This window comes from Festucalex cinctus, chromosome 13 (genome assembly GCF_051991245.1).
Source record: "Festucalex cinctus isolate MCC-2025b chromosome 13, RoL_Fcin_1.0, whole genome shotgun sequence".
Classification (NCBI taxonomy): domain Eukaryota; kingdom Metazoa; phylum Chordata; class Actinopteri; order Syngnathiformes; family Syngnathidae; genus Festucalex; species Festucalex cinctus.
Genome location: NC_135423.1, coordinates 2,210,954 through 2,777,500, shown reverse-complemented (window position 1 = coordinate 2,777,500; position 566,547 = coordinate 2,210,954). Strand labels below are relative to the sequence as shown.

General features: G+C 40.7%; 8 protein-coding genes and 3 long non-coding RNA genes across 34 annotated transcripts in view; 5 read left to right on the top strand and 6 right to left on the bottom strand.

Annotated features, from left to right (window-relative positions):
* Nucleotides 1–90,258, bottom strand: part of cntn5 (contactin 5) — a 211,790-nt gene extending 121,532 nt beyond the window's left edge. For 2 of the 5 annotated variants that reach the window (XM_077494311.1, XM_077494315.1), the window contains exons 1-4: nt 90,118–90,258; nt 55,249–55,437; nt 46,806–46,958; nt 15,512–15,897 (exon numbers count right to left, since the gene is read on the bottom strand). The gene's annotated coding sequence lies outside the window, so the exon portion shown is untranslated. Of the gene's footprint in view, nt 1–2,613; nt 2,927–15,511; nt 15,898–46,805; nt 46,959–47,606; nt 47,656–49,974; nt 50,043–51,017; nt 51,036–55,248; nt 55,438–90,117 lie in introns of those variants that run through there. The other 3 variants (XM_077494313.1, XM_077494314.1, XM_077494312.1) reach the window with 3 other exon arrangements.
* LOC144000465 (F-box only protein 40) lies at nt 51,154–55,608 on the top strand. The gene is made up of 2 exons (XM_077494329.1): nt 51,154–53,094; nt 55,303–55,608. The coding sequence occupies exons 1-2, from the start codon at nt 51,334–51,336 to the stop codon at nt 55,468–55,470; spliced, it is 1,929 nt and encodes a 642-aa protein (XP_077350455.1). The 5' UTR covers nt 51,154–51,333; the 3' UTR covers nt 55,471–55,608.
* Nucleotides 56,597–90,202, bottom strand: ttc36 (tetratricopeptide repeat domain 36). The gene is made up of 4 exons (XM_077494339.1): nt 90,118–90,202; nt 58,413–58,709; nt 57,556–57,744; nt 56,597–56,990 (listed from the first exon to the last, which is right to left on the bottom strand). Exons 2-4 carry the CDS (start codon nt 58,516–58,518, stop codon nt 56,701–56,703), a joined length of 585 nt encoding a protein of 194 aa, XP_077350465.1. The 5' UTR covers nt 58,519–58,709; nt 90,118–90,202; the 3' UTR covers nt 56,597–56,700.
* Nucleotides 90,259–134,250: 43,992 nt separating the features above from the next.
* On the top strand, nt 134,251–355,518 carry nectin1b (nectin cell adhesion molecule 1b). 6 transcript variants are annotated; one of them, XM_077494335.1, is made up of 12 exons: nt 134,251–134,929; nt 139,893–139,928; nt 224,609–224,980; nt 229,345–229,644; nt 231,053–231,170; nt 234,888–235,039; nt 308,733–308,880; nt 313,290–313,360; nt 328,174–328,265; nt 330,154–330,255; nt 338,287–338,399; nt 350,965–351,152. In XM_077494335.1, the coding sequence occupies exons 1-12, from the start codon at nt 134,875–134,877 to the stop codon at nt 350,993–350,995; spliced, it is 1,590 nt and encodes a 529-aa protein (XP_077350461.1). In that variant the 5' UTR covers nt 134,251–134,874; the 3' UTR covers nt 350,996–351,152. The 6 variants fall into 6 exon arrangements, with proteins under 6 accessions (XP_077350461.1, XP_077350460.1, XP_077350457.1 ...); XM_077494334.1 differs by having other exon boundaries at nt 338,287–338,473; nt 350,965–351,102; XM_077494331.1 differs by lacking the exon at nt 338,287–338,399 and having other exon boundaries at nt 350,965–355,518.
* Nucleotides 275,833–277,181, bottom strand: LOC144033338 (uncharacterized). The gene is made up of 3 exons (XR_013287940.1): nt 276,880–277,181; nt 276,235–276,465; nt 275,833–275,957 (listed from the first exon to the last, which is right to left on the bottom strand). It is a non-coding gene; the product is annotated as an uncharacterized LOC144033338 (long non-coding RNA).
* A 3,495-nt stretch (nt 355,519–359,013) lies between the features above and the next one.
* LOC144033781 (uncharacterized) lies at nt 359,014–365,787 on the top strand. The gene is made up of 3 exons (XR_013288069.1): nt 359,014–359,158; nt 360,034–360,135; nt 365,632–365,787. It is a non-coding gene; the product is annotated as an uncharacterized LOC144033781 (long non-coding RNA).
* A 60,298-nt stretch (nt 365,788–426,085) lies between these two features.
* Nucleotides 426,086–435,082, top strand: LOC144033782 (uncharacterized). Its single transcript, XR_013288070.1, has 2 exons — nt 426,086–426,214; nt 434,729–435,082. It is a non-coding gene; the product is annotated as an uncharacterized LOC144033782 (long non-coding RNA).
* A 33,720-nt stretch (nt 435,083–468,802) lies between these two features.
* ddx6 (DEAD (Asp-Glu-Ala-Asp) box helicase 6) lies at nt 468,803–478,180 on the bottom strand. 2 transcript variants are annotated; one of them, XM_077494255.1, is made up of 14 exons: nt 478,010–478,180; nt 476,498–477,094; nt 476,339–476,402; nt 475,796–475,900; nt 475,553–475,682; nt 474,427–474,573; nt 474,248–474,342; nt 474,045–474,167; nt 473,559–473,687; nt 473,362–473,478; nt 473,152–473,215; nt 472,743–472,844; nt 472,484–472,663; nt 468,803–471,416 (listed from the first exon to the last, which is right to left on the bottom strand). In XM_077494255.1, the coding sequence occupies exons 2-13, from the start codon at nt 476,689–476,691 to the stop codon at nt 472,488–472,490; spliced, it is 1,446 nt and encodes a 481-aa protein (XP_077350381.1). In that variant the 5' UTR covers nt 476,692–477,094; nt 478,010–478,180; the 3' UTR covers nt 468,803–471,416; nt 472,484–472,487. The 2 variants fall into 2 exon arrangements, with proteins under 2 accessions (XP_077350381.1, XP_077350382.1); XM_077494256.1 differs by lacking the exon at nt 478,010–478,180 and adding an exon at nt 477,184–477,313.
* Nucleotides 478,181–479,541: 1,361 nt separating this feature from the next.
* On the bottom strand, nt 479,542–509,078 carry bcl9l (bcl9 like). Of its 2 annotated transcripts, XM_077494254.1 has the most exons (10): nt 508,995–509,078; nt 501,494–501,633; nt 489,741–489,831; nt 487,959–488,370; nt 486,121–486,243; nt 485,189–485,441; nt 485,013–485,097; nt 482,444–484,802; nt 482,074–482,328; nt 479,542–481,891 (listed from the first exon to the last, which is right to left on the bottom strand). In XM_077494254.1, the coding sequence occupies exons 4-10, from the start codon at nt 488,263–488,265 to the stop codon at nt 480,738–480,740; spliced, it is 4,536 nt and encodes a 1,511-aa protein (XP_077350380.1). In that variant the 5' UTR covers nt 488,266–488,370; nt 489,741–489,831; nt 501,494–501,633; nt 508,995–509,078; the 3' UTR covers nt 479,542–480,737. The 2 variants fall into 2 exon arrangements, with proteins under 2 accessions (XP_077350380.1, XP_077350379.1); XM_077494253.1 differs by lacking the exons at nt 501,494–501,633; nt 508,995–509,078 and adding an exon at nt 499,860–500,293.
* On the top strand, nt 499,419–512,097 carry LOC144000437 (V-set and immunoglobulin domain-containing protein 10-like 2). Of its 8 annotated transcripts, XM_077494257.1 has the most exons (5): nt 499,419–500,214; nt 501,522–501,669; nt 506,313–506,362; nt 509,521–509,616; nt 511,709–512,097. In XM_077494257.1, the coding sequence occupies exons 2-5, from the start codon at nt 501,638–501,640 to the stop codon at nt 512,077–512,079; spliced, it is 549 nt and encodes a 182-aa protein (XP_077350383.1). In that variant the 5' UTR covers nt 499,419–500,214; nt 501,522–501,637; the 3' UTR covers nt 512,080–512,097. The 8 variants fall into 8 exon arrangements, with proteins under 8 accessions (XP_077350383.1, XP_077350388.1, XP_077350384.1 ...); XM_077494262.1 differs by lacking the exon at nt 509,521–509,616; XM_077494258.1 differs by lacking the exon at nt 499,419–500,214 and having other exon boundaries at nt 501,497–501,669.
* Nucleotides 512,098–512,537: 440 nt separating this feature from the next.
* Nucleotides 512,538–554,438, bottom strand: cdon (cell adhesion associated, oncogene regulated). Of its 6 annotated transcripts, XM_077541703.1 has the most exons (23): nt 554,344–554,438; nt 551,933–552,059; nt 545,272–545,396; nt 541,720–541,918; nt 541,389–541,546; nt 527,671–527,810; nt 526,169–526,447; nt 525,407–525,553; nt 525,172–525,315; nt 524,758–525,054; nt 524,374–524,646; nt 521,663–521,919; nt 521,370–521,544; nt 520,213–520,332; nt 519,424–519,627; nt 518,513–518,694; nt 518,053–518,158; nt 516,605–516,727; nt 516,292–516,477; nt 515,208–515,482; nt 514,907–514,986; nt 513,364–513,656; nt 512,538–513,070 (listed from the first exon to the last, which is right to left on the bottom strand). In XM_077541703.1, exons 6-23 carry the CDS (start codon nt 527,741–527,743, stop codon nt 512,925–512,927), a joined length of 3,360 nt encoding a protein of 1,119 aa, XP_077397829.1. In that variant the 5' UTR covers nt 527,744–527,810; nt 541,389–541,546; nt 541,720–541,918; nt 545,272–545,396; nt 551,933–552,059; nt 554,344–554,438; the 3' UTR covers nt 512,538–512,924. The 6 variants fall into 6 exon arrangements, with proteins under 6 accessions (XP_077397829.1, XP_077397828.1, XP_077397825.1 ...); XM_077541702.1 differs by having other exon boundaries at nt 541,389–541,918; XM_077541699.1 differs by lacking the exons at nt 541,389–541,546; nt 541,720–541,918.
* Between the last annotated feature and the right edge of the window lie 12,109 nt (nt 554,439–566,547).

Genomic DNA, 566,547 nt, shown 5'->3' with positions numbered 1-566,547 from the left:
AATAAATAAATCCATTCCACAGCTAAACTTCTCACGACTCTTATTTAGAAATAAAAACATCTGCATGATTTTTATGAACAGTATGGCCAACTATTTTATTGTAATGAAATACGTTTTCCAATTAGCGCTTGGTGTAAAGTGAGTTTGAGAAGCAGCACTTGCCTCTGAAGTCCAGTGTGACGACTTATCACAGTGTTGCCATCATCTAAGCCGACAACAAGCTTCGGGGACGTGTCGGGTTGTTGGGTCGGGAGACTTTTATGTCGCTTTCCACTCCGATTTGTCATTGACAAGCAGACACCCTTGGGTGCTATTGTCTTGGCGAGACAGTTTCCCCCCCCCCGACCCTTCTGTCAGATCTCTCGCCCTCTTTTGCTGCAATACGTTTTCATTCGCGCGGCCCACGGGTTAGCTTTCATTGCTGCGTTGTCATATTCAATTAGCCAGAGGACTCGTGTCAATATTTGTCTCATTGAAAGGATAAGCAGGCGGGCGGGGGGGCGTCACTAGCCAACACTGAAATGGCGCACCTGCCACATGTGCAGCAGGGGGCGCCAGAGAAGATGTAAGTCAAGAGTGTCCAAATTATCTGACTGGGATACTTTCTTGCAATTAATTAATTAAATGTGCTAAAAACCAATTCCATCAAGCAATTCTAATATATTGTTTTTTATCTTGAGTACATAATTTTTTAAACTATCCTTTTCTTCACCAGGGATGTAACAATATCCAAACGTTACGACACGATATCACGATACAAAGGTCACGATACGATAATTATTAGGGGTGTTTAAAAAAATCGATTCGGCGATATATCGCGATACTACATCGCGCGATTCTCGAATCGATTCAATAATCGGCAGAATCGATTTTTTGTTTTTTGTTTTTTTTTTTTTTAGGATTCACACCTTGAGCATGGAAGAATGTTATATGAACGGCACATTAAGCCTTAATATTTTTATTTTAATGCTGTTCAAATGTGAAACAGATTGCAAACTGTTTGTGTACAGTGGCTCACGGTTATAAGCCTCAAGTTTTAGATAAATATATTCATACAAATCTTACAGTGTACATGTACAAATTTACTGATAGTATTTTCTAAATTTGAATGGAAAAAAATCGCAACAATCGACTTATAAATTCGTATCGGGATTAATCGGTATCGAATCGTGACCATTCGTATCGGGATTAATCGGTATCGAATCGAATCGTGACCTGTGAATCGTGATACGAATCGAATCGTCAGGTACTAGGCAATTCACACCCCTAATAATTATCACGATAAAGGTAAAAAAATTGTTAAAAAAAAACAAAAAAAATAATAAATATTGTGCTTTTGTACATTATAGCAATGCATAATGGCCAAAAGAAGGGCCAAAACATGAGTTGTGAAAATTAAACGGCACTAAAAAAAAAACTAAAAAATAAATAAATAAAAAACTAACCACCAGAGGGTGCTAGAACTAGGGGTGGGAAACTCTGGGTACACCATAAAATAATAATAAATAAGAATAATAATTCATATAATAATAACAATAATACAAAGAAATATAATGTAAATATATATCTCCATTGTGGGATTAATAAAGTTTGTCTGATCTTAATGTGATAGTCCCATTTTGCTCTTTAGGTTGTCATTTCCAATTTTCCAGTCGTTCCTCGTCTCAACACATCAGCTCCAGGTGTGCCTCGTCGTCTCATGTGCTTGTATTCAGTTCCCTGTTTTCTATCAGTCAAACCACACACAAAAATAAACATGGTGTTGAGTTAATGAGCCCTTCCGCTTTGCGTCTCATTCCACCTAATGTTTTGGGGCAGCTCTCCAGGCTTCTTGGTTTAAAACCGTTCACGAGTCTTGAATCTTTTATTCCAAATTTTGGCGGGGGCCAGCCTTGCACTTGTTAAACGTCTCTGAACAGAGCTGCATTATACATGAAGAAAAGCCACACAGCGGCAGCGGAAGATTTCCTGGTAGCGCACACACATACACGCTTTATTTTATTTTATTTTTTTAAGTTGCTGGCCTTGGTCGACTTTTTTTTTTTTTTTTTTTTTAGAGCTAGCACCTCTTGACTGAATGATGGCTGGCATGGGCCAACATCTCAAATTGTATGAAAAACGTCAAGATGAAAGGTAGCCTACGCGTTTTTTTTTTGTAATATGTGCATGATGATATGACTCTTAAAAAATAATTCTGCACCTAACAAGGAAGCAACAGCACAAACAAGCCTACACTGCAAAGTCAAGCCTCAAGAAGCCATGAAATTGAATCCCTGGATGGACTTCAAGTATACACCTGCAAAACAAAAACAAAACAAACCTGGCACTCCTGTATGCATTAATTGCATGTAAGTATTTGGAGGTGTGGAAAATAATGAGCTGTGTGTCGAGCTTTTCGACGCAATCCACATTTCCATCCTTCATTCCATAATGAGTAAGTTCATTTCAACTCCAGACAGGTGCGGCAGTTTTTAAAAAAAAAAAAAAAACACAAGAATTAATCATATTAAAACGATGACTCGACCCGTAATTTATCACGTGCTTGATTTGGTTGAAAATCAAGCTGTTTAACAGCACCATAAACCCGACAAGTCGAGCGCGTTTTCTACTCACCGGGAAAGCAGCGGTACGGTCCGCCTCCCCTCGCCGGGCTCCTCGGCACCTTGAGCGGACCTCCTCCGCCGCGGCTCCCGCTGCCCTCGCTTGTCCACCCTCCGGACGAGAGAATCTCCAAAGAAGTCCGAGAAGTTGCTCAGCGGGCGCCAACATCCATTCCCGAAGGAGAAGAAGTAGACGAGCTGTCATCCACTTTGTGTGTCCCGTTGGTTGCCGTTTGACTTGCAAGTCCGCTCGGTCGTCAGCTTCCGCCGCCGCAGCCTGCCGGAGTCCCTCTGCAGGGCTGCATCCCCGCGCAGCTGACTGACTAACCGACTGACTGAGCGAGGGAGGGAGGGAGGGAAGGTGGGCGGGAGGTTGGAAGGAAGGAAGGAACGGTGGTCCAACGCCTCAGCGAGTGAGGATGAGGAGTGGCGTCACTCGCACCTCTGGCCACTCCTTTGTCGGCACCAACATTCAGGAGGAATAAACATGACAAGACAACCATGCATGCTTTGATGCAATTAACTGAAATGCATCTCCTCATTATGTTCGATGACGCTGTAGGACTAACAGGTTTCCAAATAGGAACACGATCTAATTAGATCCAGTATGAGAGAGCAGTAAGTATTATTTAGATCACTTTAGAAGCAATGCTGTTGTTTGCACGGATGCATCATGACACAGCGGTTAAGAACTCAGTAGTGGCAAGTAACAATATATATATTTTTTTTATGTAGGCCTACTAAGGTGGAGTTGTAATTTGAAACTCAGTTTCGAGAACACTTAAAAATCGTTTCCAAGTTGCTGAGAAGCCAAACACTGCTGAAACACCCACTTTGAAATCCTGACTGTTTTAAAACAAGCGCTCACACATTCTTGCAGCTGAATATTTTAACTTAATTTTGCATCAACTGTTAACCCCCCCAAAAAAAGGGGCCCTACTTGGAAGACAAATTCTCCTCTGAAACCCTATTTTGAAACCCAGACTGTTTTAAAACCAGTGCTCACACATTCTTACAGCTGAATATTTTAACTTAATTTGGCCTCAGCTGTTAAAAAAAATAGGGACCCTACTTGGAAGCCAAACTCTCATCTGAAACCATTCTTTGAAACCCGGACTGTTTTGAAAACCGTGCTCACACTTTCTGATAGCTGAATATTTTAACTTAATTTTGCCTCAGCTGTTAACAAAAAAAAAAAAGGGGCCCTACTTGGAAGACAAACTCTCGTCTTAAACCCTACTTTGAAACCCGGACTGTTTTAAAACAAGCGCTCAAACATTCTTACAGCTGAATATTTTAACTTAATTTTGCATCAGCTGTTAACAAAAAAAAAAAGGGGCCCTACTTGGAAGACAAATTCTCCTCTGAAACCCTATTTTGAAACCCAGACTGTTTTAAAACAAGCGCTCACACATTCTTGCAGCTGAATATTTTAACTTAATTTTGCATCAGCTGTTAACCAAAAAAAAAGGGGCCCTACTTGGAAGACAAATTCTCCTCTGAAACCCTATTTTGAAACCCAGACTGTTTTAAAACCAGTGCTCACACATTCTTGCAGCTGAATATTTTAACTTAATTTTGCATCAGCTGTTAACCCAAAAAAAAAGGGGCCCTACTTGGAAGCCAAACTCTCATCTAAAACCCTATTTTGAAACCCAGACTGTTTTAAAACCAGTGCTCACACATTCTTACAGCTGAATATTTTAACTTAATTTGGCCTCAGCTGTTAAAAAAAATAGGGACCCTACTTGGAAGCCAAACTCATCTAAAACCCTACTTTGAAACCCTGACTGTTTTAAAACCAGTGCTCACACATCCTGACAGCTGAATATTTTCACTTAATTTTGCATCAGCTGTTAACAAAAAAAAAAAAAGGGGCCCTACTTGGAAGACAAATTCTCCTCTGAAACCCTATTTTGAAACCCAGACTGTTTTAAAACCAGTGCTCACACATTCTTACAGCTGAATATTTTAACTTAATTTGGCCTCAGCTGTTAAAAAAAATAGGGACCCTACTTGGAAGCCAAACTCTCATCTAAAACCCTACTTTGGAACCCTGACTGTTTTAAAACCAGTGCTCACACATTCTGACAGCTGAATATTTTAACTTAATTTTGCATCAGCTGTTAACAAAAATAGGGACCCTACTTGGAAGCCAAACTCTCATCTAAAACCCTACTTTGAAACCCTGACTGTTTTGAAAACCGTGCTCACACATTCTGACAGCTGAATATTTTAACTTAATTTGGCCTCAGCTGTTAAAAAAAAAATAAGGACCCGACTTGGAAGCCAAACTCTCCTCTGAAACCATGAAATATTTAATCAAAATAAAATATTTGTTATATATTAAAGAAGAGTATAACACTTTTCATAATAATACTAACACCTTATTTAAAATTGAATGGCCATATTACATAATTGTCTGTTATTTATCTACAGGATATTTATTTCAAAATGACTTTTTTTTTATTTATTATTATTTCTTGAAACTTGACACTTTTGGGCTTCCATAATACCCCACCTCTTAGACAGGGATATGATCTAGCTCACCTTATGACCCCGGTGGGGTGAAACGGTACAAAAACTGGATGGATGGATGGACGGATGGATGGATGGATGGATGGACGGATGTACAAGTAGCCAATTATACCTCTCTGACGGTGTCAATCAATCAATATTGATCATTGTTGTCTTTGTAAAGAACATTTGATGTTAACTTGTGCAATTTGCCAAATGCACAATAAATCTATTATGTTATGCAAAATACAGACTGTGTGCATAACATTTTTTTAGTATTTTTTTTTATTAAGGTCAAATGTGTCACATTATTCCATTCCAAATGAAACATCGCTGCTGCACACATGCTCCGACCTTCAAATTATTCTCTGCAGGCATAAACGCATCATGTTTGTTTGCTACAAGACTCTTAAAAGAAACAGAGGGGGAAAAAATCACTAGCATTTGCTAAAAGACATGTTGGAATTAATGTCTTTACTGGACACGTTGCCAGAACTCATCATGATGAATTTGCCAACGACAATGAAATGTTTTCTTTTTATTAGTCATTAAACATGCTCCCGCTTCAAATTACCTTTCACATGTTAGGTGGTAAATCTCAAGTATTAGCTTTCAGCAGGATTACTTCAAAACTAGCTGAGCAATTTCAACAGGGATGAGCAAAGGATGAGGGGCAAAAAAATAAATAAAAAAATCTTTTGGCGTGGGCGGTATTAATCAGACTCTTCGGAATTATTACATGGATGACAGGTGGGAGCTTTGAGTTTCTAATTTTCCTATTAGCGTCAAACATATTTGGATACCAGGATGTATAATGATATAATTAGAGGAGAAGGTTAACAAATATGCGTACAAACGACAAAGAACATATACATGACATTTATATGGAGGAAATGTGAACATGTCTGACAAGTATACTGTGAATGCTCACATACAATTCCAGTGAGTAAACTGCTAAAACACAAATTTGGCCCTAAGTACTTCCTGGTCCGTAGTTGCAAAAATAATCATCCACTGTACCTAAGTGGAAGAACTGAGACTTGTGTGAGGGGGGGGGGGGGGGAAATAAAAAATAAAAAAAGACAAAATTCATTAACTGAATGTCAAAATTCCCACGTGAACCCAAATGCAACAGTCAGGCACTGCCTTCCTCAAGAGACGTAATATAATTAAATATTTGTGAAACTTTTTAACGAGATCTTGAATCCATTCAGGCTTATAATAGTCTCGCAAAAAAAAAAAAAAAAAAAGATATGACTCTCTTTTCAAGGTATTTGTTAGTTCATTTTCTTTTCAGCGTGACCTTAATATTCTTTCGGAGACTCTGCAAGCTGGAGTGTCAAACTCATTTTCATCACAGGCTCCCGTTGTAGTTATGCTTTTCCCCTCAGAGGGACGTTAAGACTGTGAGACAATAATATATTTTTTTTTTATGTTTTAAGTGTCCCTAAGACGTATTTATAGTATTTTTTTTTTTTTATGCTAGAGCATACAGAAGGCTTTCATGCAGCCTCTCAACTGCAAAGAACGGTTGTGGAAATGGTAGTTATTACAAATACGGCCAGCAGGTGGCAGCAGAGCAAAGGAGATCAACCAGGGCCATGTAGAAAAAAAAAGCTCAATTACTTACAATTTTCATTAGATTTGTGAAAACTGATGAAACTTAGCTCTCTTCTAATGCTAATTGCTGCAAAACGGAAACAGATAGAAACATACTTTTTTTTCCTGATGAAAGAAAAGACTTTAATCTTTCTTGTGATTGATTCCATGCTTTTATAGCAATAGAACACAATAATTTGTGGGCCTTGCAAAATCAGTCAAAATCTAGTCAAACAGCCGGGAGCGAACGGGATTGCGAAATGTGAAAATGGTGGCGAGTGAATGAGTTAATATCTGAATAAATGTCAATCATTTGATATTATCAGAGGCGTGGAACTAACTTTTGACTTGACCAGAAACAACGGGAAGACATCACGGATCCAGAGGCATGGAACAAGGCAAGCAGAGGAGCAGGTGGCCACATAATAATTCGGAACCAACACGCTTCTCTGTCAGACTTATATCATAAGAGAATGGATCTGATTGGTTGTGGCTAGACATGTGGGTAACAGGACTGACATGGAATTATCTGATTGGCTGTTGACCAGATAAAAGAGATTAAAGATTTCCTGACATCACATAGCTTCTGACTTCACATAACTTCTTACCAGTTGAAAGTAGTTGCTGTTACATGCTGATTGCGTCAGACCTCAAACAAAGCACTGTCATGACCCAAACATAACCCTTGCCCCAAACAAAACACAGTCATGACTGCTGAACTGCGATTCGTTGCGGTTTGAGCGTTGACCTCAAGTTTTGATCAAATTGCAACGAGTATGACAAATGTTCAGTAACATAACCAAATGGCCCTACGGCATTTTGCAAATTCCGGACTGTTTATATGCCAACAATGTTCCAGTGCATACTAAAGACATACGTCAATCTTAAATAATAATAATAATAATAATAATAATAATAACACATACGGCACAGCAGCAGCAAGTGTCCCTTACATAATCCTTCCACACGGACACTTTCACACTTCCAGCCAACACAAATATCTTGACATCTGCGACGGGCGACACATACACAGAAAATTCGATGGGGAATGAAAACTTCAACATTTAAGACGTGTGAAGCTTCTTCACCGGTGTCAGTGCCAATCCAAGACGGGTAGTGGCGGGGGGGGATACCACACTGCAAATACTCAAATCTAACCAAGCCGAGATATTTCATGTCAAGGCAAAAATATGCTTATTTGTCTGCCAACTGCCAAGATTGTTATTCTGACTTCTAGCACGTTTTTCCTTGTTAAGAAAGCTTAACAAGGAACAACTTGTTAATTGAGGTAGTGCAAAGTTATTTTTGAAATAAAAACGACCACTATTATTATCATCATTATCAGTTATTATTATGCTGGTTGTTACTTTGTAAAAAAAAAAAAATATATATATATATATATATATATATATATATATATATATATTGCCAATTCAAGTTTTCCTGTTCCATTAGAATACTGAATCCATAAAAATCTTATTTAGTGTAGGACCCTGTTTTAGAATTGTCTGGAATACGGTGCAGATGCACTCTATCGTGTTTAACTAATTTGCTCCAAATAACGTGTAAATACGTTTTTTTTTTATGGTTTAAGTGTCCCAAAGACGTATTTATACGTTTTTGTTTTGGGTTTTTTGGCTAGAGCATACAGAAGGCTTTGATGCAGCCTCTCAACTGCAAAGAACGGTTGCAGAAATGGTAGTTATTACACAAACGGCCAGCAGGTGGCAGCAGAGCAAAGGAGATCAACCAGGGCCATGTCGAAAAAAAAAAAGCAAAATGACTTACAATTTTGAACAGATTTGTGAAAACTGATGAAACTTAGCTCTCTCCTAATGCTAATTGCTGCAGAACGGAAACAGATAGAAAACATACTTTTTTTTCCTGATGAAAGAAGAGACTCTAATCTTTTTTTTTTTTGATAGGTTCCATGCTTTTGTATCAATAGAACACAATATTATGTGGGCCTTACAAAATCAGTCAAATTCTAGTCAAACAGCCGGGAGCGAATGGGACTGCTTCTGTGAAAATGGCGGCGAGTGAAAGAGTCAAGCAAAATGTATTGCGCGAGCGTGCGTTTCCATGCGTGCTATATTTGTAGAGCGTGTCTGTCTGTCTGTCAGCGTTTCAGCGTGGGCTAAGAATTAACATTTACACTGGTGCAGATGGCGCGTTGCATTAACATGCTTAACGAATGCCAGCAATTCATATTTATTGCTCAGCAGATGCTGACTATATAGGCGGTGGTAAATTATAATTTGTTTGGTCGACGGATGCTTTTCATTATTGGGAGCGTCAACATCTGCTGGCTTCGACTTACGCAGCTGCATCGAGTCACTTTGAGGGATATTCCTAATTGGAGCATTCGGGAAATAACAATAGCGCAAAAAAGTTGGATGATAAAAAGAGTCTCAATTAAAGACAAACAAAGGCTCAAATGTGTAAATGTCCAGTCGGGATAGTTTAAAATTCACATTATGGGGGTTTATCAGCAGCATAAAAGTACTGTGGCTACTGTTTTATTCATCCGTGACCGTTGCTGTTTACTTGAGCAAATTTTTGGAAACCACCAGCAATGAAATACTGAACATTGTACTGTGCGCTTTAGAAAAGGGGCGGCCATCTGCCTCATTATTAACAAGCATTTGCATAAACACAATGTCAACAAAACAATGCAAACATACGTCAGCAAAACACCACCAATGTACTGTACATTAATACACATACTACAGTATATTGTTTTCTCATAGGCCGCAAAAGCTGCATCAATAATTCAACTTAATGAAAAAAACATCAGCAAGTTGACATAATAATGTACAGTAAATATGTCTGGAAAACACTTGTCAGCCATAAGTATGAAACAAATGAAAAACAAACATTATGCATATGACATTTCGAGGTTAAGAACATATGTTGTATTAGGGATAGGTGTCGAAATCAGTGCGTTCATTTAAAGTCCCTTTAATGCCACTCATTTTTTAACACGCAAATAATGACTTTATATTCAAGATGAGATAGCTCTTTATATGAAAATAATCTGTCGCCAACGTCAACAAACGCAATAACGCCATCTGGTGGCAGAAAAATGACTTCAACACAAGTCAATATCACATTCCCTTTTTACAGTGCAGGACATCTTTTTAAATTATTATGAAATTACTAGGACTGTGCCAAAAAAAATCGATTCATAAAAGAATCGAGATTCTCATTTATGAATCGAATCGATATTAATATCCAAAAATTTATTTTATTTAAATTAGACATGAAGAAGAAGGGGAAAAGGCAGTTGTAGCCCACATGCTGTTTTTGTGAAAAAAAGTCACTTACAAAACAAAATTAATAAATGTTTAAACAAAAAAACAAAAAAAGACACTTTAATGTCTCTATTTGTCATTTTTTTCTTGCAAAGCAGACTGGAGTAGATCACGACAATGTTTTGCATATCTGTAAATTGAAACAAAAATCATTTGTCACTCAAATAATTTTGAATCGAAAATCGATTCTGAATCGAATCGTAGACCCAAAAATCGTAATGGAATCGAATCGTGAGACAGTCAAAGATTCCCAGCCCTAGAAATTACGTTATCAATGACTAAAAGATGCAGCCACATTTCTATTTAACGTTTTTGTTCACTTTTATGTTAACAAGCGTATGAAAACTTGTGCCGTGACACTTCCCAAAAGTAAAATATGTACCTTGACTCAAGAACAGTTGTGAAAAAAATTTCTCTAGCATACCATCAGCTCTGATTTAAAAACAAAACGCAAACTATCTACCGCATCCTTTTGCGCTCTCGGGCTCTTCGCTTAACCGACTTGTTGGAAAGTTGGTCATCTGCCTCAGCGACCGCACAGAGCTGTCTGGCTGAGAAATTGCGCGCGGCATCCCCGCCGAAAGACGCAGCAGCGCATTTATCAAGCGCTCGTGCCGGCAGAAGGCTCGTGTCACCAATCATCGACCTTCCCCATCACAATCATCCGGCGCAGACTGTCGGTGCGCTGCTGTCACAAATAATACAGTCCGACTTCATTCAGCTGGAATGGCAAATCGCAATGATAATTGCCGAGGCGTAATCGTATCCCGCGGCAATGAGCGTCACCGGAGAAGCGCCATTAGCCGCACGGCGTGACCAATTGGCTGGTCAACCACAGGATGTTTCAGTCGCGGGGTTTCATGGCCGATGGCAGAAGCCCAGACAATGACATCATTAGTTTGGTATACTGCGTGTATATTTTGCAGTATTTTCATTTGCTGGTGTGCTGTGACATTTTACTAATGTTAAAAATGTGCTTTTGTTCAATATCGGTTTGGAAACACTGTCATAGCGCATCCGGATTGCTGGAAAATGCAAAGAAGAATGAGTAGCAATGGAGGTGGAAATGCTAGAAGCTAAGCTAAGCTAAGTGTTAGCTTGTATTGTGGCAATACGTTACAATCACAGAGTGCGGATTGGCTTAATTTGGGGTTGTAAGCACTTGGCGAATTTACCATTGCGAATATTCAACATGTTTAACTCATTTGCTCCCAATAACGTGTAAATACGTTTTTTTCAATGTTTTAAGTGCCCCAAAGACGTATTTATATGTTTTTGTTTTTTTTATGCTAGAGCATACAGAAGGCTTTGATGCAGCCTCTCAACTGTGAAGAACGGTTGCAGAAATGGTAGTTATTACACAAACGGCCAGCAGGTGGCAGCAGAGCAAAGGAGATCAACCAGGGCCATCTGATGAAACTTCGCTCTCTTCTAATGCTAATTGCTGCAAAACAGAAACAGATAGAAACATACTTTTTTTTTCCTGATGAAAGAAGAGACTTTAATCTTTCTTTTGATAGGTCCATGTTTTTAGAGCAATAGAACACAATATACTGTGGGCCTTGCAAAATCAGTCAAAATCCAGTAAAACGGCCGGGAGCGAACGGGATTGCGAAATGTGAAAACGGCTGCGAGTGAATGAGTTAATATTCACAATCCTTGACTGTTTTCTAGACAAATAAAGCACAAACACCACCGAGCTAACGCAATGAGAAAATCACTCTGTGGAGAGACATCTCCGAATTGCAAGCCAGCAAAAATGTTGAAATTTGGCCTGACTGTTTGTCTGTTTTGATTTGGAAAATATTTCTCGATGTCAGAGAGTCCCCCAATTGTTCCGAAGGTCGATGTATTTTTAGTTGCTAAAGGGGAAAATAAAACGCAAAGACGGTTTTGTGGAAACTGTCATTCACACTCCTTCCGGGAGGATTCCTCATCTCCCATGAGGCGTCCCATTTGTCCTGGAGTAATTCATTACTCGTTCACCCGGTAGTGACAACAACTCAATTCCATCTGGCTCCACCGGCTCCCGGGGGCCTGCCAACCTCGGAATAATAAGAACGGCCAGCAGGAAACATATTTGCTCACCTATTACCCCGGTAACAATGCCATGATTGATTTCTGTTTGGATTATCCTCGTGTCAGCGGGCCGCCAAGAGCCTCCTTAATGGAAGATGCGGCCCTCTTTCTACCTTGTGTCGACGTTCCGAATCACCGGAGATAACCAACGGAGGCATAAAGCGGAGACCGCAACGTCGTCAAAGCCTGCGGCGACGATCACGCCGAGCCAAGACTGTCACGCCGGGTTTGCCGGGTGGTTCTGCCAACGCGTGAAAGCCAGCGTGGGTCGACAAAAGAGGAGCTCAGTCGTCGAGGTTACCAAGACAACGGAATTGTCAGCGTGGTCCCAGAAAAAGCCAAGCGACGACATCGAAATTGGCTGAGATCTGTTGGTTTGTTTTCGTCATCAGTTTGCAAGAGTAGTAATAAGGATCTTTTGGAAGACTGGCATGGGTAGAGAACCCGAGTCCTGGAGAGCCACAATCCTGCCTGTTTTGAAGATGTCCTCCTCCTTCAACACACCTGATTCAATGATCGAGGTCGTTATCAGGCTTTTCCAGAGCTTGCTTGACGTGCTGATCATTTGAATCAGCTGTTTTGGAGCACGGAGACATCTAAAACATGCCGGACTGTGGTTGTCGACCAAGCCCTGTTCTAGGTAGTTTAGGTGACAGGTTGCTCACAACGTTCTACCTGTTAAAAACATACATTTTAATAGTTTGTCAACTTTAAGGTGCCCAACACGGGTGGAAGGACTTTGTGGACTGCGTCTCCTCTGCTACGCCACTATGACTCTTTACTCGGTCATGAGACAACTAGAACTTAAAACTTTGAGAAGTTTGCTTTTTTTGCTGCCAGTCTCCTTTTGTCTTTAAAATCTACAAACCAGGGTTTTTTTGTACTTTATGTAAGGTTAAAGTCGAAGTATGTTCTTTTATGCTCTCGGCCAGTCAGAGTGCTGTAACAATTGTCCTTCAACTTTTACAAAGTCAAGCCTTTGAACCTGATCGTTTTTCAAGAGTACAAAAAAGAATCTATTCCTGTTGAGCTTTGCTTTCACACCAGAAGAAAACCTTCAATCCAACTTCAATTTACCAACACTGTTGACTTTGCGACTAATTATAGTGACCACATACAAATCTCCCCCCTGTGGCAAATTGTGGGTTTGTTAATGCTATCCAGGATAGTCAAGTATCGATACAATTTTAATCGCAATAAGTAGGGACAAAGAGTAGCAGGGTCCAAATTGTGGGTCTGTGTTCGGTAACGTCAAAGTATAGTGAGAAGACGTGTCCAGATTCTAATACTCCCTTCGGTAGTAAGCTGGCTCCTCGACTTAAAAACAAATAAACAAAAAAAAAATTTTGTCATCAGGGCTCCATGACATGACAGTGACCTCCATATTAAGCACTTAGGTCATAGCGTGTACTTCAACCTGTCCTGTTGTTTACCCTTTGAGGACATTTGTGAAAGCTTAAAGTGCCCCTGCGGGTATAAAACGACGTTTCCGACCAAATGCTCCAAGTTACACAGCAGCACAAACTCAAAGACACGCTGATATTAAAGACTTTTTTTTTTTTTTTTTTTTTCTCCAATGGGTCGGGCGCGCCACTGCTGGCTGCACCCACCCAGGGTGCTGCTTCAGAGGCCAGCTGCCGCGGATCCGCCTGACAGCTGGGCAAATGTTGGCGTCCTTTCCCTGCGGGGGGGCAATAGACGGGCGGCGCGTAGCCCGGAGCCACACTTTGAAAGCACCCTTGATCACGCATGTACGCCACTCCAGATAAATACATGTAAGACATGACTTTCCCCGCGGTACCCGTCACTTTGCGTTAACATTTAACATCTCAGCTTTCATCCTGATCGAGTTCCAGCGAATTAAAGCCGCTGATCAACTAATTGGAAAATGAAACATTTCACATGTAAACAAAGCATATTTTGGAGGCAATCGCGGATTTAAATTCCTGATCAGATTGCCGAAGTCTATCACCGGCGATTACGCGGTATTTGTAGTCGAGGGGCTATTTCACTCTCAATCATCTTCTCTCCATCTTCTCTCTTTTTTTCCCCCCACATTTTGGAAGTGCTCCAGCTCTGCTAAAATTGATTAACAGTGGCTTTAATTCCACAGGAACGCTGACATGCTGCTCGGAGAAAAGCGCGTCCGGAAAACGTGCTCCTTAACGCTCTCATCATCGCCGCGGCCGTTCGACGCAAGTTAATGAATAAGTCATCGGGAGGCGATCGTGATTGATGTGTCGGAAATAAACAAGTGCGTGGAATCAGCGTGCTCGCCGGATGGCTAGTTTGAGGCTACTTAGTATTCGGTTTGCACTTTAAATCCATCTTCCAGATCGTTTCGAATTGAACAGATGCCCTATAGATTACCTTATTTAAAAAAAAAAATAAAAAAAAATACTGATTTTGTTAGCACTTCTAAATAGTTTGCTGGATCTTTAGGTTAAGCTACACTGTAGAAAACTTGGAAATTTCTAACCTCTGCTTGCTGAAATGTTAATAACCGAGTTCCAGTTTGGTGCATACCTGAAGCTTTTCTGTTTACGGTCGAGTGTCGTTCCTATGGCAGTGAGGGGAGACAGGTTTGTATGCAAGTAAGATTGTGCTATAGTTGTTAGCAAAGAAGTTGGTAGCAAAGTTAATCTATAGACTGAACGTCCATTAAGCAGAAGTACCTAAAAATGGGCCCATATCGTCGCACAGAAAGACAATATTATTCATGATGTAAAATATTATTTTAGACTAGTGACATACATCTTCTGTTTCCAATTGAGGTCATCAGAAGATTTTTCTTTGGTTTGGCTCCAAGCTCCGAGTGGGAAATGTCCCACTTTCCCGGCCATCTTGACTACAGCAACAACATCCGAGCATTAGCTAGCTACTTGCTTGCCAAACTAAAATAAATAAATAAAATAAACGTCAATAGCTTGAAGTTAGTTAAAGTGCTACCAGGGTTCAGTGATAGATTTTTTTTTTTTGGCATAAAGCTGAGAAGTAGTCCAAGAGTTTTGCATTCATTTGCGATTGTCTGTGTTTGTGAGCTATACAGTTCGAAGGGATCAACATTTATTCTTACAAAGTCAAAGGTCTTGGCCAAGCTGGTGTCTATGTCTCCATGTGGAAGGACTGCACAAACAAAACTGTTTTTCCTCTTGTATGCTGACAGCCACAGTGTAGAGGCAGAATACTGCCTGCCTCACCTCACACTTTATCTGCGGTTTTAAGCGATCAGCAAAAACAAACGTCTAATACATATTGTTAGCTCAACCAAATAGACTTGCCTATTGTTTTCGTTTGCAAGCTAGCTTGAGCTAAGTAATGTATACAGTAGCATTTTCCACAATTTCAGCTGCTAAAGCTCTCAAATTTACGAAATACAGGCAAAAAAAGTATTTCTCTTACCTGTAAAAGGTAATTCCACACAGTCTGTTTTCAATTGCTTGATGATTCGTGCCACCCCAAGCAAAACATGCTGCATCGCTTCTGAAGTCTTGACAAATGACTGCCGTAAGATGGCAGACACCTTGATGTATGATCCGGCTCGTTGATGAGGCATCTGGTGGATAGATCCGTCCACCTGCCTCCACCATTTCCCTCCAAACTGAAGCCACACCCCCTCTTGACTCTACTTCCTGGTTCAGAAAACAGGAACAGGAACAGGAAGCTCTCCGCTGCTATTCCAAACGATGACGTCAATAAATCTGCTAAATCAGGTTGAAATTTTCATCGGGTCTTTGGGCTGTAAATCCAACGAGTACTTTAAAAGAATAATGAGCTGATGTGTTGGTCTGGAGGAAAAAAAAAAAAAAAGGCGGGTGAAAAAAAGTATTTTGGTCTGTGAAACAAGACAAAACGGCTGTTGGCAATTAGCATAAATAAGACAGCAGGTTGACTTGCTGACTAAAGGCCACCCGTGAGGCTCTCTTGAAAAGACACCTCTCGTGCTAATCTGCATTTTTAGACTTAAAAGGGACTTGTTATGGAAATTGGACTTTTTAATGGTTTGAATACAAAGTTGGCTCTCTGGAGTGCCTGCCCCCACCCGCCAGGTGTGAAAAAAACAAATCAAGCAATGTTTTTTTTTGTGATCTATACGCGTCGACGTGGTGGAATTCATTATTATCGCAAAACATTATGATGTCATTCCAAACTCATCTTACAACATAAGCCTTTATAATAAATGGCACAAAGTCAAAGTGGTTCATTACCAGCATGAAGTACAAAGCTAGTCAAAATCAGTATGTATCACTTTAACTTGCTTCTTGTGGCATCTTGGGACGTTTAGAAAGAGTACAAAATGTAAATATGGATGCGATAGGTTCAAATGAAACATGAACTTGTAAATAACAGACCAAACAAGAACAGATGTTGGTTGATTGTACTTCTTGATCCTTGGGGTGTTTAATTAAATGTCACAGAAGTTCCACTAAGGCACCTTGAACTGTTTTGAATTGTGAAGAAGAAATAAAAAACATCTTCTTTAAAAACCATCTCAAATATGCAAACTCGTGATGGGGCCCATCTTGAGCAGTAATATAGCCGCGAAAGGTAATAAGCTCTTCTAAGAGAGGAGGATTCACGCAGAGCCAAGCTGTTCAAATGGCTCCAAGTTGCATTTGTGCCCTCGGAGACATACTTGCGGATTAATAAGTATGGCTTTTAAACTCATATTCAGGCTTTTTAATGGGTGAAAAAGCAGTCGTTATAGGTGATTATGGTGTGTGAAAGCAGGCAGGCCACCATAAAAAAAAAGACCACTGCCGCTTGGTCGGTCCGTTGGAGGCGTAATCTCAGCAGTCGTGTGGGGCGACCTGAAGGTGAAAGTCTTGAGAGCGAACATTAATCATTGCTGAGGAAAGTGGCCCAAAACGGTGTTTACATGGCCGCCGAGGGCTGGATTGGAACAAATGTGGCGGCCTAATTTTCCACACTTAAGCGGCGAGCTTCAGGGGTCGTGTCTATGGCGTCATGTGATTGACGGAAAAAAACTCCGATACAATTACATTTTTCACATTTGTCTGTAATGGGTATTTACCAGAGGCAGCACGGTGATTGACTGATTGATTGATTGAAATTTGTGCTTAAACTTTTTCATTTCAAAGTTCAACCCCATCTCCTGATATTTTTACAGAGCAGATGGATTGGATGCACTCACTGACGATAAGCAACAGGGCCAGAACTCACATCTGTCACATACAGAAAATCAAAACAGTAACTCTTTATATTTATATGAACGATGTTGCAGTTTTTAAGTTGAACAGTAGCGGCCACAATAAAATTACAATTTATCTGAATGGCCTGGTCATGTAAGGTGACTTCACTTTTTTCCCCCAATGTCATATTGAAATAATACTTTATACTTCGATTTAGAGTAAGGGCTTCGTAAACTATGGGGTCCTGCTCGAGGTCAGCCAAACTGTCATGACTAGGGTCATGCAAGGGTTATGCTTACTGTCATGACTAGGGTCATGCAAGGGTTATGCTTACTGTCATGACTAGGGTCATACAAGGGTTATGCTTACTGTCATAACTAGGGTCATGCAAGGGTTATGCTTACTGTCATGACTAGGCTCATGCAAGGGTTATTCTTACTGTTGTGACTAGGGTCATACAAGGGTTATGCTGACTGTCAAGACTAGGGTCATGCAAGGGTTATGCTTACTGTCAAGACTAGGGTCATGCAAGGGTTATGCTTACTGTCATGACTAGGCTCATGCAAGGGTTATGCTTACTGTCATGACTAGGGTCTTGCAAGGGTTATGCTTACTGTCGTGACTAGGGTCATACAAGGGTTATGCTTCCTGTCATGACTAGGGTCATGCAAGGGTTATGCTTCCTGTCATGACTAGGGTCATGCAAGGGTTATGCTTACTGTCATGACGAGGCTCATGCAAGGGTTATGCTTACTGTCATGACTAGGGTCATGCAAGGGTTATGCTTACTGTCATGACTAGGGTCATGCAAGGGTTATGCTTACTGTCATGGCTAGGGTCATGTAAGGGTTACGTTTACTGTCATGACTAGGGTCATGCAAGACGCACTGCATGACGTGAGATCAAGTGTCTGTTTTGAACTGATGTAACCAGCATCTAGTTTCAACTGGTTAGATGCTCTGTGATGTCAGAAGCTATGTGATGTCATCCTGACCCTCACCCAAAAAAAGTCTGGTCTTGTAAAGATGACATTGAAAAAAAAAATGTAACTTGATTGCAACATTATGCTTTTTTTTTTTTTTTTTTTTTTTAAATAGAAAATTGGCAGTGCGCAAGGTCGTTCTGATTAATTAGCCCTGGGTATATGAGTGGGTCCTTGGAAAAAAAAAAAATCACGCAAGTTTGAGAACAGTAATCTAAAACATTTGCGACTTTCCTCCCGATCTCGCCCTTCTGCGCTTATTTTGTTGGTCTTCCCCACCCCGCCCGCACCAGATCTCAACCCCGTTAGCTTTTGACAGCGCTCCAAAGGAATTATTCACCGTGACCCCGCCGGCGCTCTGACAAGGTCACGGGCTTACCGTCTCCCCTTTCTCGCCGCGTCTGTTCTCGACACGTAATTGATCTGGTTAAGAAGCGCGGGAGGGAAGGTCACGGGTGGCCGCGGACACATGCTCTCCATCAGCGTGACACAGGTGGCCCCCCGCCATCTTTGGCGCCTTCAGCCGCCTGTGATGAGCTCTAATTAGTTTGCAAGTCCAGATCAAACGGTGATCATTTCCTAACACGATTATTGCCACCGAAATTATTAGCGTAATATTCTTAAAAGACAGAAATTCTAAAATGCTAATATGTACATTGAGTCGGCTCTGAGGCTCGTTCCTGTTTTAGTTTTTTTTTTTTTTTTCATCCATCTGCAATAAAAGCTTTGAAATGCCCACAGCGTCTTTGTGGCACCATGAAGCTGTCAGACAACATCTGGTCACACAGTTGCGCACCGAGAAAAATCTGCGAGTCCATTTTAATAGGTGCGTGCTTTCTGCGCGAGAAGGAGATGGATTCCGAAAAGAATGCGATGTTCAATTTGCGCGGGCCCGGGGCCGCCTTCTCAAACGGCTCGGCTTCATTAATCAGTCCAGGATTGTTGTTGAAGGACGTTCAGCTGACTGGATGGGGCGGGCGAAAAGCGACGGGGGAAAGAAAAAAAAAAAAAAAAATCAGAGCGAAGATCTCCGAATGAATTTCACCGGTCTGGGAATCAATCAGGCGACGCGGCAGCTGCCGCAGTCACGTATAGCCCAAATTGCAAATGAGACGATTGACTTGGCCGTCGAGGGCTTTTGTGGACGAGATGTGTTTGGTTTTGCCTGTTTGCAGAGGATGTTAATGAAAAGAAAGAGTTTAAACATGCGGCATGTAGATTTGATTCCTACAAAGTTTTGTGGCACTTTGCTCATTAGGGGACGAGAAACAGAGCTTGTGTTGATAGAACAACGAATGAGTGTGGACAACATTACTGATAGATTTAAATTGTAATAAATAAATAAATAAATAAATAAAATTACTTTCATTGCAAAATTCAATATAATTAATAATTCCAAAATAACTGCACAATTTATGAAACAGTAGGGCTGTTCGATACCACTATGAGTATTCACTGTTTCAGATACTTTCAGATAAGTACAGATGCCTCGAGTCGAGTACTTTTGATATATAACATTTCATTTAACAGGAATGCACAAAAAAAAAAGAAGAAGAAAATAATGGTTGAGCGATATATCAAAATGCTGCAGTATTGCACCACCTACTGCCAAGGAGGACTTACTTTTTTTTTTTTTTTGCATTAGGTATTGGTAGCTGGTATCCGCAGCCTCCCCGAGTACCTGATACCTTACAAAGTTGTCCGTATCTGCTATTATCCAAATTTACCACCATTTCCTAAAATATTTATCATCATGTTCGCTAAATCTTTTTAATATACTGCACCTTCTTTTATTAGTAAGTTCTAATTTTAAACTTAAACTTAAATAACTTTTATTTTGTATTTCGTGGTAGCTGTCACTCACTTCCTATAGAAAGGGTTCAACCCTATCACAGCTTGTATTCCCCGACAATCTGATCCTCGGGTTTGTTTTCCTCTCGCCGTGTTGACCTTCTCTCCACTCGTGTCCTCTTCGACAGCAACGCCGTCAGATTGCTTTCTCTCTCTCTCTCCGAGCCTCCGGCGGGAGGTCCGCACGGCCCTCGAAAAACGCCATCGCCGACACACTCTCGCAACTTTATCTCCGAGCAAATATTGGGACTCCGACGTTGTCGGGGAGAGTAACTAAAGAGCGACGGCGGCGGCTCTTTCGGAGTCGATCCAGGCTCCGATCGAGCGTGACAAATTCCGCACCCTCCGACGGCAGGGTTCGATGGCAGAGCTGTCGTCGCGGCTTCACGTTCTACGTTTCGTCTTCGCTCGCCGGCTGTCAAGTCAGTCAATCGAGCTCACATCCTTGTCACGCAGTGCAAGCGGGTCAACTCCAATCCCGTATTTTCACTCGACCGCTTGATGGCAGGCGGAGGCGGAACAAGTGCTCGACAATCCGTACACACGAAAAACACGCCAGACGAACGGTGTGCGCACAGTTAAACTGCACTTTAGATTTGTGCTGGTCATGAAAATAGGGATTTATTTATTTTTTTGATATGTGGGACCACAGTTCTAAAGTCTTTACAGTTCACACATAAAGAGATACTGATGCAATATAAATTCATTAGGGCTCTGTTATCTACAGACTCAAGTCAATCTGTTCAAAGCAAACATGGTGAAGCAGCATGTAGTTGTTATGCTGCATGCACATGGGAATAAGATGTCAATAGAATCAAATCAGCCTCTCGTGTAAATGTTTTGCCATGTAAAAAACATTTTTTACATACCTATGATTCAGCATTTTTTCTTTCCAAATATTCCAAAACATTTTCTTGCACTGTAAGTTCTTTTAGGGCAATATCGTGATATCGCGATATTAAAACTGCCACAATATTGTCATCGTCATGTTCAATATTTTAAAGGAACACATCTGTTAAAAAAAGTCAGGTTAATTTCCATTTGTGCAGTTCTAGCACCCCCTAATGGCTAGTTTATTAGTGCAATTTTCATGAGGGATGTTTTGGCCTTCTATGTTTAAAAATCTGTACTAATTGTCAGATGAAGGGGAACCGAATTTGCTTGTGAAGCGATCAATGTGTGCTTGCATTAGCAAGTAAGTGCCTCAATATTGTTATTAAAGATTGTAGGTGGTTTATATGCATTGTTGTTATGTACAAAAGCACAATATTTTTAGTAGAGCTCTCTTTTTTTACAATATTGTAATCTTTTATTAAATATCGCCAATGCCCACACAATATCGTGATAATTATTGTATCGTGACCTTCATACCGCGATATCGTATCGTGATGTTTGGAAATCGTTACATCCCTAGTACTTAATATAAATATACTCAACAACAAAAAAAACACAAAGGCACCTCATAGACTACACAATATCACCATTTCTCTCAAATATTGTTCACGAGCCTAAATCTTTGATAGTGAGCGCTTCTCCTTTGCCGAGATAATCCATCCCACCTCACAGGTGTGCCATATCAAGATGCTGATAAGACACAATGATTCGTGCACAGGTGTGCCTTAGACTGTATAATAAAACCAAACTGCACCTTCCAGAGTGGCCGTTTATTGTGGTTAGTCTAAGGCACACCTGTGCGCTAATCATGGTGTCTAATCAGCGTCTTGATATGGCACATCTGTGAGGTGAGATGGATTACCTCGGCAAAGGAGAAGTGTTCACTATCACCGATTTAGACTGGTTTGTGAACAATATTTGAGAGAAATTGTGATATTCTGTATTTGGAAGAAGTTTTAGATCTTTCTCATTAAAAAACGGGAGCACAAATAAAAGTGGTGCGTTTATATTTTGTTGAGTATATATAAACGTATTACTACTTTTAAATGTGTTTTTTAATCATGTGAAGTGCATTTAGTTATCTCGCGTATGAAATGTGCTCTAAAAATAAAAGCGCTTTGCCTTAAAGCATGCGTTGTTGAAAAACAAGCAAACAGGCCAAGCGGAGCATGTCAAGGCTCCTTTCTGCGTCGGAAAGATAAACAGGAAAACAGCAATTTATTTCTCATTCACTTTGTCAATAGTTTGGCCACCGGTTTGCGCTTTGAATGTGTTTTTTATATTTCAAGGTCGGGTGGTCACTGTTCAGCATCTAGCACAGTGTGGGAGTGGTTAAGCAAATCTGCTTCACTGCAAGAGATTCACGGCTCAAAATTCGGGCCTTCCTGAGTGAACTTTGCATATTCTTACTCGGGCTTGTCTTATTATTTTTGGTGTCGTTATTGTTGTTTTCACTCTGGATTCCTTTAACATTCCAAAAATATGCACTTTTTTTTTCTTTTCTTTTTTTTTAAGTTTCAGAGCCACGGGTTAATGTGAATAATAAAATAAAATAAAATAAAATAAAATAAAACATCCTGACTGGAAATTATTTTATACCCTTCTCCTGCCTGAACGAATGTAATTGGTTCATTCTGAAGTATGGGTGGGTGATATGGCCTAAAAATTATATCACGATATTTCAAAGAAATTTGCGGTGACAATATTTTTGACGATATTGGTAATAATTACAGAACAACAGATTTGTGATTGACACTTTGGAATAAGAGCACTTTTATTGCAGCAACAATATTTAAGCTACCTTTTTTTTTTTTTACCCCACAATTGAAATGTAAACAAAGTGCAAATATAGCAACTGTAATGGAAATAAAATGAAATAAAAAACGGGCCAGGTAGTCTTTACCACTAATTGTAACATAACTGCTTAAAGGAGGGTTGTCAAACATACGGCCCGTGGGCCGGATCAGGCCCGCAAAGGGATTTAGGTCGCGGGATGATTTGAAAGAAAAAAATAAATAAAAAAATAAAATTGTAATGTCATACTAATTAATCAGCCGGCCACAATCAAAATATATAAAATTTGTAATTTCACAAGCAGTCCTCAGATGAGCAATGCAACTTGCATGCGCACCGATTATGAACACAGCCACATCCTCATCTATAAGAGGGTGTGCAACTACATTATCTCACTTGTTTACTTCCCCACGTGATGTTTCCCCACCCAATTGAATTGTAGAGGTCAGAGGTCACAATCACGGTGGAAAAAAAAAAAAAGTTTTGAAATGATTTATCTTGGTCTCGTTTTGTTCTATCGCGCTAAGCCGCATGAATATTGTACAGCGGTAATGTAAGCGGGAACGATGCGTGCAAGGGATTAATGCTCGCAATTCATTGGCTCGTGGGAGCCTCCAGTGATAAATCATTCATGGAGTTGGAGCGATGCATTTAGGAGGTAGTACGCACCTCGCCCCGGAGGAAGACTCTAGTCGAGTTTGCTTTTGCCGCGAGGGGCCGCGAGAATCCGTGGGAGGGGCGGCAAACAGCTTTAGCCGTCGGGGAATAGCGCCGCATTAGTTTCCGGGTTGTCCCGCCATCATCGTGGAAACGAGAAGACGCGCTCGGGATTGGGAGGCTTAAAACGAAAGGGGGGGATATTGATTTATGGGCTGCTGCAGCCTTGCGCCCCTCATTCATCATGCTGCCCACGGGGCACGCGCACGCACGTGCACGGATCGCGTCAGTCCCACCAGCGCGACTTCCTCGTCCTCTCGGCTGACCGCTTATTCTCATGTCGGCGTAACTCCTCTTCCCCGTTTTGACTGTCGCACTCGAACGTGAAATATGGTCACGTTGTTGTTCGACACATTTTTTTTTTTTTTTTTTAAACCGCCACGCTATTCGTGCCATTGGTTGTCAGCTAATTAGTGTTTGTTATTTTGAAAGTTATTCATGATAAGCGCCGGCTTGCACAGTCGAGATAAAACGGAACAACTCAACATAATTCATGAGGAAGAAAAGCCAACAGCAGCACACGAGCACAGGCGCACTATACTTGCTAGAATTTGTCCGCTACCACCTTGCACAATAGAAATTAAGCAAAAAAAAAATGACAAGGAAATACATAGACACCAATTACTATTTTTATAATTACCATGGCTTTTGGCATTTAGGTAGGCAAGTGAATTTTTCAGCTAATAATGGCAGATAAGTACCACAAAAAAAACCCACACACACAAACGGGTGGTAGGTTAGCCTAGCTTGGCAAGCCACACCCACTTTCTTGAACGAAAGAAGTGTTGGTCTTGGCACTCGGCCGTTGAAAGCGATTTCAATCCAGCGATCAAACGTGACATATTCGTCGTGAGCAAATTCGGCACCGGAAGTATATCATCACACGAATCATCATGGGTTTTTTTTCCGTTTCATTTCAGCCTGAAATGGACGGTCAGTAAGGCACTTTTTGCTAACTCCCGATGGACAACTCCCCTCACGCTGAACTTACAGTAGTAATATTCATACTCGTAGCATTACTGTTACATGGTATACCGGTACTTAAAAAAGAAGAGTAGCTACCGCCATACCTCAATGGCCAAAATAATATATTGATACCACAAGTTTTCATTATTGTTATTTTAGAACAAGACAACAAACGTCCACTAGCTTAATGCTAAATGTGCTAACGAAAACCAGAATCAATGTTACGGTAATTAAAAACCCAACAACACATGGAACAGTGTGTCACTGATTGCTAGGGATGTTCAATACCACTTTTTTTTCCAGACCAATACCGACACCGATACTCAGACCCTCAGTACTCACCGATACAGATACCAACTGCCGATACCAGTAGTACATTTTGACAAATAAAAAAAAATCACTAAAAGATATTTTTAAACAAATACATTTCCTTTAATTTTGACAAAAAAAAAAAAACAGCACAGTCACTCTTCAATAGTCTTAACGCTCAAAATAAAACACAAAAATGCTCTTTTTGTTTAAGATTCCCAATTTTGAAGTATTTCCAAACCGGTGAAGTTTTGGTGAAAAACTGCTGCACGCTAGCGCCACTTACAGGCAAGGAGGACTCACTTAACGTCTTCCCTCTCTGCCATCGGTCGCTTGTACTCGTCTGTGTCTCGAGTACTCGAGTACTTGAAAAATAGGCTGGTATCGGCCCGATACCGATACCTGGTATCGGTACTCGCCCATCCCCAGCCAAAATAATATATTGATACCACAAGTTTTCATTATTGTTATTTTAATGACCACCCTGAATGTGAGAATTTAACAACAAACGTCCACTAGCTTAATGCTAAATGCGCTAACGAAAACCAGAATCAATGTTACGGTAATTATAAACCCAACAACACACGAAAGAGCGTGTCACTGATGTTTTATGTTTTTGCCATGGTAGCATTTCAGTATAGTGACCGAGGTAGCCTACTTATTAATAAGGAATAGTTATCAATGTCAAGATTTTAGTATTGTGACAACACTTACGTAGCGTGATGCTAAGTAGCACGGTCCCTCGCCCTTGAATGACTAATTGAGCAGCTTGCATCACGATATATCTTGCAAGTCCCTTCAAAATTTAATGATCGCCTTCAGGATGTTTTACATTTTTCTCTTTGGAGCAATATTAGCACGTGATGAATATTTATATCAGGCTTTGCTCTTCAATTTAATCAAATACACGATCACAAATACATGAGATGTATGTGACGGACTTCTCATTAATGGAAAGAGATCTTGGAATCGCAGGGATTCTCCTCCTTCTTCCTCGCTCACCCTACGTGACCGCCGCCTCTCATCCGGCGTGAATATTACCCGTCTCGTTCTCCGTCTCGCCGCCTCTTCCTTCAAGGCCCCTCGCAAAGTCAACCCCAATTTATTTGTGCCGGATGGACGGCGGCGGTAACAGGCTCATTGGCATGCAGCCGCTCGCGCCGCATTTGGTCGGCGCGTCTTGACTGGGGCGTCGCGGCGGACCCCCGGTCAGCCCGACTGAATTAAAAACAGCGGTGGCGGCGGGGATGAAGGCCCCGTGGTTAATAATTCAAAAATGAACACGCCGACGTTCGCCACTTCAATCTTCGCATCACCTGCGGAGTGCCAAATGGTGTGTTCCCAAATTCCAAATGATGTGCTATTATCCCACTCCTCCATTACGTTGAAATATCGCATAATGTGTCGTATTATAAAACGCAGGTGCTCTCGCAAATTAATTTTGTCAGCGCGCTGAATGAGCGGTTAGCACGTCTGCCTCGCGGTCGTGAGGCTCGGGTTTGATTTCAGCTTATCCTGTTTTGAGTTTTCATGTTCCCCCATGTACTTTTTCTTTACATATGTTGTTAACTCATTTGCTCCCAATAACGTGTAAATACAAGGGGGGCGCGTTTGACCTTGGGGAACATACTTTTTTAGTTTTTTTACTGTCCTAGAATAAAGTGCAATTGCACCTCCACCACATTAGGGGGCAGTGGCGCTCTCATTATTGGCAGAGTGTGCGCAGGGAGCATTCGCTTGGTGGTGTAGGTTTTTTTTTTTTTTTTTTGCACTGAACATGCGCGCTTTGCACACAGCAAAAAATAAAAAATAAAAAAAAATAAAAAATCAGCACAAATGATTTTATATTTTGTTTTGCAGGCTAAAGTTTTTTTTTTAATATTGTGCTCCTGAGTTAATGTTGGTGATCATTTTGAATGCATTATTATGTATTGATTTTATGTCATTTTATTTTTCCGTATCATATGGTTTGACATGGTCAGTCAAAAAAATGTTTATAGTTTAATTAAGGATTTAATTTTATTTTTGAATTTCAGATGCACTTTAAATCTTTTCTGTTACAGTTAATAAAGCTATTATTTGTTGTAAGTTGGTCCATATTTCTTTCTTTTTTTTTATTTTTTTATTCTCTTATATGTTAATACGGATGCAGTGTTTTATAGACAAATGATACTATTTCTAGTCGCGTGGGGGTGGGGTGGGGGGGGTTCATGAGATGTTTTCTTCTTACTTTGGGGGGCATGACAGAAAATAATTGAGAAGCACTGGCCTAGTATCAATTCAGTGGGATTCCGATTCCATTTGACATGGTAAGAATTTGATATTTTCTCAATATGTGGGACAATTTAAAATGCCAACCTAAACGATGCCTTTAAAATTGAACTGCTTGGTTTGGTTCAATCAAAAGGGCTTTTCCAATGCAAAATCGGCTTCCTTATATAAAGTCTGTGTTGCTATGTCATGTGACGTTCCGTCGGACCATCCGGCTGTTGTGCGCTTCGCTCCTCGGCCGCCCACGCAACACCTGGATGAGACAGATTGACGGCTTTTGTCGGGGCAGCGGGGCAGATCGCGTGCCGGCCCGGGCAGTCAGCGGGGGCGCATCCCCCTGGCATTTAGCCGCATGATTGATCGCTCCCCCAACTTCCATCTTTAGTCCGAGAGCATTAGCACAGATGTTAACAGCTATTTCCAAATAGTTCCGACTCGTAAAACGCTTTTTTTTTTTTTTTCTCGCCGCTCGTATTTGCACGGCGCGCCGTAAACATTTGCACTCCGCCAGACGTGTGATTGTTTCCGAGGAGTGGCAAATTTATCCTCCCCGCTGCCAACCAAGCCCGGGCCCCATTTTCTTGTTCAGTGGAGGGGAAGCGGGCGGTTCGGCTCTGTTTGCCGTAAAAAGAGATCTAACGCAAACACAATTAGAAGAGCGGCCCGTGGTTCTGTTGTGCATAAAATTGATCGGCAATCGCAGAGGCGGCTTTAGCCAAGCGCGCGCTGTAAAACTGAGGGCATACAATCGTTTGGGGGTTGGAGGAGAGAAAGCGAGAGTTCCGCCGACTTCATCCTTTGGAGCTGCGGGTTATTATGCGGGATATCTGCACAACCCCCCGGGGGTATTAGACTTACAGAGCCAGTCGAGTCCGAGCATCCCACCGACGACGGATTTCTTGGCGCATTGCTGCATATCTAACCATTGTTAGATCTCATGTCCCCTGTTTTTTTTTTTTTTTTTTTTAGAACAACTCATGCACCGCCGCTTCCACACGGCACACTGGATCAGGAACCCCCCCGCAGTCGAAGGCTTTGATGCAGGGCAGCGGTTGGAAGTGGCCCACTGATACGTCTATTGATTGTTCTCAACCGCAAATACTTCCTTTCTGCACTTGTGCGTTAGCTTTCCCTTCGCTTGGCGGGTGACAAATCGCAAAGAATCACTTTTAACAGTCCAATCAAAAGTTGAGAATTCTTTTTTTGTTCCTGGATGAAAGCCGCTAGATTGAATTTGTTTGGTTTTTTTTGTGGGTTTTTCCTTTTGATAACCGTTTACTTGCTTGACATCGAGTATGTGCTGGGATTTGGATCCCAAAGCGCAGACACAAATAAGATTTGAACTATTTATTCACATCGAGAGGCGTGGAACAAACTTGACTAGACGAGAAACAAAGAGAGTTGCACAGAGAGACAGTGGTAATAATCCGACAAAGACACACACTTCTCAGAAGGCTTTTTTATAGCCAAGGAATCGATCTGATTGGTTGTGGCTAGACATGTGGGTAACAGGACTGACATGGAATTATCTGATTGGCTGTTGTCCAGGTAAAGGGATATATTCATATTTTTACGAATGCATTACATTAGAGTAAGAAGTTTCTACTATTTGCTAGGGATGTAACGATATCCAAATATCGCGATACGATATTATCGCGATATGGAGCTCACGATACGATAATTATCACGATATTGTTGGGAGGTTGGCGATAGTTAAAAAAGGTCACAGCATTGTAAAAAAACATGATGTCATACTGAAAAAAGCACAATATTGTGCTTTTGTCCACAACATCGTTGTTATCATTATTATTATGTTTTATTAATATTATGTTATTATTACGTTATGTGGTTAATGCACGCACACATTGTGTTCCTCCACATATTGACTTGCTTCAAATGCATATTACGTTCCCCTTCATCTTACAATTAGTGTAGATTTTAAACATAGAAGGGCCAAAACATCCCTCATAAAAATGAAATTGCACTAAAAAACTAGCCACCAGAGGGCGCTAGAACTGCACAAATGGAAATCAGCCTGAAGTTTTGAACAGATGTGTTGCATTTAAATATCGTGAGCATGACTACGACGATATCGTGGCAGTTTTAATATCACGATATTGCGCTTATCGTGACATCCCTACTATTTGCAGCATTGGTAATTTTGACTAAAATGGCTACTGCGTGAATTCCTCAACTGAATCTAAAATTGTTGTGAATCGTGAATCGGGTCCTTGTGAATCGAATCAATTCTAGAAATCTGAATCGATACCCAGCCCGATGTCGAACTGCTGCTTGTTGCGAAATGAGTTGAGGTCCTTGCCACCATCTTGTGCTTTTGTATCTCAAAATTTGGCTCTAAAGTTTCAAGAATTTAAGAATGCGACTTACATTTTTTTCATCATCTCTAAATTTGCGCAGGAAAAGTGGATTGGTTTTGGGTCGTAGTCGAAGCTGGTCGCATCGAACAATTGAAGAAAACTTTGAGTGACTGCAGTTTTTCTTGTCTCCCCAAAGTTTGACACTTTTTACAGAGTGCTGCATGGCTGATTCTCAGGAAGTTCGCGTTTCACACTCAGCACTCAACATTCCGGAGACACGCTGCCCCCTATCGATTCACGGAATCCAGAACGAGGCGCTGCATCGCATTCACGTTGCCAATAAATTGGGCCTCGGAGGCTCGGCGCATTCCACTGATGTCGGGAGTTTGGAGCCGCGGCCGCCAACGCGTGGGTGTCGCTCTCGTTCCGAGGTGAACACGTTCTGTACCCTCCTTGGATGGAAGGGAGCTCGGATCCTTGCAAAGTAAAGAACGCACGTCGACTGCGTTGTAGGCAATTTCTGGTGTCAAGAAAGCCAGAGGACGCGACGCACCTGACATTCCCGGCGCGCTAATCAGCCGCGAGGATGATTAATACCTCCTCGTACCGACTGTTGTCCCCATGGTAACGCGCTCCCACGGGCGCATGCACGCGTTTGTCTGAACGCTCTCTCACTCGTCCATCAGCAAGCATCCACTTCAACAAAAGACGCTTCGAGAAATATTTGCAACAAATCTTTCCATTCCGTCCTTTGAAGAGACCACTAAATGTTTGCGCGGACGAAAGCAATTAGCAAATACTATTATGCCAGACATTTTTTTAATTTATTCATTGATATGCACAACGATAAACAAAAATAATTTAGTGACAGAAGGAAAACAGTGCAGGAGTTGCAAAGAAGCCAGAGTGATGAAATAAAATTCGCTCCTTAAAAACAAACACTTTTGAACAGCTTATTTTTATTGGTTTTTACAGCTAACGAAAACATTAATCACTGACAACTACCTGATTATCAAATAATGGATTATTTAGATGTAGGGCCCGACCGATTAATCGGCCGCCGATTATAATCGGCCGATTATTGGCCGTCAAACACCGGCCAAAACAATCGGCCAATTGGCCGATTATTTTTCCCCCATAAAACGTTTGTAGGGATACGGGTGTGTCGGAGTAGGGGAAATTTTTTCCCTCTGCTCCGACTCACCTGCTCCCAATTTTAATGCACCACACGCACACACTTGTATATACACTGGGTGGGGCCACATTCACGGTGTAAGGGTAGAGCTCGCCAGTCGAGCTGGCGGACTCAGTAACAGGGTTAGGTGTCACTAGTACTCTGGCGTGACGACCGGGGCCTCTCCCCACCGGGCTCGGTGTTCTGGTGTTCCGCCTTCTCCCCTGGTGCTTCCTCCTCTGCTTCCCCCCTCCCGCCGCTGTGCAAATCTCGCGCGGCTGGAGGTGGGGTGGGCACATCTTCCCTCTCTGCGCTGCTGCCCGGTGCCGGTTTCCGGGGGGGGGGGTTCTCGCGGGGGGCCGGGTTCGCGGGGGGGGGGGGGGTGGCGGCCGTCGGGGGGGGGCGGCTTGATTGGGGGTGGGTGGGGGGTTGGGTGCTGGGGGTCGGGGTGTGTTCGGGGGTTTGGGGGTCGGGGGTGGTGGGGCCTGGGTCGTGGTGGATGGCGGGATTGGGTGGGGTGCGGGGGGGTCGTGGGGGGATGGGGGCTGGGGACCGGTGGGGCGCTGTGGGGGCCCGCTGGGCCTCGTTCTGCGGCCTTGGGCTCGGGGGTGTGGGCCGGGGCTGGGGCGGGGGTGTTCCGGGTGTCTGGGTCGGTGTCCGCTCGGGTGGCTTGGGGGTGGCCTTGGTGCTGCCGCGGCCTGGGGATTTCGGGGGGGGGGGGGGTTGGGGGGTGCTCGCTTTGCTGGACCGCGGTTGACGGCTTCTTTCTTCGGTGGTGGTCCTTATGCATGCCAGATCCGTCGCACCAGCATCTACTGAAACTCAACAGAAGTACCCTCTCCCTCCCACAGCCCCTTGAATCAGTTGGTGCTGGTGTCTGTGGTTCTCACTTTTCTTTATCTATCCTTCCCTCCTTCCTCTCTTTAGTTTTTCCTCTGGTCACTTGAGATCTTAATTTATTAGAGGTATGAGGTTTCTGGGGTTGGCATAAGACTCTGGTTTTGTAACCACGCAGGAGGGGTCTTGTTGGTGCTGGACTTCACTTTGATGGATTGGATGTACTGGCTTCTATTGATCTCACTCTGCCTTATCGATCCTTCCCTCCTTCCTCTCTTTAGTTTTTCCTCTGGGCTCTTGAGATCTCGCTAAATTTGCTGGAATTTAGAGGCTTCCGGGGTTGGCGTAAGACTTTGATTTTGTAATCATGGGGAAGGCAGGAAGTGTTTGGTCGGTGCTGGATGTCACTTTGATTTACCTTTCTTTTCTCTTTATTTCTTTTTTTTCTGACCTTTTCTCTGGTCTCCTGACCATTTAAATCTCACGACTCTGGCGAGATTCTGAAGTACCTGGTTAAGGCGAAGGGTAATGGGATATTTATAAGGTTTTAGGTGAATGAATGAGTATAAATTTATACGTATTTGCACGCACGCACACGCACGCACGCAAACGCACGCACGCACGCACGCACACATACACACAAAAAAAAAAAAAAAAAAAAAAAAAAAAAAAAAAGAGCAATGATGACAAGACGTTGAATCGGTAAGACTACCGAATGAACAATTCTGAGCTCTTCAAAAAAAAAAAAAAAAAAAAAAAAAGAGCAATGATGACAAGACGTTGAATCGGTAAGACTACCGAATGAACAATTCTGAGCTCTTCAAAAAAAAAAAACAAAAAAAAAGAGCAATGATGACAAGACGTTGAATCGGTAAGACTACCGAATGAACAATTCTGAGCTCTTCAAAAAAAAAGAAAGAAAAAAAAAAAAAAAAAAACGTTTATAGAAGAAAACCGAAGTTTCTGACGCTCTGAAAGTACCCTGAAGGCACCATTTTGCTTGCTACGGATTAGCAACTAGCAAGTGTGTAGCGTATGTTTTAATAATAATAATAATAATACCAGTAAATAATAATAAATAATATAATTATAAAAAATAAATAAATAATATATTTAAATAATAATTATTATATATTTATCCATTTTATATATTTTTAAATAATCGGCAAATTAATCAGTAATCTGTATTTTCCTCTGCCAATAATCGGTATCGGCATCGGCCTAAAAAAAAAAAATGCATATCGGTTATATAGTCATGTTGATTTTACAACGTAGAAGAAGAACGTTGGCTATTGTTATTTTTAACTTTAGTCTTTTGCGTTAAAAATAAATTTTTTATAGTGTGTAAAAAAAAAAAAAAGTGTGTAAAAGGGTGGATGTGTAAAACACAGTTTGTGAATCCGCCATACAAGCCACGCGGCTTTTCTCGCTGACATTTCACGGTCGTTAAAAATGATCCGCACGTCGTTTTGACCAAACACTGAAAGGCAGTTTGACAGTTTGCTGAAAACTAGTACAACTTTTCACAGCGCTTTTCTTTCATGAAGCGTATGTTGTTGTTTTGTGCTATGATTAAAAATATGCTGACACGCCGGCTGCTTGTGGCTCACACGGTTTGCTGAAAGGAACCTTGGGCATCACACACTGTTCCGGCGCAAAGAAAATCCGCCTCATGTTTGTGTGTTTACGCCAGCGATTCCAAACTTCATGAATCAGACTTTATTATTGAGTATGATTATACGACAGCTCGCAATTCATGTGTTGATGTCAATAAAAAGAAATAATGCAGAGCCCTGTAAGAATAAATTCCTTCCCGAGGATGTCCTAAAAGGCCACAAGGCTTTTTTTTCCCCGGTGTCAGCTTTAATGTGCTTTTTTTTTTTTTTTTATGATGTTATATAATAATATTATGACGTCGTACGGTATAACGCAACGCAGACGTGACATTCTGTAACCGAGTCGATAACTAATCTCCGTCCGTGTTTGCTCGGGGTCACGCCTCTCTGGAGTGTGACACGGGTGCACAAAAAAATTAAATACAGTACATTAACCCCCAAATATGAAAAACAATTCAATTATGATCCTCATTTCAAAACAAATGGTTAACTATGGAAGAGAATTAGGGCCAGTGAAGAGAGAGAGAAAAAATAAAGGTTGGCAGGATTCTCACTTTATTGTCAGAATTCTGACTTTAACCTCAGAATTCTCACTTTAATCTCAGAATTATGACTTTGGGACATACAGCTATGAATTGTGGGGGGGAAGTCAGAAAGTCAACATTCTGAAAATAAAGTCAGAATTCTGAGGTTAAAGTCCAAATTCTCACTTAAAGTCAGAATTCTGAGAATCAAGTCAGAATTCTGAGATTAAAGTCGGAATTCTCTCTTTAAATTCAGAATTCTCACTATATAAATAAAGATGACTTGACTTGACTTAAAGTCAGAATTGTGAGAATAAACTCAGATATCTCCCTTTTAAGTCACAATTCTGAGTATAAAGTCAGAATTCTGTGATTGTCCGAATTCTAAGAATAAAGTCAGAATTTTCACTTTAGTGTCAGAATTCTGAGAAAAAACTCAGAATTCTCACTTTTAAGTTACTATTCTGAGAATAAAGTCAGAATTCTGAGAGTAAAGTCACAATCCTATTTTTTTCCTCTTCTCTAGCCCTTATCCTCTTCTGTAGTTAACAGATGATGATTTTCCAAAAATGCAACAAAACATGTATATATAGGCCTAATAGCGATTTTCAAGCAATAACAAGAGCCGGCGGCCATTTTTTAGCCACGCAGCAGGACAAAAACATACACGTGGCAAAGCCTCTCTGAGATTTACCACTTTAGCATACTTCCTTGATACCAATTACTTTCTTATTTGTCAGGGCTTTGCATCTTACAGAATGATTAAAAAACAGACACAAATAGGTCAATTTTGGGGATGAAATGCAAATAGGAGAATTTCTGAATATATGCAGTTCAATCGGATCACAGAGGATGCGTTCAAATGCAAACCGTAATACACATGCTAATGGATTCATCAGGTGGATGTGCGCGTCCTATCGGGAGTTGTTTAAGCCCAGATGAGTTTCAAGAGCACGGAGAAGAGCACACGCTCGCCCCCAGCATGCATAATGACCCCGCAGCCGCCGCCGCCGCCGCCGCCATCAATAACCATAATGGTCACCAGGACATTCATGTTACAGTCGCAGGCATGAATGATGAGGCCGCTAAGTCGGAGGGCAGCCTTTGGAGACAGTGATTTATTGATTGATTTATTTATTTATTTTATTTTAAATGTTATGTTGAATGCACATTTGGAGGAGGAAAACATTTGCAGTCACTTTCATTGACACCATTTTAAGATTTTAAAATGCTTTAACACCAAACGTATCAAATGTGATACTTTGAGATGATTTTTTTATTTTTTTTTCCTTTAAAATGAAAATACAGACACTGCGCATTTTCTCTCAGGGGTGTACTCACGTTTGTTACCAAGGGGTTAGCTATTAACTTATTCAAACCCCAAAATGTGTAAATATGTTTTTTAATATTTTGTTCTTCCCTACGTATTTATACGTTTTGTTTTGGGGTTTTTTGGGGTTTTTTTTGGGGGTTTTTTTAATGCTAGAGCACATAGAAGACTTTGATGCAGGTGAACTGAAGTGGTGGCTTAAAGCAATGGTAGTTATTACAAAAAAAAGGCCAGCAGGTGGCAGCAGAGTATAAGAGATCAGCCAGGGCCATGTTGCAACAAGCTGTTTTCAACAGGTTTGTGAATAATGATGAAACTATATTCTAATGCTAATTGCTGCAAAACGGAAACAGATGGAAATACAGTATACTTTTTGTTCCTGGTGAAAGAAGAAAAACTTTAATCTTTCTTTTGGTAGGTTCCATTTCTTTTCTTTTTTTATAGCAATATAACACAATATTCTGTGGGCCTTGCAAAATCAGTCAAAATCCAGTTGCTTCAGTGAATATAGGGAGTGAATGAGTTAATGGCTGTATTTTGAGTTATTTTCAGGGTACAATAAATGTACACTATTAGGTGTACTTTTCATTGTGTCAAATTGTCATTTCGTCAGTGCTTCCCATGAAAATTTGTAATGAAATATCTGCAGAAATGTGAGAAGTTTATCATACTTTTGTGACATACCGTAGCGATGAAATACATGCAGTGCATGGATAATCCACAAGGGGGCGGTAATTCTTTCACCACAGCTTTCCAGTAATACTGCAAGATGGCATGATGAAGGAATGAGACTTTTTTTTTTTTTCCCCACCAGGAATAATTCAGCTAAAAATATCATCGAAATCGAAAGTCAGATATGAAAATGACTTAACGTGAGCATTTTGTGCAAGACCTCAGTTCAGCAAGCCTCGACTTGAAAATGGTGAGAGTTTAACCCAGGATTTATTCTATGAACATGTTCATTACGCACTATGGTTTAAAAAAAACAAAAAAAAAACGTGCAAATTGAAACACAGAGCAGCACTCGTGCGCTCACAGCGTGAGAGGGTGCGTTTGTTTCAAGTGCCGTGCGTCACGTCGACACCACCAGCTGAGTGATGCCGCCGTCACTTTGTTAATTTCTCTCTCATTGCGCTGAAGTCTTCATTTCGATTTTTTTTTTTCTCCCCCCGCTCTAAAGCGAGCGGAGAGAGGCGCCCGTCGCCTTGCTGTGATCTGAGCGCGCTGACTTTGATATATATTTTTAGAGAGTTTAGTCGTCCGCGGTGCCTTAAAGGGCCGTCATGTTGATGGAGTGTCCCTGGACTCCAGGTGCTCGACTACACACGCTCGCCAGCACGCGCGCACACGCATGCTCCTAAGGGGGTGACAACTATGCTTTTAAAGTCTTAATTGCACATGTGAATTTCACGCAAGTGCTAAATTTAGACCCTGTCGCTGGTATGCACAGATGTTTAATTTACTTAAAAACGGCAAGCATCGTACTTGTAGGCATCATGGAATGGTCTCAGAGAAGGTGGGTGTGTTTGGTGGGTGTGTTTAGAGGCGGTGCGGGGGTGGGGCCGCACCTTATGATGTCATAAAGTGAGCACTCACTCGTTTTCTCAGGGTGGGAGGGGCTGGTGCTTGGAAGGCGGAATGGCCTAGAATTTCTCATATGGAGGGGCAAACAAACAACCACTGCCATCATGTGTTTGGTGAGGAATTAGCATTTTAACACGGCTAAAAGCTAAAAAAATGTTGATAATTCATGTGGCTGTCCCTTTAAGTGTAATTAGAGATTGTATGTTGTTTATATGCATTGCTGTTTTGTACAAAAGCACAATATTGTGATTTTTATTTTATTTTTGTTTTTTTAGTATGAGCTCATTTTTTTTCTACTATAGCGTGACCTTTGTTAATATCTCCATACTCCCCACAATTTTGTGTTATTGTATCGCAAAATTTGGATATCGTTACTGGATATCTTTTCATCAGCAGCTGAACAATAACTTTAAGTATGATGATTAGGGGTGTGAATTGCCTCGTACCTGACGATTCGATTCGTATCACGATTCACAGGTCACGATTCGATTCGATACCGATTAATCCCGATACGAATTTATAAGTCGATTGTTGCGATTTTTTTCCATTCAAATTTAGAAAATACTAATCAGTAAGCTTGTAGAGTGTAAGATTTATATGAAAATGTATTATTTATTTATCTGAAATTTCAGTCTTATAGAGGTTGTAATCTGTTTCATGTTTAAACAGCATTAAAATAAAATATTAAGGCTTAATGTTCCGTTCATATAACATTCTTCCATGCTTAAGGTGTGAATCCTTAAAAAAAAAAAAAAAAAAAAAAAAAAAAAAAAAAAAAAAATCGATTTTGCCTATTATTGAATCGATTCGAGAATCGCGCGATGTAGTATCGCGATATATCGCCGAATCGATTTTTTTTTTAACACCCACTAAAGTATTTGCCATTTCCTTATGAACACGGCCCAAATCTCTTTTCTGCTTTTTAACTCATTAATATTACAAAGGAAGAAAAGGCACAAAACCACTTAAAAGTCACAAAAATCTATTCACATTGCTAACGCCTCTCAACCCTGTCAAACCAAAACGTACTACCGGTCGATACAGTATCGCATACAACCACTGTTCAGCACTGCTTAGACCCTTAAATGGACTTTTTTTTTTTTTTACGCACTTTTTGAGCCATACAGGCCTCTATACCCTGCACAAATTAAAAAAATAAATAAAAAATAAAAATTGGCTTTTCTGTTGCAACATTTCAGCGCAGGTTGCTTCCATTTGCTTGAGAAATGATGTTTACCGATCATTACAATCCAAGCCTTCATCAGCGCATTCAGAATTCACTGAAATGAAGTGCTTGGTCAGTGACATTTGCGTGACATTAAAACAGAACAAAGGCCACGGCAAGCGAAACGCACTCCGCTGCGGGTTAAGTCTGGCAGGAGCTTGTCATGGCCTCCCAGTTCTCGGCTCGTTCGCTTGCTTGCTTGTTTTGGCCGGCTGAGGTCGCGACAAGCGGGTCACGATAAAATGGCAACGCAAATGACCGTGACCTCGCAAATGTGAAGGGGACAGATGGTCAGGGCTAAATCCACTTTGAAGATACCAAATGATGCTTCTTCTTTTTTTTTTGTTCCCAATGGGATGGAAAAACATATCCATTCTCAGTTGATTCAGGTATATTATGTGGGAACCTTGGACTCGTCAACTGGCCATGACACATCCCAAATAGGGCTGAGAGAAAAAAAGCAATGTGACTTCAAATAAGTCGACTTAAATTTTCTGCCTCAAAGCTCCTTCTGTTACTGCACCATGTAGTGTTATTTGTCTGCTTAAAAACAATTACTGACTTTATGGGGTTTTATTAAAGCTTCCCCAAAACACAGGAAATGAAGTTCTGAACATCCTAAAAAAGCATGTGGGCTGTAATTATTCCCAAATATAACCTGCCACTCGGATTTAGGCTTTCATCACTTAGCCATTAGAGCATAGTCGTGCACTAATCGTGCCCAGAAGTAGACAAGAACAGGAGTTATTGACCTCATGTAGCTAGCTAACAGCTAGCGCTAACCTTGTCTACTCGTGGAATAATGTTGAAGCATCGTCTGATACTTTTAAGACACTATTACATGTGTAATATAGATAAGATATACAGTAAAGATGTGTGAACTAAATGGTACTGTCATTAGTGTTTGTTTACCTCAAGTGGTTATCGCTAGCATGCTAATGCTAATCGCGATTGCTAACCGTTTAGCACAGGCTAATTTTGTTGGTGTTTAATAATGCATATGTAGAGAAGATAAAACAGATAAATAGATAGATAGATAGATAGATAGATAGATAGAGATTTTTTTTTAGGATAATCAATTTAAAAAGATTCGACAGTGACAGCACTAATCCCAAATAATCTTAAAGAATTCTTTCCCAAAGTCAATTATTTGACAATACCAGCTGAATATACTATAAGAACAATTTTTAACTCAACACATTCAATCACATTCCTCGTTTAGAGCCACCTGGAAGAAAATTTCCCCCAATCGTTCAGCTAAAATAAATACAGTAAGTCAAACAACTTCCAAGGTGACAAGGAAATGCGACGGTTTAACTGGAGGCTGTTTGTTGTCCTCTCCTCACACTTCTTCAGAGGAGGCGAGATAATCTGATGGTGGCGCGACATCAAAAAAAGCCTCTGAACAAAAAAGAAAAACAGACAAGGCTTTAGATCAGGCTTCTCGCTTCCGATGCGAGATGAGGTGTCTCTTTCCGCCGGGCTCTTTCTTTAGCCTCAATTGGCCTCAAATGCTGCACAGGTAAACGAGTCAGGATGAGGACACTACTACGCTCAATGCAGACAGTGGATTTTAAATTGTTTTACAAAAACTTTTTTTTTTTAATCAAGAAAAATAATTTCAGAATGTTTTCTATCATGAATGTTACATGGGAAAAAATGCTGAGGGGAAATAGAAGTAAAGAACGCAAGATCATGATGTTGCACAAGTCTACACACCCTCTCATAACTGCGTATGTGGCTGTGTTTAGAATTAACCAGTTGCATTCATGCTCAAAGGAGGTCAGCACACACCTGCTGCAATTTAAAGAGCCTCTCATTAACTCCAAATAAATATCAGGATAAATATTTATTTGCATGAGGTTTAGGGAACAAAACTTTTGTTGAATTAGGTCTGACTGCTGTTTTTACCATTTTAAATGAGGCCAATCATCTTATTACTACAGTCTGACTACAGCTAATCAGAGGAATTCTGATTTGATTAGGGTAATATCTGGAGAGAAAAAAACTTGACGTGCTAGAAAAAAGTGGCAGCCATTTTGGAATCAGCATGCCCATTTTAGTTTTATTCATTAGAATTTTTTTTTTTTAATTGTTCCACAATGTAATCAGTATCAATTATAGCCTACATGGATTTTTTTTTTTCTATTCAGAGGCCAGCAGGGACCGACTGCATATATCTAACCTATGACAAAAAAATAAAAATAAAAGAAGCTGCATTTGAGGTTTGTCAAGCCCCTAAAAAAGCAAATGAAACACAGCGTTTCACAGCGTTGCAACATCTGCAGGGAGAGGCCACCGAAGATACTTGATCAGTGTGATGGATGCTGGTGAGCCCCGCCGCGCAACCCCCCCGACATGCACACCTGCTTGCCTGCGCCCCACTTATTGAATCCATGAATCAATTTAATGAGCACAGGGCGGGCGGGTCGGGTCGGGCCCTTCAATAAACACCCCGGTGAGCTCGCCGCGCCGGTGTTTCGTTCGACTGCAGCGCCGCCGAGGCAAGTCGGCGCTTGACTAGTTTGGTCTTGCAGCTAGACGACGCGCTGCTGTGCCGCAAAGGAGTTCAATAGGGGGAGCCGAGTCGAGTGTGCTTGAGAAAGAGAAGCAGACGCCTCGTATTGGTAATCGATACTGCGGCGGCCAAGTGATGCCTGCTGCCGCGGTACGTCCCCATTTAGAGCAGTACACTTTCAAGGCCTGACTCGGGCCATTTCCAAGATTTCCCACTGGAATTCGCTCCACAATCCACCCGCTCTCTGATCTGCCGTCACCATGTTCCTGCCTGCCGCCGTCGTCCACTTCCCGGTGTCATGCTGACATGAAAAAGGCGCGACAAATGAGAAAGAATGAGAAAAAATGTTCATTCAAACTATAGATAACTCTGGTCACCAAAAAACACGAATTGTGAAAAGAGTTGATGAATTGTCGGAGCTCGAGAGACTTCTACAACAGTAACTTACATTACTAATTACCCAAAACTGGAGTTGTACATGTTTACTTGCTGACATTGCCAAGGCTAACTCTTGTTTATACACCTGCATTGATAACATGTATTGCTGTTCCCGTTTGAATCTAAATATTGTCTGGCTCTAATTCCGTTTGGACATTTGTTGTAATAGTCAAGGCTACATGATAAGGCTGTATTGTGGCTACAATGAATCTGCTGTCAATACGCAAAATGGGGGTTGGTGGTCTGGTTCCTGGAGTGCGGCTGGCGTGGGCCGGCCGCTCTGCTGGGTAGCGCTCAGGAGTCATCAAAAACTACAAGTGCTGGCAACGGTGGTGTGCTGAGCTGACCAGAATCGAGGCAAAAATTGCTTGAAAGCAATGGGCAGACTGCAAGCCAATCTACTCTTCTGGTAGCCACTTGTGTGAAAGCTGATCCGAGGTCAGCGAAGACGCTACTGGTGAAAGAGAAGAATCGCGCTTGCCTTGGTTGCTCGCCTGGCGGTGTGGGCCTGCCGGTAGCGTCTGGGGACAGATTTACCAGTTCCAAATGACTGGGACAAGCCACAATCTACACTCACACACTCAAGATGAACTGAGCGAGCAGTGTCTGGGATAGTATGGGATGGATAACGATAAAAATCAGTAACTATTCTAAACAATGTATATGACTGATGCGTTATAGTAATGGGTCGATGTGGACGGGTCTCGACTAAGCCTCAGCTGCTACCCTTCTTTCGGATGTCAATGTTGCAAATGATGTGATGTGACTGATGTAATCTGTAATGTGTCCGAAAGGAAAAAATTAATAAACTAAACTAAACACTCGCCGTCATGCTGCATTGGCTTGATGTTCTTGCGGCGGCCCAAATACGCTAGCTTCAACAATTCGCAAGAAAGAAAAGAAAGGAAGAAAAAAAAAAAGAAAGAACTCTGACAATGAGTGATGTTCAAAAGAAATAAGTTAAAACGCACTTCACAGCAATTGTTGTCGCTTTTTTGAGGTGAAGCCTGGAATGGATTACAGGCATTTCCATTCATTTCAATGAGAAAAGATGATTTGAGATACAAATCTGTTGAGTTATATCATGCATTACAACTGTATGTTAACTCATTCACTCCCAAAAACGTATTTATACGTTTTTTTAGGTTTTTGTTTGCTAGAGTTTTTGTATGAAGGCTTTGATGCAGTTTCTAACCTGAAGTGGTCGCTTAACGCGATGGTAGTTATTACAAAAAAAAAAAAAAAAACGGCCAGCAGGTGGCAGCAAAAAGTATAAGAGATCAACCAGGTCCATTTTGCAGCAAGCTCTTTTTTTCCCAGTATTTTCAACAGGTTTGTGAATAATGATGAAACTTAGTTAATTCTAATACTAAATGCTACAAAACATAAAAACAGATAAAAAATACACCGTACTTTTTTTTTTTTTTTCTTCTTCTTCTCCTTGATGAAAGAAGAGACACATTTTTCTTTTGGTAGGTTCCATGTTTTTTATAGCAATAGAACATAAAAATGGCTGGGAGTGAATGAGTTAAGTGATGTATCTTGACAGTGAGCTATTTGTTTGCTGTGGGAGGAGCTAACTTTAGTTGTTAAGTTACAGGTGCGTGATTTTCCTCTGCGAAGTGACGCGCACTCGACTTCAGTCCAGTCGCAAAGTTTTTGTACTTCACTACTTCCCACCCCTCCCTCACTTCCATGATGTGATCCTAAACGCACTTCAATCCAAGCGGGCTTCCGTCACCGCATGAGGTCATCGCACAAAGGACGAACGCTCCCCATTTAGACGTCCGTCTCGCAGCATCCTCCAACCCGAGACATTTTTCTTCATCCGCCGGCGACGCGCGTTGCCTAATGGAGCATGAGAGTGACGATCCCCCCTCGCAGGCTCCCCCTCTCCGTTCGCCATGTTGCGTCACGGGGAGCCGCAGGCTAGAGAGAGGCCATGCTGCGCGAGTCGGGCCTGATTCACGGGTAAACATGGCTGGCGGTAATTGGAGAGCGCCGCAGCGGGGACCGTCGTACCTTTCACATGCACGAGTCGTTTGCGAGCGCCGATGGTAAACGAAATGCCGTCGTTGTCTTCAGTGACAGCTTTTTTTTTTTTGCAGGAAGTGTTGATGTTGGCTGGGACTTCTCGTGGTCTTATCAGCTAACCGTTCCTTATCATTCGGCAAACGCGCCGATTATTTGAACTGAGAGGAAATTATGGCTGCGTGATGTATTTTTCCCGTCTTTTGTCCCGTGGAGTACTCATTAAAAAAAAATAAAAAAAAAATAAAAAATAAAAATAAAAAAAACATGCAGCACAGACAAGCAGTGATGCCAGGTGGGAAATATAGGATTATTGTACCATAGACTCAAAATTATCGTACACCCGTCATAACCTAACCTAAATTACCACCGCATTATAAGGCGCACCTTCAATGAACGCCATATTTTAAAACTTTTTCCATATATAAGGTGCTATATGAGAGGCTGGGGTTACGTTATGCATCCATTAGATGGTGCTGCGCTAAACGTAATGTCAACAAAACAGTCAGATAAGTCAGTCAAATTTTACTAATAGATTACAAACCAGCTTTCTGACAACTCCATTCACTCCCAAAATCAATAAACAGCTGTTTTATTATTTTCTCTGAGGTAAAGTATTAGTATTAGCTAGCGATCCAAGATGGCGGGATATTCTCCGATAGCGTCTTGACAGCGAGACCTGTTGCGGCTCAATATTGATCCATATATAAGGCGCGCTGGATTATAAGGCGCATGGTCAGCTTTTGAAAAAAAAAATGGAAGGCTTTTAGGTGCGCCTTATAGTCATGAAAATACGGTACTGTATCTTTAAAAAAACGATTCCACGTAGATGTAAAGACTTTGACTGAACAAGCCCTTACTATATTTGAGCCAACTACTTAAATGAATAAGACGCTTTTGAGGCGAGGATATCATTTGATTTGATTTGTCATGATGTTCTGCTACATTCTATTTTTTTTTTTTTTTTTTTTTTTTTTTTTTTTTGTACTTGCGTACGCACCCCCATTGCTCCGACTGGTTGCGTGTGAGTAACTTTTACTCATATAAAAGTTCTTTGGAGTGGAACAAGAGCGAAGATATAAATTGTGTCATTGCACTTTATCATTGGACTGGCTCACAACAAGCTGTTTTACTGCTTTCATGAATTTTATAAGAGCTGTCATTTATTACGCCGGCGGTATATCGGGCGTGAAATGGCGCCGCCGCCGCCGCCAACTTCCATGGCGGCTCCTTCTTATTAGCTCTGCAAATGAGTGAAGGGAAATATCTAATTTACAACTTTCAGCTCCATTCTTTGGGTGTACTCGCTATTAATGATGCAAAGTGACACAAGCGCACTTCCTGCCCCGAGGGGGAACCCACACGGGCCTCATTACAAGCTACTTTTAATTAGTCTTTGTAATTAAAAAGGGAGTAAAAAGGAGGATGCCGAGGAAGGATGCGAGCGGAATTGATACGCCAATAAGCATTTTCATGTTCGGTGGTCAACGGTCTCGGGTTGAATTGCGTGAGTGACGCCATCTTGATGAATTGGCGGGAGGTTGTTTAACTCTTTGACTGCTGCTAAAATCCTAATAAATGCCGCCATTAACGTTAGTTGACGTTTACTAAGGTTTTTGTTTTTTTCCTCCTTTCTCAATGGGCAGTCTTGTTCAGCACTGCCTGCTCAATGGGTTGTGGAATCAAAACACCCACTAACTATGGCCAGCAGATGGCAGCATTGTCGCGCTTTTCAATGGGCTCACGGTATATGAAATTACAATGAAACACGACTGATATGATGAAATTGAACGTTTTCGAGGATGACGTGAACGATCAAAGCCTTTGTCACAGAGCGTCAATAAACTAAAAAAAAAAAAAGTGTCTAAGTCACTGTTGTGCAAAAAATTTATCTTTTCAATGTCACTCAAATGACCTATTTTCGAATGGTGATTACTAAATAAGAGAATAAGGTAGAAACATACTTTTTTTTTTATGTTTATGTTGTCGTAGCGCACAATATTTTGTTTGCCTTGAAAGATGAGTGAAAATGCGTGAAATCGGCTGGCACTGTTGGGGTTGTTTTTTGGATAATGTTTGGCAGTCAAAGAGTTAATAAGGAAGCAACTTGTGACCTATTTGGGCCGACCATATGTTACGTTACGAGATGGCATCCAGAAGGCGCCCGCATCATATTCTCTCTCCCAAAAAAAAAACATTTCCTATTAAATGTACCCGACAGCGCTGGAGTGATTCATGGTGTCAGGTTAAATAGACCGTAATCACCCAATCATTTTCCGTTTTAATTAGTTGGATGAACCTTTTGCACTCCTTCCAGATTGAGATAGAGAGGAACCTTTCAAGTCAAATGCCCCCCGGAGCAACAATCTTTTCATGCCTCCAAAAAAAACCCTAAATTCTACCTGGAATCAACCCTAGCCAATCAAAAGCTACATGGCTCACCTGTTGGAGAGGCAACAGCCAATCAAAACGGTTGCACTGTCACATGAGCCTTCACAAAAGATAACACACCGTTACAGTGTTTATATTAGGGGTATCAGGCGATTAAAATGTTTAATCGTACTTAATCGCATAACTTCAATGGTTAACTCATGATTACAGTGTTTCCTATAGGGTTAGATTCCAAAAAAATACCCGCAATAAATGAAATCCGCTTTATGCTTTACATTTATTATACATTTTTTAAGGGTTAGAAATGAAATATTTTTTTCTAGGTTTTCATACATAAAAATGGAAAAATGTTAAACTAATAGAAATATGGCTGCATCTTGTAGTCATTGATACAGTGATTTCATAATAATTCATAAAATTGAGTTAAGATGTGATGTTGATTTGTGTTGAGGTCATTTTTCTGCCACTAGATGGCATAATTGCATTTGTAAGACGGTGGTGACGACTCAGTGCATTTTCTTTTCATAGTAAGAGCTAACTGATCTTTAATATAAAGCAGCATGCGGAATTATGCACATTTTAAAAACTGTAAAATACAACTTGACCCATCTCCTCAAATATATGGATTATTATTCAAATTCATCCATCCATAACTTAAAATTAGCACACTAATGTGGGGGGAAAAAAATTAATAATTCTCTGCCGGTATGAACCGTGTGATACTCACTTCTTTTTTTTTCTTTTTTTTACCCCGGCATCTCCCTTTTTTTCCTCGCCTCTGCTGTCCCATCACTTTGGCCTCTTTATTAACACATTTGCCGGGTTTAATAAAAATGGAAATTCCCAAACGGGGCCAATCTTTAAAAAGGAAAGGAAGGCAATAAGAGGAGAGCATCGCCTGGAATTGGAGGCGATTTATAGGAGCCGCTGCAGACCGTAAAGGATGCGCTTGCTTCCCAAACTTCCCACTAGCCACGCTTTTATTAGTCCTGCCGTGACGCTGACACCTTATGACTGGCTTTGAATTTTAATAACGAGGGATTCTTTTTTTCCTCCCCCCTCGTGCGTTTCACTGCCACCTAACTAAGCCGCGCGGTCATATTTCAGAACATTAAATAACATGACACAGAGCCGCAGTGAATGCTTAACCTGTGGCCTCCAAAACGGTCTTGTTGGAATGATTCCCCCTTTGGAGCCGTCGTGTTCCGAGAGAGATGAGCGTGGAAATTAATTGCATTACAAGAGAACGGATGTTAAGAGCTGCAGGACGGATGTTCGACACAGAATCCTTATTTGATTACTTTTGAAATGGCGCGTGTTATTACGAGTGTCTGTTACATTACGTTGTTTTAAATGGTCCACGTGCCTGAATTGGATAAGACTGCTTGGATGGAAAATAAGCAGGCAACTACAATTAATTCATTTACTGTCTGTAGCCAACTATTAGGACTGAACAATTATTCAAATTAAAATCGACATTGCAATGCAGTAGAAAGGGATTTTCTCAAAGCAAAAGCTGCAATTTTGCGCATTCATTTTGTTCAGTTAGGCTTTATTTTGTTTTAGATTAAAGTAGTGTCTAGATTTGGTTGTTTTTGTTTTAATGTTATTGGATAAACTTGTTAAATTTTAACATTTTTTTTTTTAGTTTAGTCAAGGACAGGGAAATTCAGCATCAGCTTTTGTTCAAAGAGTACATAAATATACCATATTTACATTCATTTTAAATGCTTTACAGAAAAATCTAACTTTAAACAAACATCACAAACTTACCAGTGTATGCTAGCTTAACTCATCATCCTTGGAGCATAAATAGTTGAGTTTTCCACACAAATGTGGGCTAGTGCAGTCCTAATCGAGCTCGGTTAAGAGATGAAACATCTTCAAAGATAACCACAACTGTCCAGATGTGATCCATCCATTGCCCTGTAAATGAAATCACCTGGATGAATGAGAATGCCATGCTAGCTTAATGCTCACACAAAACACTTGAGACGGGCTAACAAAATTAGCAAGATGATGTAGTTACATATCAATTTGAAAACAAAAGAATTGTAAATAGTAGTAATAACAATATTTTTTGTCTATTTTTTTGTAGCAGAGCAAACATGTCCTAAATGCTGTTTATCACCCAAGTGGGAATGTTTGACTTCGCTGATTCTTTCAAATTTATTTCTCAAACTAAACTGTGTGCTGCCATCTAGTGGTCCATAGTAGAACTACACCTCATACAGTGCTTATTATGCTGCATTCGAGGATGGTCGGAAGTTCGACAAGAGTTGAGTTGTTTTTTCCCAGTTCTGACCTGAAAAATGGCGGATAGTGGTAAAATGTTTTTTTTATTTTGGTTCTTGAAACTAATTTTTGACCCCCAGCAAATTAATCTTCTAGTAATTTTGCTTCATTTATTGTCTAATTTCATAATCATTCCATACAGTTCAGTAGTTCACCGTATAATTTCATGCAGGGAGACGGCGCCGTACTGCCACGTACATTGCATTAAGTGAAATTATGTCGAATATTTATAAATGAAGAAAGCTATCTAATTTTATACTCGAGTAAATTGTGTTTTACCTTTCACGGTCTGTGTTTCCGAACGGGTCGCCATTGTAGAGTGACGTCACTTGTAGTCCGTCGGTGAAGTCGCCCCCCCCCCCCCCCGCCCCTTTGAAAGGTTGGAACTGGGAAGTTTCAACTCGAATAGTTCCGACTTCCGACCATCCTCAAATGCAGCAACACTTCCTGGTTTGAACTCGGAAAAGTCCGACTTCCGGAAGATGGTCGGAAGTCGGATATATCCGAGTTGTTTTTTTCCCAGTTCCGAGCTGAAAGCGTTCGAGGCGAACGTAAACAACCAAAATGGCGGATAGTGATAAATTGTTTTTATTTTGGTCTCTCCCTGCATGAAATTATACGGTCAACTACTCAACTGCGTGGAATGCGTATGATATAAGATTAAAACTATAAATGAAGCAAAACTGCAAAAAGGTACGTTTTCGAGAGGTCAAAATGAGTTTTGAGGACCAAAATAAAAGACAGTATATCACTAGCCACCATTTTTGTTGTTTACGTTTGTCGAATGCTTTCAGGTCGGAACTGGGAAAAACCAACTCGGATATATCCGACTTCCGACCATCCTCGAATGCAACATCAGTACAAAATAACTAACAACAACAAATTAACAAAATAGCAGGACTGCAAATATGGAACCTGTGACATATTCATATGGAAAAACCATTTTCACCCAAGTGGAATCTGATCTGCTCGACATGCTTTTAAATACGTCTTTATCCGACTTTAATGCCGCGCGGCAAATTCAGAAACGACTTGCACGGTTTCCACTCCCGCCTTTCAATCTTTGAACTGCATAATTCAAGAGACGGCGGACCCCCGCGGAAGCGCGCCGCAGTTCTACGAGCACGAAAGCCTGCCCATAAAATCAAATATATGCTGATTGCGGCGCCTATACGGAGGAGAGCCTGGAACGCTGCATCTGATAAGCGTCGCCATTGTGGATGTGTCGGGCCGGCAGGAGACTCGTAAGATGCACGTTGAAGATTGCGGCTCTCGGGGTTGTGCAACGGAACACATGACAGTTGCAGTCAATGCAAATCAGTGCCATTAAGCTAAAGCTTGCAGGGCCGGATCAATGAATCTTGCATGCATGTACACGCATGTGACATGAGATGGACGTTTACAATGGTGTCTTGAGATACAAGCGCCCGGACGTATTTTTTATTTATTTTTTTAGATACGAGTCAACATGATTGTTTACTTTGACTTGAGGTGCAGTATGGTGGCAGTGATCGGTTCAAGTCAGTTCACAACAAGCGAAGTGAACAATTCATCAAATATATACAGCACATATAATGTGAAATTATATCAACTGTAAGACATTTTTTCACAATATTGACTATACAAACGTAAAAAACACAAAGTCTAAAAAACAAAATACTGTATCCCTAGAAACAAATAAATAATGTATCGGTAATTTTGTAGTTGAAAATGTGATTACTGCACTGTACTTTTTTTTTTTTAATAGAATAAGACTGCCACCCAGTGGAAGAAAGTGGTCAAAGCATCTATTTTGTGAATATTCCTTGTTGAAAGCTGAAAATGCAACAGAAACAATTGGACTGATTTAATACCTGAAACGTGGATTTTATGTTTTTATTTTTTTTATTACGCTGCATTGTATTTTATATAATTGTTTATTCTTTAAATTTTTTTAAGCCTGGCAAAAGTGCACATGTTGGAGACATTATTATTATTATTATTATTATTATTATTATGATTATATTTAACATAAATTTACATGACTATGGTTCATCACACATGGTGTATAATTGTTTATATGTTTAATTTAAATATTTACATGTAGAAAATAAGAACAACAAAGGAACAACAAAGGGAGAATTTGTAGTCAATTTTTCATATTCTATAAACTTTCCCAAAAATTCATCATGAGTATAATAACTTAAATAAATTAAATCATTAAATTCATTAAGAATTATCTTTGTAAATAATGTGTTAATTGGTTTATTGTAATAAATAAAATGAAAATATGTATTGCCATTTTTAATTTTACTGTTTTATTTGAAATTAAAAATAAACATGAAATTTTATTGTAATATTTTTAAATGAATTATTTTATATGAATTATTATTATTTTTAAATGAATTATTTTCCAGAACATAATTATTTTCTTTTAACCTCATCCACAAATGACCTGACCTCAATCTCTGGTGTACTTTATAACTGTTTTGAAACGGTGACAAAGGCATGTGTAATTTCTCAAAATTAATTTCAATCAATCAATCAATCAATCAACAAAATTTCACAGCGGTGACTGTTTTCAGAGCGAGCCTGTAGCAGTTAGTTGAAGTGTTTAGTGTTGCGCTTATCGCACACAAATGCGAGGCGGCGGCGGCTGTAACTTGACCTTGGCCCCCCTGAAAAGCTGCGACAATGGCGCCCCGTACGGACCCTCCTATCGTGATCCAGTCGGGTCTATTTATAAAGAGCAGACACAGTGCAAGAGGTCAGTCAGCGCGAGGTGACATCAACTCAAGAACAAAAGGTGAGAAATAGTTTTGCTGTTACTGTGCTGACTGTTAATCTTTTTTGATGTCTGGTAGAAAATATTCGACATAGTCTTTTGATGCACTATTCATTTTTAAGAATGACGTGATTAATATGTGGGTCATTCCAGAATTGGAGGACAATTGAGGCTTTTATATTACAAAGTATGTTTTCAAGTCAAGCAGGAAATAAAAATCCCGCAATTGGAATTGTCCAGCTCAACCGTCAACAACATTTTATGCGACATTATTTGTCATGCGCTGTTTGACTCTTAACAGCTACTCAAGTGCTTAAAAACATATACAAAAAATATATTGCTGAATGTCCAATTCAATAATGTAAAATTTTATTTAATTAAATACTAATTTAATTTTGAACTTTTGTAACAGCGTTGCAAATAATGCTAATGTTTTTCTAGCTACGTGAGCTAATCAACAAACTATATAATCCATGCATCTTTTTTCGGTCCCGCTTTTGCTGATCAGGGTCACGTGGTAGCTGTAATTTTTTATTTTATTTTTTTTAAAGAGAAGAAAATACTTTAGTACAACTATTTATTTCTATATTATTAATAATGGTGTTGTGTTGGTTTGCGTAACACACTTTATTACAGCAAGCTTGATCGTGTCGTTTCTGCTGACTCATGTAGCTCATGTCTTCCCTCTAAATGACTAAAACGGATACTTGTGGAAAAAACAACAGTATTTAAAAGTACTTGTTCTACTCTTGACCAAACTAAGTAAAACCGGAAAAGTACAGATTCACCAAACAACTTCTGTACTAGTATGTATTAATGCTAGCTAGCGTTAGCTTAGCTCAAAAGAACATAGGTTTGTTAACATTGTTGCTAACAAGTGGCTCATAAATGGAAAAATGCTAAATTAGCTAATGATGACAACATACCTTATCTAAATATGTTTTTCCCAGATTGAAGATAATTTGACTCTGAATCCCAGCAATTGGTGATTTTTAGTCTGGCACAAGCCACAACGATTCACCATGAAGCCTTGGTGCTCCAAAGACGTAACATCAAGCCTGTTTTGACAAAGTAAGGAGTAGAAGAAACAGTTTCACCAGAAAAAAAAAAGTTACAAGAAAAACAAACCCTCAATCAAGAAGAAAAACCTGAAAAACTGACTTCAGTCATGCAAAGTACTTCTGTTTATTTACTTCCCACTACTGAAGTTGAGCCAATCGAATCGCTTTGATATTCAACAGGATGCCCTCGATCCGCCACGAGCACTGCGAGCAGTGTTACGCCGTCCACTGCCAGGCACCACCGTGGCTCTCCATCGGCTGCGTGGTGGTCCGATGCCCCAACGGCTGCGGCGCCTCCCTACACGCCTGCAAGGAGGACGACCACCGCCTCCTGTGCCCCAACGAGACGGTTCCTTGCCTCAACGCCGGATACGGCTGCCCGCTCAGCATGCCGCGGCACCGGCGAGCCCGTCACCTGGAGGCATGCCCCGCCAGCGTGGTCAGCTGCTCTCACGAGTGGAACCGCTGGCCCGTTCCCGACAATGACCTGACGTTCTACAGAAATGTGTCCCAAGAAAGCGAACGGCACCTTGATGTCGCCTTGGCGCTGAGGGATCAAGAACTGCTGTTTAAGTCGATCAAGATGAGAAGCGTTTTCCCTGAGTTGACGCTGATGGATCCTGAAGATTTAGTTGGGGTCACAAGGGAGGATTTATGTTTAGCCTCTGGTGGATGTACACAGAATGGCTACATAGAGAAGATGGAAGAGGAAGCAAGTGACGTGGCAAGCGATAAGTTGGACAAGGAAAGTCTTCAGAACTACAGCTCCTGGGAGAGAATATTCAAGAAGGAGATGAACGGTTGCGAGCAGAGTCAGCAGACGAGCAAAAATGTTGCGAAAAAGGCAGAGGGGGGAAATCAAATCGAGCCGGCGAGAGAAAGTTCCTCATGTGAGAACGGAGTCTCTGGCCTGGCCCCTTGGCAGGACGGCGTCTTGGAGAAGTTGGGCAAGGAGGCCAACATCAGTGAGTACAACATGTACCTGGTGCACAACGGAGCCATGCTCATCAACTTCGGACAGCTCGCCGCCTGCACCCCGAGGGAGAAGGACTTTGTTTACGGTAGCTTGGAACCCATCGAAGTGAAGTCCGTTCGGTCCTTCAACATTCCCAGCAGCTATCGAGCCAAGCGCTGCCACCTGAAGGACCCCAGTCGCAAGATCAAGGTCGCGCACCAGAGCGTGGACACGGCGGATCTGGGAGTCTCGGTGGAAGAGCTCCCCAAGTGCGACGAGGTGAGCGCCACGCTGCTGTGCTGTCTGGAGAAAGAATTCAAAGGGCATCTCATTTCTGAGAGCACCGGTATGGACGGCCTGTACGTCAACGTCGGGACGCAGACGTACGACTTTGATTCCGCGCCGTTTCCATCCGAGGCGTCGCTCGCCGACGTCATTGCCGGGAAACCGCAATGTCTTCACGTCCGCACGGAATCCGAGTCGGTCACCAGGCGACACAACAAGACCAGCTCGGCCTTCAGCTACACGTGCGGCCTCTTCTTCCGCCGCAACGAATACCCCTCGCACTTCAGGAATGTGCACTCTGACGTCCAGGCCGGCCTCGGCGGCTGGTTCCTGCAACGTTGCCCCCTGGCATACCTCGGCTGCACTTTCACCCAGACTAGGTTTCACCCGGACGGTCAAACGGCTGAGGTCAAATACCACCACGGCGTCGACAAGCTGGTCATGCGGCCTGACATCCCGTGGGAGCTGCTTGAGGATATCAAAACCTCACATCACCCGGACCATTTGAGCCAACTGCCCCTGGAGATCCTCCAGCATGTCGCCGTATACTTGGACACATTCACCTTGTCGCAGTTGTCACAGGTGTCGCGTCTGATGAGGGAGGTGTGCGCAACCTTGTTGCAGGCGCGAGGGATGGTCTCCCTCAAGTGGGAGAAGAAGACATACTCCCACGGGGGGAGCTCCTGGAAGAGCCGAAAGAAAGTAAGTATCCAAGTATGAAAAGAATATACACTGGTCATTTTGTTCTGGGTCTCTTTGTGATTTTTCTTTGATGTATACAGTCTTGGTCTTGTTTCGGTCTTGACCTCCAAAATTCTGGTCTTGTCTCTGTCTCAACCTCCAAAGGTTTTGGTCTTGTCTCGACCTTCAAAAGTCTTGGTCTTGTCTCAGTTTCAAACTCCAAAAGACTTGGTCTTTTTTCGATCCCTTACTCCAAAAGACTTGGCCTTGATTCGGTCTTGACCTCCAAAGGTCTTGGTCTTGTCTCAGTCGAAACCTTCAAAAGATTTGGTCCTAACTTGACCTCCAAAACTCCTGGTCTTGTCTCACTCTCGACCTTCAAAAGTCTTGGTCTTGTCTCACTCTTGATCTTCAAAAGTCTTGGTCTTCTCAGTCTCAACCTCCAAAAGTTTTGGTCTTGTCTCAACCTTCAAAAGTCTTGGTCTTGTCAGGACCTTCAAAAGTCTTGGTCTTGTCTCACTCCTGACCTTCAAAAGTCTTGGTCTTGTCTCAGTTTCAAACTCCAAAAGACTTGGTCTTTTTTCGATCCCTTACTCCAAAAGGCCTTGATTCGGTCTTGACCTCCAAACGTCTTGGTCTTGTCTCAAGTTGAAACCTTCAAAAGATTTGGTCCTAACTTGACCTCCAAAAGCCCTGGTCTTGTCTCACTCTCGACCTTCAAAAGTCTTGGTCTTCTCAGTCTCAACCTCCAAACGTTTTGGTCTTGTCTCAACCTTCAAAAGTCTTGGTCTTGTCAGGACCTTCAAAAGTCTTGGTCTTGCCTCACTCTCGACCTTCAAAAGTGTTTGTCTTGTCTCAGTTTCAAACTCCAAAAGAATTGTTCTTTTTTCGATCCCAAACTCCAAAAGACTTGGCCTTGATTCGGTCTTGACCTCCAAAGGTCTTGGTCTTGTCTCAGTCGAAACCTTCAAAAGATTTGGTCCTAACTTGACCTCCAAAAGTCCTGGTCTTGTCTCACTCTCGATCTTCCAAACTCTTGGTCTTGTCTCAGTCTCAACCACCTTTTGGTCTTATCTCGACCTTCAAACGCCTCGGTCTTGTCTCACTTCTCGACCTTCAAAGGTCTTGGTCTTGGCACCATTTCAAACTCCAAAAGACGGTCTTTGATTCGGTCTCAACCTCCAAATGCTTGGCCTTGTCTCACTCTCGACCTTCAAAAGTCTTGGTCTTGTCTCAGTTTCAAACTCCAAAAGACTAGGTCTTTTTTTTCGGTCTCAACCTCCATGTCTTGGTCTCGACACTTATAGTCTCGATAATATCTCGGTCTCGTTTGGTGTGATCTTGACTACAACACTTGGCCTCATTAATAAAGTCACCTGGAGCCTATCGCAGGTGATTTGTGGCTGGTCGCCAGCCAATCAGAGGACACATACAGACAAACCACCATTATCAATGAAAAATGCAACGCTGGATGGAAATCACAAGAAGCTTTGCGCATCACCGTGGTTACCCGGTTTGGGATTTTGGATGCAGTTGAAGGAACCTACACCAGGTGTCAGCCAATCATCATCTGTTTGGATTTCATTTTGGACAAAATATATTGCATACAGTGCAGCTCTCCGCTATCTAACTCTTTCCTCGTTAGCTGTCAGTGGAAAATGTCAACCATATTAAACAGCTGCCGCATTGTAAACACCAGCCAGACTCTCTGCAACAATACAAACTATGCCGGGAACATTTCATCACGTCACTATTATAAACCTTTGGAGGTCATGTTTAAGATATGCGCAGACGTCGCGTGACAAAAGTATTGGGACAATATCCTCAGGCAAAACAATTAGCTTTTATGTCAAATTACATTTTTTTTTGTGTGTGTGTGAAAAGCGTTGGTACGTTTTGAAGTTATTGCACTGTTGAGATTGAACCAGCGCCTCTTTATGAGATTTAAAGGGTTAAAAGGCGGTGTATTTATGTATGGACGGGGGGATCACAAGACAAGCAGCATGCATTCGGTGATGTGATGCGAATGGCGTGACAGCAGGTGATCATTGACGGAAACAGTTCGTTGATCAACACGACCTGGCCGACAGCTGAGCATGTTCTCCCGAATCAAGGTCGTAAATTGTTGTGCGTTTTCCAACGGACGCAAAAAATAACACGCGGTGTGTCAAATACCCGCTTATAAGTGTTGAAGGAGATTTATGCCCCGCCATGTGTTTTGGCCCACAGGTTTGGGAGTTCAGCTCTCTGTTTTGCCCCGTGGGGCGATGGCGCTTCAGCGACGTGCCCTCCATGGCCGACCACCTGCGAACGTGCCCCTTCTACCAGAGGGAGCGGCGCACACAGCCTGTGGCGTTGAGTGGCCTGCGGGAAGTCGGCAGAGAAGAAAGACGTTAAATGCAACCGACTGCAATTTCACGCATAGCCATGATTTATTATTCTGTAATTTACCATTTTTGTTTTGTCTGTAGATGCATCTGATATTAATACCTGTGCTCTGATATGCCCTAAAATGTCACAAGATGTCTCCAAAGTACTGTTTAGCTAGCTAAGTTTAGCCTGTTAATAGTATTCATGGATTGTGGATGTATATGAGCACTTGTGGAGTGTTTTTGGGGAAACTATTTTATAGGGGTTATGTAAGATGAGTATTAAAATATTAAAATGTTGGACAATGGGTTGATTGTTTGTATATTTTTATACGCGGTTTAAACTACAGTATTGCAGTTAGAGTAGAATCATCATCTTTCCCTATTGAAATGAATGGCAAAATGTATTTTAACAGTTTTACACCCCACCTGAACATACATTATATTCTATTTTTATTTATTTCAAAATTTTCAATCTATAAAAACACACCTAGGGCATTGTTATTGTCGTTTACGACGCCACCACTAGATGGCACCATGACACTAATGTATTTTTTAAAATGCCACTGGTACTATTGAGCACATTACATAAAAAAAATAAATTAAAAGAAAAATCCAGCAACCATCATTAATTCCCCTCTGATCCACGTAAAAATTGAATGAATAAATAAAAGCAAATAAAAAAAATGTATTGGAGCATATTGGATTGTGTACCTAATGAAATGTCCAGTTTAGACTCCCACACAATAACGTCCGTAATGGTTGATTACACTGCCATCTACTGGTGATCAGCGTAAGTGCATTTTCAGTTGATGCTAACAGATGACAACGTTGCACCACAATTAAACAAAATATTGTATATTTTGAAATACAATATGATTATTTTTTTTGTTTGGTCATAATTTAATTCAATTAATTGTCCTCAAGTATAAAAAATTGCAGGCAATTTAGTGAGAAATTGTTCATTTCACACTGCACAAAAACTAAATGCAGCTTAACTTACCTTTTTGCTAAGACATTTCAAACGGTGAGTTTAGTGCTTCAAAGTGGCTGTTGAACTTTGTTGTGGGCGGAAAAAAACAGTGTGGGGTCATATTATGCAAATTAGCCAGATTGTGATGTCACAACACATGTTCAAGAATCGGGAGCTCACGAAAATTTGCCTGGCTTTTTAATTTCACACTTGAGACAAAAATATTTGCGTACAAAAAATGTCAAAAGTGTATTCCTCAAATATGTCTCTTGACATGCGACAAGTTTAGTTCCTTGACTGCGTTTCCAGCGGCGGCTCGCACATGTCGGGGTTGCGCAGCTTGCCGACGACCTGCCGCAGCATCTTGTTGCAAAGCGCCGCGTACGGGTTCAGCGTCACCGCCTGCTGGCGGGCGAACTCGCTGCCGAGCGCCGCCGCCTTCTGGAAGTCGTGGCGCGCCCCGTCGTCCTGGCCCGCCAGCCTGCGCAGGAGGCCCCGCTGCACCAGCGCCCGGCAGGCCGTCCGGCCCTGGCCCCCGCTCAGGGAGACGGCTCGGTCCAGGTCCTCCAGAGCACCTGAGGACAGACGAGATCATATTGGGGGTGAAGAAAGTGACATTGTGATGGTACAGTCCACTTGCATTAGGGGGCAAGTATATCCGGCAGGTGAGGTTTTTGAGGGTTATCGTTGTTCGTGTTCGTGCAGACACAAATTCAGTTTTAACTATTTATTCACATAACTTGACTAAACGAAAAACGACGAGAATGCATCGGGAATCACGAGACGCCAAGCCCCCTTGGGCTGTGGAGAAGCACAGAGGAACAGAGAGCAATAATCCGGCAACCATACACATTTCTCAGACAGCTTATATAGACAGTGAGTCGATCTCATTGGTTGAGGCTAGACATGTGGATACCAGTACTGACATGGAATTATCTGATTGGCTGTTGACCCAGTAACACGATTAAAGATTCTTGACATCACATAGCCTAAAACTAGATGATGTTTACATCAGTACAAAACAGACACTTGACCTCACACTCAACAGGTCATGAACTCAACTCAAACTTAACCCGGGCGTGACCCCAAGACATAAGACAAGACCCAAACATGACCAGAGTCATGACAGTTCGTTCCTACCTGGCGCGTTGCCTTGGAGTCGCAGGGCCTGTGCCCGGTTGTTGTAGGCCGACGCCCGCCGGGGCAGAATGCGTATGGCCCGGCCGAACAGCTCAAGGGCCGCCTCCAAATCTCCCGCGTCGGCTGCAGAAACGCCGCGACTCTCCAAGTCCTTCACTTGTCTCAGCGAGTCCGCGTCAAAGGGGCTGTCTGGCAGGGGCGGGAGAAACCCGTTTGGTCAGGCGGCACTTTTTGACATGGACTCAGAAAAATTTGGGCAGGTTTAAAATAAATAATGAAAGAGGAAATCAAGTTTAAAAAGCCATTTTGCTCCTTGCTGTCGACTAAAAATGACATCACAATGCCGAAAGGTAACGACCAATCGCGTGGGGTGGAGCGGTAAGGTGGGGCGAAACCATTTAAAGATTGAAAAATAAATAAAAGAATCTTAAAATCCATCCATCCATTTTCTTAACCGTTTACTCCTCACTAGGGTGGCGGGGGTTGCTGGAGCCTATCCCAGCTGGCTTCGGGCAGTAGGCGGGGCACACACTGAACTGGTTGACAGCCAACCGCAGAGAACTTTAAAATGAATATTAAAATATATAAAGGAGCCAGTGAAGGGAGGCCACAATTGGATGAAAACAGCAGGGGCCCCAAAAGCGAACCCTGTGGAACACCATACGAAAGTGGGCCAGAGCAGGACACAGTTAATTAATGACGAACTTATTGCACGGAAGTTAAATTAAAAAATAAGTCACTAAATGTTTAAAAATGAAGAATGCAAGTGAAAAAAATGCAGTACATATTGTATCCAATTTTCATGTGCATTTGGCCCCCAGTAGGAAAAACTTGTTCACCCCCAGATCAAGACTCACCGTCGTCTGTTAATTCCCGCTCCTGGTCCAGGCCGGGGACGTCTCCGAACGGCGTGTTGGGGCTGAAAATGGCCTGCAGGACCGCTCGGTCGTGCTCGGTTGCCATTGTTAGCAAAAATTAAAATAAAATAAAAAAGGCAACAAATAAACCGACAAAGAGAAGTGATTGTAAGTTTACAGCAGGAGCCGCTGAAAAAGTGCAGCCAGCCAATGGGGTGAGGGGGTGGGAGCGGAGGTGGACTTTGAGCACATCTGTGCGTGGTTTGCTGGAATGACACTGCAATTTGGTAAGGGAGTCTTTAAGGAGAGGTGGGGGGGAAAAAAAGATAATACTGTATAAGTACTGAAACATCCAAAATTGATATTGGACGCAAATGGATAGAAATATACCACACCATGTATCTACTCTATACTGGTAACATAAAGTGACAGGTCGAGTCAATAAATGCTCTTGCACTGAATGGAAAATTACCTTTTGTGGCAATTTATTTATTTATTTGGGGGTTTGCAGTTTTTTCCCGCCAACTCTGTCATTATTGTAATTTTGGTTTAACTAAAACATGTTTAATGCATAAAAAGCAAAGAAAAAAAACAAAAACTGATTGATTAATTTAATGCTACTAGTGTATTTATTATTTTATTATTTTTTAAATAAATAAATATTGGATGAAATAATTATTTTTTTAATATGTTTAGTGAGAAAAATGGATGAAACAAGTAAAATGTGTTTAAACAAAACAAAAAAAACAATATATATAAATAAAAGTGAAATTGTTTGAACACATTTTACTTGTTTCATCCATTTTCTCACTAAACATATTAAAAAAAAAAAGAATTATTTCATCCAATATTCATTTATTTATTTTTAATCATTCTTTCACCCTCTATTTAATTTTCATTTGATGGCCTTTTGAAGCTGTTATTTTTCATTTTCATTTTCATTTTTTTTTTTTGTATAGCTCTTACTTTGTTTAAATTCATATTTAGTCAAGAACACAATTTCCTCAATTTTATTGTATTCCTGTTTTCCCCACACATGCTGATATTTAAGTATTATTATTTTAGACTTGACTCCCCCCGGCACTACTTAAGATGTGGTTATTTTAAAGTTACTGTAGTATTTATAGTTTATTTTATTTTAAATATCTATTTCAAATATTATTTTTTAAACACTCAAACATTGAACTATTGAATAATAATGTTAAATTGTATAGAGTTATTGAATCAATTAAAGAGGACTATAAACCTGAACACTGGAGGATTTATTATATATAAAAATATAGTAAAAATTTATTTGATTTTTAAACAAATATGGAATAGTTGGTAGTTTGGATAAATATTAAAAGTCTTCCTCTGTTTTAATTCTTCTTTGTAAATCACAGTGTCCCATAGCTGGTGAGCAATTTTACAGAACAGACCCATGACCTACTCATGTTGTCCTTGGGGATAACTTGTACCTGCTGGCACCAAATATATACATATATATATATATATATATATATATATATACACATATATATATATATATTTTTAGACAATGCCCAATAATCATCAGAGAAAAAAAAAGCATCCATGTTTGCAAGTGTATCCTCCGTGTCTGACTGTTCCCACTGTAAACCGTCAATTCAAAATACGAACCGGTTTGAAATGAGGTTTTCAAATCTTGCATTTTTTCCATCAGTAATGTCTGCCGTAGTCCTATAAATAGCGCGTTGAGGACACGCCATTTGAGTGGGATTCAAATAAGACAGTCTGCAGATGATTCATAAGAGAGTGTGTCGGGCGGGCAGCGCACGCAGCTGTGTCATCACACTCGTATTTGTCGGCCGCGTTCCAGTTCGGAGGCCCGGGGACGAGCGTCCCGCTGAGCTTCCAAGGACTGGCTGACACGCCACATGGAATTCAGGCTACTTTTTTTTTTTTCTTCTTTACTCGGCAGAGAGTAGATGGTTAAAAAAAAAAAAAAAAAAAAAAAAAAAAAAAAAAAAAAAAAAAAAAAAAAAAAAAAAAAAAAAAGTGTCACTTCATAAGCAGCTTAGTCCATTTTGGCGGCGGCTCCCTTTGAAGTCTGGGGATCGTTACCTCCCCCAAGGCTGAAGAAAGCGCTCGGCCTACACAACAGATTATGGTTTCATTTTAAGAGGAGCACATGTACGCAACCGGTGGTTCCCGAACAACAATTTATTGAGCCAAGGCACACATTTTACATGAGTTAAATATCACGGGACACCAGCAAATAAAAATGTCACCAAAAAAAAAACAAAAAAACAAAAAAAAAACGTATGCAATTATTTTTTAAAATAATATATTACATTTTTTAATCATATTAATCACATCTTAGAATTTTGATTAACCACGATTAATCAGCTAATTAAAAAGGTTGTTTTTTTTATCAACATCAGTTCGCATTTTTAATTTAACGAGCATCTGTTATGTGTTAATTTTTTTTTTTTTTAAATATTTAATGTTGCATGGATGTCTTCTAAATTTTTGATCCACTGCACACGCTCATCCTCCTCTTTCTCTAATCAGGTAATTACTGGCATAAATTAAAGGGGAAAAAAAAAATCAGAATTTCAGAATTTTTTTTTTTAATGCGTGTAGTTATGTTTATTTCTCAACAGAACCGTTAACGTAACCATCCAAGGTTATCCAAGGATCATCTACGGTCAAATTAATAGTATCCTTAATCTACGTTCATACATGATTAATGCAGTATTTGTTTTGTGATTAATTAATTAGTTAACACTTTAACTTTGACAACACTGATAAAAAAAATATTGCATCTTGTATTTTGGAGCCAAATGACTATACTTTTCTAGGGCATTGGCGCCATCTTGTGGCATGTTAGGACATTAAAAAACAAACGCGTTGAGAGCCGAACCAGCGATAGGTGGTAAAAAAATAAATAAAAAATGGAAATAGATGTACATGTTCACATTTTCACCCCCCAAGTCAAGTGTTGTCATGACAGGATGCACTCGAGAAACGGCTCTTCTGCTTTTGTGTGTTCAAGCAGGTCTTTGAAAGTCCTCCATTAGAAAGGGAAATGAGCTGACGGCGGAAATCCAAGGAGACACTTTCACCTGCTTTCACCTCAAAATGGCGACTCGCGGCTCGGGAGCTTATTTAACAGTTGATGTCACGCGCCTGGGACGGCAGAAACTCATTTGGAAAATGGAAAGGTATCGTGGCGGAAAGAAGAAAAAATATAAAAAAAAATGGAGGCCTCGCGTTCGGTTCGGATGGGCACCTTCTTCTCTCTGCGCAGTGACGCGTGGACGCCAACGGGTGGCGCTCTCACACCGAGCCTTTCCAACAATGTCTTCCGGATGGGACGTTCATGTACACGCGCACGCGCGCGAGCACACGCATGCACACACGCTTGAATAAAACATGGCTCTTCTGTATGCCTTCAGCAATACAACAACATCAAGACGCGTCTGGATGAAGGGAGCCATTTTGTCTTCGTCTGGATTTGCACTGCACGCCTATATTCCATTTTTTTTTTCCGGCTGTATTCTTCAATGTACTGTACATTTCAAGTGACACGGATCTCATACGGTTGTGCTGACAATGATGGAATACATGAAATAACCTGAAATAAGAACACCAAATTGCTATTATATAACCGCTGCACCATACGTCAAGTTGTGACAACGAGGAAGTAAACAATACAAATAAATATGGAAAATGACAAAGTAGTTTAGTTGGTCTACTCTAGGTCGATTATCCAAAAGTTTTTTTTTTTTCCCTACTTTTTATGACCTGGAAGCAAAATATTATTCAAATAATAATTCGTTTTACAAACAGGAACTAGAAATTAGAGGAATGCAAAATTTCCATCAATGTATTTTTTTATAAGGAAAAATACTGTATTAGAATAAACAGGAATTTCTTTAAAATTATCTGTTCTGTATTGCAGTATTGGTGGCTGCTCAAGAGCTGAGTGGTTTAAAAAAAAAAAAAAAAAAAAAAAGTGGTATCGAACATCCCGACTTTTTTAAGTGCCAATAATAAGCAAGTTATGATATTGCTATTGACTTTATGCTACAATTTTTTTTTTTAAGGCTGTAGGCCTATCTGTCATTTCGAGTGTTGAGTGCGCTTTCGTTTTTGATGCTGCATCACGAAAGACTGCAATCGTGATCGCCGAGAGCCTTCCATTTGAAAAAACACGTTTCATGTGAAAATCTAGCAAAAACAATCAGAAAATTAGGCAAATTTTGGAGTAAACAAATGCCAAACAGGTGATGTCAGGCAAAGACAAGTTATTATTATTATTATTATTGACATCGCTTGTGTTTTAGTTGCGTTTACATTCCAAAACATCAAACCTCTTCATTTTTTGGCAATACTCCACGACGAACATGAATAAGTCATGCTAACAATACCGTTAGCTGCCTTGATACGCCGCCGTGCACACGCGCGAGTGAGGTGGGGGCGGTGAAGCGAGCCGACATTCAGTGCTAACAGCATCAACATTACAGACTGCGAGGGTAAATTCTGCATGACTCTTTTGCAGCTGTTGGCATTGATTTGGTTCAGGTGTCGCCAAAATGATGCCCTCTGGCACCAGGTAGTCACCAAAGACCACATAAGTAGCCTGTTGGACCGGTTCTAAAAATAGCTCAGAAGCGATAACATGCTGCATATTGTTATTTATCCGTTTCCTACCTTGTTGTTGCTCATCATTTACATGACCAATGACTTTGCATTCATTCCATTCCGTGGTTAAGTTTTGTATTTATGCTAACATGGTGACTATTGTGACGCCAAAACAAACAACAAAAATAGTCCCTAACCGTTTCAACCAACAAGGTTACTGTCTTAATAGAAGGATGCTCATTTAATGCTACTTGACTGGTGCATCTCTTGCAGGATTCTGCCCTCCCCCACGGACCCTCACATATTGTTTGTGAAGCTCCAGAGTCGGCAAAAGGCGAAGGCGCTGCTGACCTCAGTGCTGCTCGAATTCATCACCGAGAGCCACGCGGCGACCCAACAAACACGCAGCAGCAGCAGCAGCAGCAGCAGCAGCTTAGAAAATGGCGCCAGTGTAAGGGAGGGAAAGAGGAAAGAGTTTCATGATGTCCAAATATATTCGGAGGCACCTGAAGGCATCGCGCCAGGAAGCCAATGATGCTGCATCCCTTTGCTGTGTGCTATTTTCTGCATTCGTTCGACCTTTGAAATCATTTTAATTTGAACAATTTATACATATACAACCTAACAGTGTTTTTCATATATATATATCAATATTTACTTCAGAGACTGGTGATGTTCCATAAGGCTCAAGGTCCACCTATTTTAGCATTATACTCTTTATTAGGGGTGATAAAAAAATCGATTCGGCAATATATCGCGATACTACAGCACGCAATTCTCGTATCGATTCAATAGGCAGCCGAAACGATTTTTTAACATCCATTTTTGATGGAAAAATATTCATCAAAACGTCTAACTTTCACACCTTAAGCATGGAAGAATGTTATATTAATGCAACATAAAGCTTTAATATTTTATTTCAATGCTGTTCAAACATGAAAAATGTTACAACGTGTTTGCTAAATACAGTGACTCACAGTTATAAGACTGAAGTTTCAGATCAATAAATAATAAATTTTCATACAAATCTTACAGTTTACTAAATGGTATTTTCTAAATTTGAGTCAAAAAAATCGCAACAATCGACTTGTAAATTCATATCGGGATTAATCGGTATCGAATCGTGACCTATGAATCGTGATACGGATCGAATCGTCAGGTACTAGGCAATTCACACCCCTTCTCTTTATAAATGTTGCCATTACAGTAGAACAGTGGTGGCGTACCACAAAGCTCACTACTCAGTCCGCAGATTTTTTCGTAATTTTATAGCCTACATGGCAAATTGTGTGGTGCAGAAAGCTACTGTAGAAAACAAAGACTGGATATCCTCAGGTTACGGTTACGTCGCCACAACGCATCGCAATTCAAGGTTACGTTTCTGTAACGATGTAAGAACGCATGGTCGCCAAATTGTCACATAACACCAGAAGGAAAACCGAGTGACCATTTTTGCTGGTTTTCATTTCGGATTTGACTACATTAGCATAGGTTAGCGATAGACTAGAGCGGGTTCTGACTTACATACAAATTTGAGCTATGTCACCGCCATAGTGAGGGAATTCCATTGAGAACCGATGACCCCATATACCGCGGATTACAAAGCAAATATGAAAACAATAAACATGTTCTCAGTTTGATTAAATCAGGAACATTAAGATTTATTTTATGCGTTTTCAAGAAATTTGTTGATTTGAGGGTTTGTATCTATAGTGGAACCAATGTTATGTTCGTGATGCATGGGGACACTAATGATTGGCGCATTGCTTCTTAACTTCCTGTAAAGTATCGCAAGCCAGCCTGAAAAGTTGTTAACTGTTGGAAGAAGCTATTTTACACCTCTTTGGTACATGCGGCCAATGAGGTAACATACTTACAATCATTTGCACTCTTTCTGTTCGTATTTACGATTCCTTTTGGAAGTAGTGTACTATCGTTAGCTCGCTAGCACACCGGCGCTAGTCTGTTAGCATGCTACCGTAGCATGCTACCGTTAGCAGGCATATGCAGTGGATGCTAACATATCTACATGGCAAATGGAAGCCATTTTTGATTTGTTTATATCTTTATGTTCTGTGAGAATTATGTTGTATTATGTTATGTGTTCTTTAATATTGTGTTTTCTCTATTTTTGTTCAGTTCTCGCAGCAATCTTAACAGCAATTCCAAAAAAAAAAAAAAAGAACATCTTGGTCTCCTAATTTCGACTGGCGGGGCGTGACAGTGTCTGTTGACGATAGTATGACCGCAACAATTAGTTGATTATCAGAGAAGATTCGAGTGCTGTTTTGTTTTCCGACACTGAACAGTACCGAGGGCCGGAAAGGAACAGGTGCAGCTTTCATCATTTGACCTCAAGTTATATACCCTTGGAAATTGATAGCTTTGGGTGCTCGCCGGCTGGAACAAAATCCGATTTGTTCGTGTAGATTCTCGGCCATCCGGGGGTCACGGTCAATCGGCAAAAGTCAAACAGAAGCAACTGCAAAGTCAGTGCTGGTAGAGTTTTCACTGGTTCAATCTGTGCTTCGTTGTTTCTTGCCATACAAGTGTAAAAAGTAAGTACAATTAAAAATACGTAATTAAATTCATGAACATATTAACTGCTGTTAAAATATTAAAGGTGATGTCAAAATTGTCTTTGCTTTATGTTTAGTTTGCTCGAGTACTAATTCGAACTCAAGAGGAGTGATTACAGTTCACCTGTAATCACTACCGGGACTTTAATGCACTGGGCAACAAAGCACATAAGGCAGGGGTGTCCAAACTGCGGCCCGGGGGCCATTTGCGGCCCGTCGTCCATTTTTTAGTGGCCCGCGACATATGCTAAAAATGGCATTTGACTCAATTCAAATAAAATAAAAACAAAAATGTTTGGGGATGGTCAAAATAAGAAGGGAGGATGTCGAAAAACACAGGTGCTATTAAAGGTTATTTTAGTTAACTCAAACTAACGAAAAACTAAAATTCAAAAAACAATTTCGTTAACGAAATAAAACTAAAACAAAGATTAACTGAAACCACATTTTATGTTTACAAAACTTAACTAAAATAAAACTATAATTATAGCAAAAATGTCCTTCGTTTTAGTCTTTGGTAATTAATTTAATGCATGATCCTTGGGGATGATTTTAAAATGTGACTTTTAGTAGATTTACTTTGATATCAACTGGAATAATGATGTCGCGCCCATGGTGTTTTTTAAATGTTGCGCACGAGTAAAACACATTTTTTTTAAAAACTAAAAGTAATACTGAAACTAACTGAACTAAAACTAAGCATTTATTAAAGAACTAAAATTAATAAAAAACAAAAACAAAAAACAGAACCACCCTGAAAAATAATTAAAACTAACTAAATTTAAAAAAACTAAACTAAATAGATAACTAAAATATATAGAACTAAATATGCAAAAGCACAAATAAATTATTTGTACAATTTTTAGGACTAAACACAATTTCCCTTCATAACGTGGCCCTTGCGTCCTTCGGATTTTCTGTATGTGGCCCTCAAATGAAAAAGTTTGGACACCCCTGACATAAGGTGTTAAGTGTCGTTTTGGGATAAGCGTCAGCAATATATAAAAAAAAAAAAAAAAAAAAAAAAGTCACTAACATGAGGCATTGAATTCCAAAACGACACAAATGTTTAGAATGACATCTTGATTATCGTCCTTCACAAGTCATAGTGTAGTTCCTCTCGTCCGGTCGGAGAGGATTTTGGAGCGCCAACCATCTGTCTCGCTCTTGGCTCGTCTCGGTGCAAAAAAAAAAAAAAAAAAAAAAAGACAATTTGCAGTGTACACACACGCACACGCCGACACAGAAATCATTGAAGCATGGCCTTCACTTTCTGCAAACACTTTCTCATCTTCAGCGCTTTTGTCTTTGCGTGACAAGAAGATCTTTTTTTTTTTTTGTCACGGAAACAAATCATGTTATTATAATCGTGTTGAACAAAAAGTCCATTTCTTGTCGTTTTGGTTTTGAATGATCATGAGTAAGGCAAGAATCAATCACCTGACCTAAATTGTGCAAAACAATTCGCTTCTTTTAGTGCTTTGTAATACGGGAATGTCACTCTTCTTTCGGTGTGAAAAGGTAATGATGCAAAAAAAAAAAAAAAATGGGGACGACGACGGTGACCAGTCAGTTCGGACTTGAGCGCTACGAACAGTCTGAATGAGAGCAGACAATTTCCCAAATTGCCAGCATCAGATGTGGTATGAGATGTGACCCACTAATCTGCCAGTTTTAGAATGAAGTGAGTTTCAGTTTAAAAACCCGACATCAGTGGTGTCCAAACTACGGCCCGGGGGCCATTTGCGGCCCGCCGTCCATTTTTCGGTGGCCCGCGACATGTGCTAAAAATGGCATTTGACTCAGTTCAAATCAAATAAAAACAAAAATGTTTGGAGATGGTCAAAGTAAGAAGGGAGGGTATCGAAAAACAGGGCCCATTAAATGTTATTTTAGTGAACTAAAACTATGGAAAAAACTAAAATTCCAAAAGCAATATTGTTACTGAAATAAAATAAAAACAAAAATGCTTTTTAAAAAAACGAAAACTAACCGAAAATACATTTTATGTTTACAAAACTAACTAAAACTAGCGATAATTATAGCAAACGTCCTTCGTTTTAATCTTTGGTAATTAATTTAATGCATGAGCCTTTGGGGATGATTTTAAATGTGATTTTTAGTAGATTTATTTTGATATAAACCGGAATAATGTCGTTTGAAAGTATGTCCCACAGAAGTGACGTCATCTAGCAGCAGCCAATAGAAAAGCACCAAAAGATGACGTCGCTCCCATGCTGTTTTTTACACAAATAATACACATTTAAAAAAAAAAAAAAAAAAAAAAAAAACTAATACTGAAACTAACAAACTAAACTAAAACTAAGCATTTTTTTAAAAAGAATATACTAATAAAAACTAACTAAAATGAAAAATTCCAAAACTATAAAAACCCTACTGCCATATTACAAATAAATTGCTTTATATACTGTAGCATCTTTCTAAATATGCAAAAGCACATTTTTTTGTAAAATTATTTGTACAATTTTTGGGACTAAACACAATTTCTCCTCATAACAATATGTGGCCCTTGTGTCTTTCTGATTTTATGTATGTGGCCCTCAAATGAAAAAAATTGGACACCACTGCCGAACATGGTGTAAATGTAGTTCTACAAATGAATGAGGTGAAATCAAAATTATATTGAAGAATTAACTTTATATTTTTATGAATTTGTTTTAATCACACAATTTTCCGTAATTTGCGTGGATACTGCAGGTAAGACTGCATTCGTAACGTGACTTGACAAAATGACTTGGAACTTGCTTGCTTGGCACTTGAAGCTCAAACTTAAGACTTAAGTTGGGACTTGGACATGTGACTGCAGTATTTTTTGCAGCACCTGGTCCATAATCGTCTCCCTGCTATTATCCCACAATATATCAACGACACGTCACTTTGCGGGGCCAATCGTAGAACCGTGTAAACATTTTGAGAAATGAGGTATCGAATCTTCATCCAATTATTATTGCACAAATATGTGAAAGTGATACTCGCAATAACGTATGAGATGCCGCGCTCGTTGGCCCGGCGGCGCAGGCAGGTGAGCGGGCGAATAAATGGATGTCAGTTTAATAAATGTATCAGACTGCCAAATCAATTATAATTGATCCCCATTTATGAAACTTGGCAGGGACATTCATTAAGCCTCTGAGGGTTTGCCAAGATTGATTAAACGGCCCAAGCGGCTGCGTTGGCTTGTGCCCGTGTCAAAACAACCACAACGACGACCACGACGACACTTTGCAAAGCGCCTGCTGGAGCGCGGCAGGTAGTGTTTTACGCATGCCGTCACCGTTGACGTGCTTTAACTCTTTGACTGCCAAAAACGGTTAATAACGATAAGTAAAATCGCGATGTATGCTGCCATAAACGTTAAATGACGTCAACTACGTTTCTTTCTTTTTTTTTTCTTTTTTTTTTAATCAATGGGAAGTTCAACATCTTAAGTGGAGCGCTGCCTGGTTAATGGATTGTGGAATCAAAAACACTAACACTAACTTTTTTTTTGTTTTAAATAATATATGGCAGTAAAATAGAATTCATGTACAAGGGCTGGTTAGAGGATGAGAGTTCATAATTCTTAAATTCTTAAATCTTTAGTTACCGTATTTGGAAATTGCAACATCAACTGTTAGCGTGAACATTCTAAATTATGAAAATAATAAAACTGTACTTTATTTTATGAACAACTCACTGAAAGTTCAATATTAACCCATAAAAGCATTTTTAAAGGGATACTTTCCTTATTTAGCCATTTTTGGCAGTCAAACATTAATATTTTGCCTATAATAAATTTGATATTTTCATTATTTCTCACGTACAATTAGTACCTTTAAAAACACATTTTGCAACTTGCTGTCAACTGAAATTGACATCACAAGGGCTCAGGTAACCAATCACAGCTCAGCTTGTGAATGTCACATGACCAAACCTAGAAAACTGGTGAGCTGTGATTGGTTACCTGAGCCTTTGTGATGTCATTTTCAGTCGACAGCAAGTTGCAAAATGTGTTTTCAAAGGTACTAATTGTACGTGAAAAATAATGAAAGTATCAAATTAATTATAGACAAATATTAACTTTTTATTGCTATAATGGGCTAAATAAGTGAAGTATCCCTTTAAGTATGTGAAGTAATTTGTTAGCGTTTGTTTCGCAAAAGTCAGTCATGAGGTTCCGCAGGGGTCCGCGTTTGACCCATTACTGTTCCGTCATAACATGCTTCCCTTCTGCAGTTTTACAAAAAGGAACTCATACCGTTACGCGGATGACTCACGCCATCTAAACTTCCGCAGTGTCTTGGATGACCGGCATTTTCTTCCTATTGAATTCCGATAAAACTGAAATTATAGTCCTCGGCTCCCGAGACCGTCGAGGCGAGGTCTTTAATGACGTGGCTGCTCGAGATGGTTTTTGGGCTCGCCTCCAGCAGCACCGGAGGGAAAACCTTGGCGTCACCTTTGATCAAATTTATCGTTCCACTCCCACCTAAGAAGTTTCAAGGACGGCATTTTTTCACTTCACAGTTCACGCTGATGGTGAAAAGTAGTTTGCGCTTTGGTGACCCCTAGGCTGAATGATTGTAATTCTATTAGCGGCAAGACTCTCCAGCTGCTCCGAAATGCTGCTGCTCAAATAGTGATGAGAGGAAATTCACGGGTCGCCTTCTTAACCTCATTCCGTGTCTTTCAAAAAAAAAAAAAAAAGTGACTCAGGGGGGGAAAAAAGCCAATGTTGACAGGCACCTTTGCAGCGTAACGTACCTAACTGGATTAATATAACTGCCCAGGTGGTCCAAAAAAGCTGCTGCTCAAGTACTGCTTGGAACTAGGAAAAGATAATTTCTCCTGTTTTAAACTCCCTGGCAAATTTTTAAAGGGATACTTTACTTATTTAGCCATTTTTGGCAGTCAAACATGAATATTTTGCCTATAATAAATTTGATAGTTTCATTATTTTTCATGTACAATTAGTACCTTTAAAAACACATTTTGCAACTTGCTGTCGACTGAAAATGACATCACCAGCTTGTGAATGTCACATGACCAAACCTAGAAAACAGGTTGAGCTGTGATTGGTTACCAGAGTCCTTGTGATGTCATTTTCAGTGGACAGCAAGTTGCAAAATGTGTTTTTAACTCATTCACTCGCCGCCATTTTCACAGAAGCAATCCCGTTCGCTCCCGGCTGTTTTACTGAATTTTGACCGATTTTGCGAGGCGCACAGAATATTTTGTTCAATTGCTATAAAGAAAGATTAAAGTCTCTTCTTTCATCAGGAAAAAAAAGTATGTTTCTATCTGTTTCCGTTTTTCAGCAATTAGCATTAGAAGAGAGCTAAGTTTCATCAGTTTTCACAAATCTATTCAAAATTGTAAGTAATTTAGCTTTTTTTCTAGATGGCCCTGGATGATCTCCTTTGCTCTGCTGTCACCTGCTGGCCGTTTGTGTCATAACTACCATTTCTGCAACCGTTCTTTGCAGTTGAGAGGCTGCATCAAAGCCTTCTGTATGCTCTAGCATATAAAAAAAACAAAACAAAAAAACGTGTAAATACGTCTTTGGGACACAAAACATAAAAAAAAAACGTTTATTCACGTTATTTGGAGCAAATTAGTTAAAGGTACTAATTGTACGTAAAAAGTAATGAAAATATCAAATTAATTATAGGTTAAATATGAACTTTTTATTGCAATAATGGGCTAAATAAGTGAAGTATCCCTTTAATTTATAAATTCTTCCTCTCAAGTACAAAGTGCTGTTTGGTCACGTCACAATTATGCTGCCTTTCTAAACACGAGAGCGGAGTTCACTGAACTTTCATGGCATCGCCGCTCATTACACGGTCGTTGCAAGTTGGAAGCATTGCTAGTTTGATAGCAATGCTAAATCCCTGATAGCATTCAAATGTAATTTGCTTGACTTCAATTAAAGAAATATAACAGCGAAAACTACTGTAATGGCCTTTTTGGTGGCATTCGATTTGCGTTGGATCGCAATTCGGCCCCCCCTAACGCGCACGCATCTTCCTCGCTGCGGTTCAATTGTGATCATCAGATTAGTTTCGGACAGCCAGCACAATGGCGCTCCATTGCCAGGGGCCACCGTGGGAATCGTTCATCAACATCTTGACGCCATCACAAGTCAGATGTCTCATTTACATTTGGCCGAACGCCGGCAAACTAATTAAAGATCTAAATCTGTTTGGATGTAGAATTCCAATCAATTCGTTTGAGACATTTCACAAGAGTCATCACTTGCAAAGTTTACTACTTGTGTATTTTTTTTTTTTTTTTTTTTTCAAAGGGCTTTTCACTTCATTACTATACTGCCCGGAGCGAAAACAAAACCTACGGCAGCAGAAAAGTACACCTGTTTCATTTCCAGCTATTTATTGATCATAAACTAAATGTTCTTTGGCATAAAACGTTTTGTCTTAAAATGTTATTGTTTCTCTGTGTGGTGCAGGAGGGAGATGAAGTGTTGCAAATGTATCTTTATTGGATAAACCAAAGAGCATGTTGCCTTCCGAGAACTGTCAAATTGAAGCCCACTCGAGTGTTAGCACATTATAAAGCCATCAGTTTCAATAAACGACTTTGAAAAATAATAAATATAAAAGGATGCAAAATTACATACCAATCAGGTGTAAAACGTTGTTGTGGATTTAACAAATGAGAGTTTTGTTTAAGAACTTAATCTCAATTTAGTGTTGCCCATCTATTTGGTCTGTATGGGTGAAATTTGCTAGTATCATTTCTAGGCTCATTTATGGATAATGCCTGAAAACTTCCTAAATGCACATTACAATGGTACTTAAAAACAAAATTACAGACTTCCTATGCCTTGATTGAGACTTTTTTTTTTTTTGTGTGAGTCTAACCATGAAAAATGTTTCTACCAAATTAAATGTTACTAAGTTTAATTTGGCTTCATGAACTATTACTCAATTATTAACTCAACTAACTTACTTGAGCTTTGTTTCATGTGTAAGTTATCAAACAAAAAGTTTAAAAGTCGAATTTGGTAGCAATGGAAAAAGATTTCTCGGAGAAGTTCATTTTTGAGGACACATTAACTCATTCACTCCCAGCCATTTTCACTGTAGTATTTTCCTGGTTTTTGGACTGATTTTGCAAGGCCTGCAGAATATTATGTTCTATTGGTATAAAAATAGGGAACCTACCAAAAGAGAGATTAGTCTCTTATTTTATCAGGAAAAAAAGTATATTCCTATCTGTTTCCACTGTGCAGCAATTAGCAACAGAACATAGCTAAGTTTCATCATTATTCACAAATCTGCTTAGAACTCGTTCGTTTTAACATGGCCTGGTTGATCTCTTATACTCTGCTGCCACTCAACCATTTTCTGCAGTAGAGAGACTGCATCAAAGCCTTCTCTATGCTCTGGCATAAAACAAACAAACAAAAAATATTATATATACGTCTTTGGGACACTTAAAACATTTAAAATATGACGTATTTATACGTTTTTGGGAGCTAATGAGTTAATAAAAACCACCAAAATTGTAAGACTTCCAGTGTCCTTTGGGCTTGGGTTTTTGAGACTTTTTTTTTTTTTTGTGGCCTACTCGAGACTAACATGCCTTTAAAAAAAAGAAAAAGCCATGTTAGTAAGCCATTATCAAAGAAATTGGGAAAATAATATTACACATTTTCTCCCAGGCAGATTTGCACTCTGAGATAATTTAATGTCAAACTCACTTCTGAGAGTTATTGACTTGGTGTTGTGGATTCCCCACATGAGATTTTCAGCTCCGTTTTCCCCACTTCCAACATAACTTTTGACAGTTATTAGACTGGATGGTGTCTTAGTTGTGCCTTGTCACAGTGTTGTGCCAAAGCAAGTGCTGAGCTGTTTGATGAATGTGTACTTGAACAGTTGGAGCAGAAAATTGAAGCTTGTACTACCTGGATGCAGTTTGAGAGAAAAAAAATAAAATAACATCGCACAAATGTCAGTCTTGATGGTTTGTCTTGAGGAATGAAGCTACTCTCAGTTTTCTGCTTGGGGTTTTATCCCAGAAACCGGCTCAAACAAGCTTAGCCAATTAAGGTAACGGGGCTCGCTTCTTTCTCTGAGTAGACAGATGGATAAATTGTAACATTTTGTTGGCCAGTTAAACAAAATATTAACAGTATGCTACTAAGAATAGGCTTTGTTAATGCTAGGTCATGATAATATATATAAAATAATGGTAAACCAGCTAAGCTAACGGAGCTAATTCAGTGCTATTATAATAATGTAGCACCTGTAAGATAATAGTAGGGCCTATGGTGTAGTTAGCATTTTAAATAAAATCGTATGCTACTAATGTTACGCAACTAATGTAAGGCCTAGCTACTATCTGTAGCTTAAGCTAATAAGGCTATCTTGGTACCCCCATTTAGTCATATAGTACCTGAAAAATAATTGTTCTCTTGTTCAACAAAACGGTAATGTTATGCTACGGACGCTATGCCCAGTTTCTGTCCACGCTGCTAGCAGGTTTAGCCAGCCATGCTAACAAGATTAGCTAGATGGGCCTATGTAATCCTATATTAAAAATGTATCATTGTTGGCTAGTTAAGCAAAATACTATGCTATTAACATTTGGCTTAGCTACAGTCAGTGTTGGTAAGTTTATCCAACTATGCTAACAACTCTTTAATAAGATATTAGGCCTAGTTACTATCTGTAGCTTAAGCTAATAAGGCTATCTTGGTACTCCTATTTAGTCATATATCACCTTTAAAATAATTGTTCTCTCATTCAACAAAATGCTAATGTTATGCTACAGATGCTATACCCAGTTTCTATCCATGCTGCTAGCAGGTTTAGACAGCCATGCTAACAAGACTAGCTAGATGGGCCGATGTAATCCTATATTCAAAATGTTTCATTGCTGGCTAATTAAGCAAAATATTATGCTATTAACATTTGGCTTAGCTCCAGTCAGTGTTGGTAAGTTTAGCCAACTACGCTAACAACTCTTTAATACGATATTTCCTGCAAAATGGTGGTTTGTTATTAGCTCGTTAATCAAAATGTCAACTTCAAGCTACTAACATGAGCGAACGCCAAAGTACTTGAGGCTGTATTTGTGATTTGTGCTGTACTATCATTACTCAAAACTTGACTGGAATGTTCTCATTATCAATTTGTAACTTTAATCTACCGTTTGATGAGATAATGGCACCATTCAGTGAGACAGACCTGGAAAAGAAGAAAAAAAAAAGAGAGAGAAAGAAATATGGCACCTAGAGCGATACTTTTTTGTTTAATGTCACTTTTTACTGTCGAGTTTTGCAGAATGTGACCAAAGAATAAAAAGGTAAGAAAAGTGATGAAGCACACGGGCACCACATTACCGGTGATAAATGACGCTCATATCGCAGATAACGCGTGGCGTCTTTTCAGACTTTTTCAGACAAATAACTTGATTAAATATCTTTTTTGCATACTTAAGATGGAGCGCTGACTGCCACCATTCTGGGGAGAAAAAAAAAATGTTCCCAGCCTTTTGAGGTATGGGGAAACGAGCAGAAGAAATGCGAGCATAACAAGCATTCCTTGTTTGCGGCATTCGTCTCTTCGAGCCTTCATTGTTGTTGCCCTGAGCGTATTAATAGATGATACTGGAAGAGATCAACGAGATAGGGAGGGAAATCCAACATGAGCAATGTAAGCAATGTCTTCTTTTTTTTTTAACCCAGATACCTCATCTATAGAATGGAATCATATATTATAACACTGTCCATTTAATTTTGAAAAAAACAAACCATCAATTACACGTTTTTTTTTTTTTTTTTGTATACTGTACTGTTACTGAGTAAAAATCAAATCCAAAAAGGTCAATAATAATAGTTTCAATGTCCATCCATCCATTTTCTAAGCCGCTTATTCCTCACAAGGGTCGCGGGGAGGTGCTGGAGCCTATCCCAGCTGGCTTCGGGCAGTAGGCTGAACTAGTTGCCAGCCAGTTGCAGGGCACACAGCGACGAACAACCACTTGCACTCACAAGCACACCTAGAGACAATCCTAGGCCAATTAACCTATGAAGCATGTCTTTGGAATGTGGGAGGAGACCGGAGTACCCGGAGAAGACCCACGCAGGCACGGGGAGAACATTGCAAACTCCACCCAGGAAGTCCTCAGGACTGGGAGGCGGACGTGCTAACCAGTCAGCCACCGTGCCGCCCTAGTTTCAATGTAAATATATCAAAAACTATGATCCCACAACACTTTAATTTCAAGACACCGATCCATCAATAATCATAGGTGAAATTTTCCATGAATAGCTGATGGTAGGTGCCACAGGGAAAACAAAACAAAACAAAAAAAACACACAAATTGGTGAATTTGTGAACCGTGAACCACAAATATGCGGGTGATTTCTGTAAATATTAACAGTAGTAGCTTCCTGAATATGGACGGGATAAAGAGGCAAAAATATCCTGTCAGGATTTTTGAGGCAGTGGGTGCTTTGAAGTGTAAACAAATCCCCCCCCCCCCTTCCCGCTCTGTGATGCTCAGCTCACCTCCTCGCACTCGCCAATTTCTGCATGAATAAAGGCGCCGACGCTGCCTCTCGTCCTGCTCGCTCTCTCCCATGGGCTGCAATCTGTTACAGAATCTCCGACATTAGCCCGCAGTCTCTGCATGAATCGAGTTCAACCAAAAAATCCTTAACTTTGTTTTCTCCATTCCGAGGCACCCCGCGAAGGCTTTCACTAAAAGGTAAAAAAAAAAAAAAAGATGGCGAGCGAGGTCTGGCCCGTTTCGAGACTGCGCTTCAAAAACTCAAAGCTAACGAAGAGTAAATATCTCAAAGCAATGCAAAATATGTTTGTTCTTGCTTTTGTATTGTTCTTTTGTGGTTGTTTTTAGTGTTTGAACAATTCAGTTCCCACCTTAAATATCTTAATTCCGTCAGAAGTGTTACTACAGGCTGTATTAGGTTATATTAAAATAAAAAAATAAAATAAAATAAACATAATTGTAAAGGTAGGGCAGCACGGTGGCTGACTGGTGAGCACGTCCGCTTCCCAGTACTGAGGACGCAGTTAATTGGGTGCTCCGCTAGGTGTGCTTGGTTGTTCGTGGTTGTTCGTCTCTGTGTGCCCTGCGATTGGCTGGAAACCAGTCCAGGGTGTGTCCCGCCGACTGCCCGAAGCCAGCTGGGATAGGGTCCAGCACCCCCGCGACCCTTGTGAGGAAGACGCCGTTAAGAAAATGGATGGATTGTAAAGGTTTAGGTAGTATAAGCACACCGGTTTTAATACATTGATGGGAGGTTTTCAGACAGACTGTACTGCAGAATTTTATTTTATTTTTTTTCCCCAAATCGGATTGAGCTGGCGTCTTCACTGACCCTGACGACAACCTGAACAGAAGCAGCCCAAGTACGGTGATGATCTGGTGCCATGTCACAGACGATGGTCAGTCATTCAACAACTTCAGGTCTGATTATGTCTGCTAGGTCCGTAGTCGTCTACCCCCTTCAGCATTCACCAGGTTGAAGGTGGGGCCTGGTTACAGAACCTCTCGGGTAAGTTCCCCAGGGGATCAGTCACGGGCAGCGTGACCAAACCACGCCAAACCAGCAGGGGCGAGGTTGAAGGAGAATAGCCTTTGAGAGCGTGAAGTCAGCATCGCTGAACCGGATACGGTCAAGACAGCAGCGGCAAAGGACGCGCCCGAGGCAATTGTTGTCCATAGGCTTCTAATTTCTTAACTCATTCACTCGCCGCCATTTTCACATTTCGCAATCCCGTTCGCTCCCGGCTGTTTTACTGGATTTTGACTGATTTTGCAAGGCCCACAGAATATTGTGTTCTATTGCTATAAAAGCATGCAATCTATCAAAAGAAAGATTAAAGTCTCCTCTTTCATAAGGAAAAAAAGTATGTTTCTATCTGTTTCCGTTTTGCAGCAATTAGCATTAGAAGAGAGCTAAGTTTCCTCATTTCCTCCAACCTATTCAAAATTTTAAGTAATTTAGCTTTTTTTTCTACATGGCCCTGGTTGATCTCCTTTGCTCTGCTGCCACCTGCTGGCGGTTGTGTAATAACTACCATTTCTGCAACCGTTCTTTGCAGTTGAGAGGCTGCATCAAAGCCTTCTGTATGCTCTAGCATAAAAAAAAACCCAAAAACGTATAAATACGTCTTTGGGACACTTAGGACATTAAAAAAAAATGTATCTATACGTTATTGGGAGCAAATGAGTTAAGGCCAGCATTTCTAACCGCATGGTGCGGATCACATCTATTTGAGGTTCTTAATTTTTCGGTTTTGCAGCGTATGTTCACTTTTTTTCTTAAAAAAAAAACCTGCAAAGGGAAATGCTCACGTTCTATTGCGCTTCTTAAATGTATTAGCATATTCCTACTTCCATGACGTTGTTATTTGGTTTCTAAGATCAGTTTTTTTTTCCAGTGTGGAAGTCATCGAAATGGTATTCATGCTCACAGTAGTACAAGGAAGCGGCAGTAATGGCTGTCAGAGGCTGGCACGCCTCACTGAGCTGAAGACAACATTTTCCGAGCGACCGACTGCAGGGGATGTTTGTCGTTACGTAAGCCGCACATGACATGGTCACACGTGAGCTCCCTGATGGAACATTTAAAGACACTTGGTTTAGAGATTCAATAAAAGCTTCCGCGCGCTTCTGGGGAGTGTTTAGACGCCATTGTCATCCATTTTTCCTGGACGGCTTCGACCTTGAGAGCTCCTCTCGGGATGTTAAAAGCCCGACTGTTTACTTCCTGCCCGCATGGGCTCTCTCAGGCGCGTGCGGGTGCGATTCAGCAGATCCCAGATAGCATCGAGTTTGACGATAAACGACGGCGACCCTCTCACATATGACTGAGCTTTCCACTGCCCTCCATTTACGTTAATGAAGTGCGGGGAGGCTAATTATATATTAAAAGGAACGTATTACGGCTAAGTGCCTTTTTAAATTGTTTGCACAAGGGATCCTCAGTTTGCAATGGCATGAAAGTCACTCGAACGAGTTTGTGCAGTGGTGTAAGACTACATGGACTTGTGGCACTAGAGGCAGTTACTGCTGTAATTACTGTTTTTTATTTCATTGTTTATGCTGTATGCCTAAAAGTGTTTTTTTCATGAAGATAAATACTGTAGCTCGAGACTAGTGGTGACCTAAAGAACAAGATCACGGATACAAGCTCGGGAGGGACTCAGAGTCGAGCCGGTGCTCCTCTGCGTTGAGAGTAGCCAGCTGAGGCGGCTCGGGCATCTGGTTCGGATGCCGCCTGGACCCTGGGGAGGTGTTCCGGGCATGTCCCACCGGCGGGAGGCCCCGGGGACGACCCGGGACACGCTGGAGAGACTATGTCTCTTGGCTGGCCTGGGAACGCTTTGGGATCCCGCCGGCGGAGCTGGTTGAAGCGGCTGGGGAGAGGGAGGTCTGGGTTTCCCTCCTAAAGCTGCTGCCCCCGCGACCCGACCTCAGATAAGCGGTATAGATGATGGATGGATAAATACTGTAGCTCAAGACTAGTGGTGTTCCACAAGGCTTTATACTAAGTCCACGTATTTTAGCATTGGACTATACAAAAAATGTCACAATTACGTTATGTTACAGTTGAAAAATGATTGCTGTCCTTGGGATATTTTGAGGGGTGGCGCGGTGGTTGAATAGTTAGCAAGTCCGCCTCCCAGTGCTGAGGACGTGAGATCGAGTCCGGGCTTCGGCCTTCCTGGGTAGAATTTGCATGTTTTCCCCGTGCCTGCATGGCTTTTTGTCCGGGTACTCCGGCCTCCTCCCAGATTCCAAAGATATGCTTGGCAGGTTAATTCAACTCTCTAAATTGTCCCGAGGTGTGATTGAGAGTGTGGATGCTTGTTCGTCTCTGTGTGCCCTGCGATTGGCTGGCAACCAGGTCAGGGTGTACCCCGCCTACTGCCCAAAACCGGCTGGGATAGGCTCCAGCACGCACCCCCGCGACCCTTGTGAGGAACAAGTGGTTCAGAAAATATGGATGGATGGAAAAAATTGGCCTAGGAATGTCACAGAATATTTAGTAAGATAACTGGGAACTGTTTTGAATTTTCCACAAAATTGTCCTACTTGCGTAGGCCTCGTTCAGACTTTTCGTGACGCATCCAAGAGACGCGCCCTTTCAAGTTGATCCACAAATGTCTCACTTGAGTTCATTTTCTTCAACTGCGCAACTGAAAGCTCATCAAAAGCGTTTTCGCGGGCGACTGTCACCTATCACGAAGACGAATTTAGGAACGGAGGCAATCGATGGCATCGCAGCTCAGGACTGCAGACGATGAACTCCTCTGGGGACACTTTGTAGAACCACTTTCTTCCGTGGCGGGCTTTTAGGCAAGGGGGATGATTTTTCAAGAAAAGTGTCATTTTGTTTCTTTTTGATGTCTTTTTTTTTTTTTTTTTTTCCGGGGAGTCAGAGATGGCCCTTTCGGGTCTTTCGGCTAATAAGATGAAAAAGAATTTCAAGGCACATGGAGCACAAGCGTCCTCTTTGCCGAGATTAAAGCAGCATTTTGAGGTCCAACGCGCACACTTAGATGTTTTTTTTTTTTCCCGTGCTATTTTGTCATCTGTTTGATTCTCGCGGCTGTCGGCTCCCATTGTCACCGTTGTGCTGGCGCGGCGAATCTCGGCGTCGTTAAGACATGACCGAGAGCCCGAGACAGAGAGGGAGAGAGAGAATCTCCTCGGCTTTAATCTCGAAATTAAAGAGGAGTGCCGTTGCATTACCTCTCGCTTTGTGCTAATTGAGTTTCCCCAACGCGTGAGATGGTGTCACTGATTGCTACTTTCATGTTGCTGAGGTGTCGCTCTCATTTCCGATGATTAAAACACACAGCCGCTGAAGCTTCTCTGAAATGTAAGCACCTTTTCTTTTTATGTCTTGGACCGATCAATGACTTCCGCTTTATCTTTGTCATCCAGAGGTGGGAGTAAGTCACATCTTTGCTAGTCATAAGTAAGCCCCTCTCAAGTCTTAACCTTCAAGTTTCGAGCAAGCCCCAAGTTACTGCGGCACAAATCAAGCAAGAGGAGTCCACACTAAATTTCAAGTAAGTTGAGTAAAGACTTTACTTGAGGCGAGTCATAAGTCAAGTCGTACAATCTTGCTCAGTCACAACAAATCGCTCTTTAGCCACTTCACACTATATAGCTGTACGTGCCTAGTTAGCTGGATACATCAATGGATAAAAGCTATCAAGGCTAATTAATCTGTACAGCACAGAACAGACACCATCAACACGTCTGATTCTTTTTTAATTTAAATCTATCAAATTGTTACAGATAATTGCATAGTTTATCTGCTATAAACGTAAGCTATTCAACATCATCTTTAATGTAATGGTTTACTTAGCTTGTGAACAAAAAACACGAATGCTTTGCTACCAAAGTGAGGGTTTGTTACTATCCATGGTGCTAACAAGGCTAGCTAAGCAATTAGCGCATCGTTGCCTACTGCCTATTTCCCATTTAATGTTTGTTGTAACTTTCCGTTATTCGTTATTGGTGTAGCGAACCCTGCCACAGATAGCAAAACCACGCGAATTATTGGGCCATCAAGTAAAAGGGTTTGAAATTGTGTATTGATGCCAAAAGACGGCACCAACAAGATCCACCTAGAATGATTGTGCATAATCATTGAACCATCTTACATAAATGACATTTAATCGTTGAATCATTCGACACAAGTAAACCACCTTTACATGAGGCTTGGTTGTATTAGCTTGCATACTAACCTAAATAACATGCTAGCGCAAGGAGAAGTGACATCACACATGGGAAGACATATGGAGTACTTTACACAAACAAAATTAATCTCATTAAACTCACCTTTTGGCAAAAACTTTCAGGTTCACTTTTAATGGCTGACAAGGTACATTCAAGGACTTTTCGGTTAATGCTAACAAGGCTAGCTTATGTGTTCTTAGTTGCCTTTGCTTTTGTCCGAATTAAATATTGTCATATAGTCTTTATTTGCCTTTTCCCCAGCCGGTTTGGTCATTTCACGCAAAAATCAACAGGCACATCTTGGCCTGCTCCAAGCTAATTAACGTAATTAGCCTATATGCTGTTCTTTACAACAAAAATGCTAACATTGTGCTACCACTGGCTAGTTACCATCTGTGGTGCTCACAAGGCAAGCGACATGCTCCTTTCTATCAAACCTTTGCTTTTTGTTTAAGCTATTAATGATTTTGCTGTTGATTTATAAAGGCTTCCATGATCTAACGTTTTTCATCTGCTACTCGATTGCTCATAACCTACAACCAGGCTTGTAAAACCTTTGGGTGTAACGGCAACAGCTACAAAAAAAGAAAAAGAAAGCTCAAATAAATTGCCTGGTGCTCAGCAGGCCAAACGACGTTGCCTCTTTGCCGGCGTAATTTGTTTACTGAACTTGCTCGGTCATCTTTTTGGGGGGCGGTGGGGGGGTCCCACCTCTGCTAAGCTTGAAAGCCAGCAGCACAGTTTTTTTTTTTTTTTTCCTCTCCACACTCACACATTAGTTGTTACACTTCATTTGGTAAATGGATTTCTTTCGCCGGCAAAACGCACCGTGAGGATTTGTTTGTCTCCATTTCTGTGTGAGCATTCTGGAACGTAAACAAGCTGTTGCTATGCAAGGGGTTTTGAAAACGTTTTTGGGTACGGGGACCCCTTAGAGGAGAGATTTCTACCCCCTCCCATGTCAATTATAATATTTATTTTTCAAACATTTCAATGCACAGGAGTAGATTGACTTGTGTGTTTATTTTGTTTTATTTAGCGTGTAACAATTTACATAAAACGTAAACAGGTATTTATATAATGCAATTGCTGTACGTACTGTAGTATTTGTGTGATTAATTTGTACTTTTGGCTGTGGACTTGTGGAATGAAGCTCTTCCTCTCAGTTCAGAATAGTAGCTAGGCACTGAAATGCCGATAGATGGCGCCACACGCAATATTTTAAATATTTGACATGGCTTTGGCCTGAGCACAGAAACGATCGCCCGCAACCAAAGCAAGCAAACAAAGTGAATAGGTGAATTCACATAACATTATTGTATTGGTTAATGGCCTAACAGCAGCATACCGTTAATTTATTATAGATATTACATGATGATTCACTCCAAGCAGAAATTTTTTATTTTTTTTTAAATGATTTTTGAGAGATTGAAACTGACTAAGCGGACGACCACATAGCTTTACCTGGGTACCCCGCCTACTGCCCATAGCCAGCTGAGATAGGCTCCAGCACCCCCCGTGACCCTTATGAGGAATAAGCGATCAAAAAAAAAAAAAAATGGATGGGATGGATGTGTGATGAGAGCATGACCAGAAAATCTCGTTTTAAAGACGGTCAAATTGACTCAACTCTGTCGGCTTGGCTTAATAAGTGCGATAAGTATATTATTAAAAAGAAGAGAGAGTTCACTTTGTCACTATTTTCACTCAGTGGTTCTCGTTGACCCAGAACAGGGAGATGAGGTGTCTCGTTTTAATCTATCATGTCATGGGGGGTAAAATAATAATGAAAACTGATTAAAACTGATTTTTTTTTTTTTTTAATAGGCCTATCTCTTTATTTGTAACACTTTTGTGTACTGGGTCAAATTGACTTGGGCACATTATTGCTGTTCCTAAGAAACCAACGGGAGGATTTTTTAGGCCATTTTATAAGGGAAAAGTTTCAAGTACAAGTGAAAAAAAATCTGCCTTCAGGGTATGTTAACCATAACTACCTTATTAGAAAATAAACATACATCGAAATTCTGCTACAAGAAAGCACCACCAGGAAATCTTTTTTTTATTTTTTATTATTATTATTATTTCTGCTTGGCTTAATAAGTGTGATCAATTTCTTTTGTTGTGATTTAATGTCAGTGGGTCACTTTGACCCAGAACAAGACGAGCTGTCTCGTTTGAACCGATCACGTTCTTTTAAAAAAAAAAAAAAGAAAGAAAGAAAGAAAAAAAATCACAAGTACATTTGAATAATGGATGACATCAGAATCTATTGTATTTTTATTTTACACGTCGAGATATTTAATGATCCTTCTGTCAGCGGAAGCGAGCCTTTTGGCTAGAATTGGATGCATTTACATTTTATTGTTGAAATGTTCATTAGTGTGCATTGTGTCTCTCTAAAACAAATAAAAGAAAAAGAAAATGAAAGTGGTAAAAAAAAAAAAGAAAAAAAAAAGTGGATTATTCTCATTGAAGCGTGATCTGTGAACGGTAATGGAGTTAATAACATCTTCTTTTCGTTTCATTTATGACACTTTTATTGTAACGGTTCAAATCGACCCGGGGACATTATTGCACTTCCTGAGAAACAAACCCAACGGGAGGTTTAATAAAGTCATTTTACAAGCCAAAAGTTTCAAATAACCAAAAATGTGCCTTTCAGGGTTGAGAGGGGTTATTACTGGGCAAAAGTGCAGCATATAGCTTCTTTTCCTTTTTTTTTTTTTTTTTTTTTGACGCAGTTTTATGTCCAGCTACGTGTGATGCATTTCATTGGACAACCTCGTATATATAATCAGTGAAGACAGCATGAAATTATAACATAATTAGCTCTCTACAATGTCTTCTAATGTGTCAAGATGGCTTCATTTCTCACCCGCCTATTTTTTTACGTGCTCGGCCAAGAAGTCTTTCCAAAGTTTTCCACTTTTACAAAGTCAGCCCAGGAAGCAAAAAAAAAAAAAAAAAAGAAAAGGAAAAAGTTCATGACATCGAGGTAAAAAAAAAAAGTTCACGTGGTAATCATGCAAATCAGGCGATAGCTGCCTGACGTTATTTTTTGAAATCCTGTCAACAAGATTAATTTGTACAGGGATTAATTGTGTAAAAAGTGCGACCCGGTCGGTCTCATTACCATTTAAATTCCTCGCGATGCTGGATTGACTTCGGGGACATGATATTTATTATGATGGGGTTGTTTGGCTACGAGATTGTGTCAAGTCAAAGACGCATGTTGTCACGGTGTATGTCACATTTCATCCAGGAGAGGGGTGGAAAATTATTTTATAAAAAAAAATGCAGCATAAACAACTTATCAGACATTTTAACGCCAGGAATATTTCTTCCTAACATCACTGCATAGTGGATGGGTACGTTTCACACTCAGATTAGCGTCATTTGTAGTTCAATGGCTAATTCAGCCACTTGATTTAACCTGTTTAGCAAAAATATGCGATTATTACCAATTATCTGCATAACACATGACAATGATGACATAATCTGAGTTATCACATGAATCTTTATGTAGTTTTTTTTTTTCTGTCAGGGAGGCAATAGTAGGTGGGGCAAACCCTGGACTGGTTGCCAACCAATCGCAGGGCACACGGAGACGAACAACCATCCACACTCACAAGCACACCTAGCGACAATTCGGAGCTCCCAATTAACCTGCCATGCATGTCTTTGGAATGTGGGAGGAGACCGGAGTACCCGGAGAAGACCCACGCGGGCACGGGGAGAACATGCAAACTCCACCCAGGAGTCGAACCCGAGTCCTCAGTACTCAGTAAAAAAAAAAAAAAAAAAAAAAAAAAAAAAAATGTATATATTTTTTTAAAAGGCAAACAAGGTATGGCAAGGTATTGCTTCCACGTCACAGTCCACGGAGTTAACTCATTTTTTTCCCAAAGACGTTCTATTTTCAATGTTTTAAGTGTCCCAAAGACTGATTTATACATTTTTTGTTTTCTATGCTACATCATCCAGAAGGCTGTGATGCAGCCTCTCAACTGCAAAGAATGGTTGACAAAAAAAAAAAAGTTATTATACAAACGTCCAGCAGGTGGCAGCAGAGCAAAGGCGATCAAGCAGGGAGGGCTATGTTGGAAAAAAAAACTCAATTACTCACAATTCTAAATAGATTTGTGAATAATGACGAAACTTAGCTATATTGTTGTGCTAATTGCTGCAAAACGGAAACAGATAGAAACATACTTTTTTATTCTTGATGAAAAAGAGAGACTTAAATCTTTCTTTTGGTAGCTTTTTATTTAAATTTTTTTGTTTTGTTTTTATAGCAATAGAACTGTGAAAATCCAGTGAAACAGCCAGGAGTGAATGGAAATGCTTCCATGAAAATGTCTGGGAGTGAATGAGTTAAGTGACTCGGGTCGTAAATATTGTACGTGTTCAAGATTGTCATCCCTGAGGCCCTTTTTGGACCGTATTATTGAGACAAATTCACTTCTGTCTTTCGGCTTTTACCCGGGCCCACTCTGGCTTCATTCTCGTTTTCGCAATTGAAGCCGAGAATATTTTCCAACTCGACTTCCAGGCATGCCACCTGGTGCGTCTCTTGAAAGAGATGCCAATAAACATCTCGCTGTCTTCTTTTTTTTTTTTCTTTTTTTTTGTGCTCTCTGAAGACAAAAACGCCCTTAATTGCCGAGCAGACGCTTTGTTTTCCTAATTCCTTGATAGCGTTGTGATGCGGACAAGAATGAGCAACGGTGCCGCGGTTGGCGTGTAATTGTTGTCGCTCTTCTTCATTTCCATAATGACAAAGAACAACCTGGTTAACCGGCAAGCGGCCACGAAACAAAACAGGACGAACAAACAATTGGCACGCCATTCCTCCTCGCTGGGTGTAATTGCGCGCCGATCCGCCTGTTTTGTTATGTTTTAATTAACAAGTAGATGACGAGCTCAGAACGTGATCTGTTGTGAAAGGTATTTGGATTTACAAATAGATTTTTCTTCTTAACTCATTCACTGCCATTGACGGAAAAAGACGTCAAATGATGCATTTTTTTCTGGTCTGGCAATGAATGTGTTAATAAATAACTAAAAAAAATAATAATAATCAAAGTGGCCCTTGCAGCTTTCTATTTTTCTGTATGTGGCCCTCAGAGGAAAAAGTTTGAACACCCCTGCCGTACATTATATCAACAATTTATAATTGCTTCGTTGATTTTTACCATGTTTAACTCATTCACTGCCATTGACGGAAAAAGACGTCAAATGATGCATTTTTTTTTTTCTGGTCTGGCAATGAATGTGTTAAAAAATACAAATGATCAATGAATAATGAATGACTGTAATGGAAAAAACAAAAAAAACACACAAAAAAACCGCACATGCTAGTAGCACTCCCGCATGCTCTAATTGCTTGATACAAATGATCCACTCTAGATTTAAAGCGTTATTGACAGTTCTGGCAATTTTAAAATACGTTTTTAACTTACAGTTATGTGTTCACTATATCTACTGAAGCAAATGAAGTTACGGATTAGCAGGAGTACCTAATTTTGAGGCCAGTGGAAGTTATTGACTCAACAGCGAAAATTATAATAAGTTATTTTCAGTGTATAGTTCTATGAAAACAATTTTATAATTGTACTATATATGGCTAATCTAATTATAAGATACAGTAATATACTTGTGAAGTAGAAGGGACAGGAAAAGACAAAAAGAGGATAAAAAAAATATTTTCACAATATTTTATTACTTTTGTTTGACAATGTTATGATACTATATGTGTTTACTGTGATATAATTTAAAAACATGACTAATGATACTTGTATTTCAAAAGATTTTATAATGTCTATTTGTAGTAGAATAAAAAATAGATAAATATAAAAAATAAATGTATGTACTATACCGCTATGGGGAAAAAAAAAATGAATTGGCCACTGCAAAATTATCAGATTTTGTAGGAGAGAGCATAACTCCCAAATGCCATATTCAAATATTGTCATTTAGAGCATAAATTATTTGCACAAAATAAAAACATTATTATTATTATTATTATTGTTATTATTATTATTATTATTATTAATATTAATATTAATAAAAAGTTTTTTATTTTATTCTTTTTTTTATTTACTGCACAGTTAATGTTCAAATTGCCCACATTGCTGCAGTGGCTTAGAATAATATTTTAAATACATTTAGTAAAATCATTTTTAGGCAGTATATGGCGTAAAAAAAAAAAAAAATAAAAAAAAAAAGTAGAATCACTGGTCTTTAAAATATCTTTTCATGGAACACCACTGAAGAAATTAAGATTTTGAAAGATGTAATTTAAATGCAAGCTTGTTTTGTAGGACAACTTACATTTACTGGACCCTTCAAAAAAATAATCAGACATGAATAGAATAGAATAGAATAGAATAGAATAGAATGACCTTTATTATCATTGTTTACAACGGTAAACATTGTGTAACAACGAAATTGGACATGGCACTCCAGTGTGCACATATAAAAATAATAAAAAAATAATTAAAAGATAAAAAAAGATAAAAAGAATTTTGAATATTTATGGACAAAAATTTACACGAGAGAATATTTGCATATGAAAGCAGAATATTTACACTGGGAATTTTCTTTATATAAATATTATAAATAAATAAATAAATACCTTAAACCTCTTGCAACAAAAGTGAGCGTCACCCCTAAGTGAAACTGTTTTTTTTTTTGTTTTTTTTTCCCAGAAATGACTCAGAGTCGGATAAACCCAAATCCTTGAGAAAACTACGAGACGGAATTTCAAACCACTAGTCCACCATGCCGCTTTCAAAAAAAAAAAAAAAAAAAAAAAAAAAGTAATTGTCGTTTAAAAAGAACATGACACACTTGCATAGTTTAAACGCTTTCTCGCTGATGTGTGATGTTTGACAAGTTTTATGTCTTTTTTTTTTTTTTTTTTTTTTTTTTCATCCACTCTCACAAGCGCTTTTGCGGCTTTCTGCTGACGTGCCGTATTGCCTAGGTGAGCGATAACACGCACGCACACGCTTACACGAGGATCATTTGAGTTGAAAAAGCCGGCGGCACCTTAATTGGGAAGCGGAATATTTTATTCTGGGGCTACTTTTAACGTAATGTGATTTATATGATGTTCTGCTTTTTTTTTTTTTTTTTTTTTTTTTTTTCTGCTGCGGGAAATCATCTCCTGTATTGTGTTTTGCTTCATGGAAATGAAAATTAGCTTTACTGGCTGTTTAGAAGTCCCCAAGCATGCTGATGCTCCCGTTTCTTTCACAGTCGCACATTTTTATTTATTTATTTTTTTATTCACAGGTGTCAGCGCGCCAAGATGGATGGCTGCTGATCTGACAAAAAAAATTAATAAAAAAAATGTAAAAATGTCTGACAGTTACGGGTCGACCGTCGACGTGTTGTTTCTCTACTCACAATTTGGGCTTCAAAGTCGCCGAGATTGATTTACATCGACTTGAACAAAGAGCGCGTTTAAAGTGACGGCGCCGCACCCGGCATGCAGTTCCCTTTTATACGTATTTACGCTCTCGCTGGCAGCTTAAATCACGCAAAAAAAAAAAAAAAAGTGCAGCGTCTGTAGCAAGAAGTGCTTTCTCGCCACTCTGCCTCCATTTGACTTCTTTTGTAGCTGCCAAAGGCGGCGCGCGGCCATTAGAAAGACTCGCTGAAACTATTTTTGTCACCTCAAATCAAAGGTAGCAGAGATGGGGCGGGAAAGAAAAAAAAAAAAAGTAGTCGCACTCTCGGAACTGGAGAGATAATATTGTGGGTTATTACCCATAGATTACTATATAGAAGAACACTAGATGGCTCAAAGCGGAGTTGGCACAGTTCTGGTCGGCCATTTTAAGACATTTACCCACAAATGTGCAGAACTCTTTGAATCCCTGGCGGATTCACAAACAGATTGGTTTATTACAAACATTATTATTAACGTGGCTAGGATTCAGGTTGATTTATTTATTTTTTTACGTGGCATAGTTGTTGTTTGTGTCGTCTTTTGTATCATATTGAAATGAAAATCAGTTGAGAATTTGGGAATTGAGCCATCTTACGGTTATTCCTATGAGAGATCGACGCAGTCCTGTACCAAAATGGCCGCCCTGTGATGACGTTGCTTCTCTATATGTGCGTTTCTCGCAAATCCGGTGTTTGCATTTGCCTTTTGCGCAAAACTGAGGGTAATGGAAACGCACCTTGTGACACAAACATGGTCTCCCAGGCGGGGAAGCGAACCCACGCCACCTGCACCGAAGGCAAGTGACGGAACCGCTCCACCTAAAGCATGTGGCCCTCAATTTAACACCTGCTTCGTCGCATTCCAGCCAAAATATACATAAATACCTGCATTAGATCATTAAACATAGCAAAATCTTGTATTCAAAAAAATAAATAGTAATACATTATTTTTATCACAGAACATCCAAATTAATACCAAATTGATTAAATAGTATTGATATTTAAATCCATGTGACTTCCAAAAAAGCAAAAAAATATGAAGAAGAAAATGTTTAAACCTTTACATGTATTTATCCAAGTTGAATATGTTTTTCTTGTAACACATTACAAACATTTGTTGGGTTATTTGTGGAGGCTGGAAAGCACAAATTGCATTTCCATTCATTTCAATATAGTAATCAGTCTCCTCTGTACTCGTTTTGATCATTTGGCTCCGCCTTCCCCATTCATTATAACGGGAAGCTTTGCATTTGCATGACACTGTTTTTCTTTTTAAAGACAAAAAAGGGTTTATTTACCTTTACTAGTTTCGGCGTCCACTGCCGCCTTCCTCAAAAGCTGTTTTTAACCTTGACACCAGGTCTTATTTCAAGGTTTTGGTACTCGCGACAGCGGCCGATATGCAGTGTTGGCCTCCGTCGTCTTGTGGCCATCCGGAACTAGAAATTAGAAGAATAGAAAATTGCCATTCACTTCATGAAATGTTCAGGAAAAATCAGGTCTCTTTAAAATTATTTTCTGTATCAAGTCAAGTCGTATTTATTCATCAAAAGTACAAGTGGTATCAGTAAGTGTTGATTTAGAAAAAAAAAGTGGTCTTGAACAGCCCCAATTTTATACATTCTGACCAAAGAATGTCAAAGACTCTTTTTTTTTTTTTTAAATAAGACACATCGAAACTGTTTGAACTAGCTGAATAAATGCATCATATGTCTCCTTTAAGTGTTGAACATGGTGCTGTTAAGAATAACATGAAATGGGCCTTCAGGGCAGCTGGTCCGCATCGTCATCGTAAAGTCCAAGGCAGCCATTAAAAAAAAGGAGCGGCGCCATCCAAAAATGGGTGTTGATGTTAACTTTTGAAACTGCAACAAAATGTTGTTTTTTGGTTCATTTAAAAAAAAAAAAAAAACTTTGTGTTGGCTGTAATGCGTTGGAAAAGTCGGCCCGGGGTGGTTTGAATTGGCCAAATGCTTCCTCGCTGAAGAGGCTATTAAACAAATGTGCGGCTGTGAAACAATGGGCTGGCATTATCAAGTTTGAACGCTGGCGAGGGGGGATTGGGGGGAGGGGGGCGGGGGGGGGAGTAGAATTGTGTAAAAAAAACACTTGTCCTGCTCGCACAGGTGGCGGGAAAGCCATTATGGCTATTTGTGTTTCATTTTATGACAGGAAAGTAAAAACACAAAGAAAAGCGCTCCAATTAATATTCACAAAGAAATGAGATGTGGGCGCCCCCTAGTGGTACTGACTGTGTGGCATGTGGTGAAATTCTCATAAATTAACGTATGATCAGATGAGATATGGCACCCTGTTGTGATCAATTTCCCTGTAGTGTCTTTTATTACAATTATTTGTAGTGTTGTTCCGATACTGAGTTTGGCCCCCGATACGATACCCAGCTTTGCAGTATCGGCCGATACCGATACCATACCGATACTTAAGGTTGTTTTTTTTTCCTCAACATGAAAAAGCTGTCCTGCTATTGGTTCAGAGCATTCAAGGGCCAATAGGATATCTTAGATGGGCATGCAGTGAACATGTCACATATCAGTGAATGTCGTGCACCAGCAAGACACAAAATGCTGCATCCAAAATCCGATATTAATGTTGGAATTAATGGTATCGCCATGTTACTTGTGAGTATGCACCGATACGATACCACTTTTTAACGTTTTTTTTAACGTTTCTAAACGTTTTTTTTTTTTTTTTTGTTTTTTAACATATGGTTGCTTCACAAGTTGACACAAATAATGACGTGGCATCTAGTGCTGACACTATCGAATATTTTTAGAATCGATAATTCAATCGATAATCGGATTCATTTGAATTTTGCAATAAAGTGTATTACAAAGGCATTTTTCTCCCCCTGATTACTGTTTTTTAAATTTAACTAGTGATTGGTGTTTATTTTTTACTTCGTATTCGTATTGTATTTAAAAAAAAAAAAAAAAAAAAAAAAAAGGGGGATTGATATTACCGGTTCAGTAATTGTTTTCCAAAGTAAAAAAAAATATTTTTTTTTTTAAATGTTTGCAAATGTGTTATTTTTGATTAAACACGGAAGATAGTCCGTCTTTTTTCATGAAGGACCACAGAAGTCAGTGAACAATCACTGTTGATATGCTGAAATCAGATGATTTGGACCATTTTAAGTAAAAAAAAATGACTATAAACGATTGGTAGATAAAACTCGAGCTGTCGTCCACCAACTAACCTTACACTAACGCATCAGTAAAGTCATAATTGCAGTAAATATTTGCATGAAAAACACTTTGAGGCCATGAATCTAAAACAATTTAAAAAAGATCGACATGAGTTCCAATCCTTATGCCGGATTGCAAAATATTCCTGTGCACGCTGTTCCGTCACCTCAGATGCCAATTCCGTCATAATACGATATAATGTGACAGTCAAAAGTGAGCATCACCTGGCCCGTGTAAGCGATAAAACATCACATTGACTCGACACGGTGAACGAGCAACAATTGCTTCAATCATGCAGCGAGTCGCACTGGCCTGTGTCGTAATCGGCGCTCTTCGCGCAATCGACCGCATCGGCGGCTCGGGTCTCGCGGCGCACTCGATCGGGAGGGTCCTGCGCGTACCGCGGAATTACAAACACGGCGACCCGATGACGGGCCTACGGCGCGGATTGTAAATCACCGCCGGAGCGACGCCACCATATTGGAAGTGGAGATGGCTTTTGAAGTGATGAATGGCTGAAAGCTCGAAACACGTACACGAAACAGATCTGATATTTGTAACTACCATTGCTTTAAGCCACCTTTTCATATCAGAATCTGCATCAAAAAATTCTGTATGCTCTTTCATAAAAAAAAACCAAAAAAACAAAAAAAAAAACATATAAATACTTTTTTGGGAACGAAGGACAAAGTATAAAAAAAAAACACTGCTTTAAGCCACCTCTTCATATCAGAAGCTGCATCAAAGCCTTCTGTATGCTCTTTCATCAAAAAAAATAAATAAAAAATAAATAAAAAAAAGTATAAATATGTTTTTGGGAATGAAGGATTAAAAAACGTATTTACACGTTTTTGGGTTTGAATGAGTTAAGTGTTACACAAACATTGGCATCAGTACGGATGATATGAAAATATTTTCATAATTTATAAATTCAAAAGATTCAGAATTGTCTTAAAGTGCAATAAGTCACGTCTTTCATAAATGTAAGAAAATACTTTTAAATTCATGTGATCATTAAATGTCAAGAAAACAGTAAGATACAAACAAAATTGGGCTTTTACAATTCTATTTTCTTCTGAATTTGTGAGAAAAACAGATTTAAATAATCAATTTATGGTTTTATGAATCGATATTAGGCCCGAAAAAGAATATCAATTTAATATCAAATATTCAAATTGTTTTTGTTTTTTTGGGGTTTTTTTTAAACCCAGCCTGAGCAGTTTGTAATCTGTGGGCCTAGAATAGAGCCTTGTGGAACTCAGGTCAGTCTGTCTAGTACTTATCCTACTAATGCAGGAGTACAAGTATACATTCCAATGGGGAAAACAAACAAAAAAAAACGTAAGTACAGCGTTGACGTTTAATGGAGCCGCATGTTATTATGCTAACTCGTTCGTCGCCCGCTGTTCCGACTGCGAAATCTCTGATGTCAGTACAATTTTAAAGTGACGTTTGTATGATTTGTTCAGATGATTGGAACGCGTCTTTTGTACCCTTGAAATACCTCCAACTGCTTTTGTCACCTGCTACTTACCAAAACACAGAACAATTCACGTCGCAAACATTAAATCGCGCGGCGCCTTCAAAATAGCGAATCGTCACGACTTTTCAAACGTTTTCATGCACCAGAATGTTACGAATCGCCGCATTCTTGACAAATTCCCCATGTCGATCATGTCGACCGTGTTTGCTGCAAAGGAAGGCGTTTTCCTCTGCGCTTTTGAGAAAAAAAAATAAAAATATATATATATAGTCTGGCGAGCATAAAGTACATTTCCGCTTCGTCTCAGGGGATTATTACGACGCAACACCCCGACTGTGACAATTGTTGCGATAGCGGTGACAGAACAGAATGAGGAAGATATTTGAAAGCAATTCCAGACTTTTTTTACTTTCCGGAATTGCGGTGCGGTTTGGAAAACGTTACTTGAGGTCATCTCAGTCTGTACAAGGAAATATTTTTCATAACTTTTGCTGTTTTTAGTATTGGTGTGTGGGATGTCATCTGTTACTGAGCAGGGTTAAAAAAAAAAAAAAAATCCTACAAGCGTATCATTTTTAGGAAATATAAAAAAAAAAAAAAAAAAGAAAACTATGATCTTGCTAATTTGGCTAATGTCACACCCTTTTTAAGTTTTTACAGTAGGTTTATACCTACATTTTGTCTTAATTCAGTTAAAAAAAATTTAAAAAATAAATAATACTATCATGTCTTCATAACTTTTTGATGACCTTCTTTTGGTAGTCATTGAATTTGGACATTTTGGTCTAAAATAGAAATAATAATAGTAATACATTGTTAAAACAAAAAAAAAAAAGTACATTACATTCATGTACTAGAAAAGCTTACTGGATTCACCTGTTGCTAGGCAGATTTGGTGACATCCTCCCGTCCTAACGTTTAGGGATGGAGCCCTGTAGATGCCACAAGATGGCGGCAAAGCAATATTTTTATATTTGACATGGCTTTGGCCTGAGTACATAAATAGCAAATAGGTGAGCCAATAATTGTACTCACAAATAGGGGTGTGCCAAAAAAATCGATTCATAAAAGAATCGAGATTCTCGTTTATTAATCAAATCGATATTTAATATTCAAAAATCAATTTTATTTAAATTAGAAATGAAGAAGAAGGGGAAAAGGCAGTTGTAGCCCACATGCTGTTTTTGTGGAAAAAGGCACTTACAATACAAAATTAATAAATGTTTAAAAAAAAAAAAAAAACGAAAATCGTTTGAATTGAGAATCGATTCTGAATCGAATCGTACACCCAAAAATCGTAATCGAATCGTGAGACAGTCAAAGATTCCCAGCCTTACTCACAAAGTCACACTGAACTTCAACTGTCATCTGTTGCTAGGCAGATTATAAACTTACCCTATGTTTCTGATATCAGGAATTTAGATCAGGTTTATGTGGCTCATCATCTGTCGTGAGGCAGATCGAGCGACTCCATTTTTCATGATTTGCTTTTTCCTCAGCGTGCTCTTCGTGATATCTTTATGTTGTCGTCGAAAAACACACACAAATGCAAATATTTATTTACTCGCTTATGTTTTATTCACCACTACGTGATGTAGATCTCTCCTATTGGACAGGAACGGGCCCGCGTTTTGTTTCCCCCCCCCCTTCATCCGCTTAAAATTAATGCATACTCCCGTGATTAATGCCAGCCAAGGACTCGGAATAATCTGAATTACATTGCAGCCATCAGATTACAAAACAGCGTTTTTTTCCTCCCACGTTGTTGTCTGATTTATACGGGACAACAAAGCTCCCCCGCACATGCGCCAGCGCGTTTATCTTACAACGGCGCTCTCGTCAAACAACGCCATTATCCGGGATCAGCGCGCGCACTCCGTAGTAAGATAAGAAGTGCGACGTTATACATGTAAAGCGACGGAGGGCTGACTCCTCAGGTTTGAAAGTGCGGTGGGTGAGCCTCTGCACTTTTTGTTTTTGTTTTTTGTTTTTTTCTGGCCATCCTGCAGCACACGAGGGGCGGATTCTCTCCCAGCTCCAAATTCTAATCATGTAAATGAGACGGTATTTTTAGATTGCATGAAGATGTCAACTTTTTTTTTTTTTTTTGTGCTGAAACTTGACTCGTCTCGGTGGAAGGTCAATCTCTTTTGTTTCCCTGGAGGTAGTACGGCCAACACGGAGCAATCAGTGGGCGGGGCATTAATATGAGACTCAAAGCGCATCAATGGCATGCATGTGGATTTTCAAAGGTCTCCCAATCTTGCCTCTCGTTTCCTCTCGCATCAATCAACGCCGTTTCGGAGCGCTCGGGCTGCCTCGTTGGATTTAACTACCCTTTGTGCATTTTTTTTTTTTTTTTTTTTTTGGGCCACATGATGCAGATATGGTCGAACTTCTACACCTCTTTTGTATTTTACATTAAGACAGTGCTTCTCAAATAGTGGGGCGGGCCCTCCCAGGGGGGCGCGGGGCTCCATCAAGGGGGGCAAGTTTGACCTCGGGGAACATGCTTTTTTATTTTGATTTTTTTTTTACTGTCCTAGAATAAAGTGCAATTGCACCTCCACTACATTAGGGGGCAGTGGCGCTCTCATTATTGGCAGAGTGTGCGCAGGGAGCATTCGCTCGGTGGTGTAGGGATTTTGTTTGCACTGAGCATGAGCGCTTTGCACACAGCAAAAAAAATGAAAAATAAAAAAAAATAAAAATAAAAATCAGCACAAATTATTTTATATATTTTTGTTTTGCAGGTTAGTGTTTTTTTTTATATTGTGCTCCTGAGTTAATGTTGGTGATCAGTTTGAATCCATTATTATTTATTGATTTTATGTAATTTTATTTTTCTGTGTCCATATCATATTCTTCTTACTTGGGGGGGGCATGGCAGAAAATAATTGAGAAGCACTGCATTAAGATTAACTAATATCAGTTATCACACACCCCCACCCCTCCACCCCACCCCCCGTCCCCCCCAAACTATCTAAAGCAGGGGTGTCAAACATACGGGCCGGATCCGGGCCACGAGATGATATTGTAAAGTTAAAAAAAAAAACACTAAAAAAATAAAAAATGCAAAAAATGACTAATTAATCAGCCAGCCACAATCAAAACATATAAATTAGGGCTGGGTTCAAAATATTGATATCCCAATATCGTATTGATATGCCTTTTCATATCCCAATATCGATACATAAAACCATGTGTCGATATATCGATGCCATGTATGTTGTAGTGACAGAAAAACAAATCAGTCACACTTTGGTTTGGTTTTACAGTACAGTACATATTTTATTTTATTTTTTAAAACATTTTTTTAATTGAATTGTTATGAAATTACTCTATCAATGATTAAAAAAATAAAACCATATTTAAATTAGGGGGGGAAATTGTAAATTTTTTTGGTAAATCTATAAATAAATTGAGATATAAAATTTGCGATTAATGTGCGATTAATCGTCAGTTAATTATTGAAGTCATGCGATTAATTCCGATTAAAAATTTTAATCGACTGACACCTCTATTTACTACAAATAATATGATGCAGAATGATTCAAAACGCCTTCACTAGATGGCAGGTGTTCAACTAAAATAAGCTACTGACTTTTTTTTTTGTGATGTTTTTGTCTGGTCTACTGTGAGAGTCGGCCAATAAAATTTTCTCGTAAAATACGTGTTGTCAGAATAAAAGGTTGAGTCCAACAAAACTCAATGCAGCTCTGTTTACCTTTTGGCTTTGAAATTGAAAAAAAATTCAGATCGAATAGTCTGGCTGTGGCTTGAAAGTGGCACTGGAACTTAAGCCAGCACGAGCTGCCAAGTCGCCAATGTCACAATTTGGCAGTTGTAAGCGGCCCGCTCACGGATGCATTTTCATAAATAGCAGCTCACAAAAAGATTGACTTGCTTGTTTCATTTCACACTTGACGGGCGGGCAAACCTCTCCGGAGACAAATTGTACGAGTATGCGCGCGTCTCAGATGTCAATTTGACACAAGATGTCCCCCTTTTAAAGAGTTACTTTTTTTTTGACGTTGCGCACAGAATTACGCACTTCCCTATTAAATTAAAAGCATGGAACCACGGTGGATACGCTCGACAGCAGACTTCATCTACAGTCTGTTTGAGGTGGCCGTTTATGCAGCAAAGTTGCTGAAATGACTTCCTGCTCGCTCATTTCCTCGGGACAAAATGGAGTGAAAATACCCAATATAAATTTTTTTTTTTTTTTTTCCCCCCACATGGACATTTAGCAGGTTGAACTAATGCGTACGCTCCTCATGTGGGTGCTTTCCTATGGAGGACCAAAACTGCCAAAATTATTATTATTTTTTTAAATGACTAAATAAATACGTAAATAAATAAACGACTAAAAGTGGAAATAAAAACAGATTCAAAAATTAAATACACATGTAAACATATGTTTTTATTTCCATTTATATTTTTGTTTATATAATTTTCAAATTATATTTTTTTTATATCCATTTTTATCTTCACTTTTAGTTATTTATTGATTGATTTATTTAGCCATTTATTTATTTTGAATTTTGGTCATTTTTTTTCCTCTCCCGGGTCGAGCCCATGTTCCGAATACTGTAAATTCCAACGTATTGGCAAATTTGTGGGCATGTGATTGTGTCATTTCACTCAGCACGGTGCTGGTTATATTGTAACGTTTTGTACAAACGCCACCAGCAAACGTTGGGAGGTGTCACCCGTTTATTTCTTTCATCAACGCGCCACTTTTTGGCAGTGGCCAACGAACGCCAAAGCACAGAGTACAACCGCTCTCGTTGCGAGCAGGAAAAAGCACCACAACGCTACTCAACCGCACGTCTCCTCCCGTCAGTCCTGAATATTTCCCCTTTCATTTTATACCTACACAGTTGTATTAAATAATATTAAAATTAACAATAAAAACACCCCCAAATTTTTCAGCTCGTGCCCTTACGGGCGCTCGCATTTTTCTCAGGTCCAGCATGCCCACTTGAAAAGGTCACCGCTCGCCACTGGCATACAGTATTCATACTACTCGTTCTATACTAGGAATGTAACGATATCCAAACATCACGATACGATGTAATCACGATATGAAGGTCACGATACGATAATTATCACGATATTGCTGGGGCGTTGGCGATATGTAAAAAAAAGATCGCAATATTGTAAATAAGAGAGCTCCTACTTAAAAAAAAACACAAAAAAAACACAATATTGTGCTATGCATACAATCTCTCATAAACAATATTGCGGCACTTACTTGCGAATAATGCAAGCACACATTGATCGCTTCACAAGCAAATTAGGTTCCCCATCATCTGACAAACAGACATAAACAGAGAAGGCCAAAACATCCCTAATGAAAATTAAATTGCACTAATAAACTAGCCAATAGAGGGTGCTAAAATTGCACAAATGGAAATCAACCTGACTTTTTTTTTAACAAATGTGTTCCTTTTAAATATTGTGACCATGACGACGACGATATTGTGGCAGTTTTAATATCACAATATCACGATATTGCCCTTATCGTGACATCCCTATTCTATACTGCTGATTATTCTTGCCGTCTTTTTTTTTTATGTCCACCTTCTTTGCAGCTGGGGGGAAAAAAAAAAAAAAAAAGAGGCCTTTCTCCTTTCATGGTTTTTTTGTTTTTTTTTATGCTGATGTGAACTTTTAGTTGCCTTCCTCTTTTACTTTCATCGCTGCCCATAAGAAATTAATACTGCCTTATATTGCCTCTTGCCAAAAATGACTAAATGGGGACAGCTTCAACTCACACTTTTGGCGATATTATTGGGAATGTTCAGGACGTAAAGAGGCGAGTGCAATATCGACATTTTCATCAACAAACATCGAATGCGAGGTTTGTCACGGGGGGGGCTGTCAGTCACCCCCCCCCAAGGTCAAACCCGCCGACAGCCTGTCCTCGGAATCCGAGAAAGCCGACGGATGAGGGCGAGGAGATGGAATAAGAAAAAAGTGATTACAGTGGAATCTGGCATTCTCTGGATGAATGCACTTTGGCACTCACCGGCTGATTGTGATTGACACTCTATGACCAGTCGCAGCCTGCCGGAGCATCTGTGCTGTCAGGGTGGCGGTCGGCGTTTGGCGGAGAGAGCCGCCAGACCGGCTTCGGCGGGATTACTTTCTTCTGGAATAACTTTTCCGAGAGAAGATTACAGTAGACAAAGTGAAGTCGGCGTTTCCCTGGGTTCTTTTCACAAGCCTGTCGCACCTTTTGGGGCTCTGTCAGCTGTGTTTGGAACAATCTACATCTCCACCATTGAGAACGTGATAGATTTTTTTTTTTTTTTTATGATTGATGATATGGCTGCTTGTTGCTCTCAAGCTATAGCGCGGTCTGGTGAAGCGTAATAGCCGCATTGAAAATCTCGCCTGTAGGTGTCCGCGAAAGGAAAATGAATCATTCCTTGGATCATCTGACTGACGAACATTTAGAGGTGTTTAACTACATTAACTCATTCACTCGCCGCCATTTTCACATTTCGCAATCCCGTTCGCTCCCGGCTGTTTTACTGGATTTTGACTGATTTTGCAAGGCCCACAGAATATTGTGTTCTATTGCTATAAAAGCATGATTAAAGTCTCTTCTTTCATCAGGACAAAAAAGTATGTTTCTATCTGTTTCCGTTTTGCAGCAATTAGCATTAGAATAGAGCTAAGTTTCATCAGTTTTCACGAATCTAATGAAAATTGTAAAGTAATTGAGCTTTTTTTCTACATGGCCCTGGTTGATCTCCTTTGCTCTGCTGCCACCTGCTGGTCGTTTGTGTAATAACTAACATTTCTGCAACCGATTTTTGTAGTTGAGAGGCTGCATCAAAGCCTTCTGTATGCTCTAGCATAAAAAAAAACCCATATAAATACATCTTTGGGACACTTACAACATTAAAAAAAAAACGTATTTACACGTTATTGGGAGCAAATGAGTAAAGGACAGTTAACCGTTTAAACAGGATTGCAAGAACGTTATGAATGGAAGTTTCCCCCCCCAACCTTTTATTTTATTCACTGTTGTCACAGTGAGAAACTGCACCAGAGACATGGACGCTCATGGGTGTAATTTTGATTTTCTTTGCACTCCATTTAAGGTGCCACGGTAATAACAGTCATCACAAGCCAGTGGCTACAAATTGGTCGGCGCTCTCGACAACAACAACAAACATCAACTAGCAGTTCAGGTCATTTTGTTCCTATAAACCACTTCAGCTTTGATTTAGAACATTTGGAAAAAAGCGCTTAAGGCAAGGACATACAGTATTTTAGAGTTACACAACAATATGAAGGGGTAAAAAATGTTCCTGTAACACTTGCTAGCTCTATATTTAATTTTATACTCCTACAGGCTGAGAGGAATGGTGACAGTAGCTAGCCTTGTTAGCTTAAACTAGCCAGTGCCATGGTTACTAAGAGAGCTTGATTTTCGGCGAGCGTTTTCGTTAAAAGGCGGGAAATTTGCCACGTGTCACAAAAAAAGTCCCGAGTAGGACACTACATTACCACGACTCATTGAAACCATTTGGAGCCGCTAGCTACAAAAAAAAAATTGAGTTTGTTGTTGTCAACGTGACGACTAGAAGGGTCTATATGAAGAACGCAGAATACGGTAGCATTAGCATTATGCTAACAAGCTAACCAAAAGACGTGGCAGGGCAAGTTTCTTGAAACCGCATCTCTTTTTGACAGACATGTAGCTTGAGGTCTGCTAAGGCTACTGAGATTCTGTCACAGCAAATCAATGTTAAGTATCTATCATACATGTTTTCAATGCTGTAATCAGACTTTTTGATATTCTGACACCGTTAGTAAAATGTCAAAAACACAGCCCGAATTTAGCAACAATTTAGTAGCTAATAAATGTTAGCTATTGTAAATTGCTAACGTTTAGTTTGAACGTAGCTATCACACGTAGGCTAGCCTATACAACAAAGACTGCGTTTCTTGGCAATGTGACGATGATTATGACTTATTAACAGTATTTTTCAGCACCCTCCCAAAAAAAAATTTGAGCTCAATAGGCACAAAATTGGTACTAGGCGTTCTGATCTTCTTGCCGTATCAAGCTATCACGTTAACAAATCGTGATGTTAGAAAATAGTGAGACCTCATTAAAGCAATCCACCTTGTTTTAGCTTGATTGGTCTGCGGCGGCGCCAGACGGGCGCCCGCGGCCATCAGGCATCACCATTGATTAGTCATGTGACACGGCGGCGTGACGTTTTTCATGTTTCGCGAGCTTGGCTGTCCTGTTGCTCGGCATATAATCGCGCGTGTCGGATGAGATGATTGTCAACCCACGCGCTTACAACTCCAACGAAGCCAAGCAGGACGCATATGATTCGGCAATCAGACGACTCCCACTCACTTCCTGGAAATGCTCTTTCCAGTAAGTGCTACAATTTACTATTATTTATTTATTTATTTGTTTATTTATTATTTTCATTCAAATTCTGAGATCATAATTTTTGAGAAAACAAATTGCAATCTGAATTTTTTTTTTTTAAAGGAAAAAATCATTTTATGAAATGAAAAATATTTTATTTAATGTTTCTTTTTCATTTTGTTTTTTTTCTAAAAATGTTTTTATTCAAGATAAGACATTTTATTGTTTTTAATTTGTTTTTGCAAAAAGAGTTTTTTTTGAGAATTTAACAAAAATAATTTTCATTCAATTGTAAAAAATCTTATCTAATTAGATGAACGAATTTTTTTTTTTTTTTTTAGAAAACTGAAACTTTATGAAATAAAATCACATTTATAAAGAGATATTTTGTGAGGATTTTTTCCCCCTTTTTCTTGTGACGCTCTGACAAATACACCATGTGCTTTGCTTCAAATGTTCTATTTAGAACGTCTTTTGTAGGTTTATAATATCAAATTATAGTAAAATTTAACATTTTTGGAAGAAAAAATGTTGATCTGATCTCTGAATCCAGTTCCATCCCCACACCTTAAAAAAGAAAAATAAACAAAAAATCTTTAGAAGTAAACAAAAGAGGATTCAATTTAATTGAGAAATATCATAACCTCATTTGTTATATAAAAAAAAAAAAAAAGTACTGAAAAAAAATATTGCAATGCACCTTGTAAAATCACAGCAAATTCACCATCATCATCATGCATATTTTAACTCCTCCCACCAGCCAATCAAATTCTTTTCAAAGCAGCTTGTTCCAAGTGGAGCCAGTTGGTGTTTTTGAGCCGGGCAAGCGGTGAGAAAATAGGCCGTCCGAGGGAAAAAAAAATAATAATAATAAAAAATACCAGTTGGCAATAACAGGGCTTTTATCTCATTAGCATTAAAACGCTAAAGCTTGCCCTACCATTAACACGATGCGATGTGAAATAGAATGTAGTATTCACCCACTTCACTCCTTCCTGGCCCATTCTATGGGCTAATAAGGTAAATATAAAAAGCTCGCCAAGTGTTTTAGCGCCGCTGTCAACCTGCACACAGGGAAAAGGCACTATAAAAGACGGATGGCTGATAATCGTCCGACGGTTTGCATGAATTATCATTTCACGGAACCGCATAAAGAGTCATTTTTGCCGTTCGCTTCGCCTTCTCCGTCAAATTTTGTTAGCACAGGGCTGGATGATTTATGATTATTTCTGCAGATGATGAAACTACTTCTGTGTGGTGTGTATGTATATATATATATATATATATATATATATACATACATACACACATATATATATATATATATATATATTAGGGGTGACAGGCGATTAAAATTTGTAATCGTAATTAAGTGCATGACTTCAGTAGTTAACTGACGATTAATCGCAAATTTTACATCTGTTCTCAATGGACAATGAAATGCACAATAATTTTTTTTATACTTTTAACATAAAGTGGAAATATGTTAAACTAATTGAAATATGGCTGCATCTTTTAGTCATTGATACAGTATTTTCATAATTCATAACATGGAGTTAAAATTAAAAAGATGTACTGTAAAGAAACGGGTGTGATATTGATTTGTGTTGAGGTCATTTTTCTGCCACTAGATGGTATACTTGCATTTGTAAGACGGTGACAGCTCAGTGCATTTTTCTTTTCATCTTAAGAGCCATCTAATCTTGAGCATGAAGTAACGTGAAATTCTGCGTATTGTTAAAATCGTATGACACAATATTACTGCTAAATTTTAACATGGACGTGTCTGCTGCGTCGAATTGTAACTCCCACGGTACATCCTTTACAATTAAAGGCAGGTCATTAATCGCGCGTTAAAAAGATTAGTGGCGTTAAAGGAACTTTAAATTATATATATATACACACATATGAAATAAATTAGTTTTCTTCTGCTGTAGAAGAAACCTGCATATTATATCCCCCTGCCAAGGTTTTTTCATTTTATTTTAATTTTTTTAATAGAGGGGCCAGTCATAGTATGGTCGCAAGCCGCCATCCCTGTTATAAATGTTTCTGTGCTTGCTTTTTTTTTTTTTTTTTTTTTTTTTTAAAACACCCACTTCAGTAACCAAATGTGGTTCCTTGCCCTGTAAAGGTCTACAGGCGCCCGAGGCCTCGTATTTTCGAAGGTGTTGGGAAGGCGTCTCGCCAACCCACTCGCAACTTCATCTCCAACGTGTCTTCACGAACAACACGACGCCGAATGCCGCCATCTTGCCCCAGTATTCCAAAAAAAAAAGACACATGAATGGTGAGTAAATAAACATGAGTCACGCAGCCACATTAAAAGACACAAACGTGGACGCGGTGGTGCCGTGCGCAAACAATAGGGCGGGGCGTGGGCTGCTTTTTTTTTTTTTTCTCCCGTTCCTCCTGACCTAAGTCGGCCTGACGTGTTCACCTCGTATCCTCGCTACCTATTTGCGGATGACTCTAACGTATGGTGACATGGCCGGGAGGGGTGCAGCGCTTCCTCTGCAGTGCTGGCAATACGCGAGCTGGCTAATGTCTTTTGGCTGTTATTTATCTCGGGCGGAAAAAACACAAACGGCGTCGGGGGAGGAGAAGAGGTCCGAGCGCGTTCTACAAAGCTGCTCGTATGCGCTTTTATTAAGGTTATGGAGGCTTTCATGCGGGGAGAAAAGCTTGCATCCGTTTGCAGACATTCGACATACTACGCCGGTCTGGTGTCTAAAATTGTACGGAACCAGGATTGTTTACATTTTAGGCAATGATCAACAATGATAAACACAGCTTGGTTTGGCGGAACTACAAAGAAAAGTTTGATGGACACTTTTGCATAATCATTTAGAAGTTAGCGATTCATTCTCCACCCCCAGACAAAGACCAACTTGGGATCAAAATAAAACCGGATCATTCAAAGAAAGCTGTGTCCAGAGGGTGTCTTCACTATTCCCCATTTTTTTTTTCTGACATCACCACCTGAAGGAATTCACTTCACTAGTAATTGAAAACACTTGTATCCAGAATCATCTTTCCCCCTTGGAATGAATGGAAATGCCAATAATCCGTTCCCGGCCTCCCCTGAAAAAGCCAATAAAATGTTTGTAACTTGATTTTAGTAAGAAAAGTAACACTCTATATTGTTTTTTTATTTAATAAACAAGAAATTTACAAATAAAGTCATGACATTAAATATAATTTAAGGAAATTGAACCGTTTTGCTACTTTTTTTCGCACTAAAAGTAATTTGATCAGCATTGTCTCTGGGTTATCCACTTATTTTATTGCGCAGAATGCTAAAAACGGTTCGATTTCCCCAGTTTTCAAAGCAGTTATTAGGGCCAGGACATTATCAGAATATTTACAAACTTGTTTTTTTTTTGTATTCATTTTCAACCAATTACTGTACACTACTATGATGAATGTCGCCCATTATTCTGCAGCAAATTTTTATGATTGTTGTATAAATGTCTACTATACAGTCTTACTGTGCCAATAGATATTTATTAAAGAAAACATTTTTCAAGGTGTTTTTTTTTGTTTGTTTTTGTTTGTTTTTTATGTATTAGAAATGATTTTACAGAGTCCTACGCTATGGCTTGCGGACCCCAGTTTGAGAAACCCAACGCTAAACAACTGTGTTCGTTGTCCATATTTAGTGCATTTCCTGTTTTTGTTTTGGTTTTTTTAACGGTCATATGATGGAGCAAAGGTGAGAAAGCAATCAACTCTATTTGAATTGATCGTTTTCCGGGTGAACGTAATAATAGGCTACATTTAGCAACGGAGTCCATCAGGTATAATCACCTTTGGCTGTATCGCAAGCTGGAATCGCCCGACGAGGCACAAAGACGCCTTTCAAAGGTTGCGCTGATAACGAGCGAGGCCGTCTGGATGCGTTGCAAGAAAAAAAAAGACCATCAGAAGTGGCTTTCATCGCTTAAAGAGCAACACGGTGACATCAGAGGTGCGTTGGTGAATGGAACGACAATTTCCGTCCAGTGGAATTTCATCTTTGACAAAAAAAAGGAAAAATGTATGAATTAATGTTAAGGCCACGTTGAAAAGAAACAGTCAGAAAATTACGAGTTACCAGAAACAAAATGTCTTCATTGCAGCAGGTTTTTTTTTTTTTTTTTTTTCTGGGAATAAATTTGACCGGTAATACTCTTCATGGGTCAAATAAAAAATGTTCACTTTTTTGTTGTTGTTGTTTTTGAATAATGACAGCAAAATCCACCTGTTTTTATCCATCTCAGGAGGCGGCCATTTTGTCTTGTCCTACCACGTGTTGACTGAATATGACAGCACACGGCCTGAAGGGTTCAGTTTGTGAATGTCACATGACCAAACCTGTGAAACAGGTGAGCCGTGATTGGTCGTTTCCTGAACCCACCTGGCACTGTCATGCCATTTTCAGTCCACAGCAAGTGGCAGTCAAGACAAAATGGCCGCCCTTTATGATGGACAAAAACAGGCAGATTTTTTTTTCCTGCTTTCGTCATATTCCACAAACGCGATATTAATCAGAACAGCATCAATGGAAGTTGTATGTCAAGGCAACGCCGTAATTGAAGAAAAGAAAAAAGAAAAAAGCGATGCAGACGCATCAATCGCGAATTTGGCAGACGCTTATCAAAGAAAGCAGTAGGCTGATGTTTCCCATTAGCGGCGGTGGGTGGAAGTAATCAGCAAATACGCACGTCTGGCGTGGGCACAATCGGCAAAGAGAAGCCCAGATTCTGTTTGCGGCGCCGTTTCTATTTATAAAGCGCGAGCCGCTCGCCTGTCCTCATGAATAAACCTTACTGGGATGAATGCTTCCCACCGGGAATACAATATGGGAGGGGGTGGGATTTTGGTGTCGCGATTTAATGTCCGCACTTCCATCACATGGAGATGCGACACATCAACAGTCTCTCAAAGCAGGATATGAGCACGCATGAACACGTCAGATATGAACACACGCACACACACACGTGATATGGACGCGTCTCTTAGCATTAGCGCACCGCTAGCATCTGATTGCACGATTTCAGAATTGCTTTTCGGTTCGGAATCCAATTTGGAGAAAATTAAGGCTCGTCAAAATCACAACATGGGAATGAGTTTTAGGGTTTTAAATTAGGGATGTAACGATAAGTGTGATATCGTGAAATTAAAACTGACACAATATCGTCGTCGTCATGTTCACAATATTTAAATGCAACACATCTGTTAAAAAAAAAAGTCAGGTTGATTTGGGCAGTTCTAGCACCCTCTCGTGGCTAGGTTTTTTTTTTAAGTGCAATTTAATTTCATGAGGGATGTTTTGGCCCTTCTATATTTTAAAATCTACACTAATTGTCAGATGAAGGGGAATGTAATATGCCTGTGAAGCAAGTGAATATGTGGAGGAACTTCATGTGTGCGTGCATTAACAACATAACATATCCTAATAATAATAATAATAATAATAATAATAACAACAACATAACATTGATGTTATGTACAAAAGCACAATATTTTTATTTTTTTACAATATTGTGACCTTTTTTAAATATCGCCAACCTCCCTACAATATCGTGATAATTATCGTATCGTGAGCTTCATATCGTGATAGCATCGTATCGTTACATCCTTATTTTAAATGAGGTATTCAAGGTTCTCAAGAAGGCATCATGGTTTTAGGGGGTCACGTTAAGATTTAAGTGAGGTTTATAGGGCGGCAAACAAGCATTATGGTTTTAATGTGAGGTTTTAATCCAGGGTTATAGATTTCAAAATAGGGTTTTTAAGACAGGGTTAATTTCAATTCGGTTTTCAAGGTATACAGATTCAATACAAGTGAACGTTTCAAAAAGAAGTTTCTAAGCCTGTATTAGCGTGTCAAATCATGCTTTCAACTAAGGCAGTAAAATTTTTGAGTTTTAAATAAGGGATTTCAAGGCTGGTCTAGGGTTGTAAGACTGTTTGCAAAAGGAAGCTTTTTACCTGCATTAGGGTGTCGGACAACGATTATAATTTCAATGTACGGATTCAATTAGGGTTTAAAAACTGGGTTAAGGTTTCAAATTAAGGTGTTGAGAGATTTGAAAACAAATAGAAGAATCTTAAAGTGGATTCTAAATTTCACGGGCAGCCAGTGAAGAGAGGCCAGAATAGGGGTTATATGTTCCCTCTTACGGGCACCAGTAAGGAGACGAGCAGCAGCCTTTTGGACAAGCTGGAGACGCTGCAGGGAGAACTGGCTGGTTTGAAACTTGAACCTACTTTGAAACCAGAATAAGCGGTTAAGAAAATGGTTGGATGGATCCTGGTTGAGACCTTCACCCTTCTTTGAAAGTGTTGGTTTGAAGCCTTACTTTGTACCACGAGGCCTTTCTTGAAACCCTAATTTGAAATATAAGCCCATTGTTTGAAACCCTTTCCTTGGTTTGAACCGTTACTCTAAAACGTTCCCCCATTTGTGAAACTTGAATGTAAAACCTGTACCTTGAATTCAAACATCAATTTGAAACCCCGAACACCCCACCTTCAAACCTGGCCTCTGTAAACGTGCATATAACAACACACCCATTTCTGCTCCAGAAAATAAAGCAGACAGTCGCCACACGGCATTTCCAGCATGTCATCCCCTCTTCACATTTCATCTTTCCGAGCCAAAAGGAAAACATCAGGCCCAATTTACTTGCTAATCTGCGATGCCATCAAAGCTGAAGATTTTTGTAAACAACTGTCTGTGATTTTTCCGAGCCGGCGCGCTGACGCGACCCCGAGGTGATGCCGGCGGGATTGACAAGACGCTCCCGCCGGGTCGTGGGGCGGGGAGGGGGGTGTTGCGTATTTGGAATAAATCACGGCGACGGGTCTTCGCCTGTCGCCGCCGCGCCGCCGGATACTAATATATCTCCCGCGTAGCTCGCCGGCCCCGCCGCCACAAAGACGCCTTGAGGGGAAATGAATTGTGTGTGTGTGTGTGTGTGTGTGTGTGTGTGTAATTTGGGGGAAAAAAATAACGACACGTAAACATTAGCAGGTAGCTACATTACGTGCGTTTGCCGTATATTGATGGAGAATTTGCTTTTTTTTTTTTTTTGTGCGCTTTCTGGTGTGCCCTCACAGGCCGAAATGAAAGAGAAGATGCCCAAATAAAGGGTCTTGTCTCAATTCCCCACTTCAAACCCTAACACTGACGAAACCTTAATGCCTTAAACCTTATCCTGCCTTCAAACTCTAATGCGAATCGCTAACCTTGGCACGAAAGCATTGTTTTTGTTATTTATTCTTAATTATTTATTGATTATATATTCATTTTGACAATTAATATGCATTGTATTTTTTTTAATGTTTCTACTCAGTTTTTAGTCAGACTTTTATTCCATATTTTTGTCATGTTTTTAATTATAATTTTTCGCTGCATATCATTTAATTCATTTTATAATATTGTAATTCATTTACACTTATTATTGCTTTATATTTCAATTTTATTCTTGGTTATTTGTACATCATATTTGTTTATCATATATTCAATCATTCGATCATTTGTATGTAGTTTTATTTATTTTTAGTCAACGATTTCATTCTTTATTTCATGTTTTCTAAGCTGTGTTTTTATTTATAATTATACAATATTGTACAATTGCTATAGTGTGTATATTATATATTTTAATTTTAATGGTTTTTAATTATATACTTTATTGCATTACATTATATATTTATTTATCTCTGGTTATTTGTTTTAAATATGCATCCCTTTCTTAATATTTATTCATAACTGTATAGTTTTAAATGTATTTGTTGTTCAGAATAATTTAATTGTTTTTTTTTTTAAGTATAAAAACACATTCTCTGGTAGTTATTTTCATTATTTATTTTTATAATATGTTTTTTTTTTTGTTTTTTGGTTAGTTTTAAAACACGAGTGACCAAGATGTATGTACAGTACAAATGTTGCAGCTCATGTGTGGGTGCTGCACTTTCAAGTATTCATTCCCCCTCGGCATCCCCCCCTCCCCTCCCTCCTCCACCCGTGCATGTCACATGACCGCTCCAAAATATCTCGGCCTTGTTCATATTTTATGCCTCTTGCCTAATTTAAAGGAGGGAATTAGAGCAGAAAATCGGGGGTGGGGAGGGGGCGCGCTTAATGGACACACACACACACACACATACACTTGACACTGGGCGCCATCTTGTTCTTCACACAAACAAAACCCTGCGAATGAAATGGAACCGACTCGCGGTTTTGGGGGACTTGAACTTGAAACCCGAGTTGAAAAAACATTTCAAATCGTAAGAAGGCAAATAGGAATGAAAATATGTCATAACGCTGCATTTATTTGCTTTGCATCATCAGAGGTGAAATCTTCATCTTCATCGCCATGACAACAAGGATGCTTCACATAACATTTGACACCACAAGAACACTCAGTTTCCCCCCTTTCTTATTTGTGTACTTCACATTGTAGAGTTTATTATTTTATTTAAATCAGCTTTTGCAAGCCAGGTCGGTATTGCAAATGAGAATCTGTTCTCAAAAGACTCGAAAGCTTAAAAACCCGAACTCCACTTGAAAAATAGCAGACTCAAAATGGGTCTTTTGTCTCCCCTGTAGCAAAAGAGCTTTTCAACTATGAGCGAATCGAAATTGGTCAGTCCGAGGTCGTCTTAACTGCATGCGGAGCGCGCAGCGTCGCCTGTCGCATCAGCAGGACGTCAGCCCCGCCCCGCCTTGACGTCTCTTATGTAACGCCGGCTCGGGAGAGGCGAGATGCTTTTGTCTCTGTGATTCAGCCCACCAAAAAGCACCCACTAACCCTGGGCTAGCTGAAAGCGGGATTTGAAGCTGACTTGAAAACCTTAATTCCTAGTTTTGAAATCCTAACCATTGTAATTCCGCCGCCAAGTCCCGAGTTGCCGCCGTGTCGCTCATATAAAATGTAGGCGAGCCGGTTCCGTACGCATGACCGACGACGAGCTGCACTCGTGTTGCGCGCGCCGCCTAATAAACCCAAAGCATCAAGCAAGGTCTGCTTGTGATGTGTTGGGTTCATGAATAAACAACAGCCTAAAAAAAAAAAAAAATGTACAAATGTAACCGAGATTACATAACGCAAATACGCTTGTTCTTTGTCTGCCAGGCACTTTTTCGTGCAAGAAGATTTCGCTTGCTTCAAGCTTTTTTGGACTACAAAATCTTATTAAGTTATTATATCTTGGTGTTGGTTATGAATAAGTTGAGTGTGCACAGTCGAATGCATCCGTGGGAGTTTTGAGGATAGCTACTTCTTTTGAGGAATCTTGATACAGTAGGGATGGGCGAGGACCGATACCCGGGTATCAATAATGTTCCTCGCGATCGGCTGCCCTCTTGGGACCGTTTTACAATCAATAGAAAATTGTATTCATTTCAAGAAATTGGAAGGAAAATGCTTGATTTGGATACATAGATCTTATTTTTAAACAATTGTCTGTCCTTTTCATTGTAAGTACAACTTGGTATTTGTATCAGTAACTACTCGAGTTTATGTACTCGTACGGACATCAGTCCTAAAAAAAAAAGGTATCGAATATCCTTACTATTTATAATTCAAGTTTTCGTCCTGTACAGTGGACCCCAACATAATCGCACTTCGGTACCGGCTAATGTTTTGGAGGGGTGACATGGGGGTTTGGAGCTAGCCTCCATTTTTTTTTTTTTTTTTAGTTAAAGTACTCGTACTGACATCAGTCCAAAAAATTTTAAAAAATTAAAAAAAATTGTAGAAAAACTGTTTGCCATTATTTTATTCAATATTTTTGGGGTGTTTAAACAAAAATAAAGTCAGTACTGTTTTTATATGTGTACAAAGTCAAATTTTCACATTTCATCACGTAATTCATTTGTATATATAAAGGAATTATGTGATGAAATGTGTGCATTGTGGAATGTTTAGGTAAATGATGTTGATTATGTTGTTTCTGATTTTTTGTAAATAATGTTTTATTTGTAGTTTCTGTGACGGACCCCAGGAAGAATTGTTTTCATCATGGTGAAAACTAATGTGGATTCCATTTTAAACTAAACAATAAACTCCCATAATCACAGGTCCACAGTTCATGTTCTGCCTATTTCTTGATTATTTTTGTTTCTCTTTTTTTTTTTTTTTTTAAGGTTTTTTTCCCTTAGGAAAACAATAATGTTCCCAGGCTGCGTTTAGTAATGATAAATAAAAAATAAAAAAAAATCCCGATAAACATTGCACATTGCAAATATTTTAAATAAACCATTTTCAACAAGTTTCATCATGAAATACTATATTTGTAGTTATTTAACATTTAAATGGGTCAATTGGACCCGGCTATGTTTATTGTTCCAAAACAATTCAGATAAACATTCGTAACTAATTGAATTGAAAATATCTCATAGTAGACCATTTTACTTGATGAAAAGTTTGGTAGCACAAAACGAGTAATTGGTAGTTGATTCAACTTTAAAATGGGTCAATTTGACCCGGCTATCTTTATTGTTCCAAAACATCCCAAGAAACATTGCTACAGCTGATAATTACCAGTAATTGTTTTCATTGCAAATATGTCGAAATGAACCATTTCATGGTGTAAAGTGACATCATGAAAAACTAATATTTTCATTTTAACCCACATTAACAGGCGCGTCAATAATTCTGTTTGTTTTTTAATCTGCTTTATATTGGGTACATTGTAATTCCACTTTCAACCACTAGGTGGTGGCACGTATATTTAGTTTGAAATTGTCTATATCAGAAAGAAGAAGAATGAAACCGGATGCAATCATTTCAGTGCTTTTTAGTTTTTGTGTGAAAATGATCCAACGCTTATCCGCTGTAATCCTGCTTTTTAAGCCTACAGAACGTGACGGCTCACTCCGATTTTGCTGTGTAAACTTTCCGCAAAGGGGACAAGATCTTCCACAAATCAAGGCAAATCTGTGCGCTTCGACCCGTGTATTCATTTCAAAGTCAAATGTGGCACAGCTGTCGCCCTCCGCCCGCCCGCCCGAGTCCCCCTTAAAGGAGAGCGACAGGCAGCGCGGCGCTTTGCATCGGCTTCATTCTGAAGACAGGAAAGATGTCAGGCCGTGGGCGACGTGCGGCGTGTACTTTATAATTAACCTCTCATCCTGCGCGCCTGGCGCCTCGCAAATATTCACCTCGTTTCAACGCAGCCACAATGCTTCTTTTAATGTTTTGTTTTTTTTAAAGCGATGCCAGCTGGACATCATTCAAAGCCAATGAAAAGACCTCCACCAAGGTCGAAACATCCTCATTTGGATGCTGAATCTGTTAATGCTATCCTCACGGACTCGCTGACTAATGAATGGGCTAGACCAGGAGTGTCAAACTCTTTTTCATCAAAGTTGTGACTGTCAAAATCATAAAAACGTACGACTCACAGTTGATGTTCTGTTTTTTTGTTTGTTTTTTGCTCTTCCCGTTGTTTTTTCTTGTTTCCCTGGCTTAAGGGGGCGTGGTGAGCTCAACCTGGGAGCGATTGGTAATCAATTCCTATTCGGAAGTGCTTTGTGCACACCTAAAGTAGTTCCTGTTTGTATCCTGCCTGGTTCCACAATCGCTTTGTATAACTCTCTGTAGGGTTGGCTCTCTGCTTTTGTAGCTGTTCCCATGAGTCTTCCCGGTGACACTCTTTGCTCCCTCGTCACATCACCGTAAGCAAAGTTTTTTTATTTTATTTTTTTGGGGGGTTTTTTACCTAGCAGTTTGGAAGCACTTTTTGTTCCCCAGTTTTGGGCTGTTTTTGTTAAGTTGTATTTGCTCCATTAGTTTTTGTACCATGAGTTATTGAATTAACCCAAAAAGTTGGACCAGATAAAAAAATAAATAACCCACAAACACCGCCCCCCCCCGCCCCCCCCCACACACACACACACAAAATAAAAAATAATAAAATACAATAACGTTGCTTTGTGGGTTATCAATTTTAATTTGACACGACCTTTCGGGTGAAATAGCTCAAAAGGTTGGCTCGATCATATTTGGAGCAACTCAATTGGGTTATTCAATTAACAAGGGGTGCGCAAACTCTGTCCTCGAGGGCCGGAGTCCTGCATGTTTTAGAGGTTGACCTCCTCCAACACAGTTGATTCATATGATCAGCTCATCAGCGAGTTTGCCCACCCCTGAATGAACCCAAAAGGTTGGGTCAAATGAATGACCCACAAAAAAAAAAAAAAAAAAGATCATTTTGTGGGTTATTAATTTATTTTTACTCATCTTTTTGGGTTTAATAACTCAAAAAAGTTGGATCGGTTCATTTTTGACAATATTCATTTGGGTTATTTAACTCATTCACTCGCCGCCATTTTCACATTTCGCAATCCCATTCGCTCCCGGCTGTTTTACTGGATTTTGACTGATTTTGCAAGGCCCACAGAATATTGTGTTCAATTGGTCTAAAAGCATGGAACCTATCAAAAGAAAGATTAAAGTCTCTTCTTTCATTAGGAAAAAAAAGTAAGTTTCTATCTGTTTCCGTTTTGCAGCAATTAGCATTAGAAGAGAGCTAAGTTTCATCAGTTTTCACAAATCTATTTAAAATTGTGAGTAATTGAGCTTTTTTTCTAGATGGCCCTGGTTCATCTCCTTTGTTCTGCTGCCACCTGCTGGCCGTTTGTGTAATAACTACCATTTCTGCAACCGTTCTTTGCAGCTGAGAGGCTGCATCAAAGCCTTCTGTATGCTCTAGCATTAAAAAACCAAAAACAAAAAAACGTATAAATACGTCTTTGGGACACAACGTTAAAAAAACATGTTATTGGGAGCAAATGAGTTAATCAACCCAAAAATTTGGGTCAAATTAATAACCCACAAAGCAAACCCAACAACCTGGGTTAATTTGCGGGTTAACACATATATTTTTCTTGGTTGTTTTGTCAGTTATTCACTTCAATTCAACTTAAAAAGTTGGGTCAGGCCATTCCTGACCCAATTTGGGTTATTCTTGACCGAACTGTTTTTAGAGTATGAAAAAAATTGTGCGAAATTGAAGGAAACAAATCAAAGAGCATGATGGGAAAACATCTGCAAGACAATTTGTCATCTTGTATGTCGTGATCCTTCAAAATTCACAGTCTTTGTAAAATATCCGTCTGAGAATAGGTTGTGACTAAAAGCTATAAATTGTCTTTGAAATGTGAGCAGGTGTGAAATTTTAAGTCTTCCGACGTACAGGTAGCTAACTGACTCATGAATGGCCCGACTGCTTAACTTCTGAACTACGTACCGGGAAATAAATAGCTGACCGTCTTACTGCCTAATAAATACTACTAGAGTGACAAACTCAAAGACTGAAGGACTGGTGTGCAGAAAAGGAAATATAACAAAAAGCAATAATTAGCCTAATTGCTAGCAAATGCAAAAGTCAGCCGCTATTACTGAACGGTTGAAATGTCGCCTTCATGGCTCACTAAAATGTTCTTTAGCAAGCCTCGCAGTCACCCAGTAGCCATCACAATTTATTTAGTCTGTTGCTTCATAGGATATTAGGGAATAAAAAAAAAAATGCCAGCAGAGGGAGAGAGAAGTCTCTCTTGGGGGGGGACGAGCTGGCGACGGTTACGATTATCATCCATCTGTTCAATTAACTGTCAGCTTTTTCACAAAATGAATGAAAAGGCCGCAAAAAAAAAAAAAAAAATGGAGCTCCTCGATAACGGCGGCGCCACAAATTGAAACAGTGGCCTCATGCATTTCTGAGTGCGAGGCGTGAAAACGGACACAGACGACCACGCTAAGCGCGGGCAAAAAAGAAGAATTAAACTCATTTCCGAAAACATGCATAATATCGATATCTGGCCTTCCTGACAAGCGATAAGGATAATGAGCTTTTCTTCCTCCTTCAGCTGGATCCAAGGAAATCGCATTGTGTGTTACAGATGTAAGCCTCATTATCTGACCTCAACTTTCTTCAATTCAATTCCCACACTCGATGCTCGCTGAGCGCGGCAGCCTGATTAAAGAAGTTTTTTGTTTGTGGGGGTTTTTTTTTTTCTTCTTTCTTTCTTTTTCTTCCAGGAGGCTGAAGTCATTTTATCAACTCTCACGGCCAAAAAAAAACAGATAGTGAGGCGTGAACTCCCGACAGCTGCCGCTCACCTTCCTCTTCTTGGATAAACTGAGCCACAACATTAGGTGCCGTACCAGCTCAGTGGTCTAGTGGTAGAGTGTCCACCCTGAGACTGGGAGGTCGTGGGGTCACACCAAAGACTATAAAAATGGGACCCAATTGCCTCCCTGCTCGACACTCGCCATTAAGGGTTGGAATTTGGGGGTTAGCTCACCAAGTGATTCCCTCAGGGGTCAAATGTGGAGAACAAATTTCACCCCACTTCAGTGGATGTGACACTCAGTGGTAGTTTAAAAAACTTAAAAGTTTTTTTTAACCATACCACCAAGGTAAACTGACAGAAACTGACCTTTCACCAAGTCACACAAAAAAAAAAAAACAAGAAAAAAAAAAAAAAACTAGACTTCAATGATACGTTTTATACGACGGCCACAATAGAGGGTGGGTCAATATTCCAAGAAAAACAATCACTATTCTGTCCTCAATGTGTGTGTCCAAATTGACAGATAGCGAACACAGTCAAGGTGGAAAATGACGAGGCTGGAGTAAAGTTTTCGTTTTTACTGTTGTCTTCAATCTTTCTACTTTATCTTCTGTAAAACTGTAATAATATAAACATCCATCCATTTTCTTGACCGCTTGACAAGGGTCGCGGGTAATATAAACACACAATACAATATTACGTCACTCAAATATACATGCACAAACAATAGTGCATAAACTGCAATATAACTGGTGTTAGCAATGCAAATAAACAATCAAATGCCCTTATAAATAAAAGCAACATTAAAGGAAAAAAAAGAAACTCACAAGCGATGCTTTTCTGTGGCACAAGCAACATCGGAAGTCGTGAGAAATGTAGCCAGTACGCAAGCTAGCGAGTGATTTGCACACGGCCCACTATTAACTCAAGATGTCACGTGATCACCTACCGGAACACGGCTGAAATCAACAGAAAAACAGTTACACGAAAACGCCTATAGAGGGCGACAAAGCAACACAAACTAGGCAGGCCCAACAGGTCATGACAATCACAAATTTGCCGCTTTATGAAGTCGCAAATATCACGTCGTCACTTGCTCGAACGCTTGTGTGATGATGATGTCATTGGGGGCGTGGCCAGCCGGCTGAACTTTTGTGTCTTGTTTTGCAGCTCTTTCCCGGTGGACCGTAATCGCTGCAATCGTCCCTTGAGCGTCCTTCTCTCAACTTGGAAATAATAATAATTAAAAAACAGACAAAAAAACAAAAAACAAACAAAAATGAAGTCGCAAATTTACCTAAAGTATGCTTGCTTCTGATTGGTTAGTGTTAGTCAGCTGATAGCTCTAGCTGCCGCGTTTGACGAGTAAAGTTTAAATTAAGATTGAATCCGTCTCTATCCTGCCTTTTCATTTTATAAACAATGTCTTATTAACCACCAACGAATCCTCATATTAGAATATAACTACGCTATGTGTATTTGTCGTCGGTTTCTGAGTTGTTGTTTTTTTCCTCTCTTCTTTTTATAAAGTGGCAAATTTTCTCTTGGAATATTACCCCTCTGGAAAAAAAAAAAAAACAACAACATTTATACATGGCCTTCATACAAGTGTTGCGCATATGGTATTTTTTTGCTCTATTAAAATCTTTGTGAAATACCATGGACATAGTTTTTTTTTTTTTTTGACAAATCAATAACATTTTCTATCAAGAGGAGAAGGTTTTCTATGCTTTGAAGGCGAAAGGAACTTTCTTGCACAGAAAAAGGTACAACACTAACCTTGCTCTCGCAAGATGAATTCTGGCGGTATTTGTGAGTTGACAAACTCCGGAGAATACATCTTGTACCGCTCCCGCTGATAACTGCCGTTCTGAACCACTGGTGGTTCGGACCAATCACAGAGCGACATTGTGTTTGGGGGCGGGATATGCAACTGTGACCGAACCAGGAAGCCAACGCCAACGCCGGAGCTAACAAACAAACCTAACATGGACGAATGGACGCTACAATTAATTCTGTTCTCGCAGGACTTACTCACTGTTTCCTTATTGAATGTTGAACAGCGAGAGACGTTTCGTGCATTTCTAGCTGGTAAGATGTTCGTGCTTTCCCCCCTCTTCGACAAGAACGATGAACAGACACAAACGCATTTTCACCCGTGGCCGTGATTGGTTAAAACAAACGTGTAGAATGTCGCATCATCCAATCAGCTCGAATTATAGTACAGAATGTCCCGCCTTTTCCCGACCAAATTACTGTGGAGAGGTACCAGATGGATATGTAATAGGTTAGTACAACACTAGTCACCTTTAAAAACATTTTTAGTAAATTATTAATCATTCCAAATGTTTACAACCTAAATCACAATCTAGCAGCCTGCCTGGAGTTGAAAGAACGCCTCACTGGTGTCAGTTGTGAATTATGACATGCATTCTAATTATGCCAGAGGTTTTCAATTCGACTTATTAAGTGGGTTGTTGTCAGCAATGGTGCCCCCTCCTGCCCCGGCAGTTTAAAGGGGACATATTATGGAAAATTGACTTTTTAATTGCTGGTATGCAAATAGTTATTCTCGGGCGCCTGACTACCCATTGAGTGTGAAATTGCATAACTAGGTCCATTTTTATTTTATTTTATTTTATTTTTATTTTTTTTGTGGGCTGCCTATGTCCGTAAAGTGTAATTCAGCTGCTCGGTGATTAAGTTACGTCTGCATGAGTGAAACTGCAACGGATGATTATATTGTCTTTATGTGGCTCGGGTGCACCCCACAGTAGTGGGGGGGGGGGACTGAAAAACTGACTAATTTTAACAGAGCTCGTGTAAAGTGACTGTAATTGAAGTCATTGGGCTATTTTGTCCAAATCAAGTCACGGACATGCAAAGACATTTGGAGAACTGTCTTAATTGGTACATTTCAAGAGGCCAGATTACTTTACTGTATGTAAAAGTGAATTTAAATTACTTGTATACATATTTTTGTGTCTGAAGTGTCGATCGAGTAAAAAAAAAGCAGAAAACCAACTGATTTTTATCAAGGGCGCTCTAATTCTTGATCCTTGGGCTATTTTTATTGAAGCAGATGCAGACGTTTTATTAAGACACCTGGGAACTCCTCTTAAGGAGATCTACTATGCATTTTAAAACAATTCACAGGTGTCTTACTAACAAGCCTGTGACAAGCGAGGGCCAGGCTAGGGAGTTGTGACAAGGCCGCTATTTGCGGATCCCGTCCTAGCACGAAGGAAGTTAACAAAAGTGGACGTTGGCCCGGAGAGACGAATCCCAGTTTAGCTTAGCGCTAGCTAGCTAGCTGCTATGACAAAACGCTGATTGATTTACAACTTTACTAAAACCAGAAAAAACACCTTGGGTTCTGTCATTGGTCAGTGTATGACAAGGGATCCTGTAGGTTAAAGTAAGTTATTTTAAACTAAAAAGGAAAATCTTTCCGTAGGTTGGCGTGTCTGTATTAGCATGTTAAACGCATAAAGGTAAAGCGCTAGCTATAATGGTGCGCTCCATTTACCATTATGATCTAATTGGATCTTAATTATTTTTTTTTTTTGGACTATGATGTGTTTTTTGGCAAAAATAAACTTAGAAACCATTTCAGGTTGATTCGGGATTTGCTGTTTAAACAGTAAATGAATAGCTAAATAGGCTAAATAGGAGATTAGCATAGCTGGACTAACCTGTAATGTTCATCTTTCTGCCAATCGCAGTTAAATGATGTACCAATCCCAATTTATCACAAATCCAGTAAAAGTATGAAAAACTTGTGGTCTATGATATTTGGAACTAAATGTGATTTAGCACTCTGCTTTCAACTTTAGAGATGCAGTTCATGTATTTAAAAACCGTGGTCTTGGGTGTTATTACTTTTAAACCACATATCGATCATAGTATTTGCAAAAATAATTTATGGCTGTCCGGGTTCTCTCTACCGATCAATCGTTTTTCATTTCAAGTCAGGAAAAGAATCATTTAACTGTTACTTCCCGTACTCAACTATGATGATGTTGTTTACCAAAACGCCACTGACTATCCTCAAACCGCTCAATATTTTTTAAGTGACTACTTATGCAGATTTGTCTTGAACTCGCCGCTGCGTCATGTACGAGGCTTTCAATTAGCTTCATCCTAAATGCGGCTGTCAGTTTATTTACTTGTGCAATTTCACCCAATTCTAAAACGTTTTAGCCCTTCAAGTGCCAATGCGCAATCTCAAAGGCTCCCATATTGTGAACTCATCCGCCAGGCCCTCAACACATCACGTTGTCCCTAAGTGGCCGTTGAACTTTTAGACAACAATCAGTGACGCTAGGAGACAAAAATCCATCCCCGTTGTTGGGCATAAATTCACACGCTGAAGAAAACGGGATGTAATCAATTTGGCCACCGGTGCCTTATCTCCACTTGCAGATCCTCCCCACCACCAGCTCCACTCCCTTTTTTTTATTTACTTCCTCCCGCTATCTTTGAATTCTCAAACGCTGCTTCCTCTGGTGAAAATAACTTCTTCTTTTTTTTGGGCAACTTGATGAGACAGCTTGTTACCAGCAAGGTGAGTGGTGATAACCTGACTTTCATTGGATGGATCAGTTGAGGTCTGGACTGTCACAGGTTTTTTTTTTTTTTCCCCCCTTCCTCCCTCCCGCCCAATTGAGTGCGTGTATTTATTCATCTCGGTTGGGATTTATTTGCTGTTAGGCGACTTATATTCCTCCAGCGCGCTTGATCTTCTTGAATCAGATTGCACCTTATCGGACGGAGCAGACTGCACGGAAGCCCGTCGTGAGATAGCGCACTGCCGGCTGAGCTCTCAATCCGCGTGTCGCACATTAGCGGCGCCATTACCACGGCGCCGCTTGACGTCCACGCGTGTCGCGTTGGCTAAAGATCTAATTGAAAACCCCGTTTGTATCGCGGAGATTAAAAAAAATAAATAAATAAAAAAGTTGGTGTGTACCGGAGATGGAGACGAGTCTTTGCGACTTGGATGACGACCAACTCGAGTCACTGAGATTTGACAACCAAATGTCAAGTTGATTTTTTTTTTTTTAAGCCCGTAATCGAAAGAGTCCCAAAGGTCGTCATGGTTCTTAACAAACGGTGACATCACCTGGTCTAGTAACTTGGCAATAGCCAGATGGATCCATCTGGTACCTCTCCACAGTAATTTCGTTGTGAAAAGACGGGACATTCTGAACAATAATTTGAGCTAATTGGATGATGCGACATTCTACACGTTTGTTTCCAAGGGTGTCAAACTCCTGTTAGCTCAGGGGCCGCATAGAAGAAAATATATTACCAAGTGGGCCGCATCGGTAAAATAACGGTATATAATTTAAAAACGATTGCCGTCAATTCTACGCAGATTTTCACTATTTGTGTGCCTGCCCTAAATTACGGAGCTCAACTGTAATCACATTGTTCCAAAAAAATAATACAAATGCAAATGGAACGGAGACCTGGACGTGTTAAATTGACCTGTTTTTCATATATTATTATTCCCAGAATGCATTGCGTGGTGCAGTTAATGACGTTATAAGGACGCTAATCCTTGTCATATCTATTTCTATTACCAGTAATTGAATTTGTGTCATATTTAACACGTTTGTCAGTCTATGATTAAAAAATAATAATAATTAATTAAAATAAAAAAACGTAACTTTAAGTTGTGCGTAAAATTATGACATCCCGGATGATTCCCCCGCACAGGGACTGATTGTGAAGTTACAAATTTTATATATTTTGATTGTGGCCGACTGATTAATCAGTCCGACATTACAATTTTTTATTCTATTTTTTTTTTTTACTCAAAATAATAATTTCACGGGCCGGATTAAACCCCTTTTGCGGGCCTGATCCGGCCCGCGGGCCTTATGTTTGACACCACTATTTTAACCAATCACGGCCAAGAGTGAAAATTTCGTCTTCGTTCTTGTCGAAGAGGAGGAAAAGCACGAACATCTTACCAGCTCGAAATGCACGAAGCGCCTCTCGCTGTTCAACACTCAACAAGGAAATGGTGAGTAATTCTACGAGAACAGAATTAATTGTCGCGTCCATTCGTCCATGTTAGGTTTGTTTTTGTTTGCCCCGGCGTCGGCGCTGGCTTCCTGGTTCCACAGTTGCATACCCCGCCCCCAAACACAATGTCGCTCTGTGATTGGTCCGAACCACCAGCGGCGGTTATCTGCGGGAGCGGTACAAGATGAATTCTTTGGAGTTTGTCAAAACACAAAATCACAAATACCGTCACTGGTCTAGATCCCTGTCTAGAAAAGGCACAAACCTGAAAAAGAAAAACATTTAGGGGGTGAAGAAACCTTGAAAAGACATCAGGGAGGTTAAATGTAAGTTCTGTTCACAATCACACAGCTTAATCCAAAGAGACACAATCAGGATGCACAGGGGTAGCATGATAATACATTTTCAGAAGGACATCTACTTTCTTCCTGCATGTATTTACTGTACTGTGGAGTTGTATTTCTATCGAGATGGCCTTGGGGTGGATCGTAGAACACAGACCCCGCAATACTTTTGTCTCTTTGCGTTGCAGAGTTCTAGGTCAGGCATGTCTTAAGAGCAGGCACCACCGAGTATATGAAATGATGTCAGGAAATGCAGTGATAAGAGGGCAAGGCAATGAAATTGTTTTAATGTGGATCCCTGCTCTGAGGGTCGACAAACAGGCCAAGCAAACGAGAACATAGACACACAAATAAAACGCTACTGAGAATAGCGGCAAAGAGGATGTTAGGAATTGATTCTTCATGCAGCGATGTCAGTTTTGTGAATACAGTATGTCAAAATGTTTCATTGTCCCCATGCTAAGCTAAACTACAGCGTAGAAATTAGCTTAGCTAGCACGCTAACCAAAAACGCGTCATTAGAGACTATTCGACGTTGAACTGTAAACATCAGTTTGGATTGGATTGCAGTAGGAGAACTTCTGCTGTAGTAGGAGGTAAATCTAAAAATCTAACTTCAAATAATAACAAATTTAAAGAAATGTAATTGTAAAATGGGAAATTGCATTAAGGGAGCTTAAATGAACTTTTACAGATTCATGTCAGGCAGGGAAAAAAAAAAAAATCAACATGTTTCACGGTGTACTTTTTTTTTATCAGGGATGACAAATGAGTTCATGTAGCGAGACGTATTTTTCAGACGATTCGACCCCAACGTGAAATAAGGTGGAAGCTTCTGTCGCCCACAGCTAGAATCGTTCAGACAGAATCATTTCGCCTTTGGACGGTTCTGCTGATGAGCCCAGTGTCACTGCCCACCCATTTGCTGATAGCCCACCGGTCACTCGGCAGCGCTCTCATTTTCCCTCGGCAGGCCTTTGAAGCCCGAGACCGAAATTAAAGATCTGCAGATATCAGCCACCCATTGCCGCCCGTCTCGCTCCACCTTGCTCAAATGTGCTGCTTTCCTTTTTTTTTTTTTTTTTTTTCTTTTTTTGATGAATGAATATTCAATAGTGTTTTTAATATATGAAAATGTTGGGGACACCAATAAATCTCTCGAAATGTGGACTATAGCTTTGTAAAGTTTTGTACGTATGCTACAGTACTTCTAATTTAAGCTTAGCATGCTAAGATTCTTCTTTGTGGTCATGTGACATGTGTGGCAACTTGTTGATTGGGGCACAATCACTGTTACAATAAACAAAAACAACAAGATAATGTGCTGGAAAACGTACTGTCTGTCTAACTTAAGCTAGCTGGTAAGCTAGGTTTATCTTTTTTTTTTTTTCTTCCCCACCCCTTCATTTACATAATTTGTTGTCACTTGTTGCTTGGCAGAATTCTTTAGGGACAATAACTGCAGACCTTGACAATTATGTAATAAAAGAGACAAAGTCGACATGATAGTGAAACTTTGTATGGCAATTTTACGCTAGCTCGTCAACCACGATTTATCATTCAGGTGGTTTCTCGTAACTTGTTGCTGGGCAGAATTCATGTGGTATAGTGACGCCAGCCTGCATCAATAGTAGGCTAAAAATTTTGAGCCATAGTGAAACTTTGTACTTGTTAGTCTAATTTAAACAACGTAGCAGGCTAGGATTTTAGTTTTCTAGTCATGTGACACATTTGTGTCACTTGTTGCTAGGCAGGATTTATGGGGGCAATGTCACTGCTTCCCCAACGCAATGTAAAAACACAGACGAGAAATGGTCAACAAAATTCATCGAATTGAATATGTCTCGTTGTTCTGTATACATGATATGTTTTTGGGGCCACGTGTTACTACAAGCAGAATTGCGTAAGGTACAAACACGGCTGCTACAAAAATGCATATGCTCATTATTTACATGACAACAATCAAATTACCTTCCAACAGTAATGCGTTAAGCAACATTTTTCTAACTTGCATTCTAATATTCTTATACAGGAAAGAAAAATATAAACTTCCAGAAGGATATTATTTAAGTGCAAAAAAAAAGGGGGGGGAAAAAACAAAACAAACTGAGCAAAGGAAGAACAAGGCCAGCAGTAGAAGACAACTTATTTATCTAATTACCCTGAGATAGTGAGTACACAGAACAATTTATCCAACCGAAATTGAAGAGAATCTGGGAAACTAATTACAAAAACACAGCTGGGTCGAACACAAGGGCAGGTAAGGACCACGAGTGTCCGATACAAAAGGACAAGGGGATGGGTAATTAAACAGCACAAAAAGCAAGCAGCAAAAACGCAAGCAATCGAGCTACAATAAATTCATTCCACCCCAAATGCTTAAAAGAATTACATCAATAGATTTGCCATTGGATTCTTTTTAATCAAATCTCAAGGGTTTAAACATTTAACTCGAGCTGTAATCCAACCACAGCGATTTCATTCTGCGATGACACGACTCCAACGTTTGAACAGAACGTCACATCAAAGAAATGATTGACGCTCTTGAGAGCGGCAACTCACAGCCCCGCGTCCTTGAGCGAGGCGCTAATAGCTAATCCGGATTCAGGCTGTGACGGCCAACCTCAGCTAATTAATCCACTTTGATACACGCTTCGATACGGACCGAATGAGCGAGGCGGCGTGTCGGAGGGAGGAGACCGGCTCTCGGCTCTTAATCTGTGGCGCAACCCATTTGGAAAAATTTGCATGAGGGTGGCGGATGGACTCACTCAGCAGTTTCTTCAAAATGTGATGCGGAATAAATATGAAGTTAAAATGTGGTGGTAGATAAGTTGTTTGGACTGATGGATCTCATTTCAATTTAAAGTCAGCCACTTGTTTGTGTCTATTTTTTGTCAGCAAGCAGTTTTGGATTCATGAGGTGTACGTAATATTTAGGAATATATAACCTCGATAATCTTCTTTCTGGTCTTGTGATCACTTGTTGCTAGGCAGAATTAACCCTTAGGCATTATTGTGACCCGTTTTCGGATTTTTGATGGTTCTGACCAAGTCATTTCAAAATAAGATACTGCCCAAGCACAGTTACTGCTGCTCCCAAGACTATGACGGCGTATTAGGACCATGTATTTATATTAGGGATGTGCAAAAAAAAAAAAAAAAAAAAAAATCGATTGATAAAAGAATCTAAAAAGAATCAAAAAATCTTTTATCGAAAAATTTTCAAATTTGCGACTTTATAAAGTGGAAAATTTGTTAATTTTTTTTCTCTGAATATTGCCCCCACCCTCTTGTTTATACATATACAAGACCTCCCAAAAAACCCTGATTTATTTATTTTTTTTTTTTATCTCAGTATTTATTTATTGATTTATTTTTTGCTGCAACTTTCCTGCAATTTCTGTTTTGCAAATGACTCACGTTTTGGCGTGCCACAACCAGAGGCAAACACAAACAATATGATAAAAGCTACAATTATCGACTGGATCAACATGCGCGACAAAATGATCAATTTGTTTTTGTTAGCTGTTGCTGCCAAATTCAGACAACTTTGTTTTGAAACGACATCCATGTCATTATCGTGTTGTCTTTTTCATAAACAGAACTTTTTTTTTTTAGTCCAAGAAATCTTTTTGATGAAAGAAACCTTAATGGACTACCCAGTATTTTGTGTGCGCGCGTGCGGTTTTAAAGCGAGAACGTGGTTGTGCATTTGGCGTTAATGTCGGCGCTATATTCAGATAGCACTCGAATGTCACAAGTACATTAAAGCCGCCGCCTGCGGTGCTTTTACTGACATCTTCATGGGAAAACCTATTGATCGGATTTGGATGCTTAACTTGACAACTCGCAATCAAGAAGAGCGGCAATGAAGTGACTTGCTAAAAGCATTTCGGGGATGCTTTCAGATATTATGCCTATGAAACTATACATGATAACAACTTTAAGTCCGTGTAAAAGGACACTTTGAGAGTTTAAATTTTGCAGGCTTTAATGGGCAGACATCACCACAGATAGCGACGCTGCTAAAGTGTCCTTATGAGTCATGTTGTGAGACACGCATGCTGGGGATAAATAAATCACCGGACGTAAATGGAAGGCTTACAGTGCGGAGTGTCTCCATGCAAATATTGTTATTGATGTGCTACTTTCGGGTAATCGAAATAAAATGACTCGCCTCGGGCGGGTGTCTTAAATAGCTCCAGCATCCTTCCTGCTGCATCTCAACACCACTTGGAGCTTTTGTTTTCAAGATTTGCATTACTTTACTACGATATGATTTGTTATCATTTGCGATTTCTCTATCAACTGTTGTTTGATAAACATGGAATACAACTAGACTAAGTGCAATTTCTGGAGAAATTGCGTGGGAATGCTGAAGGCACATTGAGAGATAAATTATGAAATTGTACTTATTATTTAGTGGACAATGCGCTTTACCAACTGTGCCACCGAGCAGTATCAGACACCTGGTAATGATGATAAGTTATATGTATGGAAGTGGGCGTGGAAAGTGATACTTAGAAAATGTTCAATGACTGTCCCATTGAAAATGAATGGGGAAAAGTTGATATTAAATGTTAAATTGTGCAAATACTGTCAGACAATATATTTTTGAAGCTAGTTGAAATTTGAATAATGTAAATTGGAAGTATTATGTGGGAGTTGTTACGCGGCAAAAAAAAAAAAAAAAAAGTGTGGAGAATAAAAATCACAATAACATATGTGGGAATGCTGAAACATTACCACAAAAAAAACAAAACAAATCCAAGTCCTAAAAAAAAAACACATCTAAGCTAGCTAGCCATTATTTTTTTGTGGTATCCTGCTTATGCTTATATGTGACTGTTTGTTCCTAGGCGGAACGAGGCAAAACTACAGATACAGTTTTAGCTACCTATAAGATATCATTGCTCAGACGGCAAATATGAGACATGTTTCATCATAACACTTCAAGATTTGGATAACACTGTAGATCGCTAACAGGCTTGCATTATTCTTCCTGATAATGTGACATGTTTTTGTGGCCACTTTTTGCTAGGCAAAATTCTTGGGGGCGCATGCAGCCCCGAATCATCTATTAACTCATTTGCTCCCAAAGACGTATTTATACTTTTTTTTTATTTTTATTTTTTTATGCTAGAGCATACAGAAGAGCTTTGATGCAGCCTCTGAACTGAAGAGAACGGTTGAATCTAAGGTAGTTATTACAAAAACGGCCAGCAGGTGGCAGCAGAGTATAAGAGACCAACCTGGGCCATGTTGCAAAAAACTCGTTTTCCCCACTGTTTTAAACAGATTTGTGAATAATGGTTAAACTATATTCCAATGCTAATTGCTGCAAAACGGAAACATAAAAATATACTTCTTATTTTTTCCTAATGAAAGGAGAGATGCTCAACCTTCTTTTGGTAGGTTCCATGTTTTTATAACAAATAGAACACAATATTCTGTGGGCCTTGCAAAATCAGTCAAAATGCAGTAAAACAGCTGGGAGTGAATGAGTTAAACATCAGCGTTATACAGTCCAGTTGATTCATTCAATCTTAGCGAGCTAAAACGCTCTGATTCTTGTTTGTAGTCATGTGACACGTTTGAGGCAACTTGTTACTAGGCAGAATACTTGTTGCGCAATCACTACTGCCCCCCACATAAATGTACTTTATTTTAAATCCAACAGACAAAGAATGATTTGTTTTAAAACTTCTGAACATAGCTAGCAAGCAGGCTAAGATTCACTCATTGCTAATTTTGCATTGGGACATCGGAAACGGGACAGTAGGAGCTTAAAATTTGTATTAACATGAGATTTAGAACGCAAACTGACAAATTATTCGTATCGGGATCAAGATACATACCCCAAGTTGGTTTCATCTTAAAATCATTGTGATGTTGAGAGGCTTTGCCTTTAAAACGCGAAGCCTTGTCCAATTTTACGCCATGAGGTGTGAAAGTAACACCTTCAAATTGATGAATTTTTCAAAAGGAGGACGGTCGGTCGGTCGGTTGGTGGGCTCGCGCGGCGGGATGGGTGCTGTTGTGCCTGCCTGAGGCCTTTGGCGGCTCAAAGTGTTGAGAACAAGTCCACTGATAGACGGTTAACAACCATGTAGCATAGCAAGTGCCATTATCGTCCTGGCAAGCAGAGATTTTATCCCACCGCCTATCACCACTCAATGTCATCTCTAAACTTGCGCACACTTGAGTGTGGACTGAAAAAAATGGCATCGTAAGTGCTGTGGGAGGCTTTCAGTTTTCAAATAGGAGGAGGGCTGACGTTGACGTTCAGTCAGTCAGCGGAGACAAGTTTCAATGTTCTTTTAAAAACAGAATCCAATAGAGTTCCTTCATAATGTTTGGAAACAAGTGGCACATTTGGATGACTAAAGAGTGATTGACCAGCACTGACCTGAATTGAAAAATGTGACATAAAAAAAAAAAAAATTGTTGTGTATGGGATTGTGCCGTCAGATGCTATAAACTCCCCAAAAACTAATTCAGCAGAACGTGTGACTGTGGAGGATAAATCAAGTGGGGGTATCGTAAATGGTTGTCGAGAAAAGGTCTTAAGACTGCTCATTGCCGGAGTAGCTACTTGTAAATGGACAGTTTATGAACCAAACTACCATCATCGGGTTTGTGGGCAGCTATAAGCTATAAGCTTAGACTCACAGGAGGTGAAGTTAATAGCAACTGTGCGCTAATTTTCACCAGGGCTAACTAATGAGCAAATACTTAGCCTATACAGCAATTGCTAGTAGAGGTTAACCCAAACAGTTAAGTTAATCATGATGAGCTGCTATTTATAACACACATTTTTGACAGCTACTGTACATTTTTGGGAAGTTAATTTTTAATAATGAATTGTTAAAAAATCAGACTCTTTGTTTGGTGATGAAAGCTAACACCCCTTTGGCTAACACTCACAAGCTAATGCTCATTTGCTAGTCGCAGTTAACCCAAAGATTTACATTCATAACTGAGTGATTCATATTAGGAGATTAACAGAATGTAATTATGACAGGTTTTTGTGTGGTTTTGAAAGGCCATAGGATATTCTTTGGGAAAAACTTAAAGCTAACACTCACTTTCCCAAAGCTAAATCCCACCCCGGCTAACTTGTGAGCTAATGCTCATTTGTTAGTGGCAGTTAAGAGTTAAGTGGATATTCTGCTGCAAGTCAGCTGGTTTATTTATTATTATTTTTTTTATATTTTATTATTATAATTTTTTTTTTAAAGAAGAGCGATTTTGGCGTCTTCATTTTGGGGACATTTGATCTCCCTCAATCACATACGGCGGCGCCGCGGATCGCGTCCAACACGTGTCATTGTCTTGTGACACACGTCGCAGCTCATAAATTAGGCAAAGAATACAAAAAAGTGGGCGCCAGGATTGCTCGGTCTAGCCATGATTTTGTTGCAGCTTGGCTTGGAGACACGTGCGGAAACCCCCAACAGATCCCATCTATGAAAGCAACGTCCGTCTGCCTGTCTGTCAGTCTATCTATCTATCTATCTATCTATCTATCTATCTATCTATCTATCTATCTATCTATCTATCTATCTATCTATCTATCTATCTATCTATCTATCTATCTATCTATCTATCTATCTATCTATCACTATACCCACCCTTTGAAGATGCCCTAACAGACTTCTAGAGAGCGGTTTGAATTATTAAGTTCTACTGTGCTAAACTATTGAGCGTGACCCCGCATAGAATACATTGCGCCATAAAACGTACACAAGTCGATGTCAAGTCATCCCTTTAATGTGGATGTTATTTATCTCTCTTAGGCCTGTTCAAAGGCGCTCATGAAATATGGAGGCGATATTGGGCATATGCTGCAATTGAAGCGTGGCTGGAGTATGTATTGACTCAAAAACCTGAATTACGGTAAAGATCAACACCAAAACCTCTGCGCCAAAACCAAATACAGACTGCATATGGGCTGTGGTAGGAAGTCGACCGTGTTTGACATCTTGATTAAGATATTGAAGTCTTGTAAAACATTTAAAAGTGCTCCATCCTTAGCCAACGTTAGCAAAGCTATGCTAGCACATTGTTTTGATGATTTTGACCAGTTCTTTAAGTACAACTACAAAACAAGAGAGTGTGAGCACGTTCACCACCTCTACGTATTAGTGACATACATTTTTCCATACAAGACAAACTAAACACACTCAATACTGGGGGAAAAAAAAAAAAAAAAAAAAAGACTTGGGGCGCTCCCAGAGCAGATTTCATGCTGCCGACCTGGCCGGCGCTGCTCCCCCTCGTCAGCGCTTTGCCAAAGTTGCGCCGCAATTTATGAGCGAGCGAGCGAGCAGCAGCAGTGGCGAATTTGTGACATCTTTCACGAGGCCATCAGCGAGACAGATGTCAGCTTTTAAGGGCTGGACCCGGCTGGCCAAAGGGCTTTGAAATTCCTGGACTGAAGATAACCGAGCCTGCAGGCGCGTGGCTAATGATTTGGGGACCCATTTTTTTGGCTCATCTTGATGGACTCATAAATGTGCATCTTTATTTATTTATATTTATTTTCAATGTACAATTTGGATTTCATTTCGACCGAAATGTAAGTGTCATGATATCATGACTTAATACATTTGTTTGATAAATATCATTGATGTACACACGTTAGTTCGACCAAGCTAACGCTATGCTATGATACGAACATGATTAGCATGTAGCACAACAGCAATGACAACAATGGAAATGACCGTAGACGTAGATTTTTGTAACGTCACCACAGAAAGGGAAGAAATGAGATAATAAACATAGAAATTGAAAGTAACTAAACGCACTGCATTCTTTTCGACAATGGCGCAAACGCCCACTTCTACCTGCGCTAGCCAAACGCGAGAAAATTCCATCATGCTGGCCATGAAAAAAGAGCCCCAAAAAGTAAAAAATTGGCCTGAAAATAAATACGCAAGTATGAAAAACAAAACAACATTTAAGTATTCCTTCTTACTTCCCACCGTCGACTTTTGCGGCAGATGATATTTCATGTCCGTCTTTATTTATTTCAACTCGCGCTGTCTGGCGTGCTGGTCGGGAGTTTCCACTACAAAAGTAAACTAAACATTCGCTTGGCAGGATCTCAGCGTGACTTTGAAGTCAGTGTGCAAAATTTCAAGAGCCGTCGCTTTCTTTCGTCAGCTTCGCGGCTTTACGTTAAGACACCGGGCAATGTTTACACACTGTCAACCTTCCATTTGAAAGCGAACACGAGGTAATTAGCTGAACATCTTTGTAAGCGTTAAAGACAATTTAGACATTGATTAACTGAACGTTTTTTGTTGTTGTTTTTTTTTTTTTTACAACAAGACAATTTATATGGTGTCCCACAAAATTGGAGTACAGTGAACCGCCATTATTCAGGGGGAATGAAATCCCTCAGTAAATGATGGCCACCTCGAAAAGTTTGTCAATAAATTCCACAAGATGGCAGTCTATTAGATAAGGCTATGTCCTGATTAAACGAAGCTCCAGTCTTTCCCTCACTTCAGCATAGTTCCTTGACACCAAGATTCTACGAGATGTTGCCACAATGATAACTGAAGTATTTAATTCATAATGCACATTTTTCTAACTACTGTTTTCAATCAAACTAGCGTATAGATTTGTTTTGTTGAAAGCAACCCGAACTGGGTGAACTCGCTAACCCAGTACACATTCAAATGTTGTTAAAGCTGCACTTTATAACAATGTACCCAAAATATCTTTACAGTAGCCTTTTTATTTTACCTTTTATGACTGAAACATTTTTTTATTTTTTTTTTAAATTAGATTGACACCTTAGCTGTTCATAATGGGAACTCCTGCAAGCCTCTGGCCGATAGTTTGGAATCAAACAGCTCGAAGTTTGAAATGAACCCGAGATTGCATTCATCTATCCTACCCTGACTCAAATGTGCAGTTTGTGATCAAAATCAATCTTTTAAAGAAAACCCGAGTCATGATGTCTGCATTCATTTACGAAATCAAATCTCACTGTGTGATTTATCGCCTCCTCCGTATATTTTAGAAAAAAAATAAATGGTGAAACCGTGCAGGAATAGTTTTCACGCTTTCCTGGCGTGCCGTGTTGTGTTCCAGCAACAATTGGCGTGTACGTCGAGCTCACCCACCTGCTTCTCACTTCATTGTTGTTTTTACGGTGTTTTTGTTTTGTTTTTTTGTTTTCCTGGACATTCACAATATGTCCCTCCATATAGCGGCGTACTAGAATGCTTCCCCGGCGGGTGATGCGAAGACAGTCATGCGACATTCCCGACAACAAAGCCTGGCATCTGTAATGAGCTACCAAACCAATTTGGCCGTTTTATTTTGGTCATTTAAAGTGGCGGCGTCACAACACAGCCATTTGTGCTGTTGTGTAATGTTTCCCAGCGGTGTGGCAAAAAAAAAAAAAGTGGGGATATACAAGTGATATTAGTGGATGATTTAAGCGCTTATGCACGTACATAACTGCAGGCTACACTTATAAAGCATCCAATCAGGGTTGCGCTGATTTAGCGCACCTGGCGACTTAGGGGAATATTTGCATGGTATACGGGGACTATTTTCAGACATGCACATGTGATTTCTGGTTTGATTGTGTGAGTTCACTTCATCTTGACCTTCAAAGTTTTGATGCACTTACTGTACACACTTGCCAGCGCTGGAACTTTTTGCTGTTTTCTAAACAAGGAGCTGAATGATAAAATTCCAAACACGTAAGAGGAAAACAAAAGTTTTTTTGGGCGGTGCTGGGACAAATTAATTGCATTTGAATTAATTTCAGGAGAAGCTATTCAATTGGTATACAAATAAATTGAGTCAACGGAACTGATTAACCTATAACTACATGTGATTTTAATTTTCTCTTCTTTGTTTCACACACGTTTTTCCAATCAAATTTCAATAAATGAAAAAAATAAATAATATATATATATATATATATATATATATATATATATATATATATATATATATATATATATGAACTACCGCTAATTTTTGTTTTGTTTCCAAAACAAATGTTTTCTATTTTAAGTTAAATATTTTATATTTAAATATTTTTAAAGAACTTATTTTATATGTTATCGCTTGATTTCATGCAACAATTTGTTTAACTTAAATTTAATAAATAAATGTGATCAATGTCACTTATTTACTTTAATAAAATTGTAGGCGAGCCAATATTATCATATTCAACATAAAATAAATAAATAAATAAATAAATAAATAAATAAATAAATAACTTACCTATCATCTCCTGATTTTCTTTTTAATTTGAATAACTAAATAAATAAAATGCAATTTTGAATAGAATAAATTAAAGGAAAAAAAAAATCTAATTCAAATAAAACTGCCTAAAAGACACCAATTTCACATGCAAAAATTTCAGAAATTGAATATTGATTCAAATTTAAAGTTTAATTAAATTGCTTAAATAAATAAATACATAAATAAATAAATAAATAAATAAATATATATAAAAATAACTTACCTATCATCTCCCGATTTTCTTTTTAATTTGAATAACTAAATAAATAAAATGCAATTTTGAATAGAATAAATTAAAGGAAAAAAAAAATCTAATTCAAATAAAACTGCCTAAAAGACACCAATTTCACATGCAAAAATTTCAGAAATTGAATATTGATTCAAATTTAAAGTTTAATTAAATTGCTTAAATAAATAAATAAATAAATAAATAAACAAATACTACTGGCATAATCCATATGACTGGCTCGCGTGCATTTCGGCGGGCCGGGTCCCATCCATCCACCGTCCCGGCTCCTCCTCCTCTCTGCTCTGACGTCACAGCTCCCGAGCTTCCCCCTTGGATCTTTGCGCGGGAGGAGGGAGGGGAGGAGGGGACGCTCGTCGCTCGCTCGCTCGCCCAGCTCAGGCAGGCAGTCAGTCAGTCGGAGTTTGTGGAAGCAGCGTGAGCACACGGCCGCTTCTTGCGTGGAGCTCCGCGGCGTCAAAGCGGGATTCGAGAAGCTGAAAAGCTCCCATTTGCGGATCTTTCCCCGCCGTTCTCCCTCCTTCCACCTTGGGGAACTTGAGGCACGAACCAGCGAAGCAAAGGGTGACCGCGGGACGCGCAAGTGTTGGCAAACTTCCCCCACCGCCGCTCCTCGGCCGGCCATCGACCCGATCCGAGAGACTTGGATGGAACCGCAGCGGCGCGCTTGAGGGGCTCAACTCGCAACAACGCGTGGAAGTCAAGCGAGGGGGGGGGGAGGGGGGGGACCATCCCGGCCAGCTGATGTTTAGGCGCCACATGATCCTCTAGTTTTGTCGTTTGGTTGGCTTTTGGAGGTAGCAGTCCAATTCAGTCCAAGGGGACCCCCCACTTCTCGTTCGCTCCCCCCACTCTCTTTCTCTGTTTTTTTTTTGTTTTTTTTTGGCCCCTCAAGTGGGATCTGCGCAAGTTGCATGCTCGCTCTTTGTGCGCGCTTCTAACACAGAAGACCCCCGGGAGAGTTGAGGTGCCATGGCGCAGCTGTGTGCGGGGATTTGCGTGCTCCTTATGGCGCTGCACGTTCAAGGTAAGCCCCCTTGTTTATTTATTAAAAAAAAATTAAAAAAAAAATCTCTCGATTTGTCTTTTGCTGCCACGCACTTTGTATTCATCGCACGCATAAATACATTTGCAATTCTGATTGACGTGTTTGCTGCAGAGTACTTATTTAGCGTTGGGGAAAAAAAAAAAAGGGGGGGGGGTGCAGTTACACAGGTGGTCGGCAGATGGCGTTGTGAGCGAGGCACTGCAAAGTTTGGCTAATTTCGGTTTGAGTCAGGAGGGGGTGGGGGTGTTGGAATAAAAGCATCCTCTGCTCTCCAGTTGTAATGGGATGAATATCCTTAATGTAATGACCCCCCCTTCCTTTCCCTTCATCCTCCTTTATTCCGCTTTGTGGATTCGACCCTGTTGGACTGGGAGTGTTGCGTCTCGGAATATATTGCAGCCACTATATGCATGTGTGTGTTCACATCAAAAGCCTGTCAAAAATTCTTTCAACTCAGGAACCGTCAGTGGTGGTCAAGCAAATGCCCACAAAGAATAACCCACGTTTATTTTGCGACTTGTGTTCTCGCGGAAAAATACAAAAAAAATGTGCCATATTTCCCATTTGTGTCCCGTTCCAAGGTGAAAAACGAGAAAGATGTCGACCTTGTTGGCTTGGTTTGTTTTAACAAGCGACGGCGTACTTTGATCACAAAAGAGCTCCGTGTGATTTACAGCGAGATGATCCCTTTGCTTGTGGAGAAGATCAGGATTAGTGCCGTTCTCTTGTGTGTGGTGTTTGAAGCTGTTCAATCAAGGGTGTGTGTGTGGAAAACGTCTCCAAAATTGTACTCGAGGCGTCACGGGGAAAGTGGAAAAGAAAGAAACCGGGAGCCAAATGAGATCCTCCTAAGGGTGCTTTGAAAACGCAACACCATTCCGATTTTTTCCCCCCCCACAGTTCGGATCGGCGTCGCATCCGAATGAGGAGGTGCGAGCGTATGTGTGGGTAAAAAAAACAATAAAATAAAAAAAATAAATAATCGGATTTCAACCGGTCCAGCTGCCGTTGTGAATCGGTTGAGGCGAAAAAAAGAAAAAAAGTGATTCAGTTTGAGCTGGTTTGTTGAGTAAAGAAGCGGAATCACATGACGTCAACAGTGGGATGTGGAAACAGGAGTTCAGAACATTCGCAGAATAACTCGGCTATCTCGTTAAAGGCGCAGTCTGCCGGTTTCACTCACTTTTTAAAATACAGGATTTAAACAAACTACTTCTCAATTTACAGATCTGGGCTTTTCATAACGTGTGGGGGTGATTTTGTCCTAAACCACCCCCAAGCCTGTATTTTGCCATTTTGTGTTTGTTTTGTAAACAGCGGGACGTTTCTGTGGAAAGACAGTGTTTACACCCCTCCAGCCAATCGCGGAGCGGGGGAGGGGTGACGTGTCGCAAACGTGTCGGCTGCGTGACGTCACTCCCGCGGCAATTTGAAAGCGCGCACTGATTATTTATTTTTTTCACTCACTCATTCACACACACACGTAAGCTTCTGTGAGTTAAACTAAACTAAAAGGAAATATTCCAAAACTATAATAACCCTACTGCCATATTACAAATAAATTGGTTTATACACTGCAGCATTTTTCTAAATATGCAAAAGCACAAATCAATTATTTGCACAATTTTTAGGACTAAACACAATTTCTCTTCATAACATTACGTGGCCCTTGCGTCCTTCTGATTTTCCGTATGTGGCCCTCAAATGAAAAAGTTTGGACACCCCTGATGTGGAACTATACGATTGATTGATTCTCTGTATAAGCTTGTCTGAAAGATATTCGTGTTGCTGGATTATTGTTCACTGTTCCTGTGTACAGCTCTCTTCGTTTCTGCCTCTCAATGTGAATAAATAGATCAAATCTTTATTTTACATTATGTGGCCCTTGCGTCCTTCTGATTTTCTGTATGTGGCCCTCAAATGAAAAAGTCTGGACACCCCTGCTTTAATGTAATGTTAGTTTACTTCGAGTCCAGCCATTTTTTTTTTGAACAGGGAGTGAGTGTCTTTTAATGGAAAGAAGCTGCTGCTTGAATTCTTCTCTGTCAGACACGCAGCAACAAGAATTTGCTCTCCGTGGCCCCCGGGGGGTTAAAGGGCGTCGCCGTAAATGCCCGCCCTCTTTTTAAAGTCCTAATTGATATACAGCCTGTTCCCGTCTCCGTCCTCATTGTGGAAGCACAAACAAGTGGGAGTGTCTCAATCAAAAACGCTGGTAGCGGGGACGGCTCCGTGCTGCTAAGAGGGAACGCTGCCCAATAAACCCACGCGCCAGATTCCAAAACGGCGAACCCTCGCCAAAGAGATGATCGGGTAATACGAGCTCCCGCTGTCTTTTGGCCGCCCACCATTCCAGACTTTCGCTTTTAATTTGAATCCTCCGCCAGGTGGTGGTCGGCGGAGGTACGGCTCCGATGTCTCTGTTATTTAGCGGCAAAGCGGCGAGTTTATTAACTCATTCACTCCCAACCATTTTCACAGAAGTGTTTTCCTGGATTTTGACTGATTTTTCAAGGCCCGTGAAATATTATGTTCTATTGCTATAAAAAAAAACGGAACATACCAAAAGAGAGATTAGAGTCTCTTCTTTTATCAGGGAAAAAAAAAAAAAGTATATTCCTATCTGTTTCCGCTGTGCAGCAATTAGCAATAGAACATTGCTAAGTTTCATCGTTTTTCACAATTCTGCTTAGAACTGTGGGGAAATCAGCTTGTTTTAACATGGCCTGGTTAATCTCTTATGCTCTGCTGCCACTCAACCATTTTATGCAGTAGAGAGACTGCATCAAAGCCTTCTCTATGCTCTGGCATGAAAAAAAAACAAAAAAAAAACGTATAAATACATCTTTGGTACACATTTAAAATATGACGTATTTATACGTTTTTGGGAGTGAATGAGTTAACGAAGACGTAAGGGCGAGTATAAATCACATCCCGCGAGTCACCGTTTTTTTTTTAGCCGCCGGCATCTACGCGTCGCCAGACCTTGAAAGTCGACGCACGCCGTCGATTTGCTTCTAACGGCGTCCGAGGTCAGCGCGGGTCGGAGGTCATCGGGGGGGGGCCACTTGAAGGTCTCTTGCGTTGGATGTTTGATGGTGACTCAGGCAGGAGAAGTGCTGGTAAATGCACAGATGTCTTTCATTAGCGTGCTGACGTTGCACTTTTTTCTTTTTCTTTTTTTTTTTTACCTCAGCCAAGGCCATTTGTTGGTTTGTCAGTGATCCAAATTACATACACACAATGTTGAGCATTCAGCAATAACTCATTTGGTTCAATTTCGCAACGTTTTACATAATTCCCCGCAGGGTCATTCATAAGCATTGTTGGGCCTTGGTGGAGGTATTGCCCCTGTTTAGTGATCAGGATCAACTGCTAATGTTTACTCACCTCCGTGGTCGGTCTCAGGTTATTACGTCATTATGGTTCTATACTATAAGTCAGGAGTGTCCAAACTTTTTCCTCTGAGGGCCACATACAGAAAAATAGAAAGCTGCAAGGGCCACTTTGATTTTTTTTTTTTTTAAGTTATTTATTAAAACACACACAAAAAAAAACCCACATTCATTGCCAGACCAGCAAAAAATTTGACGTCTTTTTCCGTCAATGGCAGTGAATGAGTTAAACATGGTAAAAAATCAATGAAGCAATTATAAATTGTTGATATAATGTGCCATTAATCTAATGTGATGTTTTCACAAATTGGACCTTGACACTAAGCAACAAGTGGATGAAATTATTTTTATTACTGAAACTGAATTATTAGCTGCAAATCTGTCTTTGCATAGCTAGAATTGTTTAATCCACCTTCTTTTTTTATTTTTTTTATTTTTTTTTAAACAGCATTAAAAAATTATTTTTAGTATTTGCCGCGGGCCGTCAAAAATTGTATGGCGGGACGCAAATGGCCCCCGGGTCGTAGTTTGGACACCCCTGCTATAAATGCTGTACAAATAAAGTTTAAATGATTTGATTGAATGTGTTTGGAAAACCAAATTTCAACCAAGAAAGAAAATGTATCAATTGAAATATTGTGTCATGTTATTGTGTCACCTGGGTGGAGGTCTGCCCTGGTTTTCTTTTTTTTTTTAGGAATCAAGATAACACAATCACCTTTAAGTCAGGGGGGTCCAAACTTTTTCATTTGAGGGCCACATACAGAAAATCAGAAGGACGCAAGGGCCACGTAATGTTAAGAAGAGAAATTGTGTTTAGTTCCAAAAAGTGTGCAAATAATTTATTTGTGCTTTTTGTGAATGTAGTGGAATTACGCAATATTTTCTTTCTTAATTTTTTTTTTTCCCCAGAGAGTAATTCATTCATATTTTGGTACATGTAAACTAGGGGTGTTAAAAAAAAATCGATTCGGCGATATATCGCGATACTACATCGCGCGATTCTCGAATCGATTCAATAATCAGCAGAATCGATTTTTTTTTGATTTTTTTTTTTTTTTTTTTTAGGATTCACACCTTGAGCATGGAAGAATGTTAAATGAACGGAACATTAAGCCTTAATATTTTATTTTAATGCTGTTCAAACATGAAACAGATTACAACCTCTATAAGACTGAAATTTCAGATAAATAAATAATACATTTTCATATAAATCTTACACTCTACAAGCTTACTGATTAGTATTTTCTAAATATGAATGAAAAAAAATCGCAACAATCGACTTATAAATTCGTATCGGGATTAATCGGTATCGAATCGAATCGTGACCTGTGAATCGTGATACGAATCGAATCGTCAGGTACTAGGCAATTCACACCCCTAATGTAAACCCCAAGCAGCTGCCAACCACCTCGTGGTCTTAGTTTAGCAATGATGATTTAAAAAAAACAACAAAAAAACAAAAAACAACTGTCTGCATAATTTCACACTTGAATTTAATATCTGAGCAATTATGAGATTTTTCTGAATTTTTCTCAATTTCCCAGGGAATGATGCATCCCAATTGTCGAGCCGCGGTCGAGGTAAGCTCCGGTTTGTTTGTTTGTTTGTTTTTTCTGCTCAAAATTAACCAACAAATAACAAACCTTCACTATTGCTCTGATGGGAATTCTTCAATTTGGTGGAATTTTCCGCCATTTCCCAGTGAATGGTGCATGAGAACTGTCAGGCCTTTGTCGGTGGTATAACTCTGCACTTTAGGGTTATGCGATCCGGGGCTCTTTTTTTCCCCACCACTTTACTTAACATTTAAAAAAAATAACTTTTCCTTTCTGTCTTTAGTCGTGGCATTTTCCATGTTTGCTCTTTGGTTATTGTAATGGTGATGATGACCCAAAACCTGTTTAATGAATTGATATGGGACATGTGAAAGTCTGGTCACACAGGATTGGCTCCTGCTTGAAAATGAATGAATGAATGAATGAATGAATGAATGAATGAAAAATTGTGCGATTTTTGCATTTTCAGTTCTCAGTGACTAAAGCTGGACTCTTAAGGACGAAGAGTCCATTGGGTATCTATTGGGGTATGCAGATACGGGACATTCGGTACTAGGGGTGTGAATTGCCTCGTACCTGACGATTCGATCCGTATCATGATTCATAGGTCACGATTCGATTCAATACCGATTAATCCCGATATGAATTTACAAGTCGATTGTTGCGATTTTTTTTTCCCATTTTTTTTTTTACTTAATTTAGAAAATACCTTTCAGTAAACTTCTACATGTACCCTGTAAGATTTGTATGAAATTGTATTATTTATTGATCTGAAACTTCAGTTTTATAACTGTGAGCCACTGCATTTAATAAACAGGAATTGAAATAAAATATTCAGGCTTCCATTAATATAACATTCTTCCAAGCTTAAAGTGTGAAAGTTAGACATTTTGTTGAATATTTTCCCATCAAAAATGGATGTTAAAAAATCGATTCGGCTGCCTATTGAATCGATTCGAGAATTGCGTGCTGTAGTATCGCGATATATTGCCGAATCGACTTTTTTCAACACCCCTATTCGGTATGGTGTACCGATTTTCCGCACTGAATATATTTCGTGACGGTAGCTCGGTGTTACGGCTGTTTTGTAAACAAGCACAGTGTAGCTCAGCCTCTGGTTATAGCTTGGGGCGGGGTCTCCATCAAGGGGGGCGCGTTTGACCTCGGGGAACATGCTTTTTTATTTTTTTCATTTTCATTTATTTATTTATTTTTTTACTGTATTAGAATAAAGTGCAATTGCACCTCCACTACATTAGGGGGCAGTGGCGCTGTCATTATTTGGCAGAGTGTGGCCAAATTTAGGCGGAGGCGCCCACTTTCAAATTTCACGCGCCGTTAGAAAATTCATGAGGTGTGTCAAGGGGGGCGCGTTTGACCTCGGGGAACATGCTTTTTTATTTTTATTTATTTATTTTTTTACTATCGTAGAATAAAGTGCAATTGTACCTCCACTGCATTAGGGGGCAGTGTCACTCTCATTATTGGCAGAGTGTGAGCAAATTTAGGCGACTTTCAAATTTCACGCGCCGTTAGAGCGTGTTTACAATTTAACACAGAACCAGATAAGGACGTTTTGGCCTTGGCGGAGGTTTGCGCTCCCCTCGTCATTTTGCTCATTTGTGCCAATTTGTACCCCACGCCGACGACGGCGCCGATCCGTGGGTGCGGTCGCACGGGGATTGTAAAGGCTTGATAGTGTTGAGTGCGAATGCTAATTGCTGTGATTCCGGCCTCCTCCGGGGGGCGTCGCCCCTCGAGATGGATGGGCAGGAACGTTCCTGGGAGACCCGCTTGAAGGCGAGCTGACAGCAGATTAAGCGCCGCCGCTCGCTCTCGCTCTCTCTCGCCGCCGCCGCCGCTTGCTCGCAGCAGCTAATGGAAGCGCTCGCTTTCCTCGCTCGCTACGACTCCTCTTTGAGCGTTCCGTTGCTCGTTGCGGCGGCGCCGCTGTCAAAATCTCTCCCGGAACGCCGCGTGAAATGGAAAGTTTAGATTCCGTTTTGTCTGCCGCGAGTTGCCCCGCAGTAATTTCCAGGCTCTCAAAACCACTTTTATTCAGTCGAAATATTTGAATTGCTTTCTTTGTGTTTCCGCGCCGCAGTTTTGAGGGGCGAAATTATGTACGGGGAGCGAGCGAAGTGGAGCAACAGCACCTTGTGCTCAAGCCACACATTCTACTCCATAAACAAACATTGAAGATCAGCTTCCGGCACTAGTGGACGTTTAACAACTAGTGTTTGTTGCACTTGTGTGTGTTGGACTCGACTTAGGTAACGGTAAGTCCTCCTCGCCACTGGTTGGCGCTATACTGCGGCAGTTTGTCACATTAGAAAATCATCACGTTTGTCAGAGAGGTTTTGTTCACAATGCTTTGTTATTGTTTTAGATGCAATTTTATACATCAAAGTAGTTTTGACCAGGGCTGTGCCCAAAAATCAATTGATAAAAGAATCGAGATTGTCATTTATTAATCGAATCGAATCCATATTTAATATCCAAAAATCGATTTTATTTAAATTAGAAATGAAGAAGAAGGGGAAAAGGCAGTTGTAGCCCACATGCTGTTTTTGTGGAAAAAGGCACTTACAATACAAAATTAATAAATGTTTAAAAAAAAAAAAAAAAAAAAAAGACACTTTAATGTCTCTATTTGTTATTTTGTCTTGCAAAGCAGACTGGAGTAGATCATGACAATGTTGTACATATCTGTAAATTGAAGTACAATTCATTTGTCAATCAAATAATTTCAAATCGAATATCGCTTGAATCGAGAATCGAAAATCGATTCTGGATCGAATCGTAGTCCCCAAAAAATTGTAACACACACACAAACAATCTCTCTTGTATTCCAAGCTACAAACTATTGATATTGCACTTTCTTAAAAAGAAGAGCCTGGTCACAGTTTTTAAGTTTTGTTTCTATACAAGAGAAGAATTTTGTTGTCTGTTTTGAACCAAATGCAAATCAAGACTTCCAAAGTAGTTGAACGGTGGTCAAGTATCGGTTCTCATGACGTCTGAGCTTTTCGGTTCTCTTGATGTTGCTCTTCCCTGAAAAGAAGACAAGCTATTTGTGTAAAGTTTTTTTTTTTTTCCGTCTTTACATACTGTGAAATGGAAAGTTGATATTCTGTTTCGTCTTCCACGAGTTGCCCGGCGGTAATTTGCACTCTTTCAAAATTCCTTTTTTTTTTCCTTTTTGCTAGAGCGTATTTGAATTGCTTTCTTTGTGTTTCTTTGTGACTCCAAAGCAGCGCCGCTTTGGAGTTTTGCTTGTAAGGTCGCGTTTGGACGGGCCTGAATAAAACATGACATTAAAGCGCTGAACCTGAATGGCGGCGAGAGCGCGATCGGATCCCTCGGCGCGCAAATAGGAATAGAGAGAGAATGAATGATGAATTAAGTTCAACCCCCGGCCGGCCGAGGCCTGGAATCTGTTTCGGGGCGAGAATCCAGTCATGATGAGGAATAAATGAATGGTTGAAATTCCCAGCTGAGCGGTTTCCTCGCGAATTTCTTCTCTTTCGAAGCTCAACTTATTCCAGCGAGTTCAGGCCAATATCATCACCTGGAGTATTTGTAGTCAAAACCCAAGGTTCCGTTTAATGAAGGCTATTTTTATGCTATAACAGTAGCGCCTCCTGGAAAGTTGGAATAAATTAGACCCTGGCACTTGTTTAACTGATCAATAGAAAACTTGGGTGGACATATTTGTCATTAACTCATTTACTCCCAATAACGTGAAAATAAGTTTTTTTTTTAAATGTTCTAAGTGTCCCAAAGACGTATTTATACGTTTTTTTTATTTATTTATTTATTTTTTTTATGCTAGAGCATACAGAAGACTTTGATGCAGCCTCTCAACTGCAAAGAATGGTTGCAGAAATGGTAGTTATTACACAAACGGCCAGCAGGTGGCAGCAGAACAAAGGAGATCAACCAGGGCCATGTAGGAAAAAAAAGCTAAATTACTTACAATTTTAAATAGATTTGTGAAAACTGATGAAACTTAGCTCTCTTCTACTGCTAATTGCTGCAAAACGGAAACAGAGAGAAACATACTTTTTTTTCCTGATGGAAGAAGAGACTTTAATCTTTCTTTTGATAGGTTCCATGTTTTTATAGCAATAGAACACAATATTCTGTGGGCCTTGCAAAATCAGTCAAAATCCAGTAAAACAGCCGGGAGCGAACGGGATTGCGAAATGTGAAAATGGATGGGAGTATAAATACGTATAAATACGTCTTTGGGACACTTAAAACATTAAAAAACAAAAAAACAAAAACGTATTTACACGTTATTGGGAGCAAATGAGTTAATGGCACCTGTTTTTCGACTCCCTCCCTTCTTTCTTTGACCATCTCCAAACATTTTTTGTTTTGTTTATTTTATTTGAACTGAGTCAAAAAAAATGGACGGCGGGCCGCAAATGGCCCCCGGGCCGCAGTTTGGACACCACTGTACTAGAGATTTGGGGTCCAAGTCTAAGTTGGTATCCTAGACAGATGATTGTCAATAATAGGCATGCTTTTTTTTTTCTTTTTTTTTTTTGTGCCACCTAAAGTCGACAGATGATAGCGTCACAGTTTGACACTATTTTCTGATTTGCCATGAAATTAGGAAGTGAAAAAGACAGCATGTAATGTAACGTCTCAAGCGTAAGATCGCAGGTTGGTCTTGTCTTGCTTCTTGGTCGTGACCATGTCAGATCTGGATGAGATGGCGGAGAAAAAACCCCCAAAAAAACCAAACCTTGGCTATCTGCAATGTTCTGCTCGAAATCCTTGACATTCCAACTCTGTTTCAACTGGAATGGCGGAATCAGCAAAGCGAGGCAAAAGAGGAAATCAATGAAGGGGATCAAATCTCGCCGCGAGCTTTTCTGATTCGGCGTTAATCTGTCTTCAACATTTCTCCTCCTATTTAGCAGACAGATTCTTGTCGAGGGATTAAACGGGTAAAATCCCGCTCGACTCGACTCCGTCCGTCCCGCGTCTGTCTGGGGCATTTTTTTTTTTTTTTTTTTTTTGATAGGCTTATAATACCTCCTAAATTGATCTTAATCTTCGAAGTAATGTTTGAAGAATTCTGACAGCTGACAGTGTTTTTTTTATTTTTTTTATGACACTAATTGGCTTGCAAATAGCTGTTGGGATCGCTCCGAGCCTCTTCGCCTGTTACCATAGTGACAACCTTTTCCCTGCGTTACAGTACGTCGACGACAAAAGCAAATATTTATTTCTAGGGGTGTTTAAAAAAAAAAAATCGATTCGGCGATATATCGCGATACTACACATTGCGCGATTCAATAATCAGCAGAATCGATTTTTTTATTTTTTATTTTTTTTATTTTTTTTATTTTTATTTTTTTAGGATTCACACCTTGAGCATGGAAGAATGTTATATGAACGGCACATTAAGCCTTAATATTTTATTTTAATGCTGTTTAAACATGAAACAGATTACAACCTCTATAAGACTGAAATTTCAGATAAATAAATAATACATTTTCATATAAATCTTACACTCTACAAGCTTACTGATTAGTATTTTCTAAATTTGAATGAAAAAAAAAAAAATCGCAACAATCGACTTATAAATTCGTATCGGGATTAATCGGTATCGAATCGAATCGTGACCTGTGAATCGTGATACGAATCGAATCGTCAGGTACTTGGCAATTCACACCCCTATTTATTTCTTTTACGTGATCTTTATTCAATAGGCGAGAACGCTTGGAAGGGAACGCGGCCTTCGTTAGCAACGTTTTCGAGCGCTCGTATGAGAAAAAAATAAATAAAATAATTTAAATATACTTTGTATGAAACGGGGGCATTAAGTCGCTCGCTCATGAGGGGATTGAAGGCGGATAATTCCCAACTCTTCGAAGGCGATGCTTTTAAAATACACTCTGACAAGTCACAGCTGAGCCTCCATTAGGCCTCCAAAAAGATGGAGGGACAAAAAAAAAAAAAAAAAAAAAAGTGAACCAATAGTGAGTGCTGTCGAGCCGTTTAGCAATGCTGACAAAAACAGGAGGTAGAAACTTACCCAAAAGTTTGTTTTTAATCGGGGGTGTCCAAACTTTTTCATTTGAGGGCCACATACAGAAAATCAGACGGACGCAAGGGCCACATCATGTTATGAAGAGAAATTGTGTTTAGTCCTAAAAATTTTGCAAATAATTTATTTGTGCTTTTGCATATTTAGAAAAATGCTACAGTATATAAAGCAATTTATTTGTAAAATGGCAGTAGGGTTATTATAGTTTCGGAATTTTTTTATTTTAGTTAGTTTTTATTAGTTCTCATGGCGGTTCTGTTTTTATTAGTTTTATTTCTTTAATAAATGCTTATTTTTAGTTTTAGTTAGTTTCAGTATTAGTATTAGTTTTTTTTAAATGTGCATTACTTGTGCGCAATATTTAAAAAAACAAGACGTCATCTTTTGGTGCTTTTCTATTGGCTGCTGCTCGATGACGTCACTTCTGTGTGACATCCTTTCCAACGTCATTATTCGGGTTGATATCAAAATAAATCTACTAAAAATCACACCAAAGGCTAAAACGAAGGACATTTTTTGCTATAATTATAGTTTTAGTTAGTTTTGTAAACATAAAATGTAATTTCAGTTAGTTTTCGTTTTTTAAAAAGCATTTTCGTTTTTATTTTTTCGTTAACGAAATTGTTTTTTTGAATTTTAGTGTGTTATTTTGCTAGTTTTAGTGAACTAAAATAACCTTTAATAGCACCCGTGTTTTTCGACACGCTCCCTTCTTACTTTGACCATCTCCAAATATTTTTGTTTTTATTTTATTTGAACTGAGTCAAATGCCATTTTTAGCATATGTCGCGGGCCACTAAAAAATGGACGGCGGGCCGCAAATGGCCCCCGGGCCGTAGTTTGGACACCCTGTTTTTAATGGTCAACAGGAATCAGACGTAAGCTAAGCAATCGGCTAATCGCGTTAGCAAAACTGAATGAATTCAAGCATTTGCATCAGCGAGGTTATTATGTTGCATCGAAACATCATCACTTCATCCAAACTCATTTGCTGCCTAATTGGGCTGCTGCAGGATTCGAAAGTCAACAGGAAGTATTGCGCAATTGAACAATATGTCGGTTGGGGCTGTCTAATTCAAATACATGCTAAATGTTGTCTTTTATGTTTTTTAGCAGAATAAAAGGGTATCTGGATTTTTTTTTTTTACTATATTTTTTGGAATAAAAATTTGTCGCAATGTGCATGTTAATCCCGCAAATTTTAAGATTTTTGTTTTTTAATTAACATTTTAAAAAATTATAATGTCTGACTGAAAAATTAATAACTTAAATTTTGCTAGTTATTCTTAGTTGGAAAATGAACAAAATTGATCATCTGATCCAAGTTTTCAGACTTTAAAGTGATTAAATATTTTTAAAAATCACGTTTGCTGATTTTGTAGGAAAAAAAAAAAGTCTATGGCAAAAGTCTCATCGTTTATTAGATTATGTAAAAAAATAAATAAAATGAATGTCTGAAAAGTAGGGATGGGCGAGGAAGTACTAATATCACGTATTTAGCCCAAAAAAAATTTGCCTATGTTTTTTTTTTTTTAATGAAAATTTTATGAGGTATAAAAAAAATGAATACATATGTTGCTTATTTTAGGTCTTTCAAAAAAAGTGATTGCTATTAACCTTAGCTGGAAAGTTGTGAAAACTCACTTTGCTGAATTTTCAAAATAAAACTGAGTTACATTTATTTGAAAAGTAAATAAAAGTCATTTTTTTGGGGGGGGGGGGGGAATTTGGCGATGCATGCATTTCGACATCCGACGCAGACCACCTGAAATGCAATTTCCAGATTTCCAATTGTTTGCCTCCATTTTTTTTCTTCCTCGCGTCCCTGGAATCCGATTCGAAACAATTTATTCGTGCTCGAATGGAGACGTTATTGCGTCAACACCGTCTTATTTTTCCAGCGTGCTGTCGCGGTGTCCAAATCGTGACTCAAACCGTCCGTCCCCGCCTTCCTCCGTGGGGGGGGGGGGGGTCTGGGGGGCGTCATTCCTTCGCGAAGCTCACGTTCCAGAAAAGTAAAGCTGTGATGAAATTTCCATCCTCTCCTCACGCGCGTGCGGGTCTTTCGTCAGATTCCGCTGCCAGACTTTTACATCTTTTTCCGAGCCCCCCCCCCCCGACCCCCCCTGCCAAAACGTCTCCGATCCTCACTCGCGATACAAAAGGAGCTTTTGCTGCATGAGATGTTTCCTTTTTTTTTTTTTTAATGAGCGATGATGTCGGCTCATTTAATATGCGCCGATGATAATCTCGCCGGGAGATGACGACGCTTCAAAAGTAACAACGTGCTCGTAAACGGGTGTGGGTTTTGCGGTTTTGGCAAGCGGCGGTGAAAGGGTTTTTTTTTTGCATCGAAAACACGGGTTTGTTGTTTCCCATTAGGGATTCGTAGCAGAGGTGAGGGTGACTCGAGTCACGTGACTTGACTTGAGTCTCTCGTCGCCAATTTTAGGACCTGGAACTTGTTGAGTGAAACTTATCGAGTACAGAAGAATAGAATAAAAAATGTGTCTTGGTTTTGAGTGGGTGTTCATGAGACTCAACATGATTTGACACGTCGGCATTTGTTTTTGTGTTTTTGAGGGAATGCGAGCAAACATGGCAACACAGCAAGCGTCGAGTGCTAAGAGGCCACTTCATGAAATATGATTATGGAAGATGATTACGTTTGAATTCAAGGTTTGAAAAACATCAGAAGCGGAAGAAAGAATCGACTCGACCAATTAATCGGCCGGCTGTTTTTATCGGCCAATATTATGAGTTCTTTTAAAATTGGCAAAAATTGTTTGTTTTTCCAAATTTTTAAAGATTTTAAAGATTTTATTTCCACATGAGGACATTACAACATAAGACAGATGACATTCTACCCCCCCCCCCCCAAAAAAAAAGAAAACAGCAAAAAAAAAATCAGCTGATTTTCATAAATTTTTCTCAGTTGTAAAGTTAAAGGCACAGTGTGTAGAAATTTTCAATTTTTCAATGTTTTCATTTTTTAAAAATTTAATTGATATGATATCGCCCACAATATATCGTCATCGTCATGTCACAATATTAAAAGCAGCACATCTGTTAAAAAAAAAAAGTCAGGTTGATTTTAATTTGTGAAGTTCTAGCACCCTCTGGTGACTTGTTTGTTTGTTTGTTTGTTTGTTTGTTTTAGTGCAATTTAATTTTCACAAGGCATGTTTTGGCCCTTATACGTTTAAAATCCACGCTAATGGTCAGATGAGGGGTAAAGTAATATGCTTGTGAACCGATATATATAATATTTAGACTTTTTTTTTTTTAACAATATTGCGTTTTTTTTTTTTTTGTTTGATTTTTTTTTTTTTTTTTTTTTTACAATATCGTGACTTTTTATATCGCCAAACCTCCCCACAATATCGTGATAATTATCACATCGTGGCCGTATCGTATCGTGATGTTTGGATGTCGATACATCTCAACCACTGCCGCTGCATCGTTTTTTTCGTTTCATCGTATTTGGCCACATCGTCTGCCGCCACTTGGTCCGCAGCATATGCCGCCTAATCAAAACAAAAAAAACAACATGACGGATATCGGGGTCAACGTGGCGCAATTTACAGGTTCGCTCTCAACTGTGACCCCGCCCCCAACCGCTGTGCTGCCAACACCAGCTCACTAAAGATCAACAATGCGGCGGCCCGCAATTTGGCATTGATCCTTGCGTGTTGCCGTCCGCGTCGGAGCCGAACGGGACTAATGCACCCTTGCTATCGATTTGGCCGGTTTCAAGTAGAGATAGACCGATAAGGTTTTTTCGGGCCCGATACCGATACCAATTATTAGTAGTGAAGGATGCCGATAACCGATATTTGGAGCCGATATTCAATTTAAATTTAAAATATTTTAAAGGTTTTTTTTATTTTTTTTTTAAATCTTAGTCAATAGACAAGTTCTGGGATCTCCCAGGCGCAGTAGCATGTTTTCAAAAGTTAAATAAAGACAAACAATTATTTTCTACACAAAATAAGTCTTCCAAAATTTCAAAATATCCAAATTATAAAATTTTTACTTATCTTAGTTTTAATTTCAATTAAAAACAGAAGGTGCAGAGAGTTCCCAGGGTCGACAAAAATGAAAAAACAAACTTTTTAAAATTTTTTTTACATTTAAATTAGTTCCCTGAAGTTAACACTTAAAAAAAAAATGGCTCTATTATCGGCCATGTGATTCTTCAAAATGGCCGATGCCGATATTTCTCAAAATGCTGAATATCGGCGCCGATAATCGGCCCAGCCGATAATCGGTCTATCCCTAGTTTCAAGCCTCGCGGCGTTCGGCCGCCACGTTTGCATCAACGTCAGGCGTCAAACGGCCCTCGCCCACTTGCCTCGCCGCCACAGCGGCGGCGTGTAATTCCTCGTCGGTGGGCTTGAAAATAAATGCGAGCCGGCCGGCCGGCTGGCTTTTTTAAACGAGTGACTCGCGAGAGGGCAAAGCTGGCGCCGGGCTCCCCGGATGCAATTAAACGTGTGAAACAAACACACAAGAATACGAAAGCACAGCGTCGGCTGTGCTTTTTCGCCGTGTAGAGGACGAGACGAGCGCGCCTCTGGAGTTTCTTGCTTTTTCGCCAGGCCACTGCAACATCCCAAATGTATTATTTATGTGACAGACTGGGGAGGACTCCGACTTGCCTTATTTACTTTTTTTTTTTTTTTGTGGCTATCTTACTGACACAAAGATGAATTAATCTGGCGTTAATGTCTTTTACTTTTTATGTAGTGCAAGAAAACGTGTTGACTGGTAATAAGGAGCTCACGTCCTGTAGTATCCACAACAGTTAAAGCCGCAGGTTGACTTTCTTCTCGGGGTTAAGCTCATTAAAGCGTCTCAACGTTTTTGTTTTTTTTCTTTTCTGTTTGTACCTTTCTAAGTCGGCCTGGCTCAGGTTTACCTTAACTGCTAGCTAGCATAGTGGAAGAGACGCATTATGAAGGCACGTCCAGCAATGTGCCCCCAAAACCAACTCAGTTGACAGCAGAATGGAGAAGCCTGACGGGTTGTCAAATAGCACCCTGATTTTATTCGATGAAAATGAAAAAGATAAGGAAATTAAAATGAAAGGGAATATTTTATCTGTTTCAACATAGATGCTAACTTTTCGTCATTTAGCTCATTCGCTCCCAGCCATTTTCATAGAAGCAATGGATTTATTTATTTTTACTGGCCCACAGAATATTGTGTACTATTGGTATAAAAACACGAAACCTACCAAAAGAAATATTAGAGTATCTTCTTTCATCTTTTTCTGTTTTGCAGCAATTAGCATTAGAATATAGCTAAGTTTCATCATTAAGTAATTTAGCTTTTTTTCCCAACATGGCCCTGGTTGATCTCTTATACTCTGCTTCCACCTGCTGGCTGTTTGTGTAATAACTACCATTTCTGCAACCTTTCTTTTCAGTTGAGAGGCTGCATCAAAGCCTTCTGTATGCTCTAGCCTTAAAAAACAAACAAACAAACGTATAAATACGTCTTTGGGACACCTCAAACATTTAAAATAGAACGTATTTATACGTTTTTGGGAGCCAATGATTTAATCATCACTGCTATATGAACAACACTTATGTTTTTTTTTTTGTTTTTTTTTGGGGGGGGGGGCTTTGGGGTGTCTGCATTCAGTTTCACCACAAAAACATAAACATAAAAAATTGAAGAAAAATAGACATGAGTGTTTTCAAGCGGCAATTTGCAAATATAAAATCAAACACCAACCAACTAATACTGCCCCCCCCCCCCCAAACTGTAGCCTTTGCGATTGGAAAATTACATTGTTCGGATGAGTAAACTGAGGCAATATCGTTTTGTTTGGTATGCCGTGATTTTTTTTCAAGTAAATTATGAGCCTTTTCCAAAGCAAAATTGAATCTCCACCAAAAAAATATTGTCCTCTTTGCATCTTTAGTCATGCCTCTAAATAAATTCCTGCTGTCCTCGCCTCCGCTTCCCTACTCCGCCCCCCCGCCTGTGCACCTCTTCCAGCTGAATAACTTTGCCAGGGTTTTCCACATGGGAGCGCGCGCACACATCTTGCCTTTATATAAAAAAAAAAATAATAAAAAAAAAAATAATAATAAAAAAACAAAAAACAAAACACTCAACCACATCACGCAGGGGGGAGCCATTTTGTATTCCGCCGCGATTGTCAGCTGAGCGGAGAAGATGCCAAATGTCACGTCGATGGGCGGCGACCCCTGCGGGTCAAACGCGTGCTACGGCGTTTTACGTGACGCTAAATGATGTCGCTACAAGTGGCTGGGAAGAACTTTGGGAGTAGCTAGCCGAGTGGCGCTAACTGTTTCGTGAGCGTCATGGAGTGTCTTCAGTGTCGTCATTAAAAAAAAAAAAATTCATAACCTGCTGGATTTGCCTACTTTTTCTACATATTCTAGCCAGCTGTTCGGAAAAAAATTGCTTTGTGACTGGCATTCGCCTTCAGGATTTTGTGGTAGAAGGAACTGATTGTTTGATTAAAAGTAGCAAGTTGTCCAGGTCCTGAAGGCGCGAAGCAACCCCAGACTTTTGGATCTTGCCGGGAGACTGTAAATGTGTTAATTGGGCTGGATCTTACAGCCTCTGGCCAGCCTGGTCTCGCATCATCTATGTAGCTCCATGGGTTTTCTTTCATCATCTCGCCGGCAAGTGTGTGCAAAATGACGCGCTGGAAATGGCAGCAAATGGGTGACGGGCCTTCAGGATTTCGTGGTAGACAGAAGCACCCATTATTTGATCAAACGTAGCAAGTCGTCCAGGTTGTGAAGGTTGCAGACATTCATCATCTCGCCGGCAAGTGTGTGCAAAATGACGGGCTGGAAATGGCCAGCAAATGGGTGACGGGCCTTCAGGATTTTGTGGTTGACAGAAGAACTCATTCTTTGATTAAATGTAGTAAGTCGTCCAGGTTGTGAAGGTTGCAGACATTCATCATCTCGCCGGCAAGTGTGTGCAAAATGACGCGCTGGAAATGGCAGCAAATGGGTGACGGGCCTTCAGGATTTCGTGGTAGACAGAAGCACCCATTATTTGATCAAACGTAGCAAGTCGTCCAGGTTGTGAAGGTTGCAGACATTCATCATCTCGCCGGCAAGTGTGTGCAAAATGACGGGCTGGAAATGGCCAGCAAATGGGTGACGGGCCTTCAGGATTTTGTGGTTGACAGAAGAACTCATTCTTTGATTAAATGTAGTAAGTCGTCCAGGTTGTGAAGGTTGCAGACATTCATCATCTCGCCGGCAAGTGTGTGCAAAATGACGCGCTGGAAATGGCAGCAAATGGGTGACGGGCCTTCAGGATTTCGTGGTAGACAGAAGCACCCATTATTTGATCAAACGTAGCAAGTCGTCCAGGTTGTGAAGGTTGCAGACATTCATCATCTCGCCGGCAAGTGTGTGCAAAATGACGGGCTGGAAATGGCCAGCAAATGGGTGACGGGCCTTCAGGATTTTGTGGTTGACAGAAGAACTCATTCTTTGATTAAATGTAGTAAGTCGTCCAGGTTGTGAAGGTTGCAGACATTCATCATCTCGCCGGCAAGTGTGTGCAAAATGACGCGCTGGAAATGGCAGCAAATGGGTGACGGGCCTTCAGGATTTCGTGGTAGACAGAAGCACCCATTATTTGATCAAACGTAGCAAGTCGTCCAGGTTGTGAAGGTTGCAGACATTCATCATCTCGCCGGCAAGTGTGTGCAAAATGACGGGCTGGAAATGGCCAGCAAATGGGTGACGGGCCTTCAGGATTTTGTGGTTGACAGAAGAACTCATTCTTTGATTAAATGTAGTAAGTCGTCCAGGTTGTGAAGGTTGCAGACATTCATCATCTCGCCGGCAAGTGTGTGCAAAATGACGCGCTGGAAATGGCAGCAAATGGGTGACGGGCCTTCAGGATTTCGTGGTAGACAGAAGCACCCATTATTTGATCAAACGTAGCAAGTCGTCCAGGTTGTGAAGGTTGCAGACATTCCATCATCTCGCCGGCAAGTGTGTGCAAAATGACGGGCTGGAAATGGCCAGCAAATGGGTGACGGGCCTTCAGGATTTTGTGGTTGACAGAAGAACTCATTCTTTGATTAAATGTAGTAAGTCGTCCAGGTTGTGAAGGTTGCAGACATTCATCATCTCGCCGGCAAGTGTGTGCAAAATGACGCGCTGGAAATGGCAGCAAATGGGTGACGGGCCTTCAGGATTTCGTGGTAGACAGAAGCACCCATTATTTGATCAAACGTAGCAAGTCGTCCAGGTTGTGAAGGTTGCAGACATTCATCATCTCGCCGGCAAGTGTGTGCAAAATGACGGGCTGGAAATGGCCAGCAAATGGGTGACGGGCCTTCAGGATTTTGTGGTTGACAGAAGAACTCATTCTTTGATTAAATGTAGTAAGTCGTCCAGGTTGTGAAGGTTGCAGACATTCATCATCTCGCCGGCAAGTGTGTGCAAAATGACGCGCTGGAAATGGCAGCAAATGGGTGACGGGCCTTCAGGATTTCGTGGTAGACAGAAGCACCCATTATTTGATCAAACGTAGCAAGTCGTCCAGGTTGTGAAGGTTGCAGACATTCATCATCTCGCCGGCAAGTGTGTGCAAAATGACGGGCTGGAAATGGCCAGCAAATGGGTGACGGGCCTTCAGGATTTTGTGGTTGACAGAAGAACTCATTCTTTGATTAAATGTAGTAAGTCGTCCAGGTTGTGAAGGTTGCAGACATTCATCATCTCGCCGGCAAGTGTGTGCAAAATGACGCGCTGGAAATGGCAGCAAATGGGTGACGGGCCTTCAGGATTTCGTGGTAGACAGAAGCACCCATTATTTGATCAAACGTAGCAAGTCGTCCAGGTTGTGAAGGTTGCAGACATTCATCATCTCGCCGGCAAGTGTGTGCAAAATGACGGGCTGGAAATGGCCAGCAAATGGGTGACGGGCCTTCAGGATTTTGTGGTTGACAGAAGAACTCATTCTTTGATTAAATGTAGTAAGTCGTCCAGGTTGTGAAGGTTGCAGACATTCATCATCTCGCCGGCAAGTGTGTGCAAAATGACGCGCTGGAAATGGCAGCAAATGGGTGACGGGCCTTCAGGATTTCGTGGTAGACAGAAGCACCCATTATTTGATCAAACGTAGCAAGTCGTCCAGGTTGTGAAGGTTGCAGACATTCCATCATCTCGCCGGCAAGTGTGTGCAAAATGACGGGCTGGAAATGGCCAGCAAATGGGTGACGGGCCTTCAGGATTTTGTGGTTGACAGAAGAACTCATTCTTTGATTAAATGTAGTAAGTCGTCCAGGTTGTGAAGGTTGCAGACATTCATCATCTCGCCGGCAAGTGTGTGCAAAATGACGGGCTGGAAATGGCCAGCAAATGAGTGACGGGCCTTCAGGATTTCGTGGTAGACAGAAGCACCCATTATTTGATCAAACGTAGCAAGTCGTCCAGGTTGTGAAGGTTGCAGACATTCATCATCTCGCCGGCAAGTGTGCGCAAAATGACGGGCTGAATCTGGCCAGGGAGTGTGCGCTCGAAAGCTGACTCACATTTACGCCTAAAGACAATTTAGATTTTGAGTCTTCAGTGAACCTGACCTCACATTTTTGGATGGGGGGGGGGACAGGGGAAGAACATGAAATTTGAACCGTGAATTGTGAATGTGAGGCGGACTTGGTAACCACTAGCACACCATGCGGCTCAAATAACTCTTTGTTTCCAAGTAATTAAAAAGTAAATTTTCCTTCAGGGCTTTTGCGTCCATGCAAAAAAAAAAAAGAAAAAAAAAAAAAGGTTGCATGTAAAAAGGCAAGTCAGGAGATGAAGATCCTCATGTCGACCCTGCGGGGGATTGGACCTGCTGTTCCCGAATGTGGCCGACATCCAAGCATGATTCCAGTTCGCCTCGCTCTCGCGTTCTTGGCGGCGTCTCCACTTGGACACGTCGGGGACGCTTGTACCAATAAGAGCTCATTAATTTTTTCCAGCTGTATCGGTATCTTTTTTTTTTTTTTCTCTCCCCGTCGCCAAACCACTCAACGCTATCTTTCCACATTCTCTTTTTTTTTTTTTTTTTTTTTTTTGTATAATTGTGACTTAATGACACTGAAAAGTGAGAATTAATTTAATTAGCGGCGCAGTCGTTTGCTGGAATTAATACATTTTTTTTCTTCTTCCAATGAGTCTAATGAGTGATTCAAAGGCACAGTGAGACGTTTTTAAGAGGGTCCAAAATGGAAATGTATCAAAAAGTCCTTTTGTTCGTCAAGGTTATTATACTTAGCAAAAACTAATGTAACTAAAATAAAAAAAAATAAATGTTTTCAGGAACGAAATAAATTATTTAAAAATAAATAATTATTACATAGATGAGGTTTTGTGATTCATCAGCTGTGCCAACTACATCATGACCAATGGTGATGACTAAAGGAGTACTGTAAATCACTTCACCCTGGATTGGTCGCCAGTCCGCCGCGGGCACATCGAGAGCTATTCACACATCTGAGTGGGACTCCATACCACACGAGTGTCACAAAAGTCAGCCATGTGAAGCGGCACACTGCAAATAGTGATGACAAGTGTCTATCCCTGGATTGGTCGCAAGTCAGTTACGGGACGCAAAAAGACAAATGACCATTCCCACTCGCCTGTACAGTAACGGAACGAGAATTGAATCCCACGCAAGCAGCGCTAAAGTCAGTCGTGTGAACCACTACGTTAAATATGGCAGTCCACTATACCCGGGATTGGTCGCAAGTCAACAGCAAGGATAGGACAAAGGAGACTAGTAAAATGAAAGGGATTGATCCCAAGTCAGATGTGTGAACCGCTAGACTGTCAATGATGATAAAAACGCCATTCTGTCCTTTCATCCATCCCTACAACACCCTTGATTGGTCACCAGCCAATTTTCTGGAGCAACAATTCACTCACATTCACACCTACAGTACAATAGATTATGTGATAGTAGCCTGGAATACAACTCTGAACCACTACATTAGAAAAGCCAATGACAAACGATCCGGTGGGCGACAGGCGGAATCACACCCTGGATTGGTCGCCAGTTAATCACAGGGCTTACGGATTCACACCTGCTTTTACTTAGTGGGAACTAAATCCATGTTAGTGGCAAAAAAACAGTCAGCTATGTGAACCACTAGGCACGAGCCAAACCACACCCTAGATTGGTCGCCACTCACTCGCTGAGCATTCCCACCAGCAGCCGCTGAATGAAAGTCGGCTGAGCGAACCGCTACGCTGGCAAGTGACCCACATTTTTTTTTTTTTTTTTTTTTTTTGCCAGAGACCAGCAAAGAAATCCAGTTGTGTTGCGTCCAATCTATTTATCTGGATGCGGGAATTTACTTCAAGGGTTAATTCTATCGATTGGACGGCGGGATTTGCCACTCTAATCCCGCTTGAAGTTCCGCTGTCCTCACTCTGATGTTTTCTTGATTTGGTTTTCATCTCCAAAGAAAGAAATCTTGCCTGGTAGATTGGCAGATGATTTTGTTTCACTTCAAGTAATAAATTCCTAATCTAATTTAACCACTTTTTTTTTTTTTTTTCCGATCCCAGTTTTTGCAGTCAGGCTACTTGTTTATTTTAATGGGGGGGTTGGGGGGGTAGTTATGGCTCAGCAGCACGACCGCGAGCGGTACGACTCGGGCGCGAGCCGCTCCGGCCCCGCCTCCCGATCCTGACCCACTTTTCTTCTCGCCGCTCATCGCTGGCTGTTTAATTGCCGCGCGGCACACTCGGGCCATCTGCTCCGACTGAGGCCCGGTCGCCATGGAGATGCCGGGAGGCTTTTCGGATTTGCCTCAGAGTGACCGACAGAGAAATGGAGGTCAGGGGATAGGCCGAGGGGGGGCGGGACTGCCGGACACTCACGGGGTGGCGTCGGGACAGCGCACCTGGAAGGTGAATTATGTACAGTGGATAACGTCGGAAGCTAGCATAACTGTTTACATCGTTACTCAGAGGTTAAAAAAATATGGACTCAAATGCACCTCTAAGCCAATGAAGTAATGCTTCAAAAGTGTTACAAAAACTGTCTAAAAAAACAATATACAAATACTACACAGTCTATTTGGTCCCACTGTAAACAGAGTAAAATTTACACTTGGAAGAGTAAAATATCCAGAGCAAATTTTTGTGTGCGAGAGAATGTTTTTGGTCTCCTTTTGGATAGTTAGGAGTGGCATAGCTCAGGTGGTAGAGCGGCCGTCAGTTTGTTCCTCAACCCAAGTTTAATGTTTTTTTTGTTTTTTGTTTTTGTTTAAATAAACTAATAAAATGTACTCTCAAAATAAAATGTACTCACAAAATTTCCATCTAAAATTTAATTAGAATTTCTGAGTGGAAAAACCCCCAAAACTTTACTAGGTTGTTGTCATGGGATAGGCCAATTGTCTCGCACACAGTAAAAATAAAATAAAATTAATAAAATTTATCCTGCATACTTTACTTAAATAATTTTTAAACATGCCACATAAAATACATAAATATCAGAAAAAAAACATGCAAATGAGCTAAAATATATGAAACTAAACAAATGGGTGGAAAATGAAAAAAAAAATTAATAATGTTAACAAATATGGTAGTTAGTTAACCTGGCAATGGAATCTCTCCACGGTAATTTCTTCTGGAAAAGGCGGGACATTCTGTACAATATAGTTTGAGCTGATTGGACGATGCGCCATTCTACACGTTTGTTTTAACCAATCACAGCCATTGGTGAAAATTTCGTCTTCGTTCTTGCCGAAGGGGGGGAAAAGCGCGAACATCTTAGCAGCTAGAAATACACGAAGCGCCTCTCGCTGTTCAACATTCAACAAGGAAACGGTGAGTAAATCTGCGAGAACAGAATTAATTGTAGCGTCCATTCGGCCATGTTGGGTTTGTTTGTTAGCTGAGAGATGAACTAGCTTAGTGCTAGCTTGGATGAGGCTAGTAGCAGTGTAGATGGATTTAAAACGGGAATGAAAGTAAATTATTTTAAAGTGTTATGCGAGCGTACGGAAGTAGTTTTCGGAATATTTGTCCGGCTAACGCTTCGCTGTTGGCCTGCTATGGCTAATGCCCACATTAGCAACAAACAAAAGGGATTTGGCAAACTTGGAGGTGAGAACCTGAGAGATGAACTAGCTTAGTGCTAGCTTGGATGAGGCTAGTAGCAGTGTAGATGGATTTAAAACGGGAATGAAAGTTAATAATTTTAAAGTAAAAAAGATGAATTAAACTTTTTGTGTGTTGACTTGCCTGTGTAGGCTCCACTCTGATACGTTTGAATGAGATAATTGAATATGACTTTGTAAAAAAATACGATCACTATCTAGATAAAGTGCACTCAATTTACCATTTTGCTCAAAATGGATTTTTCATTTATTGGACTATTACGTGTTTTTCGACAAAAGTACATTAAGAAACACATTTGAGTTGAGTCGGTCATTCGTTGGCTAATGTCAGTTTGAATCGCGGATGCGGTTCTTTGGTGTGAGAATTGAAAAAAAAATAGATGAAAATGAAAACATATTGGATGAAATAAAACAAAAAAAACCCCATCACATCAATTCAAAATCTTGCGTCATGTCTCCCCCCGCATGCCTTCGTCGTGCTACTGCTGCCCCGTAATTTCCTCAAACAAGCAAAGCGTGTCCGTTTTATTCCATCGTGGGCTTTTTTATTTTTTTTATTTTTAAGTTAATGGCTCTAACAGACACTTTGGCACTGAGCGGCGCCGCGTGCCGAGGCCGAGGTTTCGCAGGAAACTCTTAATGTTTACTTGTCTCGCTAAAGGTCAGTATTGGTAGCTGTCATTTTCTGAGGCGCCATTCATAGGTCAATCGCTCATTAGAAATCCGCCGGCGTTTGTCGGGCCGCGTCACAAAGATGCCACTGTTTCCAAGCGTGCAACTCAGGATAGGCCGAGTTACACCATTGAATATGTATGAAAAGATGCCCGCTTCGTTGACTTTTTGGATTAATAATGAAAATAAACAGAAACGAAATATCAAACAGAAACGAAATATCAAACAGTTAAAAATGAATGTAAAATATAGAACAAAAAATACACTACTAGATTAAAAAACTGTAAATATTAGTAAAAACCATAAATGATGTGAAATAATACAATTAGACAAAACACAAGAATATTATTAAAATATTTCAAGGAAGTATTTGTGATTCTGAAAATTGACCCTTTTTTGCAAAAAAAATTCAATAAAAACTTTCATGAAAAATATGGACAAATATTACGACAAATAGAATATTTTACCAAGTAAAACAAACTGTCCTAATCAAAAAATAAATAATAAAAAATTGCACTCAAGTCCGAGTGAATGTCATTTGTTTGGAAGTTACTGATCAGATTTTTGGACAACTCTGAAACACTTAACAAAAAATTTAATAAAAATAAATCAATTAAAAAAACCAAAAAAAAACCCTATATATATATATATATATATATTAATATATATATATATATATATATATATATATATATATTAATATATATATGTATATATATATATATATATATATATATATATATATTACACAAAATTATAAATATAAGAAAATTAATTAAAAGCAATTAAAAATGACAAATGTGTTAGAATAAAAGATAAAAAAAATATTGGAAAAATTAAAAGTCACTGTGTAGTATATATATTTTTTAAAAATACACATCTACTCTATCTATCTGTCTGTCTGTCTGTTGGTCTCTCTGTCCATGCATCCATCCATTGAGTGAAGGTCACAAAACACGTCTGTCTGTCCTCCTACAGCAGCTTAGCCCGCGCGCTAGATTACGTGCTAGCTTTATGGAATAATTAAATTGTGCGATATTCTAAAAGTTTGCCGCGGCCGGCCACGCTAAACCCCTCGAGCTGGCCTCAAATCTCCATTTATTTATTTTTTTTGCCTCCGTTTGTCCTTCCTTACCTTCACGTGAGCATCAAATGATGTGAACATGAAAAAGCAGAAAAGCATTCGGAGCATCGCGGCGGCCGCTTGCCAAAGCGCTGATTGCGGTTTGAACGGCGGCCATGTTCATTAGCGCTTCCTCGCGCTTTTTGATATGTTTAGACAAAAGGACGTCCGCCTCGTCTCGCTCCTTCACTGGACGGCTGCTTTTTTTTAAAATATTTTTTTTTTATTGGCCCGCTATTGTGGTAAACGAGACCCCTTGGATCAGGTTGTGGCCTTGGTCCTGTTTTGCATCATTACAGTTTTTGGCGTGTCTCCTTTACGGCGTCCAATTTGATTATTGCCTGACTGGGAAACCTCAGTCCACCATAATAGAAATTGTAGAACAATATAATGGGAAATATCAATAGGAAAAAAATTATATATAAACTCGTGTCAGACATCTTTGCGGTGTGTCTTCATTACTTCAGTTTACGTTTCACATACTACTAGCCTCCGAGACGCGATATGTGGTAAAAACAATAAATCCAATTTGAAAACGGCAATACTAACCATGTGAAATGTTGTTGTTTCCCCCCCACCCCACTTTATCAGTAAAGCCCGCGGCCGGCTCACGGCAAAGAAGTGGAAAGCGTTGTCTGGATCCGAAGCTTACGCTCGGCTCTGTGATGAATGCTAACAGCCACCCTGTCATACATATCCGCAGCTAATAGCGGCTTCGGTATTCATCAGCCGGCTCATCTCCCCTAAGACTCCGTGCGGAGAATATACGCATTCCCGCCGTGTTCCCTGTGAACCCCGCCAGCGGCAAAAAAAAAAAAAAAAAAAAAAAAAAAAAAATCAGCCCATCTGCAATCACAACAAGCAGACGATATCAAAAGAGAAACACAACAATCGCAGCAGGGGGGGAGTCGGGAGGGCGGGGGCTGCTTAAAACGCGGTGCTGTTATTTTCCAACTAGATGCCACTTGTGCCAATGAAGTCGGCGGGCCGACTGGCGGATTGAGAGTTTGGGTCAAGGAAACGCTCCTTGTCGGTTGTGTGATATTTGAGTAAAAGGCCACCGCAGTGGCCCTCCACTATTCATGGTGGACATGGATTGGGCAATGTACAAATAGTGAATATATATCTGCATTTAAATTGACGACTAATATAAATGCATAGAGGGCGGCACAGTGGGATGAGTGGTTAGCACGTCCGCCTCCCAGTACTGAGGACTCGGGTTCGAGTCCAGGCTTCGGCATTCCTGGGTGGAGTTTGCATGTTCTCCCCGTGCCTGTGTGGGTCTTCTCCGGGTACTCCGGTCTCCTCCCACATTCCAAAGACATGCATGGCAGGTTAATTGGGTGCTCCGAATTGTCCCTAGGTGTGCGTCTCTGTGTGCCCTGCGATTGGCTGGCAACCAGTTCGGGGGTGTACCCCGCCTGCTGCCAGTAGCAAGCCGGGATAGGCTCCAGCACCCCCCATGACCCTTGTAAGGAATGAACAGTCAAGAAAATGGATGGATGGATGGATGATAAATACATAGAAAATTTGTTTTCCCTCAATTTTGGGCCTTTTTATTTAAACTCCAACTAAAAGTCGTTTACTGCCATTGACGGTTATAAACGTCAAACATCCATTTTTTTTCATGGGCAGTGAATAAGTAAAGAGGTTCCACAAAAAGGGGGTTGACTACATCAAAAGGGGGGGAAAAAAATCAAAAAGTGGAAAATATTTTTTTAATTAGTGAAAAAAAATCCACAAGTAGGTGAATCAAATTTATGAAATATGCACATCTATCATACAACAAAGGCACAAGTAAAATAGAAACACTAAAATAGGAAATTTGATAATTTATTGGGAGTTTGGCTGTCATGTCCCATCTTCGGACGTAATATGCGGCAGAGCGCAAGAGACAAAAACTGTCGCATAACCACGTTTAGCATAAAAGTACGTTTTATTTTTAATGAAAGGTTTTATTTGCCCGTCCATATTACTTTTACGTGAATTAATATAAAAAAATATCACATCATTGGTTACATTTGACTTTGAGTTTTCATTCAAGATGAGACAAAAACCGTCGCACAACTACGTTAGAGTAAAAGTGATTTTCATTTTTAATATGTGTTCTTCATTTGTTTCTATGCTAGCCCATTAAAATCATAATATAATACTACGACTAATAATAATGGTGTCACTTTTGAGGCGCCGTCGATTTAAGATGTAGCAAAAAGTGTGACTTAAAACCTGCTTGGCGACTAAATGCGAGCCTTTTGAGAGACTTTCTCCGCAATGCAGCCGAACGTTTTAACCCCCCCCGACGGGAGTTGCCGTGTTTATATTGTGCATTAAAAGCATTTCAGGATCTCGCCGACATGAATGGTCTCTTTTGTACTCTCATGTGCCGACTCATTTGTTTGCCTTGCGCGGATGCGAGAGTTTATGAATAGCTAGCGGATTATAGGCATTACCGTAACTTCACCGTAATCCCACCTAATTGTCAGTTACTTTGCCTCGGCCTCCCCGGCGGTCTGAAACCGGTTCCCGCAGCGCCGCGGTCTTAACAAAAATGGTTCATAGGTAATTGAATTTCCGTCTGTGGCGAGGAAACAACAGGATGCCTCGGCGAATGTGTTTGTGCTAATATGCTAACATGCTAACAAGATGACTTCATGTAGGAGTACATCCAGAAGGGATTATTCAAATGCACTCGTTTAATATTCCGAGTGAGCGATGTCAGATTATTCCCCCGCCGTGACTTCGACCTTAGATTTACGATTCATATTTATGGGGGGTTGTCAGGAGCTGGCGGCCTTCGATGAATCAACAAGGCTTCAGCCAGGGAGAGCTGCTTGATGTGTTGTAAATCAGAATCCAAAGCAGAAGGGGGGGGGGGCGAAAAAAAAAAAATCCCACCTTGGTGCGCAAGAAAGAGCCAATTAGGAGTGAGGAACCTTCCCACACGTACCCCCTAGGGGTGCGCTGGATTAAAATTCTAATGTCGCATGTCATGTACAGATTTTCATCGTTTTAATCTACTCAAGGCGTCAAATCAATGTAGCAACATGCTCGAGTAGCGGTTAGCAAGTACTTGACACCTTTATGACCAACATTAAAATATCCTTTTAAAAAATGATTCAATAAACAAACAGCTCTAAAACATTCAATAGCACAACTGAACTGTACTTATTTCAGTAATTCTTTTGTGTACCACTTAACTCATTCACTGCCAGTCATTATAGAAAATTTTTACATTTCCAATACTCACGTGATATTACATTCAATATTTATATATAAACCGAATCTACCAAATAACAGAATAGACTCCCTACTTTTTGTCCCGTCCCGTTCTTTTATAATTGACAGTAGAAAAATGTAGGTTTGCCAAAATACAGCCATTTCTCCCATGGACTCTGAAACTGTGTTTATTTCGTATAAAATGGGACAATGATGTCATCTACCGGTGGTTGGGCATCAGTAAAGTTGTTTCCAAGTTTGATATTTACAGTGGAGCATGCTCAGATTCGCCCCCATTTAACACCGCTCTAAAAAATACAATTGACAAGTATACTTGTCAAAGGCAGTGAATGAGTTAAGAGAGCCCATGTGCCTCCAACACGATTTTGTAGATAGGGTGCGCCAAATCTGTCTGGTTGTTCAAGTGGCAAGTTGTAAAATCCTTGGAGAAATTAACTCATTCACTCCCAGCCATTTTCATGTTCTCTTGCTTTAAAAACATGGAACCTACCAAAAGAAAAATGTATCTCTTCTTTCATCAGGGAAAAAAAAAAAAGAAAAAAAAGTACAGTATATTTTTTTATATGTTTTTATGTTTTGTAGCAACATTTAATCATTATTCACAAACCTGTTGAAAATACTGGGAAAAAGAGCTTGTTGCAACATGGACCTGGTTGATCTCTTATACTTTTTGCTGCCACCTGCTGGCCGTTTTTTTTTTTTTTTTTTTTGTAATAACTACCATCGCTTTAAGCGACCACTTCAGGTCAGAAACTGCATCGAAGCCTTCATACAAAAACTCTAGAAAACAAAAACCTAAAAAAAACGTTTTTGGGAGTGAATGAGTTAAAAGTGAGTCATTTTCCCTTACGCACCAAATTGTGATCTGGTGCTCTCTCGTGGTGCGCTGGATTACAACTGTCATGTCCAGAGGTGGCAAATCCAGGTCCAGGTGCTAGCTAGCAAGGTGCCAAGCTAGCTCCCTGCATGCTCGGTTACCTGCTAGGGAGCTAGCTAGCTAGCTAGCACAAGGGGCTAAAGCCAAACTGTGGCAGGGTTTTTACTTTCTCAAATCAACTCAACTCAACTCAACTCAACTCAACTTTATTAAAATTATGTAAAAATCTTCCAGATTGGATTTTTTTTTTTTTTTTTTTTGGTGGTGGAAAAAGGGGTGGTGTAAAACACTTGGGAATGTCTGTTGTTCGACATAAAAACAACACAGCTATAAAGGGGGTTTAGTTCACTGTATTTATTGGTCGGTTGGGTTATGCTTCCATAGTATGCGGTGCGCCAAGGGTGCGTGGCATAAAAAAATAAAAATAAAATGTTTGGAAAAAAGTGTCCTACATTGTGTAATTTATGTAAAACTGTGCTAAATGGAGTTTGTTTTGATCTCTTTTTGGTGGGTGGGTTATCTGTCGGGGTGTACCAATTCTGTCGGGGTGTTAAAGAGGGCGTGCGACTTAAAACATTTTCAGCGACAAAATCAGCGGAATGAATGGGGCTTGTTTCGATTCATTTTTGGTCAATTGGATTCTGTTGCTGTGGGACGAGGTGCGCCAACTCTGTTCGGGCGTTGAAGGGGGTGTGCGGGTGTAAAACATTTAGTACTGTTCCTTGATCTTAATTTCAATACAGGAAGTTCTGAATGTGGTTTGCTGCAATGTATTTTTGGTGGATTGGATTATTTTTCCCGTTTGATTGAGAGTGTGCGAACCCTGTCGGCGTGTTCAAAGGGGTGCGCCGGTTGAAATGTTCAGTTAAAGCTGCTTTCACTTTCTCCCATGTGATGGGAGGGAGGCACGCATGGCAACAGAGCGTGCGCATGGCTTTCTTTCAGGTCGACTTACACACACCATCACTAAGTTGTGTTGGGATGTGGAGCTATTTTTAGCCGGGCGCGCACACGCACGCACATACATGCACACGGGGACGGGCTGCCTCCCTTGCGATGTGTCAGGGGCAGCATCATGTTAAAGATTCAGTCAGATGGCCCTTAACACCGGGGGGCGCACGGATGAGTTTGTTGTACCCGGCGCTGGAGGGGGGTTGAGTTGTGTCAGTGGTGGTGGGGGGGGGGTGGTGGTTGGGGGGGGGGGGGGGGCGCTGGGTCACGTGCTGACCTCATTGTGTGCACGAGTAGGCTTCTGGCTCGGCGGCATCACGGCTGACGTCAAAACGGGAGCGCGAGTAACTTATCTGGGAGGCGGCTTACTGCGAAAAAACCAACTGACTTCCCTGACACAAATTAAAGCGAAGACAGAAACATTTTTCTTGATCCCTTCTCTAAAATTGGGAGAGATTTAGTATTTTTATCCCCGGAAAAAGGGGGCTGACATGCTTTATAAACGCTCGGCGTCTCCACCCCAGCAACCTCTTACTACTCTTGTGCTACATCGGCTTCCAATTGTGTCGCTGTGTAAAAGTCAGATTGATGCTTTTTAAAGAGGTTCATGTTCAATAGCTTCACCGCCTCACTTGATCGACATGCCGACATACACACAGATGACGGCAGTTCTGCCAATTTATGGGGGGTGGGGTCTTAAAAAAAAAGAAGACATTCAATAGAAACATATTTGCAGTACATCAAACATGTGACAAAGCAACACGTTTGAGAAAATCTATAGACCCTTTCATGGGCTACGTCACGATGACGTCACGGGGCAAAAACAACTGTTGGAGGCAACGAAGTGTGGCTAGAAGTAAACAACGCTGGTTGTCTGTAGAAAATGTCGTCTTGTTGTGTTTTTGGTTGCCAGAACCGCGGACAAACAAAAACGTAAAATTCTATCGCATCCCAGCCTCTGCCAGTCAGAATAATCGCAGACAGCTGTGGTTAAACGCGATGAGGCAAAAGGACTGGACTGTCTGAGACTATAATCAACGATGCTCGTGTTTGCAGCGCACGCTTCATATCAGGTAAGATTTAACGATCAGCTTCAGCCTGGACAACGATATGGGCTAGAATTAGTTGTGATTGAAATGACTTAAGTTAGTCATTATTTGTGGGATTCTTTTTACCTGTAAGTCCGTGTTGACATGCTAACATGTGCGAATGCTAACCGCTAGCTAACCAAACGTTAGCTGTATGTTTCAGTGTTGTGGAGGCGAAAGCCCCCACAATGGTTCCGATAACTTGTTGTCAAATTTTTGTAGGAGAGGTCCATGCCTCGTACATCCTCGTCTTCTGTCCCCGTCGTTGACTTGGCAGCACTTGCGACCGCACAACACAAAAGTCCTCGCTCAAGTTGTTCTATTCGAAATTTTGAACATGCCCATTCAAGACGTCGTTAGTTGTAGACGTGTAATGATTTATAGGCCTTCAGTTTATCTTTAGTATAAACGCTCAGTTTTTCTATAAGGTAGATTTAAATGTCCGGCCATTGCACGGTGGGTAGTCCCGTTAAATCGTCTATCCAGTGCGTGAGTGCGTATTGGTCAGTAAATATCGTCCCATCAGTCAGAGTTAACTTTTTAAAGTAACATTTACGGTCGTGGTGGAGTCAGTTTACTCACATATGAACTCAAATGGCCGTTTTCTGCGTCCTTTCCGACGTGAACTTTGTATGAAAATATGCTGACCGGTGTTAGAACCACACGCCACTGAGGTGTTTTTGCTTCCAGTTAAGCCCCGCCCTTTAAATTGCATCACATTGTTTACAAACTTTGAAGCGGTCTATATATACAGAACTGTCCAATCACCAATCACACACCTGAAGAAAGTATTTATCGGGATTGAAGGCTATGAAATGTCTAGTCCCGTAGTTTTTTTTTTTTTTTTTACACTTATGATAGATGTGAATATGAGCCTCATAAAAGTCCCCCCCCCGTCCACACCCCCCTTCCCCAACGTCGCAGCTGTCTGACTTCCTTCTGTGCTGCATGAACTCCTGCTGGCTGGAAGCAGATGCCGACACAGGAAAACAAAGCTTGTGTGTGTGTGTGTGTGTGTTTGTGTGTGTGTGTTATTGGTTATTGGTTATTGTTGTTGGTGGTGATGGGAAGTGAGGGGGTTAATAACGCTAATCACGAGGGTCGGTGACGCTGTCTGCAGGTGTGTCCAAGTACACTGAACCTTCTTTTGGTCTCCTTTGTTTGGTCGTTTCAATGTGTGCCGGAGTCGGTTGGATCCCAAAGCGCAGACACAAATAAGGTTTTTTACTATTTATTCACGTAACTTGACGAAACAAAAAACAACGAGAATGCATCGAGCATCATGAGACGCCAAGCCCCCTTGGGTTGCGGAGAAGCACGGAGAACAGCGAGTAATAATCCGGCAAAACACAATTCTCAGACCCTTATATAGACAGTCAATCAATCTCATGGCTAGACATGTGAGTACTAGCACTGACATGGAAATCTCTGATTGGCTGTTAACCCAGTAATTACAGATCGGGATGTCCCTGACATCAACAAACATCATATAGTATAAAAGATTCTTCAGTCATGCGATTAAACATTCCTGACATAACATAGTTCTTACAGAGAGTTCCAAACATCATATAACATCACACAGCCTAAAACTAGTTGAAACCAGATGAACAGGTCATGAACTCAAACCGAACCGTTTGAAAAATGGAAGAAAGAGTTCCCTTTTTAAATACCTCAAACTGAGGTAACCTTCCTGTGTCTGTCAAATTTCATGTTTTGAACAAAGACGAGTATATTGAAAATTTCACTTGAAGTACTGCACCATTGCAAACCAAAATGGCAGACATTTGTTTATTATCAGGCAAGGGATCTTTAGACTTTTTTTTTTTTTGTGGGTCAAATCACAAATTTTTTTGTTCCGTTTTTGTTTTAGAGGGGCTGTATTTTTAACAACAGTAAATGCCACTTTTTAGGCACTGTACCACTTCAAACCAAAATGGCAGATTTCGTTTGTGTTTTCAGGCACAAATTGTTGAAACATTTTTGTGGGTCTCTTCACGATGAACATGCCTACACAATAAACGTGTTCTTATCGTGTTCCAGGGCTGAAAATATGGGGACAAAATATCATTTTACACTTTTAGCGGGATGAATAAGCTTGTAAATTTGGTGATTTTTGGTGTCGTAAAGCTTTGTTACTTTGTTTTCTAGTGTGGGTTTTAAATAAAAAAAAAAAAAACGACTCCCAAAGACTTGGCAGCACTTAGATGTAACGATTGACTATTTTGGTACCGTGAACATTCAAAACGCAGCTCTGAGCCAAATTGTATTTGAAAAGTCATTGAGCTGCCCGGCGTCACGGAACAAAATAAGTTTCGGTTGCTCCAACCAAAACTCAGGCGTGCCAGCACCCGCGTAAACACTCGCATGTTTGGACAACAACATGAAGTGTGTGGGTTGAAGGAGTGGCTGACAGCTGACTGATAAAGTGGTTAAATCAATCCCTTTTTTTTTTCCCCTCTCCATTGGGATTAACCCACAAAAAAAAAAAAAAAAAGGAAAACGCCCTCACCGCTCCCATCAATTATGCGACTGGCATGCATGGCTTGCGATGGATTGTCTGCGGGTCAGCGTGAAACGTCGATATCGTTTACGACTGTTGCCTCTCGGCTGCTTATTGACGTTCATTCCGCAGTCGCGTCCAGCAGGTATTAAAGCCTTTATGGCGCGTCTATTAGCAACGAAGCATCTCACAGCGGCGCGGTGCGCCGTAGCGTTTTAACGGGGTCTCCACGGATCATTAAAAAAGTGTTACGTTTGATTTTTCCAAACTTCAGGCTTTAATTAGCTTTAAAAATGTCACTTAATCTATAAATTGACATCGCAGCGGCGACGGTTTTTAATGGGGAAACAAAAGCCGCGTGTTAGCGTACCGCTACGTCTTGACGACAGCGTGAAGTGTTTGCTGCCTTTTCGCAGTGGAGAACATCCAAACAATGACTCTCGTGAATCTCCACCACTTGCTTGCCTTGTAAAAGGAACGGCAAGGTTGTCGCCTGACCTCGTCTTGTCACAAAATACACCAGGTGGAATTGAAAACCCGTGTTGTTGTTTTTTTTTTTTTTTCACTTCTTGATCATAGAAATGAAAATGTAAGGAGCACACTCGAATATTGTTGAAGGTTATTTTTCGCCTTGCAGCCGAAATGCAAGACATCAGACATCGACCCCTGATACGCGACTTTTTCCTTTCAGTTCCTTTGCGATCATCATGTGAGGTGCAGCATCTGGTAGCAACGCACAGACGATTGATGATGTAACCGTGAGCACAAATATTGTGATGCAATTACAGCTCTCAAATGGAATGTTATGAATTATTGAATAAACACTTAAATGCACGCCATAGCTTTATGAGTTAACATAAATTCAAAGAAAAGAAACACTCGAACTTTCAGAGTCCAACAGTAAACGTACTTATATCGCAGCAATTGAGTAGCTACTTCTCCGCTTCGTAACATCAGAGTTGAAACAAACTATATTAGCCATGCTAGTTTGCTAGCTAGCTATGAGTAAACGTGTTTATTTCTCAAAAAGTATCTCCTCTGTTTTGTAACAGAGTGGAAACCAACTGTTAGCCATGACAGTTAGCTAGCTAGCTACTGTATATGACTCGGCAGTCCACTATGTCGCATTTATTTCACCAATTGAAGACACGCTAACTCTGGTAGCTGTTTGCATGCGTGTTTTTTTTTCTCAGAAAGTATCTACTTCTCTGTTTTGTAACAGAGTGGAAACCAACTGTTAGCCATGACAGTTAGCTAGCTAGCTAGCTACTGTATATGACTCGGCAGTCCACTCTGTCGTATTTATTTCACCAATTGTAGACACGCTAACTGGTAGCTGTTTGCCAGCGTGCACACCGTTATAGTAATATTAAACCGACACTATAATATATACTCTTAAAACTGTTAAACCAGTCCATGCTTAGTCATAACACATCTCACCGTGCTTAAATTGGGCTGACAAAATTTGACAAAGAAGCAGGGCACGTCTGGGAAGTAAACAAAAGTGTTAGCACTTGCCCAAGGCCTATTAAATATAATTGACATTCATTTGCGCTTTTATACTTAATTTTATATTACTTTTGAGAGTCTGCATTTTTTTTTTTACATATACTCATACTTCATTCTGTTTTCCTGTACTTCTACTTGTACTTTTGCCACTTCCACATGAGCACCCGGAAACACATATGTGGTGGTGGTGGGGGGGGGGGGGGTGTACGGGTGAGAAAGTACAAGTGGAAGTGTTCTCATCACAACAGCTGCGCTGGAATTGTTGTCATTTAGCACCAGGTTCCTTTTGCGCCAAGATCTCTGTTGACTTAGCAAATCCCCATCAGGCAGGTAGTGACCTTTGTCCTCTATTGCACACTTGCTTATTTTTTGAAGTTAACAAATAAATATAAAAATTGGGTTCAAATTCAAGACAAAGTAGATTAAAAAAAAAAAATTGTTAGCCAATTATAATTCAAACTCGTTTTCTTTTCAAATTTGGATTTTGGGGCTTGTTGGAAAAATGAGAATCTTCTTTGAGATCATAAAGTCATGCGAATGCGTTGCTGCCAAATGCAGTCAAGATCAGATCGGCATCAAAACTAGCATAAAATTTATTTTTGAAAATTCAACCTGAAGGGATTGTTTTTTGGGAGGTTTTTAACTTTATATTTGGAATATCGTTACTGGGGAAAATCCCAACTCGTTACCAAAACAGGATGTCGTGTTGGCCACATAATGTTATCAAGAGAAATTGTGTTTCGTCCTAAAAATTGTACAAATAATTTATTTGCGCTTTTGATATTTAGAAAAATGCTACAGTATATAAACCAATTTATTTATAATATGCCAGTAGGGTTATTATAGTTTTGGAATTTGTCATTATAGTTTTTATTTTTATTTTTTTATTTAGTTAGTTTTAATTAGTTTTCAGGGTGGTTCTGTTAGTTGTTTTTTTTTTAATTAGTTTTAGTTCTTTAATAAGTGCTTAGTTTTAGTTTAGTTTCAGTTTCAGTCTCAGTATTAGTTTTAGTTCTTTTTTTTTTTTTTTTTTAATGTGTATTATTTACCATGGGCGCGCGACATTATTCCTGTTTATATCAAAATAAATTACTAAAAATCACAATTAAAATCATCCCCAAAGGCTCATACATTAAATTAATTACCAAAGACTAAATGAAGGACGTTTGCTATAATTATAGTTAGTTTTATTTTAGTTAGTTTTGTAAACATAAAATGTAGTTTCAGTTAGTTTCCTTTTTTTAAAAAAAGCATCTTTGTTTTTATTTTGTTTCGTTAACAAAATTGCTTTTTTAATTTTAGTTTTTTCATGAGTTTTAGTGAACTAAAATAACCTTTAATAGCATACGTGTTTTTCGACACCCTCCCTTCTTACTTTGACCATCTCCAAACATTTTTTCTATTTCATTTGAACTGAGTCAAATGCAATTTTTAGCACGTCGCGGGCCACTAAAAACTGGACGGCGGGCCGCAAACGGCCCCCGGGCCGTAGTTTGGACTTTCGAAAACCCAAACCTCAAACGGTGAGGCAAATGTGCGAACCGCTCCTCCAATTTGCTGCCTGAGACAAATATTCCGAGGTCATCAAAAATCGAGAGTGGGATCTTGGGCGGGACGCGTCCGTCGATAGCTCCATCTCGGCCCCTGACGCCATTTCCATCGCGGTATCCGTCAGTGGACGTCAGGCTGAGGCCTTCCTCTTCCTCCTGACAAAGAGCGCGACGGTTGTACGACATCATCTATCATCCCGCCGCCTTTGTTCAGCATCCTGTCTGATGCGGGGGGGCTCGCAGCCAGCGCCGGCTTGGCATTCAGCATGACAGGCGGCCGCAGATGCAAAATGACAGTGACACCAAGAGGGGGGGGGGGGGGGGGTGGCCCTCGCCACGCACATCCTGACTGTTTTCCACGGAGGCGGCCGGGGGGGGGGTCTTGACGGCACTTACGGGCCCGCCATCAGATTACGCGGGCGCTCTCTTGACACCTCGACGGTCGGCGGTTTGATGCGGCAGATGTACTTTGAAACGTGCACGGAAGCCCTCCTCGTGTTCCCTGTGATTGAAAGCGCTTCAAAAGCTTCAATTTGTTGGGAACAAGCCGCCGCCTCGTGCTTCTTAGCGCCATATATCGAGGGGAGAATATTAACGAGGACGCTTTTATTTCAAAGCCGGTTGGTACAGTACGGCGGGAGTGGCTGGCTTGGGATCAGGATTATAATCGTTTTTATTTTCTTTTGACTCTTGTTTCATTTGTTATTTTTAATTAGTTTTTAGAGCAGGTTTGTCCCTTTTTATTATTATTGTGTTTTTTTTCAAAAAGGCTTTTAGTTTAGTTTTAGTATTAGTTTTATTTTTTTTCATTTGAGTGTTTGTCAAGTATGGTGGGGGGAAAAAAAAAATCCATGAAGTATTGCGTAGGGGTCCACCGATCACAATTTTCTGGACGATCACCGATCTTTTATTTTATTTTGACTCTTTGTTTTATTTATTTATTTTTTATTGATTTTTAGATCAAATTTGTCTGCTTTTATTAGCTAGTTTTTTTTTCAAAAATAATTTAGTTAGTAGTTGGTAGCTTAGTTTTTATCAGATGCGTTTTTAATATATATTTTGTTTATTTATTGCGTATTTGTAGAGTGGGGAGAAAAAAAAGGTACTTAATTGTTGTGTAATAAAAATAAACTTAAATTCTTTATTTATTTTATTAATTTATTTTTTATTTTTATTATTATTATTATTTTTTTTCTTTATTATTATTATTATTATTTTTTAAGAGACTTACATTCTAAATTAGCACAATAACTACATTTAAAATACCCCAAAAGCTCATGAGCGATATAAATTGACAAAGACGAAAACGCACAACATTTTTTTTTTTTTTACATTTTTTATATTTTATTATATTTTATAAACATAAAATGTAGTTAGTTAGTTACCGGTAGTATTTTCATTTTTATTTCATTTCAAATCCGATCTAAGGATATTTGATTCCATGTGTGTTTTTTTTCCCCTCCCTCTTTAACCTCCCACGACACATATACAGTACTAATTGTACCATGTGTGAGCAGAAAAAAAAAAAGTGTCACTCTCACACCAGATAATGTAAATCATGCCTTTCTAAAATTGGACAGGTAATTGGAAATGTAATGTAACATGCACGCAAGCCAGAAACTGGCTTGCGTGCATGTTACTGATACATTACATTTCCAATCCATGACTATGTTTTTTTTTGTTTTCCCCCTACTAACTATTGCCTCCAGTGCCGTCATGATATCCGTGCTTCAATTTACCTTGCATCCATTTTCCCTCTTGTCTGTTATCCTTTTGTCGGAAATGCTACGCAGTATGCAAAGGCGCTGTTAGGAAATTCTGCAGGTTAGCTCATTTGCAAACTTGTCATTCGGGCTTCCCGTCTGTCGGCGTGTCAAAAAGCTTTGTTTGGGATTTGCGTGAAGGTTGCTAGCTTGTTATCTCACAGGATCGTGCATTTTTCCCAAATAACAGCACATTTCTCAACATGAATTTCCCCGTCGTCAGTCATTCCTGTCGAGATAAACCCAGGAAAGACTTTTGTAGAAAAATCTATAGATAACAAATATATATATACGGTACCATGTGGACGGCTGACATCTGGCTGAGGAGAAACTGAGTCATTATTGACATTTTCTCCTTTGGGGTGAAAGTTTACAGCGTTGTGTGTTTTCTTTTTGGGTCGCGCGGCCGCGTGTCTTATTATTTTTAGCCATCACCCGGGGAGACGTTCGGGTCACCCGATGCTTGGCGTGTAAAAGCATCCCTCTGCTTTTTTTTTTTTTTTTTTTTTTTCTCTCCATTCTTTGCAGCACACAGCTGAAATTCCATCCATACATTTATGGCGCATTATAGTCATACTCTATAATGCAGCGCGTTATGCAAGTGAAGTGAGTCAAGCGAGCAAAACTAGAATGGCAGTCCGGGGGGGGGAAGATGACTCCTGCCAAGGCGAAGCAATAATGCCGGCTACATGCTGTTAATAATGCTATTACGATTACTTATGGATGTCCAATTACATAGCCTGAAGTTGATGAGGATGTAAGTCAGACCACTGCAGTTGTGTATGCTAGTCATATATAATGGGAAGGTTTGCATCACACAGAGTATTTGATATTTCCTTGGGGGATTTAAACGATCAATTGATTATAACACAGAGGTGTCCAAACTACGGCCCGGGGGCCATTTGCGGCCCGCCGTCCATTTTTTTTTTAGTGGCCCGGGACATATGCTAAAAATGGAATTTGACTCAGTTCAAATAAAATAAAAACAAAAATGTTTAGAGATGGTCAAAGTAAGACGGGATGCTATTGAAAAACACATGTGATATGAAAGGTTATTTTAGTTAACTAAAACTAGCAAAATAACAAACGAAAATTCAAAAAACAAATTCGTTCACGAAAAAATAAAAACGAAAATGCTTTTTAAAAAACGAAAACTAACTGAAATTACATTTGATGTTTACAAAACTAACTAAAACTATAATTATTGCAAGAATGTCCTTTGTTTTAATCTTTGGTGTGATTTTTAGTAGATTTATTTTGATATCAACCGGAATAAAGACGTTGGTGACACGAAGCGAGGAGGTAGGACTCAGACGCAGAGTGTAAGTTGGCCAACAAGGCTGCAGCTTTAATCCAATGAAACAAAAAACACCTCTCAAGGAGGGAAAAAAGGCAGAACAAAAAGAGCTCCAAACTGGAGATAAAACAAGGGCACTCAAAAACAGGGACAACTAAAGGCGCTCCGCTAGGGAGGAAAACAAGGGGCAAACTAAGGGCGCAAGACAAAGCAAGGCTAGACATCGAACGAGGACTGTGGAACAAGGACTGTGAGGACGCTTCCATGCACTGAGATGTGACACTTCGGCAACGGAGGGGAGAATGCAGGTGGCTTTTATGTCCGGGTTGATTGGGAACAGGTGGTGGTGATCATGGGCGTGGACCGGTAATCAGTGAGCTGCAGGAAGGGTAAGTGACCTGGGGTGAGAGGAGAGTTAATACTTTCAAAATAAAACGGGAACCTGACTTTGAAAACAAAAGCATGAACCGCCACTCTGGTGACGGCGTGACAGTACCCCCCCCTCAACGGCCGGCTCTCGACGGCCCAGGAATGTCAGGGTGCTCTTCATAGAAATCGTCGATGAGGGAGGGGTCCACGATGAACCGGGCGGGCACCCACTGCCTCTCTTCTGGCCCGTAACCCTCCCAATCCACCAGGTATTGGTGTCCCCGGCCCCGCTTTCTGACGTCCAACAACTTTCTCACTTTATAGACCGGGCCCCCCTCCACCATCTCCGGAGGGGGCGGCGCGGGCTCGGGCGGGACCAGGGAACTGTCCTGGACTGGCTTGACCTGGCTCACGTGGAAGGTGGGGTGGGTGCGGAGGGATCGAGGCAGGCGAAGGCGCACGGCGGCAGGGCCTATAGTCTTTGCAACTGGGAATGGCCCCACGAATCTCGGGGCCAACTTTGGACAGGGAACTTTGAGATGAAGATTTTTTGTTGAAAGCCATACCTTCTGCCCTGGCTGGTACTGTGGCGCGACCCTCCTCCTCCGGTCAGCAGCTCTTTTCACCCTGTCGCCTTGACGTTGAAGTGCCAGTCGAGCTGCTGACCAGATTCGGCGACATCGGCGGATCATGGCGAGGACCGAGGGGACTGAGGCTTCCTCCTCCAGGTCCGCGAAGTACGGTGGATCGTATCCGTGAACACACTTGAACGGCGTGATTCCTGTGGCAGAGGTGGGTAAGGAGTTATGCGCCAGTTCAACCCAGACCAAGTTCTTGCTCCAGGAGGACGGATTTTGGGAGATCAAGCATCGTAGTCCGGTCTCCAGCTGTTGGTTGAGCCTCTCGGCCTGTCCATTGGCCTCTGGGTGGTAGCCTGAGGTCAAGTTCGCCTTTGCCCCTATGGCTCTGCAGAACTCCCTCCAAAAACGAGAAACAAACTGGGGACCGCGGTCCGACACTATGTGCCGCGGGAATCCATGGATCCTGAACACTTGGTCGATCATGACTTCGGCGGTTCTTTTGGCTGAGGGAAGCTTGGGTAATGGGATAAAGCGGGCCATCTTTGAAAAGCGGTCGACAACTGTGAGTATTGCGGTTTTACCATGTGAAGTGGGAAGTCCAGTCACAAAGTCCATAGAAATCTCTGCCCAGGGTCTTGAGGGGATCGGCAGTGGTTGGAGGAGACCCATCCGGGGTTGGTTTGATGTTTTATTTCGGGCACAGACTGGGCAGGCCTTGACATATTCATGTACCGAGGTCTCCATTGAAGGCCACCAAAATCTCCGGGCGACGACGTACAGGGTCCTGCGAGTACCTGGGTGGCAAGAAAGACGAGAGGTGTGTGCCCAATTGATCACCTGTGCTCGTAGACCCTCCGGGACGTAGAGCCGTCGTGGTGGACACTCCTTAGGAACGATCGTGTCTTGGAGGGCCTCCTTAACATCCTCTTCAACCTGCCAGGACATGGCTCCGATAATGCAGTCTCTAGGCAGGATGGGTTCAGGTTCGGTTGCTGTGGTTTCCGGGTCATGAATTCGGGACAGTGCATCTGCTTTGACGTTCTTGCTTCCGGGTCTGTAAGTTAGAGAAAACGAAAATCTGTTAAAAAACAATGACCACCTGGCCTGTCGTGGGTTCAGTCTTTTGGCGTGACGTAGGTATTCCAGGTTGCGGTGGTCTGTCCAGATGATGAAGGGGTGTTCTGCGCCCTCCAGCCAGTGCCTCCACTCTTCTAGGGCTACCTTGACCGCCAGGAGTTCCCGGTCTCCCACGCTGTAATTGCGCTCAGCCTTGGAGAGCTTTCGGGACAAAAATGCACAGGGGTGCACCTTCCCATCTTCCTGGCTCCTTTGGGATAGGACGGCCCCGATACCCAGATTGGAGGCATCCACCTCGACCACGAACTGGCGGGTAGGATCAGGAACTCTGAGTATCGGGGCCTCTGTGAATCGTTTCTTGAGTTCATTGAATGCAGTGTTGGCTTCCGGGGTCCAGTTGAAGCGTTGCTGTGGGGAGGTCAAGGCATGGAGTGGAGCTGCGATGGTGCTGAAGTTGCGGATGAAACGTCTGTAAAAGTTGGCGAATCCCAGGAATTGTTGCACCTTCTTCCTGGATTCAGGTGTGGGCCAGTCCCTGACTGCGCTGACCTTCTCCGACTCCATCTCAACCTTGCCCGGGGAGACAATGAATCCCAGAAATGAGATGGTGTCGGTGTGGAAAACGCTCTTCTCAGCCTTTACATAGAGTTGGTGGTCAAGCAGGCGTTTCAAAACTTGAGTGACATGATGCTGGTGGGTTTTTAAGTCCGGTGAGTAGATCAATATGTCGTCCAAATAAACATATACAAACTGGTCGATGAAGTCCTTGAGCACGTCGTTAATCATGGCCTGAAAAACTGCTGGCGCATTCGTGAGTCCAAAGGGCATGACTAAGTATTCATAGTGACCTCTGGGAGTATTGAAGCCGGTCTTCCACTCATCCCCTGCACGAATACGGACGAGATGATAGGCGTTTCGAAGATCTAGTTTGGTGAACACCTTGGCTTGCTGGAGCTGGTCAAATACTGAGGACATCAGAGGCAGAGGATAACGGTTCTTGACTGTGATTTCATTTAAGGGGCTGTAGTCAATACAAGGGCGTAACGAACCATCCTTCTTGCCCACAAAGAAAAAACCGGCTCCAGCTGGCGATGACGAGGGCCGAATAAGTCCGGCTTTCAAGGAAGTGTCTATGTACTCGTTTAGGGCCTTGCGTTCGGGACCCGAAACAGAGTACAATCTCCCCTTGGGGATGGTAGATCCAGGAATCAACTCGATCGCACAGTCATAGGATCGATGTGGGGGAAGCGACATGGCCTTGGTCTTGCTGAACACCTCCCTGAGAGGATGATAGCAGGTGGGAACGGTGTTCAGGTCCGGGTAATCCTGGTCATTCACGAGAGACACCTGTCGGATGGCAGCGGGAGGTGCCTCTGCCGCTGGCCGCTCCACCCCATGGTGTTCACAATCATCTCCCCAGTCCAGGACTCGCCCCGATCGCCAGTCGATGCGGGGGTTGTGCAACTGCAACCAGGGATGACCCAGGACCAGTGTGTGTGATGGGGAACGGAAGACATGGAAGCGAAGAAGTTCTCGGTGCTGTCCAATATGGATCTCAAGAGGCTCTGTGACATGTGTGATGAGGAATAAGTCTTTCCCATTGAGCGCCCTGGCCCTCATATGGGTGGAAAGTGGCTCCGTGCCTGCCTGCAATTTTTCCACCAGACCCCAATCCATGAGGCTCTCGTCCGCTCCGGAGTCAATGAGAGCTAGTAGGTCTGTGGAAATGGCATTGCAGGAAATCTTGACTTGCGTGAGTTTTCGGTCCTTGACCGGTTTATGAGTCTCGGACCTCACCGGAGGGCCTCGCTTGGTGGGACAAGCTACCACCAAATGTCCTCTTTCTCCACAATAGTAGCACCGCCCCTCTTGGCGACGTCGCTGGCGTTCATGGTGAGTCAGTCGGGCGCGGTCGAGCTGCATCGGCTCCTCGCCAATCTCGCTGGGCCTCCCCGCGGTGGACGACTGGAGAGGTGCCTCTTGTGGTGACTCCTTTGCTGCGGGGTGCCGAAAGAATTCGGAGCCGGACCCCCGATGGTGTCCGCTGGCCTGCATGAGATCTCGCCGTCGGTGATCGGTGCGGATGGCCAGCGAGATCAATGAGTCCAAGTCGCGAGGTAAGTCCACGGGCAGTAGGAGTTCTCGCATAGCGGCGGAGAGCCCCTTCAAAAAATGATCAAAGAGGGCTGTCTCATTCCAGCCACTCTTGGCCGCTAGAGTTCGGAATCGGATCGCATAGTCATTAACCGATTCTCGGCCTTGTCTGAGATTACTTAGCTCTCGAGTCTTTTCCCGATCCATGTTAGTGGGATCGAAAACAAGACGAAGTGCCCTGCTAAACCCGGCTGCAGTTGAGCAAGTCGGGGAGTGCCGTGCCCATTCTGCGGTGGCCCAGTCTCTGGCTCGTCCCGTCAGGTGGGAAATCATGAAGGCCACACGGGAACGGTCGGTGGGAAAAGCCTGTGGCGAGAGTTCAAAGTGTAAGTCGCATTCGGTCAGGAATGCCTGACATTGTCCTTGGTCTCCCGAGTATCGCTCCGGGGGAGCCAGTCTCAACCCAGCCCCGGTCAAGGCTGGAGTTGGGATCGGTGGTTCTGCGGTCTCTGGTTTCGTGACGGTCGGCTTGGAGAGTTGTAGGTAGCTCACCAGCTCCTGCACTTGTCCAGCAAGTTCCCCCATCCGGGTGTCCATGGCTTGCTGGACCTTCTCCTGGTGCGACATGCGAGTCTCTTGGGTCTGCAGCCAGATCTCCAACTTCTCCGCTGGGTCCATGCTGGCCGAAGTGTACTGACACGAAGCGAGGAGGTAGGACTCAGACGCAGAGTGTAAGTTGGCCAACAAGGCTGCAGCTTTAATCCAATGAAACAAAAAACACCTCTCAAGGAGGGAAAAAAGGCAGAACAAAAAGAGCTCCAAACTGGAGATAAAACAAGGGCACTCAAAAACAGGGACAACTAAAGGCGCTCCGCTAGGGAGGAAAACAAGGGGCAAACTAAGGGCGCAAGACAAAGCAAGGCTAGACATCGAACGAGGACTGTGGAACAAGGACTGTGAGGACGCTTCCATGCACTGAGATGTGACACTTCGGCAACGGAGGGGAGAATGCAGGTGGCTTTTATGTCCGGGTTGATTGGGAACAGGTGGTGGTGATCATGGGCGTGGACCGGTAATCAGTGAGCTGCAGGAAGGGTAAGTGACCTGGGGTGAGAGGAGAGTTAATACTTTCAAAATAAAACGGGAACCTGACTTTGAAAACAAAAGCATGAACCGCCACTCTGGTGACGGCGTGACAGTTGGAAAGGATGTCACACAGAAGTGACGTCATCTAGCAGCAGCCAATAGAAAAGCACCAGAAGATGACGTCACTCCCACAAGTGTTTTTTTTAAATATTGCGCACAAGTAATACAGTTTAAAAAAAAAAAAAAAAATACTGAACTAAATAAAACTAAAACTAAGCATTTATTAAAGAACTAAAACTAATAAAAACGAACTAAAATTAAAAATTCCGAAACTATTAATAACCCTACTGCCGTATTACAAATAAATTGGTTTATGTACTGTAGCATTTTTCTAAATATGCAAAAGCACAAATCAATTATTTGTACAATTTTTAGGACTAAAAAAATCCATTGCTTATTAAAGCACCATAACATACAGGGTGTTCCAAAATGTTTGACCCAATTTTGTAGGCCAAAGGTGGGGGGCGGGGTTGGGGGGGCAAAACCTCATCGGGGATCACAGAGGCCGTTTCAGATTACACGTCCGCGGTACATAGGTGAAAATAATTGGATGCGTCACCGCCCGTCCTCCGCCAAACCTCCATGTAATCAAGCCAGGGGATACCCGACCCGCCTCCCTCTTATCCCCCTGTGATGTCGCACCCCCAAACCCCCCCCCCCACCACCCCATACTGTGTGAGTGTAAAAGAGGTAGCGGCCCCAGTTTGGTGCAATTAGTGGAGGGAGGCCAATCACTAATTGATGACACAAGTGGTTGTTTTGCACGGGTGGAAAGGGGGTGGGGGTGTTGGGGGGGGGGGGGGGGGGTGTCTGAGGCGCAGCACTGTACCAATAAACCGCAGCAGTGGACTTAGGGGAAATTATGAGTGCAGCATGGCTTGGGAGGGGCACGGGGGCGGCTATGTGGTAAGTGGGACTGTGGAGTGCAACAAAAATTGAGGCACAAAACAAAGGGTGGGGGGGTAGTCAACATTGATGGGGAAATAATTATGAATGGGAATTTCAGTCGTGATTCAGAGCTCGTTTGTGTGAAGGGCTGATAAAGAGTTGCTTCTTAACAGTGTCAGCTTGGTAAATATGTCGTTATTGTACTCGAGTCGATTTTTCATGTGTATTCTCTTAATTTAGCGTTCTGATGACTTTTTCTGCCCATTTTTTAAAAAGCATATCGGAGCGTTCGACACCCAATTGGTCAAAATAGTTTTCATTACGTTTTCCAACCTCCACTACTACGTCCAAAAAGACGTCAAATGACAAATCTAAACTAAAGTTAACGCGGCTGAGATCTTGATTGAGATCACAGTCTAAAAACGGGGAAAGCAGTGATTGTTTAGGAATTTTTGGCAGTCAAACATTAATATTTTGCCTATAATAAATGTGATATTTTCATTTTTTTTTCACGTAAAATTAAAACCTTTAAAAACACATTTTGCAACTTATTGTCAACTGAACATGACATCACAAGGGCTCAGGTAACCAATCACAGCTCAGGTTTGGTCATGTGACATCCACAAGCTGAGCTGTGATTGGTTAACCTGAGCCCTTGTGATGTCATTTTCAGTCGACAGCAAGTTGTAAAATGTGTTTTTAAAGGTACTAATTTTATGTGAAAATTAATGAAAGTATCAAATTAATTACAGACAAAATATTAACTTTTTATTGCTATAATGTGCTAAATAAGTGAAGTATCCCTTTAATAAAATTATCCTTCGAAAGATGTATTTTTTCATTTGCTATCATTAGCAAATCTAGCGTTGTTTTATTTTTTTTAACTCAGTTCACAACATTAGCAAAAGCATCAAACTGTTTTGATAGCATCCTGTAGCCAACGCTAGCTAGCTCTTAAATGTGACATTAAGCATGATTTTTTTTTTTTCCCCCCCTCCAGTACGTGCTCAATGTTAGTCATTAAAAGAGTGGAATAATTTTAAGTTCTCAATATGTGCCTTAAGTGAAAGTTAATTTTGACTTTTGTAACCAAGTTCTGTCAGAATGTCATTTTTATGTTGACACATTTAAACAGTATTTTTCCTTTCACCAGTCTCTTCTTTTTTCACTCATTTTCTTTACATTAATATGTTCTTTGTGCCCCAACGAGTCTAAACATGGTGTTCTGATTAATCTTGTGTTTGTGGAATATGAATTAAGCATCAAAATCCACCAGTTTTGAATCCATCTCGGGGCGGCCATTTTGTCTTCTACTGCCGCTTCCTGTCGACTGAAAATGACATCACAGTTCCTAAGCACAACTTGTAACAGCTCATCTCACTGGCTCACCTGTTTTCTGGGTTTGGTCATGTGATGTTAGCAAGCTTAGGCACTGTGATGTCATTTTTTTAGTCGACAGCAAGTGGTAACACGAGACAAAATGGCCGCCCTCTGGGATGGACACAAACAGGCGGATTTTGCTGTTTAATTCATATTCCACAATATTAACCAGAATACCATGTTTTGATGGTGGGGGTGCAAATAATATATTAATAATAAAGAAAATGTTTATATTGACTTCCGTTTTAAATATTAGCACTTTTGCCACCAAAACACAAGAGGGTTAGTGAACCTTTTTTTTTTGTTGCAAGATGAAGTCGAGAACGTAGCTAACGAATAGTTGGTGATGAATACTTGGAAATATGCAAAAAGGAGCGGGAAAAAAAAAGAAAAAAAAGTCGCTTTGGATCCGCTTCATGGAAATGCGACGCCGGAATTAAAAGTCGATTCCAGAAGTGGCAGCTTGCCAGAGGGTGTAAAAAAAAAAAAAAAAAAAAAAAAATGAGCGCAAATAGACTTTGTGTTGTTAATGTGCTGCAACAAAAGGCGGCATGTGCGGGAAGTCCTAATGGGAACTTCTCGTCTAGGCTGGTGTCGCGTTCGAGAAAAGAACGAAAAACAAGAAATCCAATTAACAATCCAATTTATTTTATTTTGAAGCGTGTGGAATGTTGGGGAATAATCAACACTGCAAACTGTTGCACACGTTGACGCTTTTTTTGAAAATAGGGTAGAAGAAGCGTCAAATCTCACAACAACAAAAATAAATCAGTCATGTTTATTGTGCACTTCTACTACTAAAAAAAAAAAAAAATGTAAAGGAATGTTGGAATTGGAGCAGTCTGTGGTCGGCTTTGCGTTGTGGTTGTTTGCGTGTCTCCGTTGTTGTTGTGTTGTGTTGTGGTGAGTGTTGGCACGCCGCAGGACATCGAGCGTAACTCTGCTGCCTCAGCAAGTTATCAGGCCGGCAGTCGGCTTAGTCGCTGTTAGCAATTAAAGCGACAGAGACGCATTACTTGACAAAAAAAAAATCGTGCGAGAGCTTTCTTCAGAGCCGTGACGGCGCAGCTTTTTTTCGACGCAAAATAAGATTTGAACAATCCAACCCCGTGATTGGTCAAAACAAACGTGTAGAACAGTGGTGTCCAAACTACGGCCCGGGGGCCATTTGCGGCCCGCCGTCCATTTTTCAGTGGCCCGCGCCATATACTAAAAATGGCATTTGACTCAGTTCAAATCAAATAAACAAAACAAAAATGTTTGGAGATGGTCAAAGTAAGACGGGAGGGTGTCGAAAAACACAGGCGTTATTAAAGGTTATTTTAGTTCACTAAAACTAATGAAAAATTAAAATTAAAAAAGCAATTTTGTTAACGAAACAAAATAAAAACAAAGATGCTTTGTTAAGAAAACAAAACTAACTGAAACTACATTTTATGTTTACAAAACTAACTAAAATAAAACTAACTATAATTATACATATATATATATATATATATATATATATATATATATATATATATATATATATATAGCAAAAAAAATGTCCTTTGTTTTAGTCTTTGGTAATTAATTTAACTCCTCAAACGATAATTCATTTTCCTTAATGTGAAACATACTACGAATGCCTTCTGGTAGTTAGTTTTCAAAAGGGATGTCACGATAAGGGCAATATCGTGATATGGTGATATTAAAACTGCCACAATATCGTCGTCGTCATGTTCACAATATTTAAAAGGAAGACATTTGTTAAAAAAAAAAAAAGTCAGGTTGATTTCCATTTGTGCAGTTCTAGCGCCCTCTAGTGGCTATTTTATTAGTGCAATTTAATTTTTATTAGGGATGTTTTGGCCTTCTATGTTTCAAATCTATGCTAATTGTCAGATGAAGGGGAACCGAATTTGCTTGTGAAGCGATCAATGTATAAAAGTATATTGTTATTAGAGATTGTAGGCGGTTTATATGTATTGCTATGTACAAAAACACAATATTTTTACTATGAGATCTCTTTTTTTACAATATTGTAATATTTTTTTTAAATATCGCCAATGCCCCCACAATATTGTGATAAATATCGCATCGTGATGTTTGGGTATCGTTACACCCCTAGTTGTGAAAAAATGTCTCTGCGCTTTTTGCGTATAATTTTGGCTTTCGCGATGTGGTTCCGACAGAGGCAACGATGAAGGCCGGTCGGAGAAGCCACATTCGGTTGCCGCGGCGCGCGTGTCTCTCCCATGGCGGCCTTGTCGCGGTCAAAGCCAAACGTGTGCAAATTACACGCCGGGCAGGCCAAAAAGTCGAAGCTGCGGCGTGGGCGGCGGAGGCGGCGGCGGCCACGCCCGTAAACTCAACGCCGGCATGTACAGTCTGTCAGACGGCTCAGCTGCGGGCAGCCAAACCGGTCCGCAGACAAGAGTCGGAAAACACGAGGGCGAAAGCCGTTAAAAGTGGCTTTTGATTGGCGCGTTTGCCAAAGATGGAGTGTTTGTTTAGCGCGTGCGTCCATTTGGGACTTGTTTGCACTCGGGAGCGTACAAGAGTGTCTCATTCAGACTCTGGGAAGTGATTAGCCAGGTCGAGTTTGCACAAGGAATTGTGCATTCGCAGAGAGGCTGAGGCTGTATTTTTATTTTTTATTATGCATCTGCTTTAAAACAAGGATTCTCCTGGGACCTCTTACAGGGAAGAACATTTTTTAAGGACCAACTCAAAATCCGATTGCTAATTAAACACAACCACCATGTGTACCCTTAAATGTCATGGGAATTAAAGAGTTGCCTATTTTGGGGAAAATAATCTTAGTTATGATCTTTTTTTTTTTTTTTTTGTGGTAGTCAAGAACTAAGACGTAATTTGTCTGTATAAAATTATTCACCTTCCGAAAGTAAAGTTGTATTTTCGCACTGTAAATTCTAATATTAAAGCCACATTTTAATGAGAAAATAAATGTATGCCTTCTTCTAGAAAAGGTAGCTTTATTCTAAGGGGAAAAAAATAGTTTGTGCAATACAGCTTTAGTTCAACAAAACGAAAGATTTATGTGATATGTAACGTGGTTGATCTCTTATACTCTGCCGCCACTTGATGGCCGTTTTTGTAATAACTACCATTGCTTGAAGCATTCTCTTCAGTTCAGAGGCTGCATCAAAGCCGCCTATATGCTCTAGGATTAAAACAATAACAAAATAAAAATAAAATCACAAAAACATATATATACGTCTTTGGGAGCATGGTAATATTTAAAATAGAACGTATTTATACGTTTTTGGGAGCAAATGAGTTAATGACGTTATAAGGACGCTGGTCCTTGTCATAGCTATTTCTGTCATCAGTAAGTGAATTTGTGTCGTATTTAACACGTTTATGTCGGTCTATGATTAAAATAATAATAATAATAATTAAACAAACTGTAACTTTAAGTTGTGAGTAAAATAATGACATCCACGACGATTCGTCGATAATTAGTCTGACTTTCACCATTTTGTTTTATTTTTTTTTTTACTTTACAAAATCATCTCGCTAGCTGGATTAAACCCCTTTGCGGGCCTGATCCGGCCTGGGGCCATATGTTTGACACCCCTGGAGTTAGGGAGGACGTATTGATTTAATGTAGTTAGTTGTTTTTTTGTGTGTGTGTTTTATTTTATTGGCTGACAAGTCCCCATATATGAATTAATTAATTGCAAATTATTTTGTGGACCCCTAGTGGTCTGGGGACATCGGTTTGAGAACTATTTCTTTAAAATATCACATCCACTTTTTTTTTTATTTTATTTTTTATCTCTATTTGTTAAAGTCTCTGTATGTCAGTGCTCATCCAGACGTATCGGCGTCCTTTTGCCCCAGCGGCTTGACGCAGCGCGCTCCCGTCGCGGCTTTCTGGGTCGACGCGTTTTCCCTTTGAGCAGGTATGAAACATGACATTTTATTTCGGTCGTCGCAAGCGGAACATCTCCAGCAGACGGCTCTTATTATTAGTGTCACCACATCACAGCGTCGTCGTGGTTATTTTGGTTATATACAAGTGCGAGACGTTGGTTTTAAAGACTAATTGTGCTTGTCAGTTTCACTGCGATTTGGGAACCTGATGATACGATATGCGATACAAGGCTCACGAGAACGATTATGTCATGATATGAAGATACCACGATTATCGATATATTGCTCAGGTAATAAATCCACAATAATCTACGCTAAAACTAATCATAAAAAAAAAAGAAAAAAAAATAATAATAATAATAATAATATCAATAAAAAATCATAAAACACAAATAATAATAAAAAAATAAAATAATGCATATAATAATAATAATAATAATAATAATAATAATAATAATAAATAGAAATATAATATAAATACATAATATATAAATACCTATATATGAAAAATATAAATAAAACAATTATAATATAATAATAATAATAATAGTAATAATAACAATAATAATAATAACAATAAAAAATATTAAATAAAAATTAAATAATAATAAAATAATAATAAAATACATATCAATAAATAATAATTGACAAATAAATAATACTACAAATAAAAAAATAATGCATATTATCATAATAAAATAATATCAATAAATATAAATCTAACATAAATACATAATATAATATATACATATCTATATATGAAAAATATAAAAAAATAAAAAATAAATAAATAATAAAATAATTATAATAATCATCATCATCATCATCATAATAATAACAATAATAACAATCATAATAATAAAAACTAAGATCATGAGTCTTCTTCACCTGAAGACTTGCGTCCATTTCCCCGCCACTCTCATGAGGCGCGCCCCCTAGCGGCCCGCCAAGTAATTGCTGAATAAGTCATGAACAATGGAGCCGTTATTGTGGCTAACTACAAATATTGCGATACTTGCGTAGGCGTATCGATAATCTATCGGGAGACAAAGTATCACGATTTATCGCGATATTGATAATATCGTCGAGAACGTCGGCTGGTGACTTTGTTTCATTCGTTAGTTTTTAAATAAATAAATAATTTCCATGGCATTTATGAGCACACACAACGTTAATGTTGAATTGATGTGAGGCTCATGATGGGGGCCTGTAAGGTTCCCCTGTACTCTTGTGCGACCTACATTTAAAAAAGAAAAAAAGGGTTCAGCCTTGTGAGGCTGACAAATGACAATCCAGCAACACACCTGCTTTTGTATCCCCGCCCATCTCCGCCTTCACTCCTCTCCCCTCGTATCCCAGATGTGGTGAACAGATGTGCCGCGGAGAGGAAGTGTTGCCGTGTAATGTGGTTGTATAAAACAAATAAGAGGGTGCCCATATGCATTGTAAACGCCATACACACATGCTGCCGTATAATTGTGTCCGAGAAAGTGCATGGACAAGCAACACGGCAGCGTGTACATTTTTTTTTTCTTTTATACTCCCCAGAGTCATAAAACAATAATTCACAGACATGCTAGCTTCAGCTGAGGTCAATAAAGAAAATGCACACACACGCGCACACAGCCTGCAGATGATATCACAAAATGGTGGTTCTCAAAGCGGGATCCTCGAAACCCCAGAGATTCGTGAGCCTAAATGATTACATTGTATCATTTTACAAAAAATAAAAAAAATAAATAAAAAGTCTAATGTCTCTCTACCTTAATTGTGTCAAATAGACCCTTCCAGCTCCCGCGCCGCCTCCTGGAGGGCAAACATCCCGTAACAAAGGAATGTAGAGCGCTTGATTTTCGGCGAGCGTTTTCGTTAAAAGGTGGGAAATGTGTCAAAGTGTCACATAAAATGTCCCGAGTAGGACACTACATTACTGCGACTCATTGAAACCAGCTTTTTGGAGCTGCTAGCTACAAAAAAAAAGTGGAGGTAGCATGTCAACATAAATCTTCTGAAATATACATTGCAGTATACTTGTTGACTGACATATCGGACCAAAAATGGCACATCATAAATGTCTGTTTTCATTGTTATATGTAGATACAGTATCTTGTCAAATTTGTGAAATTGGCTAGGCCAGCTAGTTAGCCAACTAGCTAACAAGACAACATACTGTATTACATATTCTGAAATATGCAGTCGAGTGATAAATTTGTGTCTGTGCATTTGTCTGATCAAAAATTCCATGTGCTTAATGTTTGATATACATTTTCACTGTTATATGTAGAACCAATGTCTTTTCATCTGTGTGGCATTAGCTAGTCAGCTAGCTAGCGAAGTAGCTAACAAAGACAACAATTGATTTTATTTCCCATTTAGTTGGTTAAGGAAATTTACTAACACTGGATACTGACATCGCTATACGTACATAAAACACATGACACATGATTGCAAGCGTACAAAAAAAAAAAAAACCCCACAAGAAACATTAAAAAAAACAAACAACTGTCATAGGATGGAAATACAGGAAATACGAGAACCCAACATGGCCTGAGACCAGCACGGCTAAACTGTGTATTATGCGTGTGTGTGTTTGCTGTTGTTCCGCTTGAGATCTTTTAATCATGAATTATTGTAGCAGATTAGCACGGTGCTAGTTGCTTCTATCAACCAGCTTGAAAGCCGATGGCATCACAATCCATTGATGTTTTGTTCATAATTTTTTTATTTACTTTTTTTTTTTCATGGCCTTCTTAGCTTGTACCTGGCACGGACGACCTCCACATTGTTACATTTTGTCCGCAAAAGAACCCCGGCTCACATGAAAGCCGAATAAACAGCCTGGAGTAAAGATAACATGGCACTGGGGACGTGGTGGTTATATAGGTCCCCCCCCCCCAGCCACAGCAGCTTTGGAAGACTGGGAACCACTCTGTATTCTCACATACTGCAAATCAGATTTTTAGGGTTACAGTTAGCTGCAGTTTATACTTGTAGCCTTGGACTGGTTGGCACTTCCTGTTCTGTCAAGTGTCTTGAAAGGATAGAGCAGCCGTGTCCAAATTACGGCCCGGGGGCCATTTGCGGCCCGCCGTCCATTTTATCAGTGGCCCGCGAAATATGCTAAAAAAATGCCATTTGACTTAAGTTTAAATACAATAAACAAAGTAAAATTTAAAAAACAATATTGTTCCCGAAATAAAATAAAAACGAAAATGCTTAAAAAAAACAAAAAAAAAACGAAAACTAACTAGAAAACGTGCTTCGTTTTAGTCTTTGGTAATTAATTGAATGATGAGCCTTTGGGGATGATTTTAAGTTTTTATTGAACTTTTGAAGACACGCTACTGACCCTGGGAGATCTCTCAACTTTTTTTTAAAACAAACTTCTTTTTTTTTTTTTTTTTTAAACAAACTTCTAAAACAAAGATGTCTGTCAACTAAGATTTGGATTTTATTTTTTACTCGAGTTAGATATAAGTTGTTAAATAAACCTATTTAAAAAAATAATAAAAATAAATAAATAATAAGAGCTGGTGTTTGTATTTTTCCAAATTTTGATGCTGATATTTTCCCTTACAGAAAATGAATATCAGCTCCAAATATTTGGTTATCGGCATCCTTGACTACTCATAATCGGTATCGGCCCCGAAAAACCATATCGGTCTATCTCGAGAAAATGGCCCTGAAATGAAAATGAGTTTGACAACATCCTAATGAAGTGCAAACAAAAACGGATGTTTTCCTAATATTGTCACCGGCGTGTTGTAGCAAACAACTTGTGCGTATTAAAAATTCACATTTGCCGATAAATGCCTCACAAACAATTATAGATATATACAGTACAGTACATGGGAATATTATTGCAGAGTATGCAATGCATTATTCTTGCACAGTTGCTGTTTGGCTGTCCTTTTAATTAGCTTAACGAATGCAGTCAGCTGTGTATTGCCAGCACACGCCATAAATAAGGAATTTTTTATTTTATTTTTTTTTCATATTCTCGTCTTCCTCCAGGAGATTTTCTGCTGCTTTGCTTCCATAATGCACTTCCACTGACGCTCCGATGAAAATTTCATGCGCCGCGCGCTCGCTTTCAACCGACTCGGGCCCGCCCACTCTCGCCTCGCCAGATGTTTCATCCCGCCTCGTTGCTGATCCGTTGCGTCGGCCGTCGGCAGGGGGCGACACCCCCGAGAATTATAAAAAAAATAAATAATAATAATAATAATAATAATGCTCCAATTGGCTGACCTTTGAAGTCTCTTTTGGGGAAAAATGTCAGCGCTTCTCTGAAACGCACTCGCCTCCACTCCATGTGATTTTTAATTAAAGCAGATTAAAGGTGGCATTGACTTAATTACTCACTTTATTCCCGAGTACGTGCGCTGTCAAGGGCCTTTGCTCGCTTTCCTTCGGCATGTTCTGCAAATGAAACATAATTATTAGTTTTACTTCTTTTTTTGGGGGGGTGGGAGAAATACGCAAACCCAAATAGATGCAGTTTCTGAACTTCTTTAATTTGTGTGGAATTTTTCAATGTATTTTTTACTTTGCTGGTTTAGTGGTCTCATTAAAGTGCACTCTGGTCATTCCTGTAATAGGCACCGTGACCATATTCATTGTCAGGTGCACTTTCCACTTACAACTAATGAACACATCCCTCGTTTTTTTACGGCGATGGAAGAGAAAAAAAAGAAAAGAAAAAGTAATTACCTCAGTTCATAGTCATGCGGATGTGAAATAGTTGAGCCCATTTGAACTCTTGGCACATGTAATGAATTCGCCGTCTCTGTCGCGCCGATTATCGTTTCTGTAGACTCGGATAACAGTTAAGGCTTAAACTGCGGAACTCCTTTTGAACCGTCGCTAATCAAAACAGCAGCACCTGCCAAGTCGGGATGTCACGATAAGGGCGATATCGTGATATCGCGATATTAAAACTGCCACAATATCGTCGTCGTCGTGTTCACAATATTTAAAAGGAACACATTTGTTAAAAAAAAAGTCAGATTAATTTCCATTTGTGCAGTTCTAGCACCCTCTGGTGGCTAGTTTATTAGTGCAATTTAATTTTCATTAGGGATGTTTTGGCCTTCTATGTTTAAAATCTATGCTAATTGTCAGATGAAGGGAACCTAATTTGCTTGTGAAGCGATCAATGTGTGCTTGCATTAGCAAGTAAGCGCCTCAATATTGTTATTAGAAATTGTAGGTGGTTTATATGCATTGCTGTTATGGACAAAAGCACAATCTTGTGCTTTTTTTTTTTTTTTTAAGTATGAGCTCTCTTTTTTTTTACAATATTGTGATCTTTTTTAAATATCGCCAATGCCCCCCACAATATCGTGACAATTATCGTGTCGTGACCTTCATATCGTGATATTATCGTATCATGATGTTTGGATATCGTTACATCCCGACTACTACCAAGGCAAGTAAACAATCTCGTTTCCTGTCTGTAACAGTTCGGATGGGATGGCATTAATTAATCATCTCAACTCCTGAGTCTATTTTGAAGTCTGTTGCTAACCAAAACGGCAGTACCTTCAGAGGCAGCAAAACAGTCTCTCACTTGAAGTAAAATATGACATTTTACCTCATGTTTTTCTCGTCACTTGGCAGGTGCGTATTATTCAGTTGAAAAAATAAAAAGCCTCCCCGCTAATAAACACAGCTGCATTTCTTTCCATTACATTTAGTGACATTTACTTTTCATCATTCTACAAAGATGCCAAAAATAATATATTTGCATCTCCTGTCTGCGATTTTAATAAAATGATACAAACGTTACAGCACTAAGTGAAGCAAGTGAAGTGTTGTCCACATTAAGCCCCCCTCGCCATTCTCCTCCACAGCAACAACGTGGGCGCCTGCGTGTTTGGCGGCGGCGCTCAACGCGTAAAAGTAAACAAAAAGAAATAAAATGAAGGAGAGCGAACAGGAGACGTGTCGTCTAATAAAATCAATCTCCGAGGAGGCAAAGTGCTCTTCTTTGCTGCTCTCTTCCCACTCGATTGTCACGTTTTGTTGTGTCTCGGCCTAAATAAATAGAAAAGTGGACTCCACTGAACTCTTAAAAGGAGTACCTCAGCGCGCCGGTGTATAGCCTATTAGCTAACTATTTATAAAATTGCCCTTTAGTTTTGTCTATCGTAACATTTTAGTTGAGTATAAACTAAACTCTACTGTAGCGCAAACTCAAAACTCAAAGCGCACACAAATAAGATTTGATCTATTTATTCACATTGAGAAACTAAGAGAGCTGTACACAGGAACAGTGAACAATAATCCAGCAACGCGAATATCTTTCAGACAGCTTATGTAGAGAATCAATCAATCTCATCATAGATCGTGGCAAGACGTATCGTATGACATGAAATTCTCCGATTGGCTGTTGACCCATACATCACGCAGTACCAAAGATTCCTGTCACCGCACACATCATCTAGGCATCGTATAGTTCCACACATCACATAACACAAAATGAGTAAAAAATCTGATGATTGTAAATATGCGGTAAATATAATGCAACCAGGCAACCAGCAGCCACTCTTGCTGAACCGCCATTTTGTTTCCCGAATGTTTATCCGCTGGATGGATTTTGAGTGGAGCCTGCAAGTTGTTCGTATTCATTGAAACAGAGCGGAACCTTTTTTTTTTCTTTTTTTTTCATTCTCTGCGCTTAGATCTCAGCGGCCGCTTCAGTGAATCACAAAGTTTGGATTAATGAGGTGTTGCATGGTCGCGCCAAGGACGTCTCTTTTTTTTTTTTCTTCTTCTTCTTCTTCTTTCTTTCTTTTTTTGCATCTTCACAGACGAACTGCCGTGACTGTTTGAGGAAGAGGAATGATCATTAATTTAGTTAGGTAGCTGGCTAGCTAGCTAACAGGTTTGTTAGCCAGTCAGATTTTTTTTTTGATAGGTTGGAGAGATAATTTATTGATCACAAAGTTAGTTTGGTATATAGTTTATTGATCCCCATGAAGTTAGATTTTACTCGTCTAATACTTAACTAAATACATAACTTGTTGGGTAGTTAACTCTTTTACTGCCAAACGTGATCCAAAAAGACAACCACCAAGAATGCTAGACGATTTCAAGCATTTATACTCATCTTTCAAGGCAAACAGAATATTGTGTGCTATGACTACGTAAACATGGTTGATTCCAGATAAAGGATTGGATTCTATTTTCTTATTAGAAAAAAAAAGTATGATTCTACCTTATTCCGTTCTTTAGTAACCACAATTTGAAAAAGTAGCAAGTTATAATAGAAAAAAAAATGACCAAAAAAAAGAAATTTGAAAGTAACTTTGACACAAATATTTTTGGTTTATGACGCTCTGTGAATTAGTTTTAATGTAACAAACGTATTTCCTAAAACCCGCCATGTTTTCATGTAATTTAATTGACGGGAGCCCATTGAAAAGAGATACAATGCTGCCATCCGCTGACCATGGTGGTTAAAAAAAAAAAAAAAAAAGTTTTCAACTCATTCATGAAACCAGAGCTGCACTAGACATTGCGGTGCCCCATTGGAGGAAAAAAAAATAACAACACAAAAACAGTTGACGACAATTAACGTTATTGGCAGACCTCATTGGGATTTCCGATAACGTGAATTACCGTTCTTGGCAGTAAAAGAGTTAATTAGTTAGCTAGTTAGTTTGCTCGGCGTGTTACATAGTTAGTTTTGTAGTACAGTAAGTTACCCATGTAGAAAGTTTACTGATCCTCTCGTCTAGTGAGTGAGTGAATGAATAAATTAGTTACAGTAGATATATAAATACAATTAGCGACTTAGTTGGATAGTTAGCCTACCTCAATATTTTAGTGATCCTGTGGGTTGGTAGTCAGTCTGTTGGGAGGAATGGTAACTAGCTAGTTTCATGTAAAATTGACCGTTCAGTTAGTTATCACCGTATGGATACCTAACATTATTTATTAAATAATGTTTTTTTTTCTTATAGAAAATGGACAAGGTAATAAGTGAAGGACTTTTTTTTTTAATTTTTTTTTTTAGCGCTAGCAAAGAGCAACACATCTGATTAATTATTTTAAAATGCCAACGTGGCTAAAATAGAAATGTCAACTTGGCGTGTGTCAAGTCGTCGTAATGCGGGTTGAAAGCCAAAAAAAAAAGACGTCGACTCGATATATTTCACAATTTATGCAGCGCGGATGCGAACATTCCAGATTGTTTGCATCAAACAGCTGATTCAAACCGCTGTAAATAATCGGCGCTCACTTGACGTGTTGGCGTGTTCACTTGTTTTGATCTCGTGATGATCACACTCAATTCGACAATGTTTATTTCGGCCAAGCGTTTCATTTTTTTTATTGTTTGTCAAGCTTTTGTGTTCTGGGCTCTCGTGTGGCTCTCTCAGTGAGACTTTGTACTTTTATTGCTTTCGCTTACGGGACTTTTTTTTTAGTTTTTTATTTTTATTTTTTTTTTACCCCCAATGAAAAACTCCGTGCAAATGCTCACTCATCAGGTCCTTTTGATCTGATGATTTTGTTGCTGTTGTTTTTCTTTAACTGCTCTGCGGCATCTGAGCTGTTTTGTCTCCATGCCGGAATTTCCACATTTGGATCTTGCTGGATCTCATGGGAAATACTGTGTTGATATTTAAACAAGTACATTAAAGACACATATGTTTGTATTCAAGCCTTTCTTTTATATTCATTTTAATATCACATACCGGTGTATCACAGTCTTTATTAACTCATTCACTCGCCGCGATTTTCACAGAAGCAATCCCGTTCGCTCCCGGCTGTTTTACTGAATTTTGACTGATTTTGCAAGGCCCACAGAATATTGTGTTCTGTTGCTATAAAAACATGGAACCTTTCAAAAGAAAGATTAAAGTCTCTTCTTTCATCAGGAAAAAAAAGTATGTTTCTATCTGTTTCCGTTTTGCAGCAATTAGCATTAGAAGAGAGCTAGGTTTCATCAATTTTTACAAATCGATTGTGAGTAATTGAGCTTTTTTTTCCTACATGGCCCTGGTTGATCTCCTTTGCTCTGCTGCCACCTGCTGGCCGTTTGTGTAATAACTACCATTTCTGCAACCGTTCTTTGCAGTTGAGAGGCTGCATCAAAGCCTTCTGTATGCTCAAAAAAAACATATAAATACGTCTTTGGGACACTTAGAACATTAAAAAAAAGTATTTATACGTTATTGGGAGTAAATGAGTTAAGCAGAGAGCTAGTTTAGAGCTTGGGTTAATAATTGAGGTAGGTTACATAGACAATTATTGATCATAAAGTTTCTGTTGGTTGATTAGTTGATGTCTCTATTGATAAGTTGGTTGGTAACCCCACGAGCGGAGGTGGACACACTACACATGTCGGGCGCTAGGGCGCCACCCTTCCAGTTGTCACGTTTATATCTGTTGTCAGAAAATTTGATACATTTCCGCGCAGAAATCTTTACCATTGACTCATGTTAAAAGTTTGACATGCGCAATAACTCTCCTTTCATGCAGTAGGTGGGGCCAAGATGGGGCGCAAACGCTACATTACAGCATCCGAACTCGCGTATATCACATCCGACTGTTATCGCGCCATCTCTACGTCTACGCTCCGTCTCTATGCACGCATTATAATTTCAACGTCACGCGATAATTAAGTTTGAAAGATAACTGGATTATGTTGTCAATTGTGTTTACACGATTCAATACTTCACTGATTTATATACTAAATAACCCCGGAGAAAACTCCAGCAGCTGCCGCTGATTTTGAGAGCGCTTATTTACCAAACTAGCTGATTGCAAAATAACCACTCGCTTGCATACGACGTTTGCCACCCCCGACAATGTGTCATTTGTCTTCACCGGGCGTCGATTTCAGCACGCTGTCTTGCTTATTATAATCACAAGACAGAAGAACACTGGAATGTAAATGAGGCTGAGCTTGTATGGGAACGCACACATTCTCACCTGCGAGAGTCATGTAGCGGCTACATGTTAGCTTAGGACCCGCCATGTGTTGAGTCGGCTCACTGCATCATTCTTAACTCATTCACTCGCCGCCATTTTCACAGAAGTGTTCTGAGCAAAGCATGCAATCTATCAAAAGAAAGATTAAAGTCTCTTCTTTCATCAGGAAAAAAAAAGTATCTTTCTATCTGTTTCCGTTTTGCAGCAATTAGCATTAGAAGAGAGCTAAGTTTCATCACTTTTCACAAATCTATTTAAAATTGTAATTGAGCTTTTTTCCTACATGGCCCTGGTTGATCTCCTTTGCTCTGCTGCCACCTGCTGGCCGTTTGTGTAATAACTAGCATTTCTGCAACCGTTCTTTGCAGTTGAGAGGCTCCATCAAAGCCTTCGATATGCTCTAGCATTAAAAAAAACAACAACAAAAAACGTATAAATACGTCTTTGGGACACTTAGAACATAAAAAAAACGTATTTATACGTTATTGGGAGTAAATGAGTTAAAAGTACTTACAATTTTTGAAAAATCTTTCATGTTTTCAAATTTTCCTTCAAGAAATGTTGTGAATGTGTTAATGCCATTAATATGCGTTGTTGGATTACGTTAAATTTCACATTCACTTCGGACGAAACAGATGTCAATGTCTCCAGTTCCGATTTCAGTTTTCACCACAAAAAGAGACATGAATGTGAGCTAGAGTAACTTCCTCGAAAGTTTGTCTATGACTCAGCCAGGCATGAACATTTATCATGGATTCAGTTCCAGGAAGTGAGTTTGCAACTGAATATTCCAGCTCCAAATCACAGTGGAAAAAAAAAAAAAAAAGCACTGCAGGATGCTGTGAGATTCCCTAAGTGGCGGCGTTGAGTCTTTCAAGCTGGAGGTGCAGATGGCACACGCAAGCGACAAGAATGCTAATTCAAAGACGTTGTTGTCGTCCCTTTGCACGCCACACAAAGCTTTGTTCACATGTGAGGCAGCTTTCCCCGGCCGTTTGACGGCTTCGGCTCCTGCGATCACAAGGCTTGGAAGTTTTCCGAGAAGTAAATCGTGTCTGGGCAGGATTGCCACACACTTTTTTATTTATATTTTTTTTTTATGCGCCTGTCTCTACACTGGCAGTGTGGATCTTTCAAGTGCGCGTCCAAGTGTGTCGCCATGATAGGAAGGTCGGCAATGTGTCCGCTATCACTGGCTTGTTTGCCAACCTTGGAGCAGCCATTGTTGTCAAGTTTTAAGTCGGCCTGACCCGTTAGGACATGTTATCCCTGCAGGCTTGTACAATGATACCAGTGTGATGTTTAGAATAAACACGAAGTCGAAAGTGAAAGTTTAGATCCTGTAAAAAAAATACATAAATAAAATAACATTGACATGATTGTGCAAAACATAATGGAACATATTGTAATTTGCATGCCAGGCCAGTAGTTGGCGATGTCACTTTGTATGAAACACTTTTCCACATCATTTTTATGGTTTGAAATTAAATTGTTTTTGTTTGAAATCAAGACAAAGATAAGTGAAGTTTAATATTTCGGTTATTGTTGAAATTTTGGAACAATTTATATACTGTAGGAAAAGTTTAAAACAAAGATGTCTGTTTCCTAAGATAAAAAAAAAATATATATTTTTGCAAATCTAAAAAGTTGTTCAAAAATGTTTTGAAAACAAACAAAAACAAACGAAAATTATTATCGACTCCGAATATCTGTTATTGGTCCCCTCGACTACTACTAATAATCGTTATCAGCCATGAAAAAAATCTTTTTGTCTAGCTAGTATCAGTACTTGCCCATCCATGCTCTTTTTTTTTTAATTTATTTTTTAAATATTATGTATCAAATGTACTATCGGGTCATCAGGACATTTCATTGGTATTGGTTTTGACTCAGAGCGGCACCGTGGCTGACTAGTTAGCATGTCCGCCTCCCAGTTCTGAGGACTTGGGTTCGAGTCCAGGCTCCGGCCTTCCTGGGTGGAGTTTGCATGTTCTCCCCGTGCCTGCGTGGGTACTCCAGTCTCCGCCCACATTCCAAAGACATGCATGGCAGGTCTGAATTGTCCCTAGGTGTGCTTGTGCGTGTGGATGGATGTTCGTCTCTGTGTGCCCTGCGATTGGCTGGCAACCGGTTCAGGGTGTACCCCGCCTACTGCCCATAGCCAGATGGGATAGGCTCCAGCAAGCAAGTGAGCAAGGGGTTCAGAAAATGGATGGTTTCGACTTGTACTACGACTGCACGATATTGGAAAAACATGCGATATAGTTGTCGAATGTTAGCGGTCTGAAAAAAAGTGTTGTTTTTCAATGTACTTTTGTTTTAAATAAAATTGTGTATCTTTTTAATACTATTCGGTACAATAGGTAATTATTTACATAAGTAGGTAGGTAGATAAAAGATGTTTTTTGTTAGAAAGATTCACTTGGATGTAAAAAATAAATAAATAAAAAAGGAATTTTAATCGTTTTACAGATAAAGACATCTTGTGTTGTACTGTCAAGGTTTGAATAATGCTTGTGCACTGTTTGATGAAGCAGTTATAAATGTGCATTAACTTGTGGATAAAAATAAGACTAAGATATCACCTCATAGTGTAAAAACAGCAATTTTCCTTCAGGGATCCGCTAAGTAACATTTTAAATAACAGAATTAACATATTGTTTCCCTGCTTCAGGTCCCGCTGCTATTACAGAACAAATTGCTTTGTTTGTTTGCAATGCAGTCGCATTTGTTTTAATGCCACAAAGTCAAAGAGTCACTTAGAGTTTGTTCAGATGTGCTTTATCATATTTTTTTGTTTTGTTTTTTTGAAGGTGGATATCGAAGGTGACTCTTTTGGAGGAAATCGCTTAGCACGCCACGGCCGCTTTCCGCGTGGCCGCGCTCACGTTGTGGCAGGGTGGGCGCGGCCGCCGTCATGTGATCGCAGCCCCTAACTAGGTCAGCCTCGTTTTAGTGCAGCCAAGCGAGCGGGAGAGGAGCTCGTAGCTAGATTAATATTTAACAGCTATTCATGTGTGTGCGCGTGAGTGTTTTTTGTTTTTTTGTTTTGTTTTTCTGAACGGCAATGAGGAGGACATGTGTGTGCGCGCGCGTACGTAATAAAGTGCACATGCGAAATAATGGCGAGCTAAATGACGGCGTTCGGGGAGCTTGGAAGACAATCGCTCCGGGAGCTGGCGTCTTTTGATCGTCGCGCGGACAAAAGATATGCAATTAAATGCAAATGAGTTGGTTAGTCGGCATTCGTCAGCGCTGATGAGATGATCCATAAATAAAAAACAGTGAAGGGCCTGCTGATTTTTTGTAAGTGCGACGTTTGGAAACAGTTTGTCCCATTGGATGTGACGGGAAATGGTCACGCAGCATGTTTGTCTCGCGGTTCTCAGATTCAGGGTCCGATTCTTGGTTCGTCTTTATTTTTGAACAAGGTTATCTTCTGTTAACGGGGCATCAAAATTGTACGAGTAGGTCGGCACAAATGATTTACATCTCCTAAACTAAACTGTGCTGCTGAGCACTTTTGGTGGTAATTTGTGGCATTTAAATCTGGAATTTTAGCACCAGCTAGCTTCACTTTGTCTTTTGAGAAACGGTAACAAATAAACACACTAAATAAACATTATCAAGTGGGCCGCATCGGGAAAATAACGGTATATAACTTAAAAACAATTGCCGTCATTTATACGCAGATTTTCATGGACCAGCTCAACTGTAATCGTATTGTCCCGAAAAATAACACAAATTCAAATGGTACGCGGCAACACTTTGCCGGTATACGTTCCGGACGTGTTAAATCGACCTGTTTTGAATCTATATTGTTCCCAGAATGCATTGCGTGGCGCAGTTAATGATGTTATAAGGACGTTAGTCCTTGTCATATCTATTTGTGTTACCAGTAATTGAATTTGTGTCATATTTAGCACGTTTATGTCGGTGTATGATTACAAAAAATAAAATAAATATTTAAACAACCCGTAGTTTAAGTTGTGTGTAAAATAATGACGACATCCAGGATGACGATTCCCTGTACAAGTTGCATTGCTCATTTGAGGACTGATTGTGAAATTACAAGTTTATATGTTTTGATTGTGGCCGGCTGATTAATTAGTCCAATATTACAATTTATTTTTTATTTTTTATTTTTTTACTTTACAAAAACATGTCACGGCCGGTTTAACTCATTAACGGGCCTGATCCGGCCCGCGGGCCGTATGTTTGACATCCCAGCACTAGACCATTAAATCATTACACAAGACCGTAAAAGCTATCAAGAATAATAATAAAAATAAATAATTTAAAAAACGCAGACGGTTAGCATCGAATAGCAAGGCATACATAAATAAATCAAGAAAGAAAGAAAGAAAGAAACAAACAAATAAATCAAGAAAGAAAGAAAGAAAAAAATATATTTTTCAAAAGCTTCACAGTATGTCCGGACCACAACAACTTCCGGTCTTCATCCAGCCTCCTCCGCCGTTATGTCTATATCTATTAAGTATGAAGGATATGCAGTGTCACCGTATAGCTTGTGAGCGTAAGCGGCGGCCATGAATGAGCTAAAAAAAAAACAAAAAACGCGTCTTTAAGAGCCTCCTCCGCTAATTCTCCTCTTTCCAGAACAGCAGTTTAGCTCGAAGGCCATTTCTGATTTGACATTCTGTTATGAAATTGCCTTAAGTGGGTTCGCGTTTGAATGGCGGCGTCGCTAGCCACGCACTTCGCACCTCTTTTCCTCTCCGCCGACGGCGGCGGCGGCGGTGGCGGCGGCGAAGGTCGAGGCGCTCGAGGACACGCGGCAAGACTCCCGAGAGGTGCTAGCTTGCGATGCTACCGGTTGAAGTCATATCGCCAGGAAATGGACACAAGCGTGTTTTCAGACTGTAACACGATTGACCTGCGCTATTAGCGGTACGTGGAAAGAGCCTGACCCTTCTGGTGTCAATAGCGAACCGGTGAGTGGGCCAACGTTGGTCAGTTGAACATTTTTTTTCGCAAATGGATGCTATTTATTGGTCACTCCCCATGCGAGTCTGTTCTTACCAATACTGTCATTGACCATTCTGGTGTTACATCACTTTCTCTCTCTATGTAAATGGCTCTTCCTGTGACACCATCTTGTGTCGTCTTGAAGTATTATCGAATAATTGTCACGGAATAGTTCCGCAAGAGAGTAATGTAAAAGTAAAACAAATCACAACGGAGGCTTGCCTGTAAATGCAGTGGAACCTCCAAGCTCTCCTCTTTTTTTCCATTCGTTGCTTTAACAAGCAGGTGCGTTTGTGTAAATTAATCTCATTGTTCATTTTCACACAATGATGTCCAGCTGAGCCTAAATGGACGCTTTTCAAGTGCCTCAAATGTATCACAAACCTTGTAATGTTTTGTATTTTGTTAACGGAGAGGGCGCTTGATTTAAAAAAAAAAAAAAAAAAAAAAAAAAAAAGATGATGGGAAATATGCCTGAATGGGATTCGTAACACAATGTTAGCTAGTAGTGATCCTCTGCTCCTCCGCGTCGAGAGGAAGCCAGCGGAGGTGGCTCGGGCATCTGGTTCGGATGCCTCCTGGACGCCTCCATGGAGAGGTGTTCCGGGCATGTCCTAACGGGCGGGAGGCCCCGGGGACACGCTGGAGAGACTATGTCTCTCGGCTGGCCGAGCTGGTTGAAGTGGCTGGGGAGCTGGTTGAAGTGGCTGGGGAGATGGAGGTCTTGGTTTCCCTCCTAAAAGCTACTGCCCCCACGACCCGACCTCGGATAAGCGGGGATGGATGGTTAGCTAGAAAGTTACATTTTTCATAGCTGTGAATGTCAGTTGTTGACGGACCTCCCGTATTCTTTTCGACCAGTTCCGACCGGTTTGTCCGAGGAAAACAGCCGGCCCGGCCCGGACGCGCCCACGCGGCGTCTTTCTCCTCGGTGACTAGGGCGAGCGTTATTTGCAGCGCTCGGCCCGGTCGCCGACCTCCCGCCCGGCTTGCGGCCCGCTCGTTGTTTGACAGGATTGACAAGCTCCCTGGCCGAGCTGATTAAAAAGCTTTGGGGTCAAAGAAAGCGGGACGGATATCGAACAACACCTTGGCCGTACACAACCGAGGAGGTCCCCCACTTGCTCGTGCGCGATCGATGCCGGCCTTTTTCTGTTTTCTGGCAGCACAAACAACCCCCGCGTGCGTATCAAAGTTCACGTTATGGTCTTCAGTGACGACTCAAAAAGTGAATACTCGTCTGGAAAAAGTGGTGTCAAACATCCCTAGCTTTACCCTGAATTATTATTTTAAAAAAAAAAAAGTTTTTTTTTTCCTCACCCCAGGACATTCAGAGTCAGATATTCTTTCATCCTTTTTTTTATTTTTTATTATTATTTTTTTTTGAGAGAGCTCAGAATTGTTCATTCGACGTCTTACCATCATTTCTCTTTTCTTTTTTTTTTTCACTACGTGTATGTGGGCGTGAGTGTGCGTGCGTGCAAATACGTGTAAATTTATACTCATTAATTCACCTAAAACCTAATAAAAATCCCATAAGAAGAAGATTGTTTAAAAAAAAAAAAAAAACATCCTTGGATCAGTTCTTTACAAAACACCAGGCAAAAAAACACTTTTGAGAGAGAACATGAACCAAAAAGAGGTAAATGAGCATCATTTTTATTTTTTACTCTATTCTTTGTTTTTTACATTATGCACAACTCATTTATTGCGCAATAATCTAATTGTAACATGTATTTGTTACATCTTTTGATGCATTTTTATGCGTTATAAAACATTGATGTCTGAATTTTGGGAGGCTTGGAACGGATTAGGGAATTTACATGGAAAATGCGTCTCTACTTACAAATTCTTTTTCCAGAACCAATTAATTTCGAAAGTAGAGGTCCCACTGTACTGGTAAAAAAATAACGTTTCCGTCCCCGTCTGCCCGCTGAGGGATTTTAGATCATGAAAGAGATGCTGGAGCTGACTTGAAACCTCCTCGATTAAGTTCCGCCAGCGAGTGAGGGTCCGACGCGGGCCACTTGTGCTGTCCGGGAGTCATAATCCACAAACGGACATTTCAATTTACTGGGGATGATGGGGAATTAAGATAAGCGCTCCAGTGGAGAGTTTTGTCCTCGCGCTCTCCGTTCAGAATTTTTTTTGGCGACTTGATAGAAGAAGAAAATGTAAGGTGGACATTTGTATCTGGTTGTTATATGACAAATGCAAGATTGTGATTATTATTATTATTATTTTTTGCACTGCCTTTTACATCCAGGTGTGTAGGTGGCGCACTTCTGCCCAGCACCATCACCAAAACCCAACAAAGAAAAACAAAAAAACGTGTAAACAACTCCTGACATGCAATAATTCTAATAATCATATTAATCCAAACAGCTGCGTCAAATTGATGTGACGATTAGGGGTGTGAAATTGCCTAGTACCTGACGATTCGATTCATATCACGATTCATAGGTCACGGTTCGATTCGATACCGATTAATCCCGATACGAATTCATGTCGATTGTTGCGATTTGTATTTATTTATTTTTTCTCAAATTTAGAAAATACTAGTGATTTTACGATATCCAAACATCACGATACAATATTATGACGATATGAAGTTTGCACTGCGTTCACGGTTCGGTCATTGTTTTCCAAAGTAAAAAACGATGTTTGTAAATGTCCTATTTTGATGAAACGCAGAAGATAATCGGTCTTATGTCACGAAGGACTACAGAAATCAGTGAACAATTATTGTTGATATGCTGAAATCAGAGGATTTGGACCATTTTACATAAAAAAAAAAATGTCTCAAACGATTATTCGATTATTAAAATAGTTGTCAACTTGATAATCGATTCCGTGTCGATTAATCAATAAATTTTGACAGCTCTAATCGATTACAATTGATGATAAAATTCTTTTTTTGGGGGCGGATGCCCAAGCGAGTTCCGCCATTTGTACACCACCGATTTGTAGTCTTTGTGTGTGCTTAATTTTCCCGACCGATGGAAGGACATTCGATTTGGAAGAGGAACAACATCCCGTCCTACACGGCGAGGCCACGCCTTCCCAGCACGCGTTTGAGCCGCAAACCTCGTCTCTCCGCGAGACGACGCGTCGAACCTCTCGTGCGCTGGGAGAATCCTAATTAGGCTGTTGCGAAGAAACGCAAGCGCTGCTTGAGCACGGTTTGCTTCTCCCGGCGTGTTGAGTGACAGCGATTTCAACGCGGCCTAATTGAGTTGCTGGATCTCGCCGGCTTCCCCTCGTGATCAATAGCACGACACTATCAAGGATGTGTCAGCCGTGCTTTCGCCTTTGTTTCATCAAAGCGCCCGGCGAGTCGCAGCCCATTCACGTCCTTTCGCCGTCTCGTCGCGGGCCCGGCGAGGGCCTTTTAACCGGCCGACGCCGTCTTGCCCAGGTAATTCGGGCTCACCTTTTATTGGCGCTGATGGCGCACAAAAGTGGGGGGGGGGGGCGTAAAACGTTTACCATTTGGCCACGCTGGAAAATGCGCAATTACCGCCGCTCAGTGCGCGCTTACCTGGGAGATGCTCAATTGAACCCCGCTGTCACTTTTTCTGCACTTTGCGTTTGTTCAATTTGGAGGGAAAATAGTGTGCGCCCGTGCGGATGTGTTGGAATGACACGATGCGGAATAGCGCGATCACCGCCGGAGTGACGTGACAATCCGGGATAGAGAAAAAAAAAAATGTATGGGGAGATGTTTGCGAATGTAAAAAATATTTTCATATTTTAAATAGTAATATGTAATTTACTCCATGACGCTCATAAATTAAAACACTTGATTTGCCAGACAGACAGATTTATTAGTTTAAAGTCTTTTTATTTTTATTTTTTTATTTTTTTATTTTTATTTTTATGAATCCCACTAGAGTTCTAGGCATTGTAATCCCAGCTGCAATATGATTGGCTGATGCATGCAGTACTGACTGATGCGGCATCCAATCATATTACAGTGGGGTGTGTCCTGTCTAGAACACAAGTGGGATTCTAAACACCTCATATCAATCCCATTTAAGGTCTAGGCAGTATAAGCTCAGTTGTAATATGATTGGCTGCTGCATAGAGTACTGATTGGCTGTAGCAGCCAATCATATTACAGTCCTGTCTAGAACGCTGGTGGGATTATTATCCACGTCTCAGCTCCACCTCAGATCATCAGTACGGCACTAATATTCCACTCTAAAAACAGTTGGGTCAAAAATAACTCAATTTGGGTCAAAAAGGGACTGATCCTCTACTTGGGTCAATTTGACCCAACTTTGAATTATTCAAAATAGTCAATTTTTTGGGTTGTTTTATATTAAAATGACCTGATTTTTTTCTTTTTTCTTTTTTTTTTTCTTTTGTGCAAGACAACCCAGAAAGTTGAATAGAAGTAGAGGATCAGTCCATTTTTATTTTTTTTTATTTTTATTTTTTTACCCAAATTGTTATTTTTTATTTTATTTTTTTTTTTAAATCAACTGTAATTTTCTTTTTCTTTTCGGTTCTTACATGTTGTAATTGCATGATGAAATGTTTGATTGTCACAATGCTGTCCGAAAGGAAAAATGAACAAATAAATCAAATCAAATCAAATCAAATTTAGAGTGTAGTCATAGCGATAACAGGAGGTGGAGAAGTTTGCAAATTAAAAAATAAAAATCAGAAAATAGAATAGTAGAAGTTGTATTGTAAACGAGTTTCCACTTTTGTTTTTGTTCCATATTTTGTCTTTTGTTTCGAAATTTTAAAATGGGTCAACTTGACCCGCAACGGAACATGTGGATTTGGTTTTCAAATTCAAAAATGATATCTCATGGGAAAAAAAAACATCAGAAGTAGTTGTTGTATCCCAATATTGTTTTTCAATTTCAAATGGGTCACTTTGACCCGCCACATGACAGGAGGGTTAATTCCCATTTTTGAGCTGTCCTGCTTGCAATTATGTTTGCCTTCTCTGGCGCTAAGCGAATCCCACCCCTCAATTTTTTTTATTTTTTTTTTTTGACAGCAAGAGTTAGAGGAGAAAAAGCCATGAGTTCATTTCCTGCCTTTCCTCCGTGCCCGCAGCCCACCCACCGCGGCGCCGCGCGCACCCGAGAGTCGCGGAACGATTAAGGACGGCCGTGATTGAGCTCAGCCGCCGCCATCGCGATTCCTTCAGCCTTGTTGTTTTTCCGGCAGCTGCGCATCTCTCGGAATGCGCCGCGCGACTCGGCGGGCCCAGGTTGCCGCGCGTCGCTCCTCGTCGTCAGACATCTAACAAGCGGCGGAGACGCGGGTAACTCGAAGCCGACGACGCCTTTTCAGCCTGCGCTCGCTTGCTGTGGCTTTGTGGTTCCGCCCGCTTTCTCCTTGAAAGCTTTTTTTTTTGTTTTTTTTTTTTTAAGCAAACTTTTTGGGTCCAGGGAAGACATTCTTCCAAGTGCCCCCAGTTCCAAATAAATGTCACGGAGTTAAAGAGTTTTCAGTTCCTTTTAAATGTACTTTGCACACGTCGATCTGCTGCGTTTACATGCCATGTAGGCTGCACGGCTCTCCCTGCACTGAATTTAAAGGGAGTTATAGGGGAGCCGCTTCGTTTGATTGGGAGTCAGCTGCATTCCCTCCCACAACAACAACCTGGTCTCGAGCTCAGCACAGTTAAGACTTGCGCTAGGCACGAAAAAAAGGGCCGAAGTTAGAATCTCATGAGAATGGTCTCCTTTTTTTTTTTTTTTTTTTTTTTTTTTTTTTTTTTTTTTTTTGTAAATATAAATACCACAGGAAATAAATATGCGACCATTTTTTTGTCTTAAGTCTTATTTTCTTATTTTAATAATAGATTTTTTTAATTAACTAATTTATTTTTTAGAAAAACGGAGAGAGTGCTGGCCGTTTGTGTAATAACTACCATTTCTGCAACCGTTCTTTGCAGTTGAGAGGCTGCATCAAAGCCTTCTGTATGCTCTAGCATAAAAAACAAAAAACGTATAAATACGTCTTTGGGACACATAAAATTAAAAAAAAAACGTATTTACACGTTATTGGGAGCAACTGAGTTAAGAAAGTTGTCTTGTGGGCCGGATTAAACCCCTTTGCGGGCCTAATCTGGGTTATAGTGAGTTTTGAGTGAAGAACGGAGGCTAGGTTCGCCTACAAAATCAGCAAAAAGGAACATTTGCTAATCGGCAGGGCTTCAATGTAATAATTTTAGCAAACTCTTAAGCGACCATCGGGGTCCCGGGACCCCACTTCAAGAAGTTTTGTACGCTTTACAGGTGGGAGGTTCCAGGCCCGTCCAGTCGCCGTCCTCACTCCATCTTCTCGCTAACCTCATCTCACAAACCGCAGTGAGTTTGCAATGCTAACAAAAACCACCGGCTCAGCGCTAGCACACGGCGGCGGCGGGAACACACGAAGGGTTTTCAACATAGCGGCTGGGCTGCCAAAATCGACCGTTTTCATGTGTGTTTTTGATCGTAAATCCCGGGCCTTGTCGCCAGCTCTGCGAGGCCGCGGGCTGAAACGTTTCCTAAACCACGACCGCAGCCTGCCTCGGCCGGGGCCAGCGCGGCTCCATGTTCCACATACATACGAGCATCGGAATGCTGGCCGCGTCGCCTCGCCGCGTTCGCGCCGCACCGCGCCGCATGTGCTCTCCAGCTGGGAGTCCTTCTCGCCACTCGTCGTCCTTCCCCGATGTACTTTTACTCAAGCGCAGTAAATCAAACGCCCGCGTCGGGATAACGTCACGTTGTCACTCCGCAGCTTACTAATCAAACCGTCCAGTTTTGGGTGGAAGTCTTAAGATCAGTGAGGATCGGCCAAATAATTTGTGAAAGATGAAAATCTCGTATCATTGTTGGAAAAGTGCACACCCACAGAAGGAGACGCCTGTAAAACAGACTAAACCCATTAACCCCCCCTCCACCATATGAGGTTTGGGCCAAGTGAAAGAACCCCCCCTAAAAAAAATATACGTATAAAAAATAAATGCAATGGGCCAACACATTCATGTATGTTCAGTTTGGTATTTGCTGATTTTTTTTATTTATTTTTATTTTTTTAAAAGAACAAATCCCACATTTGTTGCAGAAAATCCCATGTATTTACTTTTTGTTTTTCACCCAATCACCCACGTAAGTCACGTTTACCCAATCCTCTGCTTTTATTTGTGTTTTGTTGAGGGAAAAAAAAATAATCATAGCATCTATAATGAGCGGCAATTATTTGCAGATTTTCACCGACCAAAAGAAAGATTAGTCTCTTCTTTCATCAGGAAAAAAAAAAAAAAGTATATTTGTGTCTGTTTATGACTGCAGTTCAGAAGCTGCATCAAAGCCTTCTGTAGGCACTAAAAAAAATAAAAAATAAAAAACAAAAAAAACATAAAAACGTATAAGTATGTCTTTAGGACACGGGTAAGATTTCAAATAGAACGTATTTACATGTTTAAAAAAAAAAACATATATACGTCTTTAGGACACTGGTAATATTTCAAATAGAACGTATTTACATGTTTGTTTGTTTTTTTGAAAAAACAAAAAACGTATAAATACGTCTTTAGGACACTGGTAATATTTATTTTCAGATTAATTACAGTAATGTGAAGCGTATTGCGTTGCAGTACAATGTATGTTATGTATTAATTTATTTTTATAAAACATCAATTTAATGCCTAGCTACTTGTAAATGTCTAAACAATTGAAAAAAAAAGTTTATTATTAAGCGCCCTTGATATAACAACCCCTTGACTTGTGACTTTTTTTTTTTTGCAAAAATAATTATTCACAGCATTTTACAGTTGATATTTTGGCCCATTGCCAGCAAACAATAATACATCATGAACTGATTTTGTCTGCTACTCATGTACTAGATTAAGGCGCGCCGATTGCGAAGTACGCTCATCCTCGTGTGCAAAAACAAAAAACAAAAAAACAAAAAAAACGATTTCAATAATGAGAAAAACATGTTCCGCGCTAAGCTAAGTCTAACGGCATCTTAAGTGGATCAGCTAAGGCTAAACGCGGGACGCTAATCCGTACCTAAACGACGTGACCCCGCGGGGGGGCCGTAGTCATAATCGTGTCGATTTGCCTTTAATTCCCGCCGACACGTGCGCAGATGCGACGCGCGCGGGTCGCGGCGTCGCCGATCCAGACGAGATGCGCCGCCAGCTAATTGATGGCAGACGGCAGATCCAGCTGGAGGAAGAGGAGGAGTTATCGGAGCTGAGGAAGAGCGTGTCCTGCGTAGGTCCCAACCGCACGTTAGGCATGCGCTTTGATGACTGCTCTTTCTTTTCTTTTTTTGGTTGTTTGTTTCATCTCACGCGTCTTTAAAAATGCATGATACACACAATTCTGTGGGTGACCGTAAAAACTCTCTCCTCTTATCAAATATTGATTGTAGGCTAGGCGCAGTAGGCGGGCTTTTTTGTTTCACTTTAACGCATTTACTCCCAATAATGTATAAATACGTTTTTTTTATTATATATATATATATATATATATATATATTCTAAGTGTCACAAAGACGTATTTATACGTTTTTTGTTTTGTTTTGTTTTTTATGCTAGAGCATACAGAAGGCAGAAGGTTATTACACAAACGGCCAGCAGGTGGGAGCAGAGCAAAGGAGATCAACCAGGGCCATCGAGAAAAAAAGCTCAATTACTTCAATTTTGAATAGATTTGTGAAAACTGATGAAACTTAGCACTCTTCTAATGCTAATTGCTGCAAACGGAAACAGATAGAAACATACTTTTTTTTTTCCTGATGAAAGAAGAGACTTTAATCTTTCTTTTGATAGATTGCATGCTTTTATAGCAATAGAACACAATATTCTGTGGGCCTTGCAAAATCAGTCAAAATCCAGTAAAACAGCCGGGAGTGAACGGGATTGCGAAATGTGAAAATGGCGGCGAGTGAATGAGTTAATAAAGTCTTCAGCATGTGTACATATTTACCTTTCGCTTTACTTGTATCTTGGAGACATCAACCTGGTCTTTGTCGAGGAAAAACAGAAGAAATATGAGGGGGAAAAAAAAACCTCCCTCCGGTATCACTGGCGCAGGTCGGATGCCAAAAAAAAACAAAAAAACTGGCTGGCTGGCTGAGTATTTGTAAAGGTCACCTCGCAGCGGGTGTATATGGATTTTATATGCTTGCGTACGTAAAAGCCTCCTTTGCATCCTTTCTTCGGCCAATAAACAGTCAAATAGGAAATGTTTCAATTCATTTTTAAGGCGCTTGAATAGGTCAAATAGAAGGATTGGATTATGGAATAATTTGGCAGGATTATGTTTTATTGATTGTATGTCATTACATTATATTTTCCATCCATCCATTTTCTTGACCGCTTATTCCTCACAAGGGTCGTAGGGGGGGTGCTGGAGCCTATGTCAGCCGGCTTTTGGCAGTAGGCGGGGTAAACCCTTGAACTGGTTGCCAGCCAATCGCAGGGCACACAGAGACGAACAACCACGCACAAGCACACCTAGGGACAATTCTGAGCGCCCAATTAACCTGCCATGCACGTCTTTGGAATGTGGGAGGAGTACCCGGAGAAGACCTCACGCAGGCACGGGGAGAACGTGCAATAATGCTGTATAAATGCTGCAAAACGATTCAACAACAGTATGCTCTCTTCCTGCCATTCTACCTGCCGCTACGCTAACAATAACAATAATGCGTTAGCCACCTTTCCCAGCTGCTTCTTGGTCACTTTTGTGTCCAACAGAAAAGAGTTGGAGAGCCTACAGTAACTTGTTCACCAGGTGGACCCTCTTACACATCCCCCCCCCCCCCACACACACACACCCCTCCCCCCATTCCCACTTTCCAAGTCCACTCGTGTTTGCAGACTGTCGCTGGGCTCAGTATCGGGTATCAGTGGGTGATGTCATCCCACCATTTGGTCGGCCCGCGTCATCACTGTTTATTTTGTGTCGTCGCACCGAAACCGGTTGTGGTCTTGTTTAGTTAAGCTGCAGGGGAGGAGAGCGACAGATAGGGGGCGGCGGTTGTTGGGTGGGGGGTGGTCCTTGTTTACGCTCACTCAGCCAGCCAAAAGCCGCTTTTTGTTTGTCATTGCTGTGGTCAAAGATGAGCAAAATCCCAGATTACAGTACGTGCGCTGTAGTCCGTGAACATGAAAGCATCAATTACAATTTGTGTAGAAATTGCGTCTGATTTATGCCATATAATTAAGTGAAATGAAGGAAATGGGAGCGTAGGGGACAATGTTAAAATACCAAAGTGCTAAAATCAGTGCCATTCTTGTGTTTGTGTACTGTATCTAATGAGAAATGCAAAACAGCAGGTATGCTAACAAATGGCAAAATGATATGCTGAGTTTAAAGCAAAAGATCTGAATGAGATGAACAATTAGAAACTGAAGTGGTAAATTAGTTTAGAAATGTGGAAGGCGTATGACCTGGAAATAGCCAGATGTATTTTGCATATCCATCATTTTACATATCCTCTCCACAGCAATTTGGTCGGGAAAAGGCGGGACATTCTGTACAATAATTCCAGCTGATTGGATGATGTCACATTCTACACGTTTGTTTCAACCAATCACGGTCACGAGTGACGAGGAAACTGTGAGTAATTCTGCGAGAACAGAATTAATTGCAGCGTCCATTCGTCCATGTTAGGTTTGTTTGTTAACTCCGGCGTCGGCGCTTGCCTCCTGGTTTGGTCACAGTTGCATGTCCCGCCCCCAAACACAATGTCGCTCTGTGATTGGTCCGAACCATCAGCGGGAGCGGTACAAGATGTATTCTCTGGAGTTTGTCAACTCACAAATTCATCTTGCAAGATCAAGGTTAGAAGGAGTAGGTTGATGTGTAAAATATTTCCTAATTTGGGAATTTTATTAAAAAAAAAGAAAATAAATGAATTATTGGAATATTGAAAATTATTCACAAAAATTGGATAAACTAAATAAAAAACAATTCATATTACTCAGAAATTCATCTTGCGAGAGCAAGGTTAGAAGGAGTAGGTTGATGTGTAAAATATCTCAGAATTTGGGAATTGTATTAAAAAAAAGTTAACTATTGGAATATTGAAAATTATTCACAAAAATTGGATAAACTAAAAAAAACCAAAAACAATTCATTATAACTCACAAATTCATCTTGAGAGAGCAAGGTTAGAAGGAGTAGGTTGATGTGTAAAATATCTCAGAATTTGGGAATTTTATTTAAAAAAAAAAAAAAAAAGTGAATTATTTGAATATTGAAAATTATTCACAAAAATTGGATAAACTAAAAAAACAAAACAATTCATTATGGGAAAAATCTCTCTTCATTTGGAAATCCATCGATCCCAATCAATTGTGAATTGTGTAAAATCGCTTATTACTTTGGGGATGCTGACATGGAAAATGGGGACTCATAAAAACATTTGGGTGCAGAATAACACGCCCAGCACATTTACAGTGTAAAAAAAAAAAAAAAAAAAAAGACGAAATGGAGTTGGTGTGTTTTCCAGCGTTGCGTCGCAGGGGTGGATGATTATCCCGCTGAACTACGATGAAAAGCCGCCTCACTGATGCATCCTCTTGACATTTGGAATGCCTTAAATCTGCTCTGGGCGTTTTTGTTTGTGTGTGTACGCGTTGAGAAAAGTGTGGTTGTCATGGTAACGAGCGGTACAGTAAGTGAGAATCGCCCAAGCGGGCCGACGTTACACTCAAATAAATGGGCTACCAATAGGATGGCAACCACATCCTTCCTTGTGTGTTATTTTTTTCAATAATAACCATAACTTTACTGCAACTATTACCTAAAAGCAAACAATGAAACGTCAATAGCAAGTTATGCTGTTACACATAAACTGTTTGTAATAAGAAATTTCTTGCCAGAAAAAAGAATAACAGTTATTTTTGCCTTGATTTAAGATATTTCATTTTGATTACATTTTTCAGTTTTTCCGGCAACCTGCGAGTCAAAGTGATCATCGCACCTCGCAATTACGCCGTCACTCAAAACAAACAAACCGTTTTGCTGCGGATGGAAGTCAATCCGGGACGTTGGCCCGAGGCCGTAAATACTGTCGATAATCATTAACATTTACAGCGCTGCGGCAGATGCTACATTGTTCTCGGTGGGCCGCGCACTGGAAATGGGAAGCAGATAGCCGGTCGGTTTCAAAACAAGTCCCGGTCTGAAAGCGGTCGGAGCTGTCATCGTGCTTGTGTTGCCACGCATCGAATTATCTTAATGCGGCAAGTGGCTGAAGAGGTGATGCTGAAGTTGCTTTGCAAAATGTGGAAGACTTGGAAAAAAAAAAAAAAAAAAGATCCTAAATGAACCGAATAGTTGATGATGGGCTCATGCGGAGTTGAACATTTTTGAAGTGAGAATGGTTTGAACTGGTAAAAAAAAGAAAACATGTGGAAATGATGTAAAATATCTCTTCATTTGGGAATTTTATTGTGAAAAATGTAGAGATTTGGTGAAATATCCTGAATCATCATCCGTTCATCAGTTGCTTGTGAACTCACTTTTTCTACACAGTCGTGTTTTGCTTTCTTTTGTTTACACAAGGCTTTTGTTTTTCATTCTAATTTTCCTGACACTATGAAGTTTCTGCCATAACAAAATAATGTTGTCATTAATTAACTCATTTTCTCCCAATAACGTGTAAATATGTTTTTTTATGTTTCAAGTGTCCCAAAGACGTATTTATACGTTTTATTGGGTTTTTTTTTATGCTAGAGCATACAGAAGGCTATGATGCAGCCTCTCAACAGCAAAAAACAGTTGCAGAAATGGTAGTTATTACACAAACGGCCAGTAAGTGGCAGCAGAGCAAAGAGAGCAGGAGATCAACCAGGGCCATGTAGTAAAAAAAAAAAGCTAAATTACTTACAATTTTGAATAGATTTGTGAAAACTGATGAAACTTAGCACTCTTCTAATGCTAATTGCTGCAAAACAGAAACAGATAGAAACATACTTTTTTTCCTGATGAAAGAAGAGAGTTTAATCTTTCTTTTGATAGGTTCCATGCTTTTATAGCAATTGAACACAATATTCTTTGGGCCTTGCAAAATCAGTCAAAATTGAGTAAAACAGACGGGAGCCAACGGGACTGCTTCTGTGAAAAGGGCGGCGAGTGAATGAGTTCATAATAGTTTAAATGCCTTGCCCTCAAAGCACATTTTGCTGAGGCTCTAATTTATGCTTCACAACCTCGTTGGGCTGTGAATTACTTTTTTTGCCACAAATAGCAGAATGTTGCACAAAAAAAAAAAAAAAAATGCTGCCGTCCCTCGACAAGTGTCACAGTTACGGAGAAATACTGACAAAGCAGCGGCAGCACACTAATTGGCAGTGGCGATAAACAAGCAGGACGGGAGGATTCAGAATAAATCTGCGGGAAAGCAAATTGTCAGTTGGAAAGTTGTTGGGAAAAAAAAACACCAAAAGATAAGTCTGATTTGTGACATTGTATGTCAAATGGTTGAATTGGTATTTTGTCTTAATGAGAAACATGCGCTGCACTTGATGAACCACAGAATATTTATCTTGTGTTAAATTATTACATTGCATGGCCTAAATGTATCTCTATAGGATATACTATATATCTGTATCTGTAGGTTGATATGGATGATGTCATATACTGTAGATTATATTGGTTTTATACAGAGAGCACTTAACCGGTACGCTAGAAAAATAGGTGATGTTAAATCAACATTTTTATGCTTGTTCCATTTCTTGTAGTCTGAGCATATAACATCAACATTTGATGATACTGAACACGAAACCTGTAAAGTTAGAAACCAGTTTCACCGATCGCCACAGTATTGGGTGGATTATAACAAGTCACCCCAAAAAAAAAAGTGTCAGGGACCCATGCCTGCAATTCATCTACCATTTTGGTTTGAAACCATTTCAGGAGAATGTCAAGGCTCATACTTTAACTCTTTGACCGCCAAAAACGTTTAATAACGTTTAATAAAATCACAAATGTATGCCGCCATAAACGTTAAGTGACGTCAACTACTTTTTTGTTGTTGTTGTTGTTGTGTTTTTTTTTTGTTTTTTGTTTTTTTGAACATATCAGTGGTCAGTGCAACGTCCAAGTGCAGCGCAGCCGGCTCAATGAGTTGTGAAATCAAAAACACCCACTAACTATGGCCAGCAGATGGCAGCGGTAGCTGCTCGGGCCCTAACTAGAGCTGCGAATTACAATGAAACATGACGCAATCTGATGAAATAGAACGTTTTCAACATAACGTAACATTAAACCTAATTTGACGGAGCGTCACTAAACAAAAAATATTAGTATCAAAGTCACTGTTGTGGAGAAAATGTATCGTTTCTTTTCAATTTTCGCTCAGTGTCACTCAAATGACCTAGTTTCAAATGGTGATTACTAAAGAAGTATATGTAGCAAAAGAACAGAATATTCTGTTTGCTTTGAAAAATGAGTTAAAATGCTCGAAATCCGCTGGCAATGGGGGTTGTTTTTTAATAATGTGTGGCAGTAAAAGAGTTAACTAACCTTTTTGTAGGATATTGAACGTGAGCTTCATTTTCAGAGTTCACCATAATAGCTGTTGCTTTTACATTTTCTTCCCTTGACAAATTTTTCACCTGGCCCAGAACATTTCTCCCGCCTCACTCAATGGCCGCATGTGCGGCCGCGAGCCAATGAGGACAGCCTGGGCACGGTCGTCGTGGGAACAGCGACCGCATTAAACGCTCATTATCCCGAGTGGGTCGCATCGCGTTTGATCCCTCCGTGTCCCACTAACCAAAACGTTTACGCTAAAGTTCACCAGCTGCGCCCATCTGGAGGTGTTGTCATCGCCGCTTTTAACGCGGCGTAAAAGTCTGCGTCACCCTTCAAAAAACGGCGACGTCTCGCTAGCGTTCCGGGTACGCCATTTGTCCGCCAACGCTCCCTGGCGTGGCTTTAAATAGACGACATTAATGAGCGTCTCCTCTGAAATATGCATCGGGTCCTACTTCGTCTTGGCCTCGCTCGCGTCGCGGCCCGTGAATTATGCCTCGGCTCTGGCACAAATCAGTTTCTTCTGGGATGAGCGCAGCGGCAAACGAGCCAATAATTGTCTTTTGAAAAAGCTGGCTGGGCGCAGGCCAGCTGGGCGGTGCGTATCTGCCAGGGAGCGCTTGTTTTATGGAGAAAAAAAAAAAAGAGAGGTTTTAAGGGGGACGAGTGCCCTGGTTTTCAATGTATAGTGTTGTGTAAGAATAGCAGGCTACTGAGAAAAAAATTGGCACGGCAGTGTCCAAATACAGGAGCAGTGAGTGCTAGCTTGATAGCACCCTCAGACCAACTTTTACTGAACAGCTAAGTTAAATTTGCTACTTCTGTGACCGGTGTGGTGCATTTGAGTACATCCTTTCGTGCCGTTTGGCATGAGCGAGCACCAAGTAAAGCTGTAGACTGTAAATTAGCTTCTCATTAGCTTAAAATGCCACTTAGAACAACTTTTGATAATTAAATGAGTTTATCTGGATTTCAGTAATCGGTGTGGTTCATTTAAGTTCATCTTTTTATGCTGTTCGTCAAGAAATAGTACTGAATAAAGATGTACACCGCAAGACCGCTTCACACTAACTTGATATGGCACTCCAACAAATATTTTGTGAACAAAGGAGTTTAATTTAGTCATCTGTGAGTGGTGTGGTGTGTTTGAGTCCATCTGTTTGATGGTAAATAATGGTAAAGATTAAAACAAGATGTGACACTGACATTTTAAGAATGTTCGGAATTGTTGTTTATAGTATATTAATAGTCCATTACAAAAAAAAGGTGCCATAAGTGTGCATGCAGTGAAGACTATTACTTCTTCTAATAACCCTCTAGTCGGCCTTGACACTAATTACTGCTGTCCTATTAACCAAGGCTTTGCTGCCATCTTAGGGGGGTGACAGAAAGAGCACAAAACACACAATTGGGTAAATTGTTTTGCAAATAGCTTATGGGTAGGTTGATTTTACAAAAGACAGTTAAGAATGTTACCACGTGACTTAAAACATTGCCTGTATAGTTCAAGCAGTTTTTATGATGGCGACAGTTTGGTTTGTGGTCGCACTTGAAGGTACCGCCGCAGTTATTGTTCTGCTGACACGAGGCCAGCGAACAGAACGACTCGATTGGCCGAACGTTCTCTCCGTGCAGCAGAGATGAAAAAGCAAACATCCCCACGGCCACATGATAGAAACGAGTCGAATCCGTTCCCCCATGTTTGTCGTAAAATTGACGACTCTTATCAGAACGTGGGAAGGCGGTTTTGGCAGAAGGCTTGAGTTTTGCCAGACAACACAAAGCCCATGCTTGCTGGATCCGTCTGGTCCTGAATGCTTGGTCGCGAGGCCGAGGGAGCGTCGCTATCAGTGGCGGGCCAGACATCTGTGCAGTTGTTTCAATGACGCCCCTCGTCTACCCCCCCCCCCCCCCTCCCCCCCCTTTTCGATCCAAGTGGGCTCACCTGAAAGTGTTCTCGCCTCTCCTAAACTCTCCTCTCTTTGTCCTCTTTACCTCTGCTCTGTCGCCTAGCCTAAAACTAACAAACGTGCCAATAAATCTCCCTCAATCGCGGCCCTTCTCTCCGGACTCATCCCAAAGTCTACCTTTCCATGTAACGCTGTAATTACAGCTCCAGCGTGTCAGGCAAGGACTCTTCCAGTTTTCATAGTCCCCGTGGGCGCCCCTGGCCCTCCGACAGCAGGGATTTGAGCTTTGTGGCTGCGTAATTACGCGTAGCCCTCTGGTTTCCATTTGCGCGAGCGCCTGTTTATTTGCTTCAGTCTGTTAAAAAAAAAAGGGAGGAAGGGCGGCAAAGATGACGGGAGGGGCTGCAGCAATTCACACCAGAAAATCTTCTTCCAGTATCTGTGGGTCTGGCAGAGTTTGTGTTTTGAAAGAACACGACCCAAAACGCGTCCCCTTTAGCACAGAGTTTCTCGAAAATAGAAGCAATGTCGTCGTAGCGCAGCTGGAGTTTTCACACAGAACCCAGTGAAGCGAGTGAGTGCCCTCGGGTTAAATTTTACACACTCTTCTCAGACTTTCCACTGTTCCCTTTTACTTTGCCATCTCTCTACCCCAGTAGCCGTAAAGTTCGCAGTTTGACTTCAATCCCAACATGGCTGCAGAAGCGGTTGTTCCTTCTTGAACTTGTTGGTCCCAGCTAAACCCTTTCACACAGTCTTTCTTCCCTTCTCTGAAACCACTCCGGATTTGGAACTTCAACACCCTGTTCCATGACTGTAACCCTTCGTACAGAACGTAATTAGCATATCAGAGATGCAATTTATCAGTCTTTCATACAAAACCCAGTGAAGGAAGTGAATGTCAGGTGATAAATTTCACACCTGTTGTGCTATTGTCTTTCACATATCTGCCTGCCAGCTTGCCACTTATTTGTATTCAACATATTAAGGTGAGAGAAGATAGTCCGACTTGTTAAAATTTAACAACCTGGTTCCGGCTTTGCCTCACCCTGCCTCCTTCCTTGGAAGTCCAAGAATTTGCAGTTTGAACTTCTGTGTCTTAATCTATCACCCAGAATCTGCCAAAGTTAATAGCAGGCAACTGGAGGCTTCTTGGTTGTTGAAGGCCTTTCACCTTAAATCTGTTTGTCCTGACTCTTCAGAGACTCAATGAATAGGCCAGTTTGAAGTTTACAAAGTGTACCGATAGAATCAGCAATATATCAGGATACATCTCTGGCATCAACACAAAGGTTGGATGGGGAAAAAAAAAAAGCCCCGAATCAAAGAGTAAGTAGTAGTATTTTTTTTTTTTAATGTTTCTTTGTTTAACTAGGTAAGGAAATGGAGAACAGTTTCCCCTTTACAATGGCAACCTGGAGGCAATTTAGATTCAGTGGACGAACCAAAGCAACGACCCTTCTGACACTGAACAACCGGCTCTAACAACTGAGCCACAGCTGCCCCATGCCAATCGTTCGAGTACAAAATGTGAAGTTGTACCTGCTTACACAGCAAGGACAAAACTATGAACAACACATCTTGCATGTCCCGGTCAAGTCTTTCGCAGATCGTGTAATGTAGAGTTGTTATCAATTAAGCATCATTAATCAACGCTCAAGTAGGCAGCTGGATGGCTCAGTCAGTAGCACCGCTCACTTCAGACACGGGGAGGGACTAAGGTTCAAATCTCGGTCAGGGCGAACGGTAGCATCCAGTCGGGTCCCTTGGCAAAAAACTGTGCACTTTTCGTAGTTGCGTCTGGTGTGGGCATCTGGTGTGAAAACTGTGCCAAACATATGCGAGTTGCTTGCTGTGGTGACCCCTGACTGACAAGGACTAAGCCGAAAGTCAAAACCAATCAATGCTCAAATAATGGCGAATGATTTAACATCAAGGCTTTGTGATTTCGCAATTTTAGGGGTGCAGTACCCACCTTAGAACTCGAAAATTAGTCCTAAAAAAGCTTTTGGAATTAACGGTGAAACATCTTTAAGAACCAAGAAGTATCCGGTTGTCTCCATTCAACTTTTGCGGATTACCATGAACTGGATGACTGGGAATCTACACAGACATACAGTACTTTCACAAAGAACAGAAAAAAAGAAAAGAAAAAAGTCAGTAGGCCTTGTGAAAGGAGCTAGAGCTCCAACTTAAACCGGCGCTGTCACGCGGTAAATTGCGTTTGCCGTCTCATGAAATATCTTACGGCCCGGCAGCGTTGGCCGGCTAATGCGAGCGGTGATAAAGCGGAGCAGAGGTGCGCAAGGACACAGGTGTTCCTCAAGGTACACATGACAAGGTTGCTAGTCCTCGCTGTCAAAGCGCGTTAGCGAATCAATCTGTCATCTGGTGGGCGGCGCGGGTCCAAATCTCCGCAGAAGTGGCGCGGGGGAAATGAAAGATGATGTTGCGCTCGCTAACTTCTAAAGGTTGTCACTTAAGTCACTTCGGCGGCGGCGGCGCTTGAGCGAAAGCCATAACAATGCATGGAATTGGTCTTTTTTCATACCGCTCCGCCTGTGAATGGAGTGCATTCGTCGTAACAGTTTCGGAGATAGAATGCGCTCCTGCTTATTTACTACAGCTTAGACGGCTTTGACAGCGAAGTTTGCTGCAAGTTGATGTTTGTGAGTGCGTCACACATCAGCAGGTATTACTGCAGAACAACATCAATATCTCACTGTGGAAATGTTATGCCTCAACCCCCAAGCGATCATCTATCTATCTATCTATCTATCTATCTATCTAACTATCCATCCATCCATCCATCCATCCAATCCATCCAACTATCCATCCATCCATCCATCCATCCAACCATCCAACCATCCGTGCATCCATCCATCCTCTTATCCGTCTATCTATCTATCCATCTATCTATCCATCCATCCAGAGATTGTTTATTTGGGTTTTACGCCAGTATTTGGGTTTCAAGTTGGGTTAATATTTCAAATTATGGTTTTAAGCCTCCTTGAAACCATAACCCGGGCTTCAAATTTGAAAGACTAACCCCATAATCTACAATCTTTACCCTTGTGTGGGTTTAGCCCAGACCTGAAGGCCTAATTTAATTTGCTTTCAAAGTAGGGTCTCAAGTGCTGGATCGGTTTTCAAGATAGAGTTAAGGTTTCCAATTAGGATTTAAAGCCTGGTTCAGGGGTTCAAGCGTGAGTTAAGGTTTCTGTGTAATGTTTCAAACCTGGGTTAGGGTTTCAGACGAGGGTATTACAAACTTTATTAGTGTTACAAACTTGGGTTAGGATTTTAAATTTAGGGTTTGTGGCCTGTCTGCCTGCTTTCCAATTTTTTTTCAATCCTGAGATAGGGTTTTAAATTAGTGCTTGATGTGAATTTCAAATTCGAGTTTCAAAGCTGTGATAGGGTTTGAAAAGACGGTTTGAAGCCTGGGTTAGGATTCCCATTTTGGTTGCATGTGTGCACCATTTGCTAAGTACCAACAACATATTTAGTCTCAGCTTTTACGGCATGATTCACCAGTGGCTTTATGAGTCGTTAAGTCAGGACTTTCCCCTCGGAGCCAGTCCTGGCCCGCACCTTGTGGCAGATTACAGCTGCTTGTAAATTTGAGGCCTCGCTGGAGGAGTCGTTTGGGGGGGGGGGGGGGGGGGGGGTTAGGAAATGGGACATCATCAAACTTCACCTGCAAGTGAACGTAAATCAAAGGTATGTGGTAACAAAGATGCGGTAAAGACAAAGCGGGATGAAGCAACGACTTGGTTGGCAGTTTGCTTCCGACATTCCGTAAAATAAACAAAGAATGTTGTTAATTCTTTTAATTGGCCAGAGGGAGCCGTTTTAGTTCTGCGTTTCCTCAGATAGTGACCATTCCTTTGCAGTTTGTATGGGTAGTAAGTGTAAATAACTGAAGGGTTTCAAATTAGGGTCTCAAGCCTGTGCTTGGCTATTAAGCAAGGGTTTTGAGTCTGGGTTTTAAGGATTTAAAAGTAGGGTGTGAAGTTATGGTTTCAAATTAGGGGTGATAACAATGCTTAGAGTTTAAGAACAACAACAAAAAAATCGTTTCAAGAGGTCTGGCTTATGTTTTCCAATTAGAGTAGGTTAGGGTTTGAAAGGAAGCATTGGTTTCAAACAAAGGTTCGGGTTTTAATGCGAGACAGTGATAGGGTTCAAAACAAAAGGTTATGGTTTAAAGTTGGGATTATGGTTTCAAATTAGGGTGTTAAGACGGGGTTAAGGTGTTCAAATTAAAATGTCAAGATTGGGATAGGGGTTCAAACAAGGGTTGGAGTATTAATAATTCAGGATTAGGAATACAAAAGGGGTTTCAAGACAAGGTTAGGTTTTCAAGAATTATTGGGTTTTTGGTTTCAAGCTTTTTAATAGGGTTGTAAATGAGGGTTCGGATTTAAAGTCAGGATTTTGGTTTGCAATTAGAGTACCAAACTGGGGTTATAAGGTTTCAAGTTGTGATTATGATGACATTTGAAGATGATAGTATCAAGCCTCTGCTTTTGAGGTTCAATGTTATGGTTTCAATTCTGTGTTTGTGTTTTCTTTCAACTTAAGCCTGGCTCATGGTTAGGGTTTCAAGCCAGGGTTTGGTTTCAAATTAGTTAGAGGTGACAATTTTAAGTGTGTGCTCCACGAATTTGTGCATCCATCTTTTTATAAGCATGAAAGTCCTTTTGAAGGATTTTTAACCTCCAGTTTAACAACAATTCCAATATATTGTTTATTATCCCAAAACTGCATACAAATAAAGGACAGACCTCATTGATGCCTCACATCCGTGTTCGGGTAAATAAAGACTGAATTGACTTCTTATGTTTGGGCTAAAGAAATGTTTTTCATTATTATTATTTATGAGCAAGCTCCCTTGAACGGCGTAGACGGTCCAAACGCGGCTTCGCTCGCGCTCGATATTTCTATACGCGCACGTTCCCATTGTGTTTATTAAGAGCTTCCACATCGTTAATGGCGGCCGCGGGCACTTGGTGGGAGAGTAAAAGGTAATTAAAACCGCAATAGCCTTGGAGCTACACTAGGAGGAGGCGGTCGGGGTGCAAGGGGAGGCGGCGGGGAGAGTGTCGCGCCGATGAGGCGGCTCCGGCGTCGGCCTCTCTTGCTCGTTCATTAGCCATGCATTGCTTCTCGCCGGGAACCTCCTTTCTCATCAGGAGCGGCACCCCCGACGGACCCCGACCACCTCCCCCCCCACTCGGCTTTTAGTGCATGGGCCTACATTTTAAGCGGATGTACTGCTGTGTCTGCACGTCTCTAACCGGGAGGCTTGAGAACAGGCTCCCAGGGTCACACTTTTGCCAGAGTAAGGCGCTCATTTGCTTGGATGGCAGAACGTTTCTCAAACCTGTTTGGAAAAATGCTCCCAAAGATCTTCTCATCATCCAAAGGCCAAACATGACTACTAACGTGCAGTCCCAAATGCCATCGGTCTTAACGCATTTGCTCCCAATAACGTATAAAGACATTTTTTTTTTTTTTTTTTAATGCTAGAGCATACAGAAGGCTTTGACGCAGCCTCTCAACTGCAAAGAACGGTTGCAGAAATGGTAGTTATTACACAAACGGCCAGCAGGTGGCAGCAGAGCAAAGGAGATCAACCAGGGCCATGTAGAAAAAAAGCTCAATTACTTACTAAACTGAAAGTGAAAACTGATGAAACTTAGCTCTCTTCTAATGCTAATTGCTGCAAAACGGAAACAGATAGAAACACTTTTTTTTCCTGATGAAAGAAGAGACTTTAATCTTTCTTTTGATAGGTTCCATGCTTTTATAGCAATAGAACACAATATTCTGTGGGCCTTGCAAAATCAGTCAAAATCCAGTAAAACAGCCGGGAGCGAACGGGACTGCTTCTGTGAAAATGGCTGGGAGTGAATGAGTTAAAAAGTTGACTGTTTTCAAAAAAAAAAAAAATCATAATGGGCCAGGAGTGGGGTCATGCATTTGTCATCATCAAACCATGGAAGCACTATTTTGAAATCCATTCATCAATTTTCTTCTTGGGAAAAACCAAAGAGCAGTTTCTCGCCGTCACATAAGTGTCAAAAGAAATTGAGCACAGTTCCTGATGAATGTCCCCCCCGTCTGTTCTCCGACAGGTGCCGGCGGCCAGATGGTCCAGATGGACTCGAGCAAGTCGGGCTTCGTGGGCTCCCAGGTGGAGCTGCGCTGCATTTTCATCAATAGCAACCCTCCGGTGAAGATCTCGCAGGTGACCTGGCAGAAGCTGCTCAACGGTACCAAGCAGAACGTGGCCATCGCCAACCCGGCCCTGGGCGTCTCCGTCCTGCCGCCCTTCAAGGAGCGCGTCAGCTTCAAGCAGGCGGCCGTACGCCACCGCACGCCCTCGCTGGAGGACACCACCATCGTCTTCTCCAACCTGCAGCTGTATGACGAGGCGGCGTACATCTGCGAGTACACCACCTTCCCGGCGGGCAACCGCGAGAACATGGTCAACCTCACCGTCTTCGGTAAGAACTTCCCACTCAGATTTACGGCACGGTAGACAAGCTGGGATTATGCGAAAAAGATCAAATCGGATGTAATTTTGTCAGCATTTGTTGTGCAGACCTCGGAAATTCAAAACATTCCTGATCCGTTTTTCCGGTTCTGTTTCACGAGTCCTGATAAAGTTTGAGGTTCTCAGCTTTTAATGCAGTTTCAGACAGCCGTCATAAGCGGGCGTCATCACTCAAGCACTTATTTCTGGTGTTAAATTTGCTAGCCGCGTCAATCTCGGGTTAGCTTAGCATTTAGCATGGCTTCTCTATTTTTTTTCTTACCATCCCTTCGTAAAAATACTTGTAAGAAATGTAGCTTAGTTGCCACCACAGAGGCGACGACGACGCATTTAAGCAACTCTGCAGCGTGTATAGGCGCAGTAGTAGCCAGTCAAAGCTCATTGCTAGCTAGCTAGCTAAGTAGCACAAAGCTTTCCTCGCCCTCCGAATAATCGCAGTAGGTGACGTCGGCTTTAGCAAAGCTTTTTAGGACCATCCCTGGAGTTCTTCTACTCCTTCTTTTATTTCTTCTACTTCTTCCACTATTTCTAATTTTGCCTCACAAACTGCAATGCGAAACCACTTATTGTATTCGAAGCCTTGAAATGAGGAAAAAATGGCGGGAAAATAGACATGAAAGTGAAAATTAGCAGAAGAGTCTGTCAGCTCAAAGACAGTCCTTGAAAATCGGTACATTCATAAACTACATTGAATTGTATTACTTTGAAAATCAAAAATTGTATTTTAAAAGTACATATTTCTTGAAACGAGTAACGCTGACTCAGTTTTGTGAAGTAACATCAGAGCAGAAACGAGCTGAAGTTAGCCATGCTAGTGACAGTTAGCTGCCTTAAGTCAAACATGCTAACTCTCATAGCTGTATTTTCTAAGATTGTGTAAAGTAAATAAATCTAATGTGTGTTTTTTTGGAAGTGGGATGAAGTTGGAGTAGTCACGAATTAGGTTTTGAAATCACTGTGCTTTCAAATTCTCTTTTCAAGAAGAGAACAACTTGAATTCACCATTCTAACACTGTTTACTGATAGCCTCAACATTGACAGCGAGTTTCTTCTATAAACTTTTTTTTTATTTGTCTGGAAATGATGAGCTGCTGAAAGATTCTTTTAATAGCGGCAAAGACGGGTCAAAGGTTTTTCTGTCGAATTAGTCTTCTTTTTGCTTGAATGTTTTTTTTTTTGTCAGCGTCAGATAAAGTGCGGTCAAAGGTACATCTTCCAATTTAGTCAAGCGTTTAAAGAATGGTCGCTGCGTTTTGGGCTCGGCGCTCATGTGTGGCCAAAACTGCCTTTGAAGGCCTCCGGCAAGCCGCACTTTTTCTCTCCGCTCTGAAGCCTTTTGTATAAAAAGAGACTTTTCACAGTTTGTGTTAGCGCAACCCTCGGTGTCAGCCGCCACGCTTCCTGCCGGTGACTCCGCCACGGGTCGAGTGCGATTATTGGGGTGACGCACCCCTCGGAACGCCTCACAACCACAGCATTTTTTATTCATTTTCAACAGAAAATGACTGGAATCTACAGCACATAGCTTTGTTACATTTATGCCATAGCCTTTCCCATACTTTTAAATCCATGCATCCTTATAACGTTCAATTGACGCACGCCTATCCTGGATCTAATCTAATGTAACCTCTAATCTAATCTACCGTAATTGCTGGACTATAAGGCGCATATGATTATAAGCCGCACCCAGTACATTTCTAAAGGAAAATGCATTTTGTACATACATAAGCCGCATCTGACTATTAGCCGCATGTGCCCACATTGAAACATGAGATATTTGCAAAGAAAGAAAGTATACAGAAAGAGTTTTCAATGGTTTAATAAATATACCTTAGCTTTTCTTTCCAAACAGTGCTTGTGACGCGGCAGTAACACAGCAGCAATACGGTAGTACCGGTAACTAACAGGGCTGGTTAAAAATAACATACCGGTAAAAGTCACCGAGACTGAGACTTGTTGTATTTTCCATGATGAGGGACTGTTCATGCTTATTTTGTTCATGCACAAAACGCCAAGTTACGTTAAACTTGCGTCTTCCTCGAAACATATATTCCACCTGTCTCACTCTTACCTTTTCGGCTCGAACGCCCCTGATTGCCGCAGTGTTGAAAGCGTGTGAAAAAAGTCGCGGCTTATAGTCCGGCAATTACGGTAATCTCAAATATCTAACGCCTAGCTAGCTAGGTGTTAGCTATCTCTTTTCATCCAAAATACAAATTTTCTTCTAAGTATGAAAATTTATTTGTGGAGACTTTTTTTTTATTTTTTATTGTTTTTAAGAACTAGTTTAGATTTTCGTGGAGTTATTTTATTTTTTTTTCCAGCGATAAAAATAAATGTTGTTCCGATACCGATACCTTCTGTATGCTCTAGCATAAAAAAAAAAAAAGTGTCTTTGGGACACTTAAAACATAAAAAAAAACTTATTTACACGTTATTGGGAGCAAATGAGTTAATTAGTCTGACATTACAATTTTTTTATTTGTATTTTTTTTTTACTTTACAAAATCATCTTGTGGGGCGGATTAAACCCATTTGTGGGCCCGATCCGGCCCGCGGGCCGTATGTTTGGCACCCCTGTGTTAAACCGTTATTTTTGTTTGCTAAAACTAACTGATGGCGTTGGAATCTTGAAGACCACTTCAGGCTATGTCTTGAATAATGTAGTCATGTTTGATTAGAAATCTCATCAGACCCAATCTGTAAAGATTGACGTGTTTTCCTTTTGAAAAGAAGAAGAAGAAGAAGAAAAAAGCACTCAGCTTAAGTGTCCCCTGTTCCCAAACAACTTCTTGTTTCAAATCCAAGAGCCCCTCTGCGCGCTCCTTTTGAGCGCGCCGAACTCTTGCGGATCTGCAAGCGTGTTCCCTCTTTGCATTTACTGAAGATCAAGCCTGCCTTTTGATGCGCCGAGAGGAGATTGCTAATTGGCACCTCACAAAGGATCCGAATCAGATGAGTGCGCACGTCGGGCCGGCCGGACGGACGCCTTCTCCATCTGCGAGACTTGCTTTTTTTTTTTTTAAGCTTTGAGGAGGAAGCACAAGTTTGCCTGATTAGTGCTTGCTTTGCTTACTTAGCAGTTAGCACGCCCCCCGCGGGAGGTAAACGCACTTCATATACAAAGTTTTGCTGTTTAATGAGCTTAAATTACCAGAGGTGGGGGGACTCGAGTCACATGACTTGATTAGGGCTGAACAAGTATATTTAATACAGCTGGTGTTTTTTAGTTTTATACACATTTAATGTAGAAAATGTATGTGAAGATGACCTAAAGGGATGCTTAACTTATTTAGCCATTTTTGGCAGTCAAACATGAATATTTTCATTATTTTTCATGTACAAAAACACATTTTTGCAACTTGCTGTCGACTGAAAATTACATCACAAAGTGCTCAGGTAACCAATCGCAGCTCAGCTTGTGAATGTCACATGACCAAACCTATAAAACAAGTGAGCTGTGATTGGTTAGCCGAGCCCTTGTGATGTCATTTTCAGTCGACAGCAAGTTGCAAAATGTGTTTTTAAAGGTAATAATTGTACGTGAAAAATGATGAAAATATCAAATCAATTATAATCAAAATATTAACTTTTTATTGCTATAATGGGCTAAATAAGTGAAGTATCCCTTTAAATCACAATATTGAGGGTAAAAAATTTATTTAAATTATTTTTCAAAATTGTTCAGCCCTAGTCAGAATTACAGGACTGTCTCAGAAAATTAGAATATTCAGCCAAATATCTTATCTCAAAATATTAGAATATTTCCTCAGACCAATTCAAAAAAATGCCTTAATCAGCAATATTAAAACAATAAAAGGCTTGCAATATTTCAGTTGATTTGTAATGATTCCAGAATGTATGGCATTTTTGCTTATTTAATTGCATTACAGAAAATAATGGACTTCACCACAATATTCTAATTTTCTGAGACAGTCCTGTATGTCACCAATTTTAGGCTTTGGGACTTTCTTGAATAAAACTCCACACATAACTTTAAACTTGATATTCATGAGACTCGACATGACCTAGACTTGAACTACTCGACATGACAAGTCTTGCCTGTTGATGTGAAAATGTGCATTTGCAATTTTGTCATTCCACCTGTATGTGAAGTGTATGAAGCAAGGAGCGCCAAAGATTTTTTACATTTGGGTTCAACGATTACACTTTTGATGAACTCGGGAAAACAAAATGGTGACATAGAAGGTTACGTTAAATTCACAGTTGAGCTCACTGACAGCTGGTCAAACGTTAAATGAGCTGCATGTTGGTTTGAAGTATTAATGTGCCACCCCCCCTCCACTTTTACAGCTCGCCCCCTGACCCGCATGACCTTGACCACGCCCACCATCGTGGCCCGCTCGCAGCGCCGCAAGATGACGGTGGCCACGTGCGTGTCGGCCAACGGCAAGCCGCCCAGCGTCATCAGGTGGGACACCAGGCTGAAGGGCGAGGCCACCTTCCAGGAGACCCGCAACCAGAACGGGACGGTGACGGTGCGCAGCAACTACGTCATCGTGCCCGGCCGGGAGACGCACAAGCAGAAGCTGACGTGCATCGTCTCGTACCGCAACGAGAGGTTCACCGACAGCGTGGTGCTCAATGTGCAGTGTAAGCGTCCGCTTTTTTTTAATTTTTTTTATTTTACGTGAGAGCTATATTGGGGCAAGGACCATGTAGGTTTGAAATAGGACCCGGCTGATGCTGATTCTAATATTTGGCAGGAGAAAATTCCAATAACGATTAATTGACCAAATTAAAAAACAAAAAAAAACAAAAAACAAAAAAAAAAGACTTCTTTGGAATATACAGTTACAGCTGCATTTTGAACTAATTCAATAAATGCTTTACGTAATGTGTGAAAACGCTTTACAGCTGTTCAAGATTGGCGCAAGAAAAAAAAAAAAAGAACAATTATTTTTGTTTGGTGATTTAATTAGAACATTTGGAAGGTTAATATAGGTAAGACATTTTTGGGAGATCTTGTAGAGATATTTGGGTATAAAAATTGAGATTTTCTTGGAATTTGGGGGGACAAAATATTTGGGGATTCTGATCATAATTTTGAATAGATTTTGTTTGATATTTTGGTGGGGTCAGCAATTTTGTTTATCTTGGGATTTTGGGGGGCTAAATTGTTGGGAGGTTGGGGGGGGGGTATTTTTGAAGACTACATTTCTTGTTTGATGTTTAGGGCATACGATTTTGTTGTGATTTTAGGGGAGATTTTTGCTGGGATTTTTTAGGATCACGAATAAATTGAGATTTTGGGGGAGTTTTGAGGGTGAAAGACATTTAGGTTTTGTTGTTTTTGGGATAAAATGTTTGGATTTTTTGTGAGTATATATATATATATATATATATATATATATATATATATTTTATTTTTTTTTTTTTTTTTTTTTTTTGAATATTTTGTTGAGATTTTGAGAACTACATTTTTAAGATTTTGCTTGGGTTTGGGGCAATACAATTTTCTTGAGATTTTGTAGGGATTTTTGGGGAGTAAAAAATATAAAGTTTTAGCTGTGATTTTGGGGAGAATAATTTTTTTCTTTAGATTTTGTTTGGATTTTTTAGGTGAAAGATATGGAGATTTTGTTGGGGTTTTAAGGCGATTAGATGTTTAGATTAGATCAAACAAAGCTCTGTGCACGGCAAAATAATGTTGCGTAAAGTTAAATAGCATTCATTTTACAACGTTGACGTTTGATACAACAACAAAAACCTTGACATTCCAATTTGTTTTATGCTCCAAGTAAACAAAGCCAAATGCATTTGATATATCACAGGCATGTAGCTACACGTGATGAATGAGGCGTTGTTGACAAAAAAAAAAAAGTGTCTGTGATGAGCATAGATGTCGTATGAACTTCGGTATGAAGCCAAGCGGCGAGGACAGAACGCAACACGTCTGTTTTGAGTACAAGAAAATTCCTGACATTTTTTTTTCTATCTGGAGGTTCGGTAGAAACGCGTTTGTGTGACCCAACCGCCCCCTCGTGTGCTCGCTCCGCAGACGAACCCGAGGTGAAGATTGAGGGCTTCGATGCCAACTGGTACCTGAACCGCCAGAACGTGCAGCTGACCTGCCGGGCGGATGCCAACCCGCCGGTTACAATCTACCAGTGGAAACTGTGAGTGTCGCCCACGCTTCCATAAAGCATGTGTGGCTGTGGGAAAACTTTTTTTTTTTTTTTTTAACTCAAATGTTTGGGTTTTTCCATCCCAAATTATTTTGTTTGTGATTGGTAAAGTTGTATTCAAAAGCTTTTATGTTTTTTTGCCCACATTTTTACATCAAATTATTTTATTATTTGTTTGTACCCAACTTGTTTTTAACCACATTTGTTTTGTTTTTTTTACATAATCTTTTTTTTGACCCACATTTATTTTCTGAGAAACCCAAATTATTGTTTTTTTTGTTTTTTGTTTTTTTTAACAATTTATTTATTTATTTATTTTTTTTTGCACAACCTTTTTCCCATTATATTATTTTTATTTATTTTTTATTTTTATACAAATTGTTGTTTTGGACTTCTTTAGTTAATTTTTAACTCAAATTATTTTGTTGTTGTTGTTGCCCTATTTAACCCAACATCTATTTGCTACATTTTTTTTTTGTCTTTTGGAACTAGTCTCTTTTGTTTATTTCTTTTTAACACAACTGGTGTTCAACCCAACTCATTGCTGTATTTTTGTTTTTTACCTAGTTTTCTTTACCTGATTATTTTTTCCTCAAAACGTTTTTTTCCCTCACTTAAACAGCTTTTTTTTTTTTTTTTACTCCAACATTTTGTTGTCTTTACCCATATTTATTTATTTGACCCATTCTCTTTTTTTCTTTTTTCTTTTTCTCCAAATGTTCGTGCTTCATGCAGAGCAATGCACAGCTCTACTGATTTATGGGCCTTTATTTTATTTATTTTTTATATTGTTTTGCAAAAACTCCCATATGGAGCAGACCTGGCAGGCTGGTGTATGACAAATTTGCCCCCCCCCTAGGTTTGGTCATGTGACATTCACAAGCTGAGCCGTGATTGGTTACCTGAGCCCTTGTGATGTCATTTTCAGTCAACAGCGAGTTGCAAAATGTGTTTTTAAAGGTACTAATTGTACTTGAAAAATCATGAAAATATCAAATGTATTATAGGCAAAATAGTAATGTTTGACTGCCAAAAATGGCTAAATAAGTGAAGTATCCCTTTAATACTTTTCCGAGGAATCGGATCGGGACTCGGTATCGGCAGATCCTCAAAATTAGGTGACTCAGACTCGGACTTGGGTGCAAAAAAAATGTGATCGGGACATCCCTAGTACTTATCGATGGTAGAACAGCCATGGTAGAAGTAGTAAATGATGCATTTATATGTATTCTCCGACTACTGGAAAGTCTGTTCCATCCATGGACACTATTGGGGCCCTTTTGTCAACGCCAGCCTTGAGCCCAAGTACACAGAGATAAATGTGGCAATTTATGCGGTAATTTGCTCAGCGGAGGCGAGGTGAGCGAATAAGTCACGCCGGCAGAGTGGACGTAGATTAATAGATCATTGTAGCCACGCCACAAGCCTCCCTTCAGTTAGCGGCTAATGAGGTGCATATATATGTATACATAGCTTTCAGCAAGAGAAGCTGGTATAAAGAACTGAAAGGACGATGCAAGCGGGGAGATAAAGGCGGCACAGAGGAGAGATGTGATCTAGCAAGACGAGGAGGGCGCAGCGCTGACAGATCGGAGGGGACGGCCATTGCAGTGCTGAAAGCGAGGCGCCAAATTTGTTGTGAAGGCTCCCCTGGGCTCGGGCGGTGGAGGTCAGCGCAAGGCTGTGACGGAAGCGCCCGGAACAGGCTGGTCGAGGGCCTGCGTCACTCTCAAACGCACGCACACACACACTAGCGCATAACGTAGTGGAAGCAAAGGTGCCACTGCATTCCAGTGACATTCATGTCATTGGTAGGACATCCGCACTACATCGTATTTCTGTTTTTCTTTTTGTAAGTTGGTTGCTGTTAATATTGAAAAACGTCGAAACAACACACTCGCCATTGTCCGGTGCTTCTCAAATAGTGCAATTGCACCTCCACTACATTAGGGGGCGCTCTCATTATTGGCAGAGTGTGCGCAGGGAGCATTCACTCGGTGGTGTAGGGGTTTTGTTTGCACACAACCAGCACAAATTATTTTATATTTTTGTTTTGTGGGTTAAAGTTTTTTTTCTGTTTTTTTTTTTTTTTTTAATATTGTGCCCCTGAGTTAATGTTGGTGATCAGTTTGAATGCATTATTATTTATTGATTTTATTTAATTTTATTTTTCCGTATCGTATGTTTTGACATGGTCAGTCAAAAAATGTTTATTGCTTAAGGATTTAATTTTATTTTCGAATTTCAGATGCACTTTAAATCTTTTCTGTTACAGTTAATAAAGCTATTCTTTGTTGGGGGGCGCGAGATTTTTTCTTCTTACTGGGGGGGCATGACAGAAAATAATTTGAGAAGCACTGCCATAGTGCCAACACTAACGTCCATTCACGGGCAATGAGGCCAACACAGGAAATGGGCGACTCGTCGTTGGAAGTCGATACCTTCACTTCGCAAAACACCCCCGTTTAAAAAAAGGAGAGGCTACCCGATGCATGACCTGATCAAACGCAAGCGACCTCTCACTGAGACGTTATCATTCGATCAGCTGGTCGCCCGGGTTGGGGGTGGGGGTAAAGCCCCCCAAACACAAATACTGAACCACACATCCCCCGCCCTCTGCAGCGTGCATACCTGTTAAACATCCCCCTCAGGCTGCAGCTTACCTGTTGGGACCCTGTTCCCTGGTAAATTAGTGTGATGGATTACGGTTGCGATGCAACTCTAATGTTACATACAAGTACATGCTTATTCCCCCTTATTTTCTGTCCTGCAAATGCTTTTTTTTTTTTCAAAACTTCCCAAAGGGCAGCTTTTCCGTGTAGTTGTAATAGAATTCTAGCCATGCAATAACACGGTCGAAACGTAACTGTGGAGTCTCCTCAGACACCATTTATTTTCCTTATTAAAAAAAAAAAAAAAAAAAAGTCATTAAATGTTATTAAAAATGTATATATTGTTTCTTTTGTCCTGCGATTGGCTGGCAACCAGTTCAGAGTGTCCCCCGCCTACTGCCCAGAGCCAGCTGAGATAGGCTCCAGCACCTACCGCGACCCTTGTGAGGAATAAGCGGTCAAGAAAATGGATGGATGGATGTTTCTTTTGTCATTTTAATCATTATGTTTTCTTGTTTACATTTTCATTTCAATATTTTTTTAGTCTTTTTCTTCTATTTAAATTTTGATTTATCTTTATTTTTTTTACCTATTTTTCTTTAACTCATTTTCTATTTATTTTTGTTTTATTTTGTATCCATGTATTAATGTATATTAATGTAATATTTTCAATTATGTACTATGTATTTATTTACATTTCATTTTATCATGTTTATTATTGTCATTATTATTATTTTATTATTATAATTAGTAGTAGTAGTAGTAGTAGTAATAAGTAACATTGGGTAAATAAAAATACCGTATAATACATATAAATACATGTGTAAATAAAATAATTATAGAATACTAATAGCAAAAAACATTGCATTTGTGTTAAAATAAGTAAAAAAAAATTTAAATGACTTCAGTGCAAAAATAATTAAGATTTTTCTTTTTTATTTATATGTTATATACAGTATTTCCCCTTCAAGTTGCAGTTTCCCTGTTGCGACCTGCTCGGGTTCCCTCGTAATTTATAGTGATGGATGACGGTTGTGATACATGCGCTGTCCAATCGCATTATTTTCCTAACACTGTCCCCCCCCCCATCTTCCAGCTTGAATGGCTCGCTGCCGAGCAATGTGGAGATCAAGAACAACAGCCTGTTCTTCAAGGGCCCCGTCACCTATGACCTGGCCGGCACGTACGTGTGCGACGCCACCAACGGCATCGGCACGCGCACCGGCATCGTGGACGTCAACATCACCGGTAGGCGCACGTCCCTCGGCTCGAGCTCGTTTTTTTTTTTCCCGCTCTCTCTGGCATGGCTTCCTAACCGACAACAGCAAACAGCTACTAACCAAGCTACGAGCCGTCTACAATGCTACGTTGTTTTGGGAAACGGCAAACTAGCTCTTGAGTGAATGAGTAGTTAAGTGGTTGCTTACAAATCGTTGGGAAAGTTGCAAAGATGGACTAAGTGACTAGCAGCTACCAAAAACAGGCAATCGCTAAGTACTAGCTTAGCGCTGCATAAGGTTATGAAGTTGCTAAAATGCTAGCTGGTAGCTCCTAATGAGCGAGTGACGTTGCACTTTGGTGGTGTTCAACAGACGTGTGTTGAATGACAAGTCGCTAAGTGTTAGCTTACCACTGGCTAAGTGATTGCCAAAATGCAAGCTGGTAGCTTTTGTGTGTGAGTGGAGAACGGGCAGTTGCTAAGTGCCTAGCTTAGCACTGGCTAAGGGACTGAAGCTGTTCAAATGCTAATTGGTAGAGTTTTAGCTAAAAACAGGAGGTACCAGATTTTATTGGACAGCATCAAAATTCAAATGTGTAGCGCCCTAGCCGCTGAGAGCGTGATCAAGGCTAATAGCTAACAGCAGTCAAATCATCGCTGTGAGTTTTTTGTCGTTGTTGTTTTTTAGCTTTTCATTGGTTAGCGACAAAATGCTCTCGTAACACTCGCAGCTAGCTTCTCGCTGACTTTCTAGCTCGATCTTGAATGTCGCTAATGATACGTAGTTGCTAACAGCTAGCGTAGCAGAGCGTCGTGATGACTAATGCCGGAAGTGTAGGAATGAAGGCAAGTGATGCACTACCTGGATCAACATCAGGGAAATGGGGAGCGGGTTTATTGATGCGATGGATGATTCAGCCCCCTTGCGGTAGGCGGTGAAACATCAGACTTTAATGTATGGATTTCCTTCTAGGCGCGGGTGGTTGTGTTGCAACTCGCCAGCCTTGTTGTTGACTCACTTCCCGTCTCTGGGAACAGCTGCCAACCAGCGTCTTTTTTTTTTTTTTGTTGCTATTCTTTCCTGATAGGGGGGGTTGGTGGTGTATTGTGTGATCACTCAGGTGTGAGAGGCGGCCGTTAGTCACCAGACAGGAAAGTGAGGAAGCAATCGGCTTGTACCAAGAGCCCCTGAACGCGACACAATGCCTGGCAAAAGACAAAGAGGGAAAGGCACTGAAGTCGTTTTCTATATTTATTGTAAATGAGCAGGCTTTGTTCTGTTGCCGGCGTCTGTGTCTTTGTGTTGAGTGACTCCAGAGAGCCGATACTTCATTTAAGCACGTTCAGCTGCTGGATGTTTGCATACGCCATTTGAGTACGGGCCGATTTTCCGCATTGTTTTGCAGCTCACACAAAGTGTCCTAAGTGTGAGTAGATGAAGAGCAATCGAACCACAGCCTATCTAGGTAGCCAACTCGTGAGATCAGAATTTACTTGTGGCTTTACCGGTGGCTGGTGAAATGACAAATTGTTTTGTTTCTATTGTAGCTATGCAGCAACTTGAATTGGGTTAAAATTTGAGTGGGTCCACACCCTTCTAGAGACATTCCGAATGTTTGGTCAACTAAATATTTAAGAGTTATTTGTGCGCAAATTTAAATTTCTCGGCAAATCGAGCCCTTGGCCTGAAATCAGTGCACACGTCTACCTGGTTGAAACGTACTGTCTTAACTCTTTCACTGCCAAAAACGTTGAATCACGATTAATAAAATCATGACGTATTCCGCCATAAACGTTAAATGTCGTCAACTACGTTTTTTTTGTTTTGTTTTTGTTTTTTTAATCAATGGGCAGTGCAACATCTAAGTGCAGCGCTGCCTGGTCAATGGGTTGTTGAATCGAAAACAGTCACTAACTATGGCCACCAGATGGCAGCATTGTATCTCGTCAATGGGCTGCCAAATTACAATGAAACATGACGAAATCTGACAAAATAGAATGTTTTCAAGGATGACGGGAATGAAAACATTTTGATAACGTGTGGCAGTAAATGAGTTGATATTGTTTATGTGAGTTTATATATGTTTATATAACTATTGATAAACAAAAGTTGAGTTTTGGCCACATTCCCGGAGGTTGACAATTGTGCTTTTCACACGTTAAGCAGTAAAAGCTCGCGGTCTAACTCAGCGCAGCAGCAGCTGGGAGTTGCGACACGGCGGCCTGTCAAACTACAGGGCAACAGATGAGTGTCAAACAAGGGGCTGGTTACTGTTTGATGTGGTGAGGAATGCGGCGGCGTGTCGGAACCTGCCCACGCGCCTCTCGCTCACAGGTGCTACGTGACAAAGAGATGAAACTGTTTCCTGGTCCAATGCGGGTCTGGACTTGTTTTTGTAATGTACAATGCCATTTCCTTGTTGAGTCTCTGGAGCGTTTTTGTAGCAGTATCTGAAAGACACATTCAGGGTGTCTTCTAAGTCAGGGGGGGTCTTAAATTCTTTTGGGTCCAAGGACCGCCATAGTCTACTACGTGTGTTGTTTGTACATGTTAACATGACCTGTCGACAAAATGTTTAACTCATTCACTCCCAGCCATTTTCACAGAAGCAGTCCCGTTCACTCCCGGCTGTTTTACTGGATTTTGACCGATTTTGCAAGGCCCACAGAATATTGTGTTCAGTTGCTATAAAAGCATGGAACCTACCAAAAGAAAGATTAAAGTCTCTTCTTTCATCAGGAAAAAAAAAAGTACGTTTCTATCTGTTTCCGATTTGCAGCAATTAACATTAGAAGAGAGCTAAGTTTCATCAGTTTTCACAAATGTATTTAAAATTGTAAGTAATTGAGCTTTTTTTTCTACATGGCCCTGGTTGATCTCAATTGCTCTGCTGCCACCTGCTGGCCGTTTGTGTAATAACTACCATTTCTGAAACCGTTCTTTGCAGTTGAGAGGCTGCATCAAAGCCTTCTGTATGCTCTAGCATAATAAAAAAAAACAAAAAAAACTATAAATACGTCTTTGGGACACATTAAAAAAAACGTATTTATACGTTATTGGGAGTAAATGAGTTAACATTGCTTAGCTAGCATCCACATTTTTAACGTCAGCTTCCAGTGAATATTTGTCTCTCGTCTCCTTGAACAAGATTGATCTGACTGTTAGCTAACAGCGTGTAACTGCTAAATGGTCATGAATCCAGACCAATGTAATTTTTGTGGTTTCGAAAATGCTAACAACAAACTGTTCGCTGTGGTCTAGTAGCTTTTAATATTTTTGCATTGGTTTCCGGTCAATTCTCGTTTCTTGCCTCACAGACAAGTTTGTTTACCTGCTCATGCATTTGATTTCCAAATGCTGCTTTAAAGGGCAGAAATGTAATCATTTCATATTTAGTCAATAACTTGTTCACGGCTTGGCCTTTTCCCGCCGGCTCCCAAACTGTATCCGAGGCGCTGACAAAAAAATATAAGACGTCCGGCGTCTATCAAGATTGGGGCGCTATCCGAAAGCGCCGCCGCTGCGCGCGACGTGCATTATGCATGAGCGTGGACTGACACAGCAATATACGCCTGCCAGGAAAAACATCCCTGCTTCCAGTTTTCTCCGAGATAAAACGTCCGAGACAAGCTGTTGTGTATCCGAGGAAATCTGTTTTCTCCGCGCCGGGAAGCAACACTGATGGAGCACTTAAGAGAGGCAAATTTTAATCAAGCTCCTCGCTCTTCGCGCCGCCATTTGTCAGCGCTCGGCAGATAGCGGCGGCCAAGGAGCGCCTTGTTTCAATTAGTTTTGGGGGGGAAAGTCGTCGAACCGTGGCGGGTCACGTGGGCACGGAGCGCTTCTTGCAAGGACGCGCGTCGCTCGTTGCAATCTAATGAAGCGCCCTCGTCTTTTAATCACTCTTTCCTTAAGATAAACGGAAGAAAAACAGGCCTGGTTTTAACCAAAACAAATAGCTTATTCCCCTTTCGCTCCCAACTCTACAGAGGTGAAGCTGACAAGTGGTCCAGTCCGATTAATCAGCTAGTTCGCGAAGGGCGTCTGATGTTAAGAACATGCATGGGGCTTAGCCTGTCTAAGCAGCAAATTAGCCGAGTAAAATTGCAATTTGGGTTGGATTTTCAGCAATCAAACCACCATTTGTGTGCATGAAAATCTGTTGATTTGCTAACTTTGGTTTATGTAGCCAATTCAGATGCAAAGTGTTGCCCTTAAAGTAACACTAAGGAACTTTCAGTTTATGTTAATTATGGCGGCACCGTATGGACAAAAGCGGTAATGTTGTGCCTGAAGGAAGACCACATTTCCCATGAGGACAAGCGCATTGCGTTGTTTTTGAAGTCACACCGGCGGCACGGTGCCTGACTGGTGGTTAGTACTGAGGATGCAAGATGGAGTCCAGGCTCCGGCCTTCCTGGGTGGAGTTTGCGTGTTCTCTGCGTGGGTCTTCTCCGGGTACTCCGGTCTCCTCCCACATTCTCTTAACTCTTAAACCTGCCATTTTTAACATGACTCTGACATCCAATCTTGGCAGCCAATTAGCTGGACTAAAATTTAAATTCTTTCCACAACTGGCTGTTGATGTCACCCACCTTAAACCAAACAAATTCTCAAATCTGAAATCCAGTGCGTTGTCACTGATGAACTATTGATAAGCTAATCGATCTAAGCACTGAAATAGTTGAGCTCAAATTAATTTATGCCCATCTGGCTGTTGAGATGTGAGACGTGTGAATGTTTGATCAACTAATTCCTCGACAATCAAAGGGATAAAGAGCTGCTGATTCGCTCCCTAATCCACACAGCAAATTGGAAAGGTCAAAATGAATTTGTACGCGCCCACCACAGTTGGCTGGTAAATTCTACTGTGTGCGTCATCTTGGCAACAGTGTGGCATGTTTGTGGCTAACTTCCATCCATCTATCCGTCTTTTTTTTTTTTTCTTCTGCTTATCCTGGTCAGAGTTATAGACGGGCTGAAGTCTGTCATACCTGTCAATCACAGGCCTGACACATGCTATATCCCAAGTACTAGGAAATAGAAAATTTCAAGAAAATGCAATATAATGACACTCAAAAGTCAGAGTTTGTGCTACAGGATGCTGAGTTTGGTATTTATAGTATTTACAGTTTGTAGTTTTCAAAAACTTTGGACAACGATGACTTTTTAGTCTTCCGTGAAACATAAAGACGTTTTGGTCTTCAGTTAACCTAAAATACGCATTTTTAATTACTTAACTCTTTGACTGCCAAACGTTATCCAAAAAAAAAAAAAACGACCCCAAGAGTACCAGCTGATTTTAAGCATTTTCACTCATCTTTCAAGGCAAACAAAATATTGTGCACTACGACTGCATAAACATATAAAAAAGTATGTTTCTACCTTATTCCGTTCTTTAGTAATCGCCATTTGAAAATGGGTAATTTGAGTGACATAAGCGAAAATACAAAAACAAAATGGAGAAAATGATCTTTTTGCACAACAGTGACTTTGATACTAATACTGTATTTTTTGTTTAGTGACACTCTGTGAATTAGATTTAAAGTGACAAAGACTTTGATCATTCGCGTCATTGTTGAAAATGTTCGATTTCATCAGATTCGTCATGTTTCATTGTAATTTCATACACCGTGAGCCCATTGAAACGATATGCAATGCAGCCCTCTGCTGGCCATAGTTAGTGGGTGTTTTTGATTCCACAACCCATTGGCCAGGTAGCGCGCCACTTAGACGTTGCACTACCTATTGATTTAAAAAAATAAATAAATAATAATTATTTTTTTTTTTACTTTAAAAAAACGTCAATTACTGTTTATGGCAGCACTCATTAGGATTTTAGCATACGTAATTAAACGTTTTTGGCGGTCAAAGAGTTAATAAACCCAAAGACCATTCGTTTCTGTTCATGTCAAAGATAATTCACTCTTCAGTTGGTTTAGCGGATATTTTTGTAAACATCAAAGACCCTTCCGTAAACCTTCATTAATACCAAAGATAAGTGTCTTCAATTACCCTAATGCACGTTTATATAAACATCAAAGACAATGAAGTCTTCAACAAAACCTAAAGCACCTTTTGTGTAAACATCAAGGGCGGTTAACGAGTCTTCAATGAACGTAATGCTCGTGTTATTTCTAAGCGGCAAAGACATTTCCGAGTCCTCAACCTAATGTTTGTTTTGGGAAACATCAACAGACAATTTAGAGTCTCAATGAACATTACGTACACTTTGTGTACACTTCAAAAGAAAATGCGGAGACTTCAAACTAACCTAATGAACATGTTCCCGTAATGGTGGAAAACGCCGTGAAATCAACTTGATCCCGTATTGTTGGAAGGCCACGTTGCAAAACCACTCGAGCACCGCGTCGCCCGTGGTCATTTAAGAAAAAGGAAATCAGCCCCTTCATTACGCTAATCACCTTCCCAAACAAGCGACGCTCTGTTTTTTTTTTGTGCGGCGGACAAATTGATGCCGCAGTCTTCATTTTGTTGGCCGCACAATAAGTGGTGATGAATGGCGTCTCTGTTCGCAAAGGCCTCACAATTATGCCATAATCGCCCACTCGGCTGCCTTTGTTGTCTTTTGTTTTCACCGTACTGACAAATGTGGGAACGTTTCCTTCCCCTCTCTATGAGTCAGTCGACCTGCGGAAGTGATCATTTACAAAATAAAAAAAAATAAAAAACGAAAAGAACGGAAGAAAGAAAAGCCACACCCACACAAAAACATTTTATTGCAAACTCGGTTATAGCTTTAACAATTGATTAAGTAGATTTAACCGACCGTTAACTTTAACGTCACTCTTATCTTGTTGTTCAAAACTCTGTTTTGAACTTTAACCGGCTGTTAACTTTCTGTTAAAGTTAAACACACCTAATGACCGCCACTAACTTTATATCGGCGCTAACCAGTGACGTAAACGACACGGTTAACTTTGACGGCGCCGTTAACAAACGGCGTGACAATCCATGTTTTGAACAACTCATATTTAGCGGCCGGTGAGTTAATAGCGGGTTAAGAATTTAACCGGCGGTTAGGGGTTAGTTAACTCATTTGCTCCCAATAACGAATAAATCCGTTTTTTTTTTTTTATGTTTTAAGTGTCCCAAAGACGTAAGACATTTTTTTTTGTTTTTTTGTTTTTTTGTTTTTTTTTTAATGCTAGAGAAGGCTTTGATGCAGCCTCTCAACTACAAAGGACGGTTGCAGAAATGGTAGTTATTACACAAACGGCCAGCAGGTGGCAGCAGAGCAAAGTAGATCAACCAGGGCCATGTTGAAAAAAGCTCAATTACTCACAATTTTAAATAGAATTGTGAAAACCGATGAAACTTAGCTCTCTTCTAATGCTAATTGCTGCAAAACGGAAACATATAGAAACATACTTTTTTTTTCTTGATGAAAGAAGAGACTTTAATCTTTCTTTTGATAGGTTCCATGATTTTCTAGCAATAGAACACAATATTCTGTGGGCGTTGCAAAATCAGTCAAAATCCAGTCAAACAGCCGGGAACGGGATTGCTTCTGTGAAAATGGCGGCGAGCGAATGAGTTAAACAGTGGTTAAAATAACCGAGAATTGAACAACCGGGCCCAGGTGAGAAACTTGTCGCCCATGAAAGCTCGCCATAACAACTATAACGATCAAATGCATTGGCAATTATATAATATGATGGGGCGATTATTAGTATTAGATATGGTGCAGTGTAAATGATGGCCACAAGAGGGCAGCAAAACACTACATGAAGCTCCACGACTAAGTCCTACCAAGTTCTTGGTACCAAGATGCCACTCGAATGGTGCCAAGGCAGTACAACAAGGCAGGGTTGTGAACTGAACCGTAAAACCTAAAACGAACTCTCCTAGCTATTATACATTGATGTGGTTTCACCTTTTTTAACTGACCAAATGAGGGCAACCATAACTGTGATGTGGTCCAAGATGAAAACAAGTTTTATATCCCTGTTTTATCGGGGATCAACGATGGAAGAGAAGAGATGATATCAGATAAGTTCAGGTTCAGCCAGTGGGCAAACCTTCCGGAGATTTTCTTTTTTTTTCTTTTTTCTTTTTTTTTATCTGAATCTTCTTCTTCTTTTTTTTTATCTGAGTGGAGGTGCACAAAGCTTTTTGTTCAACCATATCCGTCTAGAACAGGAGGCAGCAGGAAAAAAAGAAACTTAGATGGTCTCAGGCACATGATGAAAGTGGATTTTGGAAAGGACTGAAAGCCAAAAGAAACTTTTCTTCCTTAAGCAAATAAATGTATGCTTATTTATTTTTTTGAGTGCGTGAATAATCCCACGCTTCTGTATAAAGGTTCCCATGTTGGCAAGAAAGTAATGGAAGAAACATGTTGACAAAAATACAAACTATACATGTATTTAGATGAAATGTAGACCCTTCTAAAACTTTTCCAAGAAAGTTTTTCTTAGTGTACCAGCACAGATATCGGGTCTCAAGTAGGGTTGTTCCGATTTATGCTGCCGATTCCGACACGATCATCCAAGATCGAGATCGTCCGATAGCAATTTAGATCACTGGGATTAGCTGCACATTTTTCAATTTTAGATCAAATGATTATTTTAATAATTAATATTACAATTTTTCCCATTTTTTAAATATGTCTTAATCGTAACATCGGGACATTTTCAATTCTTAACAACATTTAAGGTTACACAAAGTAAGTCATGGTTAATTGGCGTTAGGACTAGAGACCGATATGGTTTTTTCAGGCCCAATACGATCACGATTTTTAGTAGTCAAGGAGGCTGATAACCAATATTTATTTATTTATTTATTTTTTTAATCATAATCTTAGACAATATACTTCATTATAAATTTCAATTGCAACTGCTATTGGCAGGTTAGCTTGAGGTACCAGATGGATACCATCTGGTACCTCTCCACAGTAATTTGGTCGGGAAAAGGCGGGGCTTTCTGTACAATAATTCGAGCTGATTGGACGATGCAACATTCTACACGTTTGTTTTAACCAATCACGGCCACGGGTGAAATTTCGTGTTCGTTCTTGCTGAAGGGAGGAAAAGCACGAACATGTGAGCAGCTAGAAATGCACGAAGCGCCTCTCGCTGTTCAACATTCAACAAGAAAACGGTGAGTAAGTCCTGCGAGAACAGAATTAATTGTAGCGTCCATTTGTACATGTTAGGTTTGTTTGCTTCCTGGTTTTATCACAGTTGCATATCCCGCCCCCAAACACAATGTCGCTCTGGTGGTTCGTATCGGCGGTTCTCTGCGTGAGCGGTACAAGATGTATTCTCCGGAGTTTGTCAACTCACAATTACCGCTAGAATTCATCTTGCGAGAGCAAGCTTAAGGGCAAGCAGCATCTCTTATAAAGTTAACTGAAAATTTCAATGAATAGTTTAAAGTTTAAATGGTTTTAGCTTTACCTTTTATCGGCCGTCAGATTTTGAAAAAAGGCCGATACCGATATTCGCCAAAATGCCCAATATCCGTGCTAATAATTATTGGTCTATCCCTAGTTAAGACTGGAGGAGATCCTTAGAACGAAAGTTATTTCCTGTCAGGCGTCCCTGGATTCCCAAAAAAATCATGAGAATTCGTTCAAACCATTATTATATGCAATAATAAATAATCTTTCCTTGGCGAGGAGCAGGGCTTCACCGTCTAAGCAACAAATACACCCGCGCGACCTTGCCCATGAATAATGCAAGGCGGCGTGCTCCGGTTGTCGAGAGCGACGATTGAGATAGACACCGACATGACAAACAAATTTCACACGGCGAAGCGAGCGCAAATGAATGGTCGCGCTTACGTGTTGATACACGCCGGCTCGTCGCTACTTCAATTCCGTAGAGAAGCTACAGAAGGCGGCGGCTGTTTGTCGTCTGATAAAAAAGAAGGAAAAAAAACAAAAACAACGGCCGCCGTCACCAGATGCGCTTTCTCGGCTTCCTGGCGCGTGTGGAGCGGCGACACTGCGCCGTCTTCACAGGAGGTAGAAAAATAGTTCTTGCGGAATAGCAGATTTACCTTGATGTGACGTAAACACAGGAATGCTTCCCCATTCGCATCACGCGGGAGGGAAACACTTTAAAGAGACAAACATGTATATCTGGTAAATTGAAGAATCGCACTTGTTTACAATAGCAGACATTACGTTTAATGGCAATGCTAAATGCTCAAGTCCTTGATGGTAACGTATGTTGGTTCATTAACTCTTTGATTGCCAAAAACGTTTAATAACGTTTAGTAAGATCACGATGTATGACGCCATAAACGTTAAGTGACGTCAACTACTTTTTTTTTTTTTTTCTTTTTTTCTTTTTAATATATCAGTGGTCAGTGCAACATCCAAGTGCAGTGCAGCCGGGTCAGTGAGTTGTGAAATCAAAAACACTGACTAGCTATGGCCAGCAGATGGCAGCATTGTAATCTCTTGTCAATGGGCTGCCGGTGTACGGAACTACTCAAGTCAACTCGAGTTATTAAACCTCGCGGCGGTAGCTGCTCGGGCCCTAACTAGAGCTGCAAATTACATTATTTATTTTTCATTGGCTTTGCCATTCACAAACCCATATAATAGGGTCGTTGAGGACACCATATAGTCGATAGCTCTGAAATTGCACATGATTTAAAAAAAAAAAAGCCTTAGTATGCCATCGATTCACTGAAGGCTCAAAATTGTTTTGGTTTTTTTTACGCTAATTTTGACGACTCCGACATTGATATTCTCAAAGGCATGCATAACGTGACGAATCACTTGGCAGAGCAAAATCACAAACATTCAAAATAACTCAAATCAATGTGTCTCATCATACAAATATTTCTTGCAGTCATTATGTATCACTGCTTTCCTATTAGCCCGAGCTTGTGTCAACTTAAGGGCGATTAGGAAAGAGCACAAAGACCTGAACAAAGAGCCTCTGACTTGAACAGCTGGACCAGAGACACATTAAACGGTGGCAGATGTACGCTGACTGGTTCGTTTCAGTTACTGAACACTTGTGTAGCCAACCGGTGTGTAGACTTTACCATCAGTGTATTTGTAATCATTTGTCCTTATTTGGTTCTATGGTGTGTCAAAATATTACCTCACATGAAATGTGAGGTGCAAAAAAAAAAAGGTTGCCAACCGCTGTCGTATGTGAATACACGACGCAAGCTAGCGCGGCGTGTCTGCAGCGCGCTGCCGGGCACTTTGACTCGTCCCGCCCGACCTTGTCGGTCACCGAAACGCTCTTGAAGCGACGCGGTCGGCCGCGGGCCGACGGCGGGAGCGACGCGTCCTCGCTGCAGGAGGTCTTGGCCTCTTGCCAAGATCAGCCCTCATTATCCAAATGAGGCATTAGCATCAGCCGCGCTACGAGACCGCGCGTTACGTGTGCTGTTTAGTTGAGATAGCGCTTAAGCTAATGATCATTAAAACCCCGGAAATTGATGTTTTCATCCAAGCCGTTCATTTTTTTATTTTTTTTTTTTTTTTTTTTTTTTTTGGCGCAAGTCCTTGAAGAACCCGTCACGGCAATCACATTTCAAGTTTTCGGCTAACCGAATGCAGTTTTTCGTTAACAGCAAAGACAACGTCCAAACCATGATTTCTTCAATGGACTCTAAACATAACATTTTTGAAAATAATCAAGGGAATGTAGAGTTGGAACTTTTCATTTTAGAGGATTTATTGAAGACAATGTACAGTTTCGTAATTTAAATTTACAGTCATCAGTGAACCTAAAATTTTTTTCACAAACATCAAAGACAATTTTGATTCTTCAATTAACCATGTACAGTTTCACTAACAGGCTGCTTAAAAAATAACATACCGGTAAAAGTCAATTACGGTAATACGGTATTCTAATAAATACGGTATTTTGGTTAATAATCCTTTGTTAAGCAGCGAACTCCAGCAGTTCTTCTCAATATCAGAATGCGGCCATTTTGTCACTTGCTGTCGAGTGACAATGACATCACAGCTGCTCAGATCTCAGGTCACAACCAATCACAGCTCAGCTTCAGAAAACAGGTGAGCTGTGATTGGTCTTTAACTCGTTCACTTGCCGCCATTTTCACATTTCACAGTCCCGTTCGCTCCCGTCTGTTTTACTGGATTTTGACTGATTTTGCAAGGCTCACAGAATATTGTGTTCTATTCCTATCAAAGGAAAGATTAAAGTCTCTTCTTTCATCAGGAAAAAAAAAACCTGTTTTTTTTATCCGTTACCGTTACTGTTTTGCAGCAATTAGCATTAGAAGAGAGCTAAGTTTCAGCAATTTTCACAAATCTATTTAAAATTGTAAGTCATTTAGCTTTTTTTCTACATGGCCCTGGTTGATCTCCTTTGCTCTGCTGCCACCTGCTGGCCGTTTGTGTAATAACTACCATTTCTGCAACCGTTCTTTGCAGTTGAGAGGCTGCATCAAAGCCTTCTGTATCATCTAGCATAAAAAACAAAAAAAACAAAAACGTATTTACACGTTATTGGGAGCAACTGAGTTAAATACAATTTACAGTGGAATGAATGTCAAATACTTTTTTCCTGAAACATCAAAAAAAATTGGTCTTTCAGTGTTTTCGTCGCACTTTTAGTATCGCATAAACCTCACTTTTTCTTTTGTAAACTTTGCAAACATATTTTAGTTTTCAGTCAATCTTTTATACTCATTAATAAACACACAATTTTGAGACAAGTTGAAGTATTCAGAGACAAAGACAAATTAGAATAATCAGAAACCCTAACGTATGATTTCATAAATAGAGCAGAATTTCCAGTCATACTTTTTCGGAAAGATCAAAGACAATTTTGGATAATTAATGGTCCTAATGCATATTTTTGTAAATATTTCACAGCTGTGAGTATCAAATAAATTTCACTTGCATTTTTTTTTTGCTGGATTTTATGTGAATTGGACAAACTGGTAGCAGGAGCTGATGTTTTTTTTGTTTTGTTTTTTGTTTTGTTTTTAAATAATGTAAACGTATTGACGGAGGCGCCACGAGATGGAGAAGGGGCTCGGGGGCATGCTCCTCCATCTTGTTGTTGTGAAGGAATAAAATGTCACCGGGGGAAGGCACGTGACAGGCGAGCGTGATTTATCATCAGCATTTGTTTCTGCGAGCTCCGCTTGTTTGGCCTCTCCAGAGGATACGAGCGCAGGACGGGGCAGAGATGCGTCTGCCCCCCCGCGTCCCTCGTCCTCAATCCCGATGTCACGCCTCGCCGAGAGCGCCGTCATGTAGGTCGGACGCTGATGGGTCTGGAAATGAAATAAATAAATAAATAAATAAATAATAATCAAGTGGTGATTTTGTGGGTAAATGAATAAATAAAAGCAGCAAGAGAGGAAGTGGGATGGTTAAAAAAAAACAAAAAAAAAAACACGGTTGCTGTCCAAGGGCCGCCTGCTCGAAAAGAGCACGAGCCTGCAGACTTACGCAGCAGCGTAATGCGCGCTGACCCAATAACTCGTCGTTACGTCACGTCCACTCTGCACTGCAGCCTCTCGCAGGCAAAAAGTGCATTAAGGAGGCCAGACCAGTCGTTGCTGCTCGAAGGCGCATTATGGAACCATTCATCAAAATGGCTGCCGTCACAAATACAAAAATACATGCTATTTGTTCTTAAACAAAACGCATTTTTTAAAATAAATAAAATTAAAAAAAAAGTGAAAATATTACATAAATTAAAGTAGAATAAAATAATATTAATAAGAATATAACAAATAAATAATAATAATTTTGATTTTGGATGCAGCATCTTGTGTTTTGCTCGTGCACGACATTCACTGATGTTTGACATGTTCACTGCTTGCCGATCTAAGATATCCTATTGGCCCTTGAATGCTCTGAACCAATGGCAGGACAGCTTTTTCATGTTGAGGAAAAATAAACCTTAGGTATCGGTATGGTATCGGCCGATATTGCAAAGCTGGGTATCGGAATCGGTATCGGAACAAAATTAGAAAAAATAATAATAATAATAATATATTTTTAAAATATCAACAAATAATAAAATAAAGCGTAAATGATTTCCGGTATGTGATATTAATAATAGAATATCAAAAAAATGTTATGAAATTGAAGATAAATAATTGCATCAAATTGGTGACAAGCATATTGAATTTGTGGCTTTATATTTGAAACTAACGCGTGTCATATTTGAGTGCATGGCTTGAGGGCCGGCGGTCGGCACATGCTGCCACTGCTGTTCCTGTGATATTAAAACAAAAAAAAGAAAAAAGAAGAAGAAGAAGCGTCCTCCGAGTCTTCATAACATCCAGCGCCAATGATGTCATCGGTGTTTTGATGCGTGCGTTTCAGTGTTATCTTGTCCCGTACAGGCCCCTGAGGCTCTGCCAGGGGAAATATTTGACATGCTTTTGGCTTTTAAAAAGAAAGTTGTCCCCCACACTCCCACCCCTTTAAAAGAAAGTTGTTACCACTCCCAACCCCACGTTATGACTCATATTTGCGTCTTTCAAACCACTTTGGGGGCTTTTGTGTGGATGGCAGGGGACCTCACAGCCGGCCCACGCTTCCACGGGACCCAAACTCAATTTGGAACTCCATTTTTGCAAATAATATTGATTATTGACTTGAGCGCCAACTCCAGAGTGTTCTGTGTGTTCTGCATTTGAGTACCGTGCATGCATCAGTGGCGACTCGAAATGAGTTGCGAACCGGTTGTTGAAAAAAAAAAAAAAAAACCCCCGTCAAATCAGAATTTGAGTCAGCTAATGCCTTACTGGTGACTAACTAACGACATCCTAGCTATGGGAATATTTGGCCGGCTAACGTTGCGCTAGCACGGGAATATTTGGCAAATGCTGTGTTAAAAGTGTGTTAAAAAATAATAAACAATACATTGTCAAACAAGTACTTGTGTAAAGTACTTTGGTTTGCTTGCGTCTCGGGCCACTCACAGAAGGAAGTTGAGTTTAATCAGTGCATGAACATTTCAAATCAGGTTATCAATCTCTGGACAATCCGGTAAAACAACCTCTGGAGCTAACGATGCTAATAATTCCTGTTCAGGAACTTGCTATAATTCGTCTACATTTAACGGCTTCGTTCATGTCAGGACGTCGGGACAGAAACCTGTTGTCCCGTCAGGAGTTTGGCAACATTTCCGCGGAAGGTGTCTTAAGGGTGGCATCACCTGATACTTTATGGGAACCGGGCGCTCTTTCATGTCCTCCATCTTGTCCGGGCTAATTAGGCGCCGGTGACGAGACCGACGACGCACCCGTGAATAGAAGGCCGAGGATTAACGGGAAAGCCTTTTTTTTTTTTTTTCCCCATATTTATCCCGCTTTTGAGTGTGTGGGAGGATGTGTTGCTGGGGAGGGTGACCTCTGATTCATGTGTGTAATGAGGGCCCGCGTCTCCGTAATCCCATTAGGTAGTCGGCTTAAAACCTGACTTGATATTGGAGACTCCGTCTTCGCAAAAAAAAGAGAGGTCTTTGAATTTGGTGCCATTGGGATTAAGAAAAGAACAATGGAAGCTGCGATTCGTCTGATGTTTGATCAGTAGTATGGACGCTAGGCTACATGTTAGCATAATGTTAGCTTTTTAGCTAACAACAGCAAACAGTTTTTTTGTTTTTTTTGGGGAAAAATAAAATTAAGTAAAATCAATAACTAATAATGCATTCAAACTGATCACCAACATTAACTCAGGAGCACAATATTAAAAAAAAAAAAAACAACAACTTTAACCTGCAAAACAAAAATATAAAATAGTTTGTGCTGATTTTTTTTTTCTGTGTGCAAAGCGCGCATGCTCAGTGCAAACAAAACCCCTACACCACCGAGCGGATGCTCCCTGCACACACTCTGCCAACAATGAGAGCGCCACTGCCCCCTAATGTAGTGGAGGTGCAATTGCACTTTATTCTAGGACAGTAAAAAAAAAAAAAATCCAAATTAAAAAGCATGTTCCCCGAGGTCAAACGCGCCCCCCTTGATGGAGCCTCGCGCCCCCATGGTGGAGTCAGCCCCATTATTTGAGAAGCACTGCCCTACGGCAACAATTAACTTTGTTTGCTAAGTTAAGGAATCGGCATGCAGGAGGTCTTGTCCAACCCTTCATTGATGTATACAACGATTCAAAGGCCCGTCCGAAGTCGACTTTTTGTCTATCCCACCCAGCATAAAAAGCCTCGAACGAGCCACTCCAGATTTTCGTCTGCGCGTTCCACTAAAGTAAACAAGACTCCAGCAGGAATGCAACAAGCAAATGCGGCTGTTTAGAAAAAGAGTTTAAAAAAGAAAAGAAAGGCGACCTGCAGCCGCTCGCCTTTCCACTTGCGTGTCTGCACACGCAGCAATGAGACATCGCCATTCCTGCCAGAACACGGGCGAGGAGCAGACGAGGGGGGGGCGGCTTTTCAAAGTGAAGCACAGGGTGTGGTAAATGTGACAAAGTGAGGATGAGAAGCAGAAGAAAGGAAGGAAGGAAATTACAAGGGCGACGTGCAGACGGCGAGGAGGAAGGACAAATAAAAAAAGATGACATAAGCAGCTTGTTAGACGATCATCGTCATTTGTTTTCTTACGATGTTCTGGATTTAAAAACACAACGCGGTCCATCAAAGCTGACTAGAAATGTACGCAGTAGATCATTTATATTGTTGTTTGATGCCTGCAGGCGCACACGATGTGAATTCATATTAATTAAATGTCTTTCAGTGTTTACGTTTTGACACAAATTGCTACAGGGATGTAAATAATTTTTTGGTTCATATAATGGGTTAAAAAAAAATAAAAAAATAAAAAATAAATTCTAATAAAATATAATTAAAGAATTATTTACAATTCTAAATGAGAAAATATCGATATTTGAATTATACAGGCAAAGAGGAGCATTTTTTTTTTTTTAAATTGATTTTTATTTTTGATTGTTTTGTACTCTTACTTTTGATAGATATCTCATTTCTTTGTGGAATGTATCAGCAGCTGATATCGGCATTCGGCAGCCTCCACAAGTTCCCGATACCTTAAAATTAGTCTGGTATCAGCCCAATATATAATAGCCCATCCCTGCTATTTATTGTTTTGTGCGTGAAACATTGATATAACTTCCTCACAATATTTTAAGGTAAAATTTTAAAAACAGAATTAAATTAAGGTCAATGTTATATATATATATATATATATATATATATATATATATATACATATATATATATATATTTTAGGGGTGTTAAAAAATTGATTCAGCAATACATTGCGATATTACATCGCGCAATTCTCGAGTGAATTCAATAGGCAGCCGAATCGATTTTTAAACATCAATTTTTGATGGAAAAATATTCGACAAAACGTCTTACTTAGGGTAAGGGTTTGCACCTTAATCATGGAAAATAGTTTCAGATAAACAAACTATACATTTTCATACAAATCTTAGTGTACCTGTACAAGTTTACTGATTAGTATTTTCTAAATTTGAGTAAAAAAAAAAAAAATCGCAATAATCGACATAAATTCGTATCGGGATTAATTGGTATTGAATCGAATCGTGACCTATGAATTGTGATATGAATCGAATCGTCAGGTACTAGGCAATTCACACACCTAATATATATATATATATATATATATATATATATATATATATATATATATATATATATATATATATATATATATATATATATATATATATATATATATATATAGTTAATCTTTCTTCCATTTTCTGAATGTGGTCCTCAGTGGAAAAAGTTTGACCATCGGTGGTGTACCGCCCAAAAATTCCGCAGCGCTCGACACCGTCTCCGTGTCTTAATTTGTCGTTATTGAAAGACTATTAATACCGCGCATTGGAGGCGACGTAGCGGGTGCGGAATTGTCTGTGACAGCGCGCGGGAGGGTGCCGGCGTTCCACCGACGCGTTCGTCGCCAGCGGCAACACCTGCCAACAGACTGATAAAACAGCCCTGATCCTGTTCCCAGCAACACAAGGCAGCCTCTATTAGCGGCACGCCGGCAAAATATTCCGATAGCGCCTTAACCTTGACTTGCAAGCACTAAAACGTACCATTGAGATTAATAGGTGCCAAGATGCGCCGTGAGAGGCAATAATTCAATCCAGGGGCGCGATAGATTTATACAAGCAATGAATAACATGAAATACTGCAGCTTTTTTTTTCTGTATCCTTTTTTTTTTTTTTTTTATGCTCCAACTGCGCCATCCCCCGTAGAAGTGCATTCATCATCGCGCTTTCGCATCTGACGCGATCAGGTGGAAGATTTATAACCGCGGACGTTTTAGTGACAAAATGGAGTGCCGAGATGGGCAGAAGTTTTGGGACATCTGGTCGCAAGTGATTTTGGAAGAAAATAGTCAAGTTGTTGGAAAAGCGTGTTTTGCTGTGATTGCTTTCAGTGAACGTTGACAAAATGGAGATTTTGCAACCTGATACGTGATGGCAAATGTATTTTATTCATGCGTCTCAATCCTTAAAATATGTGACTGATTGATCAGTGGACAAAGTTATGGCGTGTTTTTAAATCACGGAGAGAGAAAATGGTGGGAATTCAATTGAGGCCCGCCTAGATGGGCTGTTGCGGGAAATGAAAGAAAAACTTGCACGGATGCACAAGTGAATGTGGAGTCAACTGATGATCTGTCATGTGTCTTGAAAAACATGACAGATGAAAAATAGTAGGGCCCGACCGATATGCACTTTTTGAGGCCGATGCTGATTTTTGGCAGAAAAAAAATACCGATCACCGATTAATCTGCCAATTATTTATTACAAATATATATAATGCAAATACTGACAGCTAAGGATGTTTGAAAGTGCTATATAAATCAAGATAACTTGACTCTTTTTGGCCTCTTGGGGGCAGTGTGGTGCCATGAATCTATGGCGTACACACTTAACTCATTTGCTCCCATTTCGATTTGCTTGAATCGAGAAGGGAATTTGTTGCAACATCTGCACTTGTGCGACGCAATTAACAAAAAATATTACAACACATGATCGCCAACCGGAAATGAAGAATGACATCACAAACTAGACGGGTTGCTGTGGAAAATGAAATGGAAGGACGAAAACAGGGAGTGAAACGATATTGATCAAAGTTGCATAATCTCGCATTTACACCTCAACAAGTGATCTGTATTTATTTATGCGTTTTTAATTGTTCAAGTATGTTTTGGATGGTGCATTGGAGACATGGACGGAAAATTGAAACGATGCATTCAGACCCGCCAGGACGGGTGGCTGCGGGAAACCAAAATGGAAAAGTGTTGGCTGAATTGGTGGCGCATATGCATAAAAGGATTTTTAAAGTGAAAATGGAATTGCTGCTTTTAAGTGACAAAGAAAGCAGACTCGACTACATTTTATTCGTTAAACTTTGGGACAATCACTGCATGTTCAGGTTCAATCTGAAGACATCAGGGGAGCTGTTAGGATTGACAATCATTCAGGCCTGCTTAGACGGGCTGATGTGGTAAACGAAATTGGAAGTTTGTGTGCTAAATTCCAACACTTGCGAGACAAAGAGATACACGACATCAACAGGAATGAATAAGTTGTTGCATTCATCGACTTGGAAGTGCTGTTAGTCGGGTGTGGTATTCGGATGATGTCATCGTTTTGCAGGCTGCGACTTGAGAGGACTGTTTGTCTTTTTTTTTTCTTTTTTTTTTTGTCCCACACAAATTTTCCCTTGTTTGACTTGTCAAAACGAAAGCTTACAGAAGCGGGAATGTTTGCCGCGTTAACGTGACACGATTCTTACGTCTACCTTGGTGCAATTTTGGAAGTTGCTCTTGAATTGTGTGTGACGTCTGCTTCGTCTGGCTGCTTTCATTGTTGCCTCCAAGCTGATGCGATGAGCTGTGATTGAACGCCGCCATGTTTGTTGCCTTGTTCAAAAACCGCGTGGAATTCCGAACAATTCCAGGGTCATGCATGATTTATTTATTTATTTATTTTCTCAACTCACCGTGCACTTTTCTTTTTTTTTGTATGGAGCCTCAGACATGACGGGGGGGAGATTTAACTCTTTGACCGCCAAAAACGTTTAATATCAATCAGTAAAATCACGACGTATGCCGCCATAAACGTTAAATGACGTCAACTAAGTTTTTTATTTTATTTATTTTTTTCTCAGTGCAACGTCTAAGTGCAATGCTGCCTGGTCAATGGGTTGTGGAATCAAAAACACCCACTAACTATGGCCAGCAGATGGAAGCATTGTATTTCTTTTCGTGAATGATCAAATTTTTTTGATAACGTGTGGTAGTAAAAGAGTTAATTATGGTTTAAAAAAAAATTTAAATTGTTCTTATGGTACAATTTATGGGCTATTTCCTCTAACTCAGGATTTTGCTCAGATTTTTTTCTTAAATTACACAACGGCACGTTTATAGTCAACATCGCGTTAGATAATTTAATCTAGACAACCACAGCTAATTAGGAAGAATTGATGATTGACAACAAATTGGTAACAAAACACAGTGAACAGTTTCGCCAGTTAACTCATTCCAACCCAAAAACGTGTAAATACGTTTTTTAATACTTTGTGCTTCGCTCCCAAAAACGTATTTACACGTTTTTTTGGGTTGGAATGAGTTAATAGCCAACAAACTCTACAATTTTCTGACTCCGCCTCACTAAACAAACAAGCGGATACTACAGTGTAGAATGTGAGGATGGAGACCCCAAGTGGAAAGAAAAAATACCTGCCCCTCTTATGAAGATAATTTGGTATGGTGCTAATGAACCTTGAAAGAAGTATAAGTAAATAATAAAATAAATGAATCATAACAAATATTTAGATTAGTTTTGTCTATTGTGGGGGTTTTCTATTATATTATGGCCTTTTTTTTTCCAATGTCATGTTTGGGGCTCTGTACTTTTGTTTGTCCAGTCTGAATTTGCATGCCGCCTCATTTGGGTTGGGAGGTTCAGGGGTCCGCCTCAGGTTTGTTTTTGTTTTTTTAGGGGGGGGTCCTCCCTTTCCCCTTTGCTTTCCCGTCCTCGTCTCTCCCGTCCTTCCATCAGCACACTTGCACCTCCTCCCACCAGAGCACTGACACACTCCCTTCCATCTGTCTTTTCCTACCCAGAATTCCCTAACAACCCATCCGGGCGCGATGAGATCCCGCCGGAGCAGCACAGTGCAGGCGTGGCCATCGGGGTGGCGGTAGGGGGCGTGGCCCTGTTGGGGGCCGCCGCCATACTGCTCTTCGTGTTCCTGCGCCGCCGCCAGCGCACCTTCAAGGGCGACTACAGCACCAAGAAGCACGTGTTCGGCAACGGCTACAGCAAGGCGGGCGGCGGCGGCGGTCTGCCGGTGCACCCCCCCATGCCCAAGAACCTGCAGTACCCGGACGACTCGGACGACGAGAAGAAACCGGCGCAGACGGCGGGCGAGCGCGACTTTGACGGGGAAGCCGAGGACCTGAAGAGGCCCTACTTCACGGTGGACGAGGGCGAGAGCCGCGACTACGACGAGCGGACTCTGGCCTTCCAGTACGACGCCGAGCCCGAGATAGCCGACGACATGATCTCCCAAACCGACGGCTCGGTCATCTCCAAGAAGGAGTGGTACGTGTAGCCAGCGCCAGCCCTGCCGGGAAGCCAAACAAGCCCTGCGGTGGCGCAACCCCCCGCTGACCCCTTAACCTCCATCACCAACCCACACTGGTCAAACTGCACCCCCTCCCTCGGAACCCCACCACAGTCCCTTCCTCACTAACACCCACCCCCCCCCCCCCCCCCACCTCGCTGGAACCCCGAGATCAATTCTATTTCACGCTGTTTTTGCCTGGAGTGCCATCGGGACAGAAACTTTGACCCGGTGTCGAGAGGCGATTGGTTCATTAGTGTCTTTGATCTCTTGGATTATCATACTGTAAATGTCTTAACCACTTGCTGGTGGAACGGTTTTTCCTTGGGTGTCATGCGGTGGCACACGACAACCCCATAAAAACTTTGGCTACTTTTTGGTTGTTGAAGACTTTCACCTTTCATCAAAAAGGCTTCTTTAGTCCGAAAGTTTTAGGTGAGAACTCCCAAAGAATTGTTGAATTGTTGTTGTTATATTGGGACTGAGCACGTCCGCCTCTCAGTTCTGAGGACTCGGGTTCGAGTCCAGGCTCCGGCCATTCCTGGGTGGAGTTTGCATGTTCTCCCCGTGCCTGCGTGGGTCTTCTGCGGGTACTACGGTTCTCCTCCCGCATTCCAAAGACTTGCATGGCAGGTTAATTGGGCGCTCCCAATTGTCCCTCGGTGTGCTTGTGAGTGTGGATGGTTGTTCGTCTCTGTGTACCCTGCGATTGGCTGGAAACCAGTTCAGGGTGTACCCCGCCTACTGCCCAGAGCCAGCTGAGATAGGCTCCAGCACCCCCCGCGACCCTTGTGAAGAATAAGCGGTCAAGAAAACGGATGGATGGATATTGGGACTGCGCTAAAAATTTTAGAATTGAAGAAGCCTCTTGGATGATACGTGAAACATATTTAAACCGCCAAGAAAAGTCTAGTTGCCGCCATTCAAATTTTCTCCGGATGACTTGAGAATCGATGCAGATTTAATGGATCTTCATGTTGTAAATGTCTTAACGTGTAGACCACTCGCTGGTGGTGGGGTTTTTTTTCGCCGGGCAGGAAGTCCGACACTGGATACATCGTTGATTTTGTTTTTCCATCACCAGTCAGTCCACATTGGTCAAACTGACAATCCCTTCCTCACTAACCCGACTCCCCTCGCCGGACAGCAATCATCGCGAGTCGAAGAGCAGTGATGTTTAACGCCGTTTTAGTCTGGACACGGACTTTGGACACTTTTGGGATCGGCGTGAGCTGATTGGTTCATCGCTGTCTTCGATCTCTCGGATCGTCATGTTGTAAATGTCTTATCGTGTTGACCACTCGCTGGTTGGAGAGGTTCTTCGGGCACATTTGTAGAAAAGAAGTCTGACACTGGATTCATCGTGGGTTTTTTTTTTAAAATCTTTTTTTTTTTTGTATGTCTAACGTGGTTTTGTAATATCGCGATCAAAACAACAGCAGCTATCGTTTTTGTTTGTTGGAGGGCTCTAAAGGGGGCGGAACGGACGCCTCATATCAACCCACCCCCTCGTCCGACGTGTCCTGACATTTTACAAGCGCGCTCAAAGGGTGGCGAGAAATGTCATCGACGACGCTCGAGCGCTCACTCGCTATTGAGGTCGCGCGCTAAAGCGTCCGTTTATCGTGCAAGGACGGCGGCGCGACCTCCGACCTATCAAAGGGAATCGCGACATGACGGGTCGCCTGCTGCTTTCACGTTTGTTTTGAAACCAGAATGAATGCTCGTTCGTCTTTTTCATATTAAAAACAAAAAACAAAACAAAAAATCACTGTTAATAAGTGCTTGGAAAAATACGCCTTATGTTACAGTGGGGCAATTGATGATTTGATACCTTGCTGGAATTGTAAGATTTCTCATTTAAAAAAAAAAAAAATCTTGAATTTGTGTGGTTTATTGATTATATAATACACATAATCCATCTGTCCAACCCACGTTTAGATCACTTGACCTCATTCAGGTCCAGATTGAGCTATCCCAGTGAGCCTTAGGCAAGAGGTGGGGCACACCCTGGACTGTTGGCCAATCAATCCCAGGGCACCAACAATCAATCTATCTAATACTAATACTGAAACTAACAAACTAAAACTAAGCATTTTTTTTAAAGAACTAAACTAATAAAAACGAACAGAACCACCCTGAAAACTAATAAAAACGAACTCAAATGAAAAATTGCAAAACTATAATAACCCTACTGCCATATTACAAATCAATTGGTTTATATACTGTAACATTTTTCTAAATATGCAAAAGCACAAATAAATTATTTACACATTTTTTTGGACTAAACACAATTTGTCTTCATAACATTATGTGGCCCTTGCGTCCTTCGGATTATTTTTTTATTTTATTGTATTTTTTATTTCCTTATTGACTGAGGTTCCAATGCCCTTAGCAAGTTCTTTACGTATACTTTTGGGGTCTGACTTTTTAATTTGTCGTGGTCATCCTCACGCCACCAGGCGAGATCTTTTATATCGATCTCCAGATGGAAGAGATGTCTTTGGAATTCTCGCACCAAGCGCTTTGCTGATGGTTTTGTAAATCCATCTCGGCCACGTGCAGGTCGACAAGCTTATCCCTGACATCTTTTTGACGGCTCTTTTCGTCTTGAAATGGATTCTGAAGAGGGGCTGTCGTTCTCCAAGCGACCAGTTGCGACTCAACCGCTGATCTGACTTGAGTTAAAGCAGATCCAAATACTTATTTTCGCCATCTTTTAAATACATTTTTGACCTGTCTGCTGTCTGTTTGCCATCAAATTTGAAACTTTTATAACGTTCTTACAAATTCAGCAGGGGGACCAAGTCGTTATTTGCTCCGCTGCGTGTGCGCGTGCGTGCGTGCGTGTTTTTTTCTCATTTGCAGTCGAAAGTTGATGGGCGCACAAGCGACACTAATGCATTTTAATAAGACATCTATATAAATATAATAAATAAAAAATAGTCAAGGGGGGAAAACGCATCTAGGTGGTGAATGTTTTACAGTATTTTATTTTTTTCCAGATGAGCATGTCAAAAGTTTGTAAAATGTAACAAAGCAGAGGGTGTCGAGACGTTTCTCTTTGGTGTCATTCTTTTTCTTTTTTTTTTCTTTTTTCTTTTTTTTGACATATTCGAGTTAAATGCCCGCCAAGTTTTTTGTTTTGTTTTTTTTTGTTTTGTTTTTTTCTTTTGACGTCCGTTTTTGCTTTGTTCGCATAAAGAAAAGAATATGTTGTGTTTTCATGTTCGTGTCTTATCTGCCGGTGCATTTCAGTGCCTATCAGACCCGTGAAGTTCACGTCATGAAATGTGTGTGTGTTTTTTTTTTAAACGTGCTAAAACAAACAAACAAACAAAAAAAAGTCTTAACCCCGCTGTGTAAGCACAACAACCCCGTCAAAGAGATTACAAACCATTAAAACGCTGAGCGAGCACAAAGTCAACTTCCCGCCATGGACGCTGGTTGACGTCTTTTTCGTTGATGTATTTTTATTTTTTTTTTATATATTTTTTTTACATTGTCCAACCGTTTTGTAATAATAATGACTGTAACTTCATTCCATCCTACCTTTCTTTTTTGTATTCATTGCACTGTAAATAGTGTACATAAGATTGAGAGTGTAGCTCCACTATGTGCGCGTGCGCGTGTGTAATAGGGTGTAAACTAAATGGGACTGCAGCCCGAGAGAATCCACATCAAGCCCCGCCCCCCAATGCTCGTGTCTCTCAGTTTACCACTACTAGGGGGCGCCAGTCAGCAGTCCACACGTTCGCTTTTAAATGTCCACGTTACGTTCCGGGATCTCGATGGCAGTGGGAGGAAAAAAAAAAAAAGAAAAAAAGAGAGAGAGAAATTGTTTGTGTGCAGCCATGTGAATGTAAATTTCTGAGGGTGTTACAAATATGGAAAAAAAAAAAGTCACTTGTTGAAAATTGTGATGACCCAGTGAAGTAACTTGTATTTGTTTTAAGCATTAAATGAGTTCAATATTCAAACCGATGTGTGTTGTTTATTTTTTATTTTTTTCCTAAACAATCAGGTTCTTTTTAGGAAAGTGTGACATCAAGAGTTACTTTTTAGGATACATAATTTTTCTTGTTAGGAAAATGAAACTATCTTTTTTTTTTTTTTTTTTTTTTTTTTGCAATGGAGATTTTCCTAATGTAAAACGTGTCTTGGCTCAAGAGATGTCGGGAAACTTTTGCATTCGTGTCGCGATCGGGTACTACTAAGTGGGCGAAGCCAAACAGGCTGCCGTGCATGAAAAGAACGATCACTTCCAGAATGGGAAAGAAGTCAAAAAGCAAAAGCTTGTCTTTTTTTTCCCCTTGTCATAAACGTCAAGAAGAAAGAAGACGTCCTCCATCGTCGTTTTATTGCGCAGCCCGGGTGAATTTAAGCGCCGCTTTGTGCTCGTGTCGCCACGTTATGATGTCACGCTATTTGCCGATCTGACATGCGCATCAAAGAACACGTCCCGATCCATAAAGAGGACCACCCAGCCAGTGTAACAGGTTACAGCGTTCTGTTAATTTAACCAGAAACACTCATCATAATTGTGATAAAATAGTAATGTTTTTCTTTTTGTTTTATTACCGGTGTATGAGAGAACACGAGCTAGTGTACGCGCTTGTGGATGACGGTTGCGTGATGACGTCACTTTACGTGCGGGAGGCTGACGTCACTCGCGCTCCGGATGTGGCCGAGGTAAGACGCACACGCCGCTCTCTCCTGCTAGTCGCTACGATTAATGTAATAAAAAACTTCGTGTTATATTAATTGGGTAGCCTTATGTTATTGGGTTAGTTGCTAAGGATGTTTTACGGGCTTACTAGCTGGTGTTGTGTTCGCTATGCGACACTTTTGAGCCGTTATCCGTCGACGAATGAAGCTAATGTTGTTAACAGATTGGCGCCATTTTACAGAGATTCACTTTTGACTTTTAGGAGAGCTTGCGAGGACGTCGAAGCGTCCACCAGGCTCATTGTTGTTTCATGTACACAGGCCGGTGTGGAAAATAAATGCTCAGTGAGACCAACCCGACTTCCACTTGTCCAAAACACAACACAACGGAGAGTAAAGTAAACCCACACGGGTTACACCAGCAAGCGTGATGCGAAGCCCCTCCCCCATAAAAATACGTCAATGTCCACCTGCAGTCTTTATGCGGTTGACGGACGCCAACCATTGAAGCAATGCCGAAAGCCCATCCAACATTTTTCACTGCTATAAAGTGTCTGCAGGGCTCTCTACGCAACCTCTCTTTCCCAGCATGCAACTTTGCATCTCTCTCTCTCTGTCTCTCTCTCGCTCACGCGCACACGTGATGTAAATTGACTCTGACTGGCCTTGCGATGCAAACGCGGTTGCCAGAGTCCGCACTTGAAAACACGAAATCTCTCGCACATTCCCTAAAAGTGAAAAATCGACATTCCCACACAGGGTCAGGAAATCTGCGACCACATGAAAACGTGCCTGCGGACCGTTTGAGCCAATCAGAAGCCTCGATTGCGGTGAGTAGTGAGAAAGATGCATTGTGGGGTGGGGGTTGGGGGGTTGGGGAAGAAGAAAATCTTTTTTTGGGAACGTGCAAATCGTTAGTCATCTTTTTTTGGAAAGTGCAACATTTGTGTCATGAGATTTTCATTTTCTTGACCGCTTACTCCCCACAAGGGTCGCGGGGGCTGCTGGAGCCTATCCCAGCCGGCTTCGGGCAGTAGGCGGGGTTACACCCTGAACTGGTCGCCAACCAATCACAGGGCTCCGTATCTTCTCAAATTATGAACAAAATCTTTTAGTTTAAATAACTGTTGTCGATTAATTGGCAATAATTTATTAAATTCTTTGTATACGATTATCAACGTATTATATTTAACTAGATCTTACCTTACGGTCTGAAAATAGCATTCGTGCGGTTCCCCGTTGTGTTTATTTTTTTCAAATGTATTGACGATGAGGACCACGATATATAAATAAAGATGATTTCCTGTCGACTATATGAAACTGTTTATGTGTAAGAGTTCAATAGAGAACAGTTGAGGACATTCAAAGAATGAAATGTCAAATGTGCTAATCATGTCAACACATTCTGCAGTCACATTTCAAGCATGGGTGCAAATTGAGAGTTATAAATATAGATATTAATATCAGCAGTGTGGGAGGATAGATGACATGAGGTTTGAATTTCTGTAAAGTGGAAAAGATCTCACTCGACTTAAACTTTTGCAAACAAGTGTCATCGTGCATCGTGTTTAAAATACTTTCAATTGTGCTTTAAATACGTTTGATAAGTTGACCAGTTTAGACGAATGTGATGGATTTATGACGCTCTTTACAATACGTATATGGAAATAAAATGAAGAAGAAGAATTTCCAGCTTGTGCCTTCGAGGGGATTTCCCGAACGGTCCACAGGGCGCGTGCGCTGTTATTTTCATTACACGCTGCCACCGCTCCGATTACATATTGATTTGCGATTTAATTTGTGTAAAAATAAAAGGGATTACTCCGTGATTAACAGTCATACGCGCCGACGTGAACGTTTGCCGCGATAGAAGCCGAGATAGCGACGATCGTCGGCGCGCTTCACGCGCTCGTTTTTAATGCGATTAAGATGATAGAAAAACGGCAGCAACGCGGTTTATTTCAATATTGGTCATTAAATAAACATATATGGATGCATGCGCGGCACGGTGGGGGAGTGGTTAGCACGTCCGCCTCCTAGTTCTGAGGACTCGGGTTCAGGTTCCGGCCATTCCTGGGTGGAGTTTGCATGTTCTCCCCATGCCTGCGTGGGTCTTCTCCGGGTACTCCTCCCACATTCCAAAGACGTGCTTGGCAGGTTAATTGGGCGCTCCGAATTGTCCCGAGGTGTGCTTGTGAGTGTGGATGGTTGTTTGTCTCTGTGTGCCCTGTGATTGGCTGGCAACCAGTTCAACCTACTGCCCAAAGCCGGCTGAGATGGGCTCCAGCTCCCCCCGCGACACTTGTGAGGAATAAGCGGTCAAGAAAATGGATGGATGGATGATGTATGCTGTTTTTCTGTGTGCCTCTTTTATGTGTTTTTTTTTGTCATCTGATGCACTGTACAATATTTACACAAGAACATTTCTTGTTAGTGAGTTGAACAAAATTTTTACTATTTTAATTTAGTGTTTTTATTATAATGCATTGAATTGATCCTTCATGTTTTCTTTAATTCATAATTTTCTTTTTAATAAACTTTATTTATTAACCCGTTAATGGTCACTCCAAGAAAAAGACATTTAAATACATTTTTCTTGCCATATTTTCTGAGTTATTGGGCCACTAATAACAAAAATAAATGAAAACTATATTTACACGCCCCCTAGTTTTTCTACTACATTTATTAACCCTTTAATGGTCACTCCAAGAAAAAGACATTTATGTAAAAAAAATAAATAAATGCCATATTTTCTGAGTTATTGGGCCACTAATAACAAAAATAAATGAAAATTATATTTACACACCCCTGAATATTTATGAATGAAGAAAGCTATCTAGTTTTATATTTGAGTAAATTGTGTTTTGCCATTCGGAGTGACGTCACATTATAGTCTTACTTTTTTTTGTCTGACTTCACAAGTGGAATTTCCGAGTTCACACTTCCTGGTTTGAACTCGGAAAAGTCCCACTTCCGACCATCCTCGAATGCAGCATACGTCCAGGTGTCACGACTCGTTGATAGAACTCACTGGAATCAGCCGTGCTGGAACGGAAAACGCAGTTTCCTATCTGAGGGTGTGTCAACTCGTCGTTCAGGGTTAATTAATCTCACAGTTTGTTGAACCTGCTTTATGAAATACACCCCAGTATTCACACATACTTGCAAATCTTTGTTGATGATGTCGAAATTGTGGTGAGATTAAAAAAAAACTCAAAAAGTAAGAGAGTGTGTTGAATAAATCTTTTCTTTTAGGCCAAAAAATAAAATAAATCCTTGAGTAAATAGAAGCAAATCTGACTTTCTAAAGATCAAAGTATTCAGTTTTGATATGAAAAGGGAAAATCATGTTTATTGTTGTGGCCCTGTGAGCCGTTTCTGACATTTTGACCCTCTCACGAGGCCTAATTTTCTCGCTATCGTCGATAATGAGCACGTTTGCGTTGCTACGAAACTGCACGGCCTTAAGAAGCGCGACTTCAATGTGGCCAAACCTCCTCGGCGTTTTGGAATCAGCCGACGCGGCCGCCTTTTTGCTCCTTTTTGAGCACGGCAATCATTTGTCAAGCACTTAGGATGTGATTTTATGTTGTTGTTGTTTTTTTTTCCCCTTCTTTTTCCTTGCCTTAGTTCGACAATCACAACTGCGACCGTATTAGCATAATTTAATGCTGGGGGGGGCAAGAGCGATGTTTATTTATGCTTCCTTGAGGAAGATGCCAGGCAAAGGCAGTCGTTTTCTTTGCCGGCGACCTTTAACGTCTTCGCTGATTACGTTTCCCAGCAACTTGTTGCTCTTTATTTATAAGCCGCTGAACATTCTGCCAGGCTCGCTCGGCTACTTAGCTTAGCATTTAGCCTCCCTCTGTGCTCAATCAAAGCACTCCTGACTCAATTGGAATTTTTTATTTTTTTTTCCTCTCGAAGTGTTCCATGTTTTCCTGATCGAATGCTAACTTGAGGCGAGGGAGCAGGTAGCGACTGGCGCGCTTTCGTGTCGAAAGTGAAATGTGATCCACAAGCTTTATTGTTGTTATTGTCGGAAGTTTTGTTTGAAGTGGAAGCGTGTGCCGGCTGACAGCCTCCAGACATGAATGTACCTGCAAGAACAAAGACGCGCTTCATCATTTTTTTATTTTTTTTTATCAAGTCCTTCGAGATTTCAGACCAAATGGAGGTGTGGGGAAATATTGCTGTTTTTTTTGTCACAGCTGTGGAATATTAACAACAATATTATATAATAATAATGATAATAATGATAATATACAGCTGCCATCTGATAAACAATCAATTCGGAGGTGGAGGGAGAAATTTTCTGGTTGACATAAGGTTATTAGATTCCATGAAACATAACGAGTAGCATAACTAAAAATGAAACTGAAAAAAAACATTTTCATTCATGAAATAAATTAAATACGAAAATGCTGTACGTCCGTAAAGAAGAAGGTAGGGCTTCTCGATTATCAAGAAAATATTAATCGTGATTATTTTGGTAGTAATTGAAATCACAATTAGGTTGGTCATATATCTTGTGGTACAAAACAAAAAATATCAAGACAAATAAAATTAATTGAAACTATAATTATCTAAGTTCCTTTTGGGTGAAACAAACATTAAATTAGTTATTTTAAAATTTAAAAAAAAGTGCAAATGTCTAAATTTAAACAACTCAAAATTATTATTATTATTATTATTATTATTTTTACAATTAAAATAATTGAAATTGTAATTGAATTTCGATTAATTGCACAGCCCAAAAAGAAGGTAGGTCAAACAGTCATTTGAGAATTGTAGAAATAAGAGAAATAATTATTTTTATTACAGTTTCTGGGGAAAATACAATAAATGAAGCATTAAAAAAAATAAAAAAGTCGACTTAATACTAACTGAATTAAAAAAAAAAAACTGTCAAAACAAAAATAAAAACTAACAAAAAAATGAAAAATCTGAAGCTATTATAACCCTGGTTGACATGAATGTGTCATATTGCCTGGCAAAAGATAAACAGACTTACTACCTCAGACTAGTCTAAAATATACATCAATGTGGCGGCCATGTTAGCACGGGCGAGCAACCTTCCCATCAAATGTAATAGAAAGCACGAACGTTAGCATCGCCATAAACACATACCTTAAAGGAGCGTGTCAGCTGTCATGTCTACCTCGTCATATCTATGAATGTTTTTTTATTAGTCTTTTGAATAATGTTGGCATAATATACAGTTGTCTTTTTTTTTAAGTCATAATCTGTGATATTTAATCATAACGGAGATGGAAAACGGAAGCGCTAACAATGTTAGCTACAGCTACGTTATGTTAGCCTAACATGAACGCGGTCGTTTGCATTACATCGTTCATCTGTTAAAATTGAAGATTCCACTGTACACATTTTGGTCTCATCTTGATGGGGAAAAAAACACAACATAATACATACGAATGGACATGTAACAACATTATACTGTACATTGATATACGTCCCATTTGTTAGCGTGACGGACACGCTTGCTCTCAAAGCCATCCAATCAATACATATATGAAAATGATGAGAAGCGACGCGTAGGTGTCGTATATTTGCAATTATGCCGCTACCTGGCGAGCGGGCGGGTCACCAGCTGCGGCGTAACCGCAGGGGCTCCGCGCCAGCGACGGCCGCGGGCCACGAACAAAGTGCGCGCGAGCGAGCGCGGCAAATGAGCTCACCGTGTGCTCCGTTCCTCGTCGGCGATGAGATCAGCAGCGTTCATCAACGCGTTGACATCTCGCGACCCGGCTCCGCTCACGTCCGCCGCGCCGTTTGCAATCAGCGCATAATGACAATCATGAACGCGGCCTTGCTTGGTGCGGGGGAAAACGCGGGCTGTTCGGCGTCAATGTCAAGCATGTTGATTTCTCGGAGGAAGACGCGCTTGACTCGTTTGAGTCACGAATGAAAGAAGGTAACCTGGACTTTGTAAATAAGTGGCACAGTAAATGGAGCACATTTCTGTACAGTATCTTTAAATGGTGTGGCCTCTGAAGAGTTTTTTTTCTCTCTCTCTCTCTCTCCAAGTGCATTTTTATTCTCAATTTTCCATTTTATTTCTGTGACGATGATACTTCCTCCTAGGAGTGTGACCATATATCGACATCGCGATAAATTGTGATACTTTGTCTCCTGATTAGAATATCGATATGTCTACGCAAGTATCGTGATATTAGTAGTTAATATACAGCCACTATAACGACTCCATTGCTCATGACTTATTAAGCAATTGCTTGGTGGGCCACTAGGGGGAAGTGCCTCATAAGAGTGGCGGGGAATGGACACAAGTCTTCAGGCGAAGAAGACTCATCAGCTTAGTTTTTTATTATTTTTTATTATTATAATTATATATATTTATTTTTATTTATTATTATTTTATAAATATGTATTTATATTTTTATTATATGAATTTTTTCATGTATTTTCATAATTTATTGATATGTATTTGTTTTATTTTATTTTATTATTATTATTATTATTATTTTATGATTAGTTTTATCATAGATAATTGTGGATTTATTACCTGAGCACGTTCTTCGTCGTTTTTGTCTTGTGACGGACAACCAGATTTTCTCATTTGACTTTTGTGATGATTATTTGATATTTTCTTGTTTTATGTCACTGTTTCCTTATTTTTATGTTTTATTTTGGTGATTATCGTTCAACTTTTCTTCATTAACTTGGATGGTGGAGTTTTTTTTTTTTTTTTTTTTCTTTTTTAACATGTTTTTTATTGTTTTACTTTTGTGACGGACAGTTGCGACATTGTTTTATTTTTCCAGCGGTTTCACAGTTTTGACACGTTCTCATTTTTTATTTTTTATTTTTTAGTTTCACTTTTGTCCCAATGGACAGTTTACGACATTTTCTCATTTTACTTCTGCGATGATGGATGGTTCTGTTCTACAACTGGTTGGCTTTTGGACTGTACCACCTGGCACCATCATCCGATACACCTGCACAATCTCGACGCCTCCTACCCTCTGTAGTTGAGTAAATGTGTTTGCTGCTTGATGTGGAAATTGTCATCGTAGCTCACGATTGGCCGCATCTCCTAATTAAACTGCTTTTTCATCATCTCTTACAGTTCGGTGTCGGTGCGAAGGTCTGTCCGCCTTAGCCTCATTCTGTCATCTCGTTTCAAGTCACAATGAACGCGCGCTCCTTTTTCTTGTCCGTCCCGACGCACGCCGAAACTCATCGGCGGCGAGGGAATTGAAGCGGAGGCTCTTGTTTTGTTCGGGTGCCTCCTTCGGCGAGCGGCCATCAATCAGGTGATCCATTGTGCTCAGCGGGGAAACCTTTTTTTTTTTCTTTCTTTCTCTGTTCAATGCTATTGAAGGTACGGCGGGGTACATTATAATCTGAAAGCCCCGCGAGCGCGGCGGCGAAAAGGCGCAGAGGCCGCGAGCTTTGTCGCCGTTTTGTGTGTCAAGGCGAGGCCGCTAATGACGTTTGCGCTCGCCCGGTCTCCCGATGCGCTCGTTCCATCCTAACTGAATAGAAAAACTCACAGGATTTTAGTGTGTGTGTGGTTTTTTTTTATGCTAGCAATGGAACACAGACTGATTTTTCTGATTTAATCAGATCTGAGCTGCAGGAAGAATTTAATCCCATGCTGTTTTTTTCCCCCCAAAAAAACAATCAACTAAGGCCCAGTAGTATAAAACCACTTCAAGGCCCAGTCTGCCGGTTTCACTCAGGAAAATGCACTTTTTAAATACAGGATTTAAACAAACAAACTACTTCTCAATTTACAGATCTGGGCTTCTCTTAATTTCTGGGAGTGATTTTTTTTCATGAAAATGCGAATTTTTAAACATGAACTGTTAAGACTTGTCGAGTCATATTCGGTAGTTGTTAGGTTTACACACCAATGACAACACAAGGATGAGAAGACAAGACTTATCTGTTTTCACTCGCAGCGAGGAGAGCAGAGTTGCCAGGTACAAGCTGGCAAAGATGCTCTGGCAAATCTCTTGCTTCCTCTCTTTTTTTATTGGGGATCATTTCCTGTCCGGTTACAAAAAATAGCGTTGCACCACTAAAGGGGTGGGGGAAAGTGCGACAGTGCAACGCTGCATTATTTTGGATGTAAGTGCGTCGCAATTAAGCATGTGATTATCCATTACCAATGAATGTTCTCGGTTTTGCTTCTGTCCAGATGGTGTGACTCATTTTAAACACAGCCACACTGTCTGGTACAGTTCATCTTGAAGAAAGCAGTTCAGGTAAAGTTCATATGATTGTGAAGCATTTTAGCAAATATATGATGACTTAGATACACTTTAAACGTAACAGTAGTTGAAATCTCATGAGCACCAAGTCAAAATATTTCATTTTAGCCAAGCAGGTCCCCGAGTCCTAAAATTGCCTTGAGTCAAGTCATGTGACCCCCACATGACCTCTGCTCTACCTGCCCTGCGAAAGGGTCTTGCTCAACGTCACCCGGAATAGCCAGAGGATAAGTGCAGTATAAAACGGACGGAAGGACTATTTACAAGAACCGCTAACCACATCAGGCTCGCAAAGCGCTCTGTTTTTGATGGCGACGGTAATGAAGCGCCGGGGCGGTTCGAGCCGACTGATCGGCCGGCGTGCCGACGGAGCGGAACCGGCAGGGAAAACACCCGAGCGGCGAGTTGATGCTGATCGATGAGCTTGTTGTTTTCGTTTGGCTGAAAGCGTAAATGAGGAAGGAGTCGTTTGTACGTCTTCATTTGCTCGCCTCGCGTCCGTCGGCGCTCAGCCGTCGGCTGGGAAAGACAAACAAAACTTGCGGATGGAAGGGAAAACTAAAGCGACGCGTCAACTTTGTTGGTGTTGACGTTTCAGTAGAATAAATAATATTTTAGGGCGAGCGGAGCTGCACAAAAGAATCTCGCTGACTGCGGGTGTCAAAGCTTGTTTCTCAACAGCGGGCGCGGTTAATGGGGCATGTGCTGACGCTGACTTTGTTTGGAGAAGCTCGACTGCGACCAGGAAAGTCGCGTGGCGGCCATAGCAGCGGCAGCGCGGCTATTTGTCAAGGATGGAAACGCACTACTCTTTCGGAGGAATAATATATGCCTTTCAAATAGTAGCACTAAGCCAAACCCTAACCATAGTTTTGTTGCCGCTATTTTTAACTTTGCAGTAATGGATTTGTTTTTTTATGTTTTATGCAATTTTAAACATATCTATAACTTTGTGATCACCAAACATCCATCCATCCATTTTCTGAACCGCTTGCTCCTCACAAGGGTCAAAGGGGTGCTGGAGCCTATCCCAGCTGGCTTCGGATAGTAGGCGGAGTACATCCTGAACCGGTTGCCAGCGAATCGCAGGGTAGATCATCAACAATTTATTCATAATTTATATTTTTACATTTTTTAATTTGGATAATTTTAATTAAAATGTGTTATTTCAATGTGCGTTTTAAATACCTGTGTTTATATATATTTTTAATTGATGTATTTTTATGACCTAATTAGATGTTTTGTTTTTTAAATCATTTTGTTTACTAAAATGTTTGTTTCAATGTTCATTATTGAAATCCAACTAATTGAAATAATTTGTTGTAGCACATTTTATATAAATATTTAAATGTTAATTACATTTCATATAATTTGTCTAATATTTTTATTTGAGGAAAAAAAAATATTTCTATATTTTTAACATAATCAAAAATAATTTTTATGGCTGTTTTTAAAAACTATGATTTATTTGAATATTCCTTTTTTTCATTAAACTGTTAATATCTTGTTTGTTTACCAAAATGTGATTTTTAATCTATATATTTGTATTGATTTGAAACATTTAAAGATTTCTGTAAAAAAAACAACTTATATATATACATCCTTGTATATTTTACCATTTATTAACATTGATATTTTCCAATGTAATTCCAAACTATCTAACTATCAACATCTGACTATGGAGCAAGTTTACTGGCAGTTGAGTCAACGTTTCAATTAGTGTTGATTTAGTGCATGTGAGCATTACCCAGTACCCCGTGTGTGGTAATGGCGACCACCTGTGTGGCTCCAGCTCTGGAGAACAGCTCAGCATTTTTCTGCTGACTCGGCGTATTTTTTCCAAAGCCATTCCCAGCCCCCATTGCTTTCTCCCTCCGCCCGGGGCAGGCCTTCCACGAGCGCCCCTCCGGTGGATCCGTTGTGTCAGCTGCGTGATGCCGGAGTGGGTGATGACACGCTTCCTGCAGATGTCTAATGACTGCTGACGGGAGAAGCAGCGGAAAATGGAAGCTGTGTTATTAATTTACTTTCATTCAGATGCTATCGCAAATGAGGAGCGGCTTCTTTTCGGAACCGCAATAAAATATCATCGGATGACGTTAGATGGGAGGAATAGCTGAACAGGCTTCGCCGGCGTGACCGTCATCTGACCCGCTGATGCAAACTAATTCATTACAAGTTGGATCGGCGGTCCTCAAAATGGGGGTCTCCGTATCCTCCCGGGTTGGTACAACAGCTGCTATAAAACACGACAAAAAGACAATTGAAATTTGTCATTGGCTTTCTGCTAGCGTGTTTATTACCATGCAAGCTTTGACTCTAAAGCTTGGAAGGAATCCAGATGTGCTCTTCTGGATGGTTGTAGTTTGCAGTGGTGGATCAAACGGAGATCTGGTTCTTATATTGTGAAGTAAGTGAACCAAAATATAAGAGACAGCTCTCAGTATAATGAAATACAGTTGTACTGTACTGTTTTTTTTGTTTTTTTCTTTGACTATGACAGAACTTACACCCCCAAACCCTGTTTGACTGTCAACCCGAACTCTAAATTGGGCATTATGCCAGGATGCACATCCACCATATTGGAAGACAAGGCTGATTAACTCATTTGCTCCCCCCAAAAAACGTATAAATACGTTTTATTTTAAATTTAAGTGTCCCAAAGACATATTTATGTTTTTTATGTTGGTTTTTTTTATTTAATTTTATTTTATTTTATGATAGAACATCCAGAAGGCTTTGATGCAGCCTCTCAACTGCCAAGAACGGTTGAAGAAATGGTAGTTACAGTCACAACTCAATACAGTTCAAAAGCAAGTAAACAGACTTATCAGCACTTTATTGATCATCATTCTGTCACGGCTGGCCGTGTTGTTGCGCTCGGGGTTACAATAGAGATGACGCTGTGTGTGACGTGGCCCGTACTCGAACCCGATTGGCTACCGCGAGGCGAAACGCGAAAAAAGTTCAATTTTTTGAACTTCGACGAATGTGCGGATTTTCGTCACGAATGTGCGGATTCTCGCTGCTGCGCACCGCCTCCCAACGAGCGAAACGCGTCCTCCGCGCCGCCCCACGCACTTTCGCTCCGTTGCGCGCGAACTCCATTGACTACAATGCAAACGCGCCGCCGAATCGCCTTCCCTCGCTTTTTGGTGAGAACGCAGCATTAGCTTCTCAGTAGCTCAGTAGAACTGAAAGTCTGCTTGTCGAGGTAGCTTTTTGAAAACAAAGGCCTTTGATATGAGTATTCTGGGACCGCTATCAGGCATTTGAGTCGGACTCTGTGATGTTTGACAAGGATGACTGAAGACTGCGAGTAAGTCTCACATTGCTTAATTAAAAAGCAGTCACTCCAACCTTCACTTTTCGTCTCACATATTTTTCAAAATCACGATACTTGGTACACGAGTAGCTCCTCGTGTTAATTAAGATGAGTTGCTTTTGGCTCGACTGACAAATAAACTAATTAGCGCGCCTCCCCGCAGAAAGACGACGTTCAAGCGGGCTGAAATTGAAACGTCGTCCAAGCGACTCCAAAGACGACGGCCCGTTCCCAATCATTCCCATTCATTCCCATTCATTGCCATTCATCGCCATTCATTGCCTTTGCCCCGTGCTTTACTTTGATTAAGGGTGCCGCGTCTCCTTCGGAGAGTGTGGAGATAAAGAGTCGACTTCTCCCCGATGGCCTCGAGGGACTCGAAAAGGGAAAGAAATGATTAGGCTCACGTGCCACTCAATTACGTGATCCCTGAAAGCAATCTCTTCTCAGGATGCAATTATCCAGGACGGATGGCGCTCGGGCTGGCCCCGCTGGTGGAACTTTAAATCTAAGCCCGCTTAATAGATCACATGTGTCTCCATGTTGCTACCTTCCACTTCCAGTGCCCACAAAAAAAGTTGGAACCTACTTTTCCGTTGCCTTTCGTGACCGGTGCCTTATTTTTGTAGGTTTCTACTACCTGTTTTTGTTCCCTTTTCCGTTAGCTTGATAGGACTAAGAGTGAAAATGCAAGTGTGCCCTTCGCTAATGGACTCATAGAAAATACTTTGATTTTGATATTCTGCAGTGCCTTTGAGACCACATTTGTGTTGTTACTGGTTTTATTTTGATAAGTTTCTACTTCCTGTTTGTTTTCACATTCCCAATGGCTTGATAGGACTCTCAACTGTAGCCCTTACTTTTTGTGTCCAAAGGACTTAAATGCGGATGTTCTGTGACTGGTGCATTCGCATACTTGCTTTATTTTGGTAGGTTTCTACTTCCTGTTTTGTTCCCTTTTCTAGTAGTTTTATTGTACTCTGGCAGACATTGGCCAGCTTTTGTTCCAGGCCTCCTGCGACGTGTTGCCTATTTGATTGCTGGTTTTATTTTGGTAGGTTTCTACTTCCTGTTTTGGTATCTCTTACAGTACTCTGGCAGGTATTGTTCAGCTTTTTGTGAACAAAGGCCCTTGATTTGAAATGTCCTTTGACGATGTTATGCATTTGAGTATTGTTTTATTTGGTAGGATTCTACTTCCCGTTTGTTTTTGCATTCCCATTGACTTGATTGACGCTCAGCTGCTGCGCTTATTGGCCAACTTTTTCCTCACCAAAGTACTTTAATGCGGATGTTCTCTGACTGGTGTCATGATCTGGTATAGGTCGCTTGCACATCGTAATGCATCATGGGAGTTTTTCCTTCGGGCGCCATATTGGGTGTCCACCGGTTCACAAGGTACACTCGCGAGTTACACGGTAGAGCTTATCAACCTGATGTAATTTTCGCAGTATTTTCACGATTTACCGGAAGATCAAAAACAACGATACAGGCAGAAGGTGTCTCTGTGTGGCGGGATTGATCCTAATTACGTCCTGACCAATGGTGATTTTTTTTTTTTGACGGAGAAAGCTTGCTGGCCAAATGTGACTTCTCTGGACATTTTTCACTACCTCGTGTTGACAACATGCTCCATAACACGCCAACAAATCCCTGGAGGCTTACAATTATTTTGTAAGCGGGTGGATACAGAGTGTTAACTTTAACATCGCATCAGAAGAAACTGTTGCTGTTGCACGTAAGTAAACCACATGGTGTTGGTAATTCTGCACACAAAAATGTTGATTTGTTCTCAGGCTTCCTGTTATCATTGTGTTTACATGCACAGCTAGGTTTACCTGATGTGGTTTTTCTAACAATTTTATAACAGGCAAATATGGCAGAGCGTATAAGAATAAAAAGTAACTATGCACAGCCTCCCCGTGGCTTAATTAAATTTAATGCTACCCTTTCACTAGTTACATGTTACTTAATCAACTTATTCTAAATGGTTAAGGTTAACCACTCTCAGAGGACGTATTTTTAGTTTCAGTTTCCAGTACAATAAAACGTGTTCATGGTAACTACTGAGCATACTGACAGCTTTTCTTATGATCTCACGGTTAAGGAGGCTGTCACAACACCCAATTTCTGTCTGGTGCCAGATGGCAACAATTCCCATCACTTGTCACGACAACACCAATATTATTACCAGGTATGTATGGCTTTACTTTTTGTAGTTTCTTATTTAATTCTATGTTTCATATTTTCATTACAATGTTTGTAATATTTTCAGATTCAGGCACAGATGAGTTTAACTGGACGGACTTCTGCGACTTTGTGGTGTGGACAAAGTGTGATTGAGGGAGTCCACCCAGATCGCTCGTTTTGGCCAGTTGGAAAAGCCAGAGTTTTTTTTCCCCAAATCCCCTCCTTACCTGAACTGCTCGGGAGAGCATTTACTAGATCAGCAGTGGACTTCCAGTGTTCCTGCTCAGCCGCTGTCACCTACCACTTGCTCATGTACTTCAAAGATGCGGAATAAAGTAGTTTTTTGTGCTGCAGCAGATTGTAAAATCAAATGATATCACTTGAAGTGTGCCAATCTAGACTGCCAAAAGGACAGTGGTTTTGTGACAAGTGTGAAACAAGGATTGTTGGGAAAACTGAAACACAGTACTGGTACTTGTCTTACATTAAACAAATTTAAAAGAGAGCAACTTTTTCCTCTGTACATAGCATAATGAAAGTCATTGCGTGCCCCCTCAACATTACATCATACCGTCATCTCAGGATGGTAGGCACCTGTGCTAAAATAAATACATTAATTAACAGTTGAATTTTATCCCTGAAATTACTACATCTAATCATTATTCACTTCATTTTTTGTGCTTTTAGAAATAATAGAGATTTATGCCATTACTTTAAGAAGGACCATATTGCACATTGAGTCAAATCCTGTCATTTGTATTATGTATAGCTTTGTAAACAAACCCAACAATAGAATTTGTATAAACGCTGCCTTTATTAGCGCCAAACAAACAGTCGCATGTTGTCCTCCTCCAATGCTTTGATGCTCGCCTTCGTTACCATCATGTCATTGGCAATCAAGTCGGTGTGGCATGAGATCCCTAAAGAAAAAAATAAAGAAAAAAAAAATCACAAAAAAATACGGTACCAGTAATAGGTTTAACATAGTAAAGTAGTATAGTTTTTTTGTCAGTGTAAAAGAAATGTACACATTTTGTTGCATTTTTTAATGTATGAACATTGCTACAGGCAAATACTTATTTCTATAAACACTTCCAAATGTCTCTAAAATATAAGGTGCGTGTACACACACAAACAAAAACACATACATTCACTCATGCATACAATATATCATGTAATGAATTCTGAGTGGCATACCAGAGTCAATGATGTCAGCAGTACTTGAGGGTACAGGTTACTGGAGCCATCTGGCTGCATAACTGCAACAATCTCTGCCACTTCGAGTCGTCTTTTCTTTGCTTGTCTCTCCTGTGCACGTTCATATCTTGGCACCGACTGGGCTGAGACATAGATGTTGTAACTTGGGACCCAACTTTAATGTTGGAGCCCAGTCGGGATGATTGGACAGAAAAACGGGCGCAGGGCGACCTGTTAAAATAAACAAATATATAAACAAATAAAATATGGAAAGACTGGTTATTTTACCGCAGTAGGGTGGCCGTGAATAAGTTCTTTAGCATGATGTGTAGGCTACCGGGGCTCTGTTTTCTTGCATCAGCCCCTTCTGTCTCTTTTTTTTTCCAAGTTTACATTTTGCCACCAAAAAACATGTTATCGGCATTAAAAGCCCAAGACTAATCAATCCAATTTCAGCAGTAAACACTTTGCACTAGCACTACTTGGGTGAAAATGTTCGATGTTAGCTTTCGGCTAACGTCCGCTAGCCAGCTTGTACTACCGAACTTGCTTGCTCATGAATCCAAAACATAAGCAACTTGCCCATATATGGGCGGTCGAAACGTTATTAATCCTCATGCATTAAATAAAGGTAAACAAGCTTACCGCTCACAAAGTGATCGCTGCACACACGAGCCCAAAGTAACGACTTCCCTCCGGAGTCCGCACTCCTCTGTCTCCAGGCCCTGGTTCCTAATTATTTTCGGAATTCGGAAAAAAGACCGACCATTTTCCCCCTTGGCTTTGTTCGAACAGCCAACGATACAGCAACAATGTACCATTTTAAACGCAGAAAACAAACGTGATAGATACGTGTTAGACCGAATCGCTACGTAAATGGAGGCCACCCAGCATGGCGACTACGAGAAATCCGAGGCGGAAGTGACGACATGTGCAAGCGACCTATTGGTGGCTTTATTTCGGTAGGTTTCTACTTCCTGTTTCTGTTTTGTTCCCCTTTCCACTAACATTATTGTACTCTGGCAGGTATTGGCCAATAATTTGCTATGTTAGCTTCTTGTGCTAGATGTGGACTTCCTGGCTACCAAATACCTTCATGAATATATCCGTCTTGTTTATTTTGGATTTTATCTCATTAACCTGTTTTATGAATTCCGGTTATGTTTTGTCTTTTTATTTATCCTTACTTTATGTTCTGCTTTTATTTTGATTTTCATTTGCTCCATCCAGCCGTTATTCGAACCGTGTATGTTGTTTTTAAATCGTGACAGTATTTCTTTGCCTCACTATGGATTCGTCATGAATGCTGCTCGTCAAACTTGTCTCGCTATGTGGACTTACTGAACGTTTTACGACGGCGACCGTTTGGAATTATTTCACTGACGACTGATCGCAATGGAAAGTTTTGTTGTGAAAGTCGACCAAATCGGACTTCAAGAGTTCCCTTTGACTGGCGGGACTCAAACAAAAAGCCAACGGCCTTCATTTCCATCCGTTCAGCTCTTCTTGAGATGAAAACTTTGTTGTACATTTTCTCTGTCTCACTCTTTGATTCCAAACTAGCCCCAAAATGAGTCTGTTGTTTTTAGTCTTCGCTGGCCACGCTCCCGGCTCTTTATGGGAAGCTTTAACAGCGCCTCTCCGGATCGGGTTTCTGACGTTTTTTTCCCCCTCCTCCTCTAAATCTCGCCGGGCCCGACCGCCTGGCAAAGTGCTCACAATTCCGAGGCCAGAGGAGGGGCCTGATGTGACCACAGTTTGGAATTTCTTTTTTTTTTTTGCTCTTTGTCATACAAAGCGAGAAAAATGAAAGCAGATGTCGGGAGCAGGAGTTTGTTCGGAGGGGGAGCTTGGGGATCATCATCATCGTTGACAGGCCTTGTCTCCGTGGCAACCGTTCTGACGCTTTTAAAAGTGCACACACACACACACATATACAGGCGCGCAACAAACGAACAACGTGAGGATTTGATTATACAAATGTTTCTCACGAGGCACAAAGTGAAAAAAGTGCTGTTAGCTTGCGCTGGCCAAGCCCTCGTGTAATTACGCAGTGGGAAAAGATGTCTTTTATATTCATGAGCTGAACAACTGGCTGCAATTTAAAAAATGGATTACAAGGGGCATATTTCTCATTTTCAGTCCCCACATCGTTTTTAACAGCACATTAAGTCCGTCTTTTTTTGTCACGAGTGTGGTGGGAGGCAGCGTGCGCACTTGGTTGTTAGTTCACTCGGTGTGAATTCTCTGTGGGGAGGGGGGAGAGTTGGGTGGGTGGAGAGGGGGCGTTCTTTCCTCTCTTGGCTCATTTGCTTTGGTCTGCCGTCCTCCCTGGACCGCTAATTAAATGAAATCCAGTAAAAAAAATTCAATAAAAATCCAGTCGACCCCCATCCATCGCGAGGCTTACATTATTTTCCGATTCCTCTGTGTTAACGTTACATAAATCCTATTTATCCAAACTAACAAACTTCATCTCATAATCATGCCCAAAGATTTACATTTAAAAATGAACCTCCAACTGTCACATTCTGTAGGCGTAAAAAGCAGGATTACAGGAGATAATGTGAAATAACTGAACAAAAACTAGGCTGTTACAAAATATAGTACTTAAGGATTATTCTTCATTTAAATTAGCACAGTCTCAGGCTAAATAGGTATGCCACCATCTAGTGGTTAATAGAGGTATTACAATGCACTGAATCTATGAGATATGGTGAGTTCTACTTCTGGCCCTCTTTTGCCTCCGTCTGTCTGTGCAAGCTCACTGTTCCACTTATACATAGTGCTCTGAAAGTGCCTTAAAACTCGGGTTCTGGGTTGAGCAACTAGCCAATGTAGTTTGATCGAGCCTCATAAAGTCCAGTTTTTCTTGAAAATCGTGTATGACATCGTCCTGCCATGGAACTCAATCCGTGGTGCACATTTTAAGCTTATAAATCAACTTGAGACAAACTTATTATATTTATGACAATATGGTTTGGTGGTCTGCTGTCAGATTTTCCTTTTGTAAAATTGGTGCCTTGGCCCAGTATAGTTGTGAATCGCTGCAATCGAGGAGTACAGTCTATTTTATGGAAATGTTCAAATTCGTCAAGCTTCTGAATAGAATTGAATGGAAAGATATTCCACCGTGAAGCTGACAAAGGCACCGGCGCTCCACAAGACGGCCTCCTCGCAAACCTTTTTATTGAAATGTATTTCCCCCCCCCCTCCCTCTCTGCGTATAAATAACTGAGCGCGAGGGGCATCTGCACTATAGAGGATCACCTTGGGTCGAGGTTGTTTTTCTGCTTTGCAGCAAAAAATGTTGTTTAAAGCATTTGAAAAACCGTCATTTTCGTCATCTATCTTGAGAGTTGACATCTTCTTTTGCAGACAAGCCCTGTCCAGCGTTCAGCTACTTTGATTTTACGTTGCAAAAAAAAACAAAAAAAAAGTTTTCGCAAGCCACACTTAAAAAAGAAAAACCAGACCCCCGAAAAGGGTCACACAAACCACACACACCAAAAAAAAAAAAAACCTCAGCAAGCATTTTGCAACAAAAATAATGCTAATGTTTTTTTTTTCTTCACTCATTCACTCGCCGCCATTTTCACATTTCGCAATCCCGTTCGCTCCCGGCTGTTTTACTGGATTTTAACTGATTTTGCAAGGCCCACAGAATATTGTGTTCAATTGCTATAAAAGCATGGAACCTATCAAAAGAAAGATTAAAGTCTCTTCTTTCATCAGGAAAAAAAAGTATGTTTCTGTTTCCGTTTTGCAGCAATTAGCATTAGAAGAGAGCTAAGTTAATTAGTTTTCACAAATCTATTTAAAATTGTAAGTAATTGAGCTTTTTTTCTAGATGGCCCTGGTTGATCTCCTTTGCTCTGCTGCCACCTGCTGGCCGTTTGTGTAATAACTACCATTTCTGCAACCGTTCTTTGCAGTTGAGAGGCTGCATCAAGGCCTTCTGTAAGCTCTAGCATAAAAAACAAAAAAACGTATAAATACGTCTTTGGGACACTTAGAACATTGAAAAAACGTATTTATACGTTATTGGGAATAAATGAGTTAATGATAAAAAGTAACTCTGTTAATATTGTACTTTATAAAAACATAGAGAAAAGTCACTGTTTTGCTTGGCATATTTCTTTTCGCAAAAACAAGTTTTGGTGAAACCAAACATTGCTGAGGAATGTGGTAAAAAATCTAGAAACAAAAAAACTTTATTTTCCGGTGAAAGAAGACTCTTTGTTTTTTTTGTTTTTTTTTTGGTCATCGGGGAAGTTTTCAAAGTCCACTCTTTTTCAGTCAAGGTGAATAAAAAAAAAAAAAAGTCAGTCGCGGCGTAAATCCACCGCACGCTTTTCGTTTTGGAATACCTGCTTGAGCCGACCTCTCCTGAGGTCCAATCGGAGTGAAGAATAAATGAGCTGTGCGGGTCATTTAGCGATAGCCCGCGAGCTGCCCCCGACTCCACCGGAGATAAAGAAGAAGCGACAGAAATGAAGACACGAAAACAAGACCATTTTTCATTCTGACGCTACTAAATTAAACTCAGCATAGCGCTTCTTTCTTCCTCCTCTTCCCCTTGTGTCCTGCCCACCCCTAAACTTTAATTAAAAACACACTTGCATACCCGGTGCACACGCAGGTGAGATTTTAATGATCTTTGTTCGAGGTAGTTAGGACATTTTTTAAAGGGTAATTGGATCAAAACAGTTAGCATGAGTCCTCGGGGTGTAATGACATGTATTTGGGCATGAAGTTTTTTTTTTTAATAGGGCCCGACTGATTAATCAGCCAGACGATTATATGCGCTGATATTCGGCCTATTGAAAATAATAATGAATCGCCTGAAGTTTTCGGATTAAATACTGATATAATCTTTTTTTCGTGAAACAGTAAGTGCTGTTCAGTCGACAATGGGCAGGAAGTAAAGGACGTACATTGCTGACGGAACATTATTTGTGCGAATTACATCCTTCCTCATCCTCTTATATACTAATTAAGACAAAATGTCTGTCAATATATAGTATGTGTGTTGATAAGGTTTATAGTCATGGTAATGCAAGGCTGACATGCACGACTTTTGGCCACCATCTTCTCGTGCCATTTTGGGGCACGAACTGGGAGGTTCCCGCACTGTTCACGCATTGTTCACGACGAGTTCACGAACGCGTGACCATTCGCGTCCATATTGACACGAACTGGCACGACGAGTTCGCGCATAGTTTGCGCATAGTTTACGCACTTCCCGCATTTGCACGGCGAGTTGGCGCAATTCGGACGGTGTCGTGCCGACTTGGGCACGCCATATAAAAAGGGGGCATCCCCAACTCCTATTCGTGGCACTTCGTGCCCAGTCGCGAAATTTTGTTGTGACAAAAATTTTGAACATTTCAAAATTTTTGCCCCGACATGGCACGCAGTCACGACGGGTTTACGCACACTTCACGCCCCTTTACGACTAGTTGGCGCACTGGCACGACATATTTTATATTGCGCGAATATGTGAGTAATTTAGCTAATTAATCGTGATTAATCTTAATTAAAAAGTGTGATTAATCAGATGAAAAATTGTAATCGTTTGACAGCACTAGTTTGAAATCTCCACTTCATGAAGAAAATGTGGCGTAAAAGATTGTTTTGCCGCTAGCTTCACTCATAATGTTGCAAATGTACCGTGCACTGAATCGAGAATTACGCATCTCCAGAAAAAAATGGCTGCTTAACAAGTGTTTCTTTCTGTTCCGTCCCTCCGTGACCTGCAAAAGTACAAGCACTCCAAGCACTGTCATTACTTTTCAACGCAATTTGTGATCAATATTTTATTATATTTACGTGAACGGTATTGTCGAAGTTTCTTTAAGTACGGGTTATTTGTCAGCGCGGCGCGATTGTCCGCCCCATTGCGACGACGCGCAGACACAAGCCGAAATCAAACGTCCTATTTCACACTTCAGACAAGTTAATGAAATAGGAGCTGTCAGGGTCGCGAATAAAGGCTCGCACCTGCCGCGCCACCGGCTGTGAAATTTTGATTGGTTTAAAATTGCCGCAAATTGCTAGTTGTGATGTTTCGAGGTGCGCCTCTGCCTCGTCGTCGCACTTAGCGGGTCAATTTGATATATGGGATGACTGTTGTAGGCTATCTAGTACAGTGGTTACGCTGCAAAAACTTAAAAAAAAAAAAAACTGGCCTTGTTGGCCTGTCTGCGTGACAAACATGATTACCGATTGGTCTCACTTTTGGTAGCCGGGATCTTTGACTATAGAAACCTGTCTTCATTGGCTGGTACTAGGGATGCACGATAATATCGGTGGCCGATAATTATCGGCAATTATCGGCCCATTTGACGTCAAACAGATAAACCAGATAATAGAAAAATCCGATAATTATCGGTAATTATCAACCAATTTGATGTCAAACAGATAAACCAGAAAATAGAGAAATCCGCCGATAATTATCGGCAATTATCGACCAATTTGACGTCATACAGATAAAACAGATCACAAAGACATTTGCCGGTTATTATCGGCAATTATCAACCAATTTGACATCAAACAGATAAACCAGATAATAGAGAAATCCGCCGATAATTATCGGCAATTATCAACCAATTTGACGTCATCCAGATAAAACAGATCATAAAGACATTTGCCGATAATTATCGTCAATTATCAACCAATTTGACGTCATACAGATCAACCAGATCCTAAAGACATTTGCCGATAATTTCCGGCAATTATCGACCAATTTGATTTCAGTTGTATTCAATTTAATTTGCAACCAGTTATCGGCTTACTTATCGGTTATCGACATCGGCACACTCTAAATAATTGCTCTATCGGTATCGGTTGAAAATAGCATTATCGTGCATCCCTAGCTGTTACCTCACTCATAGGGCTCTCATGTAAATCTGTGTGGAGGTGGGTAAGACCGGGTATTGGTAATTTAGCAGATGTGCGCAAGCAAAAGAAAAAAAAAAAAAAGTGTCAAAATATATTTGTGGTCTCCAGCCTTCCCATAATGAACAGTTAGTCATGTGGAAAAGCTCCATGATGTGAGGCCTACATGCAAGGCAAAGGGTGGCCAGTTAGTCATCTGCGTTCTCATAGATGCACTACACGTGCTGCTATTGATTAAAACATGGTCCGCCATCGCTCATGATAAGCGAAGGATGGCTCCTGACGGCTAATCATGCAGGAATCACAGAAGCACTTTGGAGACACGTCGCGAAAAACCATCCTCCAAAGTGTTCCCATGTGGCCAGTCGGCACAGTCCCTCGCTGCCAAGCCGCTCTTTTGTTCGCTTGCACTGGAGCTTGCGATCGAGTCATTTCAAGGGGGTTTGCGAGCATCCAGTGCAGATCCCGAACCAGATGCTCCGTTGATCAGTTTAGGATGCTCGTTTTTTTTTTTTTTTACAAAATTAGGGAAATCAGTGTAACGGAAAAATCCATGAAATCCGTGAAATGAAAACGCACGCTGGCAATTATCAAAAATGTCAATTAGAGTACCCCCCCCCCCCCCCCACCTCCATTGCAGCTTCCAGATTCGCTGTACTGCTTTAAAAGAAAAAAAATATCCAATTAGAGCTCATTTTTTTGTTGATTGATGCTGTGCAATTGTATTTTCAGCCACTAGGTGGAGATGTGTGTAAATATGAGCAGGAAGAGAAAACGGGAAGCATTTCAAGCTCAGCCTCATTTTTGCCGCGGCAATTTGAAAGAAATTATTGAACGTCTCAATTAGGGGTGTTAAAAAAAATCGATTCGGCGATATAACGCGATACTACATCGCGCGATTCTCGAATCGATTCAATAATCGGCTGAATCGATTTTTTTTTTTGATTTTTTTTTTTTTTTTTTTTTTTTTTTTAAGGATTCACACCTTGAGCATGGAAGAATGTTATATGAACGGAACATTCAGCCTCAATATTTTATTTCAATGCTGTTCAAACATGAAACAAATTACAACTTCTATAAGACTGAAATTTCAGATAAATAAATAATACATTTTCATATAAATCTTACACTCTACAAGCTTACTGATTAGTATTTCCTAAATTTGAATGGAAAAAAATCGCAACAATCGACTTATAAATTCGTATCGGGATTAATCGGTATCGAATCGAATCGTGACCTGTGAATCGTGATACGAATCGAATCGTCAGGTACTAGGCAATTCACACCCCTAGTCTCAATCCTCTCACATCCTGCGTTTTACGACTACATCAAGGTTGATTTTGAAACGTACAATTTTAGACATGATTATCGATGTTTAAATGTAAGAAGTTACGTTTGTTTGTTAGTGATGTTTGTTCGTCTCTGTGTGCCCTTGCGATTGGCGTTCTTTGCAGTTGAGAGACTGCATCAAAGCCTTCTGTATGCTCTAGCATAAAACAAAAACGTCTAAATACGTCTTTGGGACACTTAAAACATTTAAAAAAACTTATTTACACGCTATTGGGAGCAAATGAGTTAAATCTATCATTACAGTCATCACAACAGTAACAGTCTGCGCTGAAGCAGATCAGGAGGGCTGAAAGTGAACTATTATTTCTTTGTAATGCGACTTTATTTAGTTGGACGAGTCGAGCGTAAGATTTTCAGTGGGAGACGCAATTGGACCAAAGGTCGGGTTCATTACCGGGACTTCAGAATAAGCGACCATTGTGTGCGCGTGAGTCATCTCCCCAGCTGCTCTCGTCTTTCAAATATGCAACCGAGCAAACAGTGTTATCGTTTTGCCTGCCAAAACCGAGACCATTTTGGAACGGGGCAAACTTCCAGAACACTAGCTTCACTTTTTTTTTCTTTTTTTTTTTTTTCAAAACCAATGGCTACCTCCAGTAAACGTGACGAGCGGATGAGGGGGAAACGATATTAAGATGTCGACTACTTGAGGGTTATCCGCTATGTCCGACAATAAAAGCTTGAAGATTGTAGGCCTTAACCTTATTGACGTAGCGATTGGCAGCCGCGCCGATACTGTCGTAAACACGGTGGAAATGCAATTGGAAGCGAGCAATCATCTCTGTCTTGCATCTTATTTTTGGTGGACAAGTGGAGGTACAGTCAAGGTTAGCGTGAGTTTCTTTTGGCTTCTTTGTCCCGAGTGTGTGTGTTATTCCAAGGCTGGCAAAGAATAATGAAGGATATTTTTACAGGGTCATAATAGTATGTATTTTTTTTTGTTGTTTTTTTAATTTCTTGTCCCTAATTTTTCTTCCTGTAGTTCTCTCACCACAACCGAGTGATTTATCAAAGTAATAAACTGAGCCAAGGGAAGACAAATCCCGTTTTGCTTTTGTCCCTCCAGCACCGAGGGAGATTCTAATGCAGTGGTGTCCAAACTACAGCCCGGGGGCCATTTGCGGCCCGCCGTCCATTTTTCAGTGGCCCGCGACATATGCTAAAAATGGCATTTGACTCAGTTCAAATAAAATAAATTGGAGATGGTGAAAGTAAGAAAGGAGGGTATCGAAAAACAGGTGCCATTAAGGGTTATTTTTGTTAACTAAAACTAATGAAAAAACTAAAATAAAAAAAACCCCAAACAATATTGTTACCGAATTAAAATCAAAACGAAAATGTTTTTCAAAAAACGAAAACTAACTGAAACTACATTTTATGTTTACAAAACTAACTATAATTAGAGCAAACATGTCCTTCATTTTAGTCTTTTGGTAATTAATTTACTGCATGAGCCTTTGGGGATGATTTTAAATGGGATTTTTAGTAGATTTATTTTTTATATAAACCGGAATAATGTCCTTTGGAAGTATGTCACACAGAAGTGATGTCATCTAGCAGCAGCCAATAGAAAAGCACCAAAAGATGACGTCGCTCCCATGGCGTTTTTTAGATATTGCGCTAATAAGTACTACACATTTAAAACAAACAAACAAATACTAATACTGAAACTAACAAACTAAACTAAAACTAAGCATTTTTTTGAAGAACTAAACTAATAAAAACTAACTAAAATTCCAAAACTAAAATAACCCTACTGCCATATTACAAATAAATTACTTTATATACTGTAGAATTTTTTATAAATGTGCAAAAACACAAATAAATTACTTGTACAATTTTTAGGACGAAACACAATTTCTCTTCATAACATTATGTGGCCCTTGCGTCCTTCGGATTTTCTGTACGTGGCCCTCAAACGAAAAAGTTTGTTTGTTCTAATGGCTTGTGCGGACTGTATAAGTTTTTGCTCTTTATCACGCAACAAAAAGGATATTCATGACGTATGCAGCAGCTTCTCTCGCCGCCGTATTGCAAAGACGCACTTTTAATGCCATTTGCAATCCATTCAAAATGCACTCGGCTTTGAAGGGAAGCTCGACAGTAACATATACGAAGAAGAACATTATGAAAAAATTTATGCTGCCGGGGTGCTTCACTATTGAACTCGCTGGCTGAGGTCTCGCTCGCTGTTCATGCATCTGTAGACCGGTCGTCATTGGTGCCTTGGTGAAGCAGCATGTGGCTCAATGTCCAAACAGAAATGAAATTATACCAAAAAAAAAATGAAAAAAATTAGGTTTGTCGTCATGAGTCGTGTCCATGTTTAGTGGACAGGATCCACGTTTGGCACATGTGCTGCATTGAACAATTTCTCCTCTACCTTGCAAAGCATAAAACTACAAAGCCAACTCGGTGTTTTTGCAGTAATGCTGCACTGCTCTTATTTTATATTCCAGAAGACTTGCACAACTTTATATTTCTTGGGAAGGTTTTACAACCCCTCCCACCAGACACTACCCCCCCCCAACCACCAACCCACCCCCTCCCCATGTGCTCTCTCCCCTCACAGTTTTCCCACCGCAGATCGTTTTCCGCGCGACCGCAGCCGAGTCTTGAGATTCTCCGGCGGTATTTAGCGCTGGAAGTCAGCGGCTCGATGCAGCGCCTTTGAACGTCCACGAGTAAGGTGGCGGGGGGGTTGGGGGTGGGGTAGACATGCTCAGCTGGGCGGCAGGCCGGCTGGTATGCATGCAGAATCACAATAGTCACCCCTGTTATGTGGTCTTGGGCAGATCTGTGTCGCTACCTCCTTTCAAGTTAGAACGCAATTCGGATGCACATCACGGGGCAGGTCTGGTTTGTGTTAGGTCACCCCCCCCCCCCCCCCCCAAAACAACCCCCCCTACCCCTCTCGGGGAAGAAGATACGCATCATATACACGCATTCCGACACAATACTGCATATTTCTGCTATAAAAACAAGCTCAATATTGTCAATTTCAAATGCAGTAATAGGAAATATGCCTCATGTTACCTTTTTTTTTTTGTGGCCTCTTAATGTCATTGGCTGCTAACTGTTGGGTTAAAAATAACCTCGCGGTCTTGGACTTTCACTTTTATGGAGCTTTTCCGTCTGTTAAGGCACTCAAAGAACTTCACACTGACTTTGCATTCATCTACTGATGGCACAGCATCAGGAGCAACCGCGGTTCAGTATCTTGCTCAAGGACACTTCAACATGGTGACAATTAAGGGCCGGGGATTGAACGCACAACCTCACGGTTGGGAAATGGTCACTGAGCTATGGATTAAAAAGCCTGATCTTGTTCCGATAGTATACATCAGGGGTGTCCAAACTTTTTCATTTGAGGGCCACATACAGAAAATCCGAAGGACGCAAGGGCCACATAATGTTATGAAGAGAAATTGTGTTTAGTCCTAAAAATTGTGCAAATAATTTAGTTGTGCTTTTGCATATTTAGAAAAATGCTACAGTATATAAAGCAATTTATTTGTAATATGGCAGTAGGGTTATTATAGTTTTGCAATTTTTCATTTTAGATAGTTTTTATTAGTTTAGTTCTTTAAAAAATGCTTAGTTTTAGTTTAGTTTGTTAGTTTCAGTATTATTATTATTATTATTATTTTTTTTTATAAAGTGTGTTACTTGTGCGCAATATTAAAAAAAAAAAAAAAAAACATACTATGGGAGTAACGTCATCTTTTGGTGCTTTTCTATTGGCTGCTGCTAGATGACATCACTTCTGTGTGACATACTTTCAAACATCGTTATTCCGGTAGATATCAAAATAAATCTACTAAAAATCACGTTTAAAATCATCCCCAAAGGCTCATGCAGTAAATTAATTACCAAAGACTAAAATGAAGGACGTTTGATATAATTAGTTAGATTTAGTTAGTTTTGTAAACATAAAATGTAGTTTCAGTTAGTTTTAATTTTTTTTAAAGCATTTTTGTTTTTATTTTATTTCTGTAACAATATTGTTTTTTGAATTTTAGTTTTAGTTTTTCATTAGTTTTAGTTAACTAACATAACCTTTAATAGCACCTGTGTTTTTTACGACACCTTCTCTTCTTACTTTGACCATCTCCAAACATTTTTGTTTTGTTTATTTTATTTGAACTGAGTCAAATGCCATTTTTAGCATATGTCGCGGGCCACTAAAAAATGGACGGCGGGCCGCAAATGGCCCCCGGGCCGTAGTTTGGACACCACTGGTATACATCTTTGTTCTTGTAAAGATTTAACAAATCCTTGAAAAGAAAAGACTCAAATTACAACTGCTCTAGCTAAAAATATAAATTGGCTGTTGTAGTCGGAAAAAAAATGATGACTTTTTAATTCCTTCAGCATTTATTTAGACTTACACATGGTAGTTATGTTAAATGATGTAGGAATTATGAGGTCCCCTTCGGACCCCAAAAGTTTGAGAAATCCTGACATAAAATGCACACATTGCAAAAATTGGTGAGTTTTCAGGAATGTGGAGACCCCCCCAAAAAAGTAAGTCACTCATCGGGGTGACTGTAATAGCTTTCACAATTGTACTTTGTGGCTTCATGTTTTTCACAAGTCCAAAAGAGCCAGAAATCTGCAGCTGTCTGAAGACACACACACACACACACACACACACAAAAGAAATGCTCCTTCATCCTCTCCATTTTCTGCTAAGATGAATGTGCGCATATGCGTGCGTTTTTATCAGCGTGACATGAGCGGCGTCGCAATGGCGCCGGAGAGCGAGCGGAGCGCTGCCATTGCAAACACCACAGCCACATTTTACGAGCACAAGCGTCTCTTGGAGCTGCTCTCGCACCCTAACTTGTACATTTCGGGGTAAATCAGCCACAAAAATAAAGTATGAATTTGTAGCCTCGACACTGTACCTTTCGTGGAGCTTTTTGGCCCTGGCGGAGGTATCAGCAACTGACTGAACTTGTTGGAGTTCAAACGTGAGGGTAAAGGTGCCTATCAGGAAGCCACGCCCATGAAACAAAGATTGGCAAATCAGAGCGTAGCGCAGAGCAGAGTACATTGTTTGTGCTAGTAAGATTAGCCAGCTAAGCTAACAAGGCTAGCTCGTTGTTACGGGTCCCAAAGCCTTGGAATCTCGGATAACAGAGATTTTTGGTTTCGGTGTCTCGAAGGAGTGAAGACACGAGTCAGCTAGTTTCTTCCCAAATTTCCTCTTTATTACAACAAATAAATCTCAAATGCGATGCAAATTTAATAGAACAAAATGTCAGCTAAATACTTGCTATAAATTTTCTCTATATATGTTGCTCCTGTGTGTTTGTTTTGTAGCAACATGTCACAACATATTCCTTTGCCTCGCCAAAACTCAACAAAACTGCATCGTTTTACTTAAAGGCGAGCATGCTTTGTTCGCTCCGTTGTTTGAGGAGGCAATCTATCATGTTTTAGCTAACTCAATAAACACAAAATGTCATACCCGTATGTAGTCTATTTAAACTTAATTGACGTTTTTTGCTTCACTGGAGTCATTTAATCAAAGTGTATATATGTTCTGGATCGTTTCCCCCCCCCCAAAAAGACATATGCTACTGCTAGCAGCTGTTACCGACAATGACACTTTCTGCCTAGCTAAACACTTGTCGTAAATTGTCTCACCGTTGTTCAGTTGTGTTTGTTTCGTTGCGCTATGTCATGATCTATTTTTTTGTGCGTTATTACATGAACGCAGCCATTTGAATCGGATGTTCTTGTACTTTTTGTTGCTTTAATGGATTCCGCCACACTTGTGCGCTCAGCTGTCACATTAGCGATGAGTCTGTTAAAAAATAAAATAACATTATAAACAACGTACTCTTTCATCATGTCATATTAATCTGCTGAAATGTTTGTGTTCTCGCTGCTGATTCATTTTTTGTTTTCGCTAAATTTGGAGAGAATTACTGTTTTTTTTTGTGTGTTTTGTTTTGTTTTGTTTTTAGCTCGCCGGCATCTCATAAATCACAGTCGAGTGTGTATTAGCCCTGCGTCAAGGAATTTTACCTTCCAGTCAAGCAGCACACGGCCTGTTCAAATTGCCTTACAGTTGCTTAGTGTTTGTTTTTTTTTTGTTTTTTTTTTAACACGTCTCAGAGTTTGGATGAAAGTGGTCATAAATGCTACATTTTGGTGCCCCTCGTGATGTCGTGTCATTATTGTATTCATCTTCATGGATGTGTCAAGTGCATGTGAAAAGCTGCTTGAGCCAATCAGAAGAGAAAAAATAAATAAATAAATAATAAAAATACTCCTATAATACATTTACATCTTAATTTTGAAATAAAATGTCCTAAATTTAATTACATTAAAGAAAATATTAAATTAAATTATTTTAGATTCCCATAAAAGATTAATTCTCGCAGTATTTGTGAGTTGACAAATTCCGGAGAATACATCTTGTGCCGCTCCCGCTGATAACCGTCGTTGCCCGAACTAACTGCTGGTTTGGACCAATCACAGAGCGACATTGTGTTTGGGGGCGGGATATGCAACTGTGACGAAAACCAGGAAGCTAGCACAGACGCTGTAGCTAACAAACAAACCTAACATGGACGAATGGACGCTACAATTATTTATTTTGTCGCAGAATATTGTTGAATATTGAACAGCAAGAAGCGCTTCGTGCATTTCTAGCTGGTAGGATGGTTGTACTTTCCCCCCCCTCGACAAGAACAAACATGAAATTTTCACCCGTGGCCGTGATTGGCTAAATAATCGTGTAGAATGTCGCATCGTCCAATCAGCTCGAATCATTGTACAGAATGTCCCGCCTTTTCCCAACCAAATTACTGTGGAGAGGTACCAGATGGATATTACAGATGGATATGTACGGTAATATCCATCTGGCTATTTCCAGGTTCCATAACATGAAAAACTAAAAGATAAACAAAAGTGTTCAACAGTGAAAAATTACATGAAAAAATTATAAGCAGTAACACTTGAGCCTTGACGTAGGAAATGAAAATAAAATTTAAAAAAGATTTAAGGTTTCTAAGCACAATAAAACCTCACAGCAACTGTTTGGAAAATCCCAAAACTTAAATGGTTATAATGTGTGATATGAAACCTTTAATTTAAAATGAAAGTGACGATGTTTGACGAGAGCAAGCGGGGACCTGTCAGGATTGGCTTTGGCGTTTGTTTCCTTTCAGGTAATGGGACGATGAAGTCCAGACGGTTATCTCTCGGGATCGGGAGACCGCCTTTGTTTGTTTTTGTCTTGTTTTTGTCTTCATTCCCATAAAACGAAAAAGAAAGAAAGCCAAGCCTCAGGACATGTTTTGTTTTACTGTCGGTGTTTTCCATTAAAGAATTGGACATCAGCTCTTGGGCGGCATTAATACTGCACAAGGTACAACAAAATATTGATTGCCGAGTGAAGATGTGTTTTTACAAAGCTAGCAAGCTTAGCCTGGATTTCATTTTAATGCAAGTAGCAAGACACTTAAATACACGCATAGGTCCAGGCGTACCTAATCAAGTGGCCATTGTTTGTTGAACACAATTGTTGTCTTTGACTTTAATGACCAAAGTTGTCTTACAGTATTTAACAATAGTCTCGACTGCTAACCACCATGTTAAAAAGTAATATCCAAATATCACAATATATTTTATTGTTTTATTCTGTGGCATACATAATATTGTCATATTGACAGCACATTTAATGTAAATGAATTTGTTTCCTCAGTTCTAACAAAAAGAGTTTATTGGTGTCATTTTTTTCCCCGCAGTCCAAAATCCAATTACGATAACGCTCTGTGCACTCTAATTACAATTCCTATTAATTTAATTTTGAATGATTGATGTCGAGGTGTTAAAAAATGTGAATAAGGCGCGTCCATGAAGGAGACGGTGCCAAATTGTAAATGACCGATGTTGATATTTTCTCCATTCCTAATTAAGCGTGAGGCAGGATAACGATGCTGATTGGTGGTGTCGTTATTTTGAAAAAGAGCGTCGTCACCTTCATGTCGGGACCGTTCACATTTTGACTGACGCAAACGAGGAGCCGAGTGTTCTCAGTGAGGGCAGGTGCACATTTAAGACTGGATTTTAATTTTTGACGGAAACATCTATGAAATCTATTTGGAGAGAAAGCTACAACGTCACAGAAGAAATATAAAATTTGCACCCTTGTCCAGATCCGCACCAAAATTCACACCTTAATCTAGATCCCAACTAAATCTGGATCATAATTTGGATCTGGATCCAAAAATCACATTTTGGTAACGATCTTCACCAAAATTCAGACCTTAATCTAGATCCCAACTAAATCTGGATAATAATCTGGATCTGGATCCAAAATTCACATTTTAGTAAAGATCCTCACAGGATACAATTTGCACCCTTGTCCAGATCTGCACCAAAATTCACACCTTAATCTAGATCCCAACTAAATCTGGATCATAATTTGGATCTGGATCCAAAAATCACATTTTGGTAACGATCTTCACCAAAATTCAGACCTTAATCTAGATCCCAACTAAATCTGGATAATAATCTGGATCTGGATCCAAAATTCACATTTTAGTAACGATCCTCACTGGATCTGGATCCAAAATTCACATTTTAGCAACGATCCTCACCAAAATTCAGACATTAATCTTGATCCCAACTAAACCTGGATCATAATCTGGATCGGGATCCAAAATTCACATTTTGGTGACGATCCTCACCAAAATTCAGACCTTAATCTAGATCCCAACTAAATCTGGATCATAATCTGGATCGGGATCCAAAATTCACATTTTGGCAACGATCGTCACCAAATTTCAAACTTTGATCCAGATCCTCAACAAAATCTGGATCTTGGTCCAGAACCTCACCTGAATTTATACCTTCATACACATCCTCACCAAAATTCACACCTTCATCTAGAATAGAAACCCCACTAAATTTATATCTTTATCCAGATTCTCCACACAATATGACTTGACTTGACTTGATCCAGATCTCCACCAAAATATGCATCTTTATCCAGATCCTCACCAAAATCTGTATCTTTATATAGGTCCTCAACAAAATCTGAATCTTTATCAGTTCCTCACAAAAATTTCCAGTACACCTTAATTCAGAACATACTCCAAATCTACACCTTTATCTAGATCTACACCAAGATATGCATCTTGAACCAGATATCCCCACACTGTTTTCTAGATCCTCACCAAAATGCAGATCATTATGCACACCAAATTGTGCAATTGTTATTTTAGTCTCACCAATATGTGCACCAGCTTCCAAATCATCATCAACATAATCGCCTCTTTCTCCTCACCAAAATTCCCACCTTGATTCAGATCCTCATTTAAACGCTAACGGGTTCTTCCCATTAATTTTCATCACCGCGCTACCCTGCTAACTATCTGAACGTGTGTTGTACTATTTCCAGTTTTATTGCGTCGAAGTGAGTGCAGTAGAACAGGTCGTTAAAAACAACACAGCGCGCGGTGGCTTTTGCACGTTTGATTGTCGCGAGCTGCTAATTGTGTTGCGATTTTGTCACCGATGCGTCATTAAGCCTCGATGGGTGAGCAGCGTTGTTTATTAGCGACAAATGGGAACACTTTTGAATTGGGTTAATCAGCAGGTGAAGTCAAAATTGCACTCTCGTGCCAAACAGTAAAAAAAAACAACAACAAAAAAAAATGCTGAAGGTTGCAGGAATAATGAAGAAGTGGATTCATCGCTTGACAGTAATAACATCAAGTATCTGCATTATGTTACAGTTATTGAAATTGAATATATAATAGGACTTTATTGTCACTGCAGGAACAACGTGACGGCACGCTGGAAGGGTCTATTGACACGTTGACTTGAATGCGTTCTATCCTCGCAACGTTTCGTACGGCCGCCGTCCGGAAAACGCACCGCGCCCGTTCCGCAGCCAGTGTGAATCGGGCTTTCGAGCAATCAGAGAGGTTCGGCTTTTTCCACAGAAATGCAAGCCTCAGCGAAAGGAGTCATACACGCCTGATGCGTCAAACGCCAGCATTACCGAACTGTACTTCCGACACTGAATACAAATGTCCCAAGCTTGTGTGAATACCCTCCAGCGTGTGATGACACGGCGGCTTAGCGAGGGAAAAGATGGAGTTGGGGGTCTTCCATAAAACTCCCCCCCCCATCTCCTCTTTAAGCCCCTCCGCCCTCGCCTACAATTGAAAAGTGTCTGTGCGGAACACGAGTGAGCTGGGCTGTCGGCTTTTAACCGGCCAGAGAAAATTAGCTGTGACCTGAGCGTGGAGACTTTCTGCTGACACATTCGGACGGAATATGTGTGTGTGTATGCGTGCGTGCGCGTGTGAGGAAGAGCAAAGGGATGCCTGCATTAACATTCTGAACATGGAGGCCGGGACATGAAAGGGAAAGCAAGGGAGGGAGAGATGGAGCTCATTTGATGGAGCCACGGAAGGCGGTTTGTAGATTAGTGATGATGCGTGCACTTGTTCGCTGGCTACTGTAACGGGAGCCTCGTGTATTAGAGCAACGGGCAGACAACATAACATTGACACACTTTTTATCGCGCAGGTTCAATTTGGGGGCTACGCAGGGGTGCTTGGTAAGGATGAATTGGCCCTTTTGCTCCAGGGCTCCCCCTATTGATACGGAGTGTAATGATAAAAACAAAAACTTTGATGGCGTAATACTGGAACATTTTTTTTTTTTTTTTTTTAAGCGAGTTAAACATTCGCACAATTGTAGCTTGGAGGGCTCCATTTTTTTATTTTATTTTTTTTGTGCCATGAGTGTAATGATTATTAATTCATCAAATTTTAATGCATTATTTCAAACGTGTATAAAAAGTGAAAGCAAAAAGTACTTAAAAAAAATAAAAATGAAACAAAACAAAAACACACGGCATATACACATGTTCAGAAAATGATGTACCATTAAAAAAAAAAATAGGAGAGGAGAAGTAGCAATAAAAAAAAAAAAGCTAAAATCCTTATGTTTGGTAAGGGATGATGCAAGAGACTAGTTGCATACTAAATTTGGTTAACCAATAATAATTCTCATAACATAACCTTATTTTTATAAAATACAGTAAACTCTCCATCTTGGGCGTTACATTGCAAACAACTCCCACAATACGTGAAATCAGAAACTCTATGCATGGTTTTATATTACTTATGTTAAACACACTTTGAAATAGTACGGAGATGTTAAAAAAAACCAACAACATTTTGAGAGATAGTAAGAAGAGCAACGCTAGAAGATAACAGTAAACATATATCAGTAATCATGCACAAACGTACATTCTAAAACGAATCTACACTCAATGTTGCTGTAGGCATAAAAAGCAGGATGGAAGAGGATTTCACGTTCGCTAATCTGTTCAGTAAAAATGCGACTGATCTTGAAAGTGGAATTACACCCAAAAATAAAGAACACAATTGAACTGGTCCAACTGGGGTTAGGTTATATATGAATAGGTTATTGTAAACATTATGACTTGTACTCAAAAATAGGCTTTAAAAAATATTATTGTGGAATTTAGGGGTACACATCGTGGTTATGTTTTTGTTTTGTTTTGTTTTCGAGACTTGCAGAATATAACAAAGGTTGTGGTTTGTCACCGTATGCCAGGAGTAACGTCAGCCTACTTGAACGCTTCATAGTCGGAATATACAACTTGTCCTTGACAATGCAGTTGTTCATCTCATCTCCACTTCCCCGCTGACACGTGCGTTATCGCCGGCCACGCCGACTGTTTATTTCCATCGCAATTATTCTCGCAGGCTGATTAGTCGCGCGGATTTTCTCGACGTACTGTTGAGCCGCCAATTGTTAAGTGCGCGGGGGGCTGTGAAGAGAGCTCAGCGGGTGTTTATTCAGCCGTGCGGCGGCAGGGACGGCGGAGAGAACAACAACAACACCGACATAAGAGGTGCTCACGCCACCATGTCGTTAGGTGGTCCTCATTAGGGCTCGGCAGGTCCATCGCTTTGGTGGTGTACCTCAATAGATTCGAGTATCCATACTTTACTTGAGTGTTTAGTTTTCAGGTAACTTTACTTGAACTATTCAAAGACAGATACACTACTCACTTGAAGTTACGAATTTCTTAATCTCAATTTTTAATTCTTAATTTTCTTAATCTTTCTCAAAACTTATGAATGCACAATCCGTGTATCATTCGTTCATATATATGTTTTAAAATATATATGTTTTGGACTCTGCATGAGTATGTAGTTTGAGTATATTTGCCACCTCTGCCACGTGCAAGCAATTTGGGCCTAATCAAGTGCTGCCCTCTGCGGGCTAGTGTAGAACAGCAATCACCTCCTCTGTCCATTTTGGGCCAAGGTGGTAGTGTGAGTGATGCTCTCCAGAGGATGCTGTGAAGGCAGGAAAAAAAAAAAAAAAAAGTAGAAGAAGAAGGTGACATCAGCAGCCTCCAGTTCCCAAAGGAGAAAGCTCTGGAAACTTTAACGAGGTTACTTCCTAACTCCAATAGTGGGTGGGAGGGGGTCCTCGCAGTTGGCAGTGTGAAATACAGATTTATGAACTCCATTAAGCTGCATTTCTGTCTTTTTATTGGCCAACCCTGCAGCATGTACCCTCATGTGTGGGTTTGTGCGTGTGTGCGCATTGACAGTGGTGGTGAGGGGAAGGGATATTTTGTAGATTAATTGCAAACAGCTTGCTCTTTTACTCACACATAAGGTCCACGCAAACCGCAAACGAGGTGATAAAGGCCACTAAATACCTGAACTGGCACTGCTGACATGCGAGAAGAGCGTTGGGGTGTTTTTTCGGGTTCGAGCGAAAGCGGGTGGCCGTGGTTGTCCGTTTTTCGATGCCAGACCCCTCAAGGGGGTCAACACTAGAGGAATTGGTAAATAAAATAAATAGTTCCGATTGGCTCCAGTGATGTAGCAAGTGGTCAAATGTATGTGCGGTAATAACACCCACTTGTAAAAACATACAGAAATGGCAATAGACGTTTTTTGCCTCAATTCACCGGATATTGGCCCGTCCCATCTGTTGTGTGCACCCTGGCCACCTGGGGGCACTATAACACAGACGTACATTGACATGGCCACAGCTCCTGATGTCGTGGTTTAAGGGCACCAATCGAGCAACCAATTGTATGTCAGCATTGAGAACAACCCCCCCCCCCCCACCCCCCCCCCCCCCCCGCCCTTCATATTCCAGGTGGCCTTCTCACCCTTTGACTCCCCACCTGCTCTGTTTGGTATGTGTGACTAACTCGTTCAGTGGGGAGCATGCTAACATAACAGCCCACCCCCCAGAAAAATGGCTTCAATTTCTGTTTGCGTGTAGTTATTCAAAATAAATGTCCGTTGGCGGTGAGGGCAGGAGGTGTGTACTAATTCATTTCAGCGAGCCCCAAACGGTGACTACCTCCTGCTGGGACAGCGCAAAAAAAAAAAAAAACGCCAGCATGTGGCTGAATAGGAAAGAACGCTAACGGGTCTGTTTGTGCAGGCTAATAACCACTTGGGCTGTGAGTCTAAAGTCGAAACGCAATTACTTGAAAATTATGTCTGGTAAAGCCTTTATACATTTGACATTTTATTTCATCCTAAAAGATTTATTCATCTGCAATTTTCTTCTGGAGAAATCATGCTTCTTTGTTCAGGCAGCTAACTCAGTGGTTGACATTTGTGTGGGTGGCAGAGTTCGATTTCATTCTGTGCTGACTAAAATCTCACAATTGAACTCCTCATTTTTTTGTCCTGTTCTTATAATACGGCAACACCCGTTTAGGTAGCTAACTTTGCAGTTGATTTTTGTGGAGACAAGTGCTATCGTGGCCAGTTCAGGCTTGTCCTATGACAGATTTACTTAAAGGAGAAGACAACCTCCAATTTATTCATTTTTTTTTTTTTTTTACATTAATATTGCTGCATTCGAGGATGGTCGGAAGTCGGAAATATACGAGTTGAAACTTCCCAGTTCCGACCTCAAAGCGTTCGAGGTGAAAATAAACAACCAAAATGGCGGCTAGTGATAAATTGATTTTTAAAGAAGGCAACCTCCAATTATTATTATTTTTTTTAATGTTAATATTGCTGCATTCAAGGATGGTCGGAAATATCCGAATTGAAACTTCCCAGTTCCGACCTCAAAGCGTTCGAGGTGGAAGTAAACAACCAAAATGGCGGCTAGTGATAAATTGATTTTTAAAGAAGGCAACCTCCTATTATTATTATTGTTATTATTATTATTTTTACGTTAATATTGCTCCATTCGAGGATGGTCGGAAGTCGGAAATATCCGAATTGATAAATATGGTATTCTGGTTAATATTGCATTAGCGGAATATGAGTTAAGCAGACAAATCCAGCCTTTTTTTTTTGTCCATCTCAGGGGACGGCCATTTTGCCAATTTGCTGTCGACTGAAGATGACATCACAGTTCCTCAGATCTCAGGTAACAACCAATCACATCGCAGCTTCAGAAAACAAGTGAGCTGTGATTGGTTGTTGCCTGAGATCTGAGCAACTGTGATGTCATCTTCAGTCGACAGCAAGTGGCAAAATGGCCGCCCCAAGAATGATATGAACGGCTGAATTTTGCTTCATAAACTCATATTCCATAAATGTAATATTAATCAGAATGTCACGTTTAGACTAGTGAGGTCACATGTAAACACATTATTGTCAAGAAATGTTTAAGGGTGACTTCCACTTTAAATTTGACATCTATTTATATGCAAACGATTGAAAAGTCATTTCAATAGATGGACATCCTGTTTAAGTTCTTAACTGTCACGGACCACTTGATCTTAGCCTTTAGCCATCTCGTGTCACCCCTCATTCAAAAATCAATACGACCCTTGCCTTCAATCCATATAATAAACTCTGAATGTCGGCCATGTTCGGTTGACATCCAAGCCCTGCCCTGATTGGATCAGAGTGCCTTGCAGTCCAGTGGTTAAGAGTCAATGATGACGGTTCGCGGGGCTCAAACACAGGTCGCCAGCAGGAGGCTTCACCTTGAGGGGTTTGCGTGGGCAGCGTGATGCTCCGTGACATATCCATCATGGCGCTCGGGGGGGGTTCAGGGGCCGGCGGAGCTGACAGGAAGCGATCGGGCGCTCGGGAATCCACGGATGTTTGCGTGCCGTGCACAGCAACAATTGCTCATACAGCAAGCGCGGCCGCGGATAACAGCAGACGAGTCCGTGTGCAGCAGGATGAAGATTGTTGCCACCTTCCAGGGAGCTGCAAAAAAAAAAAAATCACAATAATAATAACCAGTGTGGAAATTATGTGAATGCTCAACAGCTTGACAGCGGACTGAATTTCTGAGCAGTTCATTAAAAGTCAAAACGTGAGACTGAAAAGCATTTAAATTCGGGATGTTCAATACCACTTTTTTTCAGACCGATACCGATACTCAGACCCTCAGTACTCACTGATACTGATACAACTGCCGATACCAGTAGTACATTTTGACAAATAAAAAAAATCACTAAAAGATATTTTTAAACAAATAAATTTCCTTTAGTTTTGACAAAAAAAAAACACAGCACACTTAATCTTCAATAGTCTTAACGCTAAAAAAAAACAAAAACACAAAATTGCTCTTTTAGTTTAAGATTCACAATTTTGAAGTATTTCCAAAACCGGTGAAGTTTTGGTGAAAAACTGCTGCAAGCTAGCGCCACTTACAGGCAAGGAGGACTCACTTAATGTCTTCCCCCCTCTGCCATCGGTCGCTTGTACTCGTCTGCGTCACGAGTACTCGAGTACTTGAAAAAAGTCTGGTATCGGCCCGATACCGATACCTGGTATCGGTACTCGCCCATCCCTAATTTAAATGATTGTGGTACCTGTTTTTAAATATTCCATCATTTTGGAGTTGTCATGGAAAATGTGGAGCAATTTAATTTTGAATGGTTTGAATTGGTTGAGTGAAAATAACAATTAAAAAAAAAAAACGTTTTTAGGTGCAGAATAACATATGTGTGGATGCTCTTCCTCTTGCACACCATAATAGAGGATGAGGAGGACGGTGGCAAACAAGCCAAGGTCAGATATGCCAGAGTGGAGGAGTGATGCGCACGCTTGGCTGCGTTACACTTATTGTAAATCAATTGTAATGTCTCAGCGGCGGCTGCCAGACGTATTTCAACATCGGCGAGATTGAGTTTGAACACGCGTCACGAAAAAGAGTTCAACAGGCCCATTTTTTGTACAAAAAGTATTCTTTTGTTTGGATGACATTTCAAAATGCACTCACAGGTCACTTCGTTAGGTACAAACTAATTCACTGCGGGAGCTTGAAGTGTTTTTGTTATTGTAGTTGCGGTTTTGCAGTGGTGCGGAACTGTGCTGGATCATCGTTATCAATGCGCTTATGTAGATAAATTGGGCTTTCAGTACAATGGAGTACAGTAATGTTAACATTTATTTACAGGAGGGCTACTTGAATGGAATGGATTCTATACAAAGGCTGTATGGTGGCAGACTGGTTAGCACACTAAAGACATCATGGGGGGGGGAGAAAAAACAACAACTTGTTGAAGTTTAATATTTCCGGTGCTTTGTCTCCGCCCTTCGCCGGTCCCTTCAACCGCGAGGTTAAACGTCACCTTTTTGGCCACGCCTACGTGATGTTCAATCTCCAAAAACATGGCGGCTAAAAAGAAAAGGAATGACGCGTCATTTATGATGGCTAATGTGACGTCAGGTGAGTCAGCTAATGCCACTGATCTGAATATATGAATGGATACTCGATAGGCCAAGACTTTTGAAGCCGCCAGGCCGCCATATTGCTCCTCCCAAGAAATGTTTCTCGGCATACGGTCCGATACATTTACAGTGTTGAAATTGGAGAACATTTGTAACAGTACTTAGTAGAAACAGCATGATTTATGATGATTAAATTTGCTAAACATAAACAAGAGGACTTCAAACATTTTAAATCTTGCCTTAAATACATGTATACATTAGATGCTTAATGATGTTTACAGGAGGAAGCTTATGACCGATCGATAAAAGAACGTATACGTATTCAGTAGTCTGCTCGCAAGGTGGGAGGAGTAAGATGGCCGCCCTGTGGCTTCAATGGCTTCCATGGGCGTGTACGGGCTATCGGTTATCCAGTAATATATACAGATCAGTGGCTAATACGCTTAGCCAACTTCCACTAACCGCCAAGCTAGCAACGTAAACCTCCATTTGAAGCTAAACGTCCGTTAGCATAAATGCTAATCGCTACGATGTAAAATCGCAATGGAATACGCTTGCACTGTTGGCGACTTGAAAATTTTAAGGTTAAGCTTAAACTGTGGCTTTAAAATGTCACTAAACATCCTTTGTTGGCTTACAGAAAGAAGTTTAATCCATAAAACCGGATACTGTAGTCAGAATGCTCATCAATTCTCCTCTTGGTCTTAATCATCTTGACGTGGATTTGGAGACCTTTTGTGTGTGTGTGTGCGGTGTGTGTCTGTCGCAATGGAAAAGATGAGTTATACTAATCTTACGAGTATCATTCTATCAAAGTAAACTGAGGTTTATCACTTGATCCACTTTGTATTTTTGACATCTTGCTGTGCAGTGACTCTTATCTGCACACACAAACACTGCGCAGCACAGTGCTCATTTTCCCTCTGTGTGTTTTACAGTCACACACACACACAAGGCGAGGATAATGACTACTTTTAGTGTTTGCCGCCACTTGCTCAGCGGTCGACTCGGTCTGCCCGCGCACCCCCGGTTTCTGTTGGTGAGGCGGTGTTTGCTTGATGTGGGGGGAAAAAAACAAAAAAAACAACCTCCTCTTCATTTATTGAGCGCTGCACAGGGTAAATTTTCAAACGATGAGTCACAGTTGGTCTTTCATGGCGCAAAAACACAGCAGAGGTGGCGAGGCTGCGCGGCGTCAATTGATTGGACGCCCCTGGCCGCCTCACAGTGTAGTCAGGTCAGTCACATCTCAAGGCACGAGTAATATTTGACAAATACTGCCATTTTGAACATTAAATTACAGAAAATTAAAAATGCTCAAAATACCAACCAAGGTCGAGTCAGTGTTTTGTTTTGTTTTGTTGGGTTTTTTTTGTGTTTTTTTTTTTGGTCTCATATGCCACGGTTGGTGAGTGCGGAGTGAATGTGGTGGAAGGACCCAATGGCGGAGACACATGACACGGAGGAATGTGAGGATTTTATTTTCAACAATCAAGAAACAAGGAGGACGGAACGTGAGAGGACTGTTGCCAAGACTGTGACGAGGTGTGGGCGGTGGACTTGGCTGGACGTGGACAGGCTTGGCATGACGTGAGGCGAGACTTGGCTTGACGTAGGGAGACTTGGCTTGTCGTGGGGAGACTTGGTTTGACGTGGCGAGACTTGGCCTGACGTGGGGAGACTTGGCTTGATGTGAGGCGAGACTTGGCTTGTCGTGGGGAGACTTTGCTTGTCATGGGTAGACTTGGCTTGACGTGAGGCGAGACTTGGCTTGACGTGGGGAGACTTGGCTTGACGTGGGGAGACTTGGCTTGACGTAAGGCGAGACTTGGCTTGGCGTGGCGGGACTTGGCTTGACATTTGATGTGAGGCGAGTCTTGACTTGACGTGGCGAGACTTGGCTTGACGTGAGGCGAGACTTAGCTTGACGTGGGGAGACTTGGCTTGACGTTTGACGTGAGGCGAGACTTGGCTTGACGCTTGAGGCGAGACTTGGCTTGACGCTTGAGGCGAGACTTGGCTTGACGTGGCGAGACTTGGCTTGACGTGGCGAGACTTGGCTTGACGCTTGACGTGAGGCGAGACTTGGCTTGACGCTTGAGGCGAGACTTGGCTTGACGCTTGAGGCGAGACTTGGCTTGACGTGGGGAGACTTGGCTTGACGTGGAGAGACTTGGCTTGGCTTGACGTGAGGCGAGACTTGGCTTGACGTGGGGAGACTTGGCTTGATGCTTGACGTGAGGCGAGACTTGGCTTGACGCTTGAGGCGAGACTTGGCTTGACGTGGCGAGACTTGGCTTGACGTGGGGAGACTTGGCTTGACGCCTGACGTGAGGCGAGACTTGGCTTGACGTGGCAAGACTTGGCTTGCCGTGGGGAGACTTGGCTTGACATGTGGAGACACACTTGACTGGGAAGACGTGGAGCGAGACACACTCGTCTGGGGAGACGTGGAGCGAGACACTTGGCCAGACGTGGAGAAACTTGACCAAACGGCGTGGGGAAACTTGACCGTGGCAACGAGAACAGAACTGTCGACACGACAGGACAGGACAAGACAAGACAGAACCAAATGGGACACAACAGACCAGAACAGACCTCCACATGGAGGCAACACAGACATGTCTCTGCGTGAAACACGTTGTCCTTGAAAGCATGTTGACTGCAGCGGATAAACAACCGCTTGACTCGGTCCAGTCACGCCGGCTCACGTTCGCCTCATTGAGCGTGAAGCCAAGGTGTGTGCTGTTTGCCGCCTCTGTTGTTCAGGAGGCAAAAAAACAACAACAAAACAAAAAAAAAACGAGCTCTTCATCAAGCGCCTGCAGCCACATCTGGGGACCTTCCGTGTGAGGATTTGCGATGTCGGATGCAGCTCATGTACAGAAAATGAGGGATTCAATTTTTGATGGCACCTGTGAAGCACACAGTCGCTCCCCCTCCCTTTATGGCGCCGCGAGGTCTAAATCCTCCATGCCGGTTGCCGGCGGGCTCCGCAACAGGGAAATGGCATTCTGATCCAGTCTGCGCAAGTGTGCGTCGGTTACACAACCGACTATTGTGTCTGGCATTTGCATTAGGGCCCGTGAAATCCAGCCGACTGGCTCGCGCATTGCACAGCGCTGTGAGAAAACAGTAGCGGGCTGCGGCTTAGCTGTTGCCATGCTACAGCGGAACGGCTTCGATCACGTGATTCAAAGCTGATCATATTTTTTGGGGGAGATTGCGTCACAAAAAAAAACAAGTGTGAGGCGATGAGGAAGCCTGTTGGATTTTACAGGAATTTAATTTATTAATTGCTTATCAATTTTTGCCTATTTTAAAAGAGCTAATATTGGCCGATTAAACCCTGCTGGCCGATTAATGGTTGATCTGGGTTGGGATTTTGTTTCTCTTTTGCAAAATATGTCAGTTATAATAATAAAAAAAAATAAAAAAAAATGATGCCATGAATCTAAGATAAAATACTTTCCTTGGTGAGAGTTCAAGTATATTGTTGCTTGAATTAATACTGTCTGACTGTCCCAGACTACATACTACATCCACCTTGCAAAAATGCAAAATGGTTCGTTCCATCCGACTCATCTGTAGCCACAGCTGCCGGGAAATATTTTATTTTATTTTTTAAAGAACTAAATTGAACTGAATTCTAGTTCAGCCCAAATTTTTGAAGCACATTATTAGGGCTGAAAAAACAAAACATGGTTTGAATTATACTTATGAAATTTGGTGTGAGAGAGGAGCAACTAACACTAGACTAAGTGCAATTTCAGGAGAAATTGCGTGGGAATGCTAAAAGCTGAATGCTAAGGTTTGAATGCCTGTAGAATGCTTATGAAGTATGTTGGGAGATAAATTAGGAAATTATAACGTTTTGGTTACTGGAGAATGCGCTTTACCACCGAGCAGTATCAGACAACTAGTAATGATGATAAGTTATATGTATGAAAGTGGGCGTGGAAAGTGATACTTCTAAAAAGTTCAATGTCTGTACCATTGAAAATGAAGTGAATTTTTGAAGCGAGTTGAAATTTGAACAATGTAAATTGGAAGTATTATGTGGGAGTTGTTACGCGGCAAAAAAAAGTGAGGAGAATAAAAATCACAATAACGTGGGAATGCTTGAGCTTTTTCGCCTCATCGCCAGATTATCAATAACACATTACTTAATGATTGGTTCACAGCGATTGCGTTAGCTAAGGCTCCATCACCCGTCTCTGCAGATCCACCCCAAACCATTGAATCCTGTAATCGGCACAAAAACTTGTGAGCAGAGAACCACGGCCAGGCAGCGGGGGGGTCGCTTCAATCAGGTCGGTTGAGGAGATCAGAATGGACTCAAAATGGTGTAAATTGCGCGTCGAGTAACACCTGGCCGGCTCCGAGGCGGCCATTGTTGCGTCCAAGGACTCGTTATCGCGCTATCATGTGCTCGTACAAGAGATAGTCGGCTGAGGGTCCGTCATTACGGGCAGTGAATCAAGGTAGCCGCGAACGAGGCCTTGTCTTGTCACGACGGCCACGTAATAATGGAGTCATCATCGCAAGGGTGGCTCTCCCTTTTCAGAGCGGGGGGAGACGGGCGAGAATTTGCTGCCCTCAGCCGTCGATTGGTCCCCGGTGAGCGCTCTCGCGCCGACGGCTTCGACACGGCGGTCGAAGGCCATCAGCGCGCTTGCGGGGAGCGTCGAGAATCCTCGGCGATACCAAAGAAAACAGATGGCCGTGAACGTTTCCGTCACAGCTGTAAATTGTCATTTTGTCGACGACGTATTACAGTTCTTGTGAACGCGTCACGCAGGGGTTTTCCATCCAGATGTTTTGCCTGATTTTTATTCTTTTCTGTCAAGTATTTACATATTCTTTAAACATTGTCTTATTCTTACAGTAGATGTTATACTGACATAGAGGATAACAACCTTGTTTGAGTATTAAATAAAATACAGTATAACAAAAGTTTAACTTGGCTCTCCCTAAAGCAGTACTTTTCAAATAGTGGGGCGGACCCCCCCAGGGGGGCGTGAGGCACCATCAAGGGGGGCGCGTTTGACCTCGGGGAACATGCTTTTTTTATTTTTATTTTATTTTATTTTATTTTATTTTTTTTACTGTCCTAGAATAAAGTGCAATTGCACCTCCTCTACATTAGGGGGCAGTGGCGCTCTCATTATTGGCAGAGTGTGCGGTGTAAGGGTTTTGTTTGCACTGAGCATGTGCAGCAAAAAATAAATAAAAAATCAGCACAAATAATTGAGAAGCACTGCCCTAAAGTGAAAAGCACTTTTTTTTTTTTTTTTTTTTTTTTTTTTTTTAAACAACCATTAACCATTTGTTGTAACTCTAAGTGTTATGTTCTTCTTTTTCTATTGCTGACTTATGAAGTCACAGTAATTTTCACAGTGAGCAATTTTCAGCAGTAAAAAGTGAATATTTTGTCTATAATTTATGTGGCAACTTGATTATTTTTCATGGACAATTAATACCTTTCAAAAGTAATTTTTCTACTTGCTGTCGACTGATGATGACATCACCCGTGCTGAGGAAATAGGCAACGGCCAATCATGGCTCACCTGTTTTCTGGGTTTGGTCAGCAAACTCAGCCATGATTGGTCGCACAGGTGACGTCATCATCAGTCGATCATCAGCAAGTAGATGACTTTTTAGAGGTATTAATTGTACATGAAAAATAATGAGGTTACCACGTAAATTATAGACAAAATATGAACTTTTTACTGCTGAAAATGGCTCAGTGAGTCAAGTATCCCTTTAAAGCAGGGGTGTCAAACATACGGCCCGTAGGCCGGATCAGGCCCGCAAATGGGTTTAATCTGGCCCACGAGATGATTTTTGAAAAAAAAAAAAAAAATACATTTTGTATTTTTCTCCTGTGTTTGGTTACAAAAGTAAGAATATCCTGTTTTAAAATCCGCAAAATCGTCTTACGCTTTTGCAGGAGGAAATAAAATCCTCATCTTTTTGTTCATTTTCCTCTTTGACGGTTTTCGGAGCGCCTTCCAACTGTTTCTGATACAGCATCACAATTCCAGTTCAATAACAGTCCACATTTCAGATGTTTTCGAGCCAGCGGCAGCCTACCAGATTTTGATATGCAGGAGAAACCCTGCCTTGTTTTTCCACTCGTACCCATTTTGAGGTTCACTTTTTAATTTCTGGATCCCCTTCCTGGTTCAACCTTCTCATTTATCCTCGCCAGAGAGTTCCAGTAGCTGCGTGCTTGGGCAATGGCCAGGAACCAAACGGCGCTACTTACATAATGGGCCGCGACGTGTACCACAAGACTCCCCCTTGTGTGAATTTGAGTGTGAATGGTTGTTTGTCTATATGATATGTGTCCTGCGATTAACTGGCAACCATTCCAGGGTGTACCCTGCCTCTCACTAACAGTGCCTGGGATGTGCTCCAGCTCATCTGTGACCCCAATGAGGGCGAACGTGTTCCATTCTGCGTATTCTTTGACAATCCCAACATGCTTTTCTGGTTTAAATTAAAAAAAAAAAAAAGATTCATTACAGTATCTTGTGTGTGTACGCAATTGTTTAGGTCCACTGTAATTTTTGCACAGTGCTCTTTTTTTTTTTATTATTATTATTTAAACATATCACTATGTTTAACTCATTCACTCGCAGCCATTTTCATTGAAACTGGATTTTGTCTGATTTTGCAAGGCCCACAAAATATATTGTGTTATATTGCTATAAAAACATGGAGCATACCAAAGGAACGATTAGTCTCTTCTTTCAACAGGGGGAAAAAAAAAAAGTATATTTATATCTGTTTCCGTTTTGCAGCAATTGGCATTAGAATATAGCTAAGTTTCATCATTATTCACAAATTTGTTTAAAACTGGGGGAAACCAGCTTGTTGCAACATGGCCCTGGTTGATCTCTTATACTCTGCTGCCACCTACTGGCCGTTTTTGTAGTATTGCTTCAACCGTTTTCTTCAGTTCAGAGGCTGCATCAAAACATTCTGTATGCTCTAGCATAAAAAAAACGTATAAATACGTCTTTGGGACACTGGTAATATATAAACGAATGTATATGTTTTTGCGATCAAATGAGATAACATGGCTTTCCTATTTTGAAAGTTTCACGATGTCAAACATTTGATTTCCTCCTCGAAGAAAAGGCCCCGCCTTCGATCGGACCGAGAAGGCAACAGGATGAGCAGCTTGTTTCACATTTGTAGCTTTTCTGAGTCCAAAAAGCTGTCTGTTGTGAAATATCGGACTTTAGCTTTCATGTTTCTGTCAATAAGGTTGTTTTTCCTCACACCCCCACATAACCTTTTTCAACTGCATGTGTTTTTTTTTATGGCTACATAGTCGATTTGTAGATAAACACCGCTACTGGGTATCGTTTGCTCAAATCTTTTTTTTTTGTTTTTGTTTGTTGTTGGACTGTTTTCATGTGTCCAGTTCATGACGCCATCTTTCTCTGCCATGCTCGCAATCCGCCATGGCTCAGCAAGAGTTTGTCCGCCTTGGCCGCATGCTGACACTGTTTTTTTTTTTTGCCTGTGCAGAGAAGCCGATGGCGCGGGGCCCCCCGGGCGGGGTTATCGGGATCCTCGGAGGCATCGTGGCCATCGGCCTCATCATCGGCGTGGCCGTCACCGTGGTCATGGTCCACCGGCGCCAGCAGAAGACCCGCACGGAGACAGATAATGACCTGTGAGTAGCGAGAGCCTTTTTTGCCAAAAGAGTGTTGTCGGGCGGGGGAGGTAGGCGGGAGATTAGATGTGAACTCATGTCGTCCCTCCAGAGAGGCCGGGGCTTTGAAAGGCACAAAAACACCATTCGCTCCGAGTTAATAGTGCAAAGAGGCCGCCGCCTCCCTCCCATTCATCCCGAGAAGCGTGCTGTTAGTCAGACTGACGGCAGACAAAATGGAGGAAGGCTTCTTAAGTGGTTTTTTAATATTATTTGGGGATTTTGTGGGATGGAAACGAGCGGGGTATTCGGAGCTTATTGGGGCTGTCGTGGGAAATTATCCAATTTCATTTAATTGCTTTGAAAATGATCATTTATTTGCTACAAATAATGTATCTTTGTTTATCCATTTATGTCAGAGAGGTTTAGTGACAGATGAACAATAAAATGCTCTTCCACAATTAACTCATTCACTCCCAGCCATTTTCACAAAAGCAATCCCGTTCGCTCCCGGCTGTTTTACTGGATTTTGACTGATTTTGCAAGGCCCACAGAATATTGTGTTCTATTGCTATAAAAGCATGGAACCTATCAAAAGAAAGATTGAAGTCTCTTATTTCATCAGGAAAAAAAGTATGTTTCTATCTGTTTCCGTTTTGCAGCAATTAGCATTAGAATATAGCTAAGTTTCATCAGTTTTCACAAATCTATTTAAAATTGTAATTGAGCTTTTTTTCTCGATGGCCCTGGTTGATCTCCTTTGCTCTGCTGCCACCTGCTGGCCGTTTGTGTAATAACTACCATTTCTGCAGCCGTTCTTTGCAGTTGAGAAGCTGCATCAAAGCCTTCTGTGTGCTTTAGCATAAAAAAACAAACAAAAAAAACCGTATAAATACGTCTTTGGGACACTTAGAACATTAAAAAAAAACATATTTACACGTTATTGGGAGCAAATGAGTTAAGAGAGTATCCGTCACTTACCCAGAGGTAAACATAAAGAGGAATTTGTGGGATATATATCGGTGTTAACCAGTAACATAAATGGCACGGTTAACTTTGACGGTGCCGTTAACAAAAGGGCGTGACTAACCATGTTTTGAACAACGCATATTTAACGGCCGGTTAGTTCACGTCGGGTTGAGAATTTAACCGGCGGTTCGGGTTTAAACGAGAGGGGTGTGCTCAAATAATGAAAGAATTACGATCATGCTAGTGATCAAAATAAACATGACTGTCATTTTGACCATAATTGTGAAGCCCTTTGTGCTATTAATTAATAATTATAAAAAGTTCAAACACACACAAAAACAAACCGAGGGCATACAACAATACACACAGGCAGATATGTTTCTGCTACGTGGGAAGAATGAACATTTAAAATAGAAAAATATGGCACTGCATTACATCCTCTACTTTTGTTTTTCTTGTTTTGGCACAAATGTGGTGCAGTCAAACCTCGGTTTTCGAACGCTTCTGTTCTCCACCAAATCGGTTTTCGACCAGAAAATTTGAGAATTTTATATCTCAGAACTCGTCCAAAAAAATCGGCTCTCGACCAAACTGGAAAAAAAACTAGCGTACCTGAACGCGACTCACTCGGGAGCCGGGCTAACTCGAATGAAGTTCGTTCGGAGCAGACCTGGTTCATTGTTATTTGCGCAAATGTTTTTTTTTTGTTTTTTTTGTTTTTTTTGTTTTTTTTCGTGTATTAGCCCCTAATCATGGGTTCAAAGAAACCAAGTGCATTTTGTTTTGTTTTTTTCCATCATTTTAGATAGGATGTCTTCTATTAAAATAAAACGGTGTCTATTTCTACCCTTTTCTATTTATGGTAAACAGTATACAGTGCAGTTTATGGTGTAAAATAGTAAAAAAAAAAAAAAAAACTTGGAACGGATTAAAATTATTTACATTAATTATAATGGGAAAAATTGCTTTGGATTTCGAACAATTCGCTTTTGGAACAGCCTTCTGGAACGGATTATGTTCGAAAACCGAGGTTTGACCGTACTTACACCGGAGCCACGCAACTCCCAATTTTGACTCGCTTGCATACTTGGAATAATCCATAAACGATCACTTCAAAAATGTGTGATATAGCAGGAGAGTTAAATGAATACGAGCGCGTTTATTTGATCAAAGTGGCCGTAAAAGTCTTAAATGCGACTTCGTTAAAGATGCCGCCTTGACAAAGATCCATCTAATGTTGTGGAAAATTGTTGTCCTATGCAAACGGCTCTTTAAAAAGGGCAAACGAGTGGATCAATTTGCTATTTATTGTTAGTGTTCCGGTGTAAGACTTTTAAGACGGCCAGCTTGCTTTTTAAACTTTATCAGCTAATCTGCCTATTTTTTTTTTTTTTAAACAAAGTGAGGTTCATAAACTCCTCGACGTGGCCGGCCAGCTGCTGCACAGCCGAGCTAACGGGGATGCAGCTCAGACCAAACAAGCCGCCGAGCTGAAATCATTCCAAATGTGTTTGTGGAAGAGGAGGAGAGGGGAAAAAAAGAGAAAAGAGAAAGCCATCTGTTTGTTGCGAGGAGAATCGCAAAAAAAAAAAAGCCAGGCAGTCCCAAACGCATCCCGCTAATTGCCCCTGTCGCGGACACCTGGTCTTGGCAGATAGCTCCTTGCTCGGTTGCCGAGGTTACCGCCACGCTCTCGAAAAAAAACAAAAAAAAAACAAGATGCGACGCGCAGGGGTCGGCCTCTCTGGGAATTTGAACAAAAAATGAGCGCAGAAAAAAAGAGAATAGCTATTCGGCTAGCGGGTGATAATTTCAAGATGAACCTAAAATGGAGTATAACCTTTGCCAGTGAACTTCGTTTGACTTTCTCTAAACTTTGGAATGCCTCACTGTTCGACATGTCTGTACTTTTTTGCACAACTTGCTGTTCTCGAACATGATGCAGAACAGCAAAATTCACAACGGACGTTTGAGCCATGAATCGTTTTGGGATGTAACGATATCCAAACATCGCGATACGATATTGTAACGATATGAAGGTCACGATACGATAATTATCACGATTTTTTTGTGTTTTTTTTTTTTTTGGGGGGGGGGGGGGGGGCGATATTTAACTCATTGACTGCCATTGACGGAAAAAGACGTCAAATAATGCATTTTTGCTGGGCTGGCAGTGAATGTGTTAAACACAATGTGCCATTATATTTTGTGATTATATTGCAGCATCCTTTTCTCCTTTTTTCTTTTTTTAAGGCAAATTTTGCTTAAAAATCCGTCAATTTTGGTTACATCTCATCTTAACTCATTGACTGCCATTGACGGAAAAAGACGTCAAATAATGCATTTTTGCAGGGCTGGCAGTGAATGTGTTAAATATTGTAAAAAAGAAAGCTCATACTAAAAAAAATAAAAATAAATTAGCATAGATTTTAAACATAGAAGGCCAAAACATCCCTAATGAAAATTAAATTGCACGAATAAACTAGCCACTAGAGGGTGCTAGAACTGCACAAATGGAAATCAACCTGACTTTTTTTTTTTTTCACAGACATGTAGCAGTTCAATATCGTGAACATGACGACGACGATATTGTGGCAGTTTTAATATCACGATAGATTGCCCTTATCGTGACATCCCTAACTAGGGGTGTGCCAAAAAATTGATTCGAGAATCGAGATGCTCATTTATTAATCAAATCGATATTTAATATCCAAAAATCAATTTTATTTCAATTGGAAATGAAGAAGAAGGGGAAAAGGCAGTTGTTTGTTTTGGCTGTCAACTTACTGTGCAACATAGCCATTATCAATCATAATTGTTTGAATTTTTGCACAAATTCGTCGGCTGTTAGTTAATATTTACGTAAAACTATCTAAACACCTCATGGCCCGAGGGGCGAATGACGAGTACGCTACATAGACACATTCTCTACATCCATTTTATATCTATGGTCAAATACTCTTAGCCAATGGGATGCCAGGAAGATGTCATTAATAGCAAATGGCAGAGCAGCTGTAAGTATGTTGCGTTCAGGAAACTTTGGGAGCTGCGAGTACCAGCCCGTACTGTAGTTCTACCCTTCGTAACTAGAGGCAATATTTTCCCGTTGAGGAGTTTCGTAACTTGAAACGTTCGTATGAAGGGACATTCGTAAGTAGAGGTACCACTGTATCAGCATGTGGCAGTAAACGGTTGTATTCCATTTGACGAATAATAACGTCGGCGGCAGCGAAGGAATGTGGTGTTATATGATGAGACGTTTCTTGAAAATGAAATATGGCTCAACAAAATGTGATTGTAAAGCAACTGCAGTAGCCTCTTAACACCCAACCGCCACCACCACGACTACTTTCTGCCTCCCACTCCCCACCCTCTGCTAATCTGTCTTTCTCTCTCTCACTGTGACGTGGAAGTAACCGCTGCCTGTCTGTCTGTCTCCCTCCCGCTCTCGCCTCCCTCAGCATCGCCGTTGCGGCCGTAACTGACAGTTGCGTGACACAGGCTGCGGAGAAGCCAGAGTCCGCCACAAGGAAAGTAGAGGCGCCTGACCCCAGTCTGTCCCCCGCCGAGCCCTGCCCCCCCGGATCCTCTATTCTCTTGCCCGCCTCCAACGGTGGCCTGCAAGTGACGTACTTGAGCACTCCGCTGTGAGGAGAGGAAAAAAAATAAATAAATGGGCCGTCTAAGTCTTAAAAAAAAAAAAAAGAACGATTGATGTCAAACTTTGTTCAAATAAATCCGTCTCATTTGATAAACTTCGATAAATCAGACTCCATTAAAAGCCTTAAGAGGGACTATCAAGCTCCAAGTTTATCTGATTGGGCGAACTTCGGGCTGACTACTTGGCAAACATATCAAATCAAATTGCTAATCAGAGGAAAATCATCCGTCATCTGATAGAGGATTTGGCTGCCGCTATCTTCCCGTGAGCCCAATCCTCTCCGATAAAAGTCGCTTGTTAAGAGTAGCGCAACCTCCTCTCCTTTTGTCTGCCGTTCTTAACTCTTTCACTGCCAAAACGTTAAACCGGAAAGACGGCCTCGAGAGTGCCAGACGATTTTGAGCATTTTCACTCATCTTTCGACGCAAACAGAATATTGTATGCTATGACTACATCAACATGGTGGATGCCATATGAAAAGATTGGATTCCATTTTCTCATTCGAAAAAAAAGTACGATTGTACCTGATTTCGTTCTTTAGTAATCACCATTTGAAAATAGCAAATTTCAGTGACACCAAGCTATAATGGTAAAAAATGTTAAAACGAGCTTTTTGTGCAAAGGTACATTTTCTGCAGAACAGCGACTTTTACACTGATATTTTTTGCTTAGTGACGCTCTGTGAGCTCTGCTTTGATCATTAATGTCATCCTGGAAACGCTTTATTTCCTAAGATCCGCCATGTTTTCATTTGATTTGATACACGGGACCCCAATTGAAAAGAGATACAATGCTGCCATCTGCTGTCCATAGTTAGTGGGTGTTTCTTTTTTTTTTTTTTTTTTTTACATGTTCAGCTCATTCATAAAACCAGAGCTGCCCAATACGTTGCGCTGCCCATTGGAAAAAAAATTTTGTTGACGTTAATTAACCTTGATGGCAGTATTCGTTGGGATTTCTGTTAACGTTAATTGACGTTAATGGCAGGAAAAGAGTTAACCCCCCCCCCCCCCCCCCCCCCCCGCCCCCAAAAACACCCCCCCCCCTCGCCGATCCGCCCCTCCACAACCAGTGGCCGTGCATGATTGTCGTCGCCCATGCATGACGAGCGTCGTGTCCGTGTGGTGTGTAAAACTGTGCATGCGCTGTCGTCAAATTGTGACTTAGAGCTTTAAGTGTCCACTTTGTTCGCTTGTCTGAAGATGAAATCATGTTTAATCGAGTGAATGTTGGAGGTTTTATTTATTAAGTGCTTTTGGTTTCTGGGCCTTCGGTGGGGGACTTGACCCGATTTCGTCCACGGATTCATAGCACCGGTATCACGTCGCGACTTAATAGAACAGCCGCAACTGTGTCAAGTGCATTATTACCTGGAGCGGTTCGGAATCAATATTTATCGAATAACGTGACAAAAAAAATGTTGAAAATTAAGAAGAGTAAATGATGCTCGCCAGAGATGTTGATCGTCAAATGTATTAAAGGAGGAGTTTGCAGTGTTCAACTTGCTCACTCACTTCACTAACGAGTAAAATTGATTGGACAATTTATCGAACGTAACATACGCAAACAAGAGGAACGCGACTAAAAAATGACAATTGACTGTTGAGAATAAATTCATACAAATTCATGGAACAAATATTAGAATTTAGGTTTTCAGGGCCAATACTGATGCCGATTATTAGTAGTCAATAAGGCCGATAACCGTCATTTGAAGCCGTTATTCCTTGTCGGTAATAAAATTTAAAAAATAAAATAAAATATTGATGTCATTTTTTTTTAAATACAAATGCCAATCTTGACGTTGTTGTAATGTCTTAAAGCAGGGGTGTCAAACATAAGGCCCGCAGGCCAGATCGGACCCGCAAAGGGATTTAATCCGGCCTGCGAGATAATTGTGTAAAGTTAAAAAATATATATATATATATTGTAATGTCGGACTAATTAATCAGTCGGCCACAATCAAAATATATAAAATTTGTAACTTCACAAGCAGTCCTTGTACGGCGGACTCGTCCTGGATGTCATTATTTTACACACAACTTAAAGTTACGGTTTGTTTATTATTATTATTATTATTATTATTATTAATTATAGACTGACAAACGTGTTAGATACGACACAAATTCAATTACTGGTAACACAAATAGATATGACAAGGATTAGCGTCATCATAATGTCATTAACCGTCTGTAAATTGAAGCAGAAATCACTTGTCAATCAAATCATTTTGAATAGAAAATCGATTCTGAATCGAATCGTAGACCCAAAAATCGTAATCGAATCGTAGACCCAAAAATCGTAATCGAATCGAATCGTGAGACAGTCAAAGATTCTCATTCCTAGTTGGGATACAGATGGGATACTTTTTCCACAGTCGATACCAACATGGCCGATTGTGTTTGTCCCATTCCAAGCGGCACACGGCGGGACCCGCCGTCGGTCAAGGCTAATAAATCACGCCGCCGTTTAAGCGGGCCCGAGCGTCTAATGATTATCAAAACAGACGGGCGTTTGTCAAAAGCGATAGTCTGGCAAGAATGTGTTCATCGCTCTTGCTCACCCCCGGCGTGATTTATGACCCCCCGCCTGAAAATGCGTCTGCAATTGTAAGCGCGGCGGCGGCGGCGGCGGCGCACCCCCTTTTGCGAAATGAATTTGCTCACTGGCGTCGCTGACATTGACACAGTTGCGGACGTTGGGCGGGATAAATCACTGTGACACCGACGTCTCCGCTAACGCGGGCGCTGGGGAAAACCTGTTGGCGCTGGGCGTCGTCGACGGGATTTCCACAGCTGGGGCTGAAAGGACACTTGACTTGAGCGGGAAAGAGGATTTTGGGGAAAATAAATGTCAATGTTGAGTCATGCAAAAGTGTTTTTTTTTTTTAAGGAGATGTTCACACCTGGTGTCGACATGCGCGTAAAAAAAATACGGTCTGATCGTGTTATCCGCCGCACTCGTTGATTGAGATGTTCTCACTAGAGTTTAGTAGACCGTCAATAATTGATGCCACCCCAAAAAATGTTCATAGTTGCCCATATTTATAGTCCATCCATCCATTTTCTTGACCGCTTATTCCTCACAAGGGTCGCGGGGGCTGCTGGTGCCTATCTCAGCTGGCTCTGGGCAGTAGGCGGGGGACACCCTGGACTGGTTGCCAACCAATCGCAGCATATTTATAGTTCATTACATAAATATACACCAAGCTATTATCCCAATATACTTTATATGGATTTCAAACCCATTTTACAACACTACCCTTAAAAAGAAATGGCTTACAGCAGGGGTGTCCAAACTTTTCCATTTGAGGGCCACATACAGAAAATGAGAAGGACGCAAGGGCCACATAATGTTATGAAGAGAAATTGGGTTTAGTCCTAAAAATTGTACAAATAATTTATTTGTGCTTTTGCATATTTATAAAAATGCTACAGTGTATAAACCAATTTATTCGTAATATGGCAGTAGGGTTATTATAGTTTGGGAATTTTTCATTTTAGTTCGTTTTTATTAGTTTTCAGGGTGGTTTTGTTTTTATTAGTTTGGTTCTTTAGAAAATGCTTAATTTTAGTTTAGTTTGTTAGTTTCAGTATTAGTGTTAGTTTTTGTTTTTGTTTTTTTTAAATGTGTATTATTTGTGCGCAATATTGACTGCTGCTAGATGACGTCACTTCTGTGTGACATACTTTCAAACGTCATTATTCCAGTTTATATCAAAATAAATCTACTAAAAATCACATTTAAAATCAGCCCCAAAGGCTCATGCATTCAATTAATTACCAAAGACTAAAACAAAGGAAATGTTTGCTATAATTATAGTTAGTTTTAGTAAACATAAAATGTAGTTTCATTTAGTTTTCTTTTTTTTTTTTTTTTTTTAAAGCACCTTCATTTTTATTTTATTTCGTGAACGAAATTGTTTTTTGAATTTTAGTTTTTCATTAGTTTGAGTTAACTAAAATAACCTTTAATAGCACCTGTGTTTTCGACCCCTTCCCTTCTTACTTTGACCATCTCCAAACATTTTTGTTTTCATTTTATTTTGTTTGAATTGAGTCAAATGCCATTTTTTAGCATATGTCGCGGGCCACTGGAAAATTGACGGCGGGCCGCAAATGGCCCCCGGGCCGTAGTTTGGATTATGGTATTTGGTGCCTCCTGTATATAGACCAGATTTCCTTTCTTTTTTTTCTTCTACTTTTTTAGTGTTTTGAAGGAAATGTACACTAGATTATCCCCCCCCAAAAAAGTGATGAAAATCTGTTCATCAACACTCCAAATATTGACAGTTGCCGCTAATTGCAACGTCACCTCGCATACAATCCTGCTGAGTTCTCGTGAGAACAGGTTGCATGATTGTTAAATCTGTCGCGAGGTTGCGTCGCCATGGTTTCCCCGTCGTCATCGCCGTCGTCGCTTTATTGAACACAGCTGGAGTATGATTCCCCGTGACGGCGACGTGCGTCGCCGCAGGTGCGAGCTCGCGCGCGCTCGCACGCTAACACCAGGTGTGAACGACATCAGTTCTTGTATGAAACCTTCTCAAGGCTGACTTGCGTTCTTTTCGAAGCTTACCAAAGTGTCACTGTTGTTGTTGTTAATTGGTGGTGCTCGAATGTGAATTGCTGTCCATGCGGTGTTATCATCTTGTCGTAGCAGTGTTATGTGTCATCTATCAATGCCTGAGGTCTGGATGTAAAATTGCCAAAGTGTTTCTGTCTGCGCCACGACCAGAATTATTTTTTGATAAACTTGTCCAAGAACAAAAAGGCATTTGTTGCATTCTTGTGTTTTTTGTTTTGTTTTTTTTCTCGTAGCCGTTTGCGAGACAAAGCGAGAAAGTAATTGCCTCCCGAAGATCACATCGCTTTCATCGGCCGACCGCAATTAAAAGTATCATTAGCATTTAAATTGCCAAATAAGATTGTGATCAGCAGGAATCAATGAGAGCAAGCGAGGGTCCGTTCGGCCGACTTGTTCCGGACTAGTCAAACAGCGGCACAGGTTTCACCCTCATTAGCTCAAAATTGCTCCTGCGGGGTCATAAACGATGGTCGAGACGGGGGCCTCCTCTTTGCGAGCGCATCGTAGGTCCCGGCCCGTAAATCTCCCGCCCAGATTACTCCTCTCAGTTCGGGGATTAGCAATGTTTCCCCCCCTCCTCGCTATCCTCCTTCAATCGCCCCTTAAGCTGCCCTGAGCTTCGGTGTCCAGCCGAGCGTGTTTGGGGCGAGAGATCGTCAAGGTGGACGCCTGAGCGCAAACCTGGACGGAGAGCTCTCGCGCTTTAAACACCCCCCCCCCCCCCCCCCCCCCCCCCGCCCCCACCGAGATCCGCATCCTACTGGCCACGGGCGTGTGGCACTTGTCAGCTCGCATTAGCGTCAAGTCCCCCCCTAAAAAATGGCTGCCACCCTCATTACAGCATCATGGCACAGCTGAGCAAGTTCGGGAATGACGACGGACTGCGACGACGTGACACGCTTGCACGCGAGTCCAGTTAGCTTGATTAGCTTTGTCGAAAGATGACATAATTGCTGAAGATTTGACATCTGAAAGTATTCATTTTGTTGTTTTAATATTGCTCTGAAATTGTAGATTTAGGGCGGAGGTACTCAAAATGGGGTCCCTGGAACACCGGAGGTCTGAAACATCATTTGGAATCATTTATGACTGTAATATTATTGAAAACAGTACATAACAACAGTAGATATGGGGGCTGGTTTAGCAAACATAATAAACTAATAAATCATCTTAGCCTCAGCTTTCGGCTAATTTAAAGCTCTGGTGGGATTACAACCTTTGATCACATAAATCTGACATCCCAGCGTGAAGATGTTTGTTTTTCTTTTAGAACACAAGAAAGATGCATTATTTTTTTTTCAACAGCATAGTCATATTTTATTTTTTATTTTTTTAGGGAATAAAATCATCTTTTCACAAATTAAAGGTGTAATATTACAAGAATAAAGCTGTATTTTTTTTTCTAATTCACCGTTTTTAAAATAGGACTTTCTTTCCTTGTTAAATGTTGGTTTTAATGTCAATATTGTGACTTTATTTTCACACACAAAAAATGAAGATGACAACTCTTCGTCCTAAAACAAAACATATGTGGTCCTGTAATATTTTTTCCTTGAGAAAATATGACTCACATTGACTTACTTTAACTGCCATTACGTTTCCTCAAAACATTTTTAATTCCTGTGACATTTAGGGGTACACATAGCAATATTTAAATGGAAAAAGGCAACCCAAAAAATGTACTTCCAAAATTATGTTATGTGCCCCAACCAGTCTAAATTGCAGCATTCCAATTAATTTTGCATTTGTGAAACCACAGGGAGCGGCCATTTTGCCACTTGCTGTCGACTGAAAATGACATCACAGTTAACGACCATTCACGTTTAAACTGTTTTCTGAAGCTGCGCTGTGATTGGTCGTTACCTGAGCAACTCTGATGCCATTTTCGGTCTGCAGCAAGTGGCAAAATGGCCGCCCCCTGAGATGGATAACAAACAACATATTATTGTAAAGAAAATGTATGGGTTGACTTCCATTTTTTTTTTAAATTGTTGTTAGTATTATGAGGGGGTCCATGGAAAATTTCTCCACCGTGTACCCAGTTACTTTTGCATTTGAGCAGATCTTATTATGGCAACCCAATTATTTTATGGTACCTAAACAAGACTGAGACTCATAAATTTCTAGTTTGACTGCACTTGTAAGGCACAAACGTTAGCCAGTATTGCACAGAGATCATCCAGAATTGCAACACTGGATCCCTAAAAAGGAAGACGTATCCGCCTTCCTAGGAAAATATTGCCACAACTGTGTCACAAGGAGGTGGCGAAGCAGTGTTTTGAGCTGGAATAATGGGCAGGAAGTGAGATGGTCGGCCCCCGAAGATGTCAAGGTGCCCCCTGCAAAATACGCGGCGCTTCTAACGGACCGTTTCCTACCTTGGCATCAAAAGACGAACCCGCCCAGCCTTCCACAGGTGACATCTCACCATTGGAGCTGTAACTATGGGGACACTGGGAGAAAAGGCGGACGGTGGGGCCGCCTGATGACCTCAAGCCTGTTGTGAGAAGCTTGAACGCAATTATGTGCACATTCGCACAGTGACACAGCATCATGCAATCAGATGAAAGAGACGACAGCGGCAGTACGCGACAGGGCAGAAAGTTGTTGTCACATGTCCCAAGGTGGCAAGTACACTGTGTTCTTAAGTACACACTTTTTTTTTTTTTTTTACAACTGTAAAAAGAAAGTCTCAGGTAAAAGTAGAAGTACTGATTCAACTTCTTTACCGAAAGAAAACTTAAGTAGGCCTACAGACTAAAATTCCTCACATCGTCTGTCATGACTGATGCGAATCCTGGTCAGTGATTAAACTGTATGTAGTCGATGCGGGATTGACTGTTAATGATCAAGAGTTATGGATCCCGGAAACTCAGACGCAAATAATAGTTTTGACAATTATTTATTGCTAAGTTTCAACTAGGGCTGTGCGATATGGCCAAAAAATAAAATCTCGATTTTTTGCAGTCATTCAGGACGATTACGATTTGAATCGATTTTAACCTAATAAATCCAACAAATGTTTACTTAAAGGTTTCATTTATTCAAAAAATAATTCCTGTGCAAAATGTTCAGACTGATTCTAGATCACTTTCAACATAATCTTAACTCATTCACTGCCAGTCATTATAGAAAATTTTTACATTTCCAATACTCACGTGATATTACATTCAATAATTATATATAAACCGAATCTACCAAATAACAGAATAGACTCCCTACTTTTTGTCCCGTCCCGTTCTTTTATAATTGACAGCAGAAAAATGTAGGTTTGCCAAAATACAGCCATTTTTCCCATGGACTCTGAAACTGTGTTTATTTCCTATAAAATGGGGCAATGATGTCATCTACCGGTGGTTGGGCATCAGTAAAGTTGTTTCCAAGTTTGATATTTACAGTGGAGCATGCTCAGATTCGCCCCCATTTAGCACCGCTCTAAAAAATACAATTGACAAGTATACTTGTCAAAGGCAGTGAATGTTATTAACATTCATAGTTTGTGCTTAAATACCACAATTAAGTAGTTGGTAGCTATTGTAAACATGTCTTGTCAACCACCCATTCAACATTCTGCCACTTGTGAAAAATTACAACACATAAAAACATTTGGATGTAACAGAACATAAGAACAGCAGCTTTTAATCATCCAGAAGACAAAATTCGATTTCACGATTTAGCAAATCTTCAACAATTCGATTTTTTAAGATGACGATGTATCGAATTAATTTGATTTATTGCCCAGCCCTAGTTTCAACTGAAGGTGATGTAACCGTCACCACAACATTGACATTGCTAAGAGAAGCGAGGTGCTTGCACCAGTGTCAGGGTTACCGGTTTGACATCTAATTAAACACGACACAAAAAGGAGAGAAGACACTCAGTTCAGGGCTCGCGAGGAGAGAGGGGAGGAACTGATTGACACAATTCACTCCTGCACTCTCTGAACATTCCTCTCCTCACCCTTTCTATTTATTTGGTTTTCCACGCCGCCCCTAGTTACATGTGTGTTCCAACCCTAAACAGTAAACAATTTTACTGTCAACTATAGTCTATAGAATTCCCGTTTTTAAACTTGTCATAAAAACAATGTTCACACTTTTATTTTGTCAAAACAATGTGTAGCCATAGTTGCTCAATTTGTACTTGCTACCCGTTACTTCTTTACACACTTCTGTACATCTTTGATTGTACCTCCAAGGGTGGAAAGTTGTCGATTTTGTCCGCCCGTTTGTTCCCTGCCGGTGTCATTTTTCCAAAAACAGTGACGTGGAAAAAATGCCAACTTGTACAGGCAGCATGAAAGGGTCTATTGACTCCTACTGTCCCCCAACTTCCCAGGATGGGACGTCCTTTAGGCAGCTGCAAGGCAAACGTTCCCCCGAGTGACGCCGACAGCTGCCGCTTTGAAGCCTTTTTGGTGGCGCGGAGGCGTACAAATTGAAACTGATGACTTTTTAATCCGACAACATCGCTTATTATACTCTCCCGTGAGTTTGTTCCCCACTCTTTGCGCAGGTTCGCCGAAACGAGCCCGTGTCGTCACCGCACGTGTGCCGAACGACGTTAAGGTCGTTAGCAGGCGGCAGCTGTTCAACTGCGAGAGAGCAAAAAAAAAAAGAAAATGTCTCGCTCAGGCTGCTTGTTTTTGAATATTTGGCATACGTATTAACCTCTACCTGAACCTCATCATAATCCTTTCGGATATTAATAATGCTGCTTTGATATATTTGATTGCCGAGATAGAAAACAGCAAAAATGGCTCAGTCAGACATGACGATGAGAATATTACAGGGGATAATGTTAAGAGCAACTAAACCCCCACATTTTTAGAGCAAGAATACAATACAACTGTACTCTCAATAATACTGCTTTGTGGAATAAGAATTAAACAGAATAATTTACCGATGTAAAGGGGTCGCCATTTGAGGCTGAATCGTCATCAATTTGAAGCCAACAGATGTTGATAGCGATGGATTGAAATCATTCGATCCTGTGTGCACCCGAGACTGGTCGCTTGCCTATCACAGGCACACAGACAACAAGCCGTCATACTCACAAATACAAACAATTTATAGTGTGACAGTGGACTTAACCAAATCCAAAACATTTTTTAGAATGTGGGAGGAAGCTGGAGTACATGTGGAAAATCCACACAAGCATGCGAAGTGTTGCAGCCGCCTTCATTCTCAATTCACTGAAAATGATAACAAAAACCTTACACTGGAAATCCACCACGCAGTATGGTTAGCCAAACTCAAGACCTCAAGCCTGCGAAGCAGAAGCGCTAACCACTTACCCACCAGGCTGCCCTTACAGTCTAATGAGATCCTGATGAGATTCTGATCCAGTTTCAAGTACGAAGTTAGGAGGATTCGCGGAGTTTTGGCAGTGTTCTTTCACCCCCCCTTGTTCGAACATACTCGCAAATATGTTCAAACGTACATGTAGGCTAAATGCTACAAAGTTAGCATATCTTCCTATAATGCCACGGGGTATTATTAGCGCACGCGCAAGCGAAAACAAAACCCCATTTTTTAAGCATGTGGGCCATTAGCAGACAAAAAAAAGTGTTTATTCGTAACTTTTACAATTATGTTTGCTGTGCATGATTAAGGTTCGTCATTTTTTCACTCGCGCATGCGCAAATAATACCCCGTGGCATTATGGGAAGGTATGCTAACTTCGTAGCATGTAGCCTACAAGTACGTTTGAACATATTTGAGAGTATGTTCAAACTATATTTGTGAGTATGTTCGAACGTATTTGTGAGTATGTTTGAACATACTTGGCAAGCCAAAAATGTTTCCTCCACATTGGCAGCTCTACGCTGCCGTACATTGGAAAATATTTTCAGTCTTTCAACCTTAAATTTACAAGTTTTAATCAAAATGATCACCATTTCCAGGTTTCAAAAATGGGAAACAAATCAATGCCTAGGGAGAACAATGCCAAAACGCGTTTTTGTTTTTTTTTAAACTCGGCTCGTGACCGTTTTGAACCTCTGAAAATTTGTGGGTGAAACACTGTAAAGTCATACTTTTAAAAATGTGTCTTTTTTTTTTTTTTTAATCATTTATTTTTATTTTAAAGCTTTTTCAGAGATTTTTCAGTCATTCAAAAAATATTTTTGGAAATTCAAAACAATTTTTTGAAGATTCAAACCAAATTTTCAGTCAAGTTGTATGTCATTTTCATACAAAAATAGTTTCGGAGATTCAAACCCTTATTACGAGATTTCGAGTATTATGGATTAAGTCAGTACTTGAAAGAATAATTTCCAAAAATGGCTAAAAAAAAAAAAAAAAAAAAAAAAGTTAACTCATCAATTCACCTTTTGTCACTTCCTGTTGTGTTTGTGGCCTACACACACAGGTCCATCTCACCCCGATGCCTCTTTCCTCTGCATTCTCTCAATTTTGACATCTGATGATGGTGGTCGAAGGTTCAATGGGAAGGAAAGAGGACGCCTGGGGGGGGGGGTATGTGTGCATGTGCGTGCGCCCCGCCATGAAACATGATGGCTCCCCCCGAGCCTCCGCCGCCGATGAAATGTCATCATGAGAGGGCCCCGCAGGTTTGAAGAAGAGCTCTCGCTGCAAAAAAACGCGCGTGGACCCTTTGCAATTCCCCCCAACATCGAGAGGTGGATGTTAAAAAGTGTCAAATGTTGGCTGATGTTATTGAAAAGAAGCGGCATGTAGGTCAGCGCAGGAGGCGTTCGGCAGCTCCTCTCGCTCACTCGCTGCGGTTTGATGTCACGCTGCGTTGACGGTGGCTGGAAATGAGATTTTTTTTCTCTCTCTCTTTTTTTTTTTTTTTTTTTTTTTTTCCAAGGCAGCTGTCAAAGCTTTTGTGTTTGTGTCTGCATCAAGTCAGCGAGATTACAATGTCGTCTAATGAGCCTGCCGACTCACCTCTGCGAGCTCCTGCAGCTCCTCGTTCGTCACCAGAGAAAATGGATGCCTCACTTTTTTTTTTTTTTTTTTAACTCATTCACTGCCAGCCCAGTAAAAATGGATCTTTGACGTAGGGCTGCTCGATTATGGGAAAAAATAATCATGATTATTTTGGCAAAAGTTGAAATCACGATTATTCAAACGGTTATTTATGTTTTGGCGCAAAACAAGAAATATTGGGACCGAATTTAAAAAAAATAGAAACACTATAATTAAGTTTTGGACCAAACATAATTTATAATAATATATACTTTATTTGGAGGCACGGTAGTCGAGTGGTTAGCACGTCCGCTTCCCAGTTCTGAGGTCTCCGGTTCGAGTCCAGGCTCGGACCTTCCTGGGTGGAGTTTGCATGTTCTCCCCGTGCCCGCGTGGGTCTTCTCCGGGTACTCCGGTCTCCTCCCACATTCCAAAGACATGCATGGCCGGTTAATTGGTCGCTCCGAATTGTCCCTAGGTGTGCGTGTGAGTGTGGATGGTTGTTCGTCTCTGTGTGCCCTGCGATTGGTTGGCAACCAGTCCAGGGTGTCCCCCGCCTACTGCCCAGAGCCAGCTGAGATAGGCGCCAGCAGCCCCGCGACCCTTGTGAGGAATAAGCGGTCAAGAAAATGGATGGATGGATATACTTTATTTATGTTGGCAAAAACGTGAAAGTTGGAGTGCAGCACATGCACTGTGCAGTAGGGCAATATTTTTTTATTTTTTGGTACAAAACAAGAAAATTTTTAAACATAAAAAACAAATAAAAAAACTATTAAGACAAATAATTTTCTTTTTGAAAAAGTATATTTCTGTAAGTTCCTTTTGGATGAAAAAAAAAATAAAATTAGTTATTTTAAAATATTAAAAAGGTGCAAATGTACAAATTTAAACAACACTAATCTTTTTAGTTTATGATGATGCTGATTTTGTAATTGTGGAGTGTAATAATTGAAATTATAATTGAATTTCGATTAATTGCGCAGCCCTACTTTGACGTGTATAGCTGTCAATGGCATTGAATGAATTAAGAGTGCTGCAAGAGCACGGGGGGGTCTTTTTGCCACCTCTTCGAGGGGCTGACGATGGTGCCGCATGAACCTGGTAAAGGCGCGGCAACCTCTCTGAGTGGTGTAGCTGACCAATTCCTCACATTGTCTGTCATGACTGATGCGAATCCTGGTCAGTGATTGTACTGTATGTAGTCGATGCGGGATTGACTGTTGTGTTCAAGAATTATGGATCCTGAAAACGCAGACACAAATAATAGTTTTGACAATTATTTATTGCTTAGTTTCAACTGAAGGTGATGCAACCATCACCACGACATTGATATGACTAAAGAGAACCAAGGTGGTGGGACAGAAATTGGTGCAAACTTTTCCGAATAAACAGCCAAATGAAGAGCACGAGGAATTCCAGTTGCTGATCTTGTTTGCCATAATTGACACGTTGACCTTGTTTACTTTTACTGGTGAGCTGAACTGAAGAGAACCCGTTGGTGAAAATGTAGCTTTAGACGAGGGAACTGACAAAACTGACAATCAAAGCCTCATCTTTCTTTTTTTTTTTTTTGAAAGTGCCGCCATGATGTGGCGGGGAGCTTTTTTTGTCGGAGCGGAAATAATGTGCGTGAAAGAAAGAGTTAAGTGGTGCGCTCATGCACAAATTTTCTGCGCATTAAAACGCCGGCTTGGCCTTGCCGGAAAAGGTCACGTTATTCAATAAGGCCGTGAACCAGCACGAATGAGAGGCAGCGAACGGCGCAGATAAGGCGTGTCCTCTTCATTATCCGCGATGGCTCCCGATGTTGTGTCAGGATGTGAAATGCGACTCCAGCTTGTTTGGCGTGAATGTTTTTGCAGTGCGACAACCTCGCAGGCTTGCGAGGGTGCGCGCACGTAGCGAGCGTTGGCAGTTGCGAGCTCACGTCACAAGTCAAAATGGCGGGCTTCACTCGGTGAAATGACGCTCTACGCTCATTGAAAAGCAGTGGACTTTGGATTGTTGTGATTTGATTTGTGGGGTTTATTTGGATTACAAAATGTGATGAAATGTCGTTTGACTACGATAATAATCTGCCTGGTTTGAATGCTAGTCACAGGCGAAAGCAATGCAATACGTCATTTGGTTTTTCACCGTGTTCACGAAGCGTTTGCATTGTGTTGTTCTGTGGAAATATCTGTTACGTTCTGAATTTGGATTCCAAAAGATTTTAACTCTTTATTCGAATAATATCGAGAAGCGTAGAACAAACTTGACTAGACGAGAAACAATGAGATTGCATCGGGAATCACAAGATGCCAAGCCCCCTTGGGCTGCGGAGATGCACAGAGGAACAGTGGTAATAATCCGACAGACAGCTTATATAGACCGTGATTCGATCTGATTGGTTGTGGCTAGACATGTGGGTAACAGGACTGACATGGAATTATCTGATTGGCTGTTGACCAGATAAAGAGATGAAAGACTTGACATTACATAGCTCCTAGTTGAAACTAGATGCCGGTTACATCAGTTCAAAAACAGACACTTGACAAGCAATGGCATCCTCTAATTCCGACGACGACATTCACTGTAATGGTCAGTCGTGTTTTCAACATTTTTATTCGCATGTCAGTCGGTTAAAATGCAACTCTACGTGAAACCTGTCTGTGGTGCAAAAAAAAAGGTTGCGGACTGCTGCTTTCGAGGAACTTGGCGCCATCACTGGGGTTAAAGTTTCCCATTCAGCTCTCGGAGGTTGATGATGACATGTCAAGCAAGCATGACGGGACGGTCGGCAATAAGTCTGGACCGAGCCGGAGCACCTGACTCACACGTGCGCTTCTCCCTGCCCCTCATATACCTCCCTCTAACCCCTAACCCCCCCCCCCCATCCCATCCCCCTCACCTCAGTGTCCAATTACAGCCCACTCTCGTTAGCACAGTGTCTGTCTGCAGCCTTTGAAAAGGGCAGGGCGCATGGCCGCCGCCGTCACGCAGCCGCCAAGTCCAGATCTATCAAAAGCCCAGGAAAAAGTGCCAAAAAAAGGCAAGTGCAGGCAGGCCTTCTCATTACAGAGTGCTGTCGGAGGTGAGGGGGGGACGTGACGGGCGGCCGGCGCTGACGCTGCCCGAGTGTCACGTTGTCTTTTCACGCTCTCTGTCTCCCCCTCAACAGGACCGACCTCCCGCCGGCCCACAAGCCCGCCCCGCCGCCGCCCAAGAAGAAGAACAGCGACATGAAGGGACATTTGACATCCGACGACATCCAGGTACGGCCGCCCCTTTTTTGCTCTTTTGATTTCGAAAAACGTTTCACATGAACGATTTCCATCCATCTCTTTTCGATGGTCCTCATTAAGCTCAAAGCTTCACAGGGATCATTTTTCCACGAAGACTACGGACGCCTGCGATTGGCTGGCAACCAGTCCAGGGTGTCTCCCGCCTACTGCCCAAAGCCAGCTGAGATAGGCTCCAGCACCCCCCGCAACCCCTGTGAGGAATAAGCGGTCAAGAAAATGGATGTGCCCAGTTGGTTGTTACCAGTCGAACGTGTAGCCTGCCTCTCACCCCAAAGCCAGTCGGGATAGGCTCCAGCACACCCTAAATGAGAACGCACGCTATAGAAAATGGATGGAAGTATGCAAATAAAGCGGCGCCATCCGGCGTGTTGAATTTCTCGCTCTGGAAGCCCAACGCTTGTTTTAGCATCTGCGCCTCGCGATTTCCACAGTTTGCATCATGCCCCTGTGCCACACGCGCGCCGTTAACTTGATGCAAATGCCAAGTTCAGCCGAGCGGCGAAAGTTGAAACCGCTGTCAAGCAAACAATTCCTTGTCCAACCTCAGATTCTCCCCACAAAAAAACAACAACAAAAAAACACATGAGAGTGAGAGAAGTCAAACCCTTGAGCACAGTGTAACGCTGCTACGCTCAATTCTCTTTGGAAGCACTTTGGGGCCAAACAAACAAAAAAAAAAAAAAAATTGGAGCTCCTGCATTATATTTCCAAACGTAATCCGGACTACATTTGCTTTTATGATAACATTTCAGTGCACACTCATGTAGTGCAGTTTTTGTTTCTCAATTATTACTATTACCTCATGATTTAATTTAGATAGACTGATAAAAAAAAAACAAAGGAGACTTTAAAAATGAATCATTATTTTATGATTCACGCTAGTAAGCTTAAAGTCAATATTCTTCTGTTATATGTTTTATCTAATTAAGAAATCCATTTTTGAGGTTTATTACTTCATGAGTTGACTTATTTAATTCATCCATCCATCCATTTTCTGCACCGCTTGCTCCTCACAAGGGTCGCAATTAAATAAGCAAAAATGCCATACATTCAAGATTCATTACAAATCAACTGAAATATTGCAAGCTTTTTATTATTTTAATATAGCTGATTATGGCTTACAGCATCAGAAAACGCAAATACCCTATCTCAAAATATTAGAATATTTCTTCAGACCAAGTTTAAAAAAAAAAAAAGAAGCCATAATCAGCAATATTAAAACAACAAAAGGCTTGCAATATTTCAGTTGATTTGTAATGAATCCAGAATGTATGGCATTTTTGCTTATTTAACTCTTTGACTGCCAAAAACGTTTAATCCCGATTAATAAAATCACAATGTATGTCGCCATAAACGTTAAATGACGTCAACTACGTTTTTTATTTTTTTATTTTTATTTTTTAAATCAATGGGCAGTGCAAACATCTAAGTGCAGCACTGCCTGGTCAATGGGTTGTGGAGTCAAAAACACTCACTAACCATGGCCACCAGATGGCAGCATTGTATCTCTTCAATGGGCTGCCCGTGTATCAAATTACAATGAAAGATGACGAAATCTGATGAAATAGAACGTTTTCAAGGATGACGTGAATGATAACGTTTTGATAACGTGTGGCAGTAAAAGAGTTGATTGCATTACAGAAAATGATGGACTTTATCACAATATTCTCATTTTCTGAGACAGTCCTGTATGTACAAAATGCTTTTTCCTTAACAAATGTATTTGGTGCGACTTATAATCAGGTGCGCCCTATAGTTGGGAAATTACGGTACTTCCTGTAACGCCCACCGATGTGGAAAAGGAGTCGCATTCCCATAGTGCTATCCTACAACGATCACGCTTTCTGTCCTTCTGCAGGTGGTCCATCTGGACAAAGACGAGGAGATGCAGAAGCTTCCTCTGCAGCCGCCTTATTACGACATGGCGCCCTCCGAGTCGACCCCCTTCACCGATAAGCCGGTGAGTACTTCTCCACCGAGGGCGCGTCCTCGCCCCCGCCGCCTTCGGCCAGTCGTAATTGCCGCCGGGAATGGCGAACGGGCCGCAGAATTGATTTACATCCAAGACCCCCCCCCCCCGGGGGGGCGATGACCTCCGCTCCCTGTGGTGAAAGGCGAACGGAGGCTTTACGACCAGTCGGGCCGGCGGATCCACTCGCAGCTTTAAGCACTTCAACTCTTCGTTTGCATCGGCACCTCCTGTCAGGGAGCCGGCAGATTTTTATGAGATTTTCATAAATCAAGGCCTTTAAAAAAATGCCAGCTTGCTCTTCAATCTGCCATTCAAAGTTTCTGATACAAGGCCACATCAGCGCAATTCTACAATTGCAGTTTAAAAGTGACACCCGACAAGTGCAAAGATGGTCAAATCGAAATAGTTTACATCATGTCAGAAGTTTTGGACCCGGAGATGACCCAAAATTAAGTAGTGTTGGCCGCTTCCATGTTTTGCAATTTTAATGCACCCCATTCACCACATTTGACAAATCAATCAGGAGTCAGCAATATCAAAATATTTTAATAATTTCTCATATTTCCAATATAGTGTAAAAATAAATGTAGGTTTTAGCATCATAGTAGACTCATTAAAAATTTGTTAAGAAAGTAGATGTGTTAATGACAATGGTTGTTTATCATGTGGCGAGCATTTTAAATACTTCTGAATGATAAATTCAGAAGTATAATATTGTGATTTTGAAGCATAATTAAGGCATTCATTTAGGAAAATCTATCAACATTTTTTAAGACTGGAAGTTTTTTTTTCTTTCCATTTTAGAAAATGTGTACAATATTGGATCTTTGGAAGTCGTAAGTAAATTGGCCAAGCTATAGTTATTAAAGATACTTGACTCACTGAACAGTTTTCAGGACTGAAATGTTCATATTTTGTCCAGAATGAATTTGATAACTTCATTATTTTTGATGTACAATTAATACCTTTCAAAAGTAATTTTTCTACTTGCTGTCGACTGATGATGACATCACCTGTGCTGAGGAAGTAGGTAACAGCCAATCATGGCTCACCTGATTTCTGGGTTTGGTCAGTAAAGTGAGCCATGATTGGTCGTTACCTACTTCCTCATTACAGATGATGTCATCATCAGTCGACAGCAAGTAGATTTGATTTGAAGTAAATTACTTTTTAAAGGTACTAATTTTACATGAAAATTAATGAAGTTACCACATTAATTATAGACAAAATATGAACTTTTTACGACTGAAAATGGCTCCCTTTAATGTTAATTGTTAATGCTTCACATGAGCAAAACTATTTTTGTACTCAACTTAATTGAACCAGGTATCAACAGAAATGATAATTTATGTAATTAAGTTCCTTTTGTTGAGTATAAATAATGTCAATTAAGTTCTGTTTGCCTTAATAAACCTGCAAGCTTTATGCTGACCATCAAAACTATTATCACCAGTTGTCCTCTGATATTGTGATTTACACCATAACACTCCCTTAGAGTGTCTAACAGTAACCCCCAGCAGTACCCGTTCCTTATACCTGCAGAACCCCAAAACTTCCACTGCTGGCATAGCTGGCACCACACTCCCAACCCCCGTCTCGGTTTGCACGCCGCCTCACCTCTACCCCTCCTCCAACTAATCCGCCGTAATGACTTGACGTTTGCGTGGCTGGCGCGTGAAGATAAGTGTAGCATCGTGGCGCAGAGTGTTGACCATGAAATGGCTGCCTTGTTGCATCAGGCGCTCACCACCCACCGGGAACGCTACAGTCCCCCGCTCGCATCTTTCGTTTGCTTTGGCTGCAGTCCCCGGTTTGAGTTACACAAAGTCTTTTGGGGCATTTAAACAATGAGCATGAATCGTGCGCCCGTGTGTCTCGTTGGGCTTTATGTAAATGTTTGCTGGAGCTAGCCGACGATAGCGGAGTTCAAAGTCGCTTTTTCAACACGTTTCATTCACCGCTGCCTCGCGTACGACGGCGACCCGATGCCGAGGGCATTCAGCACCCGGGGGTCATCATGTGAACAGGATGCTAACCTGCTCTCCCGCTTGCCTTTCTTACGCTATAACTCTTCTTTCTTTTTTCGCTTTCTAGTTTATTTCTTTACCCAGGAAGCTAATGGAAACTAGGTGACAGATTTGTTTGAAGCGAGGAAGACAATGCAGATTCTATCTATCTATCTATCTATCTATCTATCTATCTATCTATCTATCGCTATCTATCTATCGCTATCTATCTATCGCTATCTATCTATCTAGCTAGCTATCTAGCTAGCTATCATCTAGCTATCTAGCTAGCTATCATCTAGCTAGCTATCTAGCTAGCTATCATCTAGCTAGATAGCTAGCTAGATGATAGCTAGCTAGATAGCTAGATAGATGATAGCTAGCTATCTAGCTATCTAGCTAGCTATCATCTAGCTAGCTATCTAGCTAGCTATCATCTAGCTGTCTCTCTCTCACTATCTCTATCGATCTCTCTCTCTATCCATCTCTCTCTCTCTTTATCCATCTATGTATCTAGCTATCTATCTCTCTCGCTCTATCTATCTATCTATCTATCTGCAAAGTTGATTCTCAAATCTATATCTCAATATTTATCTATCCCTTTCAATCGCGATCTCTATCTATGTTGCATCTTTCCCCAGCGTAGCTGCCAAGTCTTAGGGGTGCTTATTATTTAAATGAGTGAAAGCACAGACAAGAGGAGGCCGGGTGTGATCATGTAGATTGTGTCAGTGCCAGGAACAGAAATAAAAAATACCGTATGCGAGGATGAACCGACGCTAACGTAGCCGGCAGCAACCTAATCCGTTGCTCACAACAGAAGAACGCACGCACACACACACACTGAATACATATTCATCACAAGCTGACTGAAGTTACCTGCCTGTGCACCTTTTGCTCCGGCCTGAACGGAACAACCGTGCCCATCTGTTTGCTTTATATATTTCTTTTTTTTTTTTTAAGTGATTATACAGTATATTCAATGCAGCATATTTCCATGTCACAATACAAAGTGAAGCAAAACGCCATCGCCGGGTTTGAGGTATGAAGTAGCAGATGGTGTTGATGTAGATGTGAGAATCTATACAAAGAGAGAAATGAATCAGTTAACCTCAACTATGCAACCACGGACTGACACTTGGTGAAAAAGCACAGACCTCCTCCAAGGCCAAACAGTGCTAATCTCCGCCCACATATGTCTGAATGCATTTCTGCAATTTTTACTGAGGAGTCAAGGAAAATTTTTGAATGTCTCACTGCAGACAGATTTAAAAAAAAAACAAAAAAAACAACAAAGGTGACTTAAAAAAAGTTTCCAGGTTGATTTAACTTGTTCTTTGCTGAGGCTTCAAGTCAAAGCAATAATGTGAATGTTATCGCAATACCAAACATCCTTAACATATTTTTGCTGTGTTACTTTGAATAGACAACAAGAGAAAAGTGCCAAGTCAAAGCTCTCGGCGCTCTCAGGCATCATCTAAAATGGAAAACCGAGCTCCGCTGCTGATGCATTTCTCAGCTGTCAGCACAGTTTTTTTTTTAGTTTGTTTTTTTTAACTGCTGCTTCGGCATTTATGGTGATTTTTTTCTTTTTTTTTTTTTTTTAAATGACTCATCTGGACTTGCAAGGTCTTATTCAATCACTAAATACTCCTTCCCCCCCCCTGGATGGCTTCATTTACCGTGCGCAAGTTATTGAATATATTAAATTACGGCCTCGGCGGAGCTAAAATACAACCTGATCCAGCTTGCCTCTTGTAAGATTCCATTTTTAGGCGTGAGGAAAATGCGATTTTTCCCAAGCGCTACTCGGGAGCGACATGGCGAGCTCCAGCTGTTGCTAATGACGATTCTCCGGGGGCAAAACACTATCTGCCAATTCCCAATGCGAGGCGGCTGTAATTTTCCCCCTGATTGCACCCTGCTCGTGACAAATATTCCAGATATTTAAATAGGCAGCCAGCGAGGAACACCAGCGACGACGACGACGGCGGCGGCGGCGGCGGAGGAGAGATGTGAATTATTAACATCCATTTCTGTAAAAGCCTCAATCTTTTCTCTGTAATCCTGCCATGGATGCAGATGGAGAGCAGCGAGGTGGCATCGCCTCGCCATCCATCCAAAGACGCCGCGTGTTGTAGATGCAAAATTCATATCTGACTTTAATTTTATCGATCGCTTTCATAATTTATTGTGTTCCTCCAACACACTTAGGGAGGCGTACTTATTTGAATCAATTGTCAGAGGTTTTCTTCTCCTTTTTTTTTTTTTTTGCCCTCAGATTGCAGTTTGACAGCAAATGGAACCTGCATTTGCATTTTATTAAAACTTTTTCAGCTTTCATCCAACTTTTTGAATACGTTTACAGCTCCGTCTGTGTTATCTGTCCATCTATTTTGATAGATAGTTAGATAGATACTAGGGGTGTGAATTGCCTAGTACCTGACGATTCGATTCGTATCACGATTCACAGGTCACGATTCGATTCGATACCGATTAATCCCGATACGAATTTAAAAGTCGATTGTTGCGATTTTTTTCATTCAAATTTAGAAAATACTAATCAGTAAGCTTGTAGAGTGTAAGATTTATATGAAAATGTATTATTTTATTTATCTGAAATTTCAGTCTTATAGAGGTTGTAATCTGTTTCATGTTTGAACAGCATTAAAATAAAATATTAAGGCTTAATGTTCCGTTCATATAACATTCTTCCATGCTCAAGGTGTGAATCCTAACCCGAAGTCAGACGTTTTGTTGAATATTTTTCCATTAAAAGGAAGTTTAAAAATCGATTCACACACACACACACACACACACACACACACACACACACACACACACACACACACACACACAAAAAAAGGCAATGATGATAAGACGTTGAATCGGTAAGACTACCGAATGAACAATTCTGAGCTCTTAAAAAAAAAAAATATATATATTTTTTTATTGAATCGATTCGAGAATCGCGCGATGTAGTATCGCGATATATCGCCGAATCGATTTTTTTTAACACCCCTAATAGATACGGTATATACGGTAGATACGATAGATAGATACGGTAGAGACGAAAGATAGATAGATATAAAGATAGATAGGTAGAACGATAGATAGATTGATAGATAGATAGATGGGTAGATGGATAGAAATGAAAGGAAACATCAGATAAATGTCGAAAACTTGCTCTTAATTAGCATTAATGCTGACTAGTTTAGCTCTGGTTTGTAGCTAGCTACCTACCTAGCTACTAGGCTATATATACGATCAGGATTTTTCATCCAATCAGCGATCAATGAGTTTAAAAAAAAAAAAATCACCAATTAGATCAGAAGATGGAGCAATATATCTATTTAAAAAAACTTTTATATTTACTCCACAGTCGGAGGGACTGTCCCAGCCCACGATTAGCAAAAAAAAAACATGTAGATTACACCAATTGAAATACATGAGAAAATCTTCGAAAAACGCTGATAAACATTAAATATTATGTGTAATGTCTTGACATCATTGACCGATCAGAAAAATATACATTAGAAATCACTAATTTAGCATAAATGCTAAATATTGTCCGACCCCGATTTAGCCGAGCAGAAGGTATGAAGTTGACTAGCTAACTATACCTAACAGGGTAGTTAGTTACTGTATTGTTTCACAAATGGCTAAATAAGTCAGTTGCAGTCAATGTTCTAACTAGGGATGGACAGAAAACAGTGTATAAAAGTCTTTGTTGGGTCTTATGGAATTGATGGTTGATTGTATTTTGAAGTAATCCAAGCTGTTGATTCAGTGTCCATGTTGTCTAAAGAAGCTTTATTCTTTACATTTAAGACATTGGTGCAGAAGCAAAAGTGTGAGCTGTTTCCTTTTTGGAACGTCGCATGAGTATTTTTGCAGTATTTTTCCTCGCTAATCTTACTAATCTTGCTTGTCACTCTTTTGCAACCCTACATTTTAAAAACATCTGCTCACGGCAGCTTTTATCAAGGACATGGTGCTACTGGAGGGGAAAAAAAACAAACAAAAAAAAAACCACATGATCCATGTTCCACTTGTTTTCTATTTCATTTTCTAAGGATGGTTTACACTCCGCCTTCAAGTGTCCACTCGAGCAACGGACGCTAAGACTGTGGACGGTGGAGGAAAAAAGTATTCTTAGAGCCAACGCCGAAAGCTTTCAATGTCCATTGATGGGCTCGCTGAAGTCATTTACTCGGTCATCCACTCCGGCCAATTGCTCATCGGGTCAATTGGTGGCGCAATCACATGAACGCTAACATGCACGTCTCGGCATCTCCACGACTGCATTACGTGTCATTGAAATCAACACTTGATCGCCGCCTAAATGGGAAAATATTTTGAGGCTGTTTTCGGAATGAAAACAGGAATTCAACTTTGTCATCTGCATGTAAAGAGTCTGAGGCCATGTATACACGAACTCGGGTATTTTCAAAAACAGATTTTCTTTTGTTTTTTGGGGGTTTTGTCCACACAAAATGGTTGAGGTCTATTAATAGTAAAAAAAAAACAACAACAACAAGCAATTAACACGTCCTAGAAATGTTAACAATAATTATCTGTATTAATAATTTGAACGTTAAATATACCCAAAAGTATGACCGTTAAAACAATTTATCTTTTCAAACTCATCTGACTTTATTCTAAAAAATAACTGACTAGTATTTATTTATTCATTTATTTATTTATTTATTTATGTACTTATTTTAATGCACCAGAAGCATGAATGCGGCAGATTCGCCATAATAATTACCGTATTTTCCGCACTATAAAGGCACACCTAAAAGCCTTCAATTTTTTGCAAAAGCTGACCCTGTGCCTTATAATCCAGTGCGCCTTATATATGGATCAATATTGAGCCGCAACAGGTCTTGCTGTCAAGACGCTATCGGTGACGCGCATGCGCAGAAGATCCCGCCATCTTGGATCGCTAGCTAATACTAATACTTTACCTCAAAGAAAATAATAAAACAGCTGTTTATTCATTTTGAGAGTGAATTGAGTTGTCAGAAAGCTGGTTTGTAATCTATTAATAAAGTTGGACTGACCTAGCTGACTGTTTTGTTGACATTCTCTGTAGCGCAGCACCATCTATTGGATGCACAACGTAACCCCAGCCTCTACTATAGCACCATATGTATGGAAAAAGTTTTAAAATATGTCATTTATTGAAGGTGCGCCTTATAGTGCGGAAAATACGGTATATGACAATCCACTCTCTCAATTTAATACATATCATTTCAAAATACTTCCTTGACACCAATTACTACCCTCCTAATAGTTGGGGATTTCAAGCCATCTCTGGCATTTTAGAGCATTATAGAAAGCACAACAAATGGAAATGGTCACGTTTTGCAGCAAATAGCTAAGGATACAGTAGATTCCACATAAAAAAAAATGTGAATGGGTGAATTTGTAAATAAACCACAAATATGTCAGTGTTCACTGTATTGCAATTATTTTTGTTGTCGTTGTTGTTGTTTTTTTAAAGAACTTTAACGGTAGAAAATGCCCACTAATGTTTATGTGCCTCCACCTTTGATACAGGATTAGGAATACATACTTACCTGCGAGTTTTTATTTTTGTAATGGCAAAAAATAAGGTTTTGATGTTGCCATTATGGGATTTCATGTGCGCAGAATTTTGAGGGGGGGGGGGGGGGGAATGAATGTAATCTATTTCCGATACGGCTGTAACATTCGGAAAGTGAAGTACTGTGATGCACATCCCGGATGCATTATACAGGCATATATTTTTGGACCCGGGGGTGTGCATTATGTAAGTTTTTAAAAATACCTGTCTGCACATGGCCTCAGTGCGTTTCCATCTCATTTTTGCACACTTCTCATTTGTGTCCATTTGCCTCCATTTGTGTTGATTGAAGCAGCGATCGCGACGCACGCCGGCCGGCGCGATCGCCCGCCCGCTCTTCTTGGTCTGCGTCTGCGTCGGCGGCGGCCCCTCACTCGCCCTCTCGCCCTCTCTTGTCTCCAGAACTCGGGCCACAAGGACTGCGAGGTCCAGTACGCGGAGCTGGATACTGCAGCCTTGGCCTCCTCCCCCAGCCCGCGGAGCTCCGCTCACTCCGGCCCCGGGGACCTTGTCGAGTATGCAACCATCCAGCCTAGCTCACACTAGCGCATGCCATTATAGGCCTTTCCCCTCAGACTTTGGCCTGCAGGTACACAGACCGATGCACTCCTCCTCTTTCTCATCCTCTGACTCGCACCGACTTCCCTGTTAAATAATACACGCGGTCACCCTCCCCCCCACCTCCAACCCCCACTGTCCACCTTCCCCTTTGGTCATGGCCGTCTTTTTTTTTTTTTTTTTTTTTTCTTTGCCGCCCTCTGCAGAGAGATCCTGTCGGGCTATTATTTCAGCCCTCGTGGCTCAGACGTGCAGTTTGGCGGTGAAAGCGGGAGACAAAACTAGCCTGTTAAAGTAGCTCGTAAAAATCCGCACTGCGAGGCTGTGCCATATCGTGTTTCGGAAAATACCGCCCTGCTAACTCCCGACGATTTTCCACTGAGATGAGATGAATTCGTTTTGGAATCATTTCTTTCAGAGGTCACAAATTGTCCCCATCAGAGCAAAAATACTTTTCTATAAAAGGTACCCTTAAGTAGCAATTATTAAAACTCATTTGCTCCCAATAACGTGTAAATTTGTTTTTTATTTTTTAAATGTTTTAAGTGTCCCAAAGACGTATTTATACGTTTTTATACGTTTTTATTTATTTTTATTTGTTTTGTTTTTTTATGCTAGAGCATACATAAGGCTTTGTTGCAGCCTCTCAACTGCAAAGAACAGTTGCAGAAATGGTAGTTATTACAAAAACAGCCAGCTGTAAATAGTTTTCCAAAATGTCAACATAATTTCTAAAAAAAAAAAAAAAATTAAGTATGATTTTAAAAAAATTAAAAAGTGTTGGGACTTCCCAGTGTTTGCAGTGAATACATAAATAAATAAATAAATATATAAATGAGAAATACGTTTTCTACTGTAAATAAAGTTTTCCAAAAATTTCAACATAATTTCTAAATGTATTTTTTTAATTGCTTAATGGCATAACTTGATTCCAGCTTTTTTTGGCCTTCGGATTTGTAAAAAGACTAATGCCGATATTTGTCAACAAGTCAAATATCGGCACCGATATTTGTCAACAAGTCAAATATCGGCACCGATAATCGGCCCAGCCGATAATCGGTCTATCCCAAGTCTGAGGTACCTAAACTCGTTCGTCCGACTTCCGTGTTGGCATATCTCTCCCTCATAATCGACGTGACAAAGCAGAGAGTCGTACATACACGAATCTTTGGTGACATTGTGTTTAAGTTTTTCCTTTTCAAAATCCTTTTGCATGCATCGTATTCATCATGGAGGCCAATATCAGACTTTAACCTCAAGAACACTTGAGCGCGCACTGTGCGGCCAATCACCAAGATGCAAAAATCCGGCCGTCAAGTGTTTGTGCCGCTCTTGACGACGTTGCGGCTGTGACCAACAAAGCCGTCCATCGATTGCGGTCAATTTGGATTACGGATACACAGCAGAGCTTTGTTACCTGAACGGTTTCCGTGGAAACCCCCGCCACTTAGGTGCACACCGGGTCGAAGCGGAGTTGGAGTGGGGGGGGGGGGGGGGTTATCGAAACGTTGCCGCGGCAGCCGTTTTCTTCTCATTTACAGCCAGCCACATCCTGTGGACATGTTTACCCAGATATCCGTGCTGGATATTGATTTCAGGATACAAAGTATCTTTTGTTTTTTGTTTTTTTTATGGCTGTCATGTCATGCTGCTTTCAGTCTGACGCTATGTAACTCGAAACCACTGCAAACTGCGACTGGTTGATCTCCTTTGCTCTGCTGCCACCTGCTGGCCGTTTGTGTAATAACTACCATTTCTGCAACCGTTCTTTGCAGTTGAGAGGCTTCGTCAAAGCCTTCTGTATGCTCTAGCATTAAAAAACAAACAAACAAACGTATAAATACGTCTTTGGGACACTTAGAACATTAAAAAATAAAACGTATTTATATGTTATTGGGAGGAAATGAGTTAATTAAATTATCTGACAATCGGCCATCGATTTTGCTGCAAATTTCAATCTCATACGACGGCGTGTACAAGCAGTCGATGTCCCTCCCGCGAGTGAATCTCGAGTCCGTCCTCTTCTCGTGTTCAGTCGGCAGCTGAGGAAGTGATGTCGCCGCAGCCGCGCCCGCAACATGAAAGTCCTCCCGGGAATCGCCTGCGCTGTCGACATTCCCGGCTTGCCTGCACAGGCCCCCGCGGCCCCCAGGTTACGCCGCTCGATAAAACCGCAGTGGATTGAAACTCTCGTTCATCCCGCCCGACGTCTCACCGATTCCAATAAATGCTTTTTGGTTCACCCTTTTTGGAGTCGGCAATAATCTACGAAATGAATCAGCCGCCTGCTAATCGCTGCCTGATTGTGTGTGTGTGTATTTTTTTATTTTTTTTAAGTGTCGCTTTGACAGACTTATTACATTATCAGATATTTGGGGGCCGCTCTACTTCAAACTACTACAAAATGACTTCAAGGTGAGCCAGATTTCATTTAGATTAGCGCCTGGGTTCAAATGTATGCGCTTGATAAAGTTCCGCTCGTCCCCGCGGTCCTCCTGTTTGCTCAAAGTTGGAAAGAACTTTAATTGGAGTGGGGAAGAGAGGAAGGACCTGATAGTTCATCTCCAAAAAGCCGAAGTGGAGAAGGATGGACTCCACTGTGGGGTATTGGCAAAGTATCCCCCCCCCCCCCTTCCCCCGCCGCCGCAACGGCGCCATCAGAATGGGATTGAGTTGATAGAGTATATTCCTCTGAATGTCAGCGGGAGGAAAAAAGAAATACATTTCATGAGATTGGTTAACTGAACCCTCTCACGGTGGATATTCCGGATATTCTGTGTGGGGGGTTTCAAAGGTACTAAAGGACAATTGAGAGAAAACGAAGGCCATCAAAAGGTACTCAAAGTTATTTCAATGAAAGATCAGCAGTCGTCGTGATTTAAATTTGGCTCGATTAGCCGTTCTTTGTCAAGTTTTATAATTGGAAATCAGTATGAGAATTATTTAACTCATTTGCTCCCAATAACGTATAAATACGTAAAAATAGTTTGTTTGTTTTTTTAATGTTGTAAGTGTCCCAAAGACGTATTTATACGTTTTTGTTTTTGTTTGTTTTTTTAATGCTAGAGAAGGCTTTGATGCAGCCTCTCAAGTGCAAAGAACGGTTGCAGAAATGGTAGTTATTACACAAACGGCCAGCAGGTGACAGCAGAGCAAAGGAGATCAACCAGGGCCATCTAGAAAAAAAAACTCAATTACTTACAATTTTAAATAGATTTGTGAAAACTGATGAAACTTAGCTCTCTTCTAATGCTAATTGCTGCAAAACGGAAACGGATAGAAACATGTTTTTTTTCCTGATGAAAGAAGAGACTTTAATCTTTCTATTGGTAGGTTCCATGTTTTTATAGCAATAGAACACAATATTCTGTGGTCCTTGCAAAATCAGTCAAAATTCAGTAAAACAGCCGGGAGCGAACGGGATTGAACGGGTGAAAGGTTGCTGCGAGCTAGCGCCACTTACAGGCAAGGAGGACTCACTTAACGTCTTCCCCCTCTGCCATCGCTCGCTTGTACTCGTCTGCATCACGAGTACTCGAGTACTTGAAAAAAGTCTGGCATCGGTACTTGCCCATCCCTAATTATTATTTATTTATTTATTTATTTATTTATTTATTTTTCCCCCTTTTGTCACACGCACATATCCACGCGTACAGTTGTGTTCTCCGGGGCAGGAAGTTTATTTATTTTGAGCCTCCAAACACTGTTGCCTTCACGGAAACTATCTGGGCAGGGGGCGGGGAGAGAGAAAAAGAAAAAAAATAGCCGAGAACGCCATCGAACGGACGAATCACGAGCGAGCTACGTCGCACGTCGTGTGTGTGCGCTGCACCCGTCCATGAGCTACGCGGCACTTAAAATTGAGGCCGTGCGTAGATCGTGTGATCAAACGCAGTAGTGTAAATCAGGCTTAAGGTTGAAGGTTTGAATCTCATCTCCTGTGGCGTCGAGGGAAAATGTAGTTTGCTTCATAATCAGCCCAAAGGCGTGATCGTGAGTGATCGCTTGTGCTCCGCGATTGACTGTTGACGAGTCCAGGGTGAAGCCCCGCCTCGCTCCCAAAAGCAACTGCGATCGTCTCCAGCGCACCCGCAACTCTCATGAGGACAATCGAAAATGGATGAGCAGATGATGAAGACATTGCAGACCCTGCATTGGATAGTTGGCATCCCCGTTTTAAGAAAATATTTTCAAAAAGTTGAACAGTCTGATAGTTTGCTCAAGCAAAGTGTTGACAAGTGGTTTTGACCTTTATTCAAAATAAATATGGTTTAGATGTAGCAAAAGAATGGCGGCAAGTTTGAGAAATTTGCAAATAACAAAAGCAAATGGGCTCCGGGCTCTCGTTGCAAACTTTGGGACGGGTGGAAATTCCGAGTCCAAACAGCCTTTGTCTATAAACGTTGTCTATAAACTGTAACTGTCCAAAAAAAAAAAAAAAAAGTGATACATTCTGCAAGGCATCAAAACTGACAGCCTAATGTTGTCTTGGAATGTGTCGCAACGTTAAAGGTTAGTCGAGGCTGGGTCAGGTTTCGGTCCACTTTTCACTCGCGTTCGGGAAAATCGATGGCAATCAAACTCAAACCTCCATCGTTGGCAAATGTGAGTTCGTGGCTCCAAGTCCATCATTTTACTGTCAGAAAAGTAATAACCTTTGACAGCGGACATTTTTTTTTTTTTTTTTGGGTGAGTTGTGTTGTGTTGGTTGAGCTGCCTGTGGGGCAGGTGAATATACAGTCAAATATGACATTAGCGTGAAAGATTTGTTAACCCCTCTGGAAATGTGCACCGTTTGACCTGATCAATTTCTCTGGAGCAAACCTGAGAATACCCAGTATGCTACTTAGAATAGTTTCTGCCTACAGTCATTACCAACGTACTGTACATCAACAATGTTGAACTCATTCACTCGCCGCCATTTTCACATTTCGCAATCCCGTTCACTCCCGGCTGTTTTACTGGATTTGGACTGATTTTGCAAGGCCCACAGAATATTGTGTTCTATTGATATAAAAGCATGGAACCTATCAAAAGAAAGATTAAAGTCGCTTCTTTCATTAGGAAAAAAAAGTAAGTTTCTATCTGTTTCCGTTTTGCAGCAATTAGCATTAGAAGAGAGCGAAGTTTCATCAGTTTTCACAAATCTATTTAAAATTGTAAGTAATTGAGCTTTTTTTTCTAAATGGCCCTGGTTGATCTCCTTTGCTCTGCTGCCACCTGCTGGCCGTTTGTGTAATAACTACAATTTCTGCAACCGTTCTTTGCAGTTGAGAGGCTGCATCAAAGCCTTCTGTATGCTTTAGCATAAAAAAAATAATAATAAAAAAAAACGTATAAATACGTCTTTGGGACACTTAGAACATTACAAAAAAAACGTATTTATACGTTACTGGGAGTAAATGAGTTAATAACAATACCCACAACCAACTGTTGTTGAGTGTAATAATCTTGAATTTGACCTACCTTATTGATCCACCCAAGTGCTGTACCAAGCCAATTAATGACCTCTACTACTAATCGAGTTACCTTTCTGCATACCCCGGTTAAAACCAAAAAAACTGCCACCAACCAGCCTTTGTGGTTTCGGATTCTGCGAGCATCTTGCGTTTACTACCGTCTAAAAATCAATATTAATGTCGGTCTGGCACGGAGATGTAATCCATCAAGAGTTTGGAAGCATGCGAGTTGTTGACTGTTCGAAGCGGTTACTGACTGTTTGCTGATGAGTTGAAAAAGCAACAGAACAATTGAGAAGGCTGGAATGACTCATGCCATTATTCGCAACAACCCGCACAGTCTCGAGACGTGGTCTGTTTTTCATTTGGTCTCAGTTCATTTGAGAGCAGCCACGCTCATGCCGTCAGTCTTCGCGAACGACCAATCAGCAGCTAGCGTCGGACGTGGGCGGGATTTTACTACACATGCAGCCTCGCTATTGGTGTTCGGGAATGAGACACTGAGGAAGCTTCCCGTTCGCGAAGACGTGAACGGATTGCCAATTCCGGTTCACGAACGTATCAGTAAGTGAACGATTCCGTGAGTGAACATGTTGCCATTTCCGGTTCACGAACGATTCCGTGAATGAGCGTGTTGCCATTTCCGGTTCACGAACGATTCCGTGAATGAGCGTGTTGCCATTTCCGGTTCACGAACGATTCCGTGAATGAGCGTGTTGCCATTTCCGATTCGCGAACGATTCATTGAGTGACCGTACTGCCATACCAGTTCAGTGTGTGAGTGATTGTAGTCTTCCCACGAGTGATTCACGATTTGCCAAGGAACGATTCGGTGAACGAATCTTTTGAACGGTTCTTTTAAATGAACTGATTCTAGTGATTCAGTTCACCTAAAAGAACTGTAATGCCCATCACGAGCTCGCTGACCTCGAGTAAATACGTTTTGTCAGACGTACGGTCACCGCTTTGTCTCCTCGAATTCCGTCAGGTTTGTCATCTACCCATCCAAACAGACTGTCAATTTATTTCAAGGTCTGCGTGCTAGCTGGTCTAACAGGAAACGGTTCATTGTTGTTACTCACACTGTCTACTCAAATAGGATTTAAATCGGTTCTTCTAAGCTTCAACAAAACTTTATCTTCGTATCTGTTGGTTTGCGTTGGTCCATGTTGATCAAGATCAATCAATTAAGATTTTCCGCCTCCCTCTATTTACATCTTAATTTACGTTGTCGTCATCCGCCGAGTTTGAATATGTCATGTCCGGGTCACGCCAGGGTTAAGTTTGAGTTCATGACCGTCAGGTCAAGTGTCTGTTTGGAATTGATGGAACAGCATCTAGTTTCAACTGGTTTTAAGTTATGTGATAGCTTTGTAATCCTTTACTTAGGCACAACCAATCAGATCGATTCACTATCTGTGGTCGCTGTCTGAGAAGTGTATGTGTGTTTGTCGGATTATTACCACCGTTTCTCTGTGCATCTCCGCAGCTTAAGTGGGCTTGGCGTCTCGTGATTCTCGATGCATTCTCGTTGTTTCTCGTCTAGTCAGGTTTGTTCCCCGTGTCTCGATGTTATGCGAATAAAGAGTTAAATCTTATTTGTGTCTGCGCTTTTGGGATCCAACCTCAGGACGTAAAAAAATAAAAGCCAATTTTGACAGTAAGGAGTACAAAGTACGGATATGTTTTGAAATGTAGGCTGTCAAATTTAGAATTGAAGAAAATCTTTCCTCCAGGTCGAGTACAAATACCTGAAAATCGATTCAAGTGTAGTATTAAAGTAATATATTTGGACGTTGTTACTTCCAACTACTGGTCTGCATCAGGCTGGCTTACTAAACATCCCAATTAACACTTCCTATGTTTGACCCTTACAATTTTGTGCACCGCCAAGCTTTCATGCGCATTTAAACAAATACATGCTCGAATGCAAACAATTGTTGTCAAATTGACTTGAAGTCTGCTTGTGGTTTTGTGGCCGAAACTTTTCCAGAGCCGGGATCGTCATTTTCGTAGATGTAGAGATGTGTGACGAATATTCGTAAGTTTTCCTTGACACTCTTCTTTCTTCATTGATGCATGCGTTCCTTTGTTTGTTTGTTTTTAACATTTGTATCACTTTGTTCCTGTTACCAATTTCTATTTGTGCAAACAAATTAACCTCATATGTACTAATTTTGTTGAACTCAGATGTTCTCAACACAGGGTTCATCATCATGGTGGGGGTCCACAAAACAATTTACAATTTAAAAAGAAAAAAAAACGATAAAAAGAAAAAGTAAAATGCTCCTAACGCTCCATGTTTTTCTTGCGCTGCGACTGTTTTTTCATGTAGCAAAAATGTACGGCTTAGAGGCATATATCTTCTTTTTAAATTGAAAATAACGTGAAATTTAGCCTACTGATTTTGTCCGTTTCTTGGCAGGTAAATATTTAAAGGGATACTTCACTTATGTAGCCCATTATAGCAATAAAAAGTTAATATTTTGTCTATAATTAATTTGATACTTTCATTCTTTTTCACGGACAATCAGTACCTTTAAAAACACATTTTGCAACTTTCTGTCGACTGAAAATGACATCACAAGGGCTCAGGTAACCAATCGCAGCTCAGCTGTTTTCTAGGTTAGGTCATGTGACATTCACAAGCTGAGCTGTGATTGGTTACCTGAGCCCTTGTGATGTCAGCAAGTTGCAAAATGTCTTTTTAAAGGTTCTAATTGTAAATAGAAAATAATGAAAATATCAAATTTATTATAGGTAAAATATTAATGCCAAAAATGGCTAAATAAGTAAAGTATCCCTTTCATCGTCACAAAAAAAGTTTGAAAAGTAAGTCCTAAGTTTTGCAGCTATACTGTTAGTGACAGAAATGTACGCCAGTTTGCGATAAAAATTTATTTTAATTCAGTTAAATTTTGTTATGTTCCTATTAAACAGATAAGATAGTCATTATGGTTCCCGCAATTTGCAATAGGTCACGATTATTGAGTTTGAAATGTTCCGGAAATGTTAAATTCCCATGACATTTAGTGGTGCGCATGGTCGCTATGTTTAATTGGTGTTTGGATTCGGAGAGAGAGAGAGAGAGAGAGAGAGAGAGAGAGAGAGGCCTTTCCTTTCCTGTAAGGAGTTTCTGGACCCCAAAAATATGACAACATGGGTTTAACTAAGCACAAATTTCAGATTCATGAGACAATTTAAGGCTCTTTTTTTTCCTGGTCAGGTCAGCATACTTAACTCATTTGCTCCCAATGACGTATAAATCAGTTTTTTTTTATGTTCTGTGTCCCAAAGACGTATTTATACGTTGTTGTTGTTTTTTTTGTGCTAGAGCATAGAGAAGGCTTTGATGCAGCCTCTCAACTGCAAAGAACGGTTGCAGAAATGGTAGTTATTACACAAACGGCCAGCAGGTGGCAGCAGAGCAAAGGAGATCAACCAGGGCCATCTAGAAAAAAAGCTCAATTTCTTACAATTTTAAATAGATTTGTGAAAACTGATGAAACTTAGCTCTCTTCTAATGCTAATTGCTGCAAAACTGAAACAGATAGAAACATACTTTTTTTTTTTTCCCTGATGAAAGAAGAGACTTTAATCATGCTTTTATAGCAATAGAACACAATATTCTGTGGGCCATGCAAAATTAGTCAAAATCCAGTAAAACGGCCGGGAGCGAACGGGATTGCGAAATGTGAAAATGGCGGCGAGCGAATGAGTTAAAACGCAAGCGTTCATGAGAGTGTACAAGGTGCGAAATGAAACGTACACATCTTAACCCAAAATGTGTAGCGCATAAAAAAAAAAAAAAAAATAAGATGACAAGCACCCAATTTTGAATTCAATTAATTCCAAGGGCCAAACAACAATACGATACATTCCCGACAGATTTAAACGTCTCGGCGGAATAATGAGCTGTTGCGGTTTGGAGTCACATCAACACTTTTTTTTTTTTTTTAATGGAAAACCAGTTAGTTTCACTGCGCTGCGCGTTTGATTTCTCAGTCACACGAATGTAAGAACAGCGGGGGTGGGGGGGGAGCGTCATCGCGTTTATGAAATCATTCACAAGTGATGATTTTCAAAGTGCTGCCAGCCACCACAAACTTGTTTTGTTGTTGTTGCTTTTGTCAACTTTGTTCATATTAAATCCTCCTGTCTGTTAAGAGTTTTGTCAAGTCAATAATGGCTCCCTTGTTAGCCCCGCCCACTCCCCCAAGTGTCCAACCAATCATCTCCTTTCTTTCTCGTGTGTCCCCAACCTGTCATTTTTTTTCGTGATGAGTATGCAGTCAATCCACTTTGTTTTTTCACCATTTATCATTAATAGAGAAGGCAAAAAGTTGAAAGATTTATATAGCATTGTGTTTCTGTTCTCTTGAAACTTCCCATCATGGATTCCTTTTTTTTTTTTCCAACCCGTCTGACCACAGAATGCAATCAGAACGGTAGAAAATGTGATTAGTAACAAATGGGCCACCAAGTGATCAATACATTTGTGCCTGTTAGTGGTGAAAATGATCAATTTCACACGCTGTATTGGCAGCGTTGCTTTTCGAACGATCACCCCCACGCCAACTTGCTGGCGCGCACATCTGTGCAACTTCCCGCGTCTTCATTTCATCCGCGGAATGCAGACAGAAGCTCACGAAGCGTCTGCAGGTTGAAATTCTGACTTGTCGTCTCTTAAGCCAAATAAATTTACACCCTGTTTCGGGATATGCACCGATATTCAGCATTTTGACAAATATTGGCATCGGCCATTTTTAAAAATCTTCTGGCCGATAATAGTTCTTTTTTTTTTTTTTTTTCCTGCACCTTCTGTCTTTGTTTGAAATTAGAACTAAGATAAGTAACAATTTAATACTTGAGATATTTTGAAATTTTGAAATACTTTATTTAGTGTATAAACAATTGTTTTTATTGAACTTTTGAAAACATGCTACTGACCTGAGAAATGCCGGAACTTGTTCCATTTTAAAAAAATATTGGCTAAAATAAAAAAAAGAATTAAAAAAAAAATGTAAAAATACCTCCAATATTTTACTAACCCTAAAAGTTGCTCAATAACCATATGCTTTAAAATTCCCCCCCAAAAAATTAAGAGCTGGAGTTTGTATTTTTTCCAAATTTTGATGCCAAAACTAAAAGGGGAACTTTTTTAGTGAAAATGATTATCGGCTCCAAATATAGGTTATCGACGTCCTAATAATCGGCATTGGTATCATCCCTGGAAAAAACCCCGTATTGGTCTCTCTAATATATATATATATATATATATATATATATATATATATATATATATATATATATATATATATATATATATGCAAGCCGTTTCAGAGCATTGTGATGAAAAGATCTTTTGTTGCCAAATGTTGTGATATATTATTGACACCATATTGCCCAATATATTTATTGAAAGTGGTTTTAAATTCCATTGAGGTATCCTTAAAAAGTTCAACTTGTGGCTTCTTTAAACCTGATTTTGGGACGACAATTGAAATGTGTCTACTGTGGGCTAAATAAAAGAGTGACTTTATAGGACATTACAGGAAGCAACGTGGACCAGTCAAGACGAGCCCCATCCTCCATCTTGGAGATGAATGAGCAGGAGTGTCCCATTACTTTTGAGTAGACTTGTGTCCACATCATGAGGTTCCGTTGCTTTTATTTGGTCCGATATTATCGGGGGGCTTTCTACTTCATAACAGCCGATCCCCGTGCTGAGAAAGAATTGAGTTGCTCCGGTGTGGAATTGCAACCGCCAAACAAAAATTGAGGACTAATAAATCTTGCAGGCAGGTGAATGGAGACGCCACCCAGAGACAGAATGTTATCTCAACAGTCAAGTACGTGCGTGCGCGTGTGTGCTCGAGGGTGACACTGACAAATACAGTACTTGCAAAAATTTGGCATATTTTGCGCGTGGGCGGGCGAAATTTCAGGATGAACCTACAATGTTGGGTTCATCCTGAAATTTTAAACTTATGGTAAGTACAATATCAAGTTAAAAATACTTCTGGAATTTTCGTGACACTTTGAGTTTGGTTTTTAAATGTAGTTAATTGTAGTTAGTTTTAAGAGGGTTTGTTAGTTTTTATTCATTTATTTAATTATTTCAAAAATGGTTTTCATTTTAGTTTATTTTTTTTATTAGTTTTAGTAATTGTATTTTTTTAATTGTGGATTTCTTGTGTGCAAAAAAAAAAAAAATCACAGTAAACGTGATGTAAAAAATTCAGCAAAAATATTTTAAAAAGCAAACATCTGCAAATCAAATACAGTACAGGTAACTGTATAAAAGTAGGGATGTAACGATATCCAAACATCACGATATGAAGGTCACAATACGATAATTATCACGATATTGTGGGGAGGTTGGCGATACAAAAAAAAAGTCGCAATAATAAGCTCATACTAAAAAAAAATACACACAATTGTGCTTTTGTACATTACAGCAATGCATATAAACAACCTACAATTTCTAATAACACTTACTTGCTAACACATTGAGTTCCTCCACATATTGACTCGCTTCCAAAGCATATTACGTGCCCCTTCATCTGACTATTAAATTGTAAATTTTTAAATTGTAAACATAGAAGAGCCAAAACATGCCTTGTGAAAATTATACTGCACTAAAAAAAAACTAGCCACCAGAGGGTGCTAGAACGGCACAAATGGAAATCAGCCTGACTTTTCTTTTTCTTTTCTTTTTTTCTTTGCATCTTTTTATATTGTGACATGATGACGACGATATATTGTGGCAGTTTTAATATCACAATATCATGATATTCGTGATATCGTTACATCCATATATAAAAGTCCACAGACTTTGAAGTACAGTAAGTACAATGCATAAAACTTTTTTTTTTATTTTTTTTTTTAACCATTGTCCCTTTTTATTTAGTTTCATTTATTTGAAATTTGAATTTGAATGATTTGGTTAGTTTTTCATTTTCCGTGGAGAGCGGGGGCCTACTGCATCGCGTTGCTGGTAACGCTCGCTCACCTGATGACAACGTCCGCCCCCCCGCCCTTATTCTCCTCCCCTCGACAGGACTCCGGAAACCATCCGGAAGAGCCGTTGAACCCGACCGAGTACATGAGCCACCAGCGCGACGTGGAGCACCTGCCCGAGTGTCAGCCCCCCAACCCCCCGGCCCACCCGCCCGTCACCTTCCTGCCGCAGCACGCCTACGCCCAGCCGCCCTCCAACGAGCCCATGTACTCCAACACCGGCTTCTCCGCTCCCGCCGCCCCGCGAGCGCAGTTCCCGAAGGAGCAATCCGTTTGACACCCCCCACCACAAACAACACAACCACTCAGCACATCTTGTAACCCCCCCCCACCCCGCCATGCTTGTTTCCACCTTTGCATTGTTTTCGACTGTGTACAAAATAAGTTTGCCGACTCGTTCTATAGCTTGTCACTGTTTCATAGCCGACTTTTCTTTAATTCAATTGCTTGCTTGCGTCCCCCTGAAAGTCGACTACATCGCAAAAGCTCAGCTTAAAAAAAAAAAAAGAAGATATAGTACGGAAGTGTATTGCATTCACTTGAAAAGAAAAAAAAAACGTTTTTCTGACTAATTTTTTGGGAAGCTTTTTTTGGGCAGTTTTTTTCTGTTTTTCTGAATATTTTTTTCCTGTTTTGCTGAATATTTTTTTCTGTCATAAAAAACTATTTTTTTTTATTTTTTAGTTTTTTGGGGATAATTTTTTTTCTCCTGTTTTTCTGAGTAATTTTTCCTCCTGTTTTTCTAAATATTTTTTTCCGTTTTTTTTTCAAATTTTTTTTTATGACAGAAAAAAATATTCAGTAAAACAGAAAAAAAATATTCAAAAAAAAACAGAAAAAATTAATAAAAAAAACCAAAGCCCCAAAAAAACCTCCAAAAAAAAAGTCAGTCAGAATAATAGGAGGATTTTTCCCCCCCCCCAAGTGAGTGAACTTCCATAATATACTACTAAATTTAAGGGAACTTATTTAACAATAAAACAGGAAATTTTTTAAAACAAGCCAACATAACTAGCTTAAAAACAGAAAACATCTGTCTTAAAACAAATTTTGAATGATCAGTGTTCCGACGCAAATATGAAATTTGATTTTGATAACATTTCACAATTGGAAATGTTTGGAAAGGAGAAACAATTGTGTGGTAAAATGTGTTTCCAAGATTGTCTCTGCTACATTGTGTACCTATTTCCAGGCTTCTGGATATTATTATTTTTACTTATATTCGGTGATGTAATGGCGTTAATATTCTGAATAATAATGATCACAATACAGGATACACATTATTAATGTAAGCATTGGTTTTCTTTTTAATTTTTTTTTTTTTTTTTTTACTGAACCGCCTTGTCATTATAATCTGAAAAAGGATTTGATTTTAGATGTTTAAAATTTGTAGGAACCCTGAATTATGATATTTTATGTCAAATTTACTCTTAACCAGTAATACAAACACAAAACGTTGAGATTCCTGAACGAAAAAATCCTAAAAGCAGGTAAATGCTCTTCCACAAAAACTGCCTGGTAGGAAAAAAATATCTTAGCAGACAAAGAACAAGCACATTTAGTCTTGATTGGAGAACGAAAATGTTGGTTCGATGAGAATTTTAGCAACGTACATCCACGCTGTCTGCTGGTTTGCAGCTTTGCGGCGTTTCCTACTGCGTATTAAGAAAAAAAAAAAAAAGAAAGTATTCTCGCTTGTTGTCACCTTTTTATAACCTTTTCTCCCCCTTGTGTCTGTCAAACCAATTTCGTGCTTGCTCTCCCCTCGACTACACTGCAATTAAAAAAAAAAAAAAGAGGCGGAGAAGTAATGAAATGCGGAACATAATTATTTTAAGGAAAATTATCTGCCAATAGAACAGGAAAATGTTGATTCTGTGAAACAAGAAAAATGACAGTCTATTAAAAACCTCCACCAATGTCTTAAAGTAGTTCTGCACTATTAAGGAAACGTTTATTAAATTATGTAGGAAAATGTGTTTAAATCGCATATTTTCTAGTTCACCAATATCACTCGCTGTCTTACATTGAGATGAACTTATACTAAAATTGTAATATAATCTCGGACAAGTTTTAATACAGTACCTTAAGGTGTTCAATGAAAAAAAAAAATGCTTGAGATGAAAAAAAAAAATGCTCATACATATAAACTGCCTGGTTATAAGAAATATCTTGGCAGATGTATTTTGCCTTGATTATTTGCGATATTGTTACATGCAGCGCAAATGTGCGTTTTCCTGAGTCAGAAGTTCCGATAAAAGTGCACGATCGCCCCACGACCGTTACGTGATGGTGAACCCTGTCGTCGTCGCTTGGCTGTTTTTGATGGACCTTTCGGCTTGTTAGAGGTGAATGTTGGCACGCTTAGTTACGAGGAAATACACGTGTAAAAAAAAAAAAAAAAAAAAAAATCAAAAAAAAAAAAAAAAGGGCTTGCGATGCGAAAGTATACTTTCGTATTTCTCTAGTTCCATCCACGCAAGACATTCTTTGCTTTGTTTGTAAATACATATTTTCTAGTAGTAGTTGCCAAAGACACATACAGTAACTCTGTGCAGCGTAACTCCATTTTCTAAACGCAAGGTATACGATCACTGATTGGCTACAGGTGTTATTTTCACAGCTTGACGAAGTTCTTTTAATCTTTTCCAGACAATCAAAATAATAATAATAATAATAATCAAAAAAGTGGATCTCGTCTCAATTTGCTCACACAAATTGATTTTACCTTTTACGTAAAATTTCTATAAATTTTCCAATAAATTCTCACTGGAAGTAAGTTATTTATTTCATTGCTCTGCCTGTCATTATGTAGCTGGCATAGATAGATGGACCAAGATGCATTATTTGTAGACTACAAATTGTAGTAGATAAACTTTCTGACTAATTAGGTGAAAACGGATCATTTTCTCCAGCACAGTGATCGGGAATCGCTGTTCCGATAAAGTCTCATTTCCACCAAGAACTTCGGTTCAGCTCGTTACGCAACTGTGTAATGACTTGTAATCACGTCAGCCGGAACAATGGATATGTCCTTTTATGAATTATTTTCTTGGCTGACGCTTTCGTGCTGTTTTTAAGCAGCGCCACCTGGCAGTCGTTTGGAACTCTTAGAACTGAAGTACTGTAACTGTAGAAGATATTGGGGCGAAAATTGGTGTGTTTGAAAGTCGACAACAATTTGAAAGGCGTATTACTGACAATTTCTTGCCACGACATATTTAGTGTTTGCATTGGAGCTAAAAAGCGGTCATTTTTTGGTTTGAAAATCAACAAGAATTTGAAACGCATATTACCGAGATTTTCTTGTTAGCGACATATTTAGCATTAGCATTGGGTCTAAAACGTGATTGTTTTGTTTATTTGAAAGTCGGCAAAAATTTGAAAGGCGTATTACTGACATTTTCTAGTCACGACATATTTAGTATTTGCATTGGAGCTAAAACGCGGTCATTTTTTTGGTTTGAAAATCAACAAGAATTTGAAACGCATATTACCAAGATTTTCTTGTTAGCGACATATTTAGCATTAGCATTGGGGCTAAACCGTGATTGTTTTGTTTATTTGAAAGTCGGCAAAAATGTGAAAGGCACATTAACTGCCGGACTTAAGTCGTATCACAACATGTCGCACCTTTAGCTTCAATTCTACATTAATATCCCTCGGAATTCATAATTCCGAACTGAACTGTCGTTTCTTGGTGGAAATGTTGCTTGTCTACAAAGAATGACTTTTGGTGGCGATTTCTAGTTTTTTCGGGCAAAGCCTGCGACTGTACAGAAGCACTTAGTGTCACATTTGACATTTCATTGGAGACCATACATAAGCTAAAAGCAAAAAGCTAAAATAAAACATATACAAGTCCTCTCGAAAATTTGCATCTTTTTTTTTTTTTTTGCTTTGCTGTTATTTTTCTCATTTTTTCTTGCTATTTCCGATGTGTACAGGAAAAAAGTATATTTGTGTTTGTGCTGATGTGATAAAAAAAAAAACAAAAAAACAAATGTGTTGAAAGTGTTGTTTTTTTTTTTTGTTTTTTTTTTTTTTGTAAGTGGTGGTTCTTAAAAGAGTGAGTACGACTTCCTGTGGAGGAGCTTGTTGTTAGCATACCACTGAAACACAACGTTGTCTTCTATTTGTGACACATAATTATTCTAGCGATGATGATGATAATGATGTACGTATATTATGTAAGTACAAGGGTTATTCAGTACGTTTGCTTCAAGTGGCATTTATTTGGTTGTCATAAAGTGTCAAAACTTTAGTTTTCTTGTCACATTTAGTCCTTGAAACCTTTTGAATCCACTTCCTGTTGTTTTGTTTTTGTTTTTGTAAGACTGTAACTTTTATTTTTCTAAATATGTATATTTATTTCTAGGCTCGACACACCTTCCTCCTACTCCATTTTTAACACCCGAGTAGCTTCTTACTGGAATGATGACGTCATGTGAAATTCAAAAGAAGAAAATGTACCTGTTTTTCTTATTTTATTATCATGTTTGCTGTAAATATTAACAATGTATCAGATGTGTGTAAAAAAAAAAACAACTAAATAAGTCATGCAGTTTAAAATTAAACCTCACACATTACCCTATGTTTTTGATTTGTTGTTGATTATTTATTTGGAGAAAAATGTATGTGGAAAAACAAAAAACATCAATGCATCAAATCCATTCTGCATGTTTGTGTTGACCATGAGAGGGTTTAAGTAACCATGGCAACTGTGGGAGAAAGTCTCACACAAACTATTGCTTTATTTTTATTTTTTTATTTTATAATATTCCCTTGCATCACCGAAATCGTATGGTGACAACTTTTCTTTGGTAGCAAACAAAAATACAGACTGCTATTGTGCAGTATAGCGTAGCAACAAGCTAAGTTAAAGACAGTTACACTTTGATTGATGGCTAATTACGCTTCCTGAAATGACAACAAAATGGAAACATTTTGATTCATTCATTCAACCCCCCAAAAATTTAGTAAAAACAGCCAAAATTTACGAGATAACCTTTAAAGGGCCAGTGAGTTCAGAACTCTTGATTTTTATTTATTATTATTATTTGTCTGTGTGCTTTTGTTGTTTGTTTGTGCAATAATTTAGTAAGTAAGGTAATGCATTGTCAATCTACAAGGAATAATTTGCAGATTTTGAAAAAAAAAAAACTACTACAGATACTTTTTTATTTTTTTCCCCCAGGGAAAACAATTCAAAAATATTGTCATTGTCAAAAAGTGGAACCTCGGATTAATCTGTTCCAGAAAGTTGGAATAAAACTAAAAAATAAAATTACACCAAATCCAATAAGAAGGCTGAAGTGAAACTTATCACGTGATAATTAACCACATTAAAACTTGATACTTGTCACGTCATTATGTGATATTGATTTATTTTTTTTTCACCAATGCGTAAAGCTAATTCATCCATTCATTAATGACACAGAAACTGCACATTTTGTAAAGATCTGTAGTTGAAATGATAGGTTAACATTGATTATGTGTTAATATAAAATGAGCAATATGTAAGGGTTAAATAGGTAAACTGATTGGGAGAAAATGGGAGGCAGAGAGCAAAACCGACTGGTGCTAATGGAAAACATTCTCGATGTCGCCGCTTGAGTTCTCTTTTCAAGCGAAGCACCCTTCCGCGTCCATGCATCACCGCAACGCCCTACGGCGACACGTTTTGTTTTGTCCTTAATGGCGAATTGCCGGCAGCGGATACGCCAGGCCGGCTTCAGCTCAGCTTTATTGATGTTGTGAGTTTTCGCTTTGCAAAACAATTCATATTGTTGTGTCCTACTCGGCTGGGGGAAGATGGAGGCAATGGGCGGGTGGCTTTGGAGTGTAACAATTGATTTGTTGTTGTTAGTCCACACACCTGAGAGGTTTTTTTTTGTGGGCAAAACACAAGTCACAGTTGGCTCATGTTCATGTTTTGTTTGGAACAGGTGTCAACGTACACCAAAGATGGTGTCACTTTTTTTTTTTTTTTTTATTTAATGAACTTATTCTTTTCCTGTATGAAAGGAAAAACAGTTTTTTTTCCTTTGAAGCAGTTCAGTTCCCTTTCTTTTGTGACAAAAAAAATACAAAACAAAACAAAAAACAAGTTTACAAAACAAAGATTTTATGAGTAAATGGATTTTAATGTAATCATCTATTTTATTGTTTTTTAATCATCTTTTTATACAAACATGGGAACAGTTAAAGAATTTTTTTTTTTTTTTTTTTAAGGAATTAACTTTTCTATTCTACGATGGCGTATTAGGGCCACGTAGAAATTAAGTTTTTTTTTAGAGGGCGGGGCAATATGACGAGGCAAAAAGGGGCAAATTTACCATTTTCTAATGTGACGAGAAAAAAATGTGGCAAATTTGCCACTTTTTTAATATAACAAGAAAAAATGCCAAATTTGCCACTTTTTAATATGATGAGAAAAAAAGTGGCAAATTTTCCACTTTTTTTCCTCGTCATATTGCCCCCGCCGTCTAAAAAAAATATATATATTTTTACGTGGCCCTAATACGCCGTCGTACCATTCATTTATTTTTGATAGCGCTTGTAATGATTACCTAATTTTGTGATGTCACATTTTTTTTTAAATTCCAGAACGATGCTAATTAATTCCTTTGCACATTGATATTGCTAGCATGACAGTACGTTCAAGGTCACAGCATCAGACTCCGAAGTTTGGCCGCAGTGATTCCGGCTGACAGTTGAGCTTTAGGGGCTGCAGAAGGAAAAAGAAGAAGAAGAAGAAGATGAGAAAGTCATTTTGGAGCAGAGCAGAAGAATGAGCCAGCGTCTCTGTGGAGCCACGATAAGCCTGCGGGATGCTGCCAACAGGCTTGGAAACAACAAGCTGACTCCATCAACGTCCTGCGCGTGCGTGACTCACCTGCGACACCCCAAACTCACAAAATCACTCACACACAAAAAACACAACCAACAAGATGCCGCAGAGTTCACGCCAGTGCTTTGGAAACCTGATTGGTGTCATTCATTCATTCATTCATTCATTCATTCATTCATTCATTCGCTGAGCTGGCATTCTAGCATCATCATTCATCCATTGTTATTCATTCATTCATTCGTTCATGCCTTCATTTTCTTGCCATCATGATTTGGCTCCCATTTATTCATTCATTCATTCATTCGTCAATTCATTCAATCATTCGTTCATTCATTCGTTCGTTCATTCATTCAACCCATGTTTTCATGTGTCTTTGCCTAGACATTCTAGCCACCATCATTCACCCTTTCATAATTGATTCAATCATCATTTGTCCATCAACCCATTTATGCATTCACTCGTGCTTTCATTCATTCAGATTATTATGCGTTGTGTCTCAATATGTCATACTACTCATCTGGCTGCCATTTATTCATCCATTCATTATCTTTCATACATTCATCATGCAATTGACCGTCGTCAATCCACTCTTTTACTGATCTGCCACAGCTGCCACATTATTTATCCATTGTTATTATTCATTCATCTGTTGTAATCTCTTAATTTGACCATGCGTTCATCCAATTTATTCATTCCACATATTTTTGTATCATCTATTATTCTACCCAGTATCATTCATCCATTCATCTTACATTCATTGATTACAACTATTCTATCCACTCTCATACATCCATCCAATATCATTTGTTCATTCATTCATACATCCAACCATTTATTCATTATTCATTTAACCGTCAATCAGTTCATTCAATTATGGTCTATCTATTCTGTCCCCCATCATTCATCCATCCATTGTAATTCATGCACACATTCATTCATTGTAATCTTCATTTGGCAATCCCAATATTCAGTCACTCATTTATTCATTCCATTTGTTCATGTATCAGTTTAAACAGTACCTCGACCATCATTCACCTTTTCTTCAACTCATGAATAAACTTTATTTCTGTCTATTTTCTATTCACGCCTCACCCATCTATCTGTGCCGTTCCTGCTGTGCACACTTTGGCCCCTTGGGGGAAGTGTGGCGCACGCATACAAATAACGCACTTCAAGTACAATTGAAAACACCCATGAAGAAGAAATCGGCCGGTTTGGCGCCAGGAAGAAGCAGGATCCAAACGGAATTGAAATACAAAGAAAATAGTAATAGGCTAGTTAGTAGATATTAATAGTAGTGAAAGAAATAAAGGCTTCATGGAAGGCGAGGATTAACTATGGACACATTTGGGGTGAACAAAAACTACGAAGGAGTTGACAGGTAAGCACAGCTGTGCTGTGAATGGTTTAGAGTGGGGAGATTTGAAGGGAATGTTAGCGATGTTAAAACTACTTGTATGATGAGTTAGGAAGTGGTTGGTTGGTGCTGAAATAAAAAAAACAAACAAACAAACAAATTGAAAATTATAGTAACTAACGGAGGTAAGTTTAAGTGCTGAAAACCTTAAGTCTCACAACTCTGCCTACTCAGAGGAGGTAATGAAATAAATTCAGTTGGAATGACATTTTCCCAGTGTGAAAAAAGCCGAGAGATGACTGCAAAAACAATTACAAAATGTATTTTTTTAATGTCCCTATGAACAAAAAAAGAAAAGAAAAGAAAAGAACACAAAATAAATGCCAGCGAGCGGTCAAGACGCTTTTCGTGTAACAATACTCCAAAAAAATTTAAAAATAATTCAACTGTATGTCCTTGTTTTCTTTCTCTCTCTTGCCATCGGAAGTAAGAACAGAAGTAAGTTTAAGTGCTGAAAACCTTAAGTCTCACAATTCTGCCTGCTCAGAGGAGGTAATGAAATAAATTGGAATGACATTTTCCCAGTGTGAAAAAAGGCCGAGAGATGACTGCAATAAAACAATTTCAAAATGTAGAGACCCTTTCAGTGTGACGTCACGTTTAAGTGCGCCCTTTGCGGTGGAGGGCAGGGCATCAATTTGTTTGTTGGCAGCCAGCAAGCTAAGATAGCTGAAAATCAAGCACTGTACATTCATTTGTTGTGGGATGTTTGCCCTCCGTGAGGCGCAGCGGAAGCTAAGCAGTGACGTCTGCTGGAAGGGTCTGTTTTTTGTTGTCCTTATGAACTCATAAGTGACTTTCTGTGCTTTATATAAAGACTCCTTTTTTTTCCCCCCCAGGGTGTGTTCATTTGAATGGAAGCAACCGGGAGGCCTAGGGAGAGTTCACTTGACATTTCTATAATGCCAGGCCCGGTGTGGGCTCCTCTGGTTCTGCTCCAGGTACTGCCCTAATTCATGCTTCTCACCACCGCCGTCACCTCCGCACTGTTAAAATATGCACATGCCTGCACACGAGCAGATAATTTATGGAAGTAAGCGGTGGCGTTATTTATCACAGAGGCAATGCAGACTTTTTATGACTACTGCGTGTTGTGTTGATGAATGCGGCGTGAACATATAGACCCCTCCATATTGAAGGCAGGTGCAAATAACAAGCTGGCATCTATTTCGAGACATGTCAACCTTGCCAGCAAGCTGAATTCTCGCGGTATTTGTTCACAAATACGACGAGAATACATCTTGTACCGCTCCCACTGATACGTTCGCAACCGACTTTTTTTTTTTTTAACTTCCCTTGAGTGAATCACAATTCTCAATCTGGCAGGTGAGATTTGAGACATGTACCCATTCATGTCATCTGTTGTACACTATGTAGTACATTACACAAGTATTTTTAAAGTTACATAAAAAAAAAAAAAGTATTAATACTATAGAAAATGTTTTTGAAATTTATAGAAAAAATCAACAAGAAACAGGTGAATGCAGCTGCAGAGTAAAATGCAAAGAAAAAAAGTTAATTAAGAATGTAATTAAGAAATACAAAATACAAATATATTCATTTCGTAAAATAAATCAACCATAATAAAAATGGATCTCGGTGGTGGGAGAAATCTAAAAGTTATTTTTTTATTTTTTTATTTTATCCCCCCCCCCCTGCTGTGTGCAGCCGGGTCTGCATTGCATTATTAAATCTGTTATTAAAATCTGTTATTGAAACCTGGTTAAATAAAGGCATTTTTAAAAACTTAAAATAATATTAGAAATAAAACCACACCGCCATACCCATGTCAAGGTGCACTGTCACATTTAATATTTTTATATTTTTTATTTTAATGAGAAAACAGACCATTCATAATTCCATTTATATATATGATCAAGGAAAATAGCAAGGAAAAGGGTTTCATATCCAAATGCTCTTGCAAACCTGCTAAAACGATGTCAAAGATTAGCGATTATACTTGAACAGACTTGTCACAGCTTGTGGGAGTTACGAAAATAAAGACCATCTCTCACTCGTATTTTTTTATTTTTTATTTTTTTATAAGGCCGTACATTTCATTCATAAACACACTGTACACATTTATTTTTATTTACTGCCGCCTCTATGATGCTAACTCACGGCCGCGTTTGCCAGAACTGTGATGAATTTTTCAGCGTTCCGTGCGCTTTCTGCTGAATAACCCATGTCGTATTTTAGCAAAGGGGGCACCCACGCGCACGCACATATATCCCAAATCAATATTTCACGGCCATCAATAATTCCGTGTGTTACCCCGCGGCCTGCTGGCCGCCGCCGTCTCGATGGAGGCGACACGACGGGCTGCATGTCAACAATGGTGCGCCGGTACAGCAGTTATTATTATTTAACTTAACATTTTACCTGCATAGTCCACTATGACATTATGTATGGTTGCTGCGAGTCGTCGCCGTCATCGTTGTCGTAGTAGTTGTAATTTTAGTAGTATTGTGGATAAATTGGATGTAAAATGAGTTATTTCATTCATTCAATAAAATAATTTCTATAAATTTAAATAGTTGGAAAAACGGACAGTGTCAGCAACGTGATGTCACGTTTGGGTATGACTACAAAAACTTTGTGTTTGCATGCTAATTAACTTCCAGCTCCTTGAGAGAGGGAGATGAGCGGAGCTGTCCTTGGTGCTGAAAGCATTCTGCACTCTCCTTATTAGGTTTCATACACAGCCGTTTTAATTAAGAACACGCACACACACACAATCATAACGGTCGAATGTCATTTGATAAGATTTAATGGATCCAGCGCCTTTTGTTTTAAATTGACTTATTAAATGAAAATAGCTTCTGCCGCACCATCAATTCCACATTGTTTACTTCCAGTTATTCAACCACACATCTAAAAATACACACTTTATCATTTCTACTTAAGATAATGTGGAAATGTGTAACCATTAGCAGGTTTAATATGCACTACAAAAACAAAAACGTTTTAAGCCTTAAGGGACCAGATGTGAAGGTTCCATATGAGGAGAAAAGCTTTTAATGTTGTGGAAAGTCACCGATCATATGAATAAAATATAATATAGGAAAAATATTACAGGAGTTGTTTAGATAATATAACAATGTCACTTTGTCATTGACTTTTTTTTAAAAATTTATTTCCACAAAAAGGCTTGTTTCTCAAAAATATCGTTCATAAATCCGTCTATGGGTAAATAATGTGTTAATGAACACTTCTCATTTGCCGAGATAATAGCTCACAGGTGTGGCATATTAAGATACCATATACCGATACCAGGTTTCGGTATCAGGCCGGATACCCACGCTTACTTCAGAGTATTGGCTCTTCAAGGCCGTTCTAAAATCAGGACGTAGAAATTACGTAGAATATTGCCATTAATTCCATGCAGTTTTTAGTCTGTGATTACTCAAAGGTTGAGTATACTTGTACTGCTATCAATGTTAAAAAAATAAATAAAAAAGGGGCATTGAATATCTTTAGTTTTTTGTTATATTTTCCTATATTTAAGCATAGTCTCAATGTGTCGCGAACATTTCAGCTAACGCCAAACTGTCAACATTCTCGCTGACATTTGTCACATGATCCCAGCCTGATTTTTCCGGGCCGGGTGCCTATCAAAATATCCTCTGTGCCTAATCTGCATACAGTATTTGCCCGCCACTAAAGAGGCGCGGGGGCGCAGCTGGGAATGTTTAACCTGACGTTCTGGTCCAATTGTTCTGCTCCGCTCTCGGTTTTCTCAGCTGTGTTTGGAAAAGCGTGGACATGCTCGGTGTAGCTCACTCATTTGCATTCTGCTTGCGGGGGGAACAAATCCTTTCGTAATGGAAGTTTTTTTTTTTTTTCCCCCTTTTTACATTTTTTTTTTTTTTTTTTTACATGAATGAATGAAGCATAAAATGCATGCTATACATCAGAGGTTCTCAAACTCTTGAGGTTTTTTTTTTTTTTTTTTCAAGGACCCTCTCATATTTCAAATGCCAACCAACGACCATGCATACCCTTAAATGCCAGAGGGATTAGAAAGTCACCTATATTCGAGACAGTTGTAATCATTATATCGAGGGTGGAGGATGCACACGAGGACTGCTGACATTGAAGTCGTCGTCAGTGGTTAGCAGAAGCTCATTCTGTACAGTATGTACCTGCTTACATGTTATCTGTTGTCATACTGGCAAAGCGCAGTGACAATGCTCCACTCACACACATACGACTGCGTCCTTTTCCATACAGAGACGCGGCCATGTGTATGTGCGACATTTAAAGGGAAGCCATATTGACAGGTAGTAAATAGAACTGGCTGTGTTCACACCCACCACAGCGCAAACCCTACTTTATAAAATACGCTGTCTTGCAGGCATCTGCGAAATTACTAACACCCTGTCCCAAATGACTGTGCTGATTTACGCCACGCATCATTTGTGTCGGAAACAGAAACTGCAAACTGCCCCGTTATTGGACCCAAAGCTAAGATCGAGCGGAGTAATTAGCTTAGCATGTCCATATGGTTGGTTCCCGTATGTAGTCAGGCGCTTCTTAAAAATGGCACATTCTATTGCAAATTATTTTGCAGACCCCCAAGCTACAGCTGGCAGAATCTCAGCTTAAGAACCATGATTTACGTTGTATATAAACTAGCATGTGACAGTGTACGGAGAAGCGACGTCTTCCCGGGATTCATTACTGAAGGGCACATTTGCCCACAGGAGGCTTCCCCGGTGCAGTGGTGGGGATTTACTGCATAGAGATGGATGAGGGTCGGAATTGAATAACGTTCCTGCTGCGCTAGCGGGAAAACAAAAAGCAACCGGAGACTGTGAGGATTTTTCTTGATTCCACTTCCTGTCAAAGAAAGCCAATCCCAGTTGACTTTTGGCAAGTAAAGGACTGGTTGCCAGACAAACCCGAATGTATGACAATTCGGAATGTGTGGGGGGGGGGGAGTGCCAGGAGAAAAAGATGGATCGAAGATCGGAAGAAAAGAAGGAAACAAAGACAGATAAGAGAAAGGCGAAGGAAGGAAGGAAGGTAATAGTGAGAATGGCTTGAAAGAAATAAGAATTGAAGAAATTAAGGAAACAAAGCAAGGAAATAAGGACAGAAGGATGGAAAGAAGGAAAGGAGGGAAGACAAACGGAAAGAAAGGCGAGGGGATGATCGAAGGGATGAAGGAACAAAGGAAGGACACAAAAGGATGCTGTGAAAAGTTTGGAGGAAGGAAAGGAAGAAAGGAAAAACATGGAAACAAGCAAAGGAGAAAAGAAAATATGAGAGGAGGCAAGAATGGAAAATGGGAAGATAGACAGAAAGGAATTGATAATATGAAAGGAAAGAAAAATAAAAGGAGGAAGGAATTGATGGAAAGGAAGAAGGTAGAATGAAGAAAGGAATAAGAATCTAAGAAAGGCTGGTAGGAGGGAAGAAGAAAGGGAACACAGGCAGGTGTCAGACATGAACGGTTGGAAGGAAGGAAGGAAGATGAAAGATAAAAATCTAGGATGGAAATTAGGCAACAGAGAAGGTTTGAAATTAAGGAAGAAAGAATGGAAGAAATGAAAAATGGAAACAAAGGCAAAAAAAGATGCTGTCAGGAAGTGTAGAGAAGTTTAAATGAAATGAAGGAAGGATAGGTGGAAGGTAGGAAGGAAACATACGGATGGATGGAAGGAACAAAGGAAGGATGACAGCAAGGAAACAAGTATGATATGTAGAGAAAGGAAGGAAGGAAAAAATGACAAAGGAAGGATGGATGGAAGGCAGGAATGAACCAAGAACATAAAATGAAATAGGAATGGAAGGAAGCAAGGTTTGGAGGATGGGAGAATTATTAGCTAGGTTAGAGGACTGAATGGAGAGAGGAAGAAAAGAGGAAAGGAATCTATGGTCGTCAATGTACTAACAAGCTCCACTTTGCCGCCTCAGGTGAGTTCACAAACCCGTAATGTCATTAAGTTGTCTTCACGCCGTCCGGCCAATGGAAATGTGACATTAGCTTTGTGTCCCGCCCTCTAATGAGCCTGTTAACATTCCGTTGTTGCTCCCCTAATTGAGTCCACGGCTCGCCGGATGGAAGCGCGCAGGACTCGGAATAATTACTATACTCGCCCCCTTCCTCGCCGACGCCTAATGAACTTAAGCGGCATATTTACCACTCAGGCGGCCGTGTGGCGAACAGATGGCATCGAGTGAAATAATAAGAGCGAGGCACGTGCCGCTGCTTTTGTTTGATACAAAAAGCTCATTGCGGTTATGGCCCGCTCACATCGCACGCGTTTGCTTCATTTAACACGGCGACACCTTATCAGCTGCTTGTACACTTTTAGCGTCGCTGTCAGGTGCAAACCCCGTTTGTCCAAATACAGTCAACTTCATGTTTTTTTTGTTTTTTTTCACAAATAAGTGCAATTGGTAAGTCCCCATGTGTTCTCTGTTTGCAGGAAGGAAGGAATGAAAGGATGGAAGCATGCAAAGAACGAAGAATGAAAGAAAGGTAAGAGGAATGGAACAAAAGAAGGAAGTCTAATGGAAGGGAGAAAAGAAATCAAAGAAAGGAATGAAGAGCTAAGGTAGGACAAATGTTGGAAGGAAGAAAAGAATGACGATGAGGATTGATGTAGGTCTCAAGGATGTTATGAAATAGAAGACGAAAGGGAACGTATGCGATGAAAGCAAGGAGGGAAGAAAGATGAACGAAGGAAAAAAATGATAAAACAAATCCAAAATGAGTGCCTTTGCGCATTAACTGTTTCAAGGTTGTTTTTTTCCACTTTCATTTTGGTGTATTATAAATAATAATAATAGATACATAAAAACAATTAAAAAACCATTCTAATACTAAAAAAAAAAATGCTCACTTTGTAATGACATGATAACATGCTGCAATACCCCACCGACTCCCCCACCCCACCACCTCCTAGTGGAGGCCGCAATGGAATGTGGCGGGATTCCCACCGCTAATTCCTCAGCGGACCTCCCCGGGACCTATCCAACTCGACCCCACCTCCACGCAAGAAGAGGTCAACGAGTCCCCGCCCTTAATAATGTACCTGACTGGCGGCTAACGGGCCGCTAACAGTTCATTAAGCTCCCTAGAGTGCCGACTGCGATCATTCGTATTGATCCACTGTCAATTGTCATACTTTATGTGTCAACATTGGACAAAAAACACTTTTGTGGTAAGTGAGTGAGTAAAATTATGGACTTACTGATTACCATTCCAGTCAGAAAAAAGGAGCACAAATTGACATAAATTAGTTTTGCTTACAGCAGAATAGTGGCAAGATGTTGCCTAACACATAAGAAGCCGTTAACCAATGGTCAGAAATTTTTTTTTTTTTAATAACTTCTCAATGTTCCTTAAACCTCCAAATTGCTGCTGTATTTTTTTTTTAAACAGAAAAAAGGCCATACATCGTATAAATATATATATATATATATATATATATATATATATATATATATATATATATATATATATATATATATATATATATATATATATATATATATATATATATATGTATATAAAAAAGCTCTCTGGTGAAAGGTGCCGAGAAAGAACACTTCATAATTGTTATCATCCTCTGCGGACCTTATTTGCAACTGATGCTACGCCTAACAAGCATACATTTGTTCATGTATTGAAATGCTCTGCAATCGTGGAGCCAAACGGTCACTGACACGAGAAATGGTGAGCCAGAATCAACTATGTACTCTATGTTGCTTAATGTGTTCCTACGGGATTGGTGTGTTCCTCGTTGCCGAGTTCAGTCAAACTCGTTTCTTTAACAGCCACAAAGTTCAACTTCAGCACAAACTGACTTAAAAAGAACTCAGTCCGACAGCTGCACATGGTCCAGATTCCTGCTGCTTGAACTCTTGGACCACTTCACAGCGGTCCTCAATGCAATAGTTGGACCTTCAAGGTAGCACTGTATCTCCTAACATTAGCAAGTAAAGATTGCAGGTCAGACAATCGATCCCTGTGGGACTCCACAGGCAGCTTCAAGTGGTTGTAATGCATTACTAGTAGCAGACAGAAACAGTCTCCATCTTGATGTCATTCCAACCTAATAAAGAGCAGCCCCGGAGGGTCTGTCTGAGTTCCAAGTCAAACACATCAAATGCTTGTTATCTGCTGGAATTGACAAGAGACGAGCTTCTCAATAATCTCTCTAATAAGTGCCGGGGCGGACGAGGGTCTCTAGCGGTTCGATCCCGGTCAGCTTCAGGGGAAACGCTGTGTTGTTGTCGAGTGGATTGACTTTAAAAAAGGCAGAGAATCAAGGTGCTTCATTGAGACTTTGAGAAGAAATCCATGGCGGCAAATTGAGTCTTCGTCACCTGATTGACTCTGACTGGATGTTCAGATGTGTTAAGTGATGTGAATATACACTGATGCTTTGCCTAATCTTTCTTTTTTTTTTTACCCTGCTAAAAATGGAGCAGAGTAATTATTCTGTCGGCCTAATTAAATTAATTTTGGAAGTGCTGATGAATGGCTCCATCATCAGCAGCAGACTGGAGTTATTTTCTGAGTTAATAACGTGAGACCCAAATCACTTCCTTGAATTTTTACCACAAATTTAGCAGCTTTGAAGTGCTTCTCCTAAAAGTTTTGGCCATGGAAGCGTTATTTTCTCACACCTCTCTGATTTACTGGATCATTTATCATTTAGCAATTGGAACAACATCTTAGGGCAAAAGCTCGGCAATTTTAATACAGATGTGTCCCTACCGCGGCACGGTAACCTGAATTTGTACACAAAAATATACCAGCTTACACTAAGGCAGTAGCAAGGTCATAATTACTGTAAATATTTATGAACAATATTTTTCAGCAATAAACATGAAACATTCAAATGAAACACAGTCAGTACTACTGTAATGGAGCACACTACATTTCTATGCCGACAAACAAACAACACACCATTGATAATCGCTATCTATCGATCTGTCTGTTGATCTTACAATCAAGCTATATGTCCCCCCCTGCTGGAATGTCAAGCAATTTGGACATTAATTTAATTTGAGTCTAGTATCGATTAGGGATGTAATGATATCCAAATATCATGATACGATATTATCACGATATTGTGGGGAGGTTGGTGATATTTAAAAAAGGTCACAATAATGTAAAAAAAAAAAAAAAAAAAAAAGAGCTCATACTAAAATAAAAAGCACAATATTATGCTTTTGTACATAACAGCAATACATATAAAATACCTCAAATCTCTAATAACATTTAATATTGAGCCACTTACTCACCTAATGCACACATTGAGTTCCTCCACATTGATTCACTTCACAAGCATATTACAACCCCCTTCATCTGACAATTAGTGATTTTAAACATAGAAGGGCCAAAACATCCCTAATGAAAATTAAACGGCACTAAAAAACTAGCCACCAGAGGGTGCTAGAACTGCACAAATGGAAATCAACCTGACCTTTTTTTTTTAACAGATGTGTACCTTTTAAATATCGTGAACATGACGACGACGATATTGTGGCAGTCACAAAAAAATTGCTACAGTATTTGGATTTTGGAGCGATTATTTTCCACACAAACTGTTACTGCAGACTCACATAACAATCAATGTGAGCCAGAAGGAAAGACAATTGGCAAGCTTTTTTTTTTTTTTCTCCCATCTATCTGGTTTATTTAATTAATTATATATATATTGTATATTTAAAGACTCAAGTACTTCTGCTTAAGTATAGAGCGTACTTTTGCCAGCTCCGCTTGAGCTATGTAGTGTACAGTAAAGCCAGTTCCAGTGAACCAGCACCAAGTGAGCGCTTACAAAAAAAAAACAAAAAAGGCGCTACGTATCATTTTCTGCCAAGAACCATTTATCCGCTTCTTTCATGAACAGTTCGCCCTTGGTGGAAGTCTTCCTCCGTTCTAATGTTAAGTCTTTTGTTGGACGGCTCACATTTTTAAATCCAGATGATGCTGGGCTTACAGCACGAGTCGCTGAAAAGGGGTGAAAAAAAACACACACAAGGAGCTGATTGAAGTCCGCCCTTTGTTCGTCCGGAGAAAATGTTCCCATCAATTGTGTTCTTTTATTCCTTTGCGGCCGCTTCTAATAGAATAGAATAATAATAGAAGACCCTGCAAGTGTGAAATTTTGGCTTGTACAGGTTCTGCCAATCCAACAATGGTATCAGTGCAGATCTTAGCACAAATGTTCCGGCGCAGCTCATTCAAAACGGACCTCGCACACGTAAAAAATCCCGCCCGTGGTACTTCCAGATCGGCTGCTGACCAACCGTCAAAGTGGTTGATTGGCCAAAACTAATTGGACGGTCGACGGAGGTCATTAGCGCACGGTTCGGGGTGACTGCCTCTCAGTCCTGCGTGAACTTCAAATGTCATCCGCCTCCCAATTACAGCACTAAATAGCAATTTACCTCAGTTAATTACCTCAATTATTATTCAATGGAATGCCAAAAAGACTCCCGCTCGATTCGTTGCGGCTTTAATTTACACATCACGGCGCATAATCTGGTCATATATGGACGTCCTGCGCCAGAGGCCACCTTCATATTTGCATATTCCTGCAGGGGGGGGACTGCGACATAATGTAGACAAAAGATGGAAATAACAAGCGAAAGTTGCTTAATGAGTACACAGAAACACGAGGGATGTAATGAACGCGTTGAGCTTTAACGGTCTTAATACATAACCACTCTTTTAGACCGAGATTTAGGAGGGTTTTCTCAGAGATTTACGGTGAGGTTCTGATAAAAGAACACCCCAACTATATTGTGTCAAGAAAATAAGGTAGGAGGTAGGCAAGGAAAAGCTCAGGCTTTTAATTGCGCACTGTTTTTTCCTTCACCTTCAACCTCCTCATGGTTTCCGTTTTCGTAAAATGTACATATAAAGTATAAAAAGCCAACAAGAAAAGAAAAGCACTATTGAGTTGGGTTCATCCTTTCCAAACAAAATCAAAATCTAACAAAATGCTGAACATTATAGGCCTATCTTCAAAAAATGTCATGTTAAAAAATATACTTTATTATTTTGAAAAATTCAAATAAAACAAAACTTGCAATTTATTTATTTATTTATTTTTTAAATATAAAAAAAAAAAAAAAAAGAGGATAAAATTCAATTCATCCCACAAATATCAACCACATTTTTATTTAAATAAATAAACAAAAGTTCAGGGTGTACCCTGCCTACTGCCTGAAACCGGCTGGGATAGGCTCCAGCACCCCCACGACCCTTGTCAGGAGTAAGCGGTTAAGAAGATGGATGGATGGATGTTTACGAGCTCTAAAAGTTCAATGGCCATCACAGCTTTTGATGCTCGTGAAAAGAAAATCGAACCAAATTTGACAAAGCCATCAAAAGGATCTTTGCAGTTTGGAATCTGGTGACTGTTATGATCCACCGCGATGCATTAACAAGCATTGTAATGGTCCTCAGTTCATTTATTGCTTTGGCATTTCAGCTGGGGGAAAAATCATCACTGAGCATTCACCCGCGAGGGAATCGTAATTTCTAGTTTAAATGCATAAAGCTTGTTGGCTGAAAGCGTATAGTCGTCTCTCTCACTTTCACAACAAACTTCTCTGCAGACATCAGGAAATTTGTCTTTGTATCGGGCCCGGGCCCTGATCCCGCTCCCAATAGGGGGTGGAGCTGTGTGCTTCTTTGCGAAAAGAAGTCTGCAGTGTAGCAAGAATCAGCTTGGTCATTATTGACATATTGGAGCTCTTGTAGCCAACTTGACTTGACCCTATTGGATTCTGCACAACAAGAAAAGCCGCACAAAAAGAATTTTAACAAGGAAAGGAATGATTCTCCTTTTCTTGATTTCACTTTTAGGACTCATACTAAAACAGGCCTCATATTGATTACATTATTAATTATTGTATGATTGCTTTAGGGATGGGGATTCATCAGACTTTGAGTGATTGTGTCGAATTATTCAGCTTCTGGAGTCCTCAACATACCCGAAAGCTCAGCAATTTGGCAAGCCCATTTATGCTGGAGAAATTTGTTGTATTTAACGGGTCCCCAAGAGGAGCCCCAAAAATTGAATGGAAAGTTAGAAGAAAAAAAAGTAGCCCCCAGACACCAGTTTCACCCATCAATCGAAAAATGGGTAGATATGTCCATCAAAACAGAACACAAGAAAAAGTCTTGAGAAACCATTTTCAAAACTGAACCGGAAGTCAGACATTTTGATTTGAAGTAGCCATTTTGGGTCAATTCCAGGGCTTGACAAACTCCTTTTAGGAACTGTTTCAAATCAGCCCCACCCAATGGGGATGAATCCTAGACAGATGGATGATGCTAAATTGCCACGCATGTTTTTGCAGCTTGACCACATTTCTAAGATTTTTCCATGCAAAACTTTGATGGGGGTGTGTGGGGGGGGGGGGGGGGTCTTTCATCATCTTTAATTCAATTTGGTTTTGATGAGATCTCATCTTCTAAATAAGTCATCAATTGTAACTGACCCCGTCTTCACTGGCGACGCGTGTGTCAAACACCTCACTTGACGAGTACGCCGATCCGTAGCGGTCACCCAGATGATCTTGGAATCACCGTCCACCTGAAGTATCCCCACTCGGAGCCGAGGCTGTCAGTCAGCTGTCGATTTCACGCCAGCGTCCGGCACAAGTGTGACAAAGCCAACGTCCCATGTGGCGCCTGTTTGCGCCGCCGTGTCCTTGACCAAAGTCGAGCCAAGCCAGTGAGGCGGACGACAATTCTGCACTCGCACATCTTCGGATTTTAAATCCCCATAAAATGGAGATATGATTAGTAGATGTTGTCAGATCTAAGCACTTTTAAATCCCTTCTTTGCTTGTTGATGTATTTTTTAGAGGTTGGTAGTCAAAATTATCTGTTCCAGTAGACTGTTTGACCTCTGATTTGTTCTCTAGTATCTCTCACTGAGTTAATTAAAACTTTTATGTATTAAAGTACTTATAGTACCGGGATACAGTATCAGTCAGTGCTCAACAGTGAACCAGTGCACAGTGGTATCAAGCATCCCAAGTAATTTGTTGTGGGGGTTTTTTTTCCCTTCCTAACCTCATGTTGACCTACAGTAAATGCAAACAGGTGCAAGCAACTTATATTGGAGTGGTCCCAAAAATGTGTTGAATGTTCCACAACGGGGGTAAAGATCCATTTCTGAGTTTTTTTGTGTTTTGGATTGACATCTCAGATGCGGTTTCTGCTACTGTTAAAATTCCCTGCCGGAGCTCCAGCATGCACTCACGCCCACCGCAGGGAATGCTGCGCCTGCTCCAAGGGCGTATTCATGCAGAAGGTCAGCGGGTGGGGGCTGCGCTGAGAGAAGTGCCTCGGGGCAAACGGGGATGATGCAGGAATATGTTGACACACAATGGAAGAATTGCCAAGCAGAGATGGCGATGATATGTGAGTGTAATACAGCCACACTCAGCTCATACTAGGTACTTAAGTAAAAAGTATTGCTCGTATAAAAAAAATAAATAAATGAAAGGCTTGCACTGTATCATTACTACACACCACTGTCCGCACTGTAAGATGTTAAAGTCAGTGGCATCTCATTGACTTCCATCCGCAACAGGAAACAAGAAAAAGCGGCCGTAATGAGAATCGATGCTCACTTTTTTTTTTCTTTTTTTTTTTCTCACGTTTCTCGGCTTGAGGGCTAAATAAATGATAGCAATTAGTGAAACATAGATGTATTCCTTTAAGCAAGGCTGTTATCCCCCAGGCTTGTTTCAACAAACTTGACAAAAGGCCACGTTTGCTCTAATGGGACAAGCGCTTTCATTCCTGCTCTTCTAAGAATTGTTGTTTCAAACCATCCCCAACCAAGTGTGACGAGAGATTATCAGGTTCGCTGCGGGAAATCCAGGAATGATTATTTATTTACAAATAATGTATTTTTGTTCATCCATCTATGCCTGTGATGTTTCTTGACAGGCAGATCAATTAAATTATTCTTCTACGAGATTGCAGTAGGTACAATTAACCTGCGTGTACACCTGTTGTCATTCATACAACAAGAAAATCAGCTTTGTATTCAACTAATTAAGCCCAGAATTCACACTGAAAAAGTCCATTTGAGAGTAAATTGCTAGGGAGGTTATTCCTGGTTGTAAAGAATAATATTTCACACAAAGATGGCATTTTTGTGGTGTTGTAATAAGTCGTTCAATAAAACTAAATAATGGTCTTTTTAAACACAGTTTCGTCCACAGGAAGTGATTTGATAAAATTAGTCGTTTTTATCATGTTTATTCTATTTTCAGAATGATATTATTAATCATTTAGATTGGCTGGCAACCACTTGTACCAGGGTGTACCCCGACCACTGCCCGTAGCCAGCTGGGATAGGCTCCAGCGGCCCCGCGACCCTTGTGAGGAGTAAGTGATAAAGAAAATGGATGGATGGATATTAATCATTTACGTGTCTATGACATTGCTGTTCACCCTGTCATCATGTGGTAACTGTAACTTTAAGAAACCTTTTTCTGTTCTTAGTGACATGACGACCGCCATTTTGTCTTCATTTAAAGGAGACTGACATCGTGGTTATTGTTGTAGAGTAAATATTTACACGTGATTTTCGTCATCTGTGCACTTGGATGTCGTCACTTCAAAATGTCACAGTCAAATAACAATTGCTCTAAATTAAAAACTTTTCAGAAATCTGAAAGATATTTGTTAAATATTAGACGGCTAGCTTTCTGACTGAATCATATTGCTGAGTAAAGGTCCACAATGTGTTAATTACATACATACAGTTAGCCAAAAATATCAGCGCTTACATTGCCCAGTCTGTCAGCAGGCACACTTATTTTGCTGTAGAATGCTTAAAATGGAATAGAATAATCTGTTATTGGTGAACATGATCATCCCCACCCCCCTCCCGTACACAGCAAACCAAGAAGCAGTTAGAGGTGTCTGTGTCTTGCTCAAGGACACCCTAGCTTGGGGATGCTTGGATTGGATGGTCCTTTGCTACATTCTCAAGCTCAGTCAAGCTGACAGTTCCCCCCCAAGCCAGTCTGTGATGTGAACCATTTTTTGTTTATAGTAAAGTTCTTGCCCAAAGTTAGCTGGGATAGATGCCAACTTACAGGACAAATATCGGGCCACCGTTTACCCCACCTTGAGTTTATTTTATGAAAATGCAAGTTTATTCTCAAAAGATTACAACTTCCTTTTCTCAAAAATCAACCAATAAAAAAAACAATGGTTTTTATTTTTGATTGTAGCATTGCAGTACGGTGTAAATCACTAACTGTGATCTGACGCTTGCGGGACTATCGTCATTCTCAACACCGCTGCCGATAGCATCTGTGTTGCTAGCACGGATCAGGGCCTTCTGTCAGATTCCCGCGAATAGTCGCAGCACAGACGCCAGCCTCCCGCGAGGGCCTTTGCGATGACTTGCGAGTAAAAACAGCTTAAGCGCTTTCCATTTGCAGCTCCACGGGGGAGGGAGTGATTTGTCCCCGGGGACGTCCATTCAGTCTAACGGTCAATACTGATGCAGTCTGGGTCAAAGCTGAAACTTGGTAATCTTTCTCAATATGGAGTAAAGTACAAGTACTTCAAACATTTGGTTGATGTTGTCAGCTACCAGAATGATTGATCCATGGCAAATGCTATCAAAACACGCATTCAACACACGTTACCCAGGATTGGATGTGTATATATTTTTTTTCAATGTGCAGACATAAAAACGAAAACAAATCAGAGATTTCAAAGTTTCCCAATATGATCTGATCTTGTGTTGATATCCCGTTGAGGGCCTTTCATTTAAACATAGTGATCGTCCATCGTGTGTGACGCGCCTCAAGCTGCGTCCCCACAGCTTCTCTTCTCAAACACACTGTTGATTTATCAAATACGTTTTGTCTGATACCAACTTAACACGCTCATTTTTCAAATGTATCTCTTCCAAGCAGATGTCTCTTGTAACCACAGCAACAACTCTGTTCATCATCCCTTTTGTCTTACTATTGGGTGCAAAGGATCCCAGATGACTTTTTTTTTTTTCTTTACTTCTTAGCTTGGCAAACAACTGCAAGCAGTGGACTTCTTATTAAATTACAATTAGGATTATTATTGTCATTGCAAAATTGGGTTACTATTTGTAGTTCTATCCTGTGTGCCACAGGCAAACTACATTGACTTGCAGTATATACACACGCTCTCAATCGAGCATCGGTAAAAGAAGGTCAGTAGCTTCCTATTCAGGTTGATCCCCCCTGAGGGTCCTTAGACAGTGAAGACGTTGTCGGGACTTCTTCACAAAAGTTCCACTTTTGTGTTTGAGTTCCACTGAACATCTGAGTCAATGAGCACCCCAAAGAACTTGAAGCCTCTGTAATGATGGCGATTTGCGGGACAACAGTTAGTTGAATTCAGGCTGACTAAGATGAGGGACTGCGACAGCAATGCATTGAAGATCTTTGAGAAGACCCCAGCCAGATAGTCTGCACTTTTTATAAGGACCCCCCAGTCACTCCGTCCGTTCCGGCAGCCTTTCTTGTGTTCATTGACCTCAGTGTACACCTCACCTTGTGCTCCTGTAGTCATTATGCAGCGTTACGTCATGGTCTTGCCAGACTTGTAGTGTTTAAGGTGCTAGACTTGGTGCAAACCATGGATGGACAAGTGGTCTGACAAATCCAGGTGTGGTTTGGGATTGGTCTAATCTGTAGCCTATTGTGATGTTGCTGCAGGCTTTCTCCAATGTATTTTTCTTGATGCACATTAAATATGCTGCTGAAAACTGGGTAGGGCCGATTTTGAGGGTGTATTCAGACCAGAATAGTCCTTAGTCCGCTTGTTTGGTCCGGACCAAAAGCGGACTTTATTTTTTTTTAGTTTGTTGCGGTTCATATTCACACTGTGCTTTTTGCAAGTGGATTATATTGCGTAATCACGTCGACCCGCGTGACGATCCGTGCTCCCATTGGACAAAAATGACGAGGGCTGTACCCGTACGAAACCCGGAAATAGCGGAAAACGTGAAATTCCGACGTGCTTCATTACTGCTCTGCATATTTGTGGGGTTATTAGATGCAAGATATATGCGAGCGTCAAGGGCAGCTCATTCAACGGAGGTTCCGCCACGCTGTTGCTAATTTTGGAACGCGTCGTCGATTGCATGTAGTAAACGGAGGAGCAGTTGCAGTCCGCTTACCCCGCTCCCACCTCAGCAGCGTGGCTAAACAGAATCCGTATGAATATGAATGAATTTAGCACAATATTAACTACCGGCACTGAATCAGAATAAGTCTTCTGTTGCTTATTGCTTTGCGTGACTCATTCATGGCAACAGTATCATTGGCAACAGGTGGCACGAATATGGCTGTTACCATGACAATAGTAATCTCACCAGATAAGTAAATGGATAAGGCATCTGCATAATAGTAAATAAACAACCTTTGCGCGTTAGTGTTTATGGAAACCTAAGGCCTGCCGCAGCCAAGCGATGCGGCCGAACCTGACTGAACTAGGAAGGGCTTGGCATCTCATTCCGTGAGTGATCACCCTGCTGCTGCTTTTGGTGCTATTCAAATACAAGTGGCTGATGCTCGATATGTCAGAGATTAGCAGTCAAAACACACACAAACATTCACACAATCTTAAAAAAAATACATTCCCTTGTTTTAAGATAGCAATCCATACAAATACCGTTGTGTATTGTTTTACAACAATACTTGACGATATTCATAATTTCATATGTACCTATAGATGAAATATGGAAGCTTGTAGTTTCTCTCTCCAAAATTTATGAGCGATGCATGTACTACGCCCCTGTACTATATATTTCTTTTGTGACGATACGGTCCAGTTGTATGAGAGCATTTCAGTCCTGTTTGTGTGAGACGTAACCCTGAATTACACTTAGAATGTAAAAACCAGAAATGGAGTGTACCACTTGCTAGAAAAGGGATTTTGTTGATATAATCATTTTAACTTCTTTTTTTTTTTTTTTTTCACACTGACAATAGTAGTTTAATGGTTCACATGCAGACTTTAGTACTGCCTCTGAATCTGTATCTGCATCAACCAGGAAGTACTCTAGTCTTGAAGGGACAAAAGGCATCTGCGATTGTATTAAGAAGTGCTCAGTCATTCCCTGTTGGTCGTTCATTTGCTACTATGTTCGTCCTTGAGTCCCGAGAATTCCAGATGGGTATGTGCTTCGGTAACGGAGTGGCCTTCAAAGGACAAACGGGGACATCAGACGTCATTTTTTACATTTGTGTGAAAAGATGAGTTAAAAATTAGATGTGTACGATTTCATTCATCATTTAAGATTATAAAACATTCTATTCTTCTTAATTAGTATTCATTAATTGTGAGTTTACACATCCAAATGCATACATTATTGTAAACCAACCTCTGTGAGATATTCTGGCTTGATTTAATTCACTGTACCAGAGTATGTCTCAAAGGACAAGATCTTCGGAGATTTAAAATTAAATAAAATGTCCAAAAGGCATCATTGAAGTGTATCCTTCTTGCAAGCAATTTCACCTCAATTGTGGCACAATTGGCCGGTGTGCAGATACGTCCTGAACAACCCCTGTTCAAATATATATAACCCCCCTTACCAAATACCTTGATTCCTTTGAGAGCCACTCTGAAAATCACATTTTCAATCACTCGCGCAGGTTCTCTGTAAAGCACACGTTCAGACGAGCGAGAAACCTACTTGGAGGATGCAGGGGGTTGACTGATGAAAATGGCAAAAAGAGTTATAAGAGGGCTCTTGAGTTCTATTTAAACTTTGTGAATTGGTCAAACGTTTGTGGGGACAAACGTTTGTGGAGAAAGTGAGCTTGTTTAAAGTGTGACTCTTAACTCATGGTGACCTCATTAATTGTCACATATAAATTTAAGTTTAATATGACATCAACCACTAATGTCACCCAGCCATCCGTTTTTTTTTTTTTTTTTTAAGTACTCATTAGTCCTCATTAGGGTCACAGATGAGCTGGAACCGTTTCGAGCTGACTGGGTGAATGGTGCAATACAGCCTGGTACGCTCACGTTCACGTTATTGCACCTATTGCTGATGTACATAATACATCCTCTCCTCGTTGGCAGCTGCATCCTATTATAGCTAAGATAGCTGCCTAATCGTGGGGCCGTCTCCTCTGGGGCAAAATGCCTGCATGTGAGTCGAAGCGACTGGGCTGAAGGCTGTCAATCATTCGATTCCCTGTTGAACAAGCGACGTGAGTTGAGAGTTAGTCACGAACTAATCTTTTTGGAGTTGATTATCCTATCAGTTATTCAATTGATTACTTGAGGAGGCATGTAGACACGCTTTTGAGCAAGCTATGCTAAGCTAAGTTCACTAGAGAAGCTTTACCTTGCACGGGACAAGTTAAACCGGCCACAATTTGGTGAAACATAATGCTGGTTGCTCCACGTAAAGTAGTAGGCGGGAAAACTGTAATGAAGGTTTAGCCATTTCAGTGTGAGCTGTTTGTGAGAGCACTCACACAAGCGTCATTTGCTAAATGAATACAATATGGTGCATAGTCTACAAACACCATAGAATTCGTTCTAACTAGCGATGGCAGAATTTATTACATTACCTAATAGGGATGTAACGATAACAACGACATCGTGATATCGCGATACTAAAACTGCCACAATATATCGTTGTCGTCATGTCACGACATTAAAAGCAGCACATCTGTTAAAAAATTCGGGTTGGTTTCTATTTGTGCTGTTGGCTAGTTTTTTTAGTGCAGTTGAATTTTCACAAGGCATATTTTGGTCCTTCTATGTTTTAAAATCCACGCTAATAGTCAGATGAAGAGTAACGTAACGTGGAGGAACTCAATGTGTGCTTGCATTGGCAAGTAAGTGCATATATATAGAGAGAGAAACTTTTGATTAGTGTATATGGTTTGTTTTCATTGAAATCATAAAAGCCTTTTTGGGTGACCAAAACTTTTGAATGGTAATACGACAAGATAAATCTTTATTTAAAAAAAAAAAAAAAATGGTTCAACTACGTGCATCTTTTTCACTGGGTTGCACAAATCTATTTACCCACTGCATGGTGCCTCTCGGTCACAGATGTTGATAGCTTCGTCTGGAGTGCGACACACTAAAGATGTAAGCCGCTTGGGTGGCCATTGGCCTGCTCGCGCTCCGTTGAAGCGAAAACGGACATCAACTTCGGCGAGTGCTGAGGGGCCACGACCGGCGGTGGGCGTGAAAAATGAGGTCTATTTGCAATGATAACGAGGGCGGCGAGGACTTTGCGGCCTGAACCCCAGCGAGCTCTGCCTCGTACCTCGCAGCCGTCTCCTCTCGCCTCTTCTGCTGCTAAATAGATGGGTGCTCCTCTAATGCTCTTTTGCTGCTTATCTCGCACTTTTAATGCTAATATGACCATCTATAGTATCAGAGGTGGATGTAAGTCGCATATGTGCATGTCATATGTAAGGCTGCATTCGAGGAAGGTGGGAAGTCAGGACTGTTCCGACTTCACACCAGGAAGTATGCACGATAACGTGGCTTTGAACTCGGACATCCGACTTGCGAAGTCAGGGGAAAAAAAAAAGGATCCTGACATCGACTGGCTTCACTCTGGCGTCACTCGACAATGGCAACCCTGCGTCGAGACAACGCCCGTGGATGGCAAAACATGATTTACACGATTATAAAAATATTTAAAATAATAATAATAATAATAACTAGGACTAAGTGCAATTTCTGAAAGCCGAATGCTGATAGCTGAATGCTAATAGCAGAATGCTAATGAAGGAAATAAAAAGATAAATTCCGTGAAAATTACAAAGTAATTAACAATTAATTACTAATAATTAGTAGTAGTAGTAGTAGTAGTAGTAGAAGTAGTATTACTAGTAATTATTTAGTAACTTGTAGTTAAATAACAAATGCAAACCCATTTCAATTAATTAGCTTCACTTTAGTAATTGCAAGTTGTGTGAAGTCGAGCTGCATCAGGCTACTGCTTTGCTATGCTAGCAGAAAACAGGAAGTGACCTAATCGAGCTTTTTCAGTCATGAAATGGGAATCTAACCCTATATATTGTTTTATTATTGTGGAAATGCTTTCAGCATTCCCACAATAATAATGCATCAGATTTATATAGTGCTTTTTGGACACTCAAAGACGCTTCACAGAGGATACATTATTCATGCACTCACACATTCACACTCTGCTGGCAGTAAGCTACTTAGGTTGCCACAGCTGTCCTGTGGCTTATCAATTTATTTATGATAACATTAATTTTGTTATTTGAAATAAGTAACTTCACATAACCCAACGTGATTTGGACAGACTGCATTAACCACAACAATAAACATTATCGGAATCAGCCATCTTTGTTGTTTGCATTCACCTCGAACGCATTGAAGTCGGACCTCGGAAAATCCAAGTGGGACATATCTGAATTTCCACCAAGTTTTAACCTCGTTACGTCATTACTTAATTATTTTACTCAGTTAATCAAAAAAAAAACAAAAAAAACAAAAAAAGAAGAAGCTCAATCTATATTCCTTAAGTTCCCTTGTTCTATGAAGACCACTTAATTTGGCATAATTCCATTTTCCTAGTTCTATTTTGATTTTTGATTTTTTTTTAATGACGCTTTTTCCTCATTGGAAGGAAAAATAGACAGGCACTTGGCAACAAGTTATAATTGCGAACCATCTTAATTCATTGAGCTTTGTAGTGTTGCAAAGGCTCTTAGCAGCAATAAACAATGCAGCTTGGAGAAGCTTGCAGAAATAAATTAAGCACTGAATAAATTAAGTCTTTATGGGATCATTAAAAGCCAGCAGAAGTGTGGAAAATAGCTATTTTTTTTTTTTATTTTTTTTTCCTGGTCGCCCCCTACGTCCGACTGTACAGCTCAGATAGAGTGCTCAAGTGTGCCTGTGATGCAAACTGAATATCTTTAAAATGCACAAACCCACAACAACTGGTGAAATGAGACACATTAATCAAAATTAATAAAAGATACTTGCTTAAAATATAAACAAACAAATGGGACAGTGTTTCATTGGGCCTTGCATAAGGCTTTGTTTTACAGTTTTTAAAATAGTCAATTAAAGCAAACTACTGATTTGGTTTGCATAATTAATTTGCATTTATGTTCACTTATTTGACTCTATGTAGCCTACTGTATGTGAATTAAATATCTGCATATTTAAATAAAGAAGTAGTTTGTGTGATTTACACTGCATTGGTTAGGACCTTGAATGTCTTATGTAATGTTTGTCTCTACGTATTGGGCAAACAGGTGTCATTCATACCTCAATAGCCAATCAGCATATGGGAACGGGACATCAAGGGACTAAACAAATGGCTTGTTGAAAGCACGTGAATGTTTATAAACTAAAACGTATGTATTTGTTACACAATAATGCTCAAATACAGTAAGTATTGTTAAGTCCAGTCCACGTTATGCTAGTTTTACAGTTATTCTAATCATCCTGAAAATGTTCTGTGAGTCATGTTTGGAGAGTTTAAAGTTGGTAATTAACGACATTGGCACGCAGTTATTACTAGCATGTTGCTAACTAGCAATTAAGCTGTAGCTTGACGAGAGGACATCATTTGTGGCAAGCTGCTGTGTGATTATGAATAATATATCATTCTGCGGGTTTATGTGCAGATGGTTAGGGTTCTAAATTAACTTCTAAATTGTGTGGTTACTTGTTGGATGACATACTAATCTTTTCTATCGATTTTATGTATTTATTTAAAGGTATTCTGAGCAAATTTGTTATTTTAAAAGTGTGCGGCAAACTGGTAGCCTTTCACGTTAATCAATACTCAGAATCAGCTCTCACTTTCAAAAAGGTTGGTTACTCTTCATCTATATTGTATTATCTCTTCATGGGTTCATACTTTATGGTGTTCAGCCACCATGTTGTGAGGAAGCCAAAACCATAAAAATGACAGATGCCGCTAGGTGAAATTTTCTTTAGATGGAGAAAAAAACAAAAAAACAAAAACATTTTTTTCGCACGAACAATAAAACTTGTGTTGTTTTTGACGGGTTAGAGAACTATGGGATAGACCACGTCTTATCTCACGTTTGCAGCATGAGTTGAACTGTTCAGCTAGTGCGCACATGCCTTCATCTCAACTCTACTATTTTGGCTTGATTTTTTACTTTGGGACAAAACACAAAACAGTACATTTTAAGCCTATTCTAGAGGGTAGTGGTCCCAACTATGGGCAGTGGACTACCTCTGTTAACTAATCAAACAGTCACTTGATAGATACACTATAAAACAAAGCCCACAAGCTAACAAAAAAAAAAAAAAGACAAAAACTAACATCTTTTGAGCGCCTCTTAAAAGGGAAAAAGGTCAAATGATGAGACAGTAGAAGGGCCTAAAACTCCATCCATCCATGCATTCTTCCATCCATCCATTTTCTTGACCGCTTATTCCTCACAAGGGTCGCGGGTGGTGCTGGCGCCTATCTCAGCTGGCTCTGGGCAGTAGGCGGGGGACACCCCGGACTGGTTGCCAGCCAATCGCAGGGCACACAGAGACGAACAACCATCCACAACTTTCAACTTGATGAATATATGTGTTTAAAGCTGCCGGTTATTCTTACGCACCATCTTGCTTCAATTTGCAAAATTATTTCTCTGTGAAGCAGGATTTTCTGCAATGAAGACAACAACAACAAAAATTTGAGATTAGACTGGACAGAATGAAAATAATTTGGGTGTCATTGTCTCCCATTCTCCAGAAAAGGGATCAAGGGAAATAAGTACAGTGATCCCACTATTACAACAACTACATTCAGCATAAAGGTTAGCTGTATTTTTGTTTAATCTGTTTCCTTGCCAGTTTGTCAAACTACTGTTTTATGTGGAACCAGTCCGTGGTGCAAAAATGTTGGGTACCGCTGCTGGGGCACAAGAAGCTTCTTTTTTTTTATCCTCATGGCATTCTGGAATATGACACTATGGGAATGTGTTTCCGTTTCGAGTCTGGAGGAAGATGGCTCTGTTAATTGCAGACGTTGAATGAGTAATACGAGTGTTGTGGCTGAGTGACAGGATGGTAACCTCACCTGTCCACATCCTGGGCGTGCCGCGCCGATCAATCGCATCAATCAACGGCGGCCTGACATCACGCCGCCACCGCCTAAATGGGAATCTGTCAAGAAGAGGCTTGGCGGCAGATCAAGATGGCTGAAAATAACGATCCAAAGTGGAGTGGGTGCTTTTGGTTAGGTTATGATTTTATTGTGGTCGGTCAATGAAAATGTTTCATGGCGCTGCCCTCATTCTATAGGGGGAGAAAAAAAATGTTAATAATGTATTTGCTTAAATTGATTTGTTTGCCCGACCTAATTAAACTAGCGGGTGACCACAGATAACATGGCGCGCTAATTATAATAATGCAGAGAAGCCCCTCTGGTTTACTTCATTCCGTAGTAAAACAATGATTAATGTTAATGATTAAACTGGGTCTAATAGTTGTCGGTTAACATATTATTGACGGCTATTGGATTTATTTTTCTTCGCAGGGACACCACGAAAACCACCTTTTAAAACAAACGACTAAATATCTTAAGTATACTGTAAATATGACCTCTTATGCACAAATGCGTACCAGAAATGTACCCAACTATGGTACAAAAACTAAGTTCAAGACCGGACCTTGGGTTACCTGTACCGTACCTCCGCAAATGGTCACATGTATACAAATATCTTTTCCCTTGCGTTTTTAGATTGTTACACCAAAAAAAAAAAAAAAAACAGAGAAAAAAAACAGATGCAGGTAACCCTATCGCTAATCACAACTATAACCCTGATGCTAGCCATTGCATTAACTTTAACTTTAAACCTAACAAGGAACACAAACTTGAACCCCTGACCGCAAACCATAATTCTTCGTAAGCTGAACTCTCGTGAAGTCTCGCATGTCTTCCCATGTGACTGAATTCCACCGACATCTGCAGGGATGCATTTTTGGTCGAGCCCGGTAACCTTGTTAAATAGTGTTATATCATTGAAAGACTGGCTCAGTCTGAATGGCATGTGGAATCTTAGTTCTTCCAGTAATCCTGTTCGAATTTTAGCGAGCAGAGTTATGCAGACATAGATCTGAAAACATCAGTGCCACCTAGATATGTAAAATAGATCAGCATTCCTGCTGTGGTTAACATTTAATCAAGGCCTCATTAGTGATCCATATTTCATCTGTAGCATTCGACGCCTTGAAAACGTTGGATAGGAACTCATCTAAGAATCTGAAGGGGGAAAAAAAGTCATCGGAGTGGTGGATTGGAGGCTCTACGGCTCTCTGGGAAAGAGGAATAAGATCACGACACAAGGAGCCTCTCAAGGTCACATCATCAATAACACTGCGGGTGACCACGTGTGCACTGTTCGACCCTTCAGCCCAGCTAAAATATGATCTCGCCCCGCGTAGCGTCTGCTTGAGGACTTCAGCCTCTGCAAAGTCGATTAATATTGATTGTGCGTTTGAGCGAGCATGTGCGTCTCCTCAGGTGGAACCAAATTACTCTGAAAACACCCCGGGAGTGCCGCACTTCTGGGAGAACGTTGAAGACCATTAGCTGAGCGGTGCAGCAAAATAAAACTAAATTAAGGCAAATAAACGAGAATAAAAACGACTGCTGTTTCAAGCAAAGGAGGCTCACGAATGGCCGCCAAATCCTGCTATAATGTAACACACCGGATCGATGGCGGTATTGGATTTGGCCCTGTGACTTTCACTTTAGAACATGAGCGCAATCTCAGGAAAAAGATGAATGTGACAGCACTTTTGTTCACAGAGATGTTAGCGAACGTGTCAATGTGTGTTCCTAAGACTGCTGAACCAGTGCTGAAACATCACTTTGATGCTCCATTGTTTTTGTTTGGATCCTTTTTGTGTGCTGCTAGCTGGAGCTCATTATTAGTCAGCACTTGACAGTAAATCGATACGACACAAAAATGTACACATTCCAGTCCAGAACAGAGGCAATATCTGTTTCTTTTTTTCGTGAAACACAACCTTTTATACAGTTTGGCTCCTTCAGAAATATGGGTACAACGTAATTATTGCAGTTGGTGCTTTTCTACTGCGCTGGCATCGATAAGGTTAATTTTTGGATGGTCCGTTTTCTGCTTCCACGAATTCACTACTGTATTGAATGTTTAGCTATAGCTACTGTAGTATCAGCTTGTCATGATTCGAACCCCAACTGATGAAGTACTGCAAACAGTACCTTGTACTATCATTTTTTTCTGAGTAGGTCAGTGAGAAAGGGTGGCAGCTAATCAATTCCACTAAAGGTACATTTATGTTGCAAGTTGCAGACGTCGTATGTCAAAGGTACATAATCAGTTTAGCTTCCTCCCCATCAATTTTCACCCAATCTATTTGAAGCTTTCAATGGTACTTGTTCAATGTCAGAGCAAAATCTTGATTGCTATTAAATACTATCCGAGCCATGATATTGAAGCGCAGAGGTCTGGGAACCTGATTACAAGATGATTGGATACTTCTCTGTCTGTACCCGTTTGGATAATTTATAGAAGTGCAAATTATTCGCACACTGAATGATTCATCAGGTAATACCAATACCCTTTAAAGTATACAGGGAACACTGCGTACTGGGACGTTCTCGCAATTAAACGGCTGTGGTGGGCTGATGTTTATTTTGCTTCACAGTGGCACAAATGTCAGCTGACTTTGGGCTTTGGTTGAATTCTGAGGAGTGAAGGTTGTTGTGCTGTGGTGTTGCTTTCCTTCAAATGTAGTGCATGTTGTCCAAAGCCTTTTTTTTTTCAAGTTGTTACTTCAAAGTTTAAAAACAGACTGGGGAAATTTTGTTTCATCTGAAATACGGACTAGTTTCTGCATATCCCAAGTCCAATACCTCTTTCAGAACCTGCACAGGACCTGGAGGCCTGAACTTTGTCGTGAACAGAAACTGCTTAATGGATTCCTATAGCTGGCGTAGAGACGGCAGCCCAGACTCTGCTCCCTTTGTGCAACTTATTTAATTTTATTGATCCTGTACATTCACTAGCACTTTCACTTTGCTGCTAAGCACTGAGTATCTCTCTTTCTGGGAGTGGGTCATCCATAGGGACCTGGCTTGGGGACTTGGAAGGGCATAGTTCATTCATGGACATGATCTGGGCACAAAAGAGATTCAACACCCCCAAAAAACAAAAGCAGCGGATCTTCTTTATGACCTAAGGATTGTGGAGTCTGGACTGGTTGCTGGAAAAGTGGACCCTTGAGATAAACATTCCCCAGTTGCCTTAGGGCACATTCCCTACAGTTTGACTCTTTACTGCACGTGAGGTTGCAAAAATCATTTATTACTCACCAAGTGAATTTTGCCACTCTGCTCATTGTTAGAGAACATCAAGTTGTGCAAAAAGTACTGAAACATTCAACAGTGAATCTTGAGTCTCGGACAATCTGGTCCTCATGGAATGAACTTTTGTCTCACCCCAAATTAGCAAGTGAAGAATTCTGAAAAGACTCCAGCAACCACAAAACCTCCCTTGGTGAGCCTGAACCACCAACATTTCAGTGAGCAACCAATCTGATTTCATATCTCACTTGGCAATTAGATTTGTATTATACGTATTTACCATCGGGCCAACGGCGCTCTTTGTCCTGGTGGAATCAACGTCCGCTTTAGACATAAATCAGACACACTTCTTCATCTCAAGCTAATGCAAGCTAAGTGCTTTTTGAACAGGCACTCAGATCTGATTTCAGTGAAAAGGACGGGATTTAAATGCATCCCGGTTTTTGTGTGGCCTAACCGAAGGCGATGGTGTTCTGAGATGGGGAGAAAGGAGCTTAAGCCGCTACTGATTGGGTTTTTTAGGGCCCGAGCAGCGACCGCTGCGAGGTCCCTATTGTTTTTGTAAAAATTATTATTATTATTATTATTATTATTATTATTATTAGGGCCCGAGCAGCGACCGCTGCGAGGTCCCTCTTGTTTTTGTAAGAATTATTATTATTATTCTTCTTCTTCTTCTCCGTAAACGATCGCATTTTTGAGGGCCTAAACATTTACGAAAACTCACCAAACTTTGCAGTCTCTTCGGGCCCGGCGAAAAATTTGATATTATGTAGTTGTCATAACAACGCGACTCTATAGCGCCACCTAGCGTAGAAAAATAAAAACCAATCCCGGTCCGTTTGAGCTAGAGCTACGAAAAATGGCAGGCACGTGTAGCACTACGAGACGCACAAAAAAGTCAGTGGAAGCCATTTCCTAAAATGTACAGGAAGTGAGCTATGAATTTTTTAATGTCCAATTTTGGCCTATTTTGGCACATTCACTGTGGTCATGCTTTTTCCCCCTATGCAAACATTTTTCATCCCATTGACTTTAAACTTGGCATTTATCATCTCAAGACTTAAGAGAAAAACTAGGCAAAAAATCTTGCGTTTTCGAAATACTATATGACGGGGGCGGGGCATCAAATATTGCCTTTAAAATTTCATTTGTCCAGAAAGAGCAAATGCTGAATAACTCCCATGTACAAGCTCCAAAAAATCTCAAACTTCTCAGGCAACGTAATAGTCACGGCCTGAAAACACCTATATGAAAAAATTCAGTTATACATATAGCGCCACCTAGTGGTTACAATAAATGTCATACTTTACGTTTTTAGCTACTGTGCTGAGCTCGTTGAAGGGATCCAGTTGAAAATTGGTCAGAAAAGCCTTAAGATGTTGATGATGCCCCACACCGAATATTGTAACTTTTCGCCAAAGGGCGTGGCCGCTACGGTGACGCAAAGTCTGAAGATTTTTCGTGACAATAAAAGCTGCATGAACTTGACCGAGATGATCCTATCTTCTCAAAATTTCACACATTTGATGAGAGTCCAGCCCTAAAGACATCTACGAACTTATATTTCATCTAACTGATAGCGCCACCTAGTGGCAATTTTTTTTCTTACGAATTTTCTTGTACATTTTTCTCCAAACACGTTAACTGGACCAACCTCATATTTGCTCAGATGGGGGTTTCGGCCTTCATGATGTCACAACACGAAGTTTGTGAGTTTTCGCGAATCGCTGTGGGCGTGGCTAAGCACTGTTCACCAAGAAAACAACGCTAGTTTTGATGGTCTAAACATGCGCAGAAACTCATGAAACTTGGCACACACATCTGGCCTGGCAAAATGAGCAATATTTTATCATGTATTGTCCTATTTTTACAAAAATGACTCAATAGCGCCCCCTAGAAATTTTTAACGAAGCAGCCCCGATTGTACGTTTAAGCAAGATCTACGAAAATTTTTAGGTGTATGAGGGAGTCCATGACCTACAAAAAAGTCTCTTGGACCCATGTGCTAAAATGAACAGGAAGTGAGCTATGAATTTTTGAATGTCCCATTTTTGACGATTTTTGCACATTTTCAGGGGGCATACTTTTGCCCACTTCTCCTACACATTTCATCCGACTGACTTTAGACTTGACCTGGACCATGTCAAGACCTGAGCCAACTACAGGCAGAAAAATCTTGACTTTTGGAAATACTATATGATGAGCGCGGGGCATCGAAATTTGTGTTTCGCACTGAAAAAGGATATGCTTAATAACACCCCGATACATGCTCCAAAAAATCCCAAACTTGACATGTATGTTTATCGTCAAGGCCTGAAGGTATCTCTATGACAACATTCAGTTATATATGCAGCGCCACCTCGCCCTTGAGGCAAAACAAAAAAATACCCCACATACGGTATTTTGTACAAAAAATGTAAACTCATTCTAAGTGTGATAACTAAGTCATTTATGAATATTCTTTTACTTTCCACCACTCAAAATGTTCACTGGCATTAGACTTATCCAAACATGTACTTTTTTATTTATTTTTGATAGCCTCTAATGGACATTAAAAGCAATATCGTGAATGAAGGATATGCTTAATAACTCCACGGTACATGCTCCAAAAAAATCCCACACTTGACATGTATGTTTAGAGTCAAGGCTTGAAGGTATCCCTATGACAACATTCCATTATATATACAGCGCCACCTAGCCCTAGAGGCATAAAAAAAAATACACCAACTTAACGGTATTTTTACAAAAAAAAAAAAAATCCACATGTCAAGGTTTATCATGCCATTTTCAAAGAAATTCTGCTTCCAATGTGCCTTACCTAAACTTGCCAGTACCCCAACGTGCCAGTACCCCAACGTGCAAGTACCCCAACGTGCAAGTACCCCAACGTGGCCCGGGCTGCGAGGGCCCTTTATAGCTGCTCGCAGCTCTAGTTATTAGGGCCCGAGCAGCTACCGCTGCGAGGTCCCTATTGTTTTTCGATCGGATTATTATTATTATTCTTCTTCTTCTTCTCCGTAAACGATCACGATTTTGGGTACCTAAACATTTACGAAAACTCACCAAACTTTGCACACTCCTCAGGCCCGGCGAAAAATTTGATATTATGAAGTCGTCATAACAACGCGACTCTATAGCGCCCCCTAGCATAGAAAAATAAAAACCAAGCCCGGCATGTTTGAGCTAGAGCAACGAAAATTGGCAGGCACGTGTAGCACCCCGAGACGCACAAAAAAGTCTATTGGGACCATGTAGCTAAAATGTACAGGAAATGAGCTATGAATTTTTTAATGTCCAATTTTGGCCTATTTTGGCACATTCACTGTGGTCATGCTTTTTCCCCCTTTGCAAACATTTTTCATCCAATTGACTTCAAACTTGGCATTTATCATCTCAAGACCTGAGAGAACAACTGGGCAAAACATCTTGCCTTTTTGAAATACTATATGACGGGGGCGGGGCATCAAATATTGCCTTTAAAATTTCATTTGTCCAGAAAGAGCAAATGCTTAATAACTCCCATGTTCAAGCTCCAAAAAATCTCAAACTTCTCAGGCAACGTAATAGTCACGGCCTGAAAACATCTATATGATAAAATTCAGTTATACATATAGCGCCACCTAGTGGTTACAATAAATGTCATACTTTACGTTTTTAGCTACTGTGCTGAGCTCGTTGAAGGGATCCAGTTGAAAATTGGTCAGAAAAGCCTTAAGATGTTGATCATGCCCCACACCGAATATTGTAACTTTTCGCCAAAGGGCGTGGCCGCTACGGTGCCGCAAAGTCTGAAGATTTCTCGTGACAACAAAAGCTGCATTAACTTGACCGAGATGATGCTATCTTCTCAAAATTTTACACAATTGATGAGAGTCCAGCCCTAAAGACATCTACAAACTTATATTTCATCTTACTGATAGCGCCACCTACTGGCAATTTTTTTTCTTACGATTTTTCTTCAATGTTTTTCTCCAACCATGTTAACTGGACCTACCTCATATTTGCTCAGATGAGGGTGTCGGCCTTCATGCTGTCACAACACGAAGTTTGTGAGTTTTCGCGAGTCGCTGTGGGCGTGGCTAAGCGCTGTTCGCCAAGAAAACAACGCCAATTTTGAGGGCCTAAACTGGCACAGAAACACACGAAACTTGGCACACACAGCTGGCCTGGCAAAATGAGCAATTTTTTATCGGCGATTGTGCTATTTTTACAAAAATGACTCAATAGCGCCCCCTAGAAATCTTTAACGAAACAGCCCCAGTTGTACGTTTAAGCAAGAACGACGAATATTTTTAGGTGTATGAGGGAGCCCAAGACCTACAAAAAAGTCTCTTGTACCCATATGCTAAAATGAACAGGAAGTGAGCTACGAATTTTTGAATGTCCCATTTTTGACGATTTTTGCACATTCACAGGGGGCAGACTTTTGCCCACTTCTCCTACACGTTTCATCCGACTGAGTTAAGACTTGGCCTGGACCATGTCAAGACCTGAGCCAACGACAGGGGGAAAAATTTTGACTTTTCAAAATACTATATGATGAGGGCGGGGCATCAAAATTTGTGTTTCGCAATGAAAAAGGATATGCTTGATAACTCCCCGGTACATGCTCCAAAAAATCCCAAACTTGACATGTATGTTTATCGTCAAGGCCTGAAGTTATCTCTATGACAACATTCAGTTATATATGCAGCGCCACCTAGCCCTTGAGGCATAAAAAAAAATACCCCACATACGGTATTTTGTACAAAAAATGTAAACTCATTCTAAGTGTGATAACTAAGTCATTTATGAATATTCTTTTAGTTTCCACCACTCAAAATGTTCACTGGCATCAGACTTATCCAAACATATATATATTTTTATTTATTTTTGATAGCCTCTGTGGACATTAAAAGCAATATCGTGAATGAAGGATATGCTTAATAACTCCACGGTACATGCTCCAAAAAAAATCCCACACTTGACATGTATGCTTATAATCAAGGCCTGAAGGTATCTCTATGACAACATTCAGTTATAAATACAGCGCCACCTAGCCGTTGAGGCTTATATAAAAAAAATTAAAAAAATACCCCACATACGGTATTTTGTACAAAAAATGTACACTCATTCTAAGTGTGATAACTAAGTCATTTATGAATATTCTTTTAGTTTCCACCACTCAAATTGTTCACTGGCTTCACACCGATCCAAACGTATGTACGTTTCCATTTTGTTTTATTCATTTTTGATTGCCCCTTTGGACAATAAAAGTAAACATTGTGCAATGAGTACAACGAGAGATGATGTGTATATACACTTTTACAAAAAAATACCAATCAGGGCAACTCATTGCCTAAAAATAAATAAGGACGCTGATTTTTGCAGGTCTTAACAATCACCAAAATCCGTTGAGCTTGACAGACACTGGCAAAAAAAATATTCTACATGTAAACGTTTATTATGCCATTTTCAAAGAAATTTTGCTTCCAATATGCCAGTACCCCAACGTGCCAGTACCCCAACGTGCAAGTACCCCAACGTGCAAGGACCCCAACGTGGCCCGGGCTGCGAGGGCCCTTTATAGCTGCTCGCAGCTCTAGTTATTATTATTCTTCTTCTTCTTCTTTATTCTCCGCAAACAATCGCGATTTTGGGTACCTAAATATTCACGAAAACTCACCAAACTTTGCACACTCCTCAGGTCCGGCGAAAAATTTGATATTATGAAGTCGTTATAACAACGCGGCTCTATAGCGCCCCCTAGCGTAGAAAAATAAAAACCAAGCCCGACACGTTTGAGCTAGAGCAACGAAAATTGGCAGGCACGTGTAGCACCCCGAGACGCACAAAAAAGTCTATTGGGACCATGTAGCTAAAATGTACAGGAAGTGAGCTATGAATTTTTTAATGTCCAATTTTGGCCTATTTTGGCACATTCACTGTGGTCATGCTTTTTCCCCCTTTGCAAACATTTTTCATCCAATTGACTTCAAACTTGGCATTTATCATCTCAAGACCTAAGAGAACAGCTGGGCAAAACATCTTGCCTTTTCGAAATACTATACGACGGGGGCGGAGCATCAAATATTGCCTTTAAAATTTCATTTGTCCAGAAAGAGCAAATGCTTAATAACTCCCATGTTGAAGCTCCAAAAAATCTCAAACTTCTCAGGCAACGTAATAGTCACGGCCTGAAAACATCTATATGATAAAATTCAGTTATACATATAGCGCCACCTAGTGGTTACAATAAATGTCAAACTTTACGTTTTTAGCTACTGTTCTGAGCTTGTTGAAGGGATCCATTTGAAAATTGGTCAGAAAAGCCTTAAGATGTTGATCATGCCCCACACCGAATATTGTAACTTTTCGCCAAAGGGCGTGGCCGCTACGGTGACGCAAAGTCTGAAGATTTTTCGTGAAAATAAAAGCTGCATTAACTTGACCGAGATGATCCTATCATCTCAAAATTTCACACATTTGATGAGAGTCCAGCCCTAAAGACATCTACTGACTTATATTTCATCTAACTGATAGCGCCACCTAGTGGCAATTTTTTTTATTACGAATTTTCTTCTACGTTTTTCTCCAAACACGTTAACTGGACCTACCTCATATTTGCTCAGATGAGGGTTTCGGCCTTCATGATGTCACAACACGAAGTTTGTGAGTTTTCGCGAATTGCTGTGGGTGTGGCTAAGCGCTGTTCGCCAAGAAAACAACGCCAGTTTTGAGGGTCTAAACATGCACAGAAACTCATGAAACTTGGCACACACATCTGGCCTGGTAAAATGAGCAATATTTTATTGTTGATTGTGCTATTTTTACAAAAATGACTCAATAGCGCCCCCTAGAAGTTTTTAACGAAGCAGCCCCGGTTGTACGTTTAAGCAAGAACGACGAATATTTTTAGGTGTATGAGGGAGCCCAAGACCTACAAAAAAGTCTCTTGGACCCATATGCTAAAATGAACAGGAAGTGAGCTACGAATTTTTGAATGTCCCATTTTTGACAATTTTTGCACATTCACAGGGGGCAGACTTTTGCCCACTTCTCCTACACGTTTCATTTGACTGAGTTAAGACTTGACCTGGACCATGTCAAGACCTGAGCCAACGACAGGGGGAAAAATCTTGACCTTTCGAAATACTATATGATGAAGGCGGGGCATCAAAATTTGTGTTTCGCACTGAAAAAGGATATGCTTAATAACTCCCCGGTACATGCTCCAAAAAATCCCAAACTTGACATGTATGTTTATCGTCAAGGCCTGAAGCTATCTCTATGACAACATTCAGTTATATATGCAGCGCCACCTAGCCCTTGAGGCATAAAAAAAAAATACCCCACATACGGTATTTTGTACAAAAAATGTACTCTCATTCTAAGTGTGATAACTAAGTCATTTATGAATATTTTTTTAGTTTCCACCACTCAAAATGTTCACTGGCATCAGACTTATCCAAACATATATATATTTTTATTTATTTTTGATAGCCTCTATGGACATTAAAAGCAATATCGTGAATGAAGGATATGCTTAATAACTCCACGGTACATGCTCCAAAAAAAAAATCCCACACTTGACATGTATGCTTATAATCAAGGCCTGAAGGTATCTCTATGACAACATTCAGTTATAAATACAGCGCCACCTAGCCCTTGAGGCTTATATAAAAAAATTAAAAAAATACCCCACATCCGGTATTTTGTACAAAAAATGTACACTCATTCTAAGTGTGATAACTAAGTCATTTATGAATATTCTTTTAGTTTCCACCACTCAAATTGTTCACTGGCTTCACACCGATCCAAACGTATGTACGTTTCCATTTTGTTTTATTCATTTTTGATTGCCCCTTTGGACAATAAAAGTAACATTGTGCAATGAGTACAACGAGCGATGATGTGTATATACACTTTTACAAAAAAATACCAATCAGGGCAACTCATTGCCTAAAAATAAAAAAGGACGCTGATTTTTGCAGGTCTTAACAATCACCAAAACCCGTTGAGCTTGACACACACACTGGCAAAAAAATATTCTACATGTAAACGTTTATTATGCCATTTTCAAAGAAATTTTGCTTCCAATATGCCAGTACCCCAACGTGCCAGTACCCCAACGTGCAAGTACCCCAACGTGCAAGGACCCCAACGTGGCCCGGGCTGCGAGGGCCCTTTATAGCTGCTCGCAGCTCTAGTTATTATTATTCTTCTTCTTCTTCTTTATTCTCCGCAAACAATCGCGATTTTGGGTACCTAAATATTCACGAAAACTCACCGAACTTTGCACACTCCTCAGGTCCGGCGAAAAATTTGATATTATGAAGTCGTTATAACAACGCGACTCTATAGCGCCCCCTAGCATAGAAAAATAAAAACCAAGCCCGGCACGTTTGAGCTAGAGCAACGAAAATTGGCAGGCACGTGTAGCACCCCGAGACGCACAAAAAAGTCTATTGGGACCATGTAGCTAAAATGTACAGGAAGTGAGCTATGAATTTTTTAATGTCCAATTTTGGCCTATTTTGGCACATTCACTGTGGTCATGCTTTTTCCCCCTATGCAAACATTTTTCATCCCATTGACTTCAAACTTGGTATTTATCATCTCAAGACCTAAGAGAACAGCTGGGCAAAAAGTCTTGCCTTTTCGAAATACTATATGACGGGGGCGGGGCATCAAATATTGCCTTTAAAATTTCATTTGTCCAGAAAGAGCAAATGCTGAATAACTCCCATGTACAAGCTCCAAAAAATCTCAAACTTCTCAGGCAACGTAATAGTCACGGCCTGAAAACATCTATATGACAAAATTCAGTTATACATATAGCGCCACCTAGTGGTTACAATAAATGTCATACTTTACGTTTTTAGCTACTGTGCTGAGCTCGTTGAAGGGATCCAGTTGAAAATTGGTCAGAAAAGCATTAAGATGTTGATGATGCCCCACACCGAATATTGTAACTTTTCGCCAAAGGGCGTGGCCGCTACGGTGACGCAAAGTCTGAAGATTTTTCGTGACAATAAAAGCTGCATTAACTTGACCGAGATGATCCTATCTTCTCAAAATTTCACACATTTGATGAGAGTCCAGCTCTAAAGACATCTACTAACTTACATTTCATCTAACTGATAGCGCCACCTAGTGGCAATTTTTTTTCTTACGAATTTTCTTCTACGTTTTTCTCCAAACACGTTAACTGGACCTACCTCATATTTGCTCAGATGAGGGTTTCGGCCTTCATGATGTCACAACACGAAGTTTGTGAGTTTTCGCGAATTGCTGTGGGCGTGGCTAAGCGCTGTTCGCCAAGAAAACAACGCCAGTTTTGAGGGTCTAAACATGCACAGAAACTCCTGAAACTTGGCACACACATCTGGCCTGGTAAAATGAGCAATATTTTATTGTTGATTGTGCTATTTTTACAAAAATGACTCAATAGCGCCCCCTCGAAATTTTTAACGAAGCAGCCCCGGTTGTACGTTTAAGCAAGAACGACGAATATTTTCAGGTGTATGAGGGAGCCCAAGACCTACAAAAAAGTCTCTTGTACCCATATGCTAAAATGAACAGGAAGTGAGCTACGAATTTTTGAATGTCCCATTTTTGACGATTTTTGCACATTCACAGGGGGCAGACTTTTGCCCACCTCTCCTACACGTTTCATCCGACTGAGTTAAGACTTGGCCTGGACCATGTCAAGACCTGAGCCAACGACAGGCGGAAAAATTTTGACTTTTCGAAATACTATATGATGAGGGCGGGGCATCAAAATTTGTGTTTCGCAATGAAAAAGGATATGCTTGATAACTCCCCGGTACATGCTCCAAAAAATCCCAAACTTGACATGTATGTTTATCGTCAAGGCCTGAAGTTATCTCTATGACAACATTCAGTTATATATGCAGCGCCACCTAGCCCTTGAGGCATGAAAAAAAAATACCCCACATACGGTATTTTGTACAAAAAATGTAAACTCATTCTAAGTGTGATAACGAAGTCATTTATGAATATTCTTTTAGTTTCCACCACTCAAAATGTTCACCGGCATCAGACTTATCCAAACATATATATATTTTTATTTATTTTTGATAGCCTCTATGGACATTAAAAGCAATATCGTGAATGAAGGATATGCTTAATAACTCCACGGTACATGCTCCAAAAAAAATCCCACACTTGACATGTATGCTTATAATCAAGGCCTGAAGGTATCTCTATGACAACATTCAGTTATAATTACAGCGCCACCTAGCCGTTGAGGCTTATATAAAAAATTTTTAAAAAATACCCCACATACGGTATTTTGTACAAAAAATGTACACTCATTCTAAGTGTGATAAGTAAGTCATTTATGAATATTCTTTTAGTTTCCACCACTCAAATTGTTCACTGGCTTCACACCGATCCAAACGTATGTACGTTTCCATTTTTAGGGCCCGAGCAGCTACCGCTGCGAGGTCCCTATTGTTTTTCGATCGGATTATTATTATTAGGGCCCGAGCAGCGACCGCTGCGAGGTCCCTCTTGTTTTTGTAAGAATTATTATTATTATTCTTCTTCTTCTTCTCCGTAAACGATCGCATTTTTGAGGGCCTAAACATTTACGAAAACTCACCAAACTTTGCAGTCTCTTCGGGCCCGGCGAAAAATTTGATATTATGTAGTTGTCATAACAACGCGACTCTATAGCGCCACCTAGCGTAGAAAAATAAAAACCAATCCCGGCCCGTTTGAGCTAGAGCTACGAAAATTGGCAGGCACGTGTAGCACTACGAGACGCACAAAAAAGTCAGTGGAAGCCAATTCCTAAAATGTACAGGAAGTGAGCTATGAATTTTTTAATGTCCAATTTTGGCCTATTTTGGCACATTCACTGTGGTCATACTTTTTCCCCCTATGCAAACATTTTTCATCCCATTGACTTTAAACTTGGCATTTATCATCTCAAGACTTAAGAGAAAAACTAGGCAAAAAATCTTGCGTTTTCGAAATACTATATGACGGGGGCGGGGCATCAAATATTGCCTTTAAAATTTCATTTGTCCAGAAAGAGCAAATGCTGAATAACTCCCATGTACAAGCTCCAAAAAATCTCAAACTTCTCAGGCAACGTAATAGTCACGGCCTGAAAACACCTATATGAAAAAATTCAGTTATACATATAGCGCCACCTAGTGGTTACAATAAATGTCATACTTTACGTTTTTAGCTACTGTGCTGAGCTCGTTGAAGGGATCCAGTTGAAAATTGGTCAGAAAAGCCTTAAGATGTTGATGATGCCCCACACCGAATATTGTAACTTTTCGCCAAAGGGCGTGGCCGCTACGGTGACGCAAAGTCTGAAGATTTTTCGTGACAATAAAAGCTGCATGAACTTGACCGAGATGATCCTATCTTCTCAAAATTTCACACATTTGATGAGAGTCCAGCCCTAAAGACATCTACGAACTTATATTTCATCTAACTGATAGCGCCACCTAGTGGCAATTTTTTTTCCTTACGAATTTTCTTGTACATTTTTCCCCAAACACGTTAACTGGACCAACCTCATATTTGCTCAGATGGGGGTTTCGGCCTTCATGATGTCACAACACGAAGTTTGTGAGTTTTCGCGAATCGCTGTGGGCGTGGCTAAGCACTGTTCGCCAAGAAAACAACGCTAGTTTTGATGGTCTAAACATGCGCAGAAACTCATGAAACTTGGCACACACATCTGGCCTGGCAAAATGAGCAATATTTTATCATGTATTGTCCTATTTTTACAAAAATGACTCAATAGCGCCCCCTAGAAATTTTTAACGAAGCAGCCCCGATTGTACGTTTAAGCAAGAACGACGAATATTTTTAGGTGTATGAGGGAGCTCAAGACCTACAAAAAAGTCTCTTGTACCCATATGCTAAAATGAACAGGAAGTGAGCTACGAATTTTTGAATGTCCCATATTTGACGATTTTTGCACATTCACAGGGGGCAGACTTTTGCCCACTTCTCCTACACGTTTCATCCGACTGAGTTAAGACTTGGCCTGGACCATGTCAAGACCTGAGCCAACGACAGGGGGAAAAATTTTGACTTTTCGAAATACTATATGATGAGGGCGGGGCATCAAAATTTGTGTTTCACAATGAAAAAGGATATGCTTGATAACTCCCCGGTACATGCTCCAAAAAATCCCAAACTTGACATGTATTTTTATCGTCAAGGCCTGAAGTTATCTCTATGACAACATTCAGTTATATATGCAGCGCCACCTAGCCCTTGAGGCATGAAAAAAAAATACCCCACATACGGTATTTTGTACAAAAAATGTACACTCATTCTAAGTGTGATAACTAAGTCATTTATGAATATTTTTTTAGTTTCCACCACTCAAAATGTTCACTGGCATCAGACTTATCCAAACATATATATATTTTTATTTATTTTTGATAGCCTCTATGGACATTAAAAGCAATATCGTGAATGAAGGATATGCTTAATAACTCCACGGTACATGCTCCAAAAAAAAATCCCACACTTGACATGTATGCTTATAATCAAGGCCTGAAGGTATCTCTATGACAACATTCAGTTATAAATACAGCGCCACCTAGCCCTTGAGGCTTATATAAAAAAAAATAAAAAATACCCCACATACGGTATTTTGTACAAAAAATGTACACTCATTCTAAGTGTGATAACTAAGTCATTTATGAATATTCTTTTAGTTTCCACCACTCAAATTGTTCACTGGCTTCACACCGATCCAAACGTATGTACGTTTCCATTTTGTTTTATTCATTTTTGATTGCCCCTTTGGACAATAAAAGTAACATTGTGCAATGAGTACAACGAGCGATGATGTGTATATACACTTTTACAAAAAAATACCAATCAGGGCAACTCATTGCCTAAAAATAAAAAAGGATGCTGATTTTTGCAGGTCTTAACAATCACCAAAACCCGTTGAGCTTGACACACACACTGGCAAAAAAATATTCTACATGTAAACGTTTATTATGCCATTTTCAAAGAAATTTTGCTTCCAATATGCCAGTACCCCAACGTGCCAGTACCCCAACGTGCAAGTACCCCAACGTGCAAGGACCCCAACGTGGCCCGGGCTGCGAGGGCCCTTTATAGCTGCTCGCAGCTCTAGTTATTATTATTATTCTTCTTCTTCTTCTTCTTCTTCTTCTTCTCCGTAAACGATCACGATTTTGGGTACCTAAACATTCACGAAAACTCACCGAACTTTGCACACTCCTCAGGTCCGGCGAAAAATTTGATATTATGAAGTCGTCATAACAACGCGACTCTATAGCGCCCCCTAGCATAGAAAAATAAAAACCAAGCCCGGCACGTTTGAGCTAGAGCAACGAAAATTGGTAGGCACGTGTAGCACCCCGAGACGCACAAAAAAGTCTATTGGGACCATGTAGCTAAAATGTACAGGAAGTGAGCTATGAATTTTTTAATGTCCAATTTTGGCCTATTTTGGCACATTCACTGTGGTCATGCTTTTTCCCCCTATGCAAACATTTTTCATCCCATTGACTTCAAACTTGGCATTTATCATCTCAAGACCTAAGAGAACAGCTGGGCAAAAAGTCTTGCCTTTTTGAAATACTATATGACGGGGGCGGGGCATCAAATATTGCCTTTAAAATTTCATTTGTCCAGAAAGAGCAAATGCTTAATAACTCCCATGTACAAGCTCCAAAAAATCTCAAACTTCTCAGGCAACGTAATAGTCACGGCCTGAAAACATCTATATGATAAAATTCAGTTATACATATAGCGCCACCTAGTGGTGATAATAAATGTCATACTTTACGTTTTTAGCTACTGCGCTGAGCTCGTTGAAGGGATCCAGTTGAAAGTTGGTCAGAAAAGCCTTAAGATGTTGATCATGCCCCACACCGAATATTGTAACTTTTCGCCAAAGGGCGTGGCCGCTACGGTGCCGCAAAATCTGAAGATTTTTCGTGAAAATAAAAGCTGCATTAACTTGACCGAGATGAACCTATCTTCTCAAAATTTCACACATTTGATGAGAGTCCAGCTCTAAAGACATCTACTAACTTACATTTCATCTAACTGATAGCGCCACCTAGTGGCAATTTTTTTTCTTACGAATTTTCTTCTACGTTTTTCTCCAAACACGTTAACTGGACCTACCTCATATTTGCTCAGAGGAGGGTTTCGGCCTTCATGATGTCACAACACGAAGTTTGTGAGTTTTCGCGAATTGCTGTAGGCGTGGCTAAGCGCTGTTCGCCAAGAAAACAACGCCAGTTTTGAGGGTCTAAACATGCACAGAAACTCCTGAAACTTGGCACACACATCTGGCCTGGTAAAATGAGCAATATTTTATTGTTGATTGTGCTATTTTTACAAAAATGACTCAATAGCGCCCCCTCGAAATTTTTAACGAAGCAGCCCCGGTTGTACGTTTAAGCAAAAATGCCGAATATTTTTAGGTGTATGAGGGAGCCCAAGACCTACAAAAACGTCTCTTGTACCCATATGCTAAAATGAACAGGAAGTGAGCTACGAATTTTTGAATGTCAGATTTTGGACGATTTTTGCACATTCACAGGGGGCAGACTTTTGCCCACTTCTCCTACACGTTTCATCCGACTGAGTTAAGACTTGGCCTGGACCATGTCAAGACCTGAGCCAACGACAGGGGGAAAAATTTTGACTTTTCGAAATACTATATGATGAGGGCGGGGCATCAAAATTTGTGTTTCACAATGAAAAAGGATATGCTTGATAACTCCCCGGTACATGCTCCAAAAAATCCCAAACTTGACATGTATGTTTATCGTCAAGGCCTGAAGTTATCTCTATGACAACATTCAGTTATATATGCAGCGCCACCTAGCCCTTGAGGCATGAAAAAAAAATACCCCACATACGGTATTTTGTACAAAAAATGTACACTCATTCTAAGTGTGATAACTAAGTCATTTATGAATATTTTTTTAGTTTCCACCACTCAAAATGTTCACTGGCATCAGACTTATCCAAACATATATATATTTTTATTTATTTTTGATAGCCTCTATGGACATTAAAAGCAATATCGTGAATGAAGGATATGCTTAATAACTCCACGGTACATGCTCCAAAAAAAAATCCCACACTTGACATGTATGCTTATAATCAAGGCCTGAAGGTATCTCTATGACAACATTCAGTTATAAATACAGCGCCACCTAGCCCTTGAGGCTTATATAAAAATAAAAAAAAATACCCCACATACGGTATTTTGTACAAAAAATGTACACTCATTCTAAGTGTGATAACTAAGTCATTTATGAATATTCTTTTAGTTTCCACCACTCAAATTGTTCACTGGCTTCACACCGATCCAAACGTATGTACGTTTCCATTTTGTTTTATTCATTTTTGATTGCCCCTTTGGACAATAAAAGTAACATTGTGCAATGAGTACAACGAGCGATGATGTGTATATACACTTTTACAAAAAAATACCAATCAGGGCAACTCATTGCCTAAAAATAAAAAAGGACGCTGATTTTTGCAGGTCTTAACAATCACCAAAACCCGTTGAGCTTGACACACACACTGGCAAAAAAATATTCTACATGTAAACGTTTATTATGCCATTTTCAAAGAAATTTTGCTTCCAATATGCCAGTACCCCAACGTGCAAGTACCCCAACGTGCAAGGACCCCAACGTGGCCCGGGCTGCGAGGGCCCTTTATAGCTGCTCGCAGCTCTAGTGTTTTATTAATTTTTGATTGCCCCTTTGGACAATAAAAGTAAACATTGTGCAATGAGTACAACGAGCGATGATGTGTATATACACTTTTACAAAAAAATACCAATCAGGGCAACTCATTGCCTAAAAATAAATAAGGACGCTGATTTTTGCAGGTCTTAACAATCACCAAAATCCGTTGAGCTTGACAGACACTGGCAAAAAAAATATTCTACATGTAAACATTTATTATGCCATTTTCAAAGAAATTTTGCTTCCAATATGCCAGTACCCCAACGTGCCAGTACCCCAACGTGCAAGTACCCCAACGTGCAAGGACCCCAACGTGGCCCGGGCTGCGAGGGCCCTTTATAGCTGCTCGCAGCTCTAGTTCTTCTTCTTCTTCTTCTTCTTTATTCTCCGCAAACGATCGCGATTTTGGGTACCTAAACATTCACGAAAACTCACCGAACTTTGCACACTCCTCAGGCCCGGCGAAAAATTTTATATTATTAAGTCGTCATAACAATGCGACTCGATAGCGCCCCCTAGCGTAGAAAAATAAAAACCAAGCCCGGCACGTTTGAGCTAGAGCAACAAAAATTGGCAGGCACGTGTAGCACCCCGAGACGCACAAAAAAGTCTATTGGGACCATGTAGCTAAAATGTACAGGAAGTGAGCTATGAATTTTTTTATGTCCAATTTTGGCCTATTTTGGCACATTCACTGTGGTCATGCTTTTTCCCCCTTTGCAAACATTTTTCATCCAATTGACTTCAAACTTGGCATTTATCATCTCAAGACCTGAGAGAAAAACTGGGCAAAACATCTTGCCTTTTTGAAATACTATATGACGGGGGCGGGGCATCAAATATTGCCTTTAAAATTTCATTTGTCCAGAAAGAGCAAATGCTTAATAACTCCCATGTTCAAGCTCCAAAAAATCTCAAACTTCTCAGGCAACGTAATAGTCACGGCCTGAAAACATCTATATGATAAAATTCAGTTATACATATAGCGCCACCTAGTGGTTACAATAAATGTCATACTTTACGTTTTTAGCTACTGTGCTGAGCTTGTTGAAGGGATCCATTTGAAAATTGGTCAGATAAGGCTTAAGATGTTGATCATGCCCCACACCGAATATTGTAACTTTTCGCCAAAGGGCGTGGCCGCTACGGTGACGCAAAGTCTGAAGATTTTTCGTGAAAATAAAAGCTGCATTAACTTGACCGAGATGATCCTATCTTCTCAAAATTTCACACATTTGATGAGAGTCCTGCCCTAAAGACATCTACTGACTTATATTTCATCTAACTGATAGCGCCACCTAGTGGCAATTTTTTTTATTACGAATTTTCTTCTACGTTTTTCTCCAAACACGTTAACTGGACCTACCTCATATTTGCTCAGATGAGGGTTTCGGCCTTCATGATGTCACAACACGAAGTTTGTGAGTTTTCGCGAATTGCTGTGGGTGTGGCTAAGCGCTGTTCGCCAAGAAAACAACGCCAGTTTTGAGGGTCTAAACATGCACAGAAACTCATGAAACTTGGCACACACATCTGGCCTGGTAAAATGAGCAATATTTTATTGTTGATTGTGCTATTTTTACAAAAATGACTCAATAGCGCCCCCTAGAAATTTTTAACGAAGCAGCCCCGGTTGTACGTTTAAGCAAGAACGACGAATATTTTTAGGTGTATGAGGGAGCCCAAGACCTACAAAAAAGTCTCTTGGACCCATATGCTAAAATGAACAGGAAGTGAGCTACGAATTTTTGAATGTCCCATTTTTGACAATTTTTGCACATTCACAGGGCGCAGACTTTTGCCCACTTCTCCTACACGTTTCATCTGACTGAGTTAAGACTTGACCTGGACCATGTCAAGACCTGAGCCAACGACAGGGGGAAAAATCTTGACCTTTCGAAATACTATATGATGAAGGCGGGGCATCAAAATTTGTGTTTCGCACTGAAAAAGGATATGCTTAATAACTCCCCGGTACATGCTCCAAAAAATCCCAAACTTGACATGTATGTTTATCGTCAAGGCCTGAAGCTATCTCTATGACAACATTCAGTTATATATGCAGCGCCACCTAGCCCTTGAGGCATAAAAAAAAAATACCCCACATACGGTATTTTGTACAAAAAATGTAAACTCATTCTAAGTGTGATAACTAAGTCATTTATGAATATTCTTTTAGTTTCCACCACTCAAAATGTTCACTGGCATCAGACTTATCCAAACATATATATATTTTTATTTATTTTTGATAGCCTCTGTGGACATTAAAAGCAATACCATGAATGAAGGATATGCTTAATAACTCCACGGTACATGCTCCAAAAAAAATCCCACACTTGACATGTATGCTTATAATCAAGGCCTGAAGGTATCTCTATGACAACATTCAGTTATAAATACAGCGCCACCTAGCCCTTGAGGCTTATATAAAAAAAAATAAAAAATACCCCACATACGGTATTTTGTACAAAAAATGTACACTCATTCTAAGTGTGTTAACTAAGTCATTTATGAATATTCTTTTAGTTTCCACCACTCAAATTGTTCACTGGCTTCACACCGATCCAAACGTATGTACGTTTCCATTTTGTTTTATTCATTTTTGATTGCCCCTTTGGACAATAAAAGTAACATTGTGCAATGAGTACAACGAGCGATGATGTGTATATACACTTTTACAAAAATATACCAATCAGGGCAACTCATTGCCTAAAAATAAAAAAGGACGCTGATTTTTGCAGGTCTTAACAATCACCAAAACCCGTTGAGCTTGACACACACACTGGCAAAAAAATATTCTACATGTAAACGTTTATTATGCCATTTTCAAAGAAATGTTGCTTCCAATATGCCAGTACCCCAATGTGCCAGTACCCCAACGTGCAAGTACCCCAACGTGCAAGGACCCCAACGTGGCCCGGGCTGCGAGGGCCCTTTATAGCTGCTCGCAGCTCTAGTTTTGTTTGTTTTTTTTTTTCCTCAGACAAACTCTGCAGCACGACAGAGAGATAATGAGCTTCCTTTGATCAGAGGCACATTGTTGTATACGGCGATGATCATCTCTGAATGTGTGTGTGTGTGTGTGTGTGTGTGTGTGTGTGGCAGCCTGATGAATATTCACGTCGGTGTGTTGCAGCACTGTCCCCTAAGGGGCGTCCGGCTTGTCGCGACATGCACAAAGGGCCTTGCCATGCACCGTGACAACCGCCACGTGGCTTTTGGAAATGCCGCCTGTGTCGTGGCCCTTTAAAAAAAAAAAAAAAAAAAAAAAAAGGCCTTTTAAATGTGGCAAATGGGTTGCGTAGCAAACACATACGCACAGAAAGACGCAATGATGTAGCACAGGCTCTCGCTGCGATATAATAGCTTAATATCGCTCTGATTTGTTTTGGATGGCTGACACAGAAAATGATTGTTGCATGCTAATTGTGTAATAGTCGATCAAATAGTCATTTACACAGCAGCGCTCATAAACATTCTCCACTTGTGAAATGTGCAGCAGTTAATGTTTTGTATTTGTTTTTGCTAATTAAGGAAAAAATGTGTCCAATTGTGCCTTTTCCTGTTTGTTTTATTAATACACTAAACCACCCCTCACCCATTTTTCTTGCCCCTGGGGGGCTAACTCACTGCATTACTTATCTGCTAAACCCAGCTTCATGCTCTCTTTTCAGTCTCTCTTAGGCCATAATTATCCCCTCACTTATGCGGGAAATATTGCGCTACATCAAGGTCTGTAGATTCTTTGGTGAGTCGCAATGCAAAAGTTGGTTAATTGTGACGTGGGCCTTTGCGGGAAAGCAACTTTGCGGCGTGATCACGCTCCACGGATCCAATCAAAGTTTCCTGTTTATGAATACTTAATGGTCATCACTTAAGAAGACTGTGGTCCGCTGAGTCCGGCGAACGTGTCCGACCAAAAGTCTTTGCTAAGCGCCAAGTCCACTCGAGCAAGACCATCCATCTCCACTTTTAATGTGCATTTAATAAGAATGAAATTGGCGGGTGCATAGATGCGGTCGGAGCGGTGCGATAATGACACTTTGGCTTCCCGGGGCGGTGATATGCGGATGACAGCCGCCCCCCCGATTCCTAATGGAGCCGTTCCACCGGCATCTGTTAAGAATGCTTCATTGACTTTACAATTAGTAAAGGCCACGCTTCACCGACAGCCTGCGAGACCACCGAGTGGGCGAGGCCGCGTTTCTTCTTTAACACGTTTATCACAGGACTGGAAGTTTGTCGCTCGGATTTTGGAATCTAAGTCTACTTCACATCCAATCCATGCATTGACCTCTGTTGTTCAAAACAGTTGTGCAACATTAAGATGTCGGTGCATTTTATCAGGCCATGCAAGTTTGCTTACCACAACTCAAAAACAGAGATCATTTGAAGTTCACGACAACTGCTGAAACGTCAACAGGGGCGGGGAAGTGGGGTATGAACGGGATGCCGGCTGACCGACCGACCGACATCCAGCGATTACTATTAACCGTTTGTCAACGACAAAATGAGTGACCACGGCGCCCGCGACTACTAATCGTCGACAGGGGGTGGAAGGGGGCTTTGCCTAGCAGGCGGGCAACACAAGCCTGGTGGGCCGCCAGGCTAATAAAACAGTGGCGGAAACCCTGAATAACATATTAATGGGTACTTATAATCTTCTAAATAATAATCGAATAGTGTGACGTACCCTCCCCGCTTTATCACAACTTAAAAATTTGGCAACCTGTAGTCATTCACTTGTTTGAAAAAAATAATTAGAAAAAAAAAAAAAAAACATACCTTGGTGTCAAGCAACTATATTCTAGCGATTTGAGTAGCTTCATGTACCGCTTTGCCGCCATCTTGTGGTATCTTTAGACAGTTATAAACCTTTTTACTCGAATATTTTCACTATACGCAGCAGGATTCTGTCCCACATTTTGTAGTTGAGGTTTTATAAAGCTTGTGAAAATACAACAAGCCTGTCTTGAGTCATGATGAATGTTTAGGTAAGTTGGACTTTAAAATACCAGCAGCATTTGCATACATGTTTTACTGTATATCATTATTCACATTTAATGTAAGAGAAGAAAATTTCCATCTCATAAATCCCTGAAATTATTCCAAATATTACTGTTGTGTTTTTTTTTCCTCAAAATAATTTATGAATAATGTGATATTGTAATGGAATCTAAGATTTATACCTCAATATCTTTTAATTTAGAACAAAACAAAAGGCGTTTATATGGCGTATGAATTCATATGACTGGGATGGTGTCTGCTGTAGTGCTTCATTAAATCCTCTCAGTCTCTATTAAGGCAAACAGCGCTGATAAATCTGCAGCCTGAGTGTTGTGTGAATTGCCGAGAGTGGCGCCATTACGCCACCATTATACTGTCCGGCAAGTCTGCCTTCATTAAATCACCTGCAAATGACACTGGGCTGCTGCTGCTGCTGCTGCTGCTGCTGCTGCTGCTGCTGCTGCTGCTGCTGGGTTGACCACACACACACGCACACGCGCACACTCATTAATGCCGTGTCTCACTGGCGGCTTTTTTAATTCCATTTTCAATCTTTCCATTTCAAACGTGTTTCGGCAAAACTCTGCTCGCGAGTTCATCGCGTGTCACATTCAAAAGTTTTTTTAACTGCGGATAGTTTGACAAACTTTCACATTTGAATTTCGGGGGGGCGGGGGGGGATCTGCAAAACCGGCTTTGAGTGTCACATATCGGAATGCATGCAGTGAAGTTTGTCTTCAAATGGTGGCCATCGGATGCCGTAACCCAATTAGTCGTGCTGCGTCACTCACTTAAGACGCATGATAGGATAATCGAATCGAAAAAGAATCAAAAGTGATAGAGGTGAGTTGAAGTTGCCGCCATGCAGCGCTTGTATCTCAAAGCAAAACAACAAAAAAACAAAAAACAAAGAAAGGATGGCGCTTATCTCGAAAAATGTGCAAGTTTTGTCCTTCATCTCAAGGCATCACCATACTTTTATTTATTTATTCCATTTATTTATTTGTAAATTCATCTCAGATGTGCGTCAGCAGAGGCAACGCGTACGACTCCCCGGCCCGTTTGTCGAAAGAGGCGCGCCGGCACGTCAACTCTAACCTCAAAAATCATTATTACCCGATTAAGTGTGATTACGAGAAGATCATTAGCAGCTGCATGTCCTGTCCGTAACGATTACCGTGATGGGCGCGTTACGCCCAATGAACTCGCCTGCCGCCCAAGCTAATGGTGGGCGGTGCATTGTTTAGCTCCGGGATGGAAGGTTGACTTGCTCTCGTCCGCGCGAGCACAACGTCCCACAGCTGTGTGCTGTAATCTGCTAAATTACTCGACAAGAGATGACGTTGAGCATGTTTAGCACCAATTCTTCTGCATTTATAGACTCGTTGCAGAAGTTAATTCTATTACTCAGAATGTTAATTATCTGTTTATTCTCTACTTAATGGGAAAAGAGCTCCATTTTGATAAGTCTTAACGTTTTAATCACTCGTAGGGCTGTGATGTTGCGATCTGGTAGACTGCAGCATGAAGTTATTTTCGAGATCCTACTCTGACGAAAAACGGGGCAATTTGACATGACACGCAAATAAGATAAATCTTATCTAAAACCTGCAAATAAATGTACTTGATTCACTTAACTCATTCGCTCCCAGCCATTTTCACAGAAGCAATCCCGTTCTCGATTTTGCATGGCCCTTTTTTTTTTCTTCAACATGACCCTGGTTGATCTCTTTTGCTCTGCTCCCACCTGCTGGCCATTTGTGTAACAACTACCATTTCTGCAACCGTTCTTTGCAGTTGAGAGGCTGCATCAAAGCCTTCTGTATGCTCTAGCTTAAAATAAACAAACAAAAAAAACGTATAAATACGTCTTTGGGACACTTAAAACATTTTAAAAAAATGTATTTATAAGTTATTGGGAGCAAATGAGTTAATATACATGTTTTACTACTAATACAAATAAAAAATAAAGTAAAGAAAATGAAAAAAAAACAGCCTCATTAGATTGCTAGTGTTTGAAGATTATTTTTTTTTGTCAATGCTACGATGACAAGAAATACATTTATTTAACATGTATGTAACAAGTATTTAAAAAAAGATGAATACATCCATTCTCATCCATCTCCGGGGGCTGCCATTTTGGCCCACGGCTGTCGACTAAAATTGGCATCAAACTGCCAACGGGCTTGATTTGCGAGGGTCTTTGTGCTTGATCTTGTGAACCGAATTTTTAAAAAATAATGTAAAAAAATACAAAAATCAAAATTATTTTCCCAACACCACATTCCTTATATTATATTATATTTTCATTCATTCCTCTAATTAGAAATGCACTGCAGAACAAAGTTATGATGCTCAGACTTTAAAGCAAAACAAAAATAAACAGATAACCATGAGTAATAGATGCATAAAGTCGAACAGTCAGTATTTGACGTTATTGCACTAGATGTGCTGTATGTGCTTTATTACTATTTAGCAGTCCAACTTGGGACAATAGCAACCCCCGCCAAAATGGTGCACTAACAGGATCGCGTCAGGGCTGTTTTGTCAGGGCATTTGTTTGTTATTAATGTTAACAAGTTTTCAGAGGGACAGATTTTGTCAGACTAAATCCCAAAATTCATCAGCGCTTAAAAAGCGTCTCCGAGGCTGCCAGCGGACGCAAAGAAAACGTCATTTTACATCAGCCGAGCCAGTGCAATATGCAAAAAGCTCTCCTTTATTTCATTTTATTTTTAAATTGCTTGTAAACGCTATGTAAATGTCTTCCTAATGCTTTTCTCATATTTGTCTGAGCTGCTGCTTCTATTCTTTTATGGAATGCAAATTTTAATGTCTTGCTTATTTACAGCACTCGTATACAGAAGCAGCAATAAAAAACATTAAAAAAAAGAGAAAAAAAAACATATTTGCCTCAGCTTGCCATGCTGTGGAAAATAAGAATTAGTCTGCACCAGGGGCCTCATTTATCACTACTTTCACCACAGTATCCAATTTAATCTCAGAGCGTTACTTTTAATAGATGAACACAAGACGCACACAAATGTACGAATAATATAGTGACTAGACACCAAAGTACGCATCTCTGTGTAGGGAGTCTTGTAGGTTTGAAGAAATGGGATAGAAATTACAGTTTAGCGACAAATAGTGACCTTTTCGACACCATGCTTCAATATGACAACAACTCTCACCTCATATCGCAATCCACTGGGTCACTTCACAAAAACACGACTCAGCGCATCCCATACAAGAGTGTCAGAATTTTGGATCTCTGCAGCCAACCTCGCCATCGATGGAAAACGTCTCCAAGACCTTCCCCGTTCCTCCTCCCGTCAGACAAACGCAGCCCGGCGGCCGATTATTCCCACTGCCAATTAACCTCGCGAGCAGCCCCGGCGCGACTCGGCCTGCCAAATTTCCTCCCCACCTGCCCGTCAAGTCGACAGCGCTGATTAAAACGGACAGAAGCACTCGGAATGAGCCAGATATTGTCCACTAATCCATGTTGGAGCCACCCGCAGCGCCGAGGGGGACGAGTGGCGAAGACTGACGCAACTTGAGAGGGTCTCTATTACGCAATATGCCTTCAAACTCTTTTTCTATGGAAGCCCAAAAGTGTCAAAATTCAATACATAAAAAGGCCTTTTTGAAATAACTATCCTTTTGATAAATAAGAAATGATGTTATATGGCCATTAAATTGTAAAATGAGGCGTTAGTATTATTATGAAAGTGTTCATACTGTTCTTTAATATGTAACAAATATTTTATTGTGATTAAATATTTCATAATGATTATTATTAACGTCATACTTTTTAAAAATAATGACATTTAATTTATTTTTCAAGGTTTTATAAGATAAAACTTTTTTTTTTTTTACAAAGTCAGTTTCTATTTCATAATGTCCTTTTCCACAATGGTCTTCTTTTACATAATGGCGTTTTACAGCCGAATGACTTGGTCTGTCAATCAAAGTCAGTGGGTGGGACCACCTGTGTGAGCCGAGATCGCCGTGACGCCTACGCAGAAGTTTAACAAGGCCTTTACGTTATGATCCGATTCTAAACGATTTTCTAGTTCTTGGGGTACTTCTGTAAGTGACTTATCTCCCGCATCCATGCTTTAGCAAGCCTGTGACCGCTTGAAAAACTGACCGAAAAACTGTTTCTATTTTTTTTTTTATTATTATTTTTATTTTATTATTATTATTATTTTTTATTAGTATTTCGATTACTAAAGTATAGGGGTGTTAAAAAAAATCGATTCGGCAATATATCGCAATACTACATCGCGCAATTCTTGAATCGATTCAATAGGCGGCTGAATCGATTTTTTTTTTTATTTGATTTTTTTTTTAAAGAGCTCAGAATTGTTCATTCGGTAGTCTTACTGATTCAACGTCTTATCATCATTGCCTTTTTTGTGTGTGTGTGTGTGTGTGTGTGTGTGTGTGTGTGTGTGTGTGTGTGTGTGTGTGTGTGTGTGTGTGTGTGTGTGTGTGTGTGTGTGTGTGTGTGTGAATCGATTTTTAAACTTCCATTTTTAATGGAAAAATATTCAACAAAACGTCTGACTTCGGGTTAGGATTCACACCTTGAGCATGGAAGAATGTTATATGAACGGAACATTAAGCCTTAATATTTTATTTTAATGCTGTTCAAACATGAAACAGATTACAACCTCTATAAGACTGAAATTTCATATAAATAAATAATACATTTTCATATAAATCTTACACTCTACAAGCTTCCTGAGTAGTATTTTCTAAATTTGAATGAAAAAAAAATCGCAACAATCGACTTATAAATTCGTATCGGGATTAATCGGTATCGAATCGAATCGTGACCTGTAAATCGTGATACGAATCGAATCGTCAGGTACGAGGCAATTCACACCCCTACTAATGTACATTTGCCAGCTCTGATCTGGGTCTTCAAAGCAGGCACGTCCCGTCACAAGGACACAGGTATTGACTCCATAGTTAACTCATGACTGTTGGACCACTCCTGCAAGACAAATGGGCTCTTCGGAGTCCATATCGTGTTGTCCTTTCGCTGAATTAATTTTCTGAAATCACCCTCTTAATGATGGATTACGGGCCAGAACTTTGTTTGATTTGGGTTTAAAGCTGCTTTAACTCCCTTTAAAAGAGTTTGCTTGCAGCGTCCCTCGGTAAATGCACAAAAACACCAGCGATCCCCTGCAAGCTCGCCAGCTTTGTGTCTGTCGCGGTTTTGTTGTCAAAGCGCACGAGGCGGCTAATAAAGTGACGTGAGGGTGCGCCACGGTGCCGGAATGCGCCGAGAAATCTGATTCGTGCTTTTCATGCCCTAAGCCTCTTGTCTCTAATCTCGCCCACTTGTTGTGTAGGTGTGTTGAGGTGCGAAACGCGCTTTTTCCATCCCTTGGCCAGCAACCCGCGTTGTTGTTGCCAGCGGGATTTGGAGCGGGCGCTCGGTAAGATCTGGCACCATGTTCGAAAACCCCGCGGGCGCACGCAAAGCGGCTTCCGATTAACAGATGTCGCTGCGAGAAATCGGCAGCGGCGTGGGTGCCGTGACATCACCGTTTTGCGGCTGCGAACAATGACGGAGCCAACAATAGACATTGTGTCATGCCACTTAGATAATTGATGTGTCCCAAGGAGGCTAAAAAAAAGGCAGAAATTCTTGAAATTCAGCCCCCAGTGCCAGTTTGACTGAGCAGCATGAAATTTGATAGTATACATTTTTATGGTTGACATGCATGTGGTGTATGTGAGCCCTGTAACCCCCAGCTAACCCTTTGCACGCTACTGCTAGCCAATCACATCCAAACAGCCTCACGCCTATAACAATAATGAGTCTTCAGTCAGCCTAGTTTTTTTTATGTGATTAATTAATCAATTATCAAATTAATCAACTATTTTTACAATAGAGTACTCATTTAAAGCCATTGTTTAACTCTTTGACCGCCAAAAACGTTTAATAACGATTAGTAAAATCACAATGTATGCCGCCATAAACGTTAAATGACGTCAGCTACATTTTTTGTTTGGTTTTGTTTTGTTTTTCTCAATGGGCAGTGCAACGTGTAAGTGCAGTGCTGCCTGGTCAATGGGTTGTGGAATCAAAAACACTCACTCACAATGGCCAGCAGATGGCAGCATTGTATCTCTCACAAAACAAAACAAAAAAAACCACGTATAAATACGTCTTAGGGACTCTTAAAACAAAAACAAAACAAAAAAACGTGTAAATACGTCTTTGGGACTCTTAAAACAATAAAAAAAAAAAAACGATCTATATGTTATTGGGAGCAAATGAGTTAAAATATTCACAACCACGTGGAGAATATGGAAAACTCCACATAGGAAGGGCGAAGAATTGAATCCCTGAATCTCAGGACTGTGAGGCAGATGTGCTCACCACTAGGGTGCCGCACGAACTGCTGTATCCCTCCAGAAATCATGTATTTCGATTAGTATATAAGGTGTAATGGAAATTTACCAGCACAGATGGCTTACAACTAAATGCATTAATATAATTTGGACATAATTTAATAGTTGTATTATAATTGTTATTGTTAAAAATTAAGTTTCACAGGAGGTCCAAAGTGTGCATACGTGTGGAGCCAAAGAGCTAATTTCAATTCATTTCACATTATGAAAGGACAATTTGTTCATTTTCAGTCTTTTGTGCCACTAAAAGGTGCAAATGAGGTTAAAAGTTTCACCAAGAATAGGCTGTATAAAGCAGATTGGCTTCTCTTGAATTTAATTGCACTTCCCCACCTCCATGGAGGCGAACAGGAAGGAAGTGGCGCACATCTCGCCTGAATGTGGCTCTTAATTATCCTCATGGGAGGCCGAGGAAAGGGAAACGTGTTGCCTGGAAAGTGGGTTTTGCCCTCCCTCCCTACCACCAATTGTGATTTCTTTTCGAAACAGAATCAACAAGAATGACGGCTGCCACCAAAAGCGCAGAGTGTAAATGTTAATTCCTCTCCTATCATATTTCTACACGGGATCCAATTTAAGTTGTTTGGTGGAGGGAAAAAAGTCGAGAGGAGGCTGATGTTGAAGAGCGACGTGTATTTTCTTTTTCTCTTTGCTTTCATAGACGTTCACATCCAGAGCATAGCTGAAGACGAATTAAACCCCCCGCACAGAATCATTGCATTTTTTTTTTAGCCAGCATGGTGGCTGTCTGCTCTTTGCTATAATATCACACTAACTGTAAATAATACTTTGATGCAAAATTGCTTCACAGACTTTTTTTCGTTGTACAGTAGTGTTAATTTTGTCTGCCATTTTTAAATTTACTCTCAGTTTTAGTCCAATTTCATTCACGCTTGTTAGTTTTTATCACAGCTCGCCAACCTCATACCTTTTTTATTTAGTACATTTTTTGTCGACTGTAATCTAGAATTTTAGTCTTTATTTTAGTCTAAGAAAACATTTTATTCATCTAGTCAACAAAAACTGTCAATGTTTAAGTCAGGACAACCATTTTACCGCTTTTTTTTTTTTTTGTCAGCAGGATCAAAAACTGTTTCACATTAAATTTTGTCATCGTTTTGCTGAAAAACAATTTCACACACAATTACAGTGGCTACTATGGCTTCATGCTATGAGCTAGTAAGTTAGCATTAGCATTAGCTAGCAGTCGCATTAACATCATTGTTGGAAAGTTATAGCTGTTGGATTAATGTTAAGTTCTACCTATAATTTACTTTTTTTTTTTCACCTCTAATTTTTGGCATAAAAAAAAAATATCTCAAAACTTTCAACAAACTTTGACTTTGAAACCATATATGAGAATAACTACACTAGAAGGCAGGTGACATTGATTAGACGTGATTGGCCGTCAGAGGATTAACCCAGTGGAGTGGCAGTCGCGGAGGACGAAATGGACGAGAGCAGGTGTAGCGGGTCAACAAAGATGTTAACACAACTCAGTTAGACGCGCCGCCCACCTGTGACGGAGAGACGTTTCATTTCTATTTAACAAACGGCGGAGACAAAAGTTCACCGGGCGATATTGCTGCCGAGACGAGCCAGATGGGACGACTTTTAAAAATAGCAACGCCTGGGAGGAAGAATGAGAATTAGTGGGCGGACTATAATGCACTTTCACAGGTTAATGTCCAAAAAAAAAGGGAGGTGGGGGGTGGGGCTCCCTCCGGTGCAGCGATAATAAGTATGTGAGATTACTTTTGTTGGACCTTTCTTTAACCTTCAATTCAACACTACATTTCCATTAAAAAGCAAATTATCTTTGTTTTTCCCAAAGCTTCCCGCCAAATCAATCACTTGTAAGATCGTCCTGGAGGCGGCGATGGCCAGCATTTAATTAAACATTGAATAAATGAATTCAGAGGAAAACCATTTCTTTTCCAAACAAGATTCTTCCAACCGTCTTGAATGCTTTAATAAATAATCACGATCTACGGAACAGTCAATACCACAGGATGTGATTCGGCAGTCACATCTCTGACACCTATAGACACTTAAGAGTCCATTACGGTAAATGTAATGGCCGTTTATTTGGATCCAAAAGGCTCTCGTTTCGACGTAAATGAGTGTAATTATCGTGGTGGAGTCGGCCATTGGCGAGGATATAGCACGATGCGCAGGTTACAATTGCCTACTAACTTTCTCCCATTTACATTCACAAGATTGAATAGCACGCACCTCTGCTATTCACTGAATGGTTGATTAGCAGCAGAACACTGAATGAACTGCGCCAGCATGACCTATGAACCATGCCTACCTAAAGTGTATTGTATCAGACATCATTCAAAATTAATAGGGTTCTTGCTTCTGCAAAAAATAAAAAATAAATAAAAAATTGTGAAACGTTTGACAAAAGATGATTGAAAAATTTGAGTCTTTTGCAGCTTTTCAGTTCAGCTTGGCTTTTGTAACGAAAATCAAAATCTTAAGTCCAATAAATTTTCAACAAGGCAAAAGTCAAGTGCAGAAGAAGATAAGGAACAACACTATTTCTGTAAAGCTGGCTAGCTCATTTTGCTATAACAATCATCCAATAGCAAAAAGAAATACACCTGTAGAAGTGATGTAACCAGGAACTTTTGGCGAGCCTCGTTAACTTGCGATACCCACTCGTGCCACAGATAGTAACTCGTCTTGCATAAGTTGTTGACGTCTCATTATTTTATGAATAGAGAGAGATGTTTGATGGCCATAACTGATTAATCGGACAGCGATGTTAGCCTGATCCATGGCCTGCATTAACTCATTGACTGGGCAGCCATTTTCACAGAAGCAAATCCCCTTCACTCCCGGCTGTTTTACTGATTTTGCAAGGCCACAGAATATTGTGTTCTTTTGCTATAAAAACATAAAGATGTTTGAAAGCGCTATACAAATAAAGATGATTTGACTTGACTTTCATCAGGAAAAAAGTATATTAATATCCGTTACCGTTTTGCAGCAATTAGCACTAGAATATAGCTAAGTTTCATCATTATTCACAAATCTATTTAGAGTTGTAATTGATCTTTTTTTCAACATGGCCCTGGTTAATCTCCTTTGCTCTGCTGCCATCTGCTGGCCGTTTTTGTAATAACAATTTCTTTTCAGTTGAGAGGCTGCATCAAAGCCTTCTGTAGGCTCTGTATAAATACGTCTTTGGGACACTTAAAACATTTCAAATAGAACGTATTTATACGTTTTTGGGAGCAAATTATTTAATATGGGTTAATTTGGGGTTTTTGGAACCAGAACAAAAAAATGTGTCAAGGTGTGGCTTAGTGAAAGGTTACTCAGATACCCATCCCGTTGGAGACGAAGTTTATCGAACTGCTAATATGCATTTGGCGCTGTTGGTAAAATTTAAAATCACAAACTTTGTAGACACACTGATTGAATCCCACCCACTATTTAAGCTGCCCCCAATTTGCATGAACTGTCTCATTGCCCCCACACGCCACTGAAACTAGATAACTTGGTAAGAAAGCGGCTTTTTTGCACTTACAGTATGTCAGCCATCATTCAAAATGAGTAGGATTAGTAAGACTATTTTGACTTCCGTCGGCAAAATCCTACGTCGTCTTGTCATGGACTACAATGACAACCAAAATAGTCGCAGGAGATGCACACCCACCCTCCTCGCTCTCTCACACAATTGCATTGTTGCAGCCTAAAATCTCATCTTGTGGTGTTATGACAGCCAGAGACGCAAAACACACAGTCTGCCAGTTTGTACAAGGGGGTTGGGGGGTTGGGGGGTTGGTGGAGGGGGGGGGGTGTGCTCCCAAGAAAAATCAAATCAAACAGACCTCGAAGCATCTGGGAGATGAGATGTGGACATGTGATCACAATCACGAGGAACAGTGTTGGGTGTAATAACTGCTCAGATAGCTTCTGTTGCTCACAAGATGCTTCTGGATGTGATGGAGTATCAGTCCCAGAGCTGCATGAACAGAGTCTTCAGGCAAGGGGGGGAGGCGACAGGTGCACCTTATTGCACCACTGGTGACTATTAGGCTGTCGTGTGGGTAAACACCGGGACTTGAGGGCACAGATGATTGTGGCGGTGATGGCAGGTTATCTGGCGCCTGCACAAGTTGATCCAAACAAAGCCGTCCACCCTCTCAGGTCTGCCAGACTTGCGAATGGGGAGCCTTTGGACTGGGTCAAAGATAGCAACACGCGGTGGTCCGATTCACTTTTGTCCGATTGGCCTCGCTCAGATGAATTTGGCGTTGATCGAGTGACCGCAGACGAGCTGAAATGTCTTCTTGATTTGTCGACAACCTTTTGCGAACGTGCGGCACATCTGTGGTTTTCACTTTCGCCACTTTGCTACTCTTTTTGAGCTACCAAAATTCAACTGAATGAGTGAATTATCAGACAAAAAGCATGTAAGTTGGGTTCATTTTAGGGATGCTTGATAATTATCGGCAATTATCGACGAATTTGACGTCAAACAGATAAAACGGATAATAAAGAAATCCACCGATAATAATAGAGATGCCACGTTGGTCCATCCGTTGTATTTGTGGCTCAAATTGTGCCCAAATTTTCAACCCCTCCTCTCACCTATGGTAGTGTTGCATATTTGTGTGATGTCATGATGCGCGCGGCCTCAAATTGACAGACGGTGCATCATGGTGACAGACATGGCAGTCGCCAGTGTGGGCTTTCGGTACTGCGTCCCCACAAAATGTTACCCTCGCAGTTTTTTGTTGCATTTTTAAAACATGACCGTTTTGTTTTGGCAAAATCAAAGTGAGTGACTGGTTGTCTTTGAAGCAGAGATATCAATAAAATCTTCTCCTCACCCTGTTACTCTTGTTAGGGAATTAGATTCACCATTAGCACCATACTAGGTATTCCGGCGTACCGAGAGCATTTCCGTTGCAAATGATGCGGCTTCCAATTTGGTGGCTAGAAGTAGACCAAAATTACGCCTGTTGGAACCACATCTAAATATTGGCGCAGGTAGTCGTAACGGTGTTAACGATGTGTAAAGTCTGATTTATGCCTCTACGTTTGCTCTCGCGTTAATGACCGGCGCGGATCACGTGATCTACGCGAGCCATGAATTTTAAGTGCCGCGTAGCTGCGGTGCACACGTCGCCAATCCTTGCACGCCGTAGATGGCGGGGCATAGCTCGCTGATGAGCCGACTCTCCCCCTGGCTTTGTTTTGTGTTTCTGAATTAAATTGAACTTCCTGAATTGGTCATAAAACACAAGGCCCCTTTAGGGGGAACTCAGGGTTCAGTGCCTTGCTCAAGGACACTTCGACATGGTCACCAGGGGTGAGGATCGAACCCACAACCTCATAGATGGGAGACGACCACTCACCCACTGAGCCCTTACTGATAATGACCGAAACATTGATCTTCAGTACAAAATGTCACAAACAGTAATTGGGTTGCAACTACCCTTTTTGAAATTTTATTTTATTTTGTTTTTATCAAGCAACCTTTAATGCCAGCGTGCGCGCGCTAAGTGAACCAGTCGTCGGAACAAGTGTCAACAGTGCCTTTAATGTGCCTCCGAAGCTTGGCACACTTCCCAATCATCTGCGTGTACTTCATTAGGTCTTGCATGGTCCAATTGATTTTGACGATAATGGCTCATATATTGTCTATTTTTCTCTTGCATTCATCCAAGTATAATTAATGTGTGTAATTAAGAATCCCATTACACGCGAGCAGCTGTTGTTAGCGTCACGCCGATAATGGACTCGGATCGGACGGAGATAAATTTGCTTTGTTGATTAGGTTAGAAACTGCTCAGATGTTTGCTTATGACTGCCATCTTCTTGATTTATGGAAGCAAGCCGTCAGCAGATGAGAGCTCTTGATGACAGCATCAGAGCAGAAATTGTCCCAACAGCAGCGCAGTCGGCCGGCGGATGCTTGCCTAAACTTCACAAGCGGGCTGTCACAGAACGCGCGCGACGCGCTGACCCGACCGACTCGCAATTACTGTAATCAAATAAAAGGCTTGGCACTGCCAACTGCTCTCAAAGTGTCTGACTAAACCCATAAATGGATCTTTTTATCAAAATTAAGCAAAGCTACGTCCTGAAATGCAAAACAGATTGCAAAAGCCCTTTTTTGCTTTTGTGCAGTAATTACAAGTTTCTGTTCAAGTTTGCGTTCGCTGCCTCTTTAGTTGTCACGTTGGATTGACAGCAAAGCTTCCGGTCGGAGAAATTTAATAAAAACAAACACTGTGGGGGGTTCATTTCGCACTGGGCCAAAATGTCCTTGCTAAAAGATATACAAAGCAAACAAATGAGCGTCTTAAAAAATAGTGCTCAAGTCAATGGGGCTGCATGTAAACAATGCTTGTATACAGTACAGTTTATGGTGTAAAATAGTAAAAAAAACAAAACGTTTTTTTAGACTTGGAACGGATTAAAATTATTTACATTAATTATAATGGGAAAATTTGTTTCGGATTTTGAACAATTCGCTTTTGGAACAGCCTTCTGGAACTGATTATGTTTGACTGTACTTACTTTATTATAAAATGAACAATAAATAAGAATTAATCAACTGTTCCCCTCTTGGTCACAGCCAAATTGTTTATTAATCACAAAATTAATCAACAATCAGTTCCACACTCAGTGATCTTTAAATTTTTTAATCACCATCCCCAGTAAATACCAAAAGGAAAAAACAATAAAGGCACAGTTAAAAGCTAAGCCAACAAACGTACATTCAAACACATCTATTCAGCATGTGATAGAACATTTTCTATTTTATCACATTCCAGCTTAAATGTCCCGAGAGCGCATGCTGGGCCGTTGTATGCAAATAGAACGTGTTCGTGTGCGTAGACTCATAAAAGGTTCGCCGCCACTGTCGCGCTTGTGCGCGCGCGCTGCCACATCACAGCTTGTGCACGGCAGTTTATTTCTGGCCAAGTGATGCGCTGACGGCGGCCACAAAATGTGCACAAATACAATTACGACGACTTCAAACGGACAGCGGGAATCCGTGGAATCGCGCCGTACGGTCGGATGTTGCTTCTGCTCACATGTTTTGCTTCTCTTCATAATGGTGGCTAAAGACGGAAAGGCTGACAAATATTCATTCTATTTTTTTGTGGTCACATCTGAAGGCAATCTAATCCATCAACAAGATAATTATTTTGAATAGTAATGTGTCAATGTTTCCAAAAAAATGACAAATTGCGGAATTATGTTGGAAAGGGCTACATCAACCTTCCATCCATCCATTTTCTTAACCCCTTGCTCCTCACAAGGGGAGTGCTGGAGCCTATCCCAGCTGGCTTCAGGCAGTAGGCGGGGTACAGCCTGAGGAGACCGGAGTACCCGGAGAAGACCCACGCAGGCACGTGGAGAACATGCAAACTCCACCCAGGAAGGTCCGAGCCTGGACTCGAACCGGATTCCTCAGAACTGGGAGTCGGACGTGCTAACCACTCGGCCACCATGCCACCCAATGAAGCAAATCATTTGAAGCACTTTAATGCACAGTTACTATTTACAGTGGCCGTAAAAAAAAAAAGGATTTGCCCTTTCCTCAACTTTTGAATAAAGGAATGTAAATTAAAACATTTTTAAAAATCTGATTCGATTAATCAACAGGTTAATCGATTATTAAAAATTTCTGAGTTTCAGCCCTTCATCCATCCATTTATCATTGCAAATATACCCATTGTGGGACTTAAGAAGATGATCTTATCTTTTTGGTCCCTCTCATTTGGGTCACAGGTGAGCTGGAAGCTCCAAATAGTAATAGTGGCTAACATCGAAAATGATAAAAACTACATGGAAATGCATCTAAACCAAAGCATCCTCTGATAAGAATGCTATGCAGTTGCAATAAATAAATACCATTTTGAGGAAATGTGGTAATAATTGCATGTGGAGGAAGATTAGGGTCATGTTCTGAAAATGAAAAAAAATCATTCTATGAGTAATTCAACTAATGTCAGTCTTTTAACTTTTAATGGGAAAATTTTACTGCAGACCAGAATGTGTCAAGGAGTATTTTGTACTTAATGTCCGTGTTTTTTTCTTTGTTTTTTTTTTAAATCACATTAAAAGTGAAATGTGCACATGAGACGCAACAGATAATCAGAGAAATGTCAGTGAAAGGCAGAATCCTCGCAGCTAATTAAGAGCATGTGTGATTTGCTTAATTGCGCATCATTGCACACGCAAGTGCTGAATGTCGTCGTTCTCTTATCAAAATACCACCTGCTCTATGAATTATGATGAGCAAAGTATGTTTAAAGAAAAAAAATACACTGCCTGTTTCTATTGAATGTTTGACAGTCATCATGTGGAGAGAACTTGAAGTGACTCGAAAAAAAAAAATGACCATGTCCTCCAGGGATGCTTATGGATCTTGGCAAAAAAAACAAAAACTTTTGCATGCAAAATAAAAAGCGTTTTTTGTAGGCCTTTAAAAATTCCTTGCCATGAATCTTTTAAACGTCTCTCCAGTGAAATATCCATTGAGTGCTTCCTCTCGAATGTAAGTCAATATTTCACTTATCTTTCAGACACTGACATCATTTTGTTAGTTGCCGTTTTATGTATGTGCATATTTATCTGTATTAATTGTGCTAAAATTGAGATTTTTTTTTCTTCTGTGTTTGTTTTGCACATCCGGTCAGAAGTTCGACATTCTGTCAATCATCTCTGAAATATGCCGCATGGAAATCAGGGTCAATTTTTTTGGAGAATTGCAGTAATTGATACCACCAATGTCATGACCTGCGCCAGAGTTCATGACCCGTTATGTGCCTGTTATGCGTCGGTACTGGTGTAACAAGTGTCTGTTTACACTGCGTGATGTTCATGATGTCAACCTTTAATCCTCTGGGTGTCTGCCTCTCGATGTGAATAAATAGCTCCCCAAGTTTTCTAAAATTTCAACGTAATTTCTTGATTAAATTTTTTTAAAATAAAAAGTGTATGGAGTTCCTAGTATTTATTTATTTATTTATTTACGTATTTATTTATTTATTTACTTATTTATTTTTAATAAAGTAGAAACTTAAATAAACCCATAAATGAAAAGTTCCCCATATCTCACTGAGTGACAAATGCATTGCGTGCTAATATAGCTAATTTGGGGGTTTTGTTCGGGTTCGTAAAACGTTTCAAAAGATCTTCGCAGTGAAAAATTGTCTGAATATGTTCCAAGTGTGTTTACGATAAATAAAAACTGACTGAACATCTTAAAATTCCTGATGAAAACCAGAAATTCGCTACGTTCACTAGTATTCACTGCTCAGTGAGATACCGGCTTTATTGGCCTTCAGATTAAAAAAAATGGCCCATGCAGATATTTGTCAAAATGCCAAATATCGGCACCGATAATCGGTCCTACTGTAAACAGACACTTGTTACACCAGTACCGACGCATAACAGGCACATAACAGGTCATGAACTCTGGCGCAGGCCATGACAGTCAACACCCCAAAAAATGGCATATATGAATAATTTATCCCCTAAATACACCGCAAACGATGATCCAAAAGCAAATTTCAATCTCGTCGGAAAACATTACCCTCAAAGATAATTTGCTTTTGAAAAAAATGCATCGCAAGTACAGCAAACTTCAGCATACTTCCTTGACTCTGTACTACTACTTTCCTCGTTTAGACAGGGCTATGGCAGCATCTTGTTGCATTTTAGGATGAACCAGACTATTTTCTTTTCAAGTTTCCTAGAGCGGAACCTGCAGACGAAAAATATTAAAAAAGTTCCTAGCTTGGTGGCCAAATGAAAATCCCAGCATATAACATTACCATCGACATGATTCCAATGTAAAAGTAGCGACTTCCTCAGACCTTTTCCAGCACAATATTGTTATGTACTGAGAACAAACAGAATATTTTAGAACTGTCCTCCCAAGTATATCCACAGTCAGAAAAAAAAAAATCCACTCGGATGACTCCGCTGCTACATTCCATTCGGCGCCGGTCCAGAATAATTATTCCAATGACATTTGCTCTCTCCCATGAAGGTAAACATTGTCAGGAGATTGAAAGCGAACGTAAGCGCACGGTGAGGGCGGGTTTGAGTGAGACCTGGAACATTCCGCCGCTGACCTTTTTCTAATTGAGTGATTCCAAACCCTGTGAAAAGATAGTGACGACGATGGAAGATTTACATTTCCATACTACTTTTTAATGAGTGATGTGCACTCCAAGTGCTTATTGTCCGGATAGATAGGATTTTGATTGATTTATTTATCTATCAGAGCAAAGAGGAAAAACACATTTATTTTGTATATTGCGAAGCGTAGCTGCAAGTGGTCTCAAAGGTCAACTTTGGTTGTGATTGTTATTATACGGAGAGTGTGAATTGTGGACTTTGTGGCCACCGAAAATTGCATTTCAGCATCAAACCTGCTCGGAAGCGCACCCTCGCGTCTATTTGATGCCAACGGTAGAAATTCTTATCAGCGTGAAGCCTCTTGGCCAAATAGATTTGTTGGATTACTGTATTGTCCAACGTAAAGCTAAGAGGATAGTCTACCATGTTTTTTTTTTTGTTTTTTTTCCCCCAAAGAACCTGTTTACAACGCTCTTAATGATAATACCAAAATAAATAGAGAGAGATGTTGCCCCGCCTATTTGTGGTTCGCTACTAGGGATGTAACGATATCCAAACATCACGATACGATATTATCACGATAGGAAGGTCACAATACGATAACTATCACAATATTGTGGGGGGGTTGGCGATATTTAAAAAAGATCACAATATTTCATTATTTATATTTACTTTTTTGTGAGGATGTCTTTATTTCTTTATTATTTTCAATACACTGTATTTTATTTGATTGAGTCAACAATGTTGATATTGACTGAATGTAGTTTTTGAGATTAAACGAGATTAACTTTGTGTCCTCCCCATATCAATCCACAGTGGTTACGCTAAATTTAGAGGTAATGAAAATTTAAGGCTGTATGGATGATCTTCATCAAAAAAATTCAACTTTAAAAAAGTAAGTTGGGACTGTTGTGCCATTGCGATCACTCCTACATATGAGGAGGTTTAAGTGGCAAATCTAAGGAGAGCAAATATTTACGGTTGTTTACTCGAAAAAAGACGACTACATCGGAGGTTGGCGGACACCTGCGGTGCACAAAGTGCTGCAGCAGATATGCTGTCGGCCTCCCCCTGATCTCATTTACAAGATTGATTCCGCGTGACGCCTGAAATCCACACGCAGAGTGACACCTCCTTTTGTTGCTTTGTGCGCGCTCATTTGGTTCGCAGCCTTCTCGTCGTGATGACTTTCATTTTGGGAAAGCGGAATGACGGCTCGGAACATGAAGAGGCTTCAGTAGTTTGCTTTCAAACTGGAAAGACGTAAAGCGTGTTGTTGTTGTTGTGACTTTCGGCCGGTCCCTCAACGAGTCCTCAATGTTTGATGTTTACAATAAAACGTGCGCTATGTTACCCGGGATTTATACCGGTTGCGTGTGCGGCTGCGGTGCGGTGCGTCTTGACTGCGTGCTCCGGACGCGTCAATTTTTTGACCAACTCACACCAGCTCGGTTTATGTTCGTCGAAGACTAAAAATCTTTGATTTGTCTTTGATGTTTACGAAAATGTATAATCGATCCAATGAAATAAACATAATGTACTTTCGGTTCGTTGATGATTTTAATTTGTCGCAAAATGTTTCTGAAAACATATTAGGTCGATTGAAGCCTAACTTGTCTAGGATTTTTAATACATAAGTTCTTGTGGTCTGCTGTGATGTTACAGGAAAAAATACAACTTTACTTTATGTACATTATGATGGACTTTTTTTTAGTCCTTGTATTTAATTATTGGACATATGTTAGGTGGGTAGAAGATTCTAAAATTTAGAGTCTGAATTGTCTTTGACGTTTACTAACGTGTGGTACAAATGATGATGATACAAATGGTCCTCATGGTCAGTATCTTGGTATTCATTTATATAAATGTTTGTTTGTTTTTGGTGCATTCATAGTTTACTTCTCAATGCCATCATACTTTTCCTTCCGCCTCAATTTATAGAAAATAAAAGGTTTGAAGTGGAGACAATGCAATGCGCCGCGGGCCGCACTCTTATCTGTGACCTTTCTCAAGGCCTCTGCTCGCAGATTGTATCGACTCCACGGGTAGCGAGGAGCTTAAATTTGAGGTGGAATTGTTTCGATATTCTCTCTGCCTATATATATATATATATATATATATATATATATATATATATATATATATGCACTATGAATGTCTGTTCAAGAAGTGTTTGAGCAGGGATATTTTTTATTTCACCTTCCTGTTAAGCTCTTTTTCTTGGAGCATCTTGCCGGAGCAATAGGTTGATGTCAAATAGAGTCATAAGTGAAAAGTGAAGATAAAGCGGTATAACCTGCATTTGACAATCATCACAGACAGACCTGAAGAAGCCGACCTCCGTGATGGTAAGCGCTACTTCAGTGCAATTAGCCACGTTATGCTTTGAGTTGTGTGATTGTAATCAGCCGTTTTCTCTGTCGTGTCTCGACTTCTTGTTTATCTGGAGCCGTGTTTTAAATACAAGAGCGGAAGTCTAAACAAGCTGGGGTACAACCATAGCTCTTTAGTTAAGAAAATGAAATGAAAATGCTACTATGCTGTCCTGGCTGAAAGCTTAAAAAAAAAAAAAAAACACCGTCAGACTCTCAGGTGAATGCGCAGGCTGATACAGCACAGGCATACCAAATAAACTGGGCTGATCGTGCTAGCGAAAAGTGAAGCCGGCGGCAGCCATCTTGTGTTGCCACACTTACAGTAAGTTGACTTTTCCGCAGAATACTTTCCATGTTATTTTCTTCTTCTACAGCGAATATACCACTGTGTGACGTACAGTTGTACCAATAAGTATAAAATACGTGTGGGAGATGCTCTAAATGCAGATTTCATCAGTAAGAGTGTGAATATAAATGTTCTCTCATAAGGTACTGAGTGCCACTCAGATTGGTCTGCATCATCAGAACCAGTTATCAGAACCATCAACAATGAAATGAAAGCAAAGCACACAAGAAAAACAATTCTTGTGAAATGAAAACCTAAATTCTGCAAGTCCCGATTCACGATACTGAAATAAATGAATGGTTGATGTAAACAATTCAGTTTGTTCTATGCTAGGCTCTCATTATCTCATACAGGGATTTATTGTGGTACAATTACTACATTATTAATTTTGCACTGCAACTGCGGTTTTAAAATTCCAGAGATGTGAAGATACCGTGTGCCCTGTGTGAATTTATGATAAAATATTTTGTGGCTGGTCTAAGAAATTGTGCAGGGTCGTGTTAGCGGTTGGTCTAATAAGTTGTGCACCCGCTGGGGGGGCACTACCAGAAATCCTGCCGAGGGTGCCAAGTTGCTTAGGCACGCCACTGTGTGTATCTATGTCATGTTGATGATGTTTTATAAAGAAGAAAATTCAGCCTGTCTAAGATGAATAAATGTCATCCCATTTTTCTCGATAAAAGGGCAATTTACTGTCATTGTTATCAGTTACTCGGAGCGGCTTACTTGTGTTTTTTTCCCCATTTAAATTGTAAGCAAAAGGAGGACATGAAGCAGAAAATAAGCAGCCAGATGAGGAATAAACAACATCTGAGGAGTGCGGTAAAAAGATGCTGTGGGATTTTGTTTTTTTTCTCTAGAAGTGATTGGCTGTCTTTTGTGGCCCAGGGTTTTGATAATCCCGTCGTCTTAATCTCCCCTTTCTTTTGTGCCAAGTAAACACCTTCATTACACGGACGAGAGCGGGCCACTTCCTTATAAAAATGGAAATGAAACGCTGCGCGCTAAACAACCGTGTTGGTGTCCACGCAGGATCACCTTGAGACGGACGCCTCTTTTGTGGAACTCGCTATCAAAATCGAAATGTGCTCTTGAAAGACACGTCTTTATGTGTTGCATTTAAACCATGATTGGATATTTCATTGCCTCTGCGGTGCAGGAAGCTGAAGCTGCCCTTTATGTCCATTTTGAAATGAATGTGTTTGGGCTGACATTAAGTGGACAAATGTGTTGGTGTAAAAAGTGAAGAAAAGCATGGCTGTGCATGAATAAATATATGCAGGAAACAGTAAATATGAGCCATGGAGTGATAAATACACATCAATAAATAAATATATACAGTGTTTCCTTGTTTTCGCTGGGGTTAGGTTCCAAAAAATACCCGCACTAAATGAAATCCGCCAAGTAGTCACCTTTCAGTTTTACATTTATTATAAATCTTTTAAGGCTCTAAAATGCCTCACCACAGTTTACCCACTTTTCTCATCAAGGCATTAACATTTTCTCACATTTTTCTCTTGTTTAAACATTCTCAATGTTTCACAAATTTTATAAAATAGGCACATTACTGTAAAAAAGTGCATGCAAAATTGCACAAAAAAATAAACTGCGAAAAGTGAACCGCGTGAACGTAAACAGAAGCAATACTCAGAAACACTTTATGGCAAAACGATTCATCAGTAAAAAGTTGAGAATTCAATCGTAACCTGTATGTAACAGTGGTGGAGTAACAACTGTTGTGTGCTGAAGGGTTGGATCCCAAAGCGCAGACACAAATAAGGTTTTAACTATTTATTCACATAACTTGACGAAACGAAAAACAACGAGAATGCATTGAGAATCACGAGACGCCAAGCCCCCTTGGGCTGCGGAGAAACACAGAGGAACAGGGAGCAATAATCCGGCAAACACACACATTTCTCCGACATCTTAAATAGACAGTAAATCCATCTCATTGGTTCTGGCTAGACGTGGGTACCAGTACTGACATGGGATTATCTGATTGGCTGTTGACCCAGTAACGCGATTAAAGATTTTAAAACTTCTTGACATCACAGTTCTTACAGTTCTCACCTAACATCACATAGCATTAAAGATTCTTGACACCACATAACGTCACATAGCATTAAAGATTCTTGACATCACATAGCCTAAAACTAGTTGAAACTAGAAGATGATTACATCAGTACAAGACAGACACTTGACCTCACACTCAACAGGTCATGAACTCAACTCAAACTTAACCCAGGCGTGACCCCAGACATAAGACAAGACCCAAACATTACTCCTGCATGACCCGAGTCATGACAACAACTTTACGTGACCATGGTGAAAAGAAAATGACAGTTGACGACTGTTTGCCACACGCAAAAGCGATTGGCAGGTCGGTAGACTGAGAGCCAGGTCACACCACTCAAAAAGTCCTGACTCCATCCTTGTGGCTCGCAGACCCGAGTTTGAGAACCACAAGATTAATTGGTCAAAAGTAGTGTCTGATCATCGTGTGCAAGCGCAGACGAGAGCATAAACGGGTGAGCATTAGTCACCATTAAGGATTGCCTCCTTTTCCACTCACGGGCTGAGCAATGCGGCGCGTCGGCATCACGCTCGGCGACTCGGCATTAATCCTCATGGAGCCGAGGTGGACTCGAATCAATATCCCACCGATAACCCTCGACGTGATACAGTGTCACGCGGGATTTGATTATCAATACACGTCGCCGGCGCGGTTCCGCTTTATTAGCGTCGCCTCGGACGCGCTGCTCGTACATCAAGAAGGTGTAACGTTCAATTTGCGCCGCTCGGCTTCACGGTGAGTCAGATTAATGCTGCTGTTGTATTGTGTCGCGCTGGGAAGGTTTAAGGCTACTCGCTGGGTATTTAGAGGGTTGTGGGGCGGCCTGTTTGGGCAAGAAGGATAGTTGCCCGGTATAACCCCCCCGCCTCCGGCCCTAAACTAACTGCCTACGAGCTGTATATGTTTCATCTGTACGTATACCATATAGTTTATAGTGTAGCCTGTTTGCGAGATGGGAGGAGCAACATGGCCGCCCTGTCACTTCAACGGCTTGCACGGACGTGTATGGGCTATCAGCTATCCAGTCACATATTCAAATCAGTTTTCTAACCAGAGGTGGATAGAGTAGCCAAAAATTGTACTCAAGTAAGAGTTGTGTTTCTTCTTCCCACATCTACTCAATTAAAAGTATTGTGCGGTAAAACTACTCTTAGAAGTACTTTAAAAAAATAAAAGTGACTCAAGTAAATGTAATGGAGTATACGTAACTCGTTACAACCCACCTCTGCTTCTCACCACGGCGAGTAGGAATCATTGCGTGTCCAGGTTATTTTTAAACATCTGTGGGATCCATACGGTGGCCATGACAGGTCATAACTACAAACGCCACAACACAATCAAAGTGTGGCGTTTGGTGCCGTAGAAGACTAAGAAAAAAAAAAAGTCTGAAAATTAACTACACAGGTATCTGACACTGCAGTGCAGTTGTGAAGTATTTTGTACTTTTGTTACTTCGCACCTCTGGCATGGAGGCCACATCACCGCAAAATTTCATGAACTTGCGATAGCTCATTAAAAGCCGGTGCGGCACTATTTACGGCATTATCTGAAAATATACGAGCGCTGTGCCGTAATTTGCGTCAGCTGTCACTTTGAGCGGTGCGCGGGATATATCAACAGTAGCTGTGTTCAACTCCCCGAAGCTCGGAAGCTTTGTGTCCTCTCAGGGGGGTTTCGCCTATAAAGCCAGGTCCATATTAGCTGTCTATATTCATGATGTGAACGGCTGAGTGTATTCACGGTGCAAGTGCGGCAAAGAGGAAGACACTTTGAAGAAGAGCCACAATCTCCCGCAGTCCATTACCGTATGCCGCATTAGAAAAGTCACTTGCATATACACCTGTAGAAAAATAAAAATCATATCATGTCCTCATATTTTAAATTCATTTAAAAAACATACTGCGTGGTTCTGTGTGTTTCTTTATGAGAGTGTATACGAATGGGAGAGACGTGCGTTTGTGTGTGCGACCGAGATGGACCAACCCCGGGGTGCGTTTATCTAAGCTGACAGAAACAATTTAGAGCGCTGCCAAATAGCAAGTGGGAGTGAAGTGGAGGGGAACGGCACAAAAACAGGAGAGGGAGGGTCCAGGTCCGCTAATACAGTCGGTGCTCCATCTGTAATCAAAATGGTGGACTGGGGAAGAGACCGCACGCCGCCGTCTTGACTTGAACCACAGTTAGCCTACGTGCTAAAAGTGTCAACACGCATTTCAGGTTATCATTTTCACACGTCAGTTGACGGATGGTTTTAGGTGCACGTCGGCCGCTCTCTGAAAATATAAATACGCTAATTTGAAACCCCAACCCTGGCTTGAAACCGTCTCCTAAGTTTTAAACCAGGGGTGTCAAACTCATGTTAGATCAAGGGCCGCATGGAGGAAAATATATTACAAAGTGGGCCACATCGGTAAAATAACGGTATATAACTTCAAAACGATTGCCGTCAATTATACGCAGATTTTCCCTATTTGTGTGTGCCAGCCCTAAATTACGGAGATCAACTGTAATCATATTGCTCCAAAAATAATACAAATGCAAATGGAACGCGACAACACCAAGTCCTGGACGTGTTAAATCGACAGGTTTTGCATATATATTGTTCCCAGAATGCATTGCGTGGTGCAGTTATTGACGTTATAAGGATGCTAATCCTTGTCATATCTATTTGTGTTACCAGTAATTGAATTTCCGTTTGTCAGTATATGTTTAAAAAATTAATTAAATTAAAATTAAACAAACCATAACTTAACTTTAAGTTGTATATATATATAAATAACATTTTTTTTTCTCCCATGTCATCACTTTAGGGGCTCTGTACAATCTGCCATTTTCACATGAGGGGAGCAGTGATTGAAAATAACTGGTCAGCGAGTCTTCATCAGTGCCATCGTTTTCAGCCCAATGGGAAAAGGAACATCCCTTTGCCTCGCCCCCAATAATTCCTTCTTTTTATTTCAGTTTATTTCTGGTTGTTGTCTTTTCCTGATAATTTAGCCGAGATAAATCAGTCCTCGCCAATCCCTGTTGATTTGCCGTAATGAGACCAGATTCCCTCTGTTTGACGAAACGTTTTTGTTTTTTTTTTGCGTTTCAACGCAGATGTCAGCTCAAGAACAAAGACGAGACAAACGGCATGAAAGCGAATGTAAATGTAATCCAACGTGGGCTTGCTTTAACAAGGCAATTTAAGTGGCGACATGTCGGTGTTCCGCAGTGGCGATGCGGGAGGACTAGTGAGGGAAAAAAAACAAAAAAAAACGCTTTTATTAATGCATTTGAGTTTCACACGAGGCCTTTGGGCCGCCGCTTGAAGAACAATCTGGCAGGGATGTCGGCGGGCGTCCCGATGGAGGGGCGGGAAAGATGTTTCAATGAACATTTGATGAAATCGGGAACGTGTGAGTGTCCATTTTGTCTCCTCATTGTGTGTGTGTGAGCTCAGAGTTTTGCTCCTTTTTCATTGGCCTCCCTCGGCAGCTGTGGTCTTCGGAAGCGAATCCTTCGTTAGCGTTTGTTTATCACGAAGCCCAAGGCGCTCGCTAGCTCGCAACCGGGATGTGCTGAGAAATGTCTTTCTTGTGCGAGAGAGCAACAAACGCTCTTTTTGTTGCAGCAAACTAAGTTAAACTCTTTAATACTGTATGATCAAAAAATAGATAAAAAAAAAAAAAGAAATCTATTCAACTTCAATTAAGCTTAAACTACTTGTTGCTAGGCAGAATATATGGGGCAGATGTATTTTTGTCCCAAAGCTCATTTTGAAAATGAATGGAAGATGTAAGTGTGTTGTTTCCATGGCAATTCGGGGCACATGAAAACACGTTTGCACTGTCACTTGTTGCTAGGCAGAATGTGTGTGGCACAATCCAGTTTTGTCAGGCCCTAAATCGCATTTTGCAAAATGAATACGATTACGGAAAATGTACAGATGGATGGGATGTGCAAATAACGACTATTCCTTGGCAACTTAGGTCAGAGGACTTTATCACACAAACATATGATTGGGTGTCCACAAGTGGCGATATTGTTGCGACATGTAGATGGCGCGTTTCTGCTGTGGTGAATTTAAAGGGAACAAAACGAGCCATTTTGATTGGCCGGCAATCATGTTGCTGTTCATTCCCTCAATGGCAAAAGGCCCATTTCTAATTGTGCCCGCTTCCGAAGAAAGTGCCCAAAAAAAAAAAAAAAAAGGAAAACCCCGCCCATGCGTAGCACTTTGCGCTAGACTTGGCTGGGCACGAAAATAGGGCCGACCGTGTTGTTTCTATGGCAACTTCTATGGCCACTTGTTGCTAGGCAGAAAACATAGGGCAAATCGATGCTTGCCCCTAAAGTCAGACAGTCAATCTTACTGTGCTGTTTTTTTTTGTTTTTTTTTTGTTTTTTTGCTGATGTAGCAGTATTTGGTTACTTATTGCTTGGGAGAATCCATTTTGCCTTATTTCTCATTTGAAAAGAGCTAATATCTGCCTATGTTGTTTTGTGCATTTTTGCAGCTACTTGTTGCTAGGTCAAATCAGTGGGGCAGATCCATTTTTGCTTAAGAGCTCATTTGAGAGAGAGAAAAATAAAAAGATTGAGGCAGTCGCTCACTTTGTCACTTGTTTCTAGGTAGAATACATGAGGCACGACGATTTATGCCCCAAAGTATAATTATTAAATAATAGGTTCATGGCAGTCAAACTTACTGGACTGTTTCCATGGCAACTTGGTGTAGCGAGTGTTGCTGTCCCATACAACAGCGAAGGGAAGGACACATTTGCACAGGTTTTAGGTCAAAACATTTTCATCCAAGGACATTTTCAGACACCAGCTATTGGAACGCGTCCTCCAAAATAAGTAGCGTTCTCGTTCCAAAGCAGTCCAAAAAAAAAAAAAAAAAGCAGTCCAACACAGGTGCAAGCAACATTTGCAACAAACTTGAGCAAATCCCTCGAACACGTTCACAAGAAAGAGACAGATGGTGGAGGCTGAGCTGACGATGCCTTCAGGGTCCGTAAAGACGAGTCCCATCAGCCTGCGCCAAGAACGGCCAATACAATGTATCCTTGTTTTGCTGTAAAAAATAATAAATAATAATAAGCCGTGAGAAATATTTATCAAAAGAGTTGCACTGAGAGGAGCATCTGTCGGCGAAGCATGGCGGGCTTTTTATTTCCCAACACATCAACGAATAATGTGTTTATGGAGATAAATGGTGGCCACAGAGCACTTAGGTACTCATCTTAGTGTCTGATTTTTTTTTTGTTCCCCCCCCCCAAAAGCAATGTACTACATGGACAATGAACACTAGCTTCCGTGGTTCACTTGGAAATGTCTCCACTCAAACCAAATTGTAGGAACATACAACACAGTTATTGCCATTTGTTGCTAGGTAGATTAAGTGGGGCACTGTCATTTATGCCCCAAAGCCTCTTTTTTTTTTTTGTGGAATATAAAGATGTATTTTGTCAGGATAGAGAATGAAGTCATATTTTTTTTCAAGATAAAATTGTAGTTTGATATTAATGTCAAGGCTTAATGAGGAAAGAGTAATTTTCAGATTCATTCCATTCATTGCCATGGACGTTTATAGACGTCAATTGAAATCCGAATGTTAACTGCCGCTGTTCAATATTGGTCAAATACATATTTCAAAATTCAGGTTTGTAAACCGCTGCAGATGGCAGCTTAGCGTCTACTTGGATTTTTGAGCTGCAACATTTTTGAGAAAATTATGGGGTGAGTCTTAAGCTTATTCACGTTGGAAATTGGAAAAGGTTTAGGTAGCTCACACTGAAGCGGTGTATTGAGAATTCACGGAGGGAATGACGCTGATGTTCAAATGGAGCCGTGCAGTTGCTCACAGCATATTTCTTAGTTGGACAATATATCGGTAAAGAAATTATTTGAAGAAATCACGTGCTTGAAGAACTCATGGCTGCTGTTAAGCCTGCAGAAACACTCCAGTGCAATTCTTTGAATGCACTTTGCCTCTTTTGTTCTCAGGGGGGAGATGTGACTGTAGGTTTTTATCCCCCTCCGCCCCCTTGCATCCTTTTCTCGTTTTTTGCCGCAGCGTTCCACCATGCCCGTCACCCTTCACCCCCACCGCTCTGCTTCGTGCGGCGGCGCCTTAGCGGGAGGCGAGATGAGGTAGCAGTTGAAAAGGTGTGATGAAGACAGAGTCCGGCGGCGAGGGATCACAGTGGCCAGGCGTGTTCGATCCTTCCCCGGAGCATGCCACCTACCAACACTTTTTTTTATTTATTTTTTTTTACCTCCACCAAGTAGGCTGTCTTTTCATCACACTTTCACATTTCTGTGACATTTTCCTTCATTCCGCTATGACCCGAGCATTGTTGGAAATGGCGAAAAACACCCCCTCGAGATTTTCACATTCATGGTTCTAATTAAATATACTGAGCAGCCAGGACGGAGTGCTCTTTGTGCCGCTTTCCTACTTTGCATTTATTGGCAAGCTCCTGTTCTGGTTCCGTAACTGGGAGGGGTGTAACAAACAACAATTTGAATTGGAAAATCAATTTTGATTGAACCGAACAGAATCGTTACACTTTAAAAAATGTACTGTCCTTAAATCGTATTGAACCCCATCTATCGAGATACATACCAAATCGTCTGATGCACACTTCTAATTATATATATATTAGGGGTGTGCCAACAAAAATCGATTCATAAAAGAATCGAGATTCTCATTTATCAATCGAATCAAATCGATATTTAATATCCAAAAATCGATTTTATTTAAATTAGAAATGAAGAAGGGGAAAAGGCAGTTGTAGCCCACATGCTGTTTTTGTGGAAAAAGGCACTTACAATACAAAATTAATAAATGTTTAAACAAAACAAAAAAAAGACACTTTAATGTCTCTATTTGTCATTTTGTCTTGCAAAGCAGACTGGAGTCGATCATGGCAATGTTGTGCATATCTGTAAATTGAAGCAGAAATCATTTGTCAATCAAATAATTTTGAATCGAAAATCGTTTGAATCGAGAATCGAAAATCTATTCTGAATTGAATCGTAGACCCAAAAATCGTAATCGAATCGAATCGTGAGACAGTCAAAGATTCCCAGCCCTAATACATATATATATCGACATTATTGCAAAGAAATAAGAAATTACATTTTTGCATTATCAAATAGAAGAATAAAGGTTTTTTTCATGTAGCAAAATAAGCGAGCTCAACATATTCTTAGTTAATTAATTGTAATTACCCTCACTATTGGTTGGTGATGCACATTTAAGTTTGTAAAAGCATAAAATTCCATGTGAAACTTATTGAATGTCTTTGCGATATGCGTATCGCATGGGCCAATATCGTGATATCGATATATTCTGGACACTGCTTAGTGCTTATTTAGCATTAAGTACAATTTCTGGTTCTAGGATTATCAAAAGTGGTACTCTTTTGTGATGGCATCCCAAAAATGCCCCCCAAGAAGCAAGTTCATACTTATTATATTAGCTGTGTGGTACTTAACAACCAGGGCAGAGACATCCGAGTGTCATAAAAGCATGCTGTGACTAAGATCCACATCAAATAAGCAAACATTTGAAAGTGTATTTTCTTCTTCTTTTCTTTTAAAGAGGATTGACTGGGAAGAGAGGGCGGGGTGGGGGTGGGGGTGGGGGCAGCGGTGGCTGCGGACTTCTAATCCACGTTGACCTCCCCTTATCGCACACAGCCAAGGTCAAGAGTCTAATGAGGATGGGCCGCCGTTTGAGCAATTAGGCAGAACTACCTTGTTTTGGGGGGGGGGGGAATGAATGGCGGGAGGGAGGAAAAGCGAAACGTAAAAGCAGAGGACTGATGTTCTCTCTCTCTCTCTCCCACCTCCTCCCTGCTAAAATAAACATGGGGAGAAGATGCAGGCAACGCTGCAACAGTGACACTCGGTGGTCGAAGCGCTCACAGGTTCAAATATAAAGAAACGAGACAGGAGAATATGGGACTGAAATCATGCTGCTATTAATGCGAGTCCGCTTGCTTCCTCTGTACATATTTGCCGTCTGCTATTCACAAATTCACCTGTGGGCATTTGTAGCACAAACCAGTAAGACGACTAATGTGAACAGTTTTGGGGGTTTTTTCCAGTGAGTAACTGAGGTAAGGTTTCACAGACAAAAGGGATTTTGTGAATAATTAATACAAAATAATTAACTATTCATTTAGTCATTATTTTAGCTATTAGCAAAAAAAAAAAAAAAACGTTTTCTGTAATGCCCTTTGATGTTGCCAAAGCCCCGGATAATAGGAAAGTAGTAATTGCTGTTACGGAAGTATGTTGAAATGATACATTTGAAACAAGAGACTATTGTCGTCCCTTTTTTTGCGGCCTCGCTCACATTGTGGATGTGATTGAATTTTGGATAGTATGCTCTCAGCCAGGGTTGTTTGACTCTGCTGAAGTTTGTGATTTGCTTCAGAATTTTAATTCTGGACAATTCTGATAGGCTTGAATTGTTTGAAAAGAAATGCTGTACAACTTTGCCGAAGATTGGTCAGGGCTCCTGAATTGTTGAACATTTGTCCCGTTTGACTTTCCTAAAAATTTTGTTTGCCTTCCAAATTGGAATTCCTGAAGATTCTGGCCAACGACCTTCTATTGTCATTAGGGGTGTGAATTGCCTAGTACCTGACGATTCGATTCGTATCACGATTCACAGGTCACGATTCGATTCGATACCGATTAATCCCGATACGAATTTATAAGTCGATTGTTGCGATTTTTTTTCATTCAAATTTAGAAAATACTAATCAGTAAACTTGCAGAGTGTAAGATTTATATGAAAATGTATTATTTATTTATCTGAAATTTCAGTCTTATAGAGGTTGTAATCTGTTTCATGTTTGAACAGCATTAAAATAAAATATGAAGGCTTAATGTTCCGTTCATATAACATTCTTCCATGCTCAAGGTGTGAATCCTAACCCGAAGTCAGACGTTTTGTTGAATATTTTTCCATTAAAAATGGAAGTTTAAAAATGGATTCACACACACACACAAAAAAAAAGAAAAAGGCAATGATGATAAGACGTTGAATCGGTAAGACTACCGAATGAACAATTCTGAGCTCTTAAAAAAATAAAAAATAAATACATAATAAAAAAAAAATCTATTTTTTTTTAATTGAATCGATTCGAGAATCGCGCGATGTAGTATCGCGATATATCGCCGAATCGATTTTTTTTTTAACACCCCTAATTGTCATAGAGTTCAGTTGACTTCTGAACCGTACAACCTCAGGGCTGTTCGACTTTCCCAGAGATTTTGGTCATCTTCCGAATTGTGCAACCTCAAGGTCGTTTGACTTTCCCAAATCTGTATCACCTCAGAGTTAACATTTCTGAAGATTTTGGTTGACTTTGGAATCGTACAATCTGAGGGTTGACCAACTTTTGCCAAAGATTCTGGTCGACTTCTGAACTGTGGAACCTCACAGCCATTCGACTTTCCCGAAGATTTTGCTTGACTTCGCAGTTGTCTGACCCCAATGCAGCAAAAGTTCCAAACTTCCTTGCGGCTGTTTTGTTTTTTTGGCACTCGAACATCTCTCATTATTAACTGCGATCCGACTTTGGACTCCAGACAGTTTTGCGAGCTAAATGATTCATCAGTTCATCAAAAAGTAAGCGCTCCATTAATAAATCTTGTTAATGATTAATCAGAGTGCTAAATATCTGTAAAAAGACCACATCAAATAAAACGTCACGAGAGAGATACTAATGAAGTTATGCTGTGTAATAAATTGTTGATGGCTCATTTCATTTATGCAACATGCATTTAAATGGGACTTTTTGTATGGTGACTATTCTGTGTGTTGTTGCTTTGGATTTCAGAATGCTGCAAGTTGATGCTGGTGAAAGCATATTGAGTGCATCATTTTCTTCTATTTTCCAGACTATGATTTTGGAATGATTGTTTTTGCTTTTCAGTGGTAAATGAATGAACTAACATTTGCAGGGCTCAACATGGCTTTAAACTTGGGGTGTCAGCTCACTTGTCTTTTTAACAGTACATCTTTTTAATTTAACTGAATTTTATGAATTATTATGAAATTACTGTATTAACGACTAAAATATGCAGCCATATTTCTATTAGTTCAACATTTTTGTCCCCACTTTTATGTTAACAAGAGTATGAAAACTTGGAAAAAAAAATATTTTGTTGTACATTTAAAACAGGTATAATATTTGTGATTAATCATGAGTTAACTATGGAAGTCATGCGATTAATTACGATTAAACCCCTTACTTTAAACGCAACAATTTTTGACAAGTGTCCATTGTAACTTTGACTTAATGACAAAGATATAATTTGACATAAGACAGCACGTCATTCAGAATTGCCGCATGTATTAGTCTTGTCATCTTCTCACTTTCTTCTCAGACTTGACTTTTCTTCCTCTCTCCATCAATCTGCCCATTGACTGATCTATTGATTGACACCTCTGAGGTAACGGCGGCGGCGTGCGGCCGGGCTAAATGCTAACAACTTTTGGGAGCTTAGCGCCTCGAAATACAGGAGCTAAAGTTCTAATATGTTCCCTGAACTTGAGTGGAATTTCAATTTGGACGCTCGCTGCTCAGAAGTATAATTTACCGCTAATCCTTTCCCTTTTCTGTCAGTCAGGCTAATCAGTGCTAGCGCAGCACACACTTTCCGCCTCACGTTTTTACCTATGAGGAGCTCACCTGACGTCTCCGTAGCCCCTGCTGATGATTCATATTTTATATTCGACTTTTAGTGTTGCTATCTTTGCACTGAAGTCTTTTTCAGTGAGTTGTTTCTGACTGAAAAGTTGTGGCAAAACTCAAGACTTCTGTTTCTAAAGAGAGAACGTCTGAAGTGGGAGTAAGTCACATAATGTTATGTGCAAGTCCTGGTTCAAGTTTTAATTCCCAAGATACTCTGGTAAAAATCAATCAATGATAAAGTTAGATGTCGTAGTTATGTTTGAGCTGCAAACCTTGCGTGGTATAATTCTCCTTTTTAGGATTTTATCAAAAACCTTAAAGCGATACAAGATTTATAACTCATTTTCCAGTATTGGATTAGACATTGTGTACAAAGAATACAAGTCTAAATACCTCTGGCATCGTATTCCCTGAATTTTCTTTTAAACCGATTAAGTATCAAAATACGAACATACCGTGGTGAACGCCATTATCCCGGTCACGTGACGACGTATCCCGTGCGAAACCGGAAGCCGCCTTTACTCATTTCAATGGGAGCTTGCTGACGTAATGTGCAAGAAAAAGGCCATCTTCGATCCCAAATTCTTTTCAGAGTAAATTCTTTCAGCGCTCCCATGTTGAATTCCCGTTTTGCCCCTTCCTGACGAAGGACGTCAAACCCATGACAAAATTAGAGACAAGATCTGATAAATCGTTACGTGTGTACCAGGCGTTTTCGGAAGTTTTAGTCCCAAGTTGTAAAATTGGTGACGTAAGTCCCCCACCTCCATAGGGATAACGCATTGTTGTTTGTCGCCACAGCGATCCATCCAAACAGCAGACGTTTTCCTGTCAAGGCAAACAAATGTCAATGAGTTTGCTTGGCGCTCGTCATTTCATTAAGATTCATCCTTTGGGCTTTGCGAAGGTCTTCGCAAAATGTCATGGTGGTCGTTGTCGTCTGGCCGACACGAACATCCTGGTACTTCTAAAGGCAAAGCAATGGAAACAGCGACCAGTCACGGTGCTCCTAATACAAAACAAATGGAAAAAGGGCTTAATTTTAAAACTGGCACTTGGGCAGCCCTTTTTCGATTTAGCATGTCGCTAAATAAGTTCACCAAAATACTAAAAGATCCTCTTGTGGTGATGTCGTGCTGTCGCTTTTATCTTTTTTATGTTTCTGTTCTGCTTGGCTTATTTCCTGTGGCTCGATTATTGTCATATGTCGCTATGAAGCCCAATTCACACTGACTGCGGAACGGACGCGGTGCGTTTTCCGTACGGCCGCCGTACGGACGCTGCAAGGACTACAGTTCACACCACGTGCGTTGCGTGTACGGAAATCTACTCCCAACAGACCACGAGATCACTTGGGGTTCACGCTGGCGAGTTGAGTTCACCCAATTATAACCGTGTATATTGAGTCGTATTTGTAAACAATAGCCACACTTGTCTGTTGTCACATCGATATGCTTTTTGGATATTATTTCTGGGACTTCTACCATGGCTGTTCTCCATGGGTAAGTACGTTTTGTGTTCATTTTGTCGTGTTTAATTTATACTGAGCTCATTTTTTGTCTTAAATGTCCGACTGATGTCACACTATGCAGCTAGCTAGCTTCCCTCCCCAAAAAACGAGTTCGCAAACCGTTTTATTTTGAAATAACTGGATTTACCTTAATGCGAGACTCTCGATTTCCTGTCCGGCTCGTGTAATTTCTTTAGCTTCATGTAGAAACCCGCATGCGGCGTCCGGAAGAAATAGAACGCTTGCATCGCCGCAGTCGTTCTGCACTGCAGACGCACCGCACCGAAGCTGGTGTGAATTGACACGTAGACTTGAATGCGTCCTTGCGGCGTCCGTACGACCGCCGTATGGAGAACGCACCGCGTCCGTTCCGCAGTCAGTGTGAATTGGGCTTGAGAAATGTGCAATGCTAATTCACTGCACCCACGACACATTAGCGTTAGCGACTCTATTTAGCGGACACGCCTCCGCCGGTTCGCAGGTGGTGATCCACATCGGGGACGAAATCCAAACGGTGGGCGGTTTCCCCGTGGGGCGAGCGGCACCGGAGCCCGGCAGCCGTCCAATATCTGTGGAGGTGTGAAAAATAGGGACTAATATGTTCCACAAAGACATCGGCTTCCAACCCAGAGGTGTTTTGCATAAGTGCCGAGCGGGTCTCCATGGGAATGATTTGAATTTAGCCAGCAGTTCAGTCCGGTACGATGTGGAATTGATTTAGTTCCTAGTGGCATATTCCCATCCAGGTCAATACTGTAGTATTGTAATAACGGTTCTTTCAACCTGTGGTTCAAATATGGAAATTGGAGGGCTGAAAATGGTATTAGATTGGGTTGGCCGGCCTACTGTCTCATGTTTGACGTGGGAAGTGGATAAAAAACAAAACATGTCCTCCATTGTTGTATTTACCCTTCTGAACCAGCTGGACCGGACCACTTTTGGGGTTTAACTAGGTCTGATGTTCCTGTGAGATTTTCTGTTGCGCCGTTCCAGTTTCCGTCTTTTTTTTTTTTGTGTTTGCTTGCCGCTGCCCTTTTTATCTCGCAGTCGCGCTTGTTTTGGCAGCTCTCTCGTCTCCCCGCGTCACCTCTCCAGAATTAACGTTTTATATACACCGAGGCTCGCCAGCGCTGAAACAAAGCAAACTGGCACCGAACACCCCCGCTAACTCTCCACGCTGCCTCTCGTCCCCCGGCGGCAACCTTGAACCAGTTTGTTAGCGTCCCAAATGAACGTCGGCGGGCGGCGTGAGATTTGAATAAACAAACAAACAAAGATCCAAGCGACGGCGGGGCTGCAGACGCTCTTGTTGGCGCCCGCCGCGTAATGATGTGCAAATAGCTGGCTGCCAAGATAAAAATTCAAAAGCTGCTGTTGTAACGTCATGCAGACGGTCTGCTCGAGTCCAAGCACTCCAAGTCAAGACCGCATGCTGACGGATGATATTCATGAAGGCGAATTCTAAATATTAGCTTGCTAATTAAAGTATTGTGTGGCAACTCAGCGGGGTGTGTAATTGATGAATGGCTTTCCTGGAGAGTCTGGACCTGTGTTTACCAAACTTTGTTGCGCTAAGGCACACATTTCACAGTGCATCAACAAACAAAAATGTCACAAAAAATATACTGTATGTGCTGAACTAGTGAGGATTAGAGAGAATGCGTGGATGGATAATGACGATGGCATCTGAAATGACGTGAAATCTGGGCCTTTGTGAGTGATTTAGTGAGACAGTGAAGTCATTTCCTCGTAGAAAATGCTGGTAATAAAATAAGTATTTTTACCAAAGCAATACTGGTAACCGTGTAAGTAGCTCATTCCTTGGGAGCATGAATTCATTAGAATGGGTCGTTTTTAGTGGGTCAAATCCTCAACCCAACGCACTCAGTATAAAACAACCAAATCAGTGGCGAATGGTCATAATAAGCTATTAATGCGGTGCATGCCCAAGCCCTTCAATAAAACAATTGAAATAATTATAGTTATACAATGCCTTAGTTCTACTGCTTTGGGGTAATTTTTCCTGTTTTCCTTGCGGAGAGGTGGAAAACCGACAGCGGATAGTTGGCACACACGAACCATCGCGATAAACGGGTGTCTCGTGAGAGGGAGCTCAGTTTCTTAAACCGGAAGGCCAACAGATTTCGCACATGCGCAACGAGAAATAAAGTTGTTAGTTCTGAGAGGTTTCTAAAACGTGAGCCTTTTGAATGGCAAAAAAAGCTGGCAGTTAAGCAGCGTATCTGGCAACGCGCATGCGCGTGATTGGCTTACTTGGCTAGCGGTCAGTGGATTTGCGTCCCGGAGAGAGAGGGCCGGCAAATGCCGGATTTTATGCCCGAGGAGGCTCCAGCGTTCTCGGCCGTGCTTCGCGGTCATCCGGCCCGCTCCAGGAATGCTCCTTGCGAAAATATCATTTCAAGTGGTCGTCCTACTGAAGTAATCATCACGAAAACGGGGAAGAATTTCGTCCCTCGCTTTCAAGGAAGGACGTGCGAGAAACATCAGTGGCTAGCTGGCTGTCCGCAGGTGAGCAAACTTTATTGTTGGTTGAAACCTCTTGCAGCTCTTCTGTGATGTCATTTTTTTCCCCTTCTCCCGGGTTGAGCCCTGGTGTTGAAGACTAATTCTTTTTCTTATTTTCAGCGGACCGTGACTGTGTTGTGCGACATGTTAGAATACGCGAGCTTGTGAAAATTGGTGAGTTTTCAGGCATGCCGAGATGCCCCAGCATCAAAAACACAATCAAATTGTCGGAAGGGACAGGCAAGATGAAGCAATGTCCTCGGCGGGAAAAGTGACTGTAGAAAAAAAACCCGGTTCAGCCGGTTCAGAACTTTTCCTCCCTAATGGTTTCCATCATTATCCGTCTCTTGTGACTCATGTTGTGTCCTTGCTGACACCAGCCACGTGTCAGCACTTCCCCCTCCGCGACGTCAAGGCTGTGAAGATGGCGCTTATGGAGCCGCTCTATGTGGTTGACGTCTATAGCATTTTCACAGCCCCTTAATGGGCTTCATGGCAAGGGTCGCTCGCCTTCACCGTTGCTATTATTTGCTCAGAACACCGCGGCAAGAAATAAAGTTGGTGTGAATTGTTTCTCTGAAATGAACTTGCTTTCCAGGTGCTTTGGCATCGCATCACCTTGCTTCTGCGCCGCCTCGGCTCGTCAAATGAGTTGCAAATTAAAAAAAAAAAAAAAAAATAGTTATTTTATGAGTTTAGCTCTGACTTGTAATGACTCTGCTGCGTGCTCATTTCCAATAAGATTTATTGTGGCCTGTAATTGTAAGTGTGGAAAAAAAAAAAAGGAATCCATCATTTCAACGGAATATTTTGGGGTTTTTAATTAGCATAAAGTTGGCTGTCGGGTCATGTGTATTCTTTGGCAAATTGGCTCTGTGAGCATTAAATTGAGATTAAATTTTAATAAAGGCGGTGATAAGATTTCGCTGTATTGACCTAAGTGAAATGAATTAAACTTCGGAATAAATTAGAAGGAGTCAGGGTGTATCGTATTGTTTTTTTTTTGGGCTGGGTATTGCCGCCAACCTATCGCGATACGTATCGTGGACCCTGTATCGCGATACATATGTATCCCACATAAGACACATTTTATGTTGTTTTGTTTTTGTTAAACAAAATATAGGAAAATTGGTGCACTGAGACACGTGCCACGTTAAGTTTATAAATAAATAAATGTTGACATTCCTCCTCTGCTTTCATTTTTCTTAGCAAGACACAGTGTCCAATCACCGGTGAGCTATTTTTGCATTAATTGAAGGCAATTAACTTCAAAGATGCTGCTGGTTTTTATTTTTCAAGTACAATGCAAGCCAAAAAGGCAAACGTGAATTGCCGATTTAAAGTTAACGAGCAATATCGATTCTGACGCCTGCGTATCGATACGTGTATTGTGAGGAGGCCCGCAACGATATATTGCCGTATCGATTTGTTGAGCACACCCCTATTTTTTTTTTTTTTTGAATTTCTACATATTTTTTGCATACAGCTTGTGGCGATGAGAAACGAGCGTGAGCTGGCGTCTCGGCCAGCTCGCATTGAGCGAGAAGCTTCGCACACCTTGAACAGGCCGGTGGCTAAAATGTCTAAAGGCTAAACGTCGGAAGCGCTTTCGGGCCTCACAGGAAGACGCCGAGCGATTGTCCCGCGCATTGACGGACGTTTCGTCTCCCTCTCGTCTGTCCCACTTAATCTTCATCACCATAAAGCTGCCCGTCATTAATCTTCTTCCTCCTCACTCGCTCAGATCAATGTTTCCTTTTCCAGAGCAAAGACGGTAATTAATCCCCCGTCCGAGAGAGCCTTTCCCGACCTTAATCAATGTTTCTGGCTTCTTCTCCCTCACCCCGGGAAAATGACTATCCCCCCACCCTCTCTCTCTCTCTCTCGCTCTCAGATCATGTTATACATTCCATCAGGGCCAATCAATGAATCTCATGAGCCACATAATGAATACTCGAGGCATTAAAGTTGCAGAGCTGTTTTTAAATAAAAAAACACCTTGGACCCCCAGGAGCTCATAAAAGTACGTTTGGAAGACAACTGCAACAAACTCTTTTCTGACGTTTGTCAGAGTGGAGGGTGTAAAAAAGGAATAACGGAAGTTATTACTGATGGGACTCGTCAGAGAGCAAACGGCGCTGGGCTAAAGACTGTTAATGGCGGAATGGGGAAGCAGTGACGGTGGTCGGCCGTCTATTTATCAAGAGTAGGGTGCATGAAATTGCCTCTTAACCTCAGTTAGAAGGTTTAATTAGAAACCACGCGTTTGATACAGGACGGAGTGCGGCGGCGGCGGATGTCGAAAAAGGGGTGTGATAAATGGCGGGCAAAGTGCACGTGACGGCATGTGTGACATCAGGCAGAGGAAGGCTGCGCTCTGCGCGGCAGCAGAGCTGTGAGGTTGTTATCAGCCGGGGCAAGAAGAAAACAACACCTCCAGGTCGCTGAAAAATGGGACAGGAATCATTTGGAAATGTTATTTGAATGAGCGAAAAAGCAAGAAAGTGTTCATTAAAGGGATACTTGACTCATTGAACCATTTTCAGCAGTGAAAAGTTCATATTTAGTCCAGAATGAATTGGATAACTTCATTATTTTTCATGAACAATTAATACCTTTTAAAAAAAGCTATTTTTCTACTTGCTGTCGACTGATGATGACATCACCTGTGCTAAGGAAGTAGGTGACGGCCAATCGTGGCTCACCTGTTTTCTGGGTTTGGCCAGTAAACTGAGTCACGATTGGTCGCACAGGTGATGTCATCATCAGTCGACAGCAAGTAGAAAAAAAAATACTTTTTAAAGGTATTAAATTATAAATGAAAAATAATGAAGTTACCACATTAATTATAGGCAAAATATTCACTTTTTACTGCTGAAAATGAGTCGAGTATCCCTTGAAGTGCACTGCTGGGCTTTTATTTTCTCCTCAGTGGAAACTGAAATGATTTGTCTCCAGAAAATAAGTCTCCTCCAGTAAACTTGTCAAGGTTTTTCCAAAGTACGGTAACCTGCAAAACATCTTACGAGGCTTTTCATGTCACCAGGGCGCACCGCTTTTTGACAATCAATGTGTGAGAGGGCAGCCTCATTAATAACAATCACATCTCAACCAGCTAATGAGCTGCTCGGCGAGCCTTTCAAATGAATTTCGTTTTCCCATGATCGTAATGTGATGCGAGATTCGCAAGATTTCACCTCACTTACTCCATACGTGTGTTTTGTTTTCTCTTTTGGCATGTCAATCATCTAGCACACGCTGGAAAGAGAAAACAAATGAGCTCACCACAGATCCGGATCGCCAAAAAATTGGGTGGACACCGTAACTGGACTTATGAAAAAAAAGTCTCGACAATCCATGAACAGGAAGTCATTTTGGATTCAATATTTTGAGTTCACACTTTAAAAAAGTTTTATAATCGATTCGATTAGATTCGATTCGTTATTTGAAGTATAAACGCTTCCGAAGTCGATGCTAACTTCCCGTTAGCGCTAGGCTAGTTATGTTTTAAAAACAAAGTGTGTTTTGTATTTAAATATACAGTGGATGTAATTCTTAACGTTGTGTATTTAGTTTTACAGTTAACTCCAACTGTGGTAATTAAACGGGTAAAAGGACGCTTAGGGACAACAGAATAACCAGAATAACATACGCTAGACAACTTGCTAGTTGCTAATGCTACGCAAGCAAAAAATGGTACATTCGGGGTACTTTCACAGCGTCAGAAACTTCGGCTTTCTTCGACTGATTAATGGTTTTATGAATCGATGTTGGGCTATGAAAAGAAATATCTATTCGATATCGATATATTAGACCCAGCCCTAGTTTTAAACCAACACCTCACTGTTGTGAGTTATGACTTTTCGGCTGCCGTAGTGTCGTGATTGAAGATTGAAATTCCAAGGCACCACTGTGCTTGGGTTAGATGACCTTCAGCAAGGTGAAAGTATTACATAGAACACTGTGCAGTTTAATATCACTTAAATCAAACAGGATCAAGATAATCCAGTTTGTTCCATCAACTTCCAGTTGAAACAGGAAAAACTTCCTTGAAAGAGGTCACCACCTTTCAGCGGTTCCAGTGAAGCTTCGCGCTGCCCGCATGAAAAGACAAGAATGAAATCAGCAACTCGGAGTTTCTGTCATGCCCGAACCTCGTTCAATTCTTGCTCGGGGCTTAAGATGCCCGCTAATAGTACCGACTCGCGTCAAACTGATGTGCGGGAGGGGATTAAAGGCCTCCTGCGGGAATATCGTGTGGGAAAGGTCGGTTAAGAAGTTGTGTTTTTTCACGCCGGCCGCTTGTCGGAGCAAACGGCTTCGTCGCTGTTGCCAAGCCGCTCGAACATCTCGCACCGCCGGGCGCGGCTGCAACCTTTGACCCGGGAAAAGGTTGGTGGTGAGGGGAAGGAAATGGCGAGGGTAAAAAGGTTACGTCGGTGGAAATGGAGTGAGGATGAGTTTTACAACGCGGCGCTGGCATTTGAACACAGCGCTAAATGTGGAAACGAATACCACTTGTCAACATCTACTTCACAAGACACGTTCCAAATTGCTTTGTTGATGTTATGCTTCAGAATTTGCATGCGATATTCCTGTGGGAAAAAAGAAAAAAAAAAAAAAGAAAAAGGTAAACCACGAAGTCATGTTCACTATAGGGACCGACAATAATCGTCTGGCCAATTTAAAATTGGCTTTTATTTTTTTATTTATTTTTATTACACATTAATACAACACAAGGCAAAGATAATGATGGTAAAATATGAAATTATTTGTGTAATCCTTAAGGGACAAAAAAGTTCTAAATTATATAATTAATTATTATTATTTTAATATTTATATAATTGACTGATTTGTTATCAGGATTTTATTCTATGAAATATTGGAGTCAGACAAAAAATAAAAAATAAATAAATAATAATAAATATAATAATAATAATGGGGGGGAATATGAAAGATTTTTTTTTTTCAATTGACAAAAATGAATTTGAATGAATATGAATTTTCTTTGAGTAGCAAGCGGGAACGTGATACGAGCGCTGTACATGTATATGTTATGAAATTAGTGCCACCGTATCATTTTTCATACCCAAAAAAAAAGAAAGATATGATTAAGAAGTGGGAAAGCAGCAATTTTATTTGAAGTGTTTTATGTGAAGTGTTTATTTGAAGTGACTTCCTGAAACTTGCACTTCCTAACTGGAGCAGGATGAATTAGCTGGGACGCACGTTCGAGGCGTTAAAGACCTCGCTGGACCGGGCCCAACCCCCCCCCCCCCCCCCCAAAAAAGCTCGTTAATTAGGCCTGTGGCGAGGCCTGATAGAATGAGGGAACCTGAGGTCACTTGGACATTCGCCGGCTGTATCGCACCGGGCCACATGCCGCTTTCCTATCTCGTCGGGACACGGACGCTCGGGGAACAATTTCCAATATGTCCTCGCGTAACGCCGCCGCTGCCGCCACCTGTTTGTCGTGCAGCAAAAGCTGCAGTCTTGAGGCTGCTAGCAAGATTCCAGTCGCATCTCGGCCCAAATTAGCGACGCATTTAATTAACATGTAAGCATGGATTCATGATGGAGTATTGCCAAAAACGAAATGTCACCGGTTTGATGTCTTTTTTGAAGAAGAAGAAGAAGAAGAAGAATTGTGATGACAAGCAGACGACAGTAATTATTTTCAGTCATTTCTGTTGCCCCGTATGGCAAAATAGCAACATTAGCATGAACCCTCACTTGCTACCTATCTGCTCCTGACAAAAGTTCTGCCGTGATAAATTGGTACATGAGACCAAGTTCACCAGCTAAAGTAACCTCGTCTCGTCGTCTTGCTGTCGGAAAAGTTTGCACAGCCCAAAAAGAAGAAACTTTTGTGCCAAGGTGCAAAAGTTGAAGAGTGCAGCAGTCAGTTGGATGATAAATCTTACTTTAAAATTTAATAAACATTCCCCAAAGAAAACACAGAGAGAGTTTAAGCAGTGCTATAACAGATTAGTTGCCTCCCAAGAAAGTTCAAATAGTTTATTTTCATTTACAGTGGATAGAAAAAGTCTGCACACCCCTGTGCAAATGCCAGATATTACAATATTTTCATTTAGTCTTTGCTTCTTATGTATCTACAGTCTTGTGAAGATGTAAACACTTTTTTTTTTTTTTAATCCAGAGTCATGCACAATGTGGTGGTGTATTCAAAACATCAAATCCCCAAAACAAGCCAAGCTGACAGCTTCGCGTTCCTCCAGTCATGCCACTCTTGGGGTGTAAAATGGCTGCCGCGCTAGAATTGATTTTGCCCAACCAGGCGACGGTAATCAGCCCCCCGCCGGGGCTCCCTTGATTGTTCCTCGTCGAGCATGCGCTCCTCGATGGCCTCCTCTCCGCCACGTTGCCGACATGCACCCCTCGACCTTGTCCCGCTTTGTTCTTCACCCTTTAAATGTCACCCCAAAAGTACTCGTGCAGTTGCTTTTTTTTTTTTTTTTTTTTTTTAACACTTCCATTTGGAAGTAACTTGGCCAATTTTGGCATCTAACTACTTCCACATAATTCATCCGATTCTCATCATTACAATTTTAACATATTCCAAATATTCATGCCATTCCTGCTTCCATTTTTCTTATTCAAAATATTCACGCCTTACCCGCAATTCACGATTTTGTACCCGATTTTTCCCCATGCATTCTTAATGGGAGATTCAAAATTTCACATTTACTTCCACATTCTTCACCCTTCAAGATATTCCACCAATTCACGCCATGAGCTTTTCCAGCTTTTCAGTTTCAAAGGTCACGCCTTACCCACAATTCCCACAATTTCAACAGGAAGTGACCTGATGTCAACAGGAAGTGACCCTGACGTGGCCTAATATCAACTGGAAGCAACCCGGAAGTGACTTGATATCAACAGGAAGTGACCTGTTTTCAACAGGAAGTGACCCGGAAGTGACCTTATAACAGTAAGTGACCTGATTTCAACAGTAAGTGACCTGATTTCAACAGGAAGTGACCTGATTTCAACAGGAAGTGACCTGATATAAACAGAAAGTGACCCAATTTCAACAGGAAGTGAACTGATTTCAACAGAGAGTGACCCTTACTCTATTGCTTACTCCATTCCTCAATCTTTACTCCATTGCTTATTTAATTCATCACTCCTTACTCCTGTTAGATTAGGGCTCTTCATGGCTAGATAGATGACTTGAGCTAGGCCGTTGTGTCGCTGCTATTTGTCCTTGCTTTGCGCCTTTCTATCTGTCTGCATTCTGACATACGTATCCAGTAAAAACCAGTTAAGGCCATCAGGCCACACATTCTCACATGGGGAGGCTGAGCCGTTCGCCCATGTGGGCGGGCGGCCTAGACAGTATAAGTTCAGGGACGATTCTGAATAGATCAGGTCCTCTTCCGCATACTAATAGAAGAGGGCTCCGCAACTGTGTACTCGATCTTTCTGGCATCCAGTAAACAGTTCAACTAAGAAAATGCAGCCGTTTGGTTATTACTGTTGGTATAATATCGTGAGCATTAAGATACAAGAACCAGTGGAAGTTCCCACCCAGAACTTTACACTCCACTCCTTGCTACTCTATTCTTATATTTTCTATTCTATACTTCTTACTTATTGCTTACTTAATTTTTCTCACTTTACTCCATTGCTTACTCAATTACTTGCGCCTTCCTCCATTGCTTACTTGATTTCTTTGTTTCTGCTAAATTATTTTTAAAATTACAAATGACATTTTCTAGTTTTACTTCCCTATTCTATTGAGTTGTTTTTTTTTTTTTTTTGTTTTTTAAGATGATTTATCTTGGTCTCATTTATTTATATCACAAAAATCTGGGGTGTGTAGACTTTTTTTTTTTTTTTATACCCACTGTGGCCACCCTTTTCCATGATTGGTTGTCATCCTCCATAAACCAGGAAGTATCCTTCTAACAAACCGAGAGGTCTGTTACTAAATGAGTCACTTTTGCATGATTAAACATCCAAATTGGACATGGTTTTTCGTCCTGTTTCGGGTCGGCACTTTTGGTTCACGTTATCGGAAGCGTCGGCGGCACTTTTAACCCCCCCCCCCCCCCCCCCCCCGGCCGTTTGATTGGTCTGGCCTTCCCGCAACACCCCAATAATGTGACACCAGATAACAAACCAGTGACAGGCCATTAGCGCTCATCAGCCGCTATCGCCGTAATCGCACGTGTCAGCGCCTCATCAAAGCGGCGTTCCGGCAAATTGCGACGCCCGTGTCGCGTTGTCGGATGGCAACGTTTGATTTGTGCCAATGACGACGTGGAGCTTCTGTTACGGAAAAACTTTTTAAAAGCAGCTTTATAAACATGCAACAAGGGCACAGTTGCGTCGTCGGGGGTTTACGACTGGGGTCTTGCCTGCATCTTGGTATTTTGAAAGAGTTTTAAACTGTGAAAAAAAATACTTCATACTATGTCACCTGTAATCAATTTCCTGCAGTAATGATGATGATGATGATCATTTTGGGGCCGTTCACTTGCAGTTTGGAGGGCAACAATTCCTACTTTGACTTGTCACATTTGCATTTTTGGGAGCCGCTTCGCCGACGCCGTTTCGCCATCTTTTTTTTGCCTCCCTCCGAGCTTTGTGCTCTCAAAGAGCGGCGGTGGCGGTGGCGCCTAATTTAACTTGACTTTTTTATTCAATGGCACTGGAAAAACAGAAGCAAGGCGTGTGTGTATATTACGCCGCAGATAGGATGCGTTTTTTAATCAATTGCGACTCGCGGAAACACGCGTTGCATTGTTTGGAGTTGATGTTCACAGCCGCGCGCGGTTATTAAAATGAACGCCATTTCTCGGTAAAACGTTTGCGTGTCAACTGTCAGATGAGCTCGGAAGCGAACGGATGACTTGTCGGCTTTTCTTTTCAATTATCCGCACACATTTGTTGCAGCTAACTTTTGATTATGACTTTTTAGTTATGTAACTTTTTATATATATATATATATATATATATATATATATATATATATATATATATATATATATATATATATATATAATGAAGAAAAAAAAAAAACTCCCCACGTCTGTATTGTATAAAAACATACTACATGCTAATAGCATAATTAAATCAAGTGTAACAAATTCAAAAAGTGTTACGATGATTTCATAGGACATTGTGCTGCTCTGGTGTGTGCCTTGGCCACCGGAGGGCAGCATAGAGCATACCTGTACATACGTATCAAGATCGATTTGATGATAATGTTTGCATTTTTTCACAACACATAAAGAATATATGGCTGTAAGTAATATATGAAAAATCTGTAAAATCTAAGTTGTTTAAAGGGTTATAAATACTATAATATAACTATTTACCTACTATTGTAAGGTTTATACCTACTACAACATAATATCAATGCTAGCTTCATGAGCACGTTTATGGCATTTCACATTATGAGTTAGCAGTAAGCTTGTGGACTGAATGAAATTGTATAGTTTAAATATATTGGGAATTATCTTTGTTTTTAGTTTTACAGTAATCACATGTATTAATTTAATATTTTGCCCTATGACCTTTATTTTTCTTCATGTTTTATGTTTCATTTAATTAGGTGTCTTTACATTTTGATCATCATCATATATATATATATTTATTTATTTATTTATTTATTTTTTAAATCTTGTGTAGTGATGTGCTTGAAATGAAGATGTTGCGACAGTCTGGTGAGGAAGTGTCCTTTCGATTGAACATGAGTGACCATGCATCATTCCCAACCCATTAAAAAAAAACAAAAAAAAACAAAAACATTGCAGTCCATCGTCCCCTTCTTGGGGGGGGGGGGAGTTAGCCGGTGGGGAGGGGCCTTCATGCTTCATGCATTATTCACATGGGCAAATGATTTGACGTAGCGCGGGAAGCTTCATCTCGGGAAGGGAGAAGCTAATGTGTTTATTATGCTGAGATAATGGCGTGAAATTGAGGCCAGGGGTGCAGGATTCCGAGGAGTGTTTATACTTTATATTCATCGCCGCCGAATGCCTCCTGGTCACGTGATGTGTGCGTGTGTGTGCGTATACACTCATTAATGAGCAAAGTAGGCAGTAAAGGCTCAGCAGATGTTTTGCTGCAATGTGCATTAGGTGTAATGTACACTTTTGCATTAGTGATCATTTTGCATTAGGGGCAGAGGGTGCAAATGCGCCACCAGATGGTGCTGTGCAGTTTACCCCCCAACCCCGACACCACCCAGTGATCAGTCATTCATTCTTCCAACTGCTTATTCCAGGGATTGGCAATTGGCGGCACATGGGCCACATGTGGACCACACTTAGTCAGACTTTAAAAAAATAAATAAATTAGATTATAAGCATGTTTCCTCTACTACTTCTTCAGTTTAATAATAATGGTTTTGTTGTGCTTTTTTTGTTTTGTTTATTTAAATGTTTTCATGGAAAAGGCATATTGGAGGTTTATCAGCATTTTTTGAAGAATTTTTTAGTTCAAGAAAATAAATTTGCCCAACAATTTTCCCCAATGCGGGCCAGCACGTATTTCGTCTATATTTATAATGGCAGTTTTGTCAATTCAGAGGCGTCGTTTGCCATTCGGCGAGACAGGCAAATGCTTGGGGCCCCCAGAGGGCCAACAGATTGACACCAACCGCATATCCTTCACATTAGCAGTGCATCAATGACAGTTGACCATGATAAATTCCCTGAGTCGGGTGGATTTTTTTCTTAAAAATAATAATAATAATAAAATAATGGATAGAAGACTACTTGTTTTTTTGTAAGTTATCATAAATAGTAGGAACCATGTTTAACAAGGCTTTTTTTTTTTTAAATGACCATTAAAAAACAAAAAAAAACAAAGCACATGTATCATGTATAGTAAGGTGTTTTTTCTCCACAACCATGTATAGGAAGACTTTTTTTTTTTTCTTTTTTTTTAACGATCACGTGTAAAGGCATTTTCTTTTAAACTAGCATGTTTAGTAAGGCTTTTTTTTTTTTTTTTTTAATGACCATGTATACTCTACATGTTTTTTTTTTAACGACTGTGTATAGTAAGGCATTTTTTTAATGACCATAAAGAAAAACAAATAAAAAAAACAAAAACAAAAAACATGTATGACCATGTTTAGTAAGGCATTTTTTTTAAACGACTATACTATACATATATAGTAAGGCTTTTTACGACCATGTATAGTAAAGCGTTTTATTTTTGTGAAAAAAAAAAATACGACCATGTATAGTAAGGCGTTTTTTCTCAACAACCATGTAAAGGAAGACTTTTTTAACGACCATGTTTAACAAGGCTTTTTTTTTTTTTATAACCATAAAAAAAACAAAACGTATGACCATGTACTATACATGGTCGTTTTTTTTCCAAAACTAAAATGCCTTACTATACATGTTCGTATTTTTTTTTTTAAAACACCTTACTATAGATGTCGTTTATAAAAAAATAAAATAAAAAAAAAAAAGCCTTACTATATGTCTATAGTATACATTGTTGTTTAAAAAAAAAATGCCTTACTAAACATGGTCATACACGTTTTTTTAGTTTTTTTTTTTTTTTTAATGGTCATTAAAAAAAAGAAGCTTTGTTAAACATGGTGGTTTCTTAAAAAAAAAAAAAAAAAAAAAAAAAAAAAAGGTTGTTGAGAAAAAACGCCTTACTATACATGGTCGTATATATATAGATTTTTTTTTTCCCAAAAATAAAACACCTTACTATACATGGTCATTTTTTTTTATTTTTTTTTTCCCCAAAAATAAAACGCCTTACGATACATGGTCGTTTTTTGTTTTTTTTTTCCCAAAAATAAAACGCCTTACGATACATGGTCGTTTTTTGTTTTTTTTTTCCCAAAAATAAAACGCCTTACGATACATGGTCGTTTTTTTTTGTTTTGTTTTTCCAAAAAATAAAATGCCTTACTATACATGGTCGTTTTTTTTATAAAAATAAAACGCCTTACTATACATGGTCGTTTTTTTTATAAAAATAAAACGCCTTACTATACATGGTCGTTTTTTTTTGTTTTGTTTTTCCAAAAAATATAACGCCTTACTATACATGGTCGGTTTTTTTTGGGGGGTTTTTCCCCCCCAAAATAAAATGCCTTACTATACATAGTCGTATCTCCCCCCCCCAAAAAAAAATAAAAAATAAAACGCCTTACTATACATGGTCGTTTTTTGTTTTGTTTTTTCCAAAAAATAAAATGCCTTACTATACATGGTCGTTTTTTTTTCTAAAAATAAAATGCCTTACTATACATGGTCGTATTTCCCCCCCCCCCCCCCCCAAAATAAAATGGCTTACTATACATGGTCGTTTTTTTTCCAAAAAATAAAATGCCTTACTATACATGGTCGTTTTTTTTCTAAAAATAAAATGCCTTACTATACATGGTCGTATTTTTTTTCCCCCCAAAATAAAACGCCTTACTATACATGGGCGTTTTTTTTTCTTTTGTTTTCCAAAAAATAAAACGCCTTACTATACATGGTCGTATTTTTTTTCCCCCCAAAAAAATAAAACGGCTTACTATACATGGTCGTTTTTTTTTCTAAAAATAAAACGCCTTACTATACATGGTAGTATTTTTTTTTACCCAAAAATAAAACGCCTTACTATACATGGTTGTTGTTGTTTTTTTTTTGGTTTTTTTTTGTTGTTTTTTTTTTTTCAAAAAAATAAAATGCCTTACTATACATAGTCGTATCCCCCCCCCAAAAAAAAAAATAAATAAAACGCCTTACTATACATGGTTGTTTTTGTTTTGTTTTTTCCAAAAAATAAAATGCCTTACTATACATGGTCGGGTTTTTTTTCCCCAAAAAAATAAAACGCCTTACTATACATGGTCGTTTTTTTGTTTTGTTTTTTGTTTTTTTCAAAAAAATAAAATGCCTTACTATACATGGTCGTATTTTTTTCCAAAAATAAAACACCTTACTATACATGGTCGTTTTTTTTCTAAAAATAAAATGCCTTACTATACATGGTCGTTTTTGTTTCCCCCCCCCCCCTCCAAAAAATAAAATGCCTTACTATACATGGTCGTATTTTTTTTTCCCAAAAAAATAAAACGCCTTACTATACATGGTCGTTTTTTTGTTTTGTTTTTTGTTTTTTTCAAAAAAATAAAATGCCTTACTATACATGGTCGTTTTGTTTCTAAAAATAAAATGCCTTACTATACATGGTTGTTTCTTTTCTAAAAAATAAAACGCCTTACTATACATGGTATTTTTGTTTTGTTTTTTCCCCCCAAAAATAAAATGCCTTACTATACATGGTCGTTTTTTTTTTCTTCTAAAAATAAAACGCCTTAAAAAATAAAACAAAAAAAAACGACCATGTATAGCAAGGCGTTTTATTTTTAGAAAAAAAAAACGACCATGTATAGTAAGGCATTTTATTTTTTGGGGAAAAAAAACAAAACAAAACGACCATGTATAGTAAGCCGTTTTATTTTTAGAAAAGAAACAACCATGTATAGTAAGCCATTTTATTTTTTGGGGAAAAAAAAATACGACCATGTATAGTAAGGAGTATTATTTTTAGAAAAAAAACGACCATGTATATAGTAAGGCATTTTATTTTTTTGAAAAAAAAAAACAAAAAAACAAAAAACGACCATGTATAGTAAGGCGTTATATTTTTTGGAAAAAAATAAAAAAATGACCATATATAGTAAGGCATTTTATTTTTTGGGGGGAAAAAAAAAAAAAAACGACCATGTATAAGTAAGGCATTTTATTTTTTGGGAAAAAACAAAACAAAAAAACGACAATGTGTTTTATTTTTGGGAAAAAAAAAATACGACCATGTATAGTAAGGCATTTTATTTTTGGGGGAAAAAAAACAAAAAACGACCATGTATAGTAAGGCGTTTTATTTTTGGAAAAAATACGACCATGTATAGTAAGGCATTTTATTTTTTGGGAAAAACAAAACAAAACAAAACGACCATGTATAGTAAGCCATTTTATTTTTGGGGAGGAAAAAAAACAATCGACCATGTATAGTAAGGCATTTTATTTTCTGGGAAAAACAAAACAAAACAAAACGACCATGTATAGTAAGGCGTTTTATTTTTAGAAAAGAAACAACCATGTATAGTAAGGCGTTTTATTTTTGGGAAAAAAAAATAATATACGACCATGTATAGTAAGGCGTTTTATTTTTGGAAAAAATACGACCATGTATAGTAAGGCATTTTATTTTTTGGGAAAAACAAAACAAAACAAAACGACCATGTATAGTAAGCCATTTTATTTTTGGGGAGGAAAAAAAACAATCGACCATGTATAGTAAGGCGTTTTATTTTTGGAAAAAATACGACCATGTATAGTAAGGCATTTTATTTTTAGAAAAGAAACAACCATGTATAGTAAGGCATTTTATTTTTGGGGAGGAAAAAAAAAAACGACCATGTATAGTAAGCCATTTTATTTTTGGGGAGGAAAAAAAACAATCGACCATGTATAGTAAGGCATTTTATTTTCTGGGAAAAACAAAACAAAACAAAACGACCATGTATAGTAAGGCATTTTATTTTTAGAAAAGAAACAACCATGTATAGTAAGGCATTTTATTTTTGGGGAGGGAAAAAAAAAACGACCATGTATAGTAAGGCGTTTTATTTTTGGAAAAAATACGACCATGTATAGTAAGGCATTTTATTTTTTTGGGAAAAAAAACAAAACAAAATGACCATGTATAGTAAGGCGTTTTATTTTTAGAAAAGAAACAACCATGTATAGTAAGCCATTTTATTTTTGGGGAGGAAAAAAAAAATACGCCCATGTATAGTAAGGCATTTTATTTTTGGGGAAAAACAAAACAAAACAAAACGACCATGTATAGTAAGGCATTTTATTTTTAGAAAAGAAACAACCATGTATAGTAAGCCATTTTATTTTTGGGGAGGAAAAAAAAAAACGACCATGTATAGTAAGGCGTTTTATTTTTGGAAAAAATACGACCATGTATAGTAAGGCATTTTATTTTTAGAAAAGAAACAACCATGTATAGTAAGGCATTTTATTTTTGGGGAGGAAAAAAAAAAACGACCATGTATAGTAAGCCATTTTATTTTTGGGGAGGAAAAAAAACAATCGACCATGTATAGTAAGGCATTTTATTTTCTGGGAAAAACAAAACAAAACAAAACGACCATGTATAGTAAGGCATTTTATTTTTAGAAAAGAAACAACCATGTATAGTAAGGCATTTTATTTTTGGGGAGGAAAAAAAAAAACGACCATGTATAGTAAGGCGTTTTATTTTTGGAAAAAATACGACCATGTATAGTAAGGCATTTTATTTTTTGGGGAAAAAAAACAAAACAAAATGACCATGTATAGTAAGGCGTTTTATTTTTAGAAAAGAAACAACCATGTATAGTAAGCCATTTTATTTTTGGGGAGGAAAAAAAAAATACGCCCATGTATAGTAAGGCATTTTATTTTTGGGGAAAAACAAAACAAAACAAAACGACCATGTATAGTAAGGCATTTTATTTTTAGAAAAGAAACAACCATGTATAGTAAGCCATTTTATTTTTGGGGAGGAAAAAAAAAAACGACCATGTATAGTAAGCCATTTTATTTTTGGGGAGGAAAAAAAAAAAACGACCATGTATAGTAAGGCATTTTATTTTTTTGGGAAAAAACCCCCAAAACAAAACGACCATGTATAGTAAGGCGTTTTATTTTTAGAAAAGAAACAACCATGTATAGTAAGCCATTTTATTTTTGGGGAGGAAAAAAAAAACGACCATGTATAGTAAGGCGTTTTATTTTTGGGGAAAAAAAATAATATACGACCATGTATAGTAAGGCGTTTTATTTTTGGAAAAAATACGACCATGTATAGTAAGGCATTTTATTTTTTGGGAAAAACAAAACAAAACAAAACGACCATGTATAGTAAGGCATTTTATTTTTGGGGAGGAAAAAAAAAAATGACCATGTATAGTAAGCCATTTTATTTTTTTGAAAAAAAAAATACGACCATGTATAGTAAGGAGTTTTATTTTTAGAAAAAACACGACCATGTATAGAGTAAGGCATTTTATTTTTTTGAAAAAACACACACACAAAAAAAACCCGACCATGTATAGTAAGGCATTTTATTTTTTGGGAAAAAAACCCAAAACAAAATGACCATGTATATAGTAAGGCGTTTTATTTTTAGAAAAGAAACAACCATGTATAGTAAGCCATTTTATTTTTGGGGAGGAAAAAAAAAATACGACCATGTATAGTAAGGCATTTTATTTTTTGGGAAAAAAAAACAAAACAAAATGACCATGTATAGTAAGGCGTTTTATTTTTAGAAAAGAAACAACCATGTATAGTAAGCCATTTTATTTTTGGGGAGGAAAAAAAAAAAACGACCATGTATAGTAAGGCATTTTATTTTTTGGGGAAAAAAACCCAAAACAAAACGCCCATGTATAGTAAGGCGTTTTATTTTTAGAAAAGAAACAACCATGTATAGTAAGCCATTTTATTTTTGGGGAGGAAAAAAAAAAAACGACAATGTATAGTAAGGCATTTTATTTTTGGGGAAAAACAAAACAAAACAAAACGACCATGTATAGTAAGCCATTTTATTTTTGGGGAGGAAAAAAAAAAACGACCATGTATAGTAAGCCATTTTATTTTTGGGGAGGAAAAAAAAAAAACGACCATGTATAGTAAGCCATTTTATTTTTGGGGAGGAAAAAAAAAAAACGACCATGTATAGTAAGGCATTTTATTTTTTTGGGAAAAACCCCCCAAAACAAAACGACCATGTATAGTAAGCCATTTTATTTTTGGGGAGGAAAAAAAAAAACGACCATGTATAGTAAGCCATTTTATTTTTGGGGAGGAAAAAAAAAAACGACCATGTATAGTAAGGCATTTTATTTTTTTGGGAAAAAACCCCCAAAACAAAACGACCATGTATAGTAAGGCGTTTTATTTTTAGAAAAGAAACAACCATGTATAGTAAGCCATTTTATTTTTGGGGAGGAAAAAAAAAAACGACCATGTATAGTAAGGCGTTTTATTTTTGGAAAAAATACGACCATGTATAGTAAGGCATTTTATTTTTTGGGAAAAACAAAACAAAAAAAAACGACCATGTATAGTAAGGCGTTTTATTTTTAGAAAAGAAACAACCATGTATAGTAAGGCATTTTATTTTTGGGGAGGAAAAAAAAAAACGACCATGTATAGTAAGGAGTTTTATTTTTAGAAAAAAAACGACCATGTATAGAGTAAGGCATTTTATTTTTTTGAAAAAACACACACAAAAAAAAATACGACCATGTATTGTAAGGTGTTTTATTTTTTGGAAATAAAACAAAAAACGACCATGTATAGTAAGGTGTTTTATTTTTTGGGGGGGAAGAAAATGTGAATTTAGTAATTCATTTGGACAGACCCTAAACAGTCCATCTATACATAAACGTGTCATGTCAGTCAAACCGACACTTGAGTCAGGTTTTTTTTGCATACCGTGCTAATCGTATTCATGGTGGCCCGCCGGTAAATTGAGGTCAGGTGGTATCAGTCACAGCAGAGCGTGCGCTTATGACGTCATGTTTACAGAAATATGAAATAATAATAATCATAAATAGCGGGCGAGGGAGGCTCCCAGCAGGAGGAAGAGGAAATGAAATTGCTCCTTTTAAGAATGAAAAGTAATCAACTCAATTCACACCGCGGTCAATAGTCACAGGATTATTTTCCATACACGCACACACTGTAACATAAAGAAGTGCGGATTCTAGCTGTTTATGCAATTGTTTATCATGTGTTAGTTTAACTGTGTGTAATGTGAAATTCAGCATGAGTCATGCAGAATTGAGAAATTGTGCAAAATAAAGCTACAAATGACTGCAAAATGTCACGAAACTGCGCAAAACAGTGAGCATAAGTGTAAAAAGTTGAGCAGAGCCGACTTTTGTTGTTGTTAAACTGAAGTCCAGGTTGCAACAACCAAACTAAGCCAGGAGAGCTCTAATTCCAAATTGCAGCTGTCAGCGCTTTCATCGTCAGGATTCCCACAGCGGCGAGCTGTTTGTTTTTTGCCCTAACCTAATTTATTTATTTGTATTTATTTTTAGACTTCCTTTGGGGGGAAATAAAATAAAAATCTCCCCTGGTGGCTCAAGCCCTTAAAATAATTATATATAAAAATAAATAAAAATTAAAAAATAATGCAAAAAAATATATATATATTAAGCATTGTAAATTCAAACGAAGCTAAAATAGGCCAAAATCTTGCAAAATAGAAGTAATGTGAAATAAAGTAGAGCAGGGGAAAAAAAAATAATTATGTAAAAAAAAAAGTATAAATAATGCAAATTAAAGACTATAATACAAAACCAAATAAATGCAATACTAAAGCAATATAATCCAAAATGAAGCAAATGTAATGCAGAGTACAAAATAAAGCAAGCAAAGAAGAAACAATGAAATAGAAGGCAAATATAAAGTCAAGCAAGCAAGCCAAGCAATTTAACAGAACCAAAAATGCTACAAAACAAAGCAAAGCAAAAATAACAGCAGCCAATAAAGTTTATTTAAAAAAAAAAAAAAAAAACGACTGCAAAGAAATTCATAGCAAGGCCAAGTCATTTGTTAAGAGCGGCGACGAGGGCATCCGCCACACGCCAGCGCGTTGACGACGGGATGTCGGGGCGAGCGGCGCACATCAAGCCACTTAAAGCGATCCCCGAGCGGTCGCAAGCCATGCAACATTAGCAGGGGGTCGGCCGGGCATGGTCATCCCGGGGGTCCTCGAGCAGCGCTTTAACAAGTCCACCCCCCCGCGGGCCGGGGTGGGGGGGGCCCCTCTGGAGATCTGACCTCGTCGGCGGAAAAGTTGATGAAGTGCTGGAAATGAAACGGCTTCATTAACGAGCAGCGACTTTGCAGAAGACTGGCGCTCATTTGCATACGTTCAACGTACAGATCCAACTTCGTACGACCGTGGCAGAAACATTGCACGAAAGTTGTTCTTAGCAGTTTAACATTTTGTTTATTTTAATGCAGTGTTCATGTCATGCAAGAATATCAAAACAGAAGCCAAACCCTTCCATCCATCCATTTTCTTGACCGCTTATTCCTCACAAGGGTCGCGGGGGGTGCTGGCGCCTATCTCAGCTGGCTCTGGGCCGTGGACTGGTTGCCAGCCAATCGCAGGCCACACCGACGGGACAATTGGGAGCGCCCAATTAACCTGCCATGCATGTCTTTGGAATGTGGGAGGAGACCGGAGTACCCGGAGAAGACCCACGCGGGCACGGGGAGAACATGCAAACTCCACCCAGGAAGGCCGAAGCCTGGACTCAAGCCGGAGTACTCAGAACTGGGAGGCGACGTGCTAACCAGTCTTCCACCGTGCCCAGAAGCCAAACCTAAAAAAAAATTTAAAAAAAAATTAAATAGCTGTAAAAATATACAGTAGATATTGTGAAAGAAATACCTTTTGAAATTGAACACTACATTTCCCCCGCCCCCCCCAAAGGACAGTTCCACAAGCTCTTCTTCCATCCCTTCCCTCCCATACTTCATTTCCTGAGAGGTTGGCGGGCTTGGCCTCTGGGGGACGTTCGGGGGTGTTTGGGTCGGGGGGTGCGAGGGGGTGTTGATTTGACAGAGCACTTGTGACAATCCTGAGGACACCACAAGTGCCAGGCTCTCCATCCTGGAGGCCACATTGCAGGAGAGCAGATGAGCCGAGACCCCAGGCGAAGGAGATTTGGGGGGGGGTTTGATAGGTTGGGGGAGTCGGGGGGGCACCATAGTGGAGGCACGCTGCCACCCAGAGGCCAACTGATGCAACTCTTGGGTTCCTTTACACCTCATGTTGAGGTGTTGAATCGGGGTGATCACACTTTTGACAACTACTGCTGAAGATGGCAAGTTAACAGTACGACGTCACTTTTATTTGGGGTGCAAATCTTTTGTACGTGACAGTTTCTTTTGTTTCCGTCTGGGTGCAGATTGTTTGTGACTGAACGAATGAGACTAGAAGTGTTTGTTTGACAGCAGACGGTAAATGCAAGCAAACAGCTTCCAAGCAAACATTTTTGAGTTTGCAGGAGATAAGAGCAACAACAACATTTAGAACAAGGCATCTTTTTTGGCAGCCTGTAAAATGTCAACTGTGTTAATGTACTGCTTTTTTTTTTCTTTTTTTTTAATCAATAGTGTGACAATGTCACTGACTAAAAACAATGAATCTGGGTTGACACCAGACATTTAAAATCAACCGTCTGTGAATGGCAACATAACAGATGGCGCTGGAGCACCCGACTAGAATATATTAACCAATCAGATGCCTGGACAAAGTCGTATGCTGAAAAGGAAAAATTAAATAAGTCTTCTAAACCGCCACATATTCACCGTGCAGAATTGGTGCCAAAGAACAGTTGAAGTTGGTTGAGGAGCTCCATTTAGTCCTTTGCCACCATTGTGTGGCATCTATAGGCAATTGGCATACAACATAAAAGGGGGGGGACGTACATAATTGCGGATTTTCACTATTCACGGCAGAGTGCAAGAGAGACCGATAGAGAGAGTTAGATAGAGCGATAGAAAGAGATATAGACAGAGATAGATATAGAGTGCTATAGATATAGAGCGATAGAGGGAGCTAGATAGAGCAATAGAGAGATATGGATAGATATAATAGGGAGAGAGATATGTAGAAATTGTGTTTATCTATTTTTTAACAATACAGATGGACTGATAAGATTGTCAATCCAGATTGTTCCACAGACTGACACCTTGAGTTGAAATACTGTTCATCGATCGTTATATTTTGTTCTATATGTAGGTTTGAAAAAAAATGTCTATATTCGCTTTCCCTTTATTTGAATTTGGCATGTATATTGACCATTACGTTATGGTCCCTTTGTTTTGTATACTACTTCATTTTGTATTTAACTTACTTCCTATCACATTTGATTTAATTTGCATTGTTTTCGTTTTATTTGCTGGTTTTCAACTTCATTTTGCATTCTGTTTTCGCTTTTGCCCACCCCCGCAACGCGGCACGTGTACTGTATTAGCATTCTGAAGTGCCAGTTGACTTCCCGGTGGGTCCAACCATCAAGTTGACCTAAGTTAGAGCACGCCACCACCGCCATTACTCGCCGCCTCCCGTTGAGCCGCGTGGGCGAGCGAGTCAACCGAACAGAACCTCGCCGGACCCCCGCGGCGAAAACCCCTCCCAACCCCACCTCGGCCCAGCATCAGTCCCCCACTGTGGCCCGCCGCCACGCTGGGCACCGTGGCCATCGCCTCAAAGGAATTGTGGGAATAAATGACGGCCATTATCACAGTCACCTGGGAGGACGCTATGACGATTGGGAGTGGCACAACAGGAAGCCATCTTGTGGGATTCATTAAAATTCATATTCGGGCTCCCTCACCCAGGAAACCATTTGTAATATGGCTGCGTTATCCTTTTGTTGAATGTTAAAAGAGAACAGAAAGACAATGGCAGCGACATTACCTGCAACCTGGCCGCTTCCTTGCGTAACCATGACGCCAGCGACGGACCGAAGAACAACAAACATGTTCATCCAAATATCTGCACGTCATGCGGTCCAAGGAGCTTGTTGGTGCCAGCGTCGGTTTGTTTTGTCCATCTGTCCGTCCGTCTGCTGGCGCCATCAGCCAACTTGGATGCGGTTGCAATCCCTGTCTAGTTTTCGTCACTGCGTTGACCTGACATCCATCAACGTGACAGCACTTGGGGGGGGTGGGGGGGGGGGACAAAATGACTAAAGTTTTGCTACGGAAGAAGAAGCAGGCATTTAGAAACAAAAACAACAGTGCGACCTCAACTTTGTGTCAAGATTGTTCCTTGGCCAAGCTCCTAAGTCAGTATTGAATGCACAACATTTTAGGAAGTATAATAAGCTGTTCGGAAAATGATTGGCTGGAATTAGTCTTCTAAAATATGTGGCTCGACACCTATTCACAGATTTAGTTTTTCTTCCAAATTTGCAGTTTTTTTTTTTTTTTGTGGCATATACTTATTGGCGGGGTTTACAAGCTTTTGTTGGGTTGATTTTATTATTTTTACTTTTCGATTATACTTGGATTTTCTCTGAAGAGCAGGGTTCCAGTGCTTTTCGATGAAAGGGATAGTTCAGATTTTTGAACATGAATCTGTATTTCATCCTCACCTCCAGTGAGGTGCGATCAGCACCGACTTACCCCTGACATTGTTCCGTGACACGATTTCTGGTTCGGTTTTTGGTCGAGAGGAACGTAGACCGGCAAGTTGTCTGGGATCACAGAAATAAAAGGTTTTTCCTTCTAAAAACAATTTGTGTTCAAAAGAGTGATACATTTGAATCACAAAACTTTGCCCTAGTAAAAAAAGTCAGACTCCATTATCGCCGGGCACTATTTTTCCTGTTTGTTTGTTTGTATCACTGAATGAGCACTAACCCTCCTGGCGTTTTGCACCATCTGTCTTTTAATTCAATTTTCCGCCCAGTGTGGAAGTTCAAGGACGTCGAGATGTTCAATTTTCTCTCTCTCTCTCCCCTCCTACCACTAGATTGGATTTTTTTTCTTTTTAAATCTCTTAAGCAGGAGGAATTGCACGGGAACGAGTCCTGAAGAAGAGCTATTGATTATAACAAACCTAATGTCTCCTCAAGGAGCGGGATCAATAGCGCTAAGCTGGCTCATATCTACTGCGTGTGTGAGGCTAACACTTCCTGTTTAGAGGTCATCTGCGCAACACACCAATATAAATCTCACCTGTGCTGTCATTAATGTTTAAGGGAGTCATTGATTAGTGCGGTCCCCGACCTTTGACACCAGATTCATTGAGAAATATTCTTGGAAGACCGTTAAGAGAAACAAAAACAAATGATTTAAAAAACAAAAACAAAAAAACTTTGCAGCAATATAGGATGTTAGAAACTGAACAAATTCAGTGGGGGGGGGGGGGGGGGTTTGTTTGTAACATCTGGATATTGCCAACAGGTGTGCAGATTCTCACTCAGACTAACTCCAGATCATGACATCACTAACACGCCGATGCCCTTTAAAAGCATGCAACAAATACACGAACAAGACATAAAGGTCCAGTAATTACACTTGATAGAACCACGGTTTGGTTCATCTCAGTTTTGTGCTGTCTATTTTAAACTATATTTATTAAAAATAATAATAAATTAAATTTAAAAAAAGGTCTTGTATAGCTAGGTTAAAAGTGAAAGTATGTTCACAGCTTTATTATTAATTACTGTTACTCTAAATTAGCCTACTCAACATTCGTCATTGTAACCTCACGAACCGCGAGGGCTCATTGTATGTGCAGTAATTAAAATCTCTTTATTCTCATGACTCTTCCTAGCAGCTTTACTTGCAAATGAGGGAGAGTTCAGTTAGAGAACACACACACCAAACGAGGCATGTGGGGGTGTAAAATGTAAATGTCGCTACTGTAATAGTTGCCTGCACGACTCAGCACAATCCACTGCAGCAAAGAGGATCAACACTAAAATATTCAAAGATTTGTTTTTGTTTGTTTAAAGTCATATCCTGTTTCCACCACAAGTGTAATTAGAAAATCCAGACCATTGGCAACCATTAAAGCTGACTAAAATGTTCAATTAACGTCCATGGTATCTGTGGGCGGACATGCACAGCTTCGGCTCTTTTAACTGCTGTACCTTCATTCACACCTTTGTCACCAGTCTGTCACTCACCTGCCAGATGTGTGCCGGTTTAGGGTACTGTGCCTCGACTGCCCTGTCACCAGTTGTGCCAACTTGTATTTTACTTGTGAATCCCCAACAAGCAAATTTTACTCTTTTGCAGAAGTCCACATCTTCCATGAAATAAATGGTTCTACAATTCAATGTCCTACCTACACTTTATACTGTTCAGCTTAATTTAGGACATCTTGGGAACTGCTCTCATTGACAAAATTCAACATTCATACTGATGTCAAACAAGTATTCATATTTTAAGTATGCTTCCCGTCCTCTTTTCATGTTTCTCAACATTGTTATCACATTACAAAGATTTTGAAATTTCCACAATGAAATTCCCAAATTAAAAAAAAAAAGATGTTAATTGCCTCTTCCTCGGGCATTGACTAAACTTGCACAGCATGCTTAAACCAAGTCTGCCATCTAAAGGTGTCAAATATATGACAAGTGCATCTTCATTTGCCCACCACCACTTTGTAATGTCACGTGTACTACCAGCGAGCTTCACATGACCAGTGGGCCAAAGACGTACCAGTGTAACCCTGTTTAGATGGTGTGGAGCGCAATCACCAAATCTAATTTAAATGGATTTGATTAAATGAATCGATAGATTCATCGCCTCTAAAAATATTCGATAGTGACAGCACAAGATGTCTGCCAACTTGGCCTCCCATCTTCCCACTTTACTCTCACATGCCACAAGTCTGCCACTTGAAGTCACTCTACCGGCTTGTCAGCTTTGTGACATTTGGTTTGTGTGTGATATTATGCATCACCCAATCTGCTATGTAATACATTTGTGCCCACTTAATCTACACTCAAGCACCGCTCGTTTACCACATGGCTCGATATGAATCCAAGTCATTGTAGCAACTGAATGCCACCTGATAAAAGTGCAGTGAAGCTACATTTCTTGTACTGAACAAGCACCTGTTGCACAACACAAAACCTTAAATCTGTGGTGTCAAAGTCGGGTCCTCAAGGGCCTGAGTCCTGCATTTTTTTCAAGGTTTACCACGTTCAACACAGCTGATTCATATTGAAGCTCATCAGCAAGCTCCGCAGGAGCCTGATAAAGATCCTGATCGTTGAATCAGGTGTGTTGGAGTAGAGAAACCTCGAAAACATGCAAGACTCAGGCCCAAGGACCGGACTGACACCTGAGCCTAATCAAAGCATGCATTGTGTAGTACGACACCGCCATCTGCTGGTCCCAGTGTATAACACCAAGGCGCACAAGTGGGGAAAAGAAATTCTACATTTACATTTGCATGAAACCACTTAAACATAAACTGCACATCAATTATGATGGCAAATGAACATACCTTCTTGCTGCATGACGACTTATTCCAGTTGATTGCTGCAAGCCATTCGTAACCTTCAACATCGATGACATCGGACTTCCTCTAATTTTGCAATGAGAGCAAAAGTTCAAAGCTACCAGTGGTGACATTTTCATCATTGCAAGTTAAAAAGTACCTGGTGGTGTCCTTTTTACTCAGCAGGGAGTTTGGTTCCAGACAAAACGTCCTAATTGGATATTTTGTCCAAAGTCTTCAAAGTTTTCAAGAAAAAAAAATATGCTCAACTCAAGGAAACAAAACATGACTGCAGATTTCAAAGTCACACAAAGAAAAACAAAGACCAAAAAAATAAATTCAGTGAGCTTTATTTTTAACTGAAGTTTCAATCTTTTAAGCCCAATAGTTACATTGTGCTGTTTTAACTCAACTCTGTAAAATTATCTTCACTGAAAATGTTGCCAATTGAATGACCAAATTCCCATTTAAATAAAAATAAAAACTTAAAATTTGGAGTTTCCCTTTTGAACATTTTCCATTGGGCAAAAATAAATCAAAATCCACAATAAGGTTTTTTTGGAGGGGTATTGTATTTCCACCCTCTCCATTCAAACCCATGTCAATGACCTTGCGACCAGGCGCACCGCACCCTCCCACCCCATTGTACTAACGCATCAATCAGCAATCCTCCCTGGCAGAAAGTGACACCACGTCGAATTGGACACAAACGGTGTGTGTACTTTGTTTTATATTTGTCACCACTATCAAGGAGGATTCATGTGCATTAGGGCAGCAAGTTAGCCAATTGATCCCACCCCCAAATTGAAAACGACCTTAAAGAATGAGACATTTTGGTTAGTAAACAAATCCAATTAGAGAGTTTGGCAAGATGCGTTTGTCTCAGTCTCTAAGGTTCTCAACGTGGCGACCGCCGGCAGTAGGCAGCATGCCATCACATCCATTCATCCAGTAGTACCGGCCTTGAAAACAAAAACAAGCTGGAGTACTGCCGGCAAGCCGCCAGGCCGCAGACGGCTGCCGAATGTCTGCAAAATTCTGATCCCCCACTCGCTCGTTTGTATTTTGGTTTACTTGAAGATTTTCTTCCCAAAAAATAAAAAACCCTCCCACCCCGCCCAATTAGCCAAATTGATTGAACTCTTTCAGGGGGCCAACATGAAACACGAGCGGGCAGGGGAAAATCACCGTTCTAAAGCGACGAGGACGTAAAGGGAACATTTTGAAACCATCGCCGTTATTCAGAACAGTCATAAGAGCATCTCGCCATGAGGGAACCCAAACTTTCCAAAAAAGCTCCAAGGAGCTTTTGTGCAAATTCTGGTTTTTATGAGGACGTATAACCAAAACCCCCACACAGAACAAACAAAAGGGCAGAAACATAAGCCGGTAATCAGTCCAAGTTTGCAGTCCAAGCCATTTAGTCATCCGTCATAGCCATTCCCCGTAGTTTTTCTTCTTTTTGTTTTGTAAGTAATCTTCTACAGCAACAAGTTCGTGTTGGCGTGGCGGGTACAAAAAGCCGTCCATGTTATTGCCTGAACTCAACTCTGTGTGTTGTGCCAACCTGTATTGGGTTGCTTTATATATATATATATATTTTTTTTTTTTAACGCGTTGTCGTGCAGAGAGTGACTTCCTGCTACATTTTTTCCCCCCCAGGTAAGATGCGCCACTGATGCTTTTCCACACGACATTGTTTAAATCAAAATTGGCTGCTGCCTTCTTCCTTGTAAGTCTATGTAACAGGATGGGGAGGAAATCAAAGCATCCGCCAAGGAAAGCTGCACTGCAGCGAGTCGGACGATATGATCCGATCATCACGAAGCTGGCAAAAATCGCTTGAGTAATCAATTCAAGTGCAACTTTCAATTATGACACTTGGCCTCAATGGCAATTCATGCACAAGGAAGGGGGTCTTTTGCTTTAGATTTAACTTATTCTGCCATTTCTAAAATTATAAATAAAGTCACAGGCCAATAGGCAGTTATCAAACGGTCTCCAGTGCTAACAAGTTCATGTGCGTGGGGAGGGTTGCTATTGTTGCAGCCAGCCTTCTTGTTAACCTGTCATAAAACCATTTTAAAATGAAGGTATATACACAGGCTCACAGAGTTAAGTACGGCCATCCATAGGAAGGTGAGCAGGGTGAGTGGTGGTGGTTGGGGGGTGAGGCCAAGTGAAGGAGTGGGGGGGGGGAAAAAAAAAAAAAAAAAAAAAAATCCACTGGTTGAGGAATCCTCATGACTCATGTTGATTTGCTGCTCCGTCAACGGGATTTTGCTCTGCTGCTGAAGACGAGGAAAAGTGTCGGGCTATTCTTGAAGCAAAAGTTTTTCTCAACTCAAAAGAACGGACAGTCTGGCATTCTTCTTGATTTAAAAAAAAAAAAAAAACTCCAATATCTCTATCCATTCAAGGGGTGAGGGGAGGATCCAAGTTTGTCCTGAAATGTTAAGCCAGACTGAAGCGCAGCAGGCCCCCGGACAAGCAGAAATGAAATAAGTGGTTATGATTGATGACGATGTTATTACTTCACAACGAGTTGGACTGCTTCTTAAGGCACTTCATACAAAACGGTTCCAAAACAAGAACAAAAATGGCAAATGGCGGTGAGGTTTTTTTTTTTTTTTGGAGGGGTGGGGTAGCTGGGTGCTGGCTTCATGTTAGATCAAAATCACCTCTCGTGTTGAGATATCCCGTGCACTTGGTCCGGCACTTTCCTTTAGGGAGGGGAGGTGGTATGAAGGGATGTCTTCACTGCAAGCGGTGCAGCATTGAGCCCTATGAAAAAGGAAAAGAGTTCTTCCAAAACGCATCCAATAACTTTCACATTCTTGATGAAGGCATCAACCAAAAAGAAAAAAGAAAAAAAAACTATTAAAAAGGAAAAAAATCCAGACTGGGGTTGGCGGGGGGGTCCAACGGGGAATGGAGGATGGACTTATCTGTGAATGACAAGAAAAAAAGTTTCAACTTCATGTCTCTTGACAAAAAGTGTACTTAGAACAGTGGAACTTCATGGGTCCAACAGCTCAAAGCTTAAAAAGTTTTAACATTATTAAGAAAATTTAGGGTATTTATATATTCATTTACAATCATAAAAGCTACGTAACATGTATTAATTTAAAATGATAGTTCGGATTTTTTGACATGAATCTCAATTTCATCCTCACCTCCAGTGTGTGTGACCATCACTGACTTACCCGTGACAGCGTTCTGTGACACGAGTTCTGGTCCGGTGTTGGACGAGAGGAAAATAGTCCAGCAAATTAGCTGGGGTCACGGAAATAGAGCGTTTTTCTTCTAAAAACAATTTGTGTTCAAAAGAGTGATACATTTGCACACTCCTTTCTGAAAAAAGTCAGACGCCATAACCGCCTGGCACTATTTTTCTGTTCGTATCACTGCGCGTCGCCCTGCAGCTGATCGACGCACTGCAGACAGCTGATCCGCACGCCTTCCGCCTTTGAAAAGACAAACAACTTGCAGATTAGTGTACGTGTGTACTATTAGTTGTATGCTGGGCGCCACACAGTGATACGAACAAACAGAAAAATAGTGCCCGGCGGTAATGACGTCTGACTTTTTTTCTGAAGGGAGTTTTGCATGGAAATGTATCACACTTTTGAACACAAATTGTTTTTAGAAGAAAAACGCTTTATTTAGGTGACCCCAACTTGCTGGACTATTTTCCTCTCATCCAACACTGGACCAGAACTCGTGTCACAGAACGCTGTCAGGGGGAAGTCAGTGATGATCGCACACACTGGAGGTGAAGGTTGAAATAGATATTCATGTCAAAAAATCCAAACTGTCCCTTTAAGACTTTTTAAAGACTGGTTAAGATATTTCAATGCTAACTAAGGCCCCATTCAAACCCTGTGCACTCTCTCAAAATGAAATTGCCTTAAATTGTAAGATGAGTTTCAAATCGTAATCTCAGATATTGGGGCCATCAAATACCAACGACTTTGACACATTGGTATTGGTAGTGGACCATGTGTATACTCACTGGCTCATGGCTTAACTTCTTCGCCGCTCTCGCTGTGGTACTCTGCCACATACAAGCTCTTGTCGATGATGCCGGGGATGGGCTTGATCTCGGTTCCCAACTGCTCTTCGATGCCTTTCAGGTTGAAGCGATCATCATACGTGATCAGGTTGATCGCCAGACCCAAGTGTCCAAAGCGGCCTGAGGGATGAGGATGACGTTTAACACTTGGTTTTGTTTGTTTAGCTGAAGAGGGCGAAGTCTACAAGTGAGTTCTCACCAGATCTGCCAATGCGATGAAGGTACGTCTCCCCCAGCTTTGGGAAGTCAAAATTGATCACAACATTCACAGCTTGAATGTCTATTCCTCTTGTGAAGAGGTCTGAAAAAGAGAGGGTGAAAAACACCTATTGAACATTTTTTCAACTATAAAGCAAATATTTGACCAGCTGGAGAGTTTTGTGCCAATCAGAAATGCCAATCATGAGTATACAGGCACAAAATGAAGAGTGATTAATAACTGATATGACATCGGCTGTTTGTCAAACATGTTTCACTTTAAAAATCGCAATGGCAAGAAGAAAATGCTACCATGCTTTGGCTTGTTAGCTTCTGAGGAGCAAGAACTAGCAGACCCCTCGAACTTTCTTTCAACTCTGTTCAACAATCCAAGACGGTTCGCGACTCACCAGTGCAGACGAGATTTCGACAGAGACCGTTTCGGAAGTCGTGGAACACGCGGTTGCGATGTTCCTGCAGAGAAAGGGAGGAATTGAACGCCAAACAAAAAATAAATAAATAACTTTCTTCGGATGACAATTTTAAGGCAGAGAAGAATCAACAGAGGAATTAGAATAAAACAGCTATACATGTGGGAAGAGAAAGAACTGCATCCCAACCTGTCTCATCTTGGCATGAATATAGAAACACGAGTAACCGAGCTGGGAGATCTTCTTGGCAAGGAGCTCCACTCTCTGAGAGGAGTTGCAGAAGATTATAGACTGGTTGATCTGGAGCTAGAAGACAAGTAACATGCATTTTTTTCCCCCCAATAAAAATGTTTCAGGTCAAGTTGAACCAGAAGAGTCAGTCTTACCCTGGAGAACAAGGTGTTGAGGCAATGCACTTTTTGCCTTTCGGTGACGTAAGCGTAATACTGAGTCACACCCTTCAGAGTGAGCTCCTCCATGAGGTTGATCTCGTAGGGCTTCTGCAGGTGCGAGTTCTACAACCACAATGAATACTGGTTTATACTAGAAGCAGCGTGAGAGCACAAATTAGGGTGATTTTGTCAATGACTAAGCATCATAAGAATGGAACATGTAAGCTTTAACAGCCTACTGGAGCTCAGGCCTAAAACTGCAGCTAAACCTAATTAAGTCTCTTCGCCACGAAAGCGAAGCTGACTTAGCCAAGTCACCATCAGACCCGACTAGCTGATTACATCGACACAAATCCGATAAATCCTCTTGTGAGATAAATGTATCCATCTAGTATTAAAATTGATGCTTTTATTTACAAAATAAACTTGCGGCGTGCACTCGTTCGCGTCATGAAACAGGACGAGCATTCGAAAACGTACCATAAACTTTTGCACACTGAGGGGGAAGGTAGCAGAGTAAAGCAAAATCTGTCTCTGTTTGGAGAGGAAGCCCAGAATCTCTTCCATCATGACCACAAAGTCCTGAGACAGGAGTTTGTCAGCCTGTTGGCAGAGAAGGTGAAGAACAGAGTTAAAAACAACAATGCGGCCAGACAGACAGAAAAATGAAGCGCACATCCCACCTCATCAAGAACAATCATCTGCACTTGACCGACTTTGGCCACTCCTTTCTTTATTAGGTCTAAAATTCTCCCTGGGGTGGCAATGACAACATGAACTGGGCAAGGAGGGAAAAAAAAAATACGATAATAAAAATGCAACCAGGTCAGCAGGAGTCTCGCACGAGTGTTAAAAGCATTACCAGTTTCATCCAGTCTCATGATGTCATCACGTAGGTTTGTTCCACCCGTGGTCGCCATCACCTTCACTCCTCCCATGTGTTTGCTGACCTGGATACATATTTGGCTTACTTGCAAAGCCAGTTCTCTGGTGGGTACAATCACCAGTGCTGGGTAGAAGAAAAAAAAAATCCAGTCACACATTGGTTGTTGACAAAATATACATTTTGCATCATTATCTCCCAAGTACAGTCGGGGTGGGCAAATATTAACTGGACAATGTCATTTCTTTATTAGATTTAAAAATAATGTGACTAACCAAGTAGTAATATATTTTAAAATGTAAAAAATGTTTTCAGGTTTTTTTTTTTTTTTATGTACAGGAGTGTCTCAGAAAATTTGAATATTGTGATAAAGTCCTTTATTTCTGTGCAATGCAATTAAAAAAAAATGTCATTCTGGATTCATTACAAATCAACTGAAATATTGCAAGCCTTTTATTATTTTAATATTGCTGATTATGGTTTACAGCTTAAACAAAACTCAAATATCCTATCTCAAAATATTAGAATCATGAAAAAATATACTAGTAGGCTATTCAACTAATCACTTGAACCGTCTAACTCGAAAGACCTGCAAGTGTTTCCAAGTGAATCCAGAACGTATGATATTTTTGTTCAATGCGTGAAATACATTTAAATTAACTAAAGGGATAAAATGAATACAACAAATTGATAACTCTATATTTTTATTCAATTGATGTACAATTCATTTTATAAGTAACCATTTATTAAAATGTATACTCAAGGTCAATCAAAAATCATTTACAACCAATGTGCAAATGTCACGCGATAGCTTGATTTTAACACTCATTTTCTTATATAGAATCTTGTAAATTACCAAGTATTTCAAATAAATGTATTTAAATGTGTATGATGTTACACAAAATGAATAAGCAAGTCATTTAATGAGGAAAATTAAAACAAAGTAGATTTCAAGAAACCAAGTTGCAGGGGGAAAATGTTAAATGGACAAATAGTCCTCCTGATCTACGTAAATGCTCAGTGTGCCGGATTTAAGATCAAAGTGGTCCATATTTGACCCCAAGACAGTTTGCCCAGCCCTGTGGTACAGTACAGATATGCCCACCTTGTATATAGTCCCTCTTCAGGTCAATGCGTTCAAGTAAGGGAATGAGGTAGGCTCCACTCTTCCCTGTGCCGTTCTTGGCCCTGGCCAAGATATCCCTCCCCGACAACGCGATGGGAATGCTTTCCTCCTACAAGCAGCAGTGGTAATGGATACTTTCAGGAGTTGCTTGCAACTGTGATACGAGGATACAATCGATCCGGCACAGAAAATGTCAAAACGTTTGTGTAGGAGGAAACGCACCTGAATTGGAGACGGCTTTTCCCAGCCCATCTCAAAGATACCCATGAGTAGCTCCCTCTTTAGGCAGTAATCTTCAAACTCGTTGCCTTTTGTTGCCGTCACATCCTGTAGGCCGCCAGCAAATGTAACCTTTAGCTTATCAGGTCCTTTAAATTTATAGTCAAGCAGATATGTTTCATCTTTTTTTTTTATTATTACATTGATTGATTTTTGTGAAATAAAATGTTAAATTAGGGCCACAAGTACAGAAGTGTAACTACTGTGACAGTTCAGCTGTTATAATGGGCACATTAGTGGTTAACAATTCAGAAGTCACCTACTCTGCGGGTTTGAAATCAAGTATTCAGTTTTTTCGCTATTTACGGCAAAGTTCAAAGCCCATCAATGCAATTAGGCAATTACAGTAGTTGTTTGAATTGAGATAAGCATCCACATTGATGAACTTCATCTTACAAGAGTTTGGGAGATTTAATAAGCCTGTCCATCATTAAGTTTATTCAAAGTTTTACGATTACAAAAATAAAATAAAATACAAATACAAACCGAAGTTCTCATCCTCATGTCCTTTGGGGGTAATTTCAAATTCTTTTTCCAGTCATCTCCAGGCCTGCAAAATGTCCAAACTCTCATGAGAAATCACATGAAAGCACAAATTTGTCATGAGATCAAGTTTTCCCAATCCTTTTATGACACTCAACTTACTTGATGACAGCATTAGTCGTGGGGGCTGTCTGGGCATTACCATTGTTGATTGTGCCTTTCATCTGGTTTAGTGGCTGTTGGGGCACTCCTCCACCGCCACCTGGTGCTCCGGCTGGCTTCACCGAGCCCCGGAGCTGTCCATTCTGGTTCGACAAGCCCAAGATGACAGGGTTCTCTGTCCTGGCAGTGCTCATGTTTTCTCCGTAGGTTATCAGTCCGATAACGATAAACCTCAAATGAGGAGTGAATCCACTCAGCTGGAAACACTCACAATTAAAGGTAGTCCTTCCCTCTCGGGGCTGTTAGCGCTGTACAACGTGTCCAAATATTTATCCCTGCCACTAACTACACAATCTTGCCGTTTCTGGGACATGAAGCAAAAACTCCTCTTCCGTGTTTTTAAACAGATTTCTGTTGGGGATATGGGGGGCTTGAGCAGTTCAGTTTGAGGGAGCTTGGAGTTTGACAGCAGGTGTCCGGAATCCTAACTCCGAGAGGGTTTAGCTGGCTTTTCAAGTGCGGGCCGACTTGTTCGAGCTGGCCATCCCGGGGAGTTCCGAGCCGCTGGCGTCTTCTTCGTCGAAATTTATATCAACCCTTAAAGCACAAAAGTAGTTAAGCCATAGCACCTACAAAAAATAATTAAAACAAATATCACTTGCGTGCGAAGGAAGCCCCCCACTTACATTCCATACGGCGTTAGTAGCTAACGGCTAACAATGAGCTTTCCCAAGGAAAACACAGTCTTTGTACTTTTGACGTAAAACTGGATGTACGTCCCAGACAACACCAAACGGGCCTTGCCCTGTAAAAGCCATTAAATACGATTCGTCTAAGCAGATGAAGAGTTAACCCCGAGTGTTAGCCCGAGCTAGTCTTTAAATGTCCAGTGACAAATGAGCGAAACGAAATAAACCAGGCAAAAATCTACCTCGACTGAGACCATTCCTTCCAATTAAACCCATCATTTAAAATATGTTTGAAACAAGAGTTTAATCTGTGATAAATTCCCTACTGTTAGCAACTAGCGGCTAACGCGAATCGCTCAAAACGTAAAGCGGAGTAAAAAATACACAAAATCACGTAATAGGACTTTAAACGTAAAAAGCGAGTAAGTCTCAGGCGGTACAAAACGGGCATAGACTGTAGAAAGCCATAAATGTTTATCTAAATTGGAGCTCGGATAATAAACGATGACGTAGGAACTGATAGCGTCGGAAATTTAGCTTGGCGTTTTGGAGGTCGCCAATACACAAATATTTTTCTAACATTTTCATCATTAAACCAATAGTGCGTGTTATACGCCGTTGGTGGTTATCACGGTTCCACTTTTGTCTTTTTTTTTCAGCAACATTAACATTCAACGTCAATGAGTATTAGCTGGCTAGCTAGCTGGCCTCCTAACGACGGCGAAATAAGACATTAAATATACCCAAACAGCACCGTACAGGTGACTCAAATCCAGCGGTTGGTTAAAAGCACACATCACGCCCGAGTTGAGTCATTAGTTACCTCAGATAAGTGAAGTAAATCGTCGTTTTGTTGTTGTTTCTTTTGTCTCGCTCGCTCTCTTTTTAAGGTTTGTCAAATGGTAGCCGAGAGCACGAATGAGGCTTCTTCTCATCCGAGCCTGCAAGATGGCGTCCACTCGCATTTGAGCCCGCCTCCCACCACCACGATCAGCTGGTTTCATTTCCAATCTCTTTCCAAAAAAAAACAAAAAAAAACAAAAACGCTTTCATAAGTATCATATAACTAGTTTACTGTCCCTTTTTCTGAGAAGTGTAAAAGTACTTTATCGAACGTAGCCGTCGGGGTTGTTGTCTCTTTGGCATTAATATGACGTCACCGAGACAGGTTAACAAATAGTGCAACTACATCACTTTTTCATCATTCACCTTTCAAAAGCTACTCACATACCAATCAAGGTACCCCCGTAAAAGTTCTATGTGCGTGCCTGAGCTTGCATCAAAATGCACTACAAAAAGACACTAAAATAACAGACAAACCATCCCAAAAAACTCAAATCAATTTCAGGTAGCCGAAATTAAATTAAGGGCTAAATTTAAATTGTTTAATTTGTGTCACAGGACATGGGTTGGACACACTACCCCTAAACCATTGGTTTACACCAAGTCCCCCAGAGAGAGAGAGGGAAAAAAAAAAAAATATATATATATATATATATATATATATATATATATATATATATAAAATCTTTATTAAAAGCGTGACAGGTGTTATATTCCTAAAAATGTGCATCTATCCATTTACAATTCCGAGCTTACGGTCTTACTCAGTCAGTGAAAAGAATCTCTCCGCTTATTGAAATTCATTGGACTTTGGATCGTTGTGAATTGTGAGGATTATTTTGATTTCAAAATGTTAATAAAGGTCATTTGACTACAATAATCTTCTTGTACGCTAGACATAGGCTGAAGCAAAGCAATAAATAGGCCATTTGTTTTCACTGTGTAAAGGAAGCGTTGCATTGCGGCAATAATCAGAAAATGCCCAGATGTTCGGAATTGTGACATAGCATTACGCTGTTTGTACATTTCATTTAGTAATTCATTTACATACCACTAGAGAGAAACCGTGTACCAATGGTGGTACCAAGCTAAGAACCACTGCAAACCCGGCACAATATTGATCACTATCATTGCTGTGTCATCTATAGAATACACTATAATCCTTACAATCCTTTACGTTTTTTGGAATATAAAGGTGTTTTTCTATTTCTAATAATCTGCACCTGCACAAATCAACCAAGCAACATTTCTCATTAAGCTCTTACAATTATGTTTATGGTGGCTGGCAGTTTATACCTTATTTTGCTCCACACGCAATTCAGAGTATTAGAAATTCAGGATGATGCAATGCTTTAATCCTATCTTTAAATTGATAGCTCTGATAGGGTTACAATCAGATCTTGGTCTTCTTAGTCTTTATTGTACAGCTCTTGTATTGGATGTCATTTGAATTTGCAGGTTGTCTCAAATGGTTCTTTACATGTCGACCAGAAGAGAGTCTTCACACCAAAAGTTATTAAGGCTTTCATTTATTTGACTGCAACCGTGTCCCGTCATCTGTGTTTATCAAACAGCAACCTCCATCCCAAGTAAAACCTACCGTCTCATTCTTCCATTACTTTTGGAATTCTATTAAAACACAGTTATACAGAACGAGAGTGCAAACAATCACAAATTGCATCTTATATACAGCAGTTATATATTATTTCATATATATATATATATATATATATATATATATATATATATATATATATCAATCAACAGTTTTGGTAGCTGGAAAAACAAATATAAATGTTAGGCACTCCTTAACTGCCATGTGATTCCTGACAAACAAGCACATCTCAGAAATGTACATACTTTACAGTTTGTTTTTTTTACAGTTTTTTTCTTTTTTTCAAGAAAAGATCTTCAGATTTTGTTTTTATATTGAACAATTTTACAGTGCTCTTAAATATTTCAATGTATTAATCAGTAGCAATCCATCACAGGAAGTATGTTACTGACATTTGTAATTTCTCTTCTCCCCTCCAAAAAAAGTGACAATTAGAAAAGAAAAGAAAAAAATCCATGCAAAATTTGCTCAATTCACTTTCAAATGGCAATCAAACATTAAAAAAAGGCAATGATTGTTATTTTTTTATTTATTTTTCTTTTAAATGTAGCAGAAAACGCCCCCCCCCCCCCCATCACCGCACTTGATTTATCACATTTACGTGTTAGATTCTTATCAAAAATAAAACAGGAAAAACAGGCCACTTGACTTAATATGATTTACTGGTTGAATTGGTGTGGTTTAATTTGGTAACAAGAATTGCCATTATTGGAACGGATACATTAGCTTGTTAGCCATCACAATTTGTCTGGACCTTGATCACAATCCATTAGACATAATATAACATGGACAATTACGTGGTGCATATTATATTATACTATTACTTTGTGAAGCCCTAAAAGGAAAACATTGGTATAAAGGAAGTATTTTGAAGTGATATACTTGACATTTTGTGTGTCAGGGAAGTTTTGCTTGTGGGGCGTCAATTACTCGTGTTTTGATTTTTTTCTGTTAGACTGACTTAAAAAAAAAAAAAAAAAAAAAAAAAAATAAAAAAAAAAAATTGATTGCCAATTAAAATGCAAGGAACGAATGATACATGGATTCCAACGGTAATGTAAAGGAGACGTTTGCACAGGCCGCGGTGGGTGGATCAAAAAGGCATGTTGGCCATACCGCCAGGACCGTAACCAATGGGGCTGTCCAGTGACATCCCCCGCTGTCTGAGGGACTGGGGTCCCATCATTCCAGTCTGTACGTTGGGACCCTGAGCGGTCATTAAAGCACCCTGGGGGCCAAAGGGGTCTCCCGGGATGGGCATGTTGCGCTGCTTGGCCTGCATCATCATCACGTTTTGCCGCGCCATCAAATTGTGCTGGTGCTGCTGAGGTGACATCATTCCCGAGTATGGACCGGAGGGATGGTGGAGAAGACTGTTGGCCATCATGGCTTGCTGTTGCTGGGGAACCATGCCTGTCCTTCCCAGCATGTGTCCCGGGGGGCACATGGGGCCCATGCCTGCGCCGGACACCATGCCCCTGGCATCCCCCTGGAGGACGGCCATGTTTTGACCGAGTCCGCCGTGGCCTTGGTGAGGTGGCAGCTGCTGCTCAGCCATCATGTTCTGTAAATTGGCCAGGTGGGGGTTGGATGACGAGATGTGTGGAGGACCAGAGGAAGACAAGTGTTTGAGGAGCTGCTGGGGAGGTGGCTGCTGTGACCCGGGCCCCTGGTTTGGATTCTGGTGCGGTTCGCTCTTGGGGAAATACTGCAGAGTGCTGCTGGGCTTGTCAGATGGAATGATGCGGGACAGATCGAACTCTGGAATCCCAGAGTGGGTAGGTCGTATGACTTCACTCAGATCCGGGCCATCGCCCATGGGAAGAGGTGGAAAGGACTCTGAGGGATGGGGGTGGCGTTGATGGGGGTCTTTACCAAGCAGGTGCAATTGCTGAGGTGGGAGAATGTCTTCGCCAGACTGTGAGAAGTTCTGTGACATTCTGCTGATTGGTGAGCGTATACGGGCGTGAGATGACGGCTGCATGCGGGAGAAAGCCGCCATCTGGTTTTGAGACATTGGGGATACATTGCAAGGGCCCAGTTCATCACTTCCTCCTACCATCATGGTGGAACTCATAAGAGGAAGCCCCATTGGGTTTGGGGAAGACAGCGCAGGTTCAGAGGCATCGTGGGATAGTTGCGGTTGACCTTGGCTTGGGATTCCCACGGGGCTTTGGGAATCACTCTGGCCACCCATGGAACTCTGGGAGACCAGGATTTGCGATGTCGGTGGGTTTCCAATGTTTCCTGTTGGCGTAGGAAAACCAGCATGTTAGGATGAGACTGTAATAGTACCTAAACTAACCCTAATCCAGAGAAGTTGGGTAAACTTTGCTAGAAAATATGAATAGGCTTCTGGTCAATGTGAATATTCACCCTAACATTCCCCAAATGAAAACTTAATCCCCGTGTGTTTCTGGAGTTCGTACCTCCAATGCTGACAGTGGGCAGAAGAGGTCGATCGGGCAGCATCTCGTCATCAGAAGTTGCTATTGTCTTGATTGCGTCGTGGTAAAGTGGAGTGGAACTGGGAAGGGCGTACTTGGACATCTGAGACATGATCAGCGACAAAGGATTCTGTGTTTTGGGGGCATCGGGCGAAGTCGCAAATGTCAGACTAGGATTCATCGAGCCTGATTGGCTACTTGGGGTGGAGTTGGAACTTCTGGGTGGTATTGCTCGCCCTGCAAAAAAAAATAAAAAATACATCAAAATAAATGTCACCAAAAGTATCAGGATAAATAATGCCTTCAGATAACTTCTGACATGTTGTGAGAAACATCATCATTTCAAATATACCTGTCTCAGTATGACTTCCTCCATTGCCTGCTGCCCTCACACCGGTTGGACCACCTGGACTTGAAGGATCGGTTTTCGGAGACATCCACGCAGGAGAGCCCATAGCTATAGCTGGGGACTTCAGTCGTCCAGGTGACATAGATGGGGAGTGCAAGTCATGGTTCGAAGACCCCATGATCTGAGGCGATTTCATAGACGAAGAGCAAGGTGTCCCTGCACCAGAAGTAGGGGGGAAAGGGGGGTGAGGGCCTGCAGGGGCGATAATCGAGGGTGACTTCTGTCCTGGAGCAGACGGAGAGGGAAGATGAGCAGAAGGTTCTCTGTGTAGGGATGGTGAATTGAGCTGGTGAGGATGCTGGACCGGAGGAGAGGTCAGTGGGTGAACATTGACTGACAGGTCTGTAGGATGCCGAGGACCAGGCCCCACTCCTCTGAGCTCTCCACTGATCGGCATATGACTGAGTCGTGACGTACCTCCCATCTGATTACGACCCTCCTGCTCCGGCCCAAACATCTCAGGACCGGGCTGTTGAGGATATGGCCCTTCACCCGGTCCACCGGCGAAAGGGCCTTGCGATGGAAAACGAAAGAGACCATCAGGTCCCGAGACCATTCCCATATTTCTTCTTTCATTTTGCGACGCTCGTATTCTTGCTAACTCTCCAGGGCTGAAGAAGTCACTTAAAGGCCCCACTCTTCCTGGGCCCCTTCTGAGCTTTTGTGACAGGGTCATATGCTGCTGCTGAATATTCATCTGTGGGTTCATGTTTATTAAAAGGTTGCTCCCCAGAGGAGAGTCTATTAAGTCTCTGATCTGAGGCCCTCCTCCAGGTGAGCCCATCATATCCCGTGAACCAGGAAAGTCCATAGGATCCCCTTGATTGGAAGGTGGACCCCTGCCCATACCCAAATTGGAAAAGTCTGGAGCCCCAGGATTTTCCATAATTCTCGATCCCATATTGCCCTGTTGCTGCTGTGCAATAATCCGGTCGAGTTCAAACCTAGGAAGACCCTGCATCTGCCGCTTTTCTGTAATGCGAAATAATTCCTCACGGGTTAACAGATGTTCTGTGTCATCCTGCAAGTGTTGAGGAGGATAGCAACCATGGAATGGACCTCCACCGTCCATGTTGTTGGGCATGTTATCAAGCCAAATCCCTGGCCTAGTAGGCCTTTGGGGTCCTAGACCATCAACAGATAGGACCCCCCCCGGACTGCCAGGAAAGCCTGCTCCAGCTGGTGGTCCTCTCTGCACATGTGCTAAGAACCTTGGACGTCCAGGTCCTTCTTGGTGCATGCCCGGCATTCGTACATTTCCAGGCATTCCTCCTCCCATCATATTCCCAGAAGCCCACTGTTGATCTCCAGGCTTACTGTGATATGGGGGAGGGGGTCCCCTGATCATCATGGGACCTCCATGCAAGCCCATTTCAGTCATCATCCTAAAGTGCTGAGGATTTTGCATTTCCTGTTGCCTCCTTTTCTCCTGGTAGTACTCTTCTTGTAGCTTCCGCCACGCGATTTGCTCTTGGGTCAGTCCCTCCGGTCCAAGTAAGGGGCCCATGTCAATGCCAGGTGAAGGTAGCTGATGATGAGGGTGCTGCGGCAGATTTTGGTGAGGCTCCATTTCTGGGCTGTGAGTGCCAGCGCTGAGCGACTGCGTTTGAGACATTATGGACTGCAGTGGTTCTTCAAATTTCTTCATGGTTCCCAGAGAGGCCAACGCAGACAGCACCATGCTACCGCTACTGCAATCTCCAGTGTTTGTACCGTTGTCACCATCCTCAAGAATAGCACCTCGATCGCTACTACTGTTGTTAATAACATTAGGAGTATTATTTGTAAGGTTACTGTTGGAACCCCCCGTGTCACCATGAGGGCCCCCTCTTGCTCCAGTACGTAGAAGTAGCCTTTCGATGTCCCTCAGAGTCTGCAAAGAACGCTCCCTGTGTTCCAGCTGCTCCTTGGAAAGACCGCCTAAATTCCCGGGGCCGCTTCTCTGTCCCGTGTCGCTCTGTAAATGCGCAGACAGGATGGAAGGGCTCCCTGATGGAGAGAGACTAGCAATGGGAAGACCCTCGCCATGTACAGTTCCTGAGACAGGGCCTAAAGGTGTGCCTCTGCCATCTCGATCTGGCCTATGGGACAGGACTGAGTTATTAATGGAGAGGCCACCATGTCTGGTCCGAGGGGAATCATTGTCAGAGTGGCCCCCTGACGTTGGTGTCCCCACCGCAAGTGAGGAGATGCCGCCTCCTGCCGAGTTGGGCCGCGGGGTTCCACTTTTGGATTTAGGGGTCCCTGCGGGTGGAGAGGCACTGGAGTTGACCTTCTCACCTATCCTCAACAGTGCGTGTCCCTGTATTAGACAAACATAAAGAGCCGTTTCAATACCAGCTTTCCTCATGTAGTTTCTGTATGGTGCGTACACAGACTGTTTTGGACTAGCATGTGCAACATAGATGCACACGCGGTTCCATTAACTATAGACAAAATTTTTAGACATAAATTGTTTTGGTTTACAAGCTATGCTTCACTTGTATATGTGATTTATTTGTCATTGACCGACCTGCTCCAACTTGGTTCGTGGAACATTTTGCTGGTGAAACTGAAGAATGGAATCCATCTTTCCTTTCATTACTGCCTCTGCAGCACTGTTGAAGCAAAACTTAAAAATTAGCATCAAAAAGTTGTTCAATCTCAAGTGCTTAAAAGTGCATTTTGCATCTGTAAACAGGAGCTTACCTATTGGCCATGCTGGTTGTGAAGACGTATAACAACTGCTGCGAGGACTGAGGCGCAGGCGTTCCTGGCTTCAGTCCAGGTCCAGGTCCTGGTCCTGGTCCTGGTCCAGGTCCAGGTCCAGGTCCTGGTCCTGGTCCTGGTCCTGGTCCTGGTCCTGGTCCAGGTCCACAAGCCATTACAGGCCCAGACGTAGCGGGCACTACAGGAGGCTGATCAGGTTGCCCCTGTCTGGGTCCTGGCAGCACTCGCTCACCTTTAAAAAAACAAAACAAAACAAAAAAAACCATTTTGAGGCACAACCCTCATGTTGCAGCATCCTTGTAGCGACAGTACATTGACAGAAACACTAGATGGAGTCACACCACATGTAAAATCAAATCAAGGAGGAGGTCATGCACAAAACAATGAAAAAATATGTATTAAAAGCTAATTCTGTGGGGGGTATTATGCAGTCAAAAGACAGCTCAAGTAAATAAAAAAAAGAAGCTTTTATTCATTAAGGGAATAAAATCCAAACATATCTAGCCATATGTGGATAACGCAACAACTTCTGTTTACCACCGTTCCCAGTTTTCACCATTTGTGGTTAATAGCCTTTAGCATGTTTCCCTGGAGTCCCAAAGCCTTGGAAATGGCCTACAAACCTTTTGCAGACACTTTGTTTCTCATGTACTTGAATTCCTTTGGATTGTGACATGTCTGAAGGGTACTATTCAAGGAATTTCTTGATTCAACAAATATGGTGGCAATCAGGCCTTGGTGTAGCCAGTGAAACTGAACTTTATTACAAACCGTATTTGCTTGGTTTATGTTTGTGAGATATTAAAAATAAAAACAGAAAAAAAAATACAAAAAATAAAATAAAATAAAATAGAACTCAGAAAGGGGGCTAATCCAGCATTGTTATGAAACATTAGTGAACTCTGACTCACGTTGAGTCGTTGAGCGTGGCTTGTCTTCGTCGTCCTCCGTGTCGGGTCCAGAACACCACTCATCTCCGCTGTATGGCTGCTTCTTCTCCAAAACGCAACGACGCTTGCTGCGCGTGACACCCTCTTCAATACACAAACAGGAAAAACTGTGTGTATATGGCCCTCTCTTTAAGCCAGGGCTTCTCATACTTTTCGGGTCCAGTTATGTGACAGTTGGGAACATCTCAGCATGGAACAAAGGAATTGACTTTACATTATTTGTCGTTTTGAAATGAAAACAACTTGGACATCAAGCAACATCAGATCTTGTATGCAGGATTAATACACACAAAAGACAGCAGAGGGAGCCCCCGCCAATTAAATGCCAGTGATGGCTTGTTTTCCTGCCATGTTATGTTGCCAAGGGCTACGAGATTCTTTTCACAATAAAGTCAGTCATTGAGCCAATTTGTTTGCCTTGATCACTGGCCTTGTCCTGCCTTTTGCATCACAGTGATGTGCAGCTCAGATGAAGGCAGGCTTGACCTTCATTTCAATTCAACACTCTTTAGTCCAGCTACAAAATCAAGGGCAACGGTACAGAAAGTGAAAGTAGATATAGGCACAGGTAAACGCTAACTGCATGGTATCTCTGCCCGATGTCCCTCCGACTGATGGTATTTAATTTATTATCAACTAATACTCATGTTAATAAGAAAGTCAACATGAATAGGGAATGGGGTACAATTTCTATTCATTACAAATAATCCTAAATCAGAATTGTTTTTAAATTTAGAATTTGATTTCACTCGTGCAATAACTGTTCTGCCCTTTGTCAGAAATATGATAAACCTTTAAAATGATCTGTTACTGGTTTAATAGAAATTTTATGTATCAAACGTATCAAAAGTGCTTTTGGTTACTTGGTAGTGGTGTGAGTGAGTACTGAGTACTCAAGAGTTGAGTACTCGTACTGTTACAAGACTGAAAAAAAAATTATGTTCAACATCCCTAATTTTATTTAAAAAATTGGTAAGTGCAATTTCGTAAGCAATTGTGTGAATGCAGAGATGTTGCTAGGCAGAACTGGAATGACAGCATACAGCTTCGTTGGCAAAAAATGTGAATAAACAAAAAATATATACATACATTTTTGGGGGAAAGAAGGCCCATTTGGGATGGGAGTATTTTGCATCAATGGATGATATTATTTTATTGTTGGGCAAGGAATTGCATGTGGCCTCAGCAACAAGTACACTAAACACTTGTCTTTTACAATAAAGGGGAACTCAAAGTGGCTCGTGACCTTGTGAGCAAGGACACTCGACGCGTTTTCATGTGAAACACGTCATTGCCGCTATCAGAAGCCTTGGGGGAGTGGAGGGAGGAAATTCTGCCGCTTTGCTGAAAGGTCGGGGCATTTTCGGTGCTATTACCTTCACTTCCTGTCGTGGAGGAGGTGAAGAAGGCACGCCATCAAGACTTTTCTTGCTAGATTCAAGCTTATAGCTGGGTAAAAGGTAGTGAACTTTTGCACTACTAAAGGAGATTTGATGCACCCCCCACCCCACAATTTTAAAACCGTTCACAAGTGTCTTCTTAACACTTCACATTCACCAAATTCACGACTCAATCAACATCTCCAACACCAAATCTAATAACTTTTTGCAGCATCATTGGAAAGTAAAATTTCCTCCAAAGGAGGAGATGTTCGGGCGTACGCTACTAGAGTTTAACTTCACACTTATTGGTGTGAAGGCTATCCAGACATTCCACTATTCGTGTACAAGCAACTCAAAAGTCAATTTGGCGTGCATCCATTTTAGGCCATGGAGGAAAAAAATAAATAAAAGTCTCACCTGCTTTGGCATCAGCCTCCAGGGTTTTAGGAGCAGCATGTCGTGGCTCACCAGAGTCCACAGAGACACTCCTCTCCCGCTTGCTTTTGGTTTTGAGCATTCCTCCAACGGTGCTGGCCGATTGGCCGCCGGCCTTCGGCCCAGGGTTACCCTTGTTGACGACATGACCCCCGGCACTGAGGCGGCTCTTCGGACCCAAGTGACCAGCGGCTCCCTGCTGCTGCTGCTGCTGCTGCTGCTGCTGCTGAGCCTGCAGGTTTACGGCGGCCATTTGAGCTCGTCCGTCACCGGTGACCTTGCTTGCCATGATTGGCCAGCTTATCGTCCGTGTGCATTTGATTGGCTGCTGAGTGAGGCTGAGGAGCGGCGTGGAGAAGACGTCGGCCGGAGCTCACATTGCGATCAGGCAACGCTAGTGGAGGAGTGACATAAAAACAGTCGTTAGTTTCAACTTCAACCATTGTTAGCTTTTTCACAGATGAAGTTTTTAGTAAGATTCTAGTGAACCCCTGCCTAGACACGTACAATTTCCTTTTTTTTTCCCCCCCACATAATTCTCATGGGAAATTATTTATTTACCACAATAAATCTGTGTTCATCTATTTACTTTAATGTTGTGTAGTTTCATGCTCTTCCACTAGATGGCACAACTTACAATTAATGTTTGTTTCCACCTGTTGCCATTCATTCAACCGAACAAACGTTTTGTGTTGCACTAAATTGAGATAAAATCGTCATAATTTCAGGAGCATACATACTTTTTGTGACATTTTTGTTTGGAAGTGTGGCGTCCCATAGAATTATTCTGATGTAACATATATGCCTGAGCTCAATAAAGGTCAGCAAACACGACGTTACTGTTCTGCCCTCACTGCTAATACAAAAAAAAAAAAGGGGGCGACATTAGGGGTAATTTATGAGTACTACACTGTAGTATATGTGACGTTTGAATGTGTGTGGGCCTGCTGAGTGACATGGAAGTCAGCAAATGAGAAGTTGGCTGGCTGTTAACAAGCTAAACTTTAGCGAGTTGAGCGACGGCGTCAGCTGAGGCCATCGGCAGGTCGTCTAGGAATGTGCTTGTGTGTTTACTGCGTTTTGCAATCGAAAGTGCACCAAGGGTTGTGTGTACCTGCAGAGGGAGTACAGTACAACAATTTCTTACTATTAGCGGTGGTATTAAATTAGCAAACCATGTTTACCATAAAAATGCAGTTTTAATCATAGATTTAAATTTAAAGGGATACTTCAATTATTTAGCCCAATATAGCAATAAAAAGTTAATATTTTGTATATAATTAATTTGATACTTTCATTATTTTTCACGTACATAGTACCTTTAAAAACACATTTTGCAACTTGCTGTCGACTGATAATGACATCACAAGGGCTCAGGTAACCAATCACAGCTCACCTGTTTTCAAGGTTTGGTCATGTGACATTCACAAGCTGAGCTGTGATTGGTTACCTGAGCCCTTTTGTGATGTCATTTTCAGTCGACAGCAAGTTGCAAAATGTGTTTTTAAAAGGTACTGATTGTACATCAAAAATATTGAAAATATCAAAATTTATTTATAGGCAAAATATTAATGTTTGACTGCCAAAAATGGCTAAATAAGGAAAGCATACCTTCAATGGTGAATAAGTAGCCTACTATTAAAAAAAAAAAAAAAAAAAAAAGTCATCTTCAATATAGCAAGGGATAATTGTGAAGTTGATCCTAAAAAAGTGAGATAACTGTTATATTAAAAACAAAAAAAACAAAAAAAAAACATATCCAACCTGTCAATTATTGTAAACACACTCAGGTTGCGGATGAGGCACGACATCATTGATATTCTCTCGCTTCATGCTTCAGTGGACACACTCAGACCTGGACACAGGGAGAGAGAGCACCATGGTGAGTCATCTTGACAATCATTGGCGCACTTCTCAGCCTCGGGGACAACATGGACGCCGCGAGGGAGGCCGACACGAAAGAACAGCGATAAGAGAGCAAAGGCCTCGCACCGTCACCACAGCAGGTCTTTAATAACGAGCCGGCAGACTGTTGTGTTTGGAGTAAAGTGGGGGGTGGGGAGGATGGGTTGTGGTGACGGGGTTGTAGTTTCCCTCTGTCCAAGTAGCCCAGCAGCATTCTGGGTCCACAAGATCTTCACTGCACATTCCACAAGGCTTTGTGTAACGATACCTGACTCACCCGCCTCGCAAAACAAGCATGCCTGACTCATTACGTGTTTTGCCTTGAGCCCATTTGAACACGTGACCCGCAAGAGGCATAACGGTACAGATGACATTTGTACGCCACAGGCTTTTACATAGAACCCAGAGAGAGAGCGATCAACACTCAAAATGGTGGAAATAGCACAAGACTTAATTCTTGAGTCACCCGCTTCCCACATTAAAAAACAAAACAAAACAAAAACAAACAAAAAAAAACATTTCTCTACCATGGACAGGTTTTATGCAAAGCAATATTTTGACAGACCAACAAAAACAAAACAAATGGTGAAAACAACTCACCATTATAATTAATGTAGTCATTATAAAGAATAGGAGTCCTGATCTTATTTGCTTGTTTACTAGTTTTTTTTTGTCAATGAGCTACGCTAAAAGGCTTAATGACTTAATGACACTGGAGCTAGTCCTATCTTGGGCTAATGGCGGGCAACGACACCCCAAGCGTGTTCCGCAGATCAAGACTATTTCGCAATTTAGTTTTGGTTGCCCTCATTGCAGAAAATCTGGTTTCATAAAGAAAGGATGTTTTAAATGGAAGCAAGGTATTATTAAGTGCTGATTTGGAATTCTTGAAGGCTCATCGTTTCGATTCTGTCACCGCATATTACGTAGAGCAGGATTTGGGCATGAGAATCACGTGTAGCAGTATTGACTGCCGATGTTGTCTTTTAAAAACAACACTTTCTTAGAAGTTCAAGTATCCTTTTCTTGTGGCTCATCATTCCCCCTTTTCGAAGCTCTCCATAGAGTGATTTTCCATATAATTCTTTCAGACGCTAATGATCAATAAAATATATTTGTCCATTCTCTTGGTGTTGCCCGGTACTAAATAGTAGCAAAACCAGAACACAATGTCACCATTAGTCATTAACTAACCAACTCAAGTAAGGAACAGAGACACGCCTTGTACGCTGGGGCCAGGACCTCATCACTCATTAACCTAGCGGGGGCTGGTCAGATGTCACCCCTGTTGACAAATGTGACTCATTGGCTTTGTGCATCAAACAGCCTGGGGGGGGGGACACACTAATCAAACGGCGGGCAGCCGACCTTCAAGTCGACGGCCAAGACGAGATAATGCCTATCTGGGAGTGAATGCCGACCTGGGGTGATAGCAAGCAGACGCTCACTTCAAGGAGAGTCTGTGGAGGCCGACGCCATCAACAAGATGCGATGCGAGCCTTTTCATTGATCCATTTTGGGTTGTAAAAAAACGAAATGGGGGGAAAAAAAAAAAAAAAAAAAAGAAGCACAGTTATCTGACTTTCAAGTTTTTCGTAACTTCTGGGAACCAAAAACGATAAACTTTTTGTTTTTTTTGTCCATCTGCTCTTACCTGGATTATAAAGTCGCATGTATGAGAGAATGTTGGCGTACCTGTAAAATACAGTGATGACGGAAGTTGGTTGATGGACAAAACTGTGAGAGTGCATTTAAAACAGGTGCTGAATGTGCTTTAGCCACGTTATGAAATCATCGTAAACCCACTTTCAGTCAGAAATGATCGTGCGCAAGTCTCTTGACAGCACAGGAAAACACAAAAATCATGAGCATCCTCTTTCACGCTCACCACAAACGGGAAGATTTCCAGGGCAACCGGAATGACATCACAGCCGAGTGGGAGACGAGGAACCCCGTGCTGCAGACACGCCCCCCCCCCCAATGAGAATCAGATGCACAAATGTGGCACAGGTATTGCCAGAAGCAGCGACTGAGTGGGAAATAGAGAGACACACAATACTAATACCCCAGTGATAGGGCTGTGCAATTAATCGAAAATCAATCACAATTTCAATTATAACACTCCACAATTACAAAAATCTGCATAATCGTTAAAAAAAAAAAAAAAAAAAAAAAGATTATTAATAGTAATTTTTGAGTTGTTTAAATTTATACATTTGCACCTTTTTTTTCCAATTTTAAAATCACTAATTTAAGCAATTTTGTTTCATCCAAAAGTAACATAATTATAGTGTTTCTGACAATTTTATTTCTCTTAATATTTAGTTGTTTTTTTTTGTTTGTTTTTTTACGTGTAAACATTTTCTTGTTTTGTGCAAAAATTATCGTCCTACTGCACAGTGCACATGCACTGTGCAACTTAAATAAATAAACATTATTATAAATATATATTATGATAAATTTTGTTTGGGCTAAAATGGACTTAAATAATCATAGTGTTTCTATTTTATTTATGTATTTACTATTTGTATGTATTTATTTAAATTTGTCTTAATATTTTTTATTTCTTAAACATACTTTTTTTTTTAACCAAAAAATAAACAATCATTTTAATAATCATGATTTCAATTATTTCCAAAATAAACATGATTAGTATTTTTACCATAATCGAGCAGCCCTACCCAGTCATGACAAATACAACATTATAAGATCATGCTGTACTTTGGTTATTCCTTCTTTTTCAATGATGTGGACATTGGCTAGTTTTGAATTCCTTCCCAATTTTTAAAGGAAGAGAATGTCATTAAAATATGGGAACTGTTAGAAATTGTTTAAAAAAACAACAACTACTTTTTAAACTAATTTATCCATGTCCTCATAAAGAAACGCTAATCTCCCCGTCCAATAAATATCAGATTTCAATTCTCTGACGCACTTCGGAAATGCACACACACCAGTCAAGCTCGTTATGCAAAGGCAGCCCAGACTAAATCAGATGTACCAGGTGTGCGCAGGCTGGCTGATTGGACGGCGTCACTTGGACTAAACTCAGTACAAACATGGAAAAAAAAAAAAAAAAAAAAATTTCAACAGTCATGTGTGTTCAGAGTAGCGTGACGTAAACATGGATTGTTTTAGCAAGACCTTCATGGTACATAAAAGCGACGGTTGTAAAACGCAATTGCTGGACTTGATGAACACAACAAGAAGGGCAAATAGTGAGCGCAGACCTCCGCCAAGGCCTAAGAAATCTTCAGGGGAAATATGCCGGTACTAATCCCCCTCCTCAATGTTGGATTTCACTCTTCATGAAATCACCTCGCCACGTTTTTATCCCCTGTGAAACTCACCCACGGATATTCACTCAATAAAAAAAATAAATCATTGTGCTTTTTAAAATGACAGTCACATGATGGCACCACAGCTTTAATTAGAAAATATCAATTGGTGTCAAGGAAGTACTGCATGATGATGTGAGGGGAGGAGCCAAGTGTAGTCTGAATGGCTACGGAGAATCTTCGCCACGTGCATATACATGCTCACATCCGAAAAAACGATTCTTAAAAAAAGTGCATGGCGAATAAAATAAAACAAACCCATTAATGCGATTAATCCTCCCTACTGTATCGGCGATGACTGTGGAGAAATTGCACAAAAGTAATGAGAAAAAGTTAGTCGCCCAGTTCCATTCAACTCTCTGTCTGTACATCATATATTTAAAATGCACCTGTGTCAAAGATGACATGTTCTGACTTCTGAAAGGTGTTTGTTTTTTATTTGGGTTAATGAGTCATCACTTCATAGCAAAGAAAATAAGAGTACAACTACAAGAAATCGGATTTAACATAAAAGGGCATCACTCATAAATGTTTTGTCAGTCATTTCACTCATTACTTTGCTTATCTACTGTGATATGGATACAGTACAGCGCAAATATGTTTTTGTACTTGAAAATTCGTCTGTTACTTTACAGAAATAAAGCACTAAAGCAGTCAAATGTTCTACTCGTAATTATTTTTCTTGTTGTACCAAAAAAATCATTTTATTCATGAAATATTTTATTAAATCAATGGACCCTTTTAAATCGGTTATTGGATTTTTTCTTCTTCTGCCAAATCAACTTCAACCTAAAAAAAAATATGTACCAATCGGGCCCAACTTTACATCACTGCTCCCGCTATATTTAGAATTCACTGATATTATCACAAGATGCAGAGACTGTCTGGAACAGTGATGCCCCAGTCTACGGAAACAAATAAACTCGCTTGCAGATAAATGACGCAGAAGCAACATTCATTGACAGTGGAGGGCTTTTTTTCACCAAATTAGTCTGTTACCAAACATGGGGCTCCGGAGGAAAAATAAGTAAGAGGCCAAAACAACATGCATGACCCTTGACGGAATGAAACCACCAAGTGTTTTTCTTCCCCCTCAGTGGAAACTTTTTTGCCTTATTTAATCTGTGTGATTAATCACTGCGGTGATGTAATACGACAACACGTTTAAAAAGGAAAAAAAATAAAAAACACCCATTACAAAAATTTCGCCGTCACAGAAGATAAACACGCTTTTGATTGACACTAAAATGTTTCCCACACAAAAGAAGTTCACGCCAAGTGTTCCTGTCCGCTAAATGATTTTTCCAGTGATTGACATGCAAGCTTTGCAAGTCTGCAGAGTTTTTGCTGCTTTGAAACAGACACTGAATCAGCAAACAAGCCCGTGCCAACTTTCATTCTCTTGGAGAAGAAGCCAAAGATGTCGAGGGAGCCACCATGACAAAAAGGTTACATTGAGAAGTCAGAAAGATCATTTAAAAGCAGACAAAGCGCATCTGGAGTTCCTTTTACGATGATAAATTATTAATGTGATTGTCAGTGTTGTGTAACATTTAAACCTGTGGGGAATTAATGCCTCGGACAAGTTGCGACCCGCTGGCAAGAAAGCGAAGGCGGCATTATGCGCAAGCTCGTTTAATTGACTTGTGTTTGCCGTTAATGATAATAATGCCGTAACAGGAAAGGACGTCACAGGTCTGCAACATCAAACCAAACGCCGCCGTCCGCCTATCACAAGCTCTCGACCTGCCGGTTGGCCTCCTCCGCTTGTTGTGTTGCCACGGCAACCTGCTTACAAAGCTACTAATGCCGAGGCTGTTGTTTGTCCGCGAGCTCGCGCTGCCGCCACACGGTGCACTTTGCCCCCCCGCCGACAGGCGCAGGATGGCGGCCACGCAGATGACAGACGCCGGCCGAGTAATTTGTCAAGGATGGAACTGATAAAAGTGGAACGCTGTGTCATGATTGGAAGATTTTTGTGCTCATGGCTAACGACCTCAAGTAACCTCTGGCAAGGTTCTCTGGCACGCTCCACATAAGTCAAGCAGCAGCAAAACAAAAAACATGTCGGGAGACCACGACAAACGTGTAAAGAGGAAGGAGATTATGTGGATAAAAGTGTTGGGACACACTTCTTGGTCAATCAATCAATCAATCAATCAATCACTCAAAATGAGCGCATCAGAGCCATAACAGAAGATAGGATCACTCAATGTGATTATTACAAGAGAACGCTAAGCAATATGGCTTGTATTTCACATCACGGCATAAATTGAATCCCTCCTTCAGAATAACAATATACGTTACAATTAGGGGTGTCGGGTGATTAAAAATTTTTAAATCGTAAGTAATCGCAGGGCTTCAATAGTTAACGCACGATTAATCGCAAATGTTATGTCTGTTTTAAATGTACAATAAAATATTGTTTTCTAAGTTTTCATACTCTTGTTAACATAAGTGGGAAAACGTGTTTAACTCATTTGCTCCCAAAAACGTATAAATACGTTTTATTTTAAACGTATTACGTGTCCCAAAGACGTATTTATATGTTGTTTTTTGTTTGTTTGTTTGTTTGTTTTTTAATGCTAGAGCATACAGAAGGCTTTGATACAGCCTCTCAACTGCAGAGAACGGGTGCAGAAATGGTAGTAATTACAAAAATGGCCAACAAGTGGCAGCAGAGTACAACAGATCAACCAGGGCTATGATGAAAATGAGAATGAAACTTAGCTATATTCTAATGCTAATTGTTGCAAAACGGACACAGACAGAAATGTACTTTTTGTTTTCCTGATGAAAGAAGAGATTCTAATCTTTCTTTTGGTAGGGTCCATGTTTTTTATAGCAATAGAGCACAATATTATGTGGGCCTTGCAAATTCATGCAAAATCCAGTAAAACAGTGAAGGGGGTTGCTTCAGTAAAAATGGCTGGGAGTGAATGAGTTCATAGACAATCGGCTGCATCTTTTAGTCATTGATACAGTAATTTCATAATACAGTAATTCATAACATTTAATTAAAATTAAAAAGATGTACAGTACTGTAAAAAAAAAGAAAGAAGCCACTAGATGGCGTAATTGCATTTATATATTTTTATTTTTATTTATTAATGAATATTTTTTATTATAGCTATTGTGAATGTATTTATGTATGTATTTGTATTTTCATTGTCATGAATCGCGCATGAAAATTAGTTGCGTAAAAGGAAACTTTAAATTCACTCAAAATTAACACACTAATTTTGACATCCCTAGTTACAATATGAACTTGAGTGTACGCATTTTAAAGGAAATATTTGATTATTTTCTCTCCTGACACGTTTTTTTTTTTTTATTTGAAAAAAGTCGTTATTGTGTACCAGGTTACATCCGAGCCTCTGTTCCGAAACAAGGAAGTAGCGGTTGATTTTTTGCACTGTAGGTCAACGGTCACATCCTTTGTCAGGCATGCTTGGAAGTTGGAAGGCTGCCAATTAGAGCAAGGGAATATGTGAAACTGCAACCTCATCATCGATAGACAGAGCGAGAGCTAATAGGGGAAAAAAAAAAAAAAAACTCCCTCTCTCAGCTTCACAGACACATTCATGAAATTTGTTTTTAAATTGTCTGCTTTCAGGATAGATAAGCACTTCACACTCCCATCGCCACCATTAATTTGATGAGCTAGCAGCCGACCGTTTGCCTCCACAGCTGGAGAATTTCATTTCCGTTCGGCGAACCGCGTCGTGTGGCACTGAAGAGGAGATGGTCACAACGCAGCGTCGGCACAACAACAATGATGAGAAGAACGCAACTTCGGACAAGAGGAGAGGGGACGCCGGGTGGCCAATTAGCGCTCAGCGGCGTGCTAACCATACCTGCCGGTGTCATCTGAGGCCAGTTAGGCTGCCACGTGGTTGCTCCTTGAGCTCACAGTAGTGACACGCACAAACGCATGACTACAACAAACAAACATTGTTTACTTTGGGATGTCTAAATGTTTTCCGCATGGCCACACACAGAAAAATGGAAGACGGTCACAATGAGTTTATGAAACATGCTTAAATAACCAACCCAATACGCTGTAGGTTAACACATACACAGCAGTTCAATTAAAATGACCGACTAGTCGACTTTCGAACTATTTTGATGAGCAAGTCGATATTAACTTGAAATTTCACTCAACAGTAAACATTGTCAGATTTCTGTACTCCTCCGTGAAAGTGTTTATCTTCGCGTTAATCAAAATAAGATGTTTGCAAACATCTGCTTTTAATTTGGAAAATGATCACCAAAATGTGTGCATATTTTCTGAGATATTTCGGCCCAATCTCTTTTGCAGAATCGCTTTAATTCAGCAACATTGGAGGGTTTTCATTCATGCATGAACTGTTCTCTATCGGCCAAACTGTGAAATGAGTTGAATCGAGTTCACTGCCATTCTTATGGAATTTGTACTGGCCTACTCAGGCCAGCGTCTTCTGTAGGTTATGTGGGTGACCTGACAACACAGTGCCATACTGGCCCAGGGGCGTCGGGCCACCGTTAATATCGGACCCTGTTCAATGTTTTATGATGGAGATTGTTCCTGCTTCCATTTCCAATATGTTCTCTGGCGAAAAATTGGCTCGCAATTCAACTTTTGCTACTTTCAGTGTCAATCAAAAGGGAAAGTGGCTATTTTTGACACAACCCTCATATTGGACCACATTTGATGCATTGTGCTCCTTATATCGTGGCCTGTGATTGCTCACTGCTCGGTTCAGTAAAGTTTGCATCCCCCTATCTGCGGATGCGATTTAATTTCATCATGATTAACTGACTGTATGTCACAAGCTTTTCCTTTCAAAATCATTTGCAGACAGAAGATACAGGAAGTTGAGTCCCCCACCCTCACCATTCATGTGATCTCACTTGCATTTTCCATGTGCGCGGTGTTGTCTCTACAACTGCAGCCAAACAAGGTCCAATCAAATAGATTAATATAAAATCAGTGGCCAATTAAGCAATTCCGAGGCTTGATTTACACTGCATGGCTCAAGTTTAACATTCCCCTGCAAGAAACAAAAATCCGCAAGTCACTGAATAAGTGACTAAAAACTGCCTACACTTGGAACGAATAGGTGTTGGCTTCCGCAGACAAAAATTGTGATTGCAAAGTTTGCAAATGTTGAATTTGAATGAATATGCATGGTTTTGATGCCGATTTGTGGCTTCCTAGTCACATAATCGCCTAATTGTGCCTTTTTTTTCCTGTGGAAATTATCTTTAGTAGCAGACTTATGTCAAACAAACAACGCACTTCCTTGACACCAAGATGGTACCAGATAACAGCAGAAATGTGATTTTTTTTCATCAAATAAACTTTTTTTTTTTTTTTTTTTTTTTTTAATCTGAATTTGCCAAACAACAAATATGCGGTGCTGCACTGTCTCCCAACCAGATTTCAAATTTGTCCTCGGGGCCTGTGGCCCTCATTGATGTCAGAATTCTAAAGCAATCTTGTTTATAGTCAACCTTGACTAGCAATGCACACCTGCTGTAACTAAGCTGCATCCCTGGTGTCTATGATGCAATTTATTAACTTTAAAAATAAAAATAAAAAAATGTTTTGTCATTTTAACAACCATATATTGATTATGAACTTGTTCAGCTCGAGAACAGTTATGTGCTTTTATATTATTATTTTTTTTTTATATTATTGATGGTTTCTATGATTGCAACATGATAGTGGTGATGTTAAGAAGTGGATTAAGTTGGTAAAGTCCCCACTGAAGGCCAAGTACCAAATGCACTGCCCGCCACTGAGCTGTGCAAGACAATTCGGATCAAGTTGCAAACTCTGTTAGTGGGCTAAATATAGCTAGCCGGGATATGGGAGCTAGAACACGCAGTCTGTGTGCGCGTGCACTTAAAGCCCAGCAGCAGCAGGAGCGTTATGGCAACCATACATGCAACAGGCTGCTGGTCAATGTCGACGAATCACGCACGCACACCCATGGCGGGGAAAACGAGCCAAGAACCGGACAAGCAAAAACACACTAGACCGGTTCTTATTCGCCAGGATGCGTGCAGGAACATTTTGTATTGAGGATTTCTCCTCAAAACACGAGTTGTTGGCACCGCCAGAAAAAAAAAAAAAAGAAAAAGTGAAACGAATAAAATGTCACGTAATGTTTGCATTTAAATGTCAGTGTGACTAATATGTCAAGTCGCCGCATGGCCACACCAGCTGTGCGTGCAAGTGTCAGCCGCCTGTCACCCCACACGACTCGGTGCAGCTTCACCGCCGCTTCCGCCTAGCCGACAGGCTAATACGAAGCAGCGGTTACGGAGAGCACGGGGTGGGTGAACGACATCCGTCGGGCTACGCCTGAGGTCGGCCGAGTGCCTCTTCTTTTAGCCCGAGGGGGGAGTGTGGAGCTTTTTTTTTATTCCGAGGGACGCTGGCCGGTGGCGTGGAAGCCCACTCCGGCGAGCTGGATGCGTCAGATGCTAACTTAGCTAGCATGCTAATTGACGTATGCCCTCGCGAACTCAACTTTTTTTTTTATTTAAATCACCAGCAAACATTTAATTAAATCTAACAAAAAATGGTAAAGTTTTCACTAAAAACAAGACTGTGTGACAGTTAGAGGTAAAAACATGCGGCGTACTCTACCCCATCTGGCTGCTGTGTGACACCCGAGGAGGAGGAGGAGGAGGCCGACGTCAGGGGCCGACATTCCCCGGGGGTGGAAGCCGCCGACAGCGCTCGCTGAGCCGGCGCGTGTAGCAGCCACAGCCGCTTACCCCGCTCGCTGGAGTACAGTGCTGGAGGCGGGTGAAGAGTGGAGACACCACGGGAGTCTCGCCCCACAACAAAGCCTCAGCTAGCAAAGCGCGGCGCGGCACGTCTGGCTGGAAGTTTGGGTTGAAATCCGGAGACGCGTCGCCTCGCCGCGGTTCATGACTCCCAAGCAGGACGAGTCGCCATCGACGAGCTGACAATCACGAGAATGTCCACACGGGCATCCGTAAGTCACTGACTAGTGTCACCGTGTGGACTTCCCACAGTGACACTCGCTGGACATTTTATTAGGTACACCCGCACTGTCAAAAAGAACGAAAAAAAACGGGGTTTTCCAACCTTTATTGTCAATGCACGTTTGGAAAAATCTCACACTAAACATAAATAAATGTCACAGAAAGTAAATATTTTTAAATAATTATGATTGGCTTTCAATTTATTCATAAATGTACTTAATAAGTGTAATCTGGGCCTGTTTAGTTGAATCTAAAACTATCATTTTGTTGCTTGCGTGGCAACAGGTGGATATACAGGTTAATTGTGCCTTCTGCCATCTAGTGGAAGAGCTTTTAATTGTTCCTTGTCACAATACGTCACTGGCACAGGTAAATAAATAAACATACCTTATTTGCAGTAAATAATGTGAAAATGACCATAAAATAGTTTGTTTAAAAAATACATTATATACATACTTTTATATCTCTTTGTATATTTTCATTTGTTTATGATAAAGTGTTCTGAATCTAATATTAAATATTCACCCTCTTTTTGATAATGTAATTGTGCAATTAATTAAACAATTTGTGTATTTATTGTATAATATTTTTATTTTGTCGTGTTTTACTCTGCTGGATTTTAATTAACATATTTCATCAAATTGACGAAAGAACCATTACATATAAAAATAGGACCAAGTAGGCCATAAAAGACCACTTTGCCTCGAATCTAAGATGTAGCAACGGTTGTGATGATAATTTTCACTTTTGATTGACATTCCCAGACATGTAGTCATTTCACAATGTGTTTGTTTATTATTGTCATTGCGGTTCTGGAGGGCTGCGCTGCATCACGCTGAGAGCTGCTAAATATGCTAACCGAAATATCAGAAGCAGCTGTTGGTGTGATGCAATGCAGTTGCACACAACCACAATAGCAAACATATTGTCAAATCAATACATAAATGATTCAAGATTAAAAAAATAAATCAAGTACTGAACTAGTATTGGGTTTTTTTTTACATTTATGTTTACATAAATATTTCTTGCATTTGTGTTTTTTTTGTGTGTTTTTTTTCAACCTAGCCTTGAGATACGAGCTGACTTACCATTTTTTCCCGGTTTGTCGTGTCTTCCAAACAACCACATAGCACGCCGCTACTTTTACGCTAGCATACAATGGGAAGTCCTTTAGGCGCACATGCTAACAGTTAGCATCTATGTAAACGTGGGATATCTGAATGCAAACAGTGGGGGGAACACGTAGACAGACCTTATAACAATACTCACGGTTATATTATCTTTATCCTCTGCGAAGAACGGCTAATCTCACTGCCACACCGAGAAGCCGGGAGACCAGCTGCGTCTCCAGCGTGGCGGATCCGTATGTCTGTCTTATGCTGTCCCGAAGGTGGCCAAGGCGCTCACCTCTGAATGAGGAAGACCAAGTGGGGACAATGCATCAGGTCAGTCGTGTTTTGTGCTCACATATTTCCTTTTTATATGAAAAATATGAGTTAAGAAAATAGATAGACAGACAGACAGACAGACAGACAGACAGACAGGATTGTTGTGAGGCATCATTACGTCCCTCAGCAGGGGGATGAAGATGGCCTGCAGGCAAGATTTGTTTGTCATCGTAAACATGTCATCCACTTGATGCGCATCCATCATTTTTCCCGCCGGTATGCGGCGAGCACCAATTAGAGTCGCGGAATGAGAAGAGGATTGGGTGCCGCTATTTTTTTGTTTTTGTTTTTTTGCGAAGAAAATGAAAAGAGCGATGGAAGGTCAGGAGAATGCATGGCAGCAGAGGATGAGAGAGTGAAGTGGTGTTGTCATGGAAACTGGCAGGGATGAGAGGAGGCAAACAAGAATGTCACTGCAGGAAATAAACGCAGAGCTGCGTCCACTCGGGCGGAAGTTCATTGAAACAAAACGCGACGTACGTACACAAAATAGTATCCGGATCCGCTCCTTTCGTCATTTCATCAAATATGTAGTGCGAGTTATCGTGTATAGACCCTTCCAGTGTGACGTCACGTTGAAGTCCCTTGCGGTGGAGGGCAGGCCGTCAATGTAATTAGAAAACAATCAGTGTGAGCTAGAAAATCGGTTCATAAATCAGCGACCAATGCGATGGTGAACTTATGCGCGGACGACGGATGCTCTAATAGCTCAAACAGAGACGAGATCGTTCTTTCGGCTGCGATTCTAAACCAGGCGGAAGACAGTGAGGAGTAAAAGACGAGCACGGTGGGCCGGATTAAACCCCTTTGCGGGCCTGATCCGGCCCGCGGGCCGTATGTTTGACACCCCTGCTTTAGGTGATGTCTGGACCTACGTGATGTCGTTCTTTAGTCCTTTACAATTCACTGTCTGTGGGTGCAGTCTGAGAATTGTGTGTGGTTTGACGGATGACTGTCCAACTGTTTCTGTGTACCGCTCTCTTAGTTTCTGCTTCTCGATGTGAATAAATAGATAAAACCTAATTTGTGTCTGCGCCTTGGGATCCAACCCTTCATCACACAACAGTTTCAAGCAAAAACGACATACCTTAAGCTTCCACTTCCACTTTTCCCTCCACCAAACTCCATTTTTTTGTAGCTAGCGGCTCCAAACGACTGGTTTCAATGAGTCGCAGTAATGTAGGACGTTTTTTGTGACACTTGACATATTTCCCACCTTTTAATGAAAACGCTCGCTGAAAATCAAGCTCTCTACATTCATTTGTTATGGGATGTTTGCCCTCCAGGAGGCGCAGTGGGAGTTAAGCGGTGATGTAAGCTGGAAGGGTCTATAGTGAGCAGGAGTCTATCCCAACTAACTTTAGGCTCGAAAAGGGGGTACACAGCAAGTACTGTTCTGTTGTATATATAACTCTAAGTACAACACATTTGCATTTCATCTTTTAGAACTATTTATTTTTATTTAGGTACAATTTGTATTCAACTTTAATGTGCAATATTATGAGATAGACATGAAAACAAGTCCCAGTCTTCCATCATGAAACGCGTTAATACGGACTCTTTGAATTTCAACGACGAACACGTTTTTTAAAAAAGTATATTACAGTACGCGAAGAGAGGTTTGTTTTTGTTGTGCTCTCAGTCTGTAAGAATGTTCAAGTGTCTCAGTAAAAAGATGACGACGACGGTGAAGAAGGAGAAGCTGATAGTTTCCATGGTGACACGCGCTGCCCTTCCATTTGCTTTTGTGTGTGGGGCCACTTTACCTGCAAAATCGTCTCTGCTGCTTTCTACGTTCTGCATAATTTTAAGCTTGCCATTTTCACACTATTCCAAACGACACAGACGTTATTTTGTACACGCCAAATGTCGTGATTAACTTTTGTAATAGAGACGAGCTAATTTACCTCGCACAATAAAACTGAGGTAAACGCACATTTGCACACATGCACATATACACGGATACTCTCCAAAACACACACTCCCTTGCTCCATAAATTGGAGGGGGGAAAAAATCAAAGAGACCACAAAAAAAAAAAAAAAAAAAGACTACGCAGTGTCCACAAGTTGTGCTGAGGAAAATGGCAGTGGCCACTAGATGGCAGCAGAACTCCTTTCTTCTTCTTCTTCTTCTTCTTCTTTTTGCAGCATAGGACAGCACAGGTGGCGGCTCTTGATCAAGTTTTCAGCTCCACAACTGCTTGTCAGCTGTCTGGTTTTCATGTTGGTTACACCTATAACTAGTAACGCAAATGCTGGTGACTGATTTCTCATCATAACGATCAAATAATATAATATGAGTAACTTTTTAAATTGTCTGACAGAGATTTAAAAAAAAAAAAAAAAGTGACTTGAATTGTGCTGTCACTAACCAATTAATCTATTGATTATTCAATTGTTTAATAGACTACTGGATTCATGTGAATTTTGAATTAAAGTGATTTACAAAAGCATATTTTTCCTCCGATTACTGTTGATTAATTAACCAGTGATTGCTGTTTATTTCGTAATTTGCGTTTGTATAGTGATTAATAAAAGTGGGATTGATGTTGTACAATGTTGCCAGTTCATTCATTGTTTTCCAAAGTAAAAAGAGATGTTTGAAAATGTTATTTTGATTAAACACGGAAGATAATCGGTCTTCTTTTATGAAGGACTACAGAAATCAGTGAACAATTACTGTTGGTATGCATAAATCTGAGGATTTGGACAATTTTAAATTAAAAAAATGGCTCCGAATGATTACTTGATTATTAAAATAGTTGTCGATGAATTTGATAATCGATTACGTGTCAATTAATCGATTCATTTTGACAGCTCTAGCCTTGAACACATTTTATGATTGGATATTTAGATTTTCTCACAGCCTGTTTTGGCAAATTCATTTTCATTCAATGACACGCCCCTTCTTTCCTCCGTCTTACGCATCCCACAATGCACTGCTGAGAGGTTGGTGTGCAGATGTTGCCGTAAAAACGCTTGTAAAAATGTGCAAATTGGACTTCAGCACACATCACCAAGCTGGAAGTAAATTGAGACGAGATCATCATTTCAAAATGTTTGCTTTTTGTGATATTTTCGTTTGGCGGCAAGCAGAAAGCTCGTTTGAAAGAACTCAAAAAGTCTTTCACAGGGATCAGAAAAGCTTGAGCACCTCTACGTTTATTTCCTGCTGCCTAAATAACTCACTTAAGCCAGTGAAACTTAATTAACAAATAAAAACACATCTAATCCATAATACATTATGTAACTGACACTAACGCGCTCCTTCATTCACTCTCTCATTCCTTCACTCTCACTCACTCACTCGCAAACTAATCACAAAAAAAAAATAAAATAGTACCTGGCCAACATACTCATTAACCATCTCATTAACTAAGTGTTTGTACTCATGCAGTTATTCAAACCATTCAACATCAGTTCAAAAACTAATTAGAAAAAAAAAAAAACACACAGCAAATGGCCCACTAACTCACTCAGTCAGTCACTCAGAAACAAACACGCAAACTAATTCAATAAAAGTCTAACTGGCTCACTTAACTAACTCATTAACTACATCGTTAACCAAGTCTTATCTCATCAATTCACAACTATTTAATTCACTCACTTATAGGAGTGTGACGAGATTGCGATACTTTGTCTCCCGATAGATTATCGATACGTCTGCGCAAGTATCGCGATATTTGCAGTTAATATTCAGCCACTGTAACGGCACGATTGTTCATGACTTATTGAGCAATTACTTGGCGGGCCACTAGGGGGAGTGCCTCAAAAGACTGGCGAGGAAATGGATGGAAGTCTTCAGGCGAAATAGAGCCTAGTTTTATTATTATTATTATTATATTATCATTTTTATATACATTATATATTATGTATTTATTCATATTATATTTATATTGATATTATTTTTATTATATTGTTTTTTATTCATTATTTATTGATATTGAATTGATTTATTTTTATTATATATGTGTGTGTATATGTATTATTATTATTTATATTGTTATATTTTTTTATTATTTTTTATTTTTATTTGCGTATTTTTATTATTAATTTATTGATTATTTTATTTTATTTATTATTTATATAGATTTATCGTAGATGATCGTGAATTTATTATCTGACCAATATATCGATAATCGCGGTATCGTCATATCGTGAGGTAATCGTTAATCGTGAGCCTCGTATCGCATATGTATATCACATCGTGAGGAACTCAGAGGTTCCCACCCCTACTCACAAACCCAAATCTCTCAATATCACTCACTGACTGACTGTGGAGCGAACTAACTAACTCACTCACTCGTTCGCTCGCTATTGATCCAACGCGTGGCCCCCGTGAGCCGGCAGCTTTGGCAGCGGGCGCCAGTGGGCGGCGGCCGTCCACATCTGGAGCTGCCACAAGCTTCTCGTTAAATGGCCGAGGAGGGAGGGAAGGGAGGCGCTGAAGGCGGGGCCATACAAAAACCACGTACACGCAGACACAAACACACATACCAAAATGTTTGTTGAGCGTATTTGTGTGCGTGTGCGTGAGTATCTACATGAAGATATACTATCTACTCCCTCCCCCTCGGTTTCTGCGTAATTGATCCCAGACTGGACATTGGCATTCATATCTTCTTTACTTTATCTTCCAGACAAGATTTCTACTGCTTCCAGATGCCGACACCTCAACTCAAGAGTTCAAGTTAGTTTTCCGGGGAAGAAAAAAAATAAATAAATAAATAAATATATATATATATATATATATATATATATATATATATATATATATATATTTTTTTTTTTTTTTTATTATTGTTTCATATTCTCTTCCAATAGCAACAAACAACCAAAAATGTTTGCCATTCAATCCTAAAAGTTCACAAGTGAAATAAATCACCATGTCTCTAGCAGATGCCGCAACGTAAATCAACATAAGTCACATGATTTTTTTATTTATTTTTTTTTCTTCCCCCCTAAGTCACAAGTTGCTCGAGTCGTTTGTTGCTAGGCAGAAATTGTTGGGGTATCTACGACGCAATCACTAACTCACTATAGTAGTGTGACTTATTTTTCATGTTTACACCCACTGGCTCAGAATAGGCTGCTACAAAATGCCAAATATTTGTCATCTTTATGGTTCGCTCAACGCAGAAAAATACAAAAATGTCCGGCGTTCACGCCCGTGTGGGAAACATCACATCTCCGCGTTGCAACATACTCAAATACGAGAGAAACCTCTCGAGCCCGACTGGAGCAAGACAACTGGCTTCTATTCATCACTTTTTTATGAGAGAAGGAACAAAAAAAACATTTATTTTGACCGGCAAGGATCATAAAGCGCTAAAAGGCGTGCTTCGGCGTGCTTCTCAAACCGCGGTCCCCGGACGAGCCGTAACTTGGTTGTTCGCAAAAACAATTTGCAACTGGAGCTGCGAGCAGCTAAAAAGGGCCCTCACAACCCGGGCCACGTTGGGGTACTCTCAAATCTCGAAAATATTTATGTCCGTGACAGGTCTGATGTGTGTGCAAAGTTTTTTGAGTTTTCGCTCATGTTTAGACTCTCAAAAAAAAAAAAGCATTTTCCTTTGCAAACAATGCATTGCTACAGCAAAGAAATCCGACAAAATAAAAACATTCTGATAACTTTTCATCTTTATCATCTTAAGATGAAACACGCCAAGGTTGAAAACGATTGGATACGTTTTGTAGAAGGATTTTGTAAAAATATGACCCCTATAAAAAGGCCCCCCAAAATCGCTACAAATGCCAAAATAAATCAAAATGGTGGACTTCCTGTTTGGTTTAGCATATGGCTACAGAATACTTTTTTTGTAAGTCTTTGGCTGATAAGTATCTCTCCTAATTTTCACAAATCTAGCTGAATCATACAATCAGAAAAGGTTCATAAAAATGTTTAGAGGGCGCTATTGAGCCAATTATTGCAAATTGCACAAGAAATCTCTAAAATATTCACGTTCATGTGTGTTTAATGAGTTTTCACACGTTTAGACTTAAAAAAAAAAAACGCAGCATTTTACTTGGCAAACTGCATCGCTATGGCAACGGCGTGCGACAAAATAAACTTGTTGTGAGTTAGTTCATGGGTAGTTGGGTAGTTCACCTGAGTTAGTTCACGGGTAAGTGAGTCAGAAAGCTTTTGCAATCAAAGGGCACTGATCGGAAATAAAATGTCATGATGACATTTTACCCTGATGCGTAAAGACCAATGAACGACATAAATAAACCCCAATAGCATTTTCCAAATTCTTATTGGCTATAAATAAGAGATAAGACTTTGATCAAATGAATTGCGGATGATTTAGAGACTTGTAATTGGTCGTGCGTCAGACGCTCAAGAGCCAAAACTCCCTTCATGCCAAAGAAAAGCATTTGCTTGTTTGTGTTGACTTCATGCAAACAAACCCAGTTAATTCTCATCTGGAACTTATTTCAACTGTTGACATAAAATAATAAATGAGCCAGAGGGACTGATGATTCATTTGCATTCAGACAATACGAAACAATACGTCTGTTGTTCCTTCTCCATTTCTGACGTTCATGCTTGACTTTCACGCTGACGTCTTCATTAGACAAATTCGATACAGCAAGTCCTCAAGCGTGCAAATAAAATGCAACACGATGGCTCGTTTTGGCAGCGTCATACGGAACACATGAAACTGATTTTAATGAACAAATATTGCCTGGAACTACAATCAAACTACTTATTGTATTCAGTGTAATTCAGGGAAAACCAATTCACTTTCAACTTTAGATTGGGGCAGCACGTTGGGTGAGGGTGGTGCGTCACAGATTTGAGGTTTCGGGGTTTTAATCTCAACTCTCCCTGTGCTCGTGTAGGTTCTGCGGCTACTCCGGCTTCTCTCAAACAAATGATTATTTTATATCAATGTATGTATAGTCAATTATACGCGGATTTTCGCTATTCACACGTGACAATTATACGTTTTTCATGAGACAGACATCTTTGAGATGTTTTTTTTTTTTTGCCAACCAAACTTGAGATACGAACGCTGTATAGACTTACTTCAAAATAAGAGGCCTCGTGTTGGTTAATGCCATTCCCAGATGAAGTTTACTGTCAGTGTCAAACTAAACATAAGACACAGGCCTTTTGCCTTTACACGTTTCATATAAGCAAACCACATTACGTTCAGAAAGCCCCCGGCTAGCTTAATGCTAACACATAATGGGAATGCCATTGACGTGCTAACATTTAGCATCGACGGTCACGGATTTAAAACTCTTTAGCAACGGATATTTGAACATAAATGTTGGAATAACACATTTAGACAGATAACAAAACAAATACTCACAGGTATATGTTTCTTTATCCTCCGTGAAAAATCAGTGAAAAACGACCAATATTAGCATTAGCAACTTACTGTGCTGTTGTGGCGGTAGTAGTAGTAGAAGAAGAAGAAGCGAAAGAAGAAGAAATGACGCAAAAATTGTTTCTTTTGATCTTATTATTTTTAATTATGTGTCTACGCTATGATTTTATAAAATACAATAATTATAAAAGAGTTATTTTGCCTGGTAGCAAGTTACTTTTATTATTTAGTAATTCGGTTACTAACTCAGTTACTCATTGCTTGCTGAAAAAAGTAAGAAACTATTTACTTTTTTTTTTTTTTTTTTAAGGAACGTTCCCAACACTGCATATACGATTTTTGAGTCCAAAGCAAATGTAGAAAAAAAGTAGGTTTTATTGTCTGACTCTGCACTTAAAAAAAAAAAAAATGAATTACATATTTTTTTTTATTTTATTTTTTATTTTACAGCTCCGTTTTGAGAACCACCGATGTAAAGTGTCCTGATGTTGACATCCTTCTGTTTTAGTGTGGCCTGCTCACCCACACACTTCCCCCGTCCTTACCTCCTTTTCCCAACCAAGCCGCACTGCTTGTGCTTTAAGTGGCATGCTGCTTGCAGCTGGTAAGCTTTTGCCCCATTACAGGGACCACACATTAAGATGCACTTTTATTAGTCATTGTGCCTTTCGGGGTACAAAGCTTTGTCGTAGGGGTGGTATCCTCAACCTTTTCTGCTTTTCCACACTTGACACTTAAGATTAGCCATTCCCGAATACTGGGTAACCAAATCTGGATCCCCCACAGGAATGAATGGCAATAAAAAAAAAAAAAAAATCTGTAATAATAGTGATTAACTGTACAGGTATTAGATTAAATCACAGTTTATTAACATGCTTAACTTTTAGTTAGCGTGTTGTACCTTCTGCTTCTAAGACTCAGTATGAAGTTCACTGAGTCACAAAGGCGTCATGCAAAGATGATTGGCTCCCAAAACAAGTGTATAAAAGAAGAACTTGTGAACTAAATCAACTTAAAACTCACTAACCAACAAAGTAACAAACTGTATGGTGTGTGTTGTTTGTGCAGCAGGCCAACAACACGTTTGCGTCGTATCATCAATAAGGTTTACAAGATGTTTGTCTATAAATAGTGAGCGGTGGCTCCCCTGGCCTCGAGCAAGTCAAACTGTGAGTGCTGACTAATTAGAGCCTTCTCTTGTTTCTGGGCTCGCCTCCATGAGAGCAACTTTTAACGGGCTGCTCGCATGTTTTCAGCCTGGAGCGACTTGAAGGCTGATGGTCGCGCTCGCTCGTCTTCACACCGCGGTTGCAGCCCAGCTACATACTGTAGAGTGAAAAACAAAGTCCATGAACGCGTCAGTTGGTGTTCTCTCATGACAACGCAACATGCAGCAGTTGCTTGAATAAAACATGAAGTACGGCGACGGCCTGCAGTGCTACTCAATATTTTAGCAGGCGGCTCAAACACGTCCGAGAAAGAATCAGCGGTAGGGAGAAATTGTGACCACGCTGTGACAGCATGTTCCGGATGTTTCGTCTCATCTGCCTGCTGGCCACCTGGATTCGGCTTCTTCCACTCCAAGGTGAGCGCTCGAGCGACTTTACAGCGACCCGGCGCACCTTTTTGTCGAAATGATGAACATCCTCCAAGGCGATCAAGCGGGACGCATCCAACAGGCCCGAGGCAGACGAACTGGCACATTCCGGGCAAACTGTGAGGTCTCTTAGCCAAGATACTTATTAACATGTGACTCAACTCATGTTCTCAGAAATTGCATGTGAACATTGTCACCGAGCCAGAATGCCAAAGAGAGAAATAATCCATCCCAGCATGTCAATGCAATACCTGGAGACAATAATAGAGACTGAGCCTTGTTGCAAATTTAAAACAACAAAAACAGAAAACCGCATTTATCCACAAATTGTTGATAATTGCCTATATAATGTATTCATAGTTTCCAAGTGAATGATCCCAAAAAGCTCAATATTCAAATTTAAACTCATCGTGTAACATTATCCTTACAAATGAATAAATGGCTTGCTTTTTATTTGATTAGAAAAAAAATGACTCACAAACTTGACCTAACACACTCATTCACTAATGCTGTCACTCAAACAACTAACTTACCACTTCTTCGGCTAACGAACTCTTAACTTATAAACTAACTCACTCACCCACTGACTCTACTAACCAACCAAATTAGTCACCCACCTCTCTCTCACTCACTCACTCACTCACCAACTACATCTTATGGACACGCCGAATAACCAATCAACTTAGTCACCCACCAACTAACTCTCCACCTCTCACTCAATCACCAACCAACTTAATCACCCACTAACTTAGTCAGTCAATATCAATCAATAACAATCAATAACCAACTGACTTAGCCAACCACAAACTAACTCTCACTCATTTACTCGCTCAATAATCAACCAACTTAGTCACCCACAAACAAAACCTCACTGACTAGTAGTCACCCATAAACTCACTCACTCACTCTAACTTTCACTCACTCACTAACTTGCTCACTCACAACCGACCAACTTAGTCAAACATAAACAAAATCTCAATCACTAAAAAACCAATCAATTTAGTCACACACTAACTCTCACTCACTAAGCAAGTCAACCACAACACAAATTCTCACTCGATCACTTGCTCACTAACCAACAGTGTTGTTCCACCCTTAGCTCTGGATCCCTTCGACCCCGAGGAGGTGACGTACGTGGCCTTCAACGTGACGGCGCCCTCGGGGCGTTCGGTCCGCTTGGACTGCGGCGGCGGCGACGACGACCCTCCGTCCGTCTTCATCTGGGGCTTCACGAGAAGCGGCTCGGACAGCAGCGTGGCTCTGGCGTGCGACTACGGTGGCGGTGCCGTGCTGCAGCCTCAGCCGGACGGCGCGCTTCGCGTGCACGTGCCCGCCAACTCCTCCTCCCTGGTGGTCGAGGACGTGCAGCAGGAAGCGGAGGGCACGTACACCTGCCAGGCGTTGTACCGCGCGGGCCACCGGCGCAGGTTGATCTTCTACTCCACCAGGCTGGACATGGAGGATGACTGACGATGATGTCGCACTCGTGCAAATAAAATCACAGAAGTTACTCAAGTGTCATTCGCTCTCTGACTAAGTAACTCACTCACTCACTCCCTGTATAATGCTCTCACTAGACTGATTCATTAACTCATTCACACTCTACTCGAACTCACTCACCAACTAACTCACGACCTTACAAAGTAAATTAATCACTCCTTCGCCAACAACGCCGACTTACACAATGACTCACTAACTCAATAACCAACTAACTCGCCACCTCGTTAACAAATCTCTTAATGTCCTAACTTGTGAGCCAAGTCGAACCAATTCACTCAGTCACAAGCCGTTTTACGTCTCTCAATCTTCCAAATGACTTACTCACCTGTTTACAAACACGAACTAATGAATTCACTCATTAATCAATTCACACACGCACACACCGCCGTGCTATTAAATATGAGAAAGGAAGTAAGGCTGACAGTGTATTGACTTACTCTTCCTTATCTTCTCTTTATATTATTACAAAACTTTACAAGTCGCCAAATCTCCAAAACACAAAACGGTTCTCAGGCAAAACAAAACAAAAAAAAAAGCATAAATAATATAAAAGACTGACAACTTTGTTCTTTGACACAGATACATTCATATGAAATAATAGTTTACTACTAGAAAAAATAAATAAGTCATCTAGGGAGTCTTTAGGAGTTCCGTCTCAGTCTCCGCAACAGTTTGACATCCGTGTCAGACAAAAGTCCTCTCTTCGGTCCTCTGACTGTCTTCTTTCAGGTCCTCTGACTGTCCTCTCTCAGGTCCTCTTTGTGACATTGCCACAGCAGCTCCGCCCCTCCAACGAACTGCCACCCGCAGGGACCTCAGACCTCCTGGAGGCTGGCCTGGATCAGTTCACCCCCGCCAGACATCCAGCCGGGCTTTTCGTCACAGTCCGAGTCCGGAGGGCCCAGACTGTCCCAGCACAGCGCCGGATCGTCCTGATCCGTGCAGTCCAGATCCTCCTCTGCTGTGCGCGAAAACAACAGCCAATCAATGAGTTGGTCATATTAATAGGATTTTAAACATAAAATAACAAAAGAAAACAAAAAAACACATTCTTGGTAAAGGGACTTCATATGTTAATAATAGTGTTAATGATTAAATAGAAATTAATTAATTAATAAATTAATTAAATAGTGACAAGCAATCATTTGTTAATTAAATAAATATGAATATTATTTATTTTGTTTTGGAGACCGATACTTCATCTATTATTTATTGAAACCAATATTTAAAAAAAACAAAAAACGATGGAATCACCTGTGTCATCTGCCGGACATTCTTTGTTGTCGCCGTCGAGACAACACGAGCGTTGCGAAGGCGACGACTCTCGGTGCTCGTCGGGCGGGCGCGCGACCTCCGGGTCGTCGAGGTCGTCGGCCCGCCGCTCGCCCCGCGGGCCGGCAGGCGGGCGGCGGTGGTGGTGGCGGCACGGAGACGGCGCCGGCCGGTTCAGAGGAACCATCTCCAGACCGTCTTGCTGGCAGGGCGCCACACGGTGCATGAGGGGAAGCGTCCCGCCCGAGAGGACGCCGTTGGTCTTGTTGTAACACCTGGAAAGCCGCACAGAGAGCTGTGGACTCAAATGCCAATTTACTGTACTTCAAATCTTTATTCAATTGTGCTGTGTTAACAAATGGACTGCGCTGGATTAGAAAAACTGGCTCGAACTCAAGTGGGATCCATAATGTCGTTCTAATAGCGCCAAATATTGCACCACAACTGCACCCGCAGTTTGCGCCCAGTTAGCCACCTATTCACGAAGGATATTGCTCGAATCATATACCGGCGCAAACACACCCACAAAACTGACAGCTTGGAGCAAATTTGCACCTGAATTACCACACATGTGATCGTAAAATGCCTCCCTGCCATTGCCCATCAATGAGTCTCATTTGCGTCAAATGTATGCAAATGACCTCATTTACATGCGGGCAAATAACACCGGCGCACAATCTGGTTGGCAGCGCACTTAGTGACGGATTCCCCCATCTGCGCGTGTTTAGTGAATTAGGCGCTCCCGGATTGCTCCATTTTTACCGGTTTACGCAAACCTTTCGTGAATAGGCCCCTCTGTGTTTTTGTTCAAATCCACAGGAGCGTCCTTGCGTAGCACGACACTTCAAAAGTCCTCAAAGCCAACACAAAGGCGAGAATATTCCGAATCCCATTCAAAGAGAAGCATCGGGTTTCGCCGCACTTCCTGCTATCAGAACAAGGATCCCCGACCGCGATCCTCGTTTTCTTTCCCGCCCGTGTACATAAATAAACAGGAGGTTAATTAGTGCGGCCCGTGCGTTGGCTGGTTGCACACAGGGTAAACTGTGATGCCGCTGAGCCTTGAGCACATAAACAGGAGCAACATGGGAATGTGGAGTGCAAGAAAATAAAAAAAAAAAAAAGGCCAGCTGGCCTCGCTCCCGACGACACGCTACGTGACAAAGTCCTAAACAGACTACCGCGAATGGACTTGATGGAAAAGTCATCGAGAGGGTAATAAAAAAGTGGCCTTTGAATGAAAACGCTTCTTATGATGTGATAGGCAATCTGTTCGTAGTTGTGTCTTTATTTATTTTTTATCAAAATGGCACTTATCAGCTTTTGTGCCGGATCTCAAACGTTCCCTTAATGTGAAAAACAGTTGAAAACGAGAACCAGGACATGTTCGCATATAAATTAGCTGAAATACAGCAATGTACACATAGGGTGTTCCACAAGGCTCCGTTCTCTTCCCATTATCGATTAACATCTTATGTCCATCAATTTTGTTCTTGCATGCTCACACCGCCACCTGTAAACGCACCTGTTATTGTTGCACAGGTTCTGACAGCTCATACACTCTGAAGATTCCGACTGGGGAAGAGCTGTGTACATGCCGCCTCCCTATAAATTAAAAAAATAAAATAAAATAAATAAAATAAAAATAAAAAAATTGTTTAGCCAAGATTAATGTGAGGAAATCTTGAGGGTCAGCAAAAATAATGTGTAATAATCCCTACAAATGTATCCTTAAACTAACTTTGGGACACACTTAAATTCAAAATTGTATTTTAGAATAGAAAAAACAAAACAGCTGAGGAGCACCTTGGGGGTCCCGCACTCACATTGTGGTGGTGGTGAGGGTGGGGCAGGGTGCCGTCGTGGCCGTGAGTATGTCCGCCCGTGTAGAGGCCACCGTTGCCGTTGTGCACCGGCAGGCCGTTGGGATGTTTGTGGTGCAAGTGGTGGCACCCCGGGGGCAACATGGCGCCGCCACCGTTGTGCCCGTAGCCCCCGTGGACGCCGCCATTCATGTGGCCGGTGCCGGCCAGCGCGGTGTAGTCCAGAACGTGTCCGTTCATGTCAGCCGGCTGGTACAAGTAACCCGGCGGGTCGTATTCTGCGGCAGGAAACACACGGAGTACCACAAGGCTCACTCTTCGTCCCATTATATTTCCGTAACACTTAAAATCCATCCATCCATACATTATCCTAACCGCTTACTCCTTACAAGGTCACGTATAAAACTAAAATCTTAAATTAAATCTTAAATTAAATTTTAAACTCTTTGACACCCAAAAACGTTTAATAACGATTAGTAAAATCACGACGTATACCACCATAAACGTTAAATGAGGTCAACTACATTTTTTAATTTTATTTATTTATTTATTTTAAATCAATGGGCAGCGCAACATCTAAGTGCAGCGCTGCCTGGTCAATGGCTTGTGAAATCAAAAACGCACACTATACTTACTAACTATAAACTATAGCCAACAGATGGCAGCATTGTATATTATGATTTATCCTCAAGTTAGTTTGATTAATTTCATTCGTTAAGCGTTTATTTAATTGTTTTCTTCTGTTTATTCAAGCCGACCACGGATGTTTGGAAAGGTTCAATAAAAAGTGCTCGTTCGGTGCGGCGTACTGATAGAACAATATGTTTTTTTCAAGGCCGATACGGTACAGATTATTAGTAGTCAAGCACGCCGATAACCGATATTTCAAGCCGATATTCATTTGCAGTAAAATTGGGAGAAAAAAACTCAACTTTTTCTTTTAAACTATATTGACAGATTTGTTTAAAAAAAATAAAAATTGCAGGGAGCTTCCAGGGTCATTAGCATGTGCCAAATATCGGTACCGATAATCGGCCCGGCCGATAATCGGTCTATCCCTAGTGCGGCGTTCAACATCAACACCCACTGTGCATGTTGTTGTGCTGCCGGTTCCTCCACAGGCACATGGCGATGAAGGCGAGCAGGATGAGGACCATCACGCCCAGCACGCAGCCCACGATGAGGTACAGCAGACCCCCGGGCGGGCCGGCGGGCTCCTGCGGGTGAGGCGGCATGACGGGCCGCTGGCTGGGCGAGCCCGGAGTCTGCCGAGCTGGAATAAATTTTTTTTTAGTCTTTTCAAATCGGCCAAAAATAGAATTTTTATTCTGCCAAATATTTTGCATCAGTTAGTCCCTAGTTTTTCGGGATCTTTGTTTGTTGGCTGGGCCTGTCCTTACCCCTGGTCTCGCAGATCATCACGTTGCTGTAGTCGCTCTCGCCGCCGTCGTTGAAGCACTGCATCTTGATGTCGTACGACGTCTCGGCCTGCAGGTGGCCAATCATGTGCCAGTCTTTCACACCTGAGAAGAAGGTGGGGGGGGGGGGTTAGTTAGCAGCGACTTCCTGGTGTTTTGTGGAGGTTTTAATCCTGTCTAATAACGCGTCATTATTTTTTCCACTTGGCTGAGGTCGTGTTCTTTCATGCGCCCCCCTCCATTATACACACACACACGCACACACACACACGCACACACACACGTCTCTTGTCAGTCCCGTGGGCCTTCACACAGTTGCTGCACTTCTAGTTCAGCTCCATATATGGCAGCTTGTGTTTGTGCTGGCTCAACTCCACTATTAACACAGACACACAAAGACACATACTGTATATAACACACTCAAACACGTGCAACAAGACAAAAAAAAAAAATCACATGTTCAACCAATGTGGATTATGTTCTACTTTGTGGAAAATTACAATCAATTATTCTCAAATGTGTTTCTTTTTTCTAATTTTGTTGTACTTGTTACTTTTATATTGTATTATTACTACATTTTATTTTCAATAAATTTTCAAATTTTTGCCCTCGGTACCTCCAATTGTGTCTGGTCTGCTGACCTGAGGCACCGGGCAGGTGTGTAGGGGTGCAAGAGCTCAGCGAGTTAAGGTGGGGCAAGACCATTGAGAGATTTGAAAACTAATGAAAGAATCTTAAAATGGATTCTAAATTTCACAGGCAGCCAGTGAAGAGAGGCCAGGATAGAGGTTATACAGTATGTTCCCTCTTACGGGCATCAGTAAGAAGACGAGTAGCAGCATAATGATGTTCATTCATTTAAAAGTTATTCATTTTTTTTTGTTTTTTTAAATTGTGGTTCATATTTATTTATTTACTATATCAGGATTGTATTTTTTACTATATTATTATTTCTATATATATTTATCCCCAGGCTGGTTGACCCGAGGTCCAAAACTAACTTTCTCATTTACCTTAAATAAGCCTTGACTGAAGTTTGACCTGTGGTAAAAGTGGAGAAGTCCATAGATAACCCACCAGCTCCACCACTTCCTTTCTTTTCCTTTCCTGTCTCACGATGGCCAGTTAGCATTCCAGAAGGCAACCCGAGCCGCTGCCCGCTCTCCTATTTCAACTCAGGCCAATTAAGTTGGAAGCCATTCAGCAAAACCACAGCTGGAGAAGCAAATACTGTATGTTGTATACAGTCTAGTATGTACACAATGTATGTATGTATGGTGGCAGGATGAAACGTGATGCCTTGAATGGCTTTAAATAGGCTTTACTTCGAGAAAAAGAGGCGCAACATCTCTGCTGGGATGTTGAAGAGGGTTGCTATATATTTGCAAAGCAAATTCTCTTGGGTGTTTGTTTTTTACATTTTCACGCACCTTCAACCACGTCGCGTTTGTAGTCGCTGTCGTTGTCGCTGTCGGTGGGCCGGTAGTAGATGTAGAAGCCTTGGATGGGGGTGTTGTTGTTACTCGAGGGACTGTACTGAAGACGGGGAGGAAAAACAAAAAAAAAACATGGTTACATTAAACCACCATTACCCTTTTTTCCCCTCGCAGCTAATGGAGCGGCTCGCTATCAGCCGTCCGCTCTCTGATTGTGCGGAAGCGGCCCACAGATAATGAGAGTCGGAGGTTACAAAAAGGGCGGCAATTATCATCTGCGCCCCTCGGCTCTTGAAAGTTTGCACGAGACGAATTCATCGGCATGAGAATGAGGAGGGAAGTCGCTGCCTTTTTATGTCCGTTTGTAATGGCCTCTTTTTTTTTTAACCCTCCCGTGCTGTTTGCAGGAACTTGTCACTCTATATTTACCGTACACATAATAAGGCGTACTCACAGTCCAGCGCAGCATGATCTGCGTGTCGCTGATGGCGTCGGTGGCGGAGATATGCGGTCCCACCACGGGCCGCTCGGCCATGCGCGGGCTGGCTTGCGGCACCTGGTACGGCCTTGACGCTATGCTGTGAGGACCCTCGCCGTACAAGTTCATCGCCGCCACGCGGAACCTGTAGGTGGCCCCTGAGGGACGCGGATGAACATGAGTGGAGTCAAGACAGGTCACGAAGTAGAAGCTGGCCTTAAAATCTGCCATCTCATGTCCAAGTCCAAAAGGTAGTGCTTTAAATGTGAAGCTGGTGACTACTGCGTACAAATCATAATTAAGGATTTCATGCAAATGTGTCATAAAGTTAATTCAACTGAAATGTGTATTTTAAAAAAGTACAGTATTGCTTGAAAAATAAAAATAAATCTATCACGACCAGTAAAAAAAAAATAAAAAATTGTACTGGATTTAAAAAAAAAAAAAAATATATATATATATATAAATAAATAAATAAATAAATAAAGATGTCATTTATTTATTGCTTTAGTTGAAGTGCTCAAATTTGCACAATCCTATTTTATATTTTGCACTTTTTGATATTTATTTTCTGATCGTAAAATAAAACAGATCACCAGTTACTCAGGAGTAGTTCATACTTACTCAAGTAAGTATTTGGAGGACTACTTTTAACTTTTGCTTGAATCATACTATTTCAAAAATAAATAAGAAAGTAGTAAGTACACTTTTTGTCCACCTGTGCAATATTCAATTTCTTTCTTTCTTTTTTTTCTAACTTTATGTCATCCAGGTCATTTGTAATCCACAAAAGCTAAATCGAGGCAACTATTTTTTTCTTCTTGTTTTTCTTATTTGAAGAACCCGTGCACCAAAGGGAAACCAACCGAAATCCAGTCAAGGCTCACCGGGCTCCAGATTGCGAACTTCCACGGAGAGCTTGAGCGGCGAGATGTTGTCGGCCGCCACTCCCCACTCGGCGCTGCGGCTGCGCTTGTACTCCACCCGGAACGCCGTGATGGGCGAGCCGCCGTTGGCTCTGGGGATCCAGGTGACGTAGACGGAGCTCTCGGTGGCCATGGAGATGGTGGGCCGGTCGGGAGCTTCGGGAACTGTGAAAGTCGAGAAGACGCGTGTGAACCTTTGAACTGCGTCGCCCCATCCCGACAGGGCGGAAAGGATGGAAGGAATTAAGGAGAGGAGGAAGCGGAAAGGATAAATCATGGGAGGAATGCGTACTTACGAAAGCAGCTGAGAGCCACACGGTTAGACAGGCGGCAGAGGAAGACGGAGACAAGGGTTAGTGGAAAGTTTAACTGAGTCTTGTTAGTCCTTTTATGAAATTCGGTTGAGAAATGAGCACGTTACGATTTCAATGCACAATGAACGGCTTTTGATGGGAATGTCGACCTCCCCAACATGGCCGCCACGTAGGCACGTCCGTTAACCAGCTGCTGCAACATGGTGGCGTATCTAGTCTTCATATCTATGGTTTTACACCAGGATGACCAATGATATTTTCTAGCCTGGTCTATGGCGTTTTGCATTGTGAGTTAGCATTAAGCTAGCAGAAGGCAAAGTTTTGCGGTGGTTTCCCCCTGCGAAACAAGTCCAGGGCACTCTTGGCTGTGTCATGTGATTAAACCATGTATTCATAAAACCCCCACCTAATATATCAACCCAAAAATAACTTTTACCTCTGTCGTGGATCACCACCCCGAAGTGCGTGTTGGGCATTTTGTCCTCGGGCGCTTTGGGCGGCATCAGGACGACGGGAGGTTTGTTGGACGGATTCTTGTTGGACGAGGCGGTCTTTTCTGGAGGAGAAGGGAGGTGTAAGGAACAAGCTAAACAAAGTCCCACACATGTTCCCAGTTGTCATTCCCCCACCAGCCAAAAGCACTCGAACACTGAGCCGCTGTCTTTTGATCAGGAGGAGGCTCAGGTTTCTGCCACTGTATTACTTTGAAAAGAAACTCGTCGGTTTATATAAAGTTCAGCAACCCTGTACAGTGGAATCTCGATCTAACAGGCCAGAATAGTTCCACAACTGGCCACAGCGCAACTAAACTGTTCACATATATGCCTACCTGGCGGCCATGTTGGTAGGGGCGACTTTCACGTCAAAGGCAACGTATGGACATAAGTGGCAGCCATGTTGCATCAGAGTTAATGCAAAGTACGGACTTTTGCGTAGCATTACCGTAGGCACACATATTGAAATAGTACACTATTTTATGAATTTATTACATAATCAATTTATTATTCATATTTAATTTATTATAAATAACAATTACACATCATGAATTCTGAGTTAACATATATTGTAATCAAAATTGAAAGGAAAATTATGACAACAGCTGCAGAACCGAGCAGAGAGTGGAGACTGAGGACATTCCCAACATTGAACGGAGGTGCGTTGTGATAAAGGCTAACTGGAAACATAATAAAACAGCGACTCTGGGATACACTTAACACAAGCTCTTTTGTGGACGGCTCGGCTTACTTTTGGACCGGTTTTCCATCTGTTGTGGTTATTTTTGTTGGGGTGCGCAGCCGCTTTACGCTTGGGTTTAGTTTGAGCTTCTTTTACCTGCCCAAGTTTATAATATTAATAAATAATAATAATAATAATAATAATAATAAAAACTAAATCTTTCTTTAAAAAAAAAAAAGTCTGTCCAATTATTTATTACAAATGCAATCCAAAATCCAAACATTTTTTAATTTTTTTAAATTTTTTTTTAGAAAGTGTTCACAACAAATTTCATTCACTACTACTATTTTTTTCTTACCATTACTTCTACTACTTCTTACTAATACTTTTCCTATTACTACTCCTGCTCCTATGTACCTTTTCCAGTGCGAAAGGTGAGCATGGCCGGCTGTCCCTCACCCGCCGAGCTGCGGGCCACCATGAGCACCTCGTACAGGCTGGACGCCTCCAGATCGGAGAGACGCAGAGAGCGCTCGCTGCCGGGCACTCGCACCGTCAGCCAGCTCTCCATCAACGTGGCCATCTCGTCCACCTGGGAGACACCGGGAAAGGATACCAGTAGAGCACATGACAACCTTTGACCGCAAATGAGCAGCAGCTCAATGACAATCAAGCTTGGTGATTTGCTTCTCCTTTGGCTTTTATTTTACCTTACGATATTTGACAAAATAGGCGTTGATGGGGCTCCCGCCGTCAGGCCCCGCCCTCCACTCCAGGTCGTAGATGTCGGGTTTGTGCGTCTGGGGCGGGCTGGTGATGATGGGAGCGTCGGGTGTGAGACGGTCGCCGCCCCCGTCGGACGGTGGCCCGTCTGTGTCTTCGTCCTCCCCCGTCAGGAAGCGCTCGTCACCTTCGTCGCTCTGCATGGGCGGCAGCGAGGGCCAAACGTCCACATCGGGATTCAATTCTGACAGACAAAGATTGGTAAGAGACATTTTTTTAAGTGGAACTACAACACACATTTGGTAGAACAGTGGTTCTCAAACTAGGATATGTTTTAACATAAAAAAAAACAAAACAAAAAGTGCATACCAACTGTCAGGTTTATTCACCATCTATGACATTTTAAAAATACAAAAATGAGAAAACAAGGCCTTTTCAACTCGTAATACGAGGAGAAAATGGGAGAAAGAGATGTGTGCAGATCACATGCCTCTGGCCCACTCTCTGACACATCCTCACACTTTTCCTCGATTTATTTGGGATTCGGCAAAACAACAAATGGTCACATTGTTGCTCTAAAGGAGGTGGGGAAATAGCAACAATGACAACAATCAATTTACACCACTGCAGATGTCGCTTGTTTACCTGGTTTGTTAATTATAAAAAATAAAAAAAAAAGGGATTTGAAATAAAAATAATAATAATAATGATAATAATAATAATAATAATAATAATAATAATGGATGATAATAATATACCGGTATATAAAATAAAATAAAAAATAAAAAAAATGTAATAGCTGTGAAAAGTGAAGAAAAAAAAAAAAATTCGGTCCAGAATTTCTGCCAAAATTGAAAATAACCTTATTTAGCCATAAATATCGCATTACGGGGTCACATAAAATGATACAATAGGCCAGCCATATCTAGAGCCAATGCTCAAGTTTGACACCTGTGAGCAAATTAAGACCAGTCCTAAGCTTCACAAAAGGATGGATAAAGCAATTTGGAAAATGGATGGACGAATTATTTGAAGATGCAAGTACGTTGAGTTTGGATGACAACAATGTCTGAAATACATTGTCAGAACCAATGTGCAAGTGAACGCGTGTGTGCGTGTGCGCGCACGCCAGCATGCCACCGCTACACTTTTGCAAAAGTAAACATGCTGGGAGCTGGTAACACTAAACCTGATTCCCGGGAACGCCGCCAGCTGCCACACATTCCGCACGCCGGCCATTAAAATAGCGGAGAGAGAAACTGTATGTAGTCGTGAGGCTGCCACAAGCAGAGGAAAAATGTCAAGGAAGTGATGCCAACATTAAAGGAAGTCTTTCAAGGCAGAAAGTGGGAACAAAGCCACAAGGGATTCCCAACAAAAAAAAAAAGGGAAGTACAGTGGTACCCTTCACATATTCATTCCGTAATCAAGCTCTCAAATCGTCTTTTTTTCTCATTCAAATGAATGGAAATGCCATTAATCTGTTCCTGCTTTCACAGCCTGTCACATTTGACCATTTTGTTCCCCTTCTGTCACATCCATCCTATTTTGTCCTGAAATGTGGGTGCCGGGAACATAGCATAAGGTACTGAGAAATGATGTTTTTGACACTATGTCTATGCAGACCCACTAGTCTAAACACAACATTCTGTTTAATATTACATTTGTGGAATAAGAGTTAGGAAGCAAAATCCAGCCATTTTTATGCATATCAGGGGGCGGCCATTTTGCCACTTGCTGTCATCTGAAGATGGCATCGATGTTGCTCAGGTCTCAGGTAACAACCAATCACAGCGCAGCTTCAGAAAACAGATGAGTTGTGATTGGTCGTTGGCTGAGCAACTTGTGATGTCATCTTCAGTCGACAGCAAGTGGCAAAAAATGGCCGCTTCCTGAGATGGATTAAAACGGCTGGATTTTGCTTCATCACTCATATTCCACAAATGTAATATTAATCACAATGTCACAGAATGTTAGACTATTGAGGTCACATATAACATTATTGTCAAGAAACGTTTCAAGTTGACTTACACATACCCAGTTGTAAAAAAACCCCAATAACATCTGAGATCTTAAGATTTATAAGGGAAAATACTTGCAGCAAGTGAAATGCTCTAACACAAAAAACTTCCTGGTAAGAAGAAATATCTTGATCCTCGAGTTGAGATATTTTGTCATTGTTAGATTTGAGCTTTTGCAGCGCTCCTGAACAAGCAAAATGTTTCAGGGATGCTGGTTAAACTCACTGGCTGGTATCTCCCAACACAAGCGTCCTTATCAGCTTGGCATGCTCTCTGCTTGCATCTTCCAGTGGAAACGCGAGGCAGGGATGGAAGGAGGAGAGGACGGAGGAGTGGGAGGACGCCACGACGTAAATACAAGGCGGTTGTGTAGCACGTTGACAGCCGGGTGGTCCGCTCCCCTGTCCTAACCCTTCACAGCTACTCCTCGCATTCCAGCGTCCGCGGGGCTTATCCCCGGGCGGCGTGCACAAAGCTCACTCTCACGATCCAGCTTGGGGAAAAGGAGGGCGGCCTTGGCGCAATCCCCCCCCGCTCCAAGCGTGAGGACTGACTCAAGACTCTTCACTGCACAGCTTCTCTTGCGATGTTTACTTCCGCTGAGTACATGTGACCTGAAGTAACTTTTAATACTCAACCTCTCTGACAATTTTTTGTTTCTTAGACGATTGACGTACCTGACTGCACCCTCAGCATTCCCGACGACTGCGCCGACCCGATGCCGTTGTCCAGCAAACATTGGTACACGCCTTGGTCCTGCGGCGCCACATCGGCGATGATGAGCTGGCCCTCGGAGATTCGTACCCGGTGCGAGGCGGCCACGGGCTCGGCGTTGAACAGCCAGGTGACGTTGGGAGTTGGGTTGCCCGTGGCCACACAGCTGAAACGAGCAGTGGACCCGGGAGATTTGTGCTGCAGGTCAACGAGGCCCTCCAAGATGAACGCGGGTTCTTCAAGGGGGGGAAAATTCCCATTAGACTTTAAATCTTTAAATAAAATGTTATATATATATTATATATAAACAATAATAAACTGTGGTGCTCAAAGTTGCAAATACTCACCGAGAACGTTGACGGTGTAGTTGGCGCTCATCACCGTCCCTCGCTCGCTTTCAGCAGCACAGACGTACACTCCAATATCGTCCGTCGTCACGGAGACAAATTCCAAATTGTCACGCAGGTGCCGCAACGAAGGCCCCGGTCGGATCCGCTCGCCGTTCTTGAGCCATGTGGACGACGACGACGACGGATTTCCGGAAACTACGCACTCCAGGGTGTACGACTGGGACCGCTGCAGTGTCACATTCTTTGGGGTGGTGGGGTAAACTATACGTACGGGAGAGGAGGGGGAGTCGGCATCTAAATAAAATAGAATTTTATACATTAGTCTCGTAATCGGGAAAGCTCAGTGTACAGAAATACAAATACATATATTTTATGTATATCAAAATAGTTTGAAATTCCAACAGGACTTACGTCGGACAGAAATTTTTGTACCGTGGGTCTGTGTGACAGTTTCCCCCGTGACAGGATTGTACGAGCCGCACTTATAGACGCCTTGATGTCGCGCCGAGACGGACGGGATCTGCAAGTTCCCAGATGGAAGAACCAAGTAGTCGTCTAAAAAGAGAGACAGGTCAATTGAACCGGTGACCAACAAGCCGCAATTCGTCTTCAACCTCCAAAAGAAATCACGTTCGGAAAGAAGAACCTGTTGAGGCCTCCACGCGCTCGCCTCGCACTCGTAGCCTGGGGAAGGCCGGCGGCACGCTAGCGGGCAGAGGACACTCGATGATTGCTGGCTCGCCTTCCTGGACGGACAGCGAATGCCGCCGGCTGTCTTGGTACTCGGAGATTTCTGCAAGGCCCAACGGAGAGGGGAACGTTAGGAAGTGGCGAGTGCTGTTATGACTGAGGAAAGGAAAACCCGAAGGCTCATTAAGGATGTCAAAGGTCCTGCTGCTTCCTTCCCGGCGCCACTCAGCGGCACGCGTCCTCGCCCCTTTCCAAAAGCAACTTCCTGGCTTGCCTCATTACTTTAATGCAGTGTCGGGAAGTATCAAATATTTGGTAATTTAAATAGATTTTCATGGTTCTGTACTTTACTTAAACACACTAGCATTGTGTATTACAAGCAGTGGCGTGCAAAGGGGGACCCGACGGCCTCCAGAACCCCCACCGCTCCATAAACAGCAAAAATATACAAATAACGAACACCCATTTTATTTAATTATTTATTTATTTATTATTGTATTTAATTTGTTTCTTACTTCCCTTTTTTTAAAATGGGGATATATTCCCAATAAGTGTTTGTCTCCCCAAAATAATAAATGATTTTTTAAAAAATGTAGAAAATATTTAAAAAATAAAAATATATATATATATATATTTATTTTTTTTTCAACTTTGACTAAACTACATGAATCGAACCATACTCAAGTAAAACATGAGTACATCTCACAAGTCCACGTACCTGCCAGGTCCACGCGTGCATACCGGCTGGCGACGGCCAGCCCATGGTGCAAGCGTGCCACGCACTGGTAGACGCCGACGTGGGCATGCTGCAGGGAGGCGATGTTAAGCGTCCCGCTGTTCAGCTCCACGCCGGGCAAGGTGTCAACGAGCAGGGGTGCGCCCCGGAAGCGCCACGAGAGCGCCGCCGACGGGGGGCTGACGGCGCAGCGCAGGCGAGCCTCCGAACCCGGACTCTGCACCAGTGAGGCGGGCTCAGAGCGGAAAAACGGATATTGCGCTGAGGAGGGAAAGAGAGCGGATGATGAATGAAGGGAGTAAAACCTCGTTTTCCTGTATGCGGTAAATTCTGACGTGATGCGCATGTAGGCGGGATGGTCGTGGGCTGCGTCAGCTTCGGAAATAGACATCAGAGGAAGATGAAGGTAATGCAAGGCTGACACATGCGCGACTTTTGGCCACGAGTTTGGCATGGCAAGTCGTGCCATTTGGGGCACGAACTGAACTATAACTCGACGTGAGCTGTTGGTGTGAGTTCATCAACAGTTTGCGCATAGTTCACGACCCCGTCGCGAAATTTTGTCGTGACGAAAATTTTGAACGTTTAAAAATTTTGCCCGGACATGGCACGCAGTCACGACGGGTTTACGCACACATCAATCTATCTATCTATCTATCATCTCGATAGCTAGTTAGCTATTTCGATAGCTATCTATTTTTCCAGCTATCTCGCTAGTCGCTACCTAGCTATCTCACTAGCTAGCTAACTATATGTAGACATGTACTGTTAAAAAAAAATTAAGGGGAACATTTTGTTCCTTTAATCAATCAATCAATCAATCATTATCTAGCATCGTGATAGCTAGCTAGCTATTTCGATAGCTATCTATTTTTCCAGCTATCTTGCTAGTCGCTACCTAGCTATCTCACTATATGTATATATGTACTGCTAAAAAAAATCAAAACAATTAAGGGAACACTTTTTTTTATCCATTTATCAATCAATCTATCTATCTATCATCTCAATAGCTAGCTAGCTATTTTTCCAGCTATCTCGCTAGTCGCTACCTAGCTATCGCTCTCTCTCTCTCTACCTAATTCTAACTTTGACAAGCCTAACTGAGAATTGTACTGCTAGAGTCTCAACGCGGTGAAGGAGTTTGTTTAAAAAAAAAAAAAAAAAAAAAAAAAAAAAAAAAAAGTCAGTTTAGATGGTAGTAACACGGACTCTCGAGTGTTGCACTGCTACGCGTAAAGCACACAAAGACGTGAATGGGAGGTTTTGCTTTGCCGCCATAAAAGTAAAAAAAAAAAAACCTCCAGGTCTGGCTACTTTACACTCAAATGATGACCTTCACCAAATACTACTGGAACTAAAGGTCGTCAAATTTGGAATCAAACTAAACTTCACATCTTAAGGTGCACAAACAGACGGACAGATGGATGGATTGTAGACAGACAGCCTTGGTGGAGGTAATCGGTAAATGGCCAAAAGCAACTGACGTGTGCAGCTGATGAGCAGGGACTGGCTGAGACACAGCAGAGTGGACAGGAAGACCCTGAGGCCACCGTCCATGACGCCCTCGGACCCCTGCCGGCAGCCGTGATCGCCCGGCGTGCGCGCCCTCCTCCGATTGGCCAACCTGGAACAAGGGGAGGGGCAAGAAAAACAAGACGACGTCAGACACCAGCTTGTAGCCACGACGACAAAAGGAGACAATGGGGAGCATCTCTCTAATCTTCACATGGCACCACTTGACTACTTGACCCCCTCTGGAGCAAGGACGTCCACAATTTCTCCACTTAGGGCCACAAACAAACAAACAAACAAACAAAATGGAAGAAGACAGACGGGCCCAATTCACCTTGTGTTTATCAAACATCCATCATCCATTTCCTGATGTATACTGGATGAATTGGAGTGAGAGGCGGGGCCAATCCTGGACTGATTGCCAGCCAATCAAAGGGCACACATAGATAAACAAGAAGGGCTGAACAATTTTTTAAAATAATGTAATTGTGGTACCGGTAATTTTCGAGACAATTTTTCATCAATATTGTGATTGTGAATTAATGTGTAATAATTTTTTCATTGAGTTTTTTTTTTTTTAAACAAGCAAAATAATCTGCATTACAATAAACGATATTACTATACATAAACAGGATGGAAATATGCTAAATAATAAATAAACCATGAATTTATATAAAAGACAACCTTGACAAAACCAGTAACTGAATCATCAGTTTCAAAAAGGTTGGCGAGTACAACATCAATCCCTCTTTGCATAATTTTTGTTGACTTGTTTTTAAATCAGTTTACAATACCAAATAAACAATAATAAATTTAATAAACATTAATGGAAAATGTATGTTGTTGTTTTTATTAAATGCTGTACACGTGAAATAAAATTTTATCCAATCATTTAATGGAATAATAAGATAAAATAATTGATTCTGAAACTATTCGATCGTGACTTCCCTACTTGTATCTCAAGGTACCAATGTACCTCTTTGACACCAATTCCTACTGAGGGAGTATGCAGCCACTGTCTTTATATCACTTTCTTGTCACACCGTTCTGCCTCCTCATAGGTTCACCCTAGCCTGACGTCCCTCACTGGTCCTGGCTGGATCAGCCAAAAAAAAGAAGAAGAAAAAATAAATTAAAAAAAAGGTGTGTAACAAGAAGCAATTCCCCTGGTCACCCCCCCCCCAAAAAAAAAACGCCTTCGCCTCCTCCTTCTCCTCATGTTCCTCCTCTTTCCGAGGGTAATCCAGGCCAGGCTTTGATCCCGGGGTTCCTGCTCGGTAACCAGGACTCGAGCCCTACAATGGCCGCCCAGCTGTGACATTGATGCCGACGCTTCAGCGGAAGAGCCAAGCCGAGGGAGCAAATTAAAAAGATGACGGGTGTCGGGATGGGGTCCCGACAGGGAATGGCGGGGAGGGGGGGGGGCTCAAGCTATGCTAAGGCAATTCATGTAACGCTACTTAAAAGCCGCATTTGGCAAAATGTAAACTATTCAGTGTGATTACTGTCTGACTGTGATGAGAAATTAATTAGGTGGAGTACAGTATTACTGTCACACGCACACACACGCGTACACCCGTGTGTGCACACACTCACACATACATTCCTGGAGAAACAGGTGTAAAAGTGCTTAAGGGAACAATGAAGGCGCTAAAGGCGACCGACCGAGTTTGGATTTCAGCATGCTACTGTGTAATCTGGCTTCAAGTATACTTTGTGGCGTCTCACATCAAACCCACATCGTCACGCCGCATGCTGCGACAGGCCCCCGGCTTACTGGATTCATGATATATAATTACAATAATAAGACACGGGGGCCTACAAAACATGTGACCTGTAACAGCGCCTCTACTGTAAGGGTCACCATCCTGAGAGCTACTTCTTGGGGAGTGATTAATGAAGGGCTTCTGAAATATCAAGCTATTAATTAATGATATTTGTTTATGTTAGTTAAGACTGATGATTTATCACTAGGGATGCACGATAATACTATTTTCAACCGATACCGATAAACAAATGATTTAGTAAGTGCCGATGTCGATAACCGATAAGTAAGCCGATAATTGTTTGTAAAATTAACTTCAATACAAATATACTTTCGAGTCCTCCTATAAGTCGAATGATTCCACACGTCTACTCAGCAATCTTCCACTCAACACTGTGTTCCAACTATTTTTTGCATTTGCATTTATTAGGGTTGGAACACCAATGGAACTAGGGGTGTGAAAACCAAATAAAAAGAGAGGGTGAGGAAAGGACGGATGGACCAATGTGGCATGTCTGTTATTACCGGTGGATTTCTTAATTTTCTGGTTTATTGTATGATATCAAATTGGTCTATAATTGCCGATAATTATCGGCAGATTTCTTTATTATCTGTTTTATCTGTTTGACTTCAAATTGGTCGATAATTGCCGATAATTATCGGCCACCGATATTAGCGTGCATCCCTAAATTAGGCAACAGATAAATATCAATATCCAACACCTTATTTCTATAAACTACTGCCAGTGTTTACATTTTTAAATGACCAATTACGTCATCAACATTCCAAGAAATCATAAGTTTATCCCATCACTGGGAGCCATTCTTTAGATCTCATGTGGTCCTTGAGGCTACCACATCTATAAAATGACCAGGGCCATCTGTCAGCTTAAAGAAATCAAAAAGTGGCCCTTGAGCACTAAATTTCACCGCCTCCCGTCCGTTTCCGCGAGCTCGATGGCGACCGGTCGCCCTTGTGTAAACACACACACAGCTGCCTATCGGGCCCGTCCATCTGGCGCTGCGAGGAAATGCACGAGGGCATCCATCTTCCCGCTTATCTGTTTGACTTTTCGCTGACATCCGCCGCCATGAAGACGCACACACCGCTAGGATATCTGGTGTCAAACCCAAAATCCCATTAGCAAGGGTCCAACTGATGCTGGCGGCAACACAGGCTCAGGGTGAGGCTACCTGTGCCGTCAAGAATGGTCAGTGACGCGGTAAAGCAGTTGTCAAGTAACTTCACTTTCTATCTACTGTAGCGAATACAAGTAGACACTATTATCATTATTTTAACATGCAATCGTTGTCTACTTCAACAACAGTTGGCAACGAAGCTAATGCTAACACAACAAAACGGATATCTAAACTGGTCCAGCTTTACTACAGAAAAGTAAGGTGATGAAGCATCACTACAGCAGCAAAAGTCAGTTTGTTTTTCTTATAACTAGCCCACTAATGCTCCAGGCGATGCATGATCTCTGAAGAGTAATTGCAGCACAAATGCTGAGTGAGCACTAACACCACATCAGAGGTGTCTAGGCTGGTCCAAACACTATTTATGGACTGAGAAGCAGATGATCTGGCACCACTAAAGCAACAGAAGAGTCACTTTATTTTACGACTAGCTAACTAGCTGTAAATTAATGCTTCAGAATACTGCATACAACTCTGAAATACAACGCTAACATTAGCAACAATGCTAAGGGATAACACCACAGAAGCTCGAGGTGTCCAGGCTGCTCCAAAACGGCAACCAAAGTTGCTTTATTTCACTTATAACTAGCTACATAGTGACAATTTAATGTTCCAGCCAGATACTGCAAACAACTCCGAAATGTAACTTTAGCACAAATGCTAAGCGCTAACACCATGGGAGAAGTGTCCAGGCTGGTCTAAAAAGAATTATAGACCGAAAAGCAGATGTTCTGGCATCACTACAGCAGCAAAAATGACTTTATTTTTCTTATAACTTGCCAAATAGCCATTATTTAAAGCTCCAAGTACTGCTTACAACTCTGAATTATTGTTGGCACAAATGCAAAGCATGTCAAGGATGGTCCAGTCGAATTGTAGCACAAAAACATTAGTATTTTGCCAAAAGTCACTTAATTGTTCTTATAACTAGCTAATTTGTCACAACTTAAATCTGCAGGAAACGCATACAACTTGGAACAGTAATGTTAGCACAAATGCTAAGGGCTAGCACAACATGACAGCAAAGTAATATTGGCAAAGTAGCTAATTTCACAATGCTAAGCTATCCTTTACGCTACAAGAATTGCAGAACACACAGAGAAACGAAAGAAATGAGAAACGTGTAGTTCATGTGCAAAGCTTTTATATATATATATATATATATATATATATATATATATATATATATATATATATATATATATATATATATATATATATATATATATATATATATATATATATATATATATATATATATATATATATATATACACACATAGGGATGAGGGGCAACTGAGGTGACATATGTTTAATAAATGACAAATGTTTGACTGGGACTTGGCTTAAGTACATGCAGGCAAAAGAAAACGTCCTTTTTTCTCAAGAAACTTACTAAATCCTAACATTTATCTTAATGCCACCAGTCCCCAAATGATGCGTTATTTGTAATTGAGGTAGCACTATTCACTTTGCTGCAGAACTCCCAACGCAGGGATAGCACCATCCATCCCCCCCACCGCCATTGGATAAGAGGGAGCTAAGGTCCTGACACAGGAGAAAATAAACACACTGACAGGTTGCCCTCGGGGAAAGCAGAGGGGGAGCAGGGGGTTCAAGTCTAGGGGGGTATTTGAGCACCTGCAGGAACTCCTTAAAGCCCCATCAGCCCCCATGTGGGCCCGGCCCATATCCCTGTCCCATTGGGTAAACAGCGACAATAAAAGGCGATGCGGTGGAGCATCAAAGACCCGCGGGGCAGAGGCAAAACAGGTCGCAACTGGTGCTCTTGACTCAGCTTCACAAGACGGCACAGACGAATGGAAGCCAACGACAAACAATGTGGGCCAGTGGGAATGAGATTAAATCTCCTCACCGCACTGACACCGACACAGAAACCAAATCCAGACAATTGTAGAACACCATTTGGCACTGAAGGAAAGGCCAATTTAAAGGGGATGATTTTAATGTCACTCGTGGCGGTCGACTAATCTGACCTGTGAACAGAAGCCGACCAGCGTGCTATACCCCGAACCTGCCCGCACTCGCCCCTCGGATCCGCAAAAGAGTCTGCATTCCTCAACTCAACACGGAGGCAAAGCCGGCGGAAAGGACAGACGCAATGATGTGAGATAAATGCAAAAACAAGAAGACGGGAAGTCGGAGAAGGGGATGAGGGTACAAAGAGGTGAAAGTTTGCCAAGCCCCCCCCCCCCCCCCCCCCCCTTCTTCAACACCACTGTCTTCAATCGTCTCTCAGATAAGGACCGCGTTTGCATCAACTCCTGCCAATAAATACACTGATGATTCAGTCCAAACTACAGTGGCACCTCGACTTACAAGTTTAATTAATTCCTAAACTAGTTCATGTGAATGCAATTACTGTACATACTGTAATATTTGTGTTACCAACCAAAATCTTGTAACTCAAAAAACTCATAAGGTATGACATTTGTAAGGTTCCATTGTACTTCCAGGAAGAGTCTCCTTGCGGTAAGAGACTCTGGGGGTCCATTAATTGTCAGGATAAACTTGGTGAGGCAGCCTGGGGCCACGGAGCAAACTAATGAGTAGAAGCACCAAGCTAACACCGTCTGCTTCACCCTCTCAATGAAAGAGGCGTGATTTGGAATCAGTATAGGGAATTAGCTCCAGAGGAAAAAGAGATCTTTCTACAAGATGGGAAAGTCATTAAACTGGTGGAGGTTGTAGGCAGCAGAAGGACAGAGAGTCGACAGTTGAGGTGGCACAGGGGTGATGGGGAGGTCAGGCTGGTCTCAGGGCCCAAAGACGCCACGGCCGTGACGTCATGCTACGGTGGGGGGGATCAAGATGGAAAGAAGGAGGCCCCGGGGATCAGACAGTCACATCCCACAAAAAGCCCTGTTTACCAAGGACACACAGTCTCCCCACTTCCTTCACCTCCTATCCTGACACCAAGCCTTCCCAAAAGTGCCAGGGCTGAGACTCGGGAGACAACGCTAATTCCACCCTGAGGCTTTTTGGCCGAGAGAGCAGAGACGCAAAAGAAGGGGAGGAGGCCAGCGAGACCGAGGCTGAATGGTACAGTATGTAAGGCTGCTCTTAATTGGAGATTGTTCTGCAATGTCTTCTTTCCCTTGGGAATCTGTGAGGGGGGCGTAACGGGGGCCGGTGGGAGGTACACTCGTTTCCCAAGGTCCTCCGAGAGCCGGATTAGCCAACAGTGACGAAACTCAATAAGGGCCTCGGACACGGGAAACGGATCCCAGAGTATCGCCGCCATACAAGGCCACCTCCGGACCTTTTGCAAAGTAACTAACAACCCGACGCCTTTGTGGGAGCGCTCTGGGTCCTTCCAGCTGACTTCACAGGCTTTTCAGTCCACAGCGGGACGCCTGCTCGGACCAAAAGGTAATTCCGATGTAAGAGAGGAATGCCCGAGGGGGCCCTCTTGCCCGTGGGGAGTGTTATAATACCCCCGACATGTGCCAAGAGTCTGATTCACTGCGCCAGGTGAGACATTCCTCCAAGTCAGCCTTGACTCCAGAGATGATGGGGAAAAGGCGTTGATGCATGGGGAGGATTAAGTTTGCCAGAAAGTCCACCTTCGCCGGGGGGAGTCAGAATCTGTTGTGTAGGGCATGCAGTGATCTGATCCAGCTGCCATCCCCCTCAACCCCCTTTCCTCTCGACTCTCCTGGATTCCATCAGTGCACATGTCTCCGAGGCAACAAGCGGCAGACAACAGTCTCTGGTCAGCCTCCTCCTGAAAGATCCATGGCCAATGCCCAAAAAGTTTGAAAACAAATATTATTAATGTGTTTTTTTGAAGAAAGTAGAAAGAAAACAGACTTTGGGAGAAACTTGTGATAAATGGGTTTGTTTAACGGATTCATGGTGCTCACACAATGCTGCGCCAGGGAGAGAGGGAGGATTTACAGGATGGAGAACCTGCTCTGCAAACGCTCCGGTTGGCCCGCCAGAACAAAAACAAACATTTGTAAAGAGGTTAAATATAATTAGTCTTCCTCACCGACGCACAAATCTCTTGCAAAAACCCAAACAAACCAGCACCCAAAGACAAATATGCATTCCCAAACAGAGTGCGCAAACGCTCCATATAGTTTGTCTAAATGTTTATCCATGCTTGTTGTGCGCCAATCGAGAGATCACAAAACAAAGCGGCTGGTGTCAATAAACAGCCGCATCAGCCGCGTCTCAGCTTCCTGGCACTGGCTCAGAACGTCTAAGAAGTCCAACATGTTTCAGTTGTGGCCAAGAATAACAAGGCTTCACGACAACAAACGGAACATAATAACAGAGAACGCATGGCCTCGTGTAGCGCGTGCCATCTTTTGTAAGCTGCTACTGTGGACCCCAACACAGACGGCGGTGATTGATTGTCACAGTAGGCCATAATTGCACGGACCTTTGCCAACAGACCTCAGTTACGTCGGGCAGGGAAAATCAAACGGGCTTCTGCAGATATCAGAATAGGACGTAAAGAGGAAGACATCAAAACTGAGATGAAACTGTTTACTGATAAAAATGTGATCAAATCCTGCAGTAATTCAAACTGCAACTGTTTAACTAACCGTGTTAACTATCCTTATTATTGTTGTTAGCACCTATAATGGTAGATGTCCCCAGCCATTAAACACCACTGTGGAAAATTGAGACAGAAGACATAACCATAGAACAATAAAAAGAAGACATCAGAGGCATGTTAGAGTGCTACGAAATACCGTACGGTAGAAGGCTGAAAAACAGAAAAGAGCCTTTGTAGGAATTAGAACGGGTAGCAAAGTTTAGATGAAATAGTTTTACTGATCAACTGTGATAAAACATCCGTTTGTATTTCATCTATCATTTCTACCGTATTTAGCAATTCCACTGTCTGATGTGTGCTACTACGGTAAACAAATGGAGGAAGACAACGAGAAGAAGAATACGAAAAACTATTGGAAGAATAAGACCTCACAGGCATATATTACAGTTATACAAAACGTGGTGGAAGGTGGCCCAGCTCAAATTTTGGTCATTACAAACATACCATGAAATTTCCACACAGGTGGAAAATATTTTGATACATGATACAAACATGGGAAAAAAACTGCATAAAGTGATAAAAACCAGTAGAAAGTGAATAGGGTGAGGTTCCATCAGGCTGGAAAAATTAGTGCTTCAATATGTTTGAAATTCCAGTAATTTTGGCAGTTTAAAAGAGAACGAATGGTTTTGTGTAGCTTCTAAGCTGCTACCGTGGACCGCAATCAAGACAACAGTGATTGATTGTCACAGTCACTGGAGGCCAATATTCCACAGATTTGCGGCAAACAACCCAAATTGCGTTGGGCCTATCACGCCCGATGGAAGCAAAAAAGTCCCTTCAAACCAGTCGCCAATGGCCGCTCGTTTTGGCCTTAATATAGTCCTGCTGGTGCCCGCCAAAACCAAAGTCAGATGTGACTCGCTGGCTTTCGAAACATTTGAAATAGAAAGCTGCGGTCTCTCGCAAAGAAAAAGGCGAGCTCACTCGGGGCCTGCCGCCGAGGCATATTTAGTCGGGTCACTTTCGGGAATCTCGCAAACGGGAAGATGCTGAGGATGCAGGAGAATTAAAGTCCACACCAGACACAATGAACCCCGACCGTTCCCGATAATGACAAGGTATTTTTGTTTTGCGTCAAAGCCCGCCATTCCGCTCCCCCTGGTCTGGTCCATGTGGCGCTCAGCAACATGTTCAATGCACATACGGCACATTACAGCTCGCCAAAAGGCGCTCCCTCAGATGGTTCCAAGTACATAATAAAGGGTATTTATAGTCACTTCAAATAGCGTGGCTTAAGGAGCAGCTCAGACGAGTTTGTAGCCAGCTGAAGAAGACCTGTTTTGACGTAGACTGATCAGTTCTTGAGTTGTGCGTTTGTGGTTTACATCCCCTTATCGTAATCTGTGTATATTTAGAGCAAGTCTGTATTTTCACTACACCAACAAGCAAAACCTCAGAGAAGAAGCAGACCTCCGAGCCGGGCCCGCGTCCAGCCGGTACCGCCTCGCCCTCCCTGCCTTCCAGCGGCTGTTGCAGAACATCTGTTCCCGCTGCTTGAAAAAAGGCTGCTTGTTTGCCTTCGCAATCACTACAGACCATGTTTCTCATTTCATTTTTTCACATATTTGCCTATATTAATAGTTTACATCGTGAATATAGATCTATAATCTCAAAACACTGACAAAACTCAACAACAAGATTACTCTTAAAAATAATTGGCTTCCAGATGATTCCACTAACAACAACCACAATTAAACCAGCTGTAGGTCAGTTTTTCAGTGAATAATTTGGGATATTTCTTCAGAAATAGAACGTAAATAGACTTCTATAGAGTCAAACTGAATATTTGAAGAGCATGTATAACCTCTTAGAGTAACAGCATCGCCTAGCATTGCACAGGTACTTGAGGTTAATTTGCTGGCTACATTTTCATACTTTCCAAGGGGGTCTAAGTGTTTCAAAAGTAGCATCAATGTCTTTAAACGACAGAATTTCTTTCATGAAGGTGTACCCTCAGCAGCCAACTGTCACGTGGGCTCAATTTTGAGAATGGCTCGTCATCTCCAGTGACCCCCCCCTCCCAGCTCTTCCTGGCTGCTGGGTGTTGTCAATCAGCACCCAGAGGCTCCTTGATCGTGTGGGCTTTTTTGGCACGGCGCCCAATACTTCCCCCCCCAACAGCTTCCACCCGGCAGGGGCTGGGCCTTGATAAATGAGGCCTGGCGTTAACTAACATCGGAGAAGTTGAGGAGGTCTAAATGCGGGAGGCTAAATTTTAATAATTTCACCATTTCGGATTCGGAAGGCGATTTGGAGAGCCAGTCATTCCCCACGTCCAAATATTGTGACAGTGATGAAAAAAATCTGAGATTTATCTCAGTGTTTTTACGACTCTCGGGACTTCGTTGAGGCAGAGGTCAACTCAGTGACAGAATGAAGTGCGAGCTCAAATAAACAAGAGAGCCATGCTGTGATTTAGGCCTTTGCTTAACCAACTGAGGTCCGTCCACTGTCTGGACATTAATCCATTAATAACAAAACTCTTTTGTTAAAAACCTATACCGGGCTCTCTGCATATTTGTATGCTCTTTCCATTACGCTATGTTAGCAGGGGAGAAGCGATAATTAACCACTCACTGACAGTCGTCTGACTTGACAGTGAAAAGCAAAGTCATGGAAGTAGAGTTCCAATAGCAAGCAAGGCTAGCTGTGGGGGATGATGGCAGAGTGGTAAACCCCTCAAGAGGATGAAAAGAAAGGTCCGAAATGGTCAACTGCTCTACACAGTGACTAAAGAAAAACAGTTGTTTGCAATAAATATATTTTTAAATGGGCCTATCAATGTTTTACGGAATCAAAAATGTAATAAAATGGCAAATAGTAAAGTAGCAACTGGTATTTTTACATCACCAGCATACTCAAACTTCTGGTTCCTTTTTTTTTTTTTTTTTTTAATGCAGTTTGCTAGCATAACAAGCAGACTTGTTTCGAAACATATTCATCTAGCTTGATTAGCAGGCTATAAAGTCGGCTGGCATGACTAGCAAATCCTAAATACTAACATGATTAGTAGGCAGCAGTTGAATGACATACCATAACAGGAGAGTTGTTAGCATAACAAGCTAGCAAGATTAGCAGGTGACATATTTTGCTAGCTTGATTAGCCGGCAGGTTGAAACTTAAAAATAAACTGTTATCAGCTTTCAGATGACTAAACGTCGTGGAGGTGCTGGGGGGGAGGATGCTAATAGCTATCGTACAGAGTAGCAGTACTATGTTGCTATGGGAAACCCAACGGGTGAACTTTAAAGTTCTTGTGTGCTTCTAATAGTGCATGTGTGCATGTGTACGCTCGGTACCATTACACGCTCCCATTGAAAATTGTCCACTTAACATAGCTCTGCCACAGCAACATGTGTTTGTCGTTAGCGGGCACGCTAATAGTCAAAAACTGGATGTGTGCGCACTTAATGGCATCGTTGTGCTTTGTTCTCGGCCTCTTCGATAAGAGTCGGGCCACTAATGGCTTATTAATGTCCCTGTGAAAGTGTGGAAACCAAAAAAACGGGAATCCGGAGGGCCCGCTAATAGTGGTGTTAGCATCACAACGCTAAAAATCCGACAAAGTTTAAATGTCGCAAAATATTAATGTTTACGAAAATAAAATATGAGAAGGTAATGCTGAATTTAACACAGGAATTCCCAAACTGTGGTGTGCCCCCACGGGGTAGTCTGGTATCATTTTTCCGTTTTGGTTTCTAAAGTTGTGGGGGAACACAGTGGGTGCGCCATATCATAGAAAGCCTGTGAAAGGTTGCTGTATATGAAGAAATCATGTAGTTCTTGCTACAGCGGGGACTGTGGTGCCTAGGACCAAACTCGCAATGGCCGACTGGTATAACACTTATTTTGTTTTTGCTTTAATTGGGGGTGTGCCAACTCTAATGGGATTTGAAGTGGCTTAAAGTGTTTGTGAAAAGTTTGGGGGAAACAGAAGTTATAACGATGTCTTACTGGGCAAAAATCTGCAGGTTTGCGTGACAAAACAGGATACCTTATTCAGTTATTAATGGCTTTGTTTTGACATTTGTTCTTATGTTTGTGAAGTTTGTGAAAGGTGCATCGACAGCATAGTTAGCTCGCTATCTTATGAAAAACCTCTTTATCTAGGTAGCTATCTCTCGCAAGGATTCCCAAACTGTTGGGTGTACAAACGTAGGGCTACATGAGAGGTGTTTTAGTTAAATTTCACCTTACCATTACCAAACATGATGCATTTAATGATATAAGTGTCTTGTTTTTGTTTTGGACGGTGTGTGCACTAGTGGTGTGCAAGAAGTGTTTTTTTTTAAAGTTAATTTTCAGGTTTGCATGTCCACACATAATGCCTTTATTGGCTACTCATTTCTTTCTTTTGATTTTTGTTTTTAATAATGTGTGCGGGATGAAGGAGGTGCAACTATTCACCAATGAAGACGCAAATAGGGAATTTGTGCAAAAATAGCAATTCTAAAGACATTTCAGGGGGTAAAAATGGAAAGGAAACGTCATAATGAGGATTTCCACGTGATTCCACACCACAAAAGAGCAACTCGCCGATATCAGCGATCCCTGAAAAGGATTTGAAAGGCGTCGGAAGTGTCTGCTTGTCGCCCATTGACACCACAAAGCAGCGGCCAGTGTTTGAACTCGGAGGCGTTTTTTTATGCACGGGCGGCCATGTGTGTCGCACCGACGCTCCGCTCCCATTGGTTCTTTTGTTCCCCATCACTTGTTTGGAGTGTGACAAAAAAAAACATGAGAGGGGATGACCATCCAGCAACGTACTTAACAGCTACTACTACAACAGCAATTATGTGAACGTGACATATTAATCAGCGACAAGAATAAAAAAAAACCCAAAAAAAACGAGATAAAACATTTTAAAAGCAATTCTTTCCTTCTGGTGTCAAACCGAAGGCCTGGGGGGGACAGAATTACCCCTGCATTAGGGAAAAATATTAGAATCGGATGTAGAGTAAATAAAAACAAGTATTGTTTGTAAAACTATCCCTCTCGCTGTGATAATGCAGATTTTACCCTAGTCAATCAAAGTGATCTTTGGACACAGAATCATGTCACACACTCGATTTAAAACAATCAAAACTCTGAGCTGAGAAAGAAACTCAACATGTTTCTGCAGCAGATTTAATGTGGCGGAAATATGTCTCCCCAAAGTGTAATTCCAAGTTTTCTTTTGGTACAAAGTGATGATTCAACGCTGCATGTTTGGACTTTTTTTTTTTTTTTTTTTTTTAATGTTGTTGACACCAGCACGCCAACTGAGGACATAATAACCATTTTTAGACATGTTCTCTGGAGCAGAAATACTTTCTCCTATGTCTGTCACCTTGAGCTGTAGTAATCAGATGTAAATATGATTGTGTATAGCAAAAAACTTACAAAATATATTTGCTTTACATGCATATGCTTTTAAAATGTCCTACATCAACATAAAAAGGCAACAAATGTTAATCTGAATAACACCTGCGTTGTGTTTAATGTCTACATTGGTAAAATTGTATTCAAAGTAATTTTATTCAGCTTATATTTTCAGTTAATCAATATAATATTTAATTAGTATTTTTCAGACTTCTTTGCTCCATATTTTCTTATTTTACTCAGCTTATCTAAAATGTTGCATGGTGAAAAAAGAAAATAATAAACACGATAACATCTTTTCAACCAACCGGAGCCTTGACGCGGTACTTGTCAGAACTTTCCCCGGGCTCCAATGCAACTTCCCGGGCCACTGAGCGTCCACTCTCCGGTAACTCAGCAAGCCTTCCCCGGTCCCCTATCCAAACTTTACCAGCGAATTACTCGTGAACATTCCACGGCCACTGCTAGCATTCTCCGGTCACTCACTCAACAAGGCTTCCATACAACTGCTCTCTGAACCTTTTCCCGGTTCTCGGTGAGCCTTCCTCGGCCACTTAGCGAGTTTCCACCCGGCCCCTCTCCGAACCTTCCACGTCTATTTAGCAACATTCTCCGGCCACACAGCAAGCCTTCCCTTGCTGTCTTTCACCATTCCTCGTTTCCACCGCGAGTCTAGGCTCTTCCCTGAACGTGTCTGCTCGCCACACGGCCATCCAGTCATTCGGGCCCCCGGGGGGACCACAAGTGCCTCCCCATCGCCGATGTCCTTACCTTTCTTCCAGGAGCGCTGGTTGCCGTGGGCTGTATCAGCAGCCAAACGCATTCTCCCGGTGGAAAATCCGCGCGCGGCCCTCCATTCCACGCGGGCGACACGGAGACCACCTCACCCGCGAGCGTGGAGTCTCTCAGCCCCGCGGAAGATTTGCAAGCTCCGGGACAAAGTGCAAACAAATGGAGAAGGGGAAAAAAAAATAGCCGGACTTGAGTGGCGGTGGATGGTGGAGCACTTTTCACAGGTGTGGACGTTATTCCACTGCGTGTATTTTGTATTAAAACAAAAACAAACGGGGAAAATCCGACTTTGTTGGCTGCACGCGCTCACTTGTCAGGAGCCGTTGAGCGGAGGTGGTCTTCGGCTACACTCGCACCTCTGGAGCCAGTGTCGAGTTGCTCCGTGGATCATGGCAGCGGCGGCCAAGCTGGAATGTCCCAGCCCCGCTTGCACGTTGCTCCCACCCGGGGGGGAGGATGAGGGAGGAGGGACGGTGGAAGGAGGGAGGCGGAGAGAGGAGAGGTGGAATCTTGGAAGACGGCAGGAGGAGTTAGTTATGGATTGTATGCATTAACACATTTGATGTGACCAGCTACACAAAAACACACAAAGCTGTCCTAGAAGTATTGCTTTACATATATGATTCAGAAATTTCGCTGAAGACTTTTGGCGTCATCAAAAACGTTTTGGAAGACACCATGACATAAATTTTAGCAAATATAACTGGAAATCATATTTTTAAATTTCATCACACTTCATTGGGTACAAAGAGTTGTATTTGGGAAAGTAAAAAAAAAAAAAACGTAATTTTTATACTGCATGTAAAATTTTCAAATTATAATTATTGTTATTATTATTATTATTATTATTATTATTATATAGTGCAGTACTGCAGTTATAAGAATTTATTGTTATTGAAAATATTATTTTTAAAAAATAATCTATTATTCGGATTTTTTATTACTATAATTATTGTATTAATTTATTCATATGGATTTATTTCTCTCTAATAAAACAACTCGTGTTGCTTATGACACTGCATTATATTTTTATTGTTGTAATAATTATATTTATTTTTACCATTATCATTAAATAATGTAACCAAATGACATTATTTATATTAATCCAAAATGTATATTGATTAAAAAAAAAAACACTAAGGTATTCTTTATTTTTTTCATTTGGTATTTATATTTATAATTATTGTTAATATATCATGTATTAAAATGGTGAAGGAATTAATTTTGATGAATTAAAACATGTTTAGAATAGTTTGCTGTTATTTTTTTTTTTTAGTAATATCACCATCATCATCACCATCATTTTAGTATTACGACATGGAAGACCATTTTTCCAAGTTGATACTGTTAAGGATTAATTAGTCTCTAAAAGTGAGCAAATCTCCAGTCAGTTGCATCAGTGAAAACCACACAATCAAATAGTGTTCTTGACCGGCCTCATTAAACTCTACGTGGGTGTGGTGAGGGGTAATTTTTTGGCACTGGAGCGCAACTGAATGTCGGTTGCCGGGGGCTGCGACACAACCATGTGTTGTGCGTATGGACATGAGTCAACAACATGATCACAGCGGCCATTACACGTGGCAGCGGCGGCGGGTCTCGGACGGCAGGTGCAGCCTGGGGAGGTGCGATCCAGTCCAAAGGCAACAGAACAGCAAACGGAAAGAACGAGAAGAAGGAAAGCAGCAAGGTGGAGGAGGAGGGGGAAGAACGCTTCAATTTGCCTTAATTCTGTCATGACCCCGTTACCGTGGCAACAAAACTACACAGGATTTGACATCAGTACATAAAGCTTCTCCAGCAGGCCCAAGTTTCATGTATAGAAGAAAGGTACTGATTTTAAAGTAGTTGAAGCCAAATCAGCGCACATTCCCTTCCATTTCTCGACTTTTCGTGCGATACTCGAGCGGGTCATGTTGGCCTTAAGCTGCAAGCAGACATCCAAAGGTGGGTGAGATCAAATTGGCTGTCACAGATCTGTGAAGTGGGCACTTGAACACCAGCTTCTGGAATGATTTTAATCATATATGATAATTATACTAATGCCTTCATTGAATTGATTTCAACAATGAACCAAAATCGCGTTATACTACCTGCGCCAATACTTAGACGTGGTTGCAGCAGGCGAAAAGTTTACGTGGTCTACTTTCAGCCACCAAATTGTCAGGTGCACATGTCAAAGAAACACCGTCACTACTTCATATCGCTCAGCATGGTGAAAAGATGAACCAAATTCCTCTCTCACAAAGTCAGCTGGGATCAATTCCAGACTCACCCGTGACCCAAACAGGATTTTTTTCCCTTTTTTTTTTTTTTTTTTCCTGTGTGTTGCATTAAAGAAAGTTTCCACAAAACATGAGCGGCCATTATCAGCTAGTTTGTCGTGGCTTACGAGGGGGGCGTGTTTTATGAGAGTTTCATCTTTTCGTCCCTCTTTCGAGGTGACGGGCTGCTTGGAGACGTCTGAAGTTTAGGGAACGAGGGGGTGGTGGTGATTGGACACAGTCGCATGTGAAAGGCCAGAGAGTCCACGGGGGAGCGGGGGTCCGCGCACAAAAGGGCCAGGGAGGGGCCAGCCGTGCAGGAGGGGCCGCCGCTGGGAACCAAAGCTGACAGCACAAACACCGCCCTCACCCTCAACTCAGCCCCCCCCCCCAACAATCTCAGCGGTATTTACTCACGTATGTGTGCCGGGACCTCTGACCCACATTTAACTGATAGGAGGCTTGTTTGGTCCATGTCAACAGATTACAACACTTTCATGTTGCGTTTGAGGACTGCAGGGAAAATGGAAAAACCTCAAACTCAAATGCAATTTTCTCAAGAGTTTGGTACTCCTCATCACTTGCAATTAGCTAGCGAGCTATTCCTGCGCCCTGAAAATGCACCTTCACGTCAGTCCACTGGCGTGGCCGCTTTAGAGCGCCTCGTTGTCAGCTATGAGTGCATGCATGCCACAGACTGAAAGGTGGCGATTAAGGAGGGGAAAAAAAAATTCTGACGTGTGGATAGGGGATTGCAACTGCCGCAATCACTTTAGAGCGCCTCGTTGTTGGCCATGAGTGCATACATCGCGACAAGGCAGACAAGTCAGACATGACAGCCAACGTGAAGCCCGTTTTATTAAGAGTGGCTACATGAGATATAAATCATTTATCGTTGTCATATTCATCATTAAAGTTGGGATTGTTTTTTACATTTTAAGAATGCTTGGAGCATACGTGAGTCAATCTGAGGTTCTTGTGGTTTGCAGTGGATGCACGCGGCCGCGGCCGACCTTTGGATAACGAGCTGGCAAAGAGTGTCAACCGAGTGTTTATGAGCTGAGCAAAGCAGCACTAGCCCACTGTTGACTCTCGCGGAAGCACGTTCTCACCCCCAGCGCTATTAAAAGACACTTGGGGAGAGATAACGGGAACCCCTCCCCCTCCCGTACCAACCCAACCTATGTGTAACTATCAGGGGGCTAACAGGACGGTACACTACCTAGTCATCACACATCTCGTGCAACATTTCTGAGTTTTTTGTTTTTGAAGTCAGAGCATGCCGAGTGTGTGGGCGGGTCATGCCCCCTCACGTGGCCCCACCCTCTGCAAAGCCCATGGCTCCAAATTTTGGAAGCACATATTTTCTGCTTTCTCTTACTGTCACAAAAACTTTTGCTCATGAGCTGGGCTCAAAATTGACATCATCATTTTTTCACTTTGACTCAATGCAGGTGAAGACATAAAGCTGCAGTGTGAAAATGTCACTCTTTTACGGCGTACACTCAACAAATCCCTCAACACGGAGGCTTGCGTGTGTATATATATCATCGTACGGACACGAGTGTGTGTCTGCGTGTGCATGTGTGTGCTCGCACCTCTCTCCATCTGCTTTCTGCATCACCGCGGCGGGATCGCACTCGCCGTCGCGGACTCCGTGGGAATTCCATCAGTATGGGTAACGTCTCACTCGTTCGCACTCGATCAGAGGTAGCAGGATTGCCTTAGGAAAGTAGTAATATCTCATTAGAGTGCACACCTGATGAAGTGGCCGGTGATAGAGATGTATATTTATGGCACGGTAGCTGACTGGTTAGCATGTCCGCCTCCCACGACTGAGGACTTCCTGGAGGAGTTTGCATGTTCTCCCTGTGCCTGCGTGGGTCTTCTCCGGGTACTCCGGTCCCCTCCCACATTCCAAAGACTTGCATGGCAGGTTGATTGGGTGCTCCGAATTGTCCCTAGGTGTGCTTGTTTGCGTGGATGGTTGTTCGTCTCTGTGTGCCCTGCGATTGGCTGGCAACCAGTCCAGGGTGTACCCCGCCTTCAACTAACTTCAATAGTTAACTCACGATTAATTGCAAATTTTATAACTGTTTTAAATGTACAATAAAATGTGAAATATTTTTTATGAGTTTTCATATTCTTGTTAAAATAAAAGTGGAAAAATGTTTAATAGAAATTTGGCTGCATCTTGTGATACAGTCATTTCACAATAATTAATAAAATAGAGTTAAAATTAAAAAAAGGATGCACTGTACTGAAAAAACTAGTGAGGTTGATTTGTGTTGGGGTAATCTTTCTGCCACTAGATGGCATCATTGCAATTGCAAGACATTGGTGACAGCTCAGTGCATTTTTCTTTTCACATTAAGAGCTGTCTAATCTTTAACATGAAGTCACTTGTGAAATTCTGCACATTTTTAAAATTGTAAAATACAACTTGACCCCAGTCTCCACTAAAATATACACATTATCATTATATTTATGACTGGTAAATTTTGACGTGGGCGTGTCTGCTGCTCTATTTCTCGTCCTCAAACCAGCAAAGAGGACGGTTTGTGTACAACTACATTCAAGTGAGCAGAAAATAAAAGTCTTCTTGTCCTCAGAAGTAACTTGTTGCAAGTGAGTGCGTGTGAGTGCAAGAGCGAGAGAGAGTGTGTGGTGACCTGTAAGAGCGCCGTGACTCCTTTAAAAAAGCCACATGTCGGGGTCCTGGATTGAACCCTGGCCCTCGCAGACACCGGGCCGGCCCCCAATGGGAAAGCGATTGTTTATTTAACTAGTCTTTTATGGAATAGCGAGTGACAGGAAGTCCTTAAAACAGCACCGGCTACTATTTAGACAGTCCCCTTTGGGAGTAAACACCCTCCCGACCACCATCAACACCCCTGGCACCCCCCCCCCACCTAAAAGCAGACACCCCGCCGTCGAGGAATGTGCGGCCATTCACAAGGGGGCGGCCATCTTGGTAGCTTGGTTCTCGCGTCCAGTTGCCGTGGCAATCGGCGCATTTTTTTGACAGCCCATGAAGGCTCGGGGAGACGTGCGGTAAAAAGGTGACTCGCTCACCTTTGATATATAGAAAATGAATGGATGGATGATTCACATTGAATAGACTCTTCTAAGCTGACGTCACCGCTTAACTCCCGCTGCGCCTCCCGGAGGGCAAACATCCCATAACAAATGAATGTAGAGAGCTTGATTTTTGTTAAAAGGTGGGAAATATGTCAAGTGTCAAAAAAAACATCCCGAGTACATCCCGACATTACTGCGAATCATTGAAACCAGTCATTTGGAGCCGCTAACTACAAAAAAAAGGAGTTTGCTGGAGGGAAAAGGGGAAGTGGAAGCCTAAGATATGTTGTTTTTGGTTGAAACAGTACGTCGATCTCTACTTTCATGGTGTAAATTGTCATTCATGAAATCGTTTGTGTCCGGATATACTCATCTTGTTGTATATGGAAGTTGTCAAGCTATCTTCGCTTGCTAGCTGCTAACAAACAGACTGCACGTTTACTAAACATTCATCAGCGGAAATCCAGCCCGAGTTAAAGTGTTAAATGTGATAATCGTGTTAAATTGTTAACTTTTTGTTCAAAATTACTTGAATACTTGTGCAAAAAAAGTATGAATGATTGTTTCACTAAATAATATGGCACATTCATCACGTCTGCCTCGAATTTACAATCAGAGGTTAATGTTATGACCAGCTGTATATGAAAAAGCATATCTGAGCAAATCCTCGTACATTTTGTGGGCGCAAAGCAGTTGCGTCGTAGTTTCGCTCGCAGTCGCGCTAGCCATCGTGCTCGTCTTTCACTCCTCACCGTCTTCCGCCTGGTTTAGAATCGCTGCCGGCAGACGAAAGAATCATCTCAACTCTGTTTGAGCAATTAGAGCGTCCGACGGTCGCGCACAAGTTCACCATAGCATTGCTCGCTGATTTTGAGTTTGACCGATTTTCTAGCTCACACTGATTGTTTTCTAATTCACTCGCATTGACGCCCTGCCCTCCACCGCAAGGTGCGCACTTGAACGTGACGTCACACTGGAATGGTAGATTCAGCTCATTTTAGCGTGCATTCTTGTTGAGCCGACCTGTCGTAAAATTGAATCCCAAAAATTGGACGTCAACACAAATCTGTCCCGGAGAAGGAATAAAAGCGGCGAGATATATTCTCGTCATAAAAATCTGCGGATGTGTGCTCGGCTCTTGAGAACGCATCTGGTACAGTCGAGGTCGCCGACGAGGACCGAATCTCTGCTAAGCTGCTTCGCCTTCACACACTGTCATAGGTTGCACACACGCTCTCACAGGTGGACAAACACGCACGTACACACGCAGCCATGAAACTGTCAGCGTGAATTCCTGTAAAAAAAAAAAAAAAAAAAAAGATTTCCAGAAGCCTTTTGAGCACCTCCAGAGGACGGCATTCCCAACATGTCCGCCACTTTCAAGCCATCTCATCACGTATCACATATAGACCCTTCCAGTGTGACGTCACGTTGAAGTGCGCCCCCTTGCGGTGGAGGGCGGGGCGTCAATGCGAGTGAATTAGAAAACAAACAATCAGTGAGAGATGGAAAATAGGTAAAACAGTTGATAACTTTTAGGGCGTGGTCATAGTTGACTCCCTTCACGGCCAATCAAAATGGTTCCTTTCCATTCCCTTCAGAAGCGCACTCAACATGGCGCCCCGAATTGTAATCCAACATCTGACAGAGTAATTGATTAGAAGCGGGTTTTTTTCAGTGCTTCTTACAGTCAAAAAAATTTAGTTTAAAAAAAGTACCCAATGAAATACTTGCCCTCATTGCAACAGTTTGTTTGTGCGCTCCTTCAGATGTGGCACAAGGCGGGAATCGTAATCGTCAGCAGATAATCAGCGTGGAGCCACAAGAAAATGTCAACAAAGACAGACATTTTTATTTTTTTTTAATCCGAGCAGGTTGCCGGAATCTGGATTGGGAGGGGGCGTGCTGTGTTTTGTCTGTGCGTCCACGTTGCTGACAACCCGCCAAAGCAGAAGTCGGTGACAAGACACAAAATATGTGCTGGAAGCTGGTCTAATCCCAGAGGTGTGATTTCCTCCCCGGAACAGGATGAGATTTGCGGGGAAGATTCGGAGGCAGACAGATGTGAGGTGAAGACAGAGACAAGTGATGTCTTCATGATGAGCTCTCGCTTTGCTTCCAGGGGCGTCCTTGTGCCACTGAGACGACGACAGGACCCGTGAAGAATCTCCTCGATCCGGCCTCCATAAATCGTTCGGGCCTGCAACGGGACAGCTGGGACGAGCCGGATGGACCCGTCGGAGAGGCTTCGGTTTCACAAAGGGAAGAAGAAGGATCCATATCAGCTTCCCTTTTTTGTCCCGACTACTTGCATGAGAGTCACTTTGACTGGTGGTCGTCTGTTTGGGAATTTTAAGGTGGATAAAAAGCAGCTTCATAAGCAGGGCTTCACAAATTGGGAAAACACTCGGGGTTTGACACCTTCAGCTTGTATTTCAATGCATTATATCTTTTATTAGTTTTCATGTTTTCATTTCGGCAAAAGTTGTCATGAGGTGTGGAGCGAGTGGACCCAAAGGCGGAGAAACAAGGCAGGGAGACAGATAGGAAGGGAAACGTGAAGAACTTCATTAACATCAAAGATGGTGACGGACAGGACGGGACGGAACGTGAGCAGACTGGGCATGACGTGGACAGACTTGGTATGACGTGGACAGACTTGGCAGGACGTGGACAGACTTGGCAGGACGTGGTCAGACTTGGCAGGACGTGGTCAGACTTGGCAGGACAGATTTGGCAGGATGTGGACAGACTTGGCAGACCGTGGACAGATTTGGCAGGACGTGGCCAGACTTGGCAGGACGTGGCCAGACTTGGCAGGACAAACTTGGCAGGACATGGACAGACTTGGCAGAACGTGGACAGACTTGGCAGGATGTGGACAGACTTGGCAGGATGTGGAAGATGTGGACAGACTTGGCAGGACAAACTTGGCAAGACGTGGACAAATGTGGACAGACTTGGCAGGACGTAGACAGACTTGGCAGGACAGATTTGGCAGGATGTGGACAGACTTGGCAGGACGTGGACAGACTTGGCAGAACGTGGACAGACTTGGCAGGATGTGAGAGGGAGACACTTGACTTGGACGTGAGAGAGACACTTGACCAGATATGGAGAAACTCGACCAGACATGGAGAAACTTGACTCGACAGCAAACGTTACCAACAAAGCACACCACACGACACCACCCGTGAAAAAACAACACTGACTAAATACATCAACACTAACGAGCCACTAACAAGACACACCGGGGAGACGCAATAGACTGAGGGCACTGATTGGTCACACATACTGGGAAGGGAAGACACACGCCGGTGGACAAGGTTAACGATAACGAGATACGGGGAGAACACAGGACAAAACACTCCAAACACCTGAAACCAAACAAAACCTAACCACACTGAACCAAAAGTATTGAAAAGTTTTATGAGTAAAAACAAGCAATTGTGAAGCAATCACAGTCACTGTTAACATTTTGAGAGCTGTAAAGAAAGACACTAACATAAGAGGGAGTGACATCGGCGGCAACATGGCTGAGGACAAGAAAGGTCACCGACATGAACAAAGTACAGATGCTACACTACAAGATGCAAGTCACTAAATTTGGAGGCCAGGGCCGGACTTTGACAAAAAGCAGAGAGACAAGCAACAAAAATGATGTGAGAAGGAAAGAAACAAAAATAATAATGTCACGGCTTGGGCTTGCAGGACCTCGTCTGGGACGGGGGCCCACTCATCTTGATGGATGTAACACGTGATAGCGACAGCAAAAAAATCAACTCGGAAAGTCAGGCTGCTTATTTGAAGAAAGTTTCAATCAAAAGTTCAAATTCGGAAGGTTTTTGACAATGTTCATCTCCAAACTTAAACCCTACAGAGCATGCGTTTTATACCTGCTAAGAACAAGTGATAGTTTGCTGGCGGCAGAAGACACGCGAGTCAAAAGTCTGGACACCAAAATGCCAAAAACATATGATTAGCCGTTAGCAAGGGGCCACTAAGGGGTCTTTCGGGGCAACTCAGGTTCACCATGTGTATGTAAAAAGAGTTTTTTGGGGGGGATCCAGCCGATCAAGGCAAAAACTAAGAATTTCTGCAATTATTTCTTATTTTTTTTGTAAATGATAATGAGATATATGGATGGATAATCGTGATAACCTCACTTCCCCCCCGTTCGACTTTGAAAGCCATAAGAGAGAGCGAGAGAGAGAAAGAAAGAAAGAAAGAAAGAAAAAGAGAAAGAAATGCACCCCGTCAAAGAAGAAAAGTTATGGCCAAACTTGGCTCCTTCTCCTCCTTTGTGGTGAGGTTCATTTCATACTTGATACTTTCATAGCGGTCTGAGTGCAGATTTCTAATTTTTGCTGTCCTTCTTCTGGGAATTTGACTTACGGAGAGCGTTCAGTCTTTAGTGTTTATGCAATGTTCTGCTTGTTAACTACGGACGGGCCGTCGATCCGGGCCCTCTGCGACTGAATTAGAATTTCTAAAAATGATTTTTTTTCATAAACACATTACACAAATTATTATTATTATTATTATTTTACATGTAACACCTAAAAATGGTTTTAAAAAAATCTAATTATAGCCATACCTTTATATTTTTTGTCATCTGAGTTTAAACTTTAAATGACATTTTTTTTTATATATATATATATATTGCACTGATTTTTTATTTTATTTAAGATGTATACATTTTTTTTGTCCAAAATTTCAATTCAACTCAGAAGAATTTCAGACTTTTTTTTTATGTAATTTTTTTACGTTGCAATTTTAAATTCGTTTTAAACAGTTTTTTTTTTTATGTATTTATATATATTTTTTTTTTAGATACACTGAAATATTTTGTCTGTTGACCTGGTGAACTTTTTAAAAACTGAATACTTTGATAGTGTTCCAATTTAAACTCAGAATTTCACTAGAAGAATAAGTACCCTTTAAAAGTATACAGTAGAGTGTTCTATTTGAAATTCAAACTCAGATTACAAGGTGTACGATAATATTATGATACAAAAATTGCAACTCTTGAATTTGAATTCCTAACACTGATTTTTTTCTGCGCTCCTCTCATGACGGCCAGCTGCAATTCTCCTGGACACTGACACACTTAATCTCCTGTGCGTTAATCTTCCTCACGGATATTAGGAGCAGCCTCTCCGGCCGTCGTCCCCTCACCTCTAACCCGCCGTGTAATCCGCCTGCGCCGTGGCCTCATTAAGCTTCGGGGGAGTTCACACCTCTCGCCATGTTGGCCGCAGCTGCCCGAGTCAGGAAAGGGCTTGGCAGGGGCCTCTGATCTGGGCTGCAAAAAAAAAAAAAAATGAAAAAGTCATAAATCAGCAAGAGGAGGTGAGATGGTCTAAAGTGCTCATTAAAGGGGCTGGTAAGAACATGTGCAGAGAAGCACGGAGCCGAATAGGACAAGCTTGTCACACTCGGCTAATGACTGATGATGAGGAAAAGGCAGGACAGAGTGCTAAATAATGCTAAATAAGTGCAACAGGGGTCATAAAAAACAGGCACTGGAATTATAATGGACGCTGCAAGGAGGAAAAACCTGTCGTGGATGGCGTGTACTAACAACCACAACAACATCATTGAAGACAATTTGACAAAGATCCTCTTCATAACCAATTAAATATAGTTACCATGTGCTCTCTAAATGCCATGGGAATTAACTCATTTGCTCCCAAAAGCGTATAAATACGTTCCATTTTAAATATTACCATGCTCCCGAAGAAGTTTTTTTTTTTTGTTAGAGCATGGAGAAGACATTGATGCAGCCTCTAAATTGAAGCAATGGTAGTTATTACAAAAACGGCCAGCAGGTGGCAGCAGAGTATAAGAGCTCAACCACGGCCATGTTGCAACAACCTCTTTTCCCCACTGTTGTAAACAGATTTGTGAATAATGATGAAACTTAGCTATATTTTAATGCTAATTGCTACAAAACAGAAACAGATAGAAATACAGTATACCTTTTTTTTCCTGATGAAAGAAGAGACTTTAATTTTTCTTTTTATAGGTTCCATGTTTTTTTATAGCAATAGAACACAATACTCTTGCAAAATCAGTCAAAATCCAGTAAAACAGCCGAGCGAAGGGGGTTGCTTCAGTGAAAATGGCTGCCAGTGAATGTGTTAAAAAGTTGCCTACTTTAGAGGACAAAAAAAAAACCTTATTATAATGTTCAATACCTCTTATTTAAAATTGATTTAAAACACACAAAAAATGAACGACCTTTCTTTCTGACACAGATGATGAATGGCTAATGTGTCAAACTAGTGCCGAGGAGGGTTCACTCAATGTCCATTTAAAAAAAAAAAAAAAAAAATTCCCTAAGTAGCCGATACCTTCAAATAAGGCCGGTATCCTGGTACCGGCACTCGCCCATGCTTTTAATAATTGTAATGTTATGAAAATAAACATTTTTTTTGGTTTTGTTTGCATTTTGCAGGCCCTCAAACAGTGAATATGTCAACAGAAAAGAGGATTTCTGGTCACCTGAACAAATTTAAGGTAACTCCAAAGCCTCTTTCACAAAAAGAGCCTGGAAAATAAACCTGGAGGAATAATACATGCCTACCGAAGTAATGAAAACACAGACGCTTTTTACAATCTTGGCCGGATGCTTTTTGAAGGCCCCAAAAAACTGAAAGTGTCTAGAAAAACATGAGGACTTCTGGACATCCGAACAATGATAACACCAAAGCTTTTTTTACACAGAGATGCTGGAAAATGGCCTTAAACTGAAGCACAAATCACAGAGTGGAAGAAAACGTGCCAACTTAAGTGCAGTACTGAAATTATGTTGGTTGTTGTTTGTTTTTATCCTGACCACAAATTTTTGGGAAAAGTGGACTTCTGGTCACCAGAAAAAAAAACTAAACTCAGTGAGGGCCCAGATTGATTTCAAATGAAACACAATACATGTCGACTGAAGTCATGAAATCTCAGTTGCGTTTTTAAAATTACGGCCGGATCTTTTTTGTAGGCCCCAAACGAAAAGGAGGACTTCTGGTCACAAAGAAACAAAGGTGAATCCAAAACCTCTTGGACACAAACGTCCTATACAAAAATCATCTTCTAAACAAAACAGCAGTTAGACATCCCGAGGGATTGATGTTCTGCTGAGTTCTGTTTTGTCCAGGAGACAGAAAACAGATGGAAGTCCATCACGCCGTCGCTCCTCGGGAGGATTTTATTGAGAAATCGGGCGCCTGCGAGCCGAGAAAAGCATCCAAGCAAGAAGAAAGTTGGCCGTGTGCCACTTGGTGGATGAAGAGCAGCCTGGCAGAGTTGTCCGAGTATCGCAGTACCAAAGATGTGTTCTCATTCCACGACTTTCTCCATCTCTGTCGTGATTTAAAGCAGCCGTGTGAACACGAACACGAACACGAACACGTCTGACTGATTGAAATAATTGAACGCGTTATGATGAGCAAATAATTGTCCGAATGTACTCCAGTCTAACTCGCTAATGCTAATTAGCATGCTACTTGCGGCACTTCTATCCCTCAAAAGAACGGCTATTCATACAAAACGCTTCAGGAATGTTTACAGAGAAGCATCTTAACATTACTCACCGGCATATACTCTTCCTACGCTACAAAAAAAATAAAATAAAATAAAAAATTTATTGACATAACTTGACCGTGACTTTTTCCTTCTTCTCTCGAATGTTGCCAAGACTTAACTGGTTATCAGAACGCACGGAACCACACTGCCCCTAAATGGCCAAATCGGGTACAACGTGAACAGCATTCCAAGTACACAAATGGAAGAGCAAGACAGTATAAAATAATAAATTAAATAAAATTGAACTTAGGACATTTAAAATCCATTCTGAATCGTACTAAATGAGAATCGCGATTCTTATAAGAATCGATTTTTTTGGCACACCCCTACTTGGCATGTAGTAGATACAACGACTTAAAAAAAAGAAAAAGTGATGGCCTTCAGAACAGTGATTTAAAAACTAGCGTGAGGTACCAAAAAAAATGGCTCAGTTCCATGACGGCAATATAAGCAATCGTAAGACCACTTCAGCCAATCAACAGCCTAAAGAAAGTCACTTCTGGCAAAGGTGCAACAACGGCAGGTGAATAGAATTTTTCATCCAAAAAAAAGAGGATACAATAAGAGTGCACGTAAAAAAAAAACGGAAAAAAAATCTGGTGTAAAATTAAATATCAAATGTCAAAGAAAAACAGTCAAATGGTTTCATTGCCTGTAATTCATATCGTTATTAGCGTTAAGGGGACAAAAAAAAAAAAGTTACTTATATGTTCTGTATTTAATTTGACAATAAATTACTTATCTGAAAATTTATTCTACCAAACATCTGAATCGGCATCACCCTAAAAACAATCCCAATCGATTGGACCCTAGCTGAAACCGTCAACCATTTCGGGTCACCAACAAGAAAGCATTTCTCACACAGATCCAGATACAGCAGAATAAAATACAACGTCCTGTTTTTGACACACGACTCTTGTCGGGAGTATCCCCCTCCCCCCCCCCAAAAAAAAAAACCTGAGCTAAAATGCAGACAAAAACGCCAACGTGCATTGACAAAATATCCTTTGTGTGTGCGTGCGCGGACGTGGCCCGGGAGAGCGTGTTGCTTTCCAAACCATGTGACCTCCACGCTGGGCCTTGGACAAGCCAAGCGGGAGCCAGCAAAGCACATCTGTGCCTTATTTTGTTGCTGTTCAAATGTTGCGCTGGTATGCGCGGAGGGGCAACAAACAAAGCACAGTTCCACCTTGTTTCCATATCCAGATCAGCCCCCAACCCCTCCTTAACCCCACGCTTGGAGACCCACTCGGACACATGCGGCATTAAAGCGGGAATGCGAAGGTACAGATCTTATATATTGGGGCGGCATTCCAGCGGAGCCCCCGCGGGGTGGATGACAGGCTTTTACTTAAAAGCGAGGAGGCATGAAGGAAGGGGGAGACATGGAGTCTGAAGAGGATATTAGAAAAATACTCCGGAGGAAAAAAAAAAAAAGTCGCCTCTGGCAATCTTTTTCACTTTCAGGAACGATTTGGTACCTCGGGATGAAAAAGAAAAACGGCGTGGGGGCAGGGGCGAGGCGGGACGGAGTAAATTGCGATTGACGAAACACTTGAAAATCATTTTTAAACTCATAGCGTAACCTTGAAAATATTTACCTGACAGATGATTTGATCAACTGAGCAAAAACGGGTAAGACTTCAGTCCAGTGTAGTAACACGGCTCTGCCACAACATGCCTGGCAGCATTGAGATCTACTGGAAGAGATGCAGCGTCATTAAGGGCAAGAAGAAGAGGCGCTACATAATTTCCACTAATAATATGCCTCTTAGCATTTTTGTATGCTGTTTGTGTGTGTTGGTGCCCCGATTATGTCAAAGTAGCAATTGTTTGAAGGTTTAAACTTCACCATAACGTTTGATCATTGCCATTGCATTGCATACAAGTTAGCGTTAAGCTAGCGAACTTTATGCTGCATTCGAGGATGGTCGGAAGTCGGATATATCCGAGTTGTTTTTTTCCCCCAGTTCCGACCTGAAAGCGTTCGAGGTGAAAGTAAACAACCAAAATGGCGGATAGTGATAAATTGTTTTTTTTTAAATTTTGGTCCTCAAAATTCATTTTGACCTCCATTTTGAGCTGCATTGACATTTTTCACTGATCTGAACATAATGATGACGAAATCGCGAGACCGCCATATTGCTCCTCCCAAGAAACGCTTCTCGGCACACGTGAGGAGCTCGCCACAGTACTCAACTCGACTTTATTTATAAAGCACTTTAAAGCAAGCGTTGCTGTATCCAAAGTGCTGGACAAGAAACAGAAATCGGTCATGCAGTAGAGAGTAAGATAAGTAAAATGACTCACGGATTTGAAGCAAGCTTTCCCTCTTCTTTGGAGAAGCAAAAGCAAATCAAAACTGATGCAAAGTGTGAGCGTATTTTAACTCATTGACTCCCAAAAACGTATAAATACGTTCTATTTTAAATATTACCATGCTCCCAAAGATGTAATTATACGTTTTGGCTTTGACGCAACCTCTGAACTGAAGAGAATGCTTGAAGCAACGGTAGTTATTACAAAAAACGGCCAGCAGATGGCAGCAGAGTTTAAGAGATCAAAAAGCTCTTTTCCCCACTATTTTAAACAGATTTGTGAATAATGATGAAACTTAGCCATGTTCTAATGCTAATTGATGCAAAATGGAAACAGCTAGAAATACACTTTTTTTTCCTGATGAAAGAAGAGACTTTAATCTTTCTTTTGTTAGGTTCCATGTTTTTATAGCAATAGGACACAATATGCTATGGGCCTTGCAAAAATCAGTCAAAATCCAGTAAAACAGCGAAAATGTCCTGGGAGTGAATGAGTTAATAGGTGTAAAGGTGTAAATAATGTGTTTTAAATGTTCTGTAGCAGAGATTTTCACATATAAGTGGGTCTGAAACCTACAAATGTTATGAAAAAAAACTCACCTGAAAGCTGTGAATAGTCAATTTCTACATTTTGACAGCCATAGTGAGGTGTTAAAAAAACAACATAACATTTACATACGTTGAGTGACATCACGAGCAATCAGTTTATTAATGACTGACATGTAAACCGCCCAATGAACAAAAAAGAAGGCCGCCAATAATGATGAAGTCAGACCAGACCCAGAAAGGGAGGTGGGACTTAATCAGAAGCATGAGTCACACTGGATGGAACAAGTCCATACGTCAAGTCTGAAGAGGATATTAGAAAAATACACCGGAGGAAAAAAGTCGCCTCTGGCAACCTTTTTCACTTTCAGGAACAATTTTGTACCTCGGGATGAAAAAGAAAAACGGAGCATAGGCAGGGGTGGGGGGTAGTGGAGGGGCAGGGGATCTCAGAGTAGTTTTGAAGTGCAGAGGACGTAATGAGAACCAACTGGCCGGCCGTCACTATCCATCCATCGGGCGACGGCAGAGCCCTGACGTGCGGAAGAAGTGCAGGCCCGCTCGCTGACTGCATCCAGACGTGAGAATATTTCAAGGCGGGAGGATAATGATGACCTGATGCTTATTAGTTTATGTTTGATCAAATCCACTTCCTGAAAAGTGTCACTCTGGACTAAGATTAGTAGTCCTGACTTGAATACTCCATGATTGTGTCCAAATGGCCCATTGTTGAATTTGTGAGGCCTCAAAAAAAGCCCCTAAAAGCAGAAATCAAAAATTAGAAAATCAAAATAATAATAATAATAATAATAAAATTAAAATTAAAAAAATTGAAAAAAAAATTATAGAGGAGCTCCTAAAAGCAGAAATGTCCTAAGAAATAAAATAAAAAAAAACATTCAATTTAAAATTAAATAAATAAATAACTATATAAATAAATAAATAAATAAATAAATAAATAGAAAAAATATATATATAAGAGGAGCCCCTAAAAGCAGAAATGTCCTAGGAAATAATACAAAAAAATTCTATTTAAATTTAAAATTGAAAAAAATTATAAGAGGAGTCCCTAAAAGCAGAAATGTCCTAGGAAATTAAATAAATAAATACATTTAAAATAAAAATAAATAAATAAAAAATAGAAAAACATTATAAAAGATGAGCCGCTAAAAGCAGAAATGTCCTAAGAAATTAAAAAATAATAATAATTTAAATGTAAACTAAAAATAAATAAATAAAAATAGAAAAAAATTATAAAAGAGGAGCCCCTAAAAGCAGAAACGTCCTAAGAAGAGAAGACTTCTGGTCAGCAATACAACAAAGTCACTAAAATAGTTTCAAATTGGCACATCAACGCCATCACTGAAGAAAGCAGAACTTTAAATAGAAACGCAAGTCATGCGTGTAGACTTGAAGTCATTATTTGAAATAAAAATCTTGGCTGGATGCTCTTTGTAGACCCAAAAAGTGGATATGTCCAGGGCAGAAAAAAAAAAAAAAAAAAAAAAAAACAAGGCTCCTGGTCACCATTAAAAAATGCCTCTTTTTTTTTTTTTTTTTTTTTTTTTTTTCTCACGCAGATCCAGACCCAGATACAAAACGACTACCGAAGACGGTGGGACTTAAACAGAAAAACAAGCCCCAGTGGAACGGAAGAATACATGCTGACTGAAGTAATAACTTCTTTTGCGGGCTGCACTGATATTTTTATGATGACAATCAGTTAGTGATTCTCACAGGTTGAGGTTTCGGTGAGCTTCAGAGGATTTTCAGATTTCAAATTGGGCCCCAACAATCTTCAATCCAAGCTGACGTCCATGTTTGAGTTCGTGGATATATGAAAGTCTTCAAATTGAAATTGAGGATTTGGACTTTTTAAATGATGCTTCAAATCCGATTCACTTCCTTTCTGTTCTGTAGGCAAAAAAAAACTCGCTGGTAAGAGTTTTGTGTTCAGCGTCACCATTGGACATTTAATGATCTGGCTGCTTACACTTTACGTTCACCTCAACCACAGCTTGACAGTTCAGTTATTTCGTTCTTTGGCCGCTACGAAACAAAAAAACAATCATTTGCTCATAAAAATTGGCTTACTCTTGAACAATTTGTCCCCCACCATCTCTGAAATGACGACTACACCCCTGACGACGGTCTTGGATGATGCACAAATCCAAAAATCATTTGTGTCAATGCATATGTTGCTGTGGCTGAAAAGTTTTGAAATAAATCAAGTGTAGTGCTGTTCTGACCTGACCCGATGTAACCTTTGGCTGACCATGGCTGTTCTCTCGGGGCTCGTATCCATTTGGCCGTGTCAGCACTTTGAAGCGTCTCTTATCTCCTTTTTTTCCCCCCCTTCTTCTGATCTTTTTTTTTTTTTGCATTGTCAGATGTCAGGAAGATGACTGCGGTCCAAATGGCTCGTTCCTGCGCAGGACGGGCCAAGCAGAGGCGGGCCGGAGTGGGAAATGCTTCCCCCCAGATTCCTCCAGATAACATATCTGTTCCTCGGACTCCTCGGTCACGGAGACGTTTCTTTTCAGAGCGTCCGGTGAGACAAAGTCAAAGCAATTACACTTACTTAGTCGACTGTGTAAACGCTAGCTTGGTCTTATCTGGGAACTCGGATAGGAAACAGAATCAGCAGACATGGAATCTCATCTGTAATTACTTGACAAGCTTTCACCGTATCTTGTTCTTGATTGCTTGTAAAAACAAGACCGACGTACGACGAACCGACTTACGACAAACCGACCGACGTACAACGAAACTCTAAGTCGCCAAGTGACACAATTTGGACATGTTCGCCATAAAGAACAAAAAGCTTCAGATCGGATATCCTCGAATTGGAATCCGGACCAATCCGATTACATCCGTCCGTAAACAAACATCGGATATATGGTATCAATGCCAGTCTGACACAAGGTTATTTTAGTTAGCCAGAACTAACGAGAAAACAAAACAAAACACTAAAATTCAAAAATTTCGTTAACAAAATAAAATAAAAACAAAAACTGAAACCACATTTTGTGTTTACAAAACGAAAACTAACTATAATTATCGCAATAATGTCCTTTGTTTTCGTCTTTGGTAATGAATTGAATGCATGAGACTTTGGGGATGATTTTAAATGTGATTTGAAGTCGATTTATTTTGATATGAACCGGAATAATGACGTTTGAAAGTATGTCACACAGAAGTGACGTCATCGAGCAGCAGCCAATACAAAAGCACCAAAAGATGACGTCACTCCCATGAAAACTAACAGAATCATCCTAAAAACTAGTTAAAACTAAATTTAAAAAACAAAACTCAAAACGAAATAAGAACGAACTAAAATGAACAATTCCAAAATTATAATAACCCTGGTTTGCCAACAAAATCAGGTGACCGATGACTTGATAAAAGGAAATTGTGGGTATCGCAGTGTGGTCGTGCTTGCTTTGGTTTTCTCGGCTCGGGTTCTTCTCTGCGGAGATTGCACGATCCGCATGCGATCGCGGACAGTGACGCGACAGTGACGCGAGCGGTTCCGAGTTTGCGACAAGCTAAAAGCTATCCGAGCCCCCCTGCTGGAGATCCAACATCTGCTGGTCCGCCGTGTCCAATCAGAGGGGGGGGCGATCTCGGCCGTGACCAATCGGGCCCACTCGGTGATCTTTTCAGGGGATCCTGCCGGAGGAGTGGGAACAAAAGCCAACTCACGCCCCCCCCAAAAAATCAAACGCCACCACCCTCCCCCCGCTCCTTGCTTGCATCCTTGCTCTTTGATATGTTAGACCCCTGCATGGAGGAGAAGCAACCCCCCCCTGCCGAAAAAAAATCCACAAGGAGAGTATGGAAGGTTTACATCAACATCTCCATGCAAAGTGTCCATCCTTCACCGGGAAGGGAGAAGCTCCCTCAGCGGAATTTCAGGGTCATCTTATCTTCTTGACCCTGGTTGAGATCAACTCCAGAGGCAACTCGGGCGTCGCGCTTTGTGACGTTAGCACGCTTAGAGGGGAGCGCGGCCCCGATTTCGAAAAATAGGTGTACCGTAAATCAAATAAATACGATACAGTTCGACGTAAGTTTCACGTTTTAACCTTGGATTTTCAAGCAAGTTCCAAGATTGTGTGGCAAAAATGTCGATTTCGTTGGATCAGAACATATTTTCCTAAATCAGTTGAGAAGATTTTAAGTGCGGTTTTACAAAATTTCAAAACCAAAGTTAAAAGTTTTGGCCATAATTTCAAATGGAATGTTTGGCACGAACACAAAAATGAATAATTTCAAATAATTTAAGACTTAAAATTTCTAGAGCGTCTCTTTTCAATGTATACATTTCTTTAAAATAACGAAATACGAGGGCATATTCAGCAACACTTTCAAATACAAAGAAATTGTAATTATTCTAGCAGACAATTCAACCAATTAAATCACAATTAGTTTTTTTATATCCACAATTACATTTTTGTGAATGTATAATTTTCACCAAAATTTTTAGCGCTTGCAAATGTCACATCACCAAACTCCAAAACCAGGTGAGCCATGACTGCCCTGCGCAACTGTGATGTCATTTTAAGTCGACAGAAAGAGGCAAAATGGCTGCCCCTGAGAAGCATAAAAACAGGTGGATTTTGCTGCTTAATTCATATTTCACAAACAAGCAATATTAATCAGATTACTGTTTCGACACGTGACGTTGCATAGATAGACTTTGACTTGACTTCCCCTTTTAAGGGTCAAGATGTTAAAATGCTCCAGTCCAGTGACGTTATTTAGCACGACCGAGTTTGGCTAGTTCCTTGGATAAAAGCAGATGCGGCGAGCAGACAGCTCGGTAAGACCCGTCTCGACAGCGGATCAGCCCCCGGCCGGCCCTCTTCTCAGCAGGCCGATGACAACATGTGAGGAGTTGGCAGACGGGCAAAGGATGAACGGGAAGGACGGGATTGTGTGCACGCAGGGTAATTATGGGATGGAGTAATGGTGAGACGGCCGTGGAGCGGGGGGGGGGGGGGGGGGGGGCTCAAGTATGTGGCAAAGGCCCCCATTGACACGAGGATGACACATGATGGGCCGTGACCGGCTAGAATTACACCGCGTTGAAATATGTCAGCGCTGACCCCGACAACGTAAACACACACACAAACACCGCCACAACCGACACCCACACTTCTGCTGTTGTCTCTCTTCAAAAAGAAGCGCAAGTAGAGTTGTGATAGCACGTGAACGGAACCATGTTTAACATGTACAGTAGGTTCTCTATTCAAGTTGCTGTCAAAATGGGGTCTCTGGATTCCCAGAGTTCCGCGAGTCATAACTTGGCGGCCCACAATAAATGGGCCAATTTTAAGACCTGGTATAGATTCATACAAATAAATGCGACATTCCTGCATGCACACTCTATCCTCTCGTATATACAAGTACATTTATATACATATTATATATACGTACCCTATAGATAGTTAGCTAGCTAGCAAGATAGCTAGATAGTTGGCTAGCTAGCTAGTGAGATAGCTAGATAGATAGCTAGATAGTTAGCTATAGCTAGCGAAATAGCTAGATAGTTGGCTAGCTAGCTAGTGAGATAGCTAGATAGTTAGCTAGCTAGCGAGATAGCTAGTGAGATAGCTAGCTAGCTGGCTAGCGAGATAGCCAGACAGACAGACATAAACGACTTTTATGAGTTTCTCATTAAGTGTTAGCATTAAGCCCAACTCACAGTGCCTGCGGAACGGACGCGGTGCGTTTTCCGTACGGCGGCCGTACAAACACCACAAGGATAGAACACATTCAAGTCTACATGTCAATTCACACCAGCTGCGGTGCGGTGCGTCTGCGATGTGGAACGACTGCGGCGATGCGAAAGGTTTCCGCAAGCGTTCTATTTTTTTCCGGACGCCGCATGCGGGATTTCATGCAGCTGAAGAAATGACACGAGCCGGACAGGAAGTCGGGCGTCTCGCATCAAGGCAAATCCGGTATATTTCAAAATAAAACCATTTGCGAACTCGGGTTTTTTTTTTTTGGAGGGAAGGTAGCTAGCTACATAGCATGACATGAGTTGGACATTTAAGACAAAAAATGAGCTCCGAATAAATTAAACATGACAAAATAACACTATGTAAACACAAAACGTACTTACCCATGGTAGAACAACCATGGTAGAAGTCCCAGAAACAATGTCCAAAAAGCATATGGATGTGACAACAGGCAAGCGTGGCTATTGTTTACAAATAGGAATCTTTTTACACGGTTGTTATTGCGTGACCTCAACTCTCCAGCGTGAATCCCACGTGATCTTACGGTCTGTCGGGAGCAGATTTCCGGACACGCGGTGTGAATTGCAGTCCTTGCGGAAGCCGTAAGGAAAACGCAACGCGTCCTTTCCGCTGCCAGTGTGACGTGGGCGTTAGCGTTAAGCTAGAGGGCTAAAGGATAAGCTCGGTTGTTGCTTTCAATACACAAAGTGTAATTCTCCTTTTAATATTTAATTTGACAGTAAACTAGGAGTGGCATTAAACAGCTTGACACCTCTTTTTGTGATTAAATGTTCACTATTTTCCAAACTGCTACTTATTGTGAAGTGAGTGTAGTTGCGTTAACTGCCACCATATAGCTGTCGTATCTCAGGTCTGCGCTAGCAAGTCAATTTCAAAAGCCCGATAAATCGGGTTATTCGACCGTTGATGCAGTCAACGTCTCAAGCTAAACACAAGAGGAAAATCAGGACAGATGGCATCAAGCAGTTTTGCCGGGCGGCGTCCTGCAAGGCTCTGGTTTCGGCGCAGATGTAATTCCAGAAAGTTGGGATCACCTGCGCGAGCCTCCAACAGGTGCCTAATGGCTGTAAAATCAAGTTGGCTCGGTCGGACCGTTTACCGCTGGGATTGTCGCATTAGTCAATCCTCTCCCTTTCATCCTGCCGCCCTGTCAGCTCGTATTCATCTAATTGGTGTTAGTGGTGAAGAAGGCAGTGACCTCACGCCTTCCACGAGGCCCGGGCCCTTGCCGAGACCTTCAGTCTGCCGCGGTGCCATACACGCAGCGCTTTTATGCACTTATTGCGCGTTGAACTCTGCTTGCCCCCCGACACTGATGAGCCTCTGCTCATCACCAGTGACAGGCCCGACCAGGCAGACCGTCTCACCACTGCTGGGGGTGTGGAGGGGGGACACAGCGCACAGCGGGTCACATTCCTACAGGTGCTGTGCAGAAAGATGAAATATGAAAAGGTCCACGAAGAGGCCAAATGTTACCAGAAGACAATCATCGGTGCATTTGCCTCCAATCACACGTTTTGTTTCAGGAAATATACATTACATGAATACATACAAACTCCATTGATCGTCAAATCAATCACAAGGCTGACAAATGAGTTTCATTTGAAACGAAACGATTTCCTTCCCGGCGTCTTCACGTGCACTGACACGCTCGCTTCGTTCTTGTCTGCCTCTGATTAGGACGTCGCGCTGCATTCTATTAGCGACGTGTTTTATTTACCTACAAGTGAACTCTCGCAGTTCTTGTCTTGCGTTTCGGTTTGAACGAACGACCTTCCTTGGCTGCACAAAATGTGTGATGTCGTACAAATAATGGCGGCTTGGCCAGATGTGCGCCGCCTGTCCGCATTCACATAAAATGTGGCCCAGAGCGCACAGAGACATTGGAATCCCATAATAATTCCACAGATTTCCCAATAGTCTCTCAATGGCGAGCACGCTTTGTCCTTTTGATCCCGCACTTTACAATTATATGCAATTTCTTTACATGCATACACAGAACATAAGCATACAATTTATTAAGGTAAATTTAGTTTGTTGCCTTGCTCAAAGGCACAAATTCGATATTGTCTGATTATGAACCAATCACCTTTGAGTCCCTGAGGCCATGTCCTTTATTTAAAAAAAAAAAAAAAAAAGTCAACTCCTGCCAAAAGTGGAGATGGAAGTTTTTTAGGGAAGGAATCTGGACCTGGTTTATGGTTTGTGGCTGTGCGAGGTCACTGATGGGACAAAACCAGCTTGACTAAACGTAATAAATCTGCTTTGAGTTTCAGTATTTATCTCTCAAACTTTTTTCGAGAATCCACTGGCGTACGTCAGGACCGACGGAAAACAAGGACCCCCGTTTCAATCACTCATCGCGCCTTCTTACTCGAATGCCAAATACCCGATTTGGACGTTTATGTTGTATATACATTCATTTGATTCAAATCAAGTGAAAGTGGATCTACAAGAAATAAGTAAATAAAAATAAGTAGGTCACACTGTGATGTAAACATGGTCACACACAACAAGTCTCCTGGAATGCTAATCGTCATAATTCATCCCACATTTAATGAACCTGCGTGTCCGTAGGTGCTCCTGTTTTGGTTATCGACAGAGAATAAATGCGGTTGTTAAGTGAGAAGGCCACATCTTGCCTGCACGTTGTCGTCTGTTGATGGACGACAGGAAGGAAGGCACATTTTACTGCAGGGTGAGGGTGGGGGGGGGGCAGTTGAGTTGTCTTGCGCAGAAACACAAAGTGGCCCCCTCCAATGGCTTTCACTGAAGTGGCTGCTGGGTAATTTATGGCACAAAAAGTCTTGTCGGGTGAAAAACATTATTTTAGCGGCCTCCGCATCCCAATAGAAGCCAGATGTGGAGGGATTAGAGTAGACCCCCGACCCCCCCCCCCGGCAGTTTTACCCAGCTAACTGTCTTATTTTCCCCACGCATCCTCCAAACCCGAGTTCCCACTTGCACATTTGTCCTTGAGGGTGCGCTGCTGCACACTGGGAATACAGAAGGTAATCATCACTTTGCTTTCAGAGGCGCTCGTGTGCAATACGCCGTCGTCGATGATGTCACTTCCCTCTCAAGGAGGCAATTATGGCGAGGATGCCGGGCCACAAGATCGCTCCATCCGAAATGGGCTCAGTTAGAAGACCCCAATTAATTTGTGGGCCATTTTTTTTTTTAACCATATTCAGAATAAAATGTGAATAAATATTCAAGTCTCCTAACTTCCTCAATAACACTGCGGCTCTCAAAGACCTCTAAGGCGGGAAGGATGCTGTGTCATGGCAAGTATAAAATAAGATGACGAGAGAGGAGAGGAACTGACTGATACAATTCACTCCTGCACTCTCTGAAGATTCCTCTCCTCACCCTCTCTTTTTATTTGGTTTCCATAACATTTACATGGTTTACATAACGTAATGTAACCGACTGTGTGGCATAATGCAAAGAAAGTAACAACATAATTTACATAATGTAAAAGTAAATGTAGAGATGTGATGTAACGTAACCTAATGTAAACAAAGATCAAGCATTGGGAATATAGCGCAACACAATACAGCGTATGTCGCATAAT

What these genes read in the sequence shown, in the direction of transcription:
- ddx6 (XM_077494255.1), bottom strand. Translation starts at nt 476,691, where the DNA reads ATGAGCACTGCCAGGACAGAGAACCCTGTCATCTTGGGCTTGTCGAAC. An exon ending in ACATGAGGATGAGAACTTCG is followed by an intron (nt 475,901 to 476,338) that starts GTTTGTATTTGT and finishes GGCGGCCTACAG; the next exon opens with GATGTGACGGCAACAAAAGG. An exon ending in CATGAGACTGGATGAAACTG is followed by an intron (nt 474,343 to 474,426) that starts GTAATGCTTTTA and finishes CTCCTTGCCCAG; the next exon opens with TTCATGTTGTCATTGCCACC.
- nectin1b (XM_077494331.1), top strand. Translation starts at nt 134,875, where the DNA reads ATGGCGCAGCTGTGTGCGGGGATTTGCGTGCTCCTTATGGCGCTGCAC. An exon ending in TATGGCGCTGCACGTTCAAG is followed by an intron (nt 134,930 to 139,892) that starts GTAAGCCCCCTT and finishes TCAATTTCCCAG; the next exon opens with GGAATGATGCATCCCAATTG. An exon ending in TGACATCCGACGACATCCAG is followed by an intron (nt 328,266 to 330,153) that starts GTACGGCCGCCC and finishes GTCCTTCTGCAG; the next exon opens with GTGGTCCATCTGGACAAAGA.
- LOC144000465 (XM_077494329.1), top strand. Translation starts at nt 51,334, where the DNA reads ATGCCCTCGATCCGCCACGAGCACTGCGAGCAGTGTTACGCCGTCCAC. An exon ending in CCTGGAAGAGCCGAAAGAAA is followed by an intron (nt 53,095 to 55,302) that starts GTAAGTATCCAA and finishes TTTGGCCCACAG; the next exon opens with GTTTGGGAGTTCAGCTCTCT.
- ttc36 (XM_077494339.1), bottom strand. Translation starts at nt 58,518, where the DNA reads ATGGCAACCGAGCACGACCGAGCGGTCCTGCAGGCCATTTTCAGCCCC. An exon ending in GCGGGAATTAACAGACGACG is followed by an intron (nt 57,745 to 58,412) that starts GTGAGTCTTGAT and finishes CGCCCCTGCCAG; the next exon opens with ACAGCCCCTTTGACGCGGAC. An exon ending in ACTCCAAGGCAACGCGCCAG is followed by an intron (nt 56,991 to 57,555) that starts GTAGGAACGAAC and finishes GTCTGTCCTCAG; the next exon opens with GTGCTCTGGAGGACCTGGAC.
- cdon (XM_077541699.1), bottom strand. Translation starts at nt 545,294, where the DNA reads ATGCAGAAAGCAGATGGAGAGAG. An exon ending in TACAAAAATTTCTGTCCGAC is followed by an intron (nt 525,055 to 525,171) that starts GTAAGTCCTGTT and finishes TATTTTATTTAG; the next exon opens with ATGCCGACTCCCCCTCCTCT. An exon ending in ATTTTGTCAAATATCGTAAG is followed by an intron (nt 521,545 to 521,662) that starts GTAAAATAAAAG and finishes GGTGTCTCCCAG; the next exon opens with GTGGACGAGATGGCCACGTT.
- LOC144000437 (XM_077494257.1), top strand. Translation starts at nt 501,638, where the DNA reads ATGAGGAAGACCAAGTGGGGACAATGCATCAG. An exon ending in AAGTGGGGACAATGCATCAG is followed by an intron (nt 501,670 to 506,312) that starts GTCAGTCGTGTT and finishes TTTATCTTCCAG; the next exon opens with ACAAGATTTCTACTGCTTCC. An exon ending in ACCTCAACTCAAGAGTTCAA is followed by an intron (nt 506,363 to 509,520) that starts GTTAGTTTTCCG and finishes CTTCTGTTTTAG; the next exon opens with TGTGGCCTGCTCACCCACAC.
- bcl9l (XM_077494254.1), bottom strand. Translation starts at nt 488,265, where the DNA reads ATGGCAAGCAAGGTCACCGGTGACGGACGAGCTCAAATGGCCGCCGTA. An exon ending in GCCACGCTCAACGACTCAAC is followed by an intron (nt 485,442 to 486,120) that starts GTGAGTCAGAGT and finishes GTTTTTTTAAAG; the next exon opens with GTGAGCGAGTGCTGCCAGGA. An exon ending in CACGAACCAAGTTGGAGCAG is followed by an intron (nt 484,803 to 485,012) that starts GTCGGTCAATGA and finishes TGTCTAATACAG; the next exon opens with GGACACGCACTGTTGAGGAT.